The sequence below is a fragment of the Homo sapiens genome, chromosome 13 (genome assembly GCF_000001405.40).
Source record: "Homo sapiens chromosome 13, GRCh38.p14 Primary Assembly".
In the NCBI taxonomy this organism is placed as follows: Eukaryota; Metazoa; Chordata; class Mammalia; order Primates; family Hominidae; genus Homo; species Homo sapiens.
In genome coordinates this window covers 52,374,994-52,951,709 of record NC_000013.11, presented here as the reverse complement: position 1 = coordinate 52,951,709, position 576,716 = coordinate 52,374,994, and the positions used below count along the sequence as shown (strand labels likewise).

The following is a 576,716-nucleotide window of genomic DNA, read 5'->3' as shown; positions in this document are numbered from 1 at the left end:
GTTTAGAGACTACCTTCCTGGAACCAAAGATAGAGGTCAGCCATATTTTTTATGACACACCTATAATGCAGAATTTAGGGCAATAGACACCTGTCTACAAATCGTGTGATCACGTGGTGATAACAGAGCCAAAATGAGATGCCAGTGCTGATTCAATTTAGTGACTACTGTAGGGTCGATCTAATTGTTTAGGCCATCTTATCTAAATTAGAGGGATCATATAGCAATCCAATCAGTTTCTCAGGTATTAACTATCAGACAAGTGGGAAAATGATTCTAATCTGCTTTGATCCAGTTGTTTACGGTGTACACACTTTGCTAAGGTGTGAATTCCTGAGAGATTCTAACAATTAACCTTTGTCAGTGGAATCTCCCCAACTTCTCTAGAGAAGGAATCAGAGAATGAAGAAACCAGAAGGAATATCTGAAGTGAAGGAGTCCCATGCCCGCATTTTACAGTTAGGGAAACCATGAAAAAATTGCTTAGAGAGTCCAGCCAGCAGACAAACGATGTGATCCTGGGCAGCTCCCCGCCATCTGAGATTTATTCCTCAAAGTTTCCCCTACGGCTCCCATACTTAAAAAAGCCAATACACCTTGGAGATTGAACATATTAAGAAAGTTATGCCACCTCTTTGAGCCTCAGCTTCCTAATCTCTAAAGTGAGGGCAATGAGTGGGGGCTCAATACACTCAGAAGTATCCACCTCAAGGCTCACAGGTAACATAACTGATTTAAGCGGGTAGTTGTGAAATGATAAGGAATCATGGGGCTGCGGAGAAATAGAAAAAACATAACCCAAGGGAAGGCCTCCACATTTGAACTTAAAAATAAATCAAAATCCTTGGCGCAGGGTTTGTCATCTCTGGCCAGGATGGCCTGCCCCATCCGTCCCGGCTCTATGATTCTATGACTGTTTCCCTTAGCACACTGTTTGTCAGATGGACTTTCTCTTCAAGTCAGTCATGCTGAGGAAATCAAGGAAGTGGAATGACTTGCGAGGAAAAAAGAAGGGAAAGTTTTAAACTGGGGAATAGACAGTTTTGGCTAGGCAACTGCTAGAACATGAGTTGCCAAACAGGAAAAGGAGGGGCATGGAGAACAGAGTAGAAGACACTGTTTCTAAATTTCACAGTTTTGCCATAGGTCATCCCTAATTTAATAACTTACACAAAATAAGGCTGCTGCTGGGGGCTTCACCTTCACAGTAGGACTGGCAGCCCCTGGAACTGTTCAGTGCCCAGCCTGCACAACAGTACGCAGCAGCTCTGAGAAACCTGACCCTTCAAAAAAAATTCTGGAGAGACCTCCAGACCCCAGAAGATGCATTCAGCTGCTCCCAGGCCTAATGCAATTATTAACCCTGTTCTCCTGCTTCTTTACCCACCAAGTTTTCTTTCTGCTAAACCTCTCTGCCCCATAGGCATTTAGAAGTGTGGAATATTTTAGCAAGAAAGGATTCAAGAGAAAACGAGGGCTCACTGCTTTCCCTACACATACACACCTACACACCCTCCTACAAAGCTTAGCATTGATGGTGAAAGATTATGTTCCTCCTGAAGATTTCTTTTTCCTCATTCCTGAGGTGTTTGGCTCTGGATATATTGAGGGAGGAGGCATGAGGCAGGGGCTGCCCCCTCCTTGAGCCATCCTCAGGCCTGATTTGCATAAGTTCCAGTCTCTTGGCCCAGTTTCTGTCCCTTCTCCAAGATCTGCCACCATCCCCAGAACACTGTGTCCTTAGCAGCCTGATCCCAGGCCCAAAAGCACTGAGCATTTCTCCCAAGAGCAGGAACTGGGAGCAGAGCAACCTTGTGACGAGTCCCACCTTCCTCCCTCTGAGCAGGGCTTCTCCCTCCGCAGCTGCCAACACTCCTAATGTTATTGTGCGCGGGAGGCCCCCAAGACGGATCCAGCAGGAGTGAATTAATAATTGCTGGCAACGAGCTCCTGCAGCAAGCAGCTCCTCCCCATCAGGGACCGTTTGCCCTTCTTCAGAGAGTCCTCCATGACTGCTTTGCAAACTCTGTGTGAACGAAAAGCTTAGTAGTATTATGTATTCTTAAGAGTCCCCTCAATTTCAGAAAAGCTCATGGCTGGGTGTCAGGACACTGACTTTCTTGGCTAGCTCAGCCACAACTGGGAGGTTAACCTTGAGTGGGTCAGAATCTCTGTAGGTCTTGTTTCCATATCTGTACATTTTTAGGTCTAGAAACCCAAGTGAATGAGCCATAACCCTTCCCCATCTCCAGACTCTATTGCTGTCACTTAAATTCAGTCCCTCCTCATGCACCTGAGATCTAGTGCCTGGGTCATTGTTCCTGGGCTACAAAGATGCTACAGCAGCTTCTTCACAGTTGATCTGACCTGGGGCACATGAACCAACAAACAGCCCCATCTCAGGTTCTTTCCTCCTCCACCTCCTAATGTGTCTCAGTCCACAGGTCCTTGGTCTCTACACGCCCCCTGTTGACTTCTCTTTGAGGCATATTTGGGGCTCACCCTAAGCCCTTGCTCCTTCCAGGGCCTTTAGCAAGAAGATTATGGTGCCCACCCACCTAGTTCCATGAATAATACAAACTAAATGTGCATTTTGGAAAGCAGCCAAAATATATGCTGAAATTTTCACTTTTTTTAAAGTTTCTGATAATGTTTGAAAAAGTTTATCAAGACTGCATTTTTCTTTTCTTTTCTTTTCTTTTCTTTTTTGAGATGGAGTCTCACCACTCTGTCACCCAGGCTGGAGTGCAGTGGTGTGATCTCGGCTCACTGCAACCTCCGCCTCCAGGGTTCAAGCAATTCTCTGCCTCAGCCTCCCAAGTAGCTGTGATTACAGGCCCCCGCCACCACGCCCGTCTAATTTTTGTATTTTTAGTAGAGACGGGGTTTCACCATATTGGCCAGGCTGATCTTGAACTCCTGACCTCGTGATCCACCAGCGTTGGCTCCTAAAGTGCTGGGATTACAGGCGTGAGCCACCACGCCTGGCTAGGCTGCATTTTTCTTAACCCACCTCACTGAGTCTTCCCACTGGGTGGGGTCCCCTAACCTTGCTTGAAAGGGCTCCAGAGAAGCTCTGCATGTTGGCCCCTTAGCACAGCTGCTTAAACTGAGTGTGGTCACCTGACAGGGCTAAACCAATCAGAATCTTGAGAGGAAAAACAAGTCTGAAGAGACAAAAAAGCTACAGCCCCCACAGAGTTGGGTGCTGGTGCTGTGAGGCTGAGGTCAGGGTCCTTGCAATGGTAAGGACAGTCAAGGGCAAGCCAAGTTACAACTGCTTGCAGAGGAAGCCAGACTAGAGGAGAAAAGAGCAGATGTGCAGACAAGAGACCAGTGCAGCTCCAGAGAGACAATCTGTCCCTGCTGACAACTCCTGATTCCTGGGAGACTTGGCTGCAGCCCCTGCAATTGAATGCCATGAGATTCCCTTGAGTGCTGACTCTTAACCCCCCTTCCCCTACCCTTGTTACCAAAAGTGTGGTCTGTGAGACAGCAGCATGGGCATCACCGGGGAACTTTTTAGAAATGCAGAACCTCTAGCCCTACCCCAGACCTAATGTAAACAAATCTGCATTTTAAAGAGATCTCTGGGTGATGTGCACATAAGGTCTGCTTTGGAGGGAGTTTCTCTTCCTGTTAAGACACCCTGCACTTGGTAAACCCCCACGCCTGCTGGTGTCTCTGCCACTCAGCCCCGCTGCTGCAGCCTCTCAACCCTGGCACTTCCCCAGCCACCCAGCTCAGCGCCTGGGTCTGACATCCAACAAATCCAGCAAGGAGTAAATTAATCATTGCTAGAAACAAGCCCCTGTAGCCAACCAGCCTCTTCCTTGAGAGGACAATCTGGCCTTCCTCACAGAGTATACCACCACTCTCTGCTTCCCTGACTCCAGGGGCAGGGGCGGGAGGGACTGCTGCCTGCAGCCCCATCGCTGCCGGGTTACACCCTGCAGGGAACTCTCCAGTTACTCTTAAGGCTGTGGGTCCTGCCTGCCCTCAGCTTGCTCAGTGGAACCTCTAGAACCAGCTTCTGCCCAGTTTCCCCAGCCCCTGGGGCAAAGTGTCCCCCTCTTTGTCAACCCACAGAAGGTCTTGGGGCTTGGCTGCTAGAGGCCTGCTCTGGTGACAGACACTGGACCTAAGCAGGTAGAGTCTTCTAGGCCCCCACTGGCATCCAGGAGCCAAGTCTCTAGGCTACAACTTCTCTGCCTGTGTCAGAGGTTCCAAGATTGAGTGTGTAAGACACTGGACTGATGGGAAGCCTCCTATGGGCAAGGACAGAGGAACACCATGCCACACAACCACACATACACAGTTCCTCCAGGAAGACTGGTCAGAGTGCAGCCAGAAAGCCCAGCCTGCTCAACAGAGAGGTCTTCATGTCATCTGGGTGGGTCAGAAGACTCAGTGAAGGAAGGAGGTACCCAACCCTGATGTTCTACCTAGGCCTCCTGCCTTACACATATTGCCAAATGTGGGCCAGAGTCTCCCTAAAACCACATAACCATAATCACTTGCATCTCCTATTGCTTTTAGAGTCTGCAAATGTTACTGTGCCTTATCTCCTTGAAGCTTCACAAGAGCTCCAACTTACTCTAAAGTGAACATGGTCATTCCCCAAATGAGAGACCAGGGCTCAGACAGGTGAAGTGGTTGACCCAAGGTCACACCAGTTGTGGTGGAGCTGGTGCTCAGACAGAGGTTTTCTGACACTGGTCTACTGGTCTACTGCTCTAGTGCTCTAGGCAGCCAAATTTCTTTTTTTTTAAATGTTTCATTTTTAACTTTTGTGGTTACATTGTAAGTGCATATATTTATGGAGTATATGAGATGTTTTGATACATGCAATGCACAATAATCACATCAGGGAAGATGGGGTATCCATCCCCTCAAGCACTTATCCTTTGTGTTATAAACAATCCAATTATACTCCTTCAGTTATTTTTAAATGTACAGTGAAGTTATTATTGACTATAGTCACCCTGTTGTGCTATCAAGTAGTAGATCTTATTCATTCTTTCTGGTTTTTTCTACCCATTAACCATTCCCACTTTCCTGCACCCCCTACTACCCTTCCCAGCCTCTGGTAACCATCCTTCTACTCTCTATGACCATGAGTTCAATTGTTTTCATCTTTAGATCCCACAAATAAGTGAGAACATGCAATGTTTGTCTTTCTGTGCCTGGTTTATTTCACGTAACATAATGACCTCCACTTCCATCCATGTTGCAAATGACAGGATCTCATTCTTTTTTATGACTGAATAGTACTCCATCATGTATATGTGCCATGTTTTTCCCCATTCATCTGTTGATAAACATTTAAGTTGCTGCCAAACTTTGGCTACTTTGAACAGTCATGCAACCAAATTTCTTAAAAGAGTTTTTTTTTTTGTGCTAGCCCATATTATTTTCCACCTCTCGATCTCTTCTCAACACACTCTGGACATCTTCCCTCATCTTGCCACAAAAACAGCTCTCAAAGTTACTGAAGAAATCTGTTATAAATTGACTTGGCACCCCAAAAGGATGTGTTTGAGTCCTAACCCCTAGGATCTGTGAATTTGACCTTATCTGGAAATATGTTCTTTGCAGACATAATCAAGTTAAGATGAGGTCAGACTGGATTAGGGTGGGCCCCATCTAATGCGACTTGTGTCCTTATAAAAAGAGAGAAAGGCATGAAGACACACAGAGGAGAAGCCTATGAAGGCCTTGTGAAGATGGAGGCAGAGAATGGAGTGATGCATCTACAAGCCAAGGAATGCCAAGCATCTCCGACAACCACCAGAAGCTGAAAGAGGCATGGAAGGATCCTCCCATTGAGCCTGTAGACAGGGCATAGCCCTGCCCACAACTTGATTTCAGGTTTCTTGCCTTCAGAACTGTAGAAGAATAAATTCCTGTTGTTTTAAGCCACCCAGTTTGTGGTAATTTGCTATGGCACCCTAGAAAATGAACATGATCTCCTTTTTGTTGGATTCCATGGACAATGTCTATTCCTCATATTATTTGACATCGCAGCAGCATACAGCACTAGTAACCCTGCCTCTTCCCACAAATGCATTCTCTCCTGGAAACCGTGCCCACACATTCTCCTGGTTTGCAACTTCTGGCCACTTCCTTCTCTGTCCCCTCCGCAAGCTTACCTTCCTCTATCTGGCCAGCACACTAGATTTCATTAAGGCTGGGTCTGTCCCAGGCTAACTTGGCTTCTTCCTCTTTACTCTCTCCCTAAGCCATCTCACCCAGGCCACAACTTCATTTACCACCTATTCATCAATGACTCCCAGAATCAGAGTCCAGTCCTCTTCTCTGAGCAACAGAAGCTCATGTCCTACTGCCTATTTGGCTCTCCCTTTCAGCTAATCAAACTGATTGTGCCAAAAGCCCAATTCATCATTTTCCCCATCCATCCAGTTCGATTTGATGGAAACCTAGGGGTCATCCTTGACATCTTCTTCTCCTTCACCCTCTGTCCAATCCCTTACCAGATCTTGATTTACTTTAAAAACATTTCACCTTTCAAACCAGTTTATTTCCTTCCATCACCATGCCCCCCATGCCAGCATGAGCTGGTGGCATCTCTCACTTGAATCCCAGAGACAGCTGTCTCTTTTTGCTTTCCCCAGCTTCCCCTTTGCTCCTTTCCATCCATTCTCCACCTAGCAGCCAGAGCAACCTCAAAACACAAATCTTATCATATCTCTACCCTGCTTATAATCTTCAATAGCTTTCCATAGTTGTGAAGATAAAGAACAAATCCCAAAAGGGAACTCTAAGAACTTGCAGAGCACTGCTCCTCACCAGTTTAGAGAAGTTACTTTTCTGTGTCTCAATTTCCTCTTCTATAAAATGGAAATAGTAAGAGTACATATGTTATAACTTTGTCAGAGAAAATAAGTGAATTAATACATAGGAAGTCATTCCATGGCACCTGGAACACCATAAACCTTCAGTAAAAACATTACTATTAGTATCAATATGATTATTATTACCACAATCTTTATTAATATTTCTAACCTTACACTGCAACATGTTCCCTCCTTGCTCTCCTTACCCAGACACACTGGCCTTCTTTCCTGTGCTTAACCATCCTATTCTCCCATCTGCCACAGGGCCTGATATGGTTTGGCTGGGTCCCCACCCAAGTCACATTTTGAATTGTAGCTCCCATAATTCCCACACATTATGGGAGGGACCCAATGGGAGATAATTGGGGGAAGTTTCCCCCATACTGTTCTTGTCATGCTGAATAAGTCTCACGAGATCTGATGTTTTTATAAGAGGCTTCCCCTTTCACCCGGCTCTCATTTTCCTTTTGCCTGCCGCCATGTAAGATGCGCCTTTCACCTTCCACCATAATTGTGAGGCCCCCCAGCCACGTGGAACTGTGAGTCCATTAAACCTCTTCTTCTTTATAAATTACCCAGTCTCAGGTATGTTTTTATCAGCAGGATGAAAACAGACTAATACAGGGCCTTAGCACATGTTTAGCATATACCTGTCATACCTTCCACCTCTTTGCCAAGTTACTTCCCACTCAACTTGCAGATTTCAGCTGAAGTATCACCTCTTAAGAGAACCCTTCCCTGACCTTCTAGACTGAAATTAGAATACTCAGCAGAACAACATGTTCTCTTTGTTCATTTACCATTGTAATTATACTTGTACTTGAGCGATCATTCCATTAACATATGCCTCTTTGACTAACCTGAGAGCATGTGATCACAGGGCTCATGTCTGGTTTTCTTGCCATTTATCCCCAATGCCCTAGCACAGTGACCCTCAAACCTCAAAGATTCTTTGCTGAACATATAAATGAACACTCTCTCCATCCAGCTCACTACCTCAAGTAAATATCCCCTTCTCTAAGACCCCCTTAGGCCCACAGTGCTGAACTTGCTACTGCAACAAGCAGAAGAACAACTCAGGTAAAGTTTTTGTGAGTAACCCCTCTCTGTTCCAAGCAATAGGGAGGCAAATGTTCCCTGTTCTGTTCCTTCTGTCTGGGCAACCCATTCCAGAAGCATTAAAATCATCTATCACGCTGTTTATCACAACATATCCAGATGCTCTGAGCAATAAAGCCACTCACAACACACAGACATCCCATTTTGGGAAGATGCTCCCAATCAAGCCTTCCCAAGGGATGTTTCAGAAAAGGAGAGACCCCCATCTGTCTGGGAAGGGGACCTGCTGTCTGTGGAGCTTCCTTCCAGCCTGGCAGCATATGTCATGGGACCCGCCATAGAAGCCTGCAGGTAGCAGACCCTGACGTGGAGCCGTGTCCAATCAGGCTGACAGCAAATTCTGCATTTGTTCAGGGTACTAGAAAATGCCTGGCTCGGGCTGATTTTCTAAGAGTCTCCTGTTCAAAAATAAAGAGGGCTTTTCCCCCGCAGCAGTCAAATAAAATAAAACTTCGCAAAAAGAGGTTTCTGCTGAGAACAAAATCAAGATGCAAAAAGAAAAGTGGCTTCAACTCCTGAATCAATGAGCCAAGCCTAACAAGATGAAGTTTAATAGGAATTAGTTTAAGGTTCTCTAGTAGGGTCCAGAAAGCCAGCTGAAAGCAGTACAGAGTGGGGTCAAATAAGCCCTGGAAGCAGCCTGTGTGAAAAAGATTGAGAGGTTTTCGTTGACTCTGCTCAATAGCAGTCATCACTGTGACACTGCTGCCAAGAAGGCTGCAACAGCATTCATGGAAAGATAGGACCCAGGGAGATGAAAATGACTGTCCTGCTCCCTCCATACTGCTCCAACCACACCCAGGATACTGCTCTCGGTACAGAGCAGAGAGCATAATTTTCACAGAATACAGTCAAGCTGAACAGCATTACCAAGCATAGGGGTAGTTTCCTGGAAGACTCACATTTCAGTGCAAGGTTCAAGGAACCAGGACCACTTGGCCTACAGAGCTGGTGCCACAAAAGAAACAAACTAACAGCATTTTAAAACTTTTTTTTCTAAAAATTCCATTGAATTTCTTTTTTAAAATAAAACAAATTTTAAAATGGGATCTCGCTATGTTGCCCAGGCTAGTCTCAAACTCCCGAGCACAAGTGATCCTTCCAAGTAGCTGGAAATACAGGAGCATGCCACTGAGCCTGGCTCTTCCAAAACATTTGGCAGATGAGGAAGAAACAGCATTCTGTGCAATCCCTTAGAACTAGACGGGAAAATGGAGAAGTAGATTTGGGCTCAATGTAAAGAACATCAATGTTTGTGTTGTTTTGTCTCTTATTTTTTAAATTACACGACTAATACATGTAGAGTATAAAAGAAAAATTTGAACAATACATACATACACAAAATAAAAAGTCACAGTTCCCCAATTAACTTCCCCACTTATCCACATTTCACTCTCCCTCCCATGAGGAGCCACACTTAGTTAAAAAGTGTGTATACTTTCAAGTCTATTGGAAATGCATGTATTCACACACACAGTTTGGGCTTGTGGTTCCCCATCAACGAGACCATACCTTTCCTGTTGGGAAATTTTGCTGACCAGAGCTATCCAGAGAGGCAATGGGCTGTCTCCAAAGAAAATGAGACCTCCTCCACTAAAGATGACCAAAGGTGGACTGTTACTAATCAGAGTTCTTAAAGAAGGATCTCAAGCATTGGCTAGATCCTTAGTTCTCTCAACATTCAGCTTGAAGAAGAATCACCTGGGGTGCTTTTGAAAATTCAGATTCTCAACCCCAAATCCAGAAAACCTGACATAGAAGTTTGTAGAGGCCACAAATCTGCATTTTTGACAAGCACCCCAGGTCAATCTAATGTGAATCATCAATGGACCACACGTTAGAAAACACTGGAACAGGTGGTTAGACCACTTGACCTTGGCGTTCTCTCCATGCCTGGCCCTCAGCTTGGACTGGATCAACTGGAAAGCCCTTCTTGCTAGGAACTGTTTGCAGTGAGACCTCAGTAATGTCCCCATATCTACCCAATTGGCCTCCTTCATCTGCTTCTCCCAGCTCCTTCGAGCCCGATGTCATGCCCTCACCTCCTTCTGGAAAGCTGAGGGATTCTTCCAGAGGGCTCAGCATGGAGTAAACACCTAGCTCAAAAAGCAGAGTGAGGAACACACCAAATCTAACTCGCAGTCCACCACCCTCAACACCCCAACCCCCAGGGATCAGTTTTGAGAAAGGCAAAGACTCAACCCTGCCCCAGGTTCCTAGAGAACAGCAGAGCAGGCTGGGACCAGGTGGAAGACAGGTTCCCTACAAGCACCCATCACCCCAAGTGCTTTTGGGTTCTGCATAAACCCTGGCAGTGGAGGTTGGAAATGTGCAGACAGTTTTAACAATCACATAACTGGGGATGACATTACCATTCAGTGGGTGGGAGCCAGGGAGGCTAAACACCTGGAAACTGAGAGCACCACAGTCCACCATGCGAAAATTACTTACCTTACCCCTGCACCACCCCCATGCACAACACCATCAACTGTGCTGTTAGTGTCGATGTGAGCTGTACCCCTTGATGCTTTCACACACTAACAATATTAACTTAGCTCTAAAGCAATAGGATCTGGGATACTACAAAAAAAGGGCAAAGACCCCAGCAGAAATTTAGCCAAAGTGCATGCCCATCGGCAAGGTTCCAGGCCATCCCCTGGCTAATCCAGCCACGGGACCTGAGAAATCCTCTTCTGCCGAGATAGCTGTTTCCTACCAGCTCCTAATGAGGAACTGACCCCAGAGTGACAATGGCTGCTTGTTTCCAGACCATCTCTGAAGGGTTCATGCACAAAAAGACTTTTTCTCACCTCAAGGTCTCTTGGCTGGTTCAACAGGAGTGCTATGCACAGCAGGACCATGTCCTCAAATGGTCGAGGCCATTTGCTTTGTCAACTGACAAATGCCATTTATCATTTGAGACAGAAGATTGGATATTGGGGCCTCTAGCTGGTGAAAGCTGTTGAATATTTTTTTCAGGATGGCTTAGCAGAAACTTGGCAAACTGACATGTTTTCTTGAGCTGTGGATTTAAAGGTATAGTCTTCCTCTGCATCAGCCAGACATTACCAGATGGCTCAGCCCCGCGGTTCAGTTTCACAACTTGTAGCACCAAACTCATGCCCTATCTCTTCAGGGGCTTTGCCAGTATTCATCTCACCTCCCCTCCCACTAAAATTATCAGTGGATGGAGACTGAGCCTCTTCCTTCTCCCACATCCCCCACAGCACCTAGGACCAGTGCTAGACTCATACCGTACCCAATGCAAATGTGTCCTCTGATTGATTATTGACTGACCATTACCAAATATGTCTTCACTGTTTCCTCATCTGTCTTAGTCATGGTCATCCAGCCATGTAAATTGTTTCTCCCTCTCCACTCCCACCCCCTTCCCTTCCTTGTACTACAGGACACAATCTAAGACCTCCTTCAAAATGGCTTTCCTTGAGTAAGTCCTAATCTTTCTCTTACTCACTTTGTGTTTCCCTGGATTTAAATGCAGGAAAAGCTTAGAAGGATGCATTTACTTAGACATGCTGTATGTGTATTGTCTTTTTAACTAGGATACTGGTTTCTTAAGAATGGACATAACATTTTTCTTCTGCCTTTGATCCCAGATTGCAACTTCTACCACGCTAAGCTTATGATAGGTGTTCATCAATGAACGAAAGAACAAAGGAAGAAACGAATGAATGAATGCTTTATTTTCATAAGGATACTTTTGAATCAAACTACAGTTTATAGTCTAAAAAGCATTTTGCAATGTTTAAGGTCCTTTCATGTAGATTACCTATGTGAGGAAATACACAGAAAGACTGTCTTCCCCAAAATCGCACAGCTAATGACCAGCAGAGCCAGGACTCAAACAGGTGTTCCAATTCTAACTCCAATAATCTTCCAACAAAACCAGACTTAGAGATCCGTACTAATCTCAAAAGGGTCTGTTTTTGGTATTTTCTCTTATTATAAAATTCATGAGCATTAAAAAAATACATTAACTTCTTTGCAGACTGTGTTTAGTTATTAATAATGCTCTGAGTGACTAATTTAGAATTTATTATTTTGAACCATGAACAACAGCCACACATATTTCATTATTTAGGATAGTGAGTTATGCACTTGCCTAATTAGTATTTTAAGATTTGTTAACAACTTTTGCAGTAACAGACTTCCAATGCTGACTCTTCCCTGGGGCTTCTTGAGTCTTTGCATGTTATGGTTACTCTACTTGTCCCTAAGGATTTTAAAGCTTTCTACACTTAAATTCATTTAGATAATCCTCCTAGGACCAAAACACAATACAAGAATAATAGCTAACATTTATTGAGCACTTACTGCATGCCACGCATTGTGCAAACCACTTTACATACATTACCTTGTTTAATTTTCCCTTGAACATATGAAGTTGGTACTGTTAATATCCCCTTTAAAGAAAAGAAACTCAAGTCTCCAAGACGGTAAGGAACATTTTCAAGGTTACATAAAGCATAAATGCAGAACTGGGACTCAAACCCACAGTTATTTGACTCCAAAGCTCTAATTACTAGTCCCTGTATTGTAATGACTCTAACTGGAAACCAGGGGATCTGGATTCTACATGAGCCTCTGCCATTAAACTACAGACTTCAGGCAGGGTGGTATTCACAGAAGAGGTGACATTTGAGCTTGAAGGTGAGTAGGCATTTGTAGCACAGTAAAAAGCACCTCAAGCAGAGGGCAGAGTATCTTCAAAGGCTTAGAAAGGCATGAAAAATATAAGCACTAAGGTTGACAATGCCATTGAGGCTCTACAAAGGTATACCCTTAGTTGACAAGAGAGCAGTACCATCCCTAGGGGGTTTCCCCAAAATGTGTTTTGCATAGATTTGGCAAGCATGGGGGAACCAAGGAGACAAGGCAAACACTCAGGAGTGCCTGAGTCTGCCAGGTACAGTGACTCATGCCTATAATCCCAATATTTTGGGAGGCTGAGGTGGGAGGATCATTTGAGGCCAGGAGTTTGAGACCAGCCTGGGCAACATAGCAAGATACCATCTCTACAAAAAGTATTTTTTTAAAAAATTAGCTGGGTGTAGTGGCACACCCCTGTAGTCTCAGCTACTCAGGAGACTGAGGCAGGAGGCTCACTTGAGCCCAGGAGTTGCAGCTGCAATGAGTGATAATTGTGCCACAGAACCCCAGCCTGAGCAACGAGTGAGACCCTGTCAAGAAAGAGAAAAGAAAAGAAAAAGACCAAATCTGACAAAGTCCCAAGGCAACCTGATAGCACCAGGCTTCAGACGTCACAGAAGCAGAGTGACCTGGTGGCTTGGACATAGGGCAGAATCCCTGTCAGAAAAGCAGGTGTGAGTCAACATCTTACCTGCTCCTGCTAATGGCATCCTCCTTCCTTTAGAGAAATCTCTCTCCTGTGGTATATTTCTATTGAGCTGCCAATCACAGCCCTCTCCTGGGAATCTGAACCTTGAGTTTGACGAGCAGGGGAGCCAAGCAATTATAGCTGTCATCCAAGGATTATTCTCTAGGGGATTCATCCACCTGCTGAGGGACCAAGACCTGCCCTGGTTTCTGCCCTGCCTGAAGCCTAGTTGTTCAGTTACTATTCTTTGCAAGCCACTCTGAAGCCGTCCAATAATGGATTCTTGCTTAAATTAGTTGAAGTCTGTTGCTTGCAGCCAAATAATTCTAATACTCAGTGATAAATGAAATATGGCCTGTTAAGAATGTCCTGTACGGTTTGGGGCTGGTCAAGTCCAAAATGGCCAATATCTGGAAGTGGCAACTGGGCAATATAATAATCTGCTGGACTTACTCCAAGAGAACTGTCTTGGGAACACTTCTATATCCAGAAAAACCTAATAGTACATCTCCTAGAAGCAGGCACCATCTTGCCAGAACATTCCATTCCAACACCAGTGAAGTTTCCATACACAGCGGCAATCTTCACTCACTGCTGCATCTTCACTCTCTCCATCCTCCTCCCCCAACTCTATGTTGTCCATCCAAACACTATAGCCTAAAGGTAAGGGATCAAGATGCTTTTTCCTGAAAGTCAACAGGCTGAAGAAAGTCATACGTTATACCAGTCCTTACAACCCTGCAAGACAGATAGAATTGTTACCATTTTATCAAAGTAACACCAACTCACTCAGCAGTTTGCACATTTGGTAGCAGCCAAGGTCCATCTGGGCTCTTTTTGATACCTGCATCAGACATACCTTGCGCCTCCTCAGCTTCAGCTGTCTCCCTGACCCTCAACCTCCTGCTTCATCTCAGTCACAGCCTTGGCAAACCAATTCCCCAAGGCCTGCTTGGCTCTTCCACCTGAGGTCAACCAGCCACCTAAGTGGTGTCAAAGGTCCCCAAGACCACCTCCAGGTTTGATGATTCACTAAGAGGACTCATAGCACTCAGCATATATAGTAGTCATGGCTAGGATTTACTGTGGCAAAAGGATACAAAGCACAATCAACAAAGGAAAGAGGCACATGGGGTGAAGTCCAGGGAAGAGCAGGCACAAGCTTCCAAGAGTGCTCCCCCAATAGAGTCCCACAGGACTCACTTCATTCCTCTAGCAGTAGGTTGTGACAAGACACGTGAAAGATGTCTACCACGGAAGTGCATTGGAGACTCAGTGCCTGGGGGCTTTTATTGGGAGCTGGTCACATAAGTACCCTCTGCCAGCACATACCAAAATTCCAGACTCCCAGAAGGAAAGCAGATGTTCAGCATAAACTACATGGCATGCCCCCAAACTTTTAGGCATGGTGAGCCATTCTTAGCAAGGAATAGTAGGAATCCCCCTGAAATCTAAGTTCCCAGAAGCCACCAACAGTCAACATTGCAAGCAGGCCTTTTTAAGGGTTACAGTCTCTGGCCTGCTATATTTACTCTTTTCTGCATACATGTGAATTGGATGAAATGTCACGTCATAGCACATGGGCTTAGAATTCTTGAGTGGCTTTCAACAGTGTCAGATAAAGCAGACCATAAATACAGGGAAGTTCTCTCCCCATGGGGCTTAACTTTGACTGATAAAGGTAGCAATGGGAGGAAAATCTCCTTCCCTTCCTCCTCCCAAGGACTGTTTTGAGGCACGTTTTTACCGTCTGGTCTGTCTAGAAACATTCTGCATGGCTAAGCAGGTGTACCTGCTGAGCAACTAGCTGTGGGTTTTTTGTCATTTTGTTGTTGTTGTTGTTGTTGTTGTTGTTGTTGTTGTCATTGTGTATGTGCCCACATACACACCATGAAGCAGTGGCCAACACAGCAGCTCAACACCTTGTATTTGCTGCCTGTCCTTGCCTGCTTCATTTCTCTTTTCCTTCATTTCCATTGCCCTGGGATTGTACCTCCCAAATAACACATTAGCACTTAAGCCTTGTTTCTTTTTTCTTCTTTTCTTTTTTCTTTTTTTTTTTTCTTGAGACAGAGACCTGTTCTGTTGCCCAGGCTGGAATGCAGTGGCATAATCATGGCTTACTGCAGCCTTGAACTCTCAGGCTCAATCTATCATTCCACCTCAGCCTCCTGAGTAGCTGGGACTACAGGTACATACCACAATGCCTGGCTCGTTTTTTGTGGTTTTTGTAGAGACAAGGTCTTCCTATGTTGCCCAAGCTGGTCTTGAACTGCTGGGCTCTAGCAATCTGCCCACCTAGGCATCCCAACGTGCTGGGGTTATAGGTGTAAGCCACCGTGCTCAGCCCAAGCCTTGTTTCAATCTCTGATTCTTAGGAAACTCTGCCTAAGACACCACACTCTGTTGGAAATATATTGGTACAGTGCCACTTTTGTTTCATTTTACTCTGGGATGAATGACCCAAACAGGCTGAAATGGCCTGGATGCATGCGTTAAAGAAAGGTAAATGTACTCTCTAGAAGAATTAGATCATCATTCATTTGTATAACAAAGTCCTCACCAAACACTGATAAAATGCCAAGCCTAGGGAAAAAACAGTGAGTTGGGTAGATATACATGGTCCTACCCTTGAGGATCTTGCAGGCTTGTGGAAGAGAGAGTTCATTAAAACATTACAAAAATGTGTGGTAACTACTCTGATAAAAACCAGGGTACCACAGGAACATGTGATAGGAGACCTAACTTGGTCCAAGGAAATGAAGCCTTGTGGAGCAAACAGTACTTAAATGGGAAATGGAAAATAAGGAGGAGATAGTCAAGGGAAAACATTATGGGAAATGTCTAGGCTGGAGACGTACATTTAGGATTTAGGATTCTTGTCCATATATAAGTAACTTAAGTCATGGGAGCCAAGGGAGTGGTTAAGAAGGTGCAGAGAAAAGCGTGTCTGACATTGATAAGGTGCTTAACCCTCTCTCTCTTCTCTGAACTCCCAGGAAACTCTCTGGATGGCGAAAACTTCTCAAAGTCCCTAACATTTATCTGACACCTCAACTGTGAATTTACATTTCATTTGCATGAGTCTCATGTCTGCAACTAGGTTGTGGTGACCTTGAGAACGAGGGGATCAAGAGCCTTGTCCAGCACTGGGAGTGGAGGTGAGATCAGAATGCCCAATTGTCTAATTGCCCTACTGATTGGTTAGAATCCTGGAATGGGAGAATGCCTTGAGGTTTTATCTATTTAAATCTCCTCAGTTCACCTATAAGAAAATGAGGAACCAGAGAGAGATGAAAATTTTCCCAATGTCCTAAGATTATCACACTGCATCATAACTGCCCAGTAATTTTTCCATCTCCCTCATTAACCTCTAGAAGCCATATGAAGGTAAAGTCTGTGTCTATCTTGTGTGCTCTTGTATCCCAAGGGCTTAGTACAGGGCCTGGCACACAGGAAGTGCACAATACATGTTTTGTTTTGTTTCATTTTGTTTTTGAGACGGAGTCCCTATTGCCCAGGCTGGAGTACAAGGGTGCAATCTTGGCTCGCTGCAACTTCTGCCTTCCTGTTCAAGCGATTCTCGTGCCTCAGCCTTCCAGTAGCTGGGATTACAGACATGTGCCACTATGCCTGGCTAATTTTTGTATTTTTAGTAGAGACGGGTTTCACCATGTTGGCCAGGGTGGTCTCAAACTCCTGGCCTCAAGTGATCCACCCGCCTCAGCCTCCCGAAGTGCTGGGATTACAGGTGTGAGCCACTGTGCCTGGCCACAGTACATGTTTTTTGAATACAGCGTGAATAGGAAGCTAGTTCAGGCGGAACTCAAGCTAGAAAGCATGTTCTCTGACCCTGCCAGAGTTCCATCCATCAGCACTAAGTCTCCCTGACTCATCACGTGCCCAACCAGCTTTTGGAGGCTGATATTCCACTCAGTGGAGGCCCAGGCTCGGAGCCTGCCCCAGGCTGCTGCTCTGAGTATCAGAAATATGTTGAGAAAGTGCTTTAGTTCAAGCACAACGTCCAGCTCAGCCTGAAAACTCTGCTAGCACTATTGATTTGTGTAGAGTTTTGAAATGGAATGAGTGGCTGATTTTCTCCAAATGGCACATTTCATTCATGATGCATGATTGTAATCGTGGCAGCCTGAAGCCTGCAGTCCTCGGCTCAGCAAAACGAAAAAAAGAAATGGCTATTTTCTGGAGTGAATACACTGAAAGGGCAAGAAATCCATATTCATTTTCTTGCCTCTCGGCTGGACTCTATATTTCGCAGGCAGGTGGAACAAAAATCTTTAAATATCATGCTGATCCAGGAAATGCTCAGCAATATTTAAAGAGCTCTGCGTGCCTGCCTCGTGCCCCTCTCCGTTCTCCACAGGCGGGCCCCACGTGACCGGGCTGCATGGCCATCCTCGCAGCCACCGTGAGCGGGGCTGGCGCCAGACCCCAGGTTCAGATTAACTGGCGCGTGACCTTTACGAAGTACTGTAGTTTATAGGAATGTTGAATTTTTCAGCAGCGAGGGAGGACTGGCGCTAGTGGGAAGGGAGAAATGGGAAATGACTCCAGGCCATTTAAGCCACCAGGGGGAAAAATGAACTCAGCTTGGACTTTAATTATGTCCGCTGCCCTCGGAGGCACATAAGAAAGACAATGGCCTGATACCATTAATAACGATTCTCCTGCCCTCGCTCATGATAAACAAGAAGGTCTGCAGAATATGTAGATTCCTCCTCCTCCCTCCTCCAGCACTGACTTCCTTTTTCCTTGGCAGGTGGTTGGAAATCCCGGACCCCCGGTCCACCAGCCTTGGCCTCCTGCAGATGCTAGGCTCAGGATGAAGTGCGGCCGAAGACTGCTGGGAAAAGAAAAGAAAGAGCCCTAATGTGCCATATCGGGCAAGCCGTGGGGTGGCCCACTAACTGCTTTTTTATGATTGTCACTTACTGGCTCTGATTTAACCCCACTTAAAGAGTGGTGGCAGCAATTGTGGAGGGCCTCAAAGGGAGACTGATGCAAGTGAGGGCAAAGTATTATTGGGAACGAGGTCAAATGGGTGATGAATGGGCCATTATGAGGAGGGGCAAACTGCCATCGTTAGGGATGCTGCAACAAGCTGGACGTTGATCTATTGTCCGCTCTGAGATCCTCCAACAGGCCATTATGGCTCCCCTAATGAGATTGTCATGCATTTCTTTTTATGTAGCTATTAAAATCTTGTCTACATCTGCTGAAGTTTTCCTGGGGAAGGGCTCGAAGGGGCAGCCAAGGGAAAGACGCTCGATATTTTCCTCACTTCCGCAGGTTCACATGATACTCCAGAAAGGGCTCAGGTGTGACCCAACGGCTGGCAACAAACCTCCAGAGGGTAGCAGCAGAGGGTGGGGAGGGGCCTGGGTTTGGAGGAACGTGGGAGAGGAGGGTTCAGGAGAAGGCTTCACAAAGGACACTCCTGATCAAAGGGCCTGCTTGGAATGGCCAACAGAGTGCCGCTAGTCCCATCACGTCTTTCTCACCCCAGATGGCGAATAACATGCTCTGTGATTCTCATTCACTCAAAATCCCTGATGCCAATGTGTGGGTGGTAACCCAGCCAATTCCATTTAATGCTTCTCAACTCAGGCACAAATACTTCATTTTTTCTCTGTAACCCTGAAGGAGGAAAGATTGGAAGGAAAAACACTCGACATCTCCATGATTCACTGCCATATTGGCCATGGGTTCAGGACCATTCAAGGGCCCATGAGTGTGCTGGGGTAGAGTGAGGGAATTACACACAGATCTTGACCATGCTGCCACTCACAGACTAAGGAAAACCCTGCCTCCCAGCCCAAGGTAAACTTGTTTCTTGAGAAGCCATCACCAAAGATGCCCTGCCTGAGACTATCTGCCATGACAGCCATGGGTGCTGTCCAGTCCAGCTCTGAGATGGGTAGCATTTGCTGTCCATTTCTCAGGGACAGATCTCAATATGCACAACTGGATCTGTTTGAAATCAAAAGTACTTATTTTTATGATTTTTCCAAAACAACAACCACCACCACTACCAAAAAAAAAAATGCATTTAAATGTAAGCAGAATGACTCAGAACTGGTACTAAAACATCTCCAAGGGAGGGTTTGCAATGAATATATCTGATGTCTGGAAATAGCTCCACAAGAGGTATGCAAGGAAATCCCCTCTGCTCTAATGAGACAATTTGCAATGGGTGAATACATTTTGATACACAATGCTTCAGTGTCTGGTTTGTTTTAGAAAAACAGGAGCCCCTTTCCCCTTTTCCAGGCCAAATGCAACACAATAGAGCAAAGCCACATGAATCTATTATGTCTTATAGGGCTTTTAGCAGGAGTATGACTGTTTAACCAGGCAGTGACACGAGAAGAATTACTATTAGACACTCCAGCTGAAAGTAGAGATTTTATTGATTCCCCACACTGGCCTGCCTTTTTATCTTTGATTGAGTAGCTTTCATGAATCCAAAAAGGTAGCACTCTTGCATTGAAAGCAGCAGCAGGCAGTCCAACCCGGACTGAAACCATCTGTCAGTCTAAAAGAAAGACGAAGTTACTTCCCAAAGTCCCATCTAACCGGGCCCCTCTCCCACAGGACATCTATTGCCTACCCCAAGTGCAGAACCCAGCCCCTCTGTTGTATGGCTCCTGGAAACAGCTAAATCTTGACAAAGGGTTTACTGAAGAGATAAGCAAAATACACCTTTGTGTAATTAGGACACTAATTGCACTCTGAGACAGAGTAATTATTCCCCCTTTTTAGGAAAGCAGTTAGTTCTGCACATTTCTACTCTCCAGGTTTTTGTGATCATTATTTTTTATTGTTTCTGAGGTCTCATTTGGAAAACGATTGGATTTGTCTCTCTGTTTACTAAATATCAAACATGATGTACAAACATCTTTCAATTAGGTGTTCTGTGAGGAGACTGCTTCCCCCTCTCTATTTTACACAGGACTCATTTGCATTCATGGGCAAATTAGAATGCAGAAAAGCGTATGAGCAATGTGCAGGTTTACACTTCAGTGAATATTCATAAAGTACCGATTCTCCTTGCAACAATTTCCCTGCAAATGGCCCTCCCACTATGTGTGCCATGTTTGTCATTCAGGGGCCTTTTCATTTGTTTTAAAGTGCCAGGTTTGGAGACAACACAAATGTATTCGGGCAGACCCTGTGAAAGCCAGAGCTGAAAGGAGATGGTATTTGTGTTTCGTGACACAACAAAGCACACTAGGAATCTTCAAAATTCACGACGTTGCCACTCTGCGCAGGTATAAGAGAAATAATCCAAAGTGACAAATGGATCAGGCTGAAGCTGAAGGAAAGATAACCCCTTGTTCTGCAATACAAGGTCTGCTCTCCAAGCTCCTGCCAGGACAGGGTCCCCGGTACACAGAGAACTGGGGTTCTTGTTGCATGCCCCCCAGGGCCCTGTCTTCTCCAAAGTTAGGTCTCTGTGGGTGGCATCATCCTGACAATTCAGACTTTTTAAATAAAATCCACTCTGCCTGTATTGTGTTGCTCAGATAAAATGTAAAGTAATTGCATAATCCATCCCCAAATCAAATAAGCCCTCTCTGTGAAATCCAAGGAATCAATAGAAAAGCAAAGAATAGGAAAAATTAAAGGTAGAAGCTTTATATGAATCATCTGTACTCTGAGAAGGAAGCATATTTTAAAACCGGAGCTGTGTTTCCAATCCCACAAGCGTCTGCACCTCAGGTGAGGAATTGGTCAAGTGGACGGCAGGCTTGGGACAGGGCCAGACTATGGAAAGAGAAGAGGAGGGCCTCATATAGAGCAGGGTCCTGAGCCCACGGAGCCAACCCTCCCCCTCCACCTCCACCCCAGAAGGGACTTCCTAAGCAAAAGCTGGCTTTTGATCCTAGCTTTAATGCTTATGGCTTAGCCATTGTCCAGAAAGAATTTAAAAGCATGAGAGGAAAAAAATATAAAAATAAAAATCAGAGTGAGAAGGAGCTACAGGCCCGAAGAGCAGTGGGATGGTGAGAATGTCATGGAGCTTCCACCTGACTGCCTCTTGGCAACTCGTGGGCATGTGTAACTCCAGAGGATATAACCATGGACAACATTCATGGACTGAAGTCAATGACCTGGCTTCCTCCATGGGGAAAATGCACATTTGTATGTTTTGCTGACCCATGCTGGTTAATCAGCCAACTAGACCTGCACCTTGGAAGCAGACATTTGTAGGCTCCTCAAAGACCTCCAAATGCCCCACTACCAAATCCCCAAAAAGGAAATAGCTTCCCTAACAGCTGTTACCAATGGACAAAGGCCATCTTTGTTCAGCTGCTCAGACTATGGTGTTGCGCCATGCATGCCTTCCAGACTGACAGTCCCAGATGTGTGAAGCTGTTCTGTGAGTTCCTGTACCACCCTTAGAGTCGTTTTGTTGGCAAATGGTAATGAAAAGAGAAGGAGGAGAAAGAAACTGTGGACACTGAGGCATAAGCCACAGAGAGAAATCCAAGTACAGTCATCCCTCTGTATCTATGAGGGATTGGTTCCAGGATCCCCTGTGGGTACCAAAATCCATGCATGCTCAAGTCCCTTATATAAAATGGCATAACATTTGCATATAACCTACGCACATCCTCCCAAATACTTTGAATCATCTCTACATTACTTATAATACTGAATACAATGCCTACACATCACTTCATTTGCGTGGATTCAACATAATGCTCAGCACTAGGCAAATTCAAGTTTTGCTTCTTAGAACTTTGTGGAATTTTTTTCTGAATATTTTTGATCTGCATTTGGTTGAATCCATAGATGAACCCACAGATACAGACAAGTGACAGTACTCAGAATCCTCCAGACTCAAACATGGGTGAGGGCACGCAGATGTAGACAGGCTAGAATTTGCTCTTAGAGATCTTCAGGTCCCTAAGACCTGAAGTCCATCAGGGAACAGGGGTTATGAGGCTCTTTTGGAAACAAAGGGCCCACAGACATTTTCTAGCAAGCATTCTTTTTCCTTCCAAACCCATCAGAAGGAATGAGGTTGCATTGGTGTAGATGGATGCTGCTCTGTAAGGCTGGGGAGGAGTGCACTAAGGGAGATATGTCCCATGCCACGGAGACCTGCTGTGACCTCTCATGAACTCCAGGTGCCAGCCCTCTCTGCTTTTTTCATCTCTCATTCTCATCCTGACTCCAGCCCAGCCTGTAGTCCATGCTCAGTCATTTCCACATTAAGCCCCCTCACATCCTTTCAATCAGATTTATGTCGCTCTGCTACTTGCTCAGGTCCTGTTTTCATATCCCTCCTTTCCTTCCCTTCCACATACGTCGAAAGAGGTACTGGTGCTTCCACCGCCTCCCCACTCAATCTCCTTTTATCCCTTATTGCCTGTCCACCTGCCTCATCTCACACGGCTCAGGAACCATCTCCCAAATGCCATAGGAAAGACCTTTCCTCACTCATCCCTCTGACTTCCAGGCAGCCTTTGACCCTGCTGACCATCCTGTCTTCTTCAAACGTTCTTGGTTTGTCTGCCATTTTAGCAGCCTGGGTGTTCCCCACGTTTCTGAATGCTCCTTCTTGGTTGCTTTCACCAGTGTCTCTTTCTCACTCTCTAAATCTGAGGACTCCCCAAGGTCCTACCCTCAGTCTTCTTCTCTAGCCAGGTTCATTGCTTCACCTCTTTGCAGACGACTCACAGTCTGCCTCTGCATCTCTGACATCTTCCCAGAGCCCCAGACCTACATTTCTAGCTGACTCGTGGACATTCCCATCAAGATGTTCTAGTCAAACACGTTCAAAACATGTTCAACAGCATGTTCAACATCCAGGCTTCCCTTCAGCAGAGATTTGTGCGAAACAGATGCCAGGCAGTGGGCAAAGCACTGAAAATACAAAGATTAATAAGATCCAATCCTTGCCCTCAAGGCCTTCATAATCTAGTGGAGGAGACAGACTTATAATCAGGCAATTCTAAGAAAATGTGAAAATGCGGAGAGACACAAGATATTATGAGTGCATTGAAGAGAGGCACTTAAGTGAGAAACCTCACCCAGACTGAGGAGGAGGGAATCTGGAAGTTTTCTCAGAAGATAGGATGCCTGAATCAAGTTCTAAAGAATAAGTATGAAGAGATGATTAGGAGGAACTCTGAGAGCATAATTAGGCAGAATTTATTGACAGTATCCTGTTGATTGATTGTTCGTTGGCAGTGACAAACAGAAGTCAGGCATGATACCCAAGAGTCTAGCTCCACCAATCCCAGGTACCCAGTGCTCAAAATCTCAAAGCCATGCTGACTTCCTCTTCACCCCACCCCTCCCAATCTATAGTTCAAGAAATGACAGTCTCACAGATCACCTGAGGTCAGGAGTTTGAGACCAGCCTGACCAACATGGCGAAACCCCTTCTTTACTAAAAATACAAAATTAGACTGGCATAGTGGTGCCTGCCTGTAATCCCAGATACTTGGGAGGCTGAGGCAGGAGAATCACTTAAACCTGGGAGGCAGAGGTTGCAGTGAGCCAAGATCACACCATTGCATGCCAGCCTGGGCAAAAAGAGTGAAACTCCATCTCAAAAAACAAGAAAAAAGAAATGACACCCTCATGTTTGTCTGCAAAGCCATCCTTTCCCTGCCATCCTCTCAGCACAAGCTGCCACTGTGTTCTTGCCTATCTTTCACTCCACGGCATCCTGACTCTCCTCTGTCCTCAGTAGCCTAAGGAGCTCCTCTTTCTTTTTCCCCTCCTTCTCCTTCTTCTCCCTCTCCCTCTCATCAAACTGCTCTATTTACTCTCTTCTGAACATTCTCGCATCTGTGTGTCTCTGCTCAGGCACCTGTGCACCTGGAATGATCTTCTCCACCCATTGCCCTACCTAAAATAATCCTGTCCACACTGCAGAATAATATGTGTAATATTATATTGTTTTAGTAAAAACAAGCCCACCTATATTGTTTGCATACATAGATTCAAAGAAGAGGACAGGAGAGGAGAGGAAAAGAAGGGAGGGAAGAGAGGATAAAAGGAGAGGGAAGGAGGAAGAAAAGGAGGAAGGAAGGAAAGGGGACATGAATGGAAGGAGGGAAAAAGGACAGAAAGCGGGAAGTAAGTACATTTGTTTCCCATTGCTGCTATAGCAAATTACCACAAACTTGGCAGCTTAGAGATATAAATGTATCACCTTATAGTTCTAGAAATCACAGGTCTGAAATGAGTCAGCAGGAGGGGAATTCCTCCAGTTCTTTCTGGAGGCTCCAAGGGAATAATCCATTTTCTTACCTTTTCCAGCTTCTAAAATCTGCTTCTAATCCCTGGCTCACGGCCCCATCCTCCATCTTCAAAGCCAGCAGTGCAGCACCTTCAAACCCCCAAACCTCTCTCTAACTCTGACCTCTCCAGCTTCTCTCTTTTAGTTATTTATTTATTTATTTTTGACACAGGGTCTTGTTCTGTTGCCCAGACTGAAGTGCAGTGGCATGATCATGGCTCACTGTAGCCTTTACCTCCCCGGCTCAAGCGATTCTCCTGCCTCAGTCCCTAAGTAGCTGGGACTAGAGGCCCGGATAATTTTTGTATATTTGGTAGAGACAGAGTTTTGCCATGTTGCCCAGGGTGGTCTCAAACTTCTGGCCTCAAGTGATCCACCCACCTTGGCCTCCCAAAGTGCTGGGATTACAAGTGTGAGCCACCGCACCCAACTTCCCTCTGACAAGGACACTTGTGATTACATTTAGGGCCCACCTGGGTAATTCAGCATAATTCTGTCCATTTCAGGATCCTTCACTTAATAACATCTGCAAAGATTCTTTGCCATATAGGGTAATATATTTAACTTCTGGGGATTATGACGTGAACATCTTGGCAAGGCGGGGCATGGGGGTGCATTATTCCGTCTACCACAGGGAAGGATGGAGGAAACGAGGGAAGAAGAAATTCTATGCAGGACTCCTCCTCTGTGACATTTGTCCTGAGTTTTCAACTGTCTGTTCTCTCGTCCAACTCTGAACCCTAGCCACCCTTGGTCTTCTCTCTCCTGTGGTTCTCAGAGAAGCTAGAATTTAAGGTCCTTGAAGCAGAAACTGTCCCTTTCTCATCTTTGTTTCCTCTGCTGCCACTCGCCAGGCCTCTTGCGTAACATTGGCTCAATAATATTTGTGGAAATGGATTGAATTGTTGAAAACACAGCTCCCCTGCCTGGACATGCCCTTGTGGCCTAGGCTGACAGCCTTGAGATTACTGCCTAATGAATCAAGCTGCTGAGCCTGGTCCAGCTGTGCCTTTCAGAATGTGTTCGGGTTTGCTTTGCCAAGTGCAGATTATTGCCCCTGTCACCCGCTTTTCAAGACCCTGAGCCGCCAAGCCGAGGCGGGCAGGACCACCTGATTGGAGAAGCAGCTGCAGAGGCAGCCAGCGAGACGTGGCTTCGGCTCACCTGCCTTGAGTGACGTGAAACATAATGCCGGTCTCCAAAGCTGCCAGCTGCAAGGCTGCAGAGGCCCGAGGCAGGGTTGTCACCACTTACCTGACTGGTTCCATATGGCCTCTCCCCATCCCACTCCTACCACCCCTGTTGACCTGGTGGTGGTGATGTTTTAATAAAGATGTGGCTGTATGTGCTCAGAGGTGGTTGGAGGTCTTTTTTTTTCTTAATGAGACAAGAACGTGTACAATTCCAGAAACATCAGATCAAGCGTGATTGTGAACATTTAAGAGGAGCCTGTCTCACACAGAGGCCAAAGATGTCTGGTTTGAGGATCACTGGAATCTGGCCCATAATGAGTTCAAGGGAGGATCCCCAAGGCTGGCACAAGACAACTGGCTAATGGGGCTGCCATCTTTGGACAGGGCTACAAAGAAAGCCTCATGGCATCCAGGAGGACTTGAAAAGGAAGCTGCAGGGCAGCCCCTGTGACGCTGGGCACAGCTCCCAGGATAGAGGAATGAAGGCCTCAGGAATGAGGAAACACAGCTGCCAGGCTGCAGCTGTTCCCATCCGTACCTCCCTCTGATGGCCTCACTTTCCTTGCTCCCCACAGAGGGTGAAGTGCTTTCACCTGGGCTCTCTGCTCCTCTCTCTCTCTGGATCCTTCTTCCTCTGAGAGTGAAGAGAGAAACCAGGTCCGGGAGTGATGAGTGTGGTGAGGCTCTTCTAAAAGCAAAACTTTCCCATGTGTCTGTGAATTATCCATTCATTCATTCACTCAATAGGCACTGAGTTCCTCTGACGAGCCAGGAGCTGCTTGGGTGCTGGGAAACTGCAGTACACAAAGCAGGCATAAGATAACTAAGATAAATAAGCGAAATGGATAGCATGCAGGATAGTAATGACTGCTGAAGAGAAAGATAAAGCAGAGAAGATGGAGAGGAAATGTGGAGAGGGCTGCAATGTTAGCTGGGTGCGGCCAGGCACTGGTAGGCCCACACTGACTTCCCTAAGCAAATGCTTTTAGAATCAGTGTGAATCCATTTCACTTTCCTAATCTCTGAATCCCACTGCTCCCAAAGGTTTGCCTTCCAGCTTTTGCCTCTCCTCCCAGTTTCATGCCTGCACCACTGTATTCCTGCTGCCTGGGAATTTGCTCCTCTAGATTTCAGTAACTGGAATTACAATCAGCCTGAGCTGTTTGTAGGAAAGCCAGAGCACCCGGTCTGAGTTCCACCCTCAGAGGAGCCAGGTGGTGGCTGGCAATCCCCTTTGCAATAATCCACTGCAATCTCAAAGCAAGACGGACCTCGACATATGAATATGCTCATTACAACACTGAAAAACAGGGACTGAAAACTAATGTCCAGCAAGGAGAGAAGGGGAGGCTGAAGTAAAGCAGGCATCTGCTCTTAGGACTATGAAGTCACCGTTTCACATTGCAACAGGAGTTCTCCGCCTCACCACCAGTGACATTTACAGCCAGATCTTTCTTCATGGTGAGCCCTGTGTTGTGCATTGCGGATTGTTTAGCAGCATTCCTGGACTCTACCTGCTAGGTGGTAGGGGTTTCATGCCCTAGTGGTAACAACCAAAAATGTCTCTAGACATGGCCAGATGTCCCCCGCAGGGCAAAATCACCCTCCAGTTAAGAATCTGTGCACTATAATTACAAACACTTTGCAGAAATATGGAAAAAATCAATAATAAAAAATTAAAAGTGTGACAAAAAATTTCTTCCTAATGAATGAATTTATTTCTATCACCTTACAGAGGTGTATAAAACTAACTCACATTTTGTTATACATTTAATGATTTGAAGATCAGAAATAAATGAGGGTGGATTGTTCCAGAAAATCTGGAACATATTGGGAAAAAAATCAAATAAAAAATAGAGATGTTTTCTAGTACAGAAAATAAATACAGGGGAAAAAAGTCATAGTAGAGAAAAAAACAAAAACACCACACACACACACACACACACACACACACGAAAACCCTAACCTATACCTTCTCTATGAGTATAATAACATAAAAACAAAAAAATTAAAACAATTTGATTTGTTGAGGGTGGCAGGATTGTGGGTGAATTTTTTTCAACTTCAATCTTTTCATGTTGTTATGAAGTTGTATAGGAAAGTAATTACATTTTTTAAATCTCTCTCTGCAATAACTCTCGCTGATGGCAACAGTGATGGAGAGCTGTGTGTTTGGTGGGCATCTATGGGATTTTGTGGATCATGAAAGAATTCTGCCCTCATAGCTCCAGGGCAGCTCACTCCTCCAAAAGAGCTGTCAGGCTGCAAAAGGGGCAGGGGTTAGCCTGGAGGAAGAAGGAAATGCCACCACCCTCAGACAAAATTCCAAACCTCCAGATGTAACCCTTGAGGTGCCTCTTCTGGAGGGAGCACTTATTAGGACATTGGGACTCTATGTAGGGAACTGCACCTTCCTCCTGGGCTTTCCAAACAAGTCCCATGTTTGTTTCAAGGGGGCACTGCAGTTCCCTCTTTATGTCAAACCCAAGTGTTCACAAGCTACCTCTTCCCCATATACATGGTAGCACAGCTAGCTCTGAGATGAAATAATCAAAAAGTCTTTACTAATGGCTGGGGGTAACAAAATGGAAAAGCACAAAGCATATATAAAATCTAGCTCATCCCTCTAGTAAAATATTGCTTATTTCTCTTCAGTTGGCAAGCACCATAGCACTCACCTCCTCCTCCCTTCTCTCCCTCACCTCAGCATGAAAGCCACCACCCTCAACATCCCCCATGCAGGGTGTAATCCCAGACACTGTCATTCCTCAGAGTCTGCAGAGTACTAGCAAAAAGACAGGGTGGAGTTCTCTCCATCCCCATGGTTTGGTTCCTAAGAATCTGTCTCTTTCCAAAATGATAGACGCCAGGAATAATCTCTCCCTACAGACAGGACCAAGCCTACCCAGAGGGGTCTATCTTAATCTCACAGGCCCCAGCAGGGTAGCCATGTCAGAACACCCCACAACACAACCTTGACATTCACATAAAAGATGCTCACATGCAGTTACAGGGTATGGCTACTCTGCAGCAATCTGGCATTATTCCCATATTTGTGCCCATCAATTTCTATCACTTTCTCTGGTACCTTGCAGATGCTCATAACTCTCATCCCAACACAGCACCTAGCAGAGGGGAATTGCTACGGATTGGCAGTGAATTTGTACAAGCAGACAGGACAGAGCAGAGCAGCACAAGGCAAGAGTTCAGCACGCCCATTCTGGAGCCAGATGGTTTGAGTTTAAATCCCACCATCTGCCAGTTATCCAACTCCGAGAAAATTAATTTAAATTTTTTTCAGTTTCTTGTCCCATAATATGCAGAGTTGATTATGATGATGGTGATGATGATGATAGGACAGTCGTAAGAAACAGTAAAAATAAACCATGCTGGCTGAGTGTGGTGGCTCACACCTATAATCCCAGCATTTGGGAGGCCGAGGTGGAAGGATCACTTGAAGCCAGGAATTTGAGACCAGCCAGGGCAACATAGTGAGACTCTATCTCTACCAAAAAAAAATTTTTTTTAATTAGCCAGGCACGATGGCACAGGCCTATAGTCCCAGCTACTCGAAAGGCTGAGGTGGGAGGATTACTTGAGTCCAGAAGTTCAAGGTTACAGTGAGCTATGATCATGCCACTGTACTCCAGTCTGGGTGACAGAATGAGACTCTATCTCTATAAAAAACAATAACAAAATAAACCACGCAAAGCACCTCACTTATAGTAAACACTCAAATACCATTGTCATTAGACAACAACTGCAACTTCAGAGCCAGTCCAAGCCACTGACTGGTTGAACTCATTTTAGTCACTGGCCTTCTCTGCACTTAGCTCCTTAGCTGAGAAGTGATGTTCCTATCCTTAGTATGTTAAGCTGCCATGAAGAAAACTTTATTACAATTACATTTAGACTGTCTACCATGAGCTCATAAAGTATACCATCTAATTATCACTCAGAGGAGTCCTGTGAGAGACCAGCAGTCTGAGTTGCCCACAGTGCTCTAGTGAAACCCACGAAGCTCACAGTAAGAGCCACCAGCACTTAGCTGGAGAAGAAATGCAGAAAGGAGCACAAAGAATATGTTGCTTTGTCTTCTGAGTAAAAAGAGTCTCCTAATAGCAAAGTCTGAACAAGCTCCCTCCTCAATAGAGGCTCTATGTGTTCCACAGCCTTGAATTTTGGCCAATGGTTGACCATGGCCATGCCTGCCCATACTGTCTCCATAACTTTGTACTGAATCTATCATCCTGTGACTGTGGGCATTTGGACCCTCCTTCTTTCAACGAGAAACAAGTTTTGGGGAAGGCACTAAATCCACATGGTTGTGAAGGCAGAAATCACAGCAGGGTCACTCTAGTTGTGGGTGAACACTGAGCATTTCTGCCTCAGAGCCCTCTCTGGCTTCGCACTTAGGAACAAATGCTGAGTGGTTTAATCTCAGCTTACCCATGAATGCATACAAAATCTAATATGTGGCCACTTCTGCTTTCTGACTTTCAGTTCCCTTTATTGTTTTGGATAAGTCCTCCCTGTGTCATGTCACATGAGCTTACTAGTGACAGTCACATCATGTGATACCTTGCTGTGCTTCGGATGCTGAGAGGGGCCATAGAAAAGGTGAAGGCCACGCTCCAGCAGCATACTTCCCCAACACTGAGAATGAAGGTGACAAGAATCTGCTTTGGCTTCCCCTAGACAAGCAGATAAACACGTAGCACAAAGAGACAGGTCCCCTTCTATAGAAGCTCTGCACAATAACTCCATTGAGGGTTCACAGAGAATTTCTCAATCCATCATTTATTTACTCCTCACAACTTTGGACTTGCTTCCACTCCATCAAAACAGTAGTGTGGGCCGGGCACGGTGGCTCACATCTGTAATCCCAGCCCTTTGGGAGGCCCAGGTGGGCGAATCACGAGGTCGAGAGATCAAGACCATCCTGGCCAACAGGGTGAAACCCCATCTCTACTAAAAATACAAAAAATTAGCTGGGCGTGGTGGTGTGTGCCTGTAGTCCCAATTACTTGGGAGGCTGAGGCAGGAGAACCACTTGAACTCGGGAGGCGGAGGTTGTATGGATCACCCATCTGTCAGGCTCTTGACCTAAGTCCCTGTGGACTCTTATACTCACCTCTACCCCCTACCTCCGGGGTCACACATGGACTTTGTCACCAATGGAAACTACTTCACCTCCAAAATCACTCATTCCAGCATCCTACTCCAAGATGACAACCTCCTCTCCAAGCACCTTTCTTGTTTATGGGCTCGCCACATTTCACCCACAATCCTGCCACCCCCAGCAAATCAAACTGTTTTAACTTTTTTGTTTTTATGTCATCATACTCACAGAGAAGTTATAGTTTAGGGGGGGTGTGTGTGTGTGTGTGTGTGTGTGTGTGTGTGTGTGATTTTGTTTTTTTCTCTACTATGATTTTTTCCCCTGTATTTATTTTATTTTCTTTCTTGTTTATTTGTCAAGCCCATTAGGACCTCCAGTTCCTTCATCCCCTATGAGTGCTTTCCTTTCTTCACTTCCCTCCTAACCTACCCTGGGTCTCTCGCCCTTCATGTCAGCAACCCTCTGCCAGAGTCCTCAATTCCCTTGGCCCTCTCTTTTTACCGTTCCCACTTTACAAAAGCCCCCATATTTCTAAATGGAGTGTTATGGGTATTTTAGGCAAGACAATTCTCTGTTCCGTAGGGCTGCTATGCAGAGCAGAGCATTTAGCATCCTAGCACCTGGGCACTAAGTCTCAATAGTGTCCTCCATCATCATAACAACAAAAAATCCCCCACAACTTCCAAATTCCCATTGCCTCCAGTCCAGAGCCCTGGAAGAAAGCAACCCCAGCTCACCCCAATTCCCTGGGCCACTGTGGCACAGGCAGGGATGGCTCCATGGGCAGGAAGATATGTCAGTCAGGATTCTACCAGAGAAACAAAACCAGGGTATACATGTTAAGACACTGATTTCAAGGAACTGGCATATGCAACTGTAGGGACTGGCTAGGAAAGTTCAAAAACCACAGGGCAGGCTGTCAGGAAGGTCAGGCTAGAAATCTTGGGCAGGAGCTGATGCTGCTGTCCACAGACTGAAATTCTTCTTCAGGGAAACCTGGATTCTGCTCTTAAAGCTTTTCATCTGATTGAATCAGGCCCATCCAGATTATCTAGGATAATCTTCTTTACTTAAAGTAAACTGATTATAGACTTTAATCACCCCTACAAAATGCCTACACAGCAACACCCAAGTCAATCTCTGACTGAGTAACTGGGCACTATACTATAGCCAAGTTGATACATAGAACTGACCATCATGGGAGACCATATAATTTACCATTCAAACTGAGACACTCTTAAGAATGAAAGGGGGAGCTACTCATAATAACGCCAGGAAAACGATAAACTCAAACAGTCACAGGCAAGTTAAAACATAGAATCACCATATCTATGGGGTACCAAAATCTGCCTTACAAAGTCCCCTGTGTCTTACCAGGGCTCAGGAAGCAACCAAATACTCTCCCACATAGTGGAAGACGTCAAAGCCATTTTATATGATCTAGCAGACTGGAAGGGCCTCAAACTCATGAAAAGGGAGGCTGCAGCATGAAGGCCTGTGAAGAATTTTCAGTCTAGCATCTTCCCAATTTATGCAGCCTAAAAAGCTCTCAACAAAGTTAGCAATGACCTGTACATAACTAGGAGGGAGCAGCAGACAGTGGCGATTAAGGATATGGGATCTGGAGCCATATTCCCTCAATTCAAATTATTTACTGTGTGACTTTGGGCAAGTTACATATGCTGTCTGTGCCTCAGTTTCCTTATCTGGAAAATGAGGATAATGAGTTACATTCACAAAAGATGTGTTAGAATAGTTGCCAGTAATGTTAGCTATCACCACCATTACATCAAACAGACCTAGTCTATCTGTCCTGTCAGCAGCATTTGACAGTGTTAAACATGTCCTCTTTTTTGAAACACTCGTTCCTTGGCTTCTGTGAAACATACTCTCCTGACTTTCTTCCTAACTCTCTGGTCATTTCTTCTCAATCCACATCCATGAGTTCAATGACCATCGCCTGACCCTCCAATTCATATCTCCAGGTCAGACCACACTTCTAAGCTTCAGACCCTCATTTCTACCTGCCTACTTAACACTGCCTCTTGGATGTCTCAAAAGTTCTTGGATGTCTCAAAAGTCCAACATATCTAAGACTGAACTTATAATCTTTTTTCCCCACTGCAAAACTGGGTTCTCCTACGTGGTTCTCCATCTCACACAATGCTGCCATCATTCACCCTGTCCCCTAATCAGAAACCAAGGAAGCTGTCCCTTCCATCTCCCCCTGCATCTAGTTGACCTCCAAGTTCAGTCAATTTTATCTCCTAAATAGATATGTAAGAGATCTCAAAAGCATCCAGTCCTCACCTTCTCCACTGCCACCAACCAAGTTGAACATATTGTTATCTTTTGCCTTGACTATTGCAATGGATTGCAATGGCCTCTCAACATGTAACCTGTCTCCTTCTCAACCAATCCTCATTTGTAGACATCACACACACAACACACACACACACACACACACACACACACAGTTTAAAAATCTTCTGTCATCTCCCATTGCTACCAGGATAAACATGAACATCGTTGCTGTGGCCTGAAAACCCCCACCTGGTTTGGCCCTTGCTTGCTTTACCAGCTTCCCCTCATACTACTCTTCCCTTACTCTCTCAGCTCCAGTCATGCCGGCACGTTTTTCAGCCTCTTGACCAAAACACACTGCACACCTTCCCACCAAAGAAATTTGCACATGCTGTTTCTCCTGTTAGGAACACACTAATCCCACTCTTTAATGGGATATTTACCTGCTCCAAGTTCAAATTTGTTTTCCTCACAGAACCCTTCCCTAAACTGTTTTCCCACTCTACTCTCTCTCCCCCCTTTCATGTAGGTCAGACTCCCTTGCTGTACTCTCCCACAGAGCTATGCTCTTAACCCTTAGATTTAGAATGTACACTCAATTTGGAATGACACACTCAATGTGATTCCTTCATTGTCTCTGCTACATGGTTTGAGTGTGTCCCCCAAAAAGCATGTGTTGGAAACTTAATCACTAATGCAGCAGTGTTGGGAGGTAGGACCTAATGGCAGGCGTTTGGATCATGGGGGCTCCAACCTCATGAATGCAGTGATGCTGCTTGCAAAAAGGCTGGAGGTTTAAGTTTGATCTCTTGCTCTCTGTCACCCACTCTTTGCCCTTCTATCATGGGATGATGCAGTAAGAAGGCCCTCACCAAGGCCAGTCCCTTCATCTTGGACTTCCCAGCCTCCAGAATCATGAGCCAGTAAATTTCCATTTATTATAATTACCCAGTCTGTGGTATTTGTTATAGCAGCACAAAGTGGACTAAGACAGTCTCTTTCACTATACAGTACACTCCATGAGAGCAGGGACCATGCCTTACTTTGCTTTTTTTTTTTTTGGCGATGGAGTCTCATTCTGTCACCCAGGCTGGAGTACAGTGGCATGATCTTGGCTCATTGCAACCTCCGCCTCCCAGGTTCAAGGGATTCTCCTACCTCAGCCTCCTGAGTAGCTGGGATTACAGGCGTGTGTCACCATGCCCAGCTAATTTTTGTATTTTTAGTAGAGATGGGGTTTCACCATATTGGTCAGCTGGTCTTGAACTCCTGATCTCATGATCCATCTGCCTCGGCCTCCCAAAGTGCTGGGATTACAGGCATGAGCCACTGCGCCCGGCCTGCATTTCTAGCGCATAGCTTAGTGCCTATGATAGCAGGTGAATAAACAAATGAACAAAAATGAATAGATGAATGAACAACCCTAACAAGCAGGCCCCAACCACTGGCATTTTAGACTTAGGAAACTGAGCTGGATGTGGGGAGGTGAAGTGACTTGCCAGTGATCACACATCTATTAAGTAGCAAAGCCAGGACTCAAACCCTGTTCTTCAGATGCCAAATCAAATAAAGTATCTCTGTCACTACTCAGAGTATTACTTTTTCTGAGAGGCTAGTGTTATATGACTAATGGTGCAGAAACAGAAACACTAAAATGGCCTTTGCTCTCTGAAAATAAAAGTTCTAGACATGGGCACTGAATTCATATCAATACACTCAACATAAAAGGATGTCCTTCTAAGAGGCAGTAATAAAGGCTCAAAGGATTTTTTCCCTCAAGAGTAATGCCTCCTTTCCTGAGTTAAAAATAGCCCCTCTCCTTGGCAGGTTGGGGTCTGTTTCTCTGTAGTCCCTTGCTTCATTTCCCTCAAATCTTTTCTGAGCAGAGCTCCTCCATTGACTTAAAAAAAAAAAAAAAAAAAAGCCTTTGAGCTTCCATTAGCCACAGGAGGCAGGAACATGGTGAAAAATAGGTAGTTGGTCTTGGAGCAAGCACAGGCTACCAGGAGACCTGTGTGTGTGTATACATGTTGAGCTGCCTCAGGCAGTTTTGTCAACTCTGCCTGAGCCCTTTCTGAGTGGAGAATGATATCAGAGTTACTACACGTCCATCCAAAAGGTAATGGAGTAATTTCTCCATCACTATCTTTCAGAAATGGGATTATTTGTTGAAACAGGAGATTACTGGTAATTTGCAAATGTAGTATAGATAGAACAATGGCACAGAGGTCAGGACATCACCATTCCAGTCCTGGTTCTACCACTAGCTCTCTGAGTGGCCTTGGACAAACCTATTCTGCTGTTAGCTTTTTCTATGGTAAAATGAGGGTTGGGACAGGATGGCCTCTAAGACACCTGTTCTATGATTATAATACCTAATATCTGCCCTCATACAGTAGGTTAAAAATAATATTTCTTTAGGCTTCAAATGACAAGTGTTCAAAAAAAGGTATTGATATCAAAATGAATTGTTATATTATTAAGAACTGAGGCCGGGTGCGGTGGCTCATGCCTGTAATCCCAGCACTTTGGGAGGCCAAGGTGAGCAGATCAAGAGGTCAGGAGATGGAGACCACAGTGAAACCCTATCTTTACTAAAAATACAAAAAAAAAACAATTAGCCGCACGTGGTGGCGGGTGCCTGTAGTCCCAGCTACTCAGGTGGCTGAAGCAGGAGAATGACGTGAACCCGGGAGGCGGAGCTTGCAGTGAGCCGAGATCGCACCACTGCACTCCAGCCTGGGCGACAGAGGGAGACTCCGTCTAAAAAAAAAAAAAAAAAAAAAAAAAAGAACTGAATGAATAAAACATTTTAAAAAGGAATTATTTCTATTGCTTTTGGGTGAGTTGGCAACTTCCTAAAACTATCACAGATATGGATTTTTTTATATTCACAGGCAATAGGGAAATATGAAATATATATATCAGATCCCTTTTAAGTAATTCTTCCAACTTTCTTCCCATAGTCGTCAAATTTAGGGGCAATCTGCCCAGCACATAGCTGTTTCTCTGGTAACTTCATTTATGGCCTCTGGTGGAAAGATATGTATTAGTTTTCTATTGCTGCTATAAAAAAAATTACCACAAAACTTCGTGGCTTAAAATAATACAAATTTATTATCTTATAATTCTGGAGGTCAGAAGTTCTAAAATCAAAGTGTTGGCAGGACCACATTCCTTCTGGAGGCTCTAAGAGAGAATCTGTTTCCTTGCTTTCCCCAACTTCTAGAGGCTGCTGCATTCCTCAGCTCATGATCCCTTCTTCCATCTTGAAAGCACATCACTCCAGACTCTGCTTCTAGTTCACATTCTACCCTCTAACTTCGATCTCTTTCCTCTCTATTATTATAACTGTTTTTTGTTTTTTTTGTTGTTGCTGTTTTTGTTTTTTTTTTAGACAGGGTCTCACTCTGTCACTCAGGCTGGAGTGCAGCAGCACAATTATAGCTCACTGCAGCCTCAACCTCTTGGGCTCAAGCAATCCTCCCGCCTCAGCCTACCAAGTAGGTAAGATTACAGATACACACCACCACACCCAGCTAGTGTTTTTAAAGTGTTTTGTAGAGACATGGTTTCGCCACATTTCCCAGGCTGATCTCAAACTCTTGGTCTCTGCCTCAGCCTCCCAAAGTGCTGGGATTATAGACATGAGCCACCATACCTGGCCTCTTATAAGGACTTTTGTGATTACATTGGGTCCACCTGGAAAATATAAGATAATTCCCCCATCTCAAGATCTGTTATGGGTTAAACTGTATTCATCAAAATTCGTATGTTGAGCTCTCAGCTCCTAGTACCTCAGAATGGGACCTCATTTGGAAATAAGGTCATTGCAGATGTAATTAGTTAAGATGACATCATGCTGGAGTAGAATGGGCCCCTAATCCATAATTACTTGTGTCCTTATAAAAGGAGGAAATTTGAATACAGACGACATACATACATGAACACAATGTGAACATGAAGGCAGAGATTGAGAGGATGCACCAACAAACCAAGAAATCCCAAAGATTTCCAGCAAACCACAAGCAGCTTAGAGAAAGACAGTGAACAGTCTCCTTCACAACTCTCAGAAGAAACCAACTTGGCCAAAGCCTTGATCCCAGGACCTCTAGCCTCTGGAAACCCCCCAGTTCATGGTACTTTGTTAGAGCAGCCCTGAGCAATGAATACAAGATCCTTAACTTAATCACATCTGCAAAGTCCCTTTTGCCATGTAAGGTAATATATTCACAGATTCAGGGGACTAAGGTATGAGCATCTTCAGGGGAGGCCATCCTTCAACCTACTGCAGTATGCCAGGCAGCCATTTTATATCATGTGACCTTGGCCATAGCTGATTGAATCAAGGGTTGACACCTAAGCCAGGGGAAAGCCAATCCATTGGTTTGTCAGCGACCAGTCAGGTTGGCTCCCTGAGAACTGAGCCAAGGAACACAGAGACTGTATACGGTTAATGGATGGGTGTCATGTGAAATCAGTGCTAGACCTGGCAACATGGCAAGGCCTACATATGCCATGATTAGCAGAGGAAGACGGGCAGAGAAATGGAACAGCGAGCAGAAAAAAACAGCAATGTGGACCCCAAAACTCCAGCTGAGGTGAGAGCCACAGAGATTCCCATCGAAGTGTTTACTAGCACATCTGCTCACCTTAGATCCCATGTTTCCAACTCCCCCACTTCTTACCTCTTGGCCAGAAAGAGGTAAAAAAGTCCCGCTATCAAGTCAGGTGAGCCTCACCTCTCCCACTACTCCACCCAACACCAGTCTTACCACTGGTTCTCTTCAGTGGGTGAACTGGGTTGAATTATGGCCACAAAAGATATGTTCACCAAGAACCTGTGAATGTGACCTTATTTGGAATAAGGGTCTTTGCAGATGTAATTAAGAATCTTGAGATGAGATCATCCTGGATTAGGCCCTCCATAAATCAAATGGCAAGTGTCCTTAATAACAGACAGGAAAGAAAGAGACATAGAGAAGAATGCCATGTAAAGACAGAGGCAGAGATTGGAGTAATGCAGCTAAGCCAGGGAACACATGGGTCCTCTAGCCTCCAGGGTGGCCAGAAGGTGAAAGAGGCAAGAAAGAATTCACCCCTAGAGTCCTCAGAAAGAGCACGGCCCTGCCAATCCTTGATTTCAGATTTCTGGCCTCTGGTACTACGACAAACTAAGCTTCTGTTGATTTAAGCCACCAAGTTTGGAGTAATTTGTTACAGCAGCCCTAGGAAACTAATACAATAGGTAAAACAGCTTTCAAAGCACCGGAAAAGAAACATAAGGGAAGAAGGCAGATATGGAAAACTTGAAGAATCAGCCTCTAGGTGGGCAGACAATAACATCAGTAACATGGGTACCAAAAGTGATCAGCCAGGCCCTGCTGTTTTCAGGAACCTCCACCCGGAAACAGTTCATCCATGGCTATGAAACCTCCAGCCTCTGGATCCCATTTGCCCACATTTCTGTAAACTCCTTCAGCAGATTGCAGACTACCTGACTTTAGGGACCGCATCTTACTCTACTTGGTATCCCTAAAAGGGGACTACCTTACAAATGTAGTTGAGGCTCAGTGTATTGTTCATATTGTCACCAAAGTAATGTTTATGAACACAAACTTCATCGTGGCACTTCTTGACATAAAATCTGACAGTGCCTATACCTCTCCCAAGAGGGTATGTGTACTCTATACCCAAGTTACAACATCTGTAATGAAAAGACTCACATGGGGAACTTGTTACCAAAACACTCCCCCACTAAAATTGTCAGACCCTCTGAATGAGCATCTCCAGAGGTAAGGCCTGGCGGCGGGGGGCGGGGAATCTGTTTTTCCTTCTTGTTTCATTATTCTTTTCCTTGATAAATCCCCCCACTCTCCAACATGACTAATTCATTATCAAGAGAAACTGGATACTGCTGCTCTAGAGAAATAAGGGTCAGGATGCTGTTTGCCACATTATTTTTGATAGCATAAAACTGGAACCAACCAACATCTCCCTCAACTGGGAAACAAATAAAATGAGGTATTTATAAAATGGGATTTTATGCATTAGTTAAAATGAATGAGGTTGATCTATCAACATGGATAGAGTTCAAAAACAAAGTTGAGGGGGGAAAAGCAAGACACGGAATAATGTGTTACATAGTATACTACATATGTTGTAAAATGTGCTTTAAATGATCTAAAAGGATAAATACCAAATGAACAATAATCACCTTGAAGGAGGGATACAAAGAAAGGGGTTAGACTAGGTATGATGGTTAAGGGGACTTTAAGTGGGTCTGTAGTGTTTAATTTTTTTTAAAAAGGCTAGAAAAAATAATAAAATTGTAACAGTTTTTAATTCTCGGTGTTAGGAATACAGCTATGAGTATCTATTTTTGTTTGTTTGCTTGTTTGTTTTGAGACAGAGTCTCTGTCACCCAGGCTGGAGTGCAGTGGCGCAATCTCGGCTCACTGCAAACTCCGCCTCCAGGGTTCAAGCCATTCTCCTGCTTCAGCCTCTTGAGTAGCTGGGACTACAGGCGCCCGCCACCACGCCTGGCTAATTTTTTTGTATTTTTAGTAGAGATGGGGTTTCACCGTGTTAGCCAGGATGGTCTCAATCTCCTGACCTCGTGATCCGCTCACCTTGGCCTCCCAAAGTGCTGGGATTATAGGCGTGAGCCACCGCACCCAGCCAGCTATAAGTATCTATTAAATTACTTTTTGTACTTTATTGTATTTCTTAAATTCTCAAAATTAAAAGCAAAGTATGAGCTCCTGAACATGACATACAAACTCTCTGGGATCTGATGCTTGCCCTGAATCATCTCCTGTCCTTCTTCTCTGCATACCCTCTATATTCCAGTCATACCAAAATACTTCCACTTCTCCTCATAATAGTGTGACCAGCTTCCATGACTTTGCACATAGTCAAATATGACCCGTCCTGCCTCTCAAGATCCCCACATCTGCGAGTGATGTTCTTACTCATCCTTCAATGCCCAGTTCTACTGACACCTCCCCCATGAAGTGCTCTCCATCCTGCTCAGACAGAGCCAGGTGCTCCCCTATATATCCCTTAGCACAGATTTTACTCCTTGAATGTCCAGCATCCAGCCTAGTGCATGGGTCACAATCTCTACTCCATTGAGTCCATCAGATGAAGGAAGGAATGAAACAGAGCATATAGCTGGTTTCCTATAAGCAGGACTTGTTTTTACATATGAAATGTCAATTAAATAAAACAAAGCTATTTCAGGGACATGAAGGCCACTCTTCCATAGCTCTTGTGCAACACAGATAAGAAATTTTATTTTAAGAAGGCTGAGGTAACCATTTTCAAACATATGAAAGGGTTTTGAATGGAGAATTGAGAATAACTGCTCCATTTCGACCAAGCACTGAGATAGCATGCTTAAATTATAGCTGGAAAGATACTAATTAGATATTGAAAAGAACTTAATAAGAGCCACATACTATAGTGGGAAAGAGTTTGGTTTTGTAGTCATACAGACCTGACAATGGAGCCCAACTTCTCTGCCCAATGACTATTTAACTTTGGTCATGTTATTTAAACTCAGTGTCCTCATTTCCAGACTGGACATAATAATACCTATCTTATGTGTTCATGAGAGATTTAAAAAGTGGAACATGGCTGGATGCGGGCTCATGCCTGTAATCCCAGCACTTTAGGAGGCTGGGTGGATCACCTGAGGTCAGGAGTTCGGGACCAGCCTGACCAACACGGTGAAATCCCGTCTCTACTAAAAATACAAAAGTAGCCAGGCATGGTGGCACATGCCTGTGATCCCAGCTACTCAGGAGGCTGAGGGAGAAGAATCACTTGAACCTGGGAGGCAGAGGTTGCAGTGAGCTGAGATCGTGCCATTGCACTCCAGCCTGGGTGACAAAGCAAGACTGTCTCAAAAAAAAAAAGCAGAACATGTAAAGCCCTTGGCACACAGTAGTTACTTCCCCTAAATCAGCACAGAACTAAAACAGAAAATCCCCCTGTCTTGCAGTTTTTGAGGTCACATTGTACATCACTTGTTTAGTAGAACCCTAGCTTAAAGCAAGAGGATGGGTTCCAGGACCTCCACGGGACCACTGGATCCTTCATGTTTATTGTGTAGTAGAGCCTTAAGGGCTACTCAGGGAGAGGCTGTTAGACTCCTTCTATGGGAATTAGCCTGTCCAGAACAATGTCACAATTTGAGCTAAATGATTATTTTTGTGGCCAGGTATTCTGCACCGGTGTTTTTATTTCATCTCTTTAAAAAGAGATGTCACTTGTGGTCCTGATAACAGCCTAGGCTAAACTGTTTAGCATTTTCATTTTAAAAGGTGATAAATTGTCTTTTTAAACTTTCATTGTAAAAGGTGATAGTTAAACTGTCTTCCTTGCTTCAGCTCTAACATCCACACCTTCCCCGTTCCAGCCCTGATAATAAGGTCTGGAATTGTGCTTCAGTTGCATTTCTCCTTCTCCTCTTCTCCCAACTGGAGATAGAAATAAAGACTTGCTCAAGACTCTTTCAGATTTTTTTCTGTCCCAGTCTATTCATCCTTACCCCTAGAAGAGGTGATATCAGATCATAACTTCTTCTTGATTATTTTGGGGATCATGAACTAGGAAATGAATTTATGCTGTGATTCTAGCAGCCTCCATTTATAATGAGATCAGTCTTCAATTTACCCTACTCTAAATTGAGAATATATTTCTTATACAACAAGATTAGAATTTACCTCTAATTGGAAAAACATATGATCCAGGATTAACATCTCTAGCAGGGCTAGACTGACAGCCTAGATTGGGAATCTGAGTGACATCTGTTTTAAATCCTACTGTGCCACCCACCCCACCCCATCTTCCTCCTGCCCTCCACTCTTCCATTTCCCCCTCCCATCTCCCCTAACCTGCCCCTGGTGGAATGACAAAGAGGTATCTTCTCCACAACTCCCAACAATATGTTCCATAATTAATACAGCTCTTCCCCCATGGAACCATGGTACTGTTTACACTTGCCTTCTCAAGGAGCAACAGAGAGGGTGGTTATTTCCTTCACAGGATGTGACAGAGTTCAATATGTAATGAACAGAATGTCATAATAGCTCAGTAAAGGCACTTTGTAAAACACATGGAACAAGTAATTTTTAAAAACTCGAAATGAAGATTCAATTCCAAAGGGACAAAAGCCTTTGGGTTTTTTGACAAAGCAAAATATTCTAAAATTCAGTTGTTTAATAGGGTTTTCCCCAGCAGCACTAGCACATATTAATTCTCATTTCAAGGCGGCATGTTTATTTTAGTTCCAACCTACTTTCAATGGTAGGTAATTAGGGAAACTAAAAGTGCATATCTTATTACTTAATTTAGAGTCTACCACTGTGTTTCTAGGCCTTTCTCAGGATATGTTTTAATGATACAGAACAGTGAACGATTTTTATTCAACTTTAAGTGCTTGAGAAAAGCAGTGAATAAAAGTCAGGTTACAAATTCTGGTTTTTAAAAGAAACTTCCTATTATTTTAAATACCAGCTTTGGCACATGTAAGCTAAACGCTCCTGTAATAAATTTCACCAGAAGTTCCCAGAGCTCCAGACACAATTGCTCCAGTCATTTCTCTAAAGTCTGGACACTTGTCATATGATTCCTACCATTGTCACCAATAAAGATTGTCTCAGGTGACCATCGTGGAAGCCACAAGTGTTGATGGAGTATCTTTCTATCTAAAAAGAGGCAAGAATCCACACCAGGAGCAAGAGCAATTATACAGAATCACAAACTCCCAATGTTGGCAGAGACTTAGAGGGGTACCATCCAACAGAAATACAACATAAGCCACATATGTAATTTCCCTTTGTCTATTAGCCACATTTTTTAAAAAGCATGCAATTGATTTTAACAATGTACTTCATCTCACCCAATATTTGCAATATATTATTTCAACATGTAATATAAAAATTATTAATGAAGTATTTTATCCTTTTGTCATACTAACTTTTCAAGATCTAGTATTTTACACATCTCAATTCTGCCATGAAATTTTTGATGGTTAAAGTGAAATATCTAGGTGTGATGGCTCACACTTCTAATCCTAGCTACTCAGGAGGCTGAGAAAAGGGGATCGCTTGAGGCCAGGGGTTCAAGACTAGCCTGGGCAACACAGCAAGACCCCAATTTCTAAAAAAAAATACTAAACACATTTTTTATAAAGTGAAATAAAGTCCTATCAGAACAAGAAAATACACTTAACAGAAAAAAAGTTTTTACACTGCTTTAGTTTTTAAATTTTAATTACAGTTAAAAATTCATTTTCTCAGTTGCACCAGCCACATTTCAACTACTTAGCTGCTACATGTGGCTAGGCTACCTTACAGGACAGCACAGACACAGGTCTTGTAGTCCAAGCTGACATCAGGCTCTGAAGCCTGCCAGCAACGAGGCTCCTGCTCCTCCCCAGAGGCGGCTCAGCCAGTGGTGAACTCAGGTGGTTAGAAAATTTCTCCTTTATGTTGAGCTGAAAAACGCTACCCTGTCCTTTCCATCTTCAGATCCCAGCTATGTTTCCCACAGTCTGTCCCCCTACCTAAGGGGTGATGAGAGAAATCCCACAGCCCAGCCAACCCCAGGGCTCCGGCAGCCCAGACACTCCCAGCTGGCTCTCCTGAAGTCTCCTTCCTACAAATCTGTCTGCCCAAAGGGCACCACATCCATTTAAGAGGAGTCAGGCTCTTTGAGAAACTCGTTCTCACTGCTGTCCCCTTGATCAGGACAGAGGGGAGGGTGGACCAGAGGAGCAGTTAATAACAGTTTTTCCCTGAGGCAAAGTGGCTCTGCTCACACTGGGCTTATACCATAAAAAGAAGCTGTACCCCACTGACCCTGAATACAGGGAAAGGGCTTGCGAAAAAACTACCCCTCAGTATCTGGCAGCAGGAGATGTTTTCAGATAGGGTACTTTTGGGGAAAAGGTGAGCAGAGTAGGTAAAACTGGTAAACTGTGATACACATAGAAATACCAGTTGTAGGTGAACGGGATCCTATGATAAATGCTGTTAGTATGGACATCTTACCCTACCCCCCTCCTATCAGCATCCTCACCTCATTCCCATACCCCCGCCCCTGTAACTTGGTTTTTTTTGTTTTTGTTTTTGAGACGGAGTTTTGCTCTTGTTGCCCAGGCTGGAGTGCAATGACGTGATCTTGGCTCTCTGCAACCTCCGCCTCCTGGGTTCAAGCGATTCTCCTGCCTCAGCCTCCCGAGTAGCTGGGATTACAGGCGCCCACCACCAGGCCAGGCTAATTTTGTATTTTTAGTAGAGACGGGGTTTCTCCACGTTGGTCAGGCTGGTCTCAAACTCCCGACCTCAGGTGATCAGCCCGCCTCGGCCTCCCCAAGTGCTGGAATTACAGGCGTGAGCCACCGCTCCCGGCAGTAAGTTTTAAGAACTCAGCCTGTGTCCCAGATTTTCATCTGTGTGTAATCCAGTATAGCCCTTTACGTACACATGCGGAGTTTGAGCAGCTTGTCATGGTCTGTTTTACAAAACTGAGATCTTCTTATACACGCTTTCCTGCACCTTGCTTTTCTCACTTAACTCTTTTTAAGCTGGATGAGAAAGCAGAACCTTCTGACTATTTCCCACTTATCCCCGTTCGGCCCCTAGATTGTGGGGGCTGGCAGGAGACAAACTGCAAGATCACTAGAAGGGGTGCGCCTGTGGCAACACATGCTCTGGGGCTCCGCGTATCCTCGCTGCCAAAGCAGGACTGGCTCCCTCGGCAAAGCAGAAGAGAGATCAACACCAGGACTCCTCAGGCTTCAAAGTGGCTGGGAGTGCGGTTCTTCACGCGTCAGCCTGGCCAGAAGCCCCACTTCCCACGCCCCGCCCCCGTCCCTTCCCTCACCTTCAGCGCTTTGTGTTGCAGCACACACACAACTTCTCCCCATCCCCAAGATTAAGGGAGCATCCAGGAAATTGAAATTCAAGCCCCTAATTGGAAACCTGGCAGGTTTACAGTTGTGACTGGAGTTCTTCACACCAGGTGTACTGAGTTGAAAGGAACAATTATGCAGCGGGTCCAGAGAGGAGCCCTCATTTATCTTGCAAATCGATCACTACCCATTATTTTGCTCACCTCCATTCTCCCATCCCTGCTCCGACCCCTTAGACCCAGACAGCAGTAGTGCCCCTGGCAGGAGCCAGCTGTGTCCCTCAGCTTCACTTGACCTCAGGGAAGCAGTGGAACTACATTCTCCAAAATGTTCCCTGCGCCGGTGTCTGAAGTACCCCCCGGAAATGATGAGGAAATGTTTCCTTCATCCATTTTTAATTGCTGCAGATTATAATTACATTCTTTGGGAAATAAATACTTAACCACCTTCCTTTAGATTTTTTTTCAGGCCCAGGGAGGACTGTGATGTAAAGCTTTCAGTTAATAGCTTAGTTTATTCTGGTGTCATTTCTTTTATTTCCTTTCAGCTTGTTATTTATGGTTTAAATTTTTTGCACCCTGGTGCTTGGCCTGCTTTCCTCAGGAGGATAATTAAGAAAAAGAATTTAGATGTTCAGGCATTTTTTACATTGGGCTGCAGGCAGTAGAAGTGTTCAGGGGAAGAGAGGGAAATGTGAGAGAAAGGAGCAAACACCACTGCAGCCACCACCAAAACCCCACAATAAAATCCATTACTTCCCTAAAATGCATTAAGGTGTTATTCTCGTCATTTGGGAGGGCACAACCCATTATCCTAACACTCAATGGATTCCCCTAGACAAATAGCTAAGTGACAGGACTCTTGCATGTGAATAAATTACCATAGAACTCCTCAGTGACCAAACAGTCCTATAATTGCAATGGGATCGACATTCTCCAAAGTGTGTCTGCCCCACAGCCAACCCGATCTTGCTGCATGTCTATCGGCCTGTAAGACAAATGAGATCAGAACAGAAGCCAAAATAAAACTGAAAGACTACTGCTCCTGTTACACAAAGCAGTGAGTGTTTAATTAGACAGGGGCCATGAATTGCAGCCTTCAAAATAGAGGGGAAAAAAAAAACAAACTTTCTCCATGAGTGACTCTTCCTACCCTTGAAGACAATCATAATGAAACTGACAAATACACCTTGGAGGCCAGCTTCACGAATCAAATCGATTTATTTAATAATTTAGGAATCACTTCCAGCCATCTCTCCCATTAAAATCTGAAGGGCCATTGTATTCTCTATTTCCTCGGTTCCTTTCCTTTCTCTTAGTTATACCTCACTGCCTTTAATAAATAAGTAATACAGAGAGAAGAAAACACTTATCTGGAGTACCTCGACTTCGCCTTCACCCTGCAGGGCTCTCTGATTCTTTTCTACCTGGAAATAAATGGAGTCAGGAGCAATCTTTTCTCCCTCAAAGGCTGGGGCGGCAGGGTTAGGCCCCCTAAGTGTGGTCGGTCATAGTAGCCCCGGAGCCCAGGGCACTGCTCAAGCCAGGAGAAGAGCTGCAGAATAAATAACGTGTTAAGACAAGCTCATAGAGGCAAGGGCTCATCCCAAAGGCTGAGTGAGCGTCCACAGGCTACTCTCCAGCTAGCAAATGGCAGGAAACTACTGCAGCTAGTAGGAAAATTCCAAAAGCATCAAAGTAAACTGTAATCATTTGTAGTTTATTGCTCAAAAGTGAGGGCTGCTGAACCCAATCGCAGTTATATTTCCTCATGATGCTTTGAAGAAAATGGGAAAGAGATTGCTATTATACAGTAGGTCTCAGAAAGCAAACTTGCTGATGGAGCAGGAGCGTAGACGACTCAGCTCGGCCCCTCCCTGCTCTCCGGCTCTGGGCAATGCATTCCTCCTTCTCGCCTTGAGGCCACAGGAGATGTGGGGGTCCCACAGAGCTGCTGATCACCTGCAGCGGGGTGAGATCTTGCTCCCTGCAGAGCCACCCTAATGATAACACAGGAGCCATACTGGTCATGGACAATACTGACTTCATCCACCACCCTAAGCCTCCAGGGTTGAGCTGGAGGCACAATTAACATTCATTTCCCAGCTCCTGTCTGAGCTCCCTTCCCTTGGCCAGCCATTTCTACTATTCACAGGTCCTTCTCCAGCCTTTAAAGAGTTACTCCCCAGTGGAAAGCTGCCCCTCTGCCTTTCTCCAATCCTGGTCTGTAGTCTAATTCCTTTTGGCCCTTATAGGCATGAACCCTCGCTGCCAGGAATTTCCCCCCAGCACTGGAGGACATGCATGTCTTCTCAGTGATCATCTGATCATGTACTGTCTTTTTCTGTGCCTGTCTCCACTTGCCAGACTGAAAGCTCCTTAAGGGCAGAAACAAGCCTTCTTGGTTTTGTATTCCCATACCTAACATGGTGCACAGTATGTGCGTAAGAGACATATGTTAACTAAACGTTGGGGGAAGCTGAGTTGGCTCACTGCTGACAGATATAGAGCACTTGCCACTGGTTTATGGCATAAATTGTGCTTCCTGGGTTTTTCAGGTGGGAAAAAGAGAAAGAAGAGGGAATCACAAATGTCTGTCTCTCCTGGAAACCAGAATCCAGAGTCTTCACCCCACAGCTGCTGGGAAGGTAATTTATCCCTGCCAGGAAAACATGGGCACCAAGCCACGTAGCAACTTCTCTCCCTCCACAAATTAATCATGATTCCGGTGTTAATTCCATAAATAATTCATGAAGTCAAATATAAAGTATCACAACACTCACATCAGCTATACTGTGCAGCTTCATACGCAGGAGAAATTTAAACAAACCTGGAAGCTTCTCTGGTTTTCAGGAAGTTCCGATATGGCTAAATGCACATTAAATTTAGCCAAATGCCCTTTGAAAGTAAATATTCATTGAACACCCTGTCTGTGCTAGGTACGATGCTGGGTGAAACTGAATAAAGGACAGTCTTTGCAGTAAAGGACACAGTCTCTCCCCTGCAGTCAAGAAGAGGAAGCGAGAAAACATCACAGAATGTTAAGCGCTGAACAGATAACACAGTGAGGTTGTATATATAGCACAGTGGTTAAGTCTCTGTGCTGTGCAAACAAACCTGGATTCTAATCCTAATTCTTAGCTGTGTACCCTTGAGCCAGTTAATCTCTCTAAGCCTCAATGTCCTCTCCTGTCTCTTCATCTGCTAAGTGGTATGATGACAATAATAGTATCTATCTCACAGGGTGGGCCTACAGAAAAAAGGCAATTAATGTTGGAGATTAACATGATTAGCATTGTAACATTAACATTACAATATATAACACACTCTTGGCGAGTCAGAAAAGGTTTCTTGGAGAAGGTTTCAAAGGCTGCCTGGGGGAGAATGAGGAATGTGGGGGAAAAAAACAGTTCCATATTTTGTGGGGCCTAGTGCAATATCAAAGTGCAGGTCCCCTTTTTTTCTGTTTTAAGACTTCCAAGAGAGTGACAGCAGAGCATTGAAGCAAGTCAAAGTCCTTCTAAGAAAGGACACTGGGCACCTGCATAGGTCGTAGCCCCAGATGCTGTCCCTGAGAGAAGGCATGCTCCCTACAGTCCCAAACATGGGATTGGTACTTGCAGGACAGATGGTTTTGACTTCCTAGAGAACAAATTCTAAGCCTCAGCTATCCTCCAAATGATGCTTCCGACTGAACCGCGATGTCAGAATTGACTTTCAAATTCAAGGTAGCTATATAATCTAGTGGCTAATATCAGGTTGTGGGCACATATGTAAATGATGCAAATGCACCTCCCATTCCTCTGATACTCTCTCTGTCATGCACAAGGGAATGCATGAGGCCACTTCCCCAGATCCCTTACTGGGTCTTAGATTCCTTGGGAGAAAAAAATTTTCAATGGGAAGTACAGAGTCTGAGAATCAGGAGTCCTGGGTACCAGCTCCAGGCCCTCCACTCAGGGCAAGTCACCTTGTGTCTTCGAACACCAGTGTCCTCACCTGTGAAATGCAGAGACAGAATCACTGATCTCTAAAGTTCTTTCTGGATAGACTATTCCATATTTCTGTGGAATAGCAGCAGGAGAAAGAAATAAAAGCCTGCAAAGCCAGAGTAAAGTAATAATAATTTTAAAACAAGCTCTATGCCTGCTGATTTTTTAATATACCATTTCTGGTCTGGAAAAAAAAACTATATTATGCAAAATAAAATGCGGTTGAAAATTCCCATAATGTCCCCGCGTGTGTTTCATTTAGCAGGTGTCGTGTATTTCATACCATTCAGGCTTTGTGTAATAGGGGCTCTGAAGCCCAATCACTGATAACACTCTTATTTAGACCACTCAGCATGGGGAGCATGTATTTCCTGTACATCACTGGCTGGTTTTATTGCTTAAAACATTTGCATAAAGCCAAACAATTATCCTCAGGGGATGGATCATTTGCTCCTGCTTTTCCTTACCTGAAGTTGCGATCCTTCAAACCCCCTTCTTGGAATCACCTCCCTGGTTCCCAATTGTGAAATTATTCACTGAGTAAGTCCAGGAACTTGGGCAGACTCCCAAAGGCTGCTAGGTCCAGGGGCTTTCTTCTCTAGAAACTCACCTAAGGGATTTCATATCTTAGAACGGTGGTTCTCAAACTGTAGTGTGCGTGGGAATTATGTGGAGGGCTTCTTAAACACAATTTCGGGGCTCCACTCCAAGTTTCTGGTTCAGTAGATCTGGGGTGGGGCCTGAGCATTTGTGATTCTAACAAATTCCTAATGATGCTGATGCTGCAGGTCCCAGAACCACACTTTGAGAACCACTGTATTTAAGAGAAAAATATTAATAGCAGCAAGGTCCTGGCCAACTCGTAAGATAAATATCTAAAACACGATCAGGTGGGCCGGGCGCAGTGGCTCACACCTGTAATCTCAGCACTTTCAGAGGCCGAGGCGGGCAGATCACGAGGTCAGGAGATTGAGACGATCCTGGCTAACACGGTGAAACCCCATCTCTACTGAAAATACAAAAAAATTAGCCGGGCGTGGTGGAGGGCCGCCTGTAGTCCCAGCTACTCAGAAGGCTGAGGCAGGAGAATGGCGTGAACCTGGGAGGCAGAGGTTACAGTGAGCCGAGATTGCGCCACTGCACTCCCGCCTGGGCAACAGAGCGAGACTCCAACTCAAAAAAAAAAAATTATCAAGTGAAAGCTTACCTTGCTAATGAATGAAAGGCAGGATTCTTAGAAATGCTGTGAGGTGGCCGGGCACGGTGGCTCACACCTGTAATCCCAGCACTTTGGGAGGCCGAGGCAGGTGGATCATGAGGTCAGGAGATCGAGACCATCCTGGCTAACACGGTGAAATCCTGTCTGTACTAAAAATACAAAAAATTATCCGGGCGTGGTGGCGGGTGCCTGTAGTCCCAGCTACTCGGAAGGCTGAGCCAGGAGAATCGCTTGAACCTGGGAGGCAGAGGTTGCAGTGAGCCAAGATCGTGCCACTGCACTCCAGCCTGAGCGACAGAGCAAGACTCCATCTCAAAAAAAAAAGAAAAGAAAAGAAAAAAAATGCTCTGAGGTTGGGCCTACCCTAAAGAGGGAATCGTATCTTCCTACTAGGTTTCAACCTCTACATAGAGAGATGATTGTTTTGATTTCACCTGGGAGCTTGTTAGAAACGCAGAATCTTAGGCCCCAACCCAGATCTACTGAACCAGAATCTGGCTGGCTAGAAATTTGCATGCACATTAAGGATTGAGAGGCACTTCTCTAAGTAAAATAGGGATGGAGAGAAACACCTCTGACACCAAGGAGACAGATTTCCAAAGGCGTGTCTCCTTCTCTTGTGGATTTTAGCCTGGTTGGAGTCTAACTGGGTTTGGGCAGCAGGTCCACACAGGAAGCATCCCCTGGGCGGTGCCCAGTCTGGACTCAGCCTCTGCCTCTCCTGGCTGCCAGCAGCTGCCCTCCCCCACAACCCCAGCCATCCAGATGGCACCAAGAGCCTAACTGCCATTGTTAGTATTGATGGCTCATTCCAAACACACCTGGCTGCAGTAGATCTGGACTGGGAGATACAGGGGGGTGTTAATGTATGTGTAAGTCTTTTCTCTCTTCAAGTTAGACTCCAACCAGGCTAAAATCCACAAGAGAAGGAGACACGCCTTTGGAAATCTGTCTCCTTGGTGTCAGAGGTGTTTCTCTGCATCCCTATGTTACTTAGAGAAGTGCCTCTCAATCCTTAATGTACATGCAAATTGCTAGGAATCTTGTTAAAGCCAGCCAGATTCTGGTTCAGTAGATCTGGGTTGGGGCCTAAGATTCTGCGTTTCTAACAAGCTCCCAGGTGATGCTGCTGCTGCTGCTGGCTTAAGGATTTAGGGAGCACTGCAACCTTGGGGAAATGTGTTTATAATGGAGGCTGAGAATGAAGCCTCTTTTCACGCAGACTGAAAACTTCTGGGAGCAGTGAGTCATTGCTTCTTTCCTTCCAGTGCCCCCCAATATCCAGAAATGAATGACCATCAAGGTCATTTTCTTTTATTATCCTCAAACTCTAGTAACAATTTATTAAAGTACCCCTGTCTCACCCCAACTCTCACCCAAGTAGTCGGCACCCCCAAGGAGAAAGAGAGCATGGAGCAAGGCCCACCCCTCCCTGTCTGCCTCACAGAGACTCCCCTCTGTATTATCCACCGAGGATAAAGAGGGAACTTTACCTAAAATTACAATTCCCCCTTGAAGTCTCTGTAGCCAGGGCCCTATCCTGGAATCTGTGACCCTAGACTCAAACATATCAGTACCTTGATCATTTTCAAAGAGTTTTCACATGCCTTTCTCATTTTGTTTTGGCCACAACATGGGTGCCAGGTTACACCAACTCCATTTTATACCCGAGGCTCAGACAGGAGCAGTGAAATCAACCAATTCCGAAATGGAGGCAATCAAAGCTGATGAAAATCAGGTTTGATTGGGCTGGATCTGTTAACTGGGAATAATTACCATCTCTTTCCTTGAGGAACTCTCACAGTGACTCTTCGGCGGTTCATCTTGACTAACTAAAATGAGTAAGGAAGCATCTTTGTTTCGTGGAACTGGGTTTGGGCGGCAGGTCCACACAGGAAGCATCCCCTGGGCGGTGCCCAGTCTGGGCTGAGCCTCTGCTTCTCCTGGCTGCCAGCAGCTGCCCTCCCCCACAACCCCAGCCATCCAGATGGCACCAAGAGCCTAATTGCCATTGTTAGTATTGATGGCTCATTCCAAAACAGCAGAGAGGAACAGGCAGGAGAGAAAACATCTCTCTGTGGAGCCACCTACTGCCTGTGTTTAATGCAGATGAGCATCTAACTCTGTGACTTCTGGCATCTGTGTCCACAGGAAAGCGCTGGAAGCCCCTTTTTTGCTTCAGAAACAGTATGGAAGCCATTAGGAAGGGTGCCCTTGCCACTTATTGGCCCAACTCTCCTGAAAAGACATTAGCCTCAAAAATTAAAAAGCCTGACAAGACCAAGTAGTGGTGAACATGTGGTGCTTCTGGATCTCTTATACAGTACTCTGCAGAGGAGCCTGTATACTGGAACAACCACTTTGGAAAATTGTACATTATCTAGTAAAGCTGAAGATATCCATGTCCAGCAACCCAGCAGTTCCACTCTGAGATGTGCACCCTATAGCAATGCATGCCAGGATGCACAGATAGAACGTTGAAAGTAGGCCAGGCACGGTGGCTGATGCCTGTAATCCCAGCACTTTAGGAGTCCGAGTCAGGCGGATCACCTGAGGTCAGGAGTTCGAGACCAGCCTGACCAACATAGAGAAACCCCATCTCTACTAAAAATACAAAACTTTTCTGGGTGTGGTGGTGCATGTCTGTAATCCTAGCTACTAGGAAGTCTGAGGCAGGAGAACTGCCTGATCCCGGGAGGCGGAGGTTGCAGTGAGCGGAGATTGTGCCACTGCACTCCAGCCTGGGTGACAGAGCAAGACTCCATCTCAAAAAATAAATAAATAAATAAAGTTGAAAGTAGTGTCATTCATAATCACCACAAACTCCAAACCACCTGAATGTCCATCAGCAGTAGATTAGATAAATAAGTTGTGGTAAAGGCAATCAATACCTTTGCCATTGTTATTATATGAAAATGAATAAACATAATCTTAAGCAAAAAAAAAGAGACAAAAGAATATACACTGTAGGATTCCACTTATATAATGTTCAAAATCATCAAAATATCAAACCACACACTGTAATGTTTAGGGATGCACTTGAGTGTGGTAAACACCAAAGTAAAGCAAAGAAACTATTACCAGAAGTCAGTACAGTGTGGCTAATTCTGGGAGAAGAAAGGAATTGTAGAGGGGGATGGGGAGTTACTAAGGTGCAGGCAATATTCCTCTTCTTGACCTGGGGAAAGTGGCTACCCAACTGTCTGCTTCTGTACATGGGTGCCTTTGTGCATTATTCTGTTGATATGTTCCACTTCACACACACACACACACACACACACACACACACACACACACACACACACCCCAGAAAATGTTAAGAAGAAAGGCAGCTCCCAGCCGGGCGCGGTGGCTCATGCCTGTAATCCCAGCACTTTGGGAGGCTGAGGCAGGCAGACCACGAGGTCAGGAGTTCAAGACCAGCCTGACCAATATGGTGAAGCCCCATCTGTACTAAAAATACAAAAATCAGCCTGGCGTGGTGGTGCATGCCTGTAGTCCCAGCTACTCAGGAGGCTGAGGCAGGAGAATCGCTTGAACCCGAGAGGTGGAGGTTGCAGTGAACGGAGATTGTGCCACTGCACTCCAGCCTGGGTGACAGAGCGAGACTGTCTCAAAAAAAAAAAAAAAAAAAGAAAGAAAGAAAGAAAGAAAGAAAGAAAGAAAGAAAGAAAGAAAGAAAGAAAGGCAGCTCCCCAGGCCTGATGGCAGCTGCCCCCTACTGGAACCCAAGGAAAGTGCAGGTTCAGAGGAGGTATTTGGTGGGTGGGAGGGGGTGTTGAAAGGGTCACAAGAGCTGTTGTGGCCTCAGAAGAAGTTGTACCCAAATCCCTTTTGGAATGTTTCTTAAAGTTTTATTCATGAGTTGTTAAGCATTTTGTTTGGCAAATCAGTTTATCCCAACCACCTCTGTGGAGGTGGCAGATGGCACCTAAAGAAAGCCTCCTCCTAAATGCAGCCCAGTCTGTTTGCTCACCCTCTGCTCAGGCCTTGGCCGCTGTTCCCAAGGCTCAAAGGAGCAGTCAGAGAAGGAGGGGAAGGGAGGGAGAGAGGGGTTTGTCGGCAGCCGGCGAAGTCTGTGGGGATGGATAGAAACATGGTGTTTACAAGAAACAGCAGCCCCAGGACTGAGCCTTTTCCTTTGCTGGAAGCCCCGCAAATGCGCACCAATATTGAAGCCTGGGAAACCCAAGCTGCTAAATCTCACCACTGGGGCAATGGCAGGGGTGTGCAAGAGCCAAAAAGCATGGGAGCATTAATTTGTATGAAAATCCAAGGAGGAATTGTGTTAAGAGTGAGGGTGAGAGCCAAAAGGATGGAATGCTTAACTCCTTGATGCAGTCAATAGTCGCATCTGGTCCTTCTGACTGTGGGAGAGAGTCTGCAGTGAGGCCTTTTCCAGGCCCTGACAATTCATCTGAAAAGGAAAAGCCAGCACAGACGTTTCCAAAGGCTTCAGTCCTGAGTGGGACAGGAGGGAAGTGAAAAAGGGACAATAAGACATAGTTCTATTATTTAATATTTTCTAAAATGGCATAACGGGACTATTAATCAGGTTAAAATGTGATTTTCCTTGTGTCTCATGTTAGTGACAACCCAATTTAATAAAAGAGCAGGCACTTGTAAGAGTTCTTGGGTCTGTGCTTTTAAGTGACACTTTGTATCTCTCACCTTTTTTAATTTGAAGATGTTTGAATTTTCATACTCTAACAAAGACCTCCCCACAGTTCCTGAAAGAGTGTTTCAAGGACTTTGGAAGCCATTTCTAATTTGTTGCCTTTAAAGAACTGTCCCCAAGTATAATGATGTTCCCAAGCCCCAGGTTTCAGGCCAGGCACAGTGGCTCACACTTGTAATCCCAGCACTTTGGGAGGCTAGGCAGGAAGATTGCTTGAGGCCAGGAGTTCAAGACCAGCCTGGGCAACACAGTTTGGCCCTGTCTCTACAAAAAAAAAAAACTGTTTTAAAATTATCCAAGCATGGTAGCATGCGCTTGTAGTCCCAACTACTCGGGAGGCTGAGGTGGGAGGCTCGCTTGAGCCTGGAAGATCAAGGCTGCAGCAAGCTGTGATCGTGCCACTGCACTCCAACCTGGGCAACAGAGTGAGACCCTGTCTCAAAAAAGAAAACAAAAGGCTACAAGAAATAGATTACCTATAACTCTCCATTATTCACCAAACATGTGTTAAGTGCTGACTAGATGCCAGACCTGGAGTGCATACTGCCTCGTGGTGGAGCTTACCTCTGTGGGGAAGGAGGGTAAGACAGTATGATTTGGGATGGTGAACACTCTGATGCAGGACAGCAAGGCATTGCAAGGCTTGTGGAAGGGGCACCTCACCCAGGCTCAGAGGCTCAGGGAAGGCTGCCCAGAGGGAGTGACATGCAAACTGAGATCTGAAGGAGGAGCAGAAGCTGGCTGGGTGAATGGCAGAGGCCAGCAGTGTTCCGGGTAGAGGAAATGGCACATGCAAAGGCCTGAAGAGAGGAGAAAGATGGTGTGCACAGGCTCAGAGCGGGGAACTGAGGAGGGGAGAGAAATGACACCCAGAAGCAGGAGACTCCAAATCATAAGGGACCTGGAGGCCATTGGAAGGAGTCAAACTTGGTTCTAAACTCATGAGAAATCTCTGAATGGTTGGGAACAGATTTCTGAATTAGAAAGATGCCATTGTGTAGAGCTTGGATTAGGAGGAAAACAAGACAGGCATCAGGAAGACCAGGTGGGAAGCTTCCTCAATATCCTAATGTAAGACAATAGAAGTGAGGCTGGATGGGGACTGAAGACACAGGAGAGGAAGGGCCTATGCCTATTTTGCCTCACTCACCTGGTAAAAGAACATATTTCAGAATACATCAATTTCCAAGACAAGCAATCAATCACTTTCTGTTAAGTGTGACTGTGTACCTACTATGCATCAGCATGGAGCAGTGCATGGACCATTGCTTCAACGATGCCAAGATGCCGCTCAGCAGGCATGCTAACACGGCACCATTCCAGCCTCATGAGCAAGGGCTCTGGGGTCAACCTGGGTTTAAATTCTGGCTCCACTTACTCTCTATGTGACCAGAGACATGATTTTTAATCTCTTTAAACTCATTCTCCTCTTAATAAAGTGGGACAAAAGTGCCTGCCTTTTAGGTTTGTTGGGAAATTTAATTGGGTTAATACACGTAAAGAGTCTGTCGCAGTACCAGGCACAAAATATTTCTTCCATAAATGCAGCTGGTGCTGCTGCCGGTGGTGATGGTGGTAGTAAACTTTTTGGTAGTGCTTTCATAGTTTGATTCTACAAATCCTGTTTTAGCATAGCTGGTAAATCCTGTGCAGACAAGCGAATGTTGTTCCCTGCATTTTTCCTGTGGTTGCCATGCAAGTGAAAGTCAATGCTGTGGTCCTGAGTGCCCAGCCGACAACATAGCACAGTTCAAAAGAATATTGATCAGACACTTACAGGAGTGGGGATGCAGTGAGATGCTGCCGGCATCAGTATGGTCACCTGAAGATGGTGACAATGACAACTCTGAAATACAGACAACTCTTTACTCTCAGATCCCATACCCAAGAAGATGCACAGTGGGCCCAGACAGTTTCACTGAGCAACACAAGGGTGTAAACTGACAATAAGAAGACTAAGAACACACCCTGGATTGCAGGAAATACTACATGCGTGGAGCTCAAAACATTCTCCTGTAACACGTTGCTGAGAGCTGCCCTGAACGCTGTTGCCTAGGCAGCAGAGCATCCAATGATGGACTGTGGAACAAGGAAATAGGAAAACAGATCAAGAAAAATGGCATGACCTTTGGGAGACAGAAAAGCAGAATGAGGCCAGAGCTACATTTAGCTCCACACTAAACCTACGCTTTACAGACCAAGAGTGTCTGACTTTCTTCTGAGCGCCACTATCTGCTTTTTTAATTTTTTTTTTTTTTACTTTGCCAACAACAGGTCAAAACAGAATCATCCTCAAGTGCTCCAACACTGAAGCAAATCAATCTGCAACTCAGCCCCATGGGAATGAAACCATATGGAAGATGGATATAATAATAGCGACGTAGTAGAAAAATGTTTTGAGATTTTAAGCAATGTTCTTGTGCCCTGCAATACCTTCAGTCCTTCTACCAACCCCTTTCTCCCCAGGCAGACACTTCAGCATCTAGCACTTACAGCCTCAGGAAAGGAATGGCACAGCAGAATCACTGAGAAAAAGAAAAAGTCAATTCTTGATGTGGGAGTTTCAAATCTGAAACTCACAACTGAGTTTAAGGCAAAGACTTTTGCATTCCAAAAGCTTAAGAGAAAGCTATTGTCCTCAGGGGTTCAGTACTGAAGGTGATGGGTGCAGTCAAAGGGGAAGTGAAGGTGTCTGGACACTGGTGTGTATCCTCACCACACCTCCAGGCAAGTGCTGGTGGAGAGGGCCCAATAAAGACCCCACAGGGATTCTAGAGGATTTGAGAGCTTTCCAAGAGAAGGCAACAAGAAGTAGGGCAGGCCTGGGATGGCTGTATGGGGATTGTAGGCAGGCAGACCCGAGAGAGCCTTGCAGAGTTTCCCTACTCCCGGCATGAGGGGAGCAACCAGATCTTCCATGTGTCCAAAAAAAGAACAGAAATAACCAAGTAAAACACAGATCTGGAGAGGGCTTGCAGATGAGAGGAGAAAATGCAACCACCATCTTTGCAGACAGAAGCCCAGAGAGCTGATGGGAATTGAAAGGGAGGGAGAGCAGGAGGTCACAGTTACGAAGAACCAGACCTTCTCCCCAAAGATTCAAGTAGGCTGAGATCCTGAATTGATTGAGTTTAAATTTTCTCTACCTGGCAGAGACTTTAAAAATAAAAGAAGAAGAAGAAGAAATTAAGTTCAGGTACAAAAAAAAAACAAAAAGTCACACTTTACATCTTTGCACTCCTGTGTGGCATGACATAATATTATCCTCACCATTGTTATTAGTGAGTATGATAGCTGCCCCTGGTAAATCACCTACTATATGCCAGCCATTGAGGGTGGCACATTGTACCAAGCCCTGTACAAAAATTGCCGTAATTATTTCTCCAAATAATATTCTGCTGAAATTAACATCACACAGTGAGGCATACTGGCAAGGGTTGTGTTGCCACCCTTTACTCACATAAATGAGCTGACCTCTCCATGGGTGAGCACCCCAGTGACTCAGCATCAGTCAAACGTGTTCTTGCCAGGATCAGCGATGGATTTCCCATAACTCCTCAAGCCCATCCACATATAAACGTGTGCACACACAGTAAGCCCAGGCAGGGAGGTGTTAGGCCTGCCAGACTCCAGATGCCCCTTGACACAGCAGCCTGGCCCAGGACCAGCTCAGGCACCAGAAGGACAGACCCAACAGGAGTTTTGTTTGTGTTTTAAGAGATATCACAAATCCCTGTTCAATATGCATTTAGGGATGATTTATCATTTGCTCAATGAGATGATAGCTTCCTGCACTCTTTGATTTTAGGCCTCTCATCCTGCTTGGTGGAACTGATGATGGCAAGGCAGCAAGCTCTGTCAGAGGCTGGGAAGGAGCTATTTCAAACTGGCAAGGAAATAATCCTTTAAGTAACAGATTTGAGCTAAAAGTGGCGTTTTGCCCTAAACAGAGTCATTTATATAAAGTCATCAGCTTCCATCATGCACATCCTCTCCTCCCAAGGAGTAGGATTCCAATCAGGATGCGGTTTCCCCCACATGAGGATATTTGAGGACCATCTGAAGGTTGCAATTCAGACTGCAAGCATTGAGTGCTTGTCACTATATCTAACAGCAAATCCTTTCTCTTCCAAATTAAATCATCCCTTCTAAATCCTAAAACCAATATCTTAAGTCCTTTTTACTTTTCTCCATTCCTTATGCATCAAAATCCATATTATGTTGATTCTCCCTCCCCAGTAATCCCCAAAAGTGTCCCTTCCCTGCTCCCTAGTTAAACCCCGCATTCAAGTATAAATCCCTTCCATAACAATCGATCCAGCCTCTCTAGCATGGCCCTCCCAGACTTTTTGCTTCTGTGTTACTTTCCCTTTAATTTTTTCAGTAGGACCCATTTTATCTTCCTCTAGGACCACAAAAGCCCAGATAAGCAAAAGACTTGTTTGTTTAAAAAGCGAAAGGAAAATATCTGAATCAAATTTGATATGGTCTTTTACCTTCACAGCTGCTCTCCTCCTTCCTGCCTCAGACTATGGATTCATTGTTGGTTAATGAGATAAATTTTCTTCCATTGACATAGCACCCAATAATACCAGAGTATTTATTGAGCACCTTTTCTGTGCCACACACCCTGCATGATGCTGGTGATATAAACATGTGTTCTTGCCAAGGCCGGCCGTGGATTTTCTGTAATTCCTCACACCCATCCACACATAAGCATATACACAGTATGTCTGGGTAGGGAGGGGTTGTTAGGCCTACAAGCCTCCAAGTGCCTCCCCGCATTCCCCACCTGAATGCGTAGTTTGAATTGCAACCTTCAGATGGCCCTCAAATATCTCAGTATGCAAGGAAACACCTCGGAATTGGAATCCTGCTGTCTGTGAGGTGAGAATGTGCATTAACAGAAGCCAATGATTGTAAATGATACTGCTTAAGGGATATAAAAATAAAAATAAGAAAACACAAGCTCACATTTAACATGCAGAAAATGGGAATGTTCACAACAGCCCATAAATACTTCTAACTCCAGCTCTCAGCTCAGGAAGATAATCTTTCTCACCCCTTTGTACTTCCATCTTAGCACTTATTCACAATGAACTGTAATTGCTGGATAACCTACCTATTTCCCCCACTAAACAATGAGTTCCCTGAAAGCAGCAACTGCTTTATTCACTGTTGAGTCCCCAGTATCTGGCACAGTGCTTTGTACCTGGTAACAAGTATGTGCTCAGTGACTATTTCTTGAATAAATGAATGAATGAACTAACAAGTGATGTGCCATAAGAACAAATAAAGGTGGGTTAGGAAAGACTTTAGGAGAGGCAAATCCTGAGCTGTGCAAAGGCTTGGAAGTGTGAAACTTCTCCAGGCACTTATAGAATGGCAAGTAGATGAATGCACTAGAGCACTGGACCAGTCAGCAGCCAGAAACCAGGCTGGACGGCTGGTAGGGCCGGGCTGGGAAGAGCCTCATGTGCTGAGGAGGTTTGATAAAATCCTATGTAATAAGGACCATGTTCTGTCCTCTTGGTGTCCTCCAACCCTCTTAAATTACTCCTTCTCCTTCTGCTAAACATATCAACATATAGCTGCATTTCATTCAGGAGAGGAAAGTGTGATGGAAATAGAATTTCCTAAGGTCCACTCAACAACAAAATAACCCCAAACAACCCAATTTAAAAACAGGCAAAGAGCTTAAATAGCCATTTCTCCAAAGAAGATATACAGATGGCCAATACATACCTGAAAGATGCTCAACATCGCTAGTCATTGGGGAAATAAATGCAAATCAAAGCTACAAGATACTACTTCACACCCATTAGGATGACTACTATCAAATGAACAGAAAGTGGCAAGTATTGGTGAGGACGTGGAGAAATTGGAACTCTTGTGCATTGTTAGTGGGAATGTGAAATGGTAATACCACCACGGAAAACAATATGGTGGATCCTCAAAACTTTAAAGACGGAATTACTATATGATCCAATAATTCCACTTCTGCGTATATGCCCATCTACCCAAGAGCAAAAGGTAGAAACAACCCAAACATCACCAACATGAATAGATAAACAAAATGTGGCATATACATACAATGGAATATTATTCAGCCTTATAAAAGGAAGAAAGGAAAGGAAGGAAATTCTGATACATGGTACAACGTGGATGAACCTTAAAAACATTATGCCAGGTAAAATAAGCCAGACACAAAAGGACAAATACTGTATGATCCCACTTATGAGGCACCTAGAAAAGGCAAATTCATAAAGACAGAAAGTAGAATAGAGGTTTAGTGGCTCGGAGTAGAGGAAATGGTGAGTTATTATTTAATGGGTATACAGTTTCAATATGGGATGCTAAAAAATTTCTAGAGATAGAAAATGGTGATGGTTACAGAATATCACGAACTTCATGCTGCTGAAATACACACTTCAATGTGGTTAAAATGATGAGTTTTATATTAAGCATATTTAACCACAATAAAAATATTAAAATTAAAAGTTTTTAAGGCCTTGGTTTTTCTTTGACATGGCAAATTTGAGGGACTGGGGAGCATCCCATGTCCACCAAATCTCCTCATTTTCTCTCCCAGTTATAATGCTGGAACATATTGTTATGGGTACTTCTTCTGTTATCCACTAAACCTCTTCACCTCTTCAAATTCTTTTTTTTTTTTTTTTTTGAGACAGAGTTTCACTCCTGTTTCCCAGACTGGAGTGCAACGGTGCGATCTAGGCTCACTACAGCCTCTGCCTCCTGGGTTCAAGCAATTCACCTGCCTCAGCCTCGCAAGTTGCTGGGATTATAGGCGCACCACCACACGCAGCTAATTTTTGTTATTTTTAGTAGAGGCGGGGCTTCTCCATGCTGGCCAGGCTGGTCTCGAACTCCTGACCTCAAGTGATCCACCCGCCTCTGCCTCCCAAAGTGCTGAGATTACAGGTGTGAGCCACTGCCAACCTCTTCAAATTCTTAATGAATGTGAGTCTTTCCATGACACATTTCGGTCATCTCCCAGCTTTGAAGGGCTTTTCAGAGTTCAGAGGGCTCAGAGGTGAAAACATAGCACCTCTCACAATTAGGTTTACCTGGTTCCCACTAATGATTTTACCTAAATTATCCACCTAGGATGCCAAATTTTTAGCACTTAGTGTTTTTGAATATATTAAAAGAACTGTCAGCAACCCATAAGTAAGAAGTGTAATTTGCTTACCTATAGGTGAGCAGGAGACTGTTGTGACCTCTTGAGGGAAGGTTTTCACCAATTTGTGAAAGGAGGAAAATGTCTGCCTCTTGCCCTCAAGAAGTGCCGTGTCTGGCCAGCCCCCTGTAACAGCCAAGTTACCCTCAATTTCTTGAAGGCATAAACCAAGATGGTGGTTGGGGCAGGCAGGAAGGCAAACAGAGATGCCCTCAGGGAACACTGCACAGCACTTGTGGTTCTTTATCCTGAATATTAGTCAGTCATAGGTAATCATTTGAAACATTAACTGATGTTCACCAGTATTTCCCATAATTGCAATACTTTCCGCCACTCAGGCAGATGAGAATTCTGTTTTTGTCTCCTCAGGGAAGGCCTGACACAGAAGAAAATGAGAGCAATAGTTTGAGAGAAAAGAGTTTTGAGTTTCAAAAGCCTAGGACTTGGGGCATAAACAAAAGATTTGGAATAAAATGTGATCAGTCGGAGCCAGTTTTTCCTGTTCCTGAGAGCCAGATAAAGTTTGTCCCAAATGAGGAAAGGAAAAAAGAATAAGAGGTTTAGAAACTACTAAGCCTCTGAAAAGGGCTCATTCCCTGCCCCTGCTCCTGCCCAAATCAACCCATGCCAGTTACGCCCAGAGAATGCCAGGCCTGCTTTGTGCATGCCCAGAGAGCCCAAAGATCTGGCACCATGTCCCCACCATTAGCTGAGGATGGGAGTAGGAGAGGAGACATGCTGGGTTAGGTGTGAAGGTAGAAGGTCTTGGTCAGCTGTCTGAGTTTCCTGTGGCCCCAGAATGACCAGGGAGCAACAGTCATGAGCACGTGTCAGGAAAGCAACTAAAAGAGAGAGCCAGGCTGGGAGAAGACATGGTTGGCCCACATTCCCAGGTGTGACCCAGGTGGACAAATGACTGGTCACCACCTAAGAACAAGGATGTCTTAGCAAGTGTGTATGGACAGAGGGCAACTCAGAACCAGAGACCCCCCTACCACCTTCTGTGAAAGGACACAAAGCCCCTCCACCCACCAGCCCAAGCGTGGCCCCTATCCCAGGAAAGGGAGAGGAGACTCTGAATTCATTTAAATTAAGTTTCTGCCTCTTGGTGCAACAAAAATTCAAATGAGAGATTCTGGAGTGATGGAGGTAACAGAGTAGTTCCATCTCTTAAAAACCTGAATTTATGGTCTCTGATTCACACCTCCTATATATGAATGTGTTTGTTGCTTGTTAATATCCAGTGAAGTCATGTTTGACTCAAGGGTTAAGTTCTAAAATTGGCCCATGAAGCGACAGCCAATTGTATATTCACAATTACCCTTGAAAAACTCTTAATTTACTTATAAAAATAGAGTACTGTGCCATCATTCAATAAATTCAAAGCAGCCAGCTTTTCCTCCAGCTTTGAAACAGATTGATGGTTTCTATTTTCCAATTGAGCACCAAATATAGTAATTGGCTTTTGTTTAGAAGTATGTTCTTCAAAAAAATAAGTATTTTATCTTAAAATGCTAAAATCACACACATGATTTCATCACACAAAGAAACCAAGGCCTAGTTAGGGAAATAGAGTCCTATGTTCCTATCTAACTTTAGGGTACCATCTCCTGAGGGGAATGGAAGGAGAATCTGACCCACAACTTAAATGTCATTTACCCCTTCTCAGAGAGCCTAACGCTGAATTCACATGAGCATTCTCCACGTGTATTTTGTGTGGCCTGTGTTAGCAGTATCTTTAAATCTGACTTATGTAGGAGTGATATCAGAGGCGTTAGAACCAGAGCACTTCCATCTTGAATAGGTGCTGGGTAAAATGAGGCTGAGACCTGCTGGGCTGCCTCCTAAGGAGGTTAGACATTCTTAGTAACAGGCTGAGCTAGGAGATCACAAGGTACAGGTCACAAAGACCCTGCTAATAAAACAGGATTCAGTAAAGAAGCCAGCCAAAACCCACCAAATCCAAGATGACTGCAAAAGTGACCTCTGGTCATACTTACTGCTCATTATATGCTAATGTAATGCATTAGCATGCTAAAGGAAACTCCCACCAGCACCATGACTGCTTACAAATGCCATGGCAAACTCTAGAAGTTACTCTATATGGTCTAAAGGAAGAGGAATCCTTAGTTCCAGGAAATCCCTGCCCCTTTCCCAGAAAACTCATGAGTAATCCGCCCCTTGTTCAGCATATGTTCAAGAAATAACCATAAAAATAGCCAACCAACAGTCATCAGGGGTGCTCTGCCTATGGAGCAGCCATTCTTTTGTTTCTTCACTTCTCTAATAAACTTCCTTTCACTTTACTCTGTGGACTTGCCCCAAATTCTTTCTTGTGTAAGATCCAAGAACCCTCTCTTGGGATTTGGATCAGGACCCCTTTCCAGTAACAGTGATGCTTATGTGAAATGAACATTCTGGAAACTGTATATCAGCTGTAACTTCACACCAACATTGAGGTGAGACTTATTACTTCTTCACATTCACCAAAAGACCCTCTTACTCCAAAGCATTCTTCAGACATGATTTCCCGAAGGTTTTGCAGGTGAGTCAGAGGAGGGGTTTACATCACACAGAGCACAGCTCCATGTCAAATGTCCCCATGAATCTCCCTCCCCAGCCTGACAGCCACTGGGTCCTCTTTCCTTCATCACCATCCCTGTCCAGCATTTGCCCCTCCAGGGTTTCGCCTTTCATCCCTGTTCTTCTCCTTCCCACGTTTCTCAATATCCACATTTGCATACAGACTTCATCAATTCAAACTTACATCCTCCCTGCCATCAAGCCTTTTAACAAAAAGACACCTCCACCTGCCAGAATCCACTGTCTTAAAAGGTAAAGGAAAATGGGTAACCATTTATTTCCTATTACACATCTATCACACATTAGCTCATTATAAATATAATCTGAATTTAATTCACCACCTTGACAGCTACCACTTACTATTGAGCTAAATACGCTAGATGCTTTATATTTGCTATCCCAGTTACTTCCTACAATAATTCCTGGAATGGTCTCCAATTCGCAAAGGATCAGAGAATTCAAAGTAAAGTCACATGTCCCAAGTCATGCAGCTCAACCTAAAGTCCATAAGTTTATTCACCACACTACAATGCCTTCTGCTGGGGAGAGTAAAATGGCTTTCTTACCCAAACTTCTGTTTCACACCAGATTTGTCCAGGTGGCCAGATTTTCAGATAACCACCCTGGAGTGATAGTCAGCCGAAGACACAACCACAGATACCAGGATAACAGTGCCCAAGAAGAGAACTATAACAAACACTGTTAGCCAGCTAGTCCAACCTCATCTACCCACCTTCCAGTTAGGAGTGGCTACCTGACACAATTCTGACCCATGAGATACAAATGGAGGTCACTGTATGGGGCTTCCAGGAAAGCTTTTCAGAAAAGAAACACCAAGTCTTCCTTCATCTTCCTGCCTAAAACACAGATGCCATGCCTGAAGATGCGGCAGCCATCTTGTACCCACAAAGACAAAAGCCACCTGCTGAGATGATACCATGGAAAGGTGGACAGAGCCCTGACAATATGGTTGAGACATATTTCAACTGCAGATCACCTATCCTGGTCTACTGAATGGAAAAAAAAATACTCATTATTTCCTGAAGTAAGGTTTTCTGTGACTTGCAGTCAAAGGCATTCCTAACAGATCCAATTCCTCTCTGTACTGCTTTACAATTGATGGGTGGTCTCTTTTCTGCTATAGGACACACCTCAACAGCACTCACTAGCCAAGGACTGACCACTGTCTGCTCTACTCAAACCGCGGTCTTCACTTCTCAGAGTAACAAAAGTCAAAACTGTCCTACCTGGGGGACAGAGTGGAACTTAGCAAATACTATATCTGAATGAATCAAAATTATACAGGCTGTGCCCTGGTGGAGTATGTAATTAAAAGGACTAAAATAATCATATGCTCACGGGGAAAGTTCTTTTCATATTTTCATAAATTTTGTTTTTAATGACCAACTTTTTCTGGGTAGATGGTGCCTCTGCTTAGTTTCAGCAGGGGCTCCTGATGCACAGTGAGATCTGAATAGCAGAGTTAAGATCGGAAAGAGAAATTCTGCTGTGTCACTTTCAAACCACTAAATGTGTTCCCTAATGATTCTGGGCTAGGAGTTTTGAACATCTGAAAACCAAAGGAGACACCAAGTCTGCTAAAAAGAAAGAAGCACGTTGGTGGTTGGCAGCCAGTCCCACGTTGAATCCGGTGATGGCCATCTTACCTATGAGGCATCCCCTGCTGTAGGTCAGATCCCCACCAACAATAACCCACTTCCCACTAGTGTTACTACTAGGAACAAAATCCATGAGCGTCAGGGCTTGCCACATTCATCCTCGCATTAAAGGGCACAGAAGAGCCCTCGGCCTCTCTGGGTAAGCCAGGCAAAGACCATCATAGGACTTGCTGCACCACGACAGGACTGAGACATATCAAAAATTTAGACATTAACCCCTATTTACAACATTTGTTCACAGCATACGGCCGAGAACCTTTTTAGTAAATCACTTGAGATAAGCTGTCTGGCCCCAAATAAAAGAAAGATGTTTGCCAATTTCTTGGTGAGGCAGAAGAAGAGCTCTTTATCAAAAGCATATTAGCATATTTTGCCTCATTAATAACTTCACTGCAGCATTAATTTGCCTAATTATCACATTTGGAATTCAACATGGTATCTAATTAATTCCAAACCCAAAAAACAAATCCAGAATTATAAAGCACACTGACGCGCTCCCGCCTGTGCATTCCTTCTTTCCCCTGTGTGTGTGTTTGTATAGGCAAGTGTGTGTGCTCTCGTGTCTCCTCGGTGAGATCATATTCTTTATTCTGTCTCATGTAATAAGAATCCATTATTTGAATCCAATTTTTCTTCTAATGAGGAGATTATCTCCCAGGCCTAGGAGTTTTTGTTTTCTAAGTCATCTTCAGCCCTCTTTCTCTCATTTTTTTTTTTTTTTTGCTTTCTTCCTTATCATGGTCTTTCCTAAGATTTGCAGGAATGCAGACTTTCAGAGCCAAAGGTCTTGACTTTGTGACATAAGGAACTGTCATCAATTTTCTCTATCAGTCAACAACTTCCATAAGTAAACTAAGACTGTCCACATTTTTCCCTCCAGAGAAAAGTCCTCCTAACCAATTTTCAAAAGCCCTGAGTAAACATTAGATGGCACTATCAAAACTAAAAGTCAAAGCATATCAGCTGAAACTTCCTGAAAGGTTTGAGCTCTTGAAAAAATGAAACTGCAGAAAACTTTAGTTCCAGGGCTCAAACCAACAGCTTTTTACTCAACATCACTCTCCATTCACCCATGCACCTCTTGCTTCCCACAAAGATATCTGATGGTAACAATAGACCATATGCTACCATTACAGTGGAAAAATACAGAAAAGACTTAGATCTGCATGACATTGTAGAAGGATAAAATAGTTGTTTAAGTAAATGCTCTCTCCTCTATGCCAGCTTTGGGGCTATTTTTAAAGTGTAAAGTTGTGGCTAAAGTCAGATCAGGTCAACATACTGGGGATATTCAGATTTTAAGAGGCGTTGCAAAACACCCAATGGGAAATGCAGCCCTAGCAATCTAAGACGTAAAATGTGGAGCCTGCCATCTTCAATTAATGCGTCTTAACTCAAACAGCAGATATTTATAGATTACGAGGCATCTCCTGCTATAGGTCAGATCCCCACCAACAATAATCCACTTCCCTTGGCAGATAATTTTCTATATGAATGTATATTTCAAATACTCCTAGACTATAAACCTACTGGATTTTTTTTTCTCTAGACTATACTTCATGACCAAGAATAGTCCAACTCCAACAGTTCAAGCATGAATATCAGCAATGACCAAGAATAAAAGATGTTGCCTTGTGAGTTGAGTTTTTCTTTCTAATACATGTAGCATCAACATGTTTCTGAAAGCACTTCCAAAATGCCCAAAATGAACAGCCTTAAAACCAGTCTAGCAAACTTCCACACTGCACATGGTAAAAGTCCATGGTAAAAGGAGGACCTATCTAGGTCTCGATATCTTATTTTGATATCCAAGCATCAGGAGTAGATCACAAATTTCTCAATATTAAAGACAAAGGCCTAATGAAAACATGAGCCAAGAAACCTTCAACAGAAGAATGAATCCATTCAAGCTAATCTATAAAAGAACATCATCATCAACACTCTTTTATCCTGGAACCATAAGACTGCTCATCTGCGTCACTGACCACTGCAGCCCCAGAGTCTGCCCTTTACTAAAGGGAGGATGTAACAGAACCAAATATCTGCTGGACCCCCAGTCTTATGCCCACTGACAGACACAGGCTTTGGCTAAATCACCAGTAAAAGAAGGGAAAATGCATTAAAGGCTCTCTCGTGCTCCCCTGAAAATAGGCATGAATCCACATCGTAAACCTGCCACACCATCAGGAAAGATTTACTGTTTATTCAGGAGACACAGAAGCCCAGAATAACAAGGGTCCAAGGTTAAATAGCATAAGCAAGGAACTGTGTGAGCAGCTCTGGCCACCTCCCAGCCCTGCATCCTCACTTCTGTGAGCCCAGGAGGCATGGAGTAGCTTTTCAAACCTCAAAAATGTCTCAAGAAATAAAAAAACCAAAACCATTTTTTTAATCCTTCATGCTCAATAAAGACTGTACAGACATAAAATCCCTCATTTAAATGCCTGCAGTTTTAATATAAAATGTATTATACAGGAAAAAGATTTTATTACCATTAAATGCTTGCTGCAATCCAACAAAAGAAAAAAATGACCTTGATTCTAAATCTTCTGCCTCCCCCCACCACCTTTATTATCCTTAGTGTTACTTACTGAACATACTTTCATTATTTCTCTTCCTTTTTAGAGAAATAATGATTTTTCCCTGGAAGGTTAGAAAACGTGCATTGTTTTCTCAAGACAATCCAACAGACTGTTTTGCAAAGAAATGCTAATACAAGAATAACTTCCGCTCTGGAAGCCAAAAAAGAAAAATCTCTCTATCTTAGAAAATAATAATGGCAATTGGCTTCCTCTGGTCTTCCAGACTAAATTCAGAGAACAAGTAGTAAGGCAAAAGGAAAGTGATATCTAAAAAAAAAAAAAAAGTTCTTCTGGAACTTATATTTAGGAGATCCTTAAGAAAAACAAACAAACAAAAAAGGACAAAAATCATCACTCTAATAAAAATAGTCACTAACAGATGCAAAATCAAGACAGCAGCTATGACATTACTAAGGTGATGTATACCTGTAACAGTTAAGGTCCCAGACATAACAAATGGCACACTCAAATTGGGCAATCCAATTGTCTTAATAAAGTGGCTAATTTACAGACCTGTGGGCAGTGTTTAGTGAAAACACAAGGGATAGTGCAGTCCCCAGGAACTAGCAACAGCAGGAAGCTGTTACTCCCCCAAAGCCCAAAGGGTAAGGGGAGGGAACAATTATTAAAACCCTGAGGGCACTGCAAGGAGAGGGCCACCTGGCAGGATCTGTGGCATTCAGTAGAGAACCAGAACAGAGAGAAAACTGGGGATATGAATTCCTGATGAAGTAGTCATTAGAGGTCAGTCTGCCAAACACAGGGCAGAGGGGAGAAGAATAGAGAATAGATCCGAAAGGACAAACAGACATCCAGCACATGAGGGCCAACAAGTTCAAACAAACACACAAACCATAAGAAAGAAAGTAGAAACTCGATCAAACCAATCATTAAGAGCCTCATAATAAGAATGGTGAATTCACATAAACTTCCGGGGTCAGACATATCCAGATTCAAATAAAGTCCAGCTCTGCCAATGACTGTGATGTTGAAAATCTTACACACTAAGCCTGTTTCTTCCCCTGTAAAATGGGGATAATACCACACAGACATTCATGAATCATACCTAAGGTAGAGCCAAGCATTTACCAGACCCTCGATAAATACTGGTTCTTCCACCCTCCTCACTCACACTCCTTTCCTTTCTACAGAGACTTTTAATGGAACTTATGTTACAAAGAAGAAGGAGGAGGAGAGTCGAGTCACATGCCTTTGTGGGTGCAGACACAGCTTGGCATCACAGCATTGAAAGAATCAAGAACACCTCATTCCACCATTAGTTTCCATGATTTTGTCCAGCAACCTGTTGACCAGGTAATGAGCCTGGAGTGGCCAAACTCAAAGCTTTGAAAGACCCTTTTCTGCATAATGTGTTCTCCTGCTCTCCGTGGACGGCTCCTTACTAGGGAGGAATTGCTCTGGGCCTGCCATGTTCCTGGGCTACAGTGGGGCTGGCAGATCTTCATCCTTCTGCACCTTCTTTTCCTTTATTCACCTCGAATCAGAAGCAAGTGAGCACCTAACAGGACTGACACTGGATTATGCATAAGTCCTTCTAAGAACCTAATGCTAGGCTCTTTGCTGAATAAAAACAATGTCTGTTTCCTTTCATCTTCTGAGAGACTCTACATCTCATTCCTCAGGGCTGTGCCCCCACTCCCCCAGCACGAAGTTCGCTACCTCTCTAGCTTTCAAGAGACATGAGGAAAGAAACTTTACAGCTCTTCTGCACTAAAATGTAATAACTTTCTCCACACGGCTGCACAAAGGATTTCTCTGGGAACAAGGCACCAAGTTTCACAGTTGCATAAATATAAACTAAAGTAGAAATCCATCTTGGAGTCTGCAGGCACACAGTCAACATTCCCATTTTTCAAGAGTCTCAAGGTCATTCTTCACTGTGTTCTTTTGGCTCGGCTTTAAAATTAAGCTGGTTAAATAATTCATGACATCATACCCATTAAATATGAGTATTTTCTACCAAAGGAAACTGCCTTTTTTTTTCCATTCACGGTGGAAGAGGCCCAGACAAGCCCCCGCCTAGGAAAGCAGTAACGTTCTGCAACAGCAACTGATGAAGTTTCAGAGAGAGGCTTGCAATTTCGTCTGCTGCTGCACACAACCAGTTTCATCATGAAAAGCCAGTGCCATATGCCAGAGGAGACAGGTTAAGCCTCTTAAATGTTCCTGACAACAATGAGCTTTCATTTGTAAAAAGTAAACATCTGCCTCCTGGGGAAATAATCTACAAAACAATGGGGATGGTTATTTGTTTGTTTGATTTATTGTTACTGCACTAGGGGCTGGGGAGTTTCAGACACTCACGGTATGTCACAATATGGATAATTTCTTAAAGATTAAAAAAATGTTGAAAGCTTTTTTAAAAGACATCAAAGAAGAGCTCTGCATGCTATAGATACTTACAGGGAAAAGCTGATGATTTTAAAGATTAGGAAAGAGAAGACCAGAATTCAGGCACTGGCTCTGCCACTACTAGCAATGTGTCTTGGGCAAATTATTTAACTTCTCTGGGCCTTATTTTCCACATCTGTAAATGAGGGTCAAAATGGAATCTATTCTACTAAGTCAAAGGGTTATTATGAGGCACTGATGATTTATGACTTTAGAAGTACTTTTTAAACTGTACAGAAAAACAAATGTTAAGGTGGTGGTTGGTATTAAACAGACAAAAGGGACATTTTCGCTCTACACTTTTAAAAGTCAATGGGAAGATTTATTACCTAAATGGAAAATGAAATTTCTTCTTACTTATGAATCTTCCTTGGAAATGGCTGCATCCCCCAGCTTAACATAGCTGAGTGTGCAGGTGACAATGATCATCTGACCTGTTAAAAGCAGGGACTATAGTGATCACTGGTGTGGGTTGGAAGAAGGAAAGGTAATCAGCATCATCGTCATTATCATCATCATCAACACCTATGGTTTGCAAACATCCTTTTGGTCATTTTTTAATTTGATACCCATAAAAGCTGTAAGTAGGTATTTTTAGTCTTGTCCAAAAATGAGAAAACTGAGATTCAAAGAGGCTTTAGATTATGCATAAATAGCAAGGACAGTATTATAATCCAAACCCAAGAGTAGAGAAAATAGTAATGATTGTCCCCTCCTTTTTTGTGCCCCACTGGGCCCCATACAGACATTTAGCATGGCACACATAAATGCCCCCTTACCTTGCTTTCTGTCTTTCTTCCCCTACAAACTGCAGAAGATTCTTGAATAAGAGCCAGCCTCTTGATCACATTTGAACCCCTAATCAATCCCTAACACAAAACTTGTCACATAGAGGCACCCGAAAGGATTTCTTGAAGGAATGGGAAAAGGAAGTGAAGAGTAAAAGAGGAAAATGATAGTGGTTTTGTTCTCTTTCCTTCTTTCTTTTTATTTATTTATTTATTTATTTATATTTTGCTTAACTTGTAGAAAAGTCTCTCTACTTCTGAAATTCCTTAGGCTGTGGGAACAGGCCCCTCTCTTGGGCTCAATTATGGAGTCCATAGTTGGAAGGAAGCCAGTGAGTGCAACAAGATTCAGGGAGGCTCCAGGCATGTGCAGCTGATTGGGGAGGCAGTGCAGAAAGGGGAAGTACGGCAAAATGCCTCTAGAAATCATTCCCAGAACCACTCAGGGAGATGTGTGCCAGAGTCTGATCAAAGCTGTCTACTATATTCTGGACCCAGACCACACAGGGCTTCGTCAGCTAATATAAGCAGCCAGCACTAAATACGGAGTTGGATAAGTGAACAGCATGGATGCCACAGTGTTGGTTCAGCATGTTCTGTATGACTCCCACCTTCAAGCAGATAATCAAATACATCTGCACTTAATGACACCTCTGAAGGAACAAAATGAGCTAGCTTGAGCCAATCATTTTTAAAAAAACATTTTACATAAAAACTTGCTGTAGAATTAACAAACTGCCACTGGCTTATACCTTTTCTCCTACTTCAAAACTGGGCACCCTTCCCAACTTCACCAACAGTCCATCACCCAGATTTACAACCATGATACTTTTTTTGCCTTAGGAAGTTTATAATTTGAAGATATCAAGCATATGCAAAAGTAGGGGAAAAAAGTATAATGCATTCTTGTGTACTCATAACCTAACCTCAACAACAATCATCTCATGGCCAGTCTTCTCTCACCAATAACCCACCCTCCCCACCATCTTCTTCCCTATATAGGATTATTTTTAATCAAATCCCAGACATTATATCATTCCATCCATAAATATTTCAGTATGTATCTCCGAAGATAAGAGCTCATTTTTTAAGCATTTCTGGCACCATTTTTAACCTTATTCTTCATCCTTCGCATCTAATTTATCAATAACTCATAATAGTTATTTTTCTGTCATGGTGTTTCCCTGTTGTTTGTTTGTATTTCTGCAAACCCCATCCTGATCTTAGTTCTCAGCTTAGAAAACCGAAAATACCGGCCGGGCGCGGTGGCTCACGCCTGTAATCCCAGCACTGGGAAGCCGAGGCGGGCAGATCACGAGGTCAGGAGATCAAGACCATTCTGGCTAATATGGTGAAACCCCATCTCTACTAAAAATACAAAACAAAATTAGCTGGGCGTGGTGGCGGGCGCCTGTAGTCCCAGCTACTCGGGAGGCTGAGGCAGGAGAATGGCATGAACCCGGGAGGCGGAGCTTGCAGTGAGCCAAGATTGCGCCACTGCACTCCAGCCTGAGAGACAGAGCGAGACTGCATCTCAACCAAAAAAAAAAAAAGAAAAGAAAACTGAAAATACCTCCTACTCAGTGTCCTGACCCTAAGCTACAAGCCATCTTGTGTTAAGCAGTTTTTATCATTGTTCATCAATACCCTCTTATTATCCCTTGTTCAAGAATCCATGGTGGAGACCTCTGTTTCCCATTATTGATATTAGACTAACCCTCCTACTAAAAGAAACTTGAAATTAGACATAACATATGAAGTAACTGTTCTCACAAATAACATACAAACTCACAAAACTGATTTCTTGAGAGATAGGAAATTGACAGGCTGAGATCCCATCTTTACACCAGGGGACAATTTCTCAACTGTGTGGTAGTAAGCGGGAGTCCAGGCAGGGCACAGCAGCCCTGGTGAGCTAAGTAGGCAGAGATCATAGCTTGAGGCAGTCGAAGTGGGTGGAATCTATGAGGCAGGGCACAAAATTGAGGGAGCTACACAGATGGATCTTCAGAAGTCCATGTGGGGATCTCCACAAGGGCTTAGCCAAGGACTGAATGGTATTTATGTAGGGAAAGTTTAGATAAGGCTGCTCAGAATGTGGCTTATTCTGGGATTGAGAGCAGAACAGAGATACCAGAGGATAAATAAGCTTTGTTGGGGGATGTTGGAGTTCCAGCTCTGCAAGAGGGGAAAAACCTCAGCAACACCTTGTTCACAGCCCAAGCATCCAGCCGAGACACCAGAAATGCCACTACCTGAGAGTAAGAATTACATCCCAGAGCAATGCTTAAAATAGACCTACCCTACCAAAGTTTAAAACCAAGCTTTCACAGGATCAACATGCCAGAAAAAAGATTGGAGATTGAGTCCCATGAGTTTAAAGGGCTTTGAAAACACCTTGGGATTTCCATGGCACTTCCTAAGAAAGCATACAACCAAGCTTATACAAGTTCTGTGTGATCTATTAGTCATTCCACTACCTACAAAAACAAAAATAAATGGAGGAATATCACAAAATTCAGTGTCTGCAACGATTTATCACAATATGCAGTATACAACCAAAATTGACATGCACACACATACACACACACACATACACACACACGTGAAATATAATGCATAATAAATAGAAAAAGCAGATAATATAAACCGACCTGGAAGTGTTCCACATATGTAATATATCAGACAAAGAAGCTATTATAAACATATTCAAATAATTAAAATATGTTCAAATTATTAAAGGAAAATTCAATCGTTTTGGGTTTCCTGTTTTTTGTTTTGTTGGGGTGGATTTTTTTTTTCCTTTTATTCCTGGAAAGCTGTGAAAACCAGACATTTTTTAAAAGAATATTTTTTAGAGATAGGATTTTGCTATGTTGCCGAGGCTGATCTTGAACTCCTGGCCTCAAATAATTCTTCTGCCTTGGCTCCCTAGTAGCTGGGACTACAGGTACATGCCCAGCTTTGAAAATACAATCTTAATGAATGAAGAGATATAAGCTTTCAGCAGAGAAAATGGAAACCACTAAAAAATAGAAACACTAGAATGAAGAGTACAGTAACTGAAATGAAAAATTTACCACATGGCTTTCAGCAAAATTAAAGTAGCAGAAGAAAAATTCAGTGAATTTAAATATGAATCAACAAACACTATCCCATCTAAAGAAGAGAGAAAGAGATTGGATAAAAATGAATAAAGCCTCAAAGACCTAAGGACAATATCCAACAGTCAAACATATGTAATTGGAGTCCCATAAGGAGAAGGTGATAATAGACCAGGAAAATTATATGTGGAAAATTATGTGAGCAAACAGATGAGCTGTGGGACAGAGCTGAGTACTTAGGCATTGGAGCCAATTAAAGCAACAAGCCAAAAATGAAAGGGTTAAGTCTTTAATAACTTACTGTGATGATATATGCAAAAGGCTAAAACAGGAAAACATTGACTCCCCTTTGTTTCATTCTTCTCTTGGAATGGTGTATCTGTTGAGGCTCATTTGGGGCAGAGCAGATGTAGAGAACGTCTCACTATAGACAGAGCCTCAAATAAAAGCCCCCAGCAGTTTTATGAAACAGGGGATCAGGAGGAGGGGCAGGGGGAAGGGCTAGAGTAGAGAGAATTGCTGGGTGTTGGGTCACAGTAGGCCAGGTGCAGTGGCTCATGACTGTAATCTCAGCACTTTGGAAGGCCAAGGTGGGTGGGTTGCTTGAGCTCACGAGTTCAAGACCAGCCTGGGCAACATAGCAAAAACCCATCTCTACAAAAAGTACAAAAGTTAGTTGGGTGTGGTGGTGTACGCACATCTATAGTCCCAGTTACTTAGGAGCCTGGGGTGGGTGGATGGCTTGAGCCCAGGAGGTGGAGATTGCAGTGAGCTGAGAGCACTCACCACTGCACTCCTGCCTGGGCAATAAAGCCAGACCTTGTCAAAAAAAAAAAAAAAAAAAGGAAAGAAAGAAAAGCAATATGAGCCTGACTGGCCAGGGGGACCTGAGTCCTTGACTTTAGCTCCCTTCAGAGACTGCAATGCACTATCTGTGTGCCAAGTCTGTGTGAAGAGGGCAGCTTTCTCCATGAGGTCTACTATACAAAGCCTTTTGAATTTGGTCAGGCCCAAAAAAAATCACACAAGTGTGTTTAACCAGAAAGAATAGCTGAAAATGTCTCACATTTGGTGAAAAACTTTAGCTTATAAATTCACGAATCTCAGTGAATCTCAAGCAGAATAAATACAAAGAATACTAGTGCTTCCTTGTCAAACTGTTGAAAGCCAACAGTAAGGGGAAAATTTTGGAAATAACCAGAGGAAAACAGACATCACATGCAGGGGAACAATAATACAAATGATGGTTGAGTTCTCATCAGAAAAGAGGGAACTTTAAAAAGAAGGAGGAGGAAGAGAAGGAAAGGAAAAAGAATAAAAATAAATAAATAAATAAAAAGTTAAAAAAAATTTCAGAACAAAGTTCTCTGAGGACAAAAAAAAATAAAATAAAAAAGAATGAAGGCCAAAAGTCAAAGGAATCACATCTTTAAAACATTGGAAAGAAAAAAAAAAACTGTCAACCCAGAATTTTATATCCAGCAAAAATATCCTTTAAAAACAAAAGTAAAAAAAAGACATTTTCAGACAAAAAAGGCTGAGAGAATTTGTGGCGAGCAGACTTGCACTAAAAGAAATGCCATGCCGGGTGTGATGGCTGATGCCTGTAATCCCAGCACTTTTGGAGGCTGAGGTGGGCAGATTGCTTGAGTCTAGGAGTTTGAGACCAGCTTGGACGATGTGGCAAAACCCCATCTCTACCAAAAATACAAAGAAATTAGCCAGGCATGGTGGTGCACAGCTGTGGTCCCAGCTACTCAGGCGGCTAAAGTGGGAGGATTGCTTGAGCCCTGGAGGTGAAGGTTGCAGTGAGGCAAGATTGCACCTCCAGCCTGGGCAACAGAGCAAGACCCTGTCTCCAAAAAAAAAAAGCCAGAGATTGTTCCTCAGGCTTGGAAATGATACCGGAAAGAACAAGAAGGAAGGAAGAGCACCAAAATTGGTAAATAAGTGGGTAAACGTAAAACACTAGCTTTGTTTCATCTCATAATTTCCTTCAAGAAAACTACTCGAAGCACAAGTAGTAATACTGCGAGGTGGGATTTAAAATTTATGTTGAAGTTAAAGACATGACAAATAGAACAAAGGCTGGGAGAGAGAAAAATGGAATTATACTGTTGTAAGATTATTAATTTGTGAAGTGAGAAATAGGGAGTTTGAATTTTCAGGTTTGAAGTAGGAGGTGAGAAGTGGGAAGGGTACCATATTGACTGACACCTGACAACTTCAAAATCACCTAACAAAAACAGGGAGTGTGACTCCTCTCCAGGGTATTTGAATTTTACTAACGATTCTGAAAAAGACTTGAGACCCAAAAAAAAAAATGACTACCTCATAATAAAATGGCAAGCTATGGTGTTTGAATTTTGGAGTAGGAATCTCTGTTACCACCCCCTTAAGTCATCTGACACAGATGACTGCCTATTTTGCTAATGTATATGACCAGGCCTCATTCTAACTTTCAATTTGCTACAATCTTCAACTTACTAGAACCTCCTTTCACCCTAGTATCTGAGAGAGATATATATAGCATATAAGAATATGCTTTAATTTTTATATTTTACTGCATATTGTCATATATTCTATTGCATGTCCTATCTTGAATTATGTTTTACTATAATGTGTTAATGCTGTAACAAAAAATACCATTTAAAAAAAGAAAAAGATGCATATTGCATGGTATGTTATCTTTTTATCTATTATATGTTATCATACCAACTATTGTAAATTATGGCATTTTTCTACCACAGGTTTGGGAAAACAGGAGCATAACAGAAAGTCAGCAAAGAATGGAGCAGTCCTGAAAGCCAGCACAGTGAAAAGGAATAGAGGGGATCTTCATCAATTCTCAGAAGCTAAGCCCTTTAGCTGATCAACATCACCAGAAAGGAATCATATTATCGTGATTAGTCAGTATTAATTCAAAACTTGAAGCCAGAATGAAGAATTTGCAATGGCCAGTACCTATCAGTAAATTTGTCTCTTTTGTCTACTTCCCTCCCTCTCCCAACAACCTCTCTCCCTTCTCCCTCTCCTCCTCACCTATTTCACCAGTCTCTTTCTTTGTCATTGTCATGGGTCCCCTAAATCATTTATCTGAGTTCCCTATAAACTTTAACTCCATCCTCCTCTGGGGCCAACCATTATTTCTTAGACCCTGTCAGGCCCAAGTTTGTAATGTGAACCCCTTCACAGAGACCATCTCATCCTACACACATAAATCTGCCATCATGAAATAAAGATTTAGGCGTTAGTCGTGCCATTTTATTCGCTGTCCCTGAGTATAATTTGGGGCTGGTGAATTCTAATAACAGTATATTGATGCCTTGATGTGTTTGATGTCCTGATGGACCAGACAGCTAGAAACATCTTACAAATAGCCCACTTGATTTTGCTGGCTCTTGAATTCTCCACATGTCAGGACACTAGTTAAAATAATTTTTGATAGCCTGAACCTGTTACCACTTCAAGCCTCGAGCCTGGACCTTTGCAAATCAGCCAGCAGAGTGGGCAGTTTACTATTCCCACATTTTTAAAGTTTTCTTCTGATAATATTGCCTGAGTGGATTTTCTTTTGCTAAAGAGCTTTAGGTCAGTGCTGATACATCTGACAGCTGCTTTTCTTTATCGTCCCCAGGTGTCGGGGCAGTCAATAGGTCACTCTCCCATCTCCATGCTCCTTTTTCTTTCACTGCTTCTGACTGCTGCCTCTAACTTGCCCTCTCTCCCAGCACGCAGAAAGACTGAGGTGAGGAGAGGGTGGACAGGTATGTCCTTTCCAATCTATGACTCTTTGTATTTCTTTTCTGTGCAATGTGTGTACACCCACTCCTAGCTTATTTTTTCCTTTTGGTCAATAATTCCCTTAAATATTTATAGAGTGCTTTCTATGCACAGGCATTGGACAGCAGCAAAATATAGAGCTTATACTCAAATGTGGGCAGGGACAGCAGACACGAAACAACTAATTAGTCAATGAACAATTTAATTACAAATGTGAGAAGTGTTAGATGGGAAAGATACTATGAAGGCATGCAAGTGATGACTCAGCCCAGTCTAGAGTGTCAGGGAGGGCTTCTATGAGGCATGATTTTGAGCTGAGTAGAACTTAAGGAGCAAAATGGTTAAAGGAAGAGAGGCAGAGGAAATTGGAGGGGCCAGACCAAAAGGTGGAAAGAAATGTGGCCATTTGGGTCCCTGGAAGATAGCTCTAGCATGGCTAGGGTGCCAAAAGAGAGTGCCACCAAATGAAGGTGGTGCAGTGAGCAGGAGCTGGTTTCCACAAGGCCCAGCAGGGCACAGTAAGGACTTGGGGTCGATCTGAAATACAATGAAATTTGAGAGATTCCAGTCATACATATCATCAATTGCAGTCAGCTCTATAACCAAAAAAAAAAAAAAAACCCAAATCCACAAATGATGAGACATTGTCCAATTTCTAATGCCATTGAAGGCAGAGAAATCTAAATCCTCCAGCAGCTGCAGCTGAGGCTCTGCCATCCTGCCCAGGAATGTTCCTGGTTATATTAAGTTAACTGAAACAGCACAGTCAGCTGCAGTCCTGGCTAAATGGGCTGAGTGTGGTCCCACTTTAGCCAGAGATGAAGCTCTGCCTTCATGCCATCATAACCTTCAAGAGGTCCAAGTACCCTGCCCTCCCATCTGTGGGCACCTGTAAATGTGCTGGTGGTGTTCATAAATTTGGGGCAGATGGGGTATTGGGCAGAGTCTCACTGCACAGATGACCATTGCTCCAAATGTGATCACTCATTGGACAACAGACTGATAACTAAGAATGGGTGGTCCTCTCCGGGTAGGAGTGAGATGTCCTTAGGCTGCTCAGCTTCAATGCAGCAACCTGGGACTAGCCACCTTGCTTACACAAAGAGGCTGCCATTTCTCCGTCTCACTTTCTGCTTGGTCTCATGTCCCCCTCTTCTCTCTAGCCTGCACGCCTATGTCAGATGTCTTCCAGTCACTCCTTCAGATCCACTCTCCATTCTTGCTAGCAGACTCCATAATCCAGAAGTTTGGCCCATGCCCACCACATCAATGAGCTCCCCTGCCCTCCAGTTTCTAGCTGAAGTCAGCTCATGGGCAGCACTAGCAGGAGGACAGAGGGAGAGAAGAGAATGCATTTTGGGCTTATTACTTCAGCTCTCTCCCTAGGGGTCACCATGGGCTGACGATACCCTCAGCCAAAGGTCACTGCTCCTGCAAGATGGGCCTCTCCAGACAGCTGGCCTTACTGGCTCCAGATACTCCTCCCTCTTTCTGTTCCCTCAGGCCTGGGAGTGGCAACGGCTCCTGGTGCTGCTAATCCCTTGGACACTGCACCATCCCTCTTGCACTCCCTACACTCTGCCTGCATCATTGTAAATAACACCTTTATTAAATTCCTCAAGGTGCCTAATTTTAGAGTGCCAAGCTTCCCTCCCCAACCCTAACAGATATAGCAGGAGACTCAGAGCAGAGCAATCTCAGCATTCTAATTCAATCTTGGGCCGATGACTACTTGTTTTATGTTTCTGGAAGATTTTGATTCAGATTCTCTAATGACTGACCTATGTAGACCCTCAAACAAAGTGAAGGAATTTGGTAAGTGTGGAGGAAAGAGAAACACGTGGCTGATGTTTGCTCCTCCCCTTTCTTAAAAGGCACCACCTGATCTGTGTCCCTCATCCACGCCCCCCACTTCCAGCCACATTGATCTCCTTACTGTTCTTTGACCACACCAGACACAACCTGCCTGAGGTTTTATAGACCCTGTTCCCTCTGTAATACTCTTCCCAGCAAAATCCATGTGGCTCACTCCCTTACCAGGTTTAGATCTTTTCCTCCAATATCACCTTTACAACTAGGCTTCCCTGAAACCCTGTTTAAAATCATCCTCATCCCAGCATCCTCTACCGCCTTCCCTGCTCCATGTCTCTCTATACCATGTGTCACTTTCTAATGTACTCTGTAAGCACTGATTGCATTTATTGATCACACACACACTCCCACATCGGCACATGAATGCTCTATGAAATGCTCCAGGAAGGCTGGAACTCTGTCTGCTTGGCTCACTATTACATCCCCAATAATTAGAACAGAAGCTCACCTGCAATTTGTTGAACAATTGAAACCCCAGTTCCAGGAAGGGACGTGTAGAAGGGAAGTGGCTGCATTATTTTGGTCCCCAAACTTCTGGTCTCTGGGCACAGCCCCTTTCTGCCAAGTCACACCTTCAGTAAGGGTCCATGCCTCATCAACAACATTCTGCAGGACAGAGAAGATGAGCTCTGCTGGGTGGTGCCACATCTTGTCACATCCAGTTTGGCTGCATTCATGGGGAGGTGATGGGTCATTCTCTCTTGTCTCCATTTCAGAAGCTGAACTATGCACTGGAAGAATAAAGTTCCTCTTTATCTGGGAAAATGACCTCACTGATCCTGGAGGAAGATACACACTTTGAGCAGATATATCTGTTCACACTCTATTCGTTTTGAAAACTCCTACTACATGCTAGGCTTTGTGCCAGAAGCTGAGAAAGCAATGAATAAAATATGGTCCTTTCCCTCCAGGTGCTCTGACATACCATGCTGCACTTCTACGAGGTGAAAAGATGAAAGGCATTCTCTTCTGTAATACAGAATCAACACATTAGACTTAGCCACTGCCGTGCAGTGCTACATCACTAAATACGTGGGGAAGCTTTCATACCAGGAGAGCCAGGCCTTGACCCTGCATTTACAGGCTCTGAGAAATTAGAGACATGGTCTACTCCAATATCTGAGATCCAGAGAGTGAAAGCCCAAAGTCTGGGTGAGTTACCACCGCATCCTGGGATAGACAATGACCACAAACTCCTCAGGGCCAGGACAGAATCCTCGGGCTCAGCACCTGCAGAGTCCCTCACAAATAAGTTTGTTTTGAGTGAGTGAAAAAAGTAAATGAATGAGAAAAAATAAAGGAGGTAGGTGAATTAAAGTCACAAGTGGGTCCAATAGTCAGTATAGCTTCCATTACTTCTAAACTATAACAGCTATGGTTCCAGAGCCTGCAGGTGTTCTGGGCTGAAACTCGCGGGCTGAGAGTCAGGGCCTCAAGAGGGGCTCAACATTAGGAGAACAAGCTCAACAATAGTAAAGATTAGAAACAGAGAACAAATCAGTAAATTTAGTTCAGGATTAGCTATTTGGACCCTCAGGTGTCAACTGAACATTGATTGTTCATTAGATAATGCAATTTCACTCAACAACAGGCACAGCGAGAGTCCTGAGTGGTTTTAAATAGCAGAGTTGGGTATTTGCACCCTTTCGGTTCATGTGCTCTGTGAGAAACTAAATGCAGTTTCTAAGGAATCATGCGCAGGCACAGCTTTTTAAGATAGCTATCAATCTGGCCCAAATACATCACTCTGTTCACAGGATTTCCATTAAATTTCAGTAACTGTCTCCAAGAGGTTAGACTTCAAGAACCAGAATCAAGGATGCAGGCTCCAGGATGACCAAGGGGTTAGGGGCAGGTCACGCAGAGGCCCCGTGCAAAGAATTAATTCTCTGAATGCTGGGCTCAGAGGTCCAAGAGGATAGGCTCAAACTTAAAGATCTGCACAGGCCACCTCCCAGCTGTTGCCCCATGTCTCTGTTGTTCAGGTGGGGCTGATAAAAACTCTTGTTCCACTGCATCTCAAAGTAGCACCAGGAATCTGGTTATAAAGCAACTAGATATGGAAATGACAATTTTATGTGCAAAGCAGATGTGTGCTGCTTCTGCCATTTCTTGGGCATATGTAAAACTTACAGGGTGTCAAAACCTCAAAACCACAGCTTTAAAACAGTACCTGTTCTAATTCAGTTCAAATTTCTAAAATGATGGTTGGCACTGTCTTCGTGCAATCAATCTGAGAAAGCTTCTGTCAACTCCTTTGCAGATGCTTTCAGTCCTGAGTATTTCCAGAAAGAACAGTACTTTTCTGTGAATAGTCTGCCAGCTGGTCTGAGAAAAGCAGGTGCAGATCTTTTTAAATACCACATGTACTTGCATGCTTTCCCTGTACTTGCATACTCCCCTCCGTCCCCCGCCACGATTTTGAGAAAGGATTGTTTTGGTTGTTTTATTTTTTTCTTCTACACAATTTTCCCCAAGACTACTATGGTCAAAAGCAACAGTTATAAAAACAATGTAAAGTGTTCATGCTAGTCATTTTAACTTCACAGCAGATTCTTAACACTTTGTACATGACATTCTGTTTGTTTGAGGATCTGTCTAACCCAGGAAGAATGGCTAAGGCTGTTATGAAGAAGGAAAGAGGAAATTTGTCCCCAGTTTCCTAGGACCTGTGTAAATGATGGCATCCCATTATCTGAACAATGGGCTAAGAATGGCACTGTGCTGCTCACTCGCCGTGATCCTGTTTCCCAGAATAACCGAGGCAAGAAGCTGGTTGCACTATTTCTTTGTGGCCTTGCCATCACTGCCATCCTGCCATTGCATTAGATTTTTCCATTTTGGGCATGAATGAAAATAAAATCAGAAGACCCCAGCTATCTTTGATACAAGCCTAGAATAGAAACTAGAGAAATAAACAGCTCCAGTGCCTCACTCATCACTCTTGCAGGTAGAATCCTATTACATTTGAAAGTGTCCTTTGAAATTCTGATTAGTCTGAAGCCTTTGAAAGCAGATAGTTATGCAGCAGCCCATCTATAAAGCAATATTCTCTTGCTATCTCACAGCTTCCCAGTCTTTTGACCCTACACCTTCTGGAAACCTCTGGTCAGCGTCCTGCCACCACAATCAGATATTTTTGAGCTCACCAAGGTAAAGACCCTCCACCCTTACCCTGCAGAGACTCATGAAGCTGGAGGCAAAGGGCAGAACTGGTCATGTTAGGAAAATAGTTACATAAATTGATCTGAGAGAGCAGACAGCACCAATATAAATGGAACCAGAGGGACACTGACTTCATTTACTCATTGATTTAACAAATATTTATTGAGCACCTATTATGTACCAGGTACTCTGCTGGCTGCTAAGAATACAATGGTAAGAAAAACAGACACTGCCTTCTCAGGATGTACAGCCTGGTCAGGGAGACAGGCATTAATCAAATAATCCCATAATCATAGACACCAGCTGCTGAGGCCAGAGCAACAATGGAAGGTCTACATGGTCCTGAGAGTGTGTGGTGAGGGCTCTAACCTAGCCATGGGAGCCAGGGAAGACTGGAAGATTTCAGTGGAGGCATCATTTGACCTGAGTTCCAGTAGGTGAAGACATGAAGGAAGGAAACCAGGAAAGCCTTCACAATGGAAGTTGTTCTGGTCCTACAGTTTAATACAACCTGGATAGACTCAGAGTGCCCAGTGTTCAGCAAGCTGCCTCACTTAGGCCAAATGTCTGACATGCCCAGGACCAGTGAGGTCTCTTCTGTCATTTCATATGTTCTGAGAATTTATTCTTGGTCAGATGCTGTGTTGGCCCTTTGTGCACATTATCACATCCATTCCTTACAGCATCCCTGGCGAGTCAGCAGTATCACTATCACCATTCCATAAAGAAAAAACTAAGGTGCAGAGGAGTTGAGCAATATGCCCAAGGCCAACCAGTAAGTAAGAGGCTGTGCCAGGATGTGAAGCCAGGTCCAGCAGCTGTAAAAGTAATATTTTTGAGGGCGGGCGCAGTGGCTCACGCCTGCAATCCCAGCACTTTTGGGATTTGGAGGCCAAGGCAGGTGGATCACCTGTAGTTCTGAACTCTGTGCTCCTAACCCCACCCTTAGCCATCTCAGATTAGACATTTTGTTTCAGCTTCCCAGGGGGAGCAATTCATCCTTCTGAAGGCTGAGATGTTTCTTCTTTAGGTCTCATCAAAATTACTCTTGTTTGAAAGTAGCACCTTCCTCCCCTCTTTCATGAAATATAAGCAACAATTTGCCCACAATTTTTTCATTAAGCACCACACACACACACATTTTTTTTTCCAAAATCTATTTCAGTTAAGGCGGTGTATGTGCAGGTTTGTTAAACAGGTAAATAGTATTTCACTGGGGTTTGGCGTATGAATGATTTATTCATCCAGTTAATAAGCATATATCCAGTAGGTAGTTTTTTGATCCTCACCCTCCTCCTTCAGGTAGGCACTGGTGTCTATTGTTCCTGTCTTTTTATCCATGTGTACTCAATGTTTAGCTCCCACTTATAAGTGAGAACATGCGGTATTCAGTCTTCTGTTCCTACGTTAGTTCACTTAGCATAATGACCTCCAGCTGTATCCATGTTGCTACAAAGGACATGATTTCATTTTTTATGGCTGCATAGTATTCCATGTACACACACAGCTTTAAATGCTTGAAGACAGAATGTGGGCACCATTCAGCTTTCTCTTCTCCAGGAATAACAAACCCATGTCCTCTGTAAAATGGATGTCTGCACCCAGAAGCAACAGCAGGATTTCTTGGAGCAAAAGAAAAATGAACAAGGCTCCTAGTGGGGTCAACTACAACATTCCAGCAGCTGTAAAAAGAATATTTTTGAGGCCGGGCACGGTGGCTCAATCCCAGCCTGATTACTCAACCTGTAATCCCAGTACGTTGAGAGGCCGAGGTGGGTGGATCACCTGAAGTCAGGAGTTCAAGACCAGCCTAGCCAACATGGTGAAGCCCCGTCTCTACAAAAAATACAAAAAAATTAGCCAGGTATGGTGGCGTGTGCCTGTAGTCCCAGCTACTCAGGAGGCTGAGGCAGGAGAATCACTTGAACCCGGGAGGCGGAGGTTGCAGTGAGCCAAGATCGTGCCATTGCACTCCAGCCTAGGCAAAGAGTGAAACTCCATCTCAAAAAAAAAAAAAAAAAGAATATTTTTGGAGGAAATAGAATAAAATGTTTTTGAAGTTGGAGCCAAGTTCCAGTGTTTTTCTACAACTTTTTAATTTTCAGTTACCTCATCATTCTTTTTTATTTGCATGAGACTCCCAAATCCTAAGAACTGAGCTTTTGGATCTCCCCAGGAATGCAGCAGAGTCAGTCACTGGAACACATGAAACTAAATCATCAGGAGGATTGCTAAAGGACTCCAGAGCTTCTTCCAACATTACTGATTTCAGGGACAGGTTCTGACTGACAGCCAAAATTTTTAAAAGGTGCTAAAACTCGGTGTATTTGCATTTACACATTGTAAATCTCATTAGAGATGTGTCAGCATGCTGGGTTCCAGTGTGGAGAGCTGGCAAGGCCCTGCTGCTGGGGAATGTTGCATGCTGTCAATCCCAGCACCTGTCACATGGACAAAAAGTCAGTTGCAACAACTTTCACTGTGTGCTGCTCACCACCTTGTGGGTTACACAAAGATCAATCCCAAAGTTTTGTTTGTGGCCTTGCTTAATCAAGATGAGTGGAAAATTCTGGAGATATTCAGAGTACAGAATATACCCCTGAAAAAAATGCACACTTTATTCCTAGCTGGAGCTTTAATCCCATATTCTTGAATAGTCTCTTAGTCTGGTCAGCTAGGCTTAACCGCACATGAACGATCTGTTCATCAGGATTAGGTTCATTTGCATATGCTTTAGCATAACCAACATAGAAGCTTATTTCTCTCACATAAATCCAAGCCAAAGAGCTCACAGGGTGGCTCTGTGATAACAGGGACTCAGGCTCCTTCTAGTTTGTTTCTCTGCCATCCCCAGTACATGACTTTCACCTCATGGTCCAGGGTGGCTGCTCCCATTCCAGCTATCACACATGTATTCTAGACCAGTGGCTGACAAATTAAAGCCCATAGGCCAAATCCCATCTTCCACCTGTTTTAATAAATAAGGTTTTATTGGAATATAGCCACGCCCACTTGTTCACATATAGTCTATGGCTGCTTTCACAGTTTAATAACAGAGTTGACTAGTTGCAACAAAGACCATATGGCCCACAAAGCTGAAAATATTTACTCTCTGGCCCTTTACAGAAAAAGTTTGCCAACTCCTAATCTAGAAGATAAAAATAAAGACAAAGAAGATCACAGCACCCCAGGCCATTTCCCCAAAGTCACATATGACATTTTTGCTTATATTTTATTGCCAGAATTTATTCTCATAACCATACCTAGCTACAGGGAAGACTGAGAAATGTGGTCTTTATTTTACATGGCCATGTGCCCAGATAAAATTCAGAGTTATCTTTCTACGGAAGAAGAGGAAAAGGAATTTGAGGAGTCTATTTGTCCTCCAAGGACCCTTTTGGTTCCTTAGACTCAGGACAGAGACAGGATGAATGGCTAACTCTGTCCCTTCCCTAGGTCCACAGACTAACTCTGTCCCTCTGGGTTCTAGCTCTCAGTCAGGGTTCATGGAAACAGAACCAAGCAGAGTTCCTCCCCCTAATGACTATGGTAGAGCTGACCCAAGCAAGAGACCCCTGCCTTTTTTGCTTTGAGCCACTGTTAGGTTCTGCTTGCCTTTAACAGAAAGGCTCTCCTCTGAAGGAAGGCAACCCAGGCCCATGTTACCACATTATCCATGTGGGAAGGACAAAAAGCAATGCAAACAGAGATGGGTTAAGAGACAGAAGCAGTAACTGTCCATCAACAGATGAATGAATTTTTAAAATGTGGTATATATACACAATGAAATACTATTTAGCCACAAGAGAGAATGAAACTATGTCTTTTGCAGTAACATGGATGGAGCTGGAGGTCATTGACTTAAGTGAAGCAAGCCAGGCACAGAAAGTCAAATATTGCATGTTTTCACACACAAGTGGATGCTAAACTATGTGAACACATGAACTTAGAGAGTGGAATGATAGACAGTAGAGACTCAGGAGGGCGAGGGAGTGGGGAGGTGAATGAAGAGAAATTAGTCAGTGGGTACAATGTGCATTATTCAGGTGATGGATACCTAAAAGCACTGACTTGACCACTACACAATCTATGCATGTAACAAAATTCACATATACCTCATAAATGTGTACAAATATAATTAATTAATTTTTTAAAAAATGTTTTAAGAGGCAGAGAGAAAGAGAGGTGTAAGAGAGAGACCTGGAGAAAGCTTTAAGGTAGGCATACAATTTTGTTTAAAAATCCAGGTGTGAAAAAAAATTCATCACTTTATTTTCTTCACTAAATCCAACTGTAAGCCACCATCCTTCTGAGGTAGTCAGAAATTCATTGCAGTAAGTATTGGGGCTCCCTCTCCAGATTCAAGCAAAAGTCCCAGGGGCTTCTGCAGTGACACCCCCCACCCCCATCATAAGTCACGGCAGGTACACTGGGACACCATATGGTCTCTTCAGGTAAGGCTGGGAGACCCAGAAAGCAAGACTCCCTAGAAGCACCACCCCTTCCCAGGCCTTGCCCCTCCCCAGGGCATGGCACTCCTGTTTCTTTCCCAACAAAGGGAAAACTCATAGTACACCCTCATCCACACTCCCAGAAGCATACCCCTTTCTCTCCTGCCCCTCTGGCTCTTCAAGCAGCTTCTACTCTATGTCCAGTGAAAATTATATAATTAAGGACTACCTTTTGGAATGGAAGGTAGTAAGAAAAAATGTAAAACTTAATATTTTATAGATAGGCAAGTAGGTAGATGTCCATCTATAAATCTAGATACAAAGAATTAAAATCTGTCTATCTCCCCTACCCTGTAGCCTATTTGCATGTCTCTATGGATTCCTGTAAATCTTGACCCCAAGATGGATTTCCTCCTGAAAGTGGCTGTTGGTGAATGGAATGATTAGGTTTGGAAAAGAGGTGGTCATCTTGAGCGCCCCCTGGAGGCATGTCTCCAAATAGCCTGTACCTGCTCTGATAACCACACCTAAATTTAAGCCTATCCTGAAACAATCATGTATGTGGAGGTCCTTGTTGCCAGTGGAAATTGGTGTTTGCCAAGTGTGGGAAACAATCAGGCACCATTGATGAATGGAGTTGGACTGGGGCCTGTAGAGGATTCCTCAGGGTGGGCTAAGCGAGTTAATATTCAGCCCGGATGCACCAGTAATGTGCTTATTGTTAAAATACTCAAGTACAGCTACAGTACGCGGTATAAATCACTAGTACTACCCTAGCCTCTCCCCTAGTTATCTCCTCAGCTTCCCACAATCCAGAAATTAAAGGGTTAATGCATGGCTCAGTGGGAAGCCTGTAGATCTTGCCCCAAGGCTAAGATCAGTGTCCATTCTAATTGGTCAATGTCCATGACACACCAGTTGTTGAATATCTTGAAATCACTCCAGATGAGATGTTTTAAATGGTGAAGAATATAAGATAAGGTGAGTCTTCACTTCAGGGGTCACCAGGCACTGATGTGCAGGCTGTTCACTGCACAAGTTCCCCTGACTGGGGAGTCAGTGGGTTCCAGCCTGTGCTCTGTTTGCCAAGCCACGTGCCCTGGTGTGGGACTGCATCTACCCAGAGGAAAGAAGACTTTCTCTGATGTGTGTAGAGGTGCCATGTGTTCTAGCAGCTGGCTCACTTCAGAAGCTCTTTCAAGCTTCCAGGCCTGGGTGGAAGAGGGCCTGACCTAGGATGGGGGCCATAGGCTGGGAAGTCAGAAATAGCTGCAAGAAACATTTGGAAGCGTCATACAACCCTAAAAAGAACTGATAGGTTCAGGTGCAGCAGCTCATGCCTGCAATCCCAGCACTTTGGGAGACCGAGGGGGGCGGATCACTTGAGGTCAAAAGTTCAAGACCAACATGGTGAAATCCCATATCTACTAAAAATACAAAAATTAGCTGAGCGTGGTGGCGCACACCCATAGTCCCAGCTACTCAGGAGGCTGAGGCAGGAGAATCGCTTGAACCCAGGAGGCGGAGGTTGCAGTGAGCTGAGATCACTGGACTCCAGCCTGGGTGATAGAGTGAGACTCTGTCTCAAACAAAAACAAAAACAAAACAAAACTGATGGTTAGAAGAGATGAGGGAGAGTGAAAATGTAAACCTACTTCCTATCTGAAGTATTGAAAGACTCTGTGCTGGTGACAGAAAGAGAGATCAGAAAAAAATTATCAGTTGGAGAAATGATGTGATGAATTTTGTTTGCTGCCTACTGGGTGGGAAATTATAGCTAAGTATACAAACAAGATGCCCAAGTAAAACAGAGTGGGAGTGCAGGCAAGTGGTCAGGGCTCCAGATGGAGAAGCTGGAGTTCTGCACATTGCAAACCTTGAGGGGCCTCTGAGAGGAGACAGAGGACCCAAAGAGCCCTTGAGAGTAAGAAGGTGGTGAAATAGGGGTGCAGCTTCATATAATGGAAAGCACTTGGGTTTTTGCACCATTAGAATTGGATTTAAGTCTTTCCTTGCTACTAACCAGCTGAGAGCCCTTGAAGACATTAACTTCTCTGAGCCTTGGTTTCTTTGAAACTTATCATAATAAGACCTACTTTACAGAGCTGCTAAGAGAATTAAATTAAGTATGTGAACTGCCTAGCAGAATGTGTGGCTAAAAGCAAGTACTCAATACCCGTTGCCATCATTAGAAGTATTATTGCTATTATTATCAGCAGAGGGCTGCATCTTAAAAAGCCTTGGTGAGCACCTACAGAGCAGGATAGGCGCGCCTGCAGAGCCAGCCAGGACAGATTAAAGGGATGTATCAGTGGCAAACTTCCCAAGATCTGTCCTAGGATTACGCCCCCTTCTCCTAGAGACAGAATTTAATATATGACTGTGATTTTGATAAATGATATGTAATATGAGCTTATCTGTGAATGAACTAGAACCACCTTCAAGCTGGGTTTGGCAACAGGAGAGATGAAGGCTGGGAAGCAGTGATGCCATAGCCATAAAGGCCCTTGATGAAGAAGAAAGATTCAGCAAAGGCCTGAAGGCTTAAGCTGCCTTGGCCAGCTGGAGTCAAGCAGGGGTGGCTGGGAGGAAGCCAGCCCTGTCTTAGGGAGCCAAAGTCAGTCTGGAGGCTCTCAGGGAAGAAGGGTCAAATGTTTCCAGTTATGGAACCAGGAGAAGGCCGAACAGTCCAGATGTCACCCCGTCTGCATCTGTAGCATCAGGACTTTCTAGTAGTGCTGTCCAAGACCTGACCAGCCTTGAGATGCCCGTATTGAGTTGAATCTTTGACACTGCCCTGCCCTGATTGCCTGACTCACATTTACTAAAGTCAACCAAAAGGAGTCTTCAGCATGTGTGCAGGGCAGGGAGTCAATATCTGTGCCCCTGATACAACTGAGGGAGATGTTATTTCAGAAGAGCTCTAAGGCCAAGACAGTCGGGTCTTTTCACTTCTTCATTCATTCAATATATCCAACACATACTTATTGGTGACTTCTTAATGCCACGCACTGAGCTTGAAGCAGTGAAAACCTCCTGTCTAACCAATATCCAGCCTCTAGCCCCTCCTATCCCCAGCTAAACAGAGTGCTACCTTTCTTCCCTTTAGCACTGTTCCCCACCCCATGGTTCAAGGGCATCAAAACTTTCTGATTGACTTCAGCCCTAGTCCCCAACTTGCCTTTCAGCAGCTACCCCAAGCCACTTCCTTTCCTGTGTCATCTGTCACCCACACTTGTCTCTGCGCAACTGGCTTAATGTCTCTTTAGTTTAAGCATCTCCATCAGCACTATGGCCTAATATATATAATGCCTTACAGTTCATAAAAGACCTGCATTCTTTATATCACAGAACCCTCACCTCTACTCTGAGATAGGTAGGGTAAGAATTATCCACTTCATTTAACCAACTTAGAGTGGATGAGGAGACTAGGATGGTACCCTGTGCCTCCTCCAATTCTCTAAATTCTGTATTAAAATATTGTTTTATGTATTGCTTATACCTGCCTACTTCCAAAGATAAATGAATACTATATTCATCTCTAATGGGATACTTTAGTCCCCAGCTCTTTTTGATACTGGTGGTTATAACTGAACTTTGAGGGTACATAGTAGCAATTATTCTTACCCTATGCATACTCCCAAGTCCAATACTTGGCCAGAAACAGCCCCTTCCTTCTCCCAAGGAGCTCACCGCACTATCGCCTCTCCTTCTCAAATAAGTTCCTAGAATCTGATCTCCTTTCCTGGGCAAATCTCTATCTATAACTAACTACCTTACACTAAAGTTGGGCAACGTGACTGACACTGTGAAGACAGTGTGACTGTCTTCCCCACTGACCACCACACCCTAGAGGGCAAGAGCTTATACCCCAGTGCCTAGTACTGTGAATTACACACACAATAATGAATTAAATTCTTCTGGTTCAATTCTTCCTAAATACCATTCATGATCCCTTCTGCAAAGATTGCCCTGCAAAAAATATTTGTTCTTCAGCCTTCCCAAAGTGTTAATATTCATATTCACATTGCTCTCAGTATTTGTTTAGTTGTCCTAAGCACTTCTGTCCTAAGTACTTTTGCTAAACAGGTGATTTAACCAAACTGTAAAGCACTCAGCATGCCTAGTTCCACATTCTGAAAGTTGCTTAGTAAAAGGTTTTTGATCTTGGTGGTAGGTTGATGGTGGTAAAAGTAAAAGCCATTAGGACTGTAATTAATGAAGATGGTTTATGCAAGTTTTCCCCAAGTGCAAGTGAGAGGACATGTAATCCCATTACCGATACTTGATCTTTCACTCTCGGGAGATTTCCCCACCAATTAGTCAGAAACTGTAATTTACCCTATACTTGAAGGAATGTGTCACATGAGGACACTTCTAATTTATTTCTGACCTTCTTTGAATTTAGAGGCACATATGCCGTTGACCAGCATTCCTCCCAATTGCCATTTTCCTGCCACCAACAAAAAAAAAAAAAAAAAAAAGAAGAAGAAGAAAAGAAAAAAAGGTAAGGATTTGTCTAAGACCTGAGAAGGGAAAGCAAGCTCAGAATACATGTCCTAGCACTCCGCTTTTCTAAAGGTTTTGTCCAACTGTCCTGCTCTGTTTTCTCAAGCCTTCCCTCTACCGACCAATGAGCTTTCTTCTACATTTTCAGGACTTTGAAATGTACAAAGAAATGTAAGCAGAAGTGGTGTCTGTCATACCTGGGTGGAAACTTTAAAAGCTAATCCACAGCTTGTTCCATACCCTCTCCCTTCTGCCACAGCAAGGAGAAAGTTCCAGATGGTGGCTGGTCAATAAGCCTGGGTCCCCAAGTGAGAACAGCATGTAACACATCCCCCAGCCAATTCATGATGGACATGGAGAGTAAGAAAGAAAGAAACTTTGCTGTTTGAAGACACTAAGACTTCGGGGTTGTTTGTTACTGAAGCATAACTTAGCCCATCCTGATGGATATAATCATCCTATGTTATGGAAACCCTATCTCAGACTTAAACAAGTTATGTTTTGCTATTGCCCCCTACATTTTCTCCTAGAAGCCTACCTGCACAGTTGACCTCAGTGGGCAGCCTTTCCGGTCCTTATAGATTTCATGGCACCTTATTCCTAGAATTCCCTCTCCAAAATAATCTAGTCACAACATTCCACTCCTGGGGAAAGCCACTCCATTCCTCCTTTTCCAAAAGTCCAGCAAAAGCCTCCACTGGGGTTTGATGGAAAGGTGTGTAATCTATCACACATCCTATATTGTTCCCTTTTTCCAGCTCCCAGCCCTGAAGGATGCAGGGCCCGGCGGGGCCCCCTGGCCACTGAGGGAACAGGAGTCACCCAGTCGCCGTGTTCTGACAGCTTGTCACATTATTTTTCCCTGTGGGGGCTCTGCTCCCTCCATCTAACCTTCTTCTCTGTCCCCTGAGACCAGAGGCCTCTATACAAGGCTCCTGAGGCGAGGCAAAGCAAAGCAAGATTGATGCCTTACGAACGGCCATGCCCGGGAGGGCTCGCGGTTCAATGCATAGAGCAGCCCATTCTTCCCCATTTCAGGTTCCCACACTGGACACCAAAGCAGGAGCTCAGAGCCAGGGCAGCAAGAATTCAACCTTTGTTCATCCTCCGAACACAAATAATCCACCACATTCCCCAATCTCTCCAACACAGGCCCTCGCACCTCGCCTACTCAAAATCTTTCTGAAGGTGTCCCAGGCCCTTTGGACAGAGGAGCTGGAATCAAAAGGTGATTCAAAAAGTTTAATTGTAGCATGAAAAAAAAAACCCACTCATTTAAATACTGGCCAAGGAGAAACCCATCTCCCATTCCCACACCCACCAATGTGCCTTCCTCCCCACTTGCCCCATTAAAGCAAGTGGTGCTTGAGGGCTATAGACTGGGTAATTCTGCTACAAAATCATAAATTAGCATGAATACCAATGGTTTACTTGCATCCCTAGTCCCCTGAATGTGCAGGTAAAAGCCCCCTAAAGGCTCAGACCTAAGAGCAGGGCTCTGGGACTTCCAGGGGGTGTCAGGCAATACATATAAAAATGATTTCATCTAAATTCTCTGAGAGGTTTCATAGACCAAAGCACCTCTGAAGGACAAAGAGACAACTGTAAAATTACCTGAAAATAAATGCTTCTAAAGTGGTTGGAAGGAATCCAGGGTAAGGGATATTCGAGGGCCAATAACTAATCCATCAGCTCTTTTTTTTTTAATCCCACATCTGGATTTTTTTTTCCAAGGCCATAGCCTGTCACCATGCAGTTTATCAGCTGTCACTCCATCTCAATTCTGGGTGACGTGAGATCAATGGTGTAAAACTGCTCTCAGATCTATAGAGAAATTTATAACATCAGGCTCCACCGTGTCTTGGCTGGTCCTGGGTCCCAGGGTTCTGAGGCAGAGGCTGCCATGAAGACTTCATTTCCATTTCAAAAGTGGATTGTGACCCACTTAAAGCAAGTGAGTTCAAGCTGTCAGATGCAAAGGAAGACCTAAGTCAGAAGTCTTCTGCACTTACAGAACAATGTTTTGAGGAGGAAGAAAAAAGACTAGCCAATGATTAAAATTCTCTCTGCCTAGAAAAGGCTCTAGCGACCTGCCTTAATTTCTTTTAAGTCATGTGGGATTTATTAATAACAAAACCCTAAATTTGTAGCAACATATTTTAGGCTCTGAGACCAATTAAACCATCCAGTTTATGTAACTATACAACTCCTGCATGTAGTTTAGGCACAGATTTGTGGTTCTTCACTGAAGGTTTACTTCATTACCCACAACCTCTTTTTCCCCCATGAACTCTGTAATCTCTTCCAATTCTGCCTCAAAGTGCCCAAGCACCAAAAACAAGGTCGTAGGAACCCAGGCCACATCCCATATCCCACACCCTCCAGCCAAAAGGCTCCAGGGAAATTTTTAATTTCTTCCTCACACACACTGAATCCTTCGGGTGTTAAGGGAAACACCCCTGGGCCATGGACAGCTGGAGAACATCCCACTTCCACCCCACCATCATTTGTCATGGACAGATGTCCAACAGAAGATACACTGAGGTGCCACTAGATTTGCTTGTGGTTGAACCCAGAGAAGCCTCAACTTGTTGAGAAAAAGTAAATCCTCTCTCCCACCACTGTCCATCTGCATTCTTCTTGGAACTAAACTCAAGAGGAGGCTCCCAGGAGGAAATGCATTCTCCAGAGGGCTGGTGATGGCTGGAAAACACCAACCAGCAACTCCTACACCATTTGCTTCAGCTCCTGGTTGGAGGGAGATGGGACTCATAGTAGGAAACACAGTCCTCAGGCTCAGCCCATAGACGAACAAGTGTCATCAGAGTGTGCTCTTCTCTCCCCTGAGTCTCTTGGGATTTGGCCTTACCAGTCACTCACTACTCTTCCCTAAACAGTTACTTGAGAGAATTACCCTTGACTTTCCTTCCAGGTCAAATTTCCACCAGCGCAGGCTTCTTTCTCCACTTCCCTTTCCCTGCACCTGATTTTCTTTCACTTTACTCTGGTGAGCCTGTTTATGTCAGGGTGACATACTTCAACACTCTCCATTGCCTTAAGAGTAAAACCCAAATGCCTTAACAAGATACACAAAGCACCCACCTGCTCACCCCGGCTTTCATCACCTCTCTGTACTCACTAGGTCCTTTCATAGAGCCTTACACCCCAGCCCTGAGACCTTTGTTTCACTTGCTGTTCGTCCTGCAAGGAATGCTTTTTTCATCTCCACCCCTACCTTCTCCCTTTCTACTCCTAGCTAATTTCTATTCATCCTTCAAAAGTCAACTCAAATGTCACCCAAAAGCTTTCCCTGAGTATTCCCATTTCCCAGCACAATTTGGCCTCCCTCCTCTGGGCTCATACAGTCAGGCAGAGCATACCTGTACCGTTCTTAGGCCCCGTGCCACATGTCCAGATATTCCTCTTCCTCAAGAAGCCACCTGTGATCAGCAGCGGTGTGGGCCTTCCTCACAGCACTTCTCACACACATTTGCTGTCTGATTACTCTTCTGTCTCCTCATCCTCAGGGTTGGCAGGATCTAACTTTTTATTTCAGAACAGTTTTACATTTATAGAAAAATTGTAGCGCTAGTCCAGAGAGTTCCCATAACCCCACATCCCTTGTCATTAACATCTTACTATGGTACTTTTGTTACAATTAATAGCTAATATTGTTATTATCTAAAGCCCACATTTTATTCAGATTTCCTTGGTTATTCTCGGATGTCCTTTTTCTGTGCCACAATACCACATTACATTTAGTCATCATGTCTCTTTAAGCTCTTGCTGTGACAGTTTCTCAGATTTTCATTGTTTTTGACTATTTTGACAGTTTTGAGGCATACCGGTCAGTTTTTGCAGAATATCATCCTTCAGTTTAGTTTTATCTGATGTTTTTCTCATTATGAGACTGAAGTTCTGTGGTCTTGAGGAAGATCACAGAGATAAAGTGCCATTTTCATCACACCACACCTAGGGTGCATACTGTCAACATGACCTATCACTGTTGATGTTGACCTTGAGGACCTGACCAAGGGAGTGTTTGACAGCTTTCTCCATGTAAAGTTACTCTTTTTCTCTCCACTCCATACTGTATTCTTTGGAAGAAAGTCACAATCCACGTAGTCCATACTTAGAGAGTGGGAGATTATGATCCACTTTTTTGTGGGCAGAGAATCTACTACATAAGTTCTTCAATAGTCTTCCTTGTGGTAGAATTGTCTCTTCTTTCCTATTTATTTATTTGATCATTTATTTGTATCAGTATGGATACTTTATTTTTTAATCTGTTTCCACAGCATTTATCACAAAGTCTAGAACTTAGTAAGTTCTCAATAATATTGGTTGAGAGAATGAAGGTGTTACAGACTGACCTCCAAAAACTCATAAGTTAAAGGCCTAACTCCTAGGACAACAGACTCTGACTGTATTTGGAGACAGAGCCTTTAATCAGATAATTAAGATTAAATGAGATCATAAGGGTGGGCTCTAATCCAGTATGACTGGTGTCCCTTTAAGAAGAGGAAGAGATACCAGGGAGCTCAGCACACAGGGAAAAGGCCATATGAGGACACAGAGAGAAGGCGGCCATCTGCAAGCCAAGGAGAGAGGTCTCAGGAGAAATCAACCCTGTTGGCACCTTGATCTTGTACTTCGTGCCTCCAGAATTGTGAGAAAATAAATGTTTGTTGTTTAAATCACCCAGTATATGGCATTTTGTTATGGCAGCTCTAGCAGAGTAATAGAGGGGTCAAACACTTTTTGTACCTTGGCTCAGTATAAGTCAGCAGGAGGTCACCTGCTGCTCCTAGGCATTACACTATCCAGGCATTCCACTGTCCAGGAGGGAAAGTCCCTTGAAATATTCTGCTCCTCCAGAATTATGGGCTCCTGTCCATTAAATATCTGTATCTGTAGGTGGTTTCAGTCAGAATACATGGCTTTTATAGAAATGAGTAGGAAAAAACTCTACTGAGAACTCCTTTTTGTCAACATCTGATCTCAACTAGCAAGTAAGGTACCAAAAGGTTTTGAAATGACATGAGGGCACAAAAATTGGTGGAACCCTCAGGTGACCATTGTCTCTTTCCTCTGGGATCTATATACCTACCACAATACCTATTATTTCCAGAGAGGAATGAGGGAATTGGGGAGACAGTTGTCACCAAAGCAAAGAAGCAGACAGGAAATGGGAGAGTTATTTTTCTTTCTGAACAAATCCCTCGCCTATAAAATAAGAGGTTTAGATTACATAGTCTTTGATGTTTCTTCCCTGTGCTTTAAAGGGAAATAAAAACTAACATGTGTTCCTAAGCACCTGATATTATATCATTTTACACAGTCTTCAAAACAACTTTGCAAAGTACTATTATTATACCCATTTTGCCGATAAAGGAACTAAGATACAGACAGGCCGGGCGCCGTGGCTCATGCCTGTAATCCCAGCACTTTGGGAGGCTGAGGCAGGATGATCACTTGAAGTCAGGAGTTCAAGACCAGCCTTGCCAACATGGTGACACGGTGAAACCCCGTCTCTACCAAAAAATACAAAAATTAGCTGGGTATGTGTGGGGGTGCAGGCCTGTAATCCCAGCTACACAGGAGGCTGAGGCATGAGAATCGCTTGAGCCCACGAGGCAGAGTTTGCCATGAGCGGAGATCACGCCAGGGCACTCCAGCCTGGGCAACAGAGCAAGACTCCATCTCAAAAAACAAACAGAAAACAAAAACAAAAAACAATACAGAGAGAAAATAATTTGCACGGGTCACACAGCCAATCAGTGTAATGATCAGATTTGAACCCAAGCAGGATGATTCCAGATCCTGCAGTCAACAGCTGCGTTCTGCTTCTTATCAGGTAAAGCAGGTCTCCCAGAGTGACACACAGAACACACAAAATGAAGAGTGGCCCAAGATCTGGAAATGATCCAGGGTTTGTGAGCATCTGGCACTGGAATCAATCCAAAATCAATGTTTAAATAACAGTTACCTTCACCCCCAAATTGTCTCATTGTCTGACTGCTGAATTTGAATCAGGGCTATGGAGAATGCTGCTTTGTGGTTTACTATACAGTTTAAAAGTCACCATGCCTATACTGACAGCCCAACAAATACACACACAGAGAGAGATAACTTTAAAAAAAAAGAAAAAAAAAGAATTTGGAGTGTAGAAAACAGCTTGGTTGCATTTCTAGTGCACCAACCCCAGAAAACCCAGAGGCTTCAGAATTTGATGAGATTTTTGCAAAGTGTGTTTTCACTACAAAAATGAATTAGATGCCCCGAAGAGCTTCCTCTGTTCTTTGCTTGGCCAAGCACTTGCTGCAAACTTCCCTGAGGGGTTTACCCAATGGTGAGCCTGTAGGAGGAAAAACCAGGGCCCTGGGCTTATTTTTAAAGGAAAAAAAAAAGTAAAAGTTTAAAAAATAACCCCTCTTCATCCATCCTTAGAATTACACTTTCCAGTGAAGTCTAGTACCCTTTCCTGGTAGATATAATCCTAATTAAAAATAAATTACATGCTGTATAGAACTTGAAATGGACAAGATAATCCTATTACATATGAGAATATATCCTGATTTTCTTTCCCGCTAAACTGTGGGAGATATCAGATCAGTCTGAGCCCCCCATTGTCGCCTCTTTGAAAACTTTCCTGGAGCCCTAATCCATCACGTGACGCCCATGTCAATCTTGGTGTTTGCACGCGAGTTTCACAATGCCGGCATTAGGCTCGGTAACAGAAACCCAGCTTTGCGGAGCCCGCAACATTTGCATTCCGAGAAAACGCCGGCCATTGTGGAGCTGTGTTTGTTCTCAAGATTGCGAGACAGTTGCCGGCGAAGTTGCTAAAACCGAGAGAAAGGGGCTCCTTTGGGCCTGCCCAGACCTTTTGGTATGATAACAAGGCGATTCGAGCGGCTTTTGTGAGGCCTGATCAGCACCCGGGCGGGCGAGCTCCCCTCCCTTTCCCCTACTCCTCTCCAGCGCCACCTCCCCGGACATATTTTCCTTCCCGGGGAGTTGCTGCGGACGTTGATGTGCTATTTTAAATCGTATTTCCATAATCGAGTGGCTGTCCGCTGCCGGCCCGGAGCTCACGGTGTTCGCGTGCCTTCACACCTCCACCGCCGGCACGGAAAGACCTGTGCGCGCCGGTGGCGGCTGGAGGCTCGCGGCTCCCTTCCCGGGCTCCCCGGCTCCCAGCTCTCAGCCTCCCGGCGCCGCCGCCGTCGTGGCTACTTCCGATCGACGAGGGCCTGGCCGCGGAAAAAACACTTTAGACCTGCTACCAGCCACCCTACACCCCTCCTCCCGCCTCCTGGCTTTTGCCTGCCCCTACTCCCCTTTCCTTTTCCCACTTTCAAGCACGCCTTGGTTTATTTCAGCCTTGAGAATGAGCATGCTGACGCGGAAGCACTTTGAGTAGAAATTGCAAGTAGTTCCGAATCTCTGGCCAAGCGAAAAACCCAAACTTAGCGCGTGGCGGGGCTCCCGAGTCCAGCCCAGAACTGCGGGGTGCAGATGCGCAGGGGGCGCTGGCGCGAGGTCCGGGTCCCAGCCATTCGCGGCCGGGCTGTGCTCGCGGAAACCGCTGAAATCCCTTCCTTTGGGACTCCGGCCCCATTTCCACCCACTTTCCCCACCTTCCGGGTCCTCCGCCCGGCAGCAGCAGCGCCAGGCGGGCCTGACCTTGCCCTGGGTACGCCAGCGGAAGCGCTGAGGCCGCTGTCCACCAGCCAAGTTCTGAACCTGTTCCCGTCTGGGTCTCCGGGGGAAGAGGGGTGAGGAGAGATGACGTTAGCCTAGGGGCGCTAAAGGTCACCAGCCAGCCCCAGGTTGGGGTGGGAGTGTTGCGGGGCTCGGAAGGAAAATAGAAAGTTCCTTCGACTGCGTGTACCCCCCAAGGAATATCTCTTGGGCGGGGACGGTGGGAGGGCTACATACTAAATCGCACTTGGGAGATGGAAGACAGCGGAAGAAAGGGCTGCGATTTGGGCTCCTGTAGGGGGCGCTCCTCCTTCCACGTCCCCACGCGGCTGCAGATGCCTGGCCTTATTGCTTTTAGCATTCCCAAGACTACAAGGTGGAAGAGGTGGAGAAGGGAACCCAGAGACACACCCCTCTGAGGAAGTCTCCAGCCACTCATCATCCCCCTCCCCAGTCTTATAAGAGCTTGTATTTATGGATGGCTGGAGCTGCATGTTCCGCTCTCTGACAATTCCAAGCACCTCTCATCCCTGCCACCCAGCTCCCTGCTTGGTCTCCCTACTCCAAGGAAACTCCTGACCCTCTTCTGAAAAAAAACCCAAAACACACTCCCTCGAGTTTGAGGGAAAGGAAAACATGGATAGGACGCTGACAGCAGGACCAAAATCGGGATTCTGAAGAATGTTTACTGAATTCAATCTACTTACCAAACCTATCGCCTAAAAAGAAAAATTTCTTCCAGTGAGTGGCTTTTGTTTTTTACCTTTCCTCCTTCGTGTGTATTTGCATAGCCTGCTCAATAAAGCCCTTCAGTAAGAATCATTAAGAATCCGTCTTGTTGCAGATCCGAGCTCCATCTCCCTGGCCGTCAGGGATGGGAGGGGGCTATCTGTGGGGCAGCGCAGCGCCCGGCCAGCCCCAGGATCCGCCCAGCCCAGATTTTGGCAGTGCCGAAGCTCCACACTTTCCTAAGCAGATGGTTAAGTTCCCCCCACGTTCCTGCCAGGTTTCAACGTCACGCTGTGATTTTGTTCTTCTGGAACCGGACGAGTGTTGCTTCCCAGAGTGGCCCTATTAGAACAGAAAGAAAATCCTCTAAATAGGCGGAACAAGGCATCAGGAGGAAAAAGTTCTCTAAATGCACTTTAATACGAGCCGGGTATTGTGTGGAATTCAGCGCCCATCACCGTTTAGCCGGAGAGTTATGGCAGTGATTGGGGATGAATAGAGGAACATAATGGATACATGTGGCGTTTGCTCATTATATTCAAGTTAGTCCAACTCCGCTGTGGAAACTGTTCAACTTTCTCTCCCCTTAGCTTGTCACAGTGAAATAATACAGACATTGGGGCCTCCAATGGGATCGCCTGCCACACCATTCTATTTCCACTGCTAACGAGGGCTTCATAAGCCTTTGATACAGTCTGATCTTTGAAACCTTTCCAAATCTCCTCAAGCTTATGCTAAATCCTATTTGGAACTTTTTTTTCCTTGCCTGCTAGCTCCCAGGGCTTAAGAAGGCCACTTGGACAGTGACGTGCATACTAACATATCGCGGGGCTCTTTTCTGAAAGGGAAGTGGCAGCTCTGATCACTGGGGCTCACACGAGCAAAACACAATTGAGTACACAAATTTGAATAAAATCAATTTTCCCTTATCCTTCAGGCTTCTTAATCGAGAGGCTATTCCAGGCACCGTAGCTAGGAGAGAAGGAAAGCAGAGCCTCATTCAGCAGAGCAAGTCTGTGGGTAGGGGGCTGCAAGGGTTTGGAAGCGTCAGAGGTGCAAAATGCAGAGTGTGTGTGTTGGCAGGGGCTGGGGGAAGGCGGAATCAGGAGCCACTGGGGTGAAACCCCAGCGTGTTCGCACTTAGTTCTAGCCGCGGCACGGAGGGAGGCAGGCGACAATTAACAAAACCATCCGCTCCTTTTACTCCTGGAGCCCTGTGCCAACTCCTCTACATGCAGGGTGCTGACAAGAAAAGGGGGAAAAAGCAAAAGGAGTTAAACAAAAGAAAGATTCCCTAATTTTCCTTTCTTGTTTTCCCCTCTAAGCCTTTCCACATTAAAGGGATTGTCAGAGGCAGGCGGAGGGGCGACGCGAGGGGGAGGCGGCCATTGGCTACCCGGCTCGGGTGATTAGCATATCGGCGGCTATAAAGGCAAAGGCGGCGCGAGGCGGCGCAGCTTCTGTAAGAGACGGAGAGGCGCAGAGTGAGGGCGGGTCCGCGCGTCCTCAGAGCCCGCTGGAGGCTCGGAGCTGCTACCCGCAGACTTCTCCCGCACAGGGCTCGCAAAGAGCGTGATTCCGAGAGCCTGAGACTGACGCCCGACCTGGAAACCAGAGAAGACTTCCTTAGCCTTTCGGATCGCACTTGAGGCTGGAGGCATGAGTCCTGTGAGGCGTTGGGGCAGCCCCTGCCTTTTCCCCTTGCAGCTCTTCAGCCTCTGCTGGGTGCTCTCAGTGGCCCAGAGCAAAACAGTCCGATACAGCACCTTCGAGGAGGATGCCCCCGGCACGGTCATCGGGACCCTGGCCGAGGACCTGCATATGAAAGTATCGGGTGACACAAGCTTCCGCCTGATGAAGCAATTCAACAGCTCTCTGCTCCGGGTGCGCGAAGGCGACGGGCAGCTGACCGTCGGGGACGCCGGCCTGGACCGCGAGCGGCTGTGTGGCCAGGCCCCGCAGTGCGTGCTGGCCTTCGATGTGGTCAGCTTCTCGCAGGAGCAGTTCCGGCTGGTGCACGTGGAGGTAGAGGTGAGGGACGTCAACGACCACGCGCCGCGCTTCCCCAGGGCCCAGATCCCGGTAGAGGTGTCCGAGGGTGCGGCAGTGGGCACGCGCATCCCCTTGGAGGTGCCGGTGGACGAGGACGTGGGCGCCAACGGGCTGCAGACCGTGCGCCTGGCCGAGCCGCACAGCCCCTTTCGCGTGGAGCTGCAGACGCGAGCGGACGGCGCTCAGTGCGCAGACCTGGTGCTGCTGCAGGAGCTGGACCGCGAGAGCCAGGCCGCCTACAGCCTGGAGCTGGTGGCCCAGGACGGCGGCCGCCCGCCGCGCTCCGCCACGGCTGCCCTCAGCGTGCGCGTCCTGGATGCGAATGACCACAGCCCGGCCTTCCCGCAGGGCGCCGTGGCCGAAGTGGAGCTGGCGGAAGACGCGCCCGTGGGCTCCCTGCTTCTCGACCTGGACGCAGCCGACCCCGACGAGGGACCTAACGGCGACGTGGTGTTCGCATTTGGCGCCCGCACCCCGCCGGAGGCGCGCCGCCTCTTTCGGCTTGACCCGCGATCAGGCCGCCTCACCCTGGCCGGGCCCGTGGACTACGAGCGTCAGGACACCTACGAGCTGGACGTGCGGGCGCAGGACCGCGGACCCGGGCCCCGCGCTGCCACCTGCAAGGTCATCGTGCGCATCCGAGACGTCAATGACAACGCACCCGACATCGCCATCACCCCGCTGGCCGCCCCAGGCGCGCCGGCAACCTCACCCTTCGCCGCTGCCGCCGCCGCCGCTGCACTCGGGGGAGCGGACGCTAGCTCGCCGGCGGGAGCCGGGACGCCGGAGGCTGGTGCCACTTCGCTGGTGCCGGAGGGGGCGGCGCGCGAGAGCCTGGTGGCCCTGGTCAGCACCTCGGACAGGGACTCGGGCGCCAACGGGCAAGTGCGCTGCGCCCTCTATGGGCACGAGCACTTCCGGCTGCAGCCGGCCTACGCGGGCAGCTACCTGGTGGTGACCGCGGCGTCGCTGGACCGCGAACGCATCGCCGAGTACAACTTGACGCTGGTGGCCGAGGATCGCGGCGCGCCCCCGCTGCGCACAGTGCGGCCCTACACGGTGCGTGTGGGCGACGAGAACGACAACGCGCCGCTCTTCACGCGGCCGGTCTATGAGGTGTCGGTGCGCGAGAACAACCCGCCAGGCGCCTACCTGGCCACGGTGGCCGCCCGCGACCGGGACCTGGGCCGCAACGGCCAGGTCACCTACCGGCTGCTGGAGGCCGAGGTGGGCCGCGCCGGGGGCGCCGTGTCCACTTATGTCTCGGTGGACCCAGCTACCGGAGCCATCTACGCGCTGCGCAGCTTCGACTATGAGACGCTGCGCCAACTCGACGTTCGCATCCAAGCTAGCGACGGCGGCTCCCCTCAGCTTTCCAGCAGCGCCCTAGTGCAAGTGCGCGTGCTGGACCAGAACGACCATGCGCCAGTCCTGGTGCACCCGGCGCCAGCCAATGGCTCCCTAGAAGTGGCGGTGCCTGGGCGCACCGCAAAGGACACGGTTGTGGCCCGTGTGCAGGCCCGGGATGCAGACGAGGGAGCCAACGGGGAGCTGGCGTTCGAGCTGCAGCAGCAGGAGCCGCGCGAAGCCTTCGCCATCGGCCGCCGCACGGGGGAGATACTGCTCACCGGCGACCTCTCGCAGGAGCCACCCGGTCGCGTGTTCAGGGCGCTCCTGGTCATATCCGACGGCGGCCGTCCCCCGCTCACCACCACCGCAACTGTCAGCTTCGTGGTAACAGCAGGGGGCGGGCGTGGGCCGGCTGCGCCTGCCAGTGCAGGAAGCCCGGAGCGTTCCCGCCCGCCTGGCTCTCGGCTCGGGGTGTCCGGGTCGGTGCTGCAATGGGACACGCCGCTGATCGTCATCATCGTGCTGGCCGGGAGCTGCACGCTGCTGCTGGCCGCCATCATCGCCATCGCCACCACCTGCAACCGCCGCAAGAAGGAGGTGCGCAAAGGGGGGGCCCTCCGGGAAGAGCGGCCCGGGGCGGCGGGCGGCGGAGCCTCGGCTCCCGGCTCCCCGGAGGAGGCCGCCCGGGGAGCCGGGCCCAGGCCCAACATGTTCGACGTGCTCACCTTCCCTGGCACCGGCAAAGCGCCCTTTGGCAGCCCCGCGGCGGACGCGCCTCCGCCTGCGGTCGCCGCGGCCGAAGTGCCGGGCTCAGAGGGCGGCAGCGCCACTGGGGAAAGCGCCTGTCACTTCGAGGGGCAGCAGCGGCTCCGCGGCGCGCACGCCGAGGTGAGGCCTTCCTTCGGCTGGGCGCCCCCCTCCGAGCTCCGCGGACAGGCTGGGGGAAGGGAGACTGGAGGGGTAGGGTGGGTGCATTCAGGTAGACAACCTGTCGCACTTGTTTTTTGTTTGTTTCTTATCCAACCCTCCCCCCACTCCCATTCCCCTATTCCCTGCTGCAGCCCTACGGTGCCTCCCCGGGTTTTGGAAAGGAGCCGGCGCCCCCTGTGGCGGTGTGGAAAGGACACTCCTTCAACACCATTTCTGGCAGAGAAGCAGAGAAGTTCAGCGGCAAAGACAGCGGTAAAGGGGACAGTGATTTCAACGACAGCGATTCCGACATCAGCGGGGACGCTCTGAAAAAGGATCTCATCAACCACATGCAGAGTGGTGAGGACTCTTCTTTCCCGCCAAATTCGGCATTCCTCCCTTCCCTCCCCTTCACCACTGTTTGCCTCCTCTCAATCTCGGTTCCCAGCCCCCTTCCCTCTTCCCCACTTTTTCTCACTCCTACAGCTGCGGATACGGGCCTGCCTCACACGGTGAATTTCAAAATGCCAAGTCGAGGCAACTCCAGCTCTTGAATAAAACACACCCTCATCCTGTTAGGCAGCAGCATGGGTGATGCTAGCCATTAAAAAGTGGGTTCTGCTTATCAATTTTTTTTTTCACTTCCAGCTGAAGAAGCTGGACCAGCTTTGCATTAAGATGGCTTTACAGGAAGCAATGTGCCTTCGATTCTTGAGACACGGTGTATATCTATGCGCACAGCCTTTCCTTTCAGCTGCCCTGACCCAGGCTGACATGCTGAAGATGGAAGCCTGAATATGTATAATCTCAGGAATAATCGTCATGCTGTTTCCTTTTCCCTTTCGTATTAGGACTGTGGGCGTGCACCGCTGAGTGTAAGATCCTGGGCCACTCTGACCGCTGCTGGAGCCCATCCTGCAGCGGGCCCAACGCACATCCATCGCCTCACCCACCAGCCCAGATGTCAACCTTCTGTAAGAGCACGTCACTGCCTCGGGATCCTCTGCGCAGGGACAATTACTACCAGGCCCAGCTGCCCAAGACAGTGGGGCTGCAGAGCGTCTATGAGAAAGTACTGCACAGAGACTATGACAGGACAGTCACTCTGCTCTCCCCTCCCCGTCCAGGGAGGCTCCCAGACCTGCAGGAGATTGGAGTACCCCTCTACCAGTCCCCTCCTGGCAGGTACCTGTCCCCGAAGAAGGGAGCCAATGAAAATGTGTAATCCCATGCTGCATGTCTTCACACATATACAGGTCACTCCGAGAAGCCCCTAAGTTATTGACCGGTTTCAGTGTTGTATATATAAATATGCAAGATGTGCCTTACAATGAAGTTGTTGGAAGCTATTTCCAATCACATTGGTACTGTTTGGTATTTGCAAACAAAAATGTAGTTAATGTAATTTTTATGAAATGTGTGCAGTATTTAATTTTTCTTATGCTATTGACTTTGATTTCAATTGCGGCTTGCCATTTTCTTAGTGTTTTTAACCTGTACATTGTGTAATGTAATGTTTGTATATAATGAAATTTTGTTATATTTTTATATAATAAAAGCTAAAGTGGAAGTTATTGCCAAAGGAACTGTCTGTAAGACAAAAAACAAAACATGTTGGAATTACTTAATTGAAATTTATCTTTCACCTGAAACAACCTAGTGTTTGAGAAATTTTGCCTTGCCAAGTATAACTTGTATATCTTGACTCTGTGGTAGATTTCAAGTTCAATGTTATTTAATTACATTTGGTTTTCCGTAAACCGTGTCACTTATAAGCACAGTAATAAAAGATTTGTCATGTGTTTGAAGAATCTGCCAATTGCTTTTCATGAAGCTGCCTATAGTCAGACATTCACAAATAATTTGAGTATCAGAATGAAACCTTCTTTCAAGTGCTAATTATTTGGGCATTATTAATGTTCATGACAATATTAAACCTGTAGGATTTCAAGTATTGCAAAATGTCACCCAAGTATTAAAAACGTGTGTTGATTTCATAAATTATGTGCATCTCCATATGTATTAGTCTATAAAATCCCTGCTCTCATTTATTCACTAGGTAAATATTCATTGAGCAGCCACCAAAAAGTGAAGAAAGCTAAGTTTGGGTTGTTCATTCACTAATTAAACAAGCATCTGTAGAACTTTTACTAGCTGCTGGTACCTCCTCCTCAAGCTGGAGTTTGAGGTGAAGAAGACGTAGTCCCAAAGAGCCCTCAGCTTATTCGGGGTGTTAGTATCAAAAAGACTAACATCTTAGTCTTTTGGAATATAATAGGTTCCCACTACATTCTGTCCTACTTCCTCTTTCCTTGCCTTCCTCTGGAGCCAGTCTCCAAAGTAACTATCAGCTCTATTCCACTCAAATTTATGGGCAAAATGACATGATGTTTGGGATTCGCTTTAAAATGTTCTAGAAAAAAACACAGGGAGCTATGTGAAACAAGATCGATTTGATAAGATATTGATAATTGTCAATGCTAGCATAGGTGCATGTGAGGTAGGGAAATTTCAGCAGTATCTCTAAATGTTTGTGTTTGAAAATGTACATAATGGAAAGTCTTAAAAAAAGACACTCAAGAGTACTATGCCTATGTCTTATACTCTATGGATTTCATTTGAAATTAAAATGATGATAAGCATAATGAGACCTAACATTTACTGAGCAAGTCTTCTGTGAGCAGAGCTCCTTACCAAGCATTCTGCATGAATTATCTCATTTAATCAGCAAACTACCCCCAGGATATGGGAAGTATCATTAACTCCATTTTGCAATTAAAGAAACCGAGGCACAAGAAGGTTAGATAAAATGCCAAAAATCACACAGCTAATAAGTATCCAGGGTGAGATTCAAACCTAGGTTATTCAGTGCAAAAAATAAAACAAAGTAATGAAACAAGTTGTTTTTGATTTGCTTTTTTTTTTTTACCTGAAAGAAACAAGGAGTTATGTAGAAAAGTCCCAATGCATTGCCTTTGCTGCATGATTACTGTTTAGCCCTTTATATTTGTGAAGTGCCTGTGTTCCTTTATTACTAATTATAGAGTGTGCGGCAGTGTAATGAATAGAGAAGGCCTCAAAGCTGCCTGTTGAAGTCATAATTGAAACCAGTGGTAGCTCCAGGCTGAACAGCAGGGTGGGTACACACAAGTGCTTCACCACCCACAGCCCGTGCAAAGTTCAGCCGTTTCTGCAGGCAACGGAGTCGCACGTGCGCCTGACAAGCTCAGACCGCCCAGACCGTGGGTTCCGAAAGAAAACATTACAGCTCCAGAGCCATGATGGCCAGGCCCTAGGGGAACAGACTCCCAGGTAGACCTACCATTATAACATCTAAAACTTTATTCTCGAGCCAGCCTCATCAAACGCAAAATAGAAGAATGAATGATCCCACTGCAGTCTAAAAGCATCCAGTCTCTGAATGTGTTTGCTGCTTTTGTCCTTCAAAAGTAAAATAATGTTATTGTCATTATTTTATTTTGTACCGTGCGAATTATTTCGTTACTCCAAAAATTTGGGTTTCAAAACCTCTGACTTACTATCATTTTTTCCCTTAGCAAAATAACCACTATCAGATCTTGTTTTGATTTGAAACTTTAAAAAAATCAAACACACAATTTCAGTCCTCAACATTGTTTGCTTAAACAAAAAAGGTTGGGGTGTTCCTCTATGGGCCAGCAGCAGGAACTCTCCAAGAAACAGGAGCTGTGTGTGGGAGGCTTTTCACTTGTCTCCAGAAATGTTTACTCTCAAGCACATTTTTAAGAAAATATATTGCTTTATTTAATTAAGTGAGATAATACATATGCAGAATTCTTGGCACAATTCTTGGCCTGTAGTAAGTTCCCACTACAGTCTATCCTACTTCCTCTTTCGTTGCCTTCTTCTGGAGCCAGTCTCCACAGTACTATCAGCACCGCCCCACCCACTGAGGAAGACAAAGTAGACCCAGGATGCCCAGCCTTGCTCTGACCCTGTTTTGCTGTCTTCACTCCCTCCACTTTCACCAAGTAGTCCAGAGCCTCATGTGTAGCCAACACTTTACAAACAAGCACAGCTAAGGTGAATATCATTGGCAAAATCACAAGCCTTAGAGGTTTGTGATTATAACACAGATACCTCTCTGGAAGTAGAGGCCAACAACCCTTGGGCACCTTAGCAGTGAATACTGGGACATGAGAAAGCCCATGGGGAAGACAGAGGTCACCTCAAGAGAGAAAGCTAAAGCCAGGCTTTACCTGTTTCACATTTTTGTCTCTGGCCCCATTGACTTGGATGTTCTACACGTCTTCCTATAATAAAATATCTATAAGGAAACCACTTTAGAAAGTTAAACTGTTAGTGGTTTCAACATCTATTGAAAAATGCATTCTGAAATAGAGCAAAAACAGGAATCATGTCTCTAAATACAAATATATATATACACACACACACACACACACACACATACATACAGAGAGAAAAATATATATTTATAATCAGGATGAGTTCCATGCCATAATGAGCTAAATATCTGGCTTATTTCACTTGGCAAATATAAACTTTTAACATCTAAAAATTCCATTTTAGAAGACGAGCATATTCACTTTACTACTGAATATCCAATAATAGGATAATTGGAATGCTGTAAGCTCTGAAAGCAAACTGAAGCAAAGAAATACAATAGTTGATGGGGCACTGTGCTCTGCAACAACTCAGAAGAGCTTTGAAATGCTGTCTTGGTTTTCAACAGCTATGCAATAACTCAAAAGGGTGTTTATTATTCCCTTTCTTCAGGGAGAGACAATCTGCAATGGAATTCACCAACAGGTTCAAAGTCAACTAATAAGTGAACAGCAGGTAGAAAGAGACACCAGGCTATTTTAAAAGCCATCACTTAAACCACCAGATTAAATGTGCAGAGGGGAAATCATTCATTATCAGAGTCAGGATTTGTTCCCACAAAATCTGTTTAAAGAATTTCGAACATGTCAAACTGAAGCCTGCATAGTTCAATATGGAATTAGGAAAATTCCATTTGCCAACTTAGTGTGACACTTTGCTATATCACAGACACCTCCAACTCAGGATGCCCAAATGAAAAGCAACTTCTCTTCTCTGCCATCACTATGGCCAAAACTACTCCTCTGGCAATTGTTTTAAACTCAATAAATGGGACTGCAAATTTTAGACAAAACTAGAAATGCAAAAGTCATTTTAAGACTCTACCCTATTTCTTACCCCTCAATGATCCAATCACTCATCAAGATCTATTGTCTACATTCCAAATATTGTTTAATTGTCCCTTCACTTCACTGTAGCAGATATGATGCTCTGTCCATGTTCCCATTGCTGACATCTGAGTCTACCTCAACTGCAGTGTTCCAGTTGCACTATGGCAGTTTCCTTCTCAAGCACCCATCTCTGCTGCTGCAGACTTGCTGAGCGCTTGCGGCCCCACCTGAAAGTTGTTCAACCTCTGCACAGAGCAGCCTGGAAGTACTAAGATCTGCAGAAGCAACCCTCAACCAATGAGCGATAGGAGTTGGTGGTTAAATATCCCAGCTCTCCCATCTCTCAAAGGAATCACTTTGAGCTGTGATTTGCACAGTTCCCACGAGCATCTCCAGGAAACATAAGCCTCAGTCGCCCACAGCAGCAGCCCACCCAGTAACACCTCCTTTATTGGCTTTCCTGCCTTTCCCTGCTCACTTTCCTCACTGCCTCGCTTGTGCTTCCTGGGATCACTTTCCAAATAAACTACCTGCACCCAAGTCCTTGTTTCAGTGTCTGGGTATAGGAGGACGGTCCAAGTTAGGATGGCTGCATAATAATAGGAATAAGGGTTTTCTTTCTTTCTTTTTTTTTTTTTAAGAGAATACTGTGTTCCGCCAGGTGCGGTGGCTCACGCCTGTAATCCCAGCACTTTGGGAGGCCAAGGCGGGTGGATCATGAGGTCAGGAGTTCGAGACCAGCCTGGCCAAGATGGTGAAACCCCGTATCTACTAAAAATACAAAAATTAGCCAGGCAAGGTGGCGCATGCCTGTAGTCTAAGCTACTTGGGAGGCTGAGGCAGGAGAATCACTTGAACCCGGGAGGCGGAGGTTGCAGGGAGCCGAGATTGTGCCATTGCACTCCAGCCTGGGTGACAAGAGTGAAACTCCATCTAAAAAAAAAAACAGAGAATACATGTTCCAAAACTTCACCAAGCACTTTATGGGTATTATCTAATACCCCCAACTGTACATTAAACCATCTTATATATGGAAAAAACAAGGCTTGGAGAGGTAAGGTAAATTGCCACAGGTCACACAGCTAATGTTAGATGGAGTTGGAATTAAAATCAAGATCTGAAACAGACTAAATCATACCACTGCATTCAACTTTCATTGCTTCTTTTTTGGGTTCTAGCATAAATCTTCTATCTGCTGTCTCTGTGTCCACTGCCTGTCTCCCTCCACTCCGTCTTCTACACTGCTGCCATAAAGATCTTTTTCTAAACACCTGATCTTGTAACTCTCATGATTTCACATCACCTTTAAAGTCCAAAGTGCTGTCCATGGCATCTCAGACCCTTCGTGCCCTGCCTCCATGGCATCTCAGACCCTTCGTGCCCTGCCTCCCTCCTCAGCCTCAATCCCACTGCTGTCTTCCCTCCCATGCCCTTCACACACCTGATGCTTCAGCCAGAAGAATTACTTTGTTTCACCTCTCATTTCTGATCCTTCCTCCTGGAATGGCATTCTACTTCCTCTCCCACTCTCCCCACCCACACTTTTTCTTCTCTGAACCATTCCTCTTATCCTTCAAGACTGTTTAAGAATCGCTTTACTAGAAAAGATTTCTGTGCCATGCCTTCCCCAACCCCCTCTCCCAGCCAACAGCCAGGCGAGCCCTGCCCCTCTGTGAAGCCTCAGCACGGGGCCAGCTGAGGACAACTGTTGCTTCACTGCTGGCTCATGAAGTCAAGGACTGTCTGTGTCATTCAAATGGGTATCCCCAGCACCAGGTACACTGGCTGGTACATCATCAGGATTCAATTAAAAAAAGTGCTTGCTGAATGGAATGACTCCCTGAGCTAAGCACAGAAAGTCATAGTTATACACCATAGCCAAGAGGCTACAACCACCAGTCACCTTATCTCCCCACAGGGGGTCGGAGCTAAATAAGCCTCCGAATCAGACACAACCAATCGATTCAGCTTCTCATCCACCCCAGCTAGTCTAGTGACTGGAGTGTTTGGAGGATGCAGGAGCAACAACAGCCCTGGCCAAGTCCAAGTCACCTTACCCACTGAAGGTCAAGCCTTCCCCTCTTCCTGCCTTAGTGCAGCAGCATCTTTTTAGACCCAACTTAAAAGAGGCCCAGAAGTTTCTGCGGGGTCTCATGTATCTAGAGATTGATATAGTCTAGTCCATTTGGGTACCTTAACCCATGCAGCCCAAATAATCCAGATAATTGTCAAATCTCTACTTTGTTCTTTGCAAACACAGCATACCCTAAAGTTGATGAAAACATCAGATGGTTTTCTTTGCTAAGTGTTATTAGTTTCTTATTTTATTTGGCCAAATTTTCTTCCTGTCAATTCTAGGAAAATAGCAGTAGAGGAGTGAGGATTTGCTTCTAATGAATGTCACTAGATCATCAGAGAAAGTGCTGGGTTATGAGGGTGGGGGTAGAATCTCATTTTTATTCAGCAACTGACTTTCAGCCACCGACTTTCAGCCACCATTTAACCTCGTTATGATTCATTCTGCTTATCAGCCCAAAGTCCTTAATCACCACCCTCACTGAAGGTTGGAGAATGAACTAATGAAGATGCTTAAGTGCTTCCTGGAATGCTAAGGACTCAGTCAGCTAAAGAAATTCAATGTCACCATTCTGTCCCTGGTATTCCTCTCTGTGTCTGTGGTGGTGCATCTCCCAAACTATGTCTACAAACAAGAGTTAGTAAAAATCACATTCTACATAATTATCTAGTCATTTTTCAAGTACTCACATGGAACTTTTAAGCATCTTTATTAAAAAATCCTTCCTTCAATTCCTCAATTTTGTATTATTGTTTTCAGTCAAATTCCTGAAAAACATTGTCTGGGATAGGGATTCTTATAAAAATCATTTATTGAGGAAGTGCTCACAGAAATAAAGAGAAGCAGCCAGGCTCTGTGGCTTATGCCTGTAATCCCAGCACTTTGGGAGGCTGAAGCAGGAGGATTGTTTGAGGTCAGGAATTCAAGACCAGCCTGGGCAACATAGCAAGGCCCCTGTCTCTTAAGAGAGAGAGAGAGAGAGAAGCAAGCAGGATAGGATAGGAGAGAATCTCAAGAAATGGTGGTCTTTGTATCAGCCTGGCCTCATCCAGAGCTCTGGAGCACAAATTGGTCATCCCTTGAGGCAAGAGGCCAGACTTTTTATACCCCATGTCAGTCACTGGCCTCTGGATGGGGGAGCAGGGATGCATTGCCAATACTCCCATGGCAAGGGGGCTCCATGTTTGGTTAATGGCAATTCTCTCAAGAAAAGAGCTACCATGGGCCAGGCATGGTGGCTTATACCTGTAATCCCAGCACTTTGGGAGGCCGAGACAGGCGGATCACGAGGTCAGGAGATTGAGACCATCCTGGCTAATACAGTGAAACCCCGTCTCTACTAAAAATACAAAAAGTTAGCCAGGCGTGGTGGTGGCTTCCTATAGTCCCAGCTACTCGGGAGGCTGAGGCAGGAGAATGGGGTAAACCTGGGAGGCGGAGCTTGCAGTGAGCCGAGATCGCGCCACTGCACCCCAGCCTGGGCGACAGAGCGAGACTCCGTCTCAAAAAAAAAAGAAAAGAAAAGAAAAGAAAAGAGCTACCATGAGCCTCTTGCAGCCATAATAGTTAGGAAGGAGTACACAGGTTCTTCAAGTGCATGCATGTGGGGAGGGCCACCACAGCATCTAGTCTATTAGTGGTTTTCAAATCACTATCACCTGGAGGGGCTGTTAAAACACAGATTGCACTGGGCACAGTGACTCACAACTGCAATCCCAGAGACTCAGGAGGCTGAGGCAGGAGGATCACTTTAGCCCAGGAGTTTGAGACCAGCCTAGGCAACAGAGTGAGACCCCATCTCTAAACACACACACACACACACACACACACACACACACACATTGCTAGATATGATAGTTTGGGGACAGGATCCTTTAACTGACATGTCTAACAAGTCCACAGGTGATGCCAATATTGCTAGTCCAATGACCACCCTTTCAGAACCACTGCACTATAGAGATTGTGCAGTGTTGGGCCAAGATACCTTCTGACTTGCTATGATTTGGTCAGGTTTTACCCAGATATAGAATATAATCTTCAATCACTATCTTCAGAATGTTTGATTCTGTTGCTGGAAAGGGTCCCAATCCAGACCCCAAGAGAGGGATCTTGGATCTTGTGCAAGAAAGAATTCAGCCAAGTCCATAGAGTAAAGTGAAAGTGAGTTTATTAAGAAAGTAAAGGAACAGTCTGGGCGTGGTGGCTCACGCCTGTAATTCCAGCATTTTGGGAGACCAAGGCAGGTGGATCACCTGGGGTCAGGAGTTCGAAACCAGCCTGGCCAACATGGTGAAACCCTGTCTCTACTAAAAATGCAAAAATTAGCTGGGCGTGGTGGTGGGCACCTGTAATCCCAGCTACTCAGGAGGCTGAGGCAGGAAAATCACTTGAACCTGGGAGGCAGAGGTTGCAGTGAGCCGAGATCACACCATTGTACTCTAGCCTGGGCAACAAGAGTGAAACTCAGTCAAGAAAGAAAGGAAAGTAAGAAAGAAGGAAGAGAGAGAGACAGAAGAAAGAGAAAAGAAATAAAGAATTGTTGCTCCATAGATAGAGCTGCCCCAGGGGATGCTGGTTGGCTATTTTTATGGTTATTTCCTGTTAATATGCTAAAAAAGGGGTGGATTATTCATGAGTTTTCCAGAAAAGGGGTGAGCAATTCCTGCAACTGAGAGATCCTCTTCTCCCCTTTTCAGACCATATAGGGTAATTTCCTGACACTGCCATGGCATTTGTAAACTGCCATGGTGCATGGCGCTGGTGGGAGTGTCTGTTAGCATGCTAATGCATTATAATTAGTGTCTAATGAGCAGTGAGGATAACCAGAAGTTGCTTTTATTGCCATCTTGGTTTTGCTGGGCTTTGGCCAGCTTCTTTACCGCAAGCTGTTTTATCAACAAGGTTTTTGTGAACTGTATCTTATGCTGAACTCTTATCTCATCCTGTAACTTAGAATGCCTAACCTCCTGGGATTGCAGCCCAGTAGGTCACAGCCTTATTTTATCCAGCCCCTATTCAAGATGAAGTCACTCTGGTTCAAACTTCTCTGACAATTCTATGCTTGTCACAAACACAAAGAGCAGGCATAAAACCCCTGAGTAGAGAAGGGGTAAAATGGTGAGGGTGGAGGTTACAGTTAAAAAGGCAGGACCCTTATCTCATCTACCAAGGCATCATCAACACCACTTCCTACCTCCTCCCCCTTCCCCCCTCCCCCTCCCCATCACAGCACTCAGATAGGAGGTACAGGAGGCAGCAAAGAGAGCATAGAGAAGTCTGCTGATAAGCAGTCCCTGCTGCACACAGATGGCCAAGCCCCCTCTGGAGTGCCAAGTACAGCTCTGAGTGGTACACCTTGTTAGGGACACAGAGCAACTGAGGCATGTTCAGGGAGGAAGGAGTCACAGATGAGGGGACTCAATGCAATAATGTTTTGTGAGGGAGACTTGGTAAACAATCCATAATGACGTAAGATACCCACAACTGGGATGGGCTATCTCTAGAGGTGGTAAATCCTTGTTACTGGAAACTTTCAAGCAAAGACTAGACAACCAGCTAATGGAATGAGGTGGGAGTAGAAGGCATCTGGATTGGAGGTTGAATCAGGCCGCTCCTAAGTTTCTTCCCAAGCCTATTAGTTGATGACTTTAATGATAATTTTAGGTGTCAGCTTGGATGGACTAAGGGATGCCCAGATAGTAAAACATTATTTCTGGGTGTGTCTGTGAGGGTGTTTCTGGAAGAGATTAGTATTTGAATCAATAGACTGAGTAAAGATTTGCCCTTAACAATGTGAGTGGACATCGTCCAATCCACTGAGGAACTGAATAGAACAAGAGCGTGGAGGAAAGGCAAGTTTTCTCTTACTGAGCTGGGACATCCATATTCTCTTGCCCTGGGACATCAGAGTACCTGGTTCTGACAACAGTAGACACCTCCCCCACCCCCTACTCCCACTTCGTTCTCAGGTCTTTGGTCAAGGACTGAATTACGCCACCAGTTTTCCTGGTTCTTAACTTGGAAACAGCATATTGTGGAGTTTCTCAACCTGCATAATCACATGAGCCAATTCTCATAATAAATCTCCTCTTATATACCTGTATGTATCCCATTGGTTCTGTTTCTCTAGAGAACCCTGACTAGTACAATGACTTTATGCAAATTATTGGTGCATTTTTTTCTTCCACTCTCTAGATGTTCTTAGGATCCTGTCCTGCTTTACCTGATTCTCAAATGACAGAAAGCTTAGCACTCTAGCTCTTATCCCAGTTGACTTGTAAGAGCCCCTCAATTCCTTCCAACTTTCTGAAAGAGCCAGAATAATTCCTGCTTCCCTGATTGGATGCTTAGCTGATCTGGGAGACTAAGGCTGTTATTTTCTCCTTTTATGGTATAAAGCCCAAGTCTTGCCCCAGTGAAATTGCTTTTGATATGTTGTAAGGTATTTTCCAAACCACCTTCAGTCACTTCTAAAATATACTGCTCACAATAGCCCTAGGAGAGCCGATGAGGATAAGCGGTCCATCATACAGAGAGGGAGACTGAGATTTTGAGATTATCAGAAGCAGGTGGCTTCCCAGCCCCTTCTTAGGCTTTCCACCTTACCTTCCTTTAATGCTTATTAAATGGAGATATTTATTCATCATAAGTCCCCAGATTTATGTTCATGGTAAATAATTTAAGAATTGAGTCGCTGGGGTTGTTTTGGCCAACCTCCCGCATTCATTCATCCCAGACTCATGTTCTAGAATACAAAGGCACTGTGATTCATTTCTACTCTTCAGCTTCACTAATCAGAGAAGCCCATTGCTCTTGCCATGCACTGACTGATATAACGGAAATTTCTAGGCTGAGGGCATTAGATTCAGACACAGCTAAAAAGAAATGTCAGGCGATCTGATTTACTGTAGCTGTGGAGATGTGGGGAGGGAAAAAAAAAAAAGCAAAACTAGGTTGTTTGTGCTCTCTCTTACTCCTGAAGCTGTAGACACAGACAATTGCCATTTGCTTGACCAAGTCATCCGTGTGGGGATTGCTAGGCTTAAGTAGTTCCAACCAGACAAAAGGAATGTGCAGGCCCAGCCGCTGCATGGGAAACCAATTTATAATGAGCTTCCAAACTCCCATGAAATGCAACGAGATCCAGAAAATTATAATTTCCAGAACTCCTCTCAGAAGGAGTCCTGTGTGGCTGGCATTTTGGAAAGGGGGGCTCAGGCACATTGGGGTGCAGGGGAGGTTGGCTGCTAAACTGCCTTCCAAGGGGCAACTATCATAAATTGTGTTGCTTTTGTTTGCAGAGTGGGCAGGCGAATTTGGGGAAAGCTGAACTGCTAGGAGGAGAGGGTGATTATCTTCCTCTGCACTTTCCTCACACAGCACTCTGCCATTCTTCAAAATAAATGTGAAATGAATATTTAAATAATATAGGCTTAGGGGACTAAAATCTTACTTGTAATATTTTAGTTCTTTTATTTAAATAGATCTACAATAAATATGACAAAACATTCGCATTTGTCAATTCTGGTTAGTGGGGCACACAATTGTTTGTCATATATTTGTTTTTATTTTCAACTACAACAAAATAGTCCTGCTTTGAAAGATCACTCCATTTATTATCTTGCCCGGGGTTTCCATAGGTCTTTATTTTGTAATATAACACTGCCCCCATTCTCTCCCCCACCTTCCTACCCCCCAACTGAGCACTGCTCTGAATAGGATAAAGATCAGCATATGAATGGTGGCCATGATCACAGACTGAAGATATGAACACATGGGTAATCTCGTCAGAGAGAAGCATATGAAGGTCTGGGATGATAGATGATGTCTCTGAAAGCCCATCTCTTCTCCAAAGACCACTTCAGTGTTGGCGCCACCATTCCCATTTTGCTGATGTGGAGAGTACAAGAACAACCCTTACAGGGCAGTGTTTATGTTACAACGGGCTTGGCGCTAGGCCAGGATCTGTCTCTAAGAGGGCGCTGACAACATAAATGAGCATCCTCCCTGGCACTGCCTGTAGGCACCTCTTTATGGATGTTGACTATATGATGTTCACACCCAGTCTAATATGGCCATGCTCCTGTGAGTAAACATGATCTCTTTTCACTTTGAAGGGCCTTATCCTTTCAAGCACCAAATAATCTAAGGAAGAGACAGAAAAGGGGAATTCAGATTATGGCTGATATGGTTTGGCTTTGTGTCCCCACCCAAATTTTATCTTGAATTGTAATCCCTAGGTGTTGAGGGAGAGACCTGGTGGGAGGTGATTGGATCATGGGGGCGGTTTCCCCCATGCTGTTCTCATGATGGTGAGTGAGTTCTCATGAGATCTGATGGTTTTATAAGGAGATCTTCTCTCTTTGCTTCCTACACACTCTCGTCTGCTGCCATGTAAGCCGTGCCTGCTTCCCCTTACTGCCATGATAGTAAGTCTCCTGAGGCTTCCCTGGGCATGCAGAACTGTGAGTCAGTTAAACCTCTTTTCTTTACGAATTACCTAGTCTCGGGCAGTATCTTTGTAGCAGTGTGAGAACTGACTAATACAGTGGCTTTTAGGTAGATTTGAGACGGGACTAGTTCTCAGTCTATTAGGTCTGGATGTAAAAGATTCTGGATGGGCTTGCAGTAACCCTGAGGAGGTAGAAGGTTAAAGCAGTGTTTCTCAAAGTACAATCATTGGACTTCTGGAGATTCTTTAGAATCTTCTGGAAGGTCCACTAGGATAAAACAATTTTCATAATACTACTATGTTATTTGCCTTTTTCACTGGGTTGACATTTGCTCTGATGATACAAAAGAAAGAGTGGGTGAAACTACTACTGGTGCCCTAGCACCAATCAAAATAAGAGTGCCACACTACTAATCACTGGATTTCTTGCACTTACAGAAAAAAGTCCTTAAGAATGACCTTGATGAATCAGTAATAAGTATTACTTTCATTAAATCTCAACCATTGAGTATATGTCTTTTTAACACTAATGTTCTGTGTGACAAAATGGACAGTATGCAGAGAACATTTCTGCTGTGTTCAGAAGCACTATGGTTGTCTCAAGGAAAAGCACTAGCCCAGCTGGGCATAGTGGCTCATACCTGTAATCCTAACACTCTGGGAGGCCGAGGCGAAGGGATCACTTGAGCCTAGGATTTCGAGACCAGCCTGGGTAACATGGCAAAACCCAATCTCAAAAAGGAAGAGAGACAGAGAGAGAGGGAGGGAGAGAGATAAGGAAAGAAAGAAAGAAAAGACAGAGCTCTCTGCTGGTAATAATACTAACAAATGTTAATGTTTCTAAATTTAGTTGATCTACATGACTCAGTGAATCAGTATTTTCCCAGTGGACAGTGGATGATGTCACAAAGTCATGCATAGGTAAATGATCTGTTTAAAGTGCAAGACAGACCAATGTAACAAGGGATGAAAAGTTCATTGATCTGGTTTCAGATTCCAGGGCCACTAATCTGTAAAATACTACCACTTGTAAAGTTTTGGTATAGCGGATCACAAAGAGGGCCACAATTAAATGAAAGGCTAATAAAATACTCTTCCCTTTTCCAACTACATGTCTGTATGATAATGGATTTTCTTCATATACTTAAACCAAAACAACATATTGCAACAGCTTGAATACAGGAGCAATTATGAGAATCCAATTATCTTCTATTCAGCCAGACACTAAAGAAATTCGTAAAAATGTAAAATAATGCCCGTTTCTCATAAAATTGTTTTGAAAAGATACTTATTTTTTGTAGTAATTATATTATTTTGTTAATATGTATTGGGCTCATCATTTTAAATTAGTTATTAATATTTTTAAGAATCTCACAGTTTTAATTTTAATACAGTAAGTATATATACATAAAACATTCATAAACAAAAGTTCTTCAGAGTTTTCAATAAGTTTCAAGAGTGTTACAAACCAAAAATTTGAGAACTACTGAAGTAGAGCATCATGTGAAGGTTAAATTAACAAATATTATATATAAAGTGTGTGGCTTATAAAAAGTGCCTAGTTATAACATTAATAGCCAATATATATTTACTATGTTCAAGCACTATTATAAGTGTTCATTTAACCCTCACAATACCTCTGTGAGATAAGTACAGTTATCTTTTTAAAGATGAGAAAAATGAGGCACAGAGAGGTTAAGCAACCTGTCCAAAGTTAAACAGCTAGTAAATGGTAGAATTAGGATTTGAACCCAAATAGTTTGGCTCCAGATCTGGGTTCCAAATACTTATATTATATTGTCAGTACCTGTTGATGTTGATGTTAGTCATTGTTGGTAATGGTTGTAAGCTAGATTCTGTAGTTTCACATGCTGTATTTATTTTCCTCTTATTATTTTAGGCCTCTTTATAAGGTGTTATTTAATATTCAAAATTAGTCTCAAATCTGCCATGGGATATTAAGGGACTGGAATAAGAGATGGTATTAGTGGAGAAAGCAGTACCACCTCCTATTTTCATGATAGAAACAGAAATTCACAAAGAGCTCAAAAGAATCAGGGCTAAAAAGTCCAGCTGTCCTTCCTCATGCAGAGATTTCACCTCTACAGTCAACTTTAGGGGATTCATGTTACATTTGTCAAGTAAGTTGGCACTTTCCCTATATGCAGACCCCAGCCCTCAAGAAAATGACAATCTAATTGAAGGGAATAAAACAAACATATGAAATAACAGCTAGAACAGATGATAGTAGCTAATTAAGTTCTAAATTAATATGAAACCAGATTGAAATTAAAAAAAATTTTCTTAGATGATTCAGAAAATACTTTGGAGCCTACAGTGCCTCTGGGTCATAATTAAGAACAGTAATTATTATTGTATTCCTGATGTCACAGAATTCTGAGTTCAATTCTTTCACATCTCAATTTGGCAAACTTTTTTTCTACGACTGGTAATCCTGGATTTGGTTCTCAGTTCTCCCCTACGCCCACATAGAGTGCTTTTTCCAGAATGAGCTTTGCTTAGTTGCCATCAGCTACCATCCCTGCACTAAGGGATGCTTTTTCTGTGCATCACTGGGATACTGTTGAGGACCTTTGTTATAACCCACGGAGTTTTGTTTTTTGTTGTTTTTTTTTTGAGACGGAGTCTCGCTACGTCGCCCAGGCTGGAGTGCAGTGGCGCGATCTTGGCTCATTGCAAGCTCCGCCTCCCGGGTTCACACCATTCTCCTGCCTCAGCCTCCGGAGTAGCTGGGACTACAGGTGCCCACCACCACCTCCAGCTAATTTTTTGTATTTTTAGTAGAGACCGGGTTTCACCGTGTGAGCCAGGATGGTCTCAATCTCCTGACATTGTGATCCACCCACCTCGGCCTCCCAAAGTGCTGGGATTACAGGCGTGAGCCACCGCGCCCGGCCACCCACGGAGCTCTTTTTATGGCTGATGCCTGTCAAGTACTGGTACCAACAGTGATTAGACTTCTAGGAGCTACTGGTCTGTTTTACTTTCATACACATCATGAAAGTTGTACGTAACCACGTTTCTTTTCCTGTTTTGATATATAGATGTTTAGAGCCAAGTTTGGGGCTAACCTGTTGCAGGCTCCCTTTTTGGTATATATTTCTATTTTGATCTTACTCTCAAGCTCATTTTTAAGTTACGTTCTTTTGTTCCTAATTGTAATTTTGCTGGCTTATATTTTATTTATCCTTAAAACCCAGTTTAAATTCTTGCAGGAATAAAGTGGGTTATAGATAACTGTTCTGTTCTGTTTCCAATATGGCCTTGTGCAAGTCCTTCAAATCTCTGGGCCTCGTAAATGCTCATCTCTAGAGTGCCTTTCAGCTCGAACATTTTACGATTCTTAGTAGTGGATATATCAGAATTATGGTTAATGGAATCTTTTAGGGCAATGTTAACCGAATTGTGCACTAAACATGTACAATATTTGCTGTGATCCGTCTTAGATGTTACCAATCAACCGGTATTTGGAAATAGATGCAAACAGTGGAGGGTGGAAATACCACTTTCACAATACTTCCCTCTGGTCTTTATCTGTGGCGAAGACATTTTTGCAATGCCTTGTTGAGCACCTACTTTGTGCAAGGCAGAATGCCAGGAGCAGAAACAGCGAATACAATATGCAAGATCTGGTCCCTGCACTTGAGAAGCTTAGCAAAGGGAAACAAACTCTTAGGAAGAGAGTACAAGGGAAGAAGTGAGAAAGGGCAGAAATGCTAAATCAGGGCTGAAATTAAAGGGCCAAACTCCTTAGCTCCTCATAACTAAAGCAAAGTCAGCCTCGACCAGAGAAGAGGTGCTGAGGGCCAGGGAGTCCCTCGGCTGGCCGCGCTGTGGCAGCAGCAGATGAGACCTAAGACCCTAGGTGAAGGAAACTGCTCGCCCTGCTGCTGGTGCCAGAGCTCTGCTCATGTTCATCCATAATAATAAGTACTTCACACGTGAGTTCACTTGTCTTTCCAGGCTCTGCCAAGTTTACGTGCCAGATGGCACTTGCCTCCCACATCTGATTTACTGTAGGGCAGACCAGCTGTGCCTCAGCCCAGGGCAGGCCCACATCTGGCAGCCAGTTGGTAAAATTCTCTCCATATGATGCTTGTGCCCTCATATCATATTCCCCAGAGCAATTCTCTTTCTGTCAACTTTATGTTTGTCTCTTCTCTGCTTATTCCTACGACTATTGTTGAATATCTCTTGGCAATGGATCTGCTTAAGCACCTTTATGTCAGAGAAAAGACTCTCACTGTGAAATGTAAATAATGCTACTACTATATTCTGTAGTAAAAATACTCACGGGTAAAGTAATGTGACAGACACGGATGGCTGCATACCCAAAAATTACTCCTTCCTTTTTCCTGTGTTGGTAAGGCTGACTATTCAGGGAGGCAACTCGCTCCTGCGAGGACCTCAATCCCCCAACCCCAAAGGATGTCAAGGGATTGCTCCAATGTGCCTCCATTTCCTTTTTTAGGTATTGGTTTGGAGATGAGAGGGTGACTAGGACTGGCCAATGATACATAAGTGAAAGTCTGGTCCGGGGATTCTAGAAATAATTTTGCCCTCTACAAAGAGAGAAAGACATCATCCAAAACAAATAAAAACATACATGCACACAAAGACTTGTCCCCGAGTGTTCAGGGCAGCTTTACTCACACCAGCCCGTATTAGTCCACTTTCGTACTGTGTCCGGAATTGGCGGGTTTTTGGTCTCACTGACTTCAAGAATGAAGCCACGGACCCTCGCGATGAGTATTACAGTTCTTAAAGATAGTGTGTCCAGAGTTTGTTCCTTCTAATATTCGGACGTGTTGAGTTTCTTCCTTCTGGTAGCTTCATGATCTCGCTGGCTTCACGACTGAAGCTGCAGACTTTCCCGGCGAATGTCACAGCTCTTACAGCGGCACATCCGCAGCTGTTTATTTCTCTTGGAGAGCTCATGGTCTTGCTGGTCTCAGGAATGAAGCTGCAGACTTTCCCCTTGAGTGTTACAGCTCAAAAAGACAGTCCGCACCCAAATAGTGAGCAGCATCAAGATTTACTGCAAAGAGCTAAAGAGCAAAGTCTCCACTGTGGAAGAAGACCCAAGCGAGTTGCCGGGGCTGGCTCCGCAGCCTGCTTTTATTCCCTTATCTGGCCCCACCCACATGCTGCTGATTGGTCCATTTTACAGAGAGCTGATTGATCTGTTTTGACAGGGTGCTGATTGGTGCGTTTACAAACCTTGAGCTAGACACAGAGTGCTGATTGGTGTATTTACAATCTTTTAGCTAGACATAAAGGTTCTCCAAGTCCACACCCAACTCAGGAGCCCAGCTGGCTTCCCCTAGTGGATCCCGCACCAGGGCTGTGGGTGGAGCTGCCTGCCACTCCCGCACCTCCCGCCTGCACTCCTCAGCTCTTGGGCAGTCCATGGGACCGGGCGACGTGGAGCAGGGGGTGGCGCCCATCAGGGAGGCTCAGGCTGCGTAGGAGCCCACTGCGGGGGTGCTCGGGCATGGCAGGCTGCAGGTCCTGAACCCTGCCCCATAGGGTGGCAGCTGAGGCCCCACAAGAATTCGAGCCTGGTGTGGTCCCGCCAGCAGTGCTGGGGGACCCGGCACCCCCTCTGCAGCTGCTGGTCCGGGTGCTAAGCCCTCCACTGCCCGGGGCCAGCGGCACCGGCCAGCCACTCTGAGTGAGGGGCCGCAGAGCCCAGGCCCACCCGGAACTCGAGCGCCGAATGCAGCCCAGGTTCCCGCCGGCACCTCTTCCTCCACACCTCCCAGCAAGCAGAGGGAGCCGGCTCTAGCCTCAGCCAGCCCAGAGAGAGGCTCCCACAGTGCAGCGGCAGGCTGAAGGGCTCCTCAAGCGTGGCCAGAGCGGACGCCGAGGCCGAGGAGGTGCTGAGAGTGAGCAAGGGCTGCCAGCACGTTTTCACCTCTCACTACTGCTATAAAGAAATACCTGAGACTGAGTAATTTGTAAAGAAAAACAGTTTTAATGGACTCACAGTTCCACATGGCTGGGGAGGCCTCACAATCATGATGGAAGGCAAAGGAGGAGCAAAGGCACATCTTACATGATGGCAGGCAAGAGAGTGTGTGCAGGGGAGCTGCCCTTTATAAAACCATCAGATCTCCTGAGACTTATTCACTATCACGAGAACAACATGGGAAAACCTGCCCTGGTGATTCAATTACCTCCCACTGGGTCCCTCCCATGACAGTGGGGTTTATGGGAGCTACAGTTCAAGATGAGATTTGTGTGGGGTCAGAGCTAAACCATATCACAGCCCTAAACTGCAAACAACTCAAATGTCTGCCTGCAGGTGAATGGATGACAAATGGTGGTATAGTCAAACAACAGACTACTACTCAGCAAGAAAAGGAGTGAACTACTGATACATGCAACCACATAGATGAGTCTTAGAATTAGTATGCAGCACCTGAGTCCATACTTTGTGTCTAATTTCTATGAAAACCTAGAAAAGATCAATTTAATCTATAGTGATAGGAAGCAGATCACTAGTCACTGGGGGATGGTGGGGAGATTGAGTGGAAAAGGGCTCAAAAGGACTTCTTGGGGTGATGAAAGTCTTCTGTATCTTGATTGTAGTGAAGATTATACAGATGTATACATTCGTCAAAACTTATCTGGCCATATACTCAAAATAGGTGAACTTTGTTACATGAAATTCTATTGCAATAAATTTGAAATGGAATGAAAGAAGTAAGAAGAAAGCTTGTACCTTCTTCCTCCATGAATATTGTTGTACAGAGATGCATGCTTGGAGCTGAGACAACCATCCTGCAGCTACAAGATGATAAACCTGCAATTCCCAAACCATGCACTGAGGCACCCTGGAATGCTACAGTGAACTCCAGAGGCATCACAATGTAAATTTGCAGGGGAAAATTTTAAAAACAGTGATAACATATCAAGCATCATGAAAACTGCTAGATCCAGACAGTTCCTACTTTCAATATTAGATTGCACTAAATTCCTTTTGATAGCATATCTTTGTGAAATGCGGTTTTCAGCAGTTGTAATTTTTTTAAAGTACTGTGCAAAAATGAAAATGCAATGGGAGTTGAGGATAGCAGTAAAGTTCAAGAAATTGTATAGTGCCCATCAGAATTATGGATCCCATTAGTAAATAATTACAGTTATTTACCAATGAAATGAAAATACTTTGTCTTTCAATTTGTGTGTATTATTTTTTTCAAATGGCTACTCAATTATTAGGTCATGAATATCTACTAAATTGTTTGGACCTATTAATAATTACCCAATAAACATAAATTTTAGGTATTTATTTTGGCCTAGTGGCACCATTAAAAAAAAATCACTGAGACACTAAGGGTACTACAGACCAGAAAGTTTGGGACCCTTTGTAATAAACCTGAGTAAAAAGCCAACATGCTTAAGGAGTATAAATATACAGTTAGATAGAAAAAATAAGTTCTAATCTTTGATAGCAGAGTGGGCAACTGTAGTTAACAACAATGTATTCTATTTAAAAATAGCTAGAAGAGAGGACTTGAAATGTTCCCAACGTATAGAAATGAGAAATAGTGGAGGTGATGGAGACCCCAAATACCTGACTTGATCATTACACAGTCTATGCATGTGACAAAATATCACATATACTCCATAAATATGTACAAATATGTGTATCAATAAAAATGTTTGTTTAAGCCAATATGCTAAGAATGGCTGAGCAGATAAAAAGAGCTGGGGTCTTTAGTAATATCACTGCCTTGCCACACACGCATACAATGAAATACCTACCTCCAGACTTTTATGTAAGATACATAAATGTCAATACAATAAATGTCTTTATGGCCTAAGCCACTATGATAAGACTAAAAAATCAAATAAATAAGAAGAATCATCTACATACCCCACATCCTGACTTTCCTCCTTGAAAGTAAGGCATGTATCCTTTGAGTGCCTTCTCTATGCATTTGTATGCAAATAGTTATCTCTAAGTGTGTTTATAACATAAATGTAACAGTTTTATAACTTGATTTTTTCACTTATGCCTTAAAGAGTTTTTGAAACTGCTGCTTATATCGCACTGTGTGAATGTACCATTCCATTATAGATGCGTATTCAGAGGATATCCAATTTTTAAGATAAGCATCATTGTGGTGAATACCCTTGTAAATGTTTCTGATGCAACATGCCAGTATTTCTGCAGCTATAGAGATGCCTTGGAGTGATAATTCAAAGAATGTACAAATTTTGAATTTTGGAAGATACCGATGGGCTGAACCAATTCAGTAGCGAGTAAGAGTACCAATTTCCCCATGCCCTTGTTAAAGTGGTCATGGTGGATGCCTCCTTATCCACGTGATAAGGATAAGCCCATTTCCCTTTCCAGAGATGGGTTTAGGGAGGGAAATGTGACCCAATTCTGGGCTAATGAACCACGAAGGAAAATGTGCCTGGGGAAACTTCTAGAAAGGTTTCCTTACTCCTAAAAGAGTCACAAGAGAAAAGATCCCCTCTTCTTGTGAAACTTTTCAGGACTGGATGTGGTATCTGGAACAGGCTTAACCCTTTTGCCACTCTTAAGAGTTACGGCCTTAGGATGAAGTTTGGCAGAGCACTAAAGAAAGGTCATTATAAGTCACTGAAGGTACCACACCAGGAAGTGGCCATATCTGTAGACATTTGGTTATGTCAAATAACAAATTCACTAACTCTTCAAGGCAGTTTAAATCATGTGTTTATGCTACCTACAACCAAAAAGCTTACTGATATATATGTGATATTATTGAATGGTTTCTATCATTTAAAATTTGTGTTCAATCTTAGTGTGGATAAAAATTGATGTCACATTCTTATTTTAATTTGCATTTCCCTTTTATTAATAATGTTGAGTGTTTTTCACATATATATTGACTTTTGTATTTCTTCTACTGTGAATTGCTTATTCACGTCCCTTGTTCATTTTTTTTTGATTGTCTGTTGATTTATGAGAGTTCTTTAAGTATAATATACATTAATCCTTTGTGTATTTTATATCTTGCAAATACTACCTCCCACAGAGAATTTTTGTGTCTTGGATTTTGTTTTGTTTTGTTTTGTTTTGTGTAGTCAAATCTACCCATTTTTTCTTTTCTGTTTTTTTTAATCTGTGTCTTACATAAGAAGGCTTTCTCCATTTCAGCATAATTTTTCTTAAATCTCCTATTTTTCCAATATTTTAAAGTTTAGGTTTTATGATTAGCTTTTTAATACCTCACCCATTTATTTTTGTGTTGGCACAAGGTTAAATTCCAACTTTATTTTTCAAAATGAATAGGTACTTTTCCCAACATTGTTCTGAACATCACCTCCCACTACCTGAAATGCCATTTTCATCAAAAACTAAAGTGCCATAAATTGATTTGTGTTTCTGGATCCTCTATTCTGTATTACTAATCTGTCACTTTTTGCACAAGTTTAATTCTTAAACTTGAGGACCATATTTTGATATCTGGTAGGGCAAGCCTCTCCTCCACTACTTATCAAAATGTTTCCCAGTTATTCTTATGCTTTTTCTCCCCCAGATTAATTTTAGTATATGTTTACCAAATTCTGGGGATTTTATTTGGATGGCAGTGACTCCAAAGACTGCCTTGGGGAGCACTGTCATCTTTACAATGTTGAGTAATTCCATTTTGGGTGTGTCTCTGTTTTCAGGGTTCAATTCTTGGTTTTTATAATAATGTTGTCATCATCATTTTATAGTTTTTTTCATTATTGCTCTTGCCCATTTCTTGTTAGGGTTATCATATCAGTATTCTTGGTGTTTTGTGCATTTTATTGTTGTGAATATGATTTGAATCTTTTATCCCTCTTGTTTTCTTAGTTATTTCTAGTATATAGAGAAGCTATTAATTTGTGGAGATTAATTTTGTGCCTAGCCATCTTACTGACCTATCTTATAGGATCCAACTATTTGTCAGTTGATTTGCTTGCACTTCCTAGCCAGGTTATATAAAATATTGTTCTTGATTTGGTTTAATGCATTTGACCTTGACATTGTTTCATCTGATACCAAAATGACCATACTTGCTCTTTTAGTCAAACTTTTCCTGGGAAATATTTTCCCATCTCTTTATTTCCAACCTTAATGTGTGTGCATGCGGTATGTGTGGGTTGTTTATTTGATTTAGATCTGTTTTTTAGGCCAGGCATGGTGGCTTACACCTGTAATCCCAGAACTTTGGGAGTCCGAGGTGGGTGAATCACCTGAGATCAGGAGTTTGAGACCAGCCTGGCCAACACGGCTAAACCCTATCTCTACTAAAAATACAGAAATTAGCCAGGCATGGTGGCACATGCCTGTAGTCCCAGCTACTCGGGAGGCTGAGGCAGAAGAATCGCTTGAACCCAGGAGGCAGAGGTGCAGAGGTTGCAGTGATCTGAGATTATGCCACTGCACTCCAGCCTGGGTGGAGTGAGACTCTGTCTCAAAAAAAAAAAAAAAAAAATCTGGTTTTTTTTTTGTTGTTGTTGTTGTTGTTATTTACTTTTTATTTCATAACCATAAACTTAACTCTGCAATCCAGCTAGACGTGGAAAGGAATAAGGAAAACATGGAACCCAAAGGGAACTGCAGCGAGAGCACAAAGATTCTAGGATACTACAAGCAAATGGGGTGGAGGGGTGCTCTCCTGAGCTACAGAAGGAATGGCGTGGTGGTTAAGAAAAAACACAAGTTGGCCAGGCATGGTGGCTCATTCCTTTAATCCCAGCACTTTGGGTGGCTGAGGCGGGTGGATCACCTGAGGTTAGGAGTTTGAGACCAGCCTGGCCAAAATGATGAAACCCCATCTCTACTAAAATTACAAAATTAGCCAGGCGTGCTGGCGCGTGCCTATAATCCCAGCTATTCCGGAGGCTGAGGCAGGAGAATCACTTGAACCCGGAGGCGGAGCTTGCAGTGAGCAGAGATGACACCATTGTACGCTAGCCTGGGAAACAAGAGTGAAACTCCATCTTAAAAAGAAAAAACACAAGTTAAATTCATTAGAGTTGTCCACAGTCAACAATGGTGATCTTGCTGGTCTTGCCATTCCTAGATCCAAAGCGCTCCATGGCCTCCACAATATTGATGCCTTCTTTCACCTTGCCAAAGACCACATGTGTGCCATCCAACCACTCAGTCTTGGCAGTGCAGAGGAAAAACTGGGAACCATTTGTGTTGGGTCCAGCATTTGCCATGGATAAGTAATTGGTTTGGGAATGTGAGGGTTCAGGACCTGTATGCTTCAGGATGAAGTTCTCGTCATCAAATTTCTCTCCATAGATGGACTTGCCACCAGTGCCATTATGGTGTGTGAAGTCACTGCCCTGACACATAAACCACATAAACCCTGGAATAATTCTGTAAAAGCAGAAACCCTTGTAACCAAATCCTTTCTCTCCAGTGCTCAGAGCACGAAAGTTTTCTGCTGTCTTTGGAAACTTGTCTGCATACAGCTCAAAGGAGACGTGGCACAAGGGCTCATCATTGACAGCCATGTTGAAGAACACGGTGGGGTTGACCATGGCTGATAGTATGGGGTTCCTGGCAGCATCTGCAAAGCCAAGATCTGTTTATTAAACAGGATTGTTGAAAATCAAATCTTAGAACATCTATCCATTCATTCATTCAACAAATATTAATTGAAGGACTCAGCAGTGAACAAACAATTACAATCCCTGCCTTCATAATGCTCACACTCCAGCATTTGACATACTCACCCCTTACTATGATCCCTGTTGTGTCTGGATTTATTCCTGACAGCTTGTTTTATGCTTTCTCTTTCCATGTGTTTTGTTATTTATTTTTTCCCCTCATTTGCCCTTTTTATTGGATTGGGATTTTTCCCCCTTTATTGGTTTGGAAATTACACATCCTATTTCTATTTTTTTAGTAGTTGTCGTTTTGACAAATTTTTGACAAATGAATAAAATTTAAATTTGCTATTCAGGCCTAGATTTACTATCTGTAGCTTCTCCCTAATGATATGAAACTCTTAGACACTAACAGCGTTTCCGTCCCACCATTCTCTCTGATGACATAGTAATTCAGAAGTTTAGTTCCAGACTACTGTGGAACTAAATTTGTACTATGCATCATGTTTGTTTAGATTAATCACAACTTTTGCTGATGACTTTGCTCAACATTATTTTGCATATTCCATAGTCTTACATCTTGAATCCATTTTTTCTTGTTGCTACAATTCATTCCCAAGAAATTCTTTCAGAAAACTTCTGTGAATGGAACACTTTCTGAGTCATTACACATTCTAAATATCTCTTTATTTTGCCCTCGCACTAGAATAATAGTGAATGGATATAGAATTCTAAGTTCAAAATTATATTCTAGGTTCAAAGTTCACATAGAACTTAGAAGAATTCTCTGTGTTATCTTCTTGTGTTCCGTGTGGCTGATGAGAAGTCTTGATGCCAATCTGATTTTCATTTCTTTGCAGGTGCATACTACAGGAACAACTCAACTGCCTTCAGCAAAGTATGGAATTTGGTGACTTATCCCTGGAAAGTCCAGAGGTGGAGCTGGCCTCAAGTATGGCTGAGTAGTTCAAATGGTGCCATTGGGGTTTTCTTCCATGTCTTGTGACTCTGTTTGTTATTTCTTTCTGTATGTTTGGCTCATTCTGTACTACTGCAACAAGCTTCCTCTGCAAGAAAGACAACTACATGCAGCTGTAGCCAACATCCCTGTGGCCACATAACCCCAAAGGAAAGAGACCAACTTCCCCATTAACACATGAAAATCCTGGGGAGGGCTTGGAGTGAGCCCTTTTTGGTGCCATGCCCATTCTGAGCTAATCACTGTAGCCAGAAAGTGGGATTCTCTGATTAGTCATGTGTGGGTTCTGGGCTTCTCCCTGTGGCCTGGGTTGGGGTGGTCCTGAAATTCATAGCCCCATCTGAATGACATATAGAGAGAAAAGAAAGAAAAGAAGGAGAAGGGAGGAAGGGAGGGAGGATGGCAGGACAGACATTCTTACTGGAAGAAAGGAGAGAAAAAAGCAAACAAGAAAGCTAAAACTGTAACTACTATTGTCCACTATAGTAAATGGAATTTCTTTTGCTCTCTGGAAACATTTCAAATTTTCTTTTCACCGGTATTTTCTGGTGTGGATCTTTTTATATTAGTTCCATTAGCTTTCAATGGCTCATTTTTTTTTTAATTCTTTTAGTATTTATTGATCATTCTTGGGTGTTTCTCGGAGAGGGGGATTTGGCAGGGTCACAGGACAATAGTGGAGGGAAGGTCAGCAGATAAACATGTGAACAAAGGTCTCTGGTTTTCCTAGGCAGAGGGCCCTGCTGCCTTCCGCAGTGTTTGTGTCCCTGGGTACTTGAGATTAGGGAGTGGTGATGACTCTTAACGAGTATGCTGCCTTCAAGCATCTGTTTAACAAAGCATATCTTGCACCGCCCTTAATCCATTTAACCCTTAGTGGACACAGCACATGTTTCAGAGAGCACGGGGTTGGGGGTAAGGTTATAGATTAACAGCATCCCAAGGCAGAAGAATTTTTCTTAGTACAGAACAAAATGGAGTCTCCTATGTCTACTTTTTTCTGCACAGACACAGTAACAATCTGATCTCTCTTTCTTTTCCCCACATTTCCCCCTTTTCTATTCGACAAAACCACCATCATCATCATGGCCCGTTCTCAATGAGCTGTTGGGTACACCTCCCAGACGGGGTGGCGGCCGGGCAGAGGGGCTCCTCACTTCCCAGACGGGGCAGCTGGGCAGAGGCGCCCCCCACCTCCCAGACGAGGCGGCTGCCGGGCAGAGGGGCTCCTTACTTCCCAGACGGGGTGGCCGGTCAGAGACGCTCCTCATCTCCCAGACGGGGTGGCGGTGGGGCAGAGACACTCCTCAGTTCCCAGACGGGGCCGCGGCTGGGCAGAGGCGCTCTTCACATCTCAGATGGGGTGGCGGGGCAGAGGCGCTCCCCACATCCCAGATGATGGGCGGCCGGGCAGAGACGCTCCTCACTTCCTAGACGGTATGAAGGCCGGGAAGAGGCGCTCCTCACTTCCCAGACTGGGCGGCGGGGCAGAGGGGCTCCTCACATCCCAGACGATCGGCAGCCAGGCAGAGACGCTCCTCACTTCCTAGACGGGGTGACGGCTGGGCAGAGGCTGCAATCTCGGCACTGTGGGAGGCCAAGGCAGGCGGCTGGGAGGTGGAGGTTGTAGCGAGCCGAGATCACGCCACTGCATTCCAGCCTGGGTAACATTGAGCACTGAGTGAGCGAGACTCCGTCTGCAATCCCGGCACCTTGGGAGGCAGAGGCTGGAAGATCACTTGTGGTCACAAGCTGGAGACCAGCCCGGCCAACACGGCGAAACCCCGTCTCCACCAAAAAATACAAAAACCAGTCAGGCATGGCGGCGGGCGCCTGCAATCCCAGGCACTGGGCAGGCTGAGGCAGGAGAATCAGGCAGGGAGGTTGCAGTGAGTCAAGGTGGCGGCAGTACAGTCCAGCCTCCGCTTGGTATCAGAGGGAGACCGTGCAAAGGGGAGAGGGAGGGGGAGGGGGAGAGGGAGAGGGAGCCAATGGCTCCTTTTAAATAAATGATTTTTGTCTCTCTTTAGCTTGAAGAAATATTTCCTCCATTATCTCCTTCCTGCCTCTGACTCTGTTCTCTGACTCTGGAATTCCTGTTCAATTGGTGTTTTGGGCCTTCCTGGACTGATCCTTTTTGTATTAACATTTCTTATATTTTTCATCTCCTTGTAGTTTTGCTCTACATTCTTTTTTTTCTAAGATAATTTATTATTGAATAAAGAAGTCACAAAGCAAAATGGAGTGGGACAGATGTCAAAGATAAATTGAAAACATAGTTTCTGTCAAATGTTATTATGGATTTCCTAAGTTTAGAAACAGGAGAAGTGCCAAATGAAAGTACTTGTTCAAATTAAGTCTTTTTAAAAGGTCTGTGACTTGAAAGGAAAATAACTTTTCACTAAAAATATTCTTATTACGTGAAAGCCATAATTTAAGAGACTGAGAAAAAAGCTTTTTAATTAACAAATAAACTGCATCTCCCAGATACACTTAGGAATATTTGTTTTTAATCAGTCGGTCTTAAAATCACTGCTTCCACATGACAAACTAACATGAATCGACTGTGGGTTGACATCATCTGATCCACACTGAAGTTTTCCATTTTTTGTCACACACTTCCTTTCCTGCAGCTTTCAGCAAAGCAGGTTTGGAGGGAAAGAGGATTAGAAAGAACTACAATTGGTTCCCTAGTGAATAACTCCTCTCAAAGTGCTAGGATTTCAGGCGTGAGCCACCATGCCTGGCCTATTTCTCTCCTCTTTCTATCTTTTATGAAGTCTGAAATTTCCTCGAGGGCACCTTGGTTATTTCCCTCCTAAGCCCTCCAGTCACTTCAGAGGCCCTCTCCTGCTGGACTGTTTCCTCTCCTGTGTGTTTTACCAGCCTCGCTGTTTGGCCAGAGGTTTAGTAAGAGTTGCAACTTGCCTTTCTAGTCTGAACGCAGCTCTCGTTAATTTCCTAACAGCTGCCCCAGGACTCTCTTCTTTACTGCATATGCTGAAGTTGAGCTCAGAGTTTCTCTCCTTCTACTCTTACTTCACAGTAGTCTTCTTCTAGGTGGGTTTTGTACGAAGGTTTTCTTAGCTCCTTCCAATCTCATTCATTTGAGGAATTTTTCTCAATTTCTGATTTTTAATCTCCTTTTACTGCATTGAGGAAATTGGAGAGAAAGAAAGCTGTGTTCCAAAGCACGCATAAATTTATTTTATATATTGAACTCCCCAAGTAGCACTACAAAGGCATCGGTTTGCTAGAATTTAATTTACATATAAGAGTGATGTGAACAAAATTTTTTATTATCATTATTTTTTTGAGACGGAGTCTCGCTGTGTCGCCCAGGATGGAGTGCAGTGGCGCGATCCCGGCTCACTGCAAGCTCCGCCTCCCAGGTTCACACCATTCTCCTTCCTCAGCCTCCGGAGTAGCTGGGGCCACAGGTGCCCACCACCACGCCCGGCTTTTTTTTTTTTTTTTTTTTTGTATTTTTAGTAGAGACAGGGTTTCACCGTGTTAGCCAGGATGGTCTGGATCTCCTGACCTCCTGATCCACCTGCCTCAGCCTCCAAAAGTGCTGGGATTACAGGCCTGAGCCACCACGCCTGGCCGAGATACTTTTTTTTTTTAAGTACATCCTCCCCACTACCTTTTTCATAATGGGTCTCTTTGAGAGGTGACAGCGTGCTGGCAGCCCTTGCAGCCCTCGCTCGCTCTGGGCGCCTCCTCGGCCTTGGTGCCCACTCTGGCCGTGCTTGAGGATCCCTTCAGCCCACCGCTGCACTGTGGGAGCCCCTTTCTGGGCTGGCCAAGGCCGGAGCCAGCTCCCTCAGCTTGCCGGGAGGTGTGGAAGGAGAGGCTCGGGCGGGAACCGGGGCTGCCCGCAGCGCTTGCGGGCCAGGGCGAGTTCCGGGTGGGCGTGGGCTTGGCGGCCCCGCCCTCAGAGTGGCGGCCGGCCCACAAGCCCTGGGCAGTGAGAGGCTTAGTACCTTGGCCACCAGCTGCTGTGCTCGATTTCTCGCCGGGCCTTAGCTGCCTCCCTGAGGGGCAGGGCTTAGGACCTGAGGCCCGCCATGCCTGAGCCTGCCCCCCCACCCCCGCCGCCGGCTCCTGGGCAGCCCGAGCCTCCCGGAGGAGCTCCGCTACCTGCTCCACAGCGCCCAGTCCCATCGACCGCCCAAGAGCTGAGGAGTGCGGGCGCATGCCCCGGAACTGGCAGGCAGCTCCACCTGCCGCCTGGTGCGGGTTCCACTGGGTGAAGCCAACTGGGATCCTGAGTGTGGTGGGGACTTGGAGAGTCTTTATGTCTAGCTAAATTGTAAATTTAGCTAGGGATTGTAAATACACCAATCAGCACTCTGTATCTAGCTCAAGGTTTGTTAACACACCAATCAGCACCCTGTGTCTAGCTCAGGGTTTGTGAATGCACCAATCAGCACTCTGTATCTAGTTAATCTGGTGGGGACTTGAAGAAACTTTATGTCTAGCTAAGGGATTGTGAATGCACCAATTGGCACTCTGTATCTAGCTCAAGGTTTGTAAATGCACCAATCAGCACTCTATGTCTAGCTCAGGGTTTGTAAATATACCAATGGACACTCTGTATCTACCTAATCTAGTGGGGACTTGGAGAACTTTTGTGTCTAGCTCAGGTATTGTAAAGGCACCAGTCAGCACCCTGTCAAAATGGACAAATCAGCTCTCTGTAAAAGAGACCAATCGGCTCTCTGTAAAATGGACCAATCAGCAGGATGTGGGTGGGGCCAGATAAGAGTAAAAGCAGGGTGCCCGACCTAGCAGTGGCAACCAGCTGGGGTCCATTTCCACCCTGTGGAATCTTTGTTCTTTCGCTTTTTGCAATAAATCTTGCTGCTGCCCGCTGTGTGGGTCCACACTGCCTTTATGAGCTGTAATACTCATTGCAAAGGTCTGCAGCTTCACTCTTGAAGCCAGTGAGATCACGAACCCACGGGGAGAAATGAACAACTCCAGACACGCTGCCTTAAGAGCTGTAACACTCACTGTGAAGGTCTGCAGCTTCACTCCTGAGCCAGCGAGACCACCAACCCACCAAAAGGAAGAAACTCTGAACACATCTAAACATCAGAAGGAACAAACTCCAGACACACCGCCTTTAAGAACTGTAACACTCACCGCAAGGGTTCTCGACTTCATTCTTGAAGTCAGTGAGACCAATAACCCACCAATTCTGGACACACTTTCATACTCTAGGAAGAAGTCAACTCCCTGGAACAGTGGCTCCTGTAACTGCATCTAAAATAGGTTCCCTCCTTTCCCACCCATATTTTCTAATTCAATATTCTGTTTCCTCGCTTAACACAACTTGTAATTATTTTGTTTACTGTTGGGTATTTTTGTTTGTTTTTGTTTTTATCTGTCTTCCCGACTAAATTGTAGGCTACAGGAGAGAAACATTTCTTACATCAGCCTCTATTTGTTAAACTTACTTAAACCATAGTGTTATTAAGAAGTAGACTGGGCACGCTGGTGGCTCGTGCCTATAATCTCAGGAGTTTGGGAGGCTGAGGTAGGTGGCTCATTTGAGTCCAGGGCAACATGGCAAAGCCTCGCCTCTACAAAAAATACAAAAAAATGATCTGGGCATGGTCACACGAACCTGAGTGCTTGGAGTCCCAGCTACTCAAGAGGCTGAGATGGGAGGATCTCTTGAGCCCAAGAGGCAGAGGTTTCAGGGAGCCAAGATTGCACCACTGCATTCCAGCCTGGGTGACAGACAAAGCGAGACTCTGTCTCAAAAATGAAAATAAAAAAAGGTAAAGTAATTTTCCCCAAGCCAACAGTGAAATATTCAAGGTTAGGAAAAGAAGGGAGATGTAAAAGCAAACAACCTGGAAAATCCTCACACTGTATATCATTTCATAAACAATCAAAAGTTAAATGTTGAACCAGAGATCTCACTTCTGTGTTCTCTACACATTCTCTTCTCAAGAAACGGCTTTCCCAGCCTTCTGCTGAAACCTCTGGCCAAAGATAATTGATCTAAAAGAGGCCACCTGATTGGACCAATTTGGTCAAATAACCATCTTTAGAATAATCCTATTGGTCAATCAGAATTGCTTATTGGGGGAATTTGGCTTGGGGATTCTGGGATTCTCTGAAGATCAGGGAAGAGGCAGAAATGCTTGGTGCATGTGTGACTTAAGAAAACCACTCAGCCGAGAAGAGAAAAATAAGCTGACAGAGGGAAGCAGGACCCTGAGGCCTCTTGGTGGCTTTCAGTTCAGGAACTGAGCCCCATTCAGCCCCATGGGAGCCCCACTGTTGTCTCTGCCCCTGGACTCTGTGAGACAAATTTTTCTTTTTGCCTAAACCAACTTGAGCAAATTGTGGCCAAACAGCCCCTGATGAAGGCAAGTGTAAATTGTTATTTCTCACCTCTTCGTGTGTGTGTTGTGTGTGTGCGTGTACTGAGGGAGGGACTATTTGACCTTATTCCCAAGGCCTTCCCCTTGGTATATGGAGATGATAAATTCTTTCTTACAATTAGGTCATGTGTTACACACCAGCAGCATAAGCCATGGGGTATCATTTCTGAGACACCCCAAAAGCCCTTTGCGTTCTCTAAACTCCTCCTACTCTTAAAATTGTACCATTTCCATTTAATACTTGGGCTTAAATCTTGTCTTCCTGAAACACTGTTTCCTGGTAAACAGGTTCCTTATAAGCAGAGACTGGCCCTATTCATATTTGAGTTCTCACTGCACATAGACTGGTATAAGAGTGGAACCTGGCAGGAACTCCAGTTGGAATAAATGAATCAAATGGGAAAATATGGTGAGGAGGGAAAGTCGTGGGTGCCACACTCAGACGTCCTCAACTTCACCATTTTGGGCTCAACTAATTTCAATCCTAGGTGAGTTGTAAGATGACAGTTACAAAGAATTGAAAATTCCTGAACTGGGTGACAGACTCTACATCTGTCTTTGCAGTTTCCATTTACTTTTACAAGCATTAATGCCACCTGGCCAGATTCATTTAAATGAAGAGGAGCAGAAACGTTTATGTGCACAAGGGAATGGAAAGGCATAGAGGGGGAAGAAAAGAAAAAGAAAATTGCCGGGCAGAAAGGTGGAGTTATCTCAATGTCTCCCTCCTGCTTTCTCTCTTCACCACCCTTGCTCTATTTCATAAGTTTTATTGCCATCTTGACATTATCTAAATTATGATTTGAAATTCATTCAAGCAGACTAACTCGTGGTTATATTTGTAAAATTTGAAAAAACAAATTTAATTTCTTTCTTCAGGAAAAAACGAGTCTGATAAATACAACTAAGGGACTGTTCATGTGCACCCAGTGACTGGAACAAGCAGATGCATGTTTTTAATATCCATTCTCATAAAAGCCTGGAGGTTAGCCTCTCAACAGCACCCTGCAGGATTCCACACCATCTTTTCAAAGCACTTCACTAATGAGCTGCCATCATTTGTGCAAACAGCCTTGTGAGAAGGAGGAGGTTGTAGCTGTTCCATTTACAAATGAGAAGAGTGAGGTTTGAGGAAAGTAGACGAGTTTTCCCAACTGTGCAGTAAACCCAGATAGGGCTCGAAGCTCTGAGCTCCCTGCACTTGATCCCATGAGCTAGGTTACTATTTGAAATGAGACTCCTTCAGACAACGAATTCTTAGATTCTGATGTCACTAAAATGGGGTAGAATGAAGAGAGAAATTCCACAAATGGAGATAGACTTAAAGCATATGATATACAACATCCATGGACTTACATCCAAGGCAAATATGCAATTTTTTTTCACATGGCTCATGGACAAAGGCTTTAAGAAAAATAATAGCAGTCTCAGGAATCATGTTCTTCCTAACAAACATGAGCGGCACACTATTCTATGTGGATGTAGGCCCAAGGAGTATTTCTGTATGCTATTCTGGGTCCAGCACAGGATATGAGTTTAATTGGAACTGTTTTAATTCACATCTGGAATTTTCCAAAGAATAGCTCATTGACTAATTGGCCCCTTGAGTTAACAAATGGTTGCTATTTTGATGACTGAGTTTTTTTTATCTGTAACAACTTTTTTTACTCCGTTCAGTTCAACATACATTTATTGGGCAAGCAACAATGCTGGATATTGGGCAAGGCAAGGAAGGATAGAGAAGTTGGGGAACAAAGATAAATAATATGCAGTCTGTTGCCTCCAGAAACATAAAGCCTATTTGCATAAATAACTGATTTAATTATAAGGCAAATGGAATTTGATACTATAAAGGAGGCAAAGATATGCGAAGGCAGAGGAAGAAATAATGAGTGTTATAAAAGGTAATCAAAAGGGGCAAGAGGCAGGGAATTACAAGGCTTCATGAAGGAGGCAGCCTCTGAGCTAGGCCATGTAGAATGCATACAATGTCAATAGGTGAAGGAGAAAAGAGAATTCTAGGCAGAGGGAACAGGACAGAAAAGACACAGATGGAAGTAGAAAGGCTATGAGTGACTAAGTTGGAAGTGTAGGTTGAGGTCAGGTTGTGAAGGACCTTGAATTGAGTTCTGCAGGCAGTAAGGAGTCACCAAAGATTTTTGAGTAAGGGAGCCAAGTGCTCCCCTGCCAGCCTGAAACAACTGGGTTACTTCTAAGAAGCAATGAACTATTAGCTGATGTAAATCATGCTATTTGGGGGCCTCTTTGCTGCATCAGCTTAGCCTTACCCTAACCAATAAAAAGGCCCTCATTTTACAAATGAGGAACCTGAAGCTTAGAGGAGACAAGTGACTTAACCAGCATCATGTTACCATAACTCTACCACGTAGAACCAGGGCCAGACAGGAAATCTGGGCCTAGATATTCCATAGCCCCAAAAGATGTGATGATGGTGGCGGTGGTGGCAGTGGTGATGGTAATATGATGGTGATGATGGAGATTTTTTGTTTTCGATAAACTGGTGTTTCAAGGTTTTGTTTTTATACCTCTTCTTTACATTTTTCTATTTTTTAATGTAAAAGCATGGAACAGATTCGCCATATAATCATTTTAATCAATTTTCTGCGGTGATAACTTCCCTGCAACTTAATTGGCAAAGTTGTTTCCCAGACTAAAAGTACTATGGCATCATCTAAAAGTCACCTCAAAGAGACAGAACAATTCATTAAAAACCACTAATGTCTGCAGGGTTTAAAGATGTTAAGTGTTCATTTGGAGAATGAGAAATCAACGCACATTGACTTTTGCCATCCGGGTTTGTCACGCTCTGTGTCCGTGGGATGACTCACATTGCTAAAGCCCAAGTTTAATTAACATGCTTATTCTGTGCCGCTACTTCCATTCTAACAAATTAAATGTTTAAACAGCCAGTGCAAACATTTAGATCTGAGTCAAAATTGTTTGCACTCTGCCAGTTTAGGCATTTAATTTATTATAATCCTTTCCATAATATATACTTTGAAAGTCATTCTTTTGCACTGAAAAATATTGTTAGTATTTCAACTGATGCTATTGAATCTGAGACTATCAGAATGTGACGTGAGAACTAAATTGGACTGCAAATAAGGCCAATAAATGAGATAATAAATGAATCCTCATCTATCCTAACTTCCTCAATTGACCAAGTAATAATAATGACAGGTGCCAACTCAGGCCTGACTTTTGTCCCATAATCTCTGCTCTTGTGGAGAGATGCTATAAGATGAGACAAGGATCTTGCAAAGCTCGTAAACATTTCTTCTTAAGAGCCTTTCCTGGATTCTGACCTCTTCCTCCCTGCAGATGTTTTTTCAACATACAGAATTTTGCTAGCTTTCAACAACTTCCCCTTCCCTGGGCTAAAGAAACTGAAAATGCAATGGAAGAGAAATTATAACAAAAGCTTCATTGACGCAATGCTGACTGCACTGATAAAGATCTCAGGCAAGCAGCCAAAGAAGCTAGACAGAGAGAGGTTCCCAAGGAATGACCCTGTTTGGCCCCAGGTGACCACAAGGTGGCAGTGAAGGTCTTCTTCACCCTCCCCATTGGCACCACCCTCCCAGGCCCCGACCCCCAGGCACTGTGCCTCTTCCCCACTGTCTCCCAGGGAAACAAATGGATACACCCAGATCTAAAAAGCTGACACTTTTACATTTTTAATAAAGATAACTTGTGTTTTATTGTGAATAACATGGAAACTGGAAAATGATTGAAAATTTCCCCCAATAGCCCTTGCTTGAAGAAAATGGAGCATGGCGTTGGAACCAAGAGGAAAATATTGTAGAGTAATAGATGCTGGTCATGCAAACTCATTAGATCTCAGCTTCCTCATCTACAGAATGAGAGGTTAGGTTCCTCTCATCCCTGAGGTTTCTTCCAGTACCCTTCCAGAGACAATAGCATGGATCAAACTCATCAACCAAGGGAGAGGGGTCAGTTTCAGGAGACACCAATTGGTTTGTTACTGTGTGCTAATCAAGGTCACGTGCCACTGAAAACCTGAATGCATTCACTCTCTGATTCTTCAGGCTTCCATCTCCTGCTCAGAAATCATTCAAGGTCTTCCACAAAACATTCCAGATTGTTTATACTTTGAGATTGAATTATATAGAGTCAAGCTTGGTCAGATTTTATAATGAAGCTATATCTACCCAAAAATTGGCTGGTGAAGGAAAGGAGGAAATCGTTGAATCTAGCCAATTTGTTGTTTCTGAAAGCAATCAACTCAGATCAATCCAGCTTTGTTTGTTTTTCCAAATAATGTAGGTCATTTAGACACACGATAGGGCTTTCTCCTAGAGCCACCTCAAGGAACTACCCATTCAAAAGGGCTTTGTTAAATGAGAATGGATGCCTGCACCTCAACACACGCTCACTATTTAAATGCCAGGAGGGTTAACTGAGAAGTAACAGACAAAAGTCTTCCCACTGAATATCTATGCTGAGGCATTTTTAAATGTTTTTAATGTCTAAGGGTTGTAATTAAGTGAGGCATTAATTAGCTTTTCTAAACCACTTTTTAAAAAGTTAATCATAATTAGCATTAATTAAATACTATGTTCCAGACAATGTGTTAAGCACATTATATGTATTACCTCATCAATTCTTATTCCAACCCTATAAAGAAGGAACTGATACTTCCCCAATTTTATAGATGCAGAAACTGAGGTTTCAGGAGATGAGGTCACCTATCCAGGTTCACACGGCTGAAAACCAGGTATGCATGCCTGATTGCAAAGTCCCAGCTCTCTCTTTTTTTTTTTTTCAGACAGAGTTTCGCTCTGTCGCCCAGGCTGGAGTGTGGTGGCAGGATCTCGGCTCACTGAAAGCTCCACCTCCCAGGTTCACGCCATTCTCCTGCCTCAGCCTCCTGAGTAGCTGGGACTATAGGTGCCCGCCACCATGCCTGGCTAATTTTTTTTTTTTTTTTTTTTTTTTTTTTTTTGGATTTTTAGTAGAGACAGGGTTTCATCGTGTAAGCCAGGATGGTCTCGATCTCCTGACCTCGTGATCCACCCGCCTTGGCTTCCCAAAGTGCTGGGATTACAGGCATGAGCCACCACGCCTGGCCACAAAGGACCCAGCTCTTGAAGGAAGTTTATCCAGCCCCAATTCCGTTTTTCATGTCTTCATAATCCCCGAGGATGTTTTTTTTGTTTTATTTTGTTTTTTTGAGATGGAGTCTTGCTCTGTTGCCCAGGCTGGAGTGCAATGGGGCAATCTCAGCTCACTGCAACCTCCACCTCCCGGATTCAAGCGATTCTCCTGCCTCAGCCTCCCGAGTAGTTGGGATTACAGGCGCCCACCACCACGCCCAGCTAATTTTTGTATTTTTAGTAGAGATGGGATTTCGCCATATTGGTCAGGCTGGTCTCAAACTCCTGAACCCAGGTGATCCACCCGCGTCAGCCTCCCAAAGTGCTGGGATTACAGGCATGAGCCACCACGCCCGGCTGATTCCTCTTTTTTACTGGCACCTGTGTCAGTATTACACATTTATAAGTATTTTAATATTTCTAAAATGAGACCAACTCATCAAAAATTTGCAGAGGAAATCCCCAACTCCTTATAGTGGAAAGAGTACCAGGGTCGCTTAGGGTTGCTCTCCATCTCTGTACCATTTACAAATAAATGCTGCTGGTCCCAGGCTCTGCATCAAATTTACCACCTAAGGAGATTCCACACTCTTCAAGGAATCCACCACAGTGGCCTCAGCTATCTTTGAACTGCCTTTCCTCTTGTCTTAATGCTCAATGAACACAGAGAACAGCCAACTTTTCCTTCTGATTCTGAACTTGAGGACGATCAAGAAAACACACGATTTTTTTTTTTTTTTTTTTTTTTTTTTTTGAGACAGGGTCTTGCTCTATCTCCCAGACTGGAGTGCAGTGGCACGATCTCGGCTTACTGCAACCTCCGCCTCCTGGGTTCAAGAGATTCTCCTGCCTCAGCCTCCTGAGTACAGGGATTACAGGCGCACGCCACCATGCCTGGCTAATTTTTGTATTTTAGTAGAGACAGGGTTTCACCATGCTGGTCATGCTGGTCTCAAACTCCTGACCTCATGATCCACCCACCTCAGCCTCCCAAAGTGCTAGGATTACAGGCATGAGCCACCACACCCAACCGAAAACACACAATTCTTAAGCAAGATATGACTTCAAGAGGTCCTCCAATCCTGTCTTCTGCTTCCAGACAGGGACTGTATAACTAAAAACAAAAAATCACCAAATATGAACAACCATCACTAACTTTTTTGGACATTCATGAGAGTGCAAAGGGTTCTACCTGTATCAGCTCATTTTACAGTGGGGGAGTTTGAGGCACAGAGAGGAGAAGTGATTTTCCCAAAGCCATATAACTAGGCAAGGGTACAGGTGGAATTAGAATCAACTGTCCCCTGAATTTTATTTGCTATATCTCTATTCCTTCTCCCTGGCCTAGGTTGATGTGGGGAAGACAGGAGCAGGCACCTGGAATTGTAGAATCATGGGCAAAGCACCAAAATGGTAGTAAACACGGGTTCCTGAGCCACCTTTGCCTCTAACTGGCTGGGTTTCTTTAGATGAGCTCCCCCCATGCCTGGGCTTCAGTTTCCTCACCCTCAGATTTCCCTAAAGGCCTTTTTTTTTTTAACTCTAAACTTCTAGGATTTGGGTTCAACAAGGTTAGTTGGGAGAAAAGCAGGGCAGAAACGTAGCAAGTTGGGAAACCAGCGGACCAGCTGGTGGCCACAGCTGTCCTGTTCATTCTGCTAGAATTCCGCACCAGCCAGTGACTTTTCCTCCCATTCTCCACATTATGCATTCACATCAGACCTCTGTTTTATCTTCAGCATGTTAGTATTACACATTTTTATTTTGCCAGTTATCTCTTCTATTAACCCGGGCACTCTGCAAAATGACTTGTCATTAATAACGTGAACTGGCTTTTTCAGTTTAGACAGAAAGGAAGATATGGAATTGAAGGAACCGTGTTATCTAATGCATTTTCAAAGAGATTTGTTTGATGAGAGTGCTTGTTAGAAATACCTAAGCAGAGAGCATCAAATCTTTGACAAAATATATATTCGAAATATTGCATAGAGGACTTTTAGGGATTAGAGTCTATCAGCATGCATTGCTTCAAATTTTCGGATGAAATTTTAGCAGCAACTATATTAGAATCTTGTAATCACATTCACGAATGCCAACGCCCAGATCACAAATGCCATCCCTACTGGATATGGATTTGAGGGTATTTTTTTTCAGGAAGGTATTGTTAGCTTTAGGGTCTAGTCTGCTTGCTTACCTTTTTAAAGACAAGCGCAGAATTTTAGAATTGGGAGAGTCCAGATAGATTATTCCCAATCCCCCTGTTCCATAGGTTAGGAAATTGCACCCAAGTACAGGAATGTCCCAAGGTCATACACCACAATGCATAGCCAGGACTCAGACCAGCTGCTTGATTCCTAGTCCCTCACTTCCACCCTTATGCCAACTGTCATGTTCTGCAAAAGGACAGAACCAGAAACAAAGGAGCATCAGAAGACTATGTCATTAATCAAATGATCTCTGAGCCAGAGATGGATGTCCTACAGTGCTCAATCAGAGCTTCAGAAAAGGGTAAATAGATCCGATATAGGGAACCTCTGTAGACCATGGGGAGCAACTGGGGAGGGTTAAGCTAGTAACTAATGCCCCGGGAGCAGAGGCCAAGCCTGGTGATTGACTTGGGAGCAGAGATTTATGTGGAATATGCCTCATATAGAGATACTGACGGGACTTTGGCAGGTAATGCAATGGGGAAAGAATGGGCTGTGGGGTCATGGGAGCTTTGATTGTGAACCCCAGCTGTCTCTCACTGCCTATGACTTTGGACAGCTACCTTGCTTCATCTCTCTGAGCCTCAGTGACCCCATCTGCAAACTGAGACATTTTTGTGTGCTGTATAATGCTGTGAATGTGTAAATTTTAATACTGTGGCTTACATTTGTAAGTATATATTTATGATACAGTCATAACTGGCCAACAAACCACAGTTTGCATCCTTTCCAGGGACACAAGCAGCAAACTGACTCAGGGATGTAGGGCTTGGGCTTGAACTCCTACAACCAAAGTGGTCACAAATTATGCAGTGTGGGCATGGGTTCCCAGTCCCAACCTTTCCATTCCACCAACCCACTATTCTGCCTAATCTGCCTACATTTGTTTACATTGATTCAAACCCCATCAGAGCCAGGGAAGACACTGTTGTTATTGAAGGGGAGGCCCAGGACTGGCAGAGGGGATGCACTAAACAGCCCCTGTGGGTGTGGAGGAGAGGGCAGGCAGAGCAGTCTGCCCTGGGAAGGCTGGGAGGAACCTGCCATGGGTTTGGACAGGCAGGCAAAAGACAGCTGCCCTTTCTGAAGGCATGCGCCCTCCAAGGCCTGCCAAAAGGTCAGCTTACCATAGAGGACCCGAAGTGAGCCCAGAGCCTTTTAGGAACACATCTGCTATTCATGTATAATGTAACTGGATCAACTCTGAAACCAAGAGGCTTTAACCGCAGAGCTTGTCTGGAGGGAGATAATGAGGAGGAAGAAAAGGCCAATGAAAACAGAAAGTCCAGATAAAAAGCCCAGAAACAGATTAGGTCATCCCAGGTTTATTGTCATGGAAGAACCATTTCTCCAAGAGTGAAAAACTTGCAGCCCAGTTGCTAAACAAACTAACCTGTGGATTGTTTTACCTTCCTGGCCTCAGTTAGCTCCCTAGATCTTGGTTCACCTCCCTGGGCCTAGGTTAACCTCCCTGAGTCTCTCTTGGTTATCTTTTGGCTCTAACACCAGAGATTTCCCAGATTCTAAGTGGTAAGAAACATACAAAAAGTAAACTAAATAACATGTTTCCTTGAAATATTAATCAATCATGCTTTCCTTTTTATGACTCGCTTTTGAATCAGTCAGAGGCATTCATGTGGCCTCAAGGAGAATTAGGAATGCTTTAGTGGGACTGCAAAGGGAAGAAAATAAATTTTTTGCTTTCAAAATAAGCCTTCAGAGCTCAAAGTGAAGCCCTGGGGGAAGCAGGGGAGAGTTTTCATTATAACCATGGATGGAAAGAAGAGAAGGGGTGTCTACCAGGTGACAGTTAAACTGGACTGGGATGGGAATCAAGACCCAGGATGGGATGGTGGATGGGGTTGAGAGGAGGACACCAGACCTGGTGAGCAGGGAGGACACCCCAGGGAAAGAAGGAGTTCTTATGATCAGGGACCAGAACCTGAAGTCTCATGACAGCCAAGTCATTCCTTTTTTGGCTTTTTTGTTTGTTTGTTTTTTTGAGACAGGGTCTTGCTCTGTCACCCAGGCTGGAGTGCAGTGGCGCGATCTCAGTTCATGGAAATCTCCAACTCCCAGGCTCAAGCTATCTTCCCACCTCAGCCTCCCAAGTAGCTAGGACTACAGGCGTGAGCCGCCATGCCCAGCTGATTTTTGTATTTTTGGTAGAGACGAGGTTTCACTATGTTGCCCAAGCTGGTCTTGAATTCCTGAGCTCAAGCGATCTGCTCGCCTCAGCCTCTCGAAGTGCCGGGATTACAGGCGTGAGCCACTGGAAGTCTCAAGATAACCAAGTCATCCTTGACTCCTCTCACTCACACCCCACATACACTCCATCAGAAGAGCCTTTTCTGCCTACAGAATGCATCCAGAATCTAATCACTTCTTACCACTTCTGCTCCTACCACCCTGGTGCCAGCCACCAGCACCTCTCACCTGGTTTATTACACACCTCCCAGTGGGTCTCCATGTGCCTGTCCTACCCTCATCTCTTCTCAGCACCGCAGTTGGAGCTGTGTGCCATGTAAGTCAGATCCTGTGATTCCTCTGCTCCAATCATCTGACAACTCCCCATCTCAAGCATCCTCAAAGCAAAGCCTCCCAGATCCCACCAGGATAGGGCTCCTGTGACCTCTGTCACCTCCCATCATCCTTACTGCTCCTTGAACATGCCTGACACTCTCCCACCGAGGGCCTCTGCATGAGCCCTCTCCTCCATGGATGCTCCAGCCATCCTCATGGCTGCCTTCCTCTCCTCCCCAATCCCTGCTTAAGCTCGCCTTTTCACCCTACTGCCAGCTGCCTCACAAACACCCCCGACTGGTCTTGCACAAATTGCCTTCTAAGATATTACGTAAGAATTTATTGGCCAGGCGCGGTGGCTCATGCCTGTAATCCCAGCACTTTGGGAGGCCGAGACAGGCGGATCATGAGGTCAGGAGACCGAGACCACAGTGAAACCCCATCTCTACTAAAAATACAAAAAATTAGCTGGGCGCAGTGGTGGGCACCTGTAGTCCCAGCTACTCGGGAGGCTGAGGCAGGAGAATGGCGTGAACCGGGGAGGCGGAGCTTGCAGTGAGCTGAGATCGCACCACTGCACTCCAGCCTGGGTGAGAGAGCGAGACTCCAACTCAAAAAAAAAAAAAAATTTATTATGTTTAACCCTCCTTGTCTGTCTCCCCTACTGGAATATAAGCTCCATGAGGACAGATATCTTTGTTCTATTCACTGATGTAGCTCAAGTACCTAAAAGAGTGCCCAGAAGGTGGTCAATAAATATTTGTTGAAGGCCAGGCATGTTGGCTCACGCCTGTAATCCCAGCACTTTGGGAGGCTGAGGCGGGTGGATCACAAGGTCAGGAGTTTGAGACCAGCCTGGCCAACATGGTGAAACCCCGTCTCCACTAAAAATACAAAGATTAGCCGGGTGTGGTGGTGTCTGCCTGTAATCCCAGCTACTCGGGAGGCTGAGGCAGGAGAATCGCACGAACCCAGAAGGCAGGGGGTTACAGTGAGCCGAGATCGTGCCACTGCACTCCAGCCTGGGAGACAGGGTGGGATTCTGTCTCAAAAAAAAAAAACAAAACAAAAAATATGTTGATCGAATGAATGAATGAATGAAACCATCCCCACCCACTGAGCAATGTCTATGTGGTCCAGGCTGAATGGCCCAGCAGCCACTGTTGGCTGAGTCTTCAATCAACAGCTGCCTATGGACTTTCCAGCAATAGGAGGTCCACGTGGGCCCCAAGACTTTTCTGAGCCTCATCCAAACTTGCCCCATACAGATATTCCCCCTTTAACTGCTAAGGAGGCTGTAGTGGTGAGAAGGGAAACACTGCACAGTGGTGAAGGCCACCCCATGGCTAAAGATCTGATGGTGCTCTTTTGTTCTATTTTATGCAGCAAAATTTTATTCAATGTGGAAACTAGTAGTGCTCAGGCCTTGGAGAAATTTTGTAATGAGTCCATACCAGAATATGTAAATAACTCTTAGAAATCAATAAGAAAAATACAGAAAACCCAATAGAAAAATGGACAAATGACTTAGATCCTTCGCAAAAGATGATCTCCAGACAATAAATACAGTAAATTGGTTAATTAATCATAAGAGAATTGCTAACCAAAACTACAATGCAGTACACCCATCAGAATGCCAAGAGGAAAACGGAGGAAATTTGTGTTGGCAAGGAAGCAGGACAACTGCAACTCTCAAACACAGCTGGTGGAAGTGTAGTTGTACAACTACTTTGGAAACCATTTGGCAGAATCCACTGAAGCTGAACATACTCATACCGTATGACCCAGCAATTCTACTCCTAGGTATACACCCAGCAGAAATGCATCTATATGCTCATTACAGATGTGAACTTGAATGCTCACAGCAACACTGTTTGTAAAGCATAAAGCTGGAAACTACCTAAATACTCATCAACAGTAGAACAAATAAATTATGCTTTATTCATGCAATGAAATTCTTTAAATGGCCTATATCTACACACAAATATACGAATGCCTCTTACAAAAGTCAGAGAGGAAAGAGTACATACTGTATGACTTCATTTGAGTAAATTACGAAACAGGTGAAATAATCTATGGTGCTAAAAGTCAGGATGGTTATTATCCTGGTGAGGGTAGCGACCATAGGGGTTTCTAGGGTGCTGGTAATGCTGTTTCTTGATTGGAATGCTGATTGCATAGGAGTGTTCATGAAAATTCATCCAGGTCGATATACATACTATGTGTACTTTTTGTGTAAGCATTATATTATACTTGGAATTTACTTTTTTTTTTTTTCTGAGACGGAGTCCTGCTCTGCCACCCAGGCTGGAGTGCAATGGTACAGTCTTGACTCACTGCAATCTCCGCCTCCCAGGTTCAAGCAATTCCCCTGCCTCAGCCTCCCGAGTAGCTGGAACTGCAGGCACATGCCACCATGCCTGGCTAATTTTTGTATTTTTAGTAGAGACAGGGTTTCTCCATGTTGGCCAGGCTGGTCTCAAACTCCTGACGTCGGGTGATCTGCCCTTGCTGGCCTCCAAAAGTGCCAGGATTACAGGCATTAGCCACTGCGCCCAGCCTCAAGGAATTACTTCCAATGAGGGGGACAGATACATGAGCCATTCCTCACGTTGTAAGGTGGAACGAAGTGAGTGAAAAGCAGAAATGGAAGCCATGTGCTATGAAGGCCAAGAGGGACAGAATTCTCTCTGACTTGGAGATGCGGTTCACAAAGAAAGCTGGGCTTTGAGGAAAAAAGCTGAATAAATTAATGGAGAAAAATCCAGGCAGAGCAAAGACCAGAAACACAATACCAAGCATGCCTCATTTGAGGGCTGAGAGAAAAGCTTAGAAGCCAGAACTTGAGGGAGTGGGGAGGGAGGGGGAAGGAAGGGAGCATCCCACGGGCCCTGCCTTTCCTACCTCAACACATTGCCATGTGTTGACTTTAGCTTTCCTCTAACTGACTTCTAAAGAACCACAGTATGTTCACAAGTATTAACAAAATCATTGCATGGCCAAAGACATTAAGAAAACACTGCACACTAGATCTCTCTTGGAGATTCATAATATACCTTAACATATTAAAAGCTTGTAACATCCTGCAATCATGAAGCCTGCTGAATTCAGTGTTTCTCAACTTTAGTTCACTATGGAATCTTTTCTGTCTCTCTCTCTTTCTTTCTTTCTTTTCTTCCTTTCTTTTTGAACGCATATTAAGATGCCATCTGGTCACACCTAGGGTAATGCCAGCTCCAGTAATAAAGAAATCCCAATTTTTTTCAGTGCCTTCCACAATAAAAATGTACTGCTTACTGACATGGTACTATTAGTGAAATGCAGGAGTCACTTGTCAGTGGGTGGTCATCCATAGTGATTCAAGGCCCAGGTTTCTTCCATTTGGTGACTTTTCCATTGCCTGGCATTCAGAATCTTTAGCATCCTAGTCAGCAGATAGGGAATACAGAATGGAAAAGTAGGTTCACTTCTTGACCGCCTTAACCATTGATAAGAATACTAGTTACATGTCCCCATCTGGGCACAAATGCATTTGGGAAATGTAGTCTGTGGCTGGGCAGCTATTCTATGGTATTAGAGAATGCAAATTTTGTTGTGGTTTTTCTGCCACATCCAGTAACTGAATATATTCCCTAAGCCACTGCTTTTTGTCATCGCACCTTTAATCATGCCATTCCTTTTGCCTAGATAGTCCCTTCCCCTCCCACAAATACTTTCTCCAACTGGCAAATTCTTACCCTCCTCTGGAGCCCAAGAGAAAGGTCACCTGCTCCATGAGCCCTTTCCTCACCTTGACCTTGTTGATCTTCTCTGTGTACCCGCATGACTTTGGTGAGAGGTCATCAAAACCTTGTGTCTATTTCCAACCAGAAGAAGAACCCTATATGGGCAAGGTCTCTACCTCAGTTACCTTCATATCCCCAGTCCAGAGCTGTGCTTGATGAAACAGTCAGGGCACAATAAATAGAGTGGAAAGGGAGGGAGGGAAGGAAAGAAGGAAGGAAGGTAGGAAGGAAGGAAGGAAGGAAGGAAGGAAGGAAGGAAGGAAGGAAGGAAGGAGGGAGGGAGGGAGGGAGGGAGGAAAGGAAGGAAGGAAGGGGAGGGAGGGAGGGAACAAACTGTGGCATATGAAGGAATATAGTAGGAGGATATTGCCCCTTTCAATCTGTTATTCTGTAATTAACAAGGGCAAAGGGGCTTTTTATAAGAGTTTTGCTCCTCTTAGGAGCCCAGGGGTTAGATAGATGCCACTATAGGCAATTTATGCTCTAATCTTTTTCTCTGAGTGTTTTTTGTAGATGGCCTTTAACAGCATGCAAATTTGTACCCTTTTGTTCATTCAATCTCAGGATTGACACTAATGTAAACAATTATTGAAGTCCCATGTCTGGAAGATGCCTGGATAAATGTTTTGGTCTGAACGCAGTCAAGCTGTACTTGATGGTATATAATTTAAAATAACACAATTAAAATGGGTAAGAAAAATCCAGACAAGCCGGGCACAGTGACTCACGCCTGTAATCCCAGTACTTCGGAAGGCAGAAGCTGGTAGATCACCTGAGGTCAGGAGTTCGAGACCAGCCTGGCTAACATGGTGAAACCCTGTCTCTACTAAAAAAATTAGCCGGGCATGGTGGCGTGTGCCTGTAATCCCAGCTACTTGGGGTGCTGAGACAGGAGAATTGCTTCAACCCAGGAGGCGGAGGTTGCAGTGAGCTGAGATCGCACCATTGCACTCCAGCCTGGGCGAGAAAGCAAAAAAAAAAAAAGAAAAGAAAAGAAAAGAAAAATCTGGACAAGATTTAATGCTCTAAAAAGAAACTTTAAAATGCAGTCTCACAATCTTTTTATTGATATTGTCAAGATAAAATATTATTCCCAGAGAGGTTCATCAGTCTTTCTTCACTGAAAACCAGAAGAGGCACCTGATCTGGTGCGGGCACCAGAGGAGCTTTGCCTGCCTCAGCCCAGGGTGATGCAGGAGTCAGCTGCCCTGCCCTGTTCACCTGACTTCAGGAGCCTGAGTCAGAGTTCAGTCTGCACAGGCAGGACTTGAACCCAGACCCACAGAGTGAGCCCTTGTCAGCTGTGCTGAGTAAGAAATTAGAAATGTTGCAGGTCCTGAGGTGGGGTAGGTGGACAGTGGGATTCCTGAAGGATTCCATACCACCTGGCAGGAAGAACAAATCAAATCCCTGGTTTTAGCACTGACTTGTCTCTAAGACAGCATAAACAAGTTACTTAATCTTTGCTGGCCTTATTTTTGTTATCTTTAAAAAGGGACTAACTATATCAGTCCTCCTTTACCACCTCAGAGTGTTACAAAAACCAAATCAGACCAGAAATTTACATTAAGCCAAGAGTGACCAGGAAGAGGGAAAATGTCCAGACATCCTTGCTACCCTGGAGTTGTATGTCTTCCAGACAGGGTTGCTGCCTCACCCTAGGGTGTCCCTTCTGGCATCTCAGGTATTGCCCAACCACACAAAAACAGAAGATCTGCCATGAGCAAGAGCTGGAGCCTGAGCTGGTGAATGTCCCACCACCTTGACAGTGGATATGCGTTTGGCCAGGGTGTCATGGGGGCTATTGCTGATAACCATGACCTTAATATCTGATCCCACATTTCTCATCTTTACCAGACTTTAGACAGAGCCATCCCTCTAAATGCCAGTTTGGTCTGATGCTTGATGCCTTGTTTTCAGCAGCTTTCCTTCCCAAGACATGCTGGCTTCATTGATAAGTGTTGCTAGCTCTTTATCGACATCATTTTAGGAAAGGTTGCCAAGGCAACAGGATTCAGGAATGATTCTCATTACTGTACAGTTCCCAACAAATAAGTGTCTGTGTGTATGTGGTCTCAACCAGTATTGGCACTCCCATCTCCAAGCTAAAACGTCAACACTTACAGTTTGCAGCACACAATTCAACATGTAATTATATATTGTCTCTTAGTAATTATACATTGTCTTAGTGAACAATGCAGCTGTGGGCACCCACAGCAGCTCACATTAATACCTCCTACGTTAACATCCTCCTTCACTGATGGGCCAATAATACACATTTGTAGAAGCCATAAAGAAAGCCAAGATATTCACAGAAACATATTTATAGACCAAACCTAAACTCTGACTTCTGAACACTGCCTCAGTTTCCATCATGTAGGACCTTATGGTTCCCACTGCTGGAATTGGCCAGACTGTGATTGTTTTGTTTTACCCATTGGTTTTCCAAGAAGGAAATACCAATACTCTCAATGTAGCCAGGGTTTGACAAAGACCAAGTGGGGTGAGCCCATTCAAACTGGGACAGATTCCTATATATTTTCTAAAACTATGGAATAGGAGTGAAACCACAATGTCAAAAGTCTCCAGCTTCAACCCTGGTGCTTCACTTGGATGATGTCCCTGCTCTGTACCCAGAACTATGAAACCCACACCAATCACTTAGAAATGTCAGACTTGGCCGGGCGCGGTGGCTCACATCTGTAATCCCAGCACTTTGGGAGGCCGAGATGGGCAGATCACGAGGTCAGGAGATCGAGACCATCCTGGCTAACACGGTGAAACCCCGTCTCTACTACAAATACAAAAAATTAGCCGGGCGTGGTGGCGGGTGCCTGTAGTCCCAGCTACTCCAGAGGCTGAGGCAGGAGAATGGCGTGAACCCGGGAGGCAGAGCTTGCAGTGAGCTGAGATCGCGCCACTGCACTCCAGCCTGGGCGACACAGCGAGACTCTGTCTCAAAAAAAAAAAAAAAAGAAGAAATATCAGACTTTACTTTTCCTCTCTAGGCTGTGAAGGAAATCTATAGTGACAGTAGAGTTGAAGGGGGAAAATATAAATAATTTAAAATCTCTATGTGGGTTATAACATATAGCTCTTCCTCTTCCCCATCTCCTCCCTTCCTCCCCAAAAAAGCTTTAGAGGAGATAACTGGATTACAGGAGGTCTGGGATTGTAAGCACTGAGTTGCATTTTGAAAGAATTGGTGGCTCCAGGTCATTTTAATCAAGTTGCATGTCAGCTTGCAAATTTTCCAAATTAGCTGTAGCTGGAGGAGAGCAAGATGCCTTTCTTTCCTAAAGAATCAAAACAGATTGTTGTGACATGTTCTCAGTCATAATGACAGATTGGAGCCACTGTTTGTGGTACAAGTCAGAAAACAAAGCAACTTTTTTTTCCCTAAAATTGTAACCTTTGATTGATTTCTGTTGAGATTTGGGCATCTCCCAGTTTGTCAGTGATGTTGATGGAGTTCACAAAAATCTTAAAAGCCAGATGCGGACACAGAGACTGATTTAAAGACTGGAAAAGGAAGCCTCTTGGCCTTGAGGGCAAGTTTTAGGGATGCTTAGTGTGAATGCTGTTCAAATGTTGTTCCCTAGAAATGAGAGGATAATAGAAAAGGAATAGTTGGCACTCCCTCATCCTGGGCAGCACTCTGCTTCTGAAACAGGAATACTCCTACAAATAAAAGCTATGCAAGCCATCCTGAATAAGGCCGGCTCTGCACAATCAAACCAATGGATCATGCCCAGCCGGGGATCTGTGTATCCCCCGATCAGTCCATGCAAAGGTCAGTCCTACATCACATCTCGTCAGAATGGCTGAGGCACAGAAGATTGGTTTTCACAAACCAGGCAGGAAGGGTTTTAGACCTGTCATTCATCTTGAAGTCACCCAGTAAACAATACAGCTTAAGACTATGGTTCCTGAATCCATAAATAGAATATTGAATTAATATTTGCATAATGCAAGGGAGGAACTAGGAAGCCAGGGAATGAACAATGACGGGATATGCTGGAACAATCCCTTAAAATGCCAACAAACCCAAAAATAAACAAGCACCTCCCACATTCTCAATATCTCAGTTTCCTTTACCAACTATTTCTCATTTTCTTCTTAAACCCACACCTTGTCTTAGTCCAGCTTTGAGGGTCATCTCCTCCCCCAAAGAACTTAGAGAAATGAGAATGAGTGCGTTTTCAGAAAAAGAATAGAAAATAGGGGAATGGGCTGGCCACAGTGGCTCACACCTGTAATCCCAGCACTTTGGGAGGCCAAGGCAGGTGGATCATGAGGTCAAGAAATCGAAACCATCCTGGCCAACATGGTGAAACCCTATCTCTACTAAAAATACAAAAATTAGCTGAGCATGGTGGCTTGTGCCTGTAGTCCCAGCTATTCGGGAGGCTGAGGCAGAACAATCGCTTGAATCCGGTAGGTGGAGGTTGTGGTGAGCCGAGATTGCACCACTGCACTACAGCCTGGTGACAGAGTGAGATTCTGTCTCAAAAAAAAAAAAAAAAAGAAAAGAAAAAAGAAAATACGGAAATAATGCATTGAGCCAAAAGTTGCATAGATCTGGTATGAAAAGAGGAAGAGATGCCAAGGGAATGAGAGAGAAACAGTTCAGAAGAATGATGAGAACTCAGAGAATTGAATGTCACGGAGGCCCTCTGAGGAAAGAGCTTCAAGGAAGATGGGTTGCTAAGAGCACCCAAGATTACAGAGTATTAAGGGATGGGCACTGCGCAGCTTGACCATTGGAGAGATGCCCCTGATGTCAGGGGTGTCATCTGAATAAGAAGCTAGGGAAGGTCCCCACTGAGGAGGTGTAAGCTGCCCCAGGGATATGCCCCAGATAATGTTGGCGGCAGATGAGGATGACTGGTAAAGAAGCTCACCAGTGAAAAGAAGTAGAACTGGGGGAGCGGGTCAAGTGTCTGAAAGCTGGAGAAGGGCCAGTGGAGAAAAAGAGAAACAATCCAGACTACAGGAGAGAACACAGGGTCCCAACAGAAATGATGGCCTCCAAGGTTGGCTCTGTTGAGGAAAATGTCCACCTAATCTTCTGAAACTGGAAAGTGGAGGGCAGGGGAGGTGACAAACCAGAAATATATTGGAGTGGAGGGGAGATGGCCAGAGATCATTCCAGTGGGCCTCAGTCTTCTCATGACCATCCGCCTAGTTGGGACAGAGGTAGGGAGCATCTGGAGAGAAGGGAGGACATTTGCAAGCACCTTGGATAGAACAGAATGGAAGGGGAAAGGGGAAAGTTTTAGGCAGACAGTGGGAATTGGATGAAGAATCAAAGTGCGCTGGGTAGGAGAATAAATGCATTAAAATCCCTGAAAAATCAGCAGTGGAAAATATTCTCAAGCTCTCTCTTCCTTCCTATGCTGGCCTAAAACGAGGCCACAGTCCAATCAGGCCTCCTAATATCCAATAAGATCAGCAGTGTGTAGGCTGTTCCTTGGGGCTCAAGTCCTAGACTCAAGGCTTAATGAGTCACCTGCTCTATATTTTCCACTTCAGGCCTTTGGCTTTCTGGGACCTCAGTCCACTCAGCTGCAAAATTGACTTACAGGATCATGTCAATCGCCAGATGCTGCAGAGCAGAGCAGCGGGTCCAGCTTCTGCAGGTAAACGAACTGCCTGAAAGGGAATGAGCAGTGATTTCTCAGGGAGTCCCTTCTGCAATGTCGTTATAATGTCAGCTTTTGACAGCACAATGGTTTCAGTGAAAGACTCTGGAGCATCCCCTGAAAGTGCCTGAGCCTTATTAAAATGATGTCAGGGCATGCTACGTTTCACATCTCACACACATGAAAACCCCACAGTGGGAGGACTCGGTTGCTCAAGCTACCATGATGCCTAGACCCTCGTGTGCATGTGGCCTATGGTATCCCCCATGACCCCTTCAGAAATTTCAGAATAAAGACAGTCAGTCTTGAGCTCAGAGAGTTGGAGTCTGTCAGTCCAGAGGGGCGTCTTCTCAGCATTAGCTCCAAACCCCAGCATTTGTGTCTCCATGAAGTTGTACTTTTCATTTCCTCCGCATTCTTCTCCAGTCAATAGGTCATGGCACATGGTGCCTCTGGGCCTGGTATGTTCTGGTATGTTTTATTGAGAGCATTCTCTTTGGCCTCTACTAGAAGCTTGGCACGCTTTATCTCATGTTATCTTTATTTCATGAGGTTGATGTAATCATCCCCCCTCCTTTTTTTTTGAGATGAAGTCTTGCTCTGGCGACCAGGCTGGGGTGCATTGGCGCCGTCATAGCTCACTGCAGCCTCGACTTCCCAGGCACAATCAAGAAACACCCTCCACCTCAGTCTCTCAAATAGCTAGGACTATAGGCATGCACCACCACACCTGGCTAATTTTTAAAATTTTTGGTAGAGATGAGGGTCTTGCTGCCCCAGCTGGTCTCAAACTCCTGGCCTCAAGCAATCCTACTGCCTCAGCCTCCCAGTGCAGTGGGATTATAGGTGTGAGCCACTGTGCAGTCCAATCCCCATTTTTACAGATAGGAAAATCAAAGCTCAAGCAGATTGAGTTACTGGCCATGATCACACAGCCAGTTGTTGAAGAATTTGAACCAATGTCTGTGTGACTCCAAAGTGCCTGCTCTGACCCTGTTGACATTGCAGAATCATCACATCATGATGGGGCATGAACTGTAACTGAGCACACAGGGTGGGATCCCATTCTCTGTCAGGGGCAGTGAGGCCAACACCATCTGCATCCCAGGAGCCCCACAGCCTCACCCAGAGGATAAATCTAGAAAGGCTCTCTGTCTGCACTCTCCCAGGGCCCCAAAGTCATCAGCATCTGCCTAAGGAAGCTGACAGGGGGAGCAGATGTGGAGTGTGAGCAAGAATAGGTTGCACATCCATCCCTGATGTATTGGCATAACTTTCCCAGTATCCCAGAGTAACTGTGAGCAGCCCCAGCCAGCTGGACCTGGGTGCTGCTACCCCTCTGCTTCCCTGGCTCATATATTCTCTCTCAGTTGACACTGACAGCACTCCAGGGATGCTGTCCCCCCAGGGCTTGGCCCCTGTGTCTTCACAAGCAGGGGCTGAAGGAGAGAATAAAACAGCATGCAGTGGTCCTTTAAAACACCATCCCATCTAACCTTCACAGCAACCCAAAGGCTATTATCATCCCCATTTAATGATGAAGAAACTGAGGCTCACAATGGTGGGATCACTTGCCGATGTCCCCCAGCTGGTCAGTGATAGAGCCAGGATTTGTTTCTGTAATTCTCTGCTCCAAAGCCTGGGCTCCCACCCAGGCCTACACTCCAGTTCTCCCCCATGGACTTGTCAGAGAAGACAACTCAGCTCAGAGGCTTGACCTTAGTCCTGCAAGAAGCCAGACTGGCTTGATCACCTCATTCAATATCTGCATCAACCAGTCAGCAAGTGTTTTTTGGGGTTTTTTGTTGTTTTTTTTTGTTTGTTTGTTTTGAGACGGAGTCTCACTCTGTCGCTCAGGCTAGAGTGCAGTAGCACGATCTCAGCTCACTGCAACCTCCGCCTCCCAGGTTCTCGCCATTCTCCTGCCTCAGCCTCCTGAGTAGCTGGGACTACAGGCGCCTGCCACCACGCCTGGCTAATTTTTTGAATTTTTAGTAGAGACCAGGTTTCACCATGTTAGCCAGGATGGTCTTGATCTCCTGACCTCGTGATCCACCCACCTCAGCCTCCCAAAGCACTGGGATTACAGGCGTGAGCCGCCGCACCCGGCCTTGTTTTTGCTTTTGTTTTACAACTGTTTGTTTGTCTTTGAGACAAGGTCTTGCTCTGTCACCCAGGCTAGACAGAGTGCAGTGGTGTGATCATAGCTCACTGCAGCCTTGAACTCCTAGGCTCAAGCACTCCTCCTGCCTCAGCCTCCCAAGTATCTGGGACTACAGGTGTGCACCACCACACACGGCTAATTTTTCAATTTTTTTGTAGAGATGGGTTCTCGCTATGTTGCCCAGGCTGGTCTGGAACTCCTGGCCTCAAGTGATCCTCCCACCTTGACCTCTCAAAGTGCTAGGAATACACACGAGAGCCACTGCACCTGGCCAAACAAGTGTTTGTTTTTTGTTTGTTTGAGATGGAGTCTCGCTGTGTCTCCGGGCTGGAGCACAGTGGCGCGATCTTGGCTCACTGCAACCTCTACCTCCCGGGTTCAAGTGATTCTCCTGCCTCAGCCTCCCAAATAGCTGGGACTACAGGCACACGCCACCATGCCCAGCTAATTTTTTTATTTTTAGTAGAGACGGGGTTTCACCATGTTGGCCAGGATGGTCTCGATCTCCTCACCTCGTGTTCCACCCCACTCGGCCTCCAAAGTGCTAGGATTACAAGTGTTTTTTAAAGCACCTTCCAGGCTGTGAGGGGAACCAAAAGGAAATATGGGTGTATTACCTATCCCTAAAGAGCTCACAGTGGGGAGGGGAGGGGAGGCAGGGGGAGGGGAGGGGAGGGGAGGCAGGGGGAGGGAAAAGTTGGCATACGAGAAACAAGAAACAAAAGAAAATGAAACCACAGACTGGCCCTGGCCCTGCGGCATGTAGTGCAGCGGGGAGGAAGCTGAGGCAGGGGCAGGGGGAAAAGGGAGATGGGCCTGGAAATCCAGAAGCATTTGGATATGTGGAGGGGCGAGAAGGGTTGGGGGTGCAGGCAGGGCTGGAAGAGGGCCTTCCTTTTTGGGGAAGGGGCTATGACCCAGGGAGGGAGCTGGCTTTGCAGGGAGTGATGGAAATGGGAGTGTTCAGAGAGAAAGACAGGGATAAAAGGTAAAGAACATAAAAATAAAAAACAATGGTGAAGGTGGAGACAAGGAATGGTAGGGAAGGAAAGAGAGGAAAATGGAAGATGGGGTGGCAACCCTTGGCAAAGGCACAGGGGGACACGGGGGAGCTCATAGTTAGGAGTCAGCGCACTCAGGCTTCTGGTAGGAAGGAAAAAGAAGGCCCTTGAGAACCTCCGCCCTAGTCTTTTGAAAAGAGCTCAGGGCAAGTGGGAGGAAAGGTGTCTGGGACTAGTACTGCCGTGGCCTGGATGATGGATTTCTCAGCAGCCGCTTTCTAGGAGTGGGGGCCGCGTGCCCTACCAGTTACCTTTCAGGCTGTGGGGTGGTGGCCAGTGGGGGTCTGTCTGCTGGGGGGTCCCCTGGGCAAGGCCAATGCAGCAAGGCCAGCACTCTGGTGACTCAGGAGAGCTAATGTGGCTCCCGGAAAGGCCTGAAGACACTGAGATGGTGGGCACTCCTTGGCCGGTGCAGAGAGCAGAGGAGTTGGAGTCAGGGTTGAACTCCATGGATCCCTCCTCTCCTGGCAGTGGCTCGGCAGAAGAACTAAGGGGAAAATCCTGAAAGTCTCAAACTCCACGCTCCTGTGCTCCCTGGAAAATTGCAGACACAGAAGGGGAGCTCCAAACATGACTGTGTGGAGGGACAGACTCTGCTGACATAACGGAAATAATGGCCTGGGACATGGATGGGAGGGATGAGAGAGGGGCAGCTTCACAGCTGACATGATTCAAAACTTAATTCGCATTGTTTCCATATTGAGTTTAAGCTAAACTTCCAGATTAGCCTAAAATGCAAGATATGAAAATATAATTTTTTGTGTTTGAAACTTGCCTAAACTTTAACATACACTTTGTGGCCAAAAGAGAGGGAGAAAGACAGAAAGAGAGAAAAAGAGGCATTTTTTTCTTCAGGAGGAATGGCTAGCATTTATAGTTCTCCCTTTCTCTCCATCTGAAGCAAATGCAGATGTTTAAGCCTCACTGCTTCGGAGAAAATTGTTGTTCTTTTTTGTTGTTGTTTTTCAGATTGAGTCTTGCTCTGTTACCCAGGCTGGAGTGCAGTGGTGCCATCTTGGCTCACTGAAACTTCAGCTCCCGAGTTCAAGCGATTCTCCTGCCTCAGCCTCCCGAGTGGCTGGGACTACAGGTGCATGACACCGCACCTGGCTAATTTTTGTGTTTTTAGTAGAGACAGAGTTTCACCCTATTGGCCATGCTGGGCTCAAACTCCTGACCTCAAGTGATACACCCTCCTTGGCCTCCCAAAGTGCTGGGATTACAGATGTGAGCCACTGCACCTGGCCCGTTATGTTTAATAATTAATATAGACAGCCTGAGCACTGACCACTCAGAATAGATGCTGGACCTAACAACCAGATGGCCCAACCAGGGAGTGGCAGCTGACCATTAGCGTGGCTGAATCTTGTTCACGTGCACGCGCGCAGGAACATGCACGCGCACACACACACAAACACACACACACACCACTCATGCGAGAAAGTTCTGCCCCAGTTTGCTGATTGCAGAAGGACCAGGTACTAAATACCACATGCATTTCCAGTCTAATTTAGCAGGGCTTAGTGATTGTCTAAAAATAATTCTTCAAGTCAAGTTTCTTCAATTCTCTAGCTGCCGTTTCTAGACACGGCTCCCCTGACCTTTTCAGATTCTCGCTATACAATTTGCCTCTTGTTCAGATAATTTGCAATTACCACACACCAACTGGTTGCTGATAAAGGCTAAATGTAAAATACCAACAGTATCCGACTTCAAACGGGGGCTTAAAATTGGGGTAGTTACTAACAATGAGGATCAAGGAGATGGGAGGAAAAAAACCTAGGTTTAATTACATATTAGATGGTGCCATCACAGCTCTAAGACAAGTCCAATTCTCAGCAAGAGAATCAATTGCCCTCAGGATGGAAACTCAAATCCATAGAGATGTACAGATACTAGCTTTCTTTTAGAGCCAGGTTGGCAATTAGTTATTAGACTAGTTGTAAAGAGCAGAAACTAGGTGGCTAATCTGCAATTTCTTCCTTCCTCTCCTCCTCCTCCTCCCCTTTGCCTTTTTTTCTTCTTCTCCTTCTCTCTCTCTCTCTCTCTCTCCCCTCCCACTCTCCCTCTTTCTCAATATTTTTATTCTTGTTTATAATGGGCTGGACACTGTACTAGGCACTAGGAATATAAAATAAGAAAGACCATCCCTACCCTCAAGGAACTTACAGCCCACTGGGAGAAGAAGACACATAGAAAATCCAAATACAGTGAAGGGAAATTCCAGGCATGCCTGGAGCACCTAACAGCACCAACCTAGTCAGTCAAGAGTCAGATCAGCTCCAGCACCTGGACGGCGCCCGCCTGATGGGGCTTTGGACATCAGGACAAGTTGCCCAGAGTGCCCTGAATGTCCTAGTGAAGTACAGGGCCCTGGGGCTATGAAAGATCTGGGAAGGTGCAGGAGGTGTTCAGTGCCTTCGGCTCAACACCTAAAGTGAGACAGGAGCTGAGCTCAACCTAAAGCAGCTCCTGAATTCCTCATTGTCTCTGCTCAGTAGTGAACCAGGAAACTCCTAGGTGTCTGAGGTATCGGCCTCACTCATACAGGAAGGTGCGAGTTGGCTTTGAGAAACTATAGGGGAAATCTCTCAGATGGCTTCTCTTTTACCTGTAAAGGGAATCTGGAATTCCACCACTGAAATTTCATTTAGAATCTAGAAATCTTGCATCCTTATTAAAGTATAAAGTTCCCTGGAAAGTCCTGCCCTCAATTTATAAGGAGGTCCCAGGTGAAGAGGTGAGCAGCCGAGAGCAATTTCCTGTGAGGCCCCAGGGGGATCAAAGACTCCTGGGAAGAGTCCTTGGGGGAGGAGAGGAAGAGGGCCTGAGTTACTGAGAGCAAGAAATATGCCCTTTAAAGCATAATGAAGCCAAAATGAAAAAAAGGCATTTTTTTCCTTTGTAATTTCAGAAGTGGGCAGCATTTGTAGTTCTCCCCTTATCTCCATCTGAAGCAAATGCAGACACTTAAGCCTCTTGGCTTCAGAGCGTTTCATTCTTTCACCCTGCAGACTGTATGGAGCACCCACTGTGTGCCAGGCTCTGTGCCAGGCTGGGACAGGAGGGGGTGTCAGAGGGCTTCTTCCTGCCCTCCAGTCACTTTGTGTGGCCAGAGCCTCTGGCACTGGGGCCAGGGATCAAAGGTGCCATGGTGGTGGGCAGTGCCCTTCCTGCAGCTGACTTTGCCCAAAGACCACATCCAGTGCCCTGCAGAGAGGGCCGGACCACCACAGGATGCATCAGCAAACAGCACCTTGTCAAAAGGCTTACCTAAAACCCAGTGCCTGCAGGTTAAAAAATAAACCAACAGTTGAAATGAACATTAGAGGAACAACCTGCCGAGCCTCTTAATCTGTCACTTAAATCTAGGGCTTTTAGCTATAATTGAACATCCTACTGTGACTATTATGAAGAGGAGGAGGAAGAGACATTGAAGTTGTGGTTTAGGAGGGTGGAGGAAAATAAATTTTCCTTCAAAACCAGTCAATAACAATGCCTTTGTGTTAAAGGGATGGAGTGCTGGCCCAGTCACTGCAGAGGAAAACAATACAGCCAGTCATGGAAGGCGGCAGCTGACTCACCATGGAGGCTGCCCATTACCCTGTGTGAGTCTAGAGGACCACTGACAGGCCCAAGGACCGGAAAAGCACCACTGACTTCTTCTAAGCTTGAAAAGAAGCCTCCTTGGCAGATGACTATAAGCAGTATCATCCTAACTGCTCAATCCGACTAAAAGAAAGAACAAAGAAAAGAAATGAAAAATAGTGGGGGAGGAGGAGGGAGAGAAGAAAAGAAAAAAAGAAAGAAGAAAAACCCTCCATAGACTATGGCATCAAAAACTCCATTTACAAGCTCTGAGAAGATCACAGGGTACAGGGGTGATTTTGTGAAGAACAAATTCTTTCAGGCTGATCACCACCCAGCCTCCTGGGAGTTCAAGAGGGAGCGATAGCTCCTTGTCTTCTGGAAGGAGAGAGGATCTTCAAAGCATTCTGTCCCCCTGGAAGGGCAGTGTGGTATAAAAACAGGAGGTGGTTGTGGTGCCTGTATTACTATTATTATTTGACAGAATTGTCTTTGAGAGATTGTTCTCCTGCCTAAGAGGGAAATTAGGCTGAGGGAGCGAATTGTTTCTGCAAATTTCTTCTTTAGAGAAATTGGGCTCCTGGGGTATGAAGAGACATAGTGAGGGGGTCTATGGTGGATACCTCAGCAGGCAGACTCATTACATCTTAATCTTTACCGAGAACCAACTGGATGTGTGACCTTGTGAGAGGTTGAGTGGAACTAAATTTGCTGTAACTCTCTTCAGAAAGGATCAAAATGAATAGTGTACTCCTCACATCAAAGCTTTTCCCAAGAGCACCACGCAAGGGCCACTTTCTTGCCCATCTGGAGTCCCTGCCTTTTAAGTGATCAGAACAGATCCTGAAACACTCCCTTCTTCAAGAATCATGGTCAGAGCCAGGGCAAGAGGAGTGGTGACCCGCTTCAACCTTCCTTTGAATAAATGTGAGTCACTCAGAATACTCCTTCAGCTCATCATGCCAGAAATACAATGGTTGATGCCTTGTTCGCAATCTGAATCTTAATTCCTCCCTACTGTAACACCTCTTTGATCCCTTCCTTGTCAGGGGATGAGACACGCGGGAGGAGTGAAAGTGCCATGTAATTTGGGCTTACTCCTTAAAGCACTGAATCATAAAAAATAAACAAGGAGCCTGGTCGTACTACATGCTTTCCTGCTGAAATAAACAGAGGACATTTCATACTTGAAATTTTATGATTCAGGCCATCGTCTTGAATGAGCATTATATTGTGCGTTTGTAATTCACATACAGTGTGTAATAAAAGGCTAAGTAGTGGTGATTTCTGCCTGTCTGGCTGATGCTTTTAATGGAACCTGATTTTTGAAGCATTACATGTTATTAACTACTTTCTGTAAGTCTGCTCAGGACTAACCCTATCAGGGTTAATGAAGGAAGTGTTAAAAAGACATGGCTCAAGGTAAGAAGCTCCATTACAGAGATCAAAAACCATGTCAGTAATTCATTCCCAGCATGGCTGTGAGCAAGGAGACTTGAATAAATGCTCTTTTGTGTAATGAGGGTGGTGGCCATGGCAGGGAGAGGCATCAGTTAGGATTCTTGGTGTGAGCAACAGAAACCAACTCTGGTAACTTGAGCCAGAAAGGGTATTTATGGGAAGAATTCTAAGTGGGTACCAGTGTTTAAGGAAGAGCTGAACAACCAGGTCCCAGAAAGAACTAAGTGAAGGCTGCTCCCATGAACTCAAAAACAGGACTCACGGCCCCCTCTCTAGGATGCTGACATACCATCATTCCACTGCAATCACCTCCAGTGCCTGCGTGTCTCCACTCAAGAGCGGATTCCTGGGAGAGGTGATGGTGATATAATTGGCCCATTTGAGGCCATGAGTCTATCCCTGCACCAAGTAGATGGAATCCTGTATTTGGCAGCCCCATAAAACCCACAAAGAATGAAGAAAGGTTATCTCTCCCAAAGAAAGGAATGTTGAGTGGACAAAAATAACAGATCTCCATTAGAGACAGCCTCACTGACACAAATCTACCCATTTTCACATTCCCTAAAGTCTAGACGCTCCTGGTTTCATCTGAATGTGTCTTCCTATCCCAAGAACTGGCCTATAACCTGTTCTTCCTTCAGAGGTCGTCATAGGCAGAATGTACTCCCCCGCCTGCTCCACAAAAAGGTCCATGCCCTAATTCCCAGAACCTATGAATAGGGGCCTTTGCAGCTGTGATTCAGCTCATGGACTATAAAATACAGCAATTAGCCTGGTTTATCCAGTGGGCCCACATGAGTCAGGGAGATTCAGGACAAGGAAAAGTTGGAGAAATCCTGAGCATGAGAGGAACAAGATGCCCTGCTGCTGGAGAAGGGCCACATGGAAAATACAAGAAGGAATTCAAGTAGCACTGAGGAACAAGGATAAGCCTCTGACAGGCCAGCAGGAAACCAGGGACCCCATCACACAACTGCAAGGAACTTGATTTAGCCAACAACCTGAACGAGCCTAGAGCTGGGTTCAGACGTGGAAATTCCAGAAAGGAACCCAGCCTGGACATCTTAATTTTACCCTCGAAGCAGAGAGCTCAATAAGGCCACACACTCTACTTAAACTTCTCACCCACAGAGCTATGAAATGAAACTTTGTGTTGTTTTAAGCCACTAAATTTGTGATGATTGGTTACAGCAGCAATAAAAAACCAATACAGAGCTCATGTAGAGGTCTCACCCACTATAGCATTAATGCCAGCATCTTATGATTTTCTTGGTGACTCTCTGGGGGGATAATCTCTCTGGGTTTATCAACTTGGCTCTAGTTCTTTTTCTGCATCATCAGCAATAACAACAATAACAAACTTAAAAAACTATTTATTAAGCACCTACCATGTGGTATATCCTTTATAGCAATTATAATTTTTAGTCCTCACCCAAAAAAAAGATTTTACAGATTAAAAAGTCTCCATGCCACTGCATTTTAGAACATGAGGACAGTAATAATGCCTACTTCACTGGAATTTTACAAGGATTGACTAAGATACAGAGAAGTTGCATAACTTGTCAAATTCACACAAATAGTAAGAGAGAGAGCTGGGATTAAAACCCCATTCTGTCTGATGCAAACCTGTGTTCCTACTAAGCCACACTGCCGCAACAATATAGCTTGGAAGCACACAAAATAACATGTCACTCAACTGGAATCCAGTATCACTTCATGGCCTCACGTTTCTCCAGTGTCTTTGACATATGGTTCAGTGGAAAGCGCACTGGGGTCATCTGATGAGGTCTCCATCCCTCTACCAATTTGGTCTGTGTGAAAGTTGGGGAACACATTGAAAGTTGCAGCCAGTTCTCAGTTCTTCTTGGTTTTCAGTCTCCCTGGGCCCTCTTGGGTCTCCCCTATGCAACACAATCTTCCAGTCAACCAGGAATATGTGGAGGATTTATCTCTGCTCTTTTGTGGCACTCTTTTATTTCCGGCATCTCCCCATTAAATTTCCTGCTGGTCCACAGCCCACCCCAACTAAGAACACAATCTTGGGCTAGCAAAGTCACAGATTTTCCTCATTCTTTCCCAATTGAGTCTTCCACATTTAGCTAGCAAAGCCACAGGTTTACACACACACACACACACACACACACACACACACCCCGTGAAGTGAGTCCATCCCTCCTGGCAGCAAATTGCTCATTTTCATGGCCAGCCCTGCGCTTTTAAAGGTCCAGTTCTGGCCAGCTGGGCTTGTGGGAGAAGATGGAGCAGCTCCAGGCAAGAAGGCCAAAGACTCCTGCTGTTCTTACCCGAAGCTCCAGCAGTTTTTCAGGAATAAAAGCTTCACAATTTGCTGTCTGCCTTTGGTCAATTTACAGTGCTTTGAAATGGTTATTCTTGACAATTTTATTCCAGTTTTCTGCTTGTTTTGTGAAGAGGAATCACTGACCTCTCACGCTGCAGTAACCGGAAGTCCCACCCACCATCTTCTCAAGAGACTCCAGCACAGAGGCTCACCCAGCAGTGGGGAGTTCTTACTCTATTTACTCAGTAGTCCTTGTCCACAGGCCCAGACCAGCCCCAAAACTACTTCAAGGAGCCAATGTCTATGCCTCTCAGAAACCCCTCTCTCCACACCTCCCAGCTCTTCCCTGGGATAGACAAAATGGAGTCCGAATTTTGCAGTAAATAGAATCTGTTTCTGTTACACGTATCTCATATCAGAAAATGCACAGGCCTGGCTGCTGAACCTTCAGCTTTGACTGTCTCTCTGTGTTTTCCACTGCAGTTAATGAACCATAACTGCCCCCAAATACTTTGGCTCTCAGTCTATTTCAGCCAACATTCCAAATTGGGTATCAGTTCACCATTGCATTTATATGAAAGAACAAGAAAGAGCTTTGTTTTCATATTTTTTTTTTTCTACTCAAGCCTCGTTCCTCGTAGCTGACAGCTTAGCCTTGGACCATTTTAGAAAAAGGACCAGAATGATTTAGCCTTCTGCTCCTCTTTATTTTTGCTACACTATCCCTATGTTATTATCCCCCTTTCGTAACTCTCAGAAAGTAAAGGAAACCAACAGCCCTTCATGGCAGTGGATGGGAAAGTCATCTAGTGAGGTGGTGACGTTATTGCAAGCTGCTCACAAATCTAAATGCCATCCAAGCATCATTGGTAGTCTGAATAAATAATATAGGTAAACCACTTTTGAAATGCATGTACATCTTCATTGTAAAGTGCTGGCAAGTTTACAGTGGCTAGTATTGTATTATTGTACATTTTCTCTAACGTTGAATATCAAGTCAATAGCTGCTATATCATGCTGGAAATGGGGAGAAAGATCAATGAAATTTATCAATGTAAGAAAGTATTCCTCATTCTCAGGCTGGGCGCAGTGGCTCATGCCTGTAATCCCAGCACTTTGAGAGGCTGAGGCAGGCAGATCACCTGAGGTCAGGAGTTCAAGACCAGCCTGGCTAACATGGTGAAATCCCACCTAACTAAAAATAAAAAAATTAGCCGGGTGTGGTGGCCTGCACCTGTAGTCCTAGCTACTTGGGAGGCTGAGTCAGGAGAATCACTTGAACCCAGGAGGTGGAGGTTGCAGTGAGCTGAGATCGTGCCATTGCACTTCAGCCTGCGTGACAGAGTGAGACTCTGTCTCAAAAAAAAGAAAAAAAGAAAGTATTCCTCATCCTCAAAAAGATTGGGAATCACTGCTCTGGAGAAACTGGACTTCTAGAGAAACAGCATTCCTTCTCTTCTTTGGCCTAGGGTGGAAGTAATATTAGGGACTGTGTCCCCATCCCCCCACCCCACACCACCTCCTCTGGCTCATGCCCATGATATTGGCCCAGTGTTGAGAATCGTACCCTTGTAGAATAGGGTAGACACTGGTCTGGGAGTCTGAAGAGCCAGTTTCTACTGTGGTATGCCATTACTTGCTGGAAAATCTTGGGTCTTTTGCTTCACTTTCTTGAACCTTCATTTATAAAACAATTCACTAAATGGTGTCAAAGACCCTTGCTGGCTCAGCCATTATTTGACTCAGCAAATTGTAATTCTAGGCATCTTGCACACATCCTCCTTATAAACCCCAGAATGGCCACACATCTTTTACAGATAATTGTATTTTCCAGCTAAGTGTCAACAGTCTCTTTGCTTGGCTACTGGCCATAAAAATAAAGTGCAATTCAGGGTATAAGTGGCCAATAGCATGAGGACTCAGATGGAGGAACGCACCTGTGTAAATAACCACCACCATTTACTGAGCACTTGCTATGTGCAAGGCACACTGATAAGTGCTTTTTGTGTATTAAGTAATTTCATCCCCTTAACACCCTCTGAGGCATCCTGTTATTTACCCCTTTTTCCAGGTGAGACGACCTAAACCCTTCCCCAGCCTGCATCTGCATCATCTTCATATCCTCTAGATGATCTTCCCCTTACAGAGAAATGAAGTATGTATTTGTTCTTAGAATATAATTCATAAATGTATAAGCCATCACCATGTGGGTTCCTTTCATGAAACACAGCAAGATTCAAGGAAGAAAATAAAACGTTCATTTAACTATTAACGTTGAACATTTCCTTCTCTGAAGCAAATGTCAAATGTCTGTGTAATTATCCTTAACTCTCACTGGCAGCAGGAAAGAATTTGGTGATTCAAAGTTTGTCACTCCTTTGAGTTAATCTTAAAAGGAGAACATATAAAGCAGTGAGAAAGGCATAAACTGGACACAGTTCCTGACTGCTGAAAGCCTTCAGTGATGAAAGATATCATGACTTCTGCCACTGAGTCAATCAGCCCCATCCCTAATCCCACTGATAACTTCTTCAACCAGAACCCAACCCAGAGAAGACTGGGTTCAACCCATAGAACAAATTAGAACAAAAATAAGCAAACAATGATTACCCACAGGGTTGAGAATGTTGCTATGAAGTCATCCTCCACAGATAATGCTTGTGTATATAGTATATATATAAGAATAGATTTGGAAAGTAACATGACAAAACTAAGCAACAACCACTCTGAATCTGATTAATAATTTTTAGAAAAAGAGGTAAGGGTGAATTCAGGAAACAGCTGCAGTTAACCAGCTTAAGTCAAACCAAGATGGAGGCATGGAGACTGTGGGCTGCAACGCAGGTGTGAGAGCAGCTGATGACCCAGTAACCAGAAATAGGCTAGAAACCGCAGTGAGAGTTAGAAGGAGCTGGGTATGCCCATCACATGGATAGGACGGACTAAGCCATAAGGCTTCAGGTATCTGCCTCTGCCGGCTGCCTCCTTTATTGCTTCAGCATAAAACAGTTGTGCATAGCTTCTAACACTAACAATAGCTAATATCCTATTTGTGAGTTCTTACTATTGGCCAGGCTGCATGCCAAAACTTTGCACACATTATCCTGATTTCATTCTCCCTGAGTCCTAGGAGGAAAGCACTGTTCATCCCTTTTATAGATCAGAAAACTGAGGGACTAAGCACCTTGCCCAAAGCCATGTACTGTACTTGGGCAATGTAGAAGCTCCCAGTCAAACTCAGAAACCTTCATTCCAGAGCCTTGTACCTAATTGCTTCCTGATTTCCTAACCACTTTGCGAGTTTTCCTTGAAATGGAAAGGAAAAATGTGATACAGGTGGTAAAGAATCAAAACCCAATTTTGCCAAATTCACAAATCCGTTGGGGTTGGACCTGGGCAGGGGACAGTAGGAAGCAACAGGAATAACACTGTCAGTGGGGACAGTGGCACCCCTCATTCCAGAAGTGACCACCTGAGCACACAGGGGCTCACCCACAGAGACCTGGGGTGGGAGTGCAGAACGCACCTGAACGCTGAAGAAAATCCTGCTCAGGTAGGAGAAGGTGCTGTTGCCATGGCTACCACAAATTCTTGGCCCAATCCTAGGGCAGTAGCTTCAGTCCTAATTCAGAGAGGCCTGGTTTTCAGGGGGAAAAAAAGAAATAAAACAGAAAAGAATCAGAGCCTCTCTCAGCCACAGCAGCCCTCCACAAAGGGGCAGTGTCTCTGCCCAGCTCGCAATCTAAACAGATTAACCGCAAATGCCTGGAGGCCACTGAAAGGCGCCTTGCAGAAGATGAAGCGCCCTTTCATACCTGACAGTATCCCAGATGGGGCTTAGCATGGCTTTACGAAGGAAGCTGCCAGAATAAATACACACACCGTTCCGACAGGATCCCGTTCCACTCGTGGGTCTCCCGCAGCAGCCTACAGTTGGCCCCTCACAATGCTGGCTTTTTCCCAGCTAGTCAACCCTCATTTACCCAACCAAGCTAAGCCCTGGAGGCGCTGGGTGCTTTCCCACTCAGCTGCCCACAGCTCTGCCTGCAGCTCAGTGTAGTCCTAAAAGCCCCCTGTTTAAACAGAGGCCGGGTTGTAATTCCTCTGCAATGATGGCTTGCTCCTTTAGTAAGAATTCAGGCCTAGCATGAGGAGTCCTGATGCCACCACCTTGCCTCTGAGTGTTGCCTGCTTTGCTGACCCCAGCGCACTGCCAGGCATACATGCACTGCCTACACACCTGGAAAGGCACCCCAGAGTCCAGGACCAGGGAACTGACTGCAGGAGCTTACCCTCCCCATCAGGTTGACCCACCATGGCCACCATACTATTCTGGAACCCACAACGGTCACCAGCTAGGAATTGTGCAAACTGGGTCCTGCTTCTCCATTTTTTACCCCTGCACTGAAGTGTCAGCAAAAACATTCAGTGCCTAGGGTGGAAAAACAATCTACCTAAATCCTAAAGCTTCCTGTACCTCAGAAGGGGTCAAAAATAGTGGAGCCAACTAATTACAGCCTAGTGACAATAGGTTCCATAATCCTTTATTTTTACATTTATATCTTAGCTCAGGCAGAAATTATTGAAACATTAAACAGAATTCTAAATATGTGAAAGAAAATATTTATTCCATTTTTGGACCATAATGAGGTAAACTAGTTTCATTGGTCTGCATGCAACTGCTATTGTTTTTCATTTTTCCAGAGAACTTTTACTGTTACATCACATCTAAAATCTAACCTCATGAGAAGAGTAAATTAGGCTTTATTATCCCCGTTCCACAGGTGAGGCTACAGAGGCCTAAGAGATCCAGATGAACTCCTTAAGGGCAGTGGCTCAGCTGTTCTCTCAAGACAGGACCAGAGCACTATTTTAGTGAGTCTTGGTCTATGGCCCAATCCAACTTCTCCAGAATATCATAGGTCCCCGCTACGCCAATGTCCTGGGTTGACCCAAGGCCTGAGTGGATTGAGGAGATAGGTTTTCCTTTCATAAACAGTATCAGTGATTGCCTCGAGGAAAGGGAACTGCGTGACTGGAGCCAGGGATAAGAAGATTTTCTTTTTACTGTATACCCTTTTGTGGCTTTAAATTAGGTACCATATACATGAATCAATTATTCAGAAAATAATTAGCACTTCATTTTAAAGGTGTTCCCTTTACAAGTCAATTTTATCCTACCTCCAAACTAATGGAATTGAAACATGTAATTTTAAGATCTTTAAGCCCACATTACGGGCTGTGAGCCCATATCATAGATGGACCCACAACCAAGCTCAAAAGGAATACACTGAGATGGAAAACACTGCACACAGGGTTACCCCACTACACCCAAAAGATGCACAGTTCAATGAAAATAAGATAGCCAGCTTTTTATTTTTTTATTTTTTGAGATGGAGTCTCACACTGTTGCCCAGGCTGGAGTGCAGTGGCGTGATCTTGGCTCACTGCAAGCTCCGCCTCCCGGGTTCATGTCATTCTTCTGCCTCAGCCTCCCTAGTAGCTGGGACTACAGGCACCCGCTGCCACGCACAGCTAATTTTTTGTATTTTATTAGAGTTGGGGTTTCACCGTGTTAGCCAGGATGGTCTCAATCTCCTGACCTAGTGACCCACCTGCCTCGGCCTCCCAAAGTGCTGGGGTTACAGACGAGAGCCACCGTGCCCAGCCAATAGCCAGCTTTTAATTATCAGTGTTAGAAAAAAAAAAAAAGTCATGGGGGTAGGTCAGCTACAATGTAAGTAAACATTAAAAGTTATATTTAATTTATATACAGCTTTGGAATGTGTTTGTATAGTGCACTTTGGACTATAGATCTGTTTTCTTCCATGAACTTACAGCATTGTAAGCTAAATAAACCCAAAGGACTAAAATATTGGGAAACTGTGTCTCTTAGGATGCTTTTGGCTACTGGAAACAAAAATCCTAACTGACACTGACTTAAACAATAAGGAAATTAACTGCCTCACAAAACGGATCAGGATCTCAGGGTTTGTTGATCCCCCAGCTCAGCAATGTCAGCGGGTCCCAGGTCCTTCTGTCTCTTTCCTCTGCACCCCTCAGTGCTGGTTTCATTCTCAGGCTTGTAGCAATATGACAGAAGAACTCCAGGCATCACTCCCCAATCTAACAAGGTTAAGGGGAAAAAGGAAGCACCTTTTCTTAGAAATAGATACCTCTCTCAGAATCTTCCCGCCTTCACTTTACCCTGAGACATCCCTGCATTCCTCATTTCATCACGTGTCCTTCCAGAACCAACCACGAGCAAGGGAACAGAATAATTGCAATAGGCTTACTCTAATCAAAGGGACAAGAATGGATGTTGGCCAGTCAAACACCACATCCTCTGCACATGTCCTCATTTCCCCTGTCCCTGAAGTCACTCCATGAGAGCATCACAGGCAATAGACTGAGATTTTTGACTAATGCTGAATTTCATTTTACATGTGGATGCCCCCCTCCCACTTCCTTCTTTTTGGTCCTGCTAAGGAATGGTGAGAAACTATGCATTTTAGTCTGAAGTTCCTGCTACCTGAGTGCTGTAAGTAATGCAAATAAGCATAAACAAAGATAATGTTCACATCATTAAAAGACAACTTAGACTGAATAGGGGATGAGTTCAGTAAGCCACTAAAAGCAAGATTTGCCATGAGGGAACACAATAATAAGCAGCCAGCCCCATATTCAAGGTGAATGTGTCTATCAGGATTAGTATCTTGTGCATTATTGTCATTTCCAGAAATCTACCTGAGCCAAGAGTATGTTTCAAGGCTAATGATCAGATGAAGGGTGTAGTGAACAGGTGTCATTGATTCAAAGGTTCCTGTGCAGAGCGGGGTGGGTAGGTCTCATCCTTGGCTACTGCCCCTGCCCCAGAGGCTCAGAAGTGGACACTCGGGGAGTGTGCTCATTAAAGGCATACAGTCCCACAGGAGAAAGGATGGATTGATGTCACTAACTTGCTGAGATAATAACCACCTCAGCTCCACAAAGCCCCAGTTGGAGGTTAAGAAGAGAATTGCCTACAAGCAGTTTACACACAGCAACTAAGAAATAAAGCACTGTGTCAGATGGATCACTGAAAAGCAACATGGGAATCTGTTCCCTTTTTTTTCCGGAAAGAAACAGAAGGTACAGCCACTGGCCACATTTATTTTTGGAGCAGAGAGAAGAGAAATAGATAGAAAAAGATATAGACATATGGATTGATCTGATTCAACCCTAGAGAAACATCCATCTCGCATGTCAGGGTTAAGAAGGGCCATACACTCGTGACCTGCACCATCAGAACTGCACAGTTTGGTCTTGCTTTTTAATAGTAGAAAGTGCAACAATGCCAGGGTGGGATCATTCTGGAATCAAAAATTGAAGAAAAAAATCCCTGATTCCTCTTATATCATACACAGCCACACTGTGTTCTCGGGCAGTGCTTCTCAGGCGTCGGCATCATATGAGTCACCTGGGAGCTTGTACAAAGGCTGACTCTGACTCGGGAGGTCTGGGGTAAGGCCCAAGGGTCTGCATTTCTAACAAGCTCCCAGGTGATGCTGATGCTGCCATCTGGAATGTAAATTTTGAGTGGCCATGTTCTAGGCTCCCTACAGTATAGCATAAGGTCTATTGAGTTACTGTTGGTGGGATTTTAAGATGTGTAGATTTTCAGACAAGAAGAAGCCTTTAAAAGTCAGCTAACACAGTGGTTGTTAAAGTGTGGTCAGGGAACGTGGGGGGTTCCTAAGACTCTTGAAAGGGTTCATGGGATCGAAACTATTTTTATAGTAAACTAAGATGTTAATTTCTCTGTTTCACACTCATTCTTTCACAAGTGTCCAACAGAGTTTTCCAGGGGGGTTTTGATGTGTGAAATCATAAAAGACTAAATAGAGAAGCAAATCTAAGAATCCAGCTGTCTTCCAATAAATAAGAGAATAAAGACATTTGTAAAAATGTTTTTTTAAAGTCAGTTAACAGAGATTAACATCCAAAGCATATTAAAAAATAACTCCTACAACCCAACAAAAAAAAAGCCCAATTTAAAAATGGGCAAAGGACTTGAATAGACATTTCTCCAAAGAAGATATACAGATAACCAATAAACATGCAAAAAGATGTTCAAACCTCACTAATTATTATTAAATTTTTTTTGAGACAGAGTTTCCCTCTTGTTGCCCAGGCTGGAGTGCAATGGCATGATCTTGGCTCACTGCAACTTCTGCCTCCCAGGTTCAAGCAATTCTCCTGCCTCAGCCTCCCAAGTAGCTGGGATTACAGGCATGCCCCACCATGCCTGGATAATTTTGTATTTTTAGTGGAGACGGGTTTCTCCACGTTGGTCATGCTGGTCTCAAACTCCCAACCTCAGGTGATCCACCCACCTCGGCCTCCCAAAGTGCTGGGATTACAGGCGTGAGCCACCATACCTGGCCCAAACTTCACTAATTATTAGAGATATGTAAATCAAAACCATAATGAGATACCACTTCACACCCATTTGGAGGGCTATTATTTAAAAACAACAACAAAAAAATAAAAATAAAAATAAAAAACAGAAAATAGTAAGTATTGGTGAGGATGAGGAAAACTGGAACCTTTGTGCACGGCTGATAGAAATGTAAAATGGTACAGCCATTATGGAAAAAAGTATAGCAGTTCCTCAAAAAAAATAAACATAGACCCATCATATGGTTGTGTATATACACAGCAATCCCACTTCTTCATATACACACAGAAGAACTGAAAGCAGGTACCAGAATAGATATTTGTACACCAGTCTTCCTGGCAGCATTATTTCATGGTAGCCAGAAGGTAGAAACGACCCAAATGTTCATTGAAGGATGAATGGATACACAAAATGTGGTATACACATACAGTGGAATAGTATTCAGCCTTAAGGGAAATTCTGACATGTTTTACAACATGAATGAACCTTGAAAACATTATACTAAGTGAAATAAGCCAGACACAAAGGACAAATATTGTATGATTCTACTTCTATGGGTGATATGGTTTGGATCTGTGTCCCCACCAAATCCCCTATTGAAGTATAATCCCTGGTGTTGAAGGTGGGACCTGGTGGGAGGTGATTGGATCATAGGGGTGGTTTTCTCATGAGTGGTTTAGCACCATCCTCTTGGTGCTGTTCTTGTGGTAGTGAGTTCTTGTGATATCTGGTTGTTTAAAAGTGTGAGGCACCTTCCACCTCAATCTCTCTTCTTCCTGCTCTGGCCGTGTGAAGTGCCTGCTCCCGTTTCCCCTTCTACCATGACTGTAAGTTTCCTGACGCCTTCCCAGAAGCCAAGCAGTGTTGCCATGCTTCCTGTACAGCCTGCAGAACCATGAGCCAATTAAACCTATTTTCTTTATAAATTACCCAGTCTCAGGTATTTTTTTTATAGCAATGAGAGAACAGACTAATACAATGAGGTACCTTGCATAGTCAGATTCATACAGACAGAAAGTAGCAGGGTGGTTGCCAGGAGCTGGGGAGAAAGGAGAGTGAGGAGTTATTGTTTGATGGGTATGAAGTTTCAGTCTGGGAAGATAAACAAGTTCTGAAGATGGATGGTAGTGATGGTAGCACAACAGTGTGAATGTAATTAATGCCACTGAACTGTACACCTAAAAGTGGTATAAATGGTAACTTTTATTTATTTTTATTTTTATCTTTTTGACACGAAGTCTCGCTCTGTCACCCAGGCAGGCTGGAGTACAGTGATATAATCTCGGCTCACTGCAAACTCCACCTCCCAGGTTCATGTGATTCTCCTGCCTCAGCCTCCCAAGATTACAGGACCACACCACCATGCCCCGCTAATTTTTGTATTTTTAGTAGAGATGGGGTTTCACTATGTTGGCCAAGCTAGTCTTGAACTCCTGGCCTCAGGCGATCTGCCCGCCTTGGTCTCCCAAACTGCTGGGATAACAGGTGTAAGCTACCAAGCCCGGCCGGTAAATTTTATATTATGCATATTTTACCACAAGAAAAAAGGCTAACTTAACTCTCTGGTAATATATGAAGAGGGGGAGGCAAAGGATTATTATAAACGGCTGAGCAGAGAGGCACAGCTGGCTGGCGATGGAGACCAGACAGAACCCCTGGGACCTAACTCCCAATTCTGTGTTTTTTGGCTTCAGAACTCTGACCCTGGGCTGCCCTGTAATGATGTGCAGATGCAAAATGGTGTAGTGAAGAGATAAGAGGACCAGGTACCAGGAAACCAAGATTCTAACCATAATTCTGTCATTCCTGGCTGTGACACTTGAGAGGAGTCTTTGACTTTCCTGGAACTAGTCCTCTGGTCAGTAGAATGTAGAGATTGACAATGTTTTCATCAGTGAAATAAAGAGAATGTCTCCCAAAATATTTTGCTTGGAATACTGATGTCAAGAGATATCTATGGGGAAAAAATATGGTTTTGTAGTCAAATATTTGGGACATGTTGCAGACTTAATCCCTCTTTTGGATATTCACAAAACACATTAGCATGTTAAAGGATCTGCAAAATTCTGTGGTAAAGAAATCTGTTCATTTTTCTTTACCCACGATCTCACTTTGGGCTCCCGAAGCAGACACTGAGCCAAGGATTTGAATACAAATAGTTTATTTGGGAAGTGAAGGGAAAACAGTAAGGAAATCAGGAAGGAAAGTCAGTCTTAAAGGATACCTAATCAAGTTAGCTGCCCTTGGGACAACCAGCTCACAGTCCCACTGCAGAAATTCTAGAAGCTAGAGTAGGACACAGTTCAGTGATCACACCTAAGGGGTGGGGGAGCTGGGGTGTTTATACACCACGGCCCGCCAGTTATAGTCTGAGGACGGCTTGTGGTGAGTGTCAAGCTCCTGGCACTCTTGGCCCATTATTTGAGGACAGAACAGCCCTCCATGGCTTCAGAAAGGACCCTAGACAAAAAGATTCAGACTCGAGCTCCTGGACATCAGCCTCTTGCACTGAAGCAGTAAGACTAGAGGGATACAGCAGAGCACCGGCAGCATCTGCTAAATCAGCTTTTCCCAACTGCCATGACCCTAGAACGCCTCCTCCCTTGTTTCTCAACACCTAAAAATATCCTACAGAACCTTAGGAAACAAGACAATTTGTAAGATCCCTCTGGCTCTAATGTTCTAATGAACTCTGATTTTAAGTTACTTAAGAAAACTTACGATGCCACTTCCAAGCTCAACGACCATTCTATTTCTCAGCTTTGACCCTACCTGGCTCATTCTGGGCAAGGCTGGCCTCCTGCTGGGGCTGGCAGAAAGACAGGCTGTCCAGCTATGGCAGGTGGAAGAGATCAAGGACCTGCCCTCTTCTCCCGCCCCTCTAGTGCCTCAGATCCATGGGTGTGTGTCTCAGGCTTTTCTCTCAAAGGAGAATGCACCATCTGTGAGAAGTGGCAATCTCTTCTTCAAACGCACACATTCCTTGGCTATTATTAAAAAGTCAAAAAATAACAGATGTTGGCGAGGCTGGGGAAAAATGGGAACCCTTTTACACTGTTGGTGGAAATGTAAATTAGTTCAGCCAATGTGGAAAGCAGTTTGGAGATTTCTCGAAGAACTAAAAGTGGAACAACCATTCGACCCAGCAGTCCCATTACTGGGTACATATCCAAAGGAAAATAAATCACTCTTCCAAAAAAACCCACATGTAGTCATATGTTCATCACAGCGTTATTCGCGGTCACAAAGACAGGGAATCAACTGAGGTGCCCATCAATGGTGGATTGGATAAAGAAAATGTAGTACATATACACCATGGGATACTATACAGCCATAAAAAAGAACTAAATCACGTCCTTTGCAGCAACATGGATGCAGCTAGAGGCCATTATCCTAAGGAAATTAGCACAAAAACAGAAAACCAAATTTTGCATATTCTCACTTATAAATGGGAGCTAAACATTTGGTACACATGGACATAAAGATGGGAACAATAGACACCGAGGACTACAAGAAGGAGGAGGGAGAGAGGAGGCAAGGCTTGAAAAACTACCTGTTGAGTGCTATGCTCACTACCTGCGTGATGGATTCAATCACACCCCAAACCTCAGCATCACACAATAAACCCATGTAACAAACCTGCTTATGTACTCGTGAATCTAAAATAAAAGTTGAAATTACACATACACACACACAAACACACACACACACAGAGAGAGAGAGAGGAGAGAAGAGAGAGAGAGGGAGACAGATTTCTTTAAAAAGGAGGGCTCTTGTCTAGTTCCCCAAGTTTGCATAGTTAATTTTTTTTCTCCAACAGCAAACCGACCTCCTATCTTCAAAAAGAGAACTCTTATCTGAGCCTAGGGAAAATTTGAGGCCAGAGATCAATCACTAAAGTCTAATATCATACCTTTTGTAATGAAGAAAAGAAAGGACAAATCCTTATCCACGAAATGTGGGTAATTCCTCCAGACAAATGGGCTGTCCTTAAAGAAGTCACATGCTGACGAACAGTCATTCCCATCCAACGCCACCGTCAGTGTTCTCTCAGAGCCAGGCAGTTTGAAGGCTTCCTTCGGGTAGAAAAAATTACACTAGCCTTGGTTCAAGCCTCCTTTACACTAGCCTTTCTTTAGCTGACAAGTCTTAAAAAGAAATCAAGAACCAGAAAGAATTAAAGGTTTGCCTATTTTTCCTCACAGTCAGAGGCGGTGCTGCTTCTAGAATTCATCTTGAAGTTCCATTTGCAATCTCTTTCTCCCTGCACAAACACATCAATAATCGTCCCATTATACACACACCTGAACTATATTTACAAAATGCAAGTATAAATTATCCCGCAAATTGTATTAACACTGTGAATAAATTTAAGGATGTTCATGTGAGACAGAAAACCAGCCTATTTGTAAACAACAAATACCAATGTAAAATATATTCAAGTCAGTTCAGTCAAGAGCCTGGCTTGGTGCTGAGTGCTGAGGAGACAGCAGGCTAGACTCTGTTGAACTGCTGTTTTTGTAGGAAGAAAAAAGTCAGATATTGGCGATTTAATATGGTCAGCCTTATACAAAAATAAGTTACACAAATCCTGCATGCAAGGAGTTTACAGTTCAGGAGAGAAGACTAATATGTGAAACCACCAAGGTTGAAACAAGGACTTAAAAATGTACAATGTGCTAAGGAGCCGAGGGGGGTAACCAGGGCAGGTGCCTTAAGGAAGAGTTTTTGCCATTTATGTTAACAAAAAAATCAAATATTATACAAGTATTTTATTTATTTATTTATTTTTAGATGGAGTTTCTCTCTTGTTGCCTAGGCTGGAGTGCAATGGCGTGATCTCAGCTCACTGCAACTTCCGTCTCTTGGGTTCAAGCGATTCTCCTGCCTCTGCCTCCCGAGTAGCTGGGATTACAAGCATGTGCCACCACGCCTGGCTAATTTTGCATTTTCAGTAGAGATGGGTTTTCTCCATGTTGGTCAGGCTAGCCTCGAACTCCCAACCTCAGGTGATCCGCCCACTTCAGCCTCCCAAAGTGCTGGCATTAGAGGCATGAGCCACCGCACCCGGCCATACAAGTATTTCAAAAAGAAAAATTCCCGCCGAGTCCTTCCCTCCAGAGATAATTTACATTATCAATAGTTTAGTGTATTTTACATTTTTTCTTTGTACTTTTATTTCTGCTTCTTTAAAGAAAAGTTGGGGCCAGGCATGGTGGCTCATGCCTGTAATCCCAGCACTTTGGGAGGCCAAGGTAGGCAGATCGCTTGAGCCCAGGAGTTCCAGACCAGCCTGGGCAACATGGCAAAATCCCATGTCTACAAAAAATACAAAAATTAGGGTGTGGTGGTGTGCACCTGTAGTCCCAGCTACTTGGGAGGCTGAGGTGGAATAATCACCCGAGTTCCAGAGGTAGAGGCTACAGTGAGCTGTGATAGTACCAGTGCACTCCAGCCTGGGCAGCAGCAGAAGACCCTGTCGAGAGAGAGAGAAAGAGAGAGAGACAGAGAGACAGAGAGGAAGAAGGAACGAAGGAAGGAAGGAAGGAAGGAAGGAAGGAAGGAAGGAAGGAAGGAAGGAAGGAAGGAAGGAAGGAAAGAGGGAGGGAAGGAGGGAGGGAGGGAGAGAAGGAGGGGAAAGAAATTTCTTTATTTCCTTTACTTTCTTAATAAACTTGCTTTCACTTTGCTCTATGGACTTGCCTCAAATTCTTTCTTGCATGAGATCCAAGAAGCCTATCTTGGCGTCTGGATTGGGACCCCTTTCCAGTAACAATACTGCTGATGTCATAAACGCCCCTTTGCCGATACACTAACACACATGTGTCTCTTCCATGTCTTCAAAGGACTCCTTGGGCCTCTCTAAGGTAGCAGACAGAACCAAAGTCCATGTTGGATAATCAATTAATCATTTATCAAGTAATAGAGAAGGAAGTGCTTAAAGTGGACAACCATAGTTTGGAAATCAAGGAGGCTGTGATGGGAACGGAAGTGGAGGTGGTAAAGGCTTCAGCAATGGTGATGACATTGATAAGGACCGGTAGGTAGAGGCCTACTGAGGCCCCTTCTTTTTGGTTGGCAGCTGTCTTCTCTGAAATTTGAAGGTAGAGAAAGTGTTGAGAGAGAAAAAAGTGCTTCAGACACAGATAAGAATTGGAGAGACAAAGGATGTGTGAAGAGCAGCAATCTTCAGACTGAAGAACCGGAGCCCTGGGGTTATGTAGAGGCTTTCCTAAGGACACGGGGCACAGATGGTTCTGGAGAATTAAGTCCCAAGTCCTCCATTTCCATGCATTAATTTGCCTGAGGATGTGTCTGCAGCCAAAAGTCCTGGAAATTTGTCTTCCCCTCCTCCCCCTTCACAAGTTCAACTCCCACTGTTAGCTATTATTTGATTTGCTGTTGTTAACCATTTCCTCAGTGCATATATTTTCTATACTGTGGCACAATAATTTTGCTCAGAGGAGAGTCTCACAAGATGCCCTAGGGAAAGCAAGGGAAGGATATGATCTATAAATGTCAAGAAACCAGGAGCAGTTTTCCGACATCCTGTGTGTGATGAGAGATAGCCAGATCAGGGCTTTTATTACACTCTGTCTGATCAGTGTATCAGATGGGATCCCACCACGCACTGGGCTGCACTCTGTAATCGATGGTAAGTTGTCAAAAATGATTTTTTTAATGAATTGCTCAGACTATACTGTGCCTTGAGAAAAATGGCCCTGTATTCAGAAAATCTCATTTTTTTAGAGAGGCAATTTTAGTAGCTAAATATTTGAATGTAGTTAAATATTTATGGATTCACAACATTAAATATTCACATTACCTCTGGTAGGCAGATGTCTCTTATCATCAGTCATAGACTCACAGATTCATGTGTCTCTTATTACCTGTTTCTTCAGTTATTCTTCCAAGTCCTTTCCAGTGATCTAATTGCTCCTGCGACAAGGACATTTTTATCAACTTATGTTCATTAAAAGGCTCAACTTCCAATGTGCCATGCCTAAACCAGAATTAGTAGTCAAGAACTATAATCCTTCTTGGAGTGGCTTGGCCATTCACCCACCCTGCTCTCTGCTTCCACCATCATAACCAGCCATCTCCAGCTCCAGCTCTGAGCTCTCTGTTACTTGTCCTTCTGACTCTCTTGTTTTAGTCCCTTTGAGCTGCTAAAACAAAATGTAATACCTTAGACTAGGGGGCTTATAAATAACAGAAATTTACTGCTCACAGTTCTGGAGGCTGAGAAGTCCAAGATCAAGACACCAGCAGATTCAATGTCTGGTGAGGGCCCATTTCCTGGTTCATAAATGGTGACTTCTCGCTGTGTCTTCACATGGAAGAAGGGCCAAGCTAGCTCTCTGGGGTCTCTTTTATAAAGGCACTTATCCAATGTATGATTAATTAACCTAATAACCCCTAAAAGGCCCATCTCCTAATACCATCACCTCAGTGGTAAGGATTTTAACATATGAATTTGGAGGCGACACAAACATTCAGACCATAGCATTCTGACTCTTCTGTCCATCTGCAAAAGGAAAAGTGAGGCTGCCCCTGTGGGTCTACAGGAGCCATAGAAAACAATTAGGGTCAATCTGGAGGGATGTCTTCTCATAAATCTCACAGTTTGGGCCAAAAGCACTAAGACCAAGCTTGTTCATTCACTTAATCTCCTTATTTGGTCATATATGACCCAGGCAAGCCCACTCCATACTCATTCATCCTTCTCACTACTCATTACCTCCACCATTATCTTAATGTTAACTCTCAGAGAGAAATCAGTAACAGATGCAAATAAGGTCTGTGCAACACACAGCACTGTTGGTTCTAGTCCCTAAGGTCCCCAAAACTACCCTTCATTTTTCTCTTCAATTCTGCAAACTCATGTCCTTCCAATGAGTCCCTTTCTTGATTAAACTAGTTTGGGTTGGATTTCTGTTTGTACATTCCAGACTGTAATCATGAACATGTATGCAATGTATGAACTACTCTTGCTTTACCATCACAATGGTAGCTTATCTAAAGGGTCTCAGTTCTATTTTTCCACAAAACAAGAAGACCCATATGATATGTACTACATGCCAGGAATGCGCAGGTGGATGAGCTGCTCCTTCACCAGAGTCAACAGACATTCTCTGGGTGCCTGACATAAGTCACTGGCCTCATGAGCTTGCTATCCAAAGAGGGTTCTCACCTCTAATTATGACAGTTGTCATAAGAGAGGGACAAAGTACCTGCTATGGTGGCTCAGGTGGGAACAATGATACCACCATTGTGGGAGCAGGAAAGGCTTATGAATGATGAAGCATTTTAGCTGGGTCTGGAAGGATAGGTAGGGTTTCAGTCGGCAAAGATCATGAGAAGGAACTTTTCAACCAGAAAGCCAGGAAAAGCAAAAGCGGAGAAGTAATAACATGCAGGGCAAGCTTGCAAACCAGCAGTGCCCAAGCTGGCTGAAATGTTGGGTGTATGAGCATGAGCTATGGGAGAAAATACAGGGAGGGAAGACGTAGCCACGTGGTGGAGGGGGTGCTTACCTTGTGCTAGGCCTAAAGAGTGTTCTCTTAATTTAATAAACAATGGAAAGAACTCTCAGAACGTTTCTGAGTCAAGGAATGATGAGATCTGAGCTCTACTTTAAGAAGATTAATCCAGCAGCATTATGTGGGATGATTTCAAAGACAGAGAGAATGGGGGCAGAGAAACTAGTAAGAAAGCAGACGCAATAAGCTTAGGCAAGAGATAATGAGGGATTGAACTAGGACGGTAGAGATGGGAAGGGGAAAATTGATAGATGGGAGAGACACTGCAGAGGTAGAAAACCGACACGATTTGACAACTCTAAGTACGAAATCCTTCACAAACGTGTGTATCATTCTTATTTGGTGTTACTTAGGGTAGTCAAGATATGCAGGCCATCTGTCACTGATGCTAATGAGGAAGTCAGATTTTATCCTCATTTGAAGCAGGCTGTCAGAAACCCAGAGACCCCAGGCTCACAGGACTGTGTAGTAAGGGAATATCACAGGGCCAGCCTTACAAGGGCCAGTCACCTATTTAGTGCAATGCCCAAAACAACATCAGGCTCCTACACCCCCAACACCTCCCCAAGTAGAACACCTTGACGCGTACCTGAACTATCACTACATTCATGAATTTTCCTAAGGTCCAGTAGGGCAGTGTGACACTTGGAGGCAAACCTGCTTCAGAGCACCTCCCAACCCCCCAAGCAGGCCTGGGGCTCCACGTAGGGACAGAGAACAATCTTTAGAGTCAGGAAGTAGGACTGCCTGTTTCTCACCTGCATCTGCAGCACCCAGCACAGAGTCAGCATGTAGCATTGCACAGGAAATGGATGAAAGAATGATTCAATAATGAAATGAGGCTGGGGATAGTGGCTCACTCCTGTAATCCAAATGCTTTGGGAGGCCAAGGCAGGAGGATTGTCTGAGGCCAGGAATTCAAGACCATCCTGGGCAACAGAGTGAGACCCCCATTCTAAAGTTTTTTTTTTAGAGATGAGAGTCTCACTCTGTTGCCCAGGCTGGAGTGCAGTGGCATGATCTCGGCTCACTGCAACTTCTGCCTCCCAGGTTCGAGAGATTCTCATGCCTCAGCCTCCTGAGTAGCTGGAATTACAGGTGTGCACCACCATGCCCAGCTAATTTTTGTATTTTTAGTAGAGACAGGGTTTCACCATGTTGGCCAGGCTTGTCTCAAACTCCTGACCTCATGTGATCCACCCGGCTTGGCCTCCCAAAGTACTGGTATTGTAGGTGTTAGCCACCATGCCCGGCCTACAAAAAAAAATTTTTTTTAATTAGCTGGGCATGGTAGTGCACACCTGTAGTCCTAGCTACTGGGGAGGCTGAGGCAGGAGGATTGTTGATCTCAGGGATTTGAGGTTACATTGAGCTATGATCATGACACTGCACTTCAGCCTGGACAACAGAATGAGACCCTGTCTACAAAAATAATCATAATAATCATGATCATAATAATTGGCTAAATTACAGGATTTCTAGAATGTCCAAGCATTCTATGCAGGCCCCAGCAGCTGCCGCCCCTCTCCCTCCACAAGCATCACATCCCTGCACATCTTCTGAAGCACCCCAGAAAAGCTGAGTTCTCCATGGCTTTCAGCTGCAGCCTGCAAGGTGGTGGAACATGACCCCAACTTGCAGGAGACAGGGGTGGGTGAGGAGGGCTTTGTGGAGTTATGAATCCACTCCTGCTCCACCTTCAGCGACGTGGAAGACCGTAATGTTTGTTCTCTCAGGGGTAGGCAGAAGAGCTGAATATATTAAATAATCATTTTTTAATTTAAGCTGGTAAAGCATTTGGGAATATCAACGGCGTGAACAATTCTCACAACAAAATAACATTCAAGGCGCCCACCACAGTGACTACTTATGTCTCAACACTTGTTTCTTTCCTTATCATTCCCTCTATTGCTTCAAGCCATAACTTGATGAATATCGGTGCCAGAAAAAAGCAAAACTTATTAAAATTGTGCTGTCAAACTGTTGTGATTTTACTTTGTCATGCATTCGACTGTTTAAAAACAATGTTCCCTCCCCAACCCTTGAGCCCTAAGCTTGGAAACAACACCTGCCTCAGGTTCTTCTGCTTCTTTCTTGCACAAACAAAAGTTTCTCCTGTAATATTGGGGTCTACAAAGATCTAGAAAGGGAAATCTCTTGTTGTTCCCCCTTCCTCTAACTACATGTGGGTTGTCATTACTGTAAACATGTGGCATTTTGAGATTGAAAAATTACAGCAATCAGAATTCTGCCATGCCATGCCCCAGGAGGAGCCCCTGGAAAAGGTCTGAGCAAAAGGCCCTGATCTCTATTAGATTTTTGTTTGTTTATTTTTTTGAGACAGAGACTTGCTCTGTCACCCAGGCTGGAGTGTAGTGGTGCAATCTTGACTCACTGCAACCTCCACCTTCTGGGTTCAAGCGATTCTCCTACCTCAGCCTCCCAAGTAGCTGGGATTACAGGTTTCTGCCACCATGCCCCACTAATTTTTTTATTTTTAGTAGAGATGGGGTTTCACCATGTCAGCCAGGCTGGTCTCAAACTCCTGACCTCAAGTGATTTTCCTGCCTTGGCCTCCCAAAGTGCTGGGATTACAGGCATGAACCACCACACCCGGCCATCTATTGGGTTTTTACCACATCAAGGACCTGGGCCCTGCAAACGAGCTGAATGGAGGAAATTCAGGAACTCTCGAGGTGATCCTACAAGATCCTAGACCTTGGAAGGTATGGGGCCATCCAGTCTTTTTCAGATGAGAGAAGGCCATTGATCAAGGATGATGGTTTCTTCCCTGGAGACCTGGTGGCCACTGGTGAGTCTAGGCCTTTGTGACCAACTACACTAAACCTACCCTTATGAACCAGCCTCACGAAGAAGCTGGTGAAAGTGTCTCTGTGAAATCATACCAGGAAATGCTGGGGAAAGAAACAAGCTGTTTGGGGACCTGGCCAGCAGTGGCGCCCAGACTAATTGGGGGCAGAACTTTTGTGAAACTAAAGTAAGGAATTCAGCACTCTATGATCACATTCATTTCCTCCCTCTTGTATTTCTGTATTGTCTGGTTTGGATTTGTTTTTCCAGTGCATTTCCTAATAAGATTTCCTCTGGAAAAGTCCAACTTTACTTCAACTGAACCATGGGCAGAAAGGATGCAGACACCTGGACCTAAGTAATGAACAAAGATCAGTCCACCTCCCCACGTGGCGCCTGGAGGAGTGGTGACAGAAGCTCAAGTGGAAACAAGATGGCAGGCAGAAGACGGTGGGGTAGCCGGGAGAGAAAGCAAAATGTCAGAACCAGTGGCTAGAGACCCTCCTGGGCTCCTCCTGGGGTGCTCTCTCTCACCCTCTTTAGCTCCTCTAGACACTCACCTACACTGACTGCACCGAAGATCGTGGGCTACCGGCAGGGGAGAGGGAAGAATATTAAGAGCACGGACTTTGCACTCAGACATGCTTGGGCTCAAGCACTCGTGCTGCCACACTTGGCTGTGTAACCTTGAACATGACATTGAATATCCCTAAGCCTCTTTTCTTTTTTTTTTTTTCTTTTTTTTTTCATTTGCTGAAAGAGAGTAACCAAAGTACTACTATTACATGGTGGGTTGTTGCTGGAATGAAATGAGATGACAGATGCAAACGTTGAGTGGAATTGTGTGGCTCAGCCAGCCCATCACCTCTGCCTCTTCTGGGAAAGCATTCCTCTTCTCTTGGGGAATTACCCTTCCTCCCCCAACTTCACCATAGCAATCCAAATGGGAATTGCTGCCTTTTTACATGACCTTGAAGACAGTGACAAATCAAGAGGTGATCACCCATTCCAAGTTATGCCAAGCACGGTACACGCCCCATAACTACCCTCACTGGTCGAGGGATGGGTGTGTGTCCTAAGCAAGTCAATGAGACTCTTCAAAAGGAACCTAGACAGCAGATATTGAAGCCCCTGGCTCCAGTCACCTGGACCTTCTGTAGTTTGGCTATACGCTAATTTGAATTGTGTTTATGTCCCATACAGGCAAAAGAATCTTGTAATAGCCAGAAGTGGGGTATTTAAAGTAACAGAACCTGAAATGTGGAACTGGCTGAATTAAGGTTATGGAGGTTTTAACAAACATCTGCAAATTCTTTACCACTCCTTCCATCAAGAGGTAGAATCTCTGTTCCTTCTTCTTGAAGTTGGGCAGGTCTTGGTGACTGCCTGGATTAACAGAATGTGGTAGAAATGACACTATATGATTTCTGAGGTTAGGAAAGAAACAGCCATGGAGCTTCTGACAGTTTTTCTTGGGATTCTCACTCTGGGAGCCTTCAGTCACCACAGAAGAAATTCAGATCCCCGAGGCTGCCATGTGGACAGACTGCGTGGAGGGGGTTGCCTGAGGAGCCCCAGCTATTGGAGTCTTCCCAGCTCATTTACCACCTTCATGGGTTGAAGTCTTTGCAAGAACCCCTCAGCTTCTGTCTGATACCATGAGTAAAGCCTCCCTTGCTGAGCCCAGTCAACCGCCAGAATCGTGAGCAAAATAAATTATTATAATTGCTTTAACCACTGTTTTGGGTGATTTGTTGAACAGCAACAGATAACCAGAATAGCAAGTGAAGGCAGTCGGGACTCCTTCTTTCTGACAGCAATCTTTGGTGAGAGTCAGTTAAGCTCTTTGTTAAATGATTACCTGCCATGTCTGGGGACTCAGCCCACTGAGACTTTAGAGATTTGGGCAAATTGAGAGTACTTAAATATATCATATCATCTATAAATTGCAAGATCCTAAGAAGCTTCTCCTGGAACTGATGAAAAGGAATGAACATCACCAATGATGTGGTTGGGTATACAAGATATACATGAGTTAGACATGACTTTGAAATATTTCAAGATGCTGAGGAAATAAGTAAGCGTGTAATCTTTCCATGGGATAGTTCCATTAAATTGGATGAGACATTTCTGGAAATGCCTTGGAAGGAGTGTGTTTGTATGTGTGTGTGTGTGTGTGTGCGTGTACATGCACGTTCATACCCAGGCACTGAATAGCCAAGGGTGTGGACTGTAATGGATCTCTTTTTCTCTTTGCCCTGCACTCTTTACTTCTAAATACAACCCTTTCTCTCTCTTCTCCTCAGGTTTACCCTCAGGAGAGCCATCCCTCCTGTCCATTCACTAGAGGATCTGAAGCTGCCATTATCTTAACATTATGGGTTAGGAGGTAAAACCTGGCCCATGCTGGGCCTCCCAGAGGTCTTCCCAGCATTGCTCAGACCTGAGCAGGAAGGCAAATAGCGTGGTGAGAGGGAGAGAACTTCACGCTCTCCACTTGAATCTGTAATAATGAAAGACCAAATCTGAGAGTGGAAACGGTCCTAGCCTCATGCAGGATGAAGCCAACACAGAAAGAAAAGAGTTGGTGGGAGACCAGAAAAGCCCACGTGGTGCTTGAGTACCTACCTTTGCCACCACTGACTTACATCAGCCAAAAATTCACGGCCAACACTGTTTGATTCAATCATCAGCAATCAACAGAATCTTTTAATACAGTTCCAGGGCCATAGAAAGCACCCAATAAATGCTTTTCAAACCTGTTTTCCACTGTTGTGCTTCAGCAAGAAGGAGAAAAGACAACTATGCATGAGAAATGTGTTCAAACCACACTCCATTAGGGCTCAGTGGGCCACGAAGTCAGCTCACTCCATCAGCCTCCTGTAGAGCCCTTAAAATATAGCAGTGCCCAGATCCCACCCCGGATCCCTGAATGAGAATCTTTAGGGATGGGGCCTAGGTGCCTGTGTATTGTTAAAAATTTCATGGGTGGACTTCTGACTAAGTAAACACAGGTGCTTATCTCCACTCCTTCCTAAAACCCCATAAAATGACAGCAAAAGAATTAAGGAGCTAAAAATATACAAAAGCAAAAAGAACAGGAGTAGAGCCAACAGCAGATGAGAAATGTCAATAACATTTTGTACCATGGAAACTGCATGGAAGAGTCAACAAAGAAAACCGAATCTAAGTGTCCACAGGAAGGCAAACAGAGGCAAGCCTGTTTGCACCACAGGACCCCAGAAAGGCCCAGGAACTGATCATAGGTACTAGGTACCCTGAAAGACAGAGGAGCAAGGTTGGGCTGAAAACAGGAGGATTGGTTACAACCCTGTGCAATAAGCAGTTTGTGCCTCGATAAATGTCCCACCCACATTGCCAGGCCACAGCCCTTCCTTCAATAGGCAGAAGATGAGGTTCACTCTCTAGTGGGGGATCAACAAGCCAGGTGCTGGAATCCAGGACTCAGGCACAGATGAGAGCAAGATGAGATGTTCCTAAGATTAGGAGATTTAAAATATCGCAGGCTGAATGGAGAGAACCTCCATCTCTCTTCCCTTCCTGCTTCCCCAGTGCTGGAACTGAACTTAAACCTTCAAGACAAGAGCATAGAGAGGAATCCTCCCAGAGAAAATTGATAGGCCCAAGAGAAAGACACACAGGTAAAGATATTTGGGTGTCCCCAGTAAAAAGCCAAATCCCTACCCATTGACCATATCAGATCATGATCCTACCCACGCACTCCAGGCTTCTATTTAGCTTTTCAGGGGCTCACGTTTAGATATGAATGACAGCCAATGATCCCCAACACTTGTGAGGAAAACTACTTCAGGAAAAGAGACCAAAACCATTACATGGGACAAAGAAGGCTGTAAGAAAAAAGGCAATGCAGGGAGTAAAAGAAAACTTCTTTAAAAACTGTAATTAATATGCTCACAGATAGGAGAAGATATTACAGCAATGAAACTAAAATAAAATGCTATTTTTAAGAACCATTTGAGAACAAGAAAGATTATGGCAGAATAAAAGAAGTAAAAGATAAAGTCATAAAAAGCTCACAGAAATTAGAATTTTTTAATGGAAAATAAAAGAGAAAAGATGAGTGGCCATTCAAAAAATATTCCAAAAAGTGAAAGCATAGAGGAAAAATTTAACCCCTCCAGAAAAACTACGAGAAAAATTCTTAGAATTAAGAACATGCATTTCTGCTGATTTTATCTCTACAGACTTATATTCACAGAAAATACAGGGGGATAATAAAATAATTACTACTTACTGAGAGCTTGCTCTATGCCCAGTGCTTGCTGTGTCTTACATGCCTTATATTTCATTTAACCTTCATAGTAATCCTATGAAAGTGGTGCTATTATTTTTCCTGCTTGCAGATGAAAAAACTAAAACTCAAAAAAGTTAAGTAATTTAGGGGCTATAATTCAACCCGAGACTGCCTGTCCTAACCTATTCTGCCTCCTGCCTGTTAATACAAACTGCATATATGTACACACACACACACACACACACACACACACACACATCTTTACCTGTGCTGCCCCTTGCTCTTACCTCTTGGGTAGCTGCTAACCAGTTTTGTTACTTGCTTTCTTTTGTTATTTTACTTTTCAGAAAGACTTAATCCTTTTTGCCACTTCACATTCTCAATTTTTAACTAAATTGGCCATTTTCTGCTTTTCATTTGGGAGCTTTGCACACAGAAATGTGAAAAATAACTCAGTCCTTGGGCTTGCTGTACCAGCTCATATGGCCCTTTAACCTCACAGTTATTCTTCGGAAGTCAAAATCCCCTAGAAAAGAAAAATCTTCCTTTTGTCCCTATTTGGTTAGGTAAGAGCCTGCTAAGGATAGACTTTGCAGAGATGCAGAAGAGTTCACATCCCCTGTGAAATGCAAAGACAAGCTGGGAGACAATATTGATAGATCTTGGGATAGGAACAAGATCGCCTTTCACCAAGGACTGCTTTATTTGAAAGTGTGAAGATAATGTCAACGGTGTCTGTCTTGGGGCTCCTCTCTAAAGAAAGGATATGTATTCAGCTGGGCTGAGCCAGCCCTCTCCGAATAAAGGCAGTGACAGAATCTTTCAAGGCACATTGGCTCTTATGTGAACATTATGGTACATTGGCACTGAAAGCTCATAAAATACCACAAAGGCTACAATGTTACTGCACAGCAAGGAGAGGTTTTTCTTCAAAGATGCACACATGCAATTTCTTCAGTCCTGTCTATCTAGGTATTCTTTTATTTTTTAATTTTATTTATTTATTTATTTATTTTTGAGACAAAGTCTTGCTCTTTTGCCCAGGCTGGAGTGCAGTGGTGCGATCTTGGCTCACTATAACCTCTGCCTCCTGGGTTCAAGCAATTCTCCTGCCTCAGCCTCCCAAGTAGCTGGGATTGCAGGCAGGCGCCACCACACCTGGCTAATTTTTTGTATTTTTAGTAGAGACAGGGTTTCACCATGTTGGCCAGGCTGGTCTCGAAATCCTGACCTCCAGTAGTCTGCCCGCCTTGGCCTCCCAAAGGGCTGTGATTACAGGTGTGAGCCACCGCGCCCGCCTGACCTATCTAGGTTTTTTGTTTTTTTTTTTTGAGGCAGAGTCTCGCTCTGTTGCCCAGGCCGGAGTGCAGTGGCACAATCTCAGCTCACCACAACCTCTGCCTCCCAGGTTCAAGCAATTCTCCTGCCTCAGCCTCCTGAGTAGCTGGGACTACAGGTGTGTGCCACCATGCCCAGCTAATTTTTGTATTTTTAGTAGAGACAGGGTTTCACTATATTGGCCAGGCTGGTCTCACACTCCTGACCTCGTGATCCGCCCCCCTCGGCCTCCCAGCGTGCTGGGATTACAGGCATGAGCCACCACACCTGGCCCTATCTAGGTATTTTTAATGTGTCTGTTTCCATAGTGTGTCAGAGGCTCTTCTGTTCCACAAAAACTGTGTGACGAATGCCAACTTTTTAGCAGGGACCATCTCTTCCAGATTCGCAAAGGGTGAAAGGAATAATGAGGGAACTAGTGTTGGCTCCCTAGTATGTGTCATCACTGAAGCAAATAGAGAAGTTAGAAAACAGACGATATCCACCACCAAAAGGAGAAAAGGTAGGTACAGTGATGGGTCGACTTTCAAGAGGGGATTGTCTCGTAAGTAGTTGAAAACAATTCCATAGTAACAAGAGAACATCATTTTGCTAAGCCACCAATATAATTATGCCTTTGGCTATTTAAGGGATTATTAAAATCTTGAAAATCACCTGTAGATCAAATTAAACGAATGGCAGCATTCGACAAGATATAAAATCATCAAATCATCCCGAAGTTTATAATACTTAGGGCATTCCACTTAAATATTCTTAAATTAATTTGAAAAAGTTAGGCCAAGCATATTGGCTCATGCCTGTAACCGCAGTACTTTGGGAGGTCAAAGTAAGAGGATCACTTGAGCCCAGGAGTTCCAGACCAGCCTGGGCAAAATAGCAAGACCCTGTCTCTATAAAAAAAAAAGTTTAAAAATTAACCAGACATAGTGGCACCTGTAGTCCCAGCAATTCCGGACGCTAAGGTGGGAAGATTGCTTGAGCTGGGGTGGTCAAGACTGCAGTGAGCTGTGATCACACTGCATTCCAGCCCAGGGGATAGAATGAGATCCTGTCTCAAAAAGAAACCAAGAAGAAAAAGAAAAAGTTGTTAAAATAATATTTTGCAGAGTACCCAGTTTTTTTCACATCATTTTGTTTGGAGCTTTAAGATACATTTATGAGATGGATAAGGCTCCTGTTACTCTCCTCATTTTACAAAGAAGGAAACTAGGGCTCAGAAAAGCTAAGAGATTTGTCCGAGGTCACACAACTAGTAAGAACAATGGCTAAATTAGTATAGTGCTTTACAAGACACAAAGAGCTTTTAAATTCATCATATCCTGTGGAACTCTCCCTATAGTCCTGTTAGAACAATGTTTACTAGTAGGCCCATTTCTCAGAAGTAAACTGAGGCTTTGAGAAGTAAGAAAGTTTTCCTTTTTAAGGTCTCACCATTGCTAGGATTGGTCAATTCAATACCCACATCCCAGATTCCAAGTCTCACTCTCTTTCTACTAGAATTCAAATCCAGGTCTACTGACTACAAATCCATTGCACTTTCTGCTAAACCACCTGGCCTTGAAAAGAATAGAGAAATAAATCTTCTTCCCTCTTAACTGACATTTGTTGGGCTGGATATTTTGAAATCCTTAGCATCCTTGGGCTCCATGTTGATTATTTCAGCTCATTGGGTATTAGAGCAATTGTCTACCCAACAGCCCATTTAAACTGATTTACAAATAGAAGATGCCTTAGAAACTATAGAAGTCTTAACATACAGAAGTATAGCTATAGTTTGGATATTTAACCCTCCAAGCCTCATGTTGAAACTTGATTTTCAGTGTTGGAGGTGGGGCCTATTGGAGGTGTTTGGGTTACGTGAGCAGATCCCTCATGAATGGCTTGGTGCTGTCTTCACTCTATTAATTCCTGTGAGAGCTGACTGTTGAAAAGAGCCCGGCACCCGTCTGCGTTTCTCTCTCGCTTCCTCTCTGGCCATGTGATCTCTACACATGGGCTCCCCTTCCCCTTCTGCCGTGAGTGGAAGGAGCCTGAGGCCCTCATCAGAAACAGAGGCTGAGGCCATGCCTTTTTTTTTTTTTTTTTTTTGAGGCGGAGTATCGCTCTGTCACCCAGGCTGGAGTGCAGTGGCGTGATCTCGGCTCACTGCAACCTCTGCCTCTCAGTTTCAAGCAATTTTCCTGCCTCAGCCTCCTGAGTAGCTGGGATTACAGGCGCCTGCCACCACGCCTGGCTAATTTTTGTATTTTTAGTAGAGATAGGATTTCACCATGTTGGCCAGGCTGGTCTCGAACTCCTGACCTCAACTGATCCACCCACCTCGGCTTCCCAAAGTGCTGGGATTACAGACAAGAGCCACGGCGCCCGGCCTGGGGCCATGTTTCTTGTACAGCCTGCAGAACTGAAAGTCAAATAAACCTCTTTCTTAAATAAATTACACAGCCTCAATAATTCCTTAATGGCAGCACCGAATGGACTGAGGCAAGTACATTCATATATAGCACAATATTTGAAATTTTACATTGAAACCAAGACCTGTGATTTTAGAAGACCTCAGCATGCTTCGATATGCCATCACTAAGCCCTCCACCAGGTCAATATGTTGAATTGAAAGCATGCAGTAGGGTAGTTTCAAAGCAACACTGAAGCGGCCACCTACAAAATATCCCATTGTCCTGAAGACCCTAAACACTCCTCTTAGAGTAATCTAAATCAAGGTCCAAGTAGGAGACAAGAACGAATCTATTAACAAAGTCCTAAGGTTATTAGTCCTAACATAGCATTCTGTCACTTTTCTTATTTTTTTAATTCAAAGTTAACTTTATTTTGGCATTGATTTTGGTGTCTGGTATAATTTCATTTTTCAAGCAAAATTTAAAGACTGTCATTTCCCCACACTTGCACCCAATGAGAAACAGCTTTGGTGACAACTTTTTTTATTAAAGTTGCTCATGACCAAACAGTAGTGCTTCATTCATCTGAATTGAAAGACAAGGTTGTCAGAAAATCTGTAAACTGTTTCCATACAAATCCCCAAGTACTGTGAATAGTGCCTCTGTCCAACTTTTTTCAGAGGTCTGACTTCAGCACAAAACTTGGCTCAGTAGGTTTCATAAAACCAATCTTCAGATGCCACAAATGCCCAGTGGGTTTTCTGTTGACTCTGAAAATACCATATACTGTATTTAATCTCTTCATGGAGCACGCTCATTAGTTTAGTTTCCACGTTTCTGATATATTCGAAGGTTCTTACAGGCTCAGGGTATAGTTTTGAGAAATCAAAATGGTTTATTGCTTTTTATGTTTTATACAAAATAATAGGTGCCACTTTTTCTTTTCAACATCTTTACTTTCCTAAACAAAGTGAAAGTAGGGATGAGGGAAAAAAAACTTAATAGTGTGTTATAAAAGTCCATCATTTTTCTGTTTTCGTTTCTCTAATTCTTATGTAACTTATGTAGTCTTTGAATTAATACCGAATCTCAACGTCAGTGGAAATCTTGGTCCCAAGAGAACTGCCAGGGATTTAAAACAGAAAATAGCTCACATGGTATATGTAGCTGGCATCAATCTGAGAAGCCAGCTTATTAGGGAAGCTTTTATTTGAAATGCAGCACGAAAGGCTGAACTCATCGCTGCAGATGAGATCTCTCTTGGCTTAGCAAGAGAAGGTAGAGCAGGTGCCTATGGTGATTCTCAGATTACGTATTTGATTTTTTTTTGCAATTAAATGAAAAGTTAGGAACCTCTTGATTGTTCACATTTGTTTTTGCTACAGCTGCTCCCAGGAGAAACAGTATTTTTGCCATTTGCAAATTGGCAGTAACTCCCAGCTTTTCCTTTATGTCGTGGCATATGTTATCAGCAGTCTTCTGTTTCTACGATATTGATATGCTCTTTTTAATCCCTGCTTAAAATTCACTTTTCCTGTGCTTCCATGTGTGAAAGCCCACCAGCTTGCTCCACTCTGCCACTACCGTGCATCTTCATTTAACTCAGCACCTATTACATGCTGGCCACTCTCACTGGGCATCTCCACGTGTTAGCTCACTTCTGTGCTCTCAATAACCTTCAGAGATAGGTGTTTTGTTTTTTTTGTTTGTTTATTTGAGACAGTCTCATTCTGTCGCCCAGGCTGGAGTGCAGTGGTGCCATCTTGGCTCACTGCAACCTCTGCCTCCCAAGTTCAAGTGATTTTCCTGCCTCAGACTCCTGAGTAGCTGGGATTACGGGCATGCGCCACATGCTCAGCTTATTTTGTATTTTTAGTAGAGACGGGGTTTCACCATGTTGCCCATAGGGATAAGTTTTGATGTTCTGATTCTACAGATGACAAATCTGACATTCAGAGATATAAAAAGTAACTCGTTCGCCAGGCGCAGTGGCTCACACCTGTAATCCCAGCACTTTGGGAGGCCAAGTCAAGCAGATCACTTGAGGCCAGGAGTTCAAGACCAGCCTGGCTAACATGGTGAAACTCCATCTCTACTAAAAATACAAAAAAATTAGCTGGGCGTGGTGGCACATGACTGTATTCCCAGCTACTTGGGAAGCTGAGACAGGAGAATTGCTTGAACCCGGGAGGCAGAGGTTGCGGTGGGCCGAGATCGCACAACTGCACTCCAGGCTGGGCAACAGAGCCAGACTCCGTCTCAAAAAAAAGAAAAAAAGTAGGCCGGGCTCAGTGGCTCACGCCTGTAATCCCAGAACTTTGGGAGGCCAAGGCGGGCTGATCACCTGAGGTCAGGAGTTCAAGATTAGACTGGGTAACATGGTGAAACCCCATCTGTACTGAAAAAAACTACAAAAATTAACCAGGAGTGGTGATGCGGTAATCCCAGTTACTCGGGAGGCTGAGGCAGGAGAATTGCTTGAATCCAGGAGGTGGAAGTTGCAGTGAGTCGAGATCGCGCCATTGCACTCCAGCCTGGGCAACAAGAGTGAATCTCTGTCTCACAAAAAAAAAAAAAGTAATTCATCTACAGTCACAAAGCTTGTCCGTGGGAGAATTGGGATTTGACCCCAGGGCTAGTGGACTCCAGAGCCTGGCCAGTCCATGCCAGCATGGTGTTCCTTAGATGATGTGTTACATCTGCCTGGACCAGTAAAATAGCTATGAATAACTGACAGCTTCTACGTGTGTGTATAAAGGTCACACGGTTCATGAGTTAGACTCAGTTTCAGCAGGTCTTTGAGATCATCTCGTTCAAACTTCTACACCCTAATAAGCAATTCCCTGTACAACATTCCAAGTAAAAGGTTTCTCAGTCTGTGTTTGAGTTGTTTTTAAATGAAAAAAATATATAGTAAATGGCTGTGAATATGATCACACTTACATATAAATATTCATCCCATGATTGAGTTTCTGCAGCAACGCTCTATTTGGGAGCAATTGTGCAAACAGCCATGCTCAGGGTGGATCAGAGAATTCCCACCAGCAGAGCCAGGCACCCAGGAGAGACCCAGCAATGAGGTATAATCAAGAATTGCAGTCCTTGTTGTTGTTTATCTGCCTTCCTGGGACTGACAATCTTGAAAGTTGTCCCCAAAAGGGCCAAACAGCATCCTTTTAAGATGGTACAAACAAGATCAACATAACACAAATTCAAAAAGAAGGGGGATCCCTTACAGTCCCACCGGCCAAACTCATCTCTTTCCATTCTTCTTGCTTCCAATCCTTGCCCACATGTAAACATGATTTTTAGAGTTGTAATCAAGTATACTTGCAATTTGCTATTCCACTCTGCATGTTTAACATTATATCATCACATTTTATGATGCTACACAGTCTGCATAATTACAATTTTTAGTGACTATATGGTAGTCCATCAAATTGACACAATGTAATTTACTTAACTACTCACTCTTAAGTTGTTTCTGGTTTTTCTTTATTATGAATTACTCCACAATGATCATTTTCATTTTTATTAATTTTTCTCTTCTTTTGGATGATTTCCTTGGAGCCAAAAATCGGTATACTCTTGCTGTTGTTGTTGTTGTTGTTGTTGTTGTTGTTGTTGTTGTTGTTGTTTTGAGACGGAGTCTTGCTCTGTCGCCCAGGCTGGAGTGCAGTGGCGCTATCTCGGCGCACTGCAAGCTCCACCTCCCGGGTTTGCGCCATTCTCCTGCCTCAGCCTCCTGAGTAGCTGGAATTATAGGCGCCCAACACCACGCCCGGCTAATTTTTTGTACTTTTATTAGAGACAGTGTTTCACCGTGTTAGCCAGGATGGTCTTGATCTCCTGACCTTGTGATCCACCCCAGAAAGTGCTGGGATTACAGGCGTGAGCCACCGAGTCTGGTCTGGCAGCTCATTTTCAAATGATCCTGCCCCAGGCTTAGGAGTAGAACAATAGATACCTGCAAACTCAGATTCACCTGAAGTACTTCCAAATCTCTGAGCTCACCTGCCAAAAATGCTGCCCCAGGGGAGTCATTTGTGTAAGTTGACATACCATTTCCCCATCAGCCTCTAGTTACACTGCAACCCACTCTTGAGTGAATGACATATTATTATATCATCTACAAGGTGGACCTGAGGAAGAAGCCACTGGGCTAGGGAGTCAGGGGACCTGGGTCCTAGTCTTTGCTATGTTGTTGTGGTAACTCCCTTGATCTTGCCCAAATTCAGTTTATTATCTGTACAATGGGGATAGTAATGACTATCTGCCTGTTTGACAAGGTTTTGAGCTTCATGTGAAATCTTGCATGTGAACTCTCTTTGTAAACTCTGATGTACTACAGAGATGTTGGAGGGGTGAGGGAGCAGAAAGGGGAGGCAGGAAGCTGGTCATATCCCCAGCTGGATGGTGGATGGTAGAAAGCAGAGTCCTAAATGAATAGGATACAGGATAGGTAAATTCTGATGAGTCAGCCTGAAAAGTTGCCTTAGTTTGCTCAGGCTGCTGTTATAACAAAATTCCACAGACTGGGTAGCTTAAATCACAGATGTTTAGATCTCACAGTTCTGGAAGCTATAAAGTTCAATGTCAAGGTGCCAGCAGATTCAGTTCCTGATGAGGGCTCTCTTCCCGGTTTGCAAACAGCCACCTTCTCACTGTGTCCTCACATGGTGGAGAGGGTGGGCTCTGGTTCTCTTTCTCTTCTTACAAAGACATGAATCCCATCATGGGCTCTCCACCCTTGTGATCTCATCTAAACTTAATCATCTCCCAAAGGTCCCACCTCCAAGTACCATCACATTGGGGGTGAGGGCTCAACATATGAATTTTAGAGAGACACAAACATTCGGTCTATAACAAGGGCTAATATTTGAGAACAAAGCACTGATGGAAACAGACCTGAATGGGAGGCTGATTGGGCTTCAAGCACCCAGGACAAGAGGATGCCTGAGGATCCTCTTGGTGGTGAACAAGGTTATGAATCCTGCTTCTGTCACTTTCTAGAGTTGTACAACCTGGACAGGTTACCAACTCTGCTATACCTCAACTACCTCTTCTAACATGGAGACTCATTTATTCACTTGCCAGATATTTATTGAGCAGGTACTGTGTACCAGAAACTGTTCTCAGTGCTGGGGATTATAAAAAGGTGATTAAGACAGACTAAGTCCCTGCCTTTATGAAGCAAACATCCCCATGAGATGTACCAGTGCCCTGTGGGGGTCTCGTGTAATCTACGTGGCATGTGCATAGTAAGTGCTCTAGAATTGCTAGCTACTATTATCATCTATTTCACCATTTTTCCTGGGGCTGGCCCTGTTAAGATGCTACGTGAATAGAACAAATGCATAGAAAGCCGGGGTATTAACCCAGAGGTCCATTCATATATGGCATCTGTTTGTATTTGCTTTGTGGATAGAACTTCCAGGGTCACCCCCGCACTGCTCATCTCACTGGGTAGCCAATATCTGTGCTATTCAACCATTCTCTGGGCTCTCTTCTCCAATGAGTCCAGAAGGGCATCGTTTATTTAGGAAATGACATGTTCTGAGTTATTAATACATTCCAAATATTAAAATTTCAGTCGAAGCACTGGGAAAATCATGGCAGGATCATAATTTAGGGAGGCCAGGTGGCTAATGAATGCTTGGTGCCCAGGAATATCTTGATTCCTCTGCCCCTCTCTCTCAATTAACAAAAGTGCTGATGATCTCGGGGCTGTTTCTGGCCAGCTGGGATAAATCAACCCTCTGGCAGCTGCCCAAATGATGTATTTTAAGGGCACAGGCCATGTGGCTCACGATTGCAAAGCAATTGGGGTCACTGTGTTTGCATATGGATTAACTCACTGTGCAGGGATCCTACCCGCTTACTGTGCCCGCTGTGGGTTGACACTCAATAACTATTCAACAATGATAAAGAGGAGCCAGACCTAATGACCCTTCAGAATGCTCCCCATCTTCATTTCTCTCCATTCCTATTTTTATTACTTTCAGCACAGAGAATTCAGTCAGCTTTCCTATTTTCACAGTCCTAATTCTTCTTAGAAGTTTTCCACATTTGACAGAAAAAGGTATCTGGGTGACTATGGTTGGAAAAAAACATACTGATTGGTTGAAAATTATCGGCCTGGCCCATTCTCCTTGGTGATTCCAAGGCAAGTCACAAAAGTTAGAGTCGTTTTGAATAAACTATTAATTGGATGTGCTGTTCTCTGGGGAAATCCAGGGTAAGTCCCATTGATGGGCTTAGGTGGTAATTGCTTTGTTGTGAACAGTGTCTAGAAGTTCCCAAATAGTCTGTCTCCATTCCCCTGAGCAATCATCTGTGGCACCAAGGAGGTAACTGACTTAGTCCCTATTCAGCCATTCAATAAACATCTACCAACAATCTACTGCATTCAACACACCATGTTAAACATGGGTAAGTTCCTACGATGTAGAAGACAGTCCCCAGCAAGCCAGGAGCTTGCTGTCTTACAAAGGGGATCAGGATCAGGAATTCACAAAATAAACACAACACGGGTCATACAGTTTAGGCAACAACAGTTTCATGATCATTGTGATGTGTGATCACAGGTCCTGGATTTTCTGGGCTCATTCTAATACTTCATTTTCTCTGCCATTATCCCCATAAATCATTGAAATATTCCAAAAATTCCAATAGTCAAAAATCCAAACTACATTTCTCAGACTACCTCTACTATTTGAAAGCAAGACAAAAATCCTCTGTCAAAGCAGAAGTTCTGGTTTTTACCTAAAATGATGGCCACTGGTCACCTAAGTACTCTTACCATAGGTGACTGGCCCATTCATGATTCTGCAGTGGCAATTTACAAGGAACATGAGCCTCTTCAGCAAGGTCTTCTGTACAATGACTTGGCACATGTTTTCAATGGTCCTTGCCCTGCTTTCTTTTCTTTTCCTTTTTTTTGTTTTGTTTTGTTTTGTTTTGTTTTGTTTTGTTTTGAAATGGAGTTTCGCTCTTGTCACCCAGGCTGGAGTGCAGTGGCATGATCTCAGCTCACTGCAACCTCCGCCTCCCGGGTTCAAGCGATTCTCCTGCCTCAGCCCCCAGAGTAGCTGGGATTACAGGCACCCACAATCACACCCAGCTAATTTTTGTATTTTTAGTAGAGACAGGGTTTCGCCATGTTGGCCATGGCTGGTCTCAAACTCCTGACCTCAAGTGATCCACCCACCTCGGCCTCCCAAAGTGCTGAGATTACAGGCGTGAGCCACCATGCCCAGCCCGCTTTTCTTTTTCTGTATTAATTTACTATCCATCTGCCCAACGAACAACAGTAAATAAGACACAGACCTGAACTCCCAGAAGCTTACATGATGGTCTGGTGGGGACAACAGGCAATTAAACAGGCCAAGAGGAAAGCAGGGAAGGGACCAGAGCTTCAGATGTGCTTCAAAGGCATTTGGACTTGACTCTGATGGAACTAGAAGCCACAGAAGGGTCTTGAGCAGAGGTGCGAGTGGATGTGAGTTGCACTTCAGAAAAGATGATGTCGCTACAGGGTGAAGAGATGAAAAGGAGCAAGATTGAAGAGAGTGAGGAGGTTCTTGTGTCATCCCAGAGACAACTGCCTCATAAAGCTCCCCTGAAAGGGGTTTGAGTTCTTGAGAGCGGAAGGGTGAGATGGAGCCCACAAGCCAAGATACAGTCGCCGTGAGGGGTGCAGGGGCAGAGCATAGCTCCAATTATTTTTACATAGTCTTATATCACTATGCTCTGTGCAGGTCCTGCACACTCTGGTATTTGAGTGTAGACTAATATACTTTCAAAAGGCTCAAAATTTGCTAAACTAAAGGGAAGTAACCCTGTTTTGATGATTCCAAAAGGCAGATAATGAATGAATACCTGGTATTTAGCTTTGGAATATGACATTATTTTTTCTGGAGTGTATCTGTCATCAGTGCAATTTTTTTTATTTTGCCAATGTAAAAATGTTCCCTGCAGTACCTCCAAATAGGCTAGATGACAGGAAGTAGAAAAGGAAAAGCAAATAGAGCCTTTGAGCCAGTTCATTGGCACAAGGATGTAGGGTCTGTAATAATGCACAAAAAGTTAATTGCCGGACCAGGCGTGGTGGCTCAGGCCTCTAATCCCAGCACTTTGGGAGGCCAAGGCAGGCAGATCACGAGGTCAGGAGTTCGAGACCAGCCTGACCAACATGGTGAAACCCTGTCTCTACTAAAAATACAAAAATTAGCCAGGCATTGTGGTGTGCACCTGTAACCCCAGCTACTCTGGAGGCTGAGACAGGAGAATCACTTGAACCTGGGAGGCAGAGGTTGCAGTGAGCTGAGATCGCGCCACTGCACTCCAGCCTGGGAGACAGAGCGAGACTCTGTCTCAAAAAAAAAAGAAGTTAATTGCCTATGACAGCCAGACATCAATGCCCTCTCACCTCCCCTCCACCTAAGTTGTAAACATCAATATCAACATCTGAAAATTCTAGAGATGCTTCAGCTGCTTGACTGGAGCAATTATGTTAGTGACACAGTAGAATTCCCTTAAAGGCTCTCCTTTATCTTAAACCACTTGTCCCTAAGCACCCCCCTTCTCCTAATCTAAACGCCAGAGTGTTCAGAAAGCAGTAGTGATGGAAAGCTGTATGTAAACGTAACTACAATAACAGTGCCATGAATTGGAGCTCTCCATTGCTCCCTAAACCTTCTGAAAGAGAGAAGCTCTGTATGGATTCCCAGGAGACAAGGGGCTGTTTCTGGTTCTCCACCATCCATTCCAGGACTTTGTTCCAGGCCCCTCTCTCTGCAAAATCTCTTCTTCTGAGATTCACGCATCCATTCATACCACCTTCTTCTCTCTCTCATCTCTGGCTAGGGAGTTCCACAGAGAACATTCTGCCACTCTCTGTCACAACTTCTGCAACTCCCTCACAGGTTTTTTGTTTTTTTCCCTGTCGGGTCCCTATCATGCCCACAGCAACTGCTGTGGTATAAATGTTTGTGTCCTCCCTACCAAATTCATATGTTGAAACCTAATCCCCAATGTGGTGGTACTGGGACGAGGGACCTTTGGAAGATGGTGAGTCATACGGGCTCCTAAAATTAGTGTCTTTATAAAGAGGACTGAGGGAGCTTGTTTGCTCCTTCCTCTGTGTGAGATGCAGTGAAAAAGTTCCATCCTGAACCAGAGTCTGGAGCCCTCATTAGAGAAAGTCTGCTGGTGCCTTGGTCTTGCACTTCCAAGCCTCCAGAACTGTGACCAGTAAATTTCTATTGCTTATATGTTATCCCATTTAAGGTATTTTGTTATAGCAGCCTGAATGGATGAAAACAGCAACTTCAAAATGCAGGCTAATTTCAACACTTTTCCTTCAATATCCTCAACTCCTAGATGTGTCATCAGCTCCAATCCTTTGTTAGTAAGTCCACACTTTAGACCACATTTTTACGCAAAATTGGTCCACCCCTAAAATCTCAAAGTCTGAGTTCTCCTTCTCTGATTACAACCTTCTTAGTTTCTCCCTCTCCTGTCCCATCCAGACACCATCATCATGCCAGTCCTTCCCTATTCCTGGTTCATGAACCCTTCCTCACTTCGTGGACTTTCCTTCCCAACCCAGATTCTAAAATTACCTAGCCCCTGACTCTCTCTCCTTCTCAAGACAGACTTCAATATCAAATACTCTACCGGGCACGGTGCCTCACGCTTGTAATCTCAGCACTTTGGGAGGCCAAGGCTGGAGAATCACTTGAGGCCAGGAGTTGGAGACCAGCCTGGCCAACATGAAGAAACCCCGTCTCTACTAAAAATACAAAAATTAGCCAGACATGGTGGCATGCACCTGTAGTCCCAGCTACTCGGGAGGCTGAGGCAGGAGAATCGTTTGAACCTGGGAGGCGGAAGTTGCAGTGAGCCAAGATCACGCCACTGCACTCCAGCCTGACAGAGCGAGACACGTCTCAAAAAAAAAAAAAAAAAATCCAATACCCCCAACATCTTCCAGGTTCCTCTAACCTGCTCTGTTCGTTCAGTGCTGATGGGGAGTCTTGGCTCCTTCATGTTCTCCAGCCCCAAATGGTCGCTGCTCTTATAAATTCTTTCTTGTATTCCTCATACAACTGATATCAACTTCTCCCACACTCCCTAAGCCCTGCTGGCTCCTCCAGCCTCTTTGTCTCAGCAGATGGTCTTCTCGGCTTATTTACTGGCACTATCAAGTACAACATCTGCACTTGAATTTTCACAGCTCTTCAACTTAACATGTCCAAAACTCATCCGGTGCTTTCTACATCTACTCAGTTGTTTGTGCTTGATACATGAGGTCATCCTGACTTCCTCCCTCACTCACCTCACACTCAGCCAGTCTCCAGAGCGTGTTGATTCTACCTCCAGCATGGATCTGAAATCCTAATGGACTCCTTCGGATTAATATTTCTTCCCATCTATATCACTTACAATTATTCTAGTTCAGACCAACATCATATCTTGCCTGGACCACTGCAAGAGCTTCCCAAAAAGTCTGCCTCTGGGCCAGGTTCATTGGCTCATGCCTGTAATCCTAGCACTTTGAAAGGCCAAGGGAGGAGGATCGATTGAGGCCAGCAGTTCAAGACTAGTCTGGGCAACGTCACGAGACACTGCCTTTACAAAATAAATACATGTGTATATTAATTAATCAGGCATGGTGCATGCCTGTAGTTGTAGCTACTCAGGAAGCTGAGGCAGGAGGAAAACTTGAGCTCAGGAGTTCAAGGTTACAGTGAGTCTCTACACTCCAGCCTGGGCAACAGAGCCAGACCCTGGCTTTAAAAAATTAAAATAAGGTCAGGCGCAGTGGCTCACTCCTGTAATCCCAGCATTTTGGGAGGCAAAGGCGGGCAGATTACCTGATGTTAGGAGTTTGAGACCAGCATGGCCAACATGGTGAAACCCTGTCTCTACTAAAAATACAAAAATTAGCTGGGTGTGGTGGCGGGCGCCTGTAATCCCAGCTACTCGGGAGGCTGAGGCAGGATAATTGCTTGAACCCGAGAGGCAGAGGTTACAGTGAGCCGAGATCATGCCACTGTACTCCAGCCTAGGCAATAGAGAGAGACTCTGTCTCAAAAAAATAAAAATTAAAAATTTAAAAAAAAAAAAACTACCCCTTCTACTTTGCCCACTCCAGTTTGATTATTCTGCCCCACAGTGGCCAAAATGATATTTTTAAAATGCAAACCAGATCACACCATTCCACTGCTTTAAACCCCTCAATGACTTCCTGATACTGAGAGGAAATTTTTCAAAATTCTTAACATAGCCTAGAAGACTTTATTAGCCAAGGTAACTGTCTCTCTCTGTAGTGTCATCTCTGGCCATTCTTTCTTTTATTCTTTAAGATCTAGCTTTCCCTTTTTCCAATGCCAAACTCTACCATTTCATGGCCTTCTAACATGCTGTCCCTCCACATTTCCCACACCCTTTCACCCATCTCCACCTGGAAAATTCCCCTTCTCTCGGTTTTCAACCTAAATGACACTTCTTCAGGTGCTTTCCCCATTCCCCACTCAGGGTAAATTAGATGTTATATGATCTTAGTGTAGCCTATGTTTTTCCCTCATACTGTGTGTTACAAATGCAATGACATCATATTTTGTGATTACCTGCTTAATGACCATGTTTTCCACTATTCTATAAGCTCATCAAGAGCAGGGGCCATGTCTCATGTGCTCATTACTGTGTACCCAGACCTGGCACAGTGCCTGAGAGCAGAGTTGGGTTATAACTTCCAGGGAATGGGCCTACAGGTGGGCCCAGCAGCAGAGTGGGTAGAAGAAAGCAAGCCTGTGAAAGGGGGCACCCCTTTGATTTCATTCTTCACGAGTGTCTAAGTTCATTTTGTGCTGCTAAAACAGAATACCACAGGCCGGTTAATTTATAAACCAAGCTTATTTGGCTTATGGTTCTGGAGGCTGGGAAGTCCAAGAGTAAGGTGCTGTACCTGGTGAGGGCCTTTGTGGCAGAAGGTGGAAGAATGAGAGAACACATGCCCATGTGAGAAAGGGAAAGGGAGCCAAACTCATCCTTTTATCAGGAACCCACTCTCATGATAACTACCCCACTCCTGCAACAGTGGCATTGATCCTTTCACAAAGGCAGAACCCTCATGACCTAATCATCTCTTAAAGGTCCACCTCTCAACACTTGCATTGGGAATTCAGTTTCCAGCACATGAATTTTGAGAAACACATTCAAACCACAGCAATGAGCCTCCCAGTCTTGCTCCCTTACTGCTTTTTCTACTGCCTTTTCATTATCTATAACCATCATCATGTGAACACACTACCTTAAAATTGTTGAAAATATGCCACTTTAGGAGAATGTGCTCAGAGGAGGCAACTGATCTCCATACCCACTCCTCACCCCTCACGCCCTGGTCAGCTACTTTCTGTATATTATGTGTTAAAAATGTATGAATGAGGCAAGGTCTTGCATTTCCCCTGATTCCTCACCCTCTCTTCAATGTCTGTTTGGCCCCAAAGTATCCACTCACCACTCACTCCCTCCAGTCCTTCTCTCCTTCTCAAGGTTCATCAAGGGAAGGTGGTACCTTCCTTGATCCTCTAACTCCCCTCATCTAAAACTTCCTTACATTCATCCTTCTTCCCCTCAAGTTGAAAGTTGTTAAAAGAATTGTCTCCATTTGTAGCATTCACTTCCTCCCCACCTACTCACTGTTATTTAGTGCTTTATTCACTCAATTCCTGAATAGCTAATGCGTGTTCACAATATAGAATTCAAAACATTTCAGAAGGTTCACAGTTAAGCATCTTCTTTCTACTGGTCTCCCCAAGCTTCACATTTTCCTCAGAGGCAACCCCCACTACCAGCATCTTATCTTTCCAGAAAGCATATACTTACATTTATTCTTGTTTGTATTTCTTTATACAAATGGAAGCATTTCTACGCATTTTCTACCTTTTGCTTTTTTCACTTGAAGTATCTTAGAGAGTGTTCTATCTACATCACTACATCCAAAGCTGCCTCATTCTTTTAAAGGGCTGCCAAACCCCCACGGTGAGAATGGATCATAAATTGTCTACTCTGGACATTGAGTATATTACTAGTGCTTTGTTCTAACAAACATGCTGCAGTGAGCATCGTTGCACCTGCAGGATTTTTCCACCCTTGTGAGTGCATCTGTAGGATAAATCCATAGAAATGAAACTGCATTTTGCATTTTGGAATTAAATTGTTCTCCATAGAAGTTGTACCAATTCACCCACTACAGTAGTCCATAAATTCACTGCCCCTCATATTTTTCAACAGATTGTTTTAACAAGCGTTTTTATGTTTTTCCAGTCTCATAGGTGAACCAGTCTACTTTTAATTTGCATTTCCTTGTATGAATGCAGTTGTGGCCAGGCGTGGTGGCTCATGCCTGTAATCCCAGCATTTTGGAAGGTCAAGGTGGGCGGATCACTTGATGTCAGGAGTTCGAGACCAGCCTGGCGAACGTGGTGAAACCCTGCCTCTATTAAAAATAGAAAAATTAGTCAGGCATGGTGGCTGGCGCCTGTAATACCAGCCACTTGGGAGGCTGAGGCAGGAGAACCACTTGAACCTGGGAGGTGGAGGTTGCAGTGAGCCAAAATCGCACCACTGCACTCCAGCCTGGGCGATAGAGCAAGACTCTGTCTCAAAAAAAAAAAAAAAAAAAAAAAAAAAAAGGCAAAATAATGCTGTTGTTCATTCTTCTTACATTTAAGAGAAATTTCTACTTCTTGCTTCACCAACTCTCTGTTTCCATTCTTTGCCATTTTTTCTACTACATTTTTGGTCTTTTGGTTTTCCTAGGAAAACACTATATAAGAAAACTAGTTCCTTGTCTGTGGTATAAGTTGCAAATATTTTTAATCACTCTGTAACCCTTTGCAATGTGTCTTCTGTGCCCAGGGAAGCAAATGGAACTACTCTCTCGCTGGTTCCCATGGCCTCTTGGTTGTGCCCTTCCAAGGCCTTTCTCTGTGCTCATTTTTTTTCAGCATTTGACACTGCTGACCCACCCTTCTTGAATGTGCCTTTAAAATTACATGTACTACTTTATATTGTACCATCTCCCACCTCTCTGACAGTTACTTCTCTTATTCCTTCACCAAAATTCCTGTGAAGAATGCCCTTGTGAAAAGAGGTCTTTGAACTCTGCCTCAGCAGTGCCCCAGGGATGAGCCCTGGCTGGAGATCTTGCTGGAGTTTTTTCCAAGCACCTTAAGTCTAGTGTGATGTGCAGACAGCTGTTTCCATAGCTGATTCCAATGCAGGCTCAGGACATTTCCTTGGCTCTTTTACTTTTCATCCCCACATCAAGCTCAACATGTCTAAAACTGTTTCTTCCAATTTTTTCACTTCCCTAGGGTTCCTATCACTCTCCCAATCCTCCTAGGTCTGAAAACTCAGTTCCCACAGCCCAGGAATTGCCAAGTCCTATCGATTCTTCTGTGAAAGTGGTCTCCTCCACTTCTCCCCTCCTTCCCAGCCCCAGGTCATCATGCTTGTCACCTCATTCTTCATCACATGTCTTGGATGATTCTTCAACACTTTCTCCTTCTGCAGTCCTGCACATGCAATCTCCCGCTGCCCTTTGGGGAAGCCTCAATCCCTCTCATGCACTAGTGCTCCTCACTTACACCTCACCAGAGAGCTCTGCACAAAGCTAGAATCGAACGCAATTTAAGGAAGCCTGGATCCAAATGAAGTACCATGTATCCTGGAACTGGAAGATGGCATTTCCAAAAGTGAAAATTTTATATACATACATACATACACACACACACACACACACACACACACATTTGTGTTATTCCTTTGGATACATCAGTACTCTGTGTGTGTGTGTGTGTGTGTGTGTGTGCTTTGCCATTGTTGCTTTTGTTTGCACTTATTTAATTTATTCAACCAACCAGCATGCACTTTTATTCTGGTCTCCCCAACTCCTTCCCTCCAGCCCTGCTCTGCTTAGCTCTCACTTTTGCTGCAGTTGTACCCAGACCCTAGAAAAACTGGTGGCAAGGAGCCATCCCTAAGACCCTGCTCTGTTTTCCAGTCCCAGGGGCCATCCAGCAATGCCAGGCCAGTGAGAAGGTGGCCTAACCCTTACACTCTTAGGCCAGTGTCCCCTGTCCACCTGCACCACTCTGTTGTCTTCTCCTTCACCTTCCATGAGCCATCTTCCCCCCACCCCCACCCCAACACACACCTACAAAGACCCTGCAGGAAATGGCCTCCAGCCAGTTGTCACAGCAGAGCCCGCTGACATTCTAAGACATCCTCCGGTGCATGGCTAATTGCTCTGGCACTTGAGTATTTCTTTGGGTCCCAGGATTCAGCATCCCGCTCTGAGGGATGCAACCACCCCCACACATTCAGAGTCACCGGGATGCTGTTTGGGGGGCCAGTAGACAGGATAGAGTGAGGAGGAAAGGGGGCATCCGGGAGTGCAGGACGAGCTTCCCGCGGCGGGAGAGAGAAGGGAGGAGAGAGGTGAGGCGCTGGAAGGGGTGGGGACCGCTGGGCTGGCCCAGGCGGGACCGTGCACCGTGTGTGCGCGCGGCGTTGAAATGCCCTGCACGTCGGGGCAGCGGGACAGATCCCAGGGTGCCCAGGGAGTCTCCAAGTGCCTCACTCCTCCCGCCGCAAACATGACAGAGAACTCCGACAAAGTTCCCATTGCCCTGGTGGGACCTGATGACGTGGAATTCTGCAGCCCCCCGGTGAGTACCGCCAGGGATTCCACACGCAGGGCCTGGGTTGTGTGAGTATCAGGTTCCACAGTTCGGACTCAGGGGTGCGTGCCACCGAATGGGTGTGTTGGCGGGGGGATAAATTTGGGTCCCAAATGTGTGGGTGGGATGTCGCCCCACGCGTATGAGTGTGCAGGGGTCACGGCATCCACAGGCGGGTGCGGAGGGACGTCCCGTGGCCGGTAGAGGGTGCAGGTCCTGGGGCGAAGGCCCTGTGCTGCGGGGTTTGCTCATCCCACTTCCACGCCCGACTGCAAAGGACCCTCGGGAGGGAGCGCGGCGAAAGGGGCACCCGTAGGAGCCCGGGCGAGCTGTTTCCCGCCCGACTCCCCACTCCCTGGGGGCTACCGCGTGGGGCCCGGGTGCGCTGGGGGCCGCAGGTGCTGGCGGCACAAACGCGACGGTCCCTCTCCCGCCCCGGCCCGCAGGCGTACGCTACGCTGACGGTGAAGCCCTCCAGCCCCGCGCGGCTGCTCAAGGTGGGAGCCGTGGTCCTCATTTCGGGAGCTGTGCTGCTGCTCTTTGGGGCCATCGGGGCCTTCTACTTCTGGAAGGGGAGCGACAGTCACGTAAGTCCAGAGGGCGGCGCGCGGGGACCCCCGTGTCGCCCATGGTGCCCCTAGGGGGAGCCCGAGCGCGGGCCGGCGAGGGGCGCGCGGCTGCCGGCGGGCCCCTCGGGCCCAGCGTGAGCTCCCCTCTCCCATCCCACTCTGGCACGCGGCTTTCCGCCTTAGGTCAACGTTGTAGAAAAGCAAGTGAAGGTTTCACGGGAGAAGATTGAAGCGTAGAGTAGGGGAGAATGTAGTGGACGGTCCGAGAAAGGCCGTTCTCGGCTCATCTCCCACTAAGCAGTGGCGCGACCGTGGGGAAGGCACGTCACCTTTTGGCCTCAGTGTACTCGTCCTGAAGGGAAAAAATGGAACTGGACGATCTCTAAGGCCTGTCCCTGCTAAGAAAGGCTGTGGGTTTAAAATCCAGGACAAAGATAGTGGAGGAATATTCAGACCCATATTCAGACCCATTGGGAAGGAATTTTTGCCTTTCAGAAGGTTTTTTTGTGACCTAGCCATGAACATTCCCTTCTCTCTCTGGAAAACAAAAACAAAAAACAAACAAACAAACAAAACGTCTAACTTCCTTAAAGGTGGAAAATCTCTTTAACAATTAATTCTGGCCTAGTCATCACATGTGGTTTAATAGTAGGTGTTTTACTAACTGCTGTCCTACTTTCTTTGTATGCAACTATTTATTTTAAAGCTCCACGGCTCTCGAGGAGTATAAAGACTGTTTCTAAGTTGACTGGGCAGAGCTCCAGTGTGTTCTCTAAATACTCTGAAAGTGTTCACCTATGTAAAAGGGGGCATTTTATCTTGATGACCACTGCCAGGTCTGGTATAAGCTTATTTCAACTAATGGAAAAGAATTCCATCTCCAGGGCACACACAAAGGGCTCTTTCATAATCACTATCCTCAGAGGATTGGTGATTGCTGTTTTTTCCTCTCTCCTACCATGAAATGCAAAGCATGAACGAATTCCAGTACTTACAGAAAATGGTGCTGAAAGCAATTCAACCATTTTACACATCACGTCTTCTGCAGTCACTGCATAATTTGTATTTTTAACTCAAATGTCTAATGTAGATAAGCATGCCATTTAGCACCGAGTCTGTTTTAGAGACTATATCAAATTTACAAGCATCGATTTGTAAGATCAGAATTGCACTGTATTTTGTGGGTATTTGAAAAGTGCCTTAATGTATTTGTATTTTAAATATAGAAGCTGGGCCAGATGCTCATGTTTGAAACAGCAAATGTGAATAAGAGAATGATTTCAATATCTACATCTCCATTAATAGCAGGGTTTAGATTGTCATCTCTTTGGGAAATTCTGTGGTTTTAGAATGTAAATGCTATCTTTTAAATAACAAAGCCTCAATGGTATAGGTCAATGGGGGATAACAATAGCTATGCTTTTTTTTGGTAAAGATTCTGGACATGATATATTTTAAAATGAATACCATTTGTCATTTAATTATTCAAGGTAAACATCACTAACTGACAGGCTTCTAAAAAGAGAGATTAAACAATCATACTGAATAAGCACAGCTCCCTTTTTTCATATATTTTACTTTACTGCAAGATGGTTGGTTGTCTGGTTCAGGAGAGCAGTATTAAATGCTAAGAATTCAGAGGAATAGTGAATCACATTTTATTGTCAACAATCAAAATTATTGCTATATCCTATACAGACAGGAGAATGAAGAAAATCATGATAGTTTTTTTCTCCCTGATCCATATGACTTAAGTATGAAAAACAAATCACAAAATACTAAATAGAGTAATTTTTGCACCACCTAGGCATAGCACATGCACAGGTCTGCTTTGCCTGAATACAAATCTAAATAGCTCAGACAAAACGTAATCAAAAAAGGTAAGTCTTTGTCAAACAGAAAGACTTGTCAAACCAAATGGATTATCCACTCTTTGGGGATTATCTGTGCCTCGGCTCCTCTATATTGGTTTATAGAGGAGAACCAGCTGTAATTCACCTCCTATCCTTTTCATGTGGGTAAATCCCCTTAGGACAGGTTTACTGAAATTTAGCTGGAGGACTATGAAGCACTGGAGTAATAATAATCAGGGGACAACTGAACTGGGCTCCAATATTGAGGCCATTTTTCATCCACATTATTGTAAATGGAACAAGGCATTGAAATATGGGAAATTTCCACCAATATGAGATAACTGACAACCCCACCCTGTGAGATGAGGGAAGGAGATCATTGCTTGGGGCCTTTCCTCTCAGACTAATTTTTCTAGACATTTTCCCAAACATTATGTAATTAATCTTATAGAACATAGGCCTTATTAAAAACTCATTAGCAAATATCCTTGGCTGTAAAAGGCACCATATTGAGCAGAATTTTGGCAAATAATAAATTTCATCTTGTTTGGATAAAAATAGCCTTGGGTGTCCACAGCTCCACGGACTTAGAGCAGATAAGGTAATTGCTGCTCCAACAGCCCAGCCTCGTCCCCAGCTCAGAGTCTAGTATGTTAGAAACTGGACTGCCTCCTCCCCCCACATCCTCCCCTAGTAGCTTCAGGAGGGGGACAGCTTCACTGCTGTCCCCATGCAGATGGTGCAGTGCACATAAAAGGTGGGCTGCAGGCCAGGCGTGGTGGCTCACGTCTGTAATCCCAGCACTTTGGGAGGCCAAGGCAGGAGGATCACTTGAGGTCAGGAGTTCAAGACCAGCCTGGCCAGCATGGTGAAATCCCATCTCTACTAAAAATGCAAATAAAGGCCGGGCGCGGTGGCTCACGCCTGTAATCCCAGCACTTCGGGAGGCCGAGGCGGGCGGCTCACGAGGTCAGGAGATGGAGACCATCCTGGCTAACACAGTGAAACCCTGTCTCTACTAAAAATACAAAAAAATTAGCTGGGCCTGGTGGCGGGCACCTGCAGTCCCAGCTACCTGGGAGGCTGAGGCAGGAGAATGGTGTGAACCCAGGAGGCGGAGCTTGCAGTGAGTGGAGATTGTGCCACTGCACTCCAGCCTGGGCGACAGAGCAAGACTCCGTCTCAAAAAAAAAAAAAAATTAGCTGGGCGTGGTGGCGCATGCCTGTAGTCCCAGCTCCCTGGGAGGCTGAGGCAGGAGAATGGCTTGAACCTGGGAGGCGGAGGTTGCAGTGAGTCGAGATTGTGCCACTGCACCCCAGCTTGGGTGACAGAGCAAGACTCCATCTCAAAAAAAAAAAAAAAAAAAAGGTGGGCCGCAGCTGCACAACCAAGATGCCCTACGTCAAGCTTGTCCAATCTGTGGTCCTGCATGCGGCCCAGGGCGGTTTTGAATACAACCCAACACAAATTCGTAAACTTTCTTAAAACATTATGAGATTTTTTTTTTTTTTTAGATTTTTTTTAAAAATTCATCAGCTATCGTTAGTGTTAGTGTATTTTATGTGTGGTCCAAGACAATTCTTCTTCCATTGTGGCCCAGGGAAGCCAAAAGATTGGCTATCCCTGCACCTAGTTAGGGAGGCTTTCTGGGGAGAAGACAGCCAGGGGTAGTGGTGGAGGAATGTGAAATTCAAACCACAGGCCACTCTTCTAGTGTGACAACCTTATCTCCTTAAGAACTGCTAAGAATTTAGAAATGGTTATGTTCTTAAATGTTGCATTGCTTTACTAGTAAAAGCTTATGTGCAATGTTCTTAAAAAAAAACACAGAACCTCTTGTCATATGAGTGGAAGACACTCACATGGGTGTTTCCTGCCAGGCTCCTTCTGACAGTCATCACTGACCCATATGAACACTGGCTGCTCAGAGAGCACCGGACAGAACAGAGCCTTCTTTCCAAACTTCACCTGCAGGAGTCCCGTCTCAGCCAAAGAAAACAGGTTTCCCAAACCTGGCTGATCATAAGGGCCACCTGAGGGGAAAGGGGAAAAGAGACTGGTGGGCTGTGCTCTAGCTCCACTAAATCAGAACCCCCAGGAGTGGTTCTTGTGATCAGGGAAGCCTAGGAGACAGTAAATTGCAGACATCTAAGTTCTTCAGAAAGAGACAGGGAAGGAGGGGCAATGAGGGATGGTTGAGCTGAAAAAGGACACTGGTATTTTCTGTCCTGCTGAATGAATGCTGTTCCTAAAAGGGTGCTGGATAGCAAAGCCATTTCTGTATCTCTGCTGATAATAAAATAGTGCACTGTGGGTCTTGTAATAATGAGTTTTCTTCAAGAAATGGATCCAACAATAACAGATCCTTTTTCCAGTGTTTGTGCATGTAGCAGTCACTCTTCATAATGAGGAAGAAAAATCAGACTTGAATTGGATCTGAGCTATTTGCAGTTTTGACTGGCTGACCTGATATTAAGTAGCAACAGTTTTTCATCAGTTCTCATTCCTCCACTTTAAAGATTTATATATATGTGTATATATAATCTATAATTTATACATGATATGTAATATATCATATGTAAGATATATAGATATACCTATGCATCTAAATCCAAAAAAAAAAGAAACCCACCTCCTAGCTCTGCCACACAGAAAGGTCTACCAGGACAGCAGCACACTGAGCAGGAGCAGCGTCTGAGTTATTTTGAAACCAGTGCAGTAATCAGGTGTCTGAGCCCTTTAGGTCAGCTAATTAGTGGCAAACTTTAAAAAAGAAATGTTTTAAGTATTGAAATTTGTCTTTCTAACAAAATGTTACTCAGAAATGCAACACATAAGACAGAAAAAGCAGAGCCACTCTGGTTAGACTATGGATGGACAGGAGAGAACAGAGTGCCACAGTGCCATCCTCACCTCTAGGCCATGCCCGGGAGATCCCAACAGTTCTAAGGACATAGATGAAAGCCACCTATGAGGTCCAACTTCATTATACACTCGTGGCAACTCACAAGATCCAGAGATGAGTGGTGTGGCCACCTGTTTTCCTGATTACTGGACCGATGCTCTTCTGCAGTGCCAGGTCCCTTCCCCTCTTCCACACTCCCCACACATCTCATAACAAAATGCCCTACAGCACCATGGGCCTGCCCCATAGAATCGTTCAGGGAGTACTACCATTTTGAGCTGAAACAAACATGCACATTGGCCTTCCTCTCCACACATGCTGCTCTATATCAAGCATACCCTGGTCCTGTCTGCAGTCCTTTCCATATACCTAATACCATATACCATATACCTGAGACACTGCATGCCTAATCTTGACCAAAGGATGAAAACAACTTGTGAAACTGAGGTGCCACTGCAGACGTGTTCAGCTGGGAGCCCAATTAACCTTCTGCCTCCTCAATTTCCATTTATCCATCAATAGTGCTCAACCCAGATGCATAATAGAATTGAGCTTTAGAAAAAGAAAGACCTATGCCCAAGCGCCCTTCCCACAGCTTCTGATTTGATTTGTCCAGGGTGAAACCCAGGCATGGTACCCAGAGAGTCTACCCAGATGCTTCTAAAGTACAGCCAGCATTGCAAATTATGGAGCTATTGGAATAGGTGTCAGAGGCAACCAAAGTCTTTACTCTTAAGGTATTTTTAAGGAAATCATTGCATTAACTGATTGTTGTATGAATGAAGTCATCATATATAAATGTATTATTATTAAGGACTATCTCATGTATCTCTGAAACATATGGACACTACCTCATACACTGCCCTTCTAAAGATAAGCCCTGAATTGCTCAAAAAAGAAAGCATCACTAACTCTTATGCTCACTTTCAGATTTACAATGTCCATTACACCATGAGTATCAATGGGAAATTACAAGATGGGTCAATGGAAATAGACGCTGGGAACAACTTGGAGACCTTTAAAATGGGAAGTGGAGCTGAAGAAGCAATTGCAGTTAATGATTTCCAGAATGTAAGTATATTTCATGCATTTAGAGAATTTAACCAGGCAAGCCTGCGGGACTTTTCTAATTCAAGGAGGAGCAGCGTTTCTCACACACATCCAAATGGTAACTGTTCTTTATAGCAGTTGTAGTGCCACTAATCCACTACATGTAGCATATTCTCTCTGAGAAAGGACCAGACTTTGTCCTTCATATTTGCAAAAGAAAAAAACAACACTTCAGTTGTAAAATACCAAAAACAAAAAGAACCACCTTTACTGAATTCATGTACATAAGGATTTAGCTGTTTTGAAAAACATTTTTTACTTCTAGGAAATTAAAGGTATGTCCCTAGAAATCAAAATAAAACTTGATTTTTAAAACTGGAAGAAAAAAACCACAATACCATAGCATTGAAAAGAGCAGGTTCTTCTTGGAATTATATAAAAGTCTTGGCAGAAAGACTTGAAGGAGCTATTTCTTTTCAAGCGGATTTCTGTAACGTGATGAATAAAATGCTCAAAACAATCCAAGAATGTTGCAAGATTTGAAATTTAAATTTCTGAAGAAGAGGGAAATTTTAATGACCTAATAATCTCATCAACAACAGGTGGGATCTATTTGCATACTTTTCTCAATTCCAATTTCCTATTTAATCCAGAAAATGACCATGAGCAAATTCTCCTATTATAGCATATGTTTTCTGACCATAGCATGTTACCATAGCATATTAGAGATAAAACATTCACATCTCCTTTGAAAAGGAGACTGTTTTGTTTTGATTTTTTAACAAAAATTTCATTTACAGGCAATTTGAGACATTAAGCTGTGCAGCAATGTTTCGGTGTACATCTGCAAACCAAAGTGTCACTTCAGGCCGAATTTCCTGTTGGCCAACATAAATATTTTATGCTCTTTCATGTTTTACTATAAGGAAGAGGCATCACTATTTGTGTACTCCTGTTAAATCTGCAGATGGAGTAGGTGAAACTTCATAATGAAAAAAGCCTCTTGAAAATAATGTCTCTTCTGATAGTTTATTGGTCCACAAACACCTCATCGACCCATCTTCCTCTGATTGATGAGAAAAGCTAAAGATGCTTTTCATTTGAGTGAAAGCACTCCTCTTGTTGGTACCAAAATATACCTCATAAGTCCATTTGAATACCCAACAGATGCTAACATTAGAGCTATTGTGATGTCAGATATTATTTGATCATGACAAGGACTATGTTCAGAATGGTCTCTGCCCTGGGGACAGCCTCTGCTGCTCTGTATGTGCCCAGACGCACTTTGTTTAGTCATAGCTTTGCAGATGATTCTGCTCAATGCACAAGTATAATTTCTCTGCACTTATTAAAGGCTTTTACTGCAAGACCCAGGACAGGGTAAAATCATTTTTTCTTTGTACTACTCAATATAAGCTAATAAAATGTGACTCCCCAACACACATTATTCAATCCAGAAATTGAATGCCTGTGGTGTGCCACAATATTAAGATATGCAAAGGGAGCTACAAAGACGAATAAGAAACGATTCATCTTTCTTGAGATGTTCATGTATCAAAAATACTCTTTTAACATATTTTAATCCCAAACCTATATTTCTGTTTTATAATCCTTTGGTTCTTTTCTAATAATGGTATCGATTGTGTTTTGTTCTCATAGACCAACAGGGCCATAGATATTTTATAAACTGATCAATTCTCTTTGATAGCTTCCACATTTCTCTAAGTCAGAACTGGTGAGTAGAACATTTTTTTTGATGGATAGAACCTGTTATGGGTTTAAACAAGCCTGAACTTTTGAAAACACATGAATCAGCCACTATGGTACCTACACTATTACTTTCTCCTGTATTTTGAATCAACGGTCAAATTCAAGAAGCATTTATTGAGACATGCTGTGTGCAAGGGATGATGCTAAGCAGGCGGAATGCGAAAATGATGGACCCTTCCCTCAAGGACCCTTCAGTTCAGTTCAGGAGGCAGACGTACACACAGACATAGCTTCAGTTTAGCTTGGAAAACGTGTTCCAATGAGTTATGAACAGAGAGGGAACATCCTTCCTGAATAGGGGACTGGGGCAGGTCTTGCAGATGTAGTGATGACCAAATCAGGTCCTGAAGAATAATCAGGATTTCAACTGTCAGACAGGTAGGGGAAGGCTCTCCAGGCCCAGGGAAAAATAGTGAACATGAATGTGCAGTCTCGCTCCAGGGTTCTAATTCTAAGTAGCCCAGTTCAGCCCAACTTGGGGAAGGAAAAAAGATGGGGATGCAGGTGGGGCTAGATTATAAAAGGTTTTGAATTGTAAATGAACAGTCTCCCCGGTTCGTCCAGGACCCCACCAAGATTTTAGTAGAACCCCGTGGAAGAAAACAACCCCCGACGGAGGATAGCACTGAAAAAAGTGCTCCAGGCTCTCCACCCTGAGAGATAGAAAACCCAAGTTCATTCATACTTTATGAGTTACATTCTAGTTATACTCTCACAAGCACCAGTGCTGTTGCTTTAAGCCAACCCCCTTGGACTGAATGCCCCATTTATATAACAAAAAGCCTTAGAAATTGAAAGAATATCCCATCAAAAAGTGGGCGAAGGATATGAACAGACACTTCCCAAAAGAAGACATTTATGCAGCCAAAAAACACATGAAAAAATGCTCATCATCACTGGCCATCAGAGAAATGCAAATCAAAACCACAATGAGATACCATCTCACACCAGTTAGAATGGCAGTCATTAAAAAGTCAGGAAACAACAGGTGCTGGAGAGGATGTGGAGAAATAGGAACACTTTTACACTGTTGGTGGGACTGTAAACTAGTTCAACCATTGTGGAAGTCAGTGTGGCGATTACTCAGGGATCTAGAACTAGAAATACCATTTGACCCAGCCATCCCATTACTGGGTATATACCCAAAGGATTATAAATCATGCTGCTATAAAGACACATGCACACGTATGTTTATGGCAGCACTATTCACGATAGCAAAGACTTGGAACCAACCCAAATGTCCAACAATGATAGACTGGATTAAGAAAATGTGGCACATATACACCATGGAATACTATGCAGCCATAAAAAATGATGAGTTCATGTCCTTTGCAGGGACATGGATGAAGCTGGAAACCATCATTCTCAGCAAACTATCGCAAGGACAAAAAAGCAAACACCGCATGTTCTCACTCATAGGTGGGAATTGAACAATGAGAACACATGGATACAGGAAGGGGAACGTCACACACCAGGAACTGCTGTGGGGTGGGGGGAGGGATAGCATGAGGAGATATACCTAATGCTAAATGACGAGTTAATGGGTGCAGCTCACCAACATGGCACATGTATACATATGTAACAAACCTGCACATTGTGCACATGTACCCAAAAACTTAAAGTATAATAATAATAAAATTTTAAAAAAAAGAAATTGAAAGAATAAACTGATGGGCATATGGGGGTTCACTGTATAATCCTTTTAATTTTGTGAATATTTGAAATTTTTATTTAAAAAGCTAGAGAAAGTAAAGACAGCATAACCTGTCAATTCAGCCTCCAACTATAAGGTAAAGGAAAAATGAAATGAAACTAATTTATATTAAAAATATGGACTTCATATGTAAATGTTCAGCCAGATGCACTAGAAGATATAAAGTCAAACACTTATAGTAGTAGCTGAATGACTGTCAATGCCACAGCCCAAAATGCAGACAGACACAAGTGTGTGTTGGCAATTTAAATGCTATGTAATTTTCTCAAACAGTGAAGAAAAGTACTGTTTTCTCTCCATTTCACAGTAATTGCATTCCTAGGAAATTTGTTGTACATTAAGACTATGCCAAAAATTACTTTGTGTTTACATATAAAACAACACTGGGTTCTAGACACTGATATTTACAAACAGGTTTTTTTCCTCCAACCCGGGACAATTAGTTCTTCAGGACTGTCCCAGGCTCTGCAGGACCTGACATCCCTGGGCCCTGTGCAATAAAGGTCAGGAGTGCCCCCAATCTTTGTGACAAGAAACTTCTCCAAGGATTTCTAAAGTGCCCTCTTGGGGACACGAACTCCTACCATCCTTGGGAACCTCTGGTTTAAGCCATAGAAATAGATGAGATACCTTAGAAAGAAAAAAATGTGCAGCCAAGGTAAGATTACATCACTGTTTTGAAAAAAGAATGTTAGATTCTTGGACTCTCCACTCATCACCCTTGCTAGCAAATTTCTTCATTACCACCAGCTTCTAAAGCCTGTTTGTTTGCAAAAACAGGAGGTTTGCTTGGCTTTCTTGTGCTTCTTTTAGTTCCCTCTGTTTAATCTCTTAATATATCTGGCTGCTTGATGTGGAGTTTTTGCTAGACACGGTAGTTAATATGTGTGAATTCTTTCCCACACTTCCTACCCCATGGGGGTTTCAGTTCTCACTGCGGTGTGTCGACTGTCAGAACCAACTTAACACTAGATTCCCATTCAGTGCTGCGAATCATTCAGTAGAATCAGCTTTCCCCTTTGGGGATATGGTGACGGAGATGTGTGCATTCCCTCCACACATCTCACATTCAGGGGATGTGTTTGAAGTTAAGAGAAAATGTCACATAAGAAGGCATCATCTCCCTCCCTGCCTTCTGTTTTTCAAACTATGAGTCCTAAATTTACATGCCAAATAAGAGCAGCAGCCCTACAGGAGGTAGCATAAGAGAAAGCAGTTATTCTCCACGTGTATTCCTCAGGCTGCCAGTGGAGCATCACTTGGCTTGTTAGAAATGCAGATTTTAGGCCCCACCCCAGACCTACTGAATGGGAAACTGGGGGTGGGGCACAACACTGTTTAATTTAACAAGTCCTCCAAGTGAATTTTTTTTTTTTTTTGAGATGGAGTCTCGCTCTGTCGCCAGGCTGCAGTGCAGTGGTGCAATCTTGGCTCACTGCAACCTCTGCCTCCTGGGTTTCTCCTGCCTCAGCCTCCCGAGTAGCTGGGACTACAGGTGCACGCCACCACGCCCAACTAATTTTTGTATTTTTAGTAGAGATGGGGTTTCACCATGTTGGCCAGGATGGTCTCCATCTCTTGACCTCGTGATCCTCCTGCCTCGGCCTCCCAAAGTGCTGGGATTACAGGCGTGAGCCACCGCCCTGGCCCAGGTGATTTTTTAATTTGCCTTTTTAAAATTGTTACATAATATTTTATATATTTATGAGATATATGTGATATTTTGTTACATGAATAGGATGTGTAATGATAATGTTAGGGTATTTGGTTTTCATTTCTATGTGTTGGGAACATTTCAAGTCCTCTCTTCTAGCTGCTTTGAAACATACAATACATTGTTGCTAACTATAGTCACCCCACTCTGCTACTGAACATTAGAACTTATTTCTTCTGTCTAACTGCATGTTTTTACCACCCACTAACCAACCTGTCTTCATTCCCCCAGCTCCACCCATATATCCTTCTCAGCCTCTGGTATCTATCATTACTTTCTGCTTCCATGAGATCAACTTTTTTAGCTCCCACATAGGAGAGAGAACATATGACATTTGTCTTTCTGTGCCTGGCTTATTTCATTTAACATAATGACCTCTGGTTCCATCCATGTTACTGGAAATGACATGATTTCATTCTTTTCTATGGCCAAATAGTATTCCATTGTGGATATATATATATATACCAGTGATCCTTCTCCCTTCCAAGTAGCTGGGACTACAGGCACACACCACCACACCTAGCTAATTTTTAAAATTTTTTTGTAGAAATGGGGTCTCACCATGTTGTGCAGGCTGGTTGCGAACTCCTGGGCTCAAGCAGTCCTTCTGCCTCAGCCTCCCAAAGTGTTGGGATTACAGGCATGAGACACTATGCTTGGCCCTTTTTTATTCTTTTTTATTTATTTTTGTCTGACTGGGTTATTTCAAAAGACTTCTCTTCAAGTTCTGAGATGCCTGAAATAGTCTATTGTTGAATCATTTTTTTTTATTTGAGACGGAGTCTGGCTCTGTCACCCAGGCTGAAGTGCGGTGGTGCCATTTCAACTCACTGCAACATCCACCTCCTGAGTTCAAGCGATTCTCCTGCCTCAGCCTCGAGTAACTGGGATAACAGGCGTGCACCACCATGGCCAGCTATTTTTTATTTTTTTGTATTTTTAGTAGAGATGGGGTTTATAGTTGGCCAGGCTGGTCTCGAACTCCTGACCTCAGGCGATCCACTCACCTTGGCCTCCCAAAGTGCTGGGATTACAGGTGTGAGCCACTGTGCCTGGCTTCTATTGTTGAATCTTTTAAGTGTATATTGTATTTCATTCAATGAATTCTTCAGTTCTATAATTTCTATTTCGTTCTTTTTCATAATATACATCTCCTTATTAAATTTCTCATTCATATCCTAAATTGTCTTTCTGATTTCTTTGTCATGTTTTTCAGTATTCTCTTGTATCTCACGGAGCTTCTTTAATATCAATATTTAATTTTTTTTCTGGGATTTCATAAATTTGTTTTTGATTGTGATCTGTTGCTGGAGAATTATTGTATTCCTCTGGGAGTGTCATGTTTTATTGCTTTTTCATGCTTCCTGTGTCCTTGTGTTGATATCTGTGCATCTGATTTAATAGTTGCTTATTACAGTTTTTTAAATTTGCTTTCATAGGTGTGGACTTTTGGTGTTGGTTAGGTAGGGCACTTCAGCTTTCATTCTGGGTGCATGCAGTAGTATAGTCTCTGTATGTTTTTTTTTTTTTTAGCTGTAAACAGCGTCGGTGGTGTCTGTGATTTTTCTTGGTAGCTTAAGGTGTGGTTGTTAATGAAGACTGTTCTGAAGTTTTGCTGGGGACCCAGGGGATTTTTGATACAAGGGAAGGTTTGTGAACCACTGATAAAAAGAAACTTGGGTCCAAAGGTTATTGCCATCACTTTAAAAGCTTTGTTACCTTGAACACCTTTCTCTTTCATATGGTAGTCTTCAACCCTGGCATCAACCCTTTAAATTATAAACACCTGGGGAGCTTTTAAGGCTCCCAATACCTGGGCCCCAAAGCAAACCAATCAAATGGGAATCTCTGGGAAGGGACCCAGGCGTCTGTGTTCTTAAACCCTCTACAGTGAATTCAGGTGCAGTTAAGAGCCAAGCCTCAGCAGTGAGCCTCGGAGCTCCTCTTCTGTAAAGTGGGGATAATGCCCCTGTCTCTCTGAGTGAGCAGTAGTGCTGGGAGAAATAGGTGAAATGAGTTACATATGTATACATGATTAATTAAGCCACAAGACAAATAATAAAGAGCTTGAGGAAGAATGAGCCTTTTCTTCTGTGTTTTGCAGTCCTTTACTCACCAGCTTCTGTAGGGCTCCTGGCTCTGTGACTACATAAGGTAGAGCTATCCATTAATCCCCTCCAGCATGACTTACATTTAATTTTCTTCTTCATTGTAAAGGGCTGAATCTTGAGCCAGGATCCCTAGATTTTAAGTGTTTTCTACCCCCATTCTTTATCACTGGCCCTGGTACCATTTCTATATCATTCCAACACTTGCCTCAACTCAACAGAGGACTGATAAGGTTCAGATTTGTGCTAGTATCTCCATTATTATACCATAAAAATTGTAGGCCTTTATTTTAGATTCACTAGTCCTGAAACTAACAGCAGCAGGAGGAGAGTAAACATTCTTGGGACAGAGCATCCTGTTACCCCTCATGTCCTCTGTGGGTAGAATCGGGGCTGTGCTTTCAGCCAAGACTGGAGCTTTGTGGCTGATGTTTCCCTTGAGGCAGTCCCTAGGCAGACCAAGAGAAGATATTGTTTATATCTCTCAGGAGACAAAAAAAAAACATCTAAGTCCTTGGGTAAGGTATAGAAGGAAAGTTCAGAACCAGGTGCTGTAGAAAGTTTTACTGTTTACTCTGGGCTCAGTAACCTAGGAAAATTCTGAATTCACAGAATTAATTAATTTGACCAACATCTTTTGAATAGCTTTGTGGGGTCACCAAAAAAGAAAACAGAAAAGATTCAAATACTGATCTCAAGAAGCTTATAACTAAGTAGGCTGTGTATAGCTGAGTAAGCATCCCAGTTGAGGAATGAAGACAGGAGGACTTATGGGAAAGCAGAGGAAAGACAGCTGCTTAGGCTGAGATGTTCAGAGAAGGCTGCATGGAGAAGGTGGCATTTCATCTGAGCTTGTGAATATAGATGGAATAACTAACATATTCTGTCCCAGCTCAAATATCATCCCCTCATTGAGTCACCTCCCCTGACTATGCTGTCTGTCTAAATTACCACCTCATCATTCCTGTCTTATTTTTCTTCTTAACAGTTATTACCTGACTTTATCTCTATTCTTGTTTGTTTGTTTGTTTTTATTTTTTTGAGACAGCCTCGTTCTGTCACCCAAGCTGGAGTGCAGTGGCGATCTTGGCTGTCTGCAACCTCCACCTCCCGGGTTCAAGCGATTCTCCGGCCTCAGCCTCCCAAGTAGCTGGGATTACAGGAGCCCGCTACCACACCCGGCTAATTTTTGTATTTTTAGTAGAGACAAGGTTTCACCATGGTGGCCAGGCTGGTCTCAAACTCCCGACCTCAGGTGATCTGCCCGCGTCGGCCTCCCAAAGTTCTGGTGGCATAAGCCACCATGTCCGGCTGTTTTTGTTTGTTTTTTGTTTTTGTTTTGAGACGGAGTCTTGCTCTGTTGCCCAGGCTGTGGAGTGCAGTGGCGCAATCTTGGCTCACTGCAAGCTCCGCCTCCCCGGTTCACCCTATTCTCCTGCCTCAGCCTCCCAAGTAGCTGGGACTACAGGCGCCCGCCACCACGCCTGGCTAATTTTTTTTTTTTTTTTTTTTTTTTGTATTTTTAGTAGAGATCGGGTTTCACCGTGTTAGCCAGGATGGTCTTGATCTCCTGACCTCGTGATCTGCCTGCCTTGGCCTCCCAAAGTGCTGGGATTACAGGCGTGAGCCACCGCGCCAGGCCGCCCGGCTGTTTTTTATTATTGGTAAACAATGCTAAAAGGTAAGTTCCATGAGGGCAGTTCCATCTCTTTTGTTCATCCCTATCCCTAGCACCCGGAACAGCATCTGGAACACAGTAGACACTCAATAAATCGAATAAATGAACAAATGGATAGATAGATGGATACACTTTTGTTTCATAGGGCATCACAGGAATTCGTTTTGCTGGAGGAGAGAAGTGCTACATTAAAGCGCAAGTGAAGGCTCGTATTCCTGAGGTGGGCGCCGTGACCAAACAGAGCATCTCCTCCAAACTGGTGGGTACCAACATGCCTGAGACAGTGAGACTGCTTGGCAAACATTGTTTGAAGGCACAACCCTTTTGGTTTTTATTTTTTGTTTTTATTTTTATTTTTATTGAGACAGAGTCTCACTCTGGAGTGCAGTGGCGCTTTTGGCTCACTGCATCCGATTCTCCTGTCTCAGCTTCCTGAGCAGCTGGGACTACAGGGACACCACCACATCCAACTAACTTGTTGTATTTTTAATAGATACAGGGTTTCACCATGTTGGCCAGGCTCTTCTTGAACTCCTGGCCTCAAGTGACCTGCCTGCCTCGGCCTCCTAAAGTGCCAGGATTATAGGAGTGAGCCACCGCGCCCAGCCTAAAGGCACAACACTTTTGGTTTCTAGTACCTGGATAGGTTCATGACTAGATGGTAAATTCGATTTCTTCTCTGCCAAAGGAATTCAAACTGTTTTTGTCCTACTGGGGTCAAGGGATTCTTCTCACATGATATAGTATATTTAAACGTTTTGGGAAGCCACATTTTAAAGTGCATAAAGGGGCTGGGTGCTCATATGGCCTTATTTGCCTGAGGTTAGGGAACTATCTGATCTGTGGTTAAGACTCCACAATAGAGGCAGGCATGGTGGCTCATGCTGGTAATCCCAGCACTTTGGGAGGCCGAGGTGGGCAGTTCATTTAAGCCCAGGAATTCCAGACAAGCCTGGACAACACGGCAAAACCCTGTCTCTACTAAAAATACAAAAAATTAGCTGGCCATGGTAGTGCGTACCTATAGTCCCAGCTACTCAGGAGGCAGAGGTGGGAGGATCACTTGAGCCCAGGAGATTGAGGCTGCAGGGAGCTGAGATTGCACCAGTGCACTCCAGGCTGGGCAACAGAATGAGACTCTATCTCAAAAAATAAAAAAACCCGAAAGAGACTCCACAATAAAGACAAAGGACTCCACAAGACAGGGTCTTCATTAAAGGGACCCACAATAGCGGATCACACAGCCTCTGCTGGAAAGCAGCCACAGGGCACTCATCCCCCACCCCAACACCAGCCAGCATCACTGAGGGTGGTTCTAATTGTTTTGCCCTACATTAAGCTGAGATAGCTCCTCCTACAACTTCTTCCCATTGGTTCAGGTTCAGCCCATTGAAGCTACACAACATATATCTAATTCCTTTTCTATGTGTCAAACCTGTGAGTTTTTAAAACATGTTTCTTTCATTTATTATTAATAACTTGCCTTTGAGCTTGATTTTTTTAAAATTTACTTTAGGAATTGCATACAGAATTCTAAAGACACATTTAACAGTAATACCTTACTTTTAATGGTAGTTTAGGGCTTACAAAATGGTCCCATTGATTACTGTCTTTTATTTGAGTTGTGGCAGGATAGAGTGGAGAGAAAATGGGCTTTGAAGTCAGAAAAACGTGGATTTACATCTCAGCTCTCATACTCCCTATGGATATTGTCATCTGTAAGCTGGGGGTATGCATACAGTGCCCATGGCCCTCAAATCTACTTGATGGTTGACAGATGGCTGCTGCTCATTGTTGTTAATTTTATTATGATCATCTTTGATCCTCCCAGTATTCCTGAGAGGGAGGGAAAGCAAGTATCAGCTCCCTCAAGGCAAAAGAGGAAAACTATATGGGTTAGCAAAGGCGCCTGGAAACTGCCTGATTGTTTGCCCCCATAGGAGCAGCTGCAGGCGGTGTCTCAAAACAGAACAACACAAAAGCTAAAAAACAAACCCGTGAGTTTGTAAAGCTGACTACCATTTCCTGTTTTCTCTTTTCTACTCTGTTTCCCATCCATCCTGTGAGATGTATTCCAGACCTTCCTTGCTCTGGTCATTCTCTCCTGATGGTGTTCCAGCTGGTTCCTTATGAGCTGTGCTGTTCAGAATCAAAGGTCGTCTTCTCGGTGCAAGTATGTTATACCAAGTATAAAAATGGGACCAAGACCTCCTTTGTTCTGACCCTTGAACTTCTCTTATTGCATTACCATTTTTTATAGTCATATCCCTCAGTTTCTGTCATGAAGACTTCAGTGAACTATAATCCTTGCCATTTTCCCTACAAATGGACCCAGAACTTGTTCTCCTCTCCTGCCTTCTACAAGGACCAATTCCCCAACAATGGCTGACCCAGATTTAATCATAAGTTTGCAGTATATTTTCTGAGTTTTTAAATACATTTTTCCCTGATTTTTAAAAACAATACTGTGTTACTGTAGGAAATTTGAGAGATACATAAAAGTATATATAGAGATGGCCGAATAGGAACAGCTCCAGTTTGCAGCTCCCAGTGAGATCAACACAGAAGGCAGGTGATTTCTGCATTTCCAACTGAGGTACCTGGCTTATCTCACTGGGAGTGGTTAGACAGTGGGTGCAGCCCACAGAGGGCAAGCCAAAGCAGGGTGGGGCATAGACTCACCCAGGAAGCTCAAGGGGTTGGGGAACTCCCCCTGCTAGCCAAGGGAAGTTGTGAGGGACCATGCCATGAGGAACAGTGCCTTCCAGCCCAGATACTATGCTTTTCCCATGGTCTTTGCAACCTGCAGGCCAGGAGATTCCCTTGGGTGCCTACACCACCAGGGCCCTGGGTTTCAACTGGGTGGCCATTTGGGAAGACACCGAGCTAGCTGCAGAAGTCTTTCTTCATACCCCAGTGGGGCCAGGAACACCAGCAAGACAGAACCATTCACTCCCCTGGAAAGGGGGCTGAAGCCAGGGAGCCAAGTGGTCTAGCTCAGCAGATCCCACCCCCATGGAGCCCAGCAAGCTAAGATCCACTGGCTTGAAATTCTCGCTGCCAGCACAGCAGTTTGAAGTCGACCTGGGACACTTGAGCTTGGTGGGGGGAGGGGCATCAGCCATCACTGAGGCTTGAGTAGGCAGTTTTCCTCTCACAGTGTAAACAAAGCCGCCAGGAAGTCCGAACTGGGTGGAGCCCAGCAGCTCCTCAAAGCCGCTGTAACCAGACTGCCTCTCTAGATTCCTCCTCTCCAGGCAGGGCATCTCTGAAAGAAAGGCAGCAGCCCCAGTCGGGCTTATAGATAAAACTCCCATCTCCCTAGGACAGAGCACCTGGGGGAAGGGGCGGCTGTGAGCACAGCTTCAGCAGACTTAAACGTCCCTGCCTGCCAGCTCTGAAGAGAGCAGTGGATCTCCCAGCACAGCACTCAAGCTTGGCTAAGGGACAGACTGCCTCCTCAAGTGAGTCCCTGACCCCCCTGTGCCTGACTGGGAGACACCTCCCAGCAGGGATTGACAGATACCTCATACAGGAGAGCTCCGGCTGGCATCTGATGGGTGCCCCTCTGGGACAAAGCTTCCAGAGGAAGGAACAGACAGCAATTTTTGCTGTTCTGCAGCCTCTGATGGTGATACCCAGGCATACAGGGTCTGGAGTGGACCTCAGCAAACTCCAGCAGACCTGCAGCAGAGGGGCTTGACTGTTAGAAGGAAAACTAACAAACAGAAAGGAATAGCATCAACATCAACAAAAAGGACATCCATACAGAACCCCATCCAAAGGTCACCAACATCAAGGAAAAACCAGTGCAAAAAGGCTGAAAATTCCAAAAACCAGAACGCCTCTTCTCCTCCAAAGGATCACAACTCCTCGCCAACAAGGGAACAAATCTGGATGGAGAATGAGTTTGACAAATTGACAGAAGTAGGCTTCAGAAGATGGGTAATAACAAACTCCTCTGAGCTAAAGGAGCATGTTCTAACCCAATGCAAGGAAGCCAAGAACCTTGAAAAAAAGGTTAGAGGAATTGCTAACTAGAATAACCATTTTAAAGAAGAACTTAAATGACCTGATGGAGCTGAAAAACACAGCACGAGAACTTCGTGAACCATACACAAGTATCAGTAGCCAAATCCATTAAGTGGAAGGAAGAAAGGATATCCAAGATTGAAGATCAACTTAATGAAATACAGCATGAAGACGAGATTAGAGAAAAAAGAATGAACAGGAATGAACAAAGCCTCCAAGAAATATGGGACTATGTGAAAAAACCAAACCTACATTTGACTGGTGTACCTGAAAGTGACAGGGAGAATGGAACCAAGTTGGGAAACACTCTTCAGGATATTATCCAGGAGAACTTCCCCAACCTAGCAAGACAGGCTAACATTCAAATTCAGGAAATACAGAGAACACCACAAAGATACTCCTCAAGAAGAGCAACCCCAAGACACATAATCGTCAGATTCACCAAGATTGAAATGAAGGAAAAAATGTTAAAAGCAGCCAGAGAGAAAGTTCGGGTTACCCACAAAGGGAAGCCCATCAGACTAACAGCAGATCTCTTGGCAGAATCCCTACAAGCCAAAAGAGAGTGGGGGCCAATATTCAACCTCTTCAAGAAAAGAATATTCAACCCAGAATTTCATATCCAGCCAAACTAAGCCTCATAAGTGAAGGAGAAATAAAATCCTTTACAGACAAGCAAATGCTGAGAGATTGTGTCACCACCAGCCCTGCCTTACAAGAGCTCCTGAAGGAAGCACTAAATATGGAAAAGAAAAACCGGTACCAGCCACTGCAAAAACATACCAAATTGTAAAGACCATCAACACTATGAAGAAACTGCATCAACTAACGGGCAAAATAACCAGCTAGCATCAGAATGATAGGATCAAATTCACACATAACAATATTAACCTTAAATGTAAATGGGCTAAATCCCGCAATTAAAAGACACAGACAGGCAAACTGAATAAAGAGTCCAGACCCATCGGTGTGCTGTATTCAGGAGACCCATCTCACGTGCAAAGACACACATAGGTTCAAAATAAAGGGATGGAGGAATATTTACCAAGCAAATGGAAAGCAAAAAAAGCAGGGGTTGCAATCCTAGTCTCTGATAAAACAGACTTTAAACCAACAAAGATCAAAAAAGACAAATAAGGGCATTACATAATGGTAAAAGGATCAATGCAACCAGAAGAACTAACTATCCTAAATATATATGCACCCAATATAGGAGCACCCAGATTCATAAAGCAAGTTTCTCAGAGACCTACAAAGAGACTTAGACTCCCACATAATAATAGTGGGAGACTTTAACACCCCGCTTTCAATATTAGACAGATCAATGAGACAGAAAATTAACAAGGATATTCAGGACTTGAACTCAGCTCTGGACCAAGCAGACCTAATAGACATGTACAGAACTCTCCACTCCAAATCAACAGAATATACATTCTTCTCAGCACCACATCACAATTATTCTAAAATTGGAAGAAAAACACTCCTCAGCAAATGCAAAAGAATGGAAATCATAACAGTCTCTCAGACCACAGTACAATCAAATTAGAACTCAGGATTAAGAAACTCACTCAAAACTGCAAAACTACATGGAAACTGAACAACCTGCTCCTGAATGACTACTGGGTAAATAACAAAATGAAGGCAGAAATAAAGATGTTCTTTGAAATCAATGAGAACAAAAACACAATGTACCAGAATCTCTGGTACACAGCTAAAGCAGTGTTTAGAGGGAAATTTATAGCACTAAAATGCCCACAGGAGAAAGCAAGAAAGATCTAAAACTGACACCCTAACATCACAATTAAAACAACTAGAGAAGCAAGAGCAAACAAATTCAAAAGCTAGCAGAAGACAAGAAATAACTAAGATCAGAGCAGAACTGAAGGAGATAGAGACATGAAAAACCCTTCCAAAAATCATTGAATCCAGGAGCTGGTTTTTTGAAGAGATTAACAAATAGATAGACTACTAGCCAGACTAATAAAGAAGAAAAGAGAAAAGAATCAAATGACACAATAAAAAATGATAAGGGGGATATCACCACTGATCCCACAGAAATACAAACTACCGTCAGATAATGCTATAAACACCTCTACACAAATAAACTAGAAAATTCAGAAGAAATGGGTAAATTCCTGGACACATACACCCTCCCAAGACTAAACCAGGAAGAAGTCAAATCCCTGAATAGACCAATAAGAAGGTCTGAAATTGAGGCAGTAATTAATAGCCTACCGACCAAAAAAAGCCCAGGACCAGACGGATTCACAGCCAAATTCTACCAGAGGTACAAAGAGGAGCTGGTACCATTCTTTCTGTAACTATTCCAAACAATACAAAAAGAGGGACTCCTCTCTAACTCATTTTATGAGACCAGCATCATCCTGATACTAAAACCTGGCAGAGACACAACAAAAAAAGAAAATTTCAGGCCAATATCCCTGATGAACATCGATGCAAAAATCCTCAATAAAATACTGGCAAACTGAATGCAGCAGCATATCAAAAAGCTTATCCACAACGATCAAGTCAGCTTCATCCCTGGGATACAAGGCTGGTACAACATACACAAATCAATCAACATAATCCATTACCTAAACAGAACCAATGACAAAAACACATGATTATCTCAATAGAGGCAGAAAAGGCCTTCAATAAAATTTAACACCGCTTCATGCTAAAAACTTTCAATAAACTAGGTATTGATGGAACATATCTCAAAATAATAAGAGCTATCTATGACAAACCCACAGCCAATATCATAGTGAATGGGCAAAAACTGGAAGCATTTCCTTTGAAAACCAGCACAAGACAAGGATGCCCTCTCTTGCCACTCCTATTCAACATAGTGTTGGAAGTTCTGGCCAGGGCAATCAGGCAAGAGAAGGAAATAAAGTGTATTCTAATAGGAGGGGAGGAAGTCAAATTGTCTCATTTTGCAGATTACATGATTGTACATTTAGAAAACTCCATTGCCTCAGCACAAAATCTCTTTAAGCTGATAAGCAACTGCACCAAAGTCTCAGGATACAAAATCCATGTGCAAAAATCACAAGCATTCCTATACACCAATAATAGACAGAGAGCCAAATCATGAGGGAACTCTCATTCACAGTTGCTAAAAGAGAATAAAATACTAGGAATACAACTTACAAGGGATGTGAAGGACCTCTTCAAGGAGAACTACAAACCACTGCTCAATGAAAAAAGAGAGGACACAAACGCATGGAAAAACATTCCATGCTCATGGATGTGAAGAATCAATGTCGTGAAAATGGCCATATTGCCCAAAGTAATTTATAGATTCAATGCTATCCCCATCAAGCTACCACTGACTTTCTTCACAGAATTAGAAAAAACTACTTTAAATTTCACGTGGAACCAAAAAAGAGCCCGTATAACCAAGACAATCCTATGCAAAAAGAACAAAGCTGGAGGCATCATGCTACCTGACTTCAAACTATACTACAAGGCTATAGTAACCAAAACAGCATGGTACTGGTACCAAAACAGGTATATGGATCAATGGAACAGAACAGAGCCCTCAGAAATAATGCCACACATCTACAACAATCAGATCTTTGACAAACCTGACAAAAACAAGCGATGGGGAAAGGATTCCCTATTTAATAAATGGTCTTGGGAAAACTGGCTAGCCATACGTAGAAAACTGAAACCGGACCCCTTCCTTACACCTTATACAAAATTAACTCAAGCTGGATTAAAGGCTTAAATGTAAGACCTAAAATCATAAAAACCCTAGAAGAAAACCTAGGCAATACCATTCAGGACATAGGCATGGGCAAAGACTTCATGACTAAAATACCAAAAGCAATGGCAATAAAAGCCAAAATTGACAAATGAGATCTAATTAAATTAAAGAGCTTCTGCACAGCAAAAGAAACTATCATCAGCGTGAAGAGGCAATCTACAGAATGGGAGAACAAATTTTTGCAATCTATCCATCTGACAAAGGGCTAATATCCAGAATCTACAAGGAACTTAAACAAATTCACAAGAAAGAAACAACCCCATCAAAAAGTGGGTGAAGGATATGAACAGACACTTCTCAAAAGAAGACATTTATGTGGCCAACAAACATGAAAAAAAGTTGATCATCACTGGTCATTACAGAAATGCAAATCAAAACCACAATGAGATACCATCTCATACCGGTTAGAATGGCGATCATCAAAAAGTCAGGAAACAACATATGCTGGAGAAGATGTGGAGGAATAGGAATGCTTTTACACTGTTGATGGGACTATAAATCAGTTTAACCATTGTGGAATACAGTGTGGTGATTCCTCAAGGATCTAGAACCAGAAATATCATTTGACCCAGCAATCCCATCACTGGGTATATACCTAAAGGATTATAAATCATTCTACTATAAAGACACATGCATATGTATGCTTATTGCAGCACTATTCACAATAGCAAAGACTTGGAACCAACCCAAATGCCCATCAATGATAGACTGGATAAAGAAAATGTGGCACATGTACACCATAGAATACTATGCAGCCATAAAAATGATGAGTTCATGTCCTTTGCAGGGACACGGATGAAGCTGGAAACCATCATTCTCAGCAAAGTAACACAGGAACAGAAAACCAGACACTGCATGTTCTCACTCACAAGTAGGAGCTGAACAATGAGAACACATGGACACAGGGAGGGGAACATCACACACCGGGGCCTGTCAGGGAGTGGGAGTGCTAGGGGAAGAATAGCATTAAGAGAAATATCTAATGTAGATGACGAGTTGATGCATGCAGCAAACCACCATGGCATGTGTATACCTATGTAACAAACCTGCACATTCTGCACATGTATCCCAGAATTTAAAGTATAATTTAAAAAAATTAAAACAGTTGAACTCATGGAGATAGAGAATAGAAGGATGATTACCAGAGGCTGGAACGGTTTGGGGGAAGGGAGGATGGTAATGGGTACAAAAATTAGTTATAAAGAATAAAAAATAGAAAAACTAAATAAGACCTAGTATTTGCTAGCACAGCAGGGAGACTGTAGTAAAAAACAATTATACATTTTTAAAAAAACTAACAGTATAACTGGATTGTTTGAAACAAAGAATAAATGCTTGCAGTAATTACCCTGATGTGGTAATTATGCATTGCATGCTGGTATCAAAATATCTTAGGTAACCCATAAGTATATACCTACTATAGATCCACAAAAATTAAAAATAAAAAAAGAAAATAGGTGTAAGAATCTTGACTAAAATATTAGTAAAAGGAGTATAGCCATATGTTGAATAAGTAACATGTCATGACAAGGTAAGGTTTATTTCAGGGATGTACAAATGGTTCAATACTGGGACATCTTAGGGAAAAAAAGTATAGATAATAAAATTACCTACAATTGCATAATCCACAAAAAGCTAATGCTAATGTTTTGGTGAATTTTCTCCGTGTGTGTGTGTGTGTGATAGTCTTTCTATAAGGGAAATTATCCTGTTGTACATGCTTATTATTGTCATAACTTTAGTTCTTCTAAAATGTAGATTATAATGGACATATGCTTTATCATATGATTATAATTTTAAAAGTCTTTTATTCTTAAACACTTCAGGTATCTTCAATTTTTCATTATTTCAAATAATAATTAAAAATAACTATTTTTAAATACCATTATTTACCATGGTAAATAAATTCGCCGTGATGGTGAATGCTTTTATATTTAAATCTTTGTCTGCATCTGATTCTTAGGCCATAGAGGTAGATTATTTGTCCTGTGTTTTAGTTGTTTATGTCATGCATGATGGATCCTCTAGTGGACAAAAACAAATTCAGACAATACATTTGTGTGAATTAGGAATATGTTTGGCTGTCAGTAACAGAAAACTACCCTTAGAGTAACTTACACAAATCGGGATCTGTTTTTCTCCACAGTAAGCAATGTGGAGGCAGGTGGCTGCAGGCATTGGCTCGGTGGCCAGCATTTCTGTGATTTTTTAAAATCTTGCCTTTCAGCTCCAATCATGGTTGCCACTGCTCAACCTCTTCCTGACTTCCTTAGTTGGCATTCAAGTAAAAATGTCAGGAAGAAAGACATTGAGCAATGCCAACCACGACTTCCCTTTAATCAGGAAAAGCAGAAGGCCTCCCAAGCCCTCAGCATACTTTGGCCTGGATCTCACTGGCTACCACTGGGTCACCCGGGCACCCTGGACTGCAGGAGAACTAGAGAAAGCAAGTGTCTCTCCTGGGGCTGGGCTCATTGCTGCTTCCAATAAAAGAAGGACTATGTTACAAGGCAGGTGGGGGAGGAAGGAGATTGGGTAGGCAACCAAAAGTACATGCCTCAAGATTTATTTAACATTCTTAGCATGGAGGATGCATCTATATGCATTATCCCAATCACCCCACTCTTCCCCACACACTTTAGACTAAGATGGGGTAGATTTATGTACCACTTGCTTTCATAAATTTTTCATCAGTTTTGTATAACTTTAAAAAGCTACAGTACTCAAAGAGCATTCATTTCCTGGATGGAGCCATTTAATTTAAGGTAAATAACTGGATTACCTGACTGTTAGCTTCCTCCAATAACTTTAAGTTGTTTTAATGCAGCCATAAGCCTGAGGGAGAAAGCATAAATGAAGTACTGCTTTTAGCTAAAAATTAGGAGAAAACATTTTAATTTCTCCAAGCTATTGCAGACTAATAAGTACACGAAAGGAACAACCTGGCAGGATAAATTTGTCTCCTGGGTTATCAAACCATTCTCAGCATCTCACTGTGGAAGAAAATCCAGGGTTTAACTTTGAAATCTCAGTGGTGTGCTTGATGTGAGGAACATCTGAAATATGTGTTGTTATAGCTGGGAAGTGGAGAAATGGTTTATGTTAAATAATACTTTGAACTGAAGACATTAAAGAACCAATCACTTGCTTTTTCCATTGTTGTTCAGAAGCTGCAGAACAAAACCCCACAAGATTTTCACTTCAAATGAAGGGTTCCTCTATCCTTTGTAGGATTCCAGGGTTCGTTCAATTGCTTTTCCTCAAAAACATCTTTGATCAAAAACATCAGATTAACCTAAATCTCAAAGTTGGTATCAAGTAATTTTCACTTCAACTCAGGGCACTTATATTCACATGGTACAGCTATCCAGAGGCAGGGCAACAGGAGGAGGCGTGCTGAATATTGTGAAAAGAGCTACAAAGAGAAGAGATTAGAACCTTAAAGTGCACACATGTACACACGCATGCTCGGAATTCTCATTAATTTTTTATAAGGCAAAATAACCTTTTAGCAACACATGACTCTTAATACAATTTGTTTCACTGTCCTCTTTGCTCAAATGCAATCGTTTTTACTTTCAGGAAGGCAAGATCATGCCAGTCAAATATGAAGAAAATTCTCTTATCTGGGTGGCTGTAGATCAGCCTGTGAAGGACAACAGCTTCTTGAGTTCTAAGGTGTTAGAACTCTGCGGTGACCTTCCTATTTTCTGGCTTAAACCAACCTATCCAAAAGGTAACATTTTAAATTATCTTAAGCTGTTTACAACTTTCCCTGTTCATGCATGTGAGGTTCCTCCAACCCCCTCCACAGGCCTGAGCATGTTAACAAGGAGGATAAATCAGGATGCATGTCGCAGTGTCTCAGTAATTAGCATGAGAGATGAAAGAGCAGGAAAATGACAGCCCGTGACTATTGAAGGGAAGGGAAGGAGCAGTAGGGTTAACAGGAGGCAGATCAGGAAGACAATGCCATGGCATTACCTGCAGCTTTGGTTTATGACACTCCCACTTCTTTCCACTCTGCCCCTTTATCTCAGTTGTTTGCACCTTCCAATTTTACATTTTTTTTATTTCTAAGGCATAGAATCAAGGGACTAAGAAACTGTCATACCGCCGAGTCTTTATTGTGTTCAAACCTAGAATTATGGGACAGCCAAAAGCTGCTATGGGTATTGGCTGAGATTCCTCTCAAGTTCAGAGCTTGAATATTAGCTTCCAAGTCCAGTGAAAGTAAGTGCAGACTCCCTGGGGTTCACAGCTAGGCTGGAGCATATCTTTGAGCTATTTCTGGGTAATGAAGGGCAGGTGAGCCTGGTGGGCCTCACTCTCCCTCCTGAGTTTCTCCTGTCCCCTGAGTTGTCTCACTATTTCTACTGCAGTCACCACACTGGCCTCCCAAAGGCCTATTTTGTAGCTCTGGTTCAAATGTGGGGAAAAAAAAGGCCTTTCTCCTAGCACAGCTGAGATAGGCTGTTTTCTGAAAGATTTTATGGAAGACTAGCAGACAGCAGCATGGAAATAAAGAAAATATAGGCCTTTAAAACCACTAGGCTTGGTGGGCACACAGGGAAAAAACTGGGCAGTTAGTGTTTAATAGGTACAGTTTCATTTTTTGCAAGATGAAACATGTTCTAGATGGTGGTGATGATTGCACAGCAATGTGAATGTACTTCATGCCACTGAACTGTACACTTAAAAATGGTTAACATGGTAAATTTCGTTATGTATATTTTACAATTTTTAAAAATACCCACCAGGCTTAGGAAGTACAGGTTTCTGATCTGCCACGACTAACTTATTCTTATGGTTCACAAGTCTCATTCTGTCCCAAAGCTGGAGAAGATGGCTCCTCTCCAGCCTGGGTGAGGCAAATAGGATTCAGCGACAAGCCACTGGCAGTAGCTGCCCAGCACAGTGGGCTGAGAAACAGCTGGAGACCACATGCAGGCTCAGTAAGAAAGAATTCCAAACTCAGTCAGCAGGGGCTGGCTGGCTGAAGGGGGCAGGAGAGGGGCTGCCAAATGGGCTGTGCTGTTGCCATTCCTGCTCTTGCTCCTATGGGTGGTCACAACTCACAGTTCTATGATGGCTTGCCAAGTTCTGGCTTTCTGTTCCACACCTGCCACCACCTGGGTGGGCCTTCTTACTTTCTGTCGCCCAGGAACTCCCATCTTTTCCAGCTGAGGACAAGAGTCTGCAGTGTGCTACCAGTTAGAGCTCTCCCTAATCTCATTGAGGACAAGCCTCTTACCCAGAGAGTTCATTCACTCATTTGACAGACGTTCATGAGGGCCTAGTACGTGCCATAAACTTGTTGTAGGTATTTGAGGTGCATCCGTGAATAGAACAGACAAGAACCCGTGCCCTCAGGGAGTTTTGCATTGCAGCAAGGGGAGACAGTAAATAAACACTAAATTAAAATAAGAAAATTGTATAATATGATACAAGGTGCTATGGAAAATGCCAGTGCAGGGCCATGGGGTGGGCACTAGAGATCGGAACACAGCATTATTGGCAATGCTAAGACAACTGATAGGATGAGTAATTTCTCACTTGGGGAAAGAGCTTCTTCCCTACATATCCAAGATGTGGCTTGTTCCCTCCCAGCCCAATAGCGTGACCACATTTTAAGTATTCAATCACCACAACATCCATACAAGAATTACACATATTATGTACACAAGAAAAGTGGAAAACACCTCAATGCCCCCAGATTAGAAAAGGTAAATGTTGATTATATCCATAAAATGGAATATCATAGATATGAAAAATGGATTCCCCCATCTCTCATAAGTACAGTTATATTTTACAATACAATCAAGAAACTCTGATGATGCCAGGCTTCCTACCACCTAATTCTAATAAAAGCACCACACTCCAGGGTCCAGCGGCCCATGCCCTTGGATCTTGAAGCCAGCAGGTCATCAGTGTCACACAGCTGTATTATCAGAGACACGGGGAATGACAGCTGGACACAGGTCAGAGGGGAACGGGGAGAGCTGACACCTGCTGAGCTCTGTGTGTCAGGCATGGTAGTAGAGAATTACGCTTTGTCCTCATTTAATCTTTGCCAACAACTGTTGGGGTAACTACTCGTTCCCGTTTTATAGATGAAGAAACTAAGGTTCACAGAGATAAGTAATTTGCCTAAGGTCATTTAGTTAGTTAAAAGAAGCAGAACTGTGATCAAATCCAGGTCTCACTGGTGCCTCTCCAACCATGCTATCTGTGGAAGCTACCAATGGCTTTAAAGCACATCTTAGTTCTCCTAAATAACAAAGCATGATATAATCCTCATCACCTAATAGTTCAGTGCTTATTATATGCAACACACTGCTTAAACCTTTAGACAGATTCTCATTAACCCTATCACTACCCTATGAATTAGATATTACTATTATCCCCATTTTACAGATAACGAAACGGGCTCAGAGAGACACCAAAATCCAAGCTGTGTGGTACTTTCTACTTTTTTTTGAGATGGAGTTTCACTCGTCACCCAGGCTTGAGTGCAATGATGCAATCTCGGCTCACTGCAGCCTCTGCCTCCCAGGTTCAAGCGATTCTCCTGTCTCAGCCTCCCAAGTAGCTGGGATTACAGGTGCCTGCCACCACGCCCGGCTAATTATTGTATTTTTAGTAGAGATGGAGTTTCACCATGTTGACCAGGCTGGTCTCGAACTCCTGACCTCAAGTGATCCGCCTGCCTCAGCCTCCCAAACTGCTGGGATTACAGGCATGAGCTACTGCTCCTGGCCTGTATTTTGGTTAATTGGCAGCCATCAGCCCTGCTGCAGGGCCCATGAGGCTATGTGGTAAACTAGAGCCAGGGAGTTCGCACTGGGCACCTACCTATGCCACCCATTCTGTGATCTTGGCCAAGTCACTTGGCCTTTCTGAGGCTTGATGCCCTCATATATAAAAGCATTTGCTTTTTCTATCCCATAGGATTTTTAAAAAGAATAAACCAAGATATTTCCCTTGCAAACTGTAAAGCTTTATACTGATATAGTCAATCCATTAGAAATACTTAGGGCTACAATTAACAGAATATTTGATCAACAGTGGTTTCAACAAACACAGGTTTATTTTTTTCATATAGCCAGAAGTCTAGAGAGAGGAGGTTTTTGACACTATCAGCTACTCAATGATACCATCAAGTCTCTTTCCAGTTACCATTTTACTACCTGTAGCATGCTGGCTTATGGTGCCTATCACTTCATAGTCACAAGTTGACTCTCATAACTCCAGATATCACATCTGTGTTCAAGAAAGGAAAAACAAGACAGGGAAGCCTATCTGTCCCCTTTTACCGAGAAAGCAAAAGCTTTCCCAGAAACTGCACTAGCGTATTCTGCTGATGTCTCCCTGGTCAGATATGTCTCACCTGGCCACTTCTAATTGCAAAGGAAGCTGGGGAAATGAATGGTGTTTTATTTTCTCAGCCCCAGTAGTGAAGGCAGACCAAAAGAAAGGGGGGAGGTGGTCTTGAGGTTTGTCAGGCCATCTTACAATGTCATCTTCAATTAGTATTACAAAACCAAATTCAGATTATCTGTATGTTTAACTATTAGCCCAAGACTCTAAAACATGTTTTATTACTACAAACATCAGTACAAAAATTTTAAGCCATCTGGTTATGCACAAATTTTGATATCCTTTTCTTATGTTTTTCACCCTGATAAACACAGATCTAATTTCCTTAATTATTCAAATAAAGGGATTAATTTACAGAAATTTTTGCAGAAATCCAGAGGGAAAGAAGAGAAGTGGTAAGAAAAATTGTTCCAACTACCACAAAAAGACCACACAGTGGACCACGGAGCAACCCAGGCGCTGGAAGACTGAATAATGAAACCAGACCCAGTGTTCAAGAGGACTCACAAGCCTTCAATCCTGATAATCCTTATCATGTGCGTTCCGGTGCTTTTTGACATGATTAGACAAATGCATTAAACATAGTGCCAAGGCCGGGCGTGGTGGCTTACGCCTGTAATCCTAGCACTTTGGGAGGCAGGGGTGGGCAGATCACGAGGTCAGGAGTTCGAGGCCAGCCTGGCCAACATGGTGAAACCCTGTCTCTACTAAAGATACAAAAAATTAGCCAGGCATGGTGGCACACGCCTGTAATCCCAGCTACTCCGGAGGCTGAGGCAGGAGAATCGCTTGAACACAGGAGATGGAGGTTGCAGTGAGCCGAGATTGGGCCACTGCACTTCAGCCTGGGTGACAGGGCGAGACTCCGTCTCAAAAAAAAAAAATAGTGTTGAAATGGTGTTTGTACTTGAGGTTTCAAACGCGCATATAAGTATTCAACTTAGACTTTTATTCAATTATTTTAAAAATACATTTTCATTTGTTGCAAAGTTGTTTTTTTGTTGTTGTTTCACTGCCTGGGAATCGCCTCCCAGGTTCAAGCAATTCTCCTGCCTCAGCCTCCCAAGTAGCTGGGATTTCAGGTGCCCACCACCATGCCCAGCTAATTTTTTGTATTTTTTTTTTTAGTAGAGACAGGGTTTCACCATGTTGGGCAGGCTGTTCTCGAACTCCTGGCCTCAGGTGATCCACCTGCCTTGGCCTCCCAAGATGTTGTTGGGATCACAGGTGTGAGCCACCGCGCCCAACCTTTTGCAAGGTTTATAATTAAGGGTAAGAACACTTAAGCATTACCTCTGTAGTGTAAAATCCTGATTGGCTGGTAACCCTTATTATTCAGTTGTTTTCTGTGCTCTCCTTTTTTTGAGTCACAGGCAAATTCATGAAAACAAATTCATATCAGGAATTTGATTATTTGAAAATGTTTCCTAGAGTGCTCCCTGGAGGCAACATATGGAATGGAAGTATTCTCTTTCCCCCTTTATATCCACTTTATTCAACAGGCAGTCATTTAGGCACCTGCTCTTTCCCAGGCTCTGTGCACAGGCAGGAGACTGTGCCCTCAGGGGCTCAGTCCAGTTAGAGGATAGAGCCACACTTAGATGTAAAATGCTTTAGGCTGAAACACTGAAAAGTGATGTTTGTGAGGATGACACGAGGTGTCATCTGCCCTCAGGGGCTCTCACTTCAGTTAGAGGATAGACCCACACTTAGATGTAAAACGCTTTAGGCTGAAACACTGAAAAGTGATGTTTGTGAGGATGACACGAGGTGCTAAAAACTCAAATCTTCCACAAAATATTTACCATTATACTTTTCAGGGAGCGAAAAAGTAGAATAGGTATTTATTTGTAGCTAGCTTTTAAAATAAAAAATACAGGCTGGGCGCGGTGGCTCACACTTGTAATCCCAGCACTTTGGGAGGCTGAGGTGGGTGGATCACCTGAGGTCAGGAGTTCAAGACCAGCCTGGCCAACATGGTAAAACCCCGTCTCTACTAAAAATACAAAAAATTAGCTGGCACAGTGACGTGCACCTATAGTCCCAGCTACTCAGGAGGCTGAGGTAGGAGAATCACTTGAACCCAGGAGACTGAGGTTGCGGTGAGCCAAGATCACGCCATTGCACTCCAGCATGGGTGACAGAGTGAGACTTCAACTAAAAAATAAATTAAATTAAAAATACATGCAGAAATTTTTTAAAAACAGTACAAAAGGATATATTAAGAAAAGTGTTTCCCTTCCACTCCAGACACCCTCCCCAAAGCAAACTATTAACAATGACTATTTGTCCAGTTTCTTTGCATAAGTACACACCCACAGACACACACACATACACACACACACACTTTTAACACAAAACTTTTATACCTTGCTTTCTTTCCAGTTACAATATTTTGGAGATTGTTTTCCTACATAGTACCTCATTCATTTAATGACTACTATTCATTTAATAGTAACTCATTGTATACATAAATGTACAGAAATTTAGTTATGCTTTCATGGCTATAAATTATTTCCCTGTCTTTTGCTGTTTGCAAATACTGTTACAGGATACAATCTTGTACATGACTTACAGGATTATGAGGAGTAAATAAAGGTAATGCAGGTGGAGCTCTTTTAGCACAGGGCTTGAGATACATAGGTGAACAGTAACTTTCTCAATATTAGCTATTAGTATTGTGCCTCTTTGTACACACATGGAAGTCTACCTTTAGCATAAATACCGAAGCATGAGTCTGCTGCATCGAAGTAGATTTACATTTTAATGGAGGATACCAAATTGCCTTTCAAGGAATTACATCAGCCCTATGTCTGCAAACAGTAATGAAAGGACCCACTTCTTACCAAACTTAAAAAAAACTTTCACCAATCTCTTGGGTGTAAATTCTATCTCCTGGTTGTTTATCTTGCTTGTCTTTAATTATGTGTAAGGGTGAGCATCTTTTCATATACTAAGTCATTTGCACGTTTTTCTATGTAGCCTATTCAGTCCAACACTATTTCAGGTGTTGCAAATATATTTCCTAGTTTATCATTTTAAAAATATTTTAGAAAAGCTTGGAGCAAGAAGTATTTTCTAAACAACCAAAGGCTTATCAGAAAATTCAGGATGCCACAATACTTTACTACCTTAGCTTGAAGAAGAATAAAAAGAATCTGAATAGGCAAATAAAATTTAATACTGTTTATTCCCTAGAGAGCTGGGCTGGCTGAATCTGGCTCAAGGGGTGAGGGCATCAGCCCCTTTATAGACAGGCAGGATATGACTTTGCCTTGGATCCAGTCTTGAGTGACCTTTATCCCTTGAAAAACTCCAATTATATCAATTTTTTCCTTTATTATATGTTGGACTTTAAGCAGAAATGGTTAAAGCATTTATCTCCATGATCTCATTCAGTTATTCCTTTAAAAAACATATCTTAGGGTAACAACATGAGATTTCCTCCCAACCTTTCAATCCTAAAACTTTTGTCAGGTCCTCAGATAAGGAAGTGCCTCAACTGACAGGCCTTTTAACTCTCCCTGCCTCATAATTAATAAATGAGGTTGTTGTCTTTTTGCTGTCCCAGATTAACCTATTCAAGAAATAAGGTAAAGAACAGAGTGAGTCTGATGAATTAAAAAATGAATGCTTTAAGAGTAAGATAATAAATATTTTGATGACATAACTTGAATATGGGTTGTATCAGATCATGTTGTTAATTTTGTGATAATGGCAATCTGGTTGTAAATTTAGGAAAATATCCTTATTTTGGGGGGCACATTCTAATGTATTTATGGAAGAAATGTCACAATTCCTCCAATTCTCTTTAAATTCACTTCAGAATTTACTTTAAAATACTAGTTTTGCTTTGATGGACATATAAATTATTTCCCTATCTTTTGCTGTTGCAGGAAGGGGAAAAGCAAATTTGACAATAGGTTAGCAATTGTCCAATCTAGATGAGTCTATTGGTGTTCAATCTATAATTTTCTCTACTCTCCAGTATGTTTGAAATTTTTTTTTTTTCCAAGACAGAGTTTCACTCTTGTTACCCAGGCGGGAGTGCAATGGCACAATCTCAGCTCACTGCAACCTCCACCTCCTGGTTCAGGAGATTCTCCTGCCTCAGCCTCCTGAGTAGCTGGAATTACAGGTGTCCACCACCACGCCTGGCTAATTTTTTAGTAGAGATGGGGTTGGTTTCACCATGTTGGCCAGGCTGGTCTCAAACTCCTGACCTCAGGTGATCCACCCACCTTGGCCTCCCAAAGTGCTGGGATTGCAGGCATGAGCCACTGCGCGTGGCTGAAATTTTTAATAACTCCCCCCACTCCCCGACATCCCAAATTAAGATTAAAGACTTTGTTTAAACACCAGAATCAGCTAACTTTAGGAAAGAATCTTAAATTGAATCAAGAATTTAAAGATAAGGGTTTCTTGGGAATGCACTTCAATACCATATTAAAAATAATGCAGAATCTCCACCCTTACAAGTCCCCAAAAAGGAAAACCAAATATGTAAACCGGGCAGGGTTGGAGGGATGGGAGTTCCTTCCAGTTCTGTAATCTCACCAGCAGTGAAAATGGAGATTTTTACTTCACCAATGTAATCTTGTGTTTATATATTTACATAAAAAACTAGAAGGCAAAGTTTAAGGCCTTGAATTTTACATGTTTTTGTGGAGTCTTTTCCTGAGACCCCTTTGTCCCTATAGAGATAACATCCCCATTCTGTTACTGAAATGAAAGCAGGAGAAAACTAAATGACTTGACAGTGTTCTCAGAGCCAGTGCAACTGGAATTGAAATCTGTCTTTAGCCTAGATTGATGAGTTTCAAAAAGTGCTTCTAGAGCCCTGGAAGCTATTACTGCAAGAAGCCACAAGCATTCCACTGACTTAGAATTAGCAGTGGCAGAAATGCTACTTTTTATCATAATGCTTCCTTCTTGCTTTCCTACTTAAAACAAGCTGAGTTACTAAGTGGTAACCATAGTTCATTAAAGGCATGGAGAAACTTCAGGATATCGTTTTAAAAGACAAAACAACTTTCTAGTCAGTGACAGGTGAGGTAGGTGTAGATTCCTTGGTGTCAAAAGGAATTATGAATGACAGCAGTGAACATGAATTATGAATGACAGGGTAAACAAGATCAAACCCTTTACAGATTACACCTTCCTGTAGCAGTGAAAAATTCAGAATCTTATTTAAAAATAACATGCATGCTATGACCTTCCCACTATGCAGTTATCACAAATAATTATCTTTTATTTCACAGCAGCAGGAAGGGGAAAGCATGACATTCGACCCTAGACTGGATCACGAAGGAATCTGTTGTATAGAATGTAGGCGGAGCTACACCCACTGCCAGAAGATCTGTGAACCCCTGGGGGGCTATTACCCATGGCCTTATAATTATCAAGGCTGCCGTTCGGCCTGCAGAGTCATCATGCCATGTAGCTGGTGGGTGGCCCGTATCTTGGGCATGGTGTGAAATCACTTCATATATCATGTGCTGTAAAATAAGAACTAGCTGAAGAGACAACCAAAGAAGCATTAAGGCAGGTTGATGCTGATAGGACCACAAAATATTTTTACACTCAACCTGAGCGGTTATTCTTGACACTCTTAACAGAATTTTTTCAATTGTTTTCCAGAACTTTAGTATATGCAAATGTACTGAAAGGGTAGTTCAAGTCTAAAATGCCATAACCCCTTTATTATTTGTTATTTTTTATTTGCATTGCTTTGCCATAAGTCTTCCCTTGCTTGTATCTTCCAAAGCTATTTTGAAATAAACATGAAAATTTACAGTTTGCCAAAAATCTCAATTGTACACTTGAGCTCCTTTTAATTAAGTCATGATGAAAATAAGTCATTGTTATTTGTACAGAATTCCTCAACTGTTCTTAATCTTTTTTGTCCCCAGAATTCCCAGATAAAAACACACAGAAAAAGGAAAGGATATATAATGGAATCTACCTAAAAGTGAACATTTTTAGCCTCAATCTGGAAGCTCATGGGGAATTATTTGAGTGCACTGGCATGTGACCTGTGTTAAGAGTCACCTCCAGGGAAACAGCACTAGGATAAAGAAAAATGCAGTCGAAGATAAATCAGACTTGTGGGGAGGAAGGACTTTATTGACATTCTGAAAAGCAGGTCTTCACACCTTTCTCAATCTGTTTTCAGTAAGTGGTCACTGGGCATGAAGAAGCATAATGATTTTTACCTTTGTAGTACAAATCAGGCTGCGGCTGTAGTCCAATTACCAATAAGTTACTCTCCTAGTTACAGGGCTGACAGTGTTGCTTGGCAGATACAGCTGAGGAGGAATAGCTTATTTATGTATAATGACATAAAGTCTCTCAGGAACAAGGACTGTCTTTAGAAATTGAAATATTAGATCAAGAGGATGAGCAGGTATTTTATATTTTTGACATTTCAGTTTTGCATCCCACCGTTTGATAGATAAACAACTTTCCTAAGGAAAATAGAAGTTTTCCAAAACACAGATTCTGAGACGACAGAAAGGTCTTGATGCCATGATCTCACTACACTCTCATATTCAGAATATACCTTATTATTGTGTATTCCACAGTAAATCCCTAATACTGGTGTTTTCCAATTAAAGTCTATAAAAATGATACAGAATTTTAAAAACCTGGTTTTCAGGTGAACACTCAGATCCCTCCATTTAATGAAATACACAGCAAGCCTAGGTCTCTGGAGAAAAGAGACGAAGGAAAGGCACCGTAATGACATGTAATGGTCACACTGTTCTCAGGAAGCAGCTACTTCCTGCAGTTATGAATTCCACGTTTAGTCTTTAAAACTGCTGTTACTCTATTAACGAAAGAAATATGCGTCAATGGTTCTGCATATCATCTCCCACCCCCATGGCTCAGCAACCTGTACTGGGTTCTAAAAATAAAGAGAATGATTTAGTGATCCCAGCCCAGAAGAGCATATGGTCTTATGAGAGATACAGATAATCAAGGCACACCAGACAAAGCCTTGATAAAGATGGAAGCAATGGGCTTCTTGGAGAATGTCTACTCTCTAGATTTTCAAGGATGAGCAGGAATTAGCCAAGTGAAGGTGACAGAAGATTTGCATTCCAGGCAGAGGGAGTTTGAGTAAGACCAGAGGTGTGAAGTGAAGCTGCATGGTACAAGCAGGAAAACAGCATTCAGGTCGGGGTAGGAAATATCAAGATGAAAATGTAGGCAGAAGCTTTAAGTGGCATGTTAATCTGGGGAGTGTGTGTGTGTGTGTGTGTGTGTCTGTGTGTGTGTAGGAAATAGGAAATGAAAAGTTGCAGGCAAGGAGGGAGCTGGTTAAGTTTTCACCTTAGATGAATCCCCCTTGGTAGCTTCCCATGTGAAAACTGAGCAGGTGCCATACAGGCCAAAGAGGCATCTTAATAAGGACAGCAGGTCATAAGGGAAGGCTGACTTTTGAAAAGATGCTCCCTTTCAAAGCTTCATAATTAGATGAAAATATAGGAGGTGCGTAATTTACTTCTAACAGGCCAAGGGATTATGTTGTGTTATGAAACGTCACTAAATACCCAAGGACATCAATTTAACAGAAAAAATCAGGATGATTTAATAACAGAGGAAAAATTCAAGGTTGGATTAAGGATAGGAATGACAAAGGAGACTTAAATTGTATTCAAGGATGAAAATAAGGGTCTACTTTGAAAGAGAAGTGGACAGATGAGCATTCAATAAAGGAAGAGAGGGCAACAGGGAAGAATTACAAATTTCTTCACAACTTGGTACTACTAATTTCTCAAATTACTTTTAACCAGGCCAGTCTAAAAGTTGCAAATACAGCCCAGTTTGCTGTGCTGAATCTTGACTGAAATGTTAGTATGTGTGTATAGACTTATGTGTATTATTGGTACTTCATTAGATACTCATTTAATTCTCAGTAGTGGTACAAACCAATCCTGATGGAACATCTCAAGTTAGATTTCAAGGTCCTAGTTTGACTCGGAATGGAAGGAAATATGTGACAGCTGCCATTTAGTCAGCACATGGAAAATGTTTTCATTTTCTGGCTGCAAAAACTTGTGTGTTTTTACACCTCCCCTTCCACCAGCACCTCAAATAACTGTGACACTAAAAAAGTAGATATAATACTAAGAATAACCACTTAACCCACTCAACAGTTTCTTACATCAGATTTTATTATACTGAAATACAAGCTACATTTTTACAAAATAGAAATTCTTTGTGAGTGGATTGACTTAATTTTATTTCTGTATAAGCTAAATATGTTGATCTGTTTTATGAACATGTATTTTATAAAAATGGTCACAATATATTTTTTAAGTTAACTGATTTATTGAGGGAGGAGGAGAGAGTTGACCAAAGTCTACATGCATAGACAGTCCTAAAAGCGTATCTCAAACATGAAGATGTAAATTTGAGAGTTAATGATACAAATTTCAGCAAAAACATTTTACAGGCAGAGAGTGTTTTGGTGTTTATAAAAGCTGAACTCCTTTTGAAGGGCTTTTGTACAAATACACATGCTCATATACTATATGCATATATAGGTGTACTTCATTTTGAGAAAGTCCAGTATAATACTAGCATCAAATTTACAAAACAGGTTTAGTGTTGACTGACTGAAGAACTCACTACAGGTTTTACTTCAACTGCTTACATTCAAAAGTATTCAATTTACAAATTTTAGGTACTTACTGTGTAAGGTAAGTACATCTATACATAAATACTTTTATGCAGGTATAATATAAACATAGCAAATAGCTGAGGCTATTTTCTAAGGTGTTTGGCTTAGTGAACCTTTTTTACATCTTTATAGTTTTAAAGTCAAATACATAGCAGTCTTTATTTGGGTGTATGTTATCACAGAGGAATAAAAATCAGTAATGGGACTGGGAACAGTATACCCACTAAGTTAAATTAAGTCATTGGTTAAAACACCAAATTATTCAAAACCATTTAAGAGATATGCCCCACTAAATTCCCTCTGAATTTAGTCATTTACAGATGTTGTGTTTCGTATTCCTGTTCTCACCTTTGTGCCTGCTCCTTTGCAAACATTCTTTTCACACCAAATTCTTAGAACTGAATCAGAACTGCAGAAAATCCAACACCTTTTCTCTCCTCTGCACATGGCTACAAAAATTCTAATAGTAACAAGATAGTGTGAAAGACATACCTCTATATACTTTTTACTAGCATTGCATTTGCAAACTTACTTGAAATTACTTTTTTAAAAAAACAGGATTTCTATGGCGTCCTGTCCTTCAGGGTTCCTTCTAAGGTATGAATTGCTAAGAATTTTCTTTTCAGCTGCCTATATTTCATCAGCCTTGATAATTAATCATCTTTTATACTAAATTTGCCATATACTGACAAAGTCAAAGACCTGTAATAAACTAGACAAGCAAAAACTTTCTCTTAGCGGGACTAATGCTGTTAAAGGCAAATGGTTTCCTTTCCATTAAAACCATATTCCTGCCTGTTAAGTTACTGAGGTAACTCCAAAAAATTAAGCAGTAAAAAAGATCTCCATGGGATGTGCCCTAACACAAATTCTACTCGGCCTACTCAACCAGCACCGTAATTTTTAACATTCACTTAGCACCTATGGGTAATTAAACAGGCATCATCGGAGAATATTCCAGTTGCTAAATGGTACCCCATTATTAATTAGTACTATGCCATGGCTCTCTCTGAGTATTTCTCTGCTCAGTTCTAGTAATATCTTAGCAGTGATAAAAGTGTTTTGCCCAAATAGTTATTCTCATTTTGTTTCACTTTGATTGAAACAAACATTTGATTTTCTTTCATCATGTGCTGTCATACGGTGATATGGATTCAATAACTTAATCATAATGACCCCCCAAGATTAAGAAGAAAAAAAGCATCATTCAGCATCTCTCCTCTACCTTTTAATTTCTGTGTTAAGAGGGAAACAAAACCTTCAAAGGAGCAAGCCAAGTAGCTTTTCCTCTTCTCTAAACTTTACTGGAAATAAGGCATTAGAGGTGATTAGTGCTAATCTCACTTCTGTTCTCTCCTTTACTCCTTGACATCACTGTGTTCTACATGCAGTCCTCCAGGTCACCTGCTTCAAAACCATCAGTTCATTCAAAACAAAGATTTACTGGACCCTCTCTCAAAGGTACTGATTCAAAATCTCAGGAGGAAAGTAATGAAGGTCTACATTTTTAAAAATAAGCTTCCCAAGTGAAGGTTACTCACCAATAAGCTTAAGAACCACTACCCTATATATCATACAAAATAGCTGCCCAATGTTATAATTTTAGTTGTCCGATATCAGAATGTCAGCAGAGGATTAGGGCAAATCAGCTAAGCATGGTGGCTCACGCCTGTAATCCCAGCACTTTGGGAAGCCAAGGCAAGAGGATTACTTGAGGCCAGGAGTTAAGAGAGCAGCCCGGGCAACACAGCAAGACCCTGTCTCTACAAAAAAAATTTAAAAATTAGCTTAGTGCACTAGTAGTGCAGTCCCAGCTACCTGAGAGGCTGAGGCAGGAGGATCACTTGACTCCAGGAGTTGGAGGTTACAGTGAGCTATTGTGTGCCTGGACAGCAGAGCAAAACCCTGTCTCTTAAAAAAAAAAAAAAAAAAAAGATTAGGATAAATAAGTTTTAAGAGAGAGTCTATCACCAACGATCTGAGTGAGTTACATTAAAAACCTGTATGAAGAAAAAAGTATATGAGATGACAGCACTCTGGAAAAAGTGCATCTGTAAAACCAAACGTTTGGACTACATAGTATTTAAGATCCATTCCAGCTCCAAAATCCTGACTTCGTTTTTGTCTCCTCATACTGACAGTGGATGAAATGCAAATACATGTTTGCATTCCAGGGAATAAGAGGTTCCAAAGCTACCTCTAGTCTTGTCAGATGGCCCATAAAAACATGCTCTGTTGATCTGATTTTAACAACTCTAAAATAAAATCCTATGCTACACATATTCCTAAGTCCCTGTTCACAACCGGTCATTCTCCAATCTTGCCTTGGTACTTATTCTGCTGTAACTGTACTTATATTCCAGAACAAGAAATAGCTTTGCTAAACAAAGATTAGACTAACATATGCTATTACCTATAGTTTAATGTGTTAAGGAATAAACGGCAGACATAAGTTGAGTATTCAGGCTGAGGGCTTCTTTCCACCACCACAAGCTAAGCTCCATGAAGGCAGGGAATTTTGTTTACCTAGTACCTAGCACCTAGCTCAGTGTCTGATGCGTATTTGGCAATCAATGAATATTTGCTAAGTGCATAAATGAATGAGTGGATGTCATGAACCAAGTTCTTTTTCAGATACCTATATTATTCTACTACATACCTTAAAGTAAAGGCTCACTCAAAGAAAAAGTGTATGGCTTTTGACTGCAAAGACTTGAAGGGCCTCAACGGTGTTGATACTGTTTAAAAATAAAGTATACAACCCTCATCAAAGAGGGTTTTCTAGTACTCAGTATCTCAAAATTTCTTCAGGGATTCCAGAAAAAAAATGGACACGTGAGCAATTCAAACTTTTGTCTCCAAGAAGATTGGTATGCTTATAAATTGACTCACTCTTTGTTTCCATATTGCTACATATGCTCAAACCTAATTCCACTCCTGGCTTTTAAGATCTGGCCTCTCCTGTACTCTCCCCAAGACATTTGGGCTCATAATTTTGTATGAATGGAGGGCTAACCTAGTTAGAAAGTAAACTTCAGTCCGTTCAATTAAAACACAAAACAAAACAAAACAAAAAACAGCCGGGCACAGTGGCTTACGCCTATAATCCCAACACTTTGGGAGGCCAAGGTGGGAGGACTGCTTGAACCCAGGAGTTTGAGAGACCAACCTGGGCAATGCAGGGAGACCCCATCTCTACACAAAATTTAAAAATTAGCTGGGAGTGGTGGCACACACCTGTAGTCCCAGCTACTCAGGAGGCTGAGGAAGGAGGATTGCTTGAGCCCAGAAGACGGAGGCTGCAGTGAGCTGCGACCATGCCATTACATTCCAGCCTGGGCAAGAGCAAGACCTTATCTAAAAAAATAAAAAATAAAAATAAATAAATAAAATAAATAAAATAAATCAGGACACCCCTCCAAAAAATGGTATCTCAAAATTAAATAGCAAAAAAAAAAAAAAAAAAAAGTACTTGGATATCACACTGGTTTTGATTAGTTATATAACTGTTACTACCTCTAACAATGTAGTTAAAATTAGCTCTCGTGGCTGTGGGTTAAAAACCTACTTAAAAATTAAAATCCTGTCAGAAACGGTGGTGCACGCCTAGTCTCAGCTACTCAGGAGGCTGAAGTGAGAAGATCACTCGAGCCCTGGACTTTGAGGCTGTAACACACAATTATCACGCCTGTGAACAGCCACTGCACTCCAGCCTGAGCACCACAGCAAGACCTCATCTTTTTGAAAACAAATTACTATTCTATTTACATTGACAAATAAATGATCAACTTTAAGGGCTTGACATTTTTAAAAAACCCCAATTTTAAACACTATGGTTTGGGATGAGTAACTTCCAATATTTGAGTACATACTATGTGAAAGGCACTACGCTATGTATCAAAGATCCAAAGCTTAAGTAAATAACACTAACTGACCAAGACACACAAGGTAAAACAGACACAGCCGCAACTAACCCTATAACATGTGACACCATGAAGGTGTCATAAATAGAGGCATAAACAAGGCACTCCCACATCACAACTAGAGTGGCAATGCATTTCAGTAGAGGGCATGGAGAGGGGAGTTCCACAAGAGTACTGACATTTTAATTGAGATCTCATAGAATGAATGGAAGAAAATAAGGGCATTCTGTGCAGTGATAAGACCATGAGCAAATCCATCCAATTCTGGGAGCCTGTTCTCTATGTACCAGGTGCTACACATACAAAGATGGAAGCTAGACCGCGCCCTCAAGAAACTCAGTCACACGGGGGAAGAAATGAACCAACTGTAATGTACTGGTCTGACAAACAAGGAATAGATTAGCACTCTCAAGCATGCTCATGACATGTTGTGGTTTTGGTATGACTCCATCAAAGGATCCAGTGATGTCTCAACCATAAGCAAATAACCCAATCCAATGCCACAAAAGTCAGTAACAGAGTTGCAAAAGATTAGACTGCTTTCCTGGAGGTAGCATACAAACTCAGTTTTGACACATCAGTAGGAAACTGGAGATGCCCAGGAGGGGCAGAAAAAGGAATGAAAATACACGACATATTCAGAAACAGCAGATGTCTGAACACTAAAAACAAAGAATATGCAATAGACTGTAAGTGCCCTTTGCAGAAAAAGTTTGACCATGACTAGAAGATTCTTGTGTGTCTGGGAGCTTTAGTACACAGCAAAGCAGTGACAAGAGATGTGGCCAAAAATTTTGGCTGGGGTTGAATTCTGAAAACTCTTGAATAGCAGGTAAATGCCAGACTCACCCTCCTTTGAAGAATTTCAACACTAAACAGGACTGAGGGGAAAAAATAAATCAAGGACTTTACATTTAAGTAGCATTTATTGGTAACATAATTTGAGTCAGGACTTAGTTATTAAATCCTCACAATCCTGAGGGTTAATTATCATCCAGTGTTATAAAAAAGAAAAAAGTTCAGATAAGTCACTTGCCCTCAAAACACACAATTATGAAAGTATCAGAACTGGGATTTTAAGAGTCTAGATTCATAAGTTACTACTCCTTCCATTACAAAACAACACCTGTCTCTGTGGTGAAGTATAATTTTTTAAAGTCAATTGTTTTGAAATAGCAAAATAATAACAATAATAAAGGAAATGCACTCAATTTCTTAAGCATGTTTCATCCCCCACTGGATATATATCCTCAGCCTAAGCTCATTACTTATGAATGTGTTCACTTTCAGTCACTTCAAGCCACAGAAAAAGTTTAGAAAACAGATAATCAGTAAAAAGTGGTAGTTGTGAGAACTCCCAGCTGACAGTGAGCCCATATTAATGTCTACACACTTGTATATGCTCCACACTGATTCATTTGGGGCAAGAATAATAAGATTGATGAATTAACTCATAAAAACATCTACCAGCAGGCTGGGCATGGTGGCTCACGCCTGTAATCCCAGCACTTTGGGAGGCCGAGGCGGGCGGGTCACAAGATCAGGAGATGAGACCATCCTGGCTAACACGGTGAAACTCTTGTCTCTACTAAAAATACAAAAAATTAGCCGGGCATGGTGGCGGACGCCTGTAGTCCCAGCTACTTGGGAGGCTGAGGCATGAGAATGGCGTGAACCGGGAGGCGGAGCTTGCAGTGAGCCAAAATGGCGCCACTGCACTCCAGCCTGGGCGACAGAGCAAGACTCCGTCTCAAAAACAAAAACAAAAACAAACACAAACAAATATCAGCTTCTTTTCACTGATGGGAATAACAAGACAATCTGTGGTTTATAAACTGCGTGATTTTGTACCTTGTATTTTTCACAAATCCTAATAGTTTTACCTTCTGTTTTGAGCTTTGAAATTGAAATGAAAACCAGAGAACTTCCGAAAGTTCCTTAACATTCTACATCTAGTTTATATTTTCTGCCACTATTTTATTTTACGATTCTTTATAAAGTGCTGACAATACTTACATAATTAAGCTCTGTTTAAGTAAAATTATTAAAAACTTTTCATGAATTCTTATGCTCTCCAAAGTACAAATTTTATAAATTACAGTAACAATTGTTAACTAGGTGATATACTTTCCTCAGACAGAATTCCACATCTTGAAAGACTGAACTTACAACACAAAAAAATCTTCTCTAGGATTTCCACCTTCCAGCCTAGGATCATCTGATGTTATCTGTCACATGAAGCACTGCTCTTTGCACTTCACACACATAGATACACAATTCCAAAACCCTCAGATGAGTTTTTGAAGTCAGAATTTTGGATTTTAGAAGATAATGCAATACAGATAGACTATTAATAGTTCCCCTTTATCCATGGTTTTGCTTTCCACAATTTCAGTGACCCACAGTCAACTGCTGTCCAAAAATAACTGTTCACATAAGTTTTATTGCGGTATATTGTATATTCTATTATTAATATCTTACTGTGCCTAATTTATAAACTTTATCATAAGTATACATGTATAAAAAATGTACATACAGCATTCAGTACTGGGGGTCTTGGAATGTATCTGCCACAGTTAAGGGGCAACTGCTGTATTTTGTAACAATTTCAGCAGGATCAGTGCTAGCATTCTATAATTAAACATTTAATATTTCTGCTGCAAAATGTGACTATTCATATTATAAATTCAGGTCACGTTTTATATCACTTGTCATACAGATGCACATGCACACACACACACACACACAAAACATTAGTATTTTGAGCCTTCTGGATTAAGATACCTGTGGAGTTACATGAATTCATTCAACTAAGACCATGAGGCATGAGGGGGATCCTATTATCTCCTTTACATAGACACAAAAACTGAGGCACAGAGACATTAAGCACCTATATCCATTGTCACACAGCTAGTAAGCAATGTAGCCAGGATGATCCCAAACAGGATGGCTTCAGAGTCCATGCATTTAACCACTATGCAATACTGTCTTTTCATGTACTTAACAAAAGCTCTAAATATATATTAATAGTATGCGCAATTGTTTATTATTTAGATCTTCTGTGGCTGCATTATAGGGTACAGTTTTTTAAAAAACCCTATATAGGTATTAAGGACCATTTTCCTAACTCCTTCTAAAGAAACTGAAAATTACCTTTAGGTAAATAGCAGTGTTTCTGAAACATCTTTTTGTATAACTGAATCCTTTAATCATAGGAAAAAATAAAGTCAATGATATAGGTAGAAGTCTCAATGTAAAAATAAAACTAAAAATCCAAATGTGAAGGCATACCAAATATTTAAGACTCCAGACAAGCCAAAATTCAAATATATATATATATACAAAATGCTAACATAAGTTAGGAAAAAGGAAATAACCTGAAATATTCAAATTTTATTGGAGAAATCAGTGATACACAAATCCTAACATGTCTGTAGGAATAAAACCTTGAAACAATCTCAGCATTTGTACAACGGAACTGGTATGAGAGCTCCCAAGTTAAAGGAAAAAAAGAATTTCATTGGCATCATGTACCAGTCTTCTTACACATGCAACAGTTGTTAAAAGTACACTGTTTCTCTGTAATGATCTAGATTTGAGAAAAACAGCACCCTCTCAAAAATCAGACTACTTCTTTGCATTACTTCCAGTATGAGGCAAAAGATTTGGATTCCTAATAAGCTTTCCTACTTAAGAAAGTGAGGATCTCTAGGAATTTATCTTCCCAGCTCCTATATAAGAATTAGTTCTTGGCTGGGCACAGTGGCTCACGCCTATAATCCCAGCATTTTGGGAGGCCAAGGTGGGCGGATCATGAGGTCAGGAGTTCAAGACCAGCCTGACCAACATGGTGAAACCTCGTCTCTACTAAAAATACAAAAATTAGCTGGGCATGGCGGCCCATGCCTGTAATCCCAGCTACTCAGGAGGCTGAGGCAGAAGAATTACTTGAACCTGGGAGGTGGAGGTTGCAGTGAGCCAAGATTGCACCACTGCATTCCTTCCCTGAACGACAGAGTGAGACTGTCTCAAAAAAAAAAAAAAAAAGAATTAGTTCTTTAACTTGAATATTCTCTGCTTCATTTCCAGTCAGCTGATTTGGTAATAAAAATCATTCATTCCACATCTAGCTTATTAACCTGATGAGAGGATTGCAGTTGTCAGAAGTATGGGTAATGGAGTCTGATAGGCCTGGGTTCAAATCCCAGCTATTGCAATTACTTACTAGTAGAGTGACCTGGGCAAAGAACTTTACTTTGGCCCCATCATCTTTCTGATTTGCAATAATGGGATGCTATTGAAGGGCGATTAAAAATGAGATAATGCCACCCAATCCATAAGAAATGCTAGTACACAGTAACTACCACTATTTGCAGTAATGAGTCAGCATTCATTGTATATGATTTTAGCTGATTTGGAGGAGCAACTTTACTAAGGTAGGAAGTGAGGCTAAGAGTTAAATTAATCTCAGAAACCAATCACAAGGATGGCTCCAAATAGTAACATTTGTAGGTAAATCAATATTTTCCCCACAAGTTCCCAAAATAAAATCTCTTGGTGTGTGTAAAATGATCTTACGATTTAAAAAATGCACAGATGGAGAAAGGGAAACCACATCAAAAGAGATGAACCCTTTTATTTAAAACTACATATGACCCTTCCCTGCACAGAAACCAGTATTTTGTCCTTTTAGCTTTTATCATCTAATTCCTCTAGGCAGAAATAACTTAAATCCATACTGTCATATGGTTACAGTAGCAGGTATGAGCAAAAGATGTACTTCTTTAGAGCTAGTTACAAAGGGTAAGTGGCTCTAGTAACTAACAAAAACACACACCACCTAGAAACCGTCTACCTTTTTTTGGAAATGTCAGTAAAGCTACAAGTTCAGAGAGATGCACACCAATCTGAACAGGAAAGATTCCAAGGGAATTTAAGTGCATTAGGCTGATTAGATGGTAAACTAATATGCAATTTTGCTCTGGGTCAGTGATATATCTCAGATATCAATAATCTAATCTGATATGTAGATAACTGAGGAAGGAATAGAGAAAGGTAAAGTGGGAAAGAAGAGCCAAAAAATATTTAAGTACTGAACTAAATTAAAATTTCTATCTAAATTATTCATAATAGCATTGTGATGTATCTCCATTTTAAATATTTACTTGAAGTTCATAACTGGGCATGGTGGCTCACTCCTGTAATCCCAGCACTTTGGGTAGGCTGAGGCAGGTAGATAACTTGAGCCCAGAAGTTCAAGACCAGCCTGGGCACATGGTGAAACCCGGTTCTACAAAAAAAATACAAAAATTAGCCAGTCGTGGTGATGCATGCCTGTGGTCCCAGCTACTTGGGAGGCTGAGATGGGAGAATCATTTGAGCCTGAAAGATTAAGGCTACAGTGAGCCAAGAATGAAAATGTGGGCCAGGCACAGTGACTCACACCTGTAATCCCAGCACTTTGGGAAGCCGAGGAAAGAGGATTACTTGAGCCTAGGAGTTGGAGGCTACAGTGAGCCATGATCGCACCACTGCACTCCAGCCTAGGTGATAGAAGAAGACCGTGTCTCTAAACAAATTTTTAAAAAAGGAATAAAAATGTTTTTAAAAACTAGAGTTATTAATGCAAGCCATCCTCTTTCTCCATTCCATTTCACTCCCTATAGACAGAAAACAGATTGGCCAGTAAGTGCCAGTGCTAAAGGCTGAGCTTGTTAGTTGGCAGTCAACTCTGAATGGGTATTAAGACATAAGACAGGAAATTATCAAAATTGACCTTGATGTTTCAAACTTGTGGTATAGATATCTAAAGAGATTACTAGATAGCAGAGTTCAAAAAGCAGATTATTCTATTCAAGATTCTTTGAAGACAGTGGGAGAATTCTGGATTCATCAAGGTGCAAATTATTATGGAAATCAGAAGAGATGAAGTCTACAAGACCAAGAAAAACATGTATTCCAGGACTAACCTTAAAAGGGAAAGGAAACATTTAAGAGGAAAAATACATACATTCTGAAGAAACAAAAGGCTACTAATACTAACAGCACTGAGAACCAAAATTTGAGAAATGAAAATTGGAGTCTAGAAACAAAGAGGGAACAATTAATAGCTACATTGAGATAGCAGAGGATAAGGATAGAGTTAAGAGGCTCTTAATCAGAAAGAAGTTTTTTGTTTTAACTTTCTGGAGGCTTACAAGCTTCCATTATCTAGAATGATTAAACAAAGCAGTACTTTAGAGTGGGATTCTTAGGCAGCAATCTAGCCTACTTTTCAAAATTCCCTTGACCTATAATGAATCTAATGTATTTGACAAGGTATGTTTTATAATGCTTTCAGTCATGTGTTTTACAAACTCCCTTCAGACCAGCAAAATCCCAAATCCCACAACACTTAGCAAATCTAGCCAATGGGTAAGCATATTCTAGATAATATATCCTTTAAAACCAACTAAAGATAGTACCAGATTTTTTTTTTTTAAACAGCTATTTATTTTTTTTGAGATGGAGTCGCCCAGGCTGGAGTGCAGTGGCATGATCTTGGCTCACTGCACCCCCTGCCTCCCGGTTCAAGCAATTCTCCCTGCCTGAGCCTCCCAAGTAGCTGGGACTACAGGTGCATGCCACTACACCCAGCTAATTTTTGCATTTTTAGTAGACACAGGGTTTCACCATGTTGGCCAGGCTGGTCTTGAACTCCTGACCTCAGGTGATCTGCCCACCTCCGCCTCCCAAAATGCTGGGATTACAAGCATGAGCTACTGCACCTGGTCAGAAACAGCTATTTTAATAGTGTCATCTTTAAGAAAGAAAAAGTTAAGCGGCAAAAATATGCTTCTGTATTTAGAACCATGGACCTTTAATTATAACTCTAAGACTCTATGGATTATTTACAAAGGAACTAAGAAAGGCCTAAACCTGCTGAAGATTATGAAGGTAGTCAATGACAGAAGACTTGCTAGAGCTAAGCATTCTTGTCTCTGGTATAGTGCTATACGTCCTCAACTATGCCTCTGCAGCAATAGCCTTCCTCTTCATCTTAGGATTAATGGTACTGAGAAAATTTAACATACAGAATACAAAAGTCACTATCCTATTTTCCTAAGAAGAAAACTTTAGAAATCCATCCAACCAAAACTTAATTTTGCCTTTTCCTTCAGTGTTCAAGAAGAAAAAAATGTATCTAGTAGCTCTAAGTGGACAGAAGGACAAGTGAAAACTCTAGAATGCTTAAACAAGCTATAACAACAGGTTTGGGCACCATCTGGTATCACCTTACTGAAACTTTCCTTAGTAACTCCCCTACACCCCACAACAAAGGACGAGAAGGAAGGAGCTGAATTCCTACTGTTTTGGAGGCTGAAATGATGACCCGTTTGCCTCCCACTCCCCCTGCTCTGAGGGTATAGAGTAGTGCTTTGCCATAAAAATGTTAGTGACACCTAACAGAGCTGAGACCAACATCTGGGGTATTACAGTTGAGAAAATCATGGTGAGAAAACAAAGTCAGATCTACAGGTCATCCATAGTCTATACTTTATAACAGCCTAGACTGTAAACAATTTTAATCACAGAACATTTTCCTGTCTCTAAAGTGTATTTATACCGAGTTCAGCATTCAATCTTTCCACAGTTCCTTCATGAATGTTATTTTTTTTCCCTGCTACATTTATAAGCTCTTTGAAGTTAATAATCATGTCTTTAATTTTTTGTATTCTCATGATATCTATATATTCTAGGCACAGAGTAAATACTAAACATATACACATTAATTTACTCTCACAGCAGTTACCATAAACCAATGAAACCAAAGTAATCATGGGGACGTGACAACAGAGATTTTCTAATAAAGAAAAAAAATACCAAAAAACCCACCAATGCTGTAATTTCAAGAATCCTGTCGTGATAAAAGAAGCAAGTGGAGTTGGGCTTTCCTAGAACCTTCTTTGCCCTACCTTCACAGATTATCCTTAGTATAAACTTGCAGTGTGTTAAAACTCAGGTATCTATGTTTTATACAGAAACTTGCAAGGTAACGACCAAAATATCTCAGTGCAATTAAATTTACAAATTCTTCCCATTAAAAGAACTACATGGGAATTCCCTGTGATAATTTCTCAAAGTTCTCATTAAAAACTTAAGAAAAAGGTAAATAAACCAAACATCTTCATAGAAAAATTGTATTTACAACTCCATTCAAAAGCAGTTTTTAAAAGCAAACACAATGTAACACTGAAGGTGAAAAATCTAAGCTCACCCAAAGCTGCCAGGTCTAATAAATTACTGACAGAATACTGTATCAAAAATAAGGCAATAACCGAAAATATACCATTAAAGATTTCTCCATCCCCACAACTAGATAGAATGAATCTATCTAGGAGCAAATGACATGCTTTATTCAGTTTCACCATGTCTGAAACCTTTAAGGACAGAAGTGATAAAATGTTATCTTCATTCTTCATTAGACTTGAACACTTGAAGGAAAATAATTTCTAAAGCACAAAGAGGTAAAGAAGTATAATCTTTCAAAAAGATATTCAGTGTTCAAAATTCAAGAATGCAATATCAATACACAATGGGCATTAGGTGAATATACACAATACGATGAGAGCAAATTAATTTATTTAGTACTTTTTCCATTCCATATCATCAGGAGGATTGATTTCAACTTTCCTTTTACCTACATCAGACCAGTTGGTACTCAAAACTGTACCACCCGACTCCATCTGCAATGAAAAATAAAAATAGATTAATTCCTGGACCATATAATCAAAATAGAATATTTTTCTTAAAATGTTCCAAGCATAGAGCCCCAAATATTGGCTATTATATACAGCTCAATATAAACTCTATGCAATACATATATAATAGATTATACAGATAAAATATATAGCTCAATATAAACTCAAAACAATATTTTTATTTAAACTTAGGCATTCCAGAGGTTAACAAGTTCCATAAAATCTGAAAAGGAAATCCTAAAGTAGTCAGGGAGGTGCACTACATCCTTTGCTAATGAGCATAGATGTGCATGTGGAAAAACTACCTTCAATTGAAAATATTATTAGCTCCCAAAAAAAATGATTATTATAATCTCTTTTGCTGAAGACCGTAAAGACCAGTCAAAATAATCTCTTCTTGTACCAGCTGAAGAGAACTTGAAGGGCCTCTACTTTGTGCTCTCTTTGTGCCAAACACATGCAAGTTTATCCAAAAATTTTTAAAAATCAAGGTACATAAATGCAGGTATAGAAAGTCAGTGTCTCACTGAAGAATTGGTCATTTATTTACCATCTACTGAATATACCACCTACCAACAACCCAAGCATATTCATTAATATATTTTAAAAAACCATCTGGACATTTCTTTTTTTTTTTTTTTTTTTTTTTTGAGACGGAGTTCACTCATTGCCCAGGCTGGAGTGCAATGGCACGATCTGGGCTCACCGCAACCTCTGCCTCCCAGGTTCAAGCGCTTCTCCTGCCTCAGCCTCCCGAGTAGCTGGGATTACAGGCATGCACCACCATGCCCGGCTAATTTTGTATTTTTAGTAGAGACAGGGTTTCTCCATATTGGTCAGGCTGGTCTCGAACTCCCGACCCTCAGGTGATCCGCCCACCTTGGCCTCCCAAAGTGCTGGGATTACAGGCATGAGCCACCGCACCCAGCCCCATCTGGATATTTCTTATTTTAACATGATAAAAATCAATGGATTTGAACCACATCAAAGAATAGAGCGAATTATTACAATATAAACATTTAAAAATAAACAACTGTGTTAGTGGCCAATGTATACAGTTACATATCCTACACATTGGAACCTCAATGTAACCCCATGTCCGACACGCTCTACCGAGCTCCCTTACATGGGCTTTTTTGCATGGCAGAGATTTTTGTGTCCTTAGTCATCTTCCAAACATGAAATGTCACCACCTCTATGTGGCTTTCTCTGACCTCTTATTTCTCTATTCCTGTAAATTTGTCTTCTGTGTGAGCCTAATTACCATTTACATAACATGTGTCACAGTGCATTGTTGCAATTTAAGGTTCTATCTTCTTAGATCTGCTTTCCACCCTTGACTTCAACTAATGCTGACAGCTCATTAAGGGCAAGGAGTACATTTTACTAATATTCATATCGTAGTTCTAAGCACAGTGGCCTAGCACACAGTGGGCTTTAAATAAAATGACTGAATTACATTTGACAAGTCTGTATAATAAACTACCCCAAGGCCAGGCGTAGTGGCTCACACCTGTAATTCCAGCATTTTGGGAGGCTGAGGCGGGCAGATCACCTGAGGTCAGGAGTTCAAGACCAGCCTGGCCAACGTGGTGAAACTCCATCTCTACTAAAACTACAAAAATTAGCCAGGCGTAGTGGCATGCGCCCGTAGTCCCAGCTACTCTAGAGGCTGAGTCACGAGAATCACTTGAACCTGGCAGGCAGAGGTTGCAATGAGCTGAGACAGCGCCACTGCATTCCAGCCTGAGTGACAGAGTGAAACTCTCTCTCAAATAAACAGACAAACACAAACTACCCCAAGAGGACCTTCAGTTGTGGATTTGGTTTACAATCTGACCATATTTGCTGATGACACTTATCGCCCCACCCCCGCATCTCTCCTAATAGACTGCAGGGCAATTTAGCATTTCCCTTTGATTATTTTGTATATCTTGGTCTTTTGTCCCAATTAGATAAGGAGATTATAGAGAACAAAGTCTAGTTTCTTTCATATTCTCACAAGGACAGAAGCCCCTCGTATATTCCAGATCAATGTTGCTGCACAGATGGCTTATTTTATGGGTATACACAATTTGGTTATAATTGTCAAAGTTTCTATATGAAAATGAGTTCAGATTCTATCTTTGATCTTTGATTTGACTTGACTTGACATCTTTGATCTGACATACTGCTAATTTTGTCTACCACACTTTTAAAAGTAGAAAGTGAGAATGACTTCTCCTGGGAAGATCAAGTAGATGTACTTTTCCTATTCTTCCCAGTAGTAAATCTAAACACCCTAGATGCTACATATGAAACAGAGGTAAAAAGACTCTAAAAGGGGCCAGGTGCAGTGGCTCACACCTAGAATCCCAGTACTTTGGGAGGACAAGGCAGGAGGACTGCTTAAGTCCAAGAGTTCAAGAACAGCCTGGGCAACATAGGAGACCTTATCTCTACAAAAAAAAAAAAAAAAAAAAGAAGAAGAAGAAGAAGAAGAAAAATAGCCAGGTGTGGTGGTGCACACCTATAGTGCAAGCTACTTAGGAGGCTCAGGTGGGAGGATCACTTCAGCTCAGGAGTTCAAGGCTGCAATGATTCATGATCGCACCTCTGTATTCCAGCTGGAACAATAGAGCAAGACCCTGACTAGAAAAAAAAAAAAAAGACACCAAAAGGTAAAGTGAAGATAGACCTACCAGGGACCTTGGGACTCAAGAAATGACGTGGTGGCAAATTCTGGGTTTTCTTTTTGCCTCATATATCCTAGACTTGGAGCTGAAGAAGCTGGAAACACCAAGGGGCACAAACAAGGAAAAAAAAAAAAAGTCCCAACAAACCCCTGCTCTCTCTTGCCAAGAGATCAGGGAAGGACGCTGCCTAGGAAAACAGAAAACTTTCAGACAACAGGCCAGGCGTGGTGGCTCATGCCTGTAATCTCAGCACTTTGGGAGGTCAACATGGGAGGACTGCTTGAGTTCAAGAGTTCAAGACCAGCCTGGGCAATATGGGGAGGCCTCGTCTCTACAAAAAATAAAAAAAAATTAACTGAGAATGGTGGCGCATGCCTGTGATCCCAGCTACTCAGGAGGATTACTCGAGCCCAGGAGGTCAAGGCTGCACTGAGCCACGATCGCACCACTGCACTCCCCTCTGGGCGACAGAGGGAGACCCTGTCTCAAAAATGAGTGAATAGATAGAAATAGATAATAGACAAATGTACATCTTAAGAACCTAGAAAAGTAAGAACAAAATGCACCTTAAAGCAAGCAGAAGGAAGAAAATAAAAATAGAAATGAATAAAAAAATGTAGAACAAAAAAATAGAGGAAAAAACGAAACAAAGAGCTAATTCTTTGGAAGAAAAAATTCAATAACATAAGCAAATCTAGCTAATGGGTAAGCATATGCTAGATAAGGTGTCCTTTAAACCTCTAGCAAGGCTGACAAAGAAAAAAGAGAAAAGACACAAATTACTATTATAAGAATGATAAAAAGATATCACTATAAACCCTGCAGACATCAAAAGAGTAGGGAGGCCAGGCATGGGGGCTCACTCCTGTAATCCTAGCACTTTGGGAGGCCAAGGTGGGCGGATCGCTTGAGCTCAGGAGTTACAGACCAGACTGGGCAACATGGCAAAACCCCATCTCTACAAAATAAAATAAAATTAAATTAAATTAAAATAAATTAGTTGGATGTGACGGCACATGCCTGTAGTCCCAGCTACTGGAGAGGCTGAGATGAGAGGATCACTTGAGCCTGGGAAGTTGAGGCTGCAGTGAGCTATGATCACACTACTACACTCTAGCCTGGGCGATAGAAAAATGCCGTCTCAAGAACAAAAGACAAAAAACAAAAAGAATAAGGGACTATACAAACACTGACAACTTGGACAAAATGGATAAATTTATCAGAAACAAACCACAAGTCACCCATATGAAATAGATAATTGGAACAGTCCTATAAAAACTTTTAGGTTAACTAAATTCATAACTGTAAATCTCCTAATAAAGAAATCTCCAGGCCCAGACCGTTTCACTGGTGAGTTCTACCAAATACTTAAGAAAAGTTAACACCAATTATACACAATATCTTCTAAAAAACAGAAGAGGATGCAATGCTTCCTAATTCATTTTATGAAGTATTACTCTGATGCCAAACCAAAGATAGCACAAAAAGAAAATTAGACTCATATTCCTCATGAATATAGACACAATAACCCATAACAAAACATTAGAAGATAGAATTAAGAGATACACTATATGACAAAGTAGGGCTCATGCAAGACTGTCTCAATACTTGAAAATCAATCATATTAATCATATAAAATCACCATATTAACAGGCTAAGGAAGAAAAATCATATAATCCTATCAATCAACACAGACAAAACATCTGACAAAAAGTTAATATTGAAAGTTAATGATAAAAAAATTTCAGAAAAATAGGAATACAACAGAACTTTCATAACTTGACAAAGATCATCTACCAAAAATTTACAGTTAACATTATACTTAATGATGAAACAACAGATACTTTTCCCTTAAAATGGGAAACAAGGCAAGGATGTCCACTCTCACTACTCTTATTCAACACAGTGCGGAAGTTGCAGCCAGTGAAATATAGCAAGAAAAGGAGATAAAAGGCATACAGATAGAAAAGGGAGAAATAAAACTCTCCGTATCTGCAGATAAATAAAACCTCCATATTTGAAGATGATTGTCCACATTAAAAAAATGACAATCTATCCAAAAATACTCCTAGAACTGAGTCCAGCAATGTCACAGAATACAAGATAAACATAAAATTAACTGTATGTCTAGATTCTAGTAATGAACACCAAAATTATATATAATCACTTTATTCTAAAATTTACATGGAAAGACAAATGAGTTAGAATATCTAAAAACAATTGTGAAAATAAAGGATAAAGTAGGAGGAATGAGTCTGCCCAATTTCAGACTTAAACAGCTACAGCTTAAGACAGTGGGACTGACAGAGGAACATACATATAGATCACATACAGCTCAATCTAACACAGTGGGGAACTTAGAAATAGACTCACACAAATACGCTCAACTGATTTTTAAGAAAGGTGCAAAAGCAATTCAATGAGAAAAGATAGGTGCCAGAACACCCGAACATACTATCCACCCCACAAAAAGGAACCTCAAGTTAAATCTCACACTTGACATAAAAATTCAAAATGCATCACAGACTTAAATGTAATATGTAGGCCAGGTGCTGTGGCTCACGCCTGTAACTCTAGCACTTCAGGAAGCCAAGGCCGAAGGACTGCTTGAGGTCAGAAGTTCGAGACCACCCTAAGCAATACGGAGACACCCCCACCTCTACAAAAAATTTTAAAAATTAGCCAGGCATGGCAGCATGGATGTGTAGTCCCATCTACTTGGGAGGCTGAGGCATAAGGATCACTTGAGCCCAGGACTTTGAGGTTACAGTGAACTGTGACTGTGCCACTGTACTTCAGCCTGGGTGACAGAATGAGACCCTGTCTCTAAATAAAAAATAAATGTAATATGTAAAACAATATTACTTTTATTTATTTTTTAAATAGGAGAGAGTCTTTGAGATCTAGGACTAGGCAAAGAGTTAATAAGACCTGAAACTAAAAGCATGATCCATAAAAAGCGGTAAATTAGACTTAATCAAAATGAAATATTTTGGTTCTATGAAAGACCCTATTAAGAAAATGAAAACTACATACTGGGAGAAAATATGTGTAAACTACATATCTGACAAAGATTGCCAGATTTGTGATCATCAGGGATCATGGAAGGGTGGGGGTGGGGTTAGTATGGCCATAAGATAGCAACATAAGGGATCCTTGGAATCCATGAAAATGTTCTATCTCTCTCTCTCTCTTTTTTTTTTTTTTAAAGAGATAGGGTCTCACTTTGCTGCCCAAGCTAAGTGTAGTGGCACGATCATAGCTCACTGCAACCTTGAACTCCTGGGCTCAAACAATACTCTTGCCGCAGACGCCTGAGCTGACAGGGGCACAACATCATGCCAAGGTAGCTTTTAAATTTCTTGTAGAGACCAGAACTTACCATATTGTCCAGGCTGGTCTAGCCTCAAGGGATCCTGTGGCCTCAGACTCCCAAAGCACTGGGATTAAAGGTTCCCTATCTTAACTGTCAGTATCATGGTTGTGATGTTGTAGCATAGTTTTGACAAAATGTTTCCATCAATGGAAACTTTGTAAAAGGTACAAAGAATCTCATTTCTTAGGATTGCATGTCAATCTACAATTATCTCAAAACTAAAAGTTTAATGAAGACTTTTTTTTTTTTTTTGAGACAGGGTCTCTGTTGCCCAGGCTGTAGTTCAGTGGCACAAAAAAACAGCTCACTGCAACCTTGACCACCCAGGCTCAAGAGATCCTCCCACCTCACCTTCCCAAGTAGCTAAGACCACAGACACATGCCACCAGGCCTAGCTAATTTTTTTTTTTTTTTTGTAGAGATAGGGTCTCTCTATGTTGCCCAGGCTAATCTCAAGATCTTTAGCTCAAGTGATCCTCCCACCTCAGTCTCCCAAAAGTGATGAAAAAAAATTTTTTAATCAATAGTGAGGCTGGTTGAGGTGCCTCACGCCTGTAATCCCAGCACTTTGGGAGGCTGAGGCGGCTAGATTGCTTGAAGCCAGGAGTTCGAGACCAGCCTGGGCAACGTGGCGCAACCCCACCTCTACAAGAAATAAAGTAGCCAGGCGTGGTGGTGCATGTCTATAGTCCCAGCTACTGCAGAGGCTGAGGTAGGAAAATCACTTGAGCCCGGCAGACAGAGGCTGCAGTGAGCCGAGATCACGCCACTGTACTCAAGCCTGGGCAACAGAGTGAGACCTTGTCTCTAAATAAATAAACTGTGAAAAGCACAATCATGACCAATTACCACAGATTTCTTAAGTGTGAAATACCTAAGCCTCAACCACATTAACTAAATATTAAATTAAAATACTAATTTTAACTTTCTACTGTAAATATGTCTTAAAAGAGTCATATTTCCAGAGCTACTGGTATTAATAAAAGTCACATGATTACAACTGCAAGCTAAATATACAATGACGAATTATTACTAAAATTTTGAGGTCTAATTTAGGTATTTATGCTGCCCTGACAAAAAGCCTGAATTTTCTTAATCAAGAGAGTTGTTAAACCAATGAATAACGTGCACCTTCTACTTGCAAACACTATTCTGAAAAGTTTCGTATCTATATTCTTCATCTCTAACACTGAGGCTACATATGAGTCTAGAAGGGAAACAACAGAAGTTCACTCAGCTACTGGGATAAATCCAAGTGAGATGACTCCATATCAATCTAACTCACTGATAAAAAATACCTATTTAAGATAAACCACTTGTTTCTCATCTCTTCCATAAGTTTTCAACTTCCTCAAAAATTACTCTTAGAGCAAAAAGAAACGTTCAGACAGACCTTATTCAAAAAGTTCTCCCAGCTATAGTACACGCAATTTGGTCTCACATTACCAATTTTCTCGTTTAAAATATGTAAAATTTGCTCCCATATATATTTCTTTAAGTTTATATTCTTACAAAGGATTTGTTCATGGCACGTTTCACTTCATCAGAACCATCTGAATAGATCTGCTGAAATAATCTGTTTAAAGCTGCATCTCCCTCCAACTTTTCATTCTTTTCTTCTTCTTTGATCTCACCAACCAATTTATCCCAATTTCTTGTATAAGGAGATGATGATGGATATAGGTTCTTTACATCTATGAAGTAAAAAAAGGCAGAAGTAATTAATCAACATGTTTCAATTATGTCGAGAATATGTAAACTTTGTGACCATGTATATGGAACATCTTAGCAAACAGTTTAGGTTACTGAATTTCAGGTATGCAATAAGTGTCTTTCTGGTATATAGGTCAATAACAAAATTCACATTTCTAAAAACTGAGTCAGTTACCATAATGTAAAATCTGGGGATTTCTTTTGAGCAAAATAACTCAATAAAGTGTAAACTTTTGATATGCTATACAAAATTAGATTAAAAGCAGATTCTTCATGTTGATAACAGAAACTAGATGAAAAGTATACAGAACTTTTATGTTTTCAGAAAAGTTGCAGAGACAGTACGAACAATTCTAAAAATGAAATTTTTTAAAGGATGCCTAAGAAATCTTTTGTAACTAAGATTTTAATAAATGTTAAAAATGTGACTTTTTCTAAAGTACTTAGTATCTTTCAGAGTATAAATAGCCTGAAAATATAAATAATCATCCATGCCACTCCATACTCTCCCATCAAAAAAGTAAGATTATTTTAATAGGCAATAACAGTAAGTAATTTCTAAATGTTTAAAGTACTACACTTGATGATCTAAAGTTCAATGCCCACATCCCATACACCTAGCAAATAATAGTATTTGTAGGGCACACTGGAGTAAACAGAGCTGCTTGCAGCGAGAGAGGCTACTGGCCCAGGGGCTCGGGGTACTGCCAAGATTGCTCCAAAGACCAAAGGCATCAAGATCTTGGCACACAAATAATTAGAAAATAACTAGACAACCTAGTAGCTATAGGAGCAGCTCTGTTGACTATCCAATGAAAATATAATGACAGCCTCAAATGTGAGTCACATATATAATTTAAAACTTCCTAGTAACTACATTACTAAAAAGAATCAGGTGAAATGCAGTTTAATAATACATTTTATTTAACCTGATATATCAAATATAGTATCATATTGACTTGAAACCAACAGAGGCCGGGCATGGGGGCTCACACCTATAATCCCAGCACTTTGGGAGGCCAAGTAGGAGGATTGCTTGAGGCCAGAAGTGTGAGACCAGCCTGGGCAACATAGTGAGAGCCCATCTCTATGAAAAAAAAATAATAATAATTAGCTGGGCGTGGTGGCACATGCCTGCAGTACCAGCTACTCGGAAGGTTGGGGTAGAGGACTGCTTGAGTCCAGGAGGTTGAGGCTACACTGAGCCATGACAGTGCCACTGCATTCCAGCCTGGGTGACACAGCAAGACTCTCTCTTAAAAAAAAAAAAAAACCAACAAAAAAAATGAAGATATTTTATATTCTTTTTTTCATACTAACTCTTCAAACTGTAGCATATATTTCACATAGCACATCATCTCAATGCAGACTAGTCATATTTCAAGTGCTCAACAGGTAACATGTGGCTAGCAGCTACTGTGTTGGACAAAAGAGCTACAGTTTTCAAAAAACCCAATTCAAAATTTCCCCATCAGTATGTATTAGGACACATTAGTACTAATCTAAATGTTCCTCCCAATACTGCTCTCTACATCCCTTTTGTCAAAATAGCTGAGAAACTAACATCCACTGTTTTTCTACGCTTTCTCTTCACTTGTAAACCGACTTTCTCCCTGCCCATTCCTCCTCAAAACAAAACAACACACACAACACCAACACATAGTTTTTTTTCAGGGCCAAATATATTGTTTTGAAAATCCTATCCACCTTCCTTCTACTAGATATCCTTCTATCTTTGTACATTTTCACTAGTAGCCAGGTAAAACAAAAAATGCGTGCCATGGTAAGTTAAGAGCCTGGGAAATATGGATTTAATTAATCCTAATGCTGACTCCCAGGAAGGATGAGAACAGAGGTTTTAATCTCTATTTTGTAGATAAGCAAGCTGGGTCAGATAGGTTAAGTGACTTGCCCTTATCTACAGTCTCCAGCTTGCAATACACAGGAATCTGACAAGTATATTAATTTCTTACAAAAACAGGACAGGAAGAGTATCATCTTGAATATCTAAGGTGTTGAGTTTAGAAAAAACATGGTAACTGTAACACTAAAAAGCCTTGATCTTTAATCTCAGAAAAACTTTTAACACCTGGAGATGGCAGATGAACTACTGAGAGATGAGTAATCTAACCTCCCTGCTCATTCACTATAATATCAAATAACTACTAGATACTCATGTCGGCAAAGACTGTTTCCATTGTTAGAAAATGCAACAACAAGCAGTATGCAACAAGTAGACAACGGGTTAACAGAATAACTGGACCCAACTGAGAAGACCTAGATTTTAGTCCTAGACAATGAGAACTGAGGGATAATCTTGAGCTTAACTTTTCTGAGCCTGCAAAATGGGAGGAATACTAAGGGGCTGCCTGTTATGCAGGGCTGTTAGAATTAAGTAAGATACTACATTTAAAGTGATTATATATTTTTTAAAGCTTTCAGCTACATATAAACCTCAGCCTCAAAATCTATTGGAGTCAGTCCTAAAAGAAACACATACATCTTTCAAATAAAGTGTGAAGCAGATGCTTAAATACCTTAAATACCAACTAGATATACTTCAGTCCTTAAAAAGTATCTGTTGGTGTTAATACCCTGATTTTGAAAATTATACCACAGACTACTTAAGAGGTAATCATTGGACTAGTTAAGACACTATCAATGGGGGAAACTGGGTGAAAGCTATATGAGAATCTCTTATTTTTGAAATTTCTAAACATCCAAAATTATTTCTTAAGAAATAACTATACACACACACACAAACACACACACAAATGATCTGTTGAATAACTCAGTGTTTTCTAAAAGGTGCCACAAGGAAATGTGTTTTCTGTTACAGAAGAAAGCAGTCAAAATCAGAAAAAGCTGAGACACATGTTAGCTTGTTTCAGTCATTAAATCAGACCATTACTTCCAATAAAAAGAAATTTCCCTCCACTCATTAATGAAGCTATTGCTATAAAATATAATCTTAGGTTGTAGTTCTGAGTGTGCTGTGAATTTGTCCACTAGAAAAATTCTTACCTAGTTATTGCACATACTTAAAATTGACCTCAACACAAAGTTCTGTTTCTTACAGGGTTATATATACAATGAAGCCTGGTTTTCTACTCTTCTCCTAGACTTTCCTTTGGCATTTACCACCTATTTGCGTCCATCTCTAAATTAGCAATAAGAAATGGGGTAGATACCTTACCCTGTAAAGCCCTGCAAATTCCAGGCAATTAGATGACAGTATCAGTAGAAGGAACAGAAAGGAATTAAGAAAGGGAGAGGGAAGAAGGGGAAATATATCCGCCGAGTAAACCAACTTACAACCCAAAAAGAAACAACAGGAAGGGCCAACACGCAAAACTAAACACCCTCCAACTGATGTCATAAACTTTACATGGTAAACAATAAATCCCAACTCCCTCTAGGATTTTGCTGCCATTCATTTGTATTCTTAGAATTTGAGAAGTCAGAACTTTCACAGAAAGGCTACTTTATATTCATTACGGAGCAACCTTATTATACTCAATGTATCTTATCTTGAGAACATAAATAATGAAAGTAAAAAGAATGTTCATTACTATTTAATTTCAATTACACAACACAATATGAATATAAAGCTCATCAAGGCCAGAAAACAAACCTGCTACGAATTGTTTTGGCGTAGGCACATCTCCTTGCCCCTCTAGCTTTTCCCATCTCACAGCCTCTGGCTTTTTCAGTTTAATTTCAATCTGGAGGAAACACCAAATAAACTCCATTACTCGACGTAAAATACACAAAACAGTAAAAAATGCAGTTTTCTTAAGTCATCAAAGTTTTGTTAAGAATAGTATCTTTGACAGTTTCCTTAAATTATACAAGGTTAAATTTGAAAAACTATGAAACAATTTTGTTTCTACACTCAAAATTCACCCTTGAAAAAAAACAACATACACACTATATATAAGCTATAATCAAGAAGAGACTTGAAATACATATGCTTTTTTTCATCCAAAGCAATGTTCTGAACCAGGGATGATTCTGCCACCCAGGGGACATTTAGCCATGTCTGGAGACATTGTGGGTTGTCATACTGCAGTGAGGGAAGAGGTGATAATGACATCTATTGAGTAGAGACCACGGTTGCTACTAAACATCCTACAATGTACTGGGCAATTCCCCAAAATGTCAATAATGCCATTACAGAGAAATCTGATTCTAAAAGAATTACTGCATTTACATGTGCATTAACCTGTTTTACAGTGGAGAAACTTATTTCACTGTATAAACACAATACAACTCATGTTAACATTCAGGCAATCTTTCATTCAACAAATAATTACTAAGCACCTACTATGAGACAGTACAGTCTTCAAGGCTGTGGGAGATTTTTGTTTTATTTTTAGAGACAGGGTCTTGCTCTGTCTCCCAGGCTGGAGTGCAGTAGAAGGATCATAGCTCACTCTAGACTTGAACTCCTGGGCTCAAGTGATCCTCCAGCCTCAGCTTCCCAAGTAGCTGGGACTACAGACAAGTGCCACCACTCCTGGCTAATGTTTTTAAAATTTTTCGTAGAGACAGAGTCTCACTAGGTTGCCCAGGCTGGTCTCAGACTCCTGGCCTCAAGCCATTCTCCCACCTCAGCCTCCCAAAGTGCTAGGATTACAGGCATGAGCCACCAAGCCCAGGTGGATTTTTAAAATATTAAAGACACATCCTCGACCATTTGGAAGTATGTGAGATACTTTAAGAAAGTTACTGAAGTTCTAAATAAGTAAATGTTCTAAAAGCTCAGGAGAGAGCACACCTGACTGTGAAGGGGAAACGCTTTATACATCTTGAAGGGCTCTGAAGGGTAGAAGCATTTGCAAGAGTGAAGGGGTAGGTCTCCAGAGCATAGGGAATGGCCTAACTGGAGCATGGGTATGAAAGGACACTGCATCGGGGAGTACTGAGAAGACTAAGTTCACTTACTTACCGAGAAGACTAAGTTCACTTATTAAAATGAAAAGTTAATAGTATCCTAATAGCATCTTTTACTATCTAATTAAGGCTAGGCCTCTGAGTCTATCCTTGCCCCCAACACACACAATCACATAGCATTTTATCTACCTTTTGTTTTCTTTATTCAAATAATGCTCTCACCTCTATTTTAACAGGCTAATATCAGCATTTTTAGTGCAAATATTAAAGTAAGCACTATAATAAACATTATATAAAACAGTTTAAATGAGCAATTGAATTAGAATTTTATATTCTCATGTTTTTTTCCTATGAAAAGGATCACTACTTTTGTAAATGGGATTAAAAAATCAAAAGGCAGACTTAAAAAAAGAAGTCTATTCACCCTTTGGTTCTTTTATCTTTTATCAGATGACTCATTAAACTAGCAATTCCAGGCCATCTTTATACCAAATGCATTTAGCAAAAGGACCTTCAAAATTTGCACCTTAAAATACCTTAACAAGCGCTAACACAGGGAAAAACTGCCAATATTTTTAATCAGAGATAAAATGATGGTATATGTATGTGGGGTATCTGGTCTCAAGCGTTTATTTTTATTTTCTTTTGGAGCAAAGAAATGTAATAAACGACTGTTTTCATAATAAGAGAAAAATATGAAGCAAACGTCACTGGGATAAGGGCAAAGAGTAGTAACCCCAGCACCTTAGGAGGCCGAGGCAGGCAGATCACCTGAGGTCAGGAGTTCAAGACCAGCCCGGCCAACATGGCAAAACCCTGTCTCTACTAAAAATACAAAAAATAGCCAGGCATAGTGGCATGTGACTGTAGTCTCAGCTACTCGGGAGTCTGAGACAGAATTGCTTGAATCTGGGAGGCGGAGGCTGCAGTGAGCCAAGATCGTGCCACTGCACTTCAGCCTGGGCAACAGAGCGAGACTCTGTCAAAAAAAAAAAAAAAAAAAAAGTATACTATCTTTGGTGTAATTTACATGTTTAAACTCTACATATATAAAAACATATTTCATAAGAATCTCTAGAATTCCCTAAAGTTAACTACAATTAATTTTTTATAAAGTAATATACCACCAATATCTTCTATATTCTGGTTACTTTAAGTTGTCACTGCTACGATATTTATCAAAAGGGACATAAATCAAATAGATGGCAATGACACAGCAATAGTTACTGAAAAGAACTGTTAATATTATCTGAAAAATTAAAATTGCATCTTCTTTAATTTTCAACTCATCTAAAAAATGAGGGCCTGGAAAGTACTGTGTACATCACCACATTAAACTTGGCCACAGGCCACCCTATATTCACACTTCATGTTCCTGTAACTATGAACATACTGTCTATAAAAAGTTCCTTGTTTCACCTGAAGAGCAGCACAGAGTAGCATTCGCATCTACTGAAAGCCACTATAACCTGAGTAACTGTGCAGTATGAACAAAGAGGACTTTATAAAGCAAAAGGCAAAGCTCTTAGTAACAACCTGCTTCAGCTGAGACAAGCTGACCTCAACTTGAAATTATACTTAATCCATTCATTAAAATAGCTGCATGTAATAAACCACTTAAAGTAGCTTTTTTAAAAAGGTAAAAGGGGCCAGGTGTGTTGGCTCACACGTGTAATCCTGGCACTCTGGGAGGCTGAAGTGGGAGGATCACATGAGCCCAAGAGGTTGAGGCCACAGTGGGCCATGATCACTCCACTGCACTCCAGCATGGGCAACAGAGTGAGACCCTATCTACCCCCACACAAAAAAAAAAAAAGTAAAAGAAGGGAGGGACTAATGTCCTATGAAATCCTTTTTACATTTAATTCACTTTCAATGTTTGTACATGCTTTTAAAAATGAAGTTTTAAGTCTTCATGATTCGGGCAGATAGTTCTAGAATTAGCACCAGTCCAATTTCAGAGGTTTTTACTGCAACCATTAACATACCATTCTATTTTCATTTAAGTCAAAAAAACTTTAAAAGTAACTTAAAACTTTGGTAGTTTGCTTGAATGTTGCTCTCATATGTACAGGGAAGGCTCTCAAGTTGCTAATATCCCAAAAGAGTATTCACAGATTACACTAAGAATCCCTAATGTGCTGGATCATTAGCTCTCAACAGCATAGGTACTACCATCCACTTCTGAAGTCTCCTCTGCATAGCAGAGAGTTTAATTCTTTCCAATGAAAGAAATTTCAGATTTAAAGAGATGGCATTACGCTTAAGCAATCATGATATCCAGACACCACCATCTTAAGTGGTAAGTAAGATCCCACCTACTATTACAGACTGACATGAAGGGATCTTTCCCAGAGACTAAAGAGCTGGGGCAATTTATTGGCAAACTTTTAAGAACCATACACTTCAAGACTGTACTCATTAAATAATTGTTCCCCTAATCTTCAGAATACAGCCTTCCCAACATACTCTTACTAAGCTCTTTTCACATTTAATTGCTACATCAAATTCCTTTGTCTGAAAATAGCTGCCTTCGAGCCCAGACTAATACATCTACCTTGATTTTACACTAAAATATTTCTATAATCATTTTTTAAATGCAAAAAAATGGCAATGAATGGAGAAGATTGAAGGTCTTCTCCAAACTTCTAACAGCTCATTTCAAATATTTGCTGAGTACCTACTCTGTGCCAGAAACAGTGCTGGTACATAAGGACACAGCCTCTGTTCTTCTTAAAGTAATTAATCAGGAGAGACATTCCCATAAACAAAAAGATTCCAGTATGTGTCAGGTGTAGTGACTGACCTATGTATCAGGAAATATCAGGTTATCTGAAAGGAAACATGCTAGAATGTCATCTGAGTGGTGAGTCTGAGTGATTACTTCCTAAACTCCTTTATCTTTTCCAGATTTTCTATGATAACGCATTTGCTGAGTTTACAGCCCGAATAAAAATCGAAATAACTAAAATAAAACAGTAAGAAAGGTACTGTAACATTTATTGAGCTCTTATTACATATCCTGCATGCTACATGCTTCACATATATCATCTTACTTAACGGAATCACCCTATTAAAAAAGATTGTTATCCATATTTTAGAGATGTGGGAGCCAAGATATGAAATAATTTGCTGTAAGCGCATTTTTCAGCTAGAATTTTAACTTATTTCCTAAGAAATAACCAGGGGTTGAGAATAACACAAAAACAATCAGTTGTATAGTTAGAAGAGTCACAAATAGGTGCCATTGGTTAGATATATGACCATAAGCAAGCAACTCAATCTCAGCGAGCCTCAGTTTCTCCTATAAAATGAGAACAGTAGGCCCTGACTCATTTAGGGTTCTCAAGAAGATTAAATGACACTATGTATGAAAAGAATAAAGAACCACGTCTGGCAAATAACAACAGAATGCTATTATCAATATCCTCAGCTAAAAAACCTGGGCAAATTATTGAACATCTCTGGGTTAAGTTTCTCTACCTGTAAACTAGGGATAAAAATACCTACACCATGCAGTAACTATGAGAATTACATGAGATAATTCATAGTACAGTGCCTGGAATGTGATAAAACAGTCAAAACACCTATTCTTATTCTCCACAGGTCAAACAAAATGGGACTGGCTAAATAAGCTACAGTACATGCATATGCCGAAATACTTTGCTGTTGAATATGTAAGGATGTGATAAAAATATCAACAAAATGTAGCTGTTTAAAAATTATGTAAAATTCTTTTAAAAATATATAAATATACATTACAAAATATATGAAAAGATAAGAATACATTCCAAGATCTACAATTTGTGATCTTTTTTTAAACTAATTCAGTTAAAAAAGAAATCTCACTATTATCACCACCACTGTACTAAAAAAGCAAAAGAAAACAATAATTTTAAAAACTCTCATATCTATGTATTCAGACAAGCAGAAGGAAGCATCATGCCCAGATACCCCATTCCATTATATTATCACCAGGATTTTTATTTAACATACATATATTCTTCTATGAACATTAAGCAATAGGATACGCTCTAAAACTTCTCAAAGTGGGAGAAGAGAAAAGGAGGCTATTTTGTTTCTAAGACAGACATTTTTATTTCTCACAATTCCAGGCCTTCGTATTTTATATTGTATAATCAGCAAAATTACTATGACTTAACTATGACTTAAGAATACAAGAACATTTCCACAAGGGCAAATTCACCCCAAAAGACTGAGAATTCTAATTCTTTTTTTTCTTTTGGAGACGGAGTCTCACTCAGTCACCCAGGCGGGAGTGCAGTGGCGCGACATGATCTCGGCTCACTGCAACCTCCGCCTCCCAGGTTCAAGCGATTCTCCTGCCTCAGTCTCCCGAGTAGCTGGGACTACAGGCACCCGTCACCACGTCCAGTTCATTTTTTGTATTTTTAGTAGAGACAGGTTTTCACCAAGTTGACCAGGCTGTTCTCGAACTCTTGACCTCAAGTGATCCGACCGCCTTGGCCTACCAAAGTGTTGGGATTACAGGCATGACCCACCGTGCCCGACTTGTGAATTCTAAATCTTAAAGGGAATGAAAATTAATTTTTAAAATGAGTATTTCACAATATGGGTGCCACTAAAGTCACAATTCTGAGACTGTGACCAGAGAATAGTGTCATGAAATCAACAAGATGAAAGACATATAGTTTCTTAATTTCTAAAAAATTAATAGGCTGACATTAAAGCTGATATTCAGTAAAAAGTAGCAATAACTATCAGAGATACTGAAAAAATATGAATCCTGGCTTGGAAAAACATATTGGATACTACACTGTAAAATAGTTAAGAAATGCTACTTCATTAATTTCAGGGTTTTACCTCTTACTACTTTCATCACAAATTACATATCACTCAAATAAATAATATTTAACCACTGGCTATACATGGATATGCAACATTCATTCAATCTTGAAGGTGGGAAAGAAAAGAGAATTCCCAAAAGCAAAGAAATCGCCCTTTTAAGCTGCAAATTTTACAGAATCTCTACTATTAAGCAGATTCTCCTCTGCAAAATGCGTCCTTTCTCAATTCACAAAGGTCCAAGATATCTCAACAATCAAGATATCTGAATACATGAAAAGCAAATTATTTTAGTACTGTTGTCTCTTAAGTGTCCACGAAGTAAGCCTCAGTAACCCAGATATTTTATTTTCAGTATTTTAATATTGTCTCCCTCTACTGTATGAAAAAGGAAATTCAAAGATTTTATCATTTATTTCCCTTAAGACATAATTAAGAAAACTTCTTTCAATTTGCTTCCCCCCAAATAGTTTAAGAGTTAGTAATCTAACAAGATTTTGTGTGTGCACATATATATATATATGGTATATAAAATACAGAGATTCCAGGGTCAGGACAAGAAAAATAATAATTCTTTAGGACACATCCTTAGAATCTAAGTTCTCCAATTCAAAACTTAGAAAAACCTAAGCAAAGATGCACTAGTTTGGTTGGCAATCAGAAGTGTATCTACGTCTCCTAGGCCAGGCTGAAGAATTTAGTTAACTAGGTAAACTTGGGGAAAGTATTTAAACTCCATTAACATGATTGTTTTTCCACCTGCAAAACTAAGAATAAACATTCTCTGCCAATGTCATGGGACTAAAACCAAAATCCAATTTTAATTCATTCACTGAACTAAGCACCCACTGTGCAATGTATGTGGTGAGGGCTGCCAAGTTTAGCAAATAAAATTATAGCATGAAACATATTTACATAATAAAAATTATTCATTGTTTATCTTAAATAGAAACTTAAATGAACATCTTGTAACTTTATCTGGGGACCCTAACTGGGGCACATACAAAGATACAAATAAAACATGCTTCTTATCCTCAAAGACTTACACAGAAACGAGGGACATGAAATGTATACATAAACTACTATATAAGGAAGAAAAGTCGTCACTTAGCATTTAAAGAGGAAGGGGCAGAAAAGGCAAACTGAGAACATAGTAGTATGGTTGAAGAATGGTTAAAATTAACAAATCCAAGACTCAAAAGAGAAAAAAGAATTGAGATAAGAGTGCTTAATTACATCCTCAACTCTAGCCACACATCTATGTATTTACCACACATGATATTCTTCCACTATAGGAGGTGGCTCAGTAATACAAGTTCTTAAGTCATTTATCATTAATTCACACTCAATTTAAATAACTCCAAATGGACATGCATTAACAATCTTTTTTTTTTTTTTTTTGAGACAGAGTCTCACTCTGTTGCCCAGGCTGGAGTGCAACGTAGTGATCTCAGCTCACTTGCATTAGCAATCTCGATAGACATATACCAAAAAAAGTCAAATTCATTATTTTATGAACTATATCCCTCTCAAATCTACCTATTTTGTGCTTGATTACTAAAAATTCTTTTATTAAACAAATTCTATACTATGTGGATAGGACCAGTGAGAGACCAAAATCCTGGTAAGATTTCATCCCTTTCCTCACTTTCTATTGTCCCAAGCAGCTATTTCAAAAATCTGCCTCATAATTAACCAGCTTTGTTCTTGACAATCTTCAAATAAGTAGGCAGATCCTTTTTAACTGGATGCAAAAAACTACTTCACTTTACACTTTCTTCTCCAACCCTCTGCAGCTGTGTCCTTTCTGCAGGCCCAATTATCATTCTTCACAACACAGGCCAACCCCGATCCTGTTCCACAACAGGAAACTTCACATGTCCTTAGAGCTTCAACCTAATAAATACTAACACAGTATGCTGCAGGACCTATGTATAAAAAAAGGAGTAATAGGCCAGGTGCAGTGGCTCACACCTGTAATCCCAGCAGTTTGGGAGGCCAAGGTGGGCAGATCACGTGGTCAGGAGATCAAGACCATCCTGGCCAATATGGTGAAACCCCATCTCTACAAAAATACAAAAATTAGCTGGGCGTGGCAGTACATGACTGTAATCCCAGCTACTCAGGAGGCTGAGGCAGGAGAATCACTTGAACCTGATTCAAGAAGGCGGAGGTTGCAGTGAGCTGAGATCACAGCACTGCACTCCACCCTGGCAACAGAGCTAGACTACATCTCAAAAACAAGGAAAAAAAAAAAAAGTAGTAATGGAAAAAGCCTACCTACATCATTTATTCCCATTAACTCATTTATCATATACCTTCACACAATTCTACAGCTGAAAGGACTCCAGAGTTCATTTGGTCCACAGCCCTCCTTTCAAAGGTGCTGAAAATTCAGTCTTATAGTCATTTTGTGCCTAGACTAAATACACAGGGCAAGCAAAGATCCAGAGTCAGATTTTTAAATTTTCAGTTTTTTTCCTACTAAATTACACTATTATCTACATCTTTTGAGTGATACTCTCTGAATATTAATTCTGTTGTATATCTCTACTTCTTTTAGAAACTATAAAGGAATCTAAAAATTACTCAAACTATAATTTACTCATTGTTCCCTCATAATAGAGTAATCTAAAATTCAGTTTAAAAAAAAAAGTCAGGAGTTGGAGACCTGCCTGGCCAATATGGTGAAACCCCATCTCTACTAAAAATACAAAAATTAAGCAGGGCGTGGTGGTGCATGCCTGTAGTCCCAGCTACTTGGGAGGCTGAAGCAGGAGAATCACTTGGATCCAGGAGGCAGAGGTTGCAGTGAGCCGAGATCACGCCACTGCACTCCAGCCTGGGCAACAAAGCAAGACTCCGTCTCAACAACAACAACAAAAAAAACAAAAGGCAGATTCATCTTTCTTGTAGTTTGTATTTTTAACTGCATGAGGTAGGGTGACAAAAGTATTTGTACATCAAAACAGACAAAACTGACAAGTTCAAGGGAAGAGACATTGTCAGTATCAAATCTTAAAGACAGGCTGATTATTGTATCTTTTTAAAAAAACCCCTTTATTGAAAAACATTATATCTGTCTTAGTAAATACACAAATGCCACACACTCTAAGTGGATTTTTATTCTTTACTGTACTAGAATTTGAGAGGTAAAATAACCCTTATACTCAAAAGTTATCATTCTTATTTTCTTGTCCCTGTTAAAGGGCTGAAAGAATCTACAAGCTTATAAACACATGGGTGATTAGTTCACCAGTATTTCTATAATTTTGAAAATATTACTAGTAACAAACTTTTCAATGGTCTTACCTTTGTTGAAAGTACTTTAAACGTGCTCTGTTCTGGTATTATAGGATGAAGAAGTTCCAGTTTCAAATTGTAATCCTCTCCAGAAGGAAGTTTAACCAAAGCAGACAACTAATGAACACAAAATTAGCATCACATTTTGTAAATGTATATAATGGAGGGTAAAAAACCTACACAAAATAATGACAAATCTTCAATAATGTTACAAATTATTTTAAACATTATATATGGAATTTTAGATTTAAGAACCTCAAAAGGTTCTCAAAGATTTAAGAACCTTTTTTTTCCATCTGGTATCCTTGACATGAATTCTTATAGACATCATTAAACAGCAGAAAAGAATAAGTTTCATAATATTTGTCATATATTTAATCACACCTATTTGATATTTAGATTTCAAGAAAACATACAAAAGCAAAATGATATATAACAAAAAGTGATCCATGTGCAAAACATACAGTTCTATCACTACCTCTTTTAAATAATCTATTATAAGGTTCTCTACTAAATGGTAAGAAATCAAGTTGTTAAAAGTCATACTCAAGAGGCTGGGCACGGTGGTGCATGCCTCTAATCCCAGCACTTTGGGAGGCTGAGATGGGTAGATCACTTGAGGTCAGGAATTCGACAACAGCCTGGCCAACATGGTGAAACCCCGTTTCTACAAAAATTAGCCAGGCACGGTGGCATGTGCCTGTAGTCCCAACTACTCAGGAGGCTGAGGCAGGAGAATTGTTTGAACCCAGGAGGAGGAGGCTGCAGTGAGCCGAAATTGCGCCACTGCACTCCAGCCTACGCAAGAGCGAGACTCTGTCTCAAAAAACAACAACAAAAAAAGTCATACTCATTTAACATGGCTAGTCAATTCTAAGACATGTGTGATCACAAAACTAACTAGATCTTTTTCATGAAGTACACCACACAAGTATAACCAAAGCACATTATCTTACTAATATAACCAAATTCTGCTTTAAATTTCAAATCTAAAGAAAAAAATGCACATCCAGCTATAATTTACCAACATACATATTCTTACCTCAAAGCAATGGCTTCAGATTTTATTCAACATTTTCCAAATCATCTCAGGAAGAAATAGCATTTATCTGATAAACCGTTATCGATTATTCTGCAATATACTAAATTTGCAAATAATAGTAATCAACATTGAAAAATGATTCAGTCTACTGACCTCTTTTTCTGAAAATTCCACATTTACATCATTCTTCTGAACATTCTTGATCATAAGTGTAATGACTACTTGAGATTCTGTTTGATACCAGTCATACCTATTAAAAAAAAAAAAGAAACTTAGGTAACTCTTCTAATTTTTTTAAAGCTATTGTCAAAACAAAAACTAGTCTGATAAACAACAAGAGCCCCACCTGGAGGAAGAAAACAGCAAAGCAACTACTGATTCACAGAAACAACTTTATATAACTAGTTTTTTATGCTCTGTACTAATGGAAAAAAATGGTAAGGTAAATGATGCTCACACCTTTCCAGTAGACTTAAATACTTGCATGATTTTCTGGGTTCTGACTCATCTCTAGCACTGTTGTGCTTAAACTAATATAAATATTAAAGATGTCATTTATTTTAAACAAGCTAATATTTATATGCCATCAATAGAGTTTTTATACTCTCATTTCATCCAAATACTACAGATAAACACTTAAATCCCTATTTTACAGATGATAAAACTTAAGCTCAGAAAGGTGAAGCAATAAGCCTGAGTCAACACTCCAAGCTCTCAAAACTGATGTTGGAAGCAGATAGACTTGAGCACACAAAACAGGGGCAAATGAACTAAAATTAAAATCATATGAAGTTTAACTGTGTCAGGCACAACATCATATACAACACTTTCCTTCAATTTCAAGATACATGGAAAGACTAATGGGTCTAGATTCTAATTATGTGCATCTTTTGTACTGAAAGCTCTAGAAACGTAGGAATCCTCACTTTCAAATTAGACTAGATTAAAAGCTCTCTGAGGGCAGAGCTGTTTATCCTGTCGCTATTATATCCCTAGGACCAAGCACAGTGTCCGGTACACGTATATTAAGTTAGATGTGGGATTATTTTATGCTCTGAACACCTTAATTATTATTTCATGGTTATGTGCCCTACCCCTGCTGCTGCCACCAGGGCAAGTCAAAGTTCCTTATCTACTAGGTACTTGGAGTTTCATCCTGTATCTCCCCACAACTACCATGAATAGATGGTTTTTAACTTTTCCAGGCCATTTTAGGTAATTATATCCAAAACCACCTTGATTAAAGAAATGAACTTTAAGAGTCTCGGTTTCCCTTTGCAATTCAGTAAGGATGCAAAGCTCCAGATCAACGGCTTGTGTTTCTGTTACGGTCCTAAGAATACAAGCTGTACACAGGCTAATGAATAATTAAAAGTCAAAGACTTGCTAGTTGCTTATTCATTATTATAATTGCTGCCCTCAGCAATATTAACTTTCAACGCATACAGAATGTTCCTATGAAAAATTTGCTCCAAATATAAAAGGCAGGTTAAGTTACAATTCTGTTAGATCTACTACTAACTTGTTTACCTGTGTAGTAACATAAACTTAACTGGAAGAGACTCTCCTTAACATATGGAAAGGTAACATAATATGAAACCAAGTGAAGCAACTTTAAAGATGAGAAATGATTTGAATTTAACTGAAGTACAAATATTAATCCTTAAACAGCCTTAAAATTGGCTTTACATAAAGCTATTACACAATTTTAGAAAACAAACAAAAACTTAAAAATCACATGGTAAGAATTTGCTTACTATTAAACTACAGGGTTTCTTCCTCTTTAGGCATATTTATCATGCATTGTTTTATGAAAAAGAAACACTCACTTGATTTTTGACTGATGAGTCCACTGGGATGCAGATTGATTTTGGTAAGTTGAAAGAGAAAGATTTTTACAAGTCAGTTTAGCAACTGTATTATTAAAATGCATGTATTATTAATTTACCCAACACTGCAGTTATTTTGATATAAAATAACTACATGAAAATTTTCTTCAAAGACATAGTAACTGTAATTGTTAAATACCACTAGTTTTCGGAAAAAAATTAGAATGCTCAGCATTTAAAAAATCTTAGATTGAATTTCATAAAAGATTTTTGCTCTAAAATAACAGAACTTTAAATAACAGAAAACTTCTAAAGGCATGATTAGAAAAGGTTGCTTATATAAAATGGCCAGTTCTAAGATTCAGCAACTTCCTAAACTAAAATAACATTGTTTTAAAAATCGTTTTAAAGAAACAGAGTAATTAGCCAGGCTTGGTGGTGTACATCTGTAGTCCCAGCTACTTGGAAGGCTGAGGTGGGAAGATTGCTTGAGCCCAGGAGTTTGAAGCTCAAGTGCACTATGATGGCACCACTGCACTCCAGCCTGCATGACAGAGCAAGACCCTGTCAATTTCCAATTTTCTTTAACTTTTGTCTTAGCCTATCATAAAAAGCCCTACAAGTGATTCAAACTGTTGAACCTAAATAAATGCAATAAGGTTTTAGTAACGAAAAGATAAATGATCATCATGACCATATTAAAACACACGAAATCAACTTTAACCACACACTAAATTCATTAAAATAGGCCAATAATTTTCATGACTGGAAACTTCTATATTTATCAAAAAATGATTTTATTTCAGTGCCTAGAGGAACCAGCACTTAAATGGAATTGCTTAATATTTAAATATCAGACAGCTCATCCTGAGTCTTGTCTCAAATATATTTGGTAGCTGAAATTTAAAATAATAAAAACATGAAGAATGAAAACTTTGGACTTACCACCTCAGATTCTGAGCCTATTAAAACATAAAAAGGAAACATTTTCAGGGAACAGTGCATTTTTAAGCAAAGTTATTTGTATGATTTCTATAGCACAAACATACTGATTAAGCAAGCAAATTCTCCGTACCTTTCAACTAAAGAAAAGTGGTTTCATTTTGCATCCTGAATTCATTTTAGACTCCTTAGTAATTTCTTACTGATATACCATACAAGCAAATCCACCCAAATCCCCCTTTCAACATAAGAAGCTATGCAAAAACCAGTGTATCTTTGGAAGTCCACATCTAAGGAAACGTATACTATTTAAAAGAAATTATAAAGATAAAAACAAATTTGTTTAAACCAAAAAAATTTCAGATGTTTACTTCTTTTTAAATTGAAACAAATACCAAGGGAGACCCACATACCATTCTGAGCTTCTTGACACCTTTTAATCCAGACACTGAAATTAGCATCTGCACCTAGAAAGAAAAAACTGACTATAACATCACTCATCTGCACAACCTATAAATCAACAAATACTTACTGAATACCTACTACATCCCAGGCAGTGTTCTAGGCACTGGGGAGTCGGCAGCGAACAAAACCTGTCTTAACAGACCTTATCACCAACTCTACTATAGTTATAAATATACCAATAGTTTAACATTTAGTTGTTAATCATGAAACATTTTGATTTTTTAAAAATTTTAACTACAGTCAACCTTAATTTCACAGATACAAATAATCTGCATTTCCCCCAATCCCGCTGCTCTTAGAGAAGCTTCCTCACACACAGAACAAAATCAGATGTAAATCAGACTCCCAATATGCCATCAGTTAGGGTGGGGAGGAGGCTTGGTAACTGGGAGCTGAGTTGAGGTTCAAAAGCCGTTCCCAGCCCCAGCTTGCTCTTCAATGCAGATACCTATTCAGTCCACTATTCTCTCAGTGGCTTTATCTGTTACCATGCCTTTCCTACCAACACCAAGCATCTTTAAATTCCGTGAAGTTTTGTCCTATCTCCAAGTTACATGGCAGTCGAGAGGCTATAGGTGATGTATTATATATTTATAGATAACAGTGTAAATGTATGCATAAACAAATTATTCACTTCTGGAGACACAGAACAATGATTACATTTAAACAGTCACAGTGCATAGTAAGATATGTTAAAAGTATTAAAAGTACTCTAAATAAGAGCTTATTAATTCAAGTTAACTGCAGACAAGATAAATTTGAAAATCTTAAATTAAAAATTTCTTAACAAAAATTTCTACTTTACTAATTTATAAAAGAAATCCAACTATACCAGCATTAATAAAAAATTTAAATACACTCTCACACACACTGTATTCTAGAGAACTATTGTATCAAAATCTATTATATCAAAAAGATTTGAGTAACCTATTATTTTAAGTAATCAGTAACTAAAACCAAGCAATTTATCACACAAAGAGGGGAAAAGGTAACAATTCTTTACCCTGTCTGATAAAAATAGAAGCCTAAAAGTTTAACTTAACTTTTTCCCAGATTTTGGCCGGGCATGGTGGCTCATACCTGTAATCCCAGCACTTTGGGAGTCCAAGGCAGGTGGATCACTTGAGGTCAAGAGTTGGAGACCAGCCTGGCCAACACGATGAAACCCCGTCTCTACTAAAAATACAAAAATTAGCCAGGCTTGGTGGTGCATGCCTGTAGTCCCAGCTGCTCAGGAGGTTGAGGCAGGAGAATCACCTGAACTTGAGAGACAGAGAACTGCACTATGGCCTGGACAACACAGTGAGACTCAGTCTCAAAAAAAGAAACAAACAAACAAACAAACAAAAACAAAAAAAAACCCCAAAAAACAACAACAAAAAAAGTTTCCTGGATTTAAAGACAAATTTATTTTTAAGTAAAATATCCTCAACAGCAATTTTACCAAACAGGTCTTCCTCTGAAGGCCACCTCTGAAATAACTAAAGAATAAATGTCAATGGCATGATATTAAGATATTACTCAAGAAAATAATCTAGGGGCCAGACGCAGTGGCTCATGCCTGTAACCCCAGCACTTTCAGAGGCCGAGGCAGGCAGAACGCTTGAGTCCAGGAGTTCAAGACCAGCCTGGGCAACATGGCAAATCCCCATCTCTGCAAAAAATAAAATGCAAAAATTAGTCAGGTGTGGTGGCATGTGCCTGTAGCCCCAGTTACTCAGGAGGCTGAGGTGGGAGGATCACTTGAGCCCAAGAGGTGGAGGCTGCAGTGACCCAAGATCGCACCACTGCACTCCAGCCTGGGCGACAGAGCGAGACCTTCTCTCGCTAAAAAAAGAAAGAAAAATGAAAATGTAGAGAATGGTATGACTCATGTTTCTTCAGGATTTTCACATTAGGTACCAAGGCACTACATAACTTCACTCTAGAATTTGCTAAGAGTGCAGATGTCCTGTTTGCTGACTGAATAGGCCTACTATTCACATACCAAAACTGGGATAAGCAAGTTTGAGAATAAGCCTTATCACCCAGACCTCTCCTTTTTTAATTTGTAGCTTCCATTTGCATAATCAGTGCTAAAATCCTTTTTTCTGAATAGGTACACAACAGAAAGGCAAACATTCAAAACAGTACAGAGTAAGAATGTAACATAAAATACTAAGAGTGAAGTTTCTTAATTTCAGCACTACTGACATTTTGGACCATATACTTCTTTGTTAGGCAGAACTGTCCTGGGCATTATAGAATATTTAGTAGCACCCCTGGTTTATACTCATTAGATGTCAGTAGCACAACCCCCATCCACCATTCATGATTATCAAAAATCTCTTCAGACATTGCATAAAGTTTCCTGGGAAGCAAAACCGTTTCCAGTTAAGAACCACTTCTTTAGAGAACTGTGATAAAACTCTATCATAACATAAAGATAAAATGATAATACAAGTAGGATTATGTAGTCTCCAATTTTCTGAAATTACTCACAACCTCTTAGTATTTTTCAGATTTAAAAATTCTTGGCTCTCGGCTGGGTGCAGTGGCTCATGCCTGTAATCCCAGCACTTTGGGAGGCCGAGGAGGGTGGATCACAAGGTCAGGAGATTGAGACCATCCTGGCTAACATGGTGAAACCCCATCTCTACTAAAAATACAAAAAAATTGGCCGGGCGTGGTGGTGGTCGCCTGTAGTCCCAGCTACTCGGGGGGCTGAGGCAGAAGAATGGCGTGAACCCGGGAGGCAGAGCTTGCAGTGAGTCGAGATCGCGCCACTGCACTCCAGCCTGGGCGACAGAGTGAGACTCCGTCTCAAAAAAAAAAAAAAAAAAAAAAAAAAAAAAAATATATATATATATATATATATATATTCTTGACTCTCACAATTTCTATATGTCTAGATATCCACACCACTGTGATACTTTTCATATATTCCCTCAAGAATATAACATTAAAAGTCACAATACTCTCAAAACTGTGTTTCTTCTGTACCCTCTCATAATTTACCCAAACGTACACTTCACTTCTCCATAAAAACCTTTAATGTTAAGATTTCACATCTCAGCAATCTGAATAATTTAAAATGAACAGACTTCTGACCAAGGCAAATTAAACTTTCACTTCTCCATTAGAAAAAAACAAAGCCAGACTAAACAGAGAGAGCATGTTAGGTGTTTCCATAGTTTTTTTTACTTCTAATGGTGAAGTTCATCTATGATTTAAATGCCAAAAGGCTAATTTAATCGATTTTAAGTGATCTCATATCTGCAATCAATATGAAATATAATTTAGATGAGAAAAACAGGTATTGGGTTTCTACAATTAACTTGAAATTAACATTACCAAAATTCAGCTTTGGTATTTAAGACAGAAATAGATAAGTTTATTAAAGTATAATTTTTAATACTTACTATCTAATTTTTGTCCTTCTGTAAAAGTTTCTAGGGCAGCAGCATAGTTTTTTTCATGGTATTCACATATTCTGCATGAATATATTTAAAACAAATTAAGACACACAAAAAATCTGGAAAATACCTTCTTTCTAAATAAAAAACTTAGTATTTTCTACTGTTGAAAGAAAAAATTTATTTTAAGTGTATGTTAATAAACCTAGAGACTTTCTAATATACTGTTAAGATCTAGTACAATTCCTACTAAAATTCAATTTTAGAACTCACTTCAGAAGGAATCTGACTTTAATTGTACAGACTTGCTTACTCAAAAATATAATTATACAAAGGAATTAAAGAAGTTTCTTAAAGAATAGTTATACTTATCAACAGAAACAAGATGGGATATAAAGTATACAGATATAGCGCTTTCATAGCATTAAATGTAGCCTATTCAGCTTTGCTGAATAGGATGTTGTCCAGTCAATTAAATATAGTAAATTCCAAAAGATTGAAAAAAAAAAAAAAAAAAGCAATGTGAAATCTATCAGTTTCATCTATACCTTGCAAATACTTCAATCATCACTATTTTAAAATTTACTAAGTACAGATCTCCTATCACATACTTTGGTTAACAAAATAATAGAACTATAAGTTGTATTTAAAATTGAATCATATCTCTGCTATATAATGTATAAATACAGAATTTTACAACTTATATAAAGCTTGCAATGAACTCATTCAACAAATTAAATACCTACTATCTATACCAAGCTCAACAAGAAGAGTAGCTACTGCATACCCTTTTCTCAGCATAGCAGTGGAATTATTTGGATTGAGTTCTAGAGACTTCTTTGCATCAGCAACAGCAACTGTGTAGAAAAAGACGGGTTTTTAGTCAGTTATTTATAGATCCTAGCAAATACACACAACATATGAATCAGTTTTAGATTTCTAAGTTTTCAAGTTGGTAGAAATGCCAAATGGTTTTAAATTAGGAAAAGCTAATACAAGATAGAATTCAAATAAATATTACTCTTGTACCTTCCTTTTGGCTTAACATTTAGCTTCCTTCTTAAAGCTCTTCAATGAATACAGCTGTGTCACAAAATTCACCTCCTTGTCTCATTAACATTTTCTATGTAATTTTACTCAAGGTATTCAGTTTTTCCCTATTCAGAAGGTACAAAATACAGAAATACATTACTTTTTAAATACAGGTGGTCTTGTTATGTTGCCCAGGCTGGTCTTGAACTCCTGGGCTCAAATGATCCTCCTGCTTTGGTCTCCCAAAGTGTTGGGATTACAGGCGTGAGCCACCATGCCTGGCCACATTCTTTTTTATAAAAAAAATTTAAACGAGCATTTCATTTTAATAGTCTGTCAAATAGTAAATGTGATGCTATTTTTTATCAGCATACCCAATAACTATGAATGAAATCTGTATACATTCTCCACCCAATGAAGGAAAAAGCGACATCCATAAAATTTAAATGGGTGTTGCTCAACATGTCTGTCACATTTGAGCTACTTTACCTTGTATAAAAGACCAATTTAAAAATTCTCAAAGACAACTTTTAATTTGTCATGGGTAAAATGTATAAGTAACTTATTAAAAGGGGGCAATATACTTTATAAGAAACGTTACCACAGTAATTCCCAAGAAGAATGTGACAATAAGCTCTTTGACAATAATACTGTGCATCATCTGGTTTCTGTTCCAAAGCCTTAGTCAGCTCCTACAAAAACAAACATGTGGAGCGTCAGTAAAAGTTTGTAAGAAGCCATCAAATTCTAATTAAAACATAATTTTTAATCAAGTAACTTATTGTCAGAAGCTATTTGGAGGAAAGATAACACGGATATAATATTGGAGTTTTTCCTTATAAAAGGATCAATATCTCCCCCACTTCTCTTGCCCCTCCTCCCAAAAGTAGGCAATCTAATGTAGCATCTCTGTACCGTAAAGCTTTTAGTTCCTGGTCTATAGAACTTAATAAATGATCATTATTATCAGCTCATATATTCTGAAGAGTTTAATTGTTACACATTGACCATTACAGATTTCCTCCTACTAATTTGAAGAAGATTCAAACACCATATAGAATTTGAGATTCCTAGAAAATGTTAAGCTGTGCAATAAAAAAAGACCAGAAGTTAAATCTAGCACTCAGGGAGGTTAAGACAATCAATACATACACAATCAAGTGTACCTGGCCCTCTCCTAGCCTCTAACAATAGCACACAACTCTAATAAAACCCAACTAAATATTCTGTTCAAAGCCCAGATACAATCTAATAGATGGCTATGTCAACTACCAAGAGTTAACATTAGAGATTGAAACTTTTTTAACTTGTGCAGTCACAACATATAGGTGTGGTAGCTGGAAAAATAATGATGTAAGAGATTACACAATTAGGGAGATCAAAGACAAGTGCAGGAACACTTTTATTTTCTGCCAACTGCCTACAAACTCTAGGGATTTGGTAGTTTTCTTAAATGGTAAAATTATTTCAAGAGCCACATGTATCATTGACTTTGCTTTAACCTAGTAGTGTGACTCTCAGAAAGCAACATATACAGATGCTCCTCAACTCACATGGGGTTACAGTCAATCAACAGAAAGTAAGGCTCAAATCAAGAGAGCAAAGAAGCTGTAAGATGCTACTTTAAGGGCCTCACTTTGTAGCTTGCAGGCAGTTATAAGGAATTTGGACCTTACGTTTGATGGAAAGCCATGGAAAGTTCACTGTTAGTAAGGGGAACATGGTCCAATTTACTTTTTTTTAATGTCATTCTGGCTGCAGTATGGTAAATACATTATCAAATCAAGACTGGAAACGGAGACTTCTTAGGAAACTATTACATTAAGTCTAGGCTAGAAAAGGATGTTAGCCACAGAGGTGATGAAAAGAAATACGATTAAGTTGGAACATATTAGAAGCAGAGAGACTTGCTAATGGGTGAACATGTGGGATAAGAGAAACTGAAGATGACTCCAGGGTGTTGGGCTTGCCTAGATCTGTATGTGACATCCAGTAATCACTCAATGAAAAGTATTGATTTTTCTTCTTGCAGACTTTTTTCAGCCTTTTCCCCAGTCTCTACTTTGACTGCATCTCCTTTGCCATAGAATACAAAAATATTTGCCTCTCTAGTCTTAATCTTCTCAAAGTCACTAATAACCCCTTATAAAATCCAACTGATTCCTATCTGACTTGATCTCTCTGTGGCCCTTGACAATAATAACCAGGCCTTTCAGCTTACCATTCTGCTGCCTCTTAAAAACTAATGTTCTCCTTGGGCTCAGTACTTAAGACTTCTTCCCCTCTACAAACATTCTTTGATTCCTTAACTACTGGGGGGCTTCACATATGTGTTGATGCATGCTGATGACTCAAGTCTATCTTGAGCCTAGACAGTGGTCCTGGGCAACATCAGCATATAGTTTTCTCTAAACTTTACCTGAAATGTCCCAGAGGCAACTCATATACAAATATTCACAATCTAAAACTACTTTCTATCCTCAAACCTATTCCCCCATGCTGAAGGCAATCTTCTAAGTGCTATCATCCTAAGTGCTATCTAAATGAATGGCACCAGTTCCTACAACATTCCCCCAGCCAGAAACTCAGGAGACATCCCTTATATTCTAATCGTCACCAAGTCCGGTGCATTTTACATAAAACAACTCACCTCCATGCCCTCAATCACTGCCCTACATGCAAATATTCATCTTTGACCCGGTCTGCACTACCATCTTCCTGCTATCCACTATCCCTTGTGCCTCCTCCAATTCGCTATCTACTCTGCTTTTAAAGTAGGTTTTGTAATTCAGAAAATTTCATTTTCCTTCCTCCAAATTCTTGACGGATCTCCATAATCATATGATAAAACTGAAAACCCTGTGCTGGGATTTAATGCCTTTGATGGCCTGGCCTCACTGTCGCCTGGGCTGGAGTGCAATGGCGCGATCTCAGCTCACTGTAACCTCCACCTCCAGGGTTCAAGTGATTCTCCTGCCTCAGCCTCGCAGGTAGCTGATTACGGCTGCCCACCACCATGCCCGGCTAATTTTTTGTATTTTTAATAGAGACGGGGTTTCACCATGTTGGCCAGGCTGGTCTCGAATTCCTGACCTCGTGATCCGCCTGCCTCGGCCTCCCAGAGTGCTGGGACTATAGGCGTGAGCCACCGCGCCCGGCTGCACTTCTAATGAATTGCCAGGTGATGCTGATAATGCTGGTCCAAGAGCCATACATTAAAAACCAAGGTACTAATACTAGCCACATGACTATCCTAGGCAATTCTTCTCCTAGGTACATACAACCAAAAGAAATGCATGTGTTCACCAAAATACATGTACAAGAGTATTCACAGAAGCTTTTTGTTAGCTAATAACTAGAAATAACCCAGATGTCCACTGTTAGAATAAATTGCGCCGTACTTACGGCTATACAACATATATTTATACAATGGAATATTACACAGCAATGCGAAAGAACTACTACTTCACACAATATGAATGTATACTTATGTAATCATTAAAGCAAAAAGAGTGTCTACATTCAATAAAGCACCTACTGTATGATTCTGTTTATGAGTCAAGAACAAACAAAACTAACTGATGGTGATGGAGGTCAAAGCAGGAGTCAGCAGGACAGTAAGAAGAATTACTGGCTGAGAAGGCGCATTAAGGAGCATTATGAATGGAGATACTCTGTATCTTAATCTGGTGGTGTAAACATGTGAAAACTCATCAAACTATAGACTTAAAATCTGTGTTATTTACATAAATCATATATGCCTCCATAAAAATTTTTAAAGTAAAAGAAGATGGAAAGTGACAATAAAATTCATTATGTTAATACTGTTTAAAAGCAACTTTTATATAAACTGGATTCCCAAAGGAAGCACTAGGTCTAACACGACAATAACAAATGTAAATTAAAAGTCATAGCTGTCTAGCTAATACAAGAAATTATGGAGAAAAATTCTCAGTGCTTCCTGTAACATTATCCCCAAACTCATCCCAGAAGCCTTACTCCCAGTATCTAAAGGTCTATATATTTAGGTGTAAAAAACACACCTGGACCCTAAAAGGCCTTATAGGACCTGGCTCCTAGTTTCCTGTCCAACCTCTCTTAATCAAATGGGCCCTCTAATAAAAAGGGCCTTTTTGTTGCTTCACATACAGGCCAACTTCATTCCTACCTCAAGATCTGCACTGGCTCTTGGTCCTGCCTGGAATATTCTTTCCCCAGAGCTTCCAAGTTAATTCCCTTGTTCCTTCAAATCTCCACTCAAAGATCTCCTCAACGGAGGCTCTAGTACCATGTGGCACATTTCTTATAAAAGTCATAGCTAGAAAAGACGCTGTCTTGCCTCAAATTGTTAAACGTAACAGCAAAACAGGTTTCCTCTTTTCTGTGATTTAACGCAAAAACAAACAAAAACTCCTGGCTAAATTCTGTGACCCGCAGCATCATTTATCTTTAGGTTCTCCTTTAATTCTTATTATTTAACTCTTGATCTTTTACATTCCTTTACAGCTTTATGGTTTGCCTTCATTGCACACCTACAAAAAGTGATTTCTAGGTTAGCTGAGTATATAACCAAGACTTTAACCCACAGCAATCAGCGCCTTTGCACACAGCCACTCCAAAAAAAAATTTTGATGAATATACAAATGAGTGAATAATGAATTGTGATAAGACATCTGGAAAGTTTCAGGGACGTGAGGGAAAAGGGTTTTGCTCCAGTAGACTGACTTCATACCGACACTTTTACGTAAGAATGGCAAGAATTATTGTCAAACGAAAAAATTAACTTCATCGAGCCCAGAGTCCACTTCTCTAATCATAAATGTCATTAAAAAAAAAATCCTTTCAGCCAAACTACAAATGCCAACCATGCTCCCAAGAAATAGAGGAGGTTTTTCTCAGGAGCTGTAGGGAGTGGAAAGGGCAAGACAGGAGTCTGGGGTAACGCGGCTACCGTGTAACAGAGAAAAGAGACGGAGAATCTCAATACCGGAGCTGAGACGCAGCATCAACAAGAGCCTGGGTCCCTGTCCGGCGGTGCGGGGAGAAGGCGGGTCAGCGGGGACCCGAAGTGGCCCAGCTCCCCTAAGAAGAGTGGAGGAAGCAGAAATGGGCTCTCTCACCTCTAACGCCGCCTGGGGGTCCTCGTCGATTAGGGCATCCGAGAAGCTCTGGAAAAACCTGTCAGGAAAACAACGACTTCAGCAGGGCTCACTAGCCAAGGAAAGGGGGATAAAATAAATACCAAAGGGAAAGAAAAACATGCACCTCTGGGATGTTGCAGTTCCTGCTGCAGCCGCCGCCATCCCTCGTAGTCGCTGTTGCTGCCGCCGGAGCTGCTACTATCACGGTTACCACCTCCACCACCGCCCAAGGGGGAAACTTCTGGAGAAACACCAACCGAGCTTCCGTCCTAAATAGCCAGCGAGCAGCCACGCAGCGTGCTGCTAGGGGGACGGGAGGCGACACGCCGGCGCGGGGCCGGCTGGGACAGTGGAGGACCGATTCCTCCCAGCCGCACCCCGGCCCAGGACCCGCGCTCCCAGTCCCCGCCCCTCGCAGCCATGGTTACGGAGGCCTGGGGCGTACACGTTCTTCCTCCCTTCCACCGCGCCCACGCCAGCGGGCACTCCCACGGAGCTTTCAGTAGTACTTTAGAAGCACTTTTGTAACGTACTGTCATCCCTAAGGAACGTGTGGCGGTTAGGGGCGTTTGTATGTCTGTTAATAACGGAAGCTACTTCGAGCTCCCATTTTCCCTAGTTTTTATCATGGCTGCCACAGCTAGCCAAGCCCTTTCGCCTCCATTACGTCTTTAGCGGCTGCGTGGTCTCTTCCGGGAGCAGAGGCCCGGATGACGCGTGGATCCCCGCGATCTTTGGGCTGGGGATTCTAAACGACTGGGACTTGCCGGAAGTCATTCTGCACTAATAGCGGCAAAAAGCCTTCTGGTTCCTGGGGCGACGCGCCCGGCGGCCGTACTATTCACTTCCCCAGAACGCCACAGCCCAGGCTTTCTTCTTAGTGGGCTTCCCAGACCAAGAAGGGAAACCTTTCATCCGAAGGTACTGAGGGGAGGAAGGTGGCCTGAAGTTATCTCAGTGCCGCTTTGTTTCCCACCCCAGTCGGTCAGCCCTTCCTCAGCGCCCTTTAACCCTTGCAGATCGGATGGAGAAAGCTGCCAGCACGTTCTAGGGATGGGGGCAGATTGAGGAGCGGGAGGGAGTAGTCTTTGTCTAACTTTATACCAGTACCAAACTATGTTAATTTAATGTAGTTTTATAATAAATCTTTAAGTCCTGTAACTTATTCTCCCAAGATTGTTTTGGCTTATTCTACGGCCTTTGTATTTCTAGGTGAATTTTGGAATTAGCTTGTTAAAAAGGGGGGGGATTTTTTATTGGGCTCGCATTGAATCTATAGATCTGTTTGGGAAAACTAGTATCTTAACAACAAGTCCTTCAATCCATGAATATCATTCTTCCCCCACCATTTATTTAAGCGGTCTTTAATTTCTCCTGGCAATATTTTGTAGATTGCACATATATCTATATTTTAATGCAGCTGTGCTTGGATAGATTGCAGTATAGAGATCATATATATCTTTCATTAGATTTATTCTTGAGTATTTAGTGTTTTGTATACAATGTTAAATGGCATTTTGACTTTTTTATATTCTACTCGTAAGAATAAACAATATTGATTTTAACATACTGACCTTATATGCAAGCATCTTGCTAAGTTCCCTTGTTATTTGTAATACTCTGTAGATTCTTTCGGAATTTCTGTGATCAAAATCTTGCAATCCACGAATAAAGATGGTTTAACTTCTCTGTAACCTTTATACCTTTTATTTTTATTTATTTTTGCCTTTTGTTGCTGGCTAGTGTTTCCACTATTGAATAAAAACAGTGATAATGGACTTCCTTGTCTTGGTCATAACATCAGGAGGAAAGCATTGAATATCAACTGCTTTTTCTGCCTTTATTGAAATGTTCATTTGTATTTTTTAATGTTACTGTGAATTACCTTGGTTAGTTTTCAAATGTTATCTAAATGGCCAATTGTCCTTCTGGACCCCACTGACTCCAGTTGGGATGGCACTGTAAGAAGAGAGGCAGAGTCAGTGAAGGAGACAAGGTTTATTCAGGATTTACATACAAGGGTGGTCCGGTGGTGGAGGGCTGACCTGGAGAACTGCTACCATTTGTAAAAAGCACGTAGTCTATATAGCATTTTCACTTAGCACTCTCCTTCTAGCAACCTCCATTTAACCCCAAAGGGCCTTGATCTGTACAGCGTAAGATACGGGCCAGGGATGTGGATGTCCTTCATAGATAAGGAGTGAATCTCTGGGTTGGCTGCTCCTGGATTCCTTAGCCCAGGACTCCAAACGTAAGTTCTTCTTAGACCATAGGGTTAGTCTCAGGTATGCTCCGGTTATGGCTCAGCCATACACTAATGTGTGTACACCAGCCTCTGCCATGCACCAATACACATATATGTATGGCCTCTGAAAGGGTGAATTCCAAGACCGCCCTATGGGCCCAACATGAAAAGAAGTTCTATATATTATGGACATTGAAATCAATGAGATACCAAAACTACCACCAGAATGGCTTAAATTAAAAGGACTTCCAATACCAAGCACTGACAAGGATATGTAGCAACTGTATCTTTCATATATTGTTGGTGAGAGTTTAATCATTTTGGAAAACTGTGGTACCGTATGTCTGTTCTTGCATTGCTATAAATGAGACTAGGTAATTTATAAAGAAAAAATGTTTAATTCACTCATGGTTTTGCAGACTGTACGAGAAGCATAGCAGTTTCTACTTTTGCAGAGGCCTCAGGAAGCTTCCAATCACCGCACAAGGCAAAGGTAGAGCAGCCATCTTACATGGCAGGAGCAAGTAGGGTGGGGGTAGGTGCTACACATTTTTAAACAACCAGATCTCACAAGAATTCACTGTTGCAAGGACAGTACCAAGAGAGGTGGTACTTAACCATTCATGAGAAACCCACCCCTATGATCCAGTTACCTCCCACCAGGCCCCACCTCCGACATTGGGGATTGCAATTTGACATGTGATTTGGGTGGGGACACATATCCAAACTATATCAGACACTATCTACTAAAGCTAGTTATACACAGACCATAACCCAATAATTCTACCACTGGGCATATACCCAAGAGTATTTATTATTTATGATCATGTAGAAGAATATTCATTGCAGCATTACCCAAGGTAGCAAAAACTGGAAATAATCTAAATGTCCTTAAATAGGAGAAAAAAATATTACATAGCAATAGGAATGAACGACTACTACACACAACGATATGGATGAAGCTTATATACATAAGTTGTGGTAAAAAAAAAAAAAAGCCAGACGGAGTACATCATGATTGATTCCACTTAGATGAGAGGTATCATAAGGGAACCTCCTGGTTGTCAGGGAGGGTGGGGAACAGGAGCATGAAGAAATCTCGGATGCGGGAAATGTTACATATCTTGATCTGGCTGGTAATCACAGCAGTGTATTCAAACATAAAATTTTATCAAGTTATGCACAAGATTTGTGCAGGCTGGGTGCAGTGGCTCACGCCTGTAATCCCAACACTTTGGGAAGCCAAGGCAGAAAAATCACTTGAGCCCAGGAGTTCAAGACCAGCCTGGGCAAGATGGTGAGACCTCGTCTCTACAAAAAATAAATAAATAAAAAACATTAGCCAAGCATGGTGGCGCGTGCCTCAGCTACTTGGGAGGCTGAGGCAGGAGGATCGCTTGAGCCCAGGAGGTTGAGACTCTTATCGTGTTACTGCACTCCAGCCTACGTAACAGTGTGAGTCTCAACAACAACAACAAATTGTTCACTTTGATTTTGCAGATTCGTTTGAGGAGAAATGATATATTTCCCTTGTATTGCCTCTTCCAGTCCATGAACATAATTGCTTGTTTCATTCAGTTATTCGTATGTCTTTTAGTAAAGTTTTTATAATTTTCTCCATAAATTCTTGGCATCAGTTTATTGAAATCTTGGGAGGAAGGACAGACAAATGCTTAAGAAGTTATTAATAAATGTTTTCAGCCGGGCACAGTGGCTCACGCCTGTAATCCCAGCGCTTTGGGAGGCCGAGGCGGGCAGATCACCTGAGGTCAGGAGTTCGAGACCAGCCTGGCCAACTTGGTGAAACCTCATCTCTACTAAAAAATACAAAAATTAGCCGGGCATGGTGGCAGGCACCTTAATCCCAGCTACTTGGGAGGCAGAGGCAGGAGAATCGTTTGAATCCGGGAAGCAGAGGTTGCAGTGAGCCGAGATTGAGCCATTGCACTCAAGCCTGGAGGACAAGAGCGAGACTTATTGCAAAAAAAAAAAAAAAGTTAAAAAAAAAAGTTTTCATGTGCAAATGACACAACTAAATATACCAATGTACTTAGCTTTGGTAATTTAAAGAAGGGGAGGAGTAACCATGCTGGATTAAGTGGGCATTTATTGAAGGATAATTGATCTTCAAATTGAAGAGTGAAAATAGTCACTTATACTGTGTTACCTAACATTTTCCTAGGAAAGGGATCCTTTTCATTTAAAAGAGAAAACCATCCCAGTCTAACATTGAAGCCATCCTTAAGTGTATTACACTTGATAATTTCAAACTGAATCTAACAAAATCTCTTATTTGTGTCTTTTTCACAATAAAGCTTTCCCAAAGAGAAGTTTAAAAAAAAGAGAGAAAATTTTTAAAAGATTTGTACACTTTACCAAGTTTATACTTCAACAGAAAAAAGATTTAAAACAAAATCAGTAACAATCAAAATTTTAAATGCAAAGAGTCATGACATGTATAGTAACATCAAAATATTAAATACTGAAAAATAAATCTGACAAAAGATATGCAAGATGTGCACCGAAAACTAAAAAATATTGCAGCCAGGCGTGGTGGCTCACGTCTGTAATCCTGGCACTTTGGGAGGCCCAGGCGGGTGGATCACCTGAGGTCCAGGCTGGCCAATATGGCGAAACCCCATCTCTATTAAAAACACAAAACAAATTAGCTGGACGTGGTGGCGGGTGCTTGTAATCCCAGCTACTTGGGAGGCTGAGGCAGGAGAATTGCTTGAACCCGGGAGGCGGAGGTTGCAGTTAGCCGAGATTGCGCCATTGCACTCCAGCCTGGGTAATAGAGCAAGACTCTGTCTCAAAAAAAAAAAAAAACCCAACAATATTGCCGAGAGAAATTAAAGAAAACTAACAAATGGAGAGCTACTCCAAATTCATGAGTCAAGAAGACTCAATATTGTTGAGATCTCAGTTCTTCCAAGATTGACCTATAGACTCAACATGATCCCAATCAAAATCCCTAGTCAGGCATGGTGGCTCATGTCTAATCTCAGTTCTTGTTGGGGCTGAGGCAGGAGAATCGCTTAGAGGCAAGGAGTTGGAGACCAGCCTAGACAACAGAGACCCCATCTCTGAAATAAAGTACATTTAAAAATCCCAGAGCTGGCTGGGCGCGGTGGCTCACGCCTGTAATCCCAGCACTTTGGGAGGCCGAGGCAGGCGGATCACAAGGTCAGGAGATCGAGACCATCCTGGCTAACACAATCAAACCCTGTGTCTACTAAAAATACAAGAAAATTAGCCAGGCGTCATGGCAGGCACCTGTGGTCCCTGCTACTTGGGAGGCTGAGGCAGGAGAATGGCGTGAACCCGGGAGGAGGAGCTTGCAGTGAGCCGAGACTGCACCAATGCACTCCAGCCTGGGCGACAGAGCAAGACTCCGTCTCAAAAAAAAAAAAAAAAAAAAAAAAAAAAAAAAAAAAAAAAAAAATCCCAGAGCTTTTCCCTTTTAGAAGTTGACAAACTGATTCTAAAATTCAAATGGGGGAAAAATTCAAATGAAAATGCAAAGGACTTACAATAGCCAAATCAGCTTTGAAAAATAACAAAGTTGGAGAGATAACATTACTTCATCTCAAGACCTGTCAACCTTGTGGTATTGGCACAAAAATAGACAGATTAATGGAACAGAGAATCCATAAATAGACCCATACCATATGTAGACAGCTGATTTTTAACAAAGGTCCAAAGGTAATTCAGTGGAGAAAAAACAGTTGAAAAGGAGAGACTTTAAAACAGACTGGATATACATGTGCCAAAAAGTGAGTTTCAGTGTGTATCTTTGCACCATGTACAACAATTCACTCAAAATGGATTATGGGGCTACAACTCCTATAAAACTTCTAGAGGAAAGAAAATCTTTGTGATCTTGGGTTAGACAAAGATTTCTTAGCACACCAAAAGCATGATCCATAAAAGAAGAAATTTGTAAATTAGACTTCACCAAAATTTAAAAGATTCTACACTATGAAAATATTTGCAATCACATCTCTGATGAAGAGCTTGCATCCAGAATATATGAAGATGTCTCAAAACTCAGAAACTGTAAGTCAATAGGGAAATAGAAATTAAAACCACAACCATATGCCACTACACACCCATTTAAACGGCTAAAAGGAGAAAGACTGACCATGTTGGCAAGGATGTAGAGCAACTGGAAGACTCATACACCACTGGTAGGAATGTAAAAAGGCACAACCATAAAATGACTTAGACCACTGCTACACAATTAGCACCCAAGAGATATGAAATAACATGTTCATGCAATGTTTGTACAAAATGTCTGTGTCTGTTTATAGCAGTTTTAATGGTTAACAGTTGAAAACTGGAAACAACCCAAATGTACATCAATAGGTGAATGGATAAACAGTAGTACAGCTGGCCAGGTGCAGTGACTCATGACTGTAATCCCACACTTTGGGAGGCGGAGGCGGGTGGATCACCTGAGATCAGGAGTTTGAGACTAGCCTGGCCAACCCTGTCTCGTCTAAAAATACAAAAAAATGTGGCACGCACCTATATTCCCAGCTACTCAGGAGGCTGAGGCAGGAGAACCATTTGAATGCAGGAGGTGGAGGTTGCAGTGAGCCAGGATCACACCACTGCACTCCAGCCTGAGCGACAGAGCGAGACTCCATCTCAAAACAAACAAAAAACAACAGCAGTATAGCCAGTATAGCCATACAATGGAATACTGCTCAGCAATAAAAGGAATGAAGTATTGCTACACACTATAACATGGATGAATCTCAAAATTATGCTAAGTGAAAAAAATCAGACAAAAATAGTACATTTTGTATGATTCCATTTATATAAAATCCTGAAAAATTTTAAAACTCATCTGTATGACAATCAGTGGTTTACTGGGTGGGGGTGGGGGCTGGAGAGCAGGGTGGAATTTCAAGAATAAAAGGGGCATGAGGAAACATTGGGGTAATAGGTATGTTCACTATCTTGATTATGGTGATGATTTTACGAGTGTATACATATGTAACACTTCAAACTGTACACTTTAAATAATGTGCATGGTTTGCTTTATGTCAACTATAGCCCTATAAAGCTATTTTATTTTATTTTATTTTTTGAGATGGAGTCTTGCTCTGTTGCCCAGGCTGGAGTACAATGGCGTGATCTCGGCTCACTGTAAGCTCTGCCTCCCGGGTTCACACCATTCTCCTGCCTCAGCCTCCTGAGTAGCTGGGACTATAGGCACCCGCCACCACACCCAGCTAATTTTTTGTATTTTTAGTAGAGATGGGGTTTCACCTTGTTAACCAGGATGGTCTCGATCTCCTGACCTCATGATCCGCCCGCCTTGGCCTCCCAAAGTGCTGGGATTACAGACGTGAGCCACCGCGCCCGGCCTAAAGCTATTTTTTTAAAACACATTTAGAGCTATAGATAAGAATTGATAGTCATCAGCATATGGATGGTGGTAAGCAACATAAGAACATGAGCACAAGGAGGCCAGGCGCAGTAGCTCACACTTGTAATCCCATCACTTTGGGATGCCAAAGCAGGAGCATCCCTTGAGCCCAGGAGCTCGAGACCAGCCTGGGCAATATGGTAAAACACTTTCTCTACAAAATACATTAGCCAGATGTGGTGGTGCATGCCTGTAGTCCACTGAGTGTACTGAGGCTGAGGTGGGAGGATTGCTTGAGCCCAGGTCGAGGTTCAGTGAGCTGTTATCATGCCACTGCACTCCAACCTGGGCAACAGAGCGAGACCCTGTCTCAAAAAAGAAAGAAAAAAAAGGCAAGGAGAATATGTAGTTTTCTCACTTAATAAATATTGAATCCCTCCTATGTATAGATATGCGAGGGACTGGGGATACTAAAATGACTGCAATCTTGGTGCTTAATAATCTAGTGTTGGAATCACGCATATCAACAGGCAGTTATTATAGTGTCATATATGTCTAAATGGGAGAGATTAAAGGGGTTCTGTGAAAGCAGTCAGAAGATTTTGAAAGCTCAGAGTAAGTAATGTCTCAGCCAAAGCCTGAAGAACATATAGGAGGTAACCAGCATGAGATAACCTGTGCTGAGCAGAGTGGGCTTGAAATCAGATCTAGCGGAGTGATTTGGAAAGTACAGCTTCAGGGGTGTTTATTTGCAAAAGCCCCTTCAAACCCTATCTAATTTGTTAATATAATTTTGTACGTATTTTTCCTAAATAAATCCCCTCCCCACTCCCACAACCCCAACAAATTGTGTAAATTTTGGCCCCACAAAACCTGGATTTGTCCTTAAGTAGGTCTTTCTTTTGGGTTACTTAGAATTCAGCTCCTTCTTATGTCTGGGGAATTCCTTGAGTCTTCCCACTGAGCCAGTCTCCCTCTATAAAAGCTGAAAATGCCAAACAACTTAAGCTGAACTTGCACATACTTTAAAATTGGTAACTGGTTAGCAACAACAAATCAAGGAAGGACCTTAGTGTATCCTCTCCAGATGCAGTAGCACATGTGTCAAGATCAAATTCCCAAAGCAGCAGATAGTGTTACAAAGCAGTGTGTCAGTGCTTGGCAACAGTGGCTACAATCTCCTCACCCGACCAGTTATGCAGTATGGTTCCAGGATTTATTCCCAGCCGTGTGGCTCAGACTGATGCTGATTCTCTAGTCCTTTTGGCCATTCTGCAAGCAGCACAATATTCTTCTAATACAATTTATCTTATGCTGAAAACCAGAATCCATCTCTGTTGCTTACGACTAAGAATCCAAACTGATAGACAATTTGGTATTTGGAAGTGGAGTGCTACAAAACAGACCTAGAATGGTGTGTAATTGGCCGGGTGGAAAAGGCAGGATGGAGGGCATTGAGACACAACTGTTTCGGGCTGGGAAACTAGTGACTCTGAGACAGGACACCAAGCTCACACCATCAAGAAATGTACTCTAAAGCTGAGCAGCCTTAGAAAGAGTCTTCTTCCCAGTGCTCATATTAGATGTGGCTGTTGAGGACAAAACACCAGAGAGCCACAGCCACCAGATGAAAAAGCAGCCTACGGATTCCACCAAAGATCTTTTTTTTTTTTAGAGACATTTATTCAGCGTCACAATCAGACTATTACATTTAGCAATCAACAGCATGGGTGCAAAAAAAAAAATCTACATTAAAACACTTTGTTGGAATGCTTTACACTTTCCACAGAACAGAAACTAAAATAACCTGTTATACAATTAGTCACAAATACAGTCCTCGAGTTTTTTGCCCATACACATGAGTATTTGTCTAAAACATGTCTTCTTTGTAGCAGCTAGGCCCTGCCACCACTGTGCTTGGCTGAGTTCACAAATCTGTTGTAACCTGTAGCTTCCCTGTCACTTCTCTGGCTCTCCTCTCCTGCTAAGCTTTGTTTCCTAATTAAAATCTTCTGCCACTGCCATAGCTACTGCTGCTGCTGGAAACGCCATAGCCACCTTGGTTTTGTGGTTTTGCAAAGTATTGGCCTCCACCGCCATAGGGGCCAGAGCTTCTGCCTCCAAAATTTCCTCCCTTCATGGGTCCAAAATTTGAAGACTGATTGTTGTAATTGCCAAAATCATTGTAGCTTCCACCACCTCCAAAATTGCTTCCATCATTACCAAATCCATTATAGCCATCCCCACTGCCACCATATCCACCACCACCACAGCTGCCACCAAAGCCACCACGACCACTGAAGTTTCCTCCACGACCAAAGTTGTCATTCCCACCGAAACCATCTCCACGACCACCACCAAAGTTTCCAGAACCCCTTCGACCTCTTTGGCTGGATGAAGCACTAGCCATCTCTTGCTTTGGCAGGGCTTTTCTAACTTCACAGTTGTGGCCCTTCACAGTATGGTATTTCTGAATGACAATCTTATCCACGGAGTCATGGTCGTCAAAGGTTACAAAGGCAAAGCCCCTTTTCTTGCCACTGCCTCGGTCAGTCATGATTTCAATTACTTCAATTTTTCCATACTGTTCAAAATAATCTCTTAGGTGATGTTCTTCAGTGTCTTCTTTAATGCCACCAACAAATATCTTTTTCACAGTTAAGTGGGCACCTGGTCTTTGAGAATCTTCTCTGGAGACAGCTCTCTTTGGTTCCACAACTCTTCCATCCACCTTGTGTGGCGTTGTATTCATAGCTGCATCCACCTCCTCCACAGTGGCATATGTGACAAACCCAAAGCCCCTGGAGCGCTTGGTGTTTGGATCTCTCATTACCACACAGTCTGTGAGCGTTCCCCATTGCTCAAAATGGCTCCTCAGGCTCTCATCAGTTGTTTCAAAGCTCAACCCTCCAATGAAGAGCTTCCTCAGCTGTTCGGGCTCTTTTGGAGACGCTGACTTAGACATGACGGCAAGGTGAAGAGAGACTTTAACGATGCTTCTTCAGCGGCGTCCACGGGCAGAAAAAGTCCACCAGAGATCTTAGATATGAAGCTGGATAGAGTATTTGGATGAGATTCTGGCTGATTCTCTTTGGGAAATAAATACATTTTTCATATGGGCCTGAACATTTTTTAGTGTATGTACAGGAAGAAAGACAAGTATACATAACAGTAGGATACTTCATTCCTCCCTTCTTCCTTGCTGTGAAGCCCTAATTTTGTTTCTCCAGCACATGACTAAGTCATTTGTGGTAATCCCACATCCCACATTGTTGGGATCACCAACCCCACATTGTTGGCCATATTGGCAAACAATATGGTTTAAGAAGGGGTATATAACTAATCTAGCCAATTGGGCCATGCATGAGGTGTCTGCTCAGGGATTCTGGGAAAGGTCTCCTTATTGATAAACAGAAACACAGAATAAATTACTGCAGCTACCTTTAGCAATAGCCATCCTGGAAGACCAAACCAATATCCCAAGGAAAGTGAAAGCATAAGGATGGAGAAACCTAGTTCATCAGTGATACCAGTGAGCTCCTGAGTTAACCAACCCAGAAGCCTCCAAACTCCTGACTTTTTGTTTTGTATTATTTAATAATTTTGAGTTGGGTTTTTCTGTTTGCTTCTTGCAATTGAAAACATTCTTATTCTAATTGCTATTATGTCTGGGAGTGCAGAATTTGATCATAAGGCTGGTGAGATAAAGAAGAGGTGAGACCACATAGGGCCTCAACTCCATCTGAAAAGATTTAAAAAACCACTGAAGGCTTGACATAATTAGACTGACACTCCTATTGCACTGGGGAGAACAGATTGGAAGCGGACAAGTTGAAAACAGAGAATAAGAACAGTGACCTTTAGACAAAACTTGGGAGAACTCCAATCTTTGAAAAAGTCTCTGGAGCAACCCAAAGGGAACATCAGGAAATTATTTTTTACATGGTAAAAGGGGGAAAATATTACAGAAGCAGGATAGGACAGTTGGGCACTTCAGATTGGGCAAAACTGAAGGCAATAGAGAGTTTAGAGGAAAAGTGAGTTATGAAAGGTTATCAATTGATCAAGAGGTCCAGGAAGAGAAGGAAGGATGGGATTCAGCAATATGGAAATTGGTTACTCTTAGTGACCTTTGTAACAACAAATTCAGGGTAATAAGTCAAATGCAATACTACAGAGGGTTAAAGAATAAATGGAAAGTGAGGAAGGCAGCAAGTTTACAGGTTAAGGACAATGACAACAGCATCACAGGTCCTTCTTTAATAAACAATCTTGAGTCAATGATTTGGTGTGGAGAGGCCAAGTACTGACAGCCATGTCTTATTCAGGAGTTGATGACTAGATTATGTTAGGGCTACAGAGAGTCAAGATGTAATATCGGGACAGATCATGCTGGTCCTTGTAAACCCTGTTCAGAAGTTTGCATATTCCTTGTAAGAAATGATGGTAACTTAAACTAAGGTAGAAACATGAAGACAAATGACAAATTAAAAGCTTTTGAGGAGGTAAATTACCTGGGCTGCATGATTGATTGGACGTGGATATCAGATGTGACTGAGCCATGGAAGTAAATGAGATTGTCAAAGAAGCATGTGCAGTGGGAAGAGAGCCAAGAAAGGAATCTTAAGAAATACCAGGACATAAGGCAGAGCTCCCCAACTAAGGTACTATGAATGGTTATGGGTGTGCCCAAAATACTGATCCCTTTAGTCTAAATGGACGGTGAGAGCCACTGGCTGGTCACCCGCAGCAGTAAGCAACTTCACTGGTTAACCCCAGTGTGTCTCTGGAGGGCAGACATTATATTCTGTCAACTTTGTACTAAGAGTTCCATGACTATGTGAAGACATCCTTGATACCTTACCCAATACATGTTGGTTGAATGAATAAATGTAGAGCAACATTGAGGGACAAACTTAAAATGACAGGTTGGGGCCAGATCAGTTATTCTTAAACTTCCAAGTGTACATTAAGATTACCTAGTACTTTTCTAACTTGAATGTCTATATTATTCTGATTCATTAGGTCTGGAGCAGGGCCTGGAGTTCTATTTTTCTAAAATGTTTCCAGTGATGTAGATGCTAATTTGGGACCACTCTGAGTAGCAAGAAATAAACAATACTAGTTAAAAATACAAACTGTACAGCTTTCCCATGAGATACAAATTCAGTAGGTATGGGGTGTAACCAAAGAATTTGCATTTTAAGAAAAACATCAGCTGGGTGCAATGGCTCACGCCTGTAATCCCACCACTTTGGGAGGCCAAGGAGGGGTGAATCCCTTGAGCCCAGGAGTTGGAGACCAGACAGGAAAACATGGTGAAAACCCCTTTCTACAAAAATACACACATCTATTAGCCAGGCATGGTGCAGGCCTGTGGTCCCAGCAACTCAGGAGGCTGAAGTGAGAGGATTGCTTGAACCCTGGGAGGTGACAGTTGCAGTGAGCCAAGTGAGAGGACTGCTTGAACCCTGGGAGGTGACAGTTGCAGTGAGCCAAGATTGTGCCATTGCACTCTAGACTGGGTAACAGAGCGAGACACTATCTCAAAAAAAAAAAAACAAAAAAAAAAAAAAAAAAACAAGAACAACATTAACTCTGAAATAGTTGGCCTAGGAACCCAGTTTGATGGAGAAATTTGAATGTTAAGCTAAGGATTTTGGACTTTATCCTACAGGTAGCAAGAAAGGCATGAGGGTTTCCATATACAAACATTATGTATTCCCAAGGGATAGTTTTGATTTTTTTTTTTTTTTTTTTTTTGAGACAGGGTCAACAAAAACAGAAGAGAACACACAAAACGAGAGAAAAATACAGGAAGGCCACTGTAGAACTGTTAAAAATTCAGGAGCTGGCAAGCAAAGACACACTCAGAGCACTTCTCTTTGCTTCCTTGCCCTCTGAACTGTTCAATAAATAGCGAAGAACACAAAGCTAACTGCAGTATTTGTTTCAGACCTGCTTCTGCTCTCCAATTTAAAAGCAATACAGGAACATTAAATTTGTCGCAGCTGAAATTGGTAAAGGCAGACCTCTACAGGTGCTTCTTGACTTACAATGGGTTTATTGGGAGGGGAAGATATCGTAAGTAAAAACGTCTTTAATACACCTAACCTACTGAGCATCAGAGCTTAGACTAGCCTACCTTAAACGTACTCAGAACACTTACATTAACCTACATTTGGGCAAAATCATCTAACACAAATTCTTTTTTATTATAAAGGGTTGAATAGCTCATGAATTTATGGGAACAATGTCCTAAACATGAAAAACAGGATAGCTTTATGGGGACTCAAAGTTCACTTTCTACTGAATGTGCATCGCCTTTGCAACTATCATAAAGTCAAAAAATTCTAAGTCAAACCATCCTAAGCCCCAGACCGTCTGCATGTGAAGTGCTCCCTAAGGGGCACTATGCCAGATACCATGCCTAAGTGTTTTCCAACTTTCTGTACCACATTCAAAAGGAGCATCTTCATAAAGATGTTACTGATCTCGTGGAAAATATTAGTCCTTCCTTTCCTTTGCAGCTGACAGGATTTTTAAAAGAAGCTCTAAACCACAAGCATATTCCAGCAGCTATTTGTTCTTCCTAGTATGAGTTACTTCCTCCCTCTGCCACCGTCACTTGTATTCTAGTTTGAGGAAATATTAAGCAGCACAGTAAATAAGTCTGTTTTCAGAAATTGCTTAGTCCTGGAATTAATATATTTTATAAAGCAGGTTAGCTTTAGCTCCTTAAGATTTGGTTACTTAGAATGAAATCTTCCCAATTTAATAGGCAATTTGCATACATGTATAAATGCATGAACTTTAAAAGCACCTTTAGGATTAAGAGGGTTTTGTTATCTGTATTTATAGAATTTAAAGCTGATTACCTCAGCAAGTTTTAGAGAAATTTTAAGAATAGTGGTAAGACAAGAATCTTAAGATAATACATTCTTTAGAACCAAGAATCTAAGGATAATACATTCTTTAGAACCAAATGTGTAAATGGTTAAATGAAGGATGTTTTAACAACATGGTCTCAACTGTGGAGGTATCATCTTTCAAAGCTACCTGCAAAAAAGGGACAATGTCCTCACTGGCTAGTAAAAATTAGAAAAATTTAAGGAATTCTCAGCAAATTTCTTATCTTTTAAAATACCCATGGTCATCCCCTAAGAGGGCAAATGCACCTGTCATTAATAAGCAAGTAAGTGAGTTCATAAGCAATACTAACCTCCAGGATTTTTAATTTCTTGGTAGGGATAACAGGGACATTAAAAGCAAGCTTATACTTTCCTATTAACAAGGAGTAGATTTATTTACAACCAATTTCTACTTCAAAACACTTCCAAGCATATAACAAATACCATCCTTAAAAGAGGGATTCCCTATTTGATTGTCTCAGTTTATTAGAATATGGATGGTCTTTTCATTCTAGATAACATGCCCTTTGTTTGCTTGTTTTTGTATAAGAATTATCTTAGAATCTGATAATGCTGGGACTCTACTGATGGCTAGGCACTGCATATCTTCATTATGTGCCCATTTCCATTCATTCCTTGAAATATTATGAAACATTGTTACAAACAAAAGAATATGTGTAATTATAATATGGATAACATATAGTATAATATATACAACATAAAACAACATAAAGGCATGATGAAATGACCACCTGTGAACCTGCCGTCCAACTTGAGGAACAGAATGATAGTACTGTCGAAGCCCCTGAGTGTCCCTACTCAATTACCCTGACTTCCTGAAATACCGCGTTATGTTGATCATTTTCTTTATAGTTTTATCGCCGTTAGAGCTAAGAAAGTATATTCAAAATTTGGTTTTTGAATTTCATAAAATTCTATTATATTGCATGGACTCTGCTGCAACTAACTGTCTTTAGGACACCGCGAAGATATCTACACAGTGTTTTGAAATTCATGTAAGTATCTACACTCTAAAAGTGAATATCTGGCAGAAATAATCTCAATCAATGAATTTTATAACCCCTGGAATTAACACTTACCTGCTTCATTATTAATTGGGAACTCTCAGTTTCCCCTCTTTTGTCCCCTGGATCAGTTCTTCAATCTCATTCTCAAGGGGTTGTTCATATTCTGTGGCTAACTGCTTATCAAATTCCATATCCCAAAGTGAAGGTGATGTGTCTGTATAGTAAGACATTTTAAATAAGAACAAGTCAATGTAAATATCTTTTTAAAAAATGTTATAACCAATCCTGAATTGATCGTGTATTTTTAATACCTTGACACTCATAATTACAGTATATAATAAAAAGTTACTCACGGAGAGATAACAGCAACAAAAATTATATTAAAGACTATAACTAGGCCAGGCACTGTGGCTCATGCCTGTAATCCCAGCACTTTGGGAAGCCAAGGTGGGGAGGTCAGGAGTTCAATACCAGCCTGACCAACATGGTGAAACCCCATCTCTACTTAAAATACAAAAAATTAGCTGGGCACAGTGGTGTGTGCCTGTAATCCCAGCTACTTGGGAGGCTGAGGCAGGAGAACCGCTTGAACCCAGGAGGCGGAGGTTACAGTAAGCCAAGATCGGGCCACTGCATTCCGACCTGGGTGATAGAGCCAGATTCTGTCTCAAAAAATAAATAAATAAATAAAGACTATAACTACAATAATGGCAAGCTTAACTTTGGTTTTACAACAATGCCAGGTAATCACTACCCCTTCTACTGGAAAAAAAAATAAATTTGTATTTTGTTTAAAGGTATTTTTATGAATATGAATATTTTTTATACAATATGTGACTTATTTTTAAACTCTAGACTGTTTATTTTAACTCTATCAAAATTAGTCACTAATGTACTACTGTTAACAACCAAAGAAGTTAGATCAACAGAATAACAATAAAACTGCTAATGAACACTTGAGTACTTCCTCTGTGCTTAAATTTTTTTATGCATTAGTACATTTAATCTGCACAACCAACCCTGTGAGTTGGCTAATTACCACCATCATATTACATGTTTCAATAACTTTTTTACTTTTGAAATTTCAGAACATCTTTTGAAAATGAGCCATATTCCGACCAGTTACTGCTGCTGGGAACGTAAAATGGTACAAACATCTTGGAAAACAGCTTGATGGCTTCTTAAAAAGTTAAAAATACATCTGTTATTCATCATAGCTATTTCATCGCTGGATATTTACCCAAGAGATAATACATGTCCACACAAAGACTTGTACACGAAAGTTCATGGCAGCTTTCTTTGTAATAGCCAAATGTGGGTTGTAATTTGGGAAACAATCCAAATGTCCACTAACAGGTGAATAGGTACAAAAATGTAATACATCAGCCGGGCACGGTAGCTCGCAGCTGTAATCCCAGCACTTTGGGAGGCCGAGGCGGGCAGATCACGAGGTCAGGAGTTCAAGAACAGCCTGGCCAACATGATGAAACCCCATCTTTACTAAAAATACAAAAATTAGCTGGGCATGGTGGCATGTGCCTGTAATCCCAGCTACTCGGGAGACTGAGGCAGGAGAAATGCTTCAACCGGGACCCAGGAGGTGGAGGTTGCAGTGAGCCGAGGTCGCGCCATTGCACTCCAGCCTGGGCTACAGAGCGAGACTCCGTCTCAAAAAAAAAAAAAAAAACAGTAATACAGCCATACAACTGTATACTATTCAGTAATAAAAATGCATTACTAGTACATGTTACAGCATGGATGAATCTCAAATCATTAGCTGAGTGAAACAAGCCAGATGCAAAAGAGTACGTACTGTGTGATTTCATTTATGTACAATTCTAAGAGATGCAACTTAATCTATTTTAACAGAAAGCAGATCAGTGGTTGCCTGCATTGTGTGTGTGTGTGTGTGTGTGTGTGTGTGTGTGTGTGTGTGTGTGTGTTGCAAAAGGACATGAAAATGTTCAGATTTCTAAGTGGCAGTTTCACGGGTGTATCTATTTGTCAAAACTAGTCAAGTTATATATTCTAAATGTGTGCAGTTCCTTGCACACAAATTATACCTTAATAAAGTTGTAAAAAGAAAATGAATATCACTCTCTATCCCTTGGCTACTTTTTTCCCTAATTTTTCATCCTTAATTATTTTTTCAAACATTTTTTATCTTTCTGGGCTAGAGGTGTACATTGCATATGATTTATCCTCCACTCTACCTGTTTACACACTTTTGTCAAGCCCCCTAAAGCATGTCAACAAATAGCTCATTTACTCTTCTACCTGGGTAAGCCTTATTTTATCTATTTGCTTTTTCTGAATCGGTTTCTATGAGCCTTTATGTGCAGAGATGTGTCTAACCACATACTGACTGGCAGATATTAAATATTTTGGCCTAGTTCATCTGATACTGGGTAACTATCACAACTGTTAGGCTTAACTAGCCACATTTACAGAGCAATCACACCAATGAAATAACTTAATTGTCTCAGTTATCTTTTATTTGGTGGACACTGACCGACCTATGTCTTTTCCATCATCATTAGGATCATCATATTTTACACTTGCTAATAGTTGCAAACATTTATTAAATGTGTACTATGTTCCAGGCACTGTGCCTCACACTTTTTTCAGATGACCTCATTTGATCCTTCAGATGTACATACTAACCCTCATTTTACAGTTGGGGAAAGGTTAGTGAGGCAGAATCGGAATTTGAATCCAGACCTACACAACACCAACACTCTTTCTGTTGAGCTATACTGCCTGTCGACTCTGGGATAACCAGTAGGGCCTATGACTATATCCTTTGTAGCAGTGGTAAGAACTTAGTGGGGAACAAGAAGTGGGAATCATGGAACAGAATAACTCATTCAATCGGTCAATAAAAAAAATTACTGAATGCCAATTATATTTCCAGCATTATTTGGGATGGTAAGATAACAACAATGAAAAATTGCTAAATTTAAGTTTCCATATGTTGCTATTCTTCTACTTAACTGGAAACAAAAAACATTCTTTAGACTCATGCAAGTATAGCACAAACAGTACTTTCAGAGTAAATTATTACATAAATTTGTGTGCTACTTTCCTCACTAGAGTATAATCATTTGATACTGTTTTATAAAATACATAAAATTTAAATGCCTTCTTGCCAACTAATTTCAGTTTTAGAAATAAGATTATTTTATTTTAAAAAGCAAGTGGGCTCCTTCCAGAATCCAAGTGTCTCTTTTGGCTGGACAACAGCAGCTGCCCTGACAAAAAATTCCTTTCTGATGCACACTTAACGGATACCATTTGAGCAGGGGAGAGGTGATTCATTGTCCCTATGCATTTTGCATTTCCTTTTTATCATACACAACAGAATGCAGTTTTTGTAATACAGGGGGTTGTTCTTTTAGCTTCACCTTCAGTTCTAATGAACAAATGTTAATTGAATTCACTACTTTCCTTTATAGATGTATATTTTATACTACAGTTTCTTCAAAAAAGAATTTAAGATTAAGATAACTAGTTCCTACGATCTGTAAGCCACATGAGTAGATGCTATAGGGTATACAGACATGAATGAGATCTAGCCTCTAACATAGTTTATTAAATAGGGGGAAAATCAGAAGTTCATATAAATAACTGGTAGAAAGATTAAATGAGTCATTGGAGGCTGGCCCAGGAACTTATCTATCACATACAACATTTTCTTTTTCCCCTTTGAGAGGGGGTCTCACTCTGTCGCTTAGGCTGGAGTGTTATGGCACAATTGTAACTCATTGCAGCATCGAATTCTGGGCTCCAGTGATCCTCCCACCTCAACCTCCCAGGTTGCTAGGACTATAGGCATGCACCACCATACCCAGATAATTTTTTTCTATTTTTTTACAGAAAGGATCTCACTATGTTGCCCAGGCTGGTCTTGAACTCCTAATCCCAAGCCATCCTGTTGTCTTAGCCTCCTAAGTCCATATACAACATTATTTCTATCAAAATCCAAAAAACTAACTTCTATTCGTCAGAAATGCTCATCACTTACACTCTGGAGACCATTTGTACTGAGTTTCTTCATTTATTTTACTAGTAAACCAAATTTAATGCCAAGCAAGAGGACACTCATTTCTCTTTTAGACTTAAAATGGTAAATTTCTTACCCAAAGAAAAGGGGAAGAATAGGGAACAAAGACCAACCATGTGTTAAGAAAAAAACACAAGTCTCTTAAATATATTCCTTGAATGTTCTTCCCATCTCCTGAACAATCACTAAATCACTTCAATAAGTTATTTTATAAATGCTATCTCCTCTTCTAGATAGCAAGCTGCCTAGGGACAGGAACCACTATGTCTTTATGTAATAGCATAGAGATATACTGCAAATGGTAGGTGATTAATAATGTTCTAACCCAAATTAGTGGCTAATCTGGACCTCTGGATTCATGTAATCAGTAGTACTCACCTCCCATTATCTCACAGAATGCAACATTTCAAGAGGGAAACTGAACCACAACTAGCAATGTCAATAACTGTAGTGTGGTATGTCTCCCACCAGGTTACTTAAGGGTATATGTGTGTTGGTTGAACCCTGAAGGCTGGGCAGGGAGCCAAGGCCATAGTGCCTAGCTGAGGAGCAGGTGTCCCTGAGAACCCAAACATCCCAGGACATACCTCAAAACATATCAAGGAAAACAGTTTCATTGTGCACACATGTAGGCAAACAGCCAGCATATAAGCTTAAAAGCAGTTTAGAGATAAGAGGCAGGGTGACTCTAGAGCTGCCCAGAAATGTCCAGTAGGTAAGTCCTAGTAAACTCATCTATTCATCAAGCTGGTCTTGCCCAAATTATTCTTTGGTCTCTCAATGCCTTCCCAATTTACAGTCCCAAGTTTTCCTTCTAACAACCGCCACATTCATGATTCGAATCCAGGCCAATGACAGGAGGGAATATTAAAATATCCAACTATTACACCATCAGAACACTAAGGACATCTTGAAAAGATGGAATATTTTTCCACCTGAGAAATAGTTATTCTTAACAAACCTGTTCACGTGCTTCTTTAGTAACTGCCATAATGTGAAATCTATTACATCTCTTCCCCCTGAATATATTTTTCCTAAAAAAAAGAACATTTTAATGAATATAAACTGTCAACAAAATTATGAGAAAAAAATTTAAGTGAAATATTCTATGTAAAAATTCAAAATAATTCCACTGACGTACATCAAACATCTTAGCTAAATTGCCACATTTTTAGGACTGATAGACTAAAAACAGAAATGTGCACTTGAAGTTTTGCTTCATAATACAACAAATCAGTTACAGCAACTTAATTTCCAAAATATCCAACTGAAAAGATTAGCTCAATTAGCATTAATTTTTATTTGTTCCCTTTTATATTAAGTTTTAAAAACTCCATGTTGTGAAAAATTATAAAACTATGCTAAAAAGAAGCTGTTAAAAAGAGTCAACACTTGTTTTTAAGGGCAGGAAACACTGCAATGTTTAATTACAAATTATAATTAAAAGAAGCTGTTAAAAAGAGTCAACACTTGTTTTTAAGGGCAGGAAACACTGCAATGTTTAATTACAAATTATAATTACAAAAGATTATATAGGTAAATCACAACATTCCCTTTCATAAAGCAATCATTCTGTAAAATAATTAACTTTCTTTACATGACTTTTTAACCATTGAAATTAATATCAGAGTTAACAGGTAACATTTTCTTGCAAACTTGATAATCAACTGTTTTATGCATCAATTTACATATTTACTTGAATAAACTTACTGGCAGATTAAAATCCAGTTTATAAACTGGAGGGCTAATTTTAAAAATAATTCTAAATTCTTTTTTTATGGACTAAACTACTTTTCTCTACTAAATAGAACCGGAAAAAATGAAAATATCATATGAACATTAAGTAATGTGATTTCAAGTCATACAAGTTTTCCTCTAGCAGGTTCCCAAGTTATTTGTAAACAAAGGCTTTTCTGCTCCAGAACTTTCCTCAGTGCCTTGCATTCTTCTTTCTCAACCGAACGTCCGGTGAACAGGATGGTGGATTAAAGCAAGTCACGGCAGAGAGGAAATGCCTTGGTAAAGCACTGAACTTCAAAAGAGGAATGCACAACAGAGAAAGGGAATGGACATTTGCTGAGCACCTACTATGTACCAGAGAGTTTATACGTGGTTTCTTTTCTATTCCTCAAGAAAGCCATTTAAGCTAGGTTTCACTTTCAGCATTTTACAGCTGGGGAAACAGGCTGATGGAGGCTATAAAAGGTGCCCCGGTCACAGAATTAGTCAGTGGCAGTGCCAACATTCTGAGAAAGGCCAGTGTGAACTGTCAATTTCCAACAGAAGCAATAAGTCCAGGCCTGGGTTGTCTGGGGTTGATACCCCAGACCCTGCCCAAGTCATATCAGGGTGAACAACTTGGCATCTCACCATTGCTTCCCCTTACTCCCCTTTAGCTGGCTTTTTAACACACTGAAGGCACAGGAACCCCTTTCCTACTTTTTTAGTTTCTCCTTTGCCACCTAATTTTTAAAATATTAAATATCAAATCTAATATTAAAAATCAAATATGCCATCCCGATGTAGCTGCACAGTATTATATGCAAGCTGAATGATTCAGTTAAATTTTCTCCGGTATTAACTGACTCAGTTAAACATTCTTAAGTAAAACTCCAAGAACACTTTCTACTTTATTCAATAATATGTAACAGATACTAAATCACTTTAAATTAGTAATTCAAATAATATTCCAAAGTCACCATAAACTCTTGAACTTCCTGTGTTAACTGCTAACCACCTTTTCCAACTTTCCTGTATAAATCACTAATTTAACACCCAGAAGGAGTTAACTCAAGTGCCTGATTTTACTTAAAACAAATCCACGGAATACACAATGTATTGAAAACACTCCAACTGTGAGCATATCCTGCTATAAAGACAGGTTAGGCCGGGCGTGGTGGCTCACACCTGTAATCCCAGCACTTTGGGAGGCCGAGGTGGGCAGATCACTTGAGGTCAGGAGTTACCAGCCTGGCCAACATGGTGAAACCCTGTCTCTACTAAAAATACAAAAATGAGCTGGGCATGGTGGTGCACACCTGTAATCCCAGCTACTGGGGAGGCTGTCAGGAGAATCGCTAGAACCCAGGAGGCAGAGGTTGCAGTGGGCCAAGATGGTGCCACTTCACTCCAGCCTGGGCGACAGAGTGAGACTCCGTCTCAAAAAAATAAACAAATAAATAAATAAAAGACACGTTAACTTTTGTCAGACCATGCCAAATATCTGGCTCCTCCTTCTCAACTACCACTTTCAGGGTTTAAAGGAGAGAAAGAATAGAAACTTTATGTAAATACAGAACAACTTTAGATTCTAAAATAACTATGTAAGACATGGCTCACCATCTTTAAGAACTTCAGTAATTTCAAATAGCCACAAATAATCTACCATTTTAAGCTATAGGGTACAGTGGCACGATCTTGGCTCACTGCAACCTCCACCTCCCAGATTCAAGCAATTCTCCTGCCTCAGCCTCCTGAGTAGCTGGGATTGCAGGAGCTCACCACCACGTCCGGCTAATTTTTGTATTTTTAGTAGAGATGGGGTTTCACCATGTTAGCCAGGTTGGTCTTGAACTCCCGACCTCGTGATCCGCCTGCCTCGGCCCTCTAAATTGCTGGGATTACAGGCGTGAGCCACCATGCCCAGCCTACGCCTTTCTTTCTTTTCGTTGATGGTGGGTCATTTCTCTAAGGTGTAACAAAAGATAAGCATGTATAGAGATATAAAGGGTAAATGAATACACAGTATTAGGCATTGATATTTAAAATGAAAAATAATGTTTCTTACAAAATACTCACTTGTTCAGAATTCAGTCAGCTCTATTTATTCTAAATCAAAGGAACCCTATTCATCATGGGTAGATATGAAGCATGGCCTATTTTGATTTAAGGTATAGAAAAATGCAGGACTGGCTAACTCCAGCACATGGTTCCCTCTCTAGGAAGTGGTATACAGAGAGTAAGAACACAGATGTAAATGCATTCATAATGCTCACATATCCAACAGCAATCATACACACCCACAATAAGGTAAATCTACAGTCAAGGTAAAACCAAACTATACAAACAAAACCCAGCAGACTACAAAGCCTGATACCTGTTTCTAAGATCAGCAGTCTTCTCCAGGCCAGGATAATTGTCATAGCCTTGGTCAAACTGAATCTGATGCTCTGGCCTTATATTAATTCTAGCTGTAGCACATCTGGCAATTTTCATATCTGATATTTTGTTATTGAAACTGAAATAATAAAAAGGTCAAGTGCATTAGAAATCTCAGCTACAGCCAGGATCGGTGGCTCACACCTGTAATCCCAGCATTTTGGGAGGCCAAGGCGGGTGGATGACCTGAGGTCAGGAGTTCAAGACCAGCCAGGCCAACATGGAGAAACCCCCCTCTCTACTAAAAGTACAAAATTAGCTGGGCACAGTGGCAGGCACCAGTAATCCCAGCTACTTGGGAGGCTGAGGCAGGAGAATCGCTTGAACCCAGGAGGTGGAGGTTGCAGTAAGCCGAAATCGCACCATTGCAGTCCAGCCGAGGAGACAAGAGTGAAACTTTGTCTCCAAAAAAATAAAAAAATAAAGAAACCTTAGCTACAGAACAGTAATAAACTTTCTGAAACAGGACAGTGATAACATTTAATTCTTATTTCATTTTTATCCACTAATTATACAGCATACAAAGTTATGTTTAAATTAAATTTTAAAAAGTCATCTATTAACATTCACATAACAGAACATTACAATTTTTGTTTACTTGTCTTTTAAAGATGTTCTTCAGAAATATTCATTTCAAACATAAAAGTGTCACATGAAAAATTATTCCAAGAAAATGAACAGAAAGTACAATCAGTATCTGTATGCCTATCACCTATATTCAATAACTAAATTAAAACCAAGATAGATGTATTTATTTATTGCCCTTGTATTTGTTCAAACACAAACAAAATGAGTCACTGAACTGACAGTACAGATATTTATGGTTTTCTTTTTTTTTAAATATAATTTCTTTCAGAGACAGGGTCTCTCGCTGTCGCCCAGACTGGAGGGCAGTGGTGCCTATCTTAACTCAATGCAGCCTCAAACTCTGGACTTAAGCCATCCTCCAGCCTTAGCCCCCAAAGTAGCTAGAACTGCCGGCACATGCCACAATGCCCAGCTAATTTTTTTATGGTTTGTAAAGATGGGGTCTTGTTTTGCTGCCCAGACTGGTCTCAAATTCCTGGCCTCAAGTGATCCTCTCACCTCAGCCTCACAAAGTGCTGGGATTACGGGCATGAGCCACCACACATGGCCATTTCTTTTAACTTCCCGAAATACATCTGGTACACACGCTCATTGGGAATAACAGATTTAGATCACTCTCCAAAATGAAGCAGTGTTACCACTTACTACAATGTAGGCAGCAAGGAGTCTAACGTAGCATAAAATAATGAGAGATGAAGAGAGTAAGTGGAAAGATGTCAGCTTAAACATAAGAATAGGAGGAAAAAGAGAAGGAAACAGACCTGAAGATTGCTATACCATGCATAAAACCAGCAAGCTATTTAACTGAAAAAAAAATTACTTTTCTCAGAAAAGCTATCTTATTCTGTTATTTTTAATAACATTACTGAATTTATCATTCCTTGTTTCATGGACAAGAAACTGTAACTTCCTAAAAGGACAGTAACTATTCAATTGGTCTCTTAAAACTATAATCTTACTTAAGACATAAGTTTTTTAAAAACTTGAATTGCTAAAATTCTACTTATATGGTATATTCTATATGTAAATTCCACTTATGTGGTATATATTATGTGTATTACTTACTAGCCACATGAAAATGGCCTATTTTGAGATATAAACATTACTAACCTAATGGTTTGATTCACTTACCTAACTAGGTCTCTCTCCATCTCTCTGTGCCCCTGACTCTTCCTCATGCTACGGAGCTGCCTGAGCAGTTCTGGCTTGTTTGCTTGTCAAAACAGAGCAGCAGATGCAGCTGCCACCAACTCAGGACTCAGGGGCTCATTTCTGAAAAAGAAAATGAAAACCAAATGAGAAAGAAAAAAGAGAGATTGCTTATTATGCCAGTAGTTTAGTGAAAAGCAAAATGATTTTGGGGGGAAAATTTTCTGTTGATCAAAAAAGTATCATTCAATTCAATATCTGACAAAAGCAGGAATTCTCAACTATTAGGTACCAGTTTTATATAAACTTTGAAATGCTAATTCAGAACAATATATTAAGGTGGAGGGATGAGGGATCAGCCTCAAAAATTATAAATTAGTGGAATTTTCAATTAGATGCTATTGTATTTCAAAAACAATATATATTGCAAGCAAATATTAAGGCAGCTTAACCTGTTCACAGAAGCTTTACTCATAATAGCCCCAAACTGGAACCAACCTAAGGTCTGTTGTTAGAATGAAAAAACAAATTGTCAGATATCCAAACAATGGAAGAGTACTCAGCTCATGCCAACATGAATGATTCTCACAGATATTAGAGCAAGTGAAAGAAGTTGGACACAGAATATATTCTGTATGATTCCATTGCTGTCAAGTGCCAGAACAGGCAAAACTAATCTGAGGTGAAAAAACAATCAAGACAACAATTGCCTCAGGACAGAAGGCTACTAACTGGGAAGGTGAAAATGGGAAACACAGTGTCTTGGTTAAGTGTGTGGGTCACATGGGCTTATCCATTTGTCAAAATCCTCCAGCTAAGATTTGTACACTTTAATGTATGTAAATTTTACCTGAAAAAAAAAAGCCATCAATCATTATCAAGTAGGAGATGAAAACTGGGTGAAGGTATATATAATACAAGAATAGTAAAATGTTGATCATTGTTGAAGCTGGGTGACAGTATAAAGGGGTTCACTGTACCATTTTGCGTACTTTGCGTATATTTTAAATTTTTCATAAGAAAAAGCTTTTAAAAGCTTCCTAAATAAATTAGAGCAAGTTAATATAAAAACATCCTATTATGAAAAGAAAGTAAACTGTATACAACATTGTTTCCTTTTTTTTTTTTTTTTTTAAGAGATGGGATCTCAGTATGTCGTGAAGTCTGGCCTCGAAGTCCTGGGTTCAAGCAATCCTCCCACATCATCTTCCTGAGTAGCTTGGACTACAGGCATCTGTCACCATACCTGGCTATTTGCGACATTTTTAAACTCACTGAGAACTGCCATCTCAATAAGTGGGACCCAAATTAATATTTTATTATGCCTGGCTTTCTGTATTATGATCTATTACCTAATATTCAAATTAAAGCTCCCAAATTCCTAAAGTTCTTGGAGAAAGATTTTAAGGACTTAATTGAGATATATATGGAAGATCTAAAATCTGATAGGAATGGAAGAAAAATAGAAGAATGAAAAAAGGGGTTCAGCATGGTGGCTCATGCCTGTAATTCCAGCACTCTGGGAGGCCAAGGAGGGAGGATCGCTTGAGCTCAAGAGTTCAAGACCAGCCTGGGCAAGATGGCAAAACCCCATCTCCACAAAAAGAAAAAAAAAAATTAGCCAGGAGTGGTGGCACATGCCTACAGTCCCAGCTACTTGAGAGGTTGAGTGGAAGGATCACTTGAGCCTGGGAGGTTGAGGCTGCAGTGAGTGATGATTGTTCCACCACACTCCAGAATGGGCCACAGAGCAACACCCTGTCTCAAAAAAAGAAAAAGAAAAAAGGAAATATAATAGTTAAAATGAAATGTACTTTCAGAACTGTTATCTGTGAATAAAGCTTTAACCGTATTCCACATCATTGTTATTTCTTTCATAAACCACTTGTAAACTTCATTTTCAAATTTTAATATATGTATTTGATCAGAGTAGGCACAGAACATAGGTGAATATTCATTTTTCAGAATCATGCATTTCATAACAATAATTTCCTTCATAGTTATAGTCTCTGGCTTTATAATTTATAAAGTTCTAATTAATAAAAATTGTAGGGAGCCTGTGTCATTGAACAAGATAATTTTTACATACAAGGATCTTTCTTCATAGATTTTAACAATGTAATGAGAACTTGTTAAAGTATCTTTCAGGGCTTCGTGGTGGCTCATGGCAGTAATCCCAGCACTTTAGGAGGCCGAGGCAGGTGGATCACCTGAGGTCAGGAGTTCGAGGCCAGCCTGGTCAACATGGTGAAACCCCATCTCTACTAAAACCAAAAAAATTAGCCAGGCATTGTGGAGTGCACCTGTAATCCCAGCTACTCAGGAGGCTGAGGAAGGAGAATCGCTTCAACCTAGAAGGCGGAGGTTGCAGTAAGCCGAGATCACACCACTGCACTCCAGCCTGGGCAAAAAACAGCAAGACTCCATCTCAAAAAAAAAAAAAGTATCTTTTAACAATCTATTCAATCCTGTAATTAAAACTATTTCATGAATACATACTTTTCCCCTTCATAACTTTTTTTTTTATTTTGAGATAGGGTCTCACTCTGTTGCCCATGCTGGAGTGCACTGGCACAATCTCGGCTCACTGCATTGTCCACCTCCCGGGTTCAAGGGATTCTCCCACCTCAGCCTCCCGAGTAACTGCGATTACAGTCCCATGCCACCACACCCGGCTAATTTTTGTATTTTTGTGATAGACACAGGGTTTCACCATGTCGATCAGGTAGGTCTCAGCTCCTAACCTCAAGTGATCTGCCCACCTTGGCCTCCCAAAGTGCTGGGATTACAGGCATGAGCCACTGCTCCAGGCCCCTCGAGAATACTTTTAAATCATCTCTAGATTACTTGTAATACCTAATATAACAAATGCTACATAAGTAGTTGTTATACTGTATTTTTTAATTGGTATTTTTTTCTGTGTTTCTTAAAAAACGTTATCAGAAGTTATCTGTGGATGCAGAACCTACGCATACAGAGGGCCAAATGTATATTACTCCATTCCTATCAATGACATTATCCTTGTTAAGACGGTGTCTCAGAAGTGGTTGTGGTAAAAACAAATATCCTAGGAAAATCAATGTGGAAGAGGGTAAACATGGTAATGTCCAATCTTATTACAAGGCTAGGTCATTAAAAAGAAAATACAACTGGCCAGGCACGGTGGCGTGCCTGTAATCCCAGCACTTGGGGAGGCCGAGGAGGGTGGATCACAAAGTCAGGAGTTCAAGACCAGCCTGGCCAACATGGTGAAACCCCATCTCTACTAAAAATACAAAAATTTGCCAGGCATGGTGGCAGGCACCTGTAATCCCAGCTACTCGGGAGGCTGAGGCAGAGAACTGCTTGAACCCAGGAGGTGGAGATAGCAGTGAGCCAAGACCGCGCCACTGCACTCCAGCCTGGGTGACAGAGCGAGACTCCATCTCAAAAACAAAACAAAACAAAACAAAATACAACTTCCTCTTGGCTCACTTTCTCTTGAGACACCCACCCTGGAACCCAGCCACCATGCGGTGAGAAAGCCCAGGCCACAAAGAAAGCCACATGTAGGTGTTTCTGCTAACACCCTCAGCTAAGGTCTCAGCTGACAGCTGGCATCAACTGCCAGACCTATGAGTGGGCAAACTTCAGATGATTCCAGCCTCAGATTTCTAAGTCTTCCAACTGAGGACCCAGACATCATAGAGCACAGACTGGCCTTCCCCGCTGTGTTCCAGCCAAACTGCTAACCCACAGAATCTGTGAGCATAATGAGTGAATGTTTTATGCCACTAAGTTTGGGAGGTAGTGTAACTATGGTAACCATATCAATGGGGATTTAATATATAATACAAAGAAAGAAAAGCAGGCTATGCATGAAGCTATGATGACAGTGCCTCATGAAGCAAAGATCATGACTCATCTAATCCCATGCATCCTGGAAGTCCTTGAAAAGCGGGGAGGGGAGGCAAAAATCATTAAAAGACACCTTTTAAAAACTCAAAACAGATGCACCTTGTTCACCAGTCTTTTGATGTAGGACCAAAGCCTCTTTTTTAAACACAGGACCACTGATAAAAGGTTCTAAGGCATATATTTTACATACATCACACCCATCCTGCAATATTTTCAATTTTGGTTTAAGTGGAAAAGTGGAGCAAGAATGTGAGATAGCTTACAAAGCAATCTAAGGGTATGATGCTCCTGCGTATGTATATTTGTCTCACTCATGCCTAATTGGAAAGAAATTGTTTACGTGACCTTTACTGACTCTTTCCAAAGCATTCAACTCACTTTACCATTTCTGTAATAGTTAATTAAATTAAAATAAAGGGCATGAGGGGTCATAAACAGGTCTGGTAGCCTTAAAAATGCCATTCTTGATATGTATTTATATGTTTGTGTTATTTACTTCCACATACTTATATGTAACTGTTTTGTTTCTAAAGAGTAGGACGAGGAGGAAGTACCTATTATGGGTACTGATTGTCTGAATTAGCTTACTCTACCACCCAATTATACTTTCCAGAGGTATTTTTGATACCATGTAGAAACCAAGAAGTTCCATTAAAATGTTAAATCATTCTGGAAAACAGAAGCCTATATTATCTGTTTGTTCTGATAAGGGAAGTCAGTGATGGGTATCCTAAAGCCACACACCTTACTACTTGAATTAATGACATCCCTGAAATACATCATTATGTATCATTAAAAAAAAAAACTGCCATTTAACCTACAACACAATGCCAAGATATTACTGATTGCACTTAGAATTAAATACTCTTTTGACAAGCACAAGTAATTACAATGCTCTGAGGAAGCCAGGAAAGCTGAAAGCACGGATAGTTATTGGTCACAGGAAGTCATACAGAGCAGTTGTAATCAACGTGCTAAACTTTATTCCAGAAAAAATTTTTTAAATGGAAAATTTCAAATAAGTGAGTCCTTTACAGACATGAAGCTACCTTCAAATCAAGATGTAAATGATATTGTTAATTAACAGCTTAAAGAGGCAGTTAAGTAGCAGTTAATAACACCAATAAGTATGTAAGAGTGTAGAATTCTCAATGAGATCACTTCTCTCTTCCTTTCACTGGATTGTGTACAGATATCCTCTTGTTATTTAAATATAATACAATTACAGCATTTCTCAAGTAATTATTAGACTCCCTGTGTTTATTAGCTGATATTTTTTTCTTCATTAATTCAATATCTCCCAAGTACTTGTACTAAAAACATTTTTTGCAAAAAGAAAAAGCTTACTGGAATTTTAAAAATTACTTTCAAACAACATTCAAATTACAATTAAATTTACCTCTTCTTTGGAGCATGTCCTAAAGCTCTTTGAGGCCCGCCAGTTGTAGCTTTTAAGTGAACTTCTGTTGGGTGGCTTTGTTGTTTGTACATTTACTGTGCTCAATTCAACTTTCGTGCCCTTAATAATGTCTAACAAGTCTTTTTCTCTGTTTTCCTTTACACTGTCTTGGTTGTCTGAAGTCTCCTTGGAAGTCTCAACAGTTCACACTGCTCAACTTTCTTGCTACAGATAGCGCCGTTAGTGCCAAAATATCTTTGGATATTATTTTTTGTCCTGGAAAGATGCATTAAAGAAAAAAAATGAAAAATACAATGCAGGCTAATAAAGCAAAAAACCGTGTATCTAAATTTTTTTTCAATTCAAGCCCTTTCCATTTGCTTTTTATAATTATTAACAACCATAGCAGCAGCAACTTACCATTTATTAGCACATACTATATGCCTCAACCTCGTGCAATATGTTTTATGCACATTTCTCATACCCACATTAACTCCCTAAGGTCTCCATTTTGCAGATAAGGAAACTGAAAATCAGAGAAGTAACTTACCTAAGGTCATGCACCTCACAGCCCATTAAGGCCTAAGACACACTGGGGTGCCACAAATAAGTAGAGGTATGCTGAGATATTGATCACCTGCTCCTTGGGGTGGCCAGGGGAGGCCTGGGGGTGCTGGTGCTCCCAAATCTGTTCCTTCCCACCATTTACCCCAGAGTTCGGTAGAAAAACTCTGACATGGTTAATAAATGACAATTTATTATTCTCAAACCCAGATCTGACTGACTGCAAGTCCTTGATCTTAACATAACACCTCTTTAAAAAGTTATAATTAAATAATACAAAAATAAATTTCTATCAAAAAGATTACTTTAAAAAAAACTGAGTGGGTCTTGTTTTAATCTGATCAACATTCTCATCAAGCTACATGCCACTTAACCCATAACCACTTGTAAGCTAAGCTAAAATGGAACAGAAAAGAAAATAATCGATGGCTATAAATGTCATTTTTGCTTTCCTCATTAGATACATTTATGAAAGAGAACACCACAAATGATTACATCTATACTAGACTCATGCAAAAGATGTCCTAATTCTAAGTAACTCAAATATCCAGTTTTATTCTGTGGAGTTAAAAACCTCTTTTGGCACTTGATTACTAAAGAACTTTAAAAACTCTTTGAATGTGTTAGTTTCAGTAAGAGGGTATAATATATTTAAAAATCATTCATTAAATATAGTGAATATCTACTCTGTGCTGGGCACTATACTAGGTACTGACAATATATTAGTAAATAAGAATTTCATAGTCCCTACTTATATGAAGCTGATGTGCTACAGCACTGCTTCTCACACTTTAATATATATAGAAATTATTTTTTTTTTTTTGAGACAGGGTCTCGCTCTGTCACACAGGCTGGAGTGCAGTGGCGTGATCTTGGCTCACTGCAGCCTCGACTTCCCCAGGCTCCGGCGATCCTCCCACCTCAGCCTCCTGAGTAGTTGGGACTAATTTTTTGTAGAAATGGGTTTCCCATGTTGCACAGGAACTCCTGGGATCTGCCCACTTAGAACTCCCACCACCCACCTAGGCTTCCCTAAGTGCTGGGATTACATGCCTGGGCCACTGTGCCTGGCCCACAGAAAGTATCTATGCTCCTTGCTAAAATACAGATTCTTTGGTCCCACCAAACTACTCTGATTCAGTAGCTGTTTCCAGGAGACACTTGAGAATTTGCATTTCTAACAAGCTCCCAGGTGTTGCTAATTCTGCTGATCAGGGGACCACATTACAGTAGCTATGTTACCTATGTTACTTAATCCTTACAATCTTAAAGGATAGGTTTTATTATTCTCGTTTTACAGAACAAACTGCTGCCCACAGACGTTAGGTCAGTGGTTATGAATCTCTAGAGGTTATACAAATCACATAGGCAGCTGACTTAAAACACAGATTCCTAAGATTCTTAGTTTGTAAGTTTGGAATGGGGTTCAGGAATCAGCATGTTAAATAAGACCCAGGTGCTTCTGATGCAGGTGAGCTCAAGAGCCTGTATCAGACCTTAGGTTAAATACTATATCAAGTTCTCAAAGCCAGAAAATAGTAGCCACAGGCTAAGGACACTTGCATGAAAGAGAAAACGGCAATTTCAAAAAATGCTGAAACTATCTGATCTGCTTATGAAAACGTCAGAGGCTATCAAATCAGGCACTTTAAAATTAGAATGAAAAAACAATTGCCAAACTAGTATCCTCATAATAAGTACACAGGACTCTCATAATATTCAATATATGGTACAATCTAAGAAAATAATTATTATTCTTTTTTTTTTTTTTTTTTTTTTTTGAGACGGAATCTCGCTCTGTCGCCAGGCTAGAGTGCAGTGGCGCGATTTCAGCTCACTGCAAGCTCCGCCTCCCGGGTTCACGCCATTCTCCTGCCTCACCCTCCCGAGTAGCGGGGACTACAGGTGCCCGCCACCACGCCCGGCTAATTTTTTGTGTTTTCAGTAGAGACGGGGTTTCACCATGTTAGCCAGGATGGTCTGGATCTCCTTACCTTGTGATCCGCCTGCCTCAGCCTCCCAAAGTGTTGGGATTACAGGCGTGAGCCACCACGCCCAGCCTATTATTCTACACTTAAAGTTAACACTGGTCAGGTGCAGCGGCTCACGCCTGTAATCCCAGCATTTTGGGAGGCCGAGGCGGATGGATTACCTGAGGTCTGGAGTTCGAGACCAGCCTGGCCAACACAGTGAAACTCCGTTTCTACTAAAAATACAAAAATGAGCCAGGCGTGGTAACGTACGCTTGTAGTCCCAGCTATTCAGGAGGCTGAGGCACAAGAATCGCTTGAACCAGGGAGGCAGAGGTTGCAGCGAGCCAAGATCCTGCCACTGTACTCCAGCCTGGGCCACAGAGTGAGACTCCATCTCAAAAATAATTAGTAATAATAATAACAATAAATAAAGTTGGCCGGGCGTGGTGGCTCATGCCTGTAATCCCAGCACTTTGAGAGGCCAATGCGGGCCGATCACCTGAGGTCGGGAGTTGGAGCCTGGCCAACATGGAGAAACCCCATCTCTACTAAAAATACAAAATTAGCTGGGGCATGCCTGTAATCCCAGCTACTCAGGAGGCTGAGGCAGGAGAATCGCTTGAACCCGGGAGGCGGAGATTGTGGTGACCCGAGATCGTGCCATTGCACTCCAGCCTGGGCAACAAGAGCAAAACTCCGTCTCAAAAAAAGAAAATAAAGTTAATATTAAAGGTACTTTAACAGAAAGGTGGTAATCAGGGGAATGAATCTCACATATAATCTTTACTACAATGTTTCCTTTCAAGACTGCTTTCATACCACAGAAAGCAATCTACATTACAGGAAAATTATGTATAAGTAACTCCATAACACTAACATAAAATTCTAAACCTAACCTCCCACCTGAGTTTGTTTCCACTGACAGTATCTCATCAGTACTTCAAATGCAACACCTTCAAAACGACATTTAAGACGTCCCCTTTCAGACTGATTTTCCATTTTTCACACTTCTATATTAAAATGCCCCCTGACATAAACAGATTTTTTCTGTTTTCCAAAAATTATAACATACGTAAAAATCTTTCTCAACCCCGGATCTGCATTCTTCTGCTAACGTTAAGGATACCATAATCCTCCAAAGCAGCCAGTTGAAATCTTTGCTATCTCTGACCACCCTACCATTATCCCATGATGTCACATCCCCTTAATTCTACCTGGGCAATTTTTCTCCTCCATTCAGCTGGTCCTTCCCATCTTCACTGCTACTAACCTGCTTCAGCACTGTACTTAACTGGCTTCTGAGTGTTATGCATGGAAGTTACACAGTGGAATTAGGCTTTCATAACAATAAAGTACTCGGAGGATAAACAGCAAAACCAAGTATGCTGCAACACGTTTTCTTTCCTGGCTAACTTCAACCAGTGGTCCTTCAGATTTCATCAGACTTTTCTTCCAGAAAGGATATCCTGAGTCGCCCCTGCAATGGTTAGGTGTCCCTATTTGCTCCTCCAGCAATTACTTGTTGGATGAATGGTGTACTCTGTGCTTCCATACACTATCTCAGCAATTACTTCACTACACAGCACTTAAATTGTCTACTTGCTGGAACTACACGCTCCGTGATGACAAGACTGTCTTACTTGGGGTTTATGACCAGTACTGGCACGCTGTAAAGTTTTCCAATAATGAACTAAAGAATAAATGAAGGAAACAGAAATGAGACTATCACATAAATCTTGGGAAGCAAAAGCTAAAACAACTTCGCTTTTGGAGCTTGGATAAACTGACAGGAGTTGATGACAAGACGAATGAGGCACAGCGACCCGGCTTGTAATTGGAGCTCTGTCTTCCACGCACGCTATGTTTCCTTGGGCAAGTCATCTTATCTTTCTGGGATTTTTCTTTTCTCAGATTTAAAGCAATAGCTTCTAAAACCCAGCAGGTAATAACATCGACACCAGGAAGTTGGAGGATAACTGAATGTACAGCACGGGGCACAGGGATGCCCGAGGACCTGCGGAGCCAAAAGTGCTGAACTGCGGTACCTGACAGTTCCACGCCGAGCAGCGAGTAGCAAAATTGCAGCCGCTGATGTCTCCGGGCTTCCAGGGGACAAAGGGTGGCAGGAAAGGGTGCGAAGAGGTAGAAACGCCGAGACTCTAGGAAACACCGCGGAGACATAAAGCCATCCAGGAGAGCAACTGAACAGTGCGCCCCACGCCAAACACATCCCCCGCGCTCTCTTCCGTTTCTGGTCTGGCGGGTTCCTCTCCCTTTGCTTTCCGGTGGGCAACTGAGGTGGGTAACTGTATTCCGGACTCGCCCGCGGGCCGGGCGGAGCCAGCTACCTCCAGACGACCCCACCTACCCCGCGATTCTATTCCTAGAGGCGGAGTCCTCGCCAGTGTTCAGTAAGGTTCGCTGGCCTAGGAGGATTCCAGACCGCCGAGACCGCCGAACAAGATAGTGGAGGGCGTGATCAGTTGTGCAAAAACTACAGATGATCAGTCTGTTTTTATGTTGTTGTTTTTCTGAGACTGACTCTCCCTCTGTCGCCCAGGCTGGAGCGCAGTGGCGCGATCTTAGCTCACTGCAACCTCCGCCTCCCGTGTTCAACCAGTTCTCCTGCCTCAGTCTCCTGAGTAGCTAGGATTACAGGCGTGCGCCACCACGCCCGGCTATTTTTTTTTTCTTTTTTGTACTTTTAGTAGAGACGGGGTTTCAGCATGTTGGCCAGGCTGGTCTCAAACTCCTGACCTCGTGATCCGCCCGCCTCGGCCTCCCAAAGTGCTGGTATTAGAGGCGTGAGCCACCGCGTCTGGTGGTTTCTTCACCCACACATCTGATGCCTCAGCTGGAGTAACTGGAAGAAACAGGGGCTAGCTGAATCTCTCTCCACACCTTTGCCCCGTGCTTTTTTTTTTTTTTTTTTTTTTTTTTTTTTGAGATGAAGTCTCACTCTGTTGCCCAGGCTGAAGCACAGTGTCGTGATCTTGACTCACTACAACCTCTGCCTCCCAGGTTCAAGCTATCCTCCTGCCTCAGCCTCCAGATTAGCTGGAGATTAGCAGCCTCCAGATTAGCATACGACACCACACCTGGCTACTTTTTGTATTTTTTTAGTAGAGACGGGAGTTTCACCATGTTGTCCAGGCTGGTCTCAAACTCCTGACCTCAGGTGATCCACCTGCCTCAGCCTCCCAAAGTGTGGGATTACAGGCGTGAGACACTGCGCCAGCTTGCCCCATGACTTTTGTACCTGGCTGGGTTGCACTTCCTCACAGCATGGCATCTCAGCATATTTGGACTTCTTTTTATTATTATTATTATTTTTTTTTTTTAGTCTCTCTCTCTCTCCAGGCTGGAGTACAGTGGCGCAATCTCAGCTTACTCCAACCTCCACCTCCTGAGTTCAAGCAATTCTCCTGCCTCAGCTTCCCGAGTAGCTAGAACTACAGGCATGCACCACCACGCCCAGCTAATTTTTGTATTTTTAGTAGAGATGGGGTTTCACCACATTGGCCAGGATGATCTTGATCTCTTGACCTCGTGATCGGCCTGCCTCGGCCTCCCAAAGTGCTGGGATTACAGACGTGAGCCACTGGGCCTGGCCTATATTTGGACTTCTTACAGAGCAGCTGGCTTGCCTTAGAGTGAACATTCACACCAGACTAAAGCTGCACAGCATTGAAAGTCACATGACATCACTTTCATTTCATTCTATTGGTGCAAAATGGGTCACAGGGCCAGTCCAGATTCAAAGTGAAGGAACCACACTTCCCTGAAAGTACCAGCAGCAGTGGCCACTGGGGGACGATTTTCAGAGAGTTGCTACCACATCCTAGAAAACTTTGAATTAGTTAATTCCATTCATTTCATCAGTATTTTCTTTAAAAAACTGTTTTAAATTATTTTTAAATTTTTTGTGGGTACATAGTAGGTGTATATAGTTATGGAATACATGAGATGTTTTGATATAGGCATGCAATGCGTATTAATCACATCATGGAGAATGGAGTACTCAAGCATTTATCCTTTGAATTACAAACAATTCAATTACATTCTTTAAGTTATTTAAAAATATACAATTGTTATTGACTACAGTCACCCTATTGCGCAATTAAAATAGGTCTTATTCTTTCTATATTTTTTGTACCCACTAACCATCCCCACCTCCCCTCCAACTCCCCACTACCCTTCTCAGCCTCTGGTAACTATCCTTCTACTCTCTATGACCAGGAGTTCAATAGTTTTGATTTTTAGATGCCACAAATAAGTGAGAACATGAGACGTTTGTCTTTCTTTTCCTAGCTTATTTCATTTAGCATAATGACCTCCAGTTCCATCCACGCTGTTCCAAATGCCTGAATCTCATTCTTTTTCATGGCTGAATAGAACTCCATTGTGTATATATACCACATTTTCTTTATCCATTCCTTTGTTGATGGGCACTGAGGTTGCTTCCAAATCTTAGCCATTGTAAACAGTGCTGCAACAAACATAGGAGTGTGGATATCTTTTCTATATTCTGATTTCCTTTCTTTTGGGTATATACCTAGGAGTGGGATTGTTGGATGATGTAGTAGCTCAATTTTTAGTTTTTTGAGGAACCTCCAAACTGTTCTCCATAGTGGTTGTACTAATATACATTCCACCAACAGTGTACAAGTGTTCCCTTTTCTCCACATCCTTGCCAGTATTTGTTATTACCTGGCTTTGGATATAAGCCATTTTAACTGGGGTGAAATGATATCTCATTGCAGTTTTGATTTGCATTTCTCTGATGATAATGATAAGCACCTTTTCATATGTCTGTTTGCTATTTGTTTTCTTTTGAGAAATGCCTATTCAAATCTTTTGCTCGTTTTTTGATCAAATTATTAGTATTTTTCCTATAGAGTTGTTTTATTTATTTTATTTTATTTTATTTTTATTATTATTATACTTTAAGTTTTAGGGTACATGTGCACAATGTGCAGGTTAGTTACATATGTATACATGTGCCATGCTGGTGTGCTGCACTCATTAACTCGTCATTTAGCATTAGGTATATCTCCTAATGCTATCCCTCCCCCCTCCTCCAACCCCACAACAGTCCCCAGAGTGTGATGTTCCCCTTCCTGTGTCCATGTGTTCTCATTGTTCAATTCCCATCTATGAGTGAGAACATGCGGTGTTTGGTTTTTTGTCCTTGTGACAGTTTACTGAGAATGATGATTTCCAATTTCATCCATGTCCCTACAAAGGACATGAACTCATCATTTTTTATGGGTGCATAGTATTCCATGGTGTATATGTGCCACATTTTCTTAATCCAGTCTATCATTGTTGGACATTTGGGTTGGTTCCAAGTCTTTGCTATTGTGAATAGTGCCGCAATAAACATACGTGTGCATGTGTCTTTATAGCAGCATGATTTATAGTCCTTTGGGTATATACCCAGTAATGGGATGGCTGGCTATAGAGTTGTTTGAACTCCTTATATATTCTGGTTATTAATCCCTTGTCAGATGGGTGGTTTGCAAATATTTTCTCCCATTTGGTGGGTTGTCTCTTCACTTTGTTGACTGTATCCTTTTCTGTGCAGAAGGTTTTTAAACTTGATGTGATCCCATATGTTCATTTTCACTTTGGTTGCCTGTGTTTGTGGAGTATTACTCAAGAAATTTTTGCCCAGACCAATGTCTTAGAGATTTTTCCCAATGTTTTCTTGTAGTAGCTTTATAGTTTGAGGTCTTAAGTCTTTCATCCATTTCGATTTGATTTTTCTATATGGCGAGAGATAGTGGTCTAGTTTCATTCTTTTGCATGTGGATATCTGGTTTTCCCAGCACCATTTATTGAAGGGACTGTCTTTTCCCCAGTGTATGTCTTGGCACCTTTGTTGAAAGTGAGTTCACTGTAGAGTGTGGATTTGTTTTGGGGTTCTCTATTCTGTTTCATTGGTCTATGTTTCTGTTTTTATGCCAGTACCATGCTGTTTTGGTTACTATAGCTCTCTAGTATAATTTGAAGTCAGGTAATGTGATTCCTCCAGTTTTGTGCTTTTTGCTTAGGATCCCTTTGGCTATTCTGGGTCTTTTGTGGTTTCAGATAAATTTTAGGATTCTTTTTTTTCTATTTCTGTGAAGAATGTCATTGGTATTTTGATAGGAATTGCGTTGAATCTGTAGATTGCTTTGGGCAGAATGCACATTTTAACAATATCAATTCTTCCAATCTATGAATATGGAATGTCTTTCCATTTTTTAATGTCCTCTTCAACTTCCTTCATCAGTATTTTATGGTTTTCATTATACAGACTTTTCACATCATTCATTAATTCCTGAGTATTTAATTTTATGTGTGGCTATTGTAACTGGGAGTACTTTCTAAATTTCTTTTTCACATTGCTCACTGTTGGCATATAGAAATGCTACTGATTTTTTTTTTTTTTTTGAGATAGTGTCCAACATGGAGAAGCCCCATCTCTACAATGGGGCTCTAAAAATGCAAAATTAGCCAGGTGTGGTGGCATATGCCTGTAATCCCAGCTACTCCAGAGGCTGAGGCAGGAGAATCGCTTGAACCCGGGAGGCAGAGTTTGCAGTGAGCCGAGATCGCACCACTGCACTCCAGCCTGGGCAACAAGAGCGAAACTCTGTCTCAAAAAAAAAAAAAAAAGAAAGAAAAAGAAAAATAAATCAGAATATTGTTTCCAGCTATTAATAATTCATGGTGCTGCAGACCTCTTGAATCATCATTAAAAGTCAGAAATCTAAGTGAAAATAGTGTTGCTCTTGCATTCAATTGTATTATAAAGCACTTAGCACTGGATATTATGAAGAGTTTTTCTGTGTTCCAAAGTATAGCATATCTTTGGAGGAGTCCAGCATGAGAGCTTAGGATCAGTCCTATCCTGAGACACAGATAGGCATTCTTTGTTTTCTGCAGTGGGATGAGCAGATAGGAAGGACCAGCACCAAGAATCTGACTTGCTCTGGGGGTTGCATGGATGCAGAAGAACCACAGGGAAGGGGTTGGTCCAGCTGCCCAAAAGAAATCTTTGAAGCCCATGCTGACCAGTATCTAGAGTCCAGGACAACAGTTCTATTTACTGCCATACAACACAATAATGCTCACCCAACTTTTATAATCACCACCCTGATTCCAAAACACTCTATGAATAAATGATCATTTGAAAGTTGATAGCTAATGATTAGAGATGGGAGTCAATGACTAGTGAAAAGCTGAAAAACTATGTTATGCATGGTATTCATAATAGCGTAGAAATACTAAAAACAGGTTAACTCTTACAAAGTTACAAAATCACAGCAAAGATATTAAAATAGCACATTACCTTAATGGTACAAGCAATTTCAATTCACCTTAATGAATTTCTTTCTCATGATATTTAATGTACCCCAGATTCTTTTCTAACATTATTTAATTACTACATGAATTCTAAGAAACACTTTAGATCTAGTAAATAATACATCTTGGAAAGATCTAAGTGAATAAATAATACATCTACAAAGATTCAGAAAAATTGAGAATATTCTGTCCATCTGCATGAAGTAATCAGTAGTTCATGCTAGTGGATGACACACAAAAAGGTAAACCATGAAGCCACTTCTCCCAAGTGGCAGGATGGCAGAACACGAATGTCATGGCCCAGGTGAGGCTTACATGCTCTGTCACTACTTTGCTTTTCCAGCAAAATGTATCCTATTCTGCTGTTTGTTTTATACCATTTTCCATCATACTTGTCTATGTACTTGACAAGCAATCAAATGTAATTTTTAATTGCTTTTTAGTCACTAGAATTGCCCATATACGTGACTTCATTTCCCAATAAATGTCTGTAAATCTGTGTCTTTTATGTTCAAAGTAATCCTTTCCCCTAAAATCAACTATGAATTAACTTTCAATGCCTCTGTGTAAAAAAAGTACATAAGACTGTTTCCAACAAAATCAGGGGGCAGCATAAATAGCTGCAATGTGTTAATGAGACAATAACACCACTGACTGCCCACTGCACACTGAACAATTTACACCCTCATCTCATTTAATTTCCTCAATGACATCAGGATTATCCAACAAGGGCAGTCATGTGTCTCAGCAGGTGTATGAAAACCTGTAATGAGGAGTCCAGGAATGGTCAATATTTGGAAATCCAACTAGCCAGGCCAGCAATGGCCTCAGTTTTCTGAGGTTTGCGCTTTGTGAAATAAGCCTGCAGAATAAACCCAGTTGTCCAGCAGTTTCAGCTACCTACTTCTATTCACTTGTGGCTCTACTAGCAAAAGTATTAAAGGATTATGGACATCTTTCCAAAGGCAGTGTACTAGCTAAAGGCACAGAAAGAAGGAGAGAATGAGGCTGGATGGGCTTACTGGGGGCATAACTCATCGTGAGGTTTCCTGATCTGGGTGAGGGATGATGTGTGTGGTATATACTGGATGTGGTATTTCCTTTCTTTTTTCTTAGGTGGATTAAGAGCTGTTTCGTCAGGCCGGGCACGACAAAACAGGGATCACGCCTGTAATCCCAGCACTTTGGGAGGCCGAGGCAGGTAGATCACAAGGTCAGAAGATTGAAACCATCCTGGCTAACATGGTGAAACCCCGTCTCTACTAAAAATACAAAAAATTAGCCGGGCGTGGTGGCAGGCGCCTGTAGTCCCAGCTACTCGGGAGGCTGAGGCAGGAGAATGGCATGAACCCAGGAGGCAGAGCTTGCAGTGAGCCGAGATCACACCAGTGCGCTCCAGCCTGGGCGACAGAGCGAGACTCCATCTCAAAAAAAAAAGAGCTGTTTTGCCTCTGCATCTTCACAACACAGCCTAAAACAGCCTCAAACACAGCCTAAAACAGCACTTTAGGAGGCCAAGGTGGGTGATTACTGGAGCCCAAGAGCTCAAGACTAACCAGGGCAACATGGTGAAACCTCATCTCCACAAAAAATACAAATCAATAAACAAATTAGGTGGGCATGCCGGTGTGTGCTTGCAGTCCCACCTACTCTGGAGGCTGAGGTGGGAGGATTGTTTGAGCCCAGGAGGCAGAGGCTGCAGTGCCACTGCACTTCAGCCTGGGTGACAGAGCAAGAGCCTGTCTCAAAAAAAACAACAACAGCAAAAGATGAACATACGTGCATGTTTATATAATATATAGGTAGATGATATTAGTGTAACTGTATAACACTATGTGAAAAATGAAGCTTTAGTCCCCTTGGAACACACAGGTGAGTATGACTTGTTCCCTGCTTCAAGGGGCTGGTGATCTAGCAGAGATCACAGATGTGGAGCAGGTAAACTAACAAGATAGGCAATGCAACAGGTGCCAGGCCTGTGGAGGCCCAGAGAGGTTGCACCCAGATGGATGAGTTTCCTAGATTTCATTAGCTTCTTCACAAGCGCTTTAGTGCCCAAAGCCAAAGGACAAAGTAAGAGGGAGGAGCATGGAGAGGCCCACAGCAGGAGGACTTACGGGAGATGGGACTGAAGACGAAGTGGTTTCGTGTCCTTCAAATTAGATTGTCTAGGTACTTGTCTTTCCCCTCCACGTAAGATGACTCATTCTTAGTATATTCATGTGTAAAACTGCTTTGGATTTTAGGTACATGGAAGACCAGGATCATGTCACACTAGTGTGTATTGCACAGCATATGACATAGAACTATGTTGAAACAGTGCTTAGCACATGACTTTTGGAGACGACAGAGATATGACCAGGCAGAACTGTCCTCAGGTCAATTTCTAAAGTGCATGAGAGTACTCTGGTTCCCCCAGCCCATCCTCTTGCCTTCTTGTACTCATTCTCCCCCGTCCCTTGGCCCCTCTCTATGTTGCCTTTTAGCTTCTCAGAGCCTCCTTGCTTTGGGTCTCACCCAGACCTGACACCTTTGCCGAGACCTCTCTAAATTAGCCTTTCGTCCCCTCTCCTACCTGTCAAACTGCTCTCTCATCTATCCACCAAGGGGAGGGCTATGTTGTTAAACTAACACTAATGTATGAAAGCCCACATTGCTAGCTAACACTTGTACTATCTCATAAAAGTTAATTTTTAAAAGAGGTGCTTTCAAATTTCAATAAGCAAAGGCTACAGCTGAGATTATTTTCTTTTTGCTTTCCTGGCCTCTGAAGTTATGCTTTCAGGAAACTGCTTTCTGTCTAAGTGTTAACCCAAGCTGGCCCTTAGATGCATTTGTTATGTTCAAGTGCCCTCTGGAGGCAAAAATAGTCTCCTGTTAGATAAAAGACATGCCTGCCAATGACCCACAAATTACTGGCCCCTGTGCTGTGGGGTCCATTCATTCCCGTCTTTGTGCATTCCCAGCACAGCCCTGCCTCAGGGCCTTCAGCTTAGGCATGGAAAATTCTTTGGCCTGGAATAGCTGTCCCAAAGACTGTCCCATGACTGATTCCTTCATACCATCCACTTCAGCTCAGCAGTGCTTTCTCAGCCGTGCACCGCATCTAGCCAAGTCGACCTTCCCATTCTGTCATGTAGCGCTGTTTCCTTGTCTTCCGGCACTCAGCACTATCTGAAATAATCTTCCATTCACTCAACACGTTCATCAAGTGCCTGACCTAGGCCCTGTCTCATGCACTTGGGATAGATCAAGGTACAAATGCAACAAGTTCCCTGCCCTGGCGGAACGTACAGGTCTTGGGAATCACATTGTTTCCTTTTTCATCATCAGCCTCCCCGCTGGAATGTAAGCTCAGTGAGAGTAGGGATCCCTCATCGAGGGGGCAGCCTCATTTACTACCTTATCCCAAGAGCCTGGAACTGTGCCTGGTACATCCTTCATGGTCAATCAATATTTGTGGAATGAATAAACAAATGTTTATATTAGCCAGGCACAATGGCTGAGGTGAGAGGTTAGCTTGAGGCCAGGAGTTGGAGACCAGCCTGAGCAACATAGTGAGACCTCTGTCTCATGAAGAAATTTTTTTAAGTTTATATTTTCTATCAGGATACACAACTAACATTTTAAACTTATTTTGCTGTGACAAAGTTCATTCATTCCATTATCACAAGTCTACAAAATGAGACAAACTGTATACCTCATTATTATTCAAATGATCAATAACAACCATAGTTAGCATTTATTGACCACTAAGTATTAGACACTATAATAGTGCTTTATTTGTATTTTCTCATCTTCACAAAATTTCCTGAGGCAAGTAACACCATTTTTCACTTTTAAGATGAGAAATTTGAGGCTTACAGGAGCTTCTCACTATCACAAAGTCATCAGGTGGGAGAGCCAGCTTTTGAGGACCGGACAGTCGACCCAGAGTCCATGCTGTCAGCCTCCTCCACACAGCTACGTTCACATCAGGAAGTCTGTATTACTCAGCGGCTCCCTCTACCATCCTCTAAAGAAATCCTGCACTCTCTTAGCAGGGCCTGTGAGACCCCTCAAGATCAGCCCTGCCTCCTTCGCTAGTCTCCTTCCCATTACCTCTCCTCCCACCCTGACGGGAGCCCCTGCAGCTCCCAGACACGGCCATGCCTTCCCCCACCTCCTTGCCATCCAATGCTGCGTTTCCTTCTTCCTCCCTGCCTAACTCCTACTCCTACTTCAAGGCTCAGCTCTTGCCCCAAGCTCTAGAACCTTTCCTGGTCCTCTGGGCTGGGTTCTGTGCCCATGCTCTACTGCTCCCAGCCCCCTGTGCCTGGCTTTGTGATTCTCAGTGAACGAAATGAGGTGCGGCTTTTCATCTCCAAATTTCTGGTGCTTAATTGGAACAGAGAGATTGACTAAATACTTTGAATGACAGAGCATTTAAGAATTGGCCATGTTTTACAAATTTAGGCACAGTGAGGCAAACAATCCCATTGTAAATAAGAGGGTTAGTGCTGGGCACGGTGGCTCACACCTGTAATCACAGCACTTTGGGAGGTTTAGATGGGAGGATTGTTTTGAGGCCATGAGTTTGAGAACAGCCTGGTCAATATAGTGAGACCTCCTTCTCTACAAACAAACACACAAACAAAATAATTAAAAATTAGCCAGGCAGGGTGGCACAGGCCTGTGGTCTCAGCTACTTAGGAGGCTGAGGTGGGAGGATCATTTGAGTCTCGGAGCTCAAGGCTGCAGTGAGCTATGGTCACGCCACAGCACTCCAGCCTGGGTGACAGAGCAAGACCTTGTGTCTTAAAAAAATTAAAAAAGGTTAGAATGTGGCCCATGGAAGTCCTCAAAGGTACAATCGCATGAAGCTGAGAAGCAGCAGCATGGAGCAGGGGGTACTCAAAGCATCAACTGGCAGAACCAGATCTTTCCTCTCATTCCCACCCCAAGAGACTTTTCCGATTCATCCAGCTGGAAGCAGAGAGGCTAGGATTTCCCTCTCAGGTGTCTGATCCAGAGCTTGCATGCTAATCTCTAAGGCAATGGCATCTCAACTCTGCTGGACCTTTATTTGTGTGTCCTTTCAATGGTTATATTTGCCTGTGTTTGCCCAGAATAACTAATTTAATGAAAGCATTTTAAAAAGATGTTTATAAATGGCTAAATATCTAGTGATAGGTGCCATACAAATATTTAGATACCAACGGTCTAAATCCAGATTATTTTTACTGGGGGAACCATTATTAATGTAATTATAAAATAGTACATTGTGGAAATGTACACACAAGAGAGAAGGAGAGAGAGAAGAGAAAGAGAGAGAAGCTGCATACACTTGCTATTTCACAACAATGATGCAATCCAACAGTTTACAAAGATAATTCCTTTAGACAGATACTGACTAAAACTCACCAGGGGCAGGGCCCTGGGCCCAGCAAGGAGTTAATCACAGCTCCTGGGCCTCAGCAGGGAACACTGAGTAAGATACAGGTACTTGCCCTTGCTGGGCTTGATAGCTCACAACTGTAATCCCAGTGCTTTGGGAGGCCAAAGCAAGAGGATTGCTTGAGACCAGGAGTTCAAGAGCAGCCTGGGCAACATGGCAAAAACCCATCTCTACAGAAAAATACAAAAATTAGCTGGGGGTGGTGGCGCACGCCTGTAGTCCCAGCCATTCAGGACACGGACATGAACCTGGACCCAGGAGTTCGAGGCTGCAGTGAGCTGTGATCATGCCACTGCACTCAGGCCTGGGTGGCACAGCAAGACTCTGTCTCAAAAAAAAAAGTATTTTCCCTTGAGGTTGGAGCCACAAGGACCATGAGTTTAGCAGGGGCTCCTGCTGGCTGCACCAAGCAACTCTCCCAACACTCACTGCTCTCTTCTGCAGAAACAAACTGCTTCCATTTCCCCAAACATGCTCTGCCGGTTCACACCTCTGTGCCTTTGCATGTTTCCTCTGACTGGGATGCTTGGTCCATGCAGAGTGGACATGTGTCATGTTTTTTGGCTGCCTAGCATTGTTTGAAAACCCCGGCTATGTTCTGGGGATTTCCTAACACACGAGTGAGTCCTACCTCTCCAAGGCAGTTGCCAGAGATCCCAGTCAGCCAGGCTTCTATGCAGAGCAGGGTACAGGCACATGACCCAGCCTCCCTCCATCAGCTGCATCTACATGAGATACCAACTTAGAGATAAGCAATCCAAGGCAGTGGACGCAGTGTGTAAGTGATGTACCGGGCAAAGCTGGTAACGCAGGCACACAGCTTTGGAGGAGCAAAGGATACTGGGCTGTGGCCCTGGTATGAGAAGGGGCAGCATCACAAACCATCACATCCAGAGCTCTAGGGGGGCAGCAGCAGTGGTTTCCACTGCAGGCCAGGACTGCAGTGGGCATAGGGCCTTGGTGCAGGAAGCTATTCACGGCATTCCACCTCCCCATCCAGCAAGCAGAAGAGTCACTCTACAACCTTTTAATCCTTTTAATCAATCTCTTCTGTGCTTCTGTTGATTACAACTAAGAGCCTGGCTTAGTTGCAACTCTCCTGGCCCCTGGAGTAGATGATACACCAACTACATTCATCCTCTTAACAAAGGGCCAGATGCCATTTATGTTGGCACAGAGGTCTCCTGTGGGCCTCCCCTGAAACTTCTATTCCATCCCTCATTCATTCCCTCCAGGGATGCCCCCCTACCCACATGCCTCTTGCTGCATACCCACCCCTGAATTATAGTTCCTGGTTTCTTCCTCCTCTGCTTGGACAATGATTTCTGTTCTTTTCTTTTTTTTTTTTTGAGATTGAGTCTCACTCTGTCACCCAGGCTGGAGTGCAGTGGCGCGATCTCAGCTCACTGTAAGCTCTGCCTCCTGGGTGCACGCCATTCTCCTGCCTCAGCCTCCCAAGTAGCTGGGACTACAGGCACCCGCCACCACACCTGGCTAATTTTTTTTGCACTTTTAGTAGAGACGGGGTTTCACTGTGTTAGCCAGGATGGTCTCGATCTCCTGACCTTGTGATCCACCTGCCTTGGCCTCCCAAAGTGCTGGGGATTAGAGGCGTGAGCCACCGCGCCCGGCGACAGTGATTTCTTTGAGGCTAGCCATTGGCTCTTTCACTTCTGCATTTCCAGCAGTTAGTTTGGGTTGACAGCATCCAGCACAGGATAGGTGCTAAAGGGAAGTTTGTCATGGATAGGAAGGGATGCTCCAATTTGGCTTCTGAGAACCAGGAATCAGAAACAGGTGCTCTCGGGTGGCTGCGTCTAACATAGATTTCAGTGAATGGCAGGGATTTCAACAAGCAGAATTGGTTGGGATCATCCTGCCCATATTGACATGTAATTTGCTTTTTAAAAATTATCATAACCCTCAGCGTTTTTCCATAACCTTAATATGCTGTAGGAGACATTCTCAGTTGCCTAACAACACTTCCCTCACCCTTCTTTTTTTCAGGTGTGAGTGGTGATGTTTCAGGGAAGGTGGTCCCTTCCCACAGCCCCAAGGGGATGAGTCCTCATTGCTCTAAACCAGGGATTGACAAACTACAGCCTGCTAACCAAATCTGGCCTACCACCTGTGTTTGTATGGCCTCATACCATACAAAATGCTTTTTACACTTTTAATTCGCTGGAAAAAGAACCAAAAAAAATGCTTTGTAAGAGGTAAAAAATATATGAAATTCAAATTTCAGTGTCCACAGTGACATTGGAACACAGGCATATGTATTTGTTTCCAGTGTCTCTAGCTGCTTTGGCTCTACAAGAGCAGAGCTGACTAGATGTGACATGGACCCCATGCCCTGCAAAGCCTGAAATATTTACTGGCTGGTCCTCTTCAGAAGAACTTTGCTGACCCTATTCTCAAGCGATCATGCTAACACCAGTCTCCTCTGAGTGTTGATTTTTGGGAGGAGTATGAGACCCATTTCTAAGCCAATGAAACACAAGGGGAAGCCTGACAGAGGGCTGCTGGGAAAGATTGTTTTCTCTGATGAGAGGAAGATATGTGAGTGTGCTTCCTTCCTGCCTTTGGATGTTGCATGTGCGGATGTGATAGGCAGAGCTGTGGCAGCCATCTTGCAGTCATGAGGGAAAGGCTAAGAGACTTACAGAGAAGCTTCCCCAGATACTCTTGAGCTGTTAAATTAATCAGCTCTGGAAACTCCTACTTCTAGAATTTTTTAATTCTAGAATTTAAATTTCTAATCAGCAGCCAAGAACATGTAATGGGAACTAAAATTGCATAATCAAAAGGAAGTTTTCTTCTTTCTTGGTTTTTTTTTTTTTTTTTTTCCCAGATGGAGTTTCGCTCTTGTCGCCCAGGCTGGAGTACAATGGAGCGATCTCAGCTCACTGCAACCTTGGCCTCCCAGGTTCAAGCGATTCTCCTGCCTCAGCCTCCCAAGTAGCTGGGATTACAGGCACCCGCCACCATGCCCGGCTAATTTTTTTTTTTGTATTTTTAGTAGAGACGGGGTTTCACCATGTTGGCCAGGCTGGTCTTGAACTCCTGAAATCAGATGATCCACCAGCCTGGGCCTCCCAAAGTGCTGGGATTACAGGCATGAACCCCCGTGCTGGGCCCCTCTTCTTTCTTATTAACTAAAAATACATTTGAGTCAGAGATGTTTTATGCTCTTGATCTATTTGCAACCCCAATTAACTCACTTTGTTAAAACACGCCCCACGTGGTGTCAGGACCAGGGATACATTTTGTGAAATTATTTCTCCTTTTAGTGTCATTAACCAGTGCATTATGGAATTCTGTAGAATAGCAAATGCTCGCTTTTCCATGCAGCCATTCTGTCTGTCCTCTCACCTCTGACCCACATCACACCTGCCACCCATCACAAAGCCAGTTGCATTGAAGTCTCTGACTTGTGCAATCCCCAGTGTAGCAAACAGTCACCTGGAGCAGAGAGGTCAGTGTGTTGACATGTTTGCTGTCTGGAGCCTACATGTAAAATGCTCTTGAGTTGAGCTACCTCTATAGAGAGCAGTGATCCATGTCCCTAAAATGCTGTTCTCAAGAGGCCATAGGATCCCTAGGAAATTACACTCGGAACAAAGTTTGCAAGGACACTTTCTTGATTTAGTGCCAACCAGGTGATTTTGAAATCAGTTCTCTGAGCATCTGAGAGATAGGAAGCATTTTAACATCAGTATCTTCATTTCTCTTCCTAAAATAAAGACAGCAGAAAGAGCACCGTTGTGGGGGATTTTAAGCTGCTGAGGTGATTTTTATAAAATACTGTGGAAGGAGATCTATCCCGAAAGAAAGAACTTCCAGTTCTTGCAGCTCTCTTGCTTTTAACAAGAATCTCTGGGAGGGAGCACCACACAGTGTAGCGGCTGAGCACCTGACCTTCTGAGTTGGACAGAACTTTATTGAGTCCCCGCTCTTCTCTTCACACCTGTGTAACTTTGGGGAGTGACCTGGCCTCTCTAAGCCTTGGTTTCTCCCTCATCCTCATTCTTCCTGGCCATTGGGCTAGGCAAGAGGACACAGCAAGTAAGTTGGACAGTGGACAAATGGATGAGAGTTTGTGCAAAAAAAGAGGTAACTTTGTAGATTAGGGATTAAAAACCTGAGCAAAATTCAGATTGTTTCTTATAGAACAAATTGAGGCTGATGGTTGCAAAGGGGAGGCGTAGAGAGGAGAAATGTGGAAGGCTCGGCAATGATGAGAGTTTGGAACAGCCCTTGAGGACAGGAGAGGAAGGGGCTCAAGGAAGACAAGACAAAGCATTAGGCTGGGGCCCAATGGCTTGCAGAAAGTACCAAGCGCCCTGCACGGTGGATTCTTCCAGCAGACTGAGCACAGGGGGTTCAGAGGAGCTGGTAATGCAGTCATACTGTGGCTGGGGTTTACAAAAGGTTAAGTGACTCACTAAAGGTCACACAGGGACATTTACACAAACATCCTGGCCCCAAGTCCAGTGCTCTAATCTGTAACCGGGTCTATCCTTTTTTTTTTTTTTTTTTTTTTTTTTTTTTTTGAGACAGGGTCTTGGTCAGTCACACAGGCTGGAGTGCAATGATGTGAACACCGCACACTGCAGCCTCGCCCTTCCAGGCTCAAGTGATCCTCCTGCCTCGGCCTCCCAGTGTTGGGATTATAGGCATGAGCCACCATACTCAGCCAAGTCTGTCCTTAATCAGGGTTCTTTTGGGTCTCATTTTCTTAAGCTGCAAAAGCCACTGGACCAGCTGATACTGCCAACCCCTCTAGGCTGCTGTAACTGTAGTTTCGGCTCCTGGATCTGCTTCCAATTAGTTATGTTCCCTGTCACTTTGGGTAAGTCATCCCAGCTCCACGGCTTGCTTCTGGAACTCAATTATGGTCCAGAAGCCCAAGTTCTAAAGTGCTGATTCTGATGAGTGCCCATTTACCAGGCACTCTGATCCCATCATAGCATCTACTATAGCCTGGGAGGTCTATTCATGTGTGCATTCATGTTAAGCACTATCACCAATCAAATCACTTAAATTGCATAGGTAATAATCCAACAGCACATCCAAACAAGGCTGAAAGTTGTAAAAGAAAATTACACTCTGTGTGTGTGTGTGTGTGTGTGTGTGTGTGTGTGTGTAAGAGACAAGATCTCTCTCTGTCACCCAGGCTGGAGTGCAATGGTGCCATCATAGCTCACCGTGGCCTCCAATTCCTGGCCTCAAGCAATCCTCCTGCCTTGGCCTCCCAAATAGCTAAGACTATAGGCATGTGTCACCACGCCCTGTTTAAGGAAGAAAATTGTGTTGAAAATGAAAATCAATACACAAAGGCTGAACCAAAACAATAGGAGGGCAGTGGCTGCGTGTTATGTTGAGTGGCTGTCTCAAGTAGACCAAGACTCTTCTGACCCTTTGTCTTAGGGCATTAAAGAAAATTACTCTGGGCAGGCCGGGCGCGGTGGCTCATGCCTGTAATCCCAGCATTTGGGAGGCCGAGGCAGAAGGATCACTTGAGGTCAGGAGTTCGAGACCAGTCTGGCCAACATGGTGAAACCCCGTCTCTACCAAAAATATAAAAAATTAGCAGGGTGTGGCCAGGCACGGTGGCTCACGCCTGTAATCCCAGCACTTTGGGAGGCTGAGGCGGGCGGATCACAAGGTCAGGAGATCGAGACCATCCTGGCTAACACGGTGAAACCCTGTCTCTACTAAAAATACAAAAAATTAGCCGGGTGTGGCGGCGTACGCCTGTAGTCCCAGCTGCTGCGGAGGCTGAGGCAGGAGAATGGCGTGAACCCGGGAGGCGGAGCTTGCAGTGTGCCGAAATCGCGCCACTGCACTCCAGCCTGAGCGACAGAGTGAGACTGTGTCAAAACAAAAAGAAAAAAAAGAAAAAGAAAAGAAAAGAAAATTACTCTGGGCAAACAACAGCTTCCTTGAATACTTTCACTTGTTTAATAAAATGTCAGAGAACCACAGATAGAACCTATAATTCCTTAGGGACTACAAGATCAGAGCTGACAGTGTTACGGTTTTCATCAGTGCATTTACAGAAATGGCATCAGATGGATTTCCTTTGGAGAAGGGGATTGGGAAATGCTTTTTTTTTTTTTTTAAACTGGTAATAAAAGAATCTACTTTCCATCTTTACAATTCCAGTATTTTCATACTTAATTTTAACTTACAGCCTTGAATCCCGAGTATAATTTTGTACTCAAATATAAGTTATAATTAAGGACTTGGCCGCCCAACAAGGTCAAATTAACTAAAAACTTAAGTCCTCCCAATCACTGATATTCCCAGCCCCTAGCCCTCATCCCCAGCCCAGCGGACTAACTAGGGTCCGGCCTCAGAAAGGGTCTCGGGGAGCCCAGAGGTAGGAAAGCACCCGGAGACGCAGGCCTCCGCCTTCTCCAGGGTCTGCAGGCAGCGCTGCGCGGGGTCGCCGACTGGGCTGGGCTGGGCTGGGCTGGGCGCGCCGCGGCCTGGCGCCCACTTCCGCTCCTCGGCAGCTGCGGAGCGCCCCGGGCGGAGGGAGAGGGGCGCGGGGCGGGCCTCGGCGCCCAGGCGGCGTGACCTTCCCGGGCGTCCAGGGAAGCGGCGAGAGCTGCCACGCACGTGCCGCGGGACCCGCGCGCCGCCCAGGGATGGCCCGCCGGGGTCGCTGGAGAATCTCAGGGTCATCGGCCTCCTTCCCCCAGTGCCTACCTGGTGGGAACTGTTGTCCTCCTTTGCCCCCAAGTCGTGTCATTTGGCCGCGGGCTTCCGCGCCGCCAGGGCGCCATCGCTGGGCAGCACGGAGCCGCTTCTGAATGGAGACTTGCAGGCTGCCAGACAGTGGGCGGCTGGGCAGGGGCGGCGAGCGTTCAGGGCCGGGCAGAGAAAGTGGGAAATGTCTCCTTAACCTGTTCCTTGCGAGGCCGGGGAGGAGGCGCGCCTGTCCGGGTTCCTTGGCGGCAAAACTGGTTTGCATCCGGGCGCCCTAAAGCCCGGGCTCTGGGGACTAGATGGCGAGCTGGCCGGCAGCTCCTACCGCCCCAGCTTTAGCCAGAAGCTGGGATCTTCCCGCAGCAGTTAGTGTTCCCTGGTGGAAAATGCGGCCTCATCTGACTCTACCGTCCAAAAAAGTTTTTTCCCCAAGGATCGAGAAGGACGGGTGGTCAGCGCTGTTGTTTTCTCAATCGAACCCTGGTGTAGTGTGAGAGGGATCAAAGGCGCTGAAGAGTTTTTCTATTCCAAGTGCTACAGCAAGCTCATAAATCAGTTCTAATTCATGCTGAACAGTCTTGCCTCCTCCAAGCCCTGTTTCTTCTCCCAGCTAGAGCTACACATAACCTGAATTAACCCGTTAACTACCCACTCCTGAGTGAATCTGTTAGTACCCACCATTGTTTTCTATCTTAATAATTCCAGAAGTGGTTATTTGTAGAATTTAATGTGTTTAAGTTTGGCTCACCTAACGGGGTTGAATTCACACGGGCAGACAGAATGCAATGTGATGTGACTTTCATTCCTTCCAAGTTACAAAGGAAGTGGCTGCGCCAAAAGAAACAAACGCATTGAGGTTTATCTGGGAGGCCAGACTGGACATGCCCTGTCTTCTCAGTTGCCTTTGTTTTTTTCCTTCCTCCTTTTTCCTTTTTTTTTTTTTTTTCCTAAAATGCAGGGTTGGGTGTTTTGTGATGTTTTTGCCCAGGTTGGAATACTCGGATCAAGTATTGGTTTGTAGGCACAGACCTGAAGGACAGGACTGAACTGGCTCCTCTGTCACTGACTAGTTGTGTGGCCTAGGAGACCTTGTCTTGCTCTGGCCTTAGTTTGCCTTCTGGAAAAGGATTAGGACCCTGATATACTTTTTTAGGAAGATACCAGATGGCCATCACCTTTTCAGCCTAGTAAATGGTCCTGTCTCTCCAGGTCTATCAACAGCATATAAATCAGTGTCTTGCACTTCTAACTTAGCTGCTTTGTTAAGTACTGTGCCTTTGTTGCCATTGGTTTTAAATTTTTTTTGTAAATTAAGGAAGATTCTTGAAGTCTGGTCATTGGCAAAATGCTTCAAGTAGTTAAAAAATCTTCTCGGTGGCCACTGTTTTCTGTTGACGTTCAGGATGACACTGGTGTTAGGAAGTCACTTGGTGTTCATCTCTGATCCAGCACGACTGGGGTCACGCGGCTCCTCAGTGCGATGACAAATAAATTGTTCCTTATTATTCACAAAGAAGTTACTTGAAAATTATACAGGATTGGTTGTTGAACTGGATATTTTAGTCAACATTTATGAAACCCATGCCTCAGCAATAGTTGACTTTTGTCTAAAGGGAGAGGAATACATTCTAGTTTTCCCAAATGCCCAAGGCTCCAACCGAAACATACTGAATCAAGATTTCCAGAAGAAAGGCCTGATAATTAGAATATTTAATACGTGCTCCAGGCTGGGCAAGGTGGTTCACACTTGTAATCTCAGCACTTTGGGAGGCTGAGGTGGGTGGATCACTGAAGGTCAGGAGTTCAAGACCAGCCTGGCCAACATGGTGAAACTCCGTCTCTACTATAAATATAAAAATTAGCCTGGTGCAGTGGCATGCACCTGTAATCTCAGCTACTTGGGAGGCTGAGGCAGGAGAATCACTTGAACTCCGGAGGTGGCAGTTGCAGTGAGCTGAGATCGTGGCCGTTGCACTCCAGCCTGGGCGACAGAGCCAGACTCCATCACAAAAAAAAAGGGGGGGGGTGGGGGGTGCTTCAGGTTATCAAGCAAATTTGGACACAATGACCGAGGTGTTGTATTTCAAAGTGTGAGTCCGTGGACTGGCATTGTCCATCTCACTCGGGAGCTCATCAAGACGCCAAATCTCTGGTCCCATCCGAGGCTATTGAATCAGAAGCTGCATTTTATTTAGCAAGGCCCCCAGGCGACTCCTGTGCACATTGACAGTTGAAGGGCTAGTGGACTGTGGTCACAGGAAGATGCTTGGTGCTCTGTGCAGGGCCTTGTTCTGAGAACACATGATGCTTGTGCACAGTGGAGCATCCCATCAGTCTCATGTGGCTATTTGCGACTGCCTTTGTTTTGTAATAGTGTTATTATTTGCCTTGTACAGATGAGGACTCCCAGCTGTAGAGGCCAAAGGGGCCACAGGTAGAGGAGGCATTCACACCAAGGCGTGTGTGATTCCAGGGTGCAGCTCTCACCCTTGGCTGCCTGAGTGCTCCTTTCCAGACCTACTGTCTTGTGACATCCCCTTAGGCACCCAGCACAGGCTGCTGTCTGATTTTAGAACTGAGCCTATTCAATTGATAGCTCAACTTAGGCCTGTAAAAACAGTCTGCTGTGGTTTGGTACATCTGTGGTTGGCTTGTTTGGTGTTCATTTTACAGTTTTCAGAAAGGTTGGTTGAAGTGCTATTGGTGACAATAGCATTGATACGCAGGGAAGCTTTTTGATCTGTGACCTTTTTAGGGGGCAGTCACTTGCTAAGCTGCACTGATACTTTGAGCCCGTTTCCTTTGCAGCAATGTAGAGCCCAGTTCATGGATCCCAGAAGTTTAGGTTCAGTAATTTGGCTGCAGGCCTAGAGAACGGGAGGCTGCAGAGACTTGGACTAATGGTGAACTCTTGCCTCCCCCCAGGATATGTGGTGCCTGTCATAAGGTCCAGCGAGCTGCCTTCCACGAGACCAGCAGAAGAGTGGGCAAACGTGAAGTCCAGTCCTGCTGCCCAGGCTGCCATTGACCTCACGGCGGGGGCTGCAGGTACAGTCATGCGCTGCATAAACATGTTTCTGTCGGTGATGGACGGTGTATGTGGTCATGGTCCCATGAGATTATATCACCATATTTTCACTATACCTTTTCTGTGTTTAGATATGTTTAGATACACAAATACTTACCACTGTGTTACAGTTGCCTACAGTATTCAGTACTGTAACATGCTGCACAGGTGTGTAGCCTAGGAGCAGTGGGCCATACCGTACAGCCTAGGTGTGGAGTAGGCTATGCCACCTAGGGTCGTGTGTGTATGCTCTATGATAACACAATGACGAAATTGTGTAACGACGCATTTTTCAGAACACGTCCCAGTCACTAAGTGATGCCTAACTATAATCCCAGAGAAAACCCAGTCCTCTTTATTCCTCAAGCACCTTCTAAATGAGATCAAATGAAAGTAGTATGAAAATATTACCTTTCATCCGGGTGCAGTGGCTCACGCCTGTAATCCCCGCACTTTGGGAGGCCGAGGCGGGTGGATCACTTGAAGTCAGGAGTTCGAAACCAGTCTGGCCAACGTGGTGAAACCCCGTTTCTACCAAAAAATACTAAAAAGTAGCCGGGCATGGTGGCAGGCACCTGTAATCCCAGCTACTTGGGAGGCTGAGGCAGGAGAATCGCTTGAACCCGGGAGACGGAGGTTGCAGTGAGCCGAGATCGCGCCATTGCACTCCAGCCTGGGCAACACAGCAAGACTCAATCTCAAAAAAAAAAAAAAAAAGATACTACCTTTCTCCTTCCAGAAGCAATGTGCTTTACCTTTGGGATGAATCCATTTGATGCATAGTGTAGTGTTGTTCAAAGCATGGCAGAAGACAGAGTAGTGTCCATTATTATTAACACCTTGTGAGTCAGGGTGAGGGGTGGAATGTGCCCAGTACTGCTGGAATACAGCTCAGAGATGAAGCCCCTTGTCCATTGTCACCTGACTGGGATAGGCAGGTGATGTGGTTCTTCACTTCAAGCCTGGCAGTCTTCAGAACCCTTGTAGTGCAAAAATAACACCATACAGTCCCTCCCAGGAAACGCCACTTACTGTCCTTACTAGTGTTGGGAAAGAAAGGAGGACATTCTTAGAAATGTCTTTAAAAATGAGACTGATAATGGACTGTGTCTTAGAGCCATGAAAGGAAAGGAGAAGTTGTAGGATTTGCTGGGAATGTCAACTAACCAGAGCCTAGTGGCCTGAGCCCAAGGGCAGGCTGAAGCTTCCTTGGCACAGGAGGGTGCTGCCTGTGATACGGGGGGCAGTGCTGGCACCATGCAAGCTACTCCTTAGAAAGATCAGCTTGAATATGCAGGAAGAGCAGGACCCTCGGCTGAGGCACATGGCGGAATGGGAAGTGCATGGTGGTAATTTAGTTCTCCAGAGTTCTTGTTGTCTTGGGACCAGGAGGCACGGTTGGAATGCCGATTGCCCAAAGGGAAACCGTGGACTACTATGGCCTCCCACAGAATTCCCATAGTGGTTGCAGCTCCCTGGACTGGGGAGGCCAGAGGGGGCGTTGCCCAATGCTCTCCTTATCCAGGACACCCCCTACCCACCACCACCAAAGATGAGTATGGTCATGAGTGTGGCCACCTCTCATCCAGTCATTAGCTCAATTGGGAAAAGAAATTGTTGCTCAGAGAAGAGCAAAGTGTTTTTCTATGAGCCAAAGTTTGGCCAAGGTATGCTAATGAGGAGCACTAGAGAGAATGCCTCACAAACACTGATAAGGAGCACTGGGAAGGGCACTTCTCCCAGGACAGAGCTCACAAGGAGTGTCCTGGCCCCAGAAGCAGGAGAACCGAAGGCTGGCAGGAGTCTGCCCAGTAGTCTCTGCAGTGCCCAGTAGGCACTGCGTGCCTTCAGGCTACAGCCTCCCAGGCCCTGTGCCCCATCTTCTGCCCCACACCACACTGGGGAGGAGGCTGACCCTGAGAATGGTGCAACCATCTGCCTGCCCCTGGGCGCCTCTCACCAGCAGGTGAATGCTGTTGGGCTCAGTTCTGTCTGCAGTAGGAGGGTGTTTAGCCACATGAGAGAGTCTCACCTTTGACATTTTATATCCTTCAGTCAGTCTATCAAAGATCTAGAATTTATAGTGATAGAATTAAAAAGTTTACCTTTTCCTACTTATGGGCATACAGGTATTTGGGTGCCATCTTTATAATTTACAATTAGTTTGAAAGATAGAAATTGCAACCGTATGGTTGGGAGCCTGGTATGTAAGGCATTTGCTGGTGGGCATGTTTTGAACATGTATTGGGCCTTTATACATACTGTCACTTAACTGTTCCCATCACCATTGGACAGGTATTTCTCCCTGTGCTGGCAACACAGGCACACCCCTCACCAAGGTAGAGCTGCCACAGGTAGTCTAACTCCAGAGAACAACAAACCCCTTTGCTGGGGGGAAGGGATGGGAGGAGGAACAAGACTTGAGAGGCGGCTGGGCAGAGGACACAGAAACCTCCGTTCTACTGTGAGGCCCGAGGAATGCAAATGGAAAGTAGGACTCCCACTTATGAGATCTTGTAGAAAAGAGGCCCAGAGAATGGGCAGTAGATTTGTTCAAGGTTATACAGCTAGATGGTGTGAAGACAGGGCAGCACTGTGGTCCCTGGGTCCCTTGTCTGATGTTGTTGCCGTCTCTGCGTTAGTGCTCCCTAATGGGTCTGTGGTGTGCCCGGATGTAAGGGTTGGTTTGGAGCATTTCCAGCCTGGCTCTCTGGACGTGGAACTTGCTGGACTTTGGGATTTTTCTGTCAGCCATTGATAGGAGCAGAGTGTTGTTGTGTTTTGTGGCAGAAACCACCCATGGAAGTGATCGACTGTAAGCACAGAGCCAGCTGCAGCCCGAGGTGATGTGGATGGAGCCTAAATGTGTTGTTCTGTGTGTCTCTCCTTTTCCTTTTAAACAAAGTTTCCCTCACCACAAAGGTTTTCAGCCAGCTCATCTACTCTCAAGTGCTGGGAAGTTCGTATTTCCCTATCTGCAGTGGCTGTAAGAGATCTAGAGACCTAGAGAGCTAGTATGAAGGAGGATTTGAAGAAGTTAGTTAGGTAATTAGATAATTATTGAAACGAGGCAACATGGATACCGAAAGTTAAACAGTCTTAAAGGGAAACTTGGTACCACTTTAAGACTTAGTCATTCAACAACTCTGAAACAATGCAGTCACTACTTTGAGTACTGTTGCAGTGTGCCTTGTTTGGCATAGTTGGGGAATGTGGCATTTCAGATCATTGAAGTTTATCCCATCAAATGCCAAAATTAAAAACAACCCCAAACCTTTTTGGATTGGAGTTTCTTGAAAATGATATGCTTCCCTGCCCTGTTAAATTGAACCTTTATGGATGGCCTCCAGAGGGGTGTGAGGGTGTCATCTCTGCTTGGGTGGGCCTGGTCCTGTGATGTGAGTCTGCGTCTGTCTTCTCACCTCTCTGCCCTCTTCTTCAGAGCTGTCCCTTCCTTGAGACACTGTCCCTGCCCTGATAGGTTTCCTCTATATCTCATGATTTACCAACTCTATGTCAAGGACTGAAAATCCAAACCACCACCCTTGGTAAAGTGTTACGTATGACATAGTGTGAGTGCTGTGGAATAAGAGGCTTGGCTGGCCACCACACCGCCTAAAGAATGTTTTTATGTGTCTTGTAAGGAGAATAAGATCAGACTTCTGATCTTATTCTAGGCAAGGGGAGAAATATAATCTCTGTCATTTATTCATGGCTTTATGGACTTGATAGATCTTTGAGAACCTACTAGGTGTCAGGCTCCGTGGTTAGTACTGGCATTCAGAACAGTCTTCACTCACTTGAGGGCATAGTGAGTACCATGATGATGTCATCAGTGGTAAATTACATGGGAAGGTAGCTTACCCTCACAGAGGACGGGAGACAGTTGTTGCTAGCATTTGTATATTCATTAGTCTCCCACATCCTCCCAGTTGGGAATGTAACTGTCCCAGATAGACAGCATATGTGTATTGTAGGAACCTGTAATGCCCGAACTGTTCAGGATGATCACATTAAAATATTAATGTGCTGAGTTAAATGCTTTATTCAGCTTATCTGCATCGAGGCTATCTAAACTATGCAGCCACTTAAAAAATTCTGACCATCACCTCTTCTCTTGGAATAATTAAATTATTTTGATGTAATTCAGATCTCATTTTATCATAGCCCAGCAGTACCTGGGAGAGAATGACTCTAAATTTATGATAGTAAAATCACATTAAATTGTATTTCACTAATTCAGAAATGGGGATAATCTGACAATTAAAGGCAGAAGTGTGTCATTCCTCTCCTAGAAGAAATGAACAGTAATGATGGCATCACAGAGATTGTATTGCTTGTTGCTTAAAAAAGCGATCAAGCAGTTTTCAGACTCTTTGGAAAAGTTGGTTTATCTGCCAAGAAATAATTGAGAATTATTCTTAATGGCCCCTCCCCCAACTCCACTTTTCAGACTTTAGATGGAATAACTATGCATAATGTCAAAGTCAGGAAGTTGCATTTTTTTAATTATACTTTAAGTTCTGGGGTATATGCGCAGAATGTGAAGTTTTGTTACATAGGTGTACACATGCCACGGTGGTTTGCTGCACCCCTCAACCTGTCATTTACATTAGGTATTTCTCCTACTGTTATCCCTACCCTAGCCCCTCACCCCCCAACAGACCCCAGTGTGTGATGTTCCCCTCCCTATGTCCACGTGTTTTCTTTGTTCAACTCTCACCTGTGAGTGAGAACATGTGGTGTTTGGTTTTCTGATCTTGTGATAGTTTGCTGAGGATGATGGTTTCCAGCTTCACACATGTCCCTGCAAAGGACATAAATTCATCCTTTTTAATGGTTGCGTAGTATTTCATGGTATACATTTGCCACATTTTCTTTATCCAGTCTATTACTGATGGACATTTGGGTTGGTTCCAAGTCTTTGGTATTGTGAATAGTGCCACAATAAACACACCTGTGCATGTGTCTTTATAGTGGAATGATTTATAATCCTTTGGGTATATACCCAGTAATGAGATTGCTGGGTCAAATGGTATTTCTAGTTACAGATCCTTGAGGAAACGCCACACTACCTTCCACAATGGTTGAACTAATTTACACTCCCACCAACAGTGTAAAAGCGTCCTTATTTCTCCACATCCTCTCCAGCATCTGTTGTTTCCTGACTTTTTAATGATCACCATTCTAACTGGCATGAGATGGTATCTCATTGTGGTTTTGATTTGCATTTCTCTAATGACCAGTGATGATGAGCATTTTTCCATATGTCTGTTGGCTGCATAAAAGTCTTCCTTTGAGAAGTGTCTGTTTATATCCTTTGCCCACTTTTTGATGGGGTTTTGGTTTTTTCTTGTCAATTTCTTGTAAATTTTCTCGTAAAGTTCTTTGTAGATTCTGGATATTAGCCCTGTGTCCAATGGATAGATTGCAAAAATTGTCTCCCATTCTGTAGGTTGCCTGTTCACTCTGATGATAGTTTCTTTTGCTGCGCAGAAGCTCTTTAATTAGATCCCATTTGTTAATTTTTGCTTTCGTTGCCATTGCTTTTGGTGTTTTAGACATGAAGTCTCTGCCCATGCCTATGTCCTGAATAGTATTGCCCCAGTTTTTTTCTAGAATTTTTACAGTCCTAGGCCTTACGTTTAAGTCTCTGATCCATCTTGAATTGATTTTTGTATAAGGTGTAAGGAAGGGGTAAAGAGATCAATGCAGCAAGAAGAGCTAACTATCCTAAATATATATGCACCCAATATAGGAGCACACAGATTCATAAGGCAAGTTCTTAAGAGACCTACAAAGAGACTTAGACTCCCACACAATAATAGTGGGAGACTTTAACACCCCACTGTCAATATTAGACAGATCAACGAGACAGAAAGTTAACAAGGATATTCAGGACTTGAACTCAGTTCTGGACGAAGCGGACCTAATAGACATCTATAGAACTCTCCACCCCAAGTCCACAGAATATACATTCTTTTCAGCACCTCATTGCAGTTATTCTAAAATGGGCCAAATAACTGGAAGTAAAACACTCCTCAGCAAATGCAAAACAATGGAAATCATAACAAACAGTCTCTCAGATCACACTGCAATCAGATTAGAACTCAGGATTAGGAAACTCACTCAAAACCGCACAACTACATGGAAACTGAACAACCTGCTCTGGAATGACTATTGGGTAAATAACGAAATGAAGGCAGAAATAAAGATGTTCTTTGAAACCAATGAGAACAAAGACACAACATACCAGAATCTCTGGGACACATTTAAAGCAGTGTGTAGAGGGAAATTTATAGCACTAAATGCCCACAAGAGAAAGCAGGAAAGATCTAAAATTGACACCCTAATATCAAAATTAAAAGACTAGAGAAGCAGCAGCAAACAAATTCAAAATCTACCAGAAGACAAGAAATAACTAAGACCATAGCAGAACTGAAGGAGATAGAGACACGAAAAACGCTTCAAAAAATCAATGAATCCAGGAGCTGGTTTTATGAAAAGATCAACAAAGTAGATAGACTGCTAGACAGACTCATAAAGAAGAAAAGAGAGAAGAGTCAAATAGATGCAATAAAAAATGATATAGGGGATATTGTCACTGATCCCGCAGAAATACAAACTACCATCAAAGAATACTATAAACGTCTCTATGCAAATGAACTAGAAAATCTAGAAGAAATGGATAAATTCCTGGCAACATACAGCCTCCACAGTCTAAACCAGGAAGAAGTCGAATCCCTGAATAAACCAGTAACCAGTTCTGAAGTTGAGGCAGTAACTAATAGCCTACCAACCAAAAAAAGTCCAGGACCAGATGGATTCACAGGTAAATTCTACCAGAGGTACAAAGAGAAACTGGTACCAATCCTTCTGAAACTATTCTAAACAATAGAAAAAGAGGGAATCCTCCCTACTTCGTTTTATGAGGCCAGCATCATTCTGATACCAAAACCTGGCAGAGACACAACAAAAAAAGGAAATTTCAGGCCGATATCCCTGATGAACATAGATGTGAAAATTCTCAATGAAATACTGGCAAACCGAATCCAGCAGCACATCAAAAAGCTTATCCACTACGATCAAGTCGGCTTCATCCCTGGGATGGAAGGCTGGTACAACATATGCAAATCAATAAACATAATCCATCACATAAACAGAACCAGTGACAAAAACCACATGATTATCTCAATAGATGCAGAAAAGGCCTTTGACAAAATTCAACACCCCTTCATGCTAAAAACTCTCAGTAAACTAGGTATCAGTGAAACATATCTGAAAATAATAACAGCTATTTATGACAGACCCACAGCCAATATCATACTGAATGGGCAAAAACTGGAAGCATTCACTTTGAAAACTGGCACAAGACAAGGATGCCCTCTCTCACCACTCCTATTCAACATAGTATTATTGGAAGTTCTGGCCACGGCAATCAGGCAAGAGAAAGAAATAAAGCATATTCCAATAGGAAGAGAGGAAGTAAAATTGTCTCTGTTTGCAGATGACGTGATTGTATATTTAGAAAACCCCATCGTCTCAGCCCAAAATCTCCTTAAGCTGATAAGCAACTTCAGCAAACTCTCAGGGTACAAAATCAATGTGCAAAAATCATAAGCATTCCTATACACCAATAATAGACAAACAGAGAGCCAAATCATGAGTGAACTCCCATTCACAATTGTTACTAAGAGAATAAAATACCTAGGAATACAACTTACAAGGGATGTGAACGAGCTCTTCAAGGAGAACTACAAACCACTGCTCAAGGAAATAAGAAAGGACACAAACAAATGGAAAAACATTCTATGCTCATGGATAGGAAGAATCAATATCGTGAAAATGGCCATATTGCCCGAAGTAATTTATACACTCAATGCTATCCCCATCAAGCTACCACTGACTTTCTTCACAGACTTGGAAAAAACTACTTTAAACTTCATATGGAACCAAAAAAGAGCCCGCATAGACAAGACAATCCTGGGCAAGAAGTACAAAGCTGGAGGCATCACGCTACCAGACTTCAAACTATACTACAAAGCTACAGCAAACAAAACAGCATGATACTGGTACCAAAACAGATATATAGACCAATGGAGCAGAACAGGGGCCTCAGAAATAACACCACACATCTACAACCATCTGATCTTTGACAAACTTGACACAAACAAGCAATGGGGAGAAGATTCCCTATTTAATAAATGGTGTTGGGAAAACTGGCTAGCCATATGCAATTCTTAAATATTTTTTGTAAGCCTTCTTTTGCATTTTGATGAAGCTTTAAGGGCTCCTTTCAGGTACAGGGGGAGATGGTAAACACTAACCATTGGCAGTTATCATGACACTAACCCTAGTGTAGGTTCTGGGGATGTTGTAGGGTGGTTTCAGTTCAATCTTTTTCTTCTGTTTAGAATTTGTATTGAAATGATTTCACCTGGCTGGGCATGGTGGTTCACACCTGTAATCCCAGCACTTTGGGAGGCCAAGGCAAGTGGATCACCTGAGGTCAGGAGTTTGAGATTAGCATGGCCAACATGGTGAAACCCCATCTCTACTAAAAACACAAAAATTAGCTTGGCGTGGTGGCAGGCACCTATAATCCCAGCTACTTGGGAAGCTGAGGCAGAAGAATCACCTATACCTGGGAGACGGAGGTTGCAGTGAGCCGAGATTACAACACTGCACTCCAGCCTAGGCAACAGAGACTCTGTTTAAAAAAAAAAAAAAGAAAAAGAAAGGTGGGTTCCCTTGCATTTTCTCAGACATTTCTGACCCTTCAACTCCTCAAATCTGGTTCAGACAACCTCTTCCACTACTCTGCATGTTGCTAATGGTATAAAAGTGGCCAGACACGGTGGCACATGCCTGTAATTCCAACACTTTGGGAGGCCGAGACGGGTGGATCACTGGAGGTCAGGAGTTCAAGACCAGCCTGGCCAACATGGTGAAACCCCATCTCTACTAAAAATACAAAAATTAGCCAAGCATGGTGGCATGCACGTATAGTCCCAGCTACTGGGGAGGCTGAGGTGAGAGAATCACCTGAGCCCAGGAGGTTGAGGCTGCAGTGAGCCAAGATCTTACTACTGCACTCCAGTCTTGGCAACCAGAGTGAGACCCCATCTCAAAAAGTACAAAATAAAAATAAAAAATTTTGTTTAATTAGCCAGGTGTGGTGGCGTGCACCTGTAATCCCAGCTACTCAGGAGACTGAGGTAGGAGAATCACTTGAACCTAGGAGGTAGAGGTTGCAGTGAGCTGAGATCGTGCCACTGCACTCCAGCCTGGGTGACAGAGTGAGACTGTCTCAAAAAAAAAAAAAAAGTGTTTAATAAAAAAGTAGCATCCAGCACCAATGAGGAAATAATAATGATTCCCTGTGGACACAGGGCTAACCACTGTTTTCAATGAAAAGATTACCTCCCTTCAGAGTTCCCCCAGGGCTTAGGTGACATTGGTTGTGAGCAGGAGTAGTGGATTTCAAAATAATACACCTAAATTACTCTAAGAACAAATATTTCTTTTGACTTCACTTACAATTTTATACAAAAGCAGAAGTTACTGAAGGTTACTTCTCCTTCATATTTACTACGCCCTTCTTACCCCAACCCCCATGTCTGTGTGTAATTAAAGGAAGCTTGTTAAGTAAGCTACCCATTTAGTGCTTGGAACAAGAGAAAAGTGTGTGTTGGGAGTTGGGGGACTGCTTGTGTGAAATATTTCTCTCTTCTGGGTTTAAAACTTAGTCTTTGCTGCCAATCTGTTAACAGTTTGTAAATCGAGTAGAAGGAAAAATATAAATTAGCTTTCTAATAAACCTGAAATTACAAATGTGAAAAAAAGCAGGGAATAAATACCTGACCAAAAATGTATAAGTAAGTGGGTGTTGGGGGATCACAATTTTTAATTATCTCTCAATTATTTTGATACGAAAGTTCTATTTCAAAGTTCTTCAAAATGACGCCTAATGTTCCTAAGTACTGTGTTCCAAATGTATGTAAATACAAGATGCAAACTGTGAAATATATGCCTTCAAAAAGAAAAAAAACCTGACATTTTATCTGTATATATTTAATAGATTTATAAAGAACATGTGTATACATATATCAATATAGATGTACCAGCAAGGAAGATTTAGAACATATAACTATGTGGCAGGGTTAGAAAGAACATAATTCTTTCCCAGAAGGGGTGCAGGGAACTATACTTAATCAGCTACCAGTTACAACATAACTTAAGTCATTTCTCATCAAAATATGTCTCTACTGCATATTCTGGTTGATAAATTTTCCAGTTTTTTGTTTATGAAGATTATCCAATTCATTTCTTTGTAGATAAAGCCTAAGAATAGAAAAAAAATTGTTACATTTTATTTTGGAGTTAACTGAAAAGCCATGTAGTAGGCACCCTTGTTAGAGCTTGAAGAAACAAACAAAAAAAAGACTTGCTCACCATGAATAGAACCTCAGCCCCTTTTTTGTGTCTCAGTTGGCTCCTTCTACCTTTTCGGTGAGACTTAAAAATATCTTAATCTTCAGCAACACATCAGTAACACATGCTACTGATTCTTTTAACGTTGCTTTTTATGGAATTAATGACATCTAGGTTTAATACAGTATCTAAATTTCTATATGTGACAGAAATCAGTCTGATTAGACATGTATCAAAACCCAATAATAAAATACTATATCTCTTTTAATTTATGCCTGAGGTTGCAATTTTTTGAATTTTTGCAATCAGCCCTTGGCGATGACCTTGAGCAGTAGGATATAAATAAATCCCACATGCTTAGCATTCCAATAATGGAACACTAGGCATAAATTGGTTAACCCATTTATGCCTAGTGTTCTAAAAGACAGAAGTTGGCATTTTTGGCTAAACAACAATTTCACAACTAAGAAAAACAGCTTTACCAATAGTATATAAATTTAAATATTACAGAAATCTTTAGAAATTTATATAAAAGTGAAAATAAAGGTGATCTAACTTATTCCTTCCCCAAAATGAACATGGTGTTTCAAAGGAAAAAAACTGTATCCTTTACCAAGAATCAATCTGAGGAGCAGCAACAAATGAAGCTCCACCCAGCTCTCACATTTGAGGGACTTTGCTCATGTTAGGAATCAAAGCTTATTGTTTGTATGCATCCAAGAAACAAATTTGTAAAAAATTTCCATCCAATCCAAAGTTCACTCTATCAAAATCTATTAAATGTGTATGTATTGCAAGTGTGTAGACCAGAGGTTTAATTTACTGTTGCCTTGCTGGACTTAAGGAGTTATTAGATCCAGCTCAGATTTGAAGAAAAGACTAGAACTGGTTGTACCGATAACTACCAATTCATGCCACATGCAATCATAGCAACTGCCTCAACTGTGACCTGAAGCATTTTAAAAATATTTTCTCTTTTTGTATTGAAGAGTATGGTTGATACAAAAAAGTCTCAGTTTTTCACCAGCACAGAACAAATGCTACTTAAAGTGGAGAACTTCTAGACTGAGAAATAAGTTTCCAAATATGGCAGAAGGTTTTCTGGGAACAATAATCTCCAAATCCAAGTAATAGTTGTTCTGTTTTTTTGCTTTTTTCTTTAGACAGAGTCTCACTCTGTCGCCCAGGCTGGAGTGTAGTGGTGCGATCTCGGCTCACTGCAATCTGCCTCTTGGGTTCAAGCGATTCTACTGGCTCAGCCTCCTGAGTAGCTGGGATTACAGGCATGTGCCACCACGCCTGGCTAATTTTTGTATTTTTAGTAGAGACAGGGTTTTACCATGTTGGCCAGGCTGGTCTCGAACTTCCAACCTTAGGTGATCCGCCCGCCTCAGCCTCCCAAAGTGCTAGGATTACAGGCATGAGCCACCACACCCAGCCTCCAATTAATAGTTTTTAAGAAAGTTTTCCCAATTCAGTTATTAGAAACCCATGTTTAAATGGGAGACTATCAATTTTAATGATTTTTTAGCTGTATTTCTTAATACTTACTGTGTCTTGTAACTTCTCTTAGATATAAGTGTGTCAGTCAGCTTTTCAGCTAGCTGAAGCTTCCCTAGGTCCTCCCTTACTTTAGCACAAAATTTGGTGGTGGTTCGTCATTGGTAAATCAGCACCTACTGAGGACCTGACATGTTGAAGGTACTGAGCAGATTCATATTGAACTTCTCTGGGAGGAATTTACTTCCACACTTAAGATCTGATTATAATACTTTTGAGCTCATAACACAGTCCTATGGCATGGACCTTGAGGATGCTGCAACCGGGGGTCTCAAGAACAACTGTATTTTTAAAATAGCCAAAGTAAAAGGAGTAAGACAATGAACAATGGTGGCTCGAGGATTTTTTGTTTTCTATAAATTAAGCTTATGACAACCAGCAAAAGACTTGCCATTACATCTTATACATAGACATTGAAGATTAGGTTGTTTCTATGGGTTGATATTATATACATACTTGTTATTTTGTATTAAAGATGTGTTAAACCAGAAGAAAAAAGGGTAGTTGTGATAGTATTTAGGAAAATCCTAAAAAGAAAAAAAAAATATTTTAAAAGTAAAATTGATGCCAAGAACTAATCATTCCAAAGAAATCAAAGTTCCTTCCTTTATTCCTTTATATATTTATCAAATAATTATAACCATTCAATATGTAGCACTCTGCATTCTATAACAACACACTCAAGACACAGAGGAGGAGGCTTAAGAAAATGCTATTGCTTTCTCTTGCTATTTCTATCAAAATTTTCAAGGAATAGTTTATTTTCCATGATAGATATTTAATTTAAATGCTGAAATTTGAATCTGGTTTAGATAGTGCTAAACAGAATCTACTAAGGACCTATCCTTATATATAGCCAAGTATTTTTGTAGTGAATTCTTACAATTTTTTTGTGCCTCAGCATCCCTTTCAAATATAAATTGGACTTTCTGATATCAGAAGCAGGGTTCAGTCACCCTTGACAGTTTCCAGTTCACCTCCTCCAGGTTTCTCAATGTGACTGATCCCAGTATCTGCCTTATACAACCTTCTGTTGGTGACTACTTCATTATGGGACAGCTAGATATAACCTCCCTACAGACCCCCATACTCTGCATGGACCATGTGGATATATCAATGACCACCTCTCAGTCACAGCATGACTCCATGGAACTCATGACTGCTTGCATTAAATCCACCAGTTAGACCTCCCCGTAGGAAACCTGCTCAGGTAACACCTTACATCCCAATAAAGGCTTCCACTCTCAGGTCCCTCCCTCGTTCTCGCTATTGCTCCCCACCCATCAGTTGAGCACAGGTCTCCTGGATGGCTCCCCCTTCCAGTTAGCCCTGCGAGGTGTGCTGCCCTCTTCTCTCTGGAATTAATAAAAAACTGCTTTGGTTATTTCATGTGTTGTATTGTGCTGCCTTCTCTGTGCTTCACCCAACTGAGTCACCCAAACCTAACTCTCTTTCAAGTCAGTGCTCCCAGCTACTCAGGAGGCTGAGGTGGGAGGACTGCATGAGCCCAGGAGGTGAAGCTGCAGTTAGCTATGGTCACACCACTGCACTCCAGCTGGGGTGACAGAGTGAGAACCTGTCTCAATTTGTAATATTAAAAATGATGCAAAACAAAATGTAATCACTGCTATGCAGTAAAACATACCTTTGGTTTTTTAGCATCTTGGCTTTTATTTTTTTTGTATTTATTTTCTATTTTTTGGATTTGTGAATTAATACATGTAAATTTAGAAAAATTTAGAAAAATTTAGAAAATGTACAATTTAGAAAAAACAAATGAACAAAAATTATTCAAATTACATATGTTCTTTTAAAAAAATTGTTATAGATCTGATTTATTTTCTCCCCCTCCCTCTATGGGATGACATCTATCATCTCCCTTGTTGGGAACTGTAGTAAAGGAAACCTTAAATAAAACCATTCAAAAGTTCAGATAAGAACAGTGGCAGAGGCCGTTTCTTGATTACTCACCGAAGAGGAAGCTTGCACTTTCACATCATCATACAGAGGTGGACAGTTGAACACATCAATTATTACCCTGTCTGTTTCAGTGTCATGAAATACCTGTGAATGAACATGGAATTTAGAACTATAAACCTAGCTAATGATAACAATGAAGTTCCTTTTCACTTATCAAGACTTCCTATATTTATCAAGTACTTTTGGTCTCACAGACCAATCACTACATGTATAAATAATTATTAATAATCTTTTCTAGTTGCAATACTGTTGTTTATATGTATGTGTGTCTGTATGTGTGTATGTGTGCGTGTATATATATATACATATATATATATATATATATATATTTTTTTTTTTTTTTTTTTTTTTTGAGACAGTCTCACTGTCACCCAGGCTGGAGTGCAGTCGTGTGATCTCAGCTCACTGCAACCTCTGCCTCCCAGGTTCAAGTGATTCTTGTGCCTCATCCTCCCGAGTAGCTGGGACTATAGGCGCATGCCACCACACCCAACTAGTTTTTGTACTTTTAGTAGAGATGGGGTTTTGCTATATTGGTCAGGCTGGTCCCAAACTCCAGGCCTCAAGTGATCTGCCTACCTGGGCCTCCCAAAGTGCTGGGATTACAGGGGTGAGCCACCATGCCCACCCTGTTGTTTATGATTTTTAAAGGCCAACATGTTTGAGGGTTATCATGAGGCACTTTTCAAAAGTGTCTCCCTTTTCAAAACTATTGAATTTTCTATTAGACACTTTAATCAGTTAAATATTGTTATTTAATGTGTGTCATTTGATTTTCATACATTAGGGCCTCTTTTGAGAACATGCTGAGAAGCTCAATTTTAAAGCTAGCCTTGACATTCTAAAAACAATGCTTAACTCACGGTCTTTTATTTACTAAATTTAAAAAATAACAACAGGGGTCTGTAACACTTGGGGGGTGGGCCCACCTGCCCCTCCCAAGAGAGGGGAGGGTGGGGTCCCCCGATCATCGTGTTTTATCAGAACTCTTGTGTTTGTCAGTGGGATCTTTGGACTTGACCATTACCGGCTGCAGATGGAGTGACCAAAGATAGTTCAAGTTTTGGAATGAATGACTTTGAAGATATACTATTTCTTTGACTCACTCTCGTATAAATAATGGCACCCACAGTAAGAAGGATCTATGCTAGGCCCTGTGAAAAACACAAAAGGAGGTGCAGACTCAGTTGGTCCCTTCAGGGAGCTATACACATAAGAAACAATCGCAGAGGCCGGGCCTGGTGGCTCATGCCTGTAATCCCAGCACTTTGGGAGGGCAAGGTGGGCAGATCACAAGGTCAGGAGATCGAGACCATCCTGGCTAACACGGTGAAAGCCCGTCTCTACTAAAAAAATATAAAAAATTAGCCGGGCATTGTGGCGGGCGCCTGTAGTCCCAGCTACTCTGGAGGCTGAGGCAGGAGACTGGCGTGAACCCGGGAGGTGGAGGTTGCAGTGAGCCAAGATGGCACCACTGCACTTCAGCCTGGGCGACAGAGCGAGACTCCGTCTCAAAAAAAAAAAAAAGAAAAAAGAAAAAAAGAAACAATTGTAGAATGGAATATAATTCTCAATCTGTATGATGAAGACTGGGTGTGCTCTTATGCACCATTGAAGGCTAGTTAACAGGAGGTGCAGAAAATTTCATTGAGGAGGTAGAAACTGAATTGGGCATGAAAGCTCTGAAAATAGAATCTAGTCCATACAGAGGGAAAAAGACCAGCAATAACGCAAAGTAGAAATGAGAAAAACAACAAAAAAGGTCAGGCAGTGTGGCTCATGTCTATAATCCCAGCACTTTGTGAGGCTGAGGTGGAAGGGTTGCTTGAGCTCAGGAGTTTGAGACCAGCCTGGGCAACATAGCAAGACCCAATATCTACAAAAAATAAAAAAAATATTGGGGGACTGCTTGAGCTCAGGAAGTTGAGGCTGCAGTGAGCCATGATCGCGCCGCTGTGCTACAGCCTGGGACAGAATGGGACCCTGACTCAAGGAAAAAAAAAGGAAAGGAAGGAAGGAAGAAAAGAAAGAAATAACCAACTAACTAACTAAATAACTTAGAGTTGTGTTCCAAGAGCCAAAGGGGATGACCCAGTTTATTTGGAATGGAGTCTGCTGGTCGAGCTACTGATAAAAATAAGCTCAGGTATGTTAGGGCTATTATATCTTAAGAGTTCAAGAGCCAAGGAAATAAGAGTGAGGCTTTTGAAGAATATCGTGGGATATTTCCTATGTGACAAAGAGGCCTGATAATTATCACATATAACATTTAGTTAGTGATTTATAGTTTACAAAGCAACTTCATATATATATTATCTAATTTAATTCCCATAACACTTGAGGTGTGATATTTATTTTACAGGTAAGGATGTTAAGCCAAAGATGTTAACTGGCTTCGACCATGGGCATGCAGTGTGTCTTCTGCTCTACCTACAACTTTTCACAATGAGAGCAATATTTCAGTACGCATATTTCAGGATTCTATACATTGCATTATATAAGAATCAAGAAAAGGTAAGGAGAGGATTGTAGAAATCTAGGCATGAGCAAATGAGGTTCTGGACAGTTAGTGGCAGTGAGAACAGAAAGGAAGGCGAGCACAGAAACATTTCAAAGGCATCATCAACAGGGATTGATGCCTAACTGGATTTAGGGAGCCAAGGCAAAGAGAATCAAAGCCCAAGGCCTGAGTGGGAGAATGCTGCTACCATTTGCAGAAGCAGAGAAAGCTCCTTGATAATTCAGACTGGCTACTGCGTTTCAGTTCGAGTGGAAACTGTTCATGTTGCAGCTCTTGCATCTACAACTCAGTGGGCGACTAGAAATACCTCGTCAGTAAATGAACAAATAATAGTTTAAGTAAGGGAAATGGGTGATTCTTTAACCAAGAATAAAGCATTTGCTAAGAACAGAAAGCCAAGGATCAGGCCTGGGTGAATGCCCTCAGTTGGGAGAGGCCAAAAAAAGTGGGTGCAGTGCAGAGAGCCAGGGAATAGGATTAGTAATAAAAGAATTTGAGACAAAGACCTGGGTAGGAATTCTAAAAGTTTATGGTTATTAGACCCATGAAGGAAGCTTTCTCATTGTTTCAGAAAAGGTATATAGTTTTAGGCATTTCTTCATTGTAGCAAAACATTGACTACCAGGTCCCTTTTGCTTTGGATAAAGAGATTCCTCCCCAATTCATTCACTCGTGCATTGTTTCTCACAGGGTCATCCCACAGAACCTCTGACTTAGAAGAATCACTTGGGACACTGCTAAGTCTATAGATTCCTGCCCCCATTCCAGATTTCCTGAATCATACTTTAGAGTACAACCTAGGAATGTAAATCTTTACAAGCTTCTCAGTGGTTTTCATGCACACTAACATTTTAGAATCAGTGCTATATAATAAAAGATAAAATGACCGAGAAGAGGAGAATATGGCTAAAAATGACCAGACATGTAAATTAAAATCCTTAATACATTCCTGGGAACATGCTCAGCATTTGTGGAAAAGTGAAAGGCAAAGCAACACTGAACAGAAATAAATTCTGGAAAGTACCCTGAAAAAACTGTTTTGAACAAACAGGTTAATTTATCTCTGGTTTGCATTCAAATCCAGTGACACCACGATGGTAACCAGAAAGCATCGTGGAATCTCTTTATGGTAAGTGATAGTTTAGGGAAGTCAACATTGCTGGTTTGACATTCAGCCTTAAAACAAACATCAGATTTTTTTCTATTCACATGTTTTCTCTTACCCGACAACTGTTTAAGGAAGTGCAGGAAAAGACAATCTTTTTCTTCATTACTATTTGGACTTTTAGATCATATCCATCGCCTGTTCCAACACCTAAATGAAATTAAAAAGTTAGGTTGGTTAGTGTGAAGATCAAAATGTCTTGCCAATTAACATTATGGATTAAAAAGGGAAAAAAAATGGCTGGGCACGGTGGCTCACGTCTGTAATCCTAACACTTTGGGAGGCTAGGCAGGTGGATCTTTTGAGGTCTGGAGTTCAAGACCAGCTTGATCAACATGGTGAAACCCCGTTTCTACTAAAAATACACAAAAATTAGCCCGGTGTGGTGGTGCATGCCTGTAGTCCCAGCTACTTGGGAGGCTGAGGCAGGAGAATCGCTTGAACCTGGGAGGTGGAGGTTGAAGTGAGTCGAGATCGCACCACTGCACTCCAGCCTGGACCAGAGTGAGACTTAGAGCAAGACTCTGTCTCCAAAGTGAATAAATATATATATCTATATTTAGGGAATATATATATATATATTTAGGGAATAAATATAGATATATCTATATTTAGGGAAGGTGACTTGACACCTTTCTTGCTAATGTGTTGCTTCCTTCAGACTTCTAATCATAATGATTCTTAATAAGAAATACTGTGGTCTAAATTACTTTGGCCCTACTTTAAGTCTAGTTCCTGATGCAATCTCTATAAAAATATAGGTTATATCCAAAAATTCCCAAGGTATTCAATATATATTTACAGACAAAGGCTCTTTTGCCCTTTTTTTTTTTCAATTCAAATGACCCGCTTCCTTAGCATTTCCTCAAAGGCTTTGTTTCTCAGGCTCCAATTAATTTTTTATTGCTTTCATCTCAACTCTACATTATTTTTAATTTAAAATGGCACAAAACTAAAAGTAGAGAATTAAAACAAATATTCTAATAAACAAGTGTATTAATTATTCTTGATTGATCATCTCATATGCCGTTTGTTTTCTTTTCATTTAATTTTGTTTTCACTAACACCATGATATTCATTGGTCATTAGAAATCAGTTTCTTGCCTCAGTTCCCTCTTTCCCATTCCAGGTGCAGAACTTCTTTCTATTGATGTCCACCAGAAATCAGTGAAATGCAGAACGAAACTCAGGAGGCTAAAAATACTAGGCTCTCTGTGTGGACACAAGCACCCCGGCACCATGGCACCTATAACACCCAGCAGTGGCACCACCTCAGGTCCACACGCTGGCTGTTATAAGAGGTTTCCTTTAGGGGTTCAGATGCATCACCTCCCTGCTACCTCTCTGGCAGTGGGAGTGGTGAGACCCCATCCCCTCTACACAGACACATCCTGCTTTCCCACCTCTACTGAGTGTTAAGCTGTGCAGGGGAAGCAAGGTTGGTGATGGAGAAATGGACATGGAAATGGAGGCCAGTTTCTCTCTGCACTTTCTTTCTCAAGTCCCGAAGGTGTACGACTGACCAATTTGCCTGCGTCCCTGGGCAACAGTGCATCCCAGCTTTATCTCTCTGCTTACATTCTGGAAGCAGGCAAATAGCTCTCATGATGTTTATATGGATTTTTACAACTGCTAATACTCGGTAACAGCTAGGTGGGTGAAAGATACCTCCATAGAGCCCCACTCTCTCGCAACCCTTTCCATTTTCATGTAGATTCAGGCAGGGAAGACCTAAGCGCTCCTCCTAGGAGGCTCTTCTTGACCCCCAGCACTGTGGCTGGGAGTGAGAGCCACAAGGTATGGGAGTGGCTGGGAGTGAGAGGGTTACAGATGGAGGACAGAGGGGAAAGAGAGAGCCCAGGGGGATGAGAAAAAAATATGCCTCTGAAAGAAGGTAAGAAAATGATATGATATGGAGACACCTCCACCAAGACAAACTCTCAACTAGAGGTGGTTTGAGAAATAACCAGTCTTGAAGGCACATGGGACCTCCTCCTCCCTCATCAGAGGCTCACTCTGCCCTGAAAAGTCCACCTTGGGTTGTGACCAGAAGAGCAAAGAGAACAGGAGAGATGGGAAGGGGATGAAGTCCTCCAAATTGGTGATGGAAAAGAAAAAGTGAAGAACATCTAAGGGCTGGCAATCAATGGGCAATTCCAGGAGGAGGGGCATACCTAAGGAGGAGTTTATGCATGAGGATACGTAAAAAGACAGGTATAAGTTAGGATCATCTGTGTATATAACAATGAGCAAAACCCTCCCAGAGTGGGAACCTTGGCCCTCCTGCCCAATTCTTCAATTTTACATAAACACTTACCATGAATCGAATAAATAACTAATCTTTTTATAAACAGTGTTTTTCTTGGAGGGAGATTCCAGTTGTAGCTATGTTTCACTTGTGCAAAATATCCAACATATCTATTCTGAAAAGCAACAGAAGCCTTACTTTAAGTGGAGATGAAAAGCCTGAAGTCAGCATTCCTATTTTCAGTTTTCCCTTTTTTTTTTTTTTTTTTTTGCATAAAGGTTAAGGGCAGTAAATAATTAAGGAAACATTTACTGGATGCCATTATGTTACTAGATATTTTGAGGGATGCTGCCTCACAACTATCTACCTTGGGGAAAAAATACTGAATTAAGTGCTATGGGGAAGTGACAAGGATGGAGCCAGGTCTTGTTGACAGGCTGCTTATGGTTGAGAGGGCAACTAATCAGAACCAACAACAAAACAGTTACAGCATTAGCAGTGTGCAGATAGAAGCTTAGTTGTGACTGAGTTAGAGGAAGGTGTGTGGTTTAGTGAAGAGCAGGTTCCTGGGCATGAGAGAATGCCATATGTGAAAACTCAAGAGGAATACCTCCATATCTCAGTAGCAGGTTTCCTGTCATTCTTCTCTTGTTCCTGACAGCTAGGATTTCTTCACTTTCCATTTCCCCAATTCTGTTTTCACAAGGAAGCCCCGGAATTCCCTTAGCCTTGTCCTTTTCCTAGGGCAAGCTGTTCACAGTGGCTCTCCTTGAATCTATCTTCAAGGAGTTGAAGAGCTCTGGTACTGAATCAACTGGTTCAGAACTCAAAAGTTGGCTGCGCTGGTGGCTCACACCTGTAATCTCAGCACTTTGGGAGGCCGAGGTGGGCAGATCACTTGAGGTCAGGGGTTCGAGACCAGCCTGGCCAACAGGGTGAAACCCCGTCTCTACTAAAGCTACAAAAATTAGCCATGCGTGGTGGTGGGCACCTGTAATCCCAGCTACTTGGGAGTCTGAGGCAGGAGAATTGCTTGAACCCAGGAGGTCGAGGTTGCAGTGAGCTGAGACTGCACCACTGCACTCCAGTCTGGGTGACAGACAGATTCTGTCTCCAAAAAAAAAAAAAAGAAGAAGTACTCATAAGTTCATGGACTCTATCTTACCCATTGAGAAATGTTCATAGAAGTAACAAACTGCCATACTTTCCTTTAGAAAGGGCCAGTCATGAGGAAGGCTCATGAAAGTTCTTAACTTAGGAGTAGATGTAGTCAGTAGAATGGCCCACAATGCAGGATCAGAATGTGATGGTATCCGAGAATCACCACCAGACACAGAGGGCACTCTGTCCTGAGGTCTTGCCAACACATCTCTCAAATGTGCAGCTGAGACCCTGTGTTGCCTTCTCAGTCAATCAGAAGAGATTCAGTTGCAGCCTTTGGTGTGCTAGTTCTGGACTAAAGTTCGGGAAACTATGCATGACTACAGAAGAGATGGGGATGGGGAGACGTGTGGGGTGAGTTGCTGAAGGAGCTCTATCTAACATCTCCTTGGCTCCTGCCACCAGATTCTCCACCTTCCCCTAAAGGCTGTAACCTGCCAGGGCCCTCAAGCTGCTTTTGCTCCCATGCTTCTTTCTACTACAACTTAAAACAACATGGACTGGTAGTAGAAATTCATACAACCAACCCATAGGAGGTACTCACTACAAACAAAGAAGATATTATGAGGAAAGGGTGGAAAGATGGGTAAGCCATGGGCCTTGCCTTTAAAGGGGAAACAGAAGTCACCACTTCAAATAGCTAGAGAACAATGCAAAGTGATATCATCCCTAAGAGAAACACAAAGGGCTTTAGGAACTGAAAAAGCAAGAGACTACTTCAGGCTGGGAAGGGAAAGGGACTCTAGGAAAAGGGGCATGAGAAATGGCACGAGGGAATCAAGTGTCCATGGGCTGGGAAACAGCACACAGTCTAAATGTGTTAGAGTGTGGGATGTGTGCATGCACATAGTGGAAGAAAAGGTTGGAAAAGTCAAACTGTGGATCTTGAGTGCCAGGTTGAAACATTTAGTTTATTGCTACTGGCAGTGGGGACATACTCTGGATTTTGAGCATGGAAATGGCATGAGTAGGGCTGCACTTCAGTAAATCCACACATTCCTTTTCGCTTAGGGTCTATGACTGTTCTTTGTCTGGTTTTGTTTTTGGCTTGGGTGTGGGAGAAAAGTATCAGTGGATAAGGCTGAGTTCTTTTGCCCAAACTAAACGGGGACAGTAGTTAGTGTTCTTATAACAGGGCCAAGAGTACTTATTCAGTTCCCACCACCTAAAGAAAAACTCATTTACAGCCACATCCAAATCTATTTGAGAATTCCCAACCCACTCTCACTTCGGTTTGAGGGGCAATATAGAAAAGGCAATATAAATGAGAAGCTGTGCACAGCATGGGCTTCAGAGTCTGACATCTAGATTTCAGTCCTTGGTTCAAAAGTTAATTTCTCTGAACCTCAATTTTCTAATTTATAAGATGAGAATCATAGTAGTGCCTACTCATAGAGTTACTGAGAATATTAAATGAGATAGTGAATGTAAAACTCTTAGAATGGTTCAGCAAAGTCTAGAATGTTGTAAATGCTATACGATAAACATTCTGGTTTCTGCAGTAAACAAATTACAAGCAATAAAAAATGGCAAGAAATCTATGAACTAAAAGAGACTTAGGAGACATAGCGACCAAATGAAATGTGTGGATGTTGTTTGAATTCTGACTGAAACAAACTAAATTTTCAAAGATTTTAAGACAATTTTGGAAACAAACATGGACTAGAAATTTGATATTAAGGATTTTTAAGGTGTAATATTTCAGATATGATAAAAGTTATTAAGGGTTTTTTGTTGTTGTTTTAAGAGTACTTAGATGTCATACTAAAATACTTGTGGGATAAAATGATCTGATGACTGAAATTTCCTTCCAAATAATCCAGGTTTGGGGAAAGCAAGAGTGGAGAGTGGGGTTGGGGGTGTGAGTGGAGTGGGAAAAGTATGGATGAAACGTGGCCAGTTGCAGGCTGAAATGATTGTTGCAGCGAAGTGATGACTACATGGAGATATATTGTATGATTCTCTGGACTTTTGTATATGATTAAAGTTTTCCATAACGAAATTATTTTTAAAAGAAAAAACAGAGTAACAGCATATGTTTCATATAGGTGTTATGGGTTTTCAATGAGATATGTAAAAGTGCAGTACTGTCTGGTATATAAAAGGGTTTTTGAAAAGTTTATTTCCCCTTTTCTTTCTCTTTTAAAATACACCTCCCCCACCACACACACACACACACACACACACACACACACACACACACACACGGGAGTCACCCAAAAACAGTCTTTGTGATGTTCTGCAAGGGTTGAATTGCCCTAATAAGGATCTGTGAAAGACTTAGATCTTTTTTACATTGAAATCAAAGGCTGGTGATTTTAGATAAACTTCAGGGTCCTGGAGCCTTAGGTATTGGACTTTCCTGCTTTGGGAAAATAATCAACTCCTGAGCTCCGTAAACAATAACCAGTATAGAATAGAAAGCAGGATGCTCTGAGGAGAAGCCAGACCCCCCAACGTGTGGGTGGCACCTGAAGCATGACCCTTAGCATCAGGGAGGGACCAAGGCCTGTCGCAGGGTGCCCTAATGCTGCTGACTGATCACCAAAGGAGAAGAGTCTAAAATGAAACCAAATAACAGATGGCAATCTTAACCCACTCCCCTACAAAAGCTCCCTTTCTTAAAACGAAAACTTACCTGAGAAGGAGTTTCTACTCCCTGATATTTAGTGCCATTGGTTTTATCTGTTCGCCGTTCTCCAAAATAGTACAATCTTTCCTACAAAAAAGGAACCATGGTTCATCTGCACTCTTTCCTTTTCTATATTAGGTACCTTAGTCTTTCTAAAACCACCTTCTTTCCTAAAGTCAGTGATTTTTTTTTTTTTTATGGAGTCTCGCTCTGTCACGCACACTGGAGTGCAGTGGCAGAATCTCACCTCACTGCAACCTCTGCCTCGCGAGTTCAAGCGATTATCTTGCCTCAGCATCCTGAGTAGCTGAGACTACAGGCGTGTACCACCACACCTGGCTAATTTTTTGTATTTTTAGTAGAGATGGGGGCTTTGCCATGTTGGCCAGGCTGGTCTCGAACTCCTGACTCAAGAGATCCGCCTGCCTTAGCCTCCCAAAGTGCTGAGATTACAAGCATGAGCCACCGCGCCTAGCCGCAGTGGTCTTTTGGCAAAGGCTACCCAAATTACCAAAATTAACAAAGTCACATCAAAGACTTCTCTCATTCAAGGTTTCGTAAAGACATAAAAGTTTAGAGCTGGAAAGACCTTAGAAATCATCTGGTCCAACCCTTCTTTCCATCTTACAAATGAGAAGACTGAGACCAAAAGAAAACTACACAATCTGCCATGGAGATGCTGCAGCCAGTTAGAAGCAGCACAGGCCTGAAATACAAGTCTCTGGTTTTCAGTCTAGGGCTCTGTATCAGTGGCTTTCAAACTTTTCATTTTTTAAGTTGCAATCCACATTAATAAACCTCGGAGAAGTACACACACACACACACCAATACTTAAACCTTTTCAGATTTTCTATTCTGCTCTATTCCATTTTATTTAGTTTTAGCTTTAGTTTTTTTTTGTTTTTTTTTTTTGAGACGGAGTTTCACTCTTACTGCCCAGGCTGGAGTGCTATGGCCCGGTCTCAGCTCACCACAACCTCCACCTCCTGGGTTCAAGCGATTCTTCTGCCTCAGCCTCTCAAGTAGCTGGGATTACAGGCATGCACCACAATGCCCAGCTAATTTTGTATTTTTAGTAGAGACAGGGTTTCTCCATGTTGGTCAGGCTGGTCTCAAACTCCTGACCTCAGGTGATCCATCCGCCTCAGCCTCCTGAAGTGCTGGGATTACAGGCATCAGCCACCGCACCTGGCCGATTCCATTTTATTTTTAAGAGATGTTAGTCACAACCCAGTAACTTTATTTTACAACTCACTGATACATCATGATCCATAGCTTGAAAAACACCATCCTAGAACATCCATTTTCAAAATCTGTGTGTCTCAAATTAGAAAAACCAAAGGTGGTGGAATTAGAGTGCTGGGCATTGTGCAGAACCACCACTTCTTCCCTAGACTGTAGGCCAAACAACTCAAGCGGAGCTGCTGGAAATGGTAGCATCTCAGCAAGAAAATGGCAAAGAAAAATGACTGAGAACACTGCTGTAGGTGGAAACATCCCACCTTGTCTTATCAGAAATTTCTAGAGGCCACAGACTCCACATGTGTTGACTAAGCAGAGGTATTTACATGCAGGAGAGGCTTTGAGTTGTGAAATGTTGCCTTTTATCTACCTAAGAGGTGTGAGGATGGCCAAGGCCCTTTGGAGAATTTATCTAATTAAGCTTGATACTATTCTCATGAGGAAGGAAGAACAGCAGGGCCAGGTGAGGTGAGGGAACCATTGCGATTACTGAATGTTTTTTGTATCTGTGTAACATGGCTTTACTCCCCTCACCTTAATCCTGCCCCATCAGGTCTTGTCATTATTTAAAATGTTAATATTGTATACCTCATGGTTTTTTTGCATTAATTTTTATTTTTTAAATATTGCATGAAAAATCATTTATTTTAATTATTGCAATTTTTAGCATTCTCTTAAATTCTGCGCCTCATTGACCTCACTCTAGTCCTGGCCCAAAGAGATTCTTAAGCCAGCTACTAACCAGTGCATGTTAAACAAGGAAGTATCAAAAACAGACTTTTTAACAACCGCTTCTCCAATTACAATTTCACTAAGCACCATGACTAAAATAATCATCTTAACATCCTACCAGTGATGTTTCAGAACTAGCAAACTCAGTCATCCTAAGACAAAGTTTGTAGTAACATCTTTCATACCTCTGCAGTTAAAAATATTTCACTGGCAATCAGGCAGGCACAAACCATAGTTCCGGTTCTTCCTAGAAAAGAAAAGAAAAATTAGTTCAAGGAACATGCTTGGTATAAAAATACACTCAGAAATATTCCAGGAGTTCATTTTAAGTTGATTTTCTTTCTTTTTTTTTGGGACAGTCTCGCTGTGTCACCCAGGCTGCAGTGCACTGGCACGATCTCAGCTCACTGCAACCTCTGCCCCACAGGTGGAAAATAAATTACATTTACGGTAAAAATATTTCTCAACTACCTCTCCACGAAAGAACAAGATGAGGTTTTTACTAAATCTATTCGAAAGCAATAATTCATGTCTTATATAAATTCCTTTGGGTAACAGTAAGAAAGAAAAATTCCCAACTCATTTAGTAACACTAAAATAGCTGGTTCCAAAACTGCATAAATACAGTAGACGATTACTTTATACCAGTCTGACATATAAATGTAGATATAAAAATATATATATTTTTTCAAAGTGAATTCAGCAGTGTAGAAATACCACGTATCAATACCAAGTGCCATTTCTCTTAAGAATGCAAGGATTTTTTTCCAAGACGGCAGATTACAGGCTTTTAGCATGCCTCAGCCATTTGGAAATAGCAAGATAGTACATAAAGATCAACTCTGTGAACTTTAATTCAAGAAAGAAAACGACAACTCCCTGGAATTATGAAGGACACCCCAGATCCTTGGGAGGACAACGCAGGCAAACAGCTCTTGTGACAACATTCGACTGATAAAAGCGAGTGAAGCCTCAGTATGTGAGAGAGGCAGACAGCATCCCTCTGTCTTACCTTTCCACTGGGGATCCAAGCAACCCGGACCGAGGAGGGGCACTGTTTCTCCCAAGTCCTGGAGCTAATTTAACGAGAGACTTGGAGACTTTGTGAGGAAAGGACACAAGGAAAAGCTGCAGGCATTTTCCCAAACCTGGACTGAGAGCAGGACAACACTGGGGAACCTTCCCCATCTGGCTCCACCCATCTTCCTCCCACACCCCCACCTAACTCCCGTTCCCCTAGGGTTTAGGAGGGAGCTCAGATTAATGTGTACTCCAGGAATCAGCTCATTGCCTAAGGCAACAGAGAGCTCTTCCCAATAAACAAACAGCAAGTATATAGCCAGCACCACTGGCCACAGCCAGCTCTTACCCATCGCCGCCATCTACTGGCTTGTAGGTCAAACCACATACCCAATATAAAACCTGCTGATAGAAGTGCATATAGAAGCAAGGCCAAAAGACCTACCTAGCATTGCTCTAAAGTCACATCACCTAAGGAGGAGGGAAAGGGAAAGAATAATAATAATAATAATAATAATAATAATAATAATAATAATAATGATATAGGAAAGAAAAGATAAAGAAAAAATCCTACCCACATAAAAACAATTACAAAAATTAGAAGTGCTAGCATCTCCAGATGAGAAGAACCAGTACAAGAATTCTGGCACCATGAAAAACCTGCATGTAGTGATACCACCAAAGGATCACACTAGCTCTCTGGCAATGCTTTCTACCAAAATGAAAACTCAGAAATGACAATAAAGAATTCAAAGCATGGATTCCAGGGAAGCTCAATGAGATTCAAGGTTGAAATCAACAAAAGGAAACTTCTAAATCAATTCAGCAAATGAAGGAAGAGATAAACATCTTAAAAAGAAATCAATCAGAACTTCCGGAATTAAAAAACTCACTTAAGGAATTTCAAAATACAATGGAAAGATTTATCAATAAACTGGACCAAGTAGAGGACATAATTTCAGAGCCTGAAGACTGGTCTTTTGAACTAATGCAGTCAGACAAAAATAAAGAAAAACTATTTTTAAAAAGTGAGGAACGTCTTTGAGAAATAGGTTATGTGAAGTGACCAAACCTACAAATTACTGGCATTCCCTAGAGACAAGGAAAAAAAGAAAACAACCTGGAAAACATATTTGATGCAATCATTCAAGAAAATTTCCTGAATCTTGCTAGAAAGGTAGACATCTAGATACAATAAAGCCAGAGAACACCTGCGAGATACTATAAAAAAGTGGACATTACCAAGGCATATACCAAACAGTCCAAGGTCAACGTTAAAGAAAAAATCCTAAGGCCAGATCACATACAAAAGGAGCCCTATCAGGATAACAGCAGACGTCTCAGCAGAAACCTTAAAAATCAGGAGAGATTGGGAAGGTGTATTTTCAGAATTCTTAAAGAAAATAAATTCTAATCAAGAGCATCCTGCCAAACTAAGCTTCATGAGCGAAGGACAAATAAAGATCTTTTTTTCCAGAGAAGCAAGTGCCATGAGAATTCATTAAAACTAGACCAGTCTTACAAGAGATCCCTAAGGGAGTTCTAAACATGGAAATAAAAGAATGATACCTGCTACCATAAAAGCACACTTAAGTACACAGCTCACAGAGCCTATAAAACAACAATACAACAGAAAGTATAAAGCAACCACCTAACAATGTCATGATAGGGTGAAAAGCTCACGTCAATATTAACCTTGAATGTAAATAGTCTAAACACACCACGTAAAAGTCACAGAGTGGCAAGTTGGATAAAAAAACAAAACCCATCTGTCTGCTGTCTTCAAGACACCATCTCACATGTAACAACACCAACAGGTTCAACGTAAAGGGTTGGAGAAAGATCTCTCACACAAACAAAACACCAAAAAGAGCAGGGATCACTATTCCTAAAACAGATAAAACAGGCTTTAAACCAGCAATAGTAAAAAAGGACAAAGAAGGGCATTACATAATGATAAGGGGTTCAATTCAACAAGAAGCCTTAACAATCCTAAATATATATGCACCCAACATTGGATCACCCAGGTTAATAAAACAGGTACTTCTAGACCTATGAAAAGACTCAGCCACATAATAATAGTCAGGAGACTTTAACACCCCACTGACAGCATTAGACAGATCATTCAGATAGAACACTAACAGAGGAATTACGGACATAAATTCAACACTTGACCAACTGGATGTAATAGGCACCTAAAGAACACTCCATGCATCAACCACAGAATATACATTCTTCTCATTTGCACAGCGAATGTATTCCAAGATCAACCATATGTTCCACCATGAAGCAAGCCTCAATAAATTCAAAAAATGTTGAAATCATACCAACCATTTTTTTTGGACCACAGTTGAATAAAAATATAAATCAATATCAAGAAGATCTCTAAAAACCAAACAATTTCATGGAAATGAAACAACTTGCTCCTGAATGACTTTTAAGCAAATGATAAAATTAAGGTAGATATCAAAAAATTCTTTGAAATAAATGAAAACAGAAACACAACATACCAGAATCTCTGGGATGCAGCAAAAGCAGTGTTAATAGGAAAGTTTATGGTGCTAAATGTGTACCTCAAAAAGCTAGTAAAATCTCAAATTAATAATGTAACATTACACCGAGAGAAATCAGAAAAACAAGAACCCCAAACCTAGCAGAAGAAAAACAATAACTAAAATCAGAGCAAAACTAAACAAAATTGAGACCCCAAAATTAAAACAGAGATTCAAAGAAACCAAGTCATTTCTTTGAAAACATAAACAAAATTGATAGACTGCTAGCTAGATTAACAAAGAAAAAGAAAGAAGATCCGGATAAGCACAATCAGAAATCACAAAGACGACATCACAACCAATCCCACAGAAATACAAAAGGTCCTCAGAGACTATTATGAACACCTCTATGCACACACACTAGATAATGTAGAGGAAATGAATACATTCCTGGCAACACAGAACTTCCCAAGATTGAATCAGAAAGAAATTGAAACCCTCACCAGACCAGTATCAAGCTCCAAAATTGAATCCATAAGTTAAAACCCGCCAACCAAAAAAGTCCTAAATCAGATGTATTCACAGATGAATTATATCAAATATACAAAGAAGAACTGGTACCAGTTCTACTGAAACTATTCCAAAAACTCCAGGAGGGATTCTTCCCTAATTCATTCTATGAAGCCAGCATCACCCTGAAACCAAAGCCTGGCAAACACACAATTAAAAAAAAAAAAAGAAAACTAAAGGCTAATCTCAATGATGAAGATAGGCACACAAATCCTTAACAAAATACCAGCAAACTGAATCCAACAGCACATCAAAAAGTTAATTCACCATGGTCAAGTAGGCTTCATTCCAAGGATGCAAGGTTCTGCATATGCAAATCAATAAATGTGATTCACCACACAGAAACCATATGATCATCTCAATAGATGCAAAAAAAAACTTTTGATAAAATTCAACATCCTTCTTGACAATAAACACTCAAGAAACTAGGCATTAAAGGAATACACTTCAAAACAGAGCCTTCTATTATGAACCCACAGCCAACATTGTAACAGGCAAAAGCTGGACGCTTCTCCTTGTCAACTGGGACAAGACAAGGATGCCTAATCTCACCACTCCTATTTCACATAGTAGTAAAAGTCTTTGCCATAGCAATCAGGCAAAAGAAAGAAAAAAATGGCATCCAAATAGGAAAATAAAAAGTCAAACTATCTCTCTTCATCAACGATATGATTCTATATCTTCAAAATCCAAAAGACTCCACCAAAAGGCACTTGGAACTGATACATTACTTCAGTAAAGTTTTAGGATACAGAATCAATGTACAAAAATCAGTAGCATTTCTGTACACCAATAATGTCCAAGCTGACAGCCAAATCAAGGACATAACCCCCTTTACAGTAGCCACACAAAAAATAAAATACTTAGGAATACAGCTAATCGAGGAGGTGAATGATCTCTACAAGGAGAACTGCAAACCACTGCTGAAAGAAATCATAGATGACACAAACAAATGGAAAAACATTCCATGCTAATGGACTGGAAGAATCAATATCATTAAAATGGCCATGCTACCAAAAGCAATATACAGAATCAACATTTTTCCAATCAAGCTACTAACATCATTTTTCACAGAACTAGAAAAATCTAATTCACATGGAACCAAAAAAGAGCCGGAATAGCCAAAGCAATCCTAAGCAAAAAGAACAAAGCCAGAAGCATCACATTACCCAACTTCACACTACGCCATAAGGCTATAGAAACCAAAAGAGCATGGTACTGGCAGGAAAAAAAAATTGATCAAAGGAAGAGAATAAAGAACTCAGAAATAAAGCCAAACACAGAAAGCCATCTGATCTTTGACAAAGTCAACAAAAATAAGCAATAAGGAAATGACTTCCTATTCAATAAATGGTGCTAGGATATTGAGCTAGCAATATGCAAAAGAATGATCTGGACCTATACCTTTCACCATATACAAAAATTAACTAAAGATAGAAAGACCTCAAACTATAAGAATACTAGGAGAAAACCTAGAAAACAGCATTCTGGACGCTGACCTTGGGGAAGAATTTATGACTAAGTTTTCAAAAGCAATTGCCACAAAAAACTGACAAGTGGGACCTAATTAAACTGTAGAGCTTCTGCACAGCAAAGAACCTATCAACAGAGTAAACAGACAACCTATAGAATGGGTGAAAATATTTGCAAACTATGCATCTCACAAAGGTTTAATATTCAGAATCTATAAGAAACTCAACAATTAAGCAAAAAAAGCAAATAACCCCATTAAAAATGGGCAAAAGATATAAACATACACTTCTTAAAAGAAGACATACCAGTGGCCAACAAACATGAAAAATGCTCCACATCACTAATCATCCGAGAAATGCAAATCAAAACCACAACATGATTATATCTCATACCAGTCGGAATGGCTATTATTAAAGAGTCAAAAAACAACAGATGCTGACAAGGCTGCAGAGTATACACGTATACACTGCTAATGGGAATGTAAATTAGTTCAGCTACCTGGAAAGCAGTTTGGAGATTTCTCAAAAACTTAGAACTACCATTTGACATTGCAATCCTATTACTGCGTATGCATCCAAAAGAAAGTAAGTTGTTCTAACAAAAAGACACAGGCCCCGGCATGCTCTTCTCAGCACTACTGACAACAGGAAAGACACAGAATCAACCTAGGTGCCCATCAGTGGTGGACTGGCTTAAGAATATGTGGTACATATACACCATGGAATACTACACATTCATAAAAAAATAAAATCATGTCCTTTGCAGCATCATGGATGCAGCTGGAAGTCATTATCCTAAGCAAATTAATGCAGGAACAGAAAACCAAATACCATATGTTCTCACTTATAAGTGAAAGCTAAACAATAGATGCTCATGGATATCAAGGTGGCAATAATGGACACTGGAATTCTAGAGGGTGCACAGCAGAAGGGGACACAGGTTGAAAAACTATTGGGTCCTATGCTCAGTACCTGGGTGATGGGATCAATCATACCCCACACCTCGGTATCACACAATATACCCAGGTAATAAACCTGCACATGTACTTCCAAATCTAAAATCAAAGTGGAAATTATACCAAAAAACTAAGCTCAAAAAAAAAAAATTTCTTTGCCCATTAAAAAAACAAATAAAAATACAAGAATCATCCTAGGCCGGGCGCGGTGGCTCTTGCCTGTAATCCCAGAACTTTGGGAGGCCGAGGCAGGCGGATCACGAGGTCAGGACATCTAGACTATCCTGGCTAACACGGTGAAACCCCGTCTCTACTAAAAATACAAAAAAATTAGCCGGGCGTGGTGGCGGGCGCCTGTAGTCCCAGCTACTCGGGAGGCTGAGGCAGGAGAATGGCGTGAACCCGGGAGGCGGAGCTTGCAGTGAGCCGAGATCACGCCACTGCACTCCAGCCTGGGCGACAGGGCGAGACTCCGTCTCAAACAAACAAACAAAAAAGAATCATCCTATATCAGAAATCTATATTAATGTAATTTATCATATTCACAGATTAAAGTAGACATACCTTGCAATTATGTCAATTAATGCAGAGAAAGCATTAACTAAAATTCAACCTACAACTGTGACTTTAAAAATTAATAAAAACTAGGACACTTCTTTAACTCAACAAAGGGAATCTACCAAAACACCTACCAGGAACATCATATTAATGATGTAATATTGATAGCATTTTCTTTAAAGCCTGGAATTAAGCAAAAATGCCCTCTGTTCACTGCTTCCATTTAACAATGTACTGCAGAGCCTAGCCAGTGTAGTAAGTCCGTGTAGTCAGTAAATCTATAGAATAACTCATTAATCTAACGAGAGAGTTGAGAGAGTTTAGGAAGATCTCTAGATGCAGGCTCAACATAAACAAAAATTAATAGCTAAATCAAGGATTCAGGTTGAAATCTTTACAGTAATTACTAAAAAAATAGAAAAGGAGTATATAACTTCCAAGGCAATGGGAGAGAGTGAGAAGGAAAAAATTATCAAAATTCAATCAAACCAAAACACAAGTCAGTAAGAATATAGAAGAGTTAAATAAATTAACAAATGCACGTACATAGAACATTGTTCTCAACAATGCATAATACGTGTTTTTTTCAAGTGTACAGAAAACATTTAACAATATCAACCAAATTCTAGGCCATAAACCAAGTCTACACAAATTTGGAAGAAAAAAAAAATAGTATGTTCTGTGTCCACAGCACAATACAACCAGAAATAAAAAACTTTTTTTTTTTTTTCAGATGGAGTTTCGCTCTTGTTGCCCAGGCTGGAGTACAATGGTGTGTTCTTGGCTCACTACAACCTCCGCCTCCCGGGTTCAAGCGATTCTCCTGCCTCAGCCTCCCAAGTAGCTGTGATTACAGGCATGTGCCACCACACCTGGCTAATTTTTGTACTTTTAGTAGAGACGAGGTTTCTCCATGTTGGTCAGGCTGGTCTCGAACTCCTGACCTCAGGTAAACCACCTCCTCGGCCTGCCAAATTGCTGGGATTACAGGCGTGAACCACTGCGCCTGGCTTCACAAATAAAAAACTTAAAGATAAATGCAAAAGTCTCCTATGTTTGGAAATAAGGAAGTATACTTCTATACAACTCACGGGTCAAAAAAAAAAAAAAACACCAAGCACAGTGAAAATTGGAAAATAATTTGAACCCAATAAAATGAAAATATTACATATGAAAACTTGTGGGACGAAGCTAAAGCAACTCTTAGAAGAAAATGTATAGCCTTAAATGCTAAACAGAAAACAGAGTGGTCGACACTCTAAGAATTATTCATCTCAAGAAGTCAGGAAAAGAACAAATTAACCCATGGAATACAAAAGAAAATACTAAATATAATACTAATTCATGAAATAAAAAGTAAATAATAGAGTCCATTAGTAAGGCCAAAAATTTGTTATTTTATTTATTTATTTATTTATTTATTTTTGAGATGGACTCTCGCTCTGTAACCCAGGCTGGAATGCAGTGACGCGATCTCAGCTCACTGCAAGCTCTGCCTCCCGGGTTCATGCCATTCTCCTGCCTCAGCCTCCCGAGTAGCTGGGACTACAGGCGCCCGCCACCGCACCCGGCTAATTTTTTGTGTTTTTAGTAGAGACGGGGTTTCACCGTGTTAGCCAGGATGGTCTAGATGTCCTGACCTCGTGATCCGCCCGCCTTGGCCTCCCAAAGTGCTGGGATTACAGGCATGAGCCACCGCGCTCAGCCACATTTGTTACTTTTAAAAGACTAGTAAAATTGATAATTCCCTGGTGAGACTAATCAAAAGAAACAAAGGGAGAAGGCACCAAGAAAATAATGTAAGGAATAAAAAGGGAATGCCCCTGTAGACATTAAAATGGTAAAATGATATTGTGAATAATTTGATGCCAAGACATTCGCAAACTTAGATTAAATGGACAAATGCTGGGAAAACAATAACCTACCAAAACAGGCTAAGGAAATAAAATTAGAGAGAATTCTATATACGAAACTGAGCGATAATTTAAAAACTTCTCCCCAGAGAAAACTCTAGACAAATGTAGCTTCACTGGTGAATTTCACCGTACACTTAAAAAGAAAAAAAAAAACAGCACGCATAAATTCATCGAGGGAATAAAAAAAGAGAAAATAAAATCTAACTCATTTTATGAAGCCAAGATTTGAAAAAACTATGAGAAAGGAAAATTACAACCAATCACACTGGTGACATGAATTTGAAAATCCTAAACAAATATTAACAAATAGAACCCAGGAATTTAATAAAAAAAAGTTTAATAATTATTTAATAAAATAGTATAGCACAACTCAATCACATTTATTCCAGAAATATGTTGGTTTACCACTTAATCAATCATGTAATTAGCCACATTTATTTATAAGATAAAGGGGAAAAATTATCATCTCAAAGATTCAGAAAAATCTGGAAAAATTCAACATCCATTCATGATTAAAAAAAAAACTCTCTCAGCAAACTAAAGACATTGTTTTTTCTTTTCTTTTTCTTTCTTTTTTTTTTTGTTGAGCCAATGTCTCGCTCTGTCACCTAGGCTGGAGAGCAGTGGTGTGATATTGGCTCACTGCAATCTCTGCATCCTGAGTTCAAGCAATTCTCGTGCCTCAGCCTCTAGAGTAGATGGTATTACAGGCATGCACCACCACACCTGGTTAATTTTTTATTTTTTAGTAGAGATGGGGTTTCATCATGTTGCCCAGGCTGGTCTGAAATGATGTGCCCCACTGGGCCCCGCAAAGTGCTGGGATTACAGGCGAAAGCCATGGCGCCTGGCTAAGGAATTTCTTCATCTGATAAATGGTAGCTCACACACACACACACACACACACACACACACACACATGCTCGTAAAGCAATTGGAGAGACACTGAAAGCTTTTCCTTTGAGAATAGAAGTGTACACTGATGGCTGCTGTTGCCACTTCTAATTCAACACTGTACTGAAGGTTCTAGCCAGTGCTAGGGGGGAAAATGACTGAAAAGGAAAAAATACAATGTATTATTTTCACATGATATAACTGTGTACTATAAAATCCAAAAGAATCTATAGATAATTTAGTAGAACTAATAAGTGAGTTTAGGCTGGGCACAATGGCTCAGGCCTGTAATCCTAGCATTTTAGGAGGCAGAGGCTGAGGCTGGCAGATCACTTGAGCCCAGGAGTTTGAGACCAATCTGGGCAACATGGCAAAACCCCGTTTCTACAAAAAAATAAAAAAATTAGCTGGGCATGGTGGCACCTGCCTGCAGTCCTAGCTACTCGGGAGGCTGATGTGGGAGGGATTCCCTGAGCCCAGGGAGGTTGAAGCTGCAGTGAGCCATGATCGCATCACTGCACTCCCGCCTGGGTGACAGAATGAAACCCTATCTCAAAACACACAAACAAACAAACAAACAAAAAGTGAGTTTAGTCAAGTTGCTAAATACAAGATTAATGAATAAAATGAACTGCATTTAAATCAACAACATTTAGAAAATAAACATTTTAAAGGGATATCATTTAAATAACCACAAAATATCAAATATCTAGGAATAAATCTCATCAAAAATATGCAAGCTTTCTACACAGAAAATGAGAAAACATTGTAAAGAGAAATGGAAGGAAACCTAACTGAATGAGAGAACATCTCTCTTCATGGGTTGGATGGGTCAATATTGTAAAGATTCAATTCTCCCCAATCTATAGATTCAACGCAATTCCAAACAAATTTCTATCAGGTGTGTGTATTTGACCAGCTGACTCCCAAATTTTTTTTTTTTTTATACTTTAAGTTCTAGGGTACATGTGCACAACGTGCAGGTTTGTTACATATGTATACATGTGCCATGTTGGTGTGCTGCACCCATTAACTCGTCATTTACATTAGGTATATCTCCTAATGCTTTCCCTCCCCCCTCCCCCCACCCCATAACAGGCCCTGGTGTGTGATGTTCCCCTTCCTGTGTCCAAGTGTTCTCACTGTTCAACTCCCACCTACGAATGAGAACATGCGGTGTTTGGTTTTTTGTTCTTGCGATAGTTTGCTGAGAATGATGGTTTCCAGCTTCATCCATGTCCTTACAAAGGACACAAACTCATCCTTTTTTACAGCTGCATAGTATTCCATGGTGTATATGTGCCACATTTTCTTAATCCAGTCTGTCATTGATGGACATTTGGGTTGGTTCCAAGTCTTTGCTATTGTGAATAGTGCTGCAATAAACATGCGTGTGCATGTGCCTTTATAACAGCATGATTTATAATCCTTTGGGTATATACCCAGTAATGGGATGGCTGGGTCAAATGGTATTTCTCGTTCTAGATCCTTGAGGAATCGCCACACTGTCTTCCACAATGGTTGAACTAGTTTACAGTCCCACCAACAGTGTAAAAGTGTTCCTATTTCTCCACATCCTCTCCAGCACCTGTTGTTTCCTGACTTTTTAATGATCGCCATTCTAACTGGTGTGAGATGGTATCTTATTGTGGTTTTGATTTGTATTTCTCTGATGACCAGTGATGATGAGCATTTTTTCATGTGTCTGTTGGATGTATAAATGTCTTCTTTTGAGAAGTGTCTGTTCATATCCTTCACCCACTTTTTGATGGGGTTGTTTGTTTTTTTCTTGTAAATTTGATTGAGATCTTTGTAGATTCTGGATATTAGCCCTTTGTCAGATGAGTAGATTGCAAAAATTTTCTCCCATTCTGTAGGTTGCCTCTTCACTCTGATGGTAGTTTCTTTTGCTGTGCAGAAGCTCTTTAGTTTAATTAGATCCCATTTGTCAATTTTGGCTTCTGTTACCATTGCTTTTGGTGTTTTAGACATGAAGTCCTTGCCCATGCCTATGTCCTGAATGGTATTGCCTAGGTTTTCTTCTAGGGTTTTTATGGTTTTAGGTCTAACATTTAAGTCTTTGATCCATCTTGAATTAATTTTTGTATAAGGTGTAAGGAAGGGATCCAGTTTCAGCTTTCTACATACGGCTAGCCAGTTTTCCCAGCACCATTTCCCAGCACCATTTTTTAAATAGGGAATCCTTTCCCCATTTCTTGTTTTTGTCAGGTTTGTCAAAATCAGATGGTTGTAGATGTGTGGTATTATTTCTGAGGGCTCTGTTCTGTTCCATATCTCTATATGTCTATATCTCTGTTTTGGTACCAGTACCATGCTGTTTTGGTTACTGTAGCCTCGTAGTATAGTTTGAAGTCAGGTAGCGTGATGCCTCCAGCTTTCTTCTTTTGGCTTAGGATTGACTTGGCAATGCGGGCCCTTTTTTGGTTCCATATGAACTTTAAAGTAGTTTCTTCCAATTTTGTGAAGAAAGTCATTGGTAGCTTGATGGGGATGGCATTGAATCTATAAATTACCTTGGGCAGTATGCCCATTTTCACAATATTGATTCTTCCTACCCATGAGCATGGAATGTTCTTCCATTTGTTTGTAACCTCTTTTATTTCGTTGAGCAGTGGTTTGTAGTTCTCCTTGAAGAGGTCCTTCACATCCCTTGTCAGTTGGATTCCTAGGTATTTTATTCTCTTTGAAGCAATCGTGAATGGGAGTTCACTTATGATTTGGCTCTCTGTTTGTCTGTTATTGGTGTATAAGAATGCTTGTGATTTTTGCACATTGATTTTGTATCCCAAGACTTTGCTGCAGTTGCTTATCAGCTTAAGGAGATTTTGGGCTGAGATGATGGGGTTTTCTAGATATACAATCAAGTCATCTGCAAACAGGGACAATTTGATTTCCTCTTTTCCTAATTGAATACCCTTTATTTCTTTCTCCTGCCTGATCACCCTGGCCAGAACTTCCAACACTATGTTGAATAGGAGTGGTGAGAGAGGGCATCCCTGTCTTGTGCCAGTTTTCAAAGGGAATGTTTCCAGTTTTTGCCCATTCAGTATGATGAATGAACTTCTCTACACTGGTTACTCTAGTCAGCCATTCGTCTAATCTTCTTTCAAGGTTTTTAGCTTCCCTGCATTGGGTTTGAACTTCCTCCTTTAGCTCGGAGAAGTTTGATTGTCTGAAGCCTTCTCCTCTCAATTCTTCGAAATCATTCTCCGTCCAGCTTTGTTCCTTTGCTGGCGAGGAGCTGTGTTCCTTTGGAGGGGGAGAGGTGCTCTGATTTTTAGAATTTTCAGCTTTTCTGCTGTTTTTTCCCCATCTTTGTGGTTTTATCTACCTTTGGTCTTTGATGATGGTGACGTACAGATGGGGTTTTGGTGTGGATGTCCTTTCTGTTTGTTAGTTTTCCTTCTAACAGTCAGGACCCTCAGCTGCAGGTCTGTTGGAGTTTGCTGGAGGTCCACTCCGGACCCTGTTTGCCTGGGTATCAGCAGCGGAGGCTGCAGAACAACAAATATTGCTGAGCAGCAAATGTTGCTGCCTGATCATTCCGCTGGAAGCTTTGTCTCAGAGGGGTACCCGGCCGTGTGAGGTGTCAGTCTGCCCCTACTGGGCGGTGCCTCACAGTTAGGCTACTCGGGGGTCAGGGACCCACTTGAGGAGGTAGTCTGTCCGTTCTCAGATCTCAAACTCCGTGCTGGGAGAACCACTACTCTCTTCAAAGCTGTCAGACAGGGACATTTAAGTCTGCAGAGGTTTCTGCTGCCTTTTGTTTGATTCCCAAATTTATATGGAAATGTAGACGGCCTAAAATACACAAACAATTATGAAGAAAAAGATGATTGTCCTCACTTGACTGGAAATAAGGACTATTAGAAAGCTACAGTAAGATGGTTGTGCTATTGGCACACAGATGAAAAATCAATGAACAGAATAGAAAGGTCAGAAGCAGACTCATGTTCTGCAGGGAAGTAAAGAAATAAAAATCTTCTCAACCAGTGTGCTGGAATAATTGGATAGCCATATATGGAAAAAGATGAAACTTAACCTCTTCCTCACACCACACCTATAAATCAATTTTTAAATGAATGAACCATCTAGAAGAAAATATAGTAGTAGAATGTCTTTAAACTCAAGGAAAATTTTCTTAATCAGGACACAAAAACACAAACTTTATAAAGAGAAAGCATAATACCTATGATGGTAATACAACTAAGAACTTCTGTTAACCAAAAGATACTCCTAAGAGAGAGAAAAGGCAAATCACAGAGCAGAAAAGTTTTCTTGAAATACATATATGACCAATAACAGAATGGAAATCAGAATATATAAAAAACTGCAAATCAAGAGAAAAAAAGACAAATAATCCAGGAGAAAAATGGGTAAGAAAACTTAACAGTTACTTTACAAAAAAGGATATCCAAATACTTAATAATCTTAAGAAAACTTCTTCAATCTTATTAGTAATTATAGAAATGCAAATGAACACCACCATAATATGCCATCACACAAACACCCAATGGCTAAAAATCAAAATACTCAGAATTGCAAGTACTGGGGAAGATATGGAATGCTTCGAGTGTGCGATACCAGTGGAGTGAAAATTGGTACAACTGTTTTAGAAACAGGTGACATTATCAAGTATAAAGTTCAAGATTCATTACCTTAAGACAGAACCATTTTAGTCTGAGGTACATACTCAACAAAAATATGGCCACATATGCAACAAGAAACGTGTATTTTTAAAAGCAGCATTATTGGGCCAGGCGCAGTGGCTCACCCTGTAATATCAGCTCTTTGGGAGGCCGAGGTAGGCAGATCACTTGAGGTCAGCAGTTCGAGACCAGCCTGGCCAACATGGTGAAACCCTGTCTCTACTAAAAATACAAAACAGCCAGGCATGGTGGCAGGCGCCTGTAATCCCAGCTACTCCAGAGGCTGAGGGATGAAAATCACTTGAACCTGGGAGGCAGAGGTTGCAGTGCGCGAGATCATACCACTGCACTCCAGCCTGGGTGACAGAGTGAGACTCCGTCTAAAAAAAAAAAAAAAAAAAGCAGCATTATTTATCATAGTAAAAACTGGAAACAACCCAAATGTAACAGAAAAAAAAAAAAGAGATTCCACTTGCAGTCACAATTTGTGTAGGAATGAATTTGTGAAAAGATGTGCAAAGACATGATGAAGAAAATATAAAATATTTAATTAAAGAATGAACAAGATCAATCACATGTATAACTTATTATCACAAAGCTGTCAGTTCTCTCGAGTGAATCTATAAATTCAATGTAGTTCCAATGAAAATCCTAAGCGTGTTTTATAATGGAACTTGACAAAATGATTTTAAAATTTAATGAAAGAATAACGTTCCAAGAAGAGCAAGACAATTCTGCCTTTATCAAACTACAATATAAGGCTACAATAATTACAAAAGTGTGATATAGAGAACTTAGAAACAATTTTGAATATTTCTAGAAACTTGGTATATGATTGAGAGGAATCACAAATAAATGGAGAACAAAATAGCATGCAATTGATGCTGTTAGGACCGTTGGCTATCCATATGAAAAAAAAACCTCCCCCAAATTTCAATTAGATTTAAGACCCAAATATTAAAAATGCAACTTGAAGATTTTTGAAGAAATGTAGAATATCTTTACTACCTCAGTATAGGGGTGAATTTCTTAAACGTGACAGAAAAGCATGAAATACAAACACATCGATTAACACATTTTACCACATTCAAAATTACAAACTTCTTGCTGGCACAATGGCTCATGCCTATAATCCCAGCACTTTGGGAAGCTGAGGCGAGTGGAATATTTGAGTCCAGGAGTTCAAGACCAGTCTGGGCAACATAGGGAGACCCTGTCTCTACAAAAAATACAAAAATTACCCCGGCGTGGTGGCGCGTGCCTGTAATCCCACCTACTCAGAGGGGCTGAGGCGGGAAGATCACTTGAGTACAGGGAGGTTGAGGCTGCAATGAGCTGAGATTGAGCCATTGTACTCCAGCCTGGGTGACAGAACGAGACTGTGTCTCAAAACAAAACACAAATTTACAAGCTTTTATACAACAAAATAAATCACAATCAAATTTAAAAGACAACACAGTGGGAGAATATACTTGCAATACTAAGAAAAATTGGCATTTAGATTCTTTAAAGAACTCCTATAAATCAATAATAAAATATTTCTACTCTCATGATACTACTGATAACCTGCAGGCAGCAACCAATCAGAAGACAGCAAGATTAATATGAATGAACATTTTTAAAAAGAGGCTTCTCTGGTGCATACCAGCTGAATATTCTCTAAACAACCTAAAAAAATCAACAAAATATTATGTGAACCCAGAATTATGCAAACCCCCTCTCAGCAAAAGTTTTTAGAAAAAAGTCAAATTTGAAATCCTTCAAGCAAGGAATTAGTATCAGTTAATAGAAAACTGATGCTACTGCTTGAAAAATAACATGTTAGGTTAGGCAATGTGAAATGGCCATTTTTAAACCAAAAGATGGTTAAAAAACTGGGAACTTCAAATGATTCAACTTCTATATTCTTAATTTAACTATGGTATTGTAAATTGCCACTTTATACAGAATATTCAAACCTGTAGAGCTAAACACTGAACCTGTATATTAACTAATGGGCTTGAAACTAGTTCTCAATAAAACTAAAACTTCATTTTATTGAATTATATAAGTCAGTTTACAGTGTTATGTTTTCCTGGAATTTGATATAAAAATGGTTTTACAGCCCTCTAAGAAGGTAATTCTTTATGTTTATCAAAAATTGTGAAATATACTTAGATGATTATTCAAAGCCTAAACCTGAATGAGAGAAAATCTAACTGAACTTAAATTGATTGGATTTACAAGTGGCTTTTCCCCCCATTTTAACCCCACCAATATAAACTTCTTTGTATCATTACACTATCATAAGTCCAGTATAATTTTTGAAATAGCATCTCTGTGTTGGCTCCCTTAATCTAAAAGATTCTCACCAAGTTTAAGAACAACCTTAAATATTACTGGAACAAAAACAGACATATAGATCAATGGAACAGAATAGAAAGCCCAGAATAAATCCGTGCATTTTTCAGCTGATCTTCAACAAAGGTGCCAAGAATCCACGATGAGGAAAGGACAGTCTCTTCAATAAACAATACTGGGGAAACTGGACATCCACTTGCAGAAGAATGAAACTGCACCCTATCTCACCCAGTGTACAAAAATCAACTCAAAGTAAAGATTTAACTGTGAAACCTGAAACTGGAAAACTACTAGAAGAAAACACAGGGGAAAAGCTTCTTGACACTGGTCTGGGCCAAGATTTTTTGGATATGACTGAAAAGCACAGGCAACAAAAGAAAAAATAGACAAATGACATTGTATCAAACTGAAAAGCTTTTGCACAGCAAAGGAAACAATTATAAAGAGACCACCTACAGAATGGGAGAAAAATACCTGCAAAGCATATATTCAAGAACAGGTTAATTTTTTTTTTAAAGGAACTCAAACAACACAATAACAAGAGAACAAGTTACTTCTCTAAAAAATGGGCAAAGAACCTGAAAAGATATATCTCAAAAGAAGACATATGAATGGCCAAGAGGTATATGAAAAAATGCTCAACATCATTAATCATCAGGAAAACCAAATTAAAATCACAAAGAGATATCCTCATACCTGTTAGGATGGTGATTAACAAAAAGACAAAAGAAGAGTTGGTGAGGATGTAGAGAAAAGAGAACCCTCTTGTACACTGTTGGTGTGAGTGTAAATTAGTAGTTATTATGGAAAACAGCATAGGGACACCTCAAAAAACTAAAAATAAAAAAATAGAACTACCATATGATTTGGAGATTCCACTTCTGGGTATATGTCCAAAGAAAATGAAATCTGCACTCCCATGTTCACTGCAGCATTATTCATAATAGCCAAGCTATGGAGTCAATCTAAATGTCATCAATGGAAGAACAGATAAAGAATACCTGGTATATATAAATAAGAACACACTGTTCGGCGTTAGAGGATATCCTGTCCCTTGAGATAACAAGGATAAGCCTGGAGAACGTTATGCTAAGTGAAAGGAGCCAGGCATAGAAAGACAAATATTGGATGTCTCACTTCTTTGTGGACTCTAAAAATGTCAAATTCATAGAAGCAGAGAGTAGAATGGTGGTTACCAGGGGCTGGGGGGAACAAAAAGGAGGGATTGTGGAGATGTCAGTTAAAGGATGCAAAATTTCAGTTAGACAGGAATAAGTTCAGGAAATTTATTGCACAACATGGTGACCACAGTTAATAATAATATAGATTTGAAAATTACTGAGAGAGTACAATTTAAATGTTCTCACCACAAAAAAGTAAAAAGTATGTGGAGTAATGCATATGTTAATTAGGTTGATTTAGCCATTTTACAATGTTTACATATATCAAAACATCATGTGGTATACCATGAATATACTGATTTTTATTTGTTAATTTAAAAATAAAAAAGAGCAGCCTTAAATAAAACTACTCTGACACTCCAAAATTAAAGACTTTGTATTTTGAGAGATATAAACTGGCAAACCAAAAATAAAGATATCCAAATAGAAAAACAAGAGAAAATATGCTCAACCCTCCTTAGTTCTTTTTCCCTACTTTCTTCCCTTCCTTATCCTCTCCCTATCTCCTACTCTTCCTCCTCTCCTCTTTCCTTTCTCCTTCCCTTCTTTCAGTCTTACAGCTAATACTTTTAAATGCTAACAATTACTAATACTTATTAATAGCAACAGGTATCTTGTTCTTGTGCTTTACATATCCTTACACGTCTTTAGAATGGGAGGAATAAAAAGGAAAACGTTATTACCTTTGCCTCCTTTACAGTGAATCACTACGATGTTTTCAGAATCTTGAGCCATCCACTCCAACACTTCCTTGGAGAATGCTACCATCTCCCTGATTTCAAGGTTAGGATTTTTAGTTGAGTTAAAATATTTTCAAAAAATCAAGCCCAATAGATTTAGCCCCCTTCTCATAGTCAACTTAGCATAAAACTTACCGTAGAGTGGGGACATTATGATCATCGATCATGATTCTACTGACCCTATTATGGAAGTGCTTAGGATCATAAGCTCTTTCACCTAAAATAAATAATATGTATGTCATATCTCTATATATAATAACATAGTAAATGATGAAGTTATGAGCAACATAAAATATCTTATTAGAAATTCCCTATCCATCTTCAAAAGGAGCTTTCCAAGTTGCTTCTGCTGCTCTAAAATAAACTTAAGAATCTCAAAAACATAAGCATATGAGCAGATTATCCATCTCATGTCACCTAAACTCAACTTACTTTTGTTTAATAGGTGTAATTTTTAACTTTCTAGCAGACTATCATTATATTATTGCAGGGTAGTTAGAAACCACGCAAGAGATCGCGGAGCCAAGGAGGCCGAATAGGAACAGCTCCGGTCTACAGCTCCCAGTGTGAGCGACGCAGAAGACGGGTGATTTCTGCATTTCCATCTGAGGTACCGGGTTCATCTCACTAGGGAGTGCCAGACAGTGGGCGCAGGTCACTGGGTGCAGCGCACCAGGCGCGAGCCGAAGCAGGGCGAGGCATTGGCTCACTGGGGAAGCGCAAGGGGTCAGGGAGTTCCCTTTCCTAGTCAAAGAAAGGGGTGACACACGGCACCTGGAAAATTGGGTCACTCCCACCCCAATACTGCGCTTTTCCGACGGGCTTAAAAAACGGCGCACCAGGAGATTATATCCTGCACATGGCTTGGAGGGTCCTACGCCCACAGAGTCTCGCTGATTGCTAGCACAGCAGTCTGAGATCAAATTGCAAGGCGGCAGCGAGGCTGGGGGAGGGGCGCCCGCCATTGCCCAGGCTTGCTTAGGTAAACAAAGCAGCCGGGAAGCTCCAACTGGGTGGAGCCCACCACAGCTCAAGGAGGCCCGCCTGCCTCTGTAGGCTCCACCTCTGGGGGCAGGGCACAGACAAACAAAAAGACAGCAGTAACCTCTGCAGACTTAAATGTCCCTGTCTGACAGCTTTGAAGAGAGCAGTGGTTCTCCCAGCATGCAGCTGGAGATCTGAGAACGGGCAGACTGCCTCCTCAAGTGGGTCCCTGACCCCTGACCCCTGAGCAGCCTAACTGGGAGGCACCCCCCAGTAGGGGCAGACTGACACCTCACACGGCCGGGTACTCCTCTGAGACAAAACTTCCAGAGGAACTATCAGACAGCAGTATTCGCGGTTCACGAAAAACCACTGTTCGGCAGACACCGCTGCTGATACCCAGGGTCTGGAGTGGACCTCTAGCAAACTCCAACAGACCTGCAGCTGAGGGTCCTGTCTGTTACAAGGAAAACTAACAAACAGAAAGGACATCCACACCAAAAACCCATCTGTACATCACCATCATCAAAGACCAAAAGTAGATAAAACCACAAAGATGGGGAAAAAACATAGCAGAAAAACTGGAAACTCTAAAAAGCAGAGCGCCTCTCCTCCTCCAAAGGATCGCAGTTCCTCACCAGCAATAGAACAAAGCTGGATGGAGAATGACTTTGACGAATTGAGAGAAGAAGTCTTCAGATGATCAAACTACGAGCTACAGGAGGAAATTCAAACCAAAGGCAAAGAAGTTAAAAACTTTGAAAAAAATTTAGACGAAACGTATAACTAGAATAACCAATACAGAGAAGTGCCTAAAGAAGCTGATGGAGCTGAAAGCCAAGGCTCAAGAACTGCGTGAAGAATGCAGAAGCCTCAGGAGCCGATGCGATCAACTGGAAGAAAGGGTATCAGCGATGGAAGATGAAATGAATGAAATGAAGCGAGAAGGGAAGTTTAGAGAAAAAAGAATAAAAAGAAACGAATAAAGCCTCCAAGAAATATGGGACTATGTGAAAAGACCAAATCTACGTCTGATTGGTGTACCTGAAAGTGACGGGCAGAATGGAACCAAGTTGGAAAACACTCTGCAGGATATTATCCAGGAGAACTTCCCCAATCTAGCAAGGCAGGCCAACATTCAGATTCAGGAAATACAGAGAACGCCACAAAGACACTCCTCGAGAAGAGCAACTCCAAGACACATAATTGTCAGATTCACCAAAGTTGAAATGAAGGAAAAAATGTTAAGGGCAGCCAGAGAGAAAGGTCGGGTTACCCACAAATGGAAGCCCATCAGACTAACGGCGGATCTCTCGGCAGAAACTCTACAAGCCAGAACAGAGTGGGAGCCGATATTCAACATTCTTAAAGAAAAGAATTTTCAACCCAGAATTTCATATCCAGCCAAACTAAGCTTCATAAGTGAAGGAGAAATAAAATCCTTTACAGACAAGCAAATGCTGAGAGATTTTGTCACCACCAGGCCTGCCCTACAAGAGCTCCTGAAGGAAGCACTAAGCATGGAAAGGAACAACCGGTACCAGCCGCTGCAAAATCATGCCAAAATGTAAAGACCATCGAGACTAGGAAGAAACTGCATCAACTAACGAGCAAAATAACCAGCTAACATCATAATGACAGGTTCAAATTCACACATAACAATATTAACTTTAAATGTAAATGGACTAAATGCTCCAATTAATGACACAGACTGGCAAATTGGATAAAGAGTCAAGACCCATCAGTGTGTTGTATTCAGGAAACCCATCTCACATGCAGAGACACATATAGGCTCAAAATAAAAGGATGGAGGAAGATCTACCAAGCACATGGAAAACAAAACAAGGCAGGGGTTGCAATCCTAGTCTCTGATACAACAGACTTCAAACCAACAAAGATCAAAAGAGACAAAGAAGGCCATTACATAATGGTAAAGGGATCAATTCAACAAGAAGAGCTAACTATCCTAAATATATATGAACCCAATACAGGTGCATCCAGATTCATAAAGCAAGTCCTGAGTGACCTACAAAGAGACTTAGACTCCCACACATTAATAATGGGAGACTTTAACACCCCACTGTCAACATTAGACAGATCAGTGAGACAGAAAGTCAACAAGGATACCCAGGAATTGAACTCAGCTCTGCACCAAGCAGACCTAATAGACATCTACAGAACTCTCCACCCCAAATCAACAGAATATACATTTTTTTCAGCACCACACCACACCTATTCCAAAATTGACCACATAGTTGGAAGTAAAGCTCTCCTCAGCAAATGTAAAAGAACAGAAATTATAACAAACTATCTCTCAGACCACAGAGCAATCAAACTAGAACTCAGGATTAAGAAACTCACTCAAAACCGCTCAACTACATGGAAACTGAACAACCTGCTCCTGAATGACTACTGGGTACATAACGAAATGAAGGCAGAAATAAAGATGTTCTTTGAAACCAACGAGAACAAAGACACAACATACCAGAATCTCTGGGACACATTCAAAGCAGTGTGTAGACGGAAATTTATAGCACTAAATGCCCACAAGAGAAAGCAGGAAAGATCCAAAATTGACACCCTAACATCACAATTAAAAGAACTAGAAAAGCAAGAGCACACATTCAAAAGCTAGCAGAAGGCAAGAAATAACTAAAATCAGAGCAGAACTGAAGGAAATAGAGACACAAAAAACCCTTCAAAAAATTAATGAATCCAGGAGCTGGTTTTTTGAAAGGATCAACAAAATTGATAGACCGCTAGGCAAGACTAATAAAGAAAAAAAGAGAGAAGAATCAAATAGATGCAATAAAAAATGATAAAGGGGACATCACCACCGATCCCACAGAAATACAAACTACCATCAGAGAATACTACAAACACCTCTACGCAAATAAACTAGAAAATCTAGAAGACATGGATAAATTCCTCGACACATACACTCTCCCAAGACTAAACCAGGAAGAAGTTGAATCTCTGAATAGACCAATAACAGGAGCTGAAATTGTGGCAATAATCAATAGCTTACCAACTAAAAAGAGTCCAGGACCAGATGGATTCACATCCGAATTCTGCCAGAGGTACAAGGAGGAACTGGTACCATTCCTTCTGAAACTATTCCAATCAATAGAAAAAGAGGGAATCCTCCCTACCTCATTTTATGAGGCCAGCATCATCCTGATACCAAAGCCGGGCAGAGACACAAGCAAAAAAGAGAATTTTAGACCAATATCCTTGATGAACATCCTTGATGATTGCCCCCTGTCTATTGAGTATACAGGTAGAGAAAAAAATCAAGACAGAGTGGTAAGCTGGGTTGCAACCTATTTTCTAAAGAGTTTGCTTTTTTCCCACCTAGGGCCCTGCTCTCATCACAACCCACTGCTAATGGGTCAGAGGACTCATTTGTTAAATTGTCTATGTCCTCATAACACAATCTGGCAGGAAAAACAGACAGATGTTCCTAAACCTAATATCACTAGAACAGATCTTCCCTAAAATGGTTTGCCTTCACTCTAGCCTCATTGGTCCTGCCAGAGCTGCCTCCTTCATAGGGTACTTTGTGCTCCTGGGCTAACTCCTTCTACCAAATGGGGCCAGTCCAAGACGGGGATTTTTAAATTCCTTCCTCACCACCACCAAATACTTATGATTAAATGCAATGTAAAAAACAAAATCATCTTCTTACATTCAGTAATCTGTTTTCTATCTACAGTAGCAAAATACAGAGTAAGGTACACACTGCATAGATTGTAGACTCGATAGTGGTTTGGATGTTTCTTGTCTAGAAACTGTACGACTTCCTAAAAAAGAGAAACACGTATTTTCCATAGTTACATGGCACCAACATAAGCCATTTCCACGAGGAACCTAAAATGGTTATTACTTTCTATTACTTTGTCTCTCACTAGCATCTTCTAGGGGAGACTCAGGGAATACAAGCGTATGCCAATTTCAAGTTCTAATCCACTGTGGTTTTTCAAATAGTCCACAAAGTGTGTTTGACTACTCAGATTAGCCTCTATTGTAAATACACACTGTTTAAAGCTATCAGAAAAGTAAATTAGATGGTTAACTAACTTTAAGTAAATTTGTTCCAAATCATAATTCACAGTTAATGTGGTTCTTATTTAAATCTAATTCATATTGCTTCTTATTTAAATTTAATTCTGATTAGGTATGTCTTTTAGATAGTGATTTGAATATTACATTCTACCTAAGCACTATGTAAACAAATAAATGCAAAAAGTATACACTATGATTGTGTGTGTATGCATGACAGAAAAAGATAAACATATTATATCAATTTATAAATAACTCGTAACAATATGGAAACTTTTTTGGCTCACCCGTTCTCCTAATTTTTTAATGAAGATATATATATACTGGTAAGTGTGTGTGTGTGTATATATATATATACCTTTTCAATGAAAAATAGTAATTATCTGAAATATAATTAATATCACTATACAAATCCAACAATTTTTTCAGGAAATATCTCTTTCTGAAACATACACACATATGTATATATCTCTGTGCAACAACAAAAATGACACAATTTCAAAAACTGATTAGTATGGTACTGTCAGAACAATGTTTACTGGCTTAATATGGAGAACACTAACATTAAGGTATCAAAGTCATCCATTTATTAAATTGGTTATCTATGTTAGGAGGAAATAATACGTCAAAAAGATGAACACTCCGAATCTGCATAGTGGCAGAGAGGAAGGATAAAACATTTCATATACTTTAGAATTCATGAAATTTCTTACCTAAAATCCATATACATTTAGAAAACACATATTAAAAACTACAAACATCTATGAGAAATTTAAGTGAATTTTAATTCTTTGAATGAGGAAGAACTAAAAGTGTTGAATCAATGGAAGATCTATAGCCTTAGGTTTAACTTCATAAAATTCTGAAATTTCTGTTGAAAAATGCTATAATGAACAACAGGGGAAAATATTTTTTCAGAAAAATGCACTGTTGGGGACTATGCCTAGGATAATAAATTAATAATTCATTAACAACAACTTAAATATTACTCCCTCATCTTATAGATAAATGGGCCAAGGACATAAACAATCCATAAAAGAGAAAATCAAACTGATTAACAACCTACATAATATTCAGTGTCGCCAATAAAGAAGTCAAAACAACAGTGACATGACATTTGCGCCCATGAAATTAGCCCTTTTCCTTTTAATGAGAAAATCCAATGCTGGCAAAATAAGGCATGACATTAAAAACTTTGATTTATTTTGATACAGTAATACAATTGCTCTTGGATTTGGCAATATATATTAAGAACCCTAAAAATATTCATTCTCTTCAACTAGGTAATTTCACTCCTAACAATCTGTACAGAAAAAGCCTTACACCCAAAGATATTTGTTGTTGTATTATTGATAATAGTGACACTTACATGTCCAACATTAGAGGTTCATCATAGCACTAATGAAATATCATGCAACCATTAGAATACTGTCCTGTTCTTCATTCTCTCAACCAGTAAATATCTCACTGCAGTAATTTATGTGCAGGCTTCTCTAGCGTACATATATAGGAAAACAGTTGGCCGGGCGTGGTGGCTCATGTCTGTAATCCCAGCACTTTGGGAGGCTGAGGCAGGTGGATCACGAGGTCAGGAGTTCAAGACCAGCCTGGCCAAGATGGTGAAACCCCGTCTCTACTAAAAATACAAAAATTAGCCAGGCATGGTGGTGGGTGCCTGTAATCCCAGCTACTTGGGAGGCTGAGGCGGGAGTATCGCTTGAAGCCCGGAGGTGGAGGTTGCAGTGAGCCGAGATTGCATCACCGCACTCTAGCCTGGGTGACACAGCAAGACTCCAACTCAAAAAAAAAAAAAAAGAAAAGAAAAGAAAAACAGGCAATATTTGCTTTTTCCTGGGAAGACAAATATACCTGGAGGGTTAAACTTTAGGGATTCTCTGAATCCCCTTCCTAGTTCTCTCAATGTCTAAAAAATTATATATATATATATGTGTGTGTGTGTGTGTGTGTGTGTGTGTGTGTACTTTTTATAATTATATATGTTTATATATACTTTTTATAATTATATGTGTATATATACTTTTTATAATTATATAGAGAGAGAGAGAGACTCAATATATTGATGATTTACTGCTGTGTTTCCTGATCTAAGTAGTTTACTAAAGGATCCAAATACCTCTTATTCAAAGTAGGTGAAAAGGGACATAAAGAATCTAGAGAAAAGGTGAACTCTGCCAAGAATCTACATTTTTCTGGTCACAAGCTGTCACCAGATAGACAGTTTCTGTTTTCAACCAGAATAAAGAGCATTCAATTCTACCAAGAACAGAAATCAAAAGATGGCTAAGAAGATTTTAGGACTGTAGGTAATTGTATATCTGATTTTTCTCATAGCTCAGCCTTTGCATGGGCTTACTAAGTTTATACTTTCTGATGCAACTTCCTTGTGATGCAAAAGTAGAAAATGCTACTCTGTGAAAGCCTTCTTTTCTTTTTTTTCTTATTTTCCGTATTTCTTTTTTTTTTTTTTTATTATACTTTAAGTTTTAGGGTACATGTGCACATTGTGCAGGTTAGTTACATATGTATACATGTGCCATGCTGGTGCGCTACACCCACTAACTCGTCATCTAGCATTAGGTATATCTCCCAGTGCTATCCCTCCCCCCTCCCCCCACCCCACCACAGTCCCCAGAGTGTGATATTCCCCTTCCTGTGAAAGCCTTCTTGCAACAACCTCCACCTTCGGTTTTCCTAAATCTGCTCAACTCTTCTCTCTGCCTATCTTAGTACATTCCTTGATTTGGAAGCAAAGGTACACCCTCTGTACCTGCATGAGGTGGTAGCAGTGGCCAAACTTCTTGATGCTTCCACCACAGTGCTTGTTTGTCCACTAACTCTATGGGTCCAACATCTCTAAAGTTTTTGCTACTTCAAGGCAGCATCTGACATTTCTCCACTAGTAAATTTACCACTTAGGAAATTGTAAGGTCTGCTTTGCATATTCAGTGTTGTTCAAAATGTAACCCTGCAAATTTATTCTCTTATAAGAATAAAGAGGAATCACATGACTGTTTAGCATCCTCTCAGAAGTTAAGTATACCCGGATTTGAATCATGTACCTTTGAGTCAACCTTGATTTAATATACATCGTGGATGGTTCTCAAAAATGACAAAGGCACTCCAAGTGCAGAATATGCTGTTGTCATTGAACATGCAATGACTGAAGTGCTCCATGGCCTAATTCTCGGCCTGTCCAGGTAGCTGAACTAGTAGCTTAGATTTGGGGCTGCGCTCTGGCAAAGATGAAAGACTAAATATTAATATGGACAGTAGATTTACTTTTTGGGTGGCTCATGATTTGTGGCATTTATTAAAACACATGATTTATCACCTCCTTTTTGGATACTCTGATTAAAAATGGTAAAGAAATCAGTGACTTATTAGTACTTTTGTCAATGCCCTAAGGAGATAACAGTTTAATAACGGATAGAAATCAATAGTCTAGCCATCACCCCACAAGGAAATAGTAATGTCTTTATATGCTAAGTGAGGTTTTTGGCTGTCAAAAACACCCCAGCTAATATTAAGTCTTCCCAAACTGATATTAGGCACCACCAAAACTACTAAAAGAAAATTGGCTCAGTTTAGACATGCCATAATTAACTCACAGTTATTAGCTCAACCAGCTTTAAAAAACAATATTAGCAATCAAGAGATGCTTTACCCATAAAGATGGAATTGGGAATTTGGGGATCGCTGCCCTCAAGTGGTATGACCCATCCAATGGACCCTGGTCACATTGCTCCATGACTGTTCCCATTATGGGAGAAGAAAAGTAATTCCACCTCAAATAAATAGTTTGAAACAATTTTCAAAATTGGCCAAGGGTGTGGTCGAATCATGTCTTAGCTGGGAGTAGCATAACCTGGGTGAGATGTGGGTCAGATCCTTCTCTTCAAGGTCTTTGGGTATTTACAAATGCATTTTTATACAACTGCTGAAGCCTTGAGTTTCTGACTATATATTAGTTATTTCTTGTAAACTATCTGCATGTATAAAAATGCTTCCCTGCCTGAGAATAAGGTAGAAAGATTCCATCAGTGGTCCCAATTCTTCATCTTTTCCTGAATCCCGGCCCTCACATTTCACCTTGTAGTGCCCTTTCACTCTAAATTTGGGCTCTATTATGTGAGTTGATTTGGTCAATGGGATGTCACAAAGGAGAGCCTTGCAAAAGCACTTGTAAGATTCCACTCTAGCTCTTTCCTTTTGCCATTACCCTGAAACATATCCATCATATTCATCCTGATGGAGGATGAAGATGAGTTTAGCAGATAGGAGTTATCCAAGACACCAAAGCTAAGGTAAATGTAGACCAACAGATAAAGACATTTCAAGGAAAGAAAATTTCATATCACTCATGCACATAGATGAAAAGTTCTAAATAAAATATTAGCAAACAGAATCTAGTGATATATAAAACGATAATACATTAAGACCAAAGGGATTTTATTCCAAAAATAAAAAAGGTCGGCTTAACATTTGAAAATCTCATTAATGGAAAAACACAAAAACATTTTGATTACCTTGATAGATGCAGAAAAAATATCCAATCTACTCAACAGCAATTCATGATTGAAAACTTTTAGCAAACTAGAAATAAAATGGATTGTCTGAATCTGGTAAAGAATGACTACAGAAGCCTATAGCAAACATCATTTCAAATAGTGAAGTATAAAATTCCTTCCACCTGAGTTTGGGAATAAGGCAAGGCTGTCTCCTCTTACCATTTCTATTCAGTATTACAGTGAAAGTCCTAGATAATTCAATAAGGAAAGAAAAAAGTATAAAAACTGGGAATAAAGTAGTAACTTTATGATTGTATACATAAAATCCCAGGGAATCTACACATTAATTATTAAAATGAATGTGTGAATTTATGAAGGAGGCTAGATATAAAGTTAATATACAAGGCCAAGTGTGGTGGCTCACACCTGTAATACCAGCACTTTGGGAGGCTCAGGTGGGAAGACTGCTTGAACCCAGGAGTTTGAGACCAGCCTGGGCCAGTGAGACCAGTGAGACTCCCTGTCTACAAAAATTAATTTTAAAAAAATTAGCCAAGTGTGGTGGTGCCTGCTTGTAGTCCCAGCTACACGGGAGACAGAGGTGGGTGAATTGCATGAGCCCAGGTGCCACTGCACTCCAGCCTGCGGTGACAGAGCAAGGCCCTGTCTAAAACAAACAAACAAATACAAAAACATTCCATGCTCATGGATAGGAAGAATCAATATTGTGAAAATGGCCATACTGCCCAAAGTAATTCATAGATTCAATGCTATTCCCATCAAGCTACCATTGACTTTTGTCACAGAACTAAAAAAAACTACTTTAAATTTCATACGGAACCAAAAAGAGCTCGTATAGCCAAGACAATCCTAAACAAAAAGAACAAAGCTGGAGGCATCACACTACCTGACTTCAAACTATACTACAAGGCTACAGTAACCAAAACAGCGTGGTACTAGTGCCAAAACAGATATATAGACCAATGGAACAGAACAGAGACCTCAGAAATAACACTACACATCTACAACCATCTGATCTTCGACAAACCTGACAAAAACAAGCAATGGGGAAAGGATTCCCTATTTAATCAATGGTGCTGGGGAAACTGGCTAGCCATATGCAGAAAACAGAAACTGGACCGCTTCCTTACACCTTATACAAAAACTAACTCAAGATGGATTAAAGATGTAAACATAAAACCTAAAACTATAAAAACCCTAGAAGAAAATGTAGGCAATACCACGAAGGACATAGGCATGGGCAAAGACTTCATGGCTAAAACACCAAAAGCAATTGCAACGACAGCCAAAATTGACAAATGGGATCTAATTCAACTAAAGAGCTGCTCAGCAAAAGAAACTATCATCAGAGTGAACAGGCAACCTACAGAATGGGAGAAAATTTTTGCAATCTACCCATCTGACAAAGGGCTAATATCCAAAATCTACAAATAACTGAAACAAATTACAAGAAGAAAACAACCCCATCAAAAAGTGGGTGAAGGACATGAACAGACACTTCTCAAAAGAAGACATTTATGCAGCCAACAAACATACAAAAAAAAGCTCATCATTACTGGTCATTAGAGAAATGCAAATCAAAACCACAGTGAGATACCATCTCATGTCAGTTAGAATGGCGATTATTAAAAAGTCTGGAAACAACAGATGCTGGAGAGGATGTGGAGAAATAGCAACACTTTTACACGCTGGCAGGAGTGTAAATTAGTTTAACCATTGTGGAAGACAGTGTGGCGATTCCTCAAGGATCTAGAACCAGAAATACCATTTGACCCAGCCATCCCATTACTGGGTATATACCCAAAGGATTATAAATCATTCTACTATTAAGACACATGCACACATATGTTCATTGCAGCACTATTTACAATAGCAAAGACTCGGAACCAACCCAAATGCCCATCAATGATAGACTGGATAAAGAAAATGTGGCACATATATACACCATGGAATACTGTGCAGCCATAAAAAGGAATGAGTTCATGCCCTTTGCAGGGACATGGATGAAGCTGAAACCATCATCCTCAGCAAACTAACACAGGAACAGAAAACCAAATACCGCATGTTCTCACTCATAAGTGGGAGCTGAATAATGAGAATGGACACAGGGAGGGGAAAGAGGCCTGTCGGGGTTGGGGGAAAGGGGAAAGAGAGCATTAGGACAAATACCTAATGCATGCACAACTTAAAACCTAGATGATGGGCTGACAGCTGCTGCAAACCACCATGGCACACGTATACCTATGTAACAAACCTGCACGTTCAGCACATGTTTCCCAGAACTTAAAATTTAAAAACAAAACTAAAGTCAATATACAAAAATTAATTATGTTCCTATATACCAATAGCAAATAATCAGAAAATGAAGATATTCAAATATTACTTAAAACAGCATAAAAACTTATCGAATGCCTAGAAATAAAACTAACAAAAGATGTGTAGGGTGGGCGCGGTGGCTCACGCCTGTAATCCCAGCACTTTGGGAGGCTGAGGCGGGCGGATCATGAGGTCAGGAGATCGAGACCATCCTGGCTAACACATGAAACCCCGTCTCTACTAAAAATACAAAAAAATTAGCTGGGCGTGGTGGCAGGCGCCTGTAGTCCCAGCTACTCTGGAGGTTGAGGCAAGAGAATGGCGCAAACTCAGGAGGCAGAGCTTGCAGTGAGCGGAGATTGCGCCACTGCACTAAAGCCTGGGCGACAGAACAAGACTCCGTCTCAAAAAAAAAAAAATGTGTAAAACCTGTACACTGCAAACATTGCAAAAAGAAGTCAAAGAAGACATAAGTAGAGAGATATATTATGTTCTTGAGTTGGAAATCTCAATATTTTTACATGTCAGTTCTCCCTAAATTAAGCAATGTAGTGAATGCCCAAGTCAAAATACTAGCAGGTTGTGTGTGTGTGTGTGTGTGTGTGTGTGTGTGTGTAAATTGCCAAGAAGATTCTAAAATGTATATGGAAATTCAAAAAATCTAGAAGAGCCAAGATAGTTTTTAAACAAAGAAGTACAAAGTTGGGGGACTTATAAACAAGTTTTCAAAACTCACTATAAAGCCATAATATTTAAAACTGTGGTCTGGACTTAAGTATAGACAAGTCATTAAGTCATAATAAAAGGAGAAAAAGCTGAGAAACAAACCTATACATATATGTTCACTTGATTTGCAATAAACACACCTCTACAATTCATTGGGGAAGTTATGCTCTTCACAGTAAGTGGTACAGGAAGCATTGATAGCTATATGAAAAACATTAATCTTGATATTTTATATCTTTACAACAATTAATCGGAGATCAGTCATACACCAATACATTGACAGAGGTGTTGGTTACATGCATATATACTTATGTGTAATATCATCAAGATACACACTTGATTAGTGCAACTTACCATCTATGTTATACCTCAATAAAATGTGATTATTTATTTTAGGTTCAGGGGTACATGTGCAGGATATGCAGGTTTGTTACATAGGTAAACCTGTGCCATGGTGGTTTGCTACACAGACATCTCATCCCTATGTATTAAGCCCAGCATCCATTAGCTATTCTTCCTGAGGCTCTCCCTCTCCCAACCCCTCCTTCCTGACAGGCCCCAGTGTGCATTGTTCCCCACCATGTGTCCATGTGTTCTCATTATTCAGCTCCCATTTATGAGTGAGAACATGCAGTGTTTGGTTTTCAGCTCCTGTGTTAGTTTGCTGAGGATAACAGCTTCCAGTTCCATCCATGTCTCTGCAAAGGATGTTATCTTCTTCATTTTTATGGCTGCACAGTATTCCATGGTGTTTATGTACCACGTTTTCTTTATCTGATCTATCATTGATGGGCATTTAAGTTGATTGCATGTCTTTGCTATTGTGAATACTGCTGCAGTGAACATGCACGTGCATGTATCTTTGTAAGACAGTGATTTATATTCCTTTGGGTCTATACTTGGTAATGGGATTGCTGGGTCAAATGCTATTTCTGCCTCTACGTCTTTGAGGAATTGCCACACCGTCTTCTACATGGTTGAACTAATTTACACACCCACTAACCGTGTAAAAAGCATTCCTTTTTCTCTGCAACCTTGCCAGCATGTTATTTTTGGACTTTTTAATAATAGCCATTCTGACTGGCGTGAGGTGGTATCTCATTGTGGTTTTGTTTGCATTTCTTTAGTGGTCGGTGATGTTGAGCTTTTTTTTTTCGTATTTTTGTTGACTGCATGTATGTCTTCTTTTGAGAAGTGTCTGTTCATGTCCTTTGCCCACTTTTTAACAGGGTTGTGTGTTTTTTTCTTGTAAATTTCATTAAGTTCCTCGTAGAATCTGAATATCAGACCTTTGTCGGGCGGATAGATTGTACAAATTTTCTCCCATTCTGTAGCTCTTTAGTTTAATTACATCCCATTTGTCAATTTTTGCATTTGTTGCAATTGCTTTTAGCATTTCGATCATGAAATCTTTGCCCATGCCTATTTTCTGAATGGTATGGCCTAGATTTTCTTCTAGAGTTTTTATACTTTGGGGATTTACATTTAAGTTTTTAATCCATCTAGAGTTAATTTTTGGATATGGTGTAAGGAAGAAGTCCAGTTTCAATTTTCTATATATGGCTAGCCAGCACTCCAGCACCATTTATTAAATAGGGAGTCCTTTTCCCATTGCTTGTTTTTGTCAAGTTTGTTAAAGATCAAATGGTTGTTGGTGTGAGGTCTTATTTCTGAGTTTTCTATTCTGTTCCATTGGTCTATACATCTGTTCTTGTACTAGTGCCATGCTGTTTTGGTTACTGTAGCCCTGTAGTATAGTATAGTTTGAAGTCGGGTAGCGGGATGACTCCTGCTTTGTTCTTTTTGCTTGGGATTGTCTTGAGTATTTGGGCTCTTTTATTGTTCTATATGAATTTTAAGATAGTTTTTTTTTAATTCTGTGAAGAATTTCAATAGCAGTTTAATGGGAATAGCATTGCATCCATAAATTGCTTTGGGCAATATGGCCATTTTCATGATATTGACTCTTCCCATCCATGAGCACGGGATGTTTTTCCATTTTTTGTGTGTGTCTTCTCTGATTTCTTTGAGCAGTTGTTGTTTTCTCTGTGTTTGTTTTTCCTTTAACAGGCCACTCTACCATAGTGCTTCTGCAATTTGCTGGTGGTCCATTCAAGACCCCAGTCGCCTGACTTTCTCCCGTCTACCTGGAGGTATTACCAGTGAAGGCTGTGAAATAGCAAAGATGGCAGCCAGCTCCTTCCTTTGGAAGCTCCATCCCAGGGGGATACTGACCTGTAGCAAGTCTACATACACCTGTAGGAAGTGGCTGGAGACCCCCATGGGGGAGTTCTTACCCAGTCAGGAGACATGGGATCAGGGACCCATCCAAAGAAGCAGTCTCGCTGCTTTTTGGTAGACCAGGTGTGCTGCGTTGCAGGGAACACTTCCTCCTCCTGACCACCTGTATTTTCCATAGCTGGCAGGCAGGAGTGGCTGAGTCTACAAACTGCAGTGATGCTGGCTGCCCCTCTCCACCTCCCGGGGAACTCAGACCCATCTGAGGTGGAATCCAACCTGTTGCTCTTGGTTGGCTAGGATTCCAAGCCAATGGGTCTTAACTTGTGAGGTACCGTGGAAATGGAGCCCACAGAGTGACACTGCTTGGCTCCCTGGATTCAGCCCCTTTCCAAAATATGTATGGACAGATTTCCCACCTTGCTGAGGATCTCGGGGCCAGAGTACGTAAAACGTCTGGGTTTCTGTGTGTGCCTGAGCAGCTGATCTGCTGAGACTCCACAGCTCTGTGTATCAGACACAAGGCCCTGGTGGCATGGGCTTACAAGGGGATCCCCTGATCCATGGGTTGCAAAGATCAATAGGAGAAGCACTGTTTCCTGAGCAGGATTGGACAATCACTCACTGCTTCCCTTGGCTGGGAGTGGGGGTTCCTTTGGCTCCACGCTGCTCTCAGCTGGGCCATCACACCCTCTCTCCACTTTTCTTCATTCTCCATGGGGCGAGCTGTTCTTCCAGTCAGTCCCAATGGGAGAACCTGGGTATCTCAGTTGAAGGTGCTGAATTCACCTGCCCCTTTTCATTCCTCTCCTTGAGTGCTGGGGAGTGCAGCTGCTTTTAATCGGCCATTCTGCATCACTCTAAACATTTCTTTTTTAGCCATAGTTCTTAATTCCCATAGCCCTTGGTTTATCATTAGTTTCTTAATTAAATAACCTGTCCACATTCTCCAGCCATGGGATGATGATTCAGGCTGGGGATCCAGGCCATTTTCTGAAAAGCTGCTGAAATTGAGGCCCTGTCCTGTTTGAACCTGAGCTAACACGCTGCAGAGAGGTACTCCTTCCACCTCTCAGCAACCGATGCCAGCCCTTAATAATTATAGTTTTATTGAGGTATAGTAAGTATTGTAAATTACATAAAATTAAACAATGACTTTCAGTTGGCATTTCACAGTAAACAGCATTATATGTTTGAAATTAGTTTAGTCATCCATGGAGCCTAAAGCAGTATGCTGCCACTATAATTGAGGATCTCGGCCAGGCACGGTGACTCAAGCCTGTAATCCTAGCACTTTGGGAGGCCAAGGCGGGTGGTTCACAAGGTCAGGAGATCGAGACCATCCTGGCTAACACGGTGAAACCCCATCTCTATTAAAAAAAAAAAATTAGCCAGGCGTGGTGGCGGGCGCCTGTAGTCCCAGCTACTCGGGAGGCTGAGGCAGGAGAATGGAGTGAACCCAGGAAGCAGAGCTTGCAGTGAGCCAAGATTGTGCCACTGCACTCCAGCCTGGGCAACAGAGTGAGACTCCATCTCAAAAAAAAAAAAAACAAAAAAACAGCAGCCATGATTCTTTACAATTCCTTCCACCAGGAGTTGGAGTCTATTTTCTATTCTGTATCTGGATTCAGATTCAGAATCGTAGTATAATTTGCATTGTCCAATAAAATCGGGTAGAAGTAATATTATACTAATTTTGAGCCTGGGCCTTAAAAGGATTTACATTGTTTTGCTTGCTGCTCCTGGTACTCTTGCCACTGCCATCATGTGAACAGGCCTGAAGTAGCCTACTAGAGAATGAGAGACCACATGGGACCATTCAGCCAAGCCATGTTATTTTCTTTTCTTTGATTTAAAAAAAAACTGTTTTTTTATTCTTTAAAACAATTTGAACTGACACATAATAGTTGTTCATATTTATAAGGTAGAGGGTGATATCTCAATACCTGTGTACAATGTGCAATGATCAAATCAGGATAATCAGCATGTCCATCACCTCAAATATTTATCATTCTTTGTGGTGGGAACACTCAAGAGCCTTTCTTTTTAAAAATATACAATAAATTGTTAACTGTAGTCACCCTCCAGTGCTATAGAATACTAAAACTTATTCCTCTCTGTAAGCTGAAATCTGACATTTCTTTGTTGATTTTCTGACTAGATGATCTGTCCAGTGCTACGAGTAGGGTGTTACGGGGTGTTAAAGACCCCAACTGTTACTAGACTGGAGGCTGTCTTTCCCTTTAGATCTAATATTTGCCTTGTTTATCTGAGTGCTCTAGTGTTGGGTACATATATGTCTGCAATTATTATATCCTATTGCTAAGTTGATCCTTTCATCATTATAAAATATCTGTCTTTGTCTCCTCATGCAGTTTGACTTAAAGTCTGTTTTATCTGATATAAGTATGGCTACTCCTGCCCACTTTTGGTTTCTGTTTGCCTGGAGTATCTTTTTCTATCCCTTCACTTGCAGTCTGCGTGTACCTTTACAAGTGAAGTTAGTTTCTTATAGGCAGTATGTAGTTGGGTTTTTTGTTTGTTTGTTTATCTTGGCAACCAACTCTGTATCTTTTAATTGGGAATTTGATCTGTTTACATTCAAGGTTACTATTAATAGATGAGGATTTATCCTGTCATTTTATTCTTTTTTTTTTTTTTTTGGTTGTTTTGTATATCCTTTGTTCTTTTCTTCCTTTGTTTTTTTTTTTTTCTAATCTTTATGGTTTGGTGGATTTCTGTAGAGATAAAGTTTGATTTCTCTCTCTTTCTTATGTATCTGCTCTACCAGTGAGTTTTATAGTTTGATGTTTTTCATGATGGTAGCCATCCTCTTGCTTTCATTTGTAGAATCCCCCTTAAGCATTCCTTGTAAGGCCAGTCTACTGGTGATGAATTCCCTCAGGTTTTGCTTGTCTGGGAAATATTTTATTTCTCCCTCATTTCTAGAGGATAGCTCTGCTGGGTATAGCATTCTTAGTTTATAGTTTTTTTGTATTTTTTTCCTTTCAGTACTTTGACTGTAACATCCCATTGTCTACTGACCTGTAAAGTTTCCACTGGAAAATCCACTGTTAACCTAAAGGAGTTTCCCTTACATGTGATTTGATGCTTTTTTTCTTGCTGTTTTTAATATTTCCTTTTTTTTTTTTTCAGACACTCCCACTCTGTTACCCAGGTTGAAGTGCAATGGTGTGCCCTCAGCTCACTGCAACCTCCACCTCCTGGGTTTAAGCATATCTCGTGATTCAGCCTCCCAAGTAGCTAGAACTACAGGTGCACGCCACCACACCTAGCTAAGTTTTTTTTGTATTATTAGTAGAGATGGGGTTTCTTCATGTTGGCCAGGCTGGTCTTGAACTCCTGGCCTTGTGATCCACCCACCTCAGCCTCCCAAAGTCCTGGGATTACAGGTGTGAGCCACCGCACCTGACCAATATTCCCTCTTTTTGACATTTGAAAGTGTGACTATCATGCACCTCAGAGAAGACCATCTTGAGTTGATTCTATATGAGAACCTTTGAGCTTCTGAGATTTCACCCATATGTCTCCCATGTCTGTTTTTAAAGCTCTTGATTACATATATATATATATATATATATATATATATAGTTTTTTTTTGAGACAGGGTCCCTCCCTGTCAACCAGGTTGGAGTGCAGTGGCATGATCTCAGCTCACTGCAACCTCCACCTCCTGGGTTCAAGCTATTCTCGTGCCTCAGCCTCCCAAGTAGCTGGGATTGCAGGCATGCACCACCACACCTGACTAAATTTTGTGTTTTTTTAGATATGGGATTTTGCCATGTTAATCACTCTTGTCTTGAACTCCTGGCCTCAAGTGATCCACCTGCCTTGGCCTCCCAAAGTGCTGGGATAACAGGAGTGACCTACTGCATCTGGTCTCTTGATTATTTTTTATTTTATTCCTTAAATTCTTCAGCTCCAAGATCTCTGTTTGGTTTTTAATGACATCTATATCTTTGTTGAATTTCTCATAAGATGATAAATTGTTTTTCTAATTTCATTGATTTGTCTATCTGTATTCTCTTGTATCTCACAGAGTTTCCTCAAGATCCTTATTTCAAATTCCTTCTTAGCCATTTGATATACTCTTAAAATTTAGGGTCTGTTAATGGGGGATTATTGTGTTTCTTTGGGGATGTAATGTTTCCTTGCTTTTTATGTTTCTTGTGGCCCTGAATTGATTTTTGCACATCTGGTGGAACAGGTGCCTCTTCCAATGTTATGGAGCTTTCATAGAGAAATATTTTTTCCAATAGTTGTCTCCTAGTGTTCATTATGGAGTAGGGCGATTTGACTTTGGTTCTAGGTGGGTGCGGTAATACAGTCTTCATGTGACTTCTTTGGCTGTAATCAGCATTTAGAGGTGTCTCTGAGTGCCTCAGTGGCCTAGATGGTGAGTGTTTGTGGAGACAGTGGTATGGCTTTTCTTGGGGTGGGAGCCATCAGTCGGATTCGTTCCAAGGCCCTAGAGGTATGCATGCTAGGTGCAGTGGCTTTGCTAGTGGTGGGGTGGCGCCACCAGCAGGGTGGGCACCAGGCAGGCCAGTCCTCAGGGTCTTAGAAGTGCATGCAGCATATGGCAGCTCTGCTGGTCAAGGGGGTGGAGCTGTTGGCAGCAGTGGATGCCAGATGGGATGGGCCTTGAGGGGTGCATGGAGCACGCAGTGGCTCTGTCAGCTGAGGACAGCCAAGTCATTTTAGACTAGCCAGTCCTCAGATGACTCAGTAGCTGCCCACAGATGCATGAATGAACTCAGTTGAGAGAAGCAATCCTCTCTGTGAGCACAGAATTGAACAGTTAAGCCCATCTCAAATTCACAAACCATAGTATCATGAGCCAAATAAATAGTTGCTGTTATAAGCCAGTAAGTTTGGGGGTGGTTTGTAACCACTGGTACAATTATAACTGGTATCAATCCATTATGATTGTTTTACTTGAAAGAGTACCTTTTGGAAAGAACATTGACATTTCTGGGTCAATATTAAACTTATGACTACACAGTCTACATTCACTGAGAAATTAGTATTTTTAAGATAAACACCCTTACCTTAATTGGATTCCGATAGAAAGACTGGCCTCCCGAAGATGGAAATGACATAGCGACAATACGTTCTGGAAGTCAAAATCATCACTATTACAAACATTATTATAGATTTAAAATAACATACAAAAGTTAATTTTATATGATCAGACTCCATTTTCACAGAAAAATACCTTTTAAGATTAAGGTTGACAGAAAAGAGCTAATACTCAGGGTAATCAAGATAACATATTAAATTATCCAACATAATGACCATTAAGCTGGCATGGTGTTCTTAACACTCCACTGGTTCAAACCATATGCCATGTACTTATGTTGGCCTCAGTCTGAAGTTCCCCCTGTTCTTGGAATTTATTTCTTATCTTAAATACCAAAGAAAATCCAAGAGTTCTGGGCACCAGTGATGGTGGGAACTCCCAACGTGCTTTATAGCCCTCTGACTCAGAACACCTGAGATCTACAAAGCTGTGACCTCATTCTCTGGGGTTCTAGGAAGAGAAGCGGTCTCTCTGGGATCCTTGGGATTCAGGATAACTACTAGAACTTAATAAACTGAAACTCAAATGGAGTCAGCTGAAAATCCATTCAAGTTTTTGTGCTGCAACCGAGTAGTCCTGAATTGAGATGACATGGAAATCTTCCTTGCCAGGGCTAAACCACAAATATGTCACACTATCACAATGGCATAGCATATAGCCTCACGAATAAAGAATACTTTGAATGAATGTGGCTTAGATGAGGCAAAAACAAAATAAAAATATAATTACAAGAAAAAGTGAAGTTAATGTAAGTAAATCAACAGTTAAGTGTCACAAACCTGTAATATAAGTGAGGTCTAGGTCAAATCCATCCCTTTCGTATCACCTTTTGTTTCCTGAAACCTGAGAGTTTAAAACCATTATTAGTTGGTGAAACATAAATCAACATAAAAATAAAGAACATTATACAGTATAGATATCAACCCTTGCCAATGGGTCCCAAAACACAAAATATTTTTCTGAATCGTAAGCATGTTTTGCCCACTTACCAGCCTTCTTATCAGCTTTCCAAGTTGTCTTTTTAGATGAGCCAGACGAAAAACTCTTATCAGAATGATAAGTCGTAGAAGTCGAAATAAACGTGTCCATCTAAAAATAAACTTAAAAGATCAATTTTTGCTTCAGAAACAGACAATTTTATGAATATAAATTAAGTTTAGAGCAGCAGTTGTTAACCAGGGACAATTTTCCCTCCTCTCCTCAATCACCTACATGGGGGATATTTGGCAGTGTCTTGAGGCATTTTTGGTTTTCACAACTGGTGTGCCTGTGTGTGCGCGCATGCATGCGCTACTTCCATCTAATGGATAGAAGCCAGGAATTCTGCTAAACATCCTGCAATGAATATAACTGCTCACCACCCTCCTATGACAATAATGATCTGGCCCAAAATGTTAGTAATGCTGAGGTTGAAAAATTCTGGTCTAGAGAAATAGTGAAACAATAGAGTCTTAGAATTTGTAAATTTAATTTTGGGATTTGAGACTAGCATTTTCAATTTTTCCACATCAAAACAAATTGAGGATTCTTGTTCACCTCTGTTACTCCCATCTGTAACAGAGGTTCACTACAGCTGCAAATGCACATTAGGCAGGCAACAGATTGAGATACTTCCCAAGTGTGCTAGCTGGTATCTCTCCTACCGTCAGAAACATCAAAGCAGATAACTGATGGTCTGGACTAAAGAAGAGTCATCTGGAAAAGCGTGTTAAGCTACAGATTGTTGGATCCCAGAGATATTGATTCAGTGGGTCCAGGGTGGGGCCTAAGGTATTTTTCTTGTATTTCTAGCAAGCTCTCAAGTGATGCTGAGGTTTCTAGTCAGAGGACCACATTGGCTGAGGTGATTTTCAAACAACTCCAAAAGCCTATCACTTAACATGCTTAGTTGGTGCCTGAGTTGTAGTCCAGGGAAGCTAGGGTACAGAAAGAAACCCGGTATTTGACCCATGAACAAGCTTAGGAAGCCACAAACATCTCCATCCCAGTATACGTTTGCTCTTCCATTTTCCTCATTGTCACAGTAGAAAAGAAGAACAAAAAGAGAGTCACCAGGTCCTCATACACCCTTTAGTTTCCTAATCCCTAACAGTTCTAACTTTGCCTTAGCTTTCTTTGTTTCTGCCACAACTATACTGCAAAACTCTACTGTTGTGTTGCTATACGTGTCATCTCCTAGTTTTCTGTTCTGTTTTCTATTTCTTAGAACATCATGATTGAGGCTGGGCATGGTGGCTCATGCTTGTAATACCAGTACTTTGGGAGGCCGAGGTGGGCAGATCACTTGAGGTCAGGAGTTAGAGACCAGCCTGACCAACATGGTGAAACTCGTCTCTACTAAAAATACAAAAATTAGCCAGGTATGGGGGTGCATGCCTGTAATCCCAGCTACTCGGGGGGCCGAGGCAGGAGAATCGCTTTAACCGGTGGGGCAGAAGTTGCAGTGAGCCCGAGATCATGCCACTGAACTCCAGCCTGGGCAACACAGTGAGACTCCATCTCAAAAGAAAAAAAAAAAAAAGGAAAAGAAAATCGTGATTCATGGACACAGGAAGGGGAATATCACACTCTGGGGACTGTGGTGGGGTGGGGGAAGGGGGGAGGGATAGCACTGGGAGATATACCTAATGCTAGATGACGAGTTAGTGGGTGCAGCGCACCAGCATGGCGCATGTATACATATGTAACTAACCTGCACAATGTGCACATGTACGCTAAAACTTAAAGTATAATAAAAAAAAATTTAAAAAAAAAGACCAAACTAGAAAAAAAAAAAAAGAAAGAAAATCGTGATTAAAGTCACTCAAATTTTGCATATGCTCAAATAAATTCCCTCTTGGCTGTGGGAAAAACCCAGACAGAACATTATGTGTAAGGGATCTGTAGTTGAAGCACAGAGGGGAATTGTTTTTAATATCAAATTTTTTTATGTATCACATATGAAACTAATAAGAATGTCACACTTGATCTTAGCCAAAAGGCCAAAAATGATACAAATGGGAATTTGACGAGAACTTCAAAATGTAGTGAAGTTAAAGTTAGTACAAGTAAAGTCCTTCTTTGGCTACTCCATCTTTTTTATTCAATGAATGGTACTTGGTGTGTATACTCTTCACTGGTCCCTAAATATCACAATCTTTTAGTTTCAACCTATGTGGGAATTTACCTAAACATTTCATTTTAAAGCAACATATTTGGTATAAAATGAGCCATTTGAAGTTGAAAAGATTATACAGAATAAAAGCCACAGAAAATGCAAAAAGTAAATGAAAAATTTTAAGAGAAGTGAGTCTTATATTTCATACCTGGGAATATCCTTAAGAAACTTAACGTCAAAAAAAATGTAAACGACATCAACCAGCAGAATAATCACAGTAACGGCAGTATCTAAAATGTTAAGTAAATCAGAAAAATAATGCTGTCTCCTGTAATATAAAACAGAAAAATATGAGTTCATCTCCCTGCAAGAAGAGATAGAAATATTTAAAGACCACAACTATTGACTGATCCCCATTAAGAATTCTACTTTCATACATTATTTAAAATGCATTTTCTAGAGTAGACTAAGGGAAAAATATGACATTCATGGGAAGTTTTCAAACAATAAATTTATATTCATCATTTGACACATATATATGACTAAAACACCAATATGGCAATTTAAGTATAGCAAGACATATAATTAAATGCATATTAACCACCCTTATCATAGATGATGAGGTATCTATCCCCTCAAGCATTTATCATTGTGTTACAAACAATCCAATTACACTTTCAGTCATTTTAAAATGTACAATTGTTATTGACTATAGTCACCCTGTTGTGCTAGCAAATAGTAGGTGTTATTCATTTTTTTCTATTTTTTTGTACCTATTAACCATCCCCACCTCCCCACCCCCAACCTCCTACTACCATTCCCAGCCTCTGATGACCATCCTTCTACTCATGTCTATGAGTTCAACTGTTAACCCTTTTAGAGCCCACAAATAAGTGAGAACATGTGGTGTTTGTCTTTCCGTGCCTGGCTTATTTCAGTTAACATAGTGATCTCCAGTTCCATCCATGTTGTTGCAAAAGGCAGGATCTCATTCATTTTTATAGCTAAATAATACTCTCTTGTGTATATGTACTATATTTTCTTTATCCATTCATCTGTTGATGAACACAGGTTGCTTCCAAACCTTGGCTCTCATGAACAGTGCTGCAACAAACATGGGAATGCAGGTATCTCCTCTATCTACTGATTTCCTTTCTTGTGGGTACATACCCAGCAGTGGGATTTCTGGATCATATGGTGGCTTTTAGATTTTTTGAGGAACCTCCAAACTGTTCCCCATAGCGGTTCTACTAATTTACAGTCCCACGAACAGTGTATGAGGGTTCTCTTATCTCCACATGTTTGCCAGCATTTGTTATTGCCTGACTTTTGGATATAAGCCATGTTAGCTGGGATGAGATGATATCTCACTGTAGTTTTCTCTAATGATCAATGTTAAGCACCTCTTCACATGCCTGTTTACCATCTGTATGTTTCCTTTTGAGAAATGTCTATTCAAATCTTATGCTCATTTAAAAAAATCATAGTATTAGATTTTTTTCCTATAGAGTTGTTGGAGCTCCTTATATATTCTGGTTATTTATCCCTTGTCAGATGGGTATTTTGCAAATATTTTCTCCCATTCTGTGGGCTGTCTCTTCACTTTGTTAATTGTTTCCTTTGCTTTGAAGAACCTTTGTAACTTCATGTGATCCCATCTGTCCATTTTTGCTTTGGTTACCTGTACTTGTAGGGTATTGCTCAAGAAATTTTTGCTCAGACCAATGTCCTGAAGATTCTTCCCAATGTTTTCTTGTTATAGTTTGAGGTCTTATCTTTAAGTATGTAATCCATTTTGATTGGATTTTTATATAAGGTGAGAGGTAGGGGTCTAGCTGCATTTTTCTGCATGTGGATATCCAGTTTTCCCAGAACCATTTGTTGAAGGGACTGCCTTTTCCTCAATGTATGTTCTTGGCAAATTTGTTGAAAATGAGTTCTCTGTAGGCGTGTGGATTTGTTTCTGGGTTCTCTATGCTTTTCCATTGGTCTACGTGTCTGTTTATGCAAGGGCCATGCTGTTTTGGTTACTATAGTTCTGTAGTATAATTTAAAGTCAGGTAATGTGATTCCTCCAGCTTTGTTCTTTGTGCTTAGAATAGCTGCTATTCTGGGTGTTTTATGGCTCCATATAAATTTTAGGATTTTTTTTCTATTTCTGTGAAGAATGTCATTGCTATTTTGATAGGGAGTGCATTGAATCTGTAAATTGCTTTGGATAGTATGGTCTTTTGAACAGCATTGATTCTTCCAATCCATGAACATGGAATCTCTTTCCATTTTGTGGTGTCCTTTTCAATTTCTTTCATCAGTGTTTTATCGTTTTCATTATAAAGATCTTTCACTTCTTTGGTTACCTCTTAGATTTTTAATTTTATTTCTGGCTATTGTAAATAGGATCACTTTTTAAAACTCTTTTTCAGATGGTCCACTGTTGGCATATAAAAATACTACTGATTTTTGTATGTTGATTTCGTATCCTGCAACTTTACTGAATTTATCAATTCTAATATTTTTTTGTGGACTCTTTAGTTTTTTCCAAATAAAATATATCATCTGCAAACACAAGGATAATTTTACTTCTTCCTTCCCAATTTGGATTTGTTTTTATTCCCTTTATTTCTTTATCTTCTGTGATTGCTCTAGCTAGGACTTCCTGTACTATGTTGAATAACACTGGTGAAAGTGGGCATCCTACTTGTGTTCTAGATCTCAGAGGAAAGCTTTTCCATTTTTCCCCACTCAGTATGATACTGACTGGGGATCTGTCATATATGGTTTTTATTATATTGAGGTGTGTTACTTCTTTACCCAGTTTTTTTAGAGTGTTTATCATGAAGAAACGTTGAATTTTATCCAGCACTTTTTCAGCATTAACTGAAATGATCTTACAGCTTTTATCCTTTATTGTGTTGATATGATGTATCACTTTGGTTGATTTGCATATTTTGAACCATCCTTGCATCCCAGGGATAAATCCCATTTGTCATGATGAATGATCCTTCCAATGTATTGTTACATTCAGTTTTCTAGTATCTTGTTGAGGATTTTTGCATCAATATTCATCAGATATATTGGCCTGTTGTCTTTTTTTTTTTTTTTTTTTGAGACAGAGTCTCACTCTGTCACCCAGGCTGGAGTGCAGTGGCATGATCTAGGCTCACTGCAACTTTCATTCCCAGGTTCAAGTGATTCTCATGCCCCAGCCTCCAGAGTAGGTGGGATGACAGGCACCTGCTACCATGCCCAGCTAATTTTTCTATTTTTAGTAGAGACAGGGTTTCACCATATTGGCCAGGCTGCTCTTGAACTCCTGACTTCAGGTAATCCACCTGCCTCAGCCTCCCAAAGTGCTGCGATTACAGGTGGGAGCCACTGCTCCCAGCCTGTTTCTTTTTTTGACGCATCTTTGTCTGCTTTTGATATCAGGGTAATACTGGCCTTGTGGAATGAGTTTGGAAGTATTCCTTCATCTTCTGCTTTTTGGAACAGTTAAAGCAGGAGTGGTATTCGTTCTTCTTTAAATGTTTGGTAAAATTCAGCAGGGAAGCCATTGGGTCTCAGTATATATATTGGCTATATATGTTGGATGAATATATACTTAAAATTGTTATAGCCTCTTGCTGAACTGATCCCTTTATCATGATATAGTGACATTCTTTGTCTCTTCTTATCGTTTTTGTCTTGCAATCTATTTTATCTGATACAAGGATAGCGACTCCTGCTCTTTTTTGGTTTCTACTGGAATGGAATATATTTTTCCATTCCTTTATTTTCAGACTAATGGGAGAAGAGTGTTTCTTGTAGGCAACAGATCAATGGGTCTTTTGTTTTTTGTTTTGTTTTGTTTTTATTTTTATTTTTTTGAGGTGGAGTCTCACTCTGTTACCAGGCTGGAGTGCAGTGGCATGATCTCGGCTCACTGCAACCTCCGCCTCCTGGGATCAAGAGATTTTCCTGCCTCAGCCTCCTGAGTAGCTGGGGCTACAGGTGTGCACCACTACGCCCACCTAATTTTTCTATTTTTAGTAGAGACGGGGTTTCACCATGTTGGCCAGGATTGTCTCCATCTCTTGACCCTGTGATCCACCCGCCTCAGCTCCCCAAAGTACTGGGATTACAGGTGTGAGCCACCGTGCCCAGCCGGGTCTTGTTTTTTCATCCATTCAGCCATTCTGTCTTTTGATTGAAAAGTTTAGTCTGATGACATTCAATGTTATCATTGATAAGCAAGGACTTACTCCTGCCATTTTGTCAATTGTTTTCTGGTTGTTTTGTAGTCTTCTCTTCCTTCTTTCCTTCCTGTCTTCCATTAATGAAGGTAATTTTCTCTGGTGATATAATTTAGTTTCATGTTTCTTATTTTTTGTGTATCCCTTGTATTTTTTTTGGTTTGAGGTTACCATGAGGCTTGCAAACACTATCTTATAACCCATTATTTTTAAGCTTATAAACTAACAGTTTGCATAAACAAACAATAAGAAAACTAATACAAAATCTACAACTTAGTCTCACTACTTTTTAACTATCTGTTATTTCTATTTATATCTTATTATACCATTTATGTCTTGAAAAGTTGTTATAGTCAATGTTTTTGATTGGCTCATAGTTGTCTCTCTACTTACAATAACAGTAGTTTATACACCATAGTTACAGTGTCATAACATTCTGTATTTTTCTGTGTATTTACTATTACCAGTGAGGTTTATACCTTCAGGTAGTTACTTATTGCTCACTAATGTCCTTGTCTTTCTGATTGAAGTACTCCCTTTAGCATTTCTTCTAGGACAGGTCTGGTGTTGATGAAATCCCTCAGCTTTTGTTTGTGTGGAAAAATCTTTCTTTCTCCTTCACTTTGAAGGATATTTTCACTGAATATATTGTTCTAGGGTAAATGTTTTGTTTCCTTCAGCATTTTCAATATGTCATATCACTCTCTCCTGGCCTGAAACATTTCTATTAAAAAGTCTGTTGCCAGCTGTATTGTAACTCCATTGTATATTATTGGTTTCTTTTCTCTTGCTGCTTTTAAGATCCTTTATCCTTGATCTTTGGGAGTGTGATTCTTAAATGCCTTGAGGTAGTCTTCTTTGAGTTAAATCTGCTTGGTGTTTTGTAACCTTCTTGCACTTGGATATTGATATCTTTCTATAGGTTTGGGAAGTTCTGTTACTATCCCTTTGAATAAACTTTCTAACCCCTCTCTCTCTGCACCTCCTCTTTAAGGCCAGTATCGCTTAGATTTGCCCTTTTGATGCTATTTTCTAGATCATGTAGGCATGCTTCATTGTTTCTAATTCTTTCCTTTGTCTCCTCTATGTATTTTGAAATAGCCTGCCTTCAAGCTCATTAATTCTTTCTTCTGCTTGATCAATTCTGCTATTAAAAGACTCTAATACATTCTTCAGTATGCCAATTACATTTTTTGGCTCCAGAATTTCTGCTTGATTCTTTTTAATTATTTCAATCTCTTTGTTAAACTTATCTAATAGAATTATGATTTTTTTATCTGTGTTATCTTAAATTTCTTTGTGTTTCCTCAACACAGCTATTTTGATTTGTCTGAAAGGTCACGTATCTCTGTTTCCCCAGGATTGGCCTCTGGTGTCTTATTGAGTTCATTTGGTGAGGTCATGTTTTCTCGGACAGTGTTGATGCTAGCAGATGTTCTTTGGTGTCTAGGCATTGAAGAATTAGGTATTTATTGTAGTTTTCCCTGTCAGGGCTTGTTTGTACCTATCTTTCTCGGGAAGGCTTTCCAGATATTGGAAAGAACTTGGATATTGTGATCTAAGTTTTATCTGCTTTAGGAGGCACCCCAAGCCTCCTAAACTCTGTGGTTCCTGCAGACTCATAGTGGTACTGCCTTAATGGTCTTGGACAACATGCAGGATAATTCTCTGGGTTACCAAAAAGAGAGTCTTGTTCTCTTCCCTTAATTTCTCCCAAACAAACAGAGTCTCTCTCTCTGTTCTGAGCCACCGTGACACAAACACCCCTGTGGCCACCGCTACTATGACTGCATTGGGTCAGACGTGAAGCCAGCACAGCACTGGGTCTTGCCCAAAACCTGCTGTAACCACTCCCTAGCTATTGCATAAGTTTGCTGAAGGCCCTGGGGCTCTACGATCATCACATGGTAAAAACAGTCAGGCCTGTGTCCTTCCCTTCACGATGGCAAGTTCTCCCAGGCTCCGGGTGGGTCCAAAGGTGCTGGGAATCAGGGCCTAGATCAGAAACTTATAATTCTCCCTGGTGTTTTATGTGCTATGGCTGTGCTGGTTGAGCTGTCACTCAAACCACAAGATGCAATCCTCCCTACTCTTTCAACCCCTCTCCAAAAGCAGAGGAGCATCAATCCATGGCCACCTCACTCAAACACAGACCCTGGGGGGTACTGCCAGACTACCACCAAGGTTCTCCTAAGGCCCAAAGGCTTTTAAGTCAGCTTGAGTTGAATGCTCCTGTTAATTATTCTAATATGCCTCTTTTTTTTTGGGACGGAGTCTCACCCTGTCACCCAGGCTGAAGTGCAATGGCACAATCTCGGCTCACTGCAACCTCTGCCTCCTGGGTTCAAACAATTCTCCTGCCTCAGCCTCCCGAGTAGCTGGCATTACAGGCTTCCGCCACCATGCCCAGCTAATTTTTGTATTTTTAGTAGAGACAGGGTTTCACCATCTTGGCCAGGCTGGTCTTGAACTCCTGACCTCGTGATCCACCTGCCTCAGCCTCCCAAAGTGCTTCTTAGAAAAGTACAAAATAGCTTTATGCATTATAAAAATAATCAAACTTACCCTTCTACAAATACTCGAAGAAGAACATCCATGAGAAAAAATAAAGCAATAGCTAGAGAAATAGAACGATACTCCAAAGGAATATAAACTTTGCTATCAGTGAAAATTAGGTCAGCAAAGATCAGAGCCACATCCAACAAGATCAGGAAAACTCCAAATATTCTACAACAAATAAATAAATGAATAAATAAGTAAGTAACAGCAAAGATAAAGGGGCTTTTGTCCCTATAGTTATACTATATTTAGGCCAATAATCAGGTACCAAAATGTTATTATTTAGTATTAAACTGCCCAGTGGCAGGAAAAACTGTAATGTCATAGAATCTCAGAAAAATCACTGTTTTCACCCAATAGAAGCAGTTCTTAATAAATAAAATTCCCACCAAACCACTTCACAAGACGTTATCATGCCCTTTTATAGCAGATCCATCAGACTAACACCTCAAGAGAGAAAAGTGAAACTGAACTAAAATTGCCTGTGTCTGTTTGTAAACTCTTCTTAAAATTTGAGAATTTCATAAGAAGTTTACACCCATTTCTCATAAAAAATAAAATCTTATTAATCTGGATAATTCTTAAGAATTTATTAATAAAAACCAAATGAAAGCATGAGTAACATAAGCTCTTAAAAGACCAAGATTTTTTTTGTCAGTGACATTTTCAGCAAGTACATGATTACATATTTATGGGCGATTCTAGTACAGTGATGGGTACATGAGAAAGAATTCAATTCCATAAATATTTATAGTATTGAACTCTAAGGTACCTCCTGAAACTTGCTGTTACATATTCTAAATACATTCCCCATAAATTGATTATACTATTTGCTTAATCTATGAAGATGAATTCATCTTCAAAGTACTTTTCAAAAAGTTGCAGCTCAAGTTAAAATATCATTAATTCAAAAGGAAACAATTATATTGCATAAATCTATATCATATTGCGTAAATCTATATCATAGTATGAAATCTTACTCTTACGTAGAGAAGAGTCTAAGTAAATTGTTTCCAGAATTAAAGAGTAATTCTAGATGTATAAGGTACTTAATAAAACACTTTACTTATAATTATAGAATTTTAACATTCGATTTTCATTAACTTTACTTGTGCAGATGGAAGAAAAATAATATTAATATGTTACTATTAATCTTATACAAAAGCCGTTTCTTTGCAAGTCTTAAAGTCCAGCTTAAACCAAATTTCCATGATAAATTAGATTACATTAGATGGGGCACATGGCTACTTAGAAACCGATGGACAGGAAATGCTTTTTGGTTTTGTTTTTTATTTCAGTCTTTCTCATTGAAAGAGTGATATATATATATATATCGCTCTGTCACCTGGGCTGCAGTGCAATAGTGTGATCTCAGCTCACTCCAATCTCCGCCTCCCAGGTTCAAGCGATTCTTCCACCTAGGCCTCCCGAGCAGCTGGCATTGCAGGCACTCGCCATCATGTCTGGCTAATTTTTTTATTTTTAATAGAGACGGGGTTTCACCGTGTTAGCCAGGCTGGTCTTGAACTCCTGACCTCAGGTGATCCACCTGCCTTGGCCTCCCAGAGTGCTGGGATTACAGGCGTGAGCTACCACACCTGGCCAAGTCTCAGATATATTTAATACGTGGTGTTTTTTATGCATTAAGTCTCACGTATATTTAATACATGGTGTTTTCTATGTCTCACATACCCAACTGCAAAGGATGACACAATTGAATGAACAATTTTCTTAATCTTGCTGCTGCAAAAACAAAGCAAAAATAAAATCAATCAGATTTCTTCTAACTTATAAATTTAACCAAAAAACAAAGGCCTTTATAAATACAATTTTAAAAGAAAATTATTCAGAAGTTGTATAACAAAATGCTTTTTACTAATAATTAAAATTTTATCTTTTCTGCTCCATGAGTATTTTACTTTCCTATCCAGAATATATGTGAATAAGACAGTAAACTTTGGATGTTTAGTAATATTTCCATTGCATGCAAAGCCCCAACTCCAACTTTATGGCAATACTAAGCTTAAACTTGTGGTCATCAACTCAAGGAATATAGCATGAAAAAAGAAAAGAGGGGTAGAAGAGAACTGTATTTTAATGCCAGCCTGGGCAAGTCATCAAACTTTGGCCAGATCTCAGTTTCAACAGCAATAAAATAAGGTATTTCAGGGATAAGCATAGGGAGTAAATGATGCTCTTGTCATCTCTTTCAAACTAGACACCTAGTGAACAGATACACATTAGTGAGAGTTGCCTTTGAGGTGGCATAGGAACTGCAGCGGTAAGACATTTTAGTAAGATACACTTCAAAGGAGAAACACCTGAAAGACTGGGCTCCTTCCATTAATCCAAGAAAGGAGAACCTGTTTGATGGAGCCCCCAGTAATGCCTCATTTTACCTTATGGCTGAAGACAAGGTAGCTGATGAGGAACAATTTTTTGTCTTACTGAAGCCTTCAGGAAGTTTCTGTCATACTGAAGCCTCCAACACAGGACTCAAATTTCACCCCAAGAGGCATGAATCCTAAGACAATGCTCACAGCCTGTGCCTAAGACTGGAGAAAAAAAGAGGACAGACACTGAGGAGAACTGGGGCACTGCCAAAATTGGCCTTCGACATGAACAGACATTTCTCAAAAGAAGACATACATGTGGCAAAGAAGCATACAAAAAAAAGCTCAATATCACAGATTAGAGAAATGCCAATCAAAACCACAATGAGATGCCATTTCACACCAGACAATAGTCAGAATGGCTATTATTAAAGTGTCAAAAAATAACAGGTGCTGGCAAGGTTGCAGAGAAAAGGGAACACTTATACACTGTTGATGGGAGTGTGAATTAGTTCAACCATTGTAAAAAGCAGTATGGCGACACCTCGAAGAGCTAAAAGTAGAACTACTATTTGACTGAGCAATCCCATTACCTAGTATATACCCAGAGGAATATAAATCATTCCACTGTAAAGCATATGCATGTGAATGTTCACTGCAGCACTATTTACAATAGCAGAGACATGGAATCAACACAAATACCCATCAATGACAGATTGGATAAAGAAAATGTGGTACATATACACCATGGAATACTATGCAGCCATAAAAAAGAATGAGATCGGCCGTGCACGGTGGCTCACGCCTGTAATCCCAGCACTTTCGGAGGCTGAGGCGGGCAGATCATGAGGTCAGGAGATCAAGACCACCCCAGCTAACACGATGAAATCTCGTCTCTACTAAAAATACAAAAAAATTAGCTGGGCGTGGTGGCAGGCACCTGTAGTCCCAGCTATTCGGGAGGCTGAGGCAGGAAGAATGGCGTGAACCCAGGAGGAAGAACTTGCAGTGAACCGAGACTGTGCCACTGCACTCCAGCCTGGGCAGCAGAGAGAGACTCCGTCTCAAAAAAAGAAAAAAAGAATGAGATCCTGTCTTTTGTGGGAACGTGGATGGAGCTGGAGGCTATTATCCTTAGCAAACTAGTGCAGAAAGCAAAAATCAAATACTGAATGTTCTCATCTGTAAGTGGTATAGCTAAGTGATAAGGATGTAAAAACACAAAGAGGGAAGCAAACACTGGGGTCTACCAAAGCGGGGAGAGTAGGAGGAGAGAGACAAGCAAAAAGGATCACTATTTGGGTACTGAGCTTAATACCTGGGTGATGAAATAATATGTAAAACAAACCACCCTGACACATGTTTACCTATGTAACAAACCTTCACGTGTACCTCGAAACCTAAAATAAAAGTTAAAAAAAGCAAAATTGGCCTTTGATGAATGATGTTAGGTTAACCTGAGATAAAGGAAATCCCCAATCCTTCTAATCTTCCCCTCATCCACCTGGACCCACCACCTCTACCCAGGCTTAGAAAGTTAAGGCTGATGTAGACAGAGGATCAGTTGGCCAAAAGAGGCGAATTCTCTCCGGAAGTTGCCATTCTCTTTTTACAAGAACCTCTGATCCCACACAGTCTACTGGATCTCTGGGTATCAAGGAAATGTCATCAATCTGAATTCACTTGACAATATCACCATACAGAACCAAGCCTGATAGATCATGAAGGCATGAAGGAGTGGCTTGGGTGGCTTTAGCCCCTTCAATCTGTTTCAGTGTCCCCTGAAACTGTACCAAGTAAATATACAATTGAGACTTATTTTGGTTAAAAAAGTGTACTATGTAAATGCAGCTTCAAGCAGTTACATGCAGAGTTTGCAGGGAAATAACTATGACTCAATATATCCATATCCAGGAAAAGTACTGTTCACATTTGAGAGCAACAGACAGACACTCCAACATGCAGCAACTCAAAGCATAGCCTCTATGTGCCTTTCCTAAAAATAATTACTCAAAGTGCTTGAGTCAGCTGAGCAATGAATCAAAATGAAGAACAGAGCAATAAGGAACATGACTTATAGAGAAAAGATGGTAAATAATATAAACTCAGAAGTAAGTCTAAATAACAACTGTTAATGTAGCATAAAAATGTAGGTGAAAATGTAAATAAACGATTCTAAAAGTAAAGATAATATAAAATTATCAATAATAGTATTGATTTAAATTTTAGGCATTCTTACACTAGGATTCAAGGTTTGGAAGAAGATAGAAGTAAAGGCAGATTGCATTTCTTATCTTCTACAGATACAAGTCCAGTTTTATTCTCGATATTGATGGAGAAAAATGGTATAATTATGTTTTCTAAATATTTAAATATAAACTGATGGACTAGAAATGGGCTTCTGACTTGCCTATCAGTAAAAAATGTAAGGGATAAAAACAAATCAATTACTAGCAAAATATAGACTAATTTAAAAAGAAAATATCAAAGTATTTTTCATAAAGAAAAAGACAATAAAGCCAAACATACCAGAAATCATAAATACAAACATATTCCTCCCATATTCCATGAGAAATACACTCAGATAACTTTAAAATCAAAGGCATTACATGCTATACACAAGAGACAAAAACTAAATTTAAATGACAGTTTAAAAATAAAGAGATAGAGGCCGGGTGTGGTGGCTCACACCTGTAATCCCAGCACTTTGGGAGGCTGAGGCGGGCAGATCACGAGGTCAAGAGATCGAGTCCATCCTAGGCGACCCCCCATCTCTACTAAAAATATCAAAAATTAGCTGGGCGTGGTGATGTACACCTGTAGTCCCAGCCACTCGGGAGGCTGAGTCAGAAGAATGGCTTGAACCTGGGAGGTGGAGGTTGCAGTGAGCCAAGATCATGCCAGTGCACTCCAGCCTGGCCACAGAGTGAGACTCCGTCTCAGAAAAAAAAAAAGAGAAAAAGAAAAGAGAAAAAGACATGAGATACTAAACCTTAAAATACTATAAGTTCCAATATTAATATCAAAGTGGAATTCAAAGCACAAATATTAACTATGACCATGACTTTATTTTTTATCAATAGAAGGTGGAAGCTACATGACACTAACAAGACCATTTTTAATGAAATGGGATTCGTATCGAGGGCAGGTGCTATCTCTCCCACTGGACACATTTTTCTCTGGTACAGACTCTGGCGGTACGGAGATGGCCATGATGCAAAGCAATGAAAACACTGTACTGACTCTCTGGTCTTCCTGATCTCACTCTAGATCACTAAAACAGGGTAAGGACAATACAGGGGGATGATATTTTGATGCTGTGAAAACTATTAGTCACACAGGAGAAAAGTAAATTTCTACACTTTATGCCTTAAGACAAAGTAAATTCAGGGCAGCGATTTTATTTAAATGAAGAAAATAAGCTCAAAACAGAAATCTTGATGAATATATTTAAAATCTTGGGGTAGAGAAGGACTTTCTGAGAATAACATTAAAGGCATAAATCACAAAGAAAAGTATAGGTACATTTGATTATATGAAGATTCAACATTTTTATATAGTGAAAAGCAAGACACCCTGGGAGAAACTACTTATATTACATAAAATAGAAAAAGGATCAACAGATTTAACTTTTCAGTCCAAAGACAGAAAAACACCCCAATTTTAACTGGCCAAAGGTAGTTTGGAAATGATGAAATATTAACTGAAAAAAGCATAAATGAAGGTATGTCAAAGAATGTGCATTAGAACAAATAGATTTACTAATATCAAAGAAATCAATGACAGCTAGCGTTAAGTATGGGAGGGGAGAAATGTACACTTTAGCATCTTGATGTTCAAGCACTTATCAATACCAATAGCATCATAATCATTCCCTTTGACACAGGATTTCCACTTCTGAGAATTTATAATAAGCAAATAACCAACGATATGCAAAGATTTAGCCTCAAATATTTTTTGTAACAGTAAAAACTTGTAAAAAACTTAATTGTTCAGCAATATCTGACTATTAAATGAATTATAGCACATCTACACCATGCAGTATTACAAAACTATTACAAATAATGTTGTAAGTGCACATGAATATACATTAACAAGAAAATATAGACATGATGTCATTAAGTAATAAGGTTATTTACAAAATAATATAAGTATGGTCTCGTATCTGTAAACAAAAAATGCATATGCTTAAAGAACTCAGAAGTGCATGTATCAAAGTTTAAGAATGACTACATGTGGGCAGATTTGTTGATTGGATTTTCTGATTTTCCTTTAATAAACTCTCACGTTATTTTCAGTTTTTCGCACAAAACCTATTCACAGAGCTACAGAGTTTTCAAAGTGTTTTTGCATGTTATTTTAGTTTTATTACTAATTTTTTACAATACAATATCCACTACATAGATAGCATTATAACCAGTTTACATTTGAATAATCTAAAACTAAAAGAGGTTCAATGACTTCCTGAGTATCAGATGAATGAATACATGATGTCAAAGCCAAGCACTGATTCCAGCTTTTACTATAAATCCAAGATCATCCCCCTGGTATGAAACACCAGTGTTTCTCACAGGGACCACTACCAATTCCTCCTATATTTATGCAATGAGACTTTGTAACTTAAAAATAAAACAAAACAAAAACCTGCTTTCTTTTGTTTGGAGAGGGGAAAGAAAAAGGAAATGCTTGCCTTGCTCAATCTGTCTAATTTTGCCTCAACCCTGGGCAGCTCCATTACAGAAAATGTATAGCTAGTATGCAGACACACAGTTTAATTAAGTGGTGCCGTGAATTCTTCACTGATGGCCCATGATAAAAATTTCTAGAAAATGAAAACTCAGGGTAATTTGAAGAACTATTTGTATTTGCCCTCTGTTTCCCATGTAATCTTTGTTTAGACACCAACAGCTTATAACCATGATGAGTTAACTTCCTCTATGGCAGCACTTCCTCTCCAACATTGACATAAGCTGGTGAATGGTTATACAACTGGGCAAGAAAGAAGCAGAAGAAAAATCTCCTGAATATGTCTGCAGTTCAGACACAAGCCAGTTTAAGAATGTGTTGTTTCGTTACAGTGAGTACATGGTAAAATGCCTTCAGGTCAGTGCAATAGGAGTACTCAGTACTCTAGTGAGATTAGAAACAAATAATAACAAAATCCCAGTGAGCATAAAGAGGTCTTTAGTCAGCAAAACATGTTTGCTTTTGCTATCAATACCACTTGCTCATAGGTGAAATCTACAAAACTGGGAATCGCACAATATCCAGTAAAAATGAGAAAGGTTCACTATTGATGAGTAAGTAACATTCTGCATTCCTGTTTTCTTTTAAAAAAAAAAAACTTCTAATGAAGTTAATTTCTTCTAAGGATACTTTTTACATTTTCAAGCTAGAAGAACATTTATTCCTGAATGGATGGAATTTTTTTTCAAAATAATACTTGTCTAAGAATTCAATTGGAGGAAATATGGTGTACTCTCCCACCCACACACCCATACATTTTGATATCCTTCCGTAGTTTCCCTTTTTCCTTTGTGCCTCAGCGTAAGCCCTGTTCAACTAAAGAAAAGAGATCCATCAATGGCTCCCTCCTTTCAAACTTCAAACTGACTTACTCATATGAAGCGACATATTCAGCATTTTCATAATCTTCAAACCTGGAAAGTCGTTCTGACACACTTTAGCCACCAAAAAAATGCAAAAATATATCATTAGATATTTGCTACACAAAACAGTGATGAAGAATTTATTTGAATAACAAGAATTCCATGAATCTAAAGGATATAGTAAACATGACTTAGCTCACTGGAAGACCTGACATTTAAGAAAGAAAATTACAGTCATTAACCAGAAACTATTCTCACAGATACTCCCAACGCTGAATTTTGCATATTTTTCTCTTCTTTTCTCTCTCTGTCTCTTTCTATATATGTATATAAAGGTAATTAAAAGAATATGTATATAGTTATAGAATACATAAATGTGTATAGACATATCACAAAGACATTGTGGGTTTCATTCCAGACCACTGCAATAAAGCAAAAACTGCATTAAGTGACTCACACAAATGTTTTGGTTTCCCTGTGCATATAAACGTTATGTTTATACTACACTGTAGTCTGTTAAGTGTGCAACGACATTATGTCAAAAAAAAATTATGTACATACCTTAAAGTAAAACTACTTTATTGGTTAAAAAAATGCTAATGATCACCTGAGCCTTTAGCAAGTCATAAACTTTTTGCTGGTGGAGGGCGTTGCCTCCATGTTGATGGCTGCTGACTCATCAGAGCTGTGGTTGCCAACGGTTGGGGTGGCTGAGGCAATTTCTTAAAATAAGACAACAACGAACTTCACTATATCAAATGACTCTTCCTTTCACAAGTGATTTCTCTGTAACATGTGATGCCATTTGATAGCATTTTACCCACAGTAGAACTGTTTTCAAAATTGGAGTGAATCCTCTCAAATCCTACCACTACTTTATCAACCATAGTTTACTTATATAGAATGAGTTAGGAAGACTTTCCTCTGCTTTAATTTTTTGAAATAGTGTAAGAATTGATATTAGTTCATTTTTAAAAGCAGGTGGAGTTAAGTGGTGAAGTCATCAGATCCTGGACTTTGTTGAAGGCCTTTTTGTTCCTGATTCAATCTCATTACTTCTTTTTGGTCTGTTCAGGTTTTCTATTTCTTCTTGGTTTAGTCTTGGCAGTTGTATGGGTCGAGGATTTTATCCACTTCCTCTAGGTTTTCAAATTTATTGTAGAGTTGTTCATAATAGTCTCTAATAATCCTTTTTATTTCTGTCATATCTGTTGTGAGGTCCCATTTTTTCTTTCTGATTTTATTTATATGGGTCTTCTCTTTTTCTTAATTAGTCTAGCTAATGGTTTGTTGATATTTTTAAACCTGCTTTTTGTTGTTAACCTTTTGTAAATTTTGCCTGAATTTTGTTTATTTCTGTCTGGTCTTTATTATTCAGTTCCTTTTAATAATTTGGGATTTAGTTTGTTCTTACCATACTAGTTTCTTGAGGTAGAATTGTTAGGTGGTTTATTGGAAATTTTTCTAGTTTTTTGATCCAGCCATTTATTGCTATGAACATGCTTCCTAATACTGCTTTTGCTGTGTCCCTTATGTTTTGGTAGGTTGTGTTTCTAGTTACAGTTGTTTCAAGGAATTTTTAAATTTCATACTTAATTTCTTTCTTCACTCCTTGTCACTCAAGAGCATGTTGTTTTATTTCCATATATCTGTATAGTTTTGAATGTTCCTCTTGTTATGGATGTCTAGTTTTATTCCATTGTGGTAAGATAAGATACCTGATATAATTTCAGTTTTTAAAAATGTGTTGAGACTTGTTTTGTGGCCTAACATATGGTCTATCTTGGATAATGTTCCATGTGCTGATGAAAAGAATGTATATTCTACAGCTGTTAGGTGAAACGTTCTGTAAATGTTTGTTATGTCCATTTGGTCTATGGTGCAGTTTAAGTCTGATGTTTCTCTGTTGATTTTCCATCTAGATGATTTGTCCAGTGCTGAGAGTGGGATAATGAAGTGCCCAACTCTTATTGTAATGGGGTCTAGCTCCCTCTTTAGATCTACTAATATTTGCTATATATATCTGGGTGCTCTGGTGTTGAGTGCATACATATTTACAATTATATTATACACATATTACAATTATGTTCTATTTCTTGCTGAACTGAACCCTTTATTATTACATAATAATCTTGTGTGTCACTTTTTATGGTTTTTAACTTAAAGTCTGTTTTGACTGATATAAGTATAGCTATTCCTGCTCACTTTTGGTTTCCATTTGCATGGAATATCTTTTTCCATCCCTTCATTATCAGTCTATGTGTTTCTTTAGAGGTAAGGTGAGTTTCTTTTAGATAAAATATAGTTGGGTCTTATTTTTATTATTATTATTTTTTGAGACAGAGTCTCGCTCTGTTACCCAGGCTGGAGTGCAGTGGCACGATCTCAGCTCACTGCAAGCTCTGCCTCCCGGGTTCATGCCATTCTCTTACCTCACCCTCCCGAGTAGTTGGGACTACAGGTGCCCACCACCACACCCGGCTGATTTTTTGTATTTTTAGTAGAGATGGGGTTTCACCATATTGGCCCGGCTGGTCTCGAACTCCTGACCTCCGGATCTGCCTGCCTTGGCCTCCCAAAGTGCTGGGATTACAGGCGTGAGCCACTGCACCCAGTTGGGTCTTATTTTTTAATCCACTCAGCAAGTCTATATCCTTCTTGGGGTATTTAATCTATTAACATTCAAAGTTGTTATTGGTAGGTGAGGAGTTATTTGCGACATTTTATTGTTTTCTGGTTGGTTTGTATATGTTTTGTTCCTTTCTGCCTCTCTGTTTACTTTTGTAGTTGGGTAGTTTTCTGTAGTGATAAGGTTTCATCCCTTTCTCTTTCTATGTATTGACTCTACCAGTGACGTTTAAAGTTTTACATGTTTTTATGATGGTGGTTATCATCTTTTTACTTCCAGAAGTAAGACTGCCTTGGGCATTTCTTGTAAGGCTGGTCTAGTGGTGATGAATTATCTTGGTGTTTGTTTATCTGTCACAGATTTTATGTCTCCTTCATTTGTAAAAGATAGCTGCACTGGGTATAATATTCTTGGTTGAAAGATTTTTTTTTTCTTTCAGAACTTTGCATATATCATCCCATTCTTTTCCAGCCTAAGGTTTCTGCCGGGAAATCAGCTGTTCGTCTAACGGGAATTCCATTATAAGCGTTTTCATGCTTTTCTCTTGCTATCTTAAAAAATCTTTGTCTTTGTGTCTGGGTTGAATGTATTTGGGGTTCTTTGATCTTCCTAGAACTAGATGTCTATCTCTCTCTCTTGAGTTGGGAAGTTTTATGCTATCACTTTATTAAATATGTTTTCCTCACATTTCTCTTCACTTTTCCTTCTGGAATGCCCATAATAGGAATATTTGTTCAAATTAACAGTGTCCAATAAATCCTGTAGGCTTTTTTCATTATTTTTTATTCTTTTTTCTCTGCCTGTGTTATTTCAAAAGACTTCTCTTCAAGTTCAGAAATTACTTCTTCTGCTTGTTCTTGTCTGTAAAGTCATTGATTTCATTTTTTATTTCTTTTATTGAACTGTTTAGCTCTTAGGGCTTGTTTGGTTCTTTTTATGATATCTCTATCTTTACTGAATTTCTCATTCAAATCATGTTTTCCTGATTTCATTGACTTGTCTATCTGTATTACCTATATCTCACTGAGTTTCCTTAGGATTATTCTTTTGAATTCTTTTTCTGGCATTTCATATGTTTATGATTGGGGTCCATTACTACATAATTATTATTTCCCTTTGTAGGTGACCTGTTTTCTTGCATTTTCATGGTTGATGTGTTTCTATGCTGATTTCTATGCATCTGGTGAAAAAGTCACCTTTTCCAATTTTATGGAGTAGGTTACTTGTATGAATTTACTTGTATGAATGGGTCTTGGGTGTCAGTTCATTGGGGTATATTGGCCTTGGTTCTACATGGATGCAGTAAAGTGTAGTCTCCATATAGTTCATTCCGCTGTGATCCACACTAGTAACATTTGCAAGTTTCTCAGTGGCCTAGGCTAAGGAAGTTTGTGGTAATGGTGGTGCACCTTTGCCAGGGGTGGGCTCTCTGGACTGTTTCTCAGGGTAGGGGTGTGTGCAGGTATACAGTGGGTCAGAAAACTTGGAGTATGGCTTTGTGGGGCTGGCCATGGTGCTGTTACTCTGGCCAGGAGCATGGGGATGCAGTTGCTCAAGCCCAGGATGCAGGCACACAGCTGTTTGCCTGGCCTGGAAGCACACACTCCAGGAGTGGCCTGAAGGGCTGTTTCCCATGCCTGGTATGTGGATACACAGCTGTTCATCTGGCCCGAGGCCAGTCTGCTGGGGGAAACTCATGGGCCAAATATAGAGCTGCACGGCTACTAAGCTGGACCGAAGGCATCTTTGCCAGGGCTGGCCAAGAGGGGGTGTTTCTCAGGCCTGGGATACAAATAATTTCTCAGCTGTCCTGGATGTGGGTCTGCTGGGGGTAGTCCACAGGGCTATTCTAGCTCAGGATGTGGGCACACTGCTGCTCAGCTGGCCTGGGTGGTGCCTGCCAGGGGAAGCCCAGGGGGCTGCTTCTATGACCCAGGATGTGGGCACAAGGCTGCTTGGCTGGCCTAGGGGCATGTCTTCTGGGAGTAGCCCATGGGGCTCTTTCTCAGGTCCAGGACATGGGCATTCATGGCTGATTGGCTGGTCTGGAGGTGCATCCGCTGGGAATGGGTACAGGAATGTTTCTCGGGCTCATGAAAGGTTGCACAGCTGCTTAGTTGGCCTGGGAGTGTTTCTGCGGGGGGTGGCCTACAGGGCTGTTCCTCAAGCTGGGACATAGGTATGTGGCTGCTTATTTGGCCTGAGGGTATGCTGGCCAGAGTAAGCTCCCAGGGTTGTTTCTCAGCCCTGAGACTCAGGCACACACAGCTGCTTGTTTCTCAGGTCTGAGACACAGGTTCAAGGCCCACTCAGTGCTGTGCCTGCTCGCGGCAGCCTGTGGGACTGTTTCTCAGGCCTTTATTAAAGGCGGAGGGCGGCTGGGCAGGTCAGGAGCATGTCTGTGGTGGATGAGGCCTGCAGGGCTGTTTCTCAGGTCCTGAGCATGCACTCATAGTCACTCTCTTGACCTTGGGGTATATCAGCTGCTCAGAGGCTTAGGGGACGCTCCCACTTGAGAGAAGGCATGTAGTGGTTTGGCTAGCTCAAGGGTGAGTTCACCCTGGATGGGAGTGCAGATTATTTCTCTGTCTGGAAGTGTAGTGGTGGGGGTTGATTTCTCCCTGCTCTTCAGGACTTGAGTTACCGCCAATTCTGGGACCAACCTCCACACAGCTGGGGTTGTGGCTTTAACCCACCCATGTGGGCTTGGTATACTGAAGGTAAAGCTCCAGTGCTGGAGACGCACAGTGGCTACTGGCCCCCAGAGGAGGGCACACTCAAGAGATGACTCTGGTCTCAAGATGGTGCTGTGTTGCTGCAACTTAGGTCTCTGGGGGTGGGAAGCCTTCACCTTGTACTCCTAGTCCAGGACATGCAGCTGTGTAAATTCCTGGCAGTACTCCATACTGGCCTCAGGGCTTGCAAATACTGTGAGATTTTCCTTAAGACGCTGTGTTTGTGATGGCAGTGGGGCTGGTGGGGATCTTCTGCTTACCTTCACCCTGCAGTGAGAAGTCCTTCCTGTCTCTGGGCCAGTTCAACCCAGGTGGGGGAGAAGGGGCTGCAGAGGCTGAGTGCTTCCATGCTGTGGGGTCTTCCAGTCACCACAGGTGTGTCTCCTCCACTCCTCTGCTGCACTCCAGGACTATCCCTTTGATACTCTAATCAGACCTTAGATGTGTATTTGTTCCTGGGTTTTCTTGCAGGGGAGATGAGCACAAGGCATCTCTAGTCACCCATCTTGCTTGATTTAGCATAACTCGTAAGGGCCCTAGGATTTTCAGAACAGTCAATGATCATTGGCCTCAACTTAAAGTCACCAGCTTCATTAGCCCCTAAAAGAGAATTGGCCTGTGCTTTGAAGCTTTGAAACCATGCATTGACTTCTCTCCAAATATAAAAGTCCTGGATGGCATCTTCTTCCAATAAAAGGCTATCTTGTCTACAGTGAAAATCTGTTGTTTCGTGTGGCCACCTTTATCAATTGTCTCAGCTACATCTTCTGGATAACTTGGCCACCTTCATCAATTGTCTCAGCTACATCTTCTGGATAACTTGCTGCTGCTGGATAACAGCACTTGCGTTTCACCTTGCACTTTTATGTTATGGAGATGGCTTCTTTCCTTAAACTTCATGAACCAACCTGTTAGCTTCAAGCTTTTCTTCTGCAACTTACTTACCTCTCTCAGCCATCACTGAATTGCAGAGAGAGGGGGCCTTGTCCTGGATTAGGCTTTGGCTTAAGGAAAGGCTATGGCTGCTTTGATCTTCTATCCAGACCGCTAAAACCTTCTCCATATTAGCAATCAGCCTGTTTTGCTTCCTCATCATTTGTATGTTCACTGGAGTAGCAGTCTTAATTTTCTTTGAGAATATATACACGTATTTTGCATTCGCAACTTGTCTGACTGGTGCAAGAAGTCTAGCCTTCCTCACAATCATTTTTAGCTTTTAGTTTAAAGTGAGAGGCTTCTGACTCTTCCTTTCACTAGGACACTTAGAAACCCTCATAGACTTATTAAATGGCCTACTTTCAATATTGTTGTGTCTTAGGAAGTAGGGAGGCCCAAGAAGAGGGAGAGAGATGGGGAATGGCTACTCAGTGGAGCAGTCAAAAAACACATGGCATTGATTAAGGTAGTTGTCCTATAGGACATGGTTCATGTTCATGTTGCCCCCAAACAATTACAATAGTAACGTCAACGATCACTGATCACAGATCATAAGAGATAGGATAACAACAAAAAAGTTTAAAATAGGCTGGGTGCGGTGGCTCACGCCTGTAATCCCACCACTGTGGGAGGCCAAGTCAGGCGGATCACGAGGTCAGGAGTTTCAGACCAGCCTGACGAACATGGTGAAACCCCGTCTCTACTAAGAATATAAAAATTAGCCGGGCGTGGTGGCAGGTGCCTGTAATCCCAGCTACTCAGGAGGCTGTGGCAGAGAATCGCTTGAACCCGGGAGGCTGAGGTTGCAGTGAGCTGAGATCGTGCCACTGCATTCCAGCCTGGGTGTCAGAGCGAGAGTCTGTCTCAAAAAAAGAGTTTAAGATATTGCAAGAGTTACCAAAATGTGACACAGAGACACAAAGTGAGCATGTGTTGTTGGAAAAATGAAACCAAGAGACTTGCTCAATGCAAGGTTGCTACAAACCTTCAGTTTATAAAAAAGTAATATCTGAGGGGCAATAAAGTAAAGCACAATAACATAAGGTATACATGTATACACACACACGTGTACATATATACTGTATATGTATACATATATGCTAAACAATATATCTACATATACGTATCTATATATATACATGCATGTCTATATGCTAAAGTATTATACATAAAAGACTACTGATGTTATTAATTGGGGTCAGTGCTATAGAATATATCTATATAGATACATATATGTACATAAAGATATGTATATATCTATATATGCACATATAGATATATGTATATAGATATGTTCATACATATACACACATACATGTATGTAGGTATCTATATATACTAAATATATATATAAAGGATATACCTATATATATATATACACACATACATATATTCACGTGTGTGTGTATGTGTGTGTGTGTGTATAGATATATTCTTTAGCAATGACCCAGATTAATAACATCAGTTGTCTTCAATGACACCACCATTGAAAGGTGAGTTACAGCAGATATATCAAAGTAGTGAAAGACTACTGATGTCATTTTATCTGGGCCAGTGCTAAGGATTAAAAAGGTACATGCCAGATCAAGCGACTTCAGAGACTTGCTTTTCTGGTTGAAGTTATGTACAATTGTTCTACTGCATTTATAAACTGGTTGAACTCTGAAAACGTATATGTCAATTAATTACTTGGAATCTAGTATTAATATATCATTTTTTTTCCCTAAAAGAAAGCCTTACATAATGTAAAAAAGCTTTTGGGCCTTAACAAACAGCCTAGTGAATCAAAATTTAAGTACAATTCTTTATTACTTCATTTGTGAGTGAATCTTACCAATCTCATTATCTCCCTCTTTTCTTTCTCCCCATATATTGATGACTCTACCACAGACTACTCTTTTTAGTTCAATGGGGTAATAGCTAAATGATTAAAAATGAATATAGGAAGACTCCACATGTCTTCCTAGACTATTTTTCTGACACAAATGAGTAATAATTACTCTACAATTTATAATTTAGTTACCCTAAAAATTGACATCTTAATCAGTTATTTATTTGAAACCTGGTATTTAACTTTTCTCTAGAAACGAGGTTTCAGATGTTTGCAATGAAATTCTTAGGCCTGTGGAAAAAAACTTAATGAGTGAAGTTTATATACATTTCTTTACTCCTAACCCTAATCCCCAAGTTACCATTTCTGGCAAAATTTACATAAGTTCAACTTCAGTTTGTAAACACCCACCTTGCTTGCACTTGTAAGTTTCTGCCTTCTCAAGTTCAAATACCAATAACTCTTCACCAATCATGGATGTCTTTTCTGCCCCTCAGATACGGTTAAGTAACTGCAGACCTAAGGCAGGGGCTCCATCCAATCTGATGGTGGGTTTGCCTTTGGGACAGTAACCTCATGTGGTAATAGAGGAAGAGATCAGGGTTCTACTAGCTTTGTTCTTTTCTGTTAAGAGCTCCTCAGCTCCCTGCCCACTGCTACCTCCTCCATGCTAAAAATAGGACTGTCTCCTCTCTTGGCTCACTCATATTTTCCTAAGGTTTTTGGCTACTGCTAAATAAGAGTGACCAATGCAATAGGAATAAGAAGCATTGCTCTTATGACCTGTTCCTTTTTTATCCAACTAGATCCAAAAAGGATAGAAAGGTAACTGCAGGTACTACAGTAATTAGACTTTAGAAAACAGTGTCTAAGACACTCTGTATTCTTATGGATGCTCCAGACAATGAACTTGCCAAATCTGAATCTCTCTTCTGTACATGTATGCTTTTGTGTGTGTGTGTCTATGTGTATATTTACATATATATGTTTACATCTAGCTTTTAATTTATTTAGACCTCACTTTTTGTTGAAGGATGCTGCATGAGTTATTGTCATTTCACTGAAGGCAGTGCTCATGGAGTAAAAAGGTACAGAGCCATATAAACACCACATGATTTTCTCTTTTTTTGACACTAGTAGCAAAAACAATTTTTGCACCAAAAGTAGTTTTTCCATAAAAATAAAATATCAACTATACACATATGTAATGGGTGAGGGTATGCAAATCCTACCACGTAAGTCCAGTAAGTAAATTCCAACAATTAACAAAGACTCATTTTTCAATGGCCAATTAATTAAACAATTAAATGACTATATAAAAATTAAACCTATCTACATATTAGAAATACATTTTAATTCACCCATGCCTCCACTGTACCATAAAATGAATAGAGAAAATTTTTATTTACTGGCTTAAGAAATCAATACTACATATTCAACTGATGTACTACTGCTTAATGAGCAATTACAGAATTCACAATCTTGATGTTTCCTTGCAAAAGAAGTGGTAATACGTAGCACAAAGAACCTCTTTAAAAATTAGTCACTGATCAAACACAATCTTTTTATAGCTTCTGTAACATCTAATTAATTTTGTAAATTTTCTTGAGCATTACACTATAATTAACTTGCATCAGGTTTTCCCTGTAACTTACATTTTTTATGATTTATTTCCAGTAGAAGTCTGAATATGCCTGTGAAAACCATCCATCATGTCCTTCCTTTCACCCATCATGCTAGTCTTTCCTGTCCATGAGACACAGGCAAGTAGCTGTGGGCCTAAAGAAGGGCTGCATCCAATGAGCTGGTGGGTTTGGGGTTGGGTCTGGGCACCAACCTCACATGTTGACAGAGGTCTGGACGGTGAGGGACAAGTCCATGTTCCATTAGCTCCATTCCTTTCTGCCCAGGGCTCCACTGCTCCTTGTCTGCTGCTATCTCCTCCATGTCGCAAATAGGATTCTCGCCTCCCCTGGGCCACTCTGGTAGGCTCTCGAACTCAGGAACTCTGAGTCCCTTAAAAAACTGCTTACTAAGAACTAAAGGTGATGAATACACTAACAGGAAGAAGCAACCTTCTATGACTTGCTCCTCTTTATATAACTCCATCAAAAAAGGATGCAAAGTTACCTACAAATGCTACAACGAGAAGAACTGGAAACCCTGTTAAAAAACACTGTATGGCCATGCAGGCTCCTGAGAGAAAATTCCACAAATGTCCATCTGTCTCCTTGTTTTAAGATTCAATTGTGTGCATGGGTTTGTTTGTGTACGTGTGTTGAGAGAAGTGTGTATAGATGGATGGACAGATTTGTTTACATGCCTGTGCATGTGTATATACTTCTATGCACACTTACGCATACATGTGTCTTTATTTATCTATTTATAACTCACCTTTCGTAGATACATGCTTCCTTGGTTCCTCCTGTCAGTTCACTTGTGTGGGGACTAGAGGATGATAAAAGAATACAGTCAGACAGGTGACATAATTCGAAATTTACTTTTCGGGAAAAACTAGCTTTCATTACTCTAAACATAAACTGGTTAATTTCTGACTATTCATGTGTACAGCACTATGTGGACCTGAAATATCATTTTTTATCAGAAATCAGGATTTATATGATGGCTACCACCATCTTAGGATGGAGAAAATAGTAATGCTTCCAGATTTAAGTGAACCTTTTCATTACAACCTCATCCCAACGTGTGACAGCCTTTGTGGTGGCAGTTATTTCAAACTCAACTCCAATTTTTAGGTAGTCACCCCTCTTAATCCATTGAATGTCCTGCTTCAAAAATCCTCCATTACCTCATTACTTTCACCCAGCATGGGCGTCTCCCCAGCCCCACAAAACGCATCAAGTAACTAGAGGTTTTTCACAGGGGCACAACCCGATATGGTGGTGATATAAGGTCCGGAGCACCAGCCTCCATGGTGGCAGAGTTCTGGAGGCTGGAGAACACCTCCAAGTCTCTTAGCTCTGTTCCTTTCTGCTGAGGACTTCACAGTTACCCAAGTACTCCTACCTCTTCCTTGCTCCAAATAGGATTTTCTCTTCCCTCGGCCCACTCTAGTATGTCTCATACACAGAAAATCTGAGTTTTCAAGGCATTTGGCTGCTACTAACAAATGGTGAAAAGACAGTAACAGCCAGATACTCTGTTCCTCTTTTATCCAAAACAATTGTAAAAATGTGGATGTTTAACTATAGGTGCTACAGTGAGAAGATGAACTGTGTCCAAGACACTCTGTATTGCCATGGACACTCCTGAGAGCAAATCCCACTAATCTGAATATCTTTCTCTGTCACTGTTTTGTTTGTGTATGTTTGTGTGTACATCCTTTATAACTCACATGTCATCGGTGTCTCTATCAATGATGACTTCCACCAGGTCAACAGGATGGGGACTGTGGGACAAATATGATCAGAGTCAGACAGGACACATTATTCTAATGCTTTGAATCAAAGAGCTACACTAACTCTATGAGTGATTCCTTGCATACACTCATTGAACTGGGATGAAATTTTTTCTTATTAGAAATGAGGTTTTATGTGCCAACAGTGAATATCTTGGGCTGTGAACATAGCGATGCATCCAGACTAAGTAACTGCAACTTCACCTCAATGTGTAACAACCTTTTTCGAGGGCAGTTAATTCCAGTTCAACTTTAGTATTAAGTCCCCTTCTTATAATTTCATCTGAGTACCTCATTCTCTATTACCTCCAATCACCTCCTCAGTTTTCACCCATCCTAGTTGTCATCGGGGGAACCAGCCCCCAATATGTCAACATAGATTCTTGTCTATTTTCCCTAAGTGTCAGCCAGTCTGAGAAATAAAGAGAAAGAGTACAAAGAGAGAAATTTTACAGCTGGGCCTCCAGGGCTGACATCACATGTTGGCAGGTTCAGTGATGCCTCCTGAGCCGCAAAACCAGCAAGTTTTTATTAGGGATTTCAAAAGGGGAGGGGGGTAGGAACAGGGAGTAAGTTACAAGATCACATGCTTGAAAGGCCAATAAAAGATCACAAGGGAAGACAGGCAGAGCAAGATCACAAGGCCAGGGCGAAATTAGAATTACTGATGAGGTTCCATGTCCCACTGGGCACCCATTGTCACTGATAAACATCTTAACAGGAAACAGGGTTCCAGAGCAGACAATGGGTCCGACTAGAATTCGCCAGGCTGGAATTTCCTAATCCTAGCAAGCCTGAGGGCACTGCAGAAGACCAGGGAGTATTTCATCCCTTATCTTCAACTGCGTAAGACAGACACTCCCAGAGCGGCCATTTATAGACCTCTCCCTGGGAATGCATTCCTTTCCCAGGGTTATTCCTTGCTGGGAAAAGAACTCAGTGATACTTCTCCTACTTGCTTTCTCCAAGAAGAGAAATAAGACTCTGTTCTGCCCGGCCCCGCAGGCAGTCAGACCTTATAGTTAACTCCTTTCTTCCCTGAAAATCGCTGTTGCCCTGATTTTGTTTTCTTTTTGTCTGGATTCTCGGTTTTTTTAAATTATATGGCTATATTTTACAAAATCAAGACTTCCTAGCACCCAAACCACTGGCTTAGCTAATTTAATCTCTCTACAACTTCATTTCCTCATCTGTAAGTTAAGACACATGCAGAATACACTCCACATCTGTCAACTTCATAAAACCATGCTGAATATTCAGCATTTTGCAAATATTGGTTTTTAGACCACCTGTTCTCTACACCATATATTATGTCATAAAAATCAGTATGTGGCAATATAAGCTGATACATAGTTTTAGTTTCAAATACACAAACATGCTTATCAAAGTAATACACTCCCAAGACTCAAGAATTAATGCTCTTTGCCACAATTTGCTAACTTTTCAAATGTTTAAATAAGTTTCAGAAACTGATTGCACGCTTTTTTTTTTTTGGCTGCTGCTGATAAAAACTGGGATTCCCTAGAGCATGCTGAGGTTTCTGGACTTATTTGACCACAGAACCTCGTTCTCACAGTGGAAATGTGTGAGAAACACATTTTAGAAGCAATATATTAAACGGTATCTTTTTATGTCTTTAAGTAAAAGTTCTCCTACACAAACTAATTTTGGACTGTGGTCGATAGCTCAAACCTTTAAGCGCAGATAGACATTAATACTGTGCTATTCTTTCAGCCTGTGAGGAAAGGAGTGCTGGAGTTCAAATTATCAAATCTCGTTAGCCCAGTCTGAGGGCCATGAAGGGAACCTCTCAAGTTCTAAGTGGGTGTTCTCATGCCCTTGAATGGCTCATGGAAATTCATCCAGGTCTCAGGAAAAACAATACCTTTTACAAAAAGAAAGGCATCTAGAGGTATCTGCTGCTTTTCTGCAGGAAGGACAACTGGGTTGTCTATGCAGAATACACTAATAAGTCATAACAGGGGAAAATGTTCAAAACGCCAAAAACATAAGAATTTGAGTTTCTGACATAAGCAGCCTTATTGAATGATTACTGGATTTTTCAGATATCTTCTACCGAGGAAGAGAATGGGAAGACACTCAAATTACTCTTCAGATCCAGGTGACAAGCCAGGACTGCTAAGCGAGTTCCTTGGGAAACTAATCTCCAAAAAGGACACAAGACATCCATACATGTTACCTGAACTCCTTTCAGGGAGAGTATTGCATGAAGTCTGAAATCATACTTTGATAAGCTGCTTGGGAGCACAGACTGACTTCCCTCATGGGACATGCATAAGTAGCTAGCTAAATTGCCTTCTAAGGAAGGTGAGAATGGCAAACTATCCTAAAATAACGTGATCACGCAGAATTCTTAAATGCTTTTTGGTAGACAGGAGAAACCACAGAAGTTTGAGTTAGGTGAAGGTTAGCTACACCTTTATAATCAGGCTACCAGGTTATAATGAAAAGCAGCTCTCCAATCAAATCTGCCACACATACAGATATTCATTTAACAAAACATTCAGTAGCAAGCAGGCACGGTACATAAGCTTCTGTAAGCTTTCTGTACTTTAGGTGCTCCAAGCATGAAAGGTTCATTCTCAACAGAATCCTAATATTCCAGAGGCCAAAATCTTCCTAAACCTTCCTGGAGATAGGACCATATGAGGATCAAGCCTGGGGTGTCATCTCTAAGTATACACTACAGGCCATATTCATAAACCTTTATCCTGTTTATGCAAGGGTGGGCTGTCTCCAAAACACTTTAGCTGATTCACAGATCTTAAAATGTCATATAATTGTAACAACCATCATGCTGCTTTGTAAGTCACCAATCTCACTAATAAAAGCCCATTTGTGGCCTTCACTGTAATAATTAACAATGTTTCAGGTGTTGAGATGGGACCACTGAAGCCCTTTCGGTGGCCATCTCTGTGGAGTGGCTTCCAGAGCTGAGCACTAGGTCACCATCCTGAACAGAGCATCCACCATTAGGGCAAGCAGCCACCCCTATAGGAAATATGAAAGCAACCAGTAGATGCATGTTATCACACTGCCTAAAAATGTCCTATTTTTAAGGACATTAACAGGCATAGAATGAAGCTTATTTTATTTTTACAATTTTTTTTCTATTTCTATTATTTTTCTACCTCATTACTTTCCTATTTCTATTTGCTGGGTCACAGACAGCAGCAAATTCCATACCTTTGGGGTTATACCAGCTCATGTGCAATAGAAATAGAAATATCAAAGCTCTCAGTCTACCACCTTCTGCTCCAGAGATGTGGCCCAAGCACACCTTTGGATGTGAACCAGGGCAACCCAAGGCAGAGCTGGATACCTGGGAGTTTCTCCCTGTAAGCCCTGGACCTGCTTACCTGAAAGCCAGACTGCTTCTGGCGCCACTGCCGCTCAGAAGAAGTTGGGGTCGGTTCAGCCGCTAAAATGACACAAGTCTCAGGTCTCGTGTCTTCAGTACAACTTTCTCTAAGAGGGAGAAATTTATTCAAGATCCTGTTAGCACTTTTCTCTCCTGTTGCCTTTCAGGATTATAGCTTTTCCTTTTTTCATTTTTTAATTCCCAAAACCAAGCTTGTTAGATCAAATCTTTACCCCATTCCTGGCAAATAACAAGGTTATTACTATTTGGCCCTACACCCACTAGTTGTCCCCCAGTACCCTGAGGATAAGGGGACTCCGTAAGGTCCCTGGGAGGGGAAAGGAATATCAATTAGTGGTCCCCCCAACTGGCTATAAGCAAACTTTCCTGTCTGTGGGCCCCAGAAACCACCACCTAGTTCCCCCACCAAAACTTTACATGATTTTAATTCTCCTGATGAGGATGAGAGGACAACATTAGCCAACAGAGAGGGCAGAGGATGGGATGGGACTACCTTGCTCAGAGACCCTCACCTCTAGGTCTTTACCTCGTATTGAGAATAAGCCAGTACTGGATTAAGAACTCTGTGTCCATGGCAACTCCAAACAGAATCCTGGTGCTCTTGAGATTCTCGTAGAGTAGGGAATAAAACGAGCTTGGTCCAAGACTGCAGAGACTTAAAAACACGCTGTTCTGCCACACATACAGATACTCATTAAAGATGAGGGAAAAGGGCATGGGGTCGGGGAGAACGTACCAAAACCAAAGACCACAGGATAATCACCTTAGAGCAGAGATGATCTCTCCAGTTATTTTTTCTTTTGTATGTAATGGAGGGGATTCTTCTTATTTACGCTGATGAACTTTTTATCAAGTGTTCGGCTTCCTTTGTGGGTTAGAGAGAATAACCAGAGGGCTCAGTGTTTTCTAGACCATATTAAATTTCACTAAAGTAAGCAAGGTTGATAGGACTTGCAGGGGAAACTTCATTGACTCAAGCTATCATTTTCTAGGATTGTGAGAAAATAAATAGGTGTACATTTAAAATACACCCATATTCTAGTTAGAAGAGAGGATTTTGAGTGTTCTTACAGCAAAGAAATGGTAAATGTTTAAGGCAATGGATATGCTAATTACCATGATTTGATCATTATACCATGTAAAATGTACTGAAACATCACACTGTACCTCATATGTACAATTTGTTATGTATACATTAAAATTTTGATTATAAGAAAAAATAAACTTCAAATGTAAGAAAACAACCCAACTTTTAAAAAATGGGCAAAATATGTGAACAGATACTTCACTAATAAAGATTTGCAACTGACAAGCCAATGAAAAGAGGGCCATCATAACTAGCTATTAGAGAAATGCAGATTCAAACTACAATAAGAAACCACTAGATACCTATTAGAATATCTAAAATTAGAAAGATGGCGTGTTGACAAAGATAGAGAGAAACTGAAACTCTCATACAATGCCAGGAATGTAAAGTGCTAGATCCACTTTGGAAAACAGTTTGGCAGTTTCTTAAGAAGTTAATTAGGTCTTCCAGTTCCCACTCCAACATGCAGAGAACTTGGAAGTCATCACTCCCATCTTCACAACAGGAAAAAAGATAATCAAACTGAAAATCAACAACTTTTCTTAGATCTGTCAGAGAATAGAGGTCACAGGGCAAACCACTTCCTCAAAAACTAGAGAGACACGTGACTACAGAACATCACAGTTTACCTGAGAGCAGAAGCCACAGGAGCCAGTAATTGGTAGGAACACTTAAATGCTAGTCAATTAATTACCGGTGGCTGAGTGTGGACTAGCTTGAGAGTTAAAAACTTGTTGAAGTCCCGCCTTGGGAACCCCTTATACTTTCATGAATGTTACTTCCAGAAACCCTAGCTGGTTCTCATGATGAAGGCTGAAGAAAATTTCCTCAGGCTCTTTAGGCAAGGAAAAGGGAAAAGCAACCATTTCAAAATATACCCTAGTTGGTGGATAGAGTGAGTGGGTACAGCAACCATTTTGAAATATGCCCAGAGCATTCTATTCTCTGTGTGAAAGCCCTGCCCTAAAGAAAAACTGCTTTATCAGGGCCTTGTCTGACATAGGGGAAAAGCAGTAAGACAACTCTAAACCCCTCTAGTTTTCCTGTCCCACATAAAAGGAGAGGAAAAAAAGAAATCATTACTAAGTCAGTATCAGAAAAATTTACACCTATGTTTTTGTCTAAGAGTACGGTTTGGGATCTTACATTTAGATATTTCTTCCATTTGAGGTTGATTTTTCTGTATGATGTGAGGAAGAGATCTAACTTCATCCACTTGCTGAAGAGACTGTTCTTTTCCACTGAATGGCCTTGATACCCTTGTGGAAAATCAATTGACCTTAAATGTATGAATTTACTTCTGGACTCTCAATTCTATTCCATTGATCTACATGTCTATCCTTATTCCAGTACTACACAATTTTAACCACTATAAGTAAGTTTTGAAATAATAAAGTGTGGACTCTGCAACTTCATTGTTCTTCTTCAAGATCATTTTGCTTCTTCGGAGTCCCTTGCATTTTCAAATGAATTTTAGGATCAGCAAGTCAATTTCTGCAAAATAGAAGCTAGGATTCTGATAGGAACTGAGTTGAATATGTAGATCAATTTGTGGAGTACTGTCATCTTAACAGTAATGTCTTCCATTCAATAAACCCAGAATGTGTATCTATTTATTTAGGTCTTTACTTAATCACTTTCAATAATGTTTTGTAGTCTTACATTTCTTTTGTTTTAGTCTTATTTTTTAATGCTATTGTAAATAAAATTACTTTCTTAATTTCATTTTCAGGCTACTCATTGCTAGTGTTTCTAAATATAACTTTTTGCACATTGATCTTATATCTTTTGTGAACTCAACTGTTGCTCCGGCAGGTTTGTTGTTGTTATCGTTGTTGTGGGTTCCTTAGATTTTCTATATACAACATTATTTATCTGCAAAAAATACAGTTTCACTTTTTCCATTCCAATCTAGATGCTTTTTCTTTTTTGTTGTTGGTTTTGTTTTGGTTTTTTTGTCTAATTATCCTGGCTAGAACCTCCAGTACAATGTTGAATAGAAAAAGCAAGAGCAGGCATCCTTGGCTTGTTCCTCATCTTAGGAGAAAAGCTTTAAGACTTTCACCACTAAGTTTAATGGTAGCCGTTGGTTTTCCATCACCACTCAACCAGGTATATAAGAAACATGTAAGGCAGTCCTACAGCTGGAAGCAAAAGGATGATATCTACCATCACAGAAACACATGAAAGTATAAAACCCACTGGTAGAGCAAGCACATAAATAAGAAGAACAATTCAAAAGTTATCACTAAAGAAAACCACCAATCCACAATGATCAACAATAAGAGAGAAAGAAAGGGACAAAGGACATATAAAGCAACCAGAAATCAATTAATAAAATGACAGGAATAACCCTCACATATCAAAAATAGTCTTCAATGTAAATAGATTAAACTTTCCACTGAAAAGACACAGACTGGCTGAACGGATTTAAAAAATAAACATGACCCAAATATATGCCAACTGCAAGAAACTCACCTCACCTGTGGAGACACACAGACTGAAAGGAAAGGACTGGAAAAAGATATTCTGTGCAAAGGGAAACCAAAAGTGATCAGGAGCAGCTATACTTATATCAGATAAAACAGACTTTAAGTCAAAAACAGTAAAAAGAGGCCAGGCACAGTGGCTCACGCCTGTAATCCCAACACTTTGGGAGGCTGAGGCGGGTAGATCACAAGGCCAGGAGTTCGAGACCAGCCTGGTCAACATGGTGAAACCCCATCTCTACCAAAAATACAAAAAATTAGCTGGGCATGGTGGCAGGCACCTGTAATCCCAGCTACTCAGGAGGCTGAGGCAGGAAAATCGCTTGAACCCAGGAGGCGGAGGTTGCAGTGAGCCGAGACCACACCACTGCACTCCAGCGTGGGCAACACAGCAAGACTCCATCTCAAAAACAAACAAACAAACAAAACAGTAAAAAGAGACAAAGATGGTCACTACAGAATGACATGGAGATACATTAGCAAGAGGATGTAACAGTTCTAAACATATATGCACTCAATACTGGGATACCCAGATATATAAAGCAAATGTCATTAGATCTAAAGGGAGAGATAGACTGCAATAATAGATGAGGACTTCAACACTCTACTCAGCATTAGACAGATCATCTAAACAGGAAATTAACAAAGAAACACTGATTTTAAACTGTGCTTTAGAACAAATGGATCTAACAGACATTTATAGAACATTTCATTCAACAGTTACAGAATACACATACCTCTTCACCAGCACATGAAACATTCTCCAAGATAGACCATATGTTAGGACATAGAATAAGTCTCAACAAATTTTCAAAAATCAAAATCATACCAGTATCTTCTCAGACCACAGTGACATAGGATAGGAAATCAATAACAAAGAAACTTTGGAATCTGTACAAATACGTGGAAATTAAACAACATGCTCCTGAATGACCTTTAGCTCAAGGAAGACATTAAAGAGGAAATCAAAAAATGTCTTGAAACAGGCTGGGTGTGGTGGCTCATGCCTGTAATCCTAGTACTTTGGGAGGCCAAGGTGGGTGGATTGCTTGAGCCCAGGAGTTTGAGACTGGCCTGGGCAACATAGTGAGATTCTGTCTCTACAAAAAAATACAAAAGTTAGCCAGGTATGCTAGTGTGTGCCTGTAATCTCAGCTACTCAGAAGGCTCAGGCAGAAGGATTGCTTGAGCCCAGGAGGTGGAAGTTCCAGTGAGCCAAGATCACGCCACTGCATTCCAGCCTGAGTGATAGAGAGAGAGACCCTGTCTCAAAAAATGAAATGTCTTGAAACAAGTGAAAATTGAAAACAACATAACAAAACCTATGGGATACAACAAAAGCAGTGCTAGGAGGGAAGTTTATAGCAATAAACACCTATATTTTAAAAGTAGAAAGATTTCAAATAAACAAACTAATGATAACTTCAAAGAACTAGAAAAGCAAGAACAAAGCAAACCTCAAATTAGTAGAAGGACAGACATAATAAAGATCAGAGCAGAACTAAATGAAATAGATTTCAAAAACAATATAAAGAATCAATGAAACAAAAAGTTCCTTTTTCAAAAAGGTAAGCAAAATCAATAAACGGCTAGTTAGACTAAACAAGAAAATGAAAAAGATGATCCAAATAAACAAAATCCAAGATGAAAAATAAGACATTACCAGACACAGTGGCTAATGCCTGTAATCCCAGCATTTCTGAGAGGCTGAGGCAGGTGGATTGCTTGAGCTCAGGAGTATGAGACAAACCTGGGCAACATGGCGAAACTCTGTCTCTAAAAAAAAAATACAAAAATTAGCTGGGCATGGTGGCATATGTTTGTAGTCCCAGCTACTCAGAAGTCTGGGGTGGGAAGATCTCGTCGGCCCAGGAGCTTGAGGCTGCAGTGAGTCATGATCACACCACTGCACTCCAGCCTGGGTGACAGAGTGAGACCGTGTGTCAAAAAATAAAGAAATAAATAAACGAATAAAAGTAGACATTACAACTGACACCACAGAAATACCAAAAGTCATCAGACAGTATTATGAACAACTATATATTAATAAACTAGAAAACTTAGAGGAAATGCATAAATTCCTTGACACATATAACCTACCATGATTGAATCAGGAATAAATAGAAAACCTGAAGAGACCAATCATGAGTAATGAAATTGAATCCATAATAAAAAAGAATCCAAACAGTGAAAAGCCCAGGACCCAATGGCTTCACTGCTAATGACTTCACTACCAAATTCTACCAAACTTACAAAGACAAACTAACACCAGTTCTCCTCAAACTAGTCCAAAAAATTGAAAAGGAGGGAATTCTTCCTCATTCTACTAGGCTAGCAGTACCCTGATACCAAAACCAGATAAGAATGCAACAAAAAAAAACAGTTACACTCTAATATCCCTGATAAACATAGATGTAAAAATCCTCAACAAAATACTAACCAACTGAATCCAACAGCATATCAACAAGATAACATACCAGGATCAGGTGGGATTTGTCCCAGAAATGCAAATGTAGTTCAACATACATCAATCAACAAAGATAACACACCACATCAACAGAATGAAGAACAAAACCATATGATCATTTCAAGAGATGTAGAAAAAGGGTTTGATAAAATTCAAAAGATCTTCATGATAAAAACTCTCAACAAACTAGGCATTGAAGGAGCCTATTAATACCTCGACATAATAAAGGCTACATATGACAAACCCACAGTTAACACCATCCTATCGTGGCTTTCAGCTTTTCCTCTAGGAACTGGAACAAGACAAGGATGTCTATTTTTGCCACTCCTATTCAACACAGTACTGGAAGTCTTAGCCAGAGCAATCAGACAATAGAAACAAATAAAAGACATCCAAATTGGAAAAGAGGAAGTAAAACTGTCCCTCTTTGTAGATGACATGATCTTGTATCTAGAAAAACCTAAAGACTCCACCAAAAACTCTTAGATCTGATAAGTAAGTTCAGTAAAGTTATAGGATACAGCCAGGTGCGGTGGCTCATGCCTGTAATCCCAGCACTTTCAGAGACCGAGGCAGGAGAATCACCCGAGGTCAGGAGTTCAAGACCAGCCTGACCAATACGGTGAAACCCCATCCCTACTAAAAACACAAAAATTAGCCAGGCCTGGTTGCGTGCGCCCGTAGTTCCAGCTACTCAGGAGACTGAGACAGGAGAATGGCTTTAACCCAGGAGGCGGACACTGCAGTGGGCCAAGATGGCACCACTGCACTCCAGCCTGGACTACAGAGCAAGACTCCATTCAAAAAAAAAAAAAGTTGGAGGATACAAAGTCAACATACAAAAATTAGTATCATTTCTACACACCAATAATAAACTAGCTGAGAAAGAAATCAAGAAGGAAATCCCATTTATCATAGCTCAAGAAAATAAAATACCTAGGAAAAAAATTTAACGAAGTAGGTGAAAAACCTCTACAAGGACAACTACAGAACATTGATGAAAGCAATTGAGAAGGACATAAAGAAATGGAACGACAACTCATGCTCATGGATCAGAAAAAAATCAATATTGTTAAAATGACCATACAACCCACAGCAATACACAGATGCAATAAAATCCCTATCAACATACCAGTGTCATTCTTCACAGAAGTAGAAAAAATAATCCTAAAATTCATATGGAACCAAAAAAGAGCTCGAATAGAGAAGCAATCCTAAGTAAAAAGAAAGCTGGAGACATTATACTATCTGACTTCAACATATATTACAAGGCTCTAGTGACCAAAACGGCATAGTATTGGTATAAAAACAGGTATAAAATGAAACAGAATAGAAAACTCAGAAATAGATCCATACATTTACAGCCAACTGATTTTCAACAAAGGTGTCAAGGACACTCATTGGGGAAAGGACATCCTCTTCAATAAATGGTACTAGGAAAATTGGATATCCATATGTATGCAAAAGAACACAACTAACCTCCTACCTTTCGCGATACACAAAAATCAACTCAAGATGGATTAAAGACTTAAGCATAAGCCCCAAAACCATAAAACTACCAGAAGAAAACTTAGGGGAACCACTTCAGGACACTAGGAAAAGATTTTATGGCTGAGACTTCAAAAGCACGGCAACAAAAACAAAAGTAGACAAATTGGACTATATTAAACTAAAAAGCTTCTGCACATCAGAGGAAACAGCAGAGTGAAGAGACAACCTGTTGAATGGGAGAAAATATTTGCAAACTATTCATCCAACAAGGAATTAATATCTAGAATACACGAGAAACTCAAACACCTCAACAGTAAAAAATAATAATCATTCCATTTAAAAGTGGGAAAAGGGTCAGGCATGATGGCTCATGCCTGTAATCCTAACACTTTGGGAGGCTGATGCAGGTGGACTGCCTGAGCCCAGGAGTTTGAGACCACCTTGGGTAACATAGTAAAACCCCGTCTCTACAAAAACATACAAAAATTAGGCTGGGTTTGGTGGCTCATGCCTGTAATCCCAGCACCTGGGGAGGCCGAGGCAGTAAGATTGCTTGAGCCCAAGAGTTCAAGCCCAGCCTGGGCAACATAGTGAGACCTCATCTCTACAAAAATCAAAAAACGAGGTGGGAGGATCACTTGAGCCCAGGAGATTGAGGCTAGAATGAGCAGTGATAGCACCACTGCACTCCCATCCTGTCTCCAAAAAAAAAACAAATACAAAAACAAAAACAAAAAGCACACACACACATACAAATTAGCTGGGCACAGTGGGACGTGCCTGTGGTCTCAGCTACTCTGGAGGCTGAAGCAGGAGAATCATCTGAGACCAGGAAGTGGAGGCTGCAGTGACTCGTGATTGCACCACTGCACTCCATCCTGGACAACAGAGCAAAACCCTGACTCCAATAAATGAATGAACGAATGTGGGCAAAGGACATAAATAGATATTTCTCCAAAGAAGACACACAGGTATATGAAAAAATGCTCGACGTCACTAATAATAAGGGAAATGAAAATTAAAACCACAATGAGATATCATCTTCACCCAATGAGAACGGCTATGATTAAAAAGACAAAATAATAATGGATGTGGGCGAGGATGCAGAGAAAGGGGAACTCTTATGTGTGGGAATGTAAATGAGTACAGTCACTATGGAAAACAGTATGGAGATTTCTCAGGAAACTGAAAATAGAGCTACCATACAATCCAGCAATGCCACTACTGGCTGTTTATCTAAAGGAAAAAAACCAGTATATCAAAGGGATGATACCTGTACTTCCATGTTTACCGCAGCACTATTCACAAGCAAAAATATAGAATCTGCCTAAGTGTCCATCAACAGACAAATGGATAAAGAAAATGCGATATATATAATCAAGTACTATTCAGCCATAAAAAAAGAATGAAATCATGTCGTTTGCAGCAACCTGGATGGAACTGGAAGTCATTGTTACGTGAAGTAAGCCAGGCACAGAGAGACAAATATTGCATGTTATCACATACGTAGGAGCTAAAAAAGTTGACGGTGGACAGATAGATACCAGAGGCTAGGAAGGGTGTGTGGGTTGGCAGGGAAGAGTGGTTGGTTAATACAGTTAGATAGAAGGAGTTAAGTTCTAATGTTCTATAGCAGAGTAGGGTGACTACAGTGAACAACAATGTATTGTATATTTCAAAATAGCTGTAAGAGAAGACTTGAAATGTTCCCAACATATGGCAATGACAAATACTCAAAGTGACAGATACCTTAAATACCCTGATTGATCCTTACATATTCTATGCATGTAACAACATATCACATGTACATATGTACCACACAAATATGTACAAATATTTGTTGTGTACCAATTAAAAATAAACAAAACTTGAAAAATACATTATATCTACACAATGAAATATTATTCAGCATTAAGACACTGCAAGTTGGATGAACCTTGAAAACATGCTACATGAAAGAGTGCATGAAAGATCACAAATTGGGCTGAGCGTGGTGGCTCACGCCTGTAATCCCAGCACTTTGGAAGACCAAGGCAGGCGCATCGCTTGAGCTCAGGACTTCCAGAGCAGCCTGGGCAACATGACGAAGGCCGTCTCTACAAAGAAATTAGGCAGGCGTGGTGGTGCGCGCCTGTGGTCCCAGCTACTGGCTACTCACCAGGGTGATACAGGAGGATCACTTGAGCCTTTCCTGCCTGCTTCGCTGAAGGCATCATGCACTTTCACGGCTGGGATCAACTCTTCTGGAAGCAGGTCCTAGCAGGACTGTGGGTGTCCACATCCAGGATTAGGGTCCTGCATAGAGCTTGGAATACTTACCCCTCAATCTGGGGGGAGGAGCAGGGGCTGGCGCCTTAAGGACTTACTGTCCTTCTGACCAATCCTGATGTTTCCAAGGCACTGGGGTTTTCAGGACTGGATAAGACTGTTCTAAGGCCACAGTGTGGCAACTGCAGTGTGGCAACTGCAGCGAGTCAGAGGCCAAATCCTCAACTCTGGCACTGTCTAAAGTGCCTTTCTTGGCACTTTCTGGTGAGGTGGCTCACACCTATAATCCCAACACTTTGGGAGGCCAAGGCGGGTGGATTAGTGGAGATCAGGAGTTCGAGACCAGCCTGGCCAACATGATGAAAACCCGTCTCTACCAAAAATGCAAAAATTAGCCAGGCATGGTGGCGCGCGCCTGTCATCCCAGCTACCCGGGAGGGTGACGCAGGAGAATCGCTTGAACCCGGGAGGCAGAGCTTGTAGTGAGCCGAGATCGCACCACTGCACTCCAGCCTGGGCGACAGATCAAGACTCCGTCTCAAAATAATAATAATAATCATGATTCTAAAAATCAAATAAATCGAGTGCCTTTCTTGCCCATTCCATGTCTCACCACAACTCTATTAAGCAGGTATTAATGGCTCTCCATGGCTATAATAGAGGAACTCTGGGCCTTATATTCCACCTCTCGCCCAACCCGTGACAGCCAGTGACTAGCGGAGGTTCAATAAACAGTAGTCGGTCTTATTACTATCTTATTACCAGTCTCTCCGTGGAGTTCCAGCAAGAAGGGGTTCCACACCTCGTTGGGGACCAGCTCCCGAGCAGGGCTCCGAGCACCCTCTTGAGGCAGTGACGCGAGGGCCTGCGGGGGCTCCGAGGCTCCTCCAGGCCTCGTGGGCCCTCACAGAAATGGCAGGGCATTGGGACAAGCTGCTCCGGCTGCGCAGGCCGAAAGGTCCCTCGAGCATCCAGAAAGCTCGCCTGACCCTTATAGGCGAGGTGAGGCCCCCAACTCATATCCTGGGGAAACCATGGAGGGGGAATTCGGTTTCCACAGGCGAAGTCAACCGAAACGGCCCGCCATGTTGAAGCCTGAGCAGAGCTCCCGTCAGGCCCCGCCCCCCGGCGCCAGGCTCGCTGGGCAGCGCCTCCTCCCGGAGGTCCCTCCGCTGGTTCCTTCATTCCGCTGGTTCCTTCATTTCGCTGAATGGTGAGTGAGCCAAGCACAAGCTGAACTGCGGGCAGGCAGTGAGCAGATACACAGGGGCCCCGAACTCAAGATAAATAAATGAATAAATACTCAAACTTGTTCTTATAACCCAAGGCAACTGATAGGCCCATTTAGGCTCTGGCTTCCAGTGACAATGAGTTCTAGATGACAAGCCTCAGAAGGAAGAGCCCCTCTCCTTGTCTGCGCTCCTGCCCTAAGCACGAAGACTCAGCTTTGGTCCTCACAGATAATCATTGCCATTCACCATTGGTGATTAACTCAGTCATCACTCTGGAGATTCCAAGGACTTCAGGAGCTGTGTGTCAGGAACTAAGGACAAGGACCAAATGTTATTTTTATTATAATATCAACAGCCAAAAATTTCAACACCCTTTGAATTTCAACATCTTTTGAAAAAGATGGGAGATGAATACTCTCATCTTTTACCACTGAGTTCTGATGCCATGTCTGTCATTTATATTTCCATATATGATTTGGGCTCTTTCTAGGCCCTCTTTCATTTCATTAGCTTATACATCTATCTCTGCACCAATACTACACTGTTTAACTTAACTTTTTAATAATTATTTAAATCTGGTAGAACAAGTCTCCCACTTTGGTGCTTTGTTTTTAAACATAGGCTCTTCCTCATGAATTGTGACATTAGCTTGTTCAGTATTGTAAAAAAATCCTCTTGAGTTTGTATTGGAATTGCATCAAGTTTATGGATTAATTTTGGGAGAATTGACATCTTCATGATTCCATAATGATTATGTTGTTATTTTTAGTAGTGTTGCATTTAAAATTATGTTTTCTGAGTTGTTGTTGCTGGTATATAGAAATGCAATCTTTTTTTGTATATCAATTCTGCATTCGGAAAACTTGTTGCACTCTTTTATTAACTTTGTCTATAGATTGTCCAAGAGAGGCAGCAAAGTGTGATGGTAAACAGTAGACAGCCCCTTCTACTTTCTTTATTTTGTTGCCCTTTATCTAACATCTTAAACTGAATACTTAACTCAATAAGTAGTCCTTATTCCTTTTCAATGCCAGCATCTGAAAAAAATAAATGCTTCTCTAATTACTTTATCTAGTGTGTTGAGGGACCCAATGCTGCCACCGTATTCAATAAGGAGCTAGAAGGACTCACAGAACTTAGACAAGCTGTTCTATTCACGGTTATGGTTTATTACGATGAAAGGCTATAGAATACATTCGGAAGGAAAAGGCACTTAGGGCAGAGTCCAGGCAGAACCAGGAGCAGCTTCCAGTTGTCCTCTCCCTGTGGAGTTATATGAACAGAACTTAATTCTCCCAGCAATGACGTGTGACAATATGGACAAAGAATTGTCAACCAGGGATGCTCACACAAACTTTTGTGTCCAAGGTCAGCTGCATAGGCATGAAGACCCCCGACTATTGACCCTTAATACTCAGTCTCCAACCCATTCCTCCCTATGAAGTCAAACTCATACAATATGACCCAGGGCTCCAGGCAAGCAAAAACAGGTGTTCACCATAAATTACATTATTAGCACAAACTCTGGCATTGCCCAAGGCCCGAGGTATACAAAGACACTCTTATCAGGCAGGATATTTCAAGAGCTAATAGTTGGTCAAGAGTCAGTCTTTTCTTTGAGGCATGCAATCCCATAGCTGCTGAGTCAACCCTTTACTATTCACTTATATTTTATGAGTTCGATTTATACTTCTATTGTTAATTTTATTTCTAAGTCTATAAAGTATATTTTTTACCTTTTAAAAAATATAAATGATAGATACTATATAATATTATACAACTCCTACACATTGCTTTTGTCACTTGAAGTTCTTCCATATTTGTAAAATAATTGTTTTTTATTCTTTTGGATGGCTGCATTTTATTTACCAATTTTCTATTGATAGATATTAGTATTTTTTGGTCCAATTTTTTGCTACTCAAAATAAGATTAATAACGTGTGTGTGTGTGTGTGTGTAATTTTACTTATGTTCTAACATATTTGTAAGATATATTCCCAAAGTAAAATTATTGGATTAAATGATATGTTCAGATGGTATATTCATCTGTAATATTAATAGATCTTGCCTTTCAGTAAACTATTGCCCTTAAAGATTTCACCAACTTTTATTCACCTGCAACGTAAGAAAGTACCTGCTTCCCCATACTCTTGCCAACTAAGTGTATTTTAAAATACTTCTATAATACCTGGTGTACTCCAGCACTACAGGAATAATATATTTGTAGCTTTCATTTTTATTTTATTCATCATGAGTGAGGTTGAGCATCTTTTCACGTTTGAGTCACTTTTTTTTTTTTTTTTTTTTTGAGACAGAATCTTGCTCTATCACCCAGGCTGGAGTGCCGGAGGTGATCTTGGCTCACTGCAACCTCTGCCTCCCGGGTTCAAGCCATTCTCCTGCCTCAGCCTCCCAAGTAGCTGGGACTACGGACCTGTGCCACCGCACCCAGCTAACTGTTGTATTTTTAGTAGAGACGGGGTTTTGCCATGTTGGTCAGGCTGCTCTCGAACTCCTCGGTCTCCCAAAGTGCTGGGATTACAGGCACGAGCCACCGCACCTGGCCTTGAGTCACTTTTATTTCTTTTCAATGAACTGTTTGTGTATACTTTTTGTCCATGTTTCTGGTGGCTTATTCATCTTTTCCTTATTGATCTGAAAGAGCTCTTTTACACTGGTGATGTTAGCTGTCTATATGCATTATGAATTGGAAATATTTTTCCCAATTTGTTATCTAACTTTTTATTTATTGTGGATTTTGCCACACATTTTTAAACAATTTAATTCATCAGTCTTCTAGTTTTAGGAGGTCTTTTGCTATATTGTGCTTTTTAAAAAGAACTGTAAAGTTATAAAAATTATTCTCAATGTTTCTTTGACTCATTTTATTGTTTTATTTTAAAATTTAAATCTTTTGGGCCTGGCACAGTGGCTCACACCTGTAATCCTAATGCTTTGAGAGGCTGAGATTGGAGGATCACCTGATTCCAGGAGTTTGAGACCAGCCTACGCAACATAGTGAGACCCAGTTTCTAGAAAAAAAAAACAAAACTAACAATTAGCCAAGCAGCCAGGTATGGTGATGCACACCTGTAGTCCCAGCTACTCAGCAGACTGAGGAGAGAGGATCACTTGAGTCCAGGAGCTCAAGGCTGTAGTGAGTCTCTGGACTCCAGCAGCCTGGATGACAGCGTAAGACTCTGTCTCTTAAAAAAATAAAAAGAATCTTTTATTCATCTGAAATATACCTTGGTGTAAGATATAAAGTAGAGCTAAACTAATTTTTATTATTCCAAATGGCTACTCATTTATCCCAACACCATTTGTTGAATTTTCTATTTATCACTAATTTGAAAAGCCACCTTTATCATTGTGTAAAGTGCCACATGTATTAGGATCTATTCATAGACATTCAGTTCTGTTTCATTCATCAGTCTATTTAATCACACTTTTTTTTTTTTTTCTTTGAGACAGAGTCTCGCTCTGTCACCCAGGCTGGAATGCAGTGGTGCGATCTCAGCTCACTGCAACCTCCGCCTCCCGAGTTCAAGCAATTTTTCTGACTCAGCCTCCTGAGTAGCTGGGATTACAGGCACGCACCACCACACCCAGTTAATTTTTGTATTTTTAGTAGAGATGGGGTTTCACCGTGGTGGTCAGGCTGGCCTCGAACTCCTGACCTTGTGATCTGCCTGCCTCAGCCTCTCAAAGTGCTGGGATTACAGGCGTGAGCCACTGTGCCCAGCCTTAATCACACTTTTTATGGTGTGCAGAGGTAGGTGACAAAGGCCAGCGTTGACTTCTTTGAGATGTAAAATTTTGGTTGAGGTATAACAAACATACCCAAAAGTGCACAAATCACAAGTATGAAGTTCAATGAGCATTCACAGTGTAAATACACAGTACAGTATGTACTCAGTACTCATAACCAGTACTCAGACCAAAGAGCAAAACATTACCAGTACTTAGAAGCCTCCTTCTAGTTACCGCCCTCCTGAGGCTAACCACTGCCTGACTTACTTCTGATTTCTAATAGGATAATTCATTTAGGAGTTGAATTATTCAGTATACTCTTCTCTACCTTCTTTCCCTCAATATTATGCTTATGAGATGCAGCTACTTTGATGCATATAGTTGTAGTTCGTTCAAACTCATTGCTGTAGAGTTTCCCACTATATAAATGTAACATGTTGTATTCTCAACATGGGATGTGCATCTAAGTTATGAAGCATAACAATTAAATAACATCCATAAACCCATGACCTCATGCAGTATGAAACATTTCTAGTCCTGTGGAAGCTACAGGACTGCTGGAATTTCTTCTCTGATCCAGTCCCCTTGCTTCGCAACAGAGGTGACCACTCTTCTGAAGGTTATGTTCATAATCCCTGTGCTTTTCTTTATAGTCTAGATATGTATCTATGTATAGACAGGGGAGATGTAGATGTAAATATAGATATATCTGAAAATATATTACTTTGTGACAGTTATTTTTAAGCTTTATACAAATGGATATCGTGCTGAAGTGGTATTTACCTTGAAGCACACTGTGATCATGACATATTTTGATGTTCACTTCCCATGTTTAGGTTCCTGCTTCTCCACGCCAATGACATGGTGAGAGAATACAGGGGGAGCTGAAGACAAACAACATAAACTTATGTTTGCAAAGCACCTTTTACTCTGTGAAATAAAGTGAGTGCAAGCAGTAAATGGAACAACAAGCTTTCAGAGTCACTGCAGGGCAAGAGCTGGGGAAGGAAGAGCTGGCTGGTCAGGGAGGATGCACTGGAGAGAAAAACCATCACTCAATTGGCTAGGACATTCCAGGACATCAGGGAGACCACACAACAGCCAGAGTGTCTCTTCTCCTCCAAATGAACGCAACACCTCTCCAGCAAGGGCACAGAACTGGGCTGAGGCTGAGTATTGCTGAGGCAATACCGTTTAGAACATAGGCACGGGTAAGGATTTCATGACAAAAACACCAAAAGCAATTGCAACCAAAGCAAAAATTGATAAATGGGATCTAATTGAACCTAAGAGCTTCTGCATAGCAAAAGAAACTATCATCGGAGTGAACAGACAGCATACAGAATGGGAGAAAATTTTTGCAATCTGTCTGTCTGACAAAGGCCTAATATCCAGAATCTATAAGGAACTTAAACAAATTTACAAGAAAAAAAACAACCCCATTAAAAAGTAGGCAAAGAACATAAACACACACTTCTCAAAAGAAGGCATTCATGTGGCCAACAAACATATGGAAAAAAAAAGCTTAACATCACTGATCTTTAGAGAAAGGCAAATCAAAACCACAATGAGATATCATCTCATGCCAGTCAGAATGGCAATTATTAAGAAGTCCAGAAACAACAGATACTGGCAAGGTTGCAGAGAAAAAGGAAAGCTTTTACACTGTCGATGGGAATGTAAATTAGTTCAACCCTTGTGGAAGACAGTATGGCAATTCCTCAAAGATCTAAAGGCAGGAATAGCATTTGACGCAGCAATCCCATTACTGGATATATACCCAAAGGAATATAAATCATTCTGTTATAAATATACATGCACCTGTATGTTTATTGCAACACTATTCACAATAGCAAAGACATGGAATCAACCCAAATGCCTATGAATGATAAACTGGATAAAGACAATGTGGTACACATACACCATGGAATACTATGCAGCCATAAAAGGGAAGGAGATCATGTCCTTTGTAGGGACACAGATGGAGCTGGAAGCTGTTATCTTCAGCAAACTAATAGAGGAACAGAAAACAAAACAACACATGTTCTCACTTATAAGTGGGCGCTGAATGATGAGATCACATGGACACATGGCAGGGAAGAAAACACACTGAGGCCTGTTGCGGGGAGGGCCTGATGGGGGGAGGGAGAGCATCAGGAAGAACAGATAATGGATGCTGGGCTTAATACCAAGGTGATGGGTTGATCTGTGCAGCAAACCACCATGGCACACATTTACCAATGTAACAAAACTGCACATCCTGCACATGTACTCCAGAACTTAAAATAAAAGTTGAAGGAAACAAAAACAAAAATGAGGCCGGACGTGGGAGCTCACCCCTGTAATCCCAGCACATTAGGAGACCAAGGTGGATTGTTCACGAGGTCAGGAGTTTGAGACCAGCCTGACCAACATGGTGAAACCCCATCTCTACTAAAAATACAAAAATTAGCCAAGTGCGGTGGGGGGCACCTGTAATCCCAGCTACTCAGGAGGCTGAGGCAGGAGAATCACTTGAACCTGGGAGGTGGAGGTTGCAGTGAGCCAAGATGGCGCCATTGCACTCCAGCCTGGGTGACAGAGCAAGACTTCATCTCAAAACAAAACAAAAAACAAAAATAAAAAACCCTTTATAAATATTTGTTAAATTGGTAGGATTGTTAGCATAATTTACAAAAATTTTATTCACATTATACTATAACATATCTAAATAACATTCGTGTTAACAAATATCAACGGTTCTTTGATTTAAAAGTGGTGAAAAACAAGCTAATCATAAGTTTTATATACACCCATATATTTTCCAATAGCATGACACTGTCCAGATATTTAGAAATAGGCTATCCGGAAAAGAAAGAACTTGCTGAACTCCAGAAAATATAAAGTAGATACAATTCAAGGTTTTTGAACCTTGGAAAAGGAAGGGTAATTTTCTATAAATAATTTTTTCACAACTGTGTTTCTTATATTCATACCCGGGTATCTTAATTGGTGTATTACCAATTTGCTTCGCTAGATAGAGATATGAGGCCCAAGAACTACAAATTTCTTCAAAAATGAAGCATAGCTCTTGATATTTTGAAAAACATAATTTATTTATAGAAGAGAAACTACAGCCTGTAAGACATCTTCTTAAGGGAGACGATCTTCCATGTAATAAATTGTTGGCCCCAGGGAGAAACGTTTGCTGGGATTGATGGTGAGTAGTTTACTAGTTAATATTTCATCAGTGTACTGAGTAGATTTTTTCATTTATTCGCCCACATATATATATATATATATATATATATATATATATATATATATATATATTTTTTTTTTTTTTTTTTTTTTTTTTTTTTTGAGACGGAGTCTCGCTCTGTCTCCCAGGCTAGAGTACAGTGGCGCGATCTCTGCTCACTGCAAACTCCGCCTCCTGGGTTCACGCCATTCTCCTACCTCAGGCTCCCCAGTAGCTGGGACTACGGGTGCCCGCCACCACGCTCGGCTAATTTTTTTTTTTTTTTTTGTATTTTTTAGCAGAGACGGGGTTTCACCATGTTAGCCAGGATGGTCTCGATCTTCCGACCTCGTGATCCGCCTGCCTCGGCCTCCTAAAGTGCTAGATTACAAGCGTGAGCCACCGTGCCCGGCCAACAATTCTTAATTAATGAAAATACGCCTATGTGTAAGGGGCCCTGGACAATTACTCATCATGAGCCCTTCTTTTTTAAGTCTTTCACAGATCGTCGCAGTAAACAAAACTGTAAGACAAATTAGATAAAGAAACATGCCCATCCGCTCTGAAAGCTTGGTTAAACCAATTTTGAAGACTAAATTGTAACTTTAGACCAGTTTGCCATCCAAAGGTTTCTCTTTCTAGTTTCAGTTTCCTCTAAGCCAGGAAGAAGTTTCAGGAGATTCACAGGTTATGTAAATGAGTAAAGCAAGATAATAGGGAGTGTTAGAAACTCTGGAAAACTGGATTGCATCAGCCCCGTCAAAAAAGAATTCAAATTAAAATGTTTTGTCCAAAATTCACGTGTGGGCCTGAGTCAGTGCTCAGGTAACCAGACATCAGCCTTTGTTTTTTAAAAAGTTAGTATACCTAACTGAATGAAGTTTACATTAACTGGAATCCAGAGCTGTTTTATACAGCTCTTTGCTCAACTTCTCTTACTAAATTCCTAGATGTTTATTCAGAATTGACCTCTCTCCTGCTTCATCATCTAGCAACCGTACTAACACCATACATAGCTTGCTGCTGTCAGCAGAAAGGTACTATTAAGGGATATGGCTAGCTGCTCTTAGGAACTCATTAAAGCTATAGAGGAACTGCAGTCATGCAACATTCATCCAACAGGTATTTATAGAGCACCTACTCTGAGCATAACGAAATATCACAAAGCCATCTAGGGCAGGTTTTTCCATTTGTCCACCCCTGTTGTACCAAAAGGATTTGGATTTAGCAAATCAAGGCGTCAGTTTCCTTTCTTAGTCCTTTGGATAAACTGGTGCCTTTCATTTACCAGGAGCAAAACATTTTTTCCTTGTTATTTATAACTAAAATCACAGCAAATCTGCTTCTCATCTTGTATTTCTGAAATTGCTATAAAGTTATTCTGAACACTATACAAGTCAGTTCAGCCGATATATGTGGAGTGCAGGTACTCTACTCAACCATATGTGGAGAGTCAAAAGGCCTTTGGCCCTTATGGAGTTTATGACCTAAAATGACCACTTAGGGCTGGACGTGGTGGCTCACGCCTATAATCCCAGAACTTTGGGAGGCTGAGGCAGGAGGATTGCTTGAGCCCAGGAGTTTGTCACCAGCCCAGACAACATAGTGAGATTTCAATGCTACTAAACATTTAAAAATTACCCAGACATGGTGGCGCATGCCTGCAGTCAGGGGGCTGAGGCAGGAGGACTGTCAGCCCAGTAGTTCAAGGTTGCAGTGAGTTACGGTCAAGCCACTACATTCCAGGATGGATGACAGAATGAGACCGTGTCTCTAAAAAATATAAAAATAAAAATAATAAAATGACTGCCTACAACTCCGGTACACATTAAATGAATATACAAAATTATAATTGCACAAAAAACACAGAGCTTATTTTAGGATGGTAAAGTTTATAAATTGGTTGCCAAAGCAGAGTATGGCTGATACTTTAGTTCCACTTTTCTGTTTAATCTCAGAACTCAGGTTATTCCTCTCCTCATTTTAGTTAAGGAAACTGAAGCCTGAAGGATTAAACGCCTCATAAAGTCCATAGAGGCCAAGAGACAATAACTCGGGCTTCTTGGTGGGTGACAAGCTACACTCTGCCACCACACTTAGATGGCATCTCCCTTTCTGCACTGAATAGCAACCGCCCAATCCTGGGCCACCGAGAAAGTGTCTTAGGAACATGTTAAATGAGAATTTCATGTTAAATGTGAGGTAATGATGAAGAGTAGTATTTTTATTGTTCAACTTAATAAACCAGAATAAAAATTCTGTGCCAAGAAAAAAGTTCAAGAAGATGGTTAGAATGAAGTTTATTCCCTCCTGGGGCTCACAGATGCTTGAGGAAGAGAGACATGTGAAAACCAATTCCTGCAAATGCAATCAGTGCTGTAATGAGGTACTTGTAGGAGAGGACACAGAGGAAGCTTCTGTTTCTGCCTGGGGATATCAGGGAAGACCTGAGTAGGAGCTCACCAGATAGACAAAGCATGGAACAGCATCTCTGCATTGGGAACAGCATGTACAAAGTACACTGGGAACAGCATGTACAGAGGAGATAAGAACGAGTGTGGCTTCTTTAAAGAATTATAAGTAGTCCATACCATATGCAGAATATTTGTGTCAGGGTAAAAGATGTGACAGATCTTGAAGGGCCTTCCATACTGTGCCAAGAAGTTTGGATGATTTCTGCAGACAGCTGAGAATCACAAAAATGGGGACTCTTTAAGGGGAGAAGCATGAACAGGTTGGCATTTTTAAATGAACGCTCTGGCTGCCACGTGTGGGATGAATTAGAGGAAGGCAAGACAAGGAGGCAAGGGAATTTTAGAAAATTAATGAAACAGGACAAGCAAGAAATGATAAGGCGGTGCAATGGGTATAGAGCGAGCCAGGATAACACGGACAGTTTGATGTCCTACTGCTTCAGAGTGCTGGTGAAAGGAAGAAGTTCAAGGTGACTCTTAAGTTTCTGACTTGGGGAATCAGTTGTGTGTTGGTGCTTAACCTAAATACAGAGCAGTTTGGGGAGGAAAAAAGTGTGTTGGGATTCAACATGGGAGGGCCATTTCAATGATGGAAGGAGCAAAGTCAAGAGCTGGAAATATATGCTTGAGAATTCTCATCTTGTGGATGGTATTCGAATCCCCAAGTGTAGATAAGCTTGTCTGGAAAAGCATAGAGTAGGAAGAGAAAGATAACAAGGACAACACCAGAATGGCCAATATTTAAGAGTAAGAAGAAAAGAAGCTGGCAAAGGGAAATAAGAAAGTGGTATGAAAACAGGAGGAACCCAAGAGAGAGTGTGGTCATGGAAGTTCACAGAAGCAAGTGTCAAGTGTCCCTGAGAAGTCAAGGAGGACATGGAAAAGGACACAATGAATCTGGAGATAAGAAAATGCATTTATTTGTCCAAGTCAGTGAATATGCATGAAGCACCCATTAGGTGCATCTCCTATTCAAGGCACTGGGGATAAAGCAGTGAACAAAATAGAAAATAAAAATCCTGGCCGGGCGCGGTGGCTCACGCCTGTAATCTCAGCACTTTGGGAGACCGAGGCGGGCAGATCATGAGTTCAAGAGATCGAGACCATCCTGGATAACACGGTGAAACCACGTCTCTGCTAAAAATACCCAAAATTAGCCGGGTATGGTGGTGGGTGCCTGTAGTCCCAGCTACTCAGGAGGCTGAGGCAGGAGAATGGCGTGAACCCGGGAGGCAGAGCTTGCAGTGAGCCGAGATCATGCCACTGCACTCCAACCTGGGCCACAGAGCAAGATTGCATATCAAAAAAAGAAAAAGGAATGAAAATCCCTGCCCTCTAGGATTAGATTCTAGTCGGGAACACAGACAATGAGCAAATAAATACGTGAATATTTAATTGAATAAGTGCTCTGAGGAAAAATAAATCAGGTAAGGAGGATATGGAATTAGGGTTGGGAGAGGTATGAATCTAATGTAATAGAGTGATAAAAGGTTTCAGTGAGCAAGTGCAAAGGCCATGTAATTAAACTGATTTTTCTGGAATGTGTTTCAATCTAGGGAAAGCAAAAGCTAGACTGCAATTAATTGAAGAGTGAATGGAAAAGAGGAAGAAAATTGCTAATAAAAGAGGAGCAATGGAGTAGATAACTTCTCCTTCTCCAAGAAGCTTGATGCTAAAGGGAAAGCATGAGTTCCTAAGCACAGGTAGAAGAGGTAAAGAAAAAGTAGGAAAAAAAGGCTTAGAAACAGATAGGTGTGTAGGTTGGAGGATACAAAGCCAGGATGTGAAGTTGCACAGTCTCTCAGAGGCCATCTTTCACTCTTGTCCGTGAGAATATTGCTCCCTAGAGTTGTGAAACAGGTGTTACCAACTCACCCCCTACACTGACTCCATCTTTGCTATAAATTGGAAAGAAAGAACATCTATTCTCAATAGAGCAAGTACAGGCATATCATGGTGGTTTTGACTGGTTGGGATACAGACAATAAACAAACACATATGTAGAATTTATCAAAAAAGCTAATGTCACAATGCAAAGGGAAGTTGAATCTAGGAATAAACAAAATGTTGGCCACATAGCATTGGAAGCTCAGAGGATGGTGGGCCACTCATGGGGCCCTTTACTTACACTGTCTCATTTAGTGTTACCAACAGTCCTGTGGCCGGGTGCGGTGGCTCACGCCTGTAATCCCAGCACTTCGGGAGGCCGAGACGGACAAGAATGGTGGTTTAGAGTTCAGTCCTGTTTCCCCTTACCTGAGGTCCACTTGACAGTGGTTGGCATTTTTATCTGGTATGGATCTGGGTTTCCAAAAAATTCAGCGTCAAGATGTTCTTTCATTACTATAGGAAACGAAACATTTTTTTCCTTATTCCAGGATGTTCAATTTACTTTTTTGAGGCTAGCTAGGTAGCTACCTGGAATTTCCCTTGAAGAGACTCAAGATTTTTCCTTTATTACTATACACGGGAAGATCCAAGCGGGCCCTTAAGAGGGGTCCCTGTTATGTCTCTACTGGATGCTTATGCACGGTATCACATCATTTAGCTTGGAACAAACCTAGGGGAGAGATAACATAGCTGTCCTTAAGCACCAGAAAAGGGGTTAGACCTCTGGTTGAATGTTAGAACTAGGAATATTTAGAGACAGATTTTCCCCTCAGGTAAAGGAGGAAAAAAAACACTCTTAAAAACTTGTCCAAACATAAAAGTTGTATCTTGAGTTCTCTAACAGAGGCATTTCAAACTCTGCTATACAGACAAATGAATTATATGGTACAGATATTAAAAAGCTGAGAGTGTATCAAAGCTTAAATTTTATTTCAAAATGGCATATTTTGGGTCAAAGTATGAAAAAACAAGGGCATAGTTATGTTTTTGTTAAAGTGAAAAAAATTAGGTAAAGTTTATGTAAGTAGACTGATGACTTTTGAAAATATATCATTAAGCATGTACTTAAGTGTCAAAAACCTCAAGTCAAATCTTACAATGTATTTCAAAAGCAAAGCTAAAATTCATTCACTGTGGTTAAACTGCATTTCATAAAATATCTGTTGAAATAAACTTCATTAAAACATAATTACACAGATATTTTAATTGTATATATATCAGGTACACGGAATAAAAGTCCTACTCTCTAGAACATGAGAAGTCAATAAATAGAAAAGATATACAAAGTGGAATGAACATAAAAATGACTAAGCATGTGATCTTCACATTCATACAGTTTTTCAACTAATCTTTTACAATTAAAAAGTCATTTATTTGAAACTGTAGAGTTGATATATGCCATATTAGTTTGGAACCTTACAAAACAACTTTAGTGGTGTTATTTATGTGTGGAGAGAAAACTGTGTATGTAACTATCATGTTTCAAGGGACATGACTTAACAGTGAAGTTTTTTATGTTATAGGGAAGAAAACAAGTATTAGTATCAGTTATCTTAGAAATGCTATCTAAACTAGAATGACATTTGTTCAGTATGATATGTTCTTTCCCTAACTCCATTCTAATTGCTTAAAAACTATCAAGTGAAGTTACAAAAGTTAAACCACTAAATGTGGCATCTTTTCTTACACAAAGTATCTTCTCTTAGAAATGCGGTATTTAATTAAGTAAACCTTCTTGGTGACCCCAGTTATAATCAAAAGAGGCCACGAAACTACAGACTACTGACGAAAAGTGTCAGTGCAGACACTTTCCATCAATCAACAGGCAGTCCAAGGGACGCAAGAGAACACAAGTCTGGGTAACATGAATTTGGTAAGAAAGCAGGCTAAACCTCCTGTGTCTTAGTATTCGAAGTGAGTCATTCTATAGAATTTTTGACTAATCTGAGAAAGGCCAAAAAAAAGAAAAAAGTATTCTGTTTAAAGGCAGGGAGGTACATCATAACTTTTAAAAACATGTCAAGGCAAACATACATTTTACCTAGAATACCTCATTTTCTAATTATGCATCATTACTGTACTTATATTTAGTAAAGTGAACAGGGTAGTATTATAACCTGTTTATATTCAAGGAACATAGTAAACTAGCTGACAAAATTTACCTTTCTTAAAGAAAAAACTCAGTTGGTTGAAACTGACAAGGTAGGATTAGCTTTCCAATGTAGAGGACAACTCTTGCCATAACATGAATGTTAGTAAAGGAGCTCACTGCCGTGAATGCTTAGGATACATAGGTACATGGCCAACTCCAGACCTAAGAGCAATATAAAGCTACTCAAAACAAAACACCCCACAAATAATAAAAACCCCATTCCCTAACAGAGCTTTATTTCTCTTATGTTGTATCAGCCTCATAGTACACCCGGCACAGTGCTGCATTAGGGCGGCATACAAAAGCATCAGTTTCTCTTCCCAACTCCGTTAGCTGTTCCAATGAAGACACACAAGGATAATGATCTTTTAACATATCTGGCAATTTAGAAGTTTTCTCTTGAAGACGTCGAGAACGTCTCACTGGTGTTAAAAACTTCAGCTCTTTAAATGCGGAATTTGTTCCATCAAACTGCACCTTTTTTTTCACACTGAAAATTAAAACAATATTCCAGAGTTCAAAAACATGTTAACATTTTTACTCTGTACTTTCATGATATGTACCATACTATATAGCTTGTATGTTATAAGCAGGTAAAAGCATTTAATTGTCTTTTAGAGAGGTACTATAAGCTCACCGAAGTGAGAAACTTATCCTTTTCTCAATTTGTCATTACAACTTGTATACAGTAGATACCTGAGTATCTGTAGAACTGGCTAATTCCTGAAAGCCAAAACCTACTGTTATTAATAACACACAGATTAAAGTAAATTCAAATAAAAGTTTTCTTTTTCAAAATGGCAATAGTTAGGGAAAGTAAATACAGTATTTAAGAGGTGAAATGTTCTAATGACATTCTATTTGTTTAAAAACTTTTCTGTTTTCTTTTTTGTTTTGAGACAGGGTCTCGCTCTGTCATCCAGGCTGGAGGACAGTGGCATGATCTTGGCTCACTGCAACCTCTGCCTCCTGGGCTCAAGTGATCCTCTCACCTCAGCCTCCCAGGTAGCTGGGACTACAGGCACACAGCACCTTGCCCAGCCAAAATTTTTTTTATTTTTTGTAGAGATGGGGTTTTGCCATGTTGCCCAGGATAGTCTTGAACTCCTGGGCTCAAGTGATCTGTCTGCTTCGGCCTCCCAAAGTGCTGAAATTACAGGCGTGAGCCACCATGCCCGTACTGAAATTTCTATATTAATAAATGGTAGCTGTAATCTGAAGCTATCTCAAAGATTTTTAAATGCCGTTATTTATTATCTCCAAGCATGAAAACAAATCATGGTACATTTTAAAAGTTTACCTTTGCAAGTATGGCGTAGTAGACACATTATATTTAATTAAGCAACTTGTCCTCGTTTCTGTATTGGGGGTTTTAACATCATGGGTTGGATCTTTTGTTTTGTTGTCTTGCTCTTTTTCACAATCTTGAAATAGCAAATTTCTATGAAGTTTACTCTCCATTTCCAGTTTTTCTGGATCTACATCAACACCTGTATCTTCAATACTGACTTCTTTGACTTCTTCCTTGCTTGCACAAGACTTCTCCATATTTTCTCCTATAGAAAATACATTTATAGATTAAGCTTTTGGCTGAATTTTAAGAACAAAATCAGAAGACATTAAAGTTGTTCCTAGTTGGCCACATTTTCAAAATAAAAGAACACGATTGCCATCTCTGAACCATTCCTTTTCCTCAGCAAATACTGCTGCCAACTATATAACAAATACTATTATAAAATGAAATAAATGCTATATATGAAATAAGAACAAAGGATTATTAAAACCCACAAAAAGAAACAACTAACTTTGCCTGTGGTATAGGGAGATGGTTAGGGAATGCTTCACAAGCGAGATTTAGGCTGGGTCTTAAAAATGAGTACTTGATCAAGACCAAGGAAGACAACCTTCATATGGCACATAAAAGAAAATGATCTATTAAATTAACATAACATTAAAGAGCCAGTGTGTTTAGAATATAGGGTAAGGAACAAGGTTAGGAGTGGGAGCAGGAGGTATTGAGCTTAGATAGGTAAACAAGAGCTAGATTGTAATGAGCTTTATATGAAAGAAGTTTGGTAAAAAAAATTCACCAGAGAGCTAGATTGTAATGAGCTTTATATGAAAGAAGTTTGGTAAAAAAAATTCACCAGAGACAGACATAATTAAATTTGGTCAATGTAAAGGACTGTCTAGAATGGCAGAGAATGAAAAGTAACAATCTGTGATGGCAAGAAGACAAGGTTGTTGTAATAGCCTAAGTAAGTTAGGAAGAGATCAGATAGGAAAGGAAGGGTCCAATCTGAGAAATATTTCTGAGAACATTTTTTTTTTTTTTTTAGAGACAGGGTGTCTGCCGTTCTGTCACCTAGGATGGAGTGCAGTGGCATAATCTTAGCTCACTGCAGCCTCAACTTCCCAGGTTCAAGTGATCCTCCTGCCAAAGCCTCCCAAGTAGCTGGGCCTAAAGGTGTGTACCACCATACCCAGCTAATTTTTACTTTTTGTAGAGATGGGGTCTCACTATGTTGCCAAGGATGGTCTCGAATTCTAGACCTCAAGCGATTCTTCCACCTTGGACTTCTGGTGTTGGGATTATAGGCGTGAGCCACCACACCCACCCAAGTCAGAACTTATTAACAAATGAATACATGACTGTGTAGGAATGAGTGTGCAAATGTATTAGGAGCGTCTTATCCAACATTTCTTAAGAGTCATAAATGCCAGAGAAGAGTTTTTTCTTTTCTTTTTTGGGAGAAAGGGATGTTGGGTATGGGAAAGGGATACTGGGCATGGGAAAGCAGTGAGGGCAGACAAAGAGTTCAAAATAAAACATGTTAGGCTGGAAATACTTGTGAGACATCCTGGTGAATCCATTGAGCTGGAAAAAAAAACCTCTGAATTTAATTATTAGGAAAATTATTAAAAATTTTTACTAAGAGAAGTTTTAGTTGCATGATAGTGACTGAGTTTTAAGTGGAAGCTGAAGGAGAGAAAAGAATATAGATTAATTCAACAAATATTTAAGTGCCAAATATGTGTCAGGCATTGCATTAGCACAGGAGACTCAATGGTCAGGAACATCAGACACTGTCCTTATCTACTGAGTTTACATATGCAAAAGACAGGACAAACAACTACATAGTACAATCAAATGCATCAAATATTGCATAGGGAAAAAAACAGGGAGCACAAAACAGGTGCACTAAACCTAGGTTGAGAGGAGAGGGGATGGTATATCAGGGAAATCATCAGGGAAGGCTACTCCAAGGAACTAACATTTGAATTGAAGTCTAAAGGATAAGCAGAAATTAAGAAAAAGTAGAAGATTGTCTTGGAGAGACCTGGAGGGAAAAGAGAGTAAAAACCTTTCAGGAAATGGAAAAAAAGAAAGAGAAATTCAGGGATGTAGGGGAGAGGGAAAGAGAAGAGGCTGGACTCAGGAATTTATGCAGATGAGTGACAGAACATTTTGGTTGCAGTGTTGAGAATGGATTGGAATGAAGAGCAGAGAGGCAGGAAACTTAAGTTTGAAGACCACTGTTATAGTCTAGGTAAGCGTGTAGGTCATCTTGACTATACAAAGGAGAGTAGGAATGGAGTGAAGTAGATAGATCTTAAGAAATACTTAGGAAGTTAAACTGAATTTGATTAGCTGGGGAAAAAAGGTTGGGAACTGGGAAAGAAAGAAGGAGTAAACAATCACACCAAGATTCTGACCTGGACAACCAAACAAGGCCATTCATTAAGACAGAGAACTAAAAGAATAATCAGGTTTAGGGGAAAATTATGTGTTCAAGTTTGGCTATTTGTGTTTCAGGTAGCTATGAAACACCCACGTGGTGCTTGTTTCTTATTATTTGTCCTTTTTTTTTTTTTAACCCTCTTCTGAACTACTTCGACCACTTATGTTCTTTTGCTGTTCACAAATAACTGATTTGTGAAATTGGTTTTATATCCAGAACTTACAATTATACATTTCAGAAAGCCAAGAGTTTATGGATACCTCCTTCCCCCATCTAAAGACTAATGATACCTGCTAGAAAACACCAACTAGTACTATCCTATAAGATAGGAAGAGCAACTTAATCAGAATACTGCTTTTATCTTTCCACATATCTCCAGAAATAGAATTATGAGAGATCTTTTTATGAAATTTGAATTTCCACGTCGCTGTCTTTTGTGAATAAGAGACAGGACTGGGTTATTCTTTTTTTTTATTTTTCTTTTTGACACGGAGTCTCACTCTGTCACCAGGCTGGAGTGCAGTGGTGCGATCTTGGCTCACTGCAACCTCCACTTCCCGGGTTCAAGAGATTCTCCTGCCTCAGCCCCCCGAGTAGCTGGGATTACAGGCACATGCTACCATGCCCAGCTAATTTTTGTATTTTTAGTGGAGACGGGGTTTCACCATGTTGGCCAGGATGGTCTCGATCTCTTGACTTCGTGATCCACCCGCCTAGGCCTCCCAAAGTGCTGGGATTACAGGCGTGAGCCACCATGCCCGGCCAGGACTGGGTTATTCTTAAACTTTTCTCCTCCTTTTGTTTGTGGTACACTAATCTTTCCTCGGTTTTCCCTTCTCTCCCTCCTTCTCAAGCTCCTTCACTAAATACTACTAGTAAGATCAGATCATATAGATGTTCTGTATGTTCCCTTGGTACATATTAGCAGTCACCATAAATTGAAATAATCCATGATGAACTAAGCATGCTGCCATTAGAAGCATGACCTCCAACACAGCCATTAGCATATTAACCCCAATGAACAAGTTTTTTTTTTCAGTTAATACATGTAATCAAAAGCTTACATAACATACTTAATTTAGAACTTTAGTATGCTCTTTGATTTTTTTTTAAGGTTTAGCCCTTCAACCTAGATCTCTACATCTTAAATTAATTTTGCATACTAAAAAGGTACTAATACTGTTCTGGAAAGCAATCTGGCAGCATGTATCAGGAGACTTTAAAAGTTCAAACTGTTGGCCGGGTGCGGTGGCTCACACCTGTCATCCCAGCACTTTGGAAGGCCAAGGTGGGCGGATCACCTGAGGTCAGGAGTTCAAGACCAGCCTGCCTAACATGGCAAAACCCCATCTCTACTAAAAATACAAAATTAGCCGGGCAAGGTGGCGCATGCCTGTAATCCCAGCTACTCAGGAGGCTGAGGCGGGAGAATCGCTTGAACCCAGGAGGCGGAGGTTGCAGTGAGCCGAGATTGCGCCACTGAACTCCAGCCTGGGCAACAGAGCAAGACTCTTTCAAAAAAAAAAAAAAGAAAAAGTTCAAACTGTTTGACTCTTGTTAAAATTAATCAAAAGAAAATAACTAGATATATAGGCGATGGTATATAATATGCACTCAAATATTTGTTGACTGTATAATATACAGTTACAGCAAATAATTGAAAACCATTTTTCTAAAGTTAATTAATATTAATGACTACAGTTTAATGACTTTACTATGTGTCATAGACTATGATACTTTATAAATATTATTTCACGGTGGCTCACGCCTGTAATCCCAGCACTTTGGAAGGCCGAGGCGGGTGGATCATGAGGTCAGGAGATCGAGACCATCCTGGCTAACAAGGTGAAACCCCGTCTCTACTAAAAATACAAAAAATTAGCCGGGCGCGGTGGCGGGCGCCTGTAGTCCCAGCTACTCGGGAGGCTGAGGCAGGAGAATGGCGTGAACCCGGGAGGCGGAGCTTGCAGTGAGCCGAGATTGCGCCACTGCAGTCCGCAGTCTGGCCTGGGCGACAGAGCGAGACTCCGTCTCAAAAAAAAAATAAATAAATAAATAAATAAATATTATTTCATTCAATGGTCCCAAAAAATCTGTATTTTACAGATAAGAGGGTATTTTTTGCCTAAAATCATATCAACTGGCATAAACTTTATCTGAATCTTAAAATGTTTTTATGACTGGCAACTAATGAATCTCTTATCTCCATCTACTATCCCCAGCAAAGAGAATTCTTAAATGAGCTTTTCTAGCCAACACAACAGATCACAGAATTTAACAGGTGAAAAGTCTGGATATCTAGTCAAACTGCCTCATTTTAAGGCAGACAAAGCCTAGAGAGACAATGCAACTTTCACAGACATTCAGTGACAAATCTAAATATTGAGCCAGATCTCCTAATTAAAAATTCTTTATACTACATAAAGCCACTTTATCTCAGAGGCAGGTCAACAGAAGTATGAGGAAAGAAACCTACATATTTTAAAAATTTAAAAAGATAAAAGAAAAACTAATTCAGCAAAGAAACAATAAAACTACAATTCACAATGAAATACCATCTCACACCAGTCAGAATGGCTATCCTTAAAAGGCCAAAGAAATAGCAGATGCTGGCAGGGTTGTGGAGAAAAAGGAATGCGTTTACATTGTTGGTGGGAGTATAAATTAGTTCAACCATTGTGGAAGACAGTGTGGCGATTCCTCAAAGACCTAGAGACAGAAATACTTTCAATCCAGTAATCCCATTACTGGGTATATACCCAAAGGAATATAAATCATTCTATTATAAAGATCCATGCACGCATATGTTTATTGCAGCACTAGTCACAATAGCAAAGACATAGAATCAATCCAGATGCCCATCAATGATAGACTGGATAAAGAAAATGTACATATACACCATGGAATACTATGCAGCTATAAAAAGGAATGAGATCATGTCCTTTGCAGGAACATGGATGGAGCTGGAGGCCATTATCCTTCGCAAACACAGGAACAGAAAACTAAATACTGCATGTGGGAGTTAAGTGATGAGAACACATGGACAGCTAAAGAACAACACACACTGGGGCACATGGGTTGGAGGAGGGAGAGGATCAGGAAAAATAATGGATACTAGGCTTAATACCTGGGTGATAAAATAATCTGTACAACAAACCCCCATGACACACATTTACCTTTGTAACAAACCTGCACATCCTGCACACGTACTCCTGATCTTAAAATAAAAGTTAAAAAACAACAACAAAAAAAAACTACAGTTCACATGAAGGAAATAAAATAACTAAAACTTACCTAAATTAGCTTTTTCTTGACTCTTCATTGTTAGAATATCTACAATCGTGTGTCGCATCTCTTCAATAGGCTTAATTTTTTTAATGAAGAAAGCAGATCCATGTAAGTTTTATTTTCTCTGACATTAACTAGGTATCCAAGTCGCGATTAAATTTTCATACTGTATTTTAAAGTAAGAGTGGCTCTTAAACCATGCTTCTCAGACCACTTACAATTAAGATTGAAAAATGGCTGTCTTGGCTGGGCACGATGGCTCACGCCTGTAATCCCAGCACTTTGGGAGGCCTAGACGGGCAGATCACGAGGTCAGGAGATCAAGACCATCCTGGCTAACACGGTGAAACCCCGTCTCTACTAAAAACACAAAAAAATGAGCCGGGCGTGGTGGCAGGCGCCTGTAGTCCCAGTTACTCGGGAGGCTGAGGCAGGAGAATGGCGTGAACCCAGGAAGCGGAGCTTGCAGTGAGCCGAGATCATGCCACTGCACTCTAGCCTGGGCGAGAGAGTGAGACTCCATCTCAAAAAAAAAAAACAAAAACAAAAACAAAAAAACCAAAAACGAAAAATGGCTGTCTTTTCCAATTTATAGAGTAAAAATGAAGGATAGAATTTCTTTTCCTTTTTTTTCTTTTTTCTTTTTTTGAGACAGTCTCCCTCTATTGCCAGGATGGAATGCAGTGGTGCGATCTCGGCTCATTGTAACCTCAGCCTCCCAGGTTCAAATGATTCTCTTGCCTCAGCCTCTCGAGTAGCTGGGATTACGGGTGGGCACCACCATGCCCAGCTAATTTTTTGTATTTTTAGTAGAGGCAGAGTTTCACCATGCTGGCCAGGCTTGCTTGAACTCCTGACCTCATGATTTGCCGGCCTCCCAAAGTGCTGGGATTACAGGTGTGAGCCACCACGCCTGGCCTAGAATTTCATATTTTAAAACTTCCTCCATAATTTTACTTAAGTCTTGCTCCTTTTCTCTTACATTTAAGTCTATGGTTATATTTTTGTTTCATATGCTATGAAATGTATCTCTGAAGAGCTAAGGTTGATCATCTCAACATACTTCATTCATTCAAAAATTTACAAAAAATTACTAAGTGACCATTATTTACCTAAGCATTTGCTATGTTCCACCCAACACAATCAAGATTAGGGAAGGTGTAATTCACAGTCTTAGTTCCAGAACTGAGTCCTGAATTACTCAGCTATCCTGCTTTCAGTTTTCTTGGCTAATTTTTTTTTTTTTTTTTTTTGAGACAGGGTGTTGCTCTGTTGACTCAGGATGGAGTTCAGTGGCATAATCATGGCTCACTAGTCTTGAACCCCAGAGCTCAAGCAATTCTCCCACTTCAGCTTCCCGTATAGCTGTGACCACAACTGTCTACCACCAAAAAAAAAACTTTAAAAATTTTATTTTTTGCAGAGATGGGGGGTCTCACCCTCTTGCCCAGGCTGGTCTTGAACTCTTGGACTCAAACGATCCTCCCGCCTCGGCTTCCCAACGTGTTGGGATTACAGCCGTGAACCATCATGCCTGGCCACTAATTTTAAGAGATGGGGTCTATGTTGCCCAGGCTGGACTCAAACTCCTGGGCTCAGGCAATCCTCCCACCTTGGCCTCCCAAGTAGTTGAGACTATAGGTATCCACTACTGTGCCCAGCCATGTTGGCTAATTTTGATTCTTGTTTTCCAGCAGCTTTTCCTCTGGTGTTACATCTTGCTGTTTACATTATTGCTTTCTATGTGAGCCTTGGCTCCAGTTTTGCATCCTTGCTACAATGTCCTTAGCTGCCTTAAGTAATGTCCCTTCTGATACAATGTAGTAGGGGCCTAACACTCCCCTCCAGGTAGCATTCTGTCAAATATAATTACCATTCTAGAAAGTTTTACACATGACAGCCACTGACAGACTATCTGCTGAATATCTGATTTTTTATTTAAGTGAAAAGTCAAATAGCGTTCGTTGATTTTGTTGAGACAAAGGTGAATAGATCTTTCTTAAAAGGGAGTTTTAAAAAATTATCTATGTAAACAATCTCCAAGAATGTGTTTCTGAGAAACCTGGTCAAAAGGAAACATATTTGAAGAACATGTATCCATAAAAACAAAAACCCAACCAAACAAAAAACTCAAGAAATGATTTATTCTATACCCAAAACTTTGTGTATCAATACGCTAGAAGAGATAAGGAGTATGGTATCGAGGCACTATAGAGGTAATAATGTTAGAGAAACCGGTTTATTGCCATTTTCTGTATGCAGAAAGGACCAATATATACAGTGTATACATATTATATATATATGTGTGTGTGTATATATGTGTATATGTGTATATATGTGTATGTGTGTATATATATGTGTGCATATATGTGTGCATATATGTGTGTATATATGTGTGCATATATATGTGTATATATATGTGTGTATATATATGTGTGTATATATATACATATATGAGTACATTCGGGTTTACTCTTAAAGAGTTCTCACACAAAACCAAGAGAGCTTGATAACATTTAAAAAGCGAATTTAATCCCTTTTGCTTTATATTCAATAAACAAATTTTAATATTACATTCAGTCTCCCAGTAAACTTCCAACCAGGAAATGCATACAATAATATGCTAAAACATTTCATGCAGAAAGTTTCATTAAATATACATTTCAGCTTATATCCATTTTCTAAAATCTGATTATTCCCAATACAGGAATAAAAGACTTAGAAAGCCAACAAACAGCTTTTATAATGCAATCCTTGCAGCCTTTAAACATTTATTACCACTACATATACAAAGAAAATTTTCTCAAGTTATGTTGTGATGTGTTTCAAATTAATTCCGAATTGTCTACTACACTGTAATTGTAAAGATCAGTAAATTTTTATCTTACCTGAGCCCCTGCCAGAATGGCTTTCTCATAGATTGCAATAATATTTTCAATAGGACTTGTGATTGGTTCAATAAGTGCAAGACATATCCAATACTTAACAAGCTTTTTGGCATCTGGAATATTTTTAATCAGGTCATTCAGTGTGACCAGTATATCTTCTTTTGGACATCCCTAAAAAAGCAAGAAAAAATGTGTGTAATATTTTTTAGCTTACAAAGTGGGAACAATAATTGAGCCTACTATAGTCAAGATCAATGATAACGATAGCCCTAAGCATAAAGCAAAAAAATGAAACATTAGTTGAGAAATTTATTAGTAAAAAATGAACACTTATTTGATCTTGATTTTATCCTCATATATATTGTGGGATTCCATTTGTTAATACCTTCTACCAAATGTTTATGAGTAAGAATAGTCTGCGGAGTTTTTTTTCCTCGTCTTTATCAGGTTTTGATATTAAGATTAAAATGAATCTGTAATGGTTTATGTCACAGTTACATATAATTAAATAATAGGGCAGAAAAAGTTCATAGTATCAAAAGGAAAAACTTAAACTGAGCAGAAATAAACTCTAATTCTATTCTATTAGAGACTCAAGAGTTTTCCTGATTGTAACTTTTACTGGTGTTCAGAACCACAAGAAGTTAAAAGATGCTCATGAAGAGTAAAGTTTGAAATCATACCTTGAATTCAGTTTTGCTGTGGATCTTACACACTAGTGGGTGACCAAAACAAGATTAAAGAGCAGTCAGGAAACAAAGATATTATCTATTATTAAACAGAATATTGTTCTGGAGCTGATTATTATACTCCATAGGATTTTGGTCCAAATAGCAAAATTCTGCAATAAATTCAAAAACATGATGATGTTGGCTTAGATGAATGGGATTGTTTTTTTTTTTTTTTTTTTTTGAGACGGAGTTTTGCTCTTGTTGCCCAGGCTGGAGTGCAACGGCACAATCTCGGCTCACTGCAACCTCTGCCTCCCAGGTTCAAGCGATTCTCCAGCCTCAGCCTTCTGAGTAGCTGAGATTACAGGCACCCGCCTCCATGCCCAGCTAATTTTTGTATTTTTAGTAGAGACAGAGTTTTACCATGTTGGCCAGGCTGGTCTCAAACTCCTGACCTTGGGTGATCCGCCCGCCTTGGCCTCCCAAAGTGCTGGGATTACAGGCGTGAGCCACCCCACCTGACCAGATGAATGGGATTTTTTTTTTGAGTATTTTAGGTAACTTAATCTGTGATAATAATGACTCACACAGTATTTGTGTTGCTAGTCTTTGGTAAAATGTGTAATGAACGTAAAAAATAATGTGTAAATATAATGAATAGATGTAAGAAACAAAATATTAGAAGCAGTAAGTAAATATCACCTCAGTGTATTACATATTAATTAGCTCAGAGAAATCAAATATTTGTAATTCAGTAAAAAAACCCAATTATCCCTTTGATACAGGTTGAGTATCCCTAATCTGAAAATCCAAAATCTGAAATCCAAAACTTTTGAGTATCAACATCACAATGCAGATGACCATCATTAACACTGCAGAAAATGTACCTACAGGCGACAAGGTGAAAGTATGCAACAGGCTTACTGAAGAACTAGAGCAGCATTTATCCAGAACAGAAAAAGAAATCATGTCCCTTTATAAAATCAAAGAGAAACTTCTAAGACAAAAACCATTGCTAATGAGGCAGATGACTCTGAAGTAAATATCTTAAAAAGCCACCCAGCAGAATGCCTCCTTATCCCTAGAGAACCCACTTCCTGGTCCCTCAACTGCTTCTGGTGTTTCTTCTCACCTAAAAAAATAAAACACGGTGTAAAATACCTCTTAATTAAACACAACATCATAGATGGAGATTGAAAACGTGCTGCTGTTTGTTGTTGCTATTGTCTAACAGCTGATACAGGCGTTCTGATGATGCTACTGTGCTGCTTAATTACTCTGAACATATTTTTCACTGTATTAATGTGTCTTTTTTTAAACTGTTAATTAATTATGTGTGAATAAATGTAAGAGAATAATTGCTTATTGGTAGCATGGAAATTCAGAGTGAGGAATGATGGTGTTGCCAAACAACCAGACTGTCCCATGGGTGGCTGACAAAGTGACACCTTTGCTTTCTAATGGTTCAATGTATACAAACTTTGCTTCATGCACAAAACTATAAAAAGTATTCTATCTTTAGGCTACGTGTATAAGCTGTATATAAAACATGAATGAGGCCGAGCGCAGTGGCTCACACCTGTAATCCCAGCACTTTGGGAGGCCGAGGTGGGTGGATCACATGAGGTCAGGAGTTTGAGACCAGCCTGACCAACATGGTGAAACCCTGTCTCTACTAAAAATACAAAAAATTAGCCAGGCGTGTGGTGCACACTTGTAATCCCAGCTACTCTGGAGGCTGAGGCAGGAGAAGGGCTTCAACCCAGGAGGCAGAGGTTACAGTGAGCTGAGATCACACCACTGCACTCCAGCTTGGGTGAGAGTGACTGTCTCAAAAGCAAACAAACAAACAAAACGTAAATGAACTTTGTGGATCTCATCCCCAAGATAACTCATTATGTATATGCAAATATTCCAAAATCCAACAAAAAACATCTTCAATTACTTCTGGTCCCAAGCATTTTGGATAAGGGATACTCAACCTGTATATTTATATGAACTCAATGCAAAATGTAGTCAGTTAAAGGCTAATAAGCTCACAATTAATGAATGAAGCAGTGTATCTCGCAATTAAATAATTGTTAAAATAACCTCACAGTTAATGTTAAGTCAACATAGTATCACCAACATCACCTGGTCAAAAAGACTGACAATATAATTTAATGAAATAATGCTTATGAAGGTAATTTGCAAACTATAAAATGCTAAGCAAATATAAAGACTCTACCTCATTAATCAAGTTCAGGCATTCAGAAAATGTGTTGTTTACTTTTTCAGTAAATAATCTTTGTTCATCTTCTTCTGCCATGGTAGTCCAAAAAGACCCAACTGGTTTTTCATTTTGTCCTGCAGGCTCATGCTGAGTAACTACTGAATTAGGGGGCCTTTTTAGCACTCTTCCTTTGCCAGCTTTCCACTCACTCAGACGAGCTCTATAGTTAGAAGCAGATATAAACGTTACTTTGAAATTGCTGACAGAACTCTGTCAAATAAAGTTAAAAGAAAAAATCATATTTTTAAGTAATCTTACTTTAATGGCATATATAGTTCACAAGCTTGAAGAAATATTAAACATATCAACGTCAATTATGCTCAATGATTCCATGAATGCATTTTTTGATTTGAGATTATAAAGTATTTCCCAATTATTATTAAGCATTTACCTTAGATTTTAAAAAGCAACCTTATAAAACATACTCAAACACAAAAACTTTTAGGTCATATTGTTCCACAATATAAATTTGCCTGCATATGACAGAAGAGAAACCATGAAAGAAAATTCTAATGCAGTCAAGGAAATTATAATCCAAATCTACAAACAGTACTTTATTGAAAACTAATGTAATAAAGAAAATTATATCTACTTACTTTCTCTCTTCCGAGGTTTCTTTGGGCTGAGCTGATCTACTATCAACAATTGCTTTTCCTGCAGTATGTCTTCGCTGGTCAACGGGCTCTGACTTTTCCATCAGTTTATCATTAGACAATGAAGCAGGCCTGGCTATAACTTCAGATGCTATGGATCTTGATAGAGTCTTATTTCTTATTATACCTTGAGAAGAACTGGTTTTGACACTAGATAAAGCTGTTTTTGATTGTAATAGTTCTTTTTCATGAGGCCCTTTCCGGATTGTAACATTGGCAGAAGTTCTACTGATGCCTTGTTTCACAGTGTCCCGGGTATTACTGTGATGACTTCTAATAGGAGGTCGCACAAGTTGTGTGTTCTGAGATGTAGTGCTCACAAATTTAGTAGTGGCAGTCATATTGGAGGATCTATTACTTTTCACTGTTACACTGCTGGTGTTTACAGGCTGAGGTTTTGTGGCTTTAGGTATAGTGGCTGAAAGTTTCTTTGTTGCTGCAGAACTCTCATCTTTGACTTGTAGAGGTTTTCTAAATGAATTAATCTTAGACTGAACAATCTGGCCACGATAAGATCCAAGCACAGGTTTCTTGGGCATGTTAGCATCTTGCTTTTGTTTTTCTGTAGTCATTTGTTTCTTTTTACTATTGTTTTTAAGGTGAAATGCCTGGCTTAATGTCATATGTTGACTTTGGGGATCATCTTCAGTTAGTAACAAATGCGGAGTTTGATTACTATCCTTAGGTTTATGTGTGTCAATTACTACAGTTGAATTGGTTAGTTCATTTGAAGGTTTTAAAGGAATACAATGTTTCCCCACCACTGTATTATTTTTGCTCTCTGCAGGTCTCTTCATGTTTTCTTTATCAGCCTGAAAGAATTATTTAAGAAAAGTGTTTAGGAAAGGCAAAATGGAAAAGGGGACAGTTTAAGAGTGCTATGTCCACATCTTACCATTTTTGTTTTAAGTTTCAGCACTTTAGTCCCTTCTTGAACTTGGTCCTCAGATGTCACAACTCTCTGATCTCTACTACTTAAAAACAAACAAACAAAATGATCAATCAATCCTGTACCAAGGAGGCTTCCTTTTGGGGAGGAAGAAGAGGGCAATGTTAACAATTAACTGACTTACTAATTTTAAATTTAAAAAAGACCTGAGTTGAAATTTGTCCTAAGCGGCCAGGCGCGGTGGCTCATGCCTGTAATCCCAGCACTTTGGGAGGCCGAGGTGGGCAGATCACGAGGTCAGGAGATCGAGACCATCCTGACTAACACAGTGAAACCCCGTCTCTACTAAAAATACAAAAAATTAGCCGGGCATGGTGGCGGGCGCTTGTAGTCCTGTAGTCCCAGCTACTAGGGAGGCTGAGGAAGGAGAATGGCATGAACCCGGGAGGCGGAGTTCGCAGTGAGCCAAGATCGAGCCACTGCACTCCAGCCTGGGTGACAGAGAGAGACTCTGTCTCAAAAAAAAATAGTGTAAACAAATGGCTGAGGAATTTAAAGATATTTTCTAAAAGTCCTAACACTCTCTGCCCATAGAATTTGTAAATACTTAATAATCTTATTTCAAATCATTCTCAAGTCATTCAAACAAGTCTTCAAATAACCTTTAGTAAGTAATACCTCCTTGGGTTAGTTTTAAGTACTTAGTAACAGATGTACTACATTGAAAATACTTTTATTAAAGAGCCCTCCCAGAAGTGATCCAAAAATTACCATATGCCATTCACAGCTTAATTTATATTAGGATACATTAAGAATATGCACTGCTGGTTGTGGTGGCTCATGCCTGTAATAGCAGCACTTTGGGAGGCCGAGGTGGGGGGATTACTTGAGCTCAGGAGTTCGAGAGCAGCCTGGGCAACACGGCAAAACCCCATCTCTACAAAAAAATAAAAAATTAGTTGGGTGTGGTGGTGGGTGCCATAGTCCCAGCTACTTGGGAGGCTGGGGTGGAGGACTGCTTGAGCCTGGGAGTTGAGGCAGTGGGCCAAGATCCCGTCACTGCACTAGAGGCTGAGTGACACAGAATGAGATCATCTCTCAAAAAAAAGAACGTTAGTTTCTAGGCGGTATTGCAAAGAAAATCCCTCCTCAAGAAACTGACTTAACTTATTTTTACAGCTATAAACTGGCTAAGGCAGACTGTGAGCATCTCTTAGCAAGTGATTTTAACAATTTTGTGTACTATAACGATAGGAAAAAATACGGTCAATTAGACATGCCATTGATTTTAAGACAGATCCTAAGTTCAGAGATCACATTAAAATGCGTGATCTCTCATTCTCTGAAAAAAAAAATGAGGCCAGGAACAGTGGGTCACACCTGTAATCCTAGCACTCTGGGTAGAGAAGGTGGGCAGATCACCTCAGGTCAGGAGTTTGAGACCAGCCTGGCCAACACGGCGAAACCCTGTCTCTACTAAAATCAAAAATATTGGCCAGGCATGGTGGCAAATGCTTGTAATCCCAGCTACCCTGGAGGCTGAGGCAGGAGAATCGCTTGAACCCACGAGGCAGAGGTTGCAGTGAGCTGAGATCGCGCCACTGCACTATAGCCTAGGCGACAGAGCAAGGCTCCGTCTCAAAAAAACAAAACAAAACAAAATATATATATATATATTTTACATTTGACATAATTTAGTAGTTAATAATTTTGCTTACATTGCCTTTCATATCTATTTGTTCTGTCAGCTTGGAGAAGGAACAGAACTTTGACACAACCTGTACTATACATTTTGAACAATGGTGAAGGAAGATCAAAATGTGCCACTTAACAGGGTATCTTAGTAGCTAACTGCCAGCTAACAAAACAAAACTCAGGATGACAAGAAGAACCCATCTTACTCACCTGTCCAGTGGGGAGACTTAATCCTATTCTGTCTTATTATAAAACTGCCCTCAGAAGGGTTATCGGAAATGAGTCTTAGGATATCTATACTTTAGAGATTGTAAAATATAACTGTTTAATTCTGAAAAGCTGCAACACAGGTTGGTTGTCTTATTTAATGATTCACTGCTGAGGTGATAACATTTAAATTGACATCTGTTTTCCTTTTTTTTTTTTTTGAGACAAAGTCTCGCTCTTGTCACCCAGGCTGGAGTGCGATGGCCTGATCTTGGCTCACTGCAACCTCCGCCTCCCAGGTTCAAGCGATTCTTCTGCCTCGGCCCTCCCCGGAATTACAGGCGCCTGACACCACACCCGGCTAATTTTTATATTTTTAGTAGAGACGGGGTTTCACCATGTTGGCCAGGCTGGTCTAGAACTCTTGACCTCAAGTGATACACCCGCCTCAGCCTCCCAAAGTGCTGGGATTACAGGCATGAGCCACTGCACCCAGCCAACATCTGTTTTCTGAAAGGAATAAATGTAGTACTTAAGCCACATGAAGCGTTTTAGAATTTTCTTTTCTTCCTATTAAGAGTATTATAAACCCCTGACCTTGTTGGATTCTTTATTTAAATAAGTGGTTGAGAGTCACTGTCTGAATCCATATTATCTCTACTTATTCCCTAGTAATTTCATTCCATCCTAAGGTTTTTAAGTAAATATCATCTGTATACTAATCAATTCCTGAGTTTATGCTTCCAGCCCCAACCCCTCCCCTGAACTTCAGACACACAATTATTTGGCATATCTGCTTGGATGTCTGGTTGGTACCTCAAACATAGTCAAAACAGAACTCCTAATTCCCCAGCTCCTCCTTCAGGCTTCCTATTTCAGTATACGGTTATCACCATTCATTTACTTATTCAAATAAAAAACCTAGGATCACCTTTTTGTCTTAAACAAAGAAATAAAAGATTTATTTGTGAAGGATAAACTGTTTATTCCAAACTAAAGCAACTTATTAATATAAAGTTAGAAATTATTTTTAAAATTTTAGAATGCCAAACTTACACAAAGTTGCAAAAATATAAACAGGTCAAAGAATATCTGTACACTCTTTACCCAGGATCCACCTATTGTTAAAATTTTTATCCCATTTGCGTTATCATTTCCACTCTCTGAATATGTGTGTGGGTGGTATATACAATTTTGTTTACCTGAGACAATTTTTTTTTTTTTTGAGACGGAGTCTCGCTCTGTCACCCAGGCTGGAGTGCAATGGCACGATCTCGGCTCACTGCAACCTCCATCTCCCAGGTTCAAGCGATTCTCCTGCCTCAGCCTCCCCAGTAGCTGGGATTACAAGCACCCACCACCATGCCTGGCTAATTTTTTGTATTTTTAGTAGAGACGGGGTTTCACTGTGTTAGCCAGGCTGGTCTTGATCTCCTGACCTCGTGATCTGCCCACCTCAGCCTCCTAAAGTGCTGGGATTACAGGTGTAAGCCACAGCACCCAGCCTAAGCCTGTAAGGATGTTATTACTGGTTATCCCTAGAGAGTGAGGGGACCTTTTGCCTTTCTGCTTCATCTACTTTCATGGGTTTTTGTTTTTGCTACAGCTATGTACTATCTAAGATATTTTAACAAAATAATAAAGATATTTCTGTGGAGGGTTGAGACTACAACTAGTAATCTCTAAGCATTTGGGAGGGCCACCCAACCCTTCCCTGATGAACTCCCCCATACACTGAGTAAAAAGCTTTGCTAAATAATAGAAAGACTGACCTTTGTGTGGTGTAAACAGTAAGTTGATAATCTAGTCTATGCACATACTTTGCTTTATAATTGTTTTTTTCTCTTAGACTGTGAATTAATTTACGTAGAAAACGATAATCTAGGCCGGGCGCGGTGGCTCATCCTTGTAATCACAGCACTTTCAGAGGCTGAGGTGGGCGGATCTCAAGGTCAGGAGTCCAAGACCAGCCCGGCCAACATAGTGAAACCCGGTCTCTGTTTAAAATACAAAAATTAGCAGGGAATGGTGGCACTTGCCTGTAGTCAGTCCCAGGTATTTGGGAAGCTGAGGCAGGAGATTCACTTGAACCCAGAAGGTGGAGGCTGCAGTGAGCCAAGATCACGCTACTGCACTCCAACCTGGCAACAGAGTGAGACTCTGTCTCAAAAAAAAAAAAATTAATAAAACGATGATCTAATGCTGCACCATCCAATAAAGTAGCCACTAGCCAATGTGGCTACTGAGTGCTTGAAATGTGGATAGACCAAATGGAAATGTCCTGTAACTGTAAAATAGACACCAGATTTTAAAGACGTTGTACCACAAAAAGACGTAAAATAATATGTAAGCAGTTTTTCTAAATGTGGCTACTAGAAAATTTAAAATTACAGATATGGCTTACTTTACATTTTCATTGGACAGATCTGATACAATTTTACAGAAGTGAAAAGAAATAAACTTGACCTTACCTGGATAACATCTCATTTTCCTGCTTGTATGCAAAAAGCGTTTTTCTTCTCAACAGATGTTCCTTGAGTTTTTGTCTTCTTTGCTCTAGATAACAAAGGTAAGAGCTACAAGTCAATATTAGTTAAAACATCGATAACGGCAAATAAATCTTGTTGACTAAATGAAGAGTTTACTTCCAAAGCTGGTTCCACCTGAGGTCACATCTATATAACAGAAAATTCTCCAATTCAATATTGCCTTTGAGAAATCACCTTAGAAGAGACTGTTACCACAACAGGTCCCCAAAACCCCTCTGCATAAGAATCACATTCTCTACTCCCTGTGAAAAATCTGGAGAACATCATTTTCTACATACAGCTCCTGCTAGCCAAGCTTTAAGAAACTAAATGGTAGAAGTGAGGCACTAGACTCGAAAGTTCTAATTTACCAGAACTGGGTTAGATGAGAATTACTTTCTTCTGCTTTCCCGTGTGTAGAATAAGGGAATAACAATATTAGTTTTGAAGACCCAACCAACCCTCGGTTTCCATAAAGTCGAAGGAGAAGCTGTGAAATTGGAAATAACACATGATGCGACCCCAGCCCTGCAGAAATTCGCTAGGGACCTAAGAGGCGGAGGACCCAGCGCAGGCGCAGTCGGTCCCTGAACCTGTGCAGCCCCGCCCCCAAGCGGACCCAGGGTCTCCGACACCGACCCCGGCCTGAGGCCCGCGCGTTTCCCCTCGCCTAACGGATTCCTTCTTAGGAGGGCCCATCCCAGCCAGCAGCGACCGCACAGTAACACCACGCAGCGGTTCCTGTTTTTATGATCCGTTCCACAAGGCCAAGAATGAGGCAGGGCGAGGCCGACGCCGCGTTCAGGGATCTCACAGAGCGGGGGAGAGGTGAAGCGCGCCAGCGCGGCCCCGAGCCCCGACCGCCGGGCCCGCGCCCGCCACCGCCACCGCCACCGCCACCGCCACCGCCACCGCGGCCTTCACCTTTGAATGCGGACTGCGCCCTCTGACTCGGGGGCAGCTGCAGGTCCTGGGGCACGGCCGGTGTGCTCATCGTAGCCTCGGGTCGGGGGATGCGTCTCCGCTTTAGCGCCAAGATAGAACTTCCTCAGACCACCGCCGCCGCAGTCTGCACCGCGGCTAAGCCGTCAGACGGCGCGGCTGCCGTCTCCGCCCATTGGTTCCTGCGTGAATTGAATAAGCCAATGGGCGTAGGGAGGCGGAGCCTGGACTGCAGTTGCCGGGGCCGGTCTGGTGTCTGCCCAGTTCGGTTGGGACTGAGTCTGCAGGTTTCAAACCTAAACAGCGCTCTTCATCCTGGACGTGCGATGGGGGAGGAGTCGGCCTGCTCAGTCCCCACGACATAGCAGGACTAGGTTGACAAACAACCGAGATGGGACACATCTTGAGACCCTCACAGTCCTTGGAGGAAGGCAGACGAGAAAAAGACAAGAAAAGTGTTGATTGGCTGCCCTTCTTATTAAACATCGACGCGTTCACTGACGAGGACGTAAACACCGATCTGGCGTACCACGAGCGTGTGTATTTTCGTTTCACAAATACTGCTTCATTTTGAGCATCAATTCTGAGGTGGGACGTTATCACCACTTTTTCCACTGAGAGGTGACAGGTTCAGAGGTTGTTTGTCCACGTTTGCACAGCGTGTGAAGGGGAACTGAAATTGGGATCTACTTTCCATACCTTTATTCTAAGCAATTATCAAATGCAAAAAAGGGAGGAGAGGAGGAGAAACAGAAAAAAATGAAGATAAACCTCATCCCCTCCTCAAGGTTATATATAATTCTCCTTTGAAGATAAAATAGCATTTGTTACAGACGTTTTGTGTTTGTGTGGTTAAGTGTGCCGCCATAATCTTCGTTTTTCTCATCTAAAAATACCACCTTCATAAAACCCACACAAACACTCAATCCACATGACAGAACGAAACAAGTCAGGGCTAGAAGGTTTTAAGAGTGGCAGTGGGGAAGTGAGGGCGAGTCTGGACTGCACCTGCCTGGTTTCAAGCACTGGGTTTACATTTCTTGCCTGATCACTGCAGTAAGGCTGGACTGGACTCTTTCAGCCAGGTTTTAGGTGCTCCGGGCACACAGACGGGAGGATGTGATTTCCCCGTTTACCCTTCCCAGGTCTGAGGGCCTCCACAGCTGGCCCTCGGCTGTGGTCAGTTTTTCCCACTTCTGCCTGCTTTTTTCTTCAGACATCTTATGGTAGCGTCTTGCTAATGAGGAATTTGGTTTGAGATTTTGTGTAGTTTTTTACTTGATGAAATGTCCCAGTTTTAGTTTAACATTGTCCATCACCATCCTTAAGATATAACTTGCTGTTTAAATACGTCTGTCATTATTGTTGATTATTTACTAAAGTTTCATCAGACAGGTGGGGCAACCAGGGATTTCTATTAAGTGAGAACAAAATACAGCGTTAATAAGTGACTCAAAAACCTCCAAAACATTATGCTAAGTAAAAGAAGTAATATATGAAAAGTTACATATGGTATGATTCCATTTATATGAAAGATCTAAAATAGATACATCCATAGTGAAATAACTCAGAATAGTAGTTGCCAGAGGCTGAGGGTAGGGGGAGAATTGGGAGACAGTTTAATGGACAAGGGTTTCATTACCTTGAAGTAAGTGAAATGTTTTGGAATTAGAGGTAGTGGTTGGGTGACATTGTAAATGTATTAATGCCATTGAGTTGTTCACTTTAAAATGATTAATTTTATGTTATGTGAACCTCAATAATTTTTTATAAGTGGGCATGGTAAAAAAAGAAATTGACTCAAAGGATACCATGGAGATCTCAGTAGGCTGAGATGAATAGGAAAACCTGCCAAACTGCTAGGTTTTTCAAAATGGCAATTCTCCTCTAATCTCCAGACTCACCCACTCCAATGATATGTCTATTTTTGAGACACTTTTTAATATTACTGCTACACAATTATTGCAGAGAAAGCAGACCTTTTTCTAAAAGATCCAAAAAACAAACAAAAAAAACAAAACAAAAAAGATTTCCTTTCAGAACAGTTCTTTGCCAACACAGCTGACCATGAAACTGCAGGCACCTGGAGTACTGATGATTAATTAGTGTTAGTCGTTCCTCCTGTGGTCATGTGAAGAAGGTAAAGTGCCTGTGAGAGAACAGGGAAGGACAATCTGAAAGTTAGGAGGACAATGGGGACACAATGGGGTCACAAAGTCTGGGGAAGAGAGAAGCTGAAGAAAGAGGTAATGGACCACAGTGTTGGGCACTACAGAGGTCCAGTAGGATTGGGACTGAAAGGAACCATCTGATTCAGAAGGTGGGAGGTCCTGGCAAAAACATCCTGGGGATGGCTGGGCGTGGTGGCTCATGCCCGTAATCCCAGCACTTTGGGAGGCCAAGGCGGGTGGATCACCTGAGGTCAGGAGTTCAAGACCAGCTTTGCCAACATGGTGAAACCCTGTCTCTACAAAATATACAAAAGTTAGCCAGGCGTGGTGGCAGGCACCTGTAATCCCAGCTACTCGGGAGGCTGAGGCAGGAGAATCGCTTGAACCCAGGAGTCAGTGGTTGCAGTGAGCCGAGATTGTGCCATTGCACTCCAGCCTGGGCGGCAGAGTGAGACTCTGTCTCAAAAAAAAAAAGCATAGACCTAAATGTAAGAACCAAAACTATGAAGCTTCTAGAAGAAATTATAGGAGAAAATCTTAGTGACTTTGTGTTAGGCAAAGATTTCATAATCAGTATCAATATCTGGTTTGTGGAAAAAAGATTTCTTAAATAGGCAAATTCCATGAACTATGAAAGAAAAAAATACACTGAACTTCATAAAAATTAAAACCTTTTGTCTATTCATTTATTGCCATATATAAGCCACATGACGTTTCTCCTTGCTCCAGCCTGGATACAGGAAACCCTTATACGGTTGTCTATCCCAGCAGCTATCATATGCCAGGCTTCTATTTGTGTCCTACAGACTGTACATCCCTCAAGGGCAGAAAACATACCTTGCAAATGTCCTCACTGCCTAACATGTTGATAATTGCAAAGCCCAGGCATAACTGCACAGTTCCACATCTGATTAGGATGCTTAGGTCACATTACTTTCAATTAAAAAAGACTAAAAAGTTGGTAAACAATCAAATGCTCAAAAATCAGGCAATGATGGTAAATTGTGATATATATTGATAGCATATTACAGCAAATCAAATGTTTTCAAAGAACTTTTGGTTATTGGGTATATGGTCATGATGGAAATTGAAAGATATGAAATACAGAAGACACTGTTTAGAAATAGACCAAAATACACACAGGATTTTGGAACACGGTAAAAGTAGCAATTCATTTCGGGGGAGAGATGGCTTATACTCATTGGAAAGAGCCTTTCCTTTCTTTTAATGCCTAGCCACAGACCACTGACTCCACGACTGGGGGAAATGTGGAGCCCTGGGGGCAGAGAGCAAGCCTGCCCTCTGTCCCTCTGCCCCTGTGCCCCTCTGCCCACGTGGGCACGCAGCCTTAGTTAAGACCCCAATAAGTGGTAGGCTCTCTAAAATGTGTTCACAACCTTTAAAGCAGTCATTCTATTTTAGGAAGACACTGTAAGAAAATAATCCTAAAGAGAAAAATATGTATCAATTGTAGAAGGACATCTATAAGCTGCTCCATTTATTTATTTATTTATTATTTATTATTATTATTTTTGAAGCAGAGTCTCGTTCTGTCGCTCAGACTGGAGTGCAATGGTGCGATCTCGGCTCACTGCAACCTCTACCTCCAGGGTTCAAGCGATTCTCTTGCCTCAGCTTCCCGAGTAGCTGGGATTACAGGCACCCGCCACCACGCCGGGCTAATTTTTTGTATTTTTAGTAGAGACAGGGTTTCTCTATGTTAGCCAGGCTGGTCTCGAACTCCTGACTTGTGATCCGCCCGCCTTGTCCTCCCAAAGTGCTGGGATTACAAACGTGAGCCACCGCGCCCGGCCAGGTGTTCCATTTATAAAGCAAAATACAAAAATGAAATGGCTAGGGGCACGAGGCCGCCTGGTGGGTGAGAGCAGCGGCCATGGATGGCTTTGCGCAGACCAACAAACAGCTAAATTATAGAGGAACTACATATTGAAATGTAAATTCACGCATGAGGTCTGTATTAATATTGAAAATGCCTAAATAAAAATAATCTTTTTTTTCTGAGCCTGGGGGTGGGGGAGTGGAGTGGCGTGGGGGAGTTGGGGTGGAGGGGGAAAGGGTCTTTCTATGTCGCCCACTGGTGTCAAACTCCTGGGTTCAAGCAATCCTCCCGCCTCAGCTTCGGAAGCAGCTGGGAATACAGGCGCGCGCATCAAGCCCGGTTAAATAAAATCTGTTTCCCCCAGTTAAAAAAAAATTAATTTGTGTGGGTACATAGGTGTATATATTTCTGGGGTATATGGGATATTTTGATACAGGCATACACTGTATAATAATCACATCAGGGTAAATGAGGTATCCGTTACCTCAAGCATTTATCCTTTGTGTTACAATATAATCTTAAAGGGAAAAAAAGAGCAGCACAGGTAGTACTGACTGCAGCTGTACAGAAACAATGCGTGCCATAAATATTCATTTGAAAGAGAGGGGTTATGATTATTTACAATCATTAGCGAATGTAGCAACATTCTGGGCACTGACAAGAAAACTGCCACAAACATGCAGGCATAATGCACAATAAGCAAGTCCAAGCTGTGGTCGGGGCTCCCTCGCGTCCCTGTAAGCTCTGAATTTAGAATGGGGTGGACCGCCTGCTGATCAAGGGTTCTGAAAGGCCGGCGGCTAATGGACCGCCAGGGGGCGCTCCACGCACGTCTCCACGTCCCCGGGCGCACCTCGCAGCCGCGCCCGCTCGCTGCCAGGCCGCTCCCTCCGTCCCTCACCCGCCCCGACTCGCTTCCGTCCCGTCCGACGCTAGGGGGCGCCGCAGGCTGCCTGGCGCGCTGCTCGCGGCCTCGGAGGGCCGGGGCTGGGTGGCAGCGGCCATGGACCGCTTCGTTTGGACCAGCGGCCTCCTGGAGATCAACGAGACCCTGGTGATCCAGCAGCGCGGGGTGCGAATCTACGATGGCGAGGAGAAGGTAGGGCGTCTGCCAACCTTCCCAACGGGCTGGCGGAAGGGACCCCCGGTGGGCGCGCGGCCCGGCTCAGCGCGGCCCGGGTCGGCGCGGCCCGGTCCCCGGCTTAGCTCACGGCCCTCGGCGGCCCGGCAGGCCTCTGTGCGGGGTGCAGCGCTCTTGCGCTCCCCGCCGGTCGGTAGCACGTGGCGTGGGGCGCTCGGCTGCCTCCCCAGCGCGGGTCCCAACTTTGGCACGGTTCCCAGCAGGCGCGGATCGCGGCCGCTTCCCTCCGCCCGGAATGCTTCCGGGAGCGCACAGCTGCAGTGCCCGGGAGAAGGAGCGCTCGCCGTCTGCGGGCGCCGGGCGGCGATCCGGCAGTCGACTTCCTTGGCGTGGTTCCAGACCCCCTGACGACACCAACCTCGGCGTCGGCACCGGACAGCCCCGTTTCGCCTTTCTGTGAGGAGGGCGCGGTGGCCGTACAGTCCGTGCCCCAGCGGAAGCTTTAGCTTGGACCTTATGCAGTCGGAGGGATTAGCATATCTGGGCAGAGGGGTGAGGGATTGCTTCGAAAGGATTTCCTAAAGAGGTATCAGTGCTTCATTGGAATGCCCTTGCCAAAGGCTATTGGGTTTTTGTTTTGTTTTCTAATTGCTTTAGAAAGGCGTTCTGAGCGTGTTTTGTAAAGTGTTATATTAATAGTAGACCGTGCCTTGTAGTGCAAGCATAAATCTTAGAAGGTGCGTTTGCAAATCGAGAGGAGAAATAGGAAGTGTAAGTAAATATTTTGTAGATACTTTACTGAAACTATGAAATATCTTGTCCTGGATTGAAATGGATAAACTGGAATTAGAAAAATTTTAAAACTCATTTACCCACAAGCATTTTTGGTTTCCAGAAGTTTTAATTTGCTACCTCTCTTCCCTTGCCGTTTTATTAACGACACTTTCCGCTGTACTTTGATATAAGTTCCTCAACTCAGCTTTTCCTGGTAAGTGCTTACAGCTATTTAGAGGCACAGGTGACATTGGACCCAGGTCCTCTGACTCTCTTAGGGCATTTTCTATGGGCTGTGTTGCCTGTATTAGTGAGTAAAGGTCTTTTCCTTAAATAATTTGCTTGGACCTAACTTCACTTACTGCCTTAGCACTTCTTAATTTAATTAATTAATTTATTTATTTTGAGACAGAGTCTCGCTCTATCGCCAGGCTGGAGTGCAGTGGCGCGATCTGGGCTCACTGCAACCTCCGCCTCCCAGATTCAAGATCCTGCCTCAGCCTCCTGAGTAACTGGGATTACAGGCGCCTGCAACCATGCCCGGCTAATTTTTGCATATTTAGTAGAGACGGGGTTTCACCACATTGGCCAGGCTGGTCTCTAACTCCTGACCTCAAATGATCCGCCCGCCTGGGCCTCCCAAACAGCTGGGATTACAGGCTCTTGAGCCACTGTGCCCAGCCTGCCTTGGCACTTTAACTATCTTGATCTCAAGATGAGTCTTCCATCCCCGGATTGGAGTGACAAGCTATTTTTTTCTCCTTTCTTACCAATTTACATCTTTGTGACTATTTAAAATGGGAAGGTTAATCCACCTCCCCTTCCTCGGTGTTTTGATTTTGCCTCCCCTTTGAGAGGAACCGAATGTTGACAGTGTTAGATCTGTCCTCAGAGACTCCTCCAGTGCCACTCCCTGAGGGAGCACTAGGAAGTCATGCTTTTGCAGAGCATGGCATGATACTGTTCTATGGAACTCCAATTTGAAGACTAGGAACACCTTTGCTGGCAGGCAGTATAGCTGTGATAGATTTAAAACAGTGTAAAATAACAACCATTAGTAGTTTTATATGAAAGATACATTGTTGAAGCAGCAAGTTTTAATTTTTACTTTAAAATTTTTGCTGCTTGTATTAGCAGACAAGTATATAGATGTCAGAGGTTTAAGAAACAAATCATGGGGAAAACATTGCTTTAGACCCTGTGATCTAGTCCAGAATTAACTCTTCTAAAAGCTTGAAATTGGAGTGGAGCTCTAAGAGGAGTCTCCTTACCACTGTGCCCCAAAGCTGGACTTAGTGACTTGCTGAGCTGCCTTGCAGCTATGCGGTCCCTAGGCTGAATGGGGCACAGGCTGACTCCTGGGGGAAGGTGCGGTATCCTGGCTTCCTTCATCTTTTGGAAGGTTTCCAGACCTCCTGTGGTGCTAGAGACTTTACAAGGTTACACACATTAGCCCCCAAATCTGGTGAAATTAGTCTCCCTTTTAGGATGCCTCACTGGCTCCTTTGGCCTAGGGACTGCAGTCCAGATTGCTTAATATTCATAGTTTTGCATCCCAACCCATTCCCTGGGCAAGCATGTGCATGGCTGTCTTCTAGACTAGTCTGATGTTTCTGGAGCACAGAAGGTGTGCCTTGCTCATCCTTGTATCTCCTAGCTGGTTGTGGGTGTGAAACACATTTTTTTTAAACCCGAATAATTAAAGTACTATGAGCCAAGAGCTGTATATATCATCTCATTTAATCCTCTCATCAGAATATGAGGTATTTTACTGAATGAGAAAGTAACGCCAAGAGATACAGTGACTTGCCTAAGATCCACAGAGAGAAGATTTAAATCTCTGTTGATCAGACTCAAAGCCTGTGCTTTGTTCATGGAGCTACAGTGAGCCGAGATTGTGCCACTGCACTCCAGCCTAGGCAACAGAGCGAGATTCTGTCTCAAAAAAAAAAAAAAATGACTTCATAATGTAGCAGTCACCGGTGTCACCCTTGATATAATGTTTAATACAGCTAATCTTCCCAAAGATGGGGAACTGAGACCCCACAGGTGATAGCTGAGAAAACTGTGAGCTGTCTAAGGTCACACAACTAGTAACTGGTAGAGCTAGAATTGCAAACCAGATCCAATGGACTGCTCTTCCCACGCCCAAGTGCCTCTTATGAATACATGCAGACTCGCTTGTTTATACAGGCACAGTTTTCATGGGCTCATTATGACTAGATAATGTGTTACTTTCATAAGCAGTGTAGACAGGTCATTTGTTTGACTTCACAGACACTTCTGTAGCCTCAGCCAATTTAAAAAATAATGTAAGGTTAGTAATGTGTAAAGTGGCAAGTTGGCAGCATATATCAGAAGATTTAGAAAATTGTTTATTCTTTTTCAGCTAACTCACTTTTAGGAATTTACCCTTGGGAAATAATCAGAAATGCATAAAAATATTACATATGAGAATGCTCATCTCAGCATTATTATGTATTACATATAATATTATTATATATGGAAAAATTGGAAGCAATCTGAATGTCCACCATAGGGATTGGTTAATTAAATTATGGCATGGGGCCAGGCGTGGTGGCTCATGCCTGTAATCCCAGCACTTTGAGAGGCTGAGGCGGGTAGATCCTCTGAGGTCAGGAGTTTAAGACCAGCCTGGCCAACATGGTAAAACCCCGTCTCTACTAAAAATACAAAAAATTAGCTGGGCGTGGTGGCGGGTGCCTGTAATCCCAGCTACTTGGGAGGCTGAGGCAGGAGAATGGCTTGAACCCGGATGGCAGAGGTTGCTGTGAGCCCAGATCGCACCATCGCACTCCAGCCTGGGCAACAAGAAACTCCATCTCAAAAAAAAAAAAAAAAATTATGGCATGCCCTAATTAGCATGAGGAATTGCCAATGATAGGCTGCTAACTATATTTTCTAACTATACTATTAATAATAGTTATAAACCTATCATTCTATTTAAAGGTTATATATGTATACATAAACATCTGTGTATATATACATACACACTCTGGCTGGTATGAGTTATTATTTCATTTTCTTTTTCAGGCTCTAAATATTTTCGAGATTTTCAACACTGAACATGTATGACTTTTATAACAGAAAAAATGTAAATTAAAAAAAAAAGCAGGTTAAGAACTTTTCAGTGAGTGCTGAAGTTAGATCAATTTTTAAGCAGTTAAAATTATTCTAGGTTCTGAGTGGTGTAAGCAAACCAGCCTAAACTTGACTATCAGGTTTAGATCTTAATCCACTGGAATCCTGAAAGGGAACTGTTACACAATTTCTTCACTTAGAGCAGCAACATTTTACATTTGCACATTGTTAATTGAGGTAGCAGTGGAACATAGGCTGGCTCCAGCCTTAAATTAACATGTATGTGCTTGGATTTCAGTAAGATAACATACGAAGTTTCTTAATCAGAACTATATGTTCTATAATGCAGCATTATGTACTTTTTTTTTTTTTTTTCAGACGGAATCTCGCTCTGTTGCTCAGTCTGGAGTGCGGTGGTGCGATCTTGGCTCACCGCAACCTCTGCTTCCCGGGTTCAAGCGTTTCTCCTACCTCAGCCTCCCCAGTAGCTGGGATTACAGGCGCCCGCCACCACGCCCGGCAATTTTTTTTTTTATTTTTTATTTTTTATTTTTAGTAGAGACGGGGTTTCACCATGTTGGTCAGGCTGGTCTTGAACTCCTGACCTCTTGATCTGCCTGCCTCGGCCTCCCAAAGTGCTGGGATTACAGGCGTGAGCCAAGGTGCCCGGCCTTTTTTTTTTTTTTTTTTTTTTTTTTTTTGAGATAGAGTCTTTCTCTGTCGCCCAGGCTGGAGTGCAGTGGCGCGATCTCCGCTCACTGCAAGCTCCGCCTCCCGGGTTCACGCCATTCTCCTGCCTCCGCCTCCCAAGTAGCTGGGACTACAGGCACCCGCTACCACACCCGGCTATTTTTTTTTTGTATTTTTAGTAGAGACGGGGTTTCACCGTGTTAGTCAGGATGGTCTTGATCTCCTGACCTCGTGATCCGCCCGCCTAGGCCTCCCAAAGTGCTGGGATTACAGGCGTGAGCCACTGCGCCCGGCCTTTTTTTTTTTTTTTTTGAGACGGAGTCTCCCTCTGTCACCCAGGCTGGAGTGCAATGGCACGATCTCAGCTCTCTGCAAGCTCCACCTCCCGAGTTCACGCCATTCTCCTGCCTCAGCCTCCGGAATAGCTGGGACTACAGGTGCCCGCCACCAAGCCTGGCTAATTTTTTGTATTTTTAGTAGAGACGGGGTTTCACCGTGTTAGTCAGGATGGTCTCGATCTCCTGACCTCGTGATCCGCCTTCCTCGGCCTCCCAAAGTGCTGGGATTACAGGCATGAGCCACCGCGCCCGGCCAGCATTATGTACTCTTAAGATAATTAAATATTTGCTTTTGGAGAAGGGAAATTTACTCATTGGCAAAGAAGAGATTTAAAAAATATTGTAAACTTAGTTATTTGGTTTTGCATAGATGAGATTAACCAAAATGTTTGAAGCCAGACTGAACTAAGTGCCAGAAGTACATATGTTTTATTTCTGATTCTGAGAAAAACATGGACTCATAAGGTCTATTCTCTGACATGTTGAAGTTTGTTGGTGGGACAATCTCTCATGAAGTGTATTTAGACTAGATGGTTCAGAAGGTCTGTTATCATTAAAGTTTACTAACCATATTATTTACTACTTAATGCTATTAATAATACAATCAGACCTTACTCTTAGAAAACAGTTTTTTAAAATGTATGTCAAGAAGTGTGTTATTTATTATGCAAGGACTTTTTGACATATGTTCCTATGTGTGCTTGATTTAACAAAAAATGATTTATATATAGTTCAGAGTTACATGAAGTTATACATGCCTGTGATCGATTTTTTTATTTATTAGACATGTAACAAAGTTGTTAAATATGGATAGGCCAAAGGAGGAACTTGAAATAATCAATAATCCTACTACCCATAAGCAGTTACTTTTAGCGTATTCTGTGTGTGGAGTCATGCTATATATATTTTGAGACCTGCTTTTTTCTGTATTAATATCATAAGTCTCTTTATTATCAACCGCATAAATAATTTATTGTTTAAGAATGATATATAGTAATGCTCCAATTTATTTACTTTTCATATATATATGTGTGTGTGTATATATATGTGTATATATACATATATATGTATATGTATTTATATATAAATATATATATTTTTATACATATATATGTATATGTATTTATATAAAAATGTATATATATGTATTTTTTAAACGGAGTCTTGCTCTGTCACCCAGGCTGGAGTGCAGTGGCGCGATCTCGGCTCACTGCAAGCTCCGCCTCCCGGGTTCATGCCATTCTCCTGCCTCAGCCTCCCGAGTAGCTGGGACTACAGGCACCCGCCACCACACGTGGCTAATTTTTTGTATTTTTTAAAGTAGAGACGGGGTTTCACCATATTAGCCAGGATGGTCTCGATCTCCAGACCTCGTGATCCACCCGCCTTGGCCTCCCAAAGTGCTGGGATTATAGGCGTGAGCCATGGCACCCGGCCATATTTTTAACATATTATTTTAAACTCAAAACAATTCCAGTCTTATTTTAATAAACTGGACACTCACTAAAATGCTTTCCTTAGAATTTATGTTGTAAGGCTGCCTTATAAATGGGACTATCCTTGTAACTGTTTTTTGTTGTTGTTTTTCTTTTTTATTAGCTCAGACTTAGGATCAGATATAACTTTTAAAATAACTGGATATTCCTGGAAAGGACACAAGGAAGTCCTACCTTGTGGCAAATTCCACTTTCTGGTAACTCGAGTTAATAGCTTCCAATATATATCTTGCTTTTAACAGAAACACAGGGGTTTAATTTATTAATCTCTTGGGTTCCAACTCTAAAATTTGCTTATTTATGTAACTTTCAGGGCATAATAACAAGTAGTAAGGGTTAAAGTTTTGGTCCTGAAGACCCAGCTGGCATTTCTTTGTGATTGTATTGTAGTTTTGAAGAACATTTAAAAATTTATATTTTGAATAGGTGATACATACTCAAAGAGTATGTCCTAGTCAGCTCAGCTGCTAAAACAGAATAGCATAGCCTGGGTGGCTTAAACAACAGGCATTTATTTCTCATAGTTCTGGAGACTGGGAAGTCTAAGATCAAGGTGCTGGCAGATTTGGTTCTTGGTAAGGGCACTCTTCCTGGCTTGCAGATGGCCACCATTTCCCTGTGTACTTGCATGGTCTTTTGTCAGCACGTGTTCATGGAGAGGAAGCCCTCCTGTCTCTTCCTCTTCTTATAGGGATACTAGTCCCATCATGAGGGCCCCACCTCATGAACTTCTAAACCTAATCACTTCCCAAAGGCTCCATTGCCAAATACCATCGCATTGAGGGTTAGGGCTTCAACATATGAATTTGGGGGTTTTTGTTTAATGCTAATGGGTTTTATGCCTTCTTAGAAAGGTCTTCTCCCCTCAGATTATTTTAAAAATTATCTCATGATTTTTTTCGAGTGCTTTTATAATTTTTTTCGTTTTTTACTCAATTGTTTGATCCTTCTAGAATTCATTTTGGTGCATTGTATTAGGTATAAATCCAGATGTGTGGGTTTTTCTTTTTCCTACCTGGCAACCCAGTTGTCCCACTGCCATTGATTGAATCTCCATCCATATTTATTTTTGTATGTATTTGTGTCTATTCCTGGATTTTGTTTTCATTAAAAAATGTTATGAGTGTTATACATGAATTCAATTGCAAAGAAATTCAATCAGGGTAAAGTGTAGAGGTACAAAAGAGCTCTTTGCTTCCCTTCTACCCCTTTCCTCACACTTTTTCTGAGATAATGATTGTTAACAGATAATTGTGTTCCTTTTAGACCCCTTTCACTACTTGTGTGTCTGCAGACACACACATATACTGCATATGTAATATTATAAATTGCTGTAAATCACTTTCTTTCCCACTCATCCAATGTCTTAGAGTTCTATGGTAATCCATGCAGTTCTACCTCGTCATTTCTTTTTAACCTTTGCATGCATTGCAGAGTATGAATGTGTATCATACCTGGTTGTTGTTTGCATTTTTTTCTAATTCTGTCAAGACTATACAAATAGCTTATGAAGTATGTAGCATTGGTTCTCTTTAATTTGTGATAAGCCTATTCTAAAAGTAAAATGTTTGTTTATATGATTAATTTAGTGTGGTATAATTCATGAAGAAGAAAATCGGAACCACAATGAGTGATATGTTATTAATATTTTGTGATGCTCTTTCTTTCTAGATAAAATTTGATGCTGGGACTCTCCTTCTTAGTACACACCGACTGATTTGGAGAGATCAGAAAAATCATGTAAGATACAGTTTTTTGCATCTGTTGTAGGTTTTATTTTGTTTATTTATTTTTTAGAGACAGGGTCTCGCTGTATTGCCTAGGCTGATCTGTAACCTCTGGGCTCAAGTGATTCTCCTGGCCTCAACCTCCCGAGTAGCCGGGGCTACAGGAGTGAGCCACCATTGTAGGTTTTAAATCAACTGGAGCTTTTTCTTCTTTTTTCATTTCTAATAAAACTTATATAATGAATGCAATAATAAATTTTACTTTTCTGAATGACAAAAGAGTGTGTCCCATGTAATTTCTCTGAATGGAGTGCAAAAACAGGAGTTAGCGTGTCGTCCCTTATTCAGCTCCAGAAAAATCCATGTAGTTACTGGATGGAGAATCATGTTTTTTAAATACTAGTCAAATTCTACTCTATATCTAAATGTTCCATGTGTAACAGTGGAATAATTCCCCCATCAGTTGTGAGGGAGTCTTTACAAAGAGCTGGTATGTCCTTAAAACCACTGGTTGTCCTAGGTTGTTGAGAATCAGGAGGCTAGGCCTGCCATCAAGTGCATGCTTTTACCTAGATAATGAGATCTGTCTCTAAGTCACTCAGCAAGAGGAGTCCCCCACGCATCCCCCCCTTTTTTTTGAGATGGAGTCTCGCTCTTTCGCCCAGGCTGGAGTGCAGTGGCGCAATCTCGGCTCACTGCAACCTCCGCCTCCCAGGTTCAAGTGATCCTCCTGCCTCAGCCTCCTGAGTAGCTGGGATTACTGGTGCGTGCCACCACGCCCGGCTAATTTTTGCATTTTTTAGTAGAGACGGGGTTTAGCCAAGTTGTTCAGGCTGGTCTCTAACTCCTGACCTCGTGATCTGCCCACCTCGGCCTCCCAAAGTGCTGGGATCACAGTCGTGAGCCACCTTGCCCAACCTGTTTTTTGTCTTTTGTTTTTGGGAAGGAGGAGAATTATATGTATATAGAGCTGATATCTTTATTCCCAAGAGCTTCAACCTGAAAGTGTATATACATTAATCTCAGTGTTGCCAGTAAGATAGCTATCTCATCTGTTTTTATTTTCCTGATTGTTCCCCCAGACCCCTGTGAAATTTTAGTACCACAAATAAACTATATACTGTACTGTAGCACTTGAAGGGCTGCTAACCATTACAATATCTGACTTTTTTGTACCTGGGAACTAATTTTTGTCTCCTAGGTCTGATATTGCCCCTGTTGATAATGCATGCCTTAGAGCAGGGGTCCCCAACCCCCCAACCCCCAGTACTGGTCTGTGGCCTGTTAGGAACTGGGTCACATAGCAGGGATAAGTGACAGGTAAGCAAGCATTACCACCGGAGCTCCACCTCCCATCAGATCAGCAGACGCATTAGATTCTCATAGGAGCAGGAACCCTATTGTGAACTGTGCATGCAAGGGATCTAGGTCATGCCCTCCCTTTGAGAGTCTAATGCCTGATGGTCTGAAGTGGAACAGTTTCATCCTGAAACCACAACCCCTGCTCCCCAGGAAATACTGTCTTCCATGAAACTGGTCCCTGATACACAAAAGGTTGGGGACTGCTGCCTTAGACTGTTAATATTGTCTAATCCTTTTAAAAGTAATATATATTCAGAAAATAAATCTTTTTGGGGAGGATAGAGTGGATGTCCTTAAACCATATGTTGATAAGTTAATCTTAGTATAATTTTTTGATTATCATATAAAGAGGTCAATTTGGACAAATTTTAGACTTACTACATTGCTAGTCACATATAAAAATTAAACATAACTGTTTATATATGTTAAAAATTGGGCTAGGCGCAGTGGCTCATGCCTGTAATCCCAGCACGTTGGGAGGCTGAGGCGGGCGGATCACCTGATGTTGGGAGTTTGAGACCAGCCTGACCAACGTGGAGAAACCCTGTCTCTACTAAAAATACAAAATTAGCTAGGCATGGTGGCACATGCCTGTAATCCCAGCTACTCAGGAGGCTGAGGCAGGAAAATTGCTTGAACCTGGGAGGCAGAGGTTGTGATGAGCCAAGATTGCGCCATTGCACTCCAGCCTGGGCAAAAAGAGTGAAACTCAGTCTCAAAAAAATAAAAATTAAAAATTAAACATACTGGCTAGACACAGTGGCTCATGCCTGTAAATCCCAGTACTTTGGGAGGCCGAGGCAGGGGGGTCACTTGAGGTCAGGAGTTCGAGACTAGCCTCGCCAACATGGTGAAAGTCCTTCTCTCCTAAAAATACAAAAATGAGCCAGGCATGGTGGCTCACATCTATAATCCCAGCTACTTGGGAAGCTGAGGTGGGAGGATCACTTGAACCTGGGAGGTGGAGGTCGCAGTGAGCCTAGATTGTACTACTGCACTCCAGCTTGGGCAACAGAGCGAGACTCCATCTCAAAAAAAAAAAAAATTAAACATATGAATAAAGGGATACTACATCAATATTTTCTGTTTAAAACTGTTAATAATTGTATATGGGCATATGAGTGAAGTATGGAAAATTATAAAGAAGAGAAAGTCATCTACATAAATGCCCTCCTTAAAATTATCTTGATGTATCTGATTTGTTTTTTGCTTTCAGTGTAAGAAAATATTACGAGTAAAATGTTTTCATAGAAATATTACTCTTAGAAAATGCACCCATTGTGGCTGGGTGCGGTGGCTCACGCCTGTAATCCCAGCACTTTGGGAGGCCGAGCCAGGTGGACTACGAGGTCAGGAGATCGAGACCATCCTGGCTAACATGGTGAAACCCCGTCTCTACTAAAAATACAAAAAAATTAGCCGGACGTGGTGGCGGGCACCTGTAGTCCCAGCTACTCGGGAGGCTGAAGCAGGAGAATGGTGTTAACCCAGGAGGCAGAGCTTGCAGTGATCCGAGATCACGCCACTGCACTCCAGCCTGGGTGACAGAGTGAGACTCCGCCTCAAAAAAAAATAAATTAAAAAATAATAATAATAAAGAAAATACACCCATTGTAAAAACAAAAGCTAGTTACAGCTTCTTTTAAACTTCTTATGTTCTTCCATGCAGCCAAATGCCACCACATTACTGTTTTCATTTAATTTTTCCTTAAGTTCATTTAAGGAGTAAAATCATTATTGTTTTTCATTATTTTTATTATTAAGGCATATGGCACTGTAATGCTATAAAACAAGGATTTCTGACAAGTGTTATGGATGTTGTTTAGAGTCTTTCATTTAAGCTATTGATTTCCTCCTAGGAGTGTTGCATGGCCATTCTCCTTTCCCAAATTGTGTTCATTGAAGAACAGGCGGCTGGAATTGGGAAGAGGTAAGTCTGTGTATAGCACAGTCTTTATTCACAGAAAACATTTCCTGTTATGCTATTGGCCAAGAGGTCCTATCTTAGACTTGATGTACGAATCCATTCTTAAAGCATGAATAAAGCTAAGGTTTGCTGTAATATCCTTGTTTATTATACATGGGTCATAATAAAGAAATGTGGCCCAGTTATCATTGTCTTTCCGTAGACACTTTGCTTTCACATCCCTGTGTACCTGTCATTTCATACTTAAAATCGGAAATAACCTATTTGAGAAAAATAACTGACTTTGCTCCTGTTTCTAGCCTGATCATTAAGTTTGTTTCTCAAGTTTGACTTGTTCAGGTAGCAGAATTAAACAGCATATAATAATAGTTATTGTACAAAGCAGGACATTTATCAGAATAATAGGGGGTACAATGAACAATTAGACCAGGGTAACAGGGATACAATGGGACTATCCCAGGCACACCAGGAGATGAGGCCACTCTGGTATAAAGGCGTAAGTTCAAATGTTCCTGTTTATTCAAATGTACCGAAAACTTGGCTTTATATTTTAAGTGAATGTAATTGAGGAGACATGAACAAATATTATCGGCATGGGATATTTTTTTCCTATGTAGGCTTATCTTTAGGTTTAGCATAATTAGGCACTTCAGTAGAAGTTAAACAATGTTGAGCTTCACTGGACATGCAATGCATGCCTTGATCATAATGTTATGATTTACTGTAAAAGATTATTTATTTGATATAAAAGAAACTAACCAACGTTTTAAAAAGATTAATAAGCCATAGATTTTTTTTAAGCCATAGATTTTTAGGGTAGGTTGTTCTTATGATTTATATTTTCCCCTTATCAATTTTCTCCATTGTATTAAGTTCTAAAAAGTAAACTTTAAGGTTGTTCCAGGTTATCTGAATTTTCCTTTCCTGTGTTCCAAGGAAATCTAAACTAAAAAAAAAATTTAAAATATTTACCTTCACGTTAGTGTCTTATTTTTTAAACATGTCCAGTGAGGAGGACTTCAGTAATATGCCAAGTTACTTTTCAAGTATTCTCTTTAGTTCCCAGCCCCTCCCCTCAAACAGTTATATTTGCATTGATTTCAAGATGTGTACGTTTCACCTTTTAACATCTCTGAAGATGCTTTTTTTATTTCATAATTTTTTTTTTTTTGAGGCAGCGTCTTGCTTTGTTGCCCAGGCTGGAGTGCAGTGGCACTATCTTGGCTCACTGCAAGCTCCGCCTCCCAGGTTCACGCCATTCTCCTGCCTCAGCCTCCCGAGTAGCTGGGACTACAGGCGCCCACGACCATGCCCAGCTAATTTTTTGTATTTTTAGTAGAGACGGGGTTTCACCGTGTTAGCCAGGATGGTCTTGATCTCCTGACCTCATGATCCACCCGCCTCAGCCTCCCAAAGTGCTGGGATTACAGGCATGAGCCACCGCGCCCGGCTTTATTTCATAAATTTAAAATTTAATGAAGTATAGTAATTGGATGACTTGATAAAAGAATGTACACAAAACTTGGCATAGACTTTTTATGCTTACTGTGGAGCTTTTAAACTTTTTTCGATTATACTCATTAGTTTTTCATTGGGTGTCCTTTCACACAATCTGATAGTAGGGCTGAGCGTTTTTTTTTAGTTTCAGAGACTATGAAATGCTTTTGCTTAGTTATCTTAATTGTCATAGTTTTGTTGCTCTACTTGATGGTTTGTTTCAGACAGTTCTATGATTCTGCTCACATAGTTTATTTTCTCACTTCACTTAAAGAAGTTTACCACAAGGGAATAGGAGGAGTCCTTACAAGGCTGGCCCCACCCATTCACATTGAGGAGGCCCAATGCCTGGTGTTTCAATTTTACAGTGATCTTTAGGTAACCATATGGTTCCAAAAAAAGAAAAGTAAAATTGAGTGGTAGGTGTGTATCTATAGCATGATCAATAAAGAAAAAGCACTAAACTAGGTACCCGGGATACTTTGAGTTTTTTAGTTTCCCAAATCTTTATAGAAGATTGCTTATTGACTAGGTAGAAAAAAAAAAAAGGAGGAAAACAGACTTATTAAGCTGACCAAATATAGTGGTATTTTTAATAGCATAGAAGATTATGATAGTCATAAAGATAATGGTAGTTTGTGTTCTTAGAGCCACAGCATTTTGGGAATTGTTTTTGTTATTGGATATCTTTCTAGATCATGCTGTTGATTGAGTGGCATTTTCCAACAAATGATACTGTAGAATGTTAGTTTTGGATGGAATTTTAATAAAATATCAGCTGGCCATTTTTACAGATAAGTTTTCACATTTTGTTTTCAAATGAATAAGGGTGTATGCTTTGGCAGAAATTATAGGCCCCCTTATAACCTCTGGGGACGTTTGTAGTTGGAAAACCATAATCATAAACTCAAAATTTTGCAAATTTATTTTGACCTTATTTTCTAAAGTCACACTCTAATCTACAGAGCTAGTAACTTGAAGCTTTTTGGTTCATAGCTTTGGTTCAAGTTTTAAGTAGAGAGATTTTTGAAAGCTTCATTAATATTGAATTAATACACACTTTAAAAGGATGCTTTTTGGGATGTTTGTTTCTACATGAATTTTAAAAGTGATTTGAAATACATAAAAAGTTATAAAAGTAGAATTAGTTATATTTTTTTGAAAGACAATTCAATATATTACATTTGTTCTTTCTTCAGTGCCAAAATAGTGGTTCATCTTCACCCAGCTCCTCCTAACAAAGAACCTGGCCCATTCCAGAGTAGTAAGAACTCCTACATCAAACTCTCCTTCAAAGAACATGGCCAGATTGAGGTAAGTTTCTACATGAATAAAATCGTACTAGAAAGGTGTGTGTGTGTGTGTGTGTGTGTGTGTGTGTGTGTTGTGGCTTGTTAATATGATGGAAGGTAGTATTATACAACATACCAGATTTCACCATATTTTTACAATAAAATTTTTATTATATCTTAAGCCTTAGCAGTGAGTGGAGAATATGAAGTTTAGGTTTCAGTGGGAATGGGAAGCAGAGGTTGTGTTCCCAAGGAAGGAACAGAGGCTGGAAAATACACTAAGTCATGCCATTCGCCTGCTAGCAGAGTTTTCAGTGGTATAGTTTAGTTAAAGGAACAGAGTGTAAATGCAGTGGTATGTTGAACTATCTCAGTATCTGAAGGTTCCCCAGCTTTAAATCAGGCTGTCTGTCTTGATTAACTCCAGTTAATCTTAATCACTTAAGTACTTATTCTGCAGTATAATAGTTTGTATGTTCTGAATAAGTTGCTGTACAAGAATTCTTAAGATAATTAGAAGTGCGTATTTATTCTCCCCATCAATATCATAAATTATTATTAATTTTTTTCTATATCACCTCACCCAGTGCTCCTGACAAGTGATCACTAAGCAGATATAAGTGATTGACTAAAGTTTTTCTCATTGAAGTTGAAAAATATATTTGATTATTTGTGAGCATAGGTATGTTTTGGTCCTACTTTTTGGTTTTATATTTTAACTAGACAAATGATTCTCTGCTTCCTTCATGGAGAATGGTTGTATATTTTTCCTGGCACTGTGTTTGTTTCATTATAGATCGAAAACAATCCACATACACAGGATTGTTTAAAGTAAGTCTATTGATTTCATTGTCACTCATCTCTTTGTTGAGAATAGCCCACTTTATATAGAAGGTCAGTTCCTTCTCTTTTTTTTTTTCCCTTGTGCTTTCTGAAGCTGATCCAAGAAAAGAACTTCCTTTGATTTTCTTTGATGTCTCTGAGAATTCTGGGCTTGCTGCAAATGACTGAACAGACTTTTATACTGAAGAAATGTTAAGTGGCCGGGCGCGGTGGCTCACACCTATAATCCCAGCACTTTGGGAGGCTGAGGCGGGCAGATCACCTGAGGTCGAGAGTTCAAGACCAGCCTGACCAATATGGAGAAACCCCATCTCTACTAAAAATACAAAATTAGCTGGGTGTGGTGGCACATGCCTGTAATCCCAGCTACTTGGGAGGCTGAGGCAGGAGAATCACTTGAATCGGGGAGGCGGAAGTTGTGGTGAGCCTAGATCACGCCATTGCACTCCAGCCTGGGCAACAAGAACAAAACTCCACCTCAAAAAAAAAAAAAAAAAGAAAAAAAGAAAGAAATGTTAAGTAATGATTTATACAAGGATGTTACAATCTGACTGAGTCATTTAAAGTGTATTTATTTGCGTATCAGTTTTACAGGCGTTTATCAGAGGAAATGACACAAAGAAGATGGGAGAATATGCCAGTTTCCCAGTCATTACAAACAAATAGAGGACCCCAGGTATTTTTAAAACTATTTGCTAATCCAGTATTTTCAACTCTGTACTTACATCTTCATTAAGAAAAAGACTCTGTGATTGTAGAACTTGCCCAAAACAAAATACTGCAATGGTATTCTTATAAAGAATTTATTTTCGGTAGGGCGCGGTGGCTCACGCCTGTAATCCCACTACTTTGGGAGGCCAAGGCGGGGTGGATCATGAGGTCAGGAGTTCAAGACCAGCCTGGCCAACATTGTGAAACCCTGTCTCTACTAAAAATACAAAAATTAGCCAGGCAGGTTGGTGCACGCCTGTAATCCCAGCTGCTCAGAAGGCTGAGGCAGGAGAGTCACCTGAACCCAGGAGGCGGAGGTTGCTGTGAGCCAAGATTGCACCATTGCACTTCAGCCTGGGCGACAGAGCAAGACTCCGTCTCAAAAAAAGAAAAAAAAAATTATTTTCACAGCACCTAATTTAGTGCTGTCTATACAGCAGACGCTTAGTAAACATAAATGACTGCTTACCAGCGTAATTCTTAGGGTGATAGAAGGTAGGGTTCACTCACTGCATTCTGTTCTTCATAATCAGTGTGACATTTGAGAGAATAGACAGTACAGCTGGGTAATGTTTTCCAGGCCTGTCTAAATTAATCACCAACACTAGACAGGTACTCAAATGTATGAAAGTAGCTTGAATAATAACTTAATTAAGAACCAAAATTTAAACTGTGATTTTTTTTGTACATTTGAGACCCTATTAAGTATCTGATACGTAATAGCTTGCCAAAGAAGGAAAATGATAGGAAATTTAACTTATCTCTAAAATGCAGAGTAAAATATGCCATTTATTGTATATTTGGTTTTTCCTGAATGATTTTAAGATCATTATGTACAGCAAGAAACAAACACATGTTTTGAAGGGAAGCTAAATGTCCGTGTATGCTGTTTTTCTTTGGTTCTTTGTAGGTCCTTTCCCGCCATTGAAAACACAATGTGGTTGGTTACAAAAGATTTTGTTTCCTTCCTATTTTGTATGTTTTATTTTCTACCTCTTTTTTTTTTCAGCCAGGAAGAATAAGGGCTGTAGGAATTGTAGGTATTGAAAGGAAACTGGAAGAAAAAAGAAAAGAAACTGACAAAAACATTTCTGAGGTAACTGTTAAATTCTGGCTCTCCATCTATTCCAGCCATTTGTGTCTATTCTTTTAGATACAGCTGTGCCTAATTCCCTTCTGTAATTTAGAATATATTTCATTTGCCTGAAGCTACATAGTCTCCTATTCTCTTTAACAGGTCTACCTCGGGCTGGCAAAATCTAACCAAAACCTTTTTCTAAAAGGAATAAAAAAGAAATGCAAATTTGTTTGCTGTTAGAAAACATCATAAAATGTTGTGTGTAGATTTTACAGTCTAGATGAAATTGATTGGCGGATACTCCTAATGAGTTCAGGGTTCTCTGTATAATTATTTTGGAAGTTGAAGTAACTTAGTTGAGAGAAAAATGCTATTCTGTGGCCAGTCTGTGGCCAGATACCACACCATTTTATGTTGATGACCACCCAGGGATCAGACCAGACATCAGTAAGAACGGCTCAAAGCAGCCCATCACTTCTACTGGGGGACAACCCTGAGCATGTACATTCCAGTGTTTCTGAGGCTTCATGATATATGAGGAAATTCAAGAGAAGGGGAAAGAACTCTAGCTAAAAAGACCAGTTATGCATTAGATTCTGTAATTAGTTAATACAGCTAAACATATCACTGGTTTTTCCATGTTTATATAAAAATGGTCTTGGTTTTTTATGAAATGATGCTTTAAAGTAAATCTTTGGTTTTTATAGTAATTCATAAGTAAAATTCTGTTGATGGTTGCTTTTCAGAGAATTTCAAAGATTTATGTCAATCAAGTAAAGTCTAAAACTACAAATAGTTATTTAAATACTTATTTTGGGCTCACTAATTGAAAATATAGATTACTGTTGGGGAACCAAGGGCATTTGACCTATTAAGTGCCCATAGTAGGTTTTTCTGGATATGTATCTGTGGTGAAGTTGTATATTTTCCTCAACCCTGTATTTTCCCCAAATTGGCAGCTGGATCCAGAATCTCTGTCACACTCATGTTCTGTCCGTTTGGCAAAACTAGAGGTGATGCTGTGTTCTTTCGTCAGAGGCACATCTTATCTCTGTCATGTTAGCAGCTGTTAATATTCAGTGCCTAGATCTATTAGTTCATTGGTGGTGGTAAATAGTGATAATTCTGTGTTTATTTTTCATTTATTAGTTGGAATACTTTTTAAAGAAATGTTTCCCTTATCTACTATTTGGTTGTCCAGTTCATATAGGAAAGGCAGGATAATTGCATTTTCCTTTATCATCAGGGTAATAAATTGTTTCCTTATTATCTTTTGACGATGACTAATTAGGTTTGTTTGTTTTTTTGTTTTGTTTTGTTTTGTTTTTTGAGACAGAGTCTTGCTCTGTCGCCCAGGCTGGAGTGCAGTGGCTCGATCCTGGCTCACTGCAAGCTCTGCCTCCCAGGTTCACGCCATTCTCCTGCCTCAGCCTCCCGAGTAGCTGGGCCTATAGGCGCCCGCCACCAAACCTGGCTAATTTTTTGTATTTTTAGTAGAGACGGGGTTTCACCATGTTAGACAGGATGGTCTTAATCTTCTGACCTCGTGATCCGCCGCCGCGGCCTCTCAAAGTGATGGGATTACAGGCATGTGCCACCGCGCCCAGCCAACTAATTAGGTTTTTTTTAACATGTCATTATGAATTCATGGAGTTTAGCATATTTGATGGATTTCAATCAGTTATAATTATTATCCTATTTGAAGCTCAAATTGTCCCATCTTTGGCCAGTGGGAGCTGCTTCAAGTTGGCCCTCTAAGTGCTTTTGTTGTGACTAGGTGAACTTTGCTAGCTTCTTCACTATCTGGTGTTGCAAAAGCTCCAGGACCATCTTGTACATTTCCTGCCTCAGATCCGGAATCAACCATTTATCTGAGAAACTCTGGTTTCTTTCTTTCTTTTTTTTTTTTTTTTTTTTGAGACAGAGTCTTACTCTGTCGCTTAGGCTGGAGTGCAGTGCCGCTATTTTGGCTCACTGCAACCTCTGCTTCCCGGATTCAAGCGATTCTCCTGCCTTAGCCTCCCGAGTAGCTGGGATTACAGGCGCGCACCACTGTGCCCAGCTAATTTTTGTATTTTTAGTAGAGACGGGGTTTCACCATGTTGGTCAGGCTGCTCTCGAACTCCTGACCTCGTGAACCGCCTGCCTCGGCCTCCCAAAGTGCTAGGATTACAGGCATGAGCCACCGCGCCCAGACCGCTCTGGTTTCTTTTAGTGGGAAATGATATTTCAGAACCACAATCTGCCTGCTAGTAATATTCATCAGTATTGGGTTGATCTTTGTTTCTAGGCTTTTTCAATGGACAGAGCTAGAATTTTGTTGTTGTTAATATAAAGTGCCTAACAAGAGCGTACTTATCTTTTCTATTCAAATTTAAGATGACACTACCAGATAATTACTAAAGCAGTTGAAAAAAAATTTTATGTGTTTTCCCCATTCTTTGTACATTTGAAAAATAGGTGCACTGTGTTTACGCTGTCTGAGCATACAGCCACTACATACACTCTCTGCCTCAGCTCCAGCTCTCATTGACTCTTAGTTTTATAAGTACCTCCATGTTTAGTACCACTAGTCCTTATGCTGAGCTCTCTGTGGTCGCTTTGGTTGTCTGAAGCCTCATTCTGTAGTAGATTTTTAAGGAAATGATCATAGGAACAATATTCCCTGTATCTGCCATGTTTGTCTTCCTTATACATGAAGGTCAGTTTTCTTGGATTTAAAATCCTCAGCTCACATTTTCTTTCTTTGAGTGCCTTCATTATATTACTTTCTTTCTTTTTTTTTTGGTCTGGCATGAAGTGTTGCTATCAAAGAGTGATGATAATTTTATTTTTTCCCCTTAAAAGACACTTGCTGTTTTTCCTAGATGGGCAAAGGATTTTTAAATTTTACTTTAAAGCCCAGTAATTTTACTAGAATGTGTCTGTGTATTAGTCATTCTGAGTTGTTATTCTTAGGTGCGTGCTGTGCTTTTTCAGTATATAGTTTCAGGAATTTTTTAATTTCAGGGAAATTTTTCTGCATTATAACTTACTTTTTTTTTTTTTGAGATGGAGTCTTGCTCTGTTGCCCACGCTGGAGTGCAGTGGCGCAATCTTGGCTCACTGCAACCTCTGCCTCCCGGGTTCAAGCAATTCTCCTGCCTCAGCCTCCCAAGTAGCTGGGACTACAGGTGCGTGCCACCACACCCAGCTAATTTTTTATATTTTTAGTAGAGATGGGGTTTCACCATATTGGCAAGGCTGGTCTCGAACTCCTGACCTCGTGATCCGGTCGCCTCAGCCTCCCAAAGTGCTGGGATTACAGGCGTGAGTCACTGTGCCCAGCCTGTAATTTTCAATAATTGCTTTGATTTTTTTTCTTCTGGGACTCCTATTAGCTGTATGTTGCAGTTTCACTGCCTTTCTTCACAATTTGTGACTCTAATGCTTTTCATTTCTTTCCTCATTTCTTTTTTATTTAGAAAGTTTTCCTCTTTTTCACCTCTTTGAAGGTTTCATCTGTTGTGTTTATTCACTAATGTCTAGTGTAGACTTTATTTCTGAAATGATTTTTTTCTTTTATTTTTAATTCTTTCCTGAGTCCTGTCACCTATTTCTGATTTATATTGACCCTTCATAGCTTGTATCATCTTCTTAACATCTTTTAGATGTTAGATATTATTTTGAAATAAAAGGTTAATAGTGGACCCTCCCGTAATTGAAGAAGGCACCATCCTCCCCATTTTAGGCACTGTTCTCTAATTGGCCTGCCTTCCTTTCTGGTGAATCCCTATTGGCTCTCTTGGGGCTCTTGCATTCTCAGGTCTGTGGTTACATTGTTGCTTTTCTTTTCTTTCTCCTGCCTAGATCCTGGCATTGCTACTTGTATTTTTCTTTCTGATACTGCCATACTAACTCAATGTTATGTTGAAAATAATGTTTTTCTTAATTTATAAAGTAAGTTATTTTGTTTCAGTCTAATTTTTTTGGAGTCACATAGTTCAAAGGATTCTACATAAGCATTGTGCTCACCATACGGACCATTAATTTATTCAGCAGGTCATTAACCATGCAGATCATTAATTTATTCAGCAGATATTCCTCCCTACTTTGTGCCAGGCCTTGTATCAGAGGCTGTGGATACTGTGGTGATGCACAGACACAGGCAGGCAAAGAGGCATTATCCACGGTGGGAGAAACACCTTGCAAGGAGAAGATATAGGCTGCAGCAGGGGTGTATAACATGATCCCTAACTTCTGTTGAGGTCACGGAGGGCTTGCTAGCAGCAGGAATATGGAAGTCAAAGGCTGAAAGATGAATAGGCTCTAGCAGATGACCAGCATGGATAAGAAGAACCCAGGAAAAGGGAATGGAATATGCAAGGCACATTCAAGAGTACTGAAGTGGAAAATCAAGAATATACTGAGTTACTGATGCTAATAGCCAAAGTGATAACTAAAAGTAAGTAAGAAATCATGCTGTAAGTCAGCTTAAGGGGGTACTCCTGGTTTTAAAACAGGTGCTGTTTTTCTCAAAATTGGAGTGGAAATTTGACTATAGGTGTGGTAGAGGGATACAAGGTTCCATAAACTGGCAGATGCAATTATAGAATGGATATGTGCATCTCTTTTGCTTTAATTTTTATTGTAGGTAGTTTCTTTACTCATTTTTTGATAGTTGACTAATTCCAAATTTTATAATAATTATAAAAATAAAAGTGAGGAAGCTTTTCTCTGTGTTTTATAATCACTTAAAATATTTATAGACATTTCTTCTAAGGCACAAAAATATTTACTTTTTTTATTGCCTATGTATAAGTTTACAGGACTTATTTACATATTCTTTGTGGACTCTCAGCTTATTTTTTCTACAGCAACATAATATAATAAATACAGTGATTTACCATATACAATTTAAAAGTGTTATCTTTACCAGTTTTCTTTACACAGATAAAAAAATCTATTAATATCTTATATATTAAAAGTAAAAACCTAAGTGTGCAAAATGTGTGTTTTATTTTTGAAAACTAGGTTGGTGTGTGATTTGCCCTCTATTTAAATGTTAGAATTGACTTAGTTTCAGAGCTGGCGCCCAGAGTTTCTCACAAAGGGTTTCCTGCATCTGCTGGCTCTAGCTGATAAGAATCCAGTGTTTAAGCCTTTTGTTTATCTAAGGAAATTCCTGTTAGGTGTGTGCACATTCCCCTTTGTTTTCAGTTATTAACCTTAGTGAGTTGGCCATAAGAATACGCAACACACTATTCTTTTAGCAAAATCCTTTTGCAGATGGGGGATGCTTTCCTGCAGATGGGCATAAGCTGATCAGAGCCACTATTATATGTTTCAGACCACCATATGGACTGATATTTCAGTTAATGACAAGCTGCTTAACTGGTTTTAAAAAATAACATCTGTATGCATCAATTAGATAAGATTCTGCACTGGGAGTATATTTTCAGTAACTTGAAATAATTTATTATAAATATATTTAAATTCAAAGAGGCCTTTGAAGTAGTTTTTTGCTGTAGCAAATTAAACAGTTGATTCTATGTAGATACATTTAGATGGTATTTGAATGTTTTTCTTTTGTGATAGCCACCATATCTACAAGCATAATGAGTATGATAATCAGAGGCTGATTATCTTACTTAAACTGATTATCTTACTTGCTAAACTTACTGTTTCAGTTAAGTAATACCTGTTTAAAGCCAAAATTATTGTGCCCAGAGAACTATTCCTGCAGCTGTGTATTGCCATTTTCAACCAGGAAAGCTTTGTAGTGCTTTTGATTCTTAGAGACTTCCTATTAGAAAATGATTTTAGAAAAAACCAGTGACAGTGACAGAATTTCTTACTTTTCTCAAATAACAGTAAATAATATTTTCTGAACTACTGTTTATATCACCTTTTGCTTATTTAATCAATAATAATTATTTTCTTTGAAAATGTGAAGTTCTTTTGCAGTTTGTTTGGAAAATGTATGGTTTTTTAGCTAAAATGAAATTTTAGAATAAGGTAGATTTATTATTTATATAAATAGTTATTAACAAATTGATATTTGCAAGAAAATTTAAATTTTTTTTTTTTTTTTGAGACAGAATCTTGCTTTGTCGCCCAGGCTGGAGCGCAGTGGCGCGATCTCGGCTCACCGCAAGCTCCGCCTCCTGGGTTAACGCCATTCTCCTGCCTCAGCCTCCTGAGTAGCTGGGACTACAGGCGCCCGCCACCACGCCCGGCTAATTTTTTTTGTATTTTTAGTAGAGACGGGGTTTCACCGTGTTAGCCAGGATGGTCTCGATCTCCTGACCTCGTGATCTGCCTGCCTCGGCCTCCCAGAGTGCTGGGATTATAGGCGTGAGCCACTGCGCCCGGCTGAAAATTTCAAATTTTTATGGGGAAAAAATAGAGGGTGCTTCATTTTTTTAAGTCATTTTAATTCTTTAGATGGATTTCAACCAAAATTCATTTCTCATTTCAGGCCTTTGAAGACCTCAGCAAACTAATGATCAAGGTATATGTCATTTATGCCTATTAAATTCATACCAATTATGATACAGTTTTTGAAATATATTTTGTTAGCAGACATTTTGGGGACAATAGTGCTTTTCAGTCTTTACTTTTTATTTGACAGGCTAAGGAAATGGTGGAATTATCAAAATCAATTGCTAATAAAATTAAAGACAAACAAGGTGACATCACAGAAGATGAGGTAAATAAGTTGCTTTTTTTAAGGCATTTGAAACTAGATAACACAATGCAGTAAGGTTTTTGTGGTTTACATTGGCTTTCTGAATGTACTGTTTTATTTATTATTTATGTTTTATTTATTGTTTATTTATTTATGAGACGGAGTGTCGCTCCGTCGCCCAGGCTGGAGTGCAGTGGCACGATCTCGGCTCACTGCAACATCCGCCTCCCGGGTTCAAGCGATTCTCCTGCCTCAGCGTCCCGAGTAGCTGGGACTACAGGCACGTGCCACCACGCCCGGCTAATTTTTTGTATTTTTAGTAGAGACCGGGTTTCACCGTGTTAGTCAGGATGGTCTCGATCTCCTGACCTCGTGATCCGCCTGCCTCGGATTACAGGCATGAACCACCACGCCCAGCCTGTTTTATTTCTTTTAGGACTTGAGGATATGTGAAAGTGCCAAAGAAAAGTCAACCGTAAAAATTATATTAGTTCTATTAGGATTAAAGGCTATTTCAATGCCTTTTTTTGGAGTGTAGAAAACAGAAATACTGAAATGTACAAGGAGTGGCTGTTTTATACATATCCCTAAGTTTGATGTTTGTTTCATTCAGTTTGTCTACAGTCTAATCACAGCCATTTTCTTTTCAGTTGTACTATTTGGTTGGCATTAAATATAGCAGAGGCATTTTCTGAATCTCCTTTCACATCAAACTTATGAAGTAAACAGAATATGAGAGACCAGGAGAGAAGTAGGAAGGAGAATAATTAGATGTATGCAGGGAACTCCTGGAAATCTGCTCCCTTATAGTTCACAGCATAGAAACACAGTAGAAGGAATGGGGATATGTAGACATAATTGAGTGGAATTGAATTTGTGATGGAAGAATTTCAAATATTGAGGTGGAGAGACTAATTCTGCATTTTCTCCTTTTTTATTATAGACCATCAGGTTTAAATCCTACTTGCTGAGCATGGGAATAGCTAACCCAGTTACCAGAGAAACCTACGGCTCAGGCACACAGTACCACATGCAGCTGGCCAAACAACTGGCTGGAATATTGCAGGTGCCTTTAGAGGTAAAAACTAAACCTATGTGTTTTTTTTTAAACTGTGTTAAATTAGCCCTATGTCATTAGAAATGTTAACAAGAGCATAACTATTTTCATGATATGGTTATTGTCAACTGACATGTTTTTTTTTTCTTTCAGGTATATTAAATAAGTTCATTGTGCTTATTATTCTTTGTAATTTTCTAAGTTGTTTTTAATTTTCATTTTTGACATCTATAACTTTCTAAATCTATTTGATATGAAGTTTTCCTTATTTTTAAAAAGGAAATATATGATCTTTCTCTGAATAGATATATTTCCATACATCTAGTCTTTACTATTTAGTACTATTAATCATTCCATAATATAGATTCATCTTCTAGTCTGATAGTATTCAGGCAGTCAAGAGTTTATTAAAGCACTTGTATTAAAAAAGATTTCAAACCTATGCCAAATAGAATAGTATAATGAATCCTCTGTGGCCATCATCCAGCTTCTCCTGTAAACCAACCTCCACTCAAAATTATTTTAAAGCAAATCCCAGACATCACATCACTTTATCTGTAAACATTTCATTATGTAACTCTAATGATAAATACTCCTTTAAATACAACTATAATCCCCTTTCATAATCTAAAAAATTAAAATACTTTCTTAATGTTATCTAATATCTAGTGTTCACATTTTCTTTTTTTTTTTTTTTTTTGAGGCGGAGTCTCGCTCTGTCACCCAGGCTGGAGTGCAGTGGTGCAATCTCAGCTCACTGCAAGCTCCGCCTCCCAGGTTCACACCATTCTCCTGCCTCAGCCTCCAGAGTAGCTTGGACTACAGGTGCCTGCCACCCCACTGCGCCCGGCTAATTTTTTGTATTTTTAGTAGAGATGGGGTTTCACCGTAGTCTCAATCTCCTGACCTCATGATCCGCCCGCCTCGGCCTCCCAAAGTGCTACATTTTCTTTTTTTTTTTCTTGAAACAGAGTCTCACTATTGTCGCCCAGTCTGGAGTGCAGTGGCGCAATCTCAGCTCACTGCAACCTCTACCTCCCGGGTTCAAGCGATTCTCCTGCCTCAGCCTCCTGAGTAGCTGGGATTACAGGCGCCCACCACCACGCCCAGCTAATTGTTTTGTATTTTCAGTAAAGACAGAGTTTCACCATGTTGGCCAGGCTAGTCTCGAACTCCTGACCTCAGCTGATCCCCCTGCCTTGGCCTCCCAAAGTGCTGGGATTACAGGTGTGAGCCACCGTGCCGGCCTAGTATTCACATTTTCTCTTACAGTTGGTCTGTTTCAATCAGGATTCATTGCAGTTTGTTGGTTTGTTTCAAAAGTTTGTTTGTTTGTTTGTTTTTAATTTCATGGGTTCTTTCTTCTCCTGCCTCTTACCTCCCACCCCACCGTGTGTTTCCTGAAGAAATTAGTTGTTTAGACTATAGGGTGTGCTTTTCTGGTCCTATGTATTTCCTATAAACTGGTATTTATAATAAAGGTTTGTTAGGGTTTTTTTAAATTATTATTGCAGGACTATTTCATAGAGGCTGTTGTGTACTTCCATCAAGAGATACATAATGTCTGATTGTCTTTTTTTAATTTTTAAAAAATTTTTTGTGATGTTAACAGCCATTGACAGTCATTACCTAGATCTGTTATTTCACTGGAGGTTGCAAAATGGTAATAGTCTTATTTAATTCTATACTTTCTTCATTTATTAGCTGTAATAAGTTAAAACATTTAAATGTATTTTTTGAAACATGGTGTAGAGCCCCTTTTTTCATTTAAGTAAATGTTAAAATGGTAATGAGGCCAGGCACAGTGGCTCACGCCTGTAATCCCAGCACTTTGGGAGACTAAGGTGAGCAGATCATTTGAGGTCAGAAGTTCGAGACCAGCCCAACCAACATGGTGAAACCCTGTCCCTACTAAAAATACAAAAAAATTAGCTGGGTGTGGTGGTGCATGCCTGTAGTGCCAGCTACTCAGGAGGCTGAGGCAGGAGAATTGCTTGAACCCGGGAGGTGGAGGTTGCAGTGAGCTGAGATTGTACCACTGCACTCTGGCCTGGGTGACAGAGAGAAACTCCATCTCAAAAAAAATAAAAATAAAAATAAAAATAAAGTGGTAATGACATTAAAATGCAAGTATTGAATCTAAACTGCCTTGTGGTATCTGAATAGGTTCTCCTTTGTATAAATAAAGTTTTTTATAAGCTTCTTAAAAATTTTTCTGATTTCTGATTTCACTGTGATTATGATTTCTGTTAAGAAATGCTAACTGGTGTAATTGTAACATAATACTTTTTTAAAAATTTCATATTTGAACAGGAACGAGGGGGAATAATGTCACTCACGGAGGTGTACTGCTTAGTAAACCGAGCTCGAGGAATGGAAGTAAGGATAGAAAATTTAAATACTCTTTTAACCAAATGTAGATTTTCTTAATACAAATTCCGAATACAATTTGAGGAAGGGTTGTGAATATCAAAGCTATTTTGAGAAGCACTGTGGTACAGTGAAAGAATACTGTCCTGGGATCTAGGAGGTAGATTCTTTTCCTGGTTTTGATAGTGATTTGCTTAGTGACCTTCAGTAGCTTACTTAGCATCTCTGAGACTCAGTTTTCCTTCTTCCTCTTTTCTTTATTTTTATTTTTTGCTATTCAAAACTTTTTCTATTTTTCTTTATAATTGACACAATAATTGTACATATTCATGGGGTACTATATGGTGTTTCAGTGCATGTAAACACTGCATAATGATCAAATCAGGGTGTATTAGTCCATTTTCACGCTGCTGATAAAGACATACCTGAGACTGGGCAATTTACAAAAGAAAGATTTAATTGGACTCACAGTTCCACATGGCTGGGGAGGTCTCACAATCATGGCGGAAGGCAAGGAGGAGCAAGTCACATCTTACGTGGATGGTGGCAGTCAAAGGGAGCTTGGGCAGGCAACTCCTATTTTTAAAACCATCAGATCTCATCAGAAACATTCGCTATCACCAGAACAGCACAGGAAAGACCCGCCCCCATAATTCAATCATCTCCCACCAGGTCCCTCGAAAATATGTGGGAACTATGGGAGCTACAAGATGAGATTTGGGTGGGGACACAGAGCCAAACCATATCACAGGGCAATTAAGATATTCATCACTTTAAACATTTATCATTTCTTTCTGGTAATAACATTAAAAATCCTCTCTTGTCTGTTATATGCAGCCATAAAAAAGAGCAAGATAATTCTTTTGTGGGAACATGGATGGAGCTGGAAGCTATTATCCTTAACAAACTAGTGCAGCAACGAAAGCCAAATACCCATATTCTCACTGATAAGTGGGAGCTAAATGATGGGAACTTATGAACACAAAGAAGGAACAACAAACACTGGAATGTACTTAAGGGTAGAGACTAGGGGGAGGGAGAGGAGCAAAACAGATAACTATTGGGTACTAGGCTTAATATTGATACCTAGGCAATGAAATAATCTGTACAGCAAACCCTAGTGACACGAGTTTATCTGTGTAGCAAACTTTCACATATACCCCCTAACTAAAATAAACATTTTTTAAAAAAGCAAAGATAGAATCAACCTAAGTGTCCATCAGTGATGAACGGATAAAGAAAATGTCAGATACATACAAATGGAATACAATTCAGTCATAAAAAAAATGAAATCACATCATTTGCAGCAACATGGAGAAACTGGAAGTCCTTATGTTAAGTGAAGTAAGCCAGACACAGAAAGACAAATATTGCATGTTCTCACTCATGTGCGAGCTAAAAAAGCTAATCTCATGGAGGTAGAGAATAGATGATAGATATCAGAGACTGGGAAAGGTGTATAAGTGGGAGCGGGGAAGAAGAAATGTTGGTTAATAGGTACAAACATACTGTTAGATGGAATAAATTCGAATGTTCAATAGCAGAGTAGGGAGGCAACAATGTATTGTATATTTCAAAGTAGCTAGAAGGGAGGACTTGAAATGTTCCTAAAACATAGACATGATAAATACATCAGGTAATAGGTACCCCCAAATAACCCTGACTTGATCATTACACATTTTATGCATGTGTATTAATAAAAATAGCCCCTGTACCCCATAAATATGTAAGATATTATGTATCAATAAAAAGTACTCAGGGCTGGGCACGGTAGCTCACACCTGTAATCCCAGCACTTTGGGAGGCTGAGGCGGGCAGAATACCTGAGGTCAGGAGTTCGAGACCAGTCTGGCCAACATGGTGAAACCCTATCTCTACTAAAAATACAAAAAAATTATCTGGGTTTGGTGGTGTGTGCCTGTAATCCCAGCTACTCAGGAGGTTGAGGCAGGGGAATTGCTTAAACCAGGAAGGTGGAGGTTGCAGTGAGCCGAGATTGCGCCATTGCACTCTAGCCTAGGCGACAGAGCAAAACTCCATCTCAAAAAAAAAAAAAAAAAACCTACTCAGAAACAGAAAAAAAAAAAAGAATACACTGCATTGCCATTATCTAGTCACCCTGTGTAATATAGCAGCAGAACTCATGCTTCCTGTCTTAACTGTAACTTTGTATCTGCTGACCAACCTCTCTCCATCCCCTCCTCCCACCTACCCTCCCCAGCCTCTGGTAGCCACTCTTCTACTCTCTACTTCTATGAGATCAACTTTTTTAAGATTCTACATGTAAGTGAGATCAAGTGGTGTTTGTCTTGCTATGTCTGGCTTATTTCACTTAACATAATATCCTCCAGGTTCATCCATGTTGCTGCAAATGAAAGGATTTTATTCTGTTTTGTGCTGAATAGTATTTCATTGTATATATGTACCACATTTTTTTTAACCTTTAAAATTTTTGTTTTGTTTTGTATTTTTGAGACAGAGTATCACTCTGTAGAGTGCAGTGGCACAACCTTGGCTCACTGAAACCTCTGCCTCCCGGGTTCAAGCAATTCTTGTGCTTCAGCTTCTCAAGTAGCTGGGATTACAGCCGTGTGCCACCACACCAGGAGAATTTTCATACTTTTAGTAGAATCGGGGTTTCCCCATGTTGGCCAAACTGGTCTTGAACTCCTGACCTAAGGTGATCTACCCACCTTGGCCTCCCAAACAAAGTGCTGGGATTACAGGCATGAGCCGCCATGCCCGGCCCCCAAATTTTTATTTTTTCTTTTTTATGGATACATAATAGTTGTACGTATTTATGGGGTACATGTGAAATTTTGATACAAGCATATAATGTGTAATGACCAAATCAGGGAAATTGGGGGTCTGTCACCTCCAGTGTTTATCATTCCTTTGTGTTAGGAACATTCCAATTCCACTTTTGTAGTTACTTTGAAATATACAATAGGGCCGGGTGCGCTGGCTCATGCCTGTAATCCCAGCACTTTGGGAGGCTGAGGCAGGCAGATCGCCTGAAGTCAGAAGTTCGAGACCACCCTGGCCAACATGGCGAAACCCCATCTCTACTAAAAATACAACAATTAGCCGGGCGTGGTGGCAGGCACCTGTAATCCCAGCTACTTGGGAGGCTGAGGCAGGAGAATCGCTTAAAGTAGGGAGGTGGAGATTGCAGTGAGCCGAGATCACGCCACTGCACTCCAGCCTGGGCAACAGAGCAAGACTGCATCTCAAAAAATAAATAAATTTAAAAAAAAGAAATATACAATAAATTATTGTTAACTATGGTTTCCCTATTGTACTACTGAATGCTATATCTTATTCCCCCCCTTTTTTTTTTTGAGACAGTCTTAACTTTTGTCACCCAGGCTGGAGTGCAGTGGCACAACCTCGGCTCACTGCAACCTCCACCTCCCTGGTTCAAGCAATTCTCCTGCCTCAGCCTCCCAAGTAACTGGGAATTACAGGCGACGGCTACCACGCCTGGCTAATTTTTGTATTTTTAGTAGAGACGGGGTTTCTCCATGTTGGCCAGGCTGGTCTTGAACTCCTGCCTTCAGGTGATCCACCCCCCTTGGCCTCCCAAAGTGCTGGGATTACAGGCATGGGCCACTGCATCTGGCCTCTTATTCCTTCTAATTGTGTTTTTGTACCCATTAAACCAACCTCTCTTTATCCCTCCTTCCCCACTACTCTTCCCACCCTCTAGTGACCATTTTTCTACTCTCTATCTGCATGAAATCAATTTTTTTAACTCCCACATAATGAGTGAGAACATGTGATATTTGTCTTTCTGTGCCAGCTTACTTCACTAAACAATGTCTTCCAGTTCTATCCATGTTGTTGCAAATGATGTTGACTGTTGTGAATAGTGCTGCAATAACCATGGGAGTGCAGATTTCTCTTTGATACACTCCTTTCCTTTCTTTTGGATATATACCCAGCAGTGGGATTGCTGGATCATGTGATAGTTCTATTTACAGTTTTTTGAGAAATCGCCATACTGTTTTTCATAGTGGCTGTACTAATTTACCTTCCCACCAACAATGTGTAAGAGTTCCCCTTTCCCCACATCCTTGCCAGCATTTAGGGAGCTAGTTTTCTTACCTTTAATATAAGGGCTTGGACTGAATGAAACTGTTCAGCTCTAATATTTTCTCTCTGTATTGTGATAAATAAAGTTGTTCAGGAAGCCCTTCCTCTGCAATAGTTAACTCTTTTGAATCAACTCGGTTGGAACAAGTTGCCTTGTAGATAATGCAGAGGGAAAGCTGCCCTGCCCCTTTGGCTGGGTATCAGCAGTGGCTATTCTTCAGCTGTTCTTCCTCCTTCACATCCAGATGTCCTTAGCCTCCAAGGTTCTGTCTAGGTATTCTTTGTGCCCCAGCAGTCACCTCCATGCAAATGGCTCACCCAGTCCCATGAATTAAGCCCCTGCTCTGTGTTTTTATCTGAATGCTGATCATAGCTGCCATTAGTCAGTACTTACCATCCACTGGACACTCTGCATGTGTTACCTCATTTATCCTCCCAATAACTCAGTGACATGGCTACTTTTAGTGTAGGGGATAATTTGAAGAATAGGAAATTGAAACTTAGAAAGATGAAATAACTTGAGCAAGGCCACAGCCAGAGACAGTGGTTTGACAGGTATTTGGATCTGGGCTGGACTGGCTCTGGAGCCATCCTGTGGGACTGAAAGCTGTGCTTGTCATCACCACACTATGCTGATTTGTTAAGGCTGCACTGTCCACAAGGATAGCCACATCATGTGCTGACTGGGGACTTGAAATGTAGTTAATCCAAATCAAGATATGCTGCAAGTATAAAAATGCACCAGATTCAGAAGACTTCGTACAAAATAAGGAAATGTTAAATATCTCATTAATAATTTTTTGTATTGATTATATGTTGAATTGGTTCTATGTTCAATCTTAAAATATATGCATTAAAATTAATTTCATGTTTCTTTTTACTTTTTTACTTTTTTTTTTTTTTTTTTTTTTTTTGAGATGGAGTCTCGCACTATCGCCCAGGCTAGAATGCATGGTGCGATCTCGGCTAACTGCAAACTCCGCCTCCTGGGTTCAAGCAATTCACCTGCCTTAGCCTCTCGAGTAGCTGGGATTACAGGCACCCGCCACCGCGCCCGGCTAATTTTTATATTTTTAGTAGAGACGGGGTTTCACCATGTTGGCCAGGCCGGTCTCGAATTACTGACCTTGTAATTCACCTGCCTCAGCCTCCCAAAGTGCTAGGATTACAGGTGTGAGCCACTGTGCATGGCCTCTTTTTATTTTTTTAATGTGGCTACTATAAAATTTGCAGTGACATATGTGGCATGCATATTTTATTGGGTACCACTGCTTTAAGGAATAGAAGTCTTTGGTTCCTTTGTCAATCTTTTTTGCTTTGTAGTGATTAAATCACCTAAAATTATTGATAAATGGTAATTTTAAAATATACTCTTCTGTTTTAGTGATCATTACCATTGTATAGCATTACTGGATTTTTTTTCCCTATTAGTTGCTCTCACCAGAAGATTTAGTGAATGCGTGCAAGATGCTGGAAGCACTGAAATTACCTCTCAGGTAAAGGAACCTCTGCAGGAAGTTTGCCACCTGCAACCATGATTCTGCATGGGGTAGATGGGAAAGCCCAGCCAAGTTTGCCATCCCTAGTGTCAAGCCAGATTATTTCTCTTGAAATTATATTATTTCATGTTTATCAGGGCTGGGCATGTCCTAACAGGGCTAGGAGTCAGACTCTTGTGGATTTGGGGGAATGAAATAAGAATGTGGGTTCTTCCCATGAGATCAGAATAACTAGCCCCTCTTCCCTTAGACATTTTGTGTTAGTCTCTGGAGATGTTCAGCTGTGAATATTATTTTCCTTATTCTTAGGTTTAAAAAAGTAGCCAGGTGGCTGGGCGTGGTGGCTCACACCTGTAATCCCAGCACTTTGGGAGGCTGAGGCGGGCAGATCACCTGAGGTCGGGAGTTCGAGACCAACCTGACCAACATGGAGAAACCCCGTCTCTCCTAAAAATACAAAATTAGCCAGGTGTGGTGGCACATGCCTGTAATCCCAGCTACTGGGGAGGCTGAGGCAGGAGAATCGCTTGAACCCGGGAGGCGGAGGTTGCGGTGAGCCAAGATCATGCCATTTGCACTCCAGCCTGGGCAGCAAGAGCGAAATTCCTTCTAAAAAAAAAGCCAGTAATTTTATTTAGCATGTAGATTTTAGTTCATAATTTTATTATCTGTGTATTCATGAGCTGTTTATGCCATTGTTGCTTGGGTTTGATATGTTTTAAATGTTGTTTTGTTTAATATTGCCCTCATATCTGGGCATAAAAGAAGGTATAAAAGATGTCCTCCTTTTCAGCAGTTGAATATCCTAGATAATTCCTGGCTTTGTTCTCGCACCTGTGGTTTTCAGGCTCCGTGTGTTTGACAGTGGCGTCATGGTAATTGAGCTTCAGTCTCACAAGGAAGAGGAAATGGTGGCCTCGGCCCTGGAGACAGTATGTGAAGCCGATTTTCTCCAGTCTTTAGAGCTTGCTATGAAGACCCGAAGGCTTAGCAACTCAAAAAACAGGATTTCCTTTTGAATTTAACTTTACTGAAAAAGTAACATTCACACACCCAAATAAAAATGGTTTATCACTAACAATGAATCAATATTAACCAAAGTCATACATTAAGAGCTTTTTGAAACTTCTTGACACTCTTAACATCTTACATGTAAGGAGAATTAGAATTAGTGAGTGAGGTGCTTTCTTTTCTATTAAAGCTCAGTATTGAGAACAGGTTTTTAACTTTATCAGATGTTACAACACAATTAAACTTTGTCTTCCAGTAACACCTACATAAGCAGCTTGATAAAACGCCACAAGTTTTATGAAAATAATTGCTTCAAAAAATATAAAAAGCAACTGTAGTTTAGATGGATTTTACTGGCCAAACTGCCAATATTACTCATTAGGATGCTTGAAATAGTACTGTCTTCATAGCTTCTATGGTGAGCCTGTATAATTTGAATAACTTATATTTATTATCCTTCTCATTTTCAACTAGATGAAAACCCCAAGACTACAGATATTTCTACCACATATTTTAAACTAAACCCATATGTAAAGTCCCTTCGCTGGAGCGTTAATATGTACTCAGAATTTGTTACATATTCCTTTTCAGAATATCAAATAGTTCTTTTTAGGCTTTAGTACAGTGACTGTTACATTATAGAGAGCTTGATCTTGATATTTGAGCCTCTACTATGTCTCTTCTGGGTACTTCAACTTTTGTAGGATTAAGCATTAGTTAAAATTTAGTTATAGTGTGAATGTTCTTTGGATTTTAGTAGGACATTCAGTAAATTATTTCTTGCATATACTGGTATACATTCTGCCTACCATTAGAACCCAGAGTGTGTTTAAATTAGTGTCCTAAATTAATTACATTTTTTTTCTGCTGTGTGTTTCTATTAGGTTTCAGAAAAGGGATCCCTAACATCAGAAGAGTTTGCTAAGCTTGTGGGAATGTCTGTCCTCCTAGCCAAAGAAAGGTAAGTAAGGTTCTTACCTTTCATTACAATGTATGTTTGTGTGTCTGCATGAACAGATAATTGTGTGGGGGTTTTTTTGTTGTTTTTTTTTAGGTTGCTGCTTGCAGAGAAGATGGGCCATCTTTGCCGTGATGACTCAGTGGAAGGCCTGCGTTTTTACCCAAATTTATTTATGACACAGAGCTAAGGGTTTTGTATTTAAAATCCTTTTTGTCCATATGCTTGCGTCATGTAGAGGTTGTATGACATTGAGCTAAGAGATAAACCCCGATCAATTGAGAATTTATTGGAACTTCACAGTGCAATGTAAATCTCTTTTAATTTCTCACTAAATATGGTCCAGGAAATTTATTTAGTATACGCATAGGAAAATTCAGAAAAGTGAATGCCAATATGAATTTAAAATCATGCTATAGTGCAGAACCCTCAGAGTTTAACTTGGAATATAGTGGATTTTAACTTGATCCTCAAATCTAATCATTTTATAAAGAAGGGAATTTAGTTTTGCAGAGAATAAAAAGAGAAGTTGCATGTTCAGACAGGTTAGATTATTATTTTGGTGTAACTGAAATTCACTGATTGCACATGACAATGTTGGGACAAAATATACTGCAGCATGCTATATGAGGCTCCTCCCCAGGGCTTTTAGAAGCAGTCATAGACATGTCTTCAACATACCAAATAAAATACCTTTAAAAATGAAATAATTTTATTTGACACATATATTTATATATATTCTATCTAGTTTCTCTTTGTTTTTTTAAGTGATGATTTCATGACTGGCATTTAAAGAATGCAACTGTGTCATTTTGTTTCCAAATGCTGTGGATTTTGAAACTGAACTAGAGAGCTGTATAGACATGCCCAGAGTTATGATTACAAATTTAGGAGGTAGACGGCTCAGGAATTCCCTGGGATTGTTGTGCTGGTGGAATGGCAGAGGGAACTTCACAGGAACCTTAGTGTTCTTTTACCTCAAAGCCACAGACAGGAAATAGAAAGTGGAAAAGTAATATCTCCTTTTCTTTTCCATAAGGAGTTTCAACACTGAACTTTAAAAAGTCTATCATATTCCAGCAATATTTTTTCTTTGTCCTTTATGTTGTAAGTTGTGTGGAAAAACTACTTCGGTAAGAAATGTTACTGAGATAACAACAACTGGCTAATACTGCATGTAGATTGCTTAGGTTTTAAAGTGACTGCCTGACTTCACATGTTATTGCTACAGCCTCCAGTATGTTCGCATTATCTCAAACTCAGGGACCCCACAGGACAGGAGACACCCTTTCTGAAACTGAGTTGGAAGTGAAAGGGTGGTGATGGTTTTGGCCAAGCCTGCGGGAGGGAAAGTATTGTATTGGGAGCACCCTTGGGACCAGGAAGAGGGATGCCCAGGTTCACACTCTGGGACCCCTAAGACATTGTCAGTGGGTAAGGTGGAGGGCCACTGCCAGAGGCTGCTGCAGTGCCCTCTGGGAAGTGCCAGGGACCCTCAGCTGCAGACCCAGGGGATCCCAATCCCTTATCTCTGCCTGAAAAGTGGCTATTGCTGCTTCGTATCCTCCAGTGTCACAGGAATGCTGTGCCTGAGACATCCCACTTTAGTTTTTGTTTTCCAAACCTGTCACTGACTCTTCATTGTGGTGACAGATCCTCTGGTTCCCCCATTGCTCAGCCTCAGGTTTATTTTGAGGGTAACTCAGTGTCTGACTGCCCAAGTCTTTTAGGGGTTAGTTGGACCATTGTGTAAGCTTGTTTGTATGTCTCACCTCTTTCTGGTTGGTACTTACTGTCTCACACTGCTCTGGCAAACTTGTACACACACACACACTCTCTCTCTCTCTCACCTGGCTAAGGCTTTTAAAATTATGAAGATAAATAATCTGTTTCACCAGCTGGAGTGAGTTGCAAGGAAGATTGCTGGAGCTACTCAATCTAGCGCTAATGGTTTGGATTCATTACTGCAAACCTACATAATTTAACATATTTGTTTACTTTAGTGTGACAACTGATGAAAAAAAATGGAGCAATCTGAATTGTATAAAATAACTTAAGAAGGAAGAAAAGTGATATATAAATATATTTTGCAAATGTCACATTAATTTAAAAATGAGTATGATTGATTTTATTTTTAAAGTGGGCATTCTTCACTGTTTCGAGACCTTTGTATGTATTTGTGTATTTTTATCTTTTTTTTTCAGGCCATTATTATAAGGTGTTATTTTGGCCCTCTAATGTAGAAGTTATGTTTAAATACAACCAATCAGGCCCTAAGTGCAAAAAAGTTCTGTCTTGGTGCTTATCACTGGTATAATTATTATTTTTTTGTTTTCCTAACTTTGCTCTTAGGAGCATGAGCCTCTTTGTAGCTTTATGGTAATGCAATATTTCTGGTCATTTACTGTCAAAAAATTTTTTTACATTGTGTTAGTGAAGACTGTGTTTTCAGGGTTAAATGATTGGTATCAATGTATATAGAGTAAAATTATTGCAAAATTTAAAAATGATTTTTCTTGGCATTCTTTTTAAATACTCTGAAACATATATGCAAATGAGAAACCTTTAATCATACTAAAGCCAGTTATGTTAAGAATTTTTCCTTTGGATTTTATAATTAAGAGTTGCTTATAAATACTTATGACATTGAGCTCTTACTGTTTTAGTTGTCTTAAAACAATGGGACATGTCATGAACTGGTTTCTTTTTTTAAAAAATTCTTGATGTGAATTCCACTGTTACCTGACCATGTATATTCAGATGAATGTACTCTTTCTTGTTCCTTGTTACCAGATTAATCTGAGAGAATGTGGATTCATCCTGTCATCTTTCTCATACTCAAATACTTAAAATGGTTCTTTTGCCCAAAAGTCTCAGAGTCTTCATTTTGGTACAGTGGAGTCACAACTTGTAAGGTGGTTAGGTTTTAAAGACCGTGCCTAAGGACAAAATTGAGCATGCTCAGAATGGTCCTTGAAAATCTCCTAAATTACCAATAAATTTCTCTTTGTAGTCTTAAAGTTTAAATCCCTGTGGAGTGATATGTAGGTATGAATATATTATGCTTATATTAAGTACAAAAATACAAACTGCATATCAAGAGATTCTTATAGCATTAATAATTTCCATGCATGTGTCTTTTTCCAGTAGGTATGGTTGAATTTATGTAAATTTATTGCTAATCCCATCCCTTACGATCTAGAGTATAAGCTGCGCAAGGGCAGAAGTTTTTATCTGGTTTGTTCATGGATGTATTCTAAGAGCTGAGAACAGGGCCTGGACACAATAAGCATTCAATAAATATTTACTGAATGAATGAACTCCTACCTATATTCCTATTTATAATTTGGCTCCACTTTATCCTACTTTAGCTCCCATTCAATTCAATAAAAAAAACATTTTTTTGAACACATAGCAATTTTGTGTGAGCAGTTTTGTTGGGCACTGGTAGTGGGAGGGGATACAAAGATGAATAAGATACAGCTGTGTCCTTAAGAAAAGGGAAACCTAGTTGGGGAAACAGACATGTAAGCAACTTTCACTGAAGATGGAATGAAGTAAGTGCCATGGAAGGGGCATATGTGCCATGGAAGGGGCATATGTACCATGCTGGGGAAGACAGAAAAAGGAGCCCTTAGTCCTGGTGGAGGGCTTTGGAAGGGAAAGGAAGAACCTGGTAAACTAGGCTCACAAAGACCAAGAGATTGTCAGTAAGTGGAAGGTGTTGGGAAAAGGGAACAGCAGAGGTGTGCCCCTTCCTGCTCCTGGATATTTCCCTTGTCTGTCCAAACCTTTCTTTACTTCTTCCCACTCACCTCCCCTCTCCCACGCCCACCCCCACCAATCTAAATTATACTTTGCTCAATCCTGCCTGCATCAGAAATGTTTCCAATACACAGCTCTATTATTTCTAAACTCTACAAGAGTTACTGTCTTTTCCATATGCTTAACTATATTTTGTCTTGTTCTCTTAAATGTTGTCTTGATACCATAAGAAAATAGAGAAACTGGGTTTAAGTTCAAAGACTGTCGTGTAACATTTCTTTTGAATTCTCACTGACCTAGGTCAGTGACTACATGGTAGATTCCTAGTAAAGTATTAACTGAATTGAGTGATTTTTGAATTATAGTACTGAGTCATGCACGAGTTGCCTAGCAGACCAACTCTGTCTTTTACCCTCTTCCCAAGAGGTTTCTCAACCAGACTTGTCAAGGCTTAGCCTGTCTGAGTGAGATCTGCTCTGTCTTACTCAAATATGGCATGGGCCATGTCCATGATGTGGAAAGCACTCCAGAGTAGTTGTTATACACATGTAAGTTCTTGTTATTACAGTGTGGAAATTGAGCCATTCGTCTTCTTCCTTGTGTCCTGATACGAAATCATGAGTCAGTTATAGCTTTCATCTCAGAGCATTACCCAGAGACATAAAAGCTCTCTCCATTTGTATAAACGGAGTTATTGAGATAATGTATAAATTTTATACAATTTGCACAAGATTACTAGATCAGTCACTGACCCAGAAAGAAAACTGAAGGTATTTTGAGAGCCAGAACAGTTATAGTTCAATACTGACCATACCACTGTTTGTTTGAAAGCATTTTTTCCTTTGATTTTTATATTGCCTTCTTTTAGAAAACGTTAAACTATATCTTTTTTTTTTTTTTTAGTAGAGACGGGGTTTCACCATGTTAGCCAGGTTGGTCTCGATCTCCTGACCTCGTGATCCGCCCGCCTCAGCCTCCCAAAGTGCTGGGATTACAGGCGTGAGCCACCGCGCCCGGCCTGAAAACGTTAAACTGTATCTTAACTGTCCAATAAAGACAGCAGTACAGTTTGGCAAGAATTCTAATGGAGACAAAATTGACCAATCAGTTCAATAAAGCTGTTATTTAAAAAATGACCAAGCATATTGATAGAGCCACTTGTACCTGGATTTCCTCCCTTGAAGAGTAGCTTTTTGGGGAAAAAGTATGTGCCTGAAAGATTAATGCAGAGAAAGCTGCCTCCGATATGTTTCACTTAATCACTATAATATTTCACAATAACTATTATATGCTTTCTACAGTGAAGGGAAGGAGGGATTAAGAAATCTACCCAGATTTGCAGTGTCAGGGCTGGAATTTAATCTAGGCTTATCTAAAAGTGTATCTTTTTACTTGTATGCAGTGTAAGGAGGAGGTCCAACTTCATTCTTTTGCATGTGGCTATTTGGTTATGCCAGCACCATTAGTTGACCATTAAATGGTCTTGGCACACTTGTCAAAAAACAATTGACCATATGCTTGCATATGGGGTTTTTTGTTTTAAAAAGTAATTTTTAAAAACTCAATTGACCATAGATATGAGTTTCTGAACTTGCATTTCTAGCTATTTATCTATCTTTTTGCTAATATCACACTGTCTTGATTACTACTGCTTTGTAGTAAGTTACTTTTTTTTTTGAGACCGACTCTCACTCTGTCACCCAGGCTGGAGTGCAGTGGCACATTCTCGGCTCACTGCAACCTCCGCCTCCCGGGTTCAAGCAATTCTCCTGCCTCAGCCTCCTGAGTAGCTGGGACTACAGGTGTGTGCCACCATCCCCAGCTAATTTTTTTTTTTTTTTTTTTTTTTTAGTAGAGATGGGGTTTCGCTGTTGGTCAGGCTGGTCTCAAACTCCTGACCTCAAGTGATCCGTCTGCCTTGGCTTCCCAAAGTGCTGGGATTACAGGCATGAACCAGCCTGTAGTAAGTTCTGAAATTGGAAAGTGTGAGTCCTCCAAATACGCTCTTCATTTTCAAGATTGTTTTATCCTGTTCTGGGTTCCTTATACCCCCATATAATTTTTTTTTTTTTTCAGACAGGGTCTGGTTCTATTGCCCAGGCTGGAGCGCAGTGGCACAATCTCGGCTCACTGCAACCTCTGCCTTCTGGGCTCAAGCAGTCCTCCCGCCTCAGCCTCCTGATGGCTGGAACTACAGGTGCACACCACCACACCAGATAATTTTTGTACTTTTGTAACTCCAATGCCTGCTCTTTCCACTGAGCTTTTGCTTTTAAAACTGAAATGCCAGGGAGTGGGTGGTATGTATTTGAAAAAGAATCCTAGTGTAAATTGGTGAATGGAAATTAGACTAGATAATTCTACTGGCAGTGAAATTGGATGATCACCTTAAAGTCTTCTTTGAAACTTTGGATGGATTTAATTAGTATTGCTAGAAGTAACTATTTGACAAGATTGGTTGGTCTCACTCTGTCATGTAGGCTGGAGTGCAGTGGCGTGATCACTGTTCTCTGTAGCCCCAACCTCTCGGGCTCAAGTAATTCTCCCACCTCAGCCTCCAGAGTAGCTGGGACAACAGGTACATGCCACCACACCTGGCTAATTTTTTATTTATTTTATTTTTTGAGACGGGGTCTTACCCAGCCTGTGCAGTGGCATCATCTTGGCTCACTGAAGCCTCCACCTGGGTTCAAGTGATCCTCCTGCCTCAGCCTCCCAAGTAGCTGGGACCACAGGCACGTGCCATCACAGCCGGCTAGTACATTCTATTTTTGGTAGAGACAGGGTTTTGCCATGATGCCCAGGCTGGTCTTGAACTCTTGAGCTCAAGCGATCCACCTGCCTTGGCCTCCCAAATAATTTCTTATTTATTGTGGCGATGGAGTCTTGCTGTTTTGCCCAGGCTGGTCTAAAAGTACTGGGCTCATGCAAACCTCCTGCCTTGGTTTCCCAAATTGTTGTGATTACAGCCATGAGCCACTGCACCTGGCTGACAATATAAGTTCTTAGAAAATTTTATACCTCTGGTAACATATAAGTAAATACTTGTGCTACCTTTTTAAAAATGAAGTGATAGAGTCAAAGACCTGCAAATCACATATTTAAAAATTTTTTTTTAAATGAGGTACAGTTTACAAACTGTAATGCACAGATCTTCAGTCAGACAAGTTTTAACAAATGCTTAGTAAATCCATGTAACTCACACTCCAAACAGTAGAACATATCTGTCGCCCCCTAAAAGTTTCCTGGTGCCTCTTTCCTGTCATCGCTCTCCAAAGGCCACCACTGTGCTTTGATTTCCATTACCAGATATTAGTTTTGCTGTCAAATGGTATATTCTGCATACCGGATATTAGTTTTGCTGTCAAATGGTATATTCTGCATAAAAGAAAAGCAAGTGTTAAACCATACTGCATAGTTACTCAATTTAACAAGCACAGCTGTTAAGGTGGAATCTATCCTCTCATATATTCCCAAAAACTTAAAACTCTTTTTTAAATTTTAGTTTTAGATTTGGGGGTGCATATGCAGGTTTGTTACAAGGGTAATTGCATGTTGCTGAGGTTTGGGCTTCTATTGATCCTGTCACCTAGATAATGAACATAGTACTGAGAGGTGACAGCGTGCTGGCAGCCCTCACAGCCCTCGCTGGCTCTCAGCACCTCCTCTGCCTGGGCTCCCACTTTGGCGGCACTTAAGGAGCTCTTCAGCCCGCTGCTGCACTGTGGGAGCCCCTTCCTGGGCTGGGCTGGCTGAGGCTGGAGCTGGCTCCCTCAGCTTGCGGGGAGGTGTGGAGGGAGAGGCGCTGGCGGGAACCGGGGCTGCGCACGGTGCTTGCGGGCCAGCACGAGTTCCGGGTGGGTGTGGGCTCGGCGGGCCCGCACTCGGAGCGGCCGGTGGGCCCTGCCGGCCCCGGGCAATGAGGGGCTTAGCACCTGGGCCAGCAGCTGCAGAAGGTGTGCTGGGTCCCCCAGCAGTGCCGGCCCACCGGCGCTGCGCTCAATTTCTCGCAGGGCCTTAGCTGCCTCCCTGAGCAGGGCAGGGCTCGGGACCTGCAGCCCGCCATGCCTGAGCCTCCCCCACCTTCCATGGGCTCCTGTGAGGCCCGAGCTCCCTGACGAGCACCACCCCCTGCTCCACAGCGCCCAGTCCCATCGACCACCCAAGGGCTGAGGAGTGCGGGCACAGGGCGCGGGACTGGCAGGCAGCTCCACTTGCAGCCCCGGTGCGGGATCCACTGGGTGAAGCCAGCTAGGCTCCTCACTGGTGGGCACTTGGAGAACCTTTATGGCTAGCTAAGGGATTGTAAATACACCAGTCGGCACTCTATCTGGCTCAAGGTTTGTAAACACACCAATCAGCACCCTGTGTCTAGCTCAGGGTTTGTGAATGCACCAATGGACACTGTATCTAGCTACTCTTGTGGGGACTTGGAGAACCTTTGTGTGGACACTCTGTATCTAGCTAATGTAGTGGGGACGTGGAGAACCTTTGTGTCTAGCTCAGGGATTGTAAATGCACCAATCAGCGCCCTGTCAAAACAGACCACTCCGCTCTCTGTAAAATGAACCAATCAGCAGGATGTGGGTGGGGCCAGATAAGAGAATAAAAGCAGGCTGCACGCGCCGGCAGTGGCAACCCGCTGGGGTTCCCTTGCAAAGCGTGGGAGCTTTGTTCCTTGGCTCTTTGCAATAAATCTTGCTGCTGCTCACTCTTTGGGTCCACACTGCCTTTATGAGCTGTAACACTCACTGCGAAGGTCTGCAGCTTCACTTCTGAAGCCAGCGAGACTACGGACACACTGGGAGGAACGAACAACTCCAGACGCGCCGCCTTAAAAGCTGTAACACTCATGGCGAAGGTCCGCAGCTTCACTCCTGAACCAGCGAGACCACGAACCCACCAGAAGGAAGAAACTCTGAACACATCCGAACATCAGAAGGAACAAACTCCGGACAGGCCGCCTTTAAGAACTGTAACACTCACCGCGAGGGTCCGCAGCTTTATTCTTGAAGTCAGAAAGACCAAGAACCCACCAATTCCGGACACAGTACCCAATAGGATGTTTTTCAGCCCTTGCCCCTTTCTCTCCCTCCCTTGACTTGGAGTCTCCAGTGTTTGTTGTTGCCATCTTTATGTCCATGAGTACCCGTTGTTTAAGCTCCCACTTATAAGTGAGAACATTCGGTGTTTGGTTTTCTGTTCCTATGTTAATTCACTTAGGATAATGTCCTCCAACTGCATCCATGTTGCTACAGAGGACGTGATTTTGTTCTTTTTTTATGGCTGTTTAGTATTTCGTGGTGTGTATGTACCACATTTTCTTTACCCAGTCTACTGTTGATGGGCACCTAGGTTGATTCCATGTCTTTGCTATTGTAAATAGTACTGTGATAAACATAGTGCGGGTGTCTTTTTGGCAGAATGATTTATTTTCCTTTGGGCATACACCCAGTAATGGGATTGCTGGGTCGAATGATCTTTCTGTTTTTAGTTGAGAAATCTCCAAACTGCTTTCCACAGTGGCTGAACTAATTCACATTCCTATAAAAAGAACTTTAACACTTGCAGAGTAGAGTTTTTAAAATGTTTAGTTATTTTTAATACCAATTCTGACCCCAGGGAAAGAAAATGGAGATGCACTTTACCTGAACTATGTTCTTTTGAAACTCTTCAGTGACATTTGGGAAAGCAAGTTTACAGCCCACATGCTGTGCCGCTTCAAGGACTTATTTTTGTGGTCTCCCTGAAGAAAATGACACTAGAGTAGAAGTGATTGAATGTGAAGTGTCAGGAGATTGCTCGCTCGTCCTTCGTTAAACCCCTGGTCCGGCTGTGTGCTGTGGATGCGGGTGTGTGTTGAGGGGACCTGCGTCTGCCGGGGCCGCACCCCCTCCCGCAGGACCTTGGCTGGCCGCGCGTTTCCTGCCTGTTTCCTGTCCAGCAGCTGGCGAGCTGGGGACCGGCAGGAAAGGATGCGCTGCCCAGAAGGGGCGGGAACCGACCACGCCCGGTCCCGTGTGCCCCCCGCCCTCCCGGCGCCCGCCCTCCCCACGCCGTCGGGGGCGGGCCCCGCGGGGCTGTGGGAGCCGAACGCCGCGGGGTCAGGGCGTGCAGTCTGGGACGCGGGATGCTTGGCGCTCTACCTCGCCGCCCCTGAGCCTTCCCGTCCGCCTCGCCACGCGCCCGGACGGCCTGGGGTTGCTGCCCGTCAGTCTCGAAAGGTAAGAAGCGCCCTCCGCATCCTGGTGTTCGCGCCCGTGCCGCGAGACTCTTGGAGGCTCCTCTGGGGTCGGGAAATGCCTCCGGACTCTGCCACCTCACCGCAGCCTGAAGGCGCAGGTGGACGGTGGCGGCCCCTCCCCACACCCGCCTCGGCCCCAGGGGACGCTTTTAAGGGGTATTGGTCTCCACACTTCGGAGTCCCGAATTTAAGTGAACCTGGCTCTGCCTTGGCTCAGATGTTGCCGAGTGACTGAGACTGGCCACAGAACCTTGAAAAATCGCGTCTTGAGCTACTGTTTCTTTCCAAAAAGAAATCCTTTCTGATATACAAAAAGTATGAAATACAAGGATTAAATTAAATTAAAGACGGTCCTCATTAAGGAGGGCTTTAAGCTGACGACGCGAGGGGTAGACTTCCAGGCGTGAACTGGGCTTGCGGGCATTTGGGAAGCTGAGTAGATGGGGCGAGCCAGGGCGTCCCAGGAACGCTGCACCCAACCTGTGGGACCAGGGCAGAGCAAACTCGAATGAACAGATAAATGAAGCCTGTTTACACGAGCTGCTTTAGAACTAGAGATTTCCTCCCAATAAATACTATTGGTATATATACACACAAGCATGTGCATGTTGGTCAGAAGGGACAAAATAACTGCTTCGTTTTCCATTTTATTCTTTCACGAATCATTGGTCCCATGGACATTAGTGTAATTCATTTACTTTTTCTGCAGCTATGAAGGGAGATTTAGAAGCGTTTGTCCTAGCTGGTTTCAGCAAAAACATGGGGTCTCAGGTTGGGTGATGCTGTTAGCCATTGAGAATATTCACAACTTTTCCCCACCTTCTCAGCTGATGCATTTAGAATTTGTCTCTAAAGTTTACATACAAGAATGCTAGGTAGAAGTATTTTCAAATGTGTATAAAATATATCTAAGTTCTTAATTTCTTAGAACAATTCTCAATGCAAACATTGTAAGAAGTCAGTCGAGGTATTGAGAACAACATGTTGAAAGAAAATAAGCAAGGTAGAAAGAAATTAAAGAGACATATTATGACTAATGTTATGATCATATTCCATATTATGATTGACAAGTAGGCTGGTCTGTTTTATAAGTCTTTTTCCATTCAGCTCTAAATATAGATTGTCTCACCATTCTATGTTTTACCGATCATTTTCATAAGAAAGAAAATGTGTTATAATCACTAAATCAGTAATGATTTGGGGCTTCAAAAATAAAAATGTTATTGTCGTGGAAGCAAACAAATCTGAGAGAAGCCAGTTCAACTTTTGGGAGCTTGCTTCTTCTTAGTTTGGTTACCAGGTCTCAGTGACTTAAAAGAAGCATTGTAATTGTCTTAAGTGCTCACACTTGCCCAAGTGATGTGATGTGTTCTGCAAGGATCTTACTGGCTGACTTTGCCCAGGTTTCCCAGTCCATGTTCGAGGAAAGAATTGGGTCAAGTCTGTGGCTAATTCCACCCAAAACAATTTTCTTCTTCTTTCCTTTCTTTTCTTTTTTTTGGGTGGGGGTGGCGGGGAAGAGGAAGGAGCCCTAATCTGCATAGTTACACTTCAAATCTCTGTTTCCCTTTCAGGAAGTACAGTATTTCCTTTGTTCAGCAGCTCTTGCTGAAAGAAAGCTAATAAGACACACCAGTTTCCCTTCCATTGAATTCTGGCTTATTTCAATCAGTCTTCTTAATTCCACTAATTTGTGCTCTTATCTGAAAAGATGTAACATGTATTTGGAATATAATATACTTGCTTATTAAAATGATTAACTGTGGGCTGGGTGTGGTGGCTCACGCCTGTAATCCCAGCACTTTGGGAGGCCATGGTGGGCAGATCACGAGGCCAGACATCTGAGACCAGCCTGGCCAAAGTGGTGAAACACCGTTTCTACTAAAAATACAAAAATTAGCCAAGCGTGGTGGTGCACACCTATAATCCCCGCTACTCAGAAGCCTGAGGTGGGACAATCACTTGAACCTGGGAGGTGGAGGTTGCAGTGAGCCAAGATCATGCCACTGCACTCCAGGCTAGGTGACAGAGCAAGACTCTGTCTAAAAAAAAAAAAAAAAAAAAAAAAAAAATGTGAATAATGGGGGGGACCTTAAACATTAAGAAAGTACATATTTGGTTATATTTAATATTAATACATAGTTTGCTAGACTCTAGTATGAAAGAACTGTCTTAAATGCCCAGTATCTTATTCTATAGTTGAATAGTCTATATAAAAATAAGTGCCTTTTCCAGCCGGGTGCGGTGGCTTACGCCTGTAATCCCAGCACTTTGGGAGGCTGAGATGGGCAGATCACGAGGTCAGGAGATCGAGATCCTGCCTAACACAATGAAACCCCGTTTCTACTAAAAATACCAAAAATTAGCTGGGCATGGTGGTGGGCGCCTGTAGTCCCAGCTACTCGGGAGGCTGAGGCAGGAGAATGGCGTGAACCCGGGAAGCGGAGCTTGCAGTGAGCCGAGATCTCGCCACTGTACTCCAGCCTAGGCGACAGAGTGAGACTCCATCTCTAAATAAATAAATAAAATAAAATAAGTGCTTCTTCCAACAAATAACTGAACCACAGGCCAGCAAGGTCTTCCCTGCCCTCTTAGGTAGACTGGGAAGATTGCTGTGTGAACCACCGATCTCGTGATGCATACCAGCAGCAACAAGTATTGCAGGACTGATGAAGATGATTGTTATTTGTCTGTTTTCTCCTTAGGCTGCCCTAAACAAGGGAAGTCAGGGCCACATGGAGTTCATATTTAATTGTAGTATTCTGGGGTATCTTTTTTTTAAAAAAGCTTTGATCACTTGGATGTAGCTCCTAGGAATTGATAAATGAAGCAATCCTGGTAACACACCAATTGTGCAAGGAAATGTTAGCCCATTTGTGGACGCCAGGCAGGGAGCATTTGGGTATACACAGCACAATGCTAAATTAAAGTTTAGCAGAAATTTAGTAAATTGATCAGTGTGAAATGCCAAGCAGATAAATAATGTGAAAATGTATCCAAATTGGCTATTAACTTTGATAAAATTAAGCAAATAACAATAAACTCTCCACGTCAGGATGTGCTGTAAAGAGAAGAGACTTTGGTGTTGTGCAAAGATAATTTTAGTGGGTGTTGGGCATACCTGCATATTCTTGACCTGTGAGTTATAATGGAATGAAAAAGGCTTGTATAATTATAAGTCATTGCCCCAGGGAAAATTAGTGTCCTCTCTAGTTTCCTTTCAATATCACTTAGAAAGTTTGAGTTTTAGAATGGTTTTGTCATTTAATGATTACTATTTTATCAATCACATTGAACGGAGCCATCATTTTTTGAGGTTCTAATTTCAGGTGTTTTTGGGGAAAAAAATCACAATCTGGACGTGAGAAAGGACATGAGGAGACTAAAGACCTGGGATTTTGTCAATCAGAATGAAACCAATGTTGAAAGACTTTTCAAATCTATTGTTGGTGGTACTCTGTGACTATGGTGAGTATTGTGAGTATACTTAACGCTACTGGTAGCAATAAGACATAAAGATGACATTATAAATGCATTGATGTTGATGACTCTTCCTGAAGGAGGCAGGGTAGGGTATATAGTGCAGTGCTTTCTCAACTGTGACCCTTGCAACCCTGGGTTCTCTTATGCTTCAGTGATTCTGCATGATTGATTCGTATTTCATTTTATATTTTTAACTCTTAAAAAAATAAAAAAACCAACTCTCTCAAATTTTAACAAATTGGAGGCAAGCATGTTACCTTGAGTTCTCTTTGATTTCCCAGTAATTAAGTGTGATAAATCACTTCATACACACATGCAATGATGTTGTGTATATTAGGGTTCTACATAAGATTTCACTTGACCGAGTTTTGGTGCTAACATACATTTGGACCCAATCTGAATTTCAATCCTTGAAAGTTGCGTGCTCTTAGAAAAGTTTCTTAATCTCTTTCAATCTCAGCAATAATATTGACTTTACAGGGTTGTTATGATAATATCAAGAGTGCAAAACACCCTGAATGAGCAAATAGTAGGTGCTTAAAGTCTGTTCTCGTCATTCGTTTCACCTAAAAATTGAGTTCATTTCTCAGAGAGCTTTATACAACTACTGAACAATAGAGTCAACAATATGATATAATCTTCACTACTTTTGATGATTTCCAAATATTTCATAGACATCTAAGCAGTTGATTGCATGGCAGTGGAAGTTGTTTTTGAATTTGGTAAAGAAATTGTGATCCAAGATATAGAGGACACTGGCTTGTGTAATGTGAATGGCATAGCTGGTTAAATGGACCAGAGCCTGTGCTGTTCATTTCATTCAGTAGACCTCCTTTCTCAGTCTTTTCTTTTTTAAGAAGTTTATTTATACAAGAAGACACCGGATTTAAGGAAAGCCAGTGTGGGATTCATTTATTTTAAAGTAATTTGGCCGGGCGCGGTGGCTCATGCCTGTAATCCCAGCACTTTGGGAGGCCGGGGTGGGCGGATCACCAGGTCAGGAGACCAAGACCATCCTGGCTAACATAGTGAAACCCCATCTCTACTAAAAATACAAAAAAATTAGCCGGATGTGGTGGCAGGTGCCTGTAGTCCCAGCTACCCGGAAGGCTAAGGCAGGGAATGGCGTGAACCCGGGAGGCAGAGCTTGCAGTGAGCCGAGATCGCACCACTGCACTCTAGCCTGGGTGACAGAGCGAGACTCTGTCTCAAAAAAAAAAAAGTAATTTATCCCTTCTTAAAAACCGATTACTCTGGCTGGATGCAGTGGCTCACGCCTGTAATCCCAGCACTTTGGGAAGCCGAGGCGGGCAGATCACGAGGTCAAGAGATTGAGACCATCCTGGCCAACATGGTGAAACCCCGTTTCTACTAAAAATACAAAAATTAGCTGGATGTGGTGAGACGCACTTGTAATCTCAGCTACTTGGGAGGCTGAGGCAGGAGAATCACTTGAACCCGGGAGGCGGAGGTTGTGGTGAGCCGAGATCATGCCACTGCACTCCAGCCTGGGCAACAAGAGCAAAAGTCCGTCTCAAAAACAAACAAACAAAAAAACAAAAACAAAAAAACACAGATTACTCTACATGTAACAGCCTTCTACAAAAAAGTATGTGTTCTTGGTTTCATAATGATAAATAAAGCATCGAAATTCTCCATTTAAACAAATTATACAAGGGTGTTTGTTGTTAATAGCAAAATTTCTTACTGGAATATGAAAATGAAAGTTGAATGAGCATAAAAAAAGAGCATAGAGGTTGAGTGCACAAGCCACTGATAAAAAAAGTAGGTATTGTCGTAGATCTGTTTTACCCTGCTTTATCTCTACTTAATACTGATCAAAATTTAGCATTACCTGTATATTACAGTAGTCAGGATGTGGTAGAACCAAATTGTAGTTTTTTGTTTGTTTGTTTGTTTGTTTTTTTGAGATGGAGTCTCGCTGTTGTCGGCCCGGGTTGGAGTGCAATGGTGCAATCTCGGCTTACTGCACCCTCCACTTCCCGGGTTCCAGCAATTCTCCTGCCTCAGCCTCCTGAGTAGCTGAGATTACAGGCGCCCATCACCATGCCCAGCTAATTTTTGTATTTTTAGTAGATTCAGGGTTTCACCATGTTGGCCAGGCCAGTCTTGAACTCCTGACCTCAGGTGATCCACCCATCTCGGCCTCCCAAAGTGCTGAGATTACAGGTGTGAGCCACCGTGCCTGGCCCAAATTGTAGTTTTCTAACAGGAGCTCTAAAGTAGCAAATTCTCCCTCTAGTACATACCTCCTATCTGCTGCTGCTGGAACTCATCAATTGCATCTTTGTTTTCCATTTCCAACGGGGCATGTGTGTCTTTTTCATTGACTGGCTCCCATCAATCAGAATCTGATCTGCTTCACTGACAATCCCTGTCATACACAAGAGACTGCTTTTTTTTTTTTTTTAAGCCAGTCAAATTTAGTAGTTGGGGGTCATATACCAACTTTGGTGACACTAATGTTAATAAGTTCTGATAACCTGCTACCATCGGACCAGCCTGCAATAGACTTTCATTAGTTAACTAAGTGGTGTATGCCTCTTATTCTTAAATGGACCACAGAACCATCCTGCCCCCTTCAGATCCAAATTAGTATGACTTTGTTCTCAGTCTTAAGCACTTGCTTGGGCTGTGGTAAGTGCTGGGGTCTCTTTACACAGTAGTTCAAGAAAGGTACCAGGTTGGGTCTGATCCAGTACACAAGCTGCACCAGAATCAGCCACCTTCCTCAACTTTGAGTCATCTCCAAACAAAAGGGAATATCCCTCAACTTGTTTTTGCTTAATTGGAGAAAAAAAGAACTTTATCCTATTATGGTTTTCAAACAAGTGATAATCAAGCATTCAAGTCATCCAAGTTTTATGTCTTTTATTTCACCTCATCTCAAATGAGAACTAGGTGAAATGCTGTGCTAATTAAAAACTCCTCTGTGTGCCAAGGTATTCATGTGCTGATTCTAATAATCATTGATTGCATATATATAAGGGTATTTTAAAGACTGCAACCCCAAACAAAAAAACACATGGGCCCCTTTGGACATATATATTCATGAGGCATATATAATAAGAATAATAAATTCATACTTCCACAAGTTGTTTTTCAAACCTAAAGGGAACTTCAATCCCTTACATCTAGAACTGTTTCTTACCCTAGCCACGGGCCAGCTGACTGTTGTATTGCCAAATTCTGCCTCCTTTGATATATATTTGGATGGGATTCAAAATAGAAACAAGGATTCTTGTGTGTCTATTCTTTGCACTTTTCACTTAGGCTGCTCTGCTGGGTCTCTTTTTAAAAGATATGATTGATCCTTACAGAATGATACTTGAGAAGTAGTAGTCATCTGTCCTATTTAGGCAAATAAAAGTTGCTGTAATGTCATTAAATTGCCAAGGACAAGCCTAGTTATTTCAGAAATGTTCACCCTATCCCTTCGGTTATCCATGCAGCATAAAGTGTCAACATTTCTTATCCATCTAAATATGTCTGCCTCATACAAACTGAGGACACTGATTCCTTTATTGGTAAAAATTCCCCAGTGCTTGTCTTGAATATCAGTAAATAATAACTTTGAAATAAATTTAGGGTCTTACATTTAAAATAATCCAGAACAATTTGTATTGTGTCATTTAAATCAAGCTTTCTCTTCACTGTATATCCATTTTCCCCAAATATCTAAACACCAGAATCTTTGATTAACAATATGAGATACTGGGTTTTTAATCCTAAAAATTATTATTCTGGCTGTATAGATTTTCATTGCAGATATATCACATTGTTGAATGTTGTGAATTCAGAGTATTTACCACTAATTATTTTAAACCTAACTATGAAAGATGAAGAAGGAACAGAACCACTTCCATGGAAAGAGCACAATGGCCAGCTTCCAGGATCTGTGCTCAGTATCATTTTACATCATCCCTGGCTCAGTTCTAACTTCTCTTGTCTAAAATGCTGTTTTCTGCTGGGTGCAGTGGCTCATGTCTATAATCTTAGCAGTTTGAGAGTCTGAGGTGGAAGGATTGCTTGAGCCCAAGAGTTTGAAACCAGTCTCTACAAAAAGAAAATTAGCTGGGTGTGGTGGCATGTGCCTGTAGTCCCAGCTATTCGTGAGGGCGAGGTGGGAGATCGCTTGAGCCCAAGATGTTAGGGGTACAGCGAGCAGTGATTGCGCCACTGCACTCTAGCCTCGGTGACAGCATGAGACCCTGTCTCAAAAAAAAATTTAAAAATTCTGTTTTCATCAATGTCACTAATAGTTCTTCTCAAATGCACCTTTTAAAAACCAATTCTGACCACTTCATTTCAGTTCTTGGAGAAGCTGAATATCTTCTCTTGAGAGAGCCAGGCCATGTAGCACTAAGCAACGACACAGTGTATGTGGATTTCCAGTATTTTGATGGTGCTAATGGGACACTGAGGAATGTATCTGTCCTGCTGTTGGAGGCCAACACCAATCAGACTGTAACTACCAAGTACCTCCTGACCAACCAGTCCCAGGGAACACTAAAGTTTGAGTGCTTCTATTTCAAGGAGGCTGGTGACTACTGGTTCACAATGACTCCAGAAGCAACAGACAACAGCACTCCATTCCCCTGGTGGGAGAAAAGTGCCTTTCTGAAGGTGGAATGGCCTGTCTTTCACGTTGACTTGAATAGGAGTGCCAAGGCAGCAGAAGGCACCTTCCAAGTGGGCCTATTTACCAGTCAACCACTGTGCCCGTTTCCTGTGGACAAGCCCAACATCGTAGTGGATGTCATCTTCACCAACAGTCTTCCTGAGGCAAGAAGAAATTCAAGACAGCCGCTGGAAATAAGAACCAGCAAAAGGACAGAACTTGCTCAAGGTCAGTGGGTTGAGTTTGGCTGTGCACCCTTGGGGCCAGAAGCCTATGTCACCGTGGTGCTGAAGCTGCTTGGGCGAGACTCAGTCATTACCTCCACAGGACCCATTGACCTGGCCCAGAAATTTGGATACAAACTGGTGATGGTGCCAGAACTCACATGTGAGTCCGGGGTAGAGGTGACAGTGCTGCCTCCACCATGCACCTTCGTCCAAGGAGTGGTCACTGTCTTCAAGGAGGCCCCCAGATACCCTGGGAAGAGGACCATTCACTTGGCTGAAAACAGCCTGCCCCTGGGAGAGAGGAGGACAATTTTTAACTGTACTTTGTTTGACATGGGGAAGAATAAGTACTGCTTTGACTTTGGCATTTCAAGCAGAAGCCATTTTTCTGCAAAGGAGGAGTGCATGCTAATTCAGAGAAATACAGGTTTGTATTGAGATTTTTTTAACATTTTAAATCAAATCCTTCATGTAATCAAAATTATTTAGAATTTAGGTGAAATTTAGGTGAATTGTACCATCATTTTTATGGTTCATGCCTTATAATGTACCAATTGGCATTATCACCCTTAGCTGAAAAATTAAGAGTACTGGTAAACCTACTTAACCTCTTTACATCTCATTTCCCCATCAGTAAAATAGGGGCAATACAAGTACATACTTCAGAGTCGTGGAGATTGAACGAAATCAACATGTAACACTCTCAGGATAGTGCCTGGCATTTAGGAAGTGCTGAATAAACATTATATTAGATTTTTAAAATCCCATTATTAAATCATATGGTAAGTTAATGGCAGAGATTATTGGAATTCAAAGCCAAATCCCAAATTAGCAACTTCTGTCCTCCTCTAGCTGAGCATGTCTCTTCTCTTAAGTCATTCATTATAGGAATGGGGCCTTTTTAGTGAGAAATCAAAGCAAGAGTTCTAAAAATGTATTGGGATTCTGTATTCTTTATGTAATGCCCCACCTAATCATGAAGAAACAGGGTTATGACAATTCCATTAATTCCCTATGCTGCTCTTTGCATTTCTTTCCCTTTTCTTGGGGGAAAGTCTGGTCTTATTAAGTAGTTTAATTTGGCAGAAATGGTCTCGTTCGTTTTTTATCTTTGTTTTGTTTTGTTTTGTTTTGAGACAGAGTCTCGCTCTGTCGCCCAGACTGGATGGAGTGCAGTGGCGCGATCTCGGCTCACTGCAAGCTCTGCCTCCCGGGTTCATGCCATTCTCCTGCCTCAGCCTTCTGAGTAGCTGGGACTACAGGCGCCCACCACCATGCCCGGCTAATTTTTGTATTTTTAGTAGAGACGGGGTTTCACTGTGTTAGCCAGGATGGTCTCGATCTCCTGACCTTGTGATCCACATGCCTCGGCCTCCCAAAGTGCTGGGATTACAGGCATGAGCCACTGCGCCCAGCCTGCTTTTTATCTTTATCCCTGGTAAGCCCAGTGTCCCCTGACTACACAAGCCTGACTTTGTAACCCCCAGTGTTCCTTGCTGCAAATTTACCCACTTCCTCTCCTTAAGTCCCTTTCCTTTGGCTTTCTCCTCCGCCACTGGCCACTTCCCTCCTTGCACTTCCTTTTCTATCCAGCTTAGATTCCATGGTTCATCCCTTTAACCACCCTCCTGCCAATATCCTAAACTCCTTAGCTTCGTCCTTTTGATACGCCTGCCAGGACACACCCCAGCTCTGCCTGTATCCAGCCATCTGCCAGCCACCCACTGCACCCAAGTTGCTAAGGCTGAGTGACAAGGTTACATCATGGTGGCCTGATGCCACCGTGGGTGGATCATGCTTTCACCCTTGGCAGGGCCTGCATGCTGCTCAGCATGTCACCCAGGCCAGGTCTTGCTCCTGTTCTACACAACAAATGAGGTACAGGACTCCAAATCCAGGCACACTTCACCCAGTGTCTTCATTGACCTTGATTCTGTGACACCACACTCGCCCTGCTCACCTCCCACCTCCCTGCTTGCTTCTTCACAGTCTCCTTGGCCCACCAGTTCCACTGCCTATCTCCGTTAAGTGCTGGTTGTCTTCTCATTTACTCTTCACACACTTGCCAGGTGATTAGCCTTGATGCTGATGGCTCCAGATGGACGTCTCTTCCCTGCTCGTTCCCTGCCTCCAGGTGCTGCATCCCTCAGATGTCTCCCTGGCACCTCAGAAGCAGCATTTCTGGACTAAGACTCATCCTTGTACCCCCTAACACTGCTTCTCAGTGTAGGACTTCACCAACCATCTTACTGTTCAAACCAGAAGCCAGAAGTCTTCCTCTTCTTTACCTCCTATAAATGCTACATTACTGAGTCCTATGGCTTTGTCTCCTGAGTGTCTCAATCTCTCCACTTCTCCCCAGTTCCAGTGACACCACTTGGGTTAAATCTCCGTTACCCCTTGCCTAGACTCAGAACAGATTCCTAATTGGTTTCCATCTGTCCACTTCTTTCTCTCACTGCAGCCAAAGGGATTGTTTAAAATTCAGGTCAGCTGAGGCTATTCTCCTTCTTAAAACCTGTCATTTCACTAGGCATGAGGATGCAAATCCATAAAACCTTCCAAGGTCAGGCTGCCCCCACATCCCTGCAGTCACCATCTCTGCACTGGGGCCCAGGACACCCTCCTCTCTCCTTCTCCTGGCTAACATTAACCCATCCTTCAAGTCTCCACTTGGGTTACTCTTCCATGACCTCAGGTTCAGTTCCTCTCCTGGAAGCTGGGGCAGCATCTTTTCGTTCCTCTTTGATGGCATTTATCACTTCTGCCATTGCTTGTTTAATATCTTTCTCCCCCTATAAATCCCCTCTGCACAGCAGATGGGGGAAGCTCATTTGGTGGCAAAACCTGACTCGTGCTGCTATGAAGCTTTTTATGGTCTTTATTTGGCCCACTTAGTATGCCTGGCACATTCAGAGGTGCTCAATGCATGCTTATTAAGTGAAAACTGAACTCAGATTTGGCTAGTCTCAACTAGGTATTAGGAGAAAAACAATTAGGTTGAAAGAATTTACTCATCTAAGATATTCTTTTTTTTTTTTTTTTCTGGGACAGTCTTGCTCTGTTGCCCAGGCTGGAGTGCAGTGGCACAATCTTGGCTCACTGCAAACTCCACCTCCCAGGTTCAAGTGATTCTCCTGCCTCAGCCTCCTGAGTAGCTGGGATTATAGATGCGCCCCACCATGCCTGGCTAAATTTTGTATTTTTAGTAGAGACGGGGTTTTGCCATGTTGGCCAGGCTGGTCTTGAACTCCTGTCCTCAGGTGATCCACCTGCCTCGGCCTCCCAAAGTGCTGGGATTACAGGCATGAGCCACCGTGCCTGGCCCAATATTCTTGCCTTTTCAAAAGAAAATATTCATGGGGAAAAAAAACTGACTGAACTTAGCAAAAATGAATCAAAGGAAGTCAATAAATTGGGGCCATTTAATTAAGGTCACATGGGGGCAGGAGGGCCACCTTGGTGGTTTTCCCAGCTGCTGGGCTTTCCACAGATGCTTCCATTCCATGTCTAAAGGCTGGAGTTTTTCCCACACCAGCAGCAGCAGGAAGACGCTGGAAAAGGGCAGAACGGGAGTGGTTCTCTGTGTGTCTAGGTGGAGGGTAGTCAGGGGCTCCCTGTGGGGCTGCCCCATGCAGCCAACTGCGAGACACATTAGAACAATAGGGCTGGGGGCAGTAACTGGGGGAGCTAAACATGCCTGGAGACCCTGGCTCTTGGTGTGGCAGACCATCTCTGACTCTGTTGGTCTGAGAAATGAAATTTATGCTTGAGACAGGAACCTCAGTGACTTCCTGTGTTTTTAGTATAAAATTTATGACTGAACTGGGTTCTCCTTTTATTTTCTATCTCTGACCAGTAAAGAGTGTCTTTTTTGCCAAATGGTACCATTTAGGGACTCACCATAACTTGTGTAAGCCACTGACTCACACTGAATTTATTAGTTCCTTTTGAAACTAGAATAATAGTTTTTTGTTTGTTTGTTTTTGTTTTTTGTTTTTGAGATGGAGTCTCGCTCTGTCGCCCAGGATGTAGTGCAGTGGTGCGATCTGGGCTCACTGCACCTGCCACCTCCCGGGTTCTAGCAATTCTCCTGCCTCAGCCTCCCAAGTAGCTGGGAGTACAGGCATGCACTGCCATGCCCGGCTAATTTTTGTATTTTTAGTAGAGACGGGGTTTCACCATGTTGGTCAGGATGGTCTTGATTTCTGTGTTTTTATGTTTGTCTCTTCTTCCAAATATGTCTGAGGATCTTAGGATAATATGTAAATAACAATTGATAGCAAATACATAATGGATTTGCCAAAAATGACTATTTATAATCTTTATTCCACTTAATGGGATAAATATTTACACAGTGATTACTTTGCATCAGGCACTGTTCTAACTGTTTTATGGATATTAACCCATATAGTCCTCATAACAAGTTTATGAGTTCAACTCATTTCATTACATTGTCAATTTTATAGGTGATGAAATGGAGGCACAGAAAGGTTAGTAATTTGTCCAAGGTCAATGGTGTTTAAATAGAAGGGTCAGAACACAAATCCAGGTAGACTAGCTTGGGAGTTTAATTTGACCACTATTCTGTAACTGCCTTCTATGCAATTGACTGTCAATCCATGTATTAAACAGTACAAAGCTTTTAGATTGAAAAAAAAAAGGCTCTGTTTTTTCCTCCTTAACTTACTGTTTCATTTTGTGCCACCCATCTCTTGGAACACCCGTAACCACTTGGGAGCCCACAGGCCCAAGCATAAGTATGATTTGTTCAATATAAGGAAGCCTTGTCTATGCAAAGAAAATCTGAACTGCTTATCCCAGGTGCTACTGCTCTTCCTACTGCTTATAGCTACTCCCTTATGTCTATAGAATTTTCTTATAATCGTGATTTGTTTAGTTACCTTGGTTTCTTGAACAAAATGCCTTGCAGATGTGAATATTTCAAAGCTGTATTCCTTCAGATAGCTTTATGGGTAGAAACAAACCTCCCTTTTCACATTTAAGGCATATTTTGCTTATTCAAAATTAAAACCCTCTATAATAGGCTGAAAGGCATTTAGCCTGGACAAACAGGTTTGTTATGTAGTGTGAGCACATGTATGGATGTCTAAACAAGACAAAACAAAACAGCTTTTCATTCGTGAAGTAGGACTATTTGGAGTATTGGTCATTTTGCTCTTCATTTCTAACATATGAACTACAGTTATCTAATGAGTTCCCATTTTGCCAAGTATTTTCCTCAGAGTTATTAGCGGAGATCTCAGGGATCAGATGGAGTTACTTAAGACATTTACAAATATTTGCCTACTTAAATTTGATCATTGCTTTGAGTGATTTCCTGTGTTTACTGTTTGATTAATTTGATTTAGAAATGGAGACATAAAAGCTTAGCTTAAATGTTCATTTTGTTTTATTGTGTGGTATCCTACATGCTATGATTTTACTTTTTTTTTTTTTTTTTTTTTGAGAGGAGTCTCACTCTCTCCCCCAGGCTGGAGCGCAGTGGCGCGATCTCGGCTCACCGCAAGCTCCGTCTCCTGGGTTAACGCCATTCTCCTGCCTCAGCCTCCTGAGTAGCTGGGACTACAGGCGCCCGCCACCACGCCCGGCTAATTTTTTGTATTTTTAGTAGAGATGGGGTTTCACCGTGTTAGCCAGGATGGTCTCGAACTCCTGACCTTGTGATCCGCCTGCCTCGGACTCCCAAAGTCCTGGGATTACAGGCATGAGCCACCGTGCCTGGCCTATGATTTTACTTTCAAGGGAAAAGAACACAACATTTCAAAATGAGATTTTTTTGACATTAAGATTTTTGCCGGCTGCGGTGGCTCACGCCTGTAATCCCAGCACTTTGAGAGGCCGAGGTGGGTGAATCACTTGGTCAGGAGATTGAGGACCATCCTGGCCAACATAGTGAAACCTCATCACTACCAAATATACAAAAATTAGCCGGGCATGGTGGCACGTGCCTGTAGTCCCAGCTACTCAGGAGCCTGAGGCAAGGGAATTGCTTGAACCTGGGAAGCAGAGGTTGCAGTGAGCCAAGATTGCACCACTGCACTCCAGCCTGGGCTACAGAGCAAGACTCCATCTAAAAAATATATATATATATGTAAAATTATATATATATATACTTCTGGCAGGTATGGTGGCACACCCCTGTAAATCTCAGCACTCTGGGAGGCCAAGGCAGATGGATCACTTGAGCTCAGGAGTTTGAGACCAGCCTGGGCAACATAGCAAAAACCCATCTCTACAGAAAATGCAAAAATTAGCCAAGGATAGTGCCATGCACCTGTAGTACCAGCTACTCGGGAGGCTGAGGTAGGAGGATCACCTGAGCAGGGGGAAGTTGAGGCTTCAGTAAGGCACGATCACACCACTGCACTCCAGCCTTGGCAGCAGAGTGAGACATTGTCTCAAAAAAAAAAAAAATTTATTCTAAGTCCCCTGTCTATCATTACCCATCCAACCCCAAGATCTATCAGATCCTGCCAACACTAGCCACCAAAACATACTCTGCATAAAACACTCTCTCCATTCTTTATGGATGAAAACTTCTAATGCAGCCAAAGGTACACAAAGCACTACAAAACATAAAGAAAACGTGTAGGGCAGATGCATTCTCAGGTGAGCCAAGTGGTGCAATCTTTGGAGTGAGTAATGGAATATGAGTTCCATTATTTATATATACATATAATTTTTTAATCTAACAAATATACTTTTTTAAATCAAAACTGATTTTTTTTCTGATCCTCACTAGTGGAATTTTTATTTTTAGTTTGACAAATGACTTTATGCACTTAAATAAATTATATAAAGCAAAAGAGTTCAGAAGGAACAACAAAAGATTCTTAGCATGTGTAATTCTACCTTTTGTGGTCCTAAATATGAGCATGGAGAAGGATAAACTATATATTGACTTAATTTTTAATTCAGATTTTACAGTAGTCGGATTTCCAGTAGATTTTCCCAAAATAAATCACAATACTATAACTCAGAGAGACTTTAATAGGAGATTCTCAAAGCTTTTCAAGCAGAGGGGCTTAGTATGGGAACATCTCTGAAGCTTTGAAGACAAAGCCAGCTCATTGTTATGCTGTATGAGGAGCTCCAGTGTGATCTTGGAGGCACAGAACCAATATTGTGTTCACTTGGACCTCTAGATGGAACATAATTAGCACATCTCAGTTGATGTTGGTCCAGGATACTGGTTTGTAGTCCTCCCACTCTTGTGAAAATCCTTTTAATTGCTGTAAAGAACTCATATTCCATTACTCACTCCAAAGATTGCACCACTTGGCTCACCTGAGAATGCATCTGCCCTACACGTTTTATGTTTTGTAGTGCTTTGTATACCTTTGGCTGCATTAGAAGTTTCTGTCCATAAAGGATGAAGAGAGTGTTTTATGCAGAGTGTGTTTTGGTGGCCAGTGTTGGCAAGATCTGATAGGTCTTGGGGTTGGATGGGTACTGATAGACAGAATTATTAAAATAATTCTTTTTTTTTTTTTTGAGACAATGTCTCACTCTGCTGCCAAGGCTGGAGTACAGTGGTGTGATCGTGGCTTACTGAAGCCTCGACTTCCCCTGGCTCAGGTGATCCTCCTACCTCAGTCTCCCGAGTAGCTGGTACTACAGGTGCATGGCACTATCCCTGGCTAATTTTTGCATTTTTTGTAGAGATGGGTTTTTGCTATGTTGCCCAGGCTGGTCTCAAACTCCTGAGCTCAAGTGATCCACCTGCCTTGGCCTCCCAGAGTGCTGGTATTTACAGGAGCGCACCACCATGACTACCAGAATAATTATTTATAGGGAAATTACTCATTTGTTCTGTCTGGCAGTGATTACGTATCTGCTTGGATGAGAAATTCACATTTATCAATCAATAATGGCTGGGAGAGTTTTGTGTGTATTTTGAAGCTCCGGTGTTAGGTACATCCTCATTTAGGATTAAGGTTCCTTGCTGAATTGACCCTTTTATCACTATATAATGTTGCTCTTTATCCCTGGTAATATCCCTGGTTCTGCAGTCTATTTTGTTTGATATTAATGTAGTTACTCTAGTTTTCTTTTGATTAGTGTTCATAAGGCATATCTTCCGTTTTTTTACTTTTAACATATATATGTCTATACGTAAAGTGGGCTTTAAAAAAAATAGTTGGATTGTGCTTTTTTATCTAATCTGACAATCTATGTCTTTTAACTTAGTGTTTAGATTATTTAGTTTTATCATTATATGGTTGGATTTATTTTGCTGGATTTATATTTGTTACATCCATTCTGTTTTTTCATCTTTTTTTCTGCCTTATTTTAGATTAATTGAATATTTTAATGGTTTACTTTAACTACACTATTGGTTTATTATTTATACCTTAAAAATGTATTTAGTGGGCTGGGCGCCATGGCTCACACCTGTAATCCCAGCATTTTGGGAGGCCGAGGAGGGCAGATCACTTGAGATCAGGAGTTCAAGACCAGTCTGACCAACATGGTGAAACCCCGTCTCTACTAAAAATTCAAAAAACTTAGCTGGGCATCGTGATACACACCTGTAATCCCAGCTACTTGGGAGGCTGAGGCATGAGAATCGCTTGAACCTGGGAGGTGGAGGTTGCAGTGAGCCGAGATCACGCCATTGCACTCCAGCCTGGGCGACAGAGCAAGATCTGTCTCAAAAAAAAAAAAAGTGTTATTTAGTGGTTGTCCTAGAGTTTATAATATATATGTTTACTCTCAGTCTACCTCCAGGTATTATATTGCTTCACATGTAGTATAAGGACTTTTGAACAATACACTCCCAATTCACTCCTCCCATTCTTTGTGTGATCGTTGTCATAATTTTACTTTATATATGCTATTAAACACTTAATACGGCCAGTTGTGGTGGCTTATGCCTGTAATCCCAGCACTTTGGGAGGCCGAGGTGGGCAGATCACCTGAGGTTGGGAGTTCAAGACCAGCCTGACCAACATGGAGAAACCCCGTTTCTACTAAAAATACCATAAGTTAGCTGGATGTGGTGGCGCATGCCTGTAATTCCAGCTACTCGGGAGGCTGAGGTAGGAGAATCGCTTGAACCCAGGCGGGTGGAGGTTGCGGTGAGCTGAGATCGCACCATTGCACTCCATCCTGGGCAACAAGAGTGAAACTCTGTCTCAAAAACAAAAACAAAACAAATAATACATTGCCGCTATTTTGTTTTAGGCTATCAGTGATATTTTAGAGCATTTAAAAATGAGAAAAATGATTTTTACCTTTATATATACCATTGCTGGCACTCTTCATTTCTTTATATAAATGCAGATTTTTGTCTGGTAACATTTTCTTTCTGCCCAAAGGATTTCTTTGAACATTTCTTGTATTGAAGGACTGCTAGTAATACATGCATGATCTCCATTTTTGTTTTTCTGAAAAAGTCTTTATTTCTCCTTTATTTTTGAAATATATATATACATATATATTTTTTTTTTTACTGGGGTGGTAGCTTTTTCTTTCAGTACTTTAGAGATGACATTCTCTTATCTTCTGGCTTGGATAATTTTGTCAAGAAGTCAGCTGTAATTCTTATTGTCATTCTTCTCTGGTGGTATATTCTCCCACCCTTCAGCCACAGCCTTCAAACTTTTTGGTTTGGTTTTGGTTTTCAGCAGTTTGGGTACAGTATTGCTTTTTCTATTTATCCTGCATGGTGTTTTCTGAGCATCTTGGATATGTGGTTTGGAGTCTTTCATTAACTTTGGAGAGTTCTTGGACTTATTTATTGTGTCCTACTCTATCTTCTTCTCCTGGTATTCCAATTACATGTATGGGAGTCTGATATTGCCCCACAGCTCTTAGGTCTTCTATTCTGTTTTATGTACTCTTTTTTTCCTCTTTGTGTTTTTTAGTTTGGGACATTTCTATTTACTTGTATTCACATTTACTGTTTCTTTCCTCAGCTGTGTGTCAAGTCTATTGATGAGCCTTCTTCATCTGTGTTACCATATTTTAAAATTCTAATATTTCCATTTGACTTTTTAGTTTCTAACAGTCTGATGAAATTTTCCATCTGTTTATGCATCTTGTTCACCTTTTCCACTAAAGTTTTTGGCATATTTATCGTAGCTATTTTACATTCTCTCTCTGAGAGTTTTAATATCTGGGTCAGCTCTGAGTCTGGTTATCTTGATTACTTTGTCTCTTAATAGTTTTATGGTTTTTTTCCTTGCTTTTTGTGCCTAATAATTTTGAGTTGAAAGCTGGACACCTTGTTTGAAACTATAGACATGGAGGTATTTATGCCTGGAAATGGTCATACCTCTGTTTTTGCTAGGCCTTTAGTTTGGGTATTGGGTTAATATAGTAAAGAATTGAGCTATGTTTGGGTTTTTACCATTGTTATGGCTACCCTCAGTGCTTATCACATTTGACATTTTTTGAGTGTTATTTTGTGTTTAGGGAAGGCATTGCATGACTATAGGGGTTTCCTCCATGCTTCTGTCCCACCCTCAGCTTTAGGTGTGAGCCTGCACATCAGAGAGGCTTTCATCTTTTGCTATGCCTCTTCCCCAGAAGTAGACTGTTGTTATTTGATATTTGGCACTTGCTAGCCTGGAGTAGAGGGAGGGCATTCCCTTGTACTAGTTCAGCCTCAGTCTTAGGCAAGTGCTGTGTTCCTAAGTTTCAGGAATGGGACCTTCTTGATGATCCTGCGCCTCCCCAGTGGTAGATGATCTCTAATAGTCTGGGTCCAGGATATTTTTGGCTCTTCCCCAAGGGTGAAGGAGTTTCTTTTTCCATTCTCTAGAAGCAGTTGATATCAACTGGTGCTCTTAGGATAATAGGGTTTGAGGCCTTTCCCCAAGTGGTTGAAGCTTTTATTCAGTAGAGGAAATGGAGAGAGGACAGGTGAGGTTCTGTGTCTTTTCCACAGTGCTGCCCCTTCCCTCCTTGGGCCTCCACCATGAGGGAGGCTTTGTCTGGTCTTGCATCTGCCCCCAGTGCTTCTTGTATTTGATGAGATCTGTGGAGAAGAGTCTGCAAGTGGGTATAAATTCTGCTTGTGTATGTGAGTCGTAGGGGTTCTATATTCTGTGCTACTCCACTAGGCTTTTGGCAGTTCATTACATTTTTAAGTGAACTCTTCTTACCACCTTGTATGCAGCCTGGTGTCTGCCCCTGGTAAACAAGAGTTGCATCTCATTTTTCCTTGGAAGATGCTATCTTTCCTTTTATTGCAGCACAGTTAGTTGTCCTGCGACCTCAGCTCTTTTTTGGGTTCTGGAAAGGTTAAGATCTTTAAATTATACAGCTTTTCTTTGTTTTAAAGTTAGGAGCAACTCTTTTCAGCTTTCTTCATCTCTGGGAACGCTTTAACTCACGGGCTTTTCAAGACCTGAGATTTGAGTTTTGCTGTTTCATTTGGGTGCAGTTAAATACTGATTCTCAAATGAACTAGCATTAAAAGCATAACTTATATCCTTGCAGAAACTTGGGGACTGTGGCAGCCATGGAGCCAGTGTAGTGCCACATGTGGGGATGGTGTCAGAGAGCGTCGCCGAGTGTGTCTCACTTCCTTCCCCTCCAGTCCTGTCTGCCCTGGAATGTCCTTGGAGGCCTCCCTGTGTTCCCTGGAGGAGTGTGCTGGTAGGTATTCTTGCTTCCTTCGGGAGTCTCTCCTCAGAGCCTTCATCAGAAGGAATATTGAACCCAGGCCTGCCTGAGAGTTACCAGTCTAAGATCAGGAGTAGACTCATTAATGCTCTGTGATTGCTGTTGGTTGTACTAACCCTGTATTTGTTAGTGTATCTAAGACCGGGAATAGCTGGGAGAGTAGCTTACCAGTGAGATAATGGGATTTACCACTGTAGAAGATAAGGAAATAATAAGGAAATATTAAGGATTCAGACATATTAAATAATTTCTAAAAATGCAAAAAATGGGGAAAGGATCATTTCTTCATAAGATTTTTTTGTTTTTTCTCCCTCTGTTTCTCCCCACCAAAACTGTGGAAAAACAGTTTTCCTTAATTTTTCTCCCTATCAACCCAGAAAAGCCAGGGGACCACATAGACCATTATTTGTCAAAATGGGGCAAGACTCCCTGTCCTATACCCTGAGTGGCCTAAGTTATTCCTTACTGCCCCTACCCAGAGGGACATTTCTTCATGCTGTCATCCGAAGACTGGCCTTTCCTGTATCTTCTAAGCATCTTCAAGGCACATACTCGTAGCTGGTCAGTGAGTATTTGATCTAAATAGTCTATAGATATGTTGCTCACACGGCTCAGTTAGGTTTGCCCCAGCTTGTGGAGCTAAATCCTGTTCATTTACCATGAGTTACACACTGAATAGTCCTTGCTTTTTCCACACACCATCCCGCCTCCTGACAGACAATCCACATTTACTTTGCCAGCCTCTGCTCTGGTCCTGACTCTTAGATAAAAGTCCTTGTGTCAAGGATTTTATCTTGTCATTGTACTCTCCAATTCCAGGTTAAAAGACCATCTTAGCTCCTTGTTTCTTTGGGATATGGAGGAGTTATGTGCTTTTCTGTGTTTGGATCTCAGAGTACCTTTTAGCCCAAACCACAGGCACCTGGCAACATCTCAGCCAGTGTCCCCACCTGTGGCCTTAGAAAATCCTTTTTGCTATATCATTTTTCCAGCCAGTATCATAGGCTCTGTTCCCTTCATTCCAGCATTTTTAGGACATTATTCTTTCTCCTATTTTTTTTTTTCTTATTGTAGCTTCCTCTTCTCCTAGCCTCCATCTGCCTGTCTTTCATAGGCCCCACCCTGAATCCATTATTTCTTCAGTGATATACTGTTGTCCAAGGCTCTCTTCTCTGTCTGCTCTTTTCTTTATAAGTCCTCTTCACTTTCCACAGCACCTTCCTTGTGTATAACTTCCCTCAAATACACCTTATTCTCTCAATTCTGGGATGGGATCATGTGTTCAGACATTTCATATCTGAGTTCCATAACACTCAGATGAATTTAAACTCAGTGGCCACTGGTGACAACTAATCTTTTATATGTGACAATATTTATTTATTGTTATTACCATTAATTGGTTATCTGCTGTGTGACAACACTTAAAATACATTATCTCACTTAAGGCTCACCGTAATTCCACAAGGTAGGTATCATTATGCTGGGCTCAGACCTCTTGAGAGCTTACTGCCTGCCAGGCATTTTTCTAAGGACCTTGCACACATAAAGTAGGCATATTCTTATTTCCACATTGCAGATGAGGACCCTGTGGGATAGGGAGGGTGGGTGGCCTGTCCAAGATCATGAAGCTAGAAAGTAGGGGCACTGGATTTGACTTCTTGCTAAGCTATCGATCTTGAATACCTTGCCTTTATATACAGGCCAATCTGGCTTTCTAGAAGAAGTATCAACAACCTGGAATTAACAATCATTTTTGAGAAATGTGATATTATGTCATATTCTGGCATCTTCTTCTTCTTTTTTTTTTTTTTTTTTTGAGACGGAGTTTCGCTCTTGTTGCCCAGGCTGGAGTGCAATGGTGCGATCTCGGCTCACGGCAACTCCGCCTCCCGGGTTCAAGCGATTCTCCTGCCTCAGCCTCTGGCATGTGCCACCACGCCCAGCTAATTTTTGTATTTTCAGTAGAGACGGGGTTTCTCTATGTTGGTCAGGCTAGTCTCGAACTCCCGACCTCAGGTGATCCGCCTGCCTCGGCCTCCCAAAGTGCTGGGATTACAGGCGAGAGCCACTACGCCCAGCCGGCATCTTAATTCTTTAATACTGAGTAGGAACTGGAAATTTGTGCATTCTAAGTTAGCAAAAAGGTAAGTCCTACAGACTTGCCTGCCCCTACTGTAAATGGTCCTCAGATATTGCTTATGTGGATAAAAATGATCATTTCTTCCAAGTGTGCTCTTTGTCCTAGTCAACCTATTTTCCATTCTTTGGAAATGTAAAGATGTATTCACAGGCTGCATAGCATCAACAATCTCCTTTACTTCAGCTGAAAGAGGAAAAACTAGAGATACAGATGGGCGAGGCCAGCAGCTTTTGGGCTTTTCTCCAGCTGTGATTTTAAAGGAAGCCAGCCAGAGTAAAAAGATAACAGAGTCAAGTGAAGAGGTTCATGGTGTGTAATAGCAATGCTGCTACCCACTGTCATGAGCAGCCACTGCAGGTGAAGGAAGTGATACATCAGGGAACAAGCCTTTCATCATTCAACTGTTTTTACTTGTTTGGGAGTTCAGAGGTTGGTTTGGCTTTAAAAGAATGTTCTTATGCCAAGGTCTGAATGTAGTTCTACATTATATGGTCTATCTTATTCAACAAGAGAGTAGTATAATTAAATTGCTGTTGCACTGATGTTCCATCTGGTGGAATATTGATCATTTTGCTATTGCCTTTTTAATAATGAAGGAATGAATCAATCAGTTAAACTAGTGTTTATGAGCACTATGCAAGTTGCTGTGACTGTGGTCGGGAATGTATTAATAAGATATGACTGTCTTGAAGGGGCTTATAGTAGCTCAGAAGGCACATAAACAGGCTTAATACTCAGTACAATATTATAGGGCCTGCAATGAAAAATGTACCCACAGCTTGCTATAGAAGCTTTCAGGAGTGACAATCCAAGCCCAAGACATCTCCAGTCTTGGAGGAAGTGATACTTTTTTTTTTTTTGAGACAGAGTCTTGCTGTGTTGCCCAGGCTGGAGTGCAGTGGCATGATCTCAACCACTGCAACCTCCGCCTCCTGGGTTCAAGCGATTCTGCTGCCTCTGCCTCCCAAGTAGCTGGGACTACAGGTGCACACCACCACACCCGGCTAAGTTTTTGTATTTTTAGTAGAGACGAGGCTTCACCATGTTGGCCAGGCTGGTCTCGAACTCCTGGCCTCAAGTGATCCACCCACTTCAGCCTCCCAAAGTGCTGGGATTACAGGCATGAGCCACCACACCCGGCCAAGGAGGTGATATTTGAGCTGAAGTTTGGAAGCTGAGGTGTCCCTCAGGTGAAGCAGGTGAAAATGGGAGTTTTAGCAAAGGGAGCAATGAATGAAGGCAGGGAAGATGGCACATTAAGAGACCTGGAGAACTGAAAGTAGTTTAGTGTGTCTGGATGATAGTGTGCCAGGGAGGGGTGGGAGACGTGAGGCCAGCCAAGTAAACGGGATTAATATCCTGAGGGGCCTTGAAGGTTGGGACCTGTGTTTTCGTGGTATCTCTATCTGGTTGTAGCAAGGAGTATAAATCAGAAGGTTAGGCATGGCAGCAGATGTACCTGTTGAGAAAAATTTTTCAGGAACCTATGTGCAAAATGAAGTGCCAGCAATGGTGATGGAGGGAGAGGAGGATTCAGACTCTGTATGTGGCAAGTGATGGAGAGGGAGCATGAAGGATGAAACCCAGGATTTTAGTACTGGCAACTGTGTGAACTGTGATTCCATTCCTTTGAGATCAGATATATCAGAGGAAGCACAAGTTGTAGGGGAAGATGGTGAGTCTTGGGCATTTTGAGATGGAGGTCGTGGGACAGCCAATGGAGATAGTAGAGCTAGTGGAGCCAGGAATGGACTGTAGCTCTCCTTGGATCTAAAATTCATGCTCTTCTCTCTAAATTACATAAGTGAATGTTCTCATTGAAACCAAAAGGGAGAGAGAGAGTTGCAAGAGCTATATAACAGTAGCCAATGCTGCAGAACGAACTCCTTTGAATTTGACTATTGGGAGGTCATTCATAACCTTGGTGGGAACTGTTTAATTGGAATCTTGGGGATAGGTTGCAGGAGACAGGTGATGTAGGAGCAGTAAGCAAATGCAGACCCCTCTTTTCAGTAAGCATGGCTGGGAAGACAAGGAGCAAGATAGGTCTGAGAGCGTGAGAGGGCTGGAGAAGGGTCCTTTTAAAGTGCAAAGAGATTGAGTATGTTTATGTGCTGAGGAAAAGGAGCTAATAGAGGAGCAGCTGGAGATAATTGCTGCAGAGGAATGATGCCCCTGGACAAAGGAGTCCTAGAAAGCATTTGCTTGTGGCCTCACCTTTTATAGGAGGACAGTTCTCCCACTGATTATGTGGAAAAAAGGTAAATAGAGGTGTGGATGCTAATAAGTTTATGGGGCAGAGGAGGATTGCAGAAGAAGCTGGGCATGTACTTGCCTGATGGCTTCTATTTTGTGTGTGTGTGACCTATTAGAGTGCTAAGGAAGTGGATTGGATAGGGGGCTTAAGAAAGTGGTGAAATTGGAAGCAGGTGTTTTAGGGGACCCATGGAAGGATTTGTGGGCAGCTGAGGTTGGGTGCTGTGACTGCGCAGGGGCACTGACCTGCATGGTTGTTCATTTTCTCCACCAGTGCAGCAGCTAGGAATTCACGTGTCTGAGGTTCACATGTCTAGGGTCAGACTTCTGCTGCAGAGCAGGGGAAGGGGTATAGCTCAGTATTAGAGGTCAAGAGAATTGAGGTTGTTGGAAGGAAAATGGTTTCAGTAATGGATCATGGTTGTAAATTGGTTAGGGGGAGAAGTGAGGTTGGGAAGTGTCTGGCAGATGGGAGAAAATGGAGGGCTGGAGAATCAGAAGTCTTAATGTAGTAATAGTGAGTGAGTGAGAGTAGTGAACACAGCTAGAGAGTGGGTTGAGCGGTTTAAGATTTTAGAAGAGGAGCAGAGAGTGGGAAGGTACTATATGTTGGATGGACCTGAAGCCACCTGGATGGTCCTAGCTCTGGCATAGTGAGGGAGGCTGGGACCCAGGTGCTAGAGTGACTGATGGCTAGCAGGAGGTTGGGAGATGATGGTGTTGAGGGAGGAGTAGAACGGTGGTTGGCAAGGATGGCATGGGCATCAAAGGAATGGAAGTTTTTTATGGAGGTGAAAGAGCACAGGTTGGAAAGAGCAATAGGAATGAGCTTGGGGAACGCACTCTGCTTCTTGCCCTGTTTACTTATAAAGAAAGTATGTGTAATCCCAGCACTTTGGGAGGCCAAGTTAGGCAGATCACGAGGTCAGGAGATCGAGGCCATCCTGGCTAACATGGTGAAACCCCATCTCTACTAAAAATACAAAAAAATTTAGTGAGGCGTGGTGGTGGGTGCCTGTAGTCCCAGCTACTCGGAAGGCTGAGGCAGGAGAATGGCGTGAACCCAGGAGGTGGAAAAGAAAAAAAAAAAAAAGGAAAAGAAACTATGTGTGACAGCTTCCACTGAGAGGATTGGGGGAAACCATGCCCTGCAGGGTAGCCTGGCTTCAGTTGGGACAAGGAGGTGAAGGTGGTGTTCTGTGGAGCAGTTAGGGATGTTGGGGAATTTGTAATCAGCTGTCCCCTAGGGGACAGTACAAAGAGTGGGCAGTGGGAGGACGGGTGGAGAAGATGAAGCACAGAGCTGGTGGTGATACAAACATGGGAAAAAAAGCCATAGGACTGGTGACCAAAGGGGAAAGAGAGGGGAGGGTCAGGTGGCATTAGTTGGTCTCAGGTTTCCAGGTGTTTTGGTGGCAGTACAGGTGGAGGCTCCAGGTGGTGCCTGCATTTTGATGAAACATTTTGATGACCGTGGGACAAACCAGTTTGAGGAGGGAAAAAGAAGAAAAGTACCCCTCACAATGGAAGGTAGGAAGGGGAGTGGATGGCTGAAAATAGAAGAGAGAGAATGCAGAGGCTTTAACGCTTAGGAAAGACAATTTCTGGATAATAGAAGGGGGAAATGAGTTGTATTATGTATTGCCAAGTCTTACTTTCGTCAGTTAATTTCCCTTAAGATGTACATATGTAGGAACCTAAATTTGGCCTACCTAAATCATTTTGCATTTCACATTTTATACTTCCGATGTGCCTCTCAGAGGTACATTTAACAATAGGTACCATGTTTACATTATCGTAAGTGAACACTGACTTTTATCTTGAAAATTTCTGGCTGGGCGCAGTGGCTCACACCTGTAATCCCAGCACTTTGGGAGGCCGAGGTGGGCAGATCATGAGGTCTGGAGTTCAAGACCATCCTGGCCAACATGGTGAAACCCTGTTTTTACTAAAAATTAAAAAATGAGCCAGGGGTGGTGGCATGCGCCTATAGTTCCAGCTACTCAGGAGGCTGAGGCGGGAGAATCACTTGAACCGTGGAGGCGGAAGTTGTTGCAGTGAGCCGAGATCGTGCCACTGTGCTCCATCCTGGGCGACAGAGCAAGACTCCGTCTCAAAACAAAAAAAAAAAGAAAAAGAAAATTTCTACATGCTACTTCTGTGTGGAAACTTGGAGGCCAATTCCAGCAGGAGCTGGTGAGCATGGGAGTCACCTTGATTATGGCTTACCAGGTCACCTCGCTTCTGTGGGTCTCTGTTTTTGCAGTGTTTCCCCTTTGGTGATCTTGTTTGGCTTCAGCTGCCAGCAGAAATCCATATGTAAGACCAGAAATCCCAGTCCTTGTTTATTTTCCATCATTCCTTAACTGCTAGATAATTAGAGTGAGTGACTCAGAGACCTTAAAACCGTGCAGAGCAAACAATACTAGAAAATACATATTTGGGCTGGGCACAGTGGCTAACACCTGTAATCCCAGCACTTTGGGAGGCCAAGGCGGGTGGATCACAAGTCAGGAGTTCAAGACCAGCCTGCCCAATATGATGAAACCCCAGCTCTACTAAAAATACAAAAAAATTAGCCAGGCGTGGTGGTGCATGCCTGTAATCCCAGCTACTTGGGAGGCTGAGGCAGGAGAATTGTTTGAGCCTGGGAGGCGGAGGTTGCAATGAGCCGAGATCACACCATTGCACTCCAGCCTGGGCAACAGAGCAAGACTCCATCTCAAAAAAAAAAAAAAAAAGAAAAGAAAAAGTAAAAATACATCTGTTCCTCTGTGTTTTTTGTTTGTTTGTTTTGTTTTGTTTTTTTTTGCAGCTTTCCAGCCATCCAGCCCATCTCCTCTTCAGCCCCAGGGTCCAGTGAAGTCCAACAACATCGTGACTGTCACTGGTATATCCTTGTGCTTGTTCATCATCATTGCCACTGTGCTCATCACGCTGTGGAGGAGGTTCGGCCGGCCAGCCAAGTGCAGCACACCTGCTCGACACAACTCCATCCACTCCCCCAGCTTCCGGAAGAACTCGGACGAGGAGAATATCTGCGAGCTGAGCGAGCAGCGCGGGAGCTTCTCGGATGGGGGAGACGGGCCCACGGGGAGTCCAGGGGACACAGGCATCCCTCTGACCTACAGGCGGAGCGGGCCGGTACCTCCCGAGGATGATGCCTCTGGCAGCGAGAGCTTCCAGTCCAACGCCCAGAAGATAATCCCACCTCTGTTCAGCTACCGCCTTGCCCAGCAGCAGTTAAAGGAGATGAAAAAGAAAGGTCTGACGGAAACTACCAAAGTGTATCACGTGTCTCAGAGTCCCCTGACAGACACTGCCATTGATGCGGCCCCCAGCGCTCCCTTAGATTTGGAAAGCCCGGAAGAAGCTGCAGCAAACAAGTTCCGGATCAAATCCCCATTTCCGGAGCAGCCCGCGGTCAGTGCCGGGGAAAGGCCTCCCTCCAGGCTGGATCTAAATGTGACTCAGGCCAGTTGTGCCATAAGCCCCAGCCAGACTCTGATCCGCAAGTCACAGGCAAGGCACGTGGGCAGCAGAGGGGGCCCGTCCGAAAGGAGCCATGCCAGGAACGCCCATTTCAGGAGGACAGCGAGTTTCCATGAAGCCAGGCAGGCCCGGCCGTTCCGAGAGAGGAGCATGTCCACTCTGACTCCACGGCAGGCCCCTGCCTACAGCTCTAGGACGCGGACCTGCGAGCAGGCAGAGGACAGATTTAGGCCTCAGAGTCGAGGTGCCCACCTGTTTCCTGAAAAACTGGAGCATTTCCAAGAGGCAAGTGGAACCCGTGGTCCATTAAACCCTCTCCCTAAATCCTACACTTTGGGGCAGCCCTTGAGGAAACCAGACCTTGGGGATCACCAGGCAGGATTAGTGGCCGGAATTGAGAGAACAGAGCCCCACAGAGCTCGTCGGGGACCGTCCCCCAGTCACAAGAGTGTCTCAAGGAAGCAGTCTTCTCCCATATCCCCCAAAGATAACTACCAGAGGGTCAGTTCTCTGAGCCCTTCTCAGTGTAGAAAAGACAAGTGTCAAAGCTTCCCCACTCACCCTGAGTTTGCCTTCTATGACAATACGTCGTTTGGCCTCACTGAGGCTGAGCAGAGGATGCTGGACCTCCCAGGATATTTTGGGTCAAATGAAGAGGATGAAACCACAAGTACACTTAGCGTGGAGAAGCTGGTGATCTAGACTGAGAATCAGCCTGAGCTTTACACAGCTGGGGTCTGCTACTCGCGTTTTGTAGACTTTTGTGTAACTATTTGTACCGTAGGACAGAATGTGAGGAGGAAGTAACACACAGAGGAGGATGTGTGTGTATGCATGTGTTTGAATTCACAAGGAAGAAATTATTTATCTTGAGCTTTTTCCTTTGTTATTCAATTTCTATTGATTTATTAGTAATAACAATGATAATAAAATGTAAATGAGCAAATGGGGCTTGGTCTGTCATGTGGCTATGAAAGATAAGATGTGACTTTTGAGTAGAACATGCTCTGAACATTGCATTGGCAGTTTCCAACCTGAAGCAGAAATCTGGAACCTCAACTAAAAAGGGATGGAGCGAAGTTAACTTAGTGTCATAATTCTGAATTGCAATTTATTAAGTTATAAATACATTAAGAATTTGACTCCTACAATGGCAGCATCAAACAGATTTCATATTTGGCTGATTAAGTTAGTTATGACCATTAGACTGCTGAACTACTTAGAAATGGTGATACCACAGATATTCAAGAACTTTCAGATTAGAGTTGAGTCCAGGTGACTTGACAAAATTATATGAATTAATTCTGCTTTAAAGAGATAATGTAAGAAGCTGGTGGTTCAGGTAGTGAGTCAAATGAAGACCTATCTGTTCTGAGCAAATAAATAGTAAACATTTTGGAAAGGACAGTATTGTCTTCTGAGGAAATGGGCAGTAGGTACTGACCATGCCACTACCTGGGACCAGGATGCTGATTACATGTTCCTGGACCAAACTGGCAGCAGATACCTCAGCGTGAGAACTGGTGCATGTATGTTTTTCTTAAACATAACTTTATCATGTTGTTCAGAAAATGCATTAATTAGGTATATGTAAAGTAAGTAGAACAGTTTACAATTTTTTATAGTTTTTACAGTTTACAATTTTTTACAGTTTAAGCTTTTTTTTTTTTTTTGAGACGGAGTCTTGCTGTGTTGCCCAGGCTGGAGTGCAGTGGCGCGATCGCAATCTCAGCGCACTGCAACCTCCACCTCCTGGGTTCCAGCGATTCTTCTGCCTCAGCCTCCTGAGAAGCTGGGACTACAGGTGCTCACCACCAGGCCTGGCTAATTTTTGTATTTTTAGTAGAGACAGGGTTTCACCATGTTGGCCAAGCTGGTCTGGAACTCCTGACCTCGTGGTCTGCCTGCCTCGGCCTCCCAAAGTGCTGGGATTACAGGTGTAAGCCACCACGCCCAGCCAAGCTTTTTTAGTTAGAAGAATGAATTAAAGAAGGAAATAAGCCTTTTTAGACATTTAGAATCCCTTTTGTTTGTGTTTGCAATCTTCTACACTTTACAGACAAAGCTTTTTTTTTTTTTTTTTTTTTGAGACGTAGTCTAGCTCTGTCACCCAGGTGGGAGTGCGGTGGCATGATCTTGGCTCACTACAACCTCTGCCTCCCGAGTTCAAGTGATTCTCCTGCCTCAGCCTCCTGAGTAGCTGGGATTACATGCACCTGCCACCAGGCCCAGCTAATTTTTGCATTTTTAGTAGAGACGGGGTTTCACTGTGTTGGCCAGGCTGGTCTCGAACTCCTGACCTCGTGATCCACCTGCATCAGCCTCCCAAAGTGCTGAGATTACAAGCATGAGCCATTGCACCTGGCCACAGACAAGACATTTGAGATACAGGGAGAATAACAGGATTGGCTAGGACATGCACTGATAACATTATTGTAAATATCATGCTCTTTCCACTCTACCATCACAAACTTTACAAGTCTTTTTTTTTTTTTTTTTTGAGACAGAGTCTCCCTCTGTCACTCAGGCTGGAGTGCAGTGGCACAGTCTTGGCTCACTGCAACCTCCGCCTTCTGGGTTCAAGCAATTCTCGTGCCTCAGCCTCCTGAGTAGCTGGAATTACAGGCATCTGCCACCACATCCGACTGATTTTTGTATTTTTAGTAGAGACAGGGTTTCGCCATGTTGTCCAGGCTGGTCTTGAACTCCTGACCTCAAGTGATTTGCCTGCCTTGGCTTCCCAAAGTGCTGGGGTTACAAGCATGAGCCACCATGCTCAGTCTACAAGTCTTTTCTAATAGCAGAAACATCAGGAGAAACCTGGCCCTTTTTAAGAGGGTATGAAGAGACACTTCTATTAGCTTTTCCCAATGGAAAGAAGCTTTCCATTGCTTAATGAAATGTTAGGACTGGTTTTGCAACTTGCTTTTTTTGGCAGTAAAGGCCAAACAAAAGAATCTAAAGGTTTTGTTCCTTTATTAGAAGTCTGTCATTAGTTTTAGTTACCACATGGGCAGTCTGCAATCTCATGTACTCCTTTCAACCCTTGACCCTAATGACTTATCTGTATCCCTAGAGTAGCTGCATTTTTCTTCTTTTTCGTGGTGACCTCTCTAACT

At 41.9% G+C, this 576,716-nt stretch overlaps 7 protein-coding genes, 3 long non-coding RNA genes, 1 other non-coding gene and 3 pseudogenes across 35 annotated transcripts, besides 37 other annotated features; 7 read left to right on the top strand and 7 right to left on the bottom strand.

The window, feature by feature from the left end:
* Positions 25,727-26,227: an enhancer, noted in NCBI's record as "H3K4me1 hESC enhancer chr13:53499618-53500118 (GRCh37/hg19 assembly coordinates)". NCBI's record gives its function as "activates a minimal SCP1, AML or CMV promoter by ChIP-STARR-seq in primed H9 embryonic stem cells {active_cell/tissue: H9 hESC(primed)}" and the evidence as "EXISTENCE:reporter gene assay evidence [ECO:0000049][PMID:30033119]".
* Positions 30,509-30,558: an enhancer, noted in NCBI's record as "active region_7797". NCBI's record gives its function as "activates an Ori minimal core promoter by ATAC-STARR-seq in GM12878 lymphoblastoid cells {active_cell/tissue: GM12878}" and the evidence as "EXISTENCE:reporter gene assay evidence [ECO:0000049][PMID:35858748]".
* Positions 45,069-45,639: an enhancer, noted in NCBI's record as "NANOG-H3K4me1 hESC enhancer chr13:53480206-53480776 (GRCh37/hg19 assembly coordinates)". NCBI's record gives its function as "activates a minimal SCP1, AML or CMV promoter by ChIP-STARR-seq in primed H9 embryonic stem cells {active_cell/tissue: H9 hESC(primed)}" and the evidence as "EXISTENCE:reporter gene assay evidence [ECO:0000049][PMID:30033119]".
* Positions 70,897-71,525: an enhancer, noted in NCBI's record as "OCT4-NANOG-H3K27ac hESC enhancer chr13:53454320-53454948 (GRCh37/hg19 assembly coordinates)". NCBI's record gives its function as "activates a minimal SCP1, AML or CMV promoter by ChIP-STARR-seq in naive and primed H9 embryonic stem cells {active_cell/tissue: H9 hESC(naive and primed)}" and the evidence as "EXISTENCE:reporter gene assay evidence [ECO:0000049][PMID:30033119]".
* Positions 71,526-72,155: an enhancer, noted in NCBI's record as "OCT4-NANOG hESC enhancer chr13:53453690-53454319 (GRCh37/hg19 assembly coordinates)". NCBI's record gives its function as "activates a minimal SCP1, AML or CMV promoter by ChIP-STARR-seq in primed H9 embryonic stem cells {active_cell/tissue: H9 hESC(primed)}" and the evidence as "EXISTENCE:reporter gene assay evidence [ECO:0000049][PMID:30033119]".
* Positions 100,158-100,367: an enhancer, noted in NCBI's record as "active region_7796". NCBI's record gives its function as "activates an Ori minimal core promoter by ATAC-STARR-seq in GM12878 lymphoblastoid cells {active_cell/tissue: GM12878}" and the evidence as "EXISTENCE:reporter gene assay evidence [ECO:0000049][PMID:35858748]".
* Positions 101,042-101,336: an enhancer, noted in NCBI's record as "tiled region #8029; K562 Activating non-DNase unmatched - State 13:Ctcf". NCBI's record gives its function as "activates a minimal TATA promoter and a strong SV40 promoter by Sharpr-MPRA in K562 cells {active_cell/tissue: K562}" and the evidence as "EXISTENCE:reporter gene assay evidence [ECO:0000049][PMID:27701403]".
* Positions 102,682-102,976: an enhancer, noted in NCBI's record as "tiled region #8019; K562 Activating non-DNase unmatched - State 24:Quies". NCBI's record gives its function as "activates a minimal TATA promoter and a strong SV40 promoter by Sharpr-MPRA in K562 cells {active_cell/tissue: K562}" and the evidence as "EXISTENCE:reporter gene assay evidence [ECO:0000049][PMID:27701403]".
* PCDH8 (protocadherin 8) lies at positions 103,070-108,821 on the top strand. Of its 2 annotated transcripts, none has more exons than NM_032949.3 (3): positions 103,070-105,613; positions 106,078-106,285; positions 106,777-108,821. In NM_032949.3, exons 1-3 carry the CDS (start codon positions 103,274-103,276, stop codon positions 107,148-107,150), a joined length of 2,922 nt encoding a protein of 973 aa, NP_116567.1. In that variant the 5' UTR covers positions 103,070-103,273; the 3' UTR covers positions 107,151-108,821. The 2 variants fall into 2 exon arrangements, with proteins under 2 accessions (NP_116567.1, NP_002581.2); NM_002590.4 differs by having other exon boundaries at positions 103,070-105,904.
* Positions 103,107-103,996: an enhancer, noted in NCBI's record as "H3K27ac-H3K4me1 hESC enhancer chr13:53421849-53422738 (GRCh37/hg19 assembly coordinates)". NCBI's record gives its function as "activates a minimal SCP1, AML or CMV promoter by ChIP-STARR-seq in naive H9 embryonic stem cells {active_cell/tissue: H9 hESC(naive)}" and the evidence as "EXISTENCE:reporter gene assay evidence [ECO:0000049][PMID:30033119]".
* Positions 103,997-104,885: an enhancer, noted in NCBI's record as "H3K27ac-H3K4me1 hESC enhancer chr13:53420960-53421848 (GRCh37/hg19 assembly coordinates)". NCBI's record gives its function as "activates a minimal SCP1, AML or CMV promoter by ChIP-STARR-seq in naive H9 embryonic stem cells {active_cell/tissue: H9 hESC(naive)}" and the evidence as "EXISTENCE:reporter gene assay evidence [ECO:0000049][PMID:30033119]".
* Positions 112,259-112,758: an enhancer, noted in NCBI's record as "H3K4me1 hESC enhancer chr13:53413087-53413586 (GRCh37/hg19 assembly coordinates)". NCBI's record gives its function as "activates a minimal SCP1, AML or CMV promoter by ChIP-STARR-seq in naive H9 embryonic stem cells {active_cell/tissue: H9 hESC(naive)}" and the evidence as "EXISTENCE:reporter gene assay evidence [ECO:0000049][PMID:30033119]".
* Positions 112,759-113,260: an enhancer, noted in NCBI's record as "H3K4me1 hESC enhancer chr13:53412585-53413086 (GRCh37/hg19 assembly coordinates)". NCBI's record gives its function as "activates a minimal SCP1, AML or CMV promoter by ChIP-STARR-seq in naive H9 embryonic stem cells {active_cell/tissue: H9 hESC(naive)}" and the evidence as "EXISTENCE:reporter gene assay evidence [ECO:0000049][PMID:30033119]".
* On the bottom strand, positions 130,182-131,249 carry PPIAP26 (peptidylprolyl isomerase A pseudogene 26; annotated as a pseudogene).
* Positions 141,570-141,660, bottom strand: MIR759 (microRNA 759). The gene has a single exon (NR_031582.1). It is a non-coding gene; the product is annotated as a microRNA 759 (primary transcript).
* Positions 163,801-164,316: an enhancer, noted in NCBI's record as "H3K4me1 hESC enhancer chr13:53361529-53362044 (GRCh37/hg19 assembly coordinates)". NCBI's record gives its function as "activates a minimal SCP1, AML or CMV promoter by ChIP-STARR-seq in naive H9 embryonic stem cells {active_cell/tissue: H9 hESC(naive)}" and the evidence as "EXISTENCE:reporter gene assay evidence [ECO:0000049][PMID:30033119]".
* Positions 164,317-164,833: an enhancer, noted in NCBI's record as "H3K4me1 hESC enhancer chr13:53361012-53361528 (GRCh37/hg19 assembly coordinates)". NCBI's record gives its function as "activates a minimal SCP1, AML or CMV promoter by ChIP-STARR-seq in naive H9 embryonic stem cells {active_cell/tissue: H9 hESC(naive)}" and the evidence as "EXISTENCE:reporter gene assay evidence [ECO:0000049][PMID:30033119]".
* Positions 172,025-172,524: an enhancer, noted in NCBI's record as "H3K4me1 hESC enhancer chr13:53353321-53353820 (GRCh37/hg19 assembly coordinates)". NCBI's record gives its function as "activates a minimal SCP1, AML or CMV promoter by ChIP-STARR-seq in primed H9 embryonic stem cells {active_cell/tissue: H9 hESC(primed)}" and the evidence as "EXISTENCE:reporter gene assay evidence [ECO:0000049][PMID:30033119]".
* On the top strand, positions 211,890-248,446 carry CNMD (chondromodulin). 7 transcript variants are annotated; one of them, NM_001011705.2, is made up of 7 exons: positions 211,890-212,080; positions 212,539-212,679; positions 218,351-218,491; positions 227,600-227,713; positions 238,841-238,994; positions 243,008-243,174; positions 247,903-248,446. In NM_001011705.2, exons 1-7 carry the CDS (start codon positions 212,009-212,011, stop codon positions 248,113-248,115), a joined length of 1,002 nt encoding a protein of 333 aa, NP_001011705.1. In that variant the 5' UTR covers positions 211,890-212,008; the 3' UTR covers positions 248,116-248,446. The 7 variants fall into 7 exon arrangements, with proteins under 7 accessions (NP_001011705.1, NP_008946.1, XP_011533200.1 ...); NM_007015.3 differs by having other exon boundaries at positions 247,900-248,446; XM_011534898.3 differs by having other exon boundaries at positions 242,996-243,174.
* Positions 213,819-214,320: an enhancer, noted in NCBI's record as "NANOG hESC enhancer chr13:53311525-53312026 (GRCh37/hg19 assembly coordinates)". NCBI's record gives its function as "activates a minimal SCP1, AML or CMV promoter by ChIP-STARR-seq in primed H9 embryonic stem cells {active_cell/tissue: H9 hESC(primed)}" and the evidence as "EXISTENCE:reporter gene assay evidence [ECO:0000049][PMID:30033119]".
* Positions 229,290-229,498: a silencer, noted in NCBI's record as "fragment chr13:53296347-53296555 (GRCh37/hg19 assembly coordinates)". NCBI's record gives its function as "represses an EF-1alpha promoter that drives an FKBP-Casp9 reporter gene in an ReSE screen in K562 erythroleukemia cells {active_cell/tissue: K562}" and the evidence as "EXISTENCE:reporter gene assay evidence [ECO:0000049][PMID:32094911]".
* Positions 229,804-230,584: an enhancer, noted in NCBI's record as "NANOG-H3K27ac-H3K4me1 hESC enhancer chr13:53295261-53296041 (GRCh37/hg19 assembly coordinates)". NCBI's record gives its function as "activates a minimal SCP1, AML or CMV promoter by ChIP-STARR-seq in naive H9 embryonic stem cells {active_cell/tissue: H9 hESC(naive)}" and the evidence as "EXISTENCE:reporter gene assay evidence [ECO:0000049][PMID:30033119]".
* Positions 230,585-231,366: an enhancer, noted in NCBI's record as "NANOG-H3K27ac-H3K4me1 hESC enhancer chr13:53294479-53295260 (GRCh37/hg19 assembly coordinates)". NCBI's record gives its function as "activates a minimal SCP1, AML or CMV promoter by ChIP-STARR-seq in naive H9 embryonic stem cells {active_cell/tissue: H9 hESC(naive)}" and the evidence as "EXISTENCE:reporter gene assay evidence [ECO:0000049][PMID:30033119]".
* Positions 238,944-239,494: an enhancer, noted in NCBI's record as "NANOG hESC enhancer chr13:53286351-53286901 (GRCh37/hg19 assembly coordinates)". NCBI's record gives its function as "activates a minimal SCP1, AML or CMV promoter by ChIP-STARR-seq in naive H9 embryonic stem cells {active_cell/tissue: H9 hESC(naive)}" and the evidence as "EXISTENCE:reporter gene assay evidence [ECO:0000049][PMID:30033119]".
* Positions 250,801-298,874, bottom strand: SUGT1 (SGT1 assembly cochaperone of MIS12 kinetochore complex). 6 transcript variants are annotated; one of them, NM_001320831.2, is made up of 14 exons: positions 298,752-298,874; positions 298,607-298,664; positions 294,088-294,178; positions 293,484-293,611; positions 293,242-293,311; positions 292,461-292,531; positions 289,008-289,061; positions 288,598-288,614; positions 287,653-287,675; positions 285,977-286,073; positions 284,791-284,898; positions 275,390-275,480; positions 271,555-271,736; positions 250,801-263,976 (listed from the first exon to the last, which is right to left on the bottom strand). In NM_001320831.2, exons 4-14 carry the CDS (start codon positions 293,500-293,502, stop codon positions 263,875-263,877), a joined length of 834 nt encoding a protein of 277 aa, NP_001307760.1. In that variant the 5' UTR covers positions 293,503-293,611; positions 294,088-294,178; positions 298,607-298,664; positions 298,752-298,874; the 3' UTR covers positions 250,801-263,874. The 6 variants fall into 6 exon arrangements, with proteins under 6 accessions (NP_001307760.1, NP_001124384.1, XP_016875854.1 ...); NM_001130912.3 differs by lacking the exon at positions 293,484-293,611 and adding an exon at positions 290,140-290,235; XM_017020365.2 differs by lacking the exon at positions 293,484-293,611 and adding an exon at positions 290,140-290,232.
* Positions 298,394-298,513: an enhancer, noted in NCBI's record as "active region_7795". NCBI's record gives its function as "activates an Ori minimal core promoter by ATAC-STARR-seq in GM12878 lymphoblastoid cells {active_cell/tissue: GM12878}" and the evidence as "EXISTENCE:reporter gene assay evidence [ECO:0000049][PMID:35858748]".
* Positions 298,623-299,124: an enhancer, noted in NCBI's record as "NANOG-H3K27ac-H3K4me1 hESC enhancer chr13:53226721-53227222 (GRCh37/hg19 assembly coordinates)". NCBI's record gives its function as "activates a minimal SCP1, AML or CMV promoter by ChIP-STARR-seq in primed H9 embryonic stem cells {active_cell/tissue: H9 hESC(primed)}" and the evidence as "EXISTENCE:reporter gene assay evidence [ECO:0000049][PMID:30033119]".
* Positions 298,623-299,143: a biological region, named in NCBI's record as "NANOG-H3K27ac-H3K4me1 hESC enhancer GRCh37_chr13:53226721-53227222".
* Positions 298,874-299,143: a silencer, noted in NCBI's record as "silent region_5388". NCBI's record gives its function as "represses an Ori minimal core promoter by ATAC-STARR-seq in GM12878 lymphoblastoid cells {active_cell/tissue: GM12878}" and the evidence as "EXISTENCE:reporter gene assay evidence [ECO:0000049][PMID:35858748]".
* Positions 299,234-299,573: an enhancer, noted in NCBI's record as "active region_7794". NCBI's record gives its function as "activates an Ori minimal core promoter by ATAC-STARR-seq in GM12878 lymphoblastoid cells {active_cell/tissue: GM12878}" and the evidence as "EXISTENCE:reporter gene assay evidence [ECO:0000049][PMID:35858748]".
* SUGT1-DT (SUGT1 divergent transcript) lies at positions 299,403-300,405 on the top strand. Its single transcript, NR_170300.1, has one exon. It is a non-coding gene; the product is annotated as an SUGT1 divergent transcript (long non-coding RNA).
* HNRNPA1L2 (heterogeneous nuclear ribonucleoprotein A1 like 2) lies at positions 307,937-334,185 on the bottom strand. 3 transcript variants are annotated; one of them, NM_001011724.3, is made up of 7 exons: positions 334,028-334,185; positions 329,446-329,721; positions 324,132-324,272; positions 322,351-322,491; positions 319,216-319,288; positions 314,264-314,405; positions 307,937-309,304 (listed from the first exon to the last, which is right to left on the bottom strand). In NM_001011724.3, exon 7 carries the CDS (start codon positions 309,215-309,217, stop codon positions 308,255-308,257), a length of 963 nt encoding a protein of 320 aa, NP_001011724.1. In that variant the 5' UTR covers positions 309,218-309,304; positions 314,264-314,405; positions 319,216-319,288; positions 322,351-322,491; positions 324,132-324,272; positions 329,446-329,721; positions 334,028-334,185; the 3' UTR covers positions 307,937-308,254. The 3 variants fall into 3 exon arrangements, with proteins under 3 accessions (NP_001011724.1, NP_001011725.1, NP_001376249.1); NM_001011725.3 differs by lacking the exon at positions 322,351-322,491; NM_001389320.1 differs by lacking the exons at positions 314,264-314,405; positions 319,216-319,288; positions 322,351-322,491; ... (1 more) ...; positions 329,446-329,721; positions 334,028-334,185 and having other exon boundaries at positions 307,937-309,279.
* Positions 334,141-334,360: an enhancer, noted in NCBI's record as "active region_7793". NCBI's record gives its function as "activates an Ori minimal core promoter by ATAC-STARR-seq in GM12878 lymphoblastoid cells {active_cell/tissue: GM12878}" and the evidence as "EXISTENCE:reporter gene assay evidence [ECO:0000049][PMID:35858748]".
* Positions 334,751-334,870: an enhancer, noted in NCBI's record as "active region_7792". NCBI's record gives its function as "activates an Ori minimal core promoter by ATAC-STARR-seq in GM12878 lymphoblastoid cells {active_cell/tissue: GM12878}" and the evidence as "EXISTENCE:reporter gene assay evidence [ECO:0000049][PMID:35858748]".
* Positions 351,103-469,228, top strand: LINC00345 (long intergenic non-protein coding RNA 345). 2 transcript variants are annotated; one of them, NR_184202.1, is made up of 3 exons: positions 351,103-351,157; positions 354,415-354,537; positions 399,531-402,682. It is a non-coding gene; the product is annotated as a long intergenic non-protein coding RNA 345 (long non-coding RNA). The 2 variants fall into 2 exon arrangements; NR_184203.1 differs by lacking the exons at positions 351,103-351,157; positions 399,531-402,682 and adding exons at positions 351,347-351,492; positions 467,426-469,228.
* TPTE2P3 (TPTE2 pseudogene 3) lies at positions 364,615-462,717 on the bottom strand (annotated as a pseudogene). Its single transcript, NR_002793.2, has 24 exons — positions 462,367-462,717; positions 461,495-461,601; positions 454,036-454,148; positions 452,566-452,667; positions 452,329-452,469; positions 451,780-451,888; positions 448,337-448,390; positions 447,376-447,429; positions 436,860-436,922; positions 430,601-430,651; positions 428,915-429,076; positions 422,326-422,445; positions 420,010-420,109; positions 419,800-419,863; positions 418,989-419,053; positions 399,176-399,257; positions 398,984-399,072; positions 380,417-380,478; positions 378,264-378,344; positions 374,534-374,639; positions 372,275-372,366; positions 368,522-368,614; positions 367,007-367,077; positions 364,615-364,900 (listed from the first exon to the last, which is right to left on the bottom strand). The product of NR_002793.2 is annotated as a TPTE2 pseudogene 3 (transcript).
* Positions 381,522-381,816: an enhancer, noted in NCBI's record as "tiled region #15313; HepG2 Activating DNase unmatched - State 12:CtcfO, and K562 Activating non-DNase unmatched - State 13:Ctcf". NCBI's record gives its function as "activates a minimal TATA promoter and a strong SV40 promoter by Sharpr-MPRA in HepG2 and K562 cells {active_cell/tissue: HepG2 | K562}" and the evidence as "EXISTENCE:reporter gene assay evidence [ECO:0000049][PMID:27701403]".
* Positions 381,533-381,592: a silencer, noted in NCBI's record as "silent region_5387". NCBI's record gives its function as "represses an Ori minimal core promoter by ATAC-STARR-seq in GM12878 lymphoblastoid cells {active_cell/tissue: GM12878}" and the evidence as "EXISTENCE:reporter gene assay evidence [ECO:0000049][PMID:35858748]".
* Positions 469,229-475,082: 5,854 nt separating the features above from the next.
* On the bottom strand, positions 475,083-496,232 carry CKAP2 (cytoskeleton associated protein 2). Of its 6 annotated transcripts, none has more exons than NM_001098525.3 (9): positions 496,084-496,232; positions 495,103-495,187; positions 490,736-490,814; positions 489,784-490,652; positions 489,143-489,347; positions 486,245-486,415; positions 483,363-483,432; positions 477,626-477,881; positions 475,083-476,815 (listed from the first exon to the last, which is right to left on the bottom strand). In NM_001098525.3, the coding sequence occupies exons 1-9, from the start codon at positions 496,151-496,153 to the stop codon at positions 476,569-476,571; spliced, it is 2,052 nt and encodes a 683-aa protein (NP_001091995.1). In that variant the 5' UTR covers positions 496,154-496,232; the 3' UTR covers positions 475,083-476,568. The 6 variants fall into 6 exon arrangements, with proteins under 6 accessions (NP_001091995.1, NP_060674.3, XP_005266401.1 ...); NM_018204.5 differs by having other exon boundaries at positions 490,736-490,811; XM_005266344.5 differs by lacking the exon at positions 496,084-496,232 and adding an exon at positions 495,531-495,722.
* Positions 496,233-496,363: 131 nt separating this feature from the next.
* Positions 496,364-496,935, top strand: CKAP2-DT (CKAP2 divergent transcript). The gene has a single exon (NR_185890.1). It is a non-coding gene; the product is annotated as a CKAP2 divergent transcript (long non-coding RNA).
* Positions 496,532-496,611: an enhancer, noted in NCBI's record as "active region_7791". NCBI's record gives its function as "activates an Ori minimal core promoter by ATAC-STARR-seq in GM12878 lymphoblastoid cells {active_cell/tissue: GM12878}" and the evidence as "EXISTENCE:reporter gene assay evidence [ECO:0000049][PMID:35858748]".
* Positions 496,902-497,081: an enhancer, noted in NCBI's record as "active region_7790". NCBI's record gives its function as "activates an Ori minimal core promoter by ATAC-STARR-seq in GM12878 lymphoblastoid cells {active_cell/tissue: GM12878}" and the evidence as "EXISTENCE:reporter gene assay evidence [ECO:0000049][PMID:35858748]".
* Positions 500,830-500,889: a silencer, noted in NCBI's record as "silent region_5386". NCBI's record gives its function as "represses an Ori minimal core promoter by ATAC-STARR-seq in GM12878 lymphoblastoid cells {active_cell/tissue: GM12878}" and the evidence as "EXISTENCE:reporter gene assay evidence [ECO:0000049][PMID:35858748]".
* Positions 500,910-501,490: an enhancer, noted in NCBI's record as "NANOG-H3K27ac-H3K4me1 hESC enhancer chr13:53024355-53024935 (GRCh37/hg19 assembly coordinates)". NCBI's record gives its function as "activates a minimal SCP1, AML or CMV promoter by ChIP-STARR-seq in naive H9 embryonic stem cells {active_cell/tissue: H9 hESC(naive)}" and the evidence as "EXISTENCE:reporter gene assay evidence [ECO:0000049][PMID:30033119]".
* Positions 500,930-501,389: a silencer, noted in NCBI's record as "silent region_5385". NCBI's record gives its function as "represses an Ori minimal core promoter by ATAC-STARR-seq in GM12878 lymphoblastoid cells {active_cell/tissue: GM12878}" and the evidence as "EXISTENCE:reporter gene assay evidence [ECO:0000049][PMID:35858748]".
* On the top strand, positions 501,076-539,104 carry VPS36 (vacuolar protein sorting 36 homolog). 3 transcript variants are annotated; one of them, NM_001282168.2, is made up of 14 exons: positions 501,076-501,184; positions 509,265-509,333; positions 512,542-512,612; positions 515,306-515,420; positions 516,828-516,917; positions 517,962-518,048; positions 524,491-524,523; positions 524,644-524,721; positions 525,644-525,778; positions 528,071-528,136; positions 533,654-533,718; positions 534,569-534,653; positions 535,617-535,693; positions 535,787-539,104. In NM_001282168.2, exons 1-14 carry the CDS (start codon positions 501,116-501,118, stop codon positions 535,878-535,880), a joined length of 1,134 nt encoding a protein of 377 aa, NP_001269097.1. In that variant the 5' UTR covers positions 501,076-501,115; the 3' UTR covers positions 535,881-539,104. The 3 variants fall into 3 exon arrangements, with proteins under 3 accessions (NP_001269097.1, NP_057159.2, NP_001269098.1); NM_016075.4 differs by having other exon boundaries at positions 501,076-501,211; NM_001282169.2 differs by lacking the exon at positions 501,076-501,184 and adding an exon at positions 501,466-501,779.
* Positions 545,449-545,608: a silencer, noted in NCBI's record as "silent region_5384". NCBI's record gives its function as "represses an Ori minimal core promoter by ATAC-STARR-seq in GM12878 lymphoblastoid cells {active_cell/tissue: GM12878}" and the evidence as "EXISTENCE:reporter gene assay evidence [ECO:0000049][PMID:35858748]".
* Positions 545,538-574,543, top strand: THSD1 (thrombospondin type 1 domain containing 1). Of its 2 annotated transcripts, NM_018676.4 has the most exons (5): positions 545,538-545,679; positions 549,029-549,167; positions 553,516-554,478; positions 565,524-565,682; positions 572,921-574,543. In NM_018676.4, exons 2-5 carry the CDS (start codon positions 549,110-549,112, stop codon positions 574,297-574,299), a joined length of 2,559 nt encoding a protein of 852 aa, NP_061146.1. In that variant the 5' UTR covers positions 545,538-545,679; positions 549,029-549,109; the 3' UTR covers positions 574,300-574,543. The 2 variants fall into 2 exon arrangements, with proteins under 2 accessions (NP_061146.1, NP_954872.1); NM_199263.3 differs by lacking the exon at positions 565,524-565,682.
* Positions 551,614-551,706, bottom strand: RNY4P24 (RNY4 pseudogene 24; annotated as a pseudogene).
* Positions 573,281-573,780: an enhancer, noted in NCBI's record as "H3K27ac hESC enhancer chr13:52952065-52952564 (GRCh37/hg19 assembly coordinates)". NCBI's record gives its function as "activates a minimal SCP1, AML or CMV promoter by ChIP-STARR-seq in naive H9 embryonic stem cells {active_cell/tissue: H9 hESC(naive)}" and the evidence as "EXISTENCE:reporter gene assay evidence [ECO:0000049][PMID:30033119]".
* Positions 573,781-574,282: an enhancer, noted in NCBI's record as "H3K27ac hESC enhancer chr13:52951563-52952064 (GRCh37/hg19 assembly coordinates)". NCBI's record gives its function as "activates a minimal SCP1, AML or CMV promoter by ChIP-STARR-seq in naive H9 embryonic stem cells {active_cell/tissue: H9 hESC(naive)}" and the evidence as "EXISTENCE:reporter gene assay evidence [ECO:0000049][PMID:30033119]".

Excerpts from the sequence above, each read along its gene's own strand:
- PCDH8 (NM_002590.4), top strand. The coding sequence starts at position 103,274 with ATGAGTCCTGTGAGGCGTTGGGGCAGCCCCTGCCTTTTCCCCTTGCAG. Across the intron at positions 105,905-106,077 it reads TCCGCGGCGCGCACGCCGAG|CCCTACGGTGCCTCCCCGGG; the intron begins GTGAGGCCTTCC and ends TCCCTGCTGCAG. Across the intron at positions 106,286-106,776 it reads CATCAACCACATGCAGAGTG|GACTGTGGGCGTGCACCGCT; the intron begins GTGAGGACTCTT and ends CTTTCGTATTAG.
- CNMD (XM_011534897.3), top strand. The coding sequence starts at position 211,928 with ATGCCCTGCACGTCGGGGCAGCGGGACAGATCCCAGGGTGCCCAGGGA. Across the intron at positions 212,081-212,538 it reads TGGAATTCTGCAGCCCCCCG|GCGTACGCTACGCTGACGGT; the intron begins GTGAGTACCGCC and ends CCCGGCCCGCAG. Across the intron at positions 238,995-242,995 it reads TAAACCAACCTATCCAAAAG|AAATTTTTGCAGAAATCCAG; the intron begins GTAACATTTTAA and ends ATTAATTTACAG.
- SUGT1 (NM_001130912.3), bottom strand. The coding sequence starts at position 298,789 with ATGGCGGCGGCTGCAGCAGGAACTGCAACATCCCAGAG. Across the intron at positions 289,062-290,139 it reads CCAAAGTGCTGGGATTACAG|GTGCAGATGCTAATTTCAGT; the intron begins GTATGAGCCACC and ends TTTTCTTTCTAG. Across the intron at positions 284,899-285,976 it reads TGGAATTTTCAGAAAAAGAG|TTGTCTGCTTTGGTTAAACT; the intron begins GTCAGTAGACTG and ends TGTGTTCATTAG.
- HNRNPA1L2 (NM_001011724.3), bottom strand. The coding sequence starts at position 309,217 with ATGTCTAAGTCAGCGTCTCCAAAAGAGCCCGAACAGCTGAGGAAGCTC.
- CKAP2 (NM_001098525.3), bottom strand. The coding sequence starts at position 496,153 with ATGAGCACACCGGCCGTGCCCCAGGACCTGCAGCTGCCCCCGAGTCAG. Across the intron at positions 495,188-496,083 it reads GGCGCAGTCCGCATTCAAAG|AGCAAAGAAGACAAAAACTC; the intron begins GTGAAGGCCGCG and ends TTTGTTATCTAG. Across the intron at positions 490,815-495,102 it reads GAAAATGAGATGTTATCCAG|TAGTAGAGATCAGAGAGTTG; the intron begins GTAAGGTCAAGT and ends TTTGTTTTTAAG.
- VPS36 (NM_016075.4), top strand. The coding sequence starts at position 501,116 with ATGGACCGCTTCGTTTGGACCAGCGGCCTCCTGGAGATCAACGAGACC. Across the intron at positions 515,421-516,827 it reads AAGAACATGGCCAGATTGAG|TTTTACAGGCGTTTATCAGA; the intron begins GTAAGTTTCTAC and ends TTTGCGTATCAG. Across the intron at positions 516,918-517,961 it reads AAACAAATAGAGGACCCCAG|CCAGGAAGAATAAGGGCTGT; the intron begins GTATTTTTAAAA and ends TTTTTTTTTCAG.
- THSD1 (NM_018676.4), top strand. The coding sequence starts at position 549,110 with ATGAAACCAATGTTGAAAGACTTTTCAAATCTATTGTTGGTGGTACTC. Across the intron at positions 549,168-553,515 it reads GGTGGTACTCTGTGACTATG|TTCTTGGAGAAGCTGAATAT; the intron begins GTGAGTATTGTG and ends ACTTCATTTCAG. Across the intron at positions 554,479-565,523 it reads GCTAATTCAGAGAAATACAG|AAACTTGGGGACTGTGGCAG; the intron begins GTTTGTATTGAG and ends ATATCCTTGCAG.